The sequence below is a fragment of the Dipteris shenzhenensis genome, chromosome 12, assembly GCF_047967505.1.
Source record: "Dipteris shenzhenensis isolate YYH24624 ecotype China chromosome 12, Dip_SZ_1.0, whole genome shotgun sequence".
Lineage (NCBI taxonomy): Eukaryota > Viridiplantae > Streptophyta > Polypodiopsida > Gleicheniales > Dipteridaceae > Dipteris > Dipteris shenzhenensis.
Window position 1 is genome coordinate 14,509,416 of NC_141607.1, and position 576,716 is coordinate 15,086,131.

Sequence of the window (576,716 nt, forward strand, 5' to 3'; positions counted from 1 at the left end):
CATTACAATCAGCATTGTCGAGCATCCTCATATTCATCAAACCACCTTTGCAAGGCCTATTGTGGATTGCCCTCCTTGTTCTTTTTTAGTGCTCCTACCGATCATGCAAGACTTTCAATGCAGTTGTGCTACACGTTTAATAATCAAGGGCTTAACTTGTTAAATAAGAGTCATATTTGGGTAACGATAGGCTATATGTCCATATATTGTGACCAAGGTCTTGTTTACATGAAAATTACAATAGCATTCATATGTATCGTTATATGGTCTAATTGGTGGATTGGGTGTCATGGAATGGTGGTGGTTTTGGTGTAGAGATTGTGTCATGAAATGGCAGTGGTTTGTGTAGAGATTATTTAAAAATATCTTTTGTGGAGCTAGTGGAATGTGTTATTTTTGTTTGTGCATTTGCACAATTGATCAAATATGGCAAGGATGTAGAAGATGATATAGAAACTTTGTTTTCATGCAATGTGATGTTTGTTGCCTTGCCACCGCATAGAGCCACCAATAACCCTTCTTTTTACAATAAAACAAGATGATCATGGAGTTTGCAAATCCATAGTGTGTAAGGCACTCATGACACCACCAACTTATTGGTTACCTAGTCACAAAAAAATCATCTCACGGTCTCTTCTATGCTTGTATTCCAAGTGTGTTCACTATCAATATTGTAGCTAGCCCTTCTATTGTAGCTTGTGATTCTATTCAATTCTTCCTACAAGCTATACCCAGCTTATAAGGTTTGGATACAAGCTTGTGATTTATTCGATGCTTGCTACAAGGTATAGCCAACTTATGAGGTTTTGATACATAGAAATCTCTAAAGGAAGCTCTTAACGGCAATAGAACAATGAAGTTTCAAAGGTTTTAGAAATAAGAATATTATTGTGTCATGCTCATTGTTGCGATAGTTATCGATTTCTAAATAAGGATCATTAGTAAGATGTGCGAGTCGAAGGAAAAAGTGGAAAGATTTTGATTGGTACCTTTGATTTCAAGTACAATGCCTCTTTTATAGGTTGAGGCAGCCTTATCTCCCACACACCCCACATCATTTACAATGTTAGCGCAAATAATTTCCCTAACATCATAGATTATGTCACACCAATCAATCTAATGCCAACGGTCAAATGAAAACTTCAAGCTCACACAAGACAAACCACAATCCCTTTCACACTTTTTACATTGACACTTAAAGTAGAACCTACTTCACACTGCTTAGCTATGAATAACCAAACAAACTAGTACTAAAACTAAAAGAAGTTGCTACACCTACCCCATCCATACTACCTACGAGCAGACTCATGATTATATACCCCCATGTAATGGTAGTCTATCCTATTAGGACATGGGTTGTAAGGTTTGAACTTTAGTCACCCCCCTTGGCTCCTAATATGTTATAGTACAACTCTCAAAGCCTCTTATAGAACCATGGCTTTGTAAAGTCATTTTAGGGGGACTACCCAAGGTATATAATTTTTATTGACATAACACATTTATAAAAGGGAAAAAAACAAAGAGAGAGAATTATTCTGTCGGCAGGTGTCATCCCTCCTCGATGTTAGTGATGTCTCCTTTTTTGGCATTTGCACTAAGCTATGGATGCTTGGCCAGTCATTATATGCATGGACGAGCCAAAGTAGAGAACTTAAAAGACCCTCAATATGATGGACAATGTTTTCATCAATAAAAATGTAAAACCCCTAAATTTCTACAACTACAAGCCTTATTTTTTTCCCTGGAGCTTGAAAGAACCAAAACATCAATGATTTTATGTTGCAATGTGCTAGGAAAGAATGATAAGCCTTTATATTGTAATGCTTTACTAGCCTTTATCTTTAACCAATGTGTAGCAAAATAGGGAGAGTAGCATAAATTGATGGCCAGTATGTAGGGGAGGATCAGCTTTAGAAAATAGTATTAGGGCAGCACCAGAAGAAGCCTCTATGATATAGGATAGGCGAAAAGTGCAACCCTAGTCGAAGACCAACAAGAGGAAGTGTCGTTTGAGGGGAGTCATTAAGGCATGTGGAAGAGAGTTGACATGGCAATAAAACCTTTATAAGGTCTATTATGGCAAAAACGTTTCAACAACTAAAGTTGATGGTGCAATGTATACCAGGTATGTATGGTGGTTTAAGGACGTTGTGTAATGCATTTGACGGTGTGTAGGTGCCAAGATGGAGATGGACAAAGAGCTTCACAATTTCCTTTAACAAACTTGAAGAAAGAAATTTGTGAGCAGATTGTGATGGTTGACTATTATAGAAAGACTAGCAAGCAGCTAAAATATGTTAGTAGATTCAAGAAAAAACAAGCCTTCTCAAAGATATAGTCAACACATGAAATACAGATGACAGCCAGAGTAGTTAGAGTAAATCTACTCCAAAAGAAGGCATTAGATTTGAAGCTCCATAAAAAAGTGTAGCAAAAGGTATAAGATAGGATTGAGCTTGGGTGCTCTGATAGGATTGAGCTTGGGTGCTCTAATAGGATTGAGCTTGGGTGCTTTGATACCATGTAAGATAGCGTTGAGCTTCAATGCTCTGATACCATGTTGGCTATGAAGTGGCAACCCGTGGAAGCACTCAGTGTGGAGCATTCCACACCCTCGTCCCCTAGCCATGCATACCTCCTAACATCCCAAAAGAGCTAGCTAGGATGATAGGAGAGTCTTCTCTCAAGACCATGTAAGATACCATGTAGGATTGAGCTTGGGTGCTTTGATACCATGTAAGATAGCGTTGAGCTTCAATGCTCTAATACCATGTTGGCTACAAAGTGGCAACCCGTGGAAGCACTGAGTGTGGAGGGTTCCACACCCTCGTCCCCTAGCCATGCATACCTCCTAACATCCCAAAAGAGCCAGCTAGGATGATAGGAGACTCTTCTCTCAAGACATTATATTCAAGGAGGACTGCTTGTTGACAGCATTTTGTATGGGACTATAGTCCCAAAGTCCACATGTCATGGGCATTGCATAAGGGCCCCTTAAAGCACACATCTACATGCAAGAGGGGTGGAGGCTAGCACCTCTAATATAATAAGAACCAACCAATAAAGAAGGCATCCAAGATGACTAGTTACATTCACTCACTTGCAATACCTTGGAGATGGCAATCTTAAACATGCAATGATTGATACCAAGCAATCACTCAAAGTCTCTGATATGTATTACACTAAACTCCTCTCTCCTTGACACATGATTGTTCTAGTATCCACATCATCCTTTACACCTAATTGTTGTAGTATGTACATCCTCCACTATAGTGAGAACATGCATCTATGGTCTCAAAATATTGAGTTGTTTTCAAGAAAGATTTGTATTTTAAACTAGGATAATGCTATCATGTTCAACATGGGCCATTTCTTTAGTCCCTATAAGAACATCACTTCCAACATTCGCAATTTCTTTGATACCTATAATCACATCGCTATTATGCCCTTCATAATTATTATACTTGACATGGCTTTAGAGCCTTCTATATAGTATCTTTATTTCAAAATATATATTTTTAAAGCAAAAATTTTTATTTCATAACAAGCTCCTTCCCATACATCGAATGTTATTGCGTTGAATAAGGCCGCCTTCAAAAAAGCCACTCCCCATTAAATAGTGTTGTGAACTTGTAAACATTAATCATTGTCAACTATGTTCTTCTCAATGATGCCTTTGCATGTGAGCTTCTTTACATATACTTGCAAAAATAGAATTTTACAGACCAAGATAATAATTCAACTTTGATCCTTTATGAATACAATACTTGACTATAATGTAGATAAACCTTTACATATAATTTCTCATAAATCCATAGTGTTCTTCATTCTTTGAGATCGTCACCTTGTATCAAGTTTTCCAATACCTCAAAGTCCCCACATGGACATCTCAATTGTACTTTAGGGCCAAGCACATTAGTAAGTGTCACCACAATTAAACTGTTGTGGGATCCATACTCTGTATTCTTCCAAATGCACTTTTGAAAATCCAAAGCGATTATTTGTTCATGCAAACTAAGGACTTTTAGTGTGGTGAAGATGAATGAAAGAGGAGGTAATAGAGAATGGTAGAGGAAGCGACAGAGAAGCCAAAATAAAAAACCCGAACCCTTGATTTTTTACATATTTAAGTTTTTTTCCCACTTTGACAAACATATTTTGAATAACTCTAACAGTTTTTCCATTTTTTTAAAAATTGAATGATTCCACTGAAGACTTCTTTCTTGAAGCCCTAATAGTTTTTAAAGACATGATTTCTTTTTGTTATGACAATAGAAACTTTGGGAATTAAAGTGAGAGCAAGACCGGCAATGGACACGAAAATGGACTACAGTCATAAAGGATAAGGCTCGATAGCATGATCGTAGAGTAAAGGTATGTGAGGGCTCAGTGGGAGGCAGTACAGTCACCGAGTGGACATGAGTGGTGCACACTATGGTGGTGTTCATGCACGTAAAGAGAGGACTGGTCAAGTATTGCAAAGTTAGCTATATTAGGCGGGTCAAGGCAATTATGGCAAAAGCTCCATAGATGGCTATATAGTGGTGAATGGCATGCTCTAAGGTCTCCCCTCCTTTCTTGTCCCACCATTAGTATTGGAGTGCTACACTTCCATCTTATCTGTTATCATCATGAAGAAGCTTTCTTGCATCACTTGCTACCTTCAAAGTCAGCAAGAGGGCTGGTCGACCATCTTCTTGTAGTTGCTCACTTTCTATAGGCCAATTTTTATCACTTCTTGCGGCGATCCTAACTTTTGAGATAGACCTCGGATCGAGATGAAGTTAAAATAGCAAAAAGTATGAGCTTGAAGTTCTCTAAACACAGCATGTACGTAGCATGATATATCTGCAACACGTTACTCCTATCTCAAGGTGCCTTGTTTGCTCTAGAATTGGTTGTTTGCAGTTTTTTTTCATGGATCCAATCTCATGTATTAGGATGTCCCAGCTTCCAAGGTCATTCGTTGCTTGAATCAAGCAGGGGAGGGTGTCAATTATCCATCTAGAAGCAAAAAAGACCTATCCTAGTGTGTATCCAGCCTCTAGAAGCTCTTCTTCTACCTGCAGCAGAAAGCAAAAAACTTCTTCCTTTTTTTTTGGCATTTGTTGTCCAGAGAGTTTCTAGTGAGGTTTGGTTGCTCGCTTCTACTTGTTGCATGAAGTTTTGTGGTATGCTATGACTTCTTGCAGCCCAGATTTAGGATTAACGCTTTGTGCTTGTGAAGTTTGGGGATTAATGCTCGGTGCTTACAAAGTTTGGTTCGAGACAAGATTCAAGCTATTGTGGTGAGACATGACTTCCAGGTGTTGAAGCTTCTTACTTTGAATTATTTGTGTTTTGCACACTGGTCCACTTACTTGCCACCATCCAAACCAACCAGTTGTTAGAACAGTGAAGCTGAATTTGGGTAGACAGATAATGCCTGTATCCCCTGGCTTGTTATCACTTTACCAAAGAACATGAACAAACCTTTCAAAATTCTAAAAAAGGAGCCCTAAAGGAATTTAAGAACATAGCGGGGGTTTATATTCTAAAGAATTCTGATAAAGTGAAGCTGCAATTGTTCTGAAAACCGTGGAGGAGTCCGCTGGTCTGCCTAGTTTTGCTTCTATGGATTCTCCAGTTGTCCCTCCAAGAAGTGTTTGTGTCGATGAGTCCGGTTACATGATGGTGTTAGGTAGGAGCATGAGGATGAGCATTTGCTTAGTGATAATTTAGTCTTCGAATCTAAATTCAAGGAATTGGAAAAGCATTATGGAGGTCTAGAAGATAAAGTTAACATAATGCAAATGTTGTCTAATCTTCATAATAATTTAGCTCCACATTCGTTAGTCCTATGGCTTAAGTGGTCAGGAAGTATGCTTGTTACACTCCCTCGTTTGGTGGGGGGGAGGGGGGGGGGAGTTCGGTGCCACCAATTTAGTCACCTACTTTCTTCTTAGTTTCTTTAGTAGTAGGCTCGCCTCATGATTTTTCCCATGTCGTAAAAGATTTAAAGCCTCTCAATTTCAATGGTGACGAAAAGGAAAGAGGTAAAGATGTGGTCACCACTTTCTTACAGAATGGCAAGACTGCACAATTTGCATTAGACACTAAGACAATTATGTGCCCTAGAGACCATTCTGTCCCTTGGAGTCAAGGCATATAAATGGTGGTTAAGTCTGACGGAGAGCGATTGATACCTACCTCATGGGCACGGTTCGTGCTACTATGAGTGGTTGCATACCTGGTTGCTCCCTTGGACCCCTGCTCTTGAGTAGGGGCCAATTTCTCCCTAAGAATGAATTGGAGAGAAATTGGGATGCCAAGGTTCAGTGCAAGATGAAAAGTAACCACAACGGATCCAATACTATAGAAAAGTCACCCTAAAATTTTTAGGAATTGATGACTTTAGAAAAATATGTGGACTTATCTGTGGGCTAATCCGGACTATAAAGACCATACCAAGTGGAACAAGCCTAAAATTCTGGATGAGGAAACTAAGTTTTTGTTACGGAATTGTATTTTTGATATTTCTTGCTGTGGAAATTATTTTATCTTAGTCAAGTGTGACTATGGCAAAGTATTCCATAGGAGCACATCGGACGCAGCGGGGGTCTTAGTGGATGCTTTGTGGGGTTTAGTTGGGGACGCCTAACTAATTGTGTTTTAACCAGGCTAGATGGTTAGTATTGTGGGTGATTCCATGTTAATACTAATGTCGCTAGTGCTATTGGTGTTATTGCAATTGGTTGCAATGTATGTATGTATTTTGATGTCTGTATATCAAGCATACAACTATGCTGAGATTAGTTGGTGTGATGATTCATCAATTGATTGTAACAACTAACACAATTGGTGACTTGAGTACAGATGATGAGTTGGATAATGAGGAACGGAGATGGTGAAGGTGATTTGGATTGATCGAAGTATCTAATGGCTATAAAAGCCATGGGCCGTCATATTGTAAACTAATAATTTATTTTATTAATTGTGGATGAGGGCATATTAAGCCTTGTAATATTTTAAGCTCGTGGAGCTATGTTGAGCAATCCCTCTAATTATGGACAAGGGATGCTTTTGGATGTACTATTATTGGCTCTTTGCTTTTTGGAATTACAACTATAAATACTCTAGATGGGAAGCAAGAGCCACCATCTAGGGGGGGCAGATTGGACCCCATGCAATGTCGCTCTCTCTTTCTCTTCTCTCCCCCACTTGTTTCCTGGTTCTTAGTTTCTATGGTTTTGGTAAATCTTGAATTTGTGAGCATGTTTGAGTTCAGTTTTCGTAATAGTGGTATCAGAGCAATGTTGCTCTCTCTTTCTCTTCTCTCCCCCACTTGTTTCCTGGTTCTTGGTTTCTATGGTTTTGGTAAATCTTGAATTTGTAAGTATGTTTGATTTGAATTTTTGTAAGAGTGGTATCAGAGCCTGGCTACACTCTAGCTTTGATTGTAGGAGACAAGTGACATGAGTTTCTGCAATCTGATGACATAGTCATTCTCAAAATGTTATTTCTGATTGTTTTGATTACTTGATCGCTAGGTTTTGAGTTTGTAAAAGTTATCAAATATGCTTCGAAAATCAATGCTGTAATTGCAATTGATGAAAATGGACCGTGTGAGTTTGTTCAAAGGGTATGCGCTAGTTCTTTTGAGTGGTTGGATCAATATATTCCGACTTCAAATAAGCAATTTATGGTTGTTTCTTTACACTGCGTATTGTCAATGAATTAGTAGAAGCAGTCTTTGGATAGGAAGATGAATAGCCATGACTAGAGATGACTTAACCTTAGGGCATGAGGACAATAAAGATTCATATTCTTATATAATTAATGATATTTAAAGTAATAGTAGCATCATGAATGGAAGTCATATGAAAATCACAACCCGGATGTCGCTCTCTTAAGCAAAAGATAATGGCTGTTTGGAAGAAAGCCATAGAAGAAATTATGAATCGAGAGCTGCAGATAAAACAAGGACAAATAGATGCACGATATGCACATTATTGCTTCAACGCATGTCTGGATATATCTTTTATCCTTCTTCTTTGCTTTACTTAATTGTTTTTCTAAAGTTGCATATGATGAGGTCACTATAAAAGAGAGGCTCTACAAGGAATCTCTTTTGAACCACAAAGTTATCAGACTGACGATTGAACGGGAAGCAAAAGAAAGTTGATTGGGGCTCAACTAGGCAAGCAAAGATTTGAAAGGACAAAGGAGATATGTATCTATTCCCATATTTTTGTTTTTCTATTTTTTCATTTTTCTTACTCTTATTGAAATACTCATATAGAGACAAGAAAGAATGGTATGACGATGGAAGTAAACAATTGAATTTGAAGAAGAGTGATACATCAAATTGAAATAGCATGAAAAAGAGAATAAAATATGATAGCGTATATGGGATCTAAGATAATGTAGGTGAGCTAAGAGTTTGTTATGATTAAATAAGCATGATTATGTGCATTAATAAGGATAAGAAGACATATATCATGTGGTATGTATGAAATAAGAAATACAATTACTTAGAGGTCTTGTATCCTCATAGCTTACTTGAGTAGATGCTAATCCTAGCTTAATTGTAGATAACAAAACTATTATTGTGTGATACATATGATATGCTTCGATAAAGTGTTTTGCTAAAATGAACTAAATTAGAGAAAATTAAAGAGAAGAAGAAGCATATGACATTTTTGCTAAGCAAGAGGGAAGGCATGATTGTTTGCTGAAAAGCTTTTTGCTCTAATAATTTCCTTATGGAATTTCTTTTATAGATAATGAGAAACAGTTGGTATGTCAGATAATATCTTCTATGTATTTTCTAATAGTTGAAGAAAATACAAATTGGATCATTACTAGCTACCAAGTTAAATCAGAAACTTTGACATGCGATTAGATAATGATGTACATATACCCTTCTGCTGATCACAGAATAGTATATGTCACTTATTGCTACTCACATCAAAAGGAAAAATAATTATGCTTTGTATTTGTTATTCTTTCTCAATATCATATTGGTATGGGATGGTATAGATATTGAGGAATATAACAAATATAATGTTGGAACCTATACCAAAATAACATAAGCAATGAATAGATGTGGTATAGTACTTTCTCTTGGTATAGGGTAAGAAAAATTTTTTTTTTCATAAGTTTTGAATTGGCTAGATTCATTATCTCTTGGTTAATGAGAGCCTAAGATCTCTTGAAGAAATTTTTTGACCATGATGATACTTGATGAATATCCAAGAGATTACTCTTCACATCTCTACTCGTTGACTGGGAAAGTCAAATACAGAACGAAGGTCAGTTGCAATCCAAGCAAGAGGGACGTTACGGAATTGTATTTCCGATATTTCTTGCTGTGGATATTATTTTATTTTAGTCAAGTGTGACTATGGCCAAGTATTCCATAGGAGCGCACCGGACACGGCGAGGTCCTAGTGGATGCTTTGTGGGGTTTAGTTGGGGACGCCTAACTACTTGTATTTTTACCAGGCTAGATGGTTAGTATTGTGAGTGATTCCATGTTAATACTAATGCCGCTAGTGCTACTGGTCGCAATGTATGTATTTTGATGTTTGTATATCAAGCGTACAACTGTGTTGGGATTAGTTGGGGTGATGATTCATCAATTGATTGTAAAAACTAACATAATTGGTGACTTGAGTATAGATGGTGAGTTGGATAATGAGGAATGGAGACGGTGAAGGTGATTTGGATTGATCGAAGTATCTAATGGCTATCAAAGGCCATGGGCCGCCATATTGTAAACTAATGAATTTTAAGCCGTGGGCTAATTTATTTTATTAATTGTGGATGAGGGCATATTAAGCCTTGTGATATTTTAAGCTCGTGGAACTATTTTGAGCAATCCCTCTAATTATGGACAAGTGATGCTTTTGGATGTACTATTATTGGCTCTATGCTTTTTGGAATTACAACGATAAATACTCTAGATGGGAAGCAAGAGCCACCATCTAGGGGGGGTAGATTGGACCCCATGCAGTGTCGCTCTCTCTTTCTCTTCTCTCCCCCACTTGTTTCCTGGTTCTTGGTTTCTATGGTTTTGGTAAATCTTGAATTTGTGAGCATGTTTGAGTTGAATTTTCGTAACAATTTTCCCAAATCCCATGCATCTAATGCACATAAGTCACTTAGTGCGATTGGTGGTTCTATGTTTCAAGGGTCCCAAAAACATAAAGGACCTTACCAAAAGTTTGATTAGGTTAAGAAACCTAAGAGACCACCCTACTTCTTGAAGTCCTTGAATTATGAGAAGGTCAAACAAGATAAATATTGTTTCTTTCGCTTAGAAGAAGAGCACACTTGAGATCAGTGTCCTAAGTTGAAAAAGAAGAAGATGGGAAGGAAAAGAAAAGGGGTCTGAGAAGGCTATACATACTATACAAGTATTACCCATTGATATTTTCAAGAAGTTTCGAGAGGTTACTAATTGGTATGCCGATTTCTCACCTATAAAAAACTAAAGCGGAGCATCTTATACACTTGTGACAATTGTTTACATCGTTTTGAAAGAATTCATTGTTTGCTAAAAAAAAGAAAATGCAAATCCTTTGTAAATGAAATTTCTTATTTGGGTCATATTATCTCTGCTGATGGGATACATATGGATCAACTAAAGCTGGGGCTATATTGAAATGGCTTGCACTAACAAATTTGGTTGAATTGCAAATTTTTATAAGCTTATTGAGATTTTATCACAAGTATATTAATGACTCTACAAAGATTGATATTACCATGATGGATCAATTAAAGGGAAAGGGCAAGGCCTCCTTATGGGAAGAGCACTAGCAAAGGAGTTATGAGAAATGCAAAATAGCAGTTGCTACCGCTCCCATTTCGAAAGTAGTGGATCCAAATCAACCATCTTGTGGTTGAGATGGATGCCAATGATATTGCTATAGCTGCCATCCTTTTACAAGGAGGTAGGCCTGTAGTGTTCGAAAGTAAGAAGCTAGATCATGCTGAGCACAATTATTCTTTAGAGGGAGTTGTATGCGATTGTACATGCTTTAAAGAAGTGGCGGTACTATTTGTATGGAGAGTCCCCCTTTGTTGGGGCCTTAGTCCCACCTAGAACCTTAGCCTTGCATAAGGGTGAGGTCAAGCATTCACTTGTGTAATCAATGGCCTCATCCTTATCGAGTGCAGTGCGCATCTTCCATAGTGCTATTGGGTTGAGTCGACGGACCGATCCCTACACAAGATGCGGCTTCCTTCTCTTAGAAAAGAAGACACTCCCTGTCTATCCCCTCGAAGAAGTCAAAACTAGGAGGCCTATTCTCACAACTCCTCCATTTGAGGCCCTGCCATGGCCAACCCTTACTGAGGGAGTTTTGGAGGATTGGACTGTGGAATTACTTGGAGATTCTGGATGAGTATCCTCTTGCCTCAGAGATGAGAATGATTATCTTGTAGGCCGGAAAGGCGGATCCATTAGAGTGGTCAGTTCTCGCAATTACTGTTACTAGGTCTTCCACTTTGCCGCCACCGAAGGGGAGAGGTGGAGCCCCACTTTGTATGACTATATGATGAAAGAGAAGCTATTTCACATGATGGAGGAGTGTATGGGCCCCCATGCGATAGATCTTTGGCTCACCCATGGTGATTCTACCTTTAAGTTGAACTTCACTAAGGAGAGACATGGTACAAGTATAGCAATTTGGGTTATTTGTTTGGGGCTAGAGGTGTAGCTGACTCATGCTATGCACTGAACACTACTAGGCTTGGGATTGAGGTATGTTTCATGATACAGTGGGCCCTCAAGGTAGCCTATCAAGCCTCTAGTTTGCCATGGCACATATGCAGACTACACTCCTCTTAAGGCCCCTTCGAAGTAGAAGTCTGTGGTGGTTGTGCAAGCTCCTATGCACAAGCAATCCTTGTTCTCTCAAGCTTCCTATCCATGAGTTGGACCATAAGTGAGTTGAAATGTGCGTGGGCTTCACAACCATGCATGGTAGTATCCACAACCATGCATGGAGTTGAAATGTGCGTGGGCTTCACAACCATGCATAGTAGTATCCACAACCATGCATGGAGTTGAAATTCACAACCATGCATGGCAGTTGCAAAGGGCCGTGGTAGGATGGATAGTGGACTTTCTTTTGATTCATGAGCATATGTTTTTAGCAATAGATGTCAAATGCTAGCACCACCTCCTTCTAGGAAGAGGCTTAGAGATGTGGTCACCTACTGTAAGGGTTTGAATTTTTGTCTCTCAAGCAATGGTGGTTGATGTATATGCTCAGGGTGAACTAACCACAAAGAGGGTAGTGTGAATGGGTCTACGTTTGGGTGACTTCAAGATTGAAATTTTGAATGTATATGCCCCTGGCTTGTAGATAGTAGCACCTCGCATTCTAGAGGCAGTTGATTGAGAGCCTCTCGGGCATGGACTCTTGGATTGTCGGAGGAGACTTCAACAACCTTGAGTTTGGGGAGGACAAGCTGAGGCACTAGGCTACTTTTTACACTCTCAGACTACAGGTCTCATTGGAATGAGGCTCCCGATTCGATATGAGGAGGACCTATTGGATTTGGAGTTTGCAAATGATGTGACCCTTTATGTGGAGGGTTCAGTGGTGGTAAGCCTTGGGGTAATCAAGGGGATCTTGCATACACACTATGTGGCCTTTGAGGTTAGGATCAACTAGACCAAATCCATAAACTTCTCTATTGCGTTCGGTAGCAGAGGAGGCCTACGAGATTCATGATAAGGGGGGAGCCTTTGGCTTTTGATGGATTTCGCAGGGGCAAATAGTGAGATATCTTGGTTGCCAAGTAAGTATAGACGTTTCAACAGAGCAACAGATAGCCTCGATTTTAGAGAGCATGTGGTGTAGGATTCTGTAGCAGAGCTCAACCAAACTCTCCTTAGCACGTAGGGCCTTGGTGGCCAACTTGGTCCTCATTACGATAGCCTAGTGTTGTTGCTTTCATAGAATATAGATGGTTGAGATTAGGCGCTTAGTGTGCAATTTGTTGCTTTCCCATAAGATAGATGGGCTAGATTAGGTGCTTGGTGTGTTAACACTTTATGGGTAGGATCGGATGGCACCCAAAACACTAGAGCCAAGGTGGCTTGGTAGACTGTGATCCTATCGTAGGCTCAAGGAGGGTTGGGTATCACTGACCTTGAGAGTAGAGCCCTTTTGGGCAAGTTGCCCGCAAGTTGGTGGTACGTGATCACCCTAGGTTCCAAGCCCTGGAAAGCTCTTGCTTCAGCAAGGGCTTCTCAATAACACCCCCTGTACAAGTGGATAGTGGTAGCAATCCCACAGATGAATTTTTTTGGAGGCCCCCCTCACGAGGAAGGGCTCCTCCCTTGACGAGGAGCCTTTTCAAAGTTTGGAAACGCCTATCAGGGGACTCATCTAGGCCCTCTCTATATGTTGCGAGGAGTTTGACTGACAATCGATCATCTGGCACTTGGAGGTTTGGGGTCTAGAGGCACATGTTAGAACAACAATCACATATTGGCTAGGCACAATGGGATAGTGGCCTAGCAAGCTCTTTTGGGATTTGGTGTTCACTCTCCCTTTGGATGTAGAGGCAAGGGTGCAGGAACTCTTGCAATCTAAGAGGGACAACCATATGGATATTAGAGATTGACACAACACTACTTGGACCTCCCATCATTGGTCTATATAGTTATTGAGGATAGAGGTGCCTCTCGAGATTTAGTTCCTTCAGTAGCAGCCACGGGATTATTACTGTCACAATTGCTATAGAGTGGGGTCAGGGGGCCTCTGATAGGCTGAGACGGAGAGGGACTAGTGGGATGAGGAGGTCCTTGATGTGTTAGAGTGGCAGAGGATCAAGATAGTAGGCCACTTGGGCAAGGTTTAGACTATTAACCCAAACAATCTTATTAGTTGGACAGGGAGCATGGTGGTGCCTTTGGATTTGGAAGAGTTGGCCTCTTTGGGACATCTAGTGGGACATGGGTGAGTGGTATTGTCCTGCACAAGTAGGGTACATAGACAGGGTTCTTCTATACGACCCGTATTGGCTGACGCTTAGAGCTGGAGGTAGGAGCGTGAACCCCCTCGAGAGAGCGTCATTGGGTAGAGCAAGACGTTCCTTGTGAGGTCATCTCATGCTTTTGGTCACACCTTTGGACTAGGCTCAATTGCCATTGCTACATTGACAGAGTGCTAGAGATGATACCCCACTATATTTGGGAATGCCTAGTAGTGCAGAGGATCTAGACGGCAACTTTTAAGATTGTCACAATAGATGTAGCGAGACTTCACATGGGGGATGGTGGCGTGGCTTACAAAGGGAGAGGATCTAGATGGCAACTTTCAAGATTATGGATAGCACACAATAGATGTAGCATGACTTCACATGGGGGATGGTGGCGTGGCTTACACAGGGGGGGTCACGCTTTTTTCATAACCAACCTCTCTATCTTATGGGCTTCAGGGCCAACATGTCTCTAGGATTGATGCATATGAGGCATCACCCCTATTCTGCATGCGCCCTCTACCTTTGCCAGAGGATAGCTTTTGGGAGATGGTGTCCAGCATCACAGCTTGGAATATTTGGATTCTTGCTGCAATTTGTTGATGAGAGGTCATTAGGTTTCCATGGCAGCCACGTGGGACGACATTAGGTCATCATGAGATATATGTGCTTGAAGCATCCTCTATATTATCCATCCTTATTCTTGTGCCATAGTTTGAGAATGATCAACCTCAATTTCTTAACTTGGAAGCTATTTCTCAATAAGAGCTCAATCAACTTCGAGCTTTGGTCAACCACATTGTCACCAATCAGTCCCTAGGGTCCCTTTTCAAATCTTGACTAGAGGTACATAAGGTGTACCGAATTTATGGGTCATCTACAAATGCACAATTTGATTGAAAAAAATAGAAATTGTATGTCAAATACTATGTGGCTAAGTTTTGGCAAGGCTAACAATTAGAAAATTTGGATTGCTCATAAGATTATCCTAGACAGGACATGAGAGTCAAAGGACTCACCATATGTAACCCTATTTATTCGCTAGTCGAGATTTGAAAAGAGGACTCATTCTATGGTAATTTTTTAAATTGAGCATGTTCCTTACACCCAAGTGATCATACATGAAAATATACTTGCATAGGCTTATCATATGTTAGAATTTGATGATTTCAACCATCTAGTTGCATTTGAATCCTCGAGATGAACTTGAATATTTCAACTTCTAAATGAATTTGGAGAACATATATATACCAATATAAGTGCTTATTTGGCTATATTTTGACATTGTATGAGAAATTTATTTACTTTTTAGTGAACCATTCCATGGGGGGACAAGATGAGCATGTTGTCCCAAACGTTCCCCAAGGAGGGGAAATCAACACGTCATGTTGTCCCCGTGTGGTTTACTAAAATGCACATTGTGCAGGAGATAGAAGCTCAGGATTTGATGACTCTAGACACTACTACCCCAGAGGTTCAGATATTGGTTACGGAGATAGCTATTCAATAGGAGATTGCTCAGGCTACAGTTACTGTGATGGATGCCTCTCCCCAGCAGTCCATTGAGAGAGTGGTTTTTTATGACACAGGTCAGAGTTAGAGCCCATCCTAGGATCTCATGCACCTATACGAGGTTCCCTCGAGACCCCTTTCATAGCCCTGTCGCACAGTACCTTCCTTTGTTGCTATGCGGAGCGTCCTTTTAGACACCCCTCCCAGTACAGCCTCGTCCTTGCAGCTTTTCACTCCTGGTTTATCCAGATCTTTTGCGAGTGTGGTCACAGATTTTGCTCAATACCCAGACAGGCGTGAGGATTGGGTGATCCTAGCAGATGAGATCGAGCGAGATTATTAGTCACCCACGCAGACAGGCATCTCATCGCAGATTCTTCCTCTCCCTCTCACCTATTCCAGGAGCAGAGTCAGGATGGCTCAGCCCTCTTCAACTCTTTTGACTCCTAGACCTGACCCCAGGATGGTTGACAGAGATCTGCCCGTTGAGTTTTGGCCCTTTTTGGCTCGAGGGGTTATCACAGACTCCCTCACTTGATTGGAACTTCTACCGGTGTTTTGCCGACGGTCAGAGGAGGTAGAGGAGTACTTGGGATCTGTTACTCTCTCTAGAGAGGGGCACGTTCTTCGTTTCTCCGCAGGTAGCTTTTGATCTCGGGGGAGCGAAAGCTGGTCAGCTGAGTTACTTAACAGCGAGATTGCTAGACAACTCATGAGCATGACTCAGTTTTCATCGGTTCACCGTATTGTTAGCTTGTAGATTCATTCTTGCCCTGGGACTCTTCGACCTGGCTTCGGTGGCAGGGCCTTTCTGTTTTTGTTCTTTGAGATTCAGGGAGACTTTGATTTGCCCAGGAGTGCTCGTTGGTTTGGCTTTCAGCTCCTCAGTTTGCGCTAGAGTACTATTCCCTTGGATGGAGCCATTTTACATGAGTTGGGGTAGATTTGGAGTTTGATCAGAGAACGACTTTGGATTGCGCCGTCAGAGAGAGAGTTTTGTGCCGTTGCCAGTGGCACCCCCTCACTTCCATCCAATGTCTAGGTTGTCCATCATTTCTTGGAATGTGAGAGGACTGAATGGCCACAGATTTACCTCAGATGCAGATGGTCGTAGATTGGGAGTTCCTAGATTGCAGTTGCTTAGGGACTCCCTTCGGTTTATTTCCTCAGGGTCCCCTCGAGACATTGTGCTTATCCAGGAGCATAAGCTCTCCTAGGACAGGATTGACAGATGCAGATCCTTACTCAGAGGACAGAGCCGAACATATTAGAACCCAGTGGATGGCATGAGGGGAGGAGTTTGCATTTCAGTTTCAGCTAGGTGGGCCTCAGAGATCACCCAAGAGGGTATACTAGTGGAGAGCAGAGCATGCTATGTTATTCTTCAGATTGAGAGCACAGTAGTTGGTGTTCTCAATGTGTATGCTCCCACGGATCCAGCCCACAGACGTTTTTTGGAGTCAGCTCAGAGAGTCCCTTCCTCAGGCAGACACGTGGATTGTTGGAGGAGATTTCAACATGGTTGAATTCTCTGAAGACAAGTCGGGTCAGACAGAGGGTGGCCTTTCTGATAGGGAGAGAGTGGAGTGGGATAGTTTTGTTTTGCATGCTGGACTTCATGATGCAGCTCAATTGGACGACTTTCATTACTTGGCTGACAGTCTTTACTTCTCTTGGTTCGGGGTTTTCCATGGCTCTCTTTCTTTGGTCAGACTTGACAGGTTTTATATTGGCCAATGGGGCCAGGCCAGAGGAGGACAGATTGGGATCCGCCCGGGTTATGTTTTATCTGACCATGCTCCAGTCCTATTATAGATTCTTCCTACCTCTCGATTGGAGAGCATAGGCTCTGTGAGAGTTCCGGACTTTGTTTTTTAGGACACAGAGTTCATGGAACGGTTGAGAGAGGCTTGTTTGTCAGAGAACACTCCTGTGGATCAGGGTTGGTTGATGTGGGTAGAGAGGGCTTTGGCTAGAGTCAACATGGCCTGCTAGTTGAGGGCAAAAGAGGAGAAGGAAAAACTTAGAATCAGAGATCGGAATGCAAGAGCGGAGGTATCCAGACTTCAGAGATTGATTCAGAGTTTTCCTCATTCTCTTTTCATCAGAGGGCAGCCTGGCTCAGGAGAGACTAGAGGGATTTATGGTATCCAGGCTCAGGAGAGACTAGAGGAGATTCAGGGCAGGAGGGCCTAGTTCAGGTTTTACTCCCAGCAGACTTTCTGGATTCAGAAGGGGGATAGATGCTCTAGAGAGTTCTTCAGGGTAGTGGGTCAGAGATACTCTTGGGACAGTCTTCATAGACTTGTGGATGAGGCCGGGTCTCTTCAGACGGACCCTCACCGTCTTGTTGAGATCACTTATGATTTCTATTCCACTCTTTACACCGCCGATCTAGTCACCAAGGAGATGATTAGAGCCAGAGAGGAGATTTGGAGCCATGTCCCTTTGATGGTCTCAGACAAGATGAGTCATGTTTTGGATAGCCCACTATCACTGCTGGAGATCACGGACGCGTTACATGAGCTGCCCAGAGACATGCCCGGGGGAGGATGGTTTGTCACCACTTCTTTTTAGAGCTCTTTGGGATACGATTGGGCCTCATCTACTCTCTGCCTTTTCAGAGGCTCTCGATACAGGATCTTTAGGCAAGACATTATGCACAGGTATGATTTGTCTCATCCCGAAAGGGGGAGACAAGACAGTCCTACGTAATTGGAGACCCATTACACTTCTAGGGACAGCCTACAAGATCCTAGCGAAGACCTTGGCTCTTCGCCTAAAGCCTATGCTGCCAGATATCATCAGAGCTACTCAGACAGGATTTGTCCAAGATCGGAGTATCTTGGATAACATCTTCACTTTTTGGGAGGCCACTCACTGGACGAAGGAGAGTCAGCAGGAGATTGTAGTTCTTCTTCTCGATTTTGAGGAGGCTTATGATAGGGTGGACTGGGGTTTCTTGAAGGGCACTATGAGGAGGCTAGGCTTCAGTGATAGATGGATTTCTTGGGTCTCCTCACTTTACTCCCACTCTTCTAGCAGGATGGTGGTCTGTGGAGGCAGAGGACCCGGCTTTTCAACTATCCAAATCGGTACGATAGGGATGCCCGCTTGCACCTTACCTTTTCCTTTTTGTAGCGGAGGCTATGGGATACTTTATGCAGGCTACCAGTCATGGCACTTTGGGCCTCCATCTGCCTATCCGACAGGAGCAAGAGCTTCTGGACACTGAGTTTGCTGACGACACGGCACTGACAGTCAGAGGAGATGCATATAGTCTTGCTACTGCTGCGGATTCAATTGACAAGTTCTGCCTAGCCTCACGGGGACTTGTCAATTGGAACAAATCAAAAGGCATCTGGACTGGAGCTCAACAGGATACCCCAGCATGGGGAGGAGACAGGGGCTTTGTATGGATTCCTAGAGGCACCTCCACGAGATATCTAGGCTTCAAGGTTGGCATTGAGGTGTCCTCGACGTAGCAGTTTGCCCCACTTCTTGAGAGCATCCGGAGAAAGCTAGCCTACTGGAGTACAGCTAGACTTTCTTTGGCCGCAAGAGCGCTGGTACTCAACCAGGTTCTACTAGTGACTATGTGGTACGTTGCGTCATGTTGGTGCTTTCGTGTTGACTCGATCTGTCAGGTGAGGAGATTGCTCCAGAACTTTCTATGGAGTGGTGGCGACGGTTCTGAGGACACTAGGGCCAGGGTTTCATGGGATACTCACTTTACCCTCCTCGCAGGGAGGACTTGGGGTTCTTGATCCTGAGATGCAGAGCAGAGCCCTTTTAGTCAAACTTCTTGTTATAGGTTTGACTCTAGGAGATCAGCCGTGGAAGCAGTTCCTACTGCATGGGATTCACCAGTGCACCCCCAGAGCAGCAGGCCAGTGGGCAGGTAGAGTCAGTCAGATCTTCCTGACGGACCAGCATTCTTAGCCTTCCTCACCACTTGTGAAAAGGCTTATTCAGATTTGGGATCATTTTCGACAGCACCATATTAGAGCAGTTCCCTCCTCCAGAGAGGAAATTGCCCGACAGCCACTTTATCATAACCCCTGGTTCAGTATCAGGGATCTTCCCCTGGTATAGAACTTAGGACTCCCTTGGCTAGATGGCATGCTTAGGGGGTTGTGACAGTCGGAGATTGGTTCAGGGGAGGTGTGGAGATGTCAGAGGAGGAGATCAGAGATAGACACGGGCCACTTGGACAGATTGCTGCCACCAGATTACTGATCATGAGAGCTATTCCTCAGGAGTGGAGGGAGATGCTTACAGATCCAGCCTATGTTCATCCCATCTCTACTTGGTCAGGTTGTTTTAGTGAGGCAGGGCTATGCATTGGAGTTCGTTTAGGACCGGCACCGTTTACTTATTTTGAGACGGACTTCTCTCACATATTGTATCCCACTCAGTCCCTAGATCGACAGGAGCTTCTTTGGCAGAGAGTCAGGGTCATTGGTTGCCTAGGTAAGGAACGGGCCACAGATCCTTCCAAGTTGACCATTGCAGAGGATCCTAGATGCAGACTTTGGATTTTTCAAGGTCGACCTCTTGCGGAGCTCGACTGGGACCCAGGTGAGTGGGCGTGGCTTGCTCCAGTGGCAGGCATTCGTCCTCTTTCCTTTTTCCAGTACTCGACGAGGGCAGGTTACAGGCTTCAATAGAGAGACTCTCATCAGAGGATTTGGAGCCTTTGCTCTCTTTGAGTCAGAACCAGGAGATCACAGTTTCTTCATGCAGCGTCACCAGAGACGGGGTCCCACAGAGGTCAACATCATGGAGCCACAGGATTTACTTTTGGTACCTGTACCAGCTCAAGATTCCATGCCTACTTCACCTGCAGGGTCAGCGTGGAAGGTGATTTCCAGCATACCCTATAGCAGATATGGTGTCGCGATGTTCTTTTGTCCTTGGGGGCCATTTATGCACGGAGGCCGACACTCTTGCTTCCATTTGGACGGAGATTATCTTCACTCTCAGGAGTTAGTAGGAGTGGTGTACAGGTACTCCAAGATGGCCACACTACAAATTGCTAGTTTTTTGCCTATACTGGACACACAATTGCCATAGTAGCATAGATAACAGAGACCATCACTTTGCAATTGGCTGGCCTCAAACTTCCATAATAATCATTCTTGTTTGCGTCCATAGACCATGTAAGGTAATACAATCATCATCATCATCTCTCTCTCTCTCTCTCTTGGCGGAGCAAAAATGACATACTTGCACAAAATGAAGTGACCCCTTATATAATCTACATGAAACCTCCTTTCTAGAAGTTTACCATAGGCTTAAATGTCCATAAGATAGCAGAGGTCAACTCCCAGTTCACGCATCTCAGTACACCGGTGAACTACGCCTTGATTGTTTTCATAGCGTCGCCATCTTCGAATGGATTGTTTCCCACTGTAGCAACATGAACAGCAGCGAAGGAGTGCCACTGTACTCAGGAAAACTCCATCCAAAACTCGTTCAATTTTTAATTTCGCCACGTTTCATTAAAAAAATCCCAAAGACGTCACAGAGTTCGCTGACTTTTCTAGCATGATTTTAGTGGCATGTTTTCAAAAACCATGATCCGTGCTCGCCCTGGGAAAATGTTCAACCCATCCGTTATAGTTAGCAAAGCACAGACCATTGTTTCTGACAGTAAAATATCTTACCAGTACTAACAGAAACTATCACCTTACTCATAAGTTTAACACTTTCCAGTACACATGTTCACTAGAAAACCACAAACCACAATTTCCCCCAAGATAATTTATTACTTCTTCAAAAATTAAATAAAAGAATTACATCCAATGGGCTTGTTTGTATTCACGGCTTATATTGACAGCTTGTAGAATGGAAGATCCACCGACTGCAAAGGCTTTATAAACCTTCCTGTAAATAAGCCCGCAAAACACTAAACTCAAATTTGATTCAACATGGGGTTCTGCTGACAGGCCCTCATCTCATTCATGAGATTTACAAACTTGCCACCATTTTTAAGTCCTTGCGTCCAAGGCAACTCTCTCAGGAATACATAGCCTGGAGTTTGTTTTGCATTCAAGCCCTTTGTGTTGAAAGTATTTTTCAATACTAGTTTGGCAGTATATGATACCCTCAAATTCTGGATCTAGATGCTCCAATGCATGTTCTCTTTTCAAGAAGACCCATTTATTTGTACTTGTGTTAAAGAATGTAAATTGCCTTGATTCTGACGAAAGAGGTATTGACACTCACATTTGCGAACCGATCTGCTGTGAACTGACCATATCAGCCTTTCTAATCGTAGTTTTCTAGCTCTGCCAAAGCTTACATTTTGCTTCCATTCTTGCCATGTAGAAATACACTGAAAAATCAAGCAATCTCTTGATCACAGCTGTGAATTTTAGTAGATTGCTTGTGAAATACCTTGCTCCTGCACCATCAAAGGCTCAGCTTAAAACCAGCATCTCTCTCTCCTTACCATGTATCATTCCAACAGTCAGACTCAATTTTTGGCCAATACAAGCTGTTGCAAACTGGCACTAAAGCACTTGTACTACTTGCCACTTGTGGAACCCCCTCCAATCTTTCCATAAAAGCCAGCCCCTAGAATCTCAACCATAGGTTTGGCTTTGATAAATTATATAACACAAGCAATTCTTGAAGCAGAGCTGTGATGCCATCGACCCTCCAGAAGATTTTACTTGGATATTCCATTTGTTAATTTCAGGAAAGGGTCAAGGATAGCTTGAATAAATTGTCTTCTGCAACCATGGAGATGTTTGTTTCGCACAGACTCTGCATGAGTACCTGACAGAAAACCCTCTCTAGTCAGATTACCTAGAAGCAAACATGTCCACATTCAACAAGCCTAAGCATATATAGATTGAAATAAGTTTCTTGGGTTGTAAGAATGTTCCAAAGTCCACTCCAACACTAATACCACGAGTCTTTAGATCAAAAGATAGAAAACTACAATCCTACAAGGAACAACACCACTAAGGCTATCAAATTAATCTTCAATAAATTGCACTTCGCCATCCATAATCAATTGTCAAATTTTAAAATTTTTTTTTCTAGATACCAGTCACATGCATCGCAAAAGAATTCATATAACGAAGTCAAGGTCTGACCTGGGGGTGGTGGCAGACTCCTTGACAATGCTACATTCCTCCCTTTTTTTGCTGCAGCCGGCCTGGTTCTAGGGACTATTGAAGAATGGCACCCATGATGCCAGACCTGAGAGTGGCACACAAGAGCCAGATAACGACCGCAGCGGTAAGCCCTACTCCCTGGCAGCAGTAAACAAAATCACAACTTTCAAGGTGTGCTCAGGAATCCTTAAATGGTAAAAAGCATCTTTGACGCAAAAGAATTCATATAACGAAGTCAAGGTCTGACCTGGGGGTGGTGGCAGACTCCTTGACAATGCTACATTCCTCCCTTTTTTTGCTGCAGCCGGCCTGGTTCTAGGGACTATTGAAGAATGGCACCCATGATGCCAGACCTGAGAGTGGCACACAAGAGCCAGATAACGACCGCAGCGGTAAGCCCTACTCCCTGGCAGCAGTAAACAAAATCACAACTTTCAAGGTGTGCTCAGGAATCCTTAAATGGTAAAAAGCATCTTTGACGGATTCATCGTGCAGTCTTGGAGGTCTGCAGTTCTCGTCTGATCCAACCAGAAATCTGGACAGATTCTGTAAGAAAAAACCACTACTGGGTTAGGACTGTGTCTTCCTATTAAACTGCTCACAATTGATAGAAGCACAGTACTCAAACATTGCCTTTTTTTATAAGCCATGCAATGTGACTATCAAGGAAACTAGATGCTTGCTTCAACCTTTCGCCAATATGGCCAAGTCATCTAACTTCAAGATTTCCCCTAAACAGGAATCACAGGTAACCCTGTGATTCCAGCCATCCTAATAATTCCACCGCTGCAGAATCCATTGCCAACTTTTTTCCCTTTCTTGGATCACCAGAACATTCGACTTGTCCTATGCCAGGAAGCTTCAAAAGTACAGTATATGTAAACCTGCCACACAACTGCAACCTTGAGGATAAGAAGATTCAACTGTATGTACAGTAAAATTTATTCCATTTGAAATTGTGGTTATTCACACTGAAATTTATTCCATTTGAATCACAGGCAAGTACACTAAAATGGTTTTCCATCTTCTTTTTGAAAGATGTTTCTTACATCCTATGATGAGGCATGCCATCTTCCTTGGAGCACAAAAATATGGGATCCATCCATCTGTTCCTTGCACACGTTTGATAAAGCTGTGCCCTTGCCATTCCTTTACTGCACTCCAAATGAGATAGACTTCCTGTAGCAGTAAAAATTAATTTGTTTCAAAATTTCAAAATCTAGGACCCTTATCAGCCTTTCTTCACAAGTTTCTCTGCAAGGGGTGAAAGTTGCAGATATAAACAGACAACATAATAGCTATACAAGACTACAAATTGAAATAGCCCACAAAATTAGAGCTAGAAGAGAAAGATAATGTAGTCACAGTATAAATTTCAATGAAACAAGGATAGTCACTAATAATCTGCAAGATCTACTATACATGTGTAACTCTGACAGTTCTGACAAGCACAAATCTTTGTGAAAATTTTATCTTGTGAGCAACGAGGTCATTGTGTTTTTGTAACAGATTGAGAACAATTTTTTTTTTCAAAATCTGAAATGTGACTCAATCACAGACCTAAGGGACACATCTAGCACAGATATTGTCAAATTCAGAATGGAAACATGGTTCACATTATGCTGCATTTAAAGCAACTTGTCAGCTTTGCTTATCGATTGGCATGGGACCATACACCTTATCGCTTCATGCAACCCTGATATTTGCAAACACACAGACTTATCTTTTGGAGGAAAAACAAAAAAAATTTAAAGAAGCTTTGGCTCCAGGGACTGCAACATTGATCAAATGTCTAAGCAGTCACCTCCGCATTGTCTTACCTTGATGTTCATCAGAAGACAACTTTCGTATTGTAGGTCCCTCCGTAAAGTATGACCTGTCAATGCACTGCTGCATGGTTATGACCTTTCCTTCTCCTAACTTACTCATATTTCCTTGCTCCTGGATGGCAGTCATGATTGGCATTTCTGCGAGTCTCAACTCCAAAGGTTCATAAATAACATTTTCTGATCTGTCTTGCTCAGGTTTCCTTAAGGTACAGGCCCTTTCGTGTAGCACTTCAATGCTACAAGAATGGGAAACTATGGAATTTCCTCCTGTGATCTCTGAGATGCTGTCAGCCTTCACTTTTCTGAGATCTGAATAAATTGCAACTGATTCTGTAGCAGCAGGCATAGGGTGCAGGCTGGTGATCTGGTGTAACAGTCTACTTAATTCACTTGCCTGCTCATAATGTTCAGCTTTCCTTGACATTGGAGCTGTTAGCTTTGTTGGCAATGGTGTCTCAAACGAAGAGCCAGAGGCTGTCGCTTTATCTGTTAGTTCTATTTTACTTTTACATGATGATAATTCTACTCCACTGCCTTCATAATCTCTGGTGATTTTTTTGTCAGACGGGGGGATTTCAGAGGGATGTCCATCTAAAGAAAACTTCACCTTGTCCTTTTCTTGCTTGTTGATCTTTGTATCGATTCCCCATTGTTCATTGGGAGACCATTTCTCTATTGCAGGTGTGTCTGTAAAGCATGACCTGTTGACAGAGTGCGTCTTTGAGACGTCTTCCACTAGCTTACTCCTACATCCTTGCGCTCTGATGCAACTCACGGTTGGCATTTCTGTAAATTTCAATTCCAAAGTTCCACCAGGGTCATTTTCTGGCCTGCCTTGCTTGAGTCGTCTGAAGGTAGAATCCCTTTCATCTGCCACCTGAATATTGCAGGGTGAGGAAATCGTGGTATTTTCTCCTGTAATTTCCAAGTTGCTGTCAGACTTGAGCTTTCTGATGTCTGAAGCCATAACACCTGATCCTGAACAAACCATAGTCTGCATAGGGTATAGATTGGCAAACTGATGTAATAGCATTTCTAATTCACTGGTTTGCACACTTGGCTGCTCATAATATCCTATTTTCCTTGATGTCACAGCAATTAGGTTTGATGACGATATGTCAAGTGGTGATGCACAAGCTGTTACTCCATCTATTATCTGAGATTCAGTGTCGGATGACAGCAATTCTATTCCTCCAGTGACTTTGTCGAATTCACCCAAAGAACATGATATTTTGCCTTTTTCTTGTTCGACCTTGATTTTTGTATCCAAACCATTAGAAGAATTTGACGCATCTAAAAATTTTGGGTCAGCTGGAAAATAGGACAGATTGTTTATTTGTGCTGGACAAAGAGAATCGGCAAAGATGCCATCTTCCTTTGATGGTGCCTGCACTCGCATGGAAATATTCAGAAATTTGTCTGCTGGATCGCTTTCATCGTTTGATGAGTCCAAGTATCCCTTAATATTCTTGTGACTGTGGACATAACCCAATTCCTGTACGGGAAGATCATGAAAAACTTTGAAATTCACAGCACTGCTATTGATAAGGATCATTGCGTGCATGCATCCATTCATCCATTCATAAATGCACGTGGATGATAGATGCCGGTATGTATGCATGCATGAGTGTGCAATAATCCATGCATGCATAAATGCATGTATCTATATATGCATATGTGCACATATGTATGTACCTATAAATTTCTGTATGTATGTAAGATGTATGTGGATGGATGCTTTCATTTATATATGTAAAGTACGTATGAGAACACGGTTAAATAAAATTTATCCTCCCTCACAATAGGCCACATTAATGAAAGCAAAGGTGTCCCACCCTACAGTCTAATTGTTATGTCCCTAACTAGCCTAAAACCATAGTTGAACTGACCATGGGGGTCTAGGCTGAATAGCTTCCCTTATATCAACAAAGCAGTTGAAAAGTGTGAATGATCTCTCTCCAAAACTGCCAAGCTTATAATGAATGTCAAATACATATACAGAGCTTAAACCACAGCATGATTGTGGCAGTATATTTGAGCAACAAACATATCAGATGGTTGCAAGATCACACAAATGATACCTTCAGTTGGCTCAGAGTATTATGGGCGGCTTGTCTTTTCGCAGACTTCTTATCTTTTGCTGCTGCAGCTCCTGCAATAACCTTATCCTTTACTTGGATCTCGAATTTGAATTCTGACCCCAAGCTATCTTGACGCGACAGCAAATGTGTCAAATTGAAGTGGTTCCTTTGACATATTTCCTGTAGCTCACGCACAGGATGAAGTTGCGAGCTTTTGATAGTAACTATAGGTTGTAGAATGGGCTGAAAAACCTTCCAAACAACTTCCAGATCAAACCCTGTATCCAGAAATACAGCCCCTGCGAGTGACTCGACAAGATCACCAAGTACCTGCACACGAAGAGTCAGACGGCATATATTGCTGCCTTTTTTTTTCATGAAAGAGACTTCTATTAAGTATGATAAAAACCTGCGAATGCCATGCAGGATTCATACATGCATCAATGCAATGTACTTATCAAGCCATCATGAAGATGCACATATCAGAGATTCCATTCGGACATGCAGTTTTCAATACCGAGGGTAGTGAACATTCATGTTTTGTTCAGCTTTCAAATAAACACTAATTAGTGTAGGCCATTCTATGGGCTATCCATAGGTGCCATCTCATTCCTTGGTATGTGCCTTGTAGGCCTAGTTAGGGGCAGTTAGGACACTTGGCACGATCAGTTAGTACCACTAGGACACCCTATCCTAAGGTTTCATCATATAGGGTGTACTTTGTACTCATTTCTCTACTGTAGTAATTCATTACAGCAGCTCGTTTTTGTCTTCATTGCTTCACCCCTTAGGCGTCCATTGCTTGCCCTAGTCTATAGTGATACCGGAGCAGGTCCGGGACCTTTCCCCTCAGCCATTGGCAGCCTCCCCTAGCTCAAGAGCTCGCATTTGGAGCTGTTTGGCAGCCTGTATGGCCCATTTACCTGCTGCTCAGCTCATATCCCTAGGCGTCTTTCACATGTGTAGGCATTTAGGGCTTCTACAAGCATTTTTGTCGCGGGAAAGTTGCATTTCGGGGCTGCTGCTGCATAGCCACCTGTCATATGTGCTTCATTGAGGCCTTGGTTCACATTTCGAAGCATTTAATGCCCTGCTACTGCTGTACGGACAGCCGCCGACCACACATGTGACCTGTACGACACATTTAAGGCATGTATGAAGCATTTAAGGCAGCTGCCTTTCTGTATGGACATGTTGCTCCAGTACAGATCTATATGGAGCACCTCCCGGGATCTGTTGCAGCATTCTGGAGCACCTGAAGGAGCCGATTGTCATTTTGGAGCTTCTCTTTGAATTTGGGGACCTCTACACCAGCCGACTTGGTGTTTTGAAGCCTTTTAGAGACCTTCTTGAGCCTTTTTGCTCTCATTTTCTGTTCCTTTGGCTACGAGATTATCTCCTCAAGTTGCTGCTGCTCCCATTTTGAGGTCTTCTCCTGCTGGCCTTTGCTTGTGGGAGCCTCCACACAACCTCTTGACAATCGTGGAGCATATACCTTTGCTGTAATTCATTTTCCAGCTTCTTTTGGCACCCTTCATTGCCATTTGCTGTCCATTTCACCTCTCCTATGAAGGTGACTACTTGTGCTTGAGTTTGGAGCCATCTTCTTGATGTAATTTTGGTCTACATCATGTGGTAAGCTCCTACTGCATTGATTCCTTTCATTTCCAGCAAAACAGTCCTTTCTTCTATTGCTTGGCATTGTGTAAAGGTCCCATGTTGCCTTGGAAGGCCTCGTGTTGCCTTTTGGAAGTCTTTTTGCAGCAAGTACACCTGTGACAGCAACACATTTGCAGTGAAAAGCTTTGAAGTGTGTGCAGTATACTGCTTTTTGGATTTGGGAGATTGAAATCCAATGTGCATTGTCAGTTGGTGCCTTTGGCTTGCATTTTTGCACTATGGCTGGCAATAAGGATAATTTTGTTTGGGATGTTTCTGTCTGAGGACAAAGTTCTCTTTGATGGTGTTAGGTGTGCGACTTGATGTACATGACAGATGCTTGGATGATGCTAGACTAGCAGATGCAGATGCTTTTGTTGTTAATGCTTCTACCATGGCAGGCATGAGAGGTTTGGACACCTCAACTTTGGGGCTTTGGTGAAGTTACATAAAGGAGATATGGTTATTGATCTTCCTAAGATGCATATGCCTTCAAAGTATGTCTGTAAAGCATGTTTGCTTGGAAAAATGTACCGCTTTGCATTTCCCAAGGATGGGAGAGTTGGTGCATCTTGCAAGTTGTATTTGATTTACAGTGATGTTTGTGGTCCCATGCCGGTTGCAGCTATTGGGGGATTTTACTATTGTGTCACCTTCATTGATGACTTTACCGGATATACTTGGATTTTTGCTTGAAATCCAAATATGAAGTTTTTGCATGTTTCAGACATTTCATTGCCTTGGTAGAGAACGAAAGCGGGCTGAAAATTGCCCACATAAATACAGATAGGGGGGTGATGTCAAAGGAATTTGCTGATTTTTTGGCCTCACGTGGCATACATCATCAATGCACTGTGCCTTATACTCCTTAGTAGAATCCCGAGGCTGAGAGAAAGAATAAATCAGTCATGGAGATGCCCAGGTGTATGTTAAAAGGCAAGCACTTGCCTAGCAAATTGTGGTTGGATGCCGTTATTATGCAAACTATATTTTGAACAAATGTCCCACAAAGGCTTTGAAAACCATTATACCTTACGAGGCTTGAATAGGTCATAAGCCCACGATTTCTCAAATGAGGATTTTTGGTTGCTTGGCATATGCACATGTGCCTTCTCATACACGAACAAAGTTGGATGATTAAGCTGTCAAATGTATTTTTATTGGGTAGAAAGCAAGGGTTACAAGCTCTACCAGCCCCGCACGGGCAAGGTTTTTGTCATCAATAGGGATGTTGTTTTTTATGAGTCATCATCTATGCCTTTGTTGGACTGTCAAAAACAGCCCACTGTTGATGCCACAGCTATCTTTGATAGCTTGATGCCTTTGTTTCCGTCAAACTCCCATGATGATGTCACATCTGAGGTTCCTCCTCCTTCTAATGGTCATTTACAGCCACATGTGCAGTCTGAAAATCAGCATGATTTACAGTCTGATATGCCTCAGATTGATCAAGATAATGTGCATAGGGCCATTGACCAAGAGACAGCTGAAATTCAGGAGCCCAAAAGGCTTCCATGTTGGCTCCTTGACACTCTAAAAGACAACAACCAAGATGCTCCTCTACCAGCTCGTACTAGAGCAATTGTTAGGAAAGAACATGCTAATTTGGCTGTTTCTGCAGCATGCAACGAAGAGCCATTATGCCATAAGGGTGCCTTTGAAAATGAATGTTGGTTGCAAGCCATGCAAGCTGAATTGGATTCCATCCATGAGAATAACACTTGGAAGTTGTGTAACTTGACTCCTGGCAAGAATGCCATTGGGACTAAGTGGTATACAAGATTAAAAGGAAAGCTGATGGTTCAGTGGACCGTTACAAAGCCCGTCTTGTTGCTAAGGGCTACGCACAAAAACAAGGCATTGACTTTGAGGAGACTTTTGCCCCCACTTTCAAGATCACTACTATCAGGATTGTTATTGCCTTTTCTGCCCACTTTCATTGGGTGTTACGCTCTAGTCGAGGTAACATGACTTCAGAAGGGTCAGTCGACATTTTCCTTTAAAGGATCAATATTTGTATTATATTTGTTTGGGCTTTATGTAAATGATCAAAAAGGAATAAAGGTCAAGGTCCTTGGTGTGGGTGACATGGCACTAGACTAGGTGGATCTAAGGCTAAGGGACTTTAATGCATTAAATGTACCTAGGGGCAAATGTTTTAAAGATATCCCAAGAGAGGGGTAAATAATGCATTAAGGAAGGACCCTACATTTATGACATGTGGCATAATAGATTCATCTAGGGAGTTTTGGGGCTCGTTGGGAATAAGCAAGCATGAGCTTTTACGAAATTAGATCTATCTAGAAACTTGCAACCAACGAGAAACCAAGTGCCCATGCCCGTGATTTGACGACAAGCAGGCAGAAATCAGTTCGTAATGTGTCATTGGGAGGTACATTAGCTTGATATTAAGACAACTTTTCTTCAGGGCACTTGCAAGAGGAAGTCTATGTTGACCAGCCTTCTGGCTTTGAGGTTGTAGGTTCTGAAAGGAAAGTATGCCAGTTAAAGAAAGCCCTCTATGGATTGAAACAGGCACCTTGGGCTTGGTCTTCCAAGATACATGCTCATTTGTTAAGTCTTGGCTTTTAGAATATCCCTACAGAGGCTACCCTTTACATCCGTAAGAGGGGTGCAGATTTGTTGATTTTAGTACTCTATGTGGATGACTTTTCGCAGCGTTTTCAGTTTGAGGATTGCAAGCCAGTATCCACACCATTTGAGCCTAGTTTTCACTTCTCATATGAGGATTGGCAGTGGTGCATGTGATGTCACTCTCTATCAGTAGGCAGTTGGTTGTTTAATTTTTTATGCCATACCAGACCTAATCTTTAGTATGCTGTCTCACAGTTGAGAAGATATATGCACAGCCCCTCTACACACCATTGGCAGGCTGTGAAGCGTGTCTTCAAGTACCTCAGCATTTGGGCCTTCTCTATTAGACCAATTCTTCACTTGTCGTGCATGGATTCATTGATAGTAATTGGGCTGGCTGTTCCGACACATGTGTGTCACATAGTGGCAACTGTTTCATGCTTGGTACTTCATGCATCTCTTGGTTCAGCAAGAAGCAGACTACAATTGCTACTTCTAGGTATGAGACTGAGTACAAAGCAGCTTTTATAGCTACAATGGACTCTGGACGTTACTTGTAGATCTTCAAGTATGTCACACTACTCCTACCATCATCTTCACTGATAGTCAGAGTGCTTTGGCTGTTGCACGGAATCCAGTTTTCCATGCCTGCACAAAGCATATTGAGGTTCACTATCACTATGTCAAAGAGAGATTGATATTCAGTCGTCTTATATTCCCACTGAAGACAACTTGGCAGAGATTTTTACGAAGGCTCCTCCTCAACCTAAGTTTGAAGCTTTCCGGCAAGCTTTGAACTTACTACCTTTTGTGACTTGATATGTTATGCTTTGTGTCACAATCTATGACGTATTCCTTTCTCTATATCTAGACTTATGGATGGTTTGATGAATGGACACTTGTGGAAGGGTATGCACTTTCGACAGGACACTTCCTATGAGGCACAACCCTTCACAAGAGACATTCTATTAAAGAGACACTTCTATTGTAATGTACCCTCTCATCAAGGGTCACACCCTTCACAAGGGGTACACACCTCTTCATGCACATACACTTTGGAGTACACACCTTTTCATGTGTGACTCTTCACTCTCTATATAACAGAGGCCCAAGTGTATGGATGACACACACTACAGATACTACAGACACTCAAGCAATACAATTATTCCTTGTTCTCTGCTATTTCAATATCCTTTTTGTTCCTTAGCACATTTCTAAATATAGTAAATCTAGGATTTCTTATAGTGGTATCAGAGCAAATTTCGCTCCTGCCTGTAGGAAATGCCCCCCACCTTCTAGCGCCTAACTGATACATTTCTTTCCGCTAGAAGGACATCCGTGCACATTGTGCATGGAAGAGATGGAGAGAATGAGCATAAAAATTTTTAGCGCCAACCCTGCCTAAAGTCATCAATGGCCTCTCCATCTCCCACACATCACGAGTTGATGTGAATGGACACGACAAAAATTGTGTCTTTTCAAGTGCTTGGGCTGTCCCAAGACCAAGGGACGCACGTTTTCCACCATCGGACACACCTTTTGATGAAGAGTTTTGACTCCTTACCCAAGGGACACACCCCATCGTGGAGAAAAGGACACCTCTTCGTGTGGGGACACCCCTTTTAAAAACAGGGGGAGACCCCTTCATGAAAAGGTACACCTATTCCAAGGGTCACACCCCTTCGAATAGGCACACCTTTTGGCACCAAGCATCCTATATAAAAGGGTACCTAGAGGGGCTAAAAAGGAAAACCCAGCCCCATACCTTAGGTCTTACCCTAGACTCCCCATCGGTTAATTAGTTGTGTTCCACGAGACACGAAGATACCCAGAACCCAATATTCCTCACGAGTTTGCTGTCCATCTTTGGAAAGATTTTTACCCCTCAGCTTCAGCATCTCCAGGGTACTCTCCACCTCCTTCAACTCCCAGATATCCCCCTATATAGGTTGTACCTTTCCCAAGACAGTATTTACACTCTGAAGGCACTCCTCCTGGATATCCTCCACTTCCAGCAGCATCTCCTTATCCCTTCTCAGATCCGTGGACTCTGCAACCTACCCCTGTACTTTCACGAGCAGTAACACCCATTTCAGCATCACCAGTGTTACCTCAGACAGAATCTCCTTTACTAGATTTCCACGGCTAGTTCCATCCTGCTTCTCCTGCCCCCTCCAACATGAGCAACCTTAGGGAGCGGCCCAAATCTTCTTCTAGGAATGGTATAAACTAGAGCGCAGGTTCGTGCTTTTCTCACGGGGACCTCAGGTATGTCACAACGCTCGCGTGCAGCCTCTCCGAAAATAAGCGACTCAAGTCCAAAAAAGACCCCTGAAGTCAACTTACAAGGCGAAACACTACTTCAACTTCAAATTTCCCAGCTTCAGGACAGCATCTCCGACTTGCTCCAGAAAGTCCAACAACTCCAAGATTCTCACAGTACCACACATACAGAGGATGACGTGACGCAACCAGACGACTATGTGGACTCATTACCACCAGAGGTAGAAAACACAGAACTCCGTGCCCTCTACCGCAGGCTTCCAAAACTAAAAGACTTGATATTAAACTTCTGGAAGCCTACACTGGCCAACGAAATCGCCGAACAGTTGACCAATGGCTCGCAAAACTGCGCATGTACTTTGATACTGTTGACCTCACTGAAGGCAAAAAGATTGCCTTGGCAACCTCCCTCCTCAAGGATACAGCTTTTCTATGGTGGCAAAGACGCTTAAAGGACGGCAAAAGTGTGTTAACCTGGGAACGCTTTGAACACGTGCTCCGTAAGCAGTTCATACCTGCCAATGCAGACTTCCAAGCACGTTCAAAACTCCGACAGTTGGAGCAAACAGGCTCCCTGTCTTCCTACATCTCTCAATTCACCACATTGGTGCTGGAGATTGATGGGTTAACTGATGATGATCGCCTTCATGCTTTCATCTCAGGCCTAAATCCCTCGTTACGCATTGATGTCCTTAAAGCAAACATCACCACCACAGCTGGCGCTATTGCTTATGTAGAGCGCATAACAGATTTCCAAAACACAGGGAAGTAGAGTGCTAATAGAACACAGAACTCTTCTATGGCCAAAGGTGCTTGCCCTCAAGATAACCCCAGGTTTAGAAAAAACTCGGGTAATCAAGGTCAGCGATAGTCTCAAGATCCCCACAAGTCTCAGAAATCATATGCTGGATTCCAACAGAAGTACCCCTCCAAGGATCACGCCTCTTCTTCTTCACAAAGTCATTACCGACATCCCCGACATAAAGGTGCAGCCACTGACAAGAAGAACAGCTCCAGCACAAAAGGACTTTGTACCATCTGTACAGGCGACCATAGATGGTTCGATTGTCCCAAGCGACCAAAGCAAAATTCCAATATGGAACCTAGCACTTCCCAAACAAAAGATGCTACCCCAACACAAGACAAGAAAGGCAAAGCTGTTCGAATGGCAAATACCATCCACCTGAGCCTTGCCAGCAACCCCGAACTTTCTTGGCCACTCAAGTACTTTGTGTTCAAGGATCGATTCGTGGAACAACGGTCACTATCCTCATCGACAGTGGCTGCTCTCATAACTTCCTAGCTAGTTCTATGGCCGGCAAACTTCAGTTGACCACCAGTCCTAGTCTCATGGACTATCAGATTGAACTCGCAAATGGAACTACTTTCTTGTGCAACACCAGGATCAAAAACTTGTCTTTTCGCATCCAACATTATACAGACAAGTTGAACTTCGACATCATGCCTCTTTCTCGGTACGATGTCATACTTGGACAACAGTGGCTCTACGACTATGATCCATCAATCAGTTTTCGCAGCCATACTATCCAGTTTGTCCACCAGGGAAAACTTATTGAGCTAACTGGTTCTAGGGACTCTCCTTCAACCCCAGTTGCCTCTGCCCTACAAGTAAAGAAGTGGGTTCGTAAACGCCAAGTAAAGACTTCACTTCTGTTGGTTATGGCAGTAGAGGAGACACCAACAAAGGATTCTCCAAAATACCTCAACCAACCTTTTTTCCAGCCCTACCTGGATATTTTTTCACAAGAATTGCCAAAGCAGTTACCACCTTGACGACCAGTGGATCACCCAATCGAACTAATTCCCGGCAGTAATCCACCGTCGAAAATCAAAATGAAGAAATACAAAGACATGTGACCGAACTACTCGACAAAGGTCACATTCGGCCCAGTCGCAGCCCTTTCGGATCTCCTGTACTACTTGTGGAAAAAAAGAATAAGTCAATGCGCCTCTGCATCGACTACTGTCGCAGCCATTTCGGATCTCCTGTACTACTTGTGGAAAAAAAGAATAAGTCAATGCGCCTCTGCGTCGACTACTGAGCCCTCAACAAGCTCACTATAAAAAACAAGTATCCATTGCCTCGCATCGATGACCTCTTCGATCAACTTCTACACGCAACACAATTCTCAAAGATTGATCTTCGTTCAGGTTATCATCAAATTCGCATACGAGAAGGCGATGAGTACAAGACAGCTTTTCGAACAAAGTATGGACACTATGAATGTTTGGTCATGCCTTTTGGGTTAAACAATGCCCCAGCCACATTCATGATACTAATGAACGACATCTTCAGGCCTTTCCTCGATAAGTTCGTCATCGTTTACCTCGATGACATCCTCGTTTTCAGCAAATCCCTACATGAGCACAAACAACATCTTCACTAAGTTTTTGAAGTTCTCTGCGCAAATTCTCTCTACATCAACATTGAGAAGAGTGAGTTCTTCAAGACCCAACTCGAATATTTGGGACATGTTATTTCAGCTCAAGGCATCTCTGTGGATCCCAAGAAGGTTGAGGTAATCCAAAACTGGTCTACTCCTAAGAATATTCATGATGTCCGCTCTTTTCTTGGATTGGCAAACTTCTACCATACAAAGGTCTATCAGTTTTCCGAAATCACAGCTCCTATGTCCGAATTATTGAAAAGCACAGTAATTTTTAAATAAAAGAGTGATATATTCCATTCAAAACAAATCATACAACAGGTGGGAGAGAAAGTACTCTATCCCTAGCCTCAACAATGTGGCAAAAAAGCACAGCAATTTTTCAATGGCTTCCCGAAACAGAGTATAGTTTCCAACAACTCAAGCAAGCACTCACTACCACACCCGTTATGGCTATTGCTGACCCAAACCTTCCATTTGAGGTCATGACCGATGCTTCCGACATCGCTACAAGAACAGTCTTGATGCAAGAAGGCAGAGTTATTGCTTTTGACAGCCATAAACATTCTGATATCCAAACCCGATACCCGATTTATGATAAGGAGTTTCTTGCCGTTGTACATGCTTATCGCTCTTGGAAACATTATCTCATGGGAGCCGACTCGATGGTTAAGACAGACCATCACTCTCTAAAGTATATCTTTACTCAGCCAGTCATGAACGCTCGACAAGCACGCTGGGTTGAGTTTCTGGCCAATTTTCACATGACCATTGCGTACATTCCAGGACTACGCAATGTAGTTACAGATGCTCTCAGCAGGTTAACTCTAGCATCAGCTATGGTAATCTCTACATTATCTGTGGATGTTCCGAATTCATTCAAAGGGAAGTATTTCAATGATAAACATTCAGCAGTACAAATTCTTTCAAAAGATCAACCTTCGACTTCTGAACATAAGATTTTCTCATCCTATTCTTATACGGACAACCTTCTGTATTATCAAGATCGCGTCTGTGTACCACATGACAAGGATGTTCGACATCTTTTGTTAAGAGAGCATCATCTAGTTCCTTATGCTGCCCATCCAGGCATCAACAAGACTTATAAGTTACTCAGTGCAACATACTACTGGCCTCAGATGAAAAGCGACGTCATCAAAATGGTTACATCTTGCTTATCTTGTCAACAAATGAAAGCAAGCCGATGACTTCCAGCAGGACTTCTTCAACCTCTTCCAGTTCCAATTGAAAGGTGGGAAAGTATTTCCATGGATTTCATTACAACACTACCACGATCCTCCAGAGGTAATACTCAGATTATGGTAATTGTTGATCGATTGTCCAAAATGGCACACTTTGTTGCTTGCAAAAGCAGTGCACAGGCTCCGGACATAGCCAAACTCTTCATACAACACATCTTCCGACACCATGGATTGCCCAAGAATATCATATCCGACAGAGATCCTAAGTTTACCAGTCACTTTTGGATTTCACTGTTCGAATCTTTGGGTACAACTCTACTGTTTAGTCCACCCAGAATCAGATGGCCAGACTGAAAGAGTCAACCAAGTTCTGGAAGAAATGCTTCGACATTATATTCAGTCATGGCTAGCAGCTTGGGAAGAGTATCTACCACTCCTTGAGTTTGCTTATAATAACTCTTTCCATAGTACCATCAGCATGACTCCATTCCAAGCAGCTTATGGACACACTCCGATTGTACCAACGAATTTTGTACTTCAACATCGAGTGGCCCTAGATGATCAACTGGTCCAAGAAATGCAAGACATTCTACTCCAAGTCAGGGATCATATGCGAAAAGCGCAAGAGCGGTATCAACGGTCTGCCAACAAACATAGACGTCACCTGGAATTTGACATTGGTGACATGATGCTATTATTTGTAGCCCCACATCGCTATAAGACGGTTAAGTCTGTGTTTCCTAAGTTGCGACCAAGATACTATGGACCTTTCTGGATCGTCAAGAAAAATTCACCTTTAAGTTACAAATTGGAATTACCACCATCATGGGGTAAAATCCATCCGACATTTCATATTTCTTGGCTAAAGACGTACATTCCAAGCGATGAAGCAGTTCCTCCTGCAGGTGATTATGTCCCAGAAATTGAAGACGATTATGTTCTCCTTATTCCTGAGCGTATTCTGGACCATCGATAGCGAGAGACTCGACATCGACTTATCACGGAATTCCTTGTTCTTTGACGAGATCTGGACGACTTCGACGCTACTTGGTAATCTGATGAAGACTTACATCAATACCCTGACATTTTACAACAGTATTTTCAGAATTTACAGTGATATTTTCTACATCAGTTCATTATCTCCACCAGTGTCTTATTTTGAGTGGGAGGGGATGTCACAATCTGTGACGTATCCCTTTCTCTATATCTAGACTTATGGATGGTTTGATGAATGGACACTTGTGGAAGGGTATGCCCTTTCGACGGGACACTTCCTATGAGGCACAACCCTTCACAAGAGACATTCTATTGAAGAGACACTTCTATTGTCATGTACCCTCTCATCAAGGGTCACACCCTTCACAAGGGGTACACACCTCTTCATGCACATACACTTTGGAGTACACACCTTTTCATGTGTGACTCTTCACTCTCTATATAAGAGAGGCCCAACTATATGGATGACACACACTACAGATACTACAGACACTCAAGCAATACAATTATTCCTTGTTCTCTGCTATTTCAATCTCCTTTCTGTTCCTTAGCACATTTCTAAATATAGTAAATCTAGGATTTCTTACACTTTGTACAGTCATAGGTTGTATATCCTTACAGGAGGAACATGTGCAACATGACATTAGTTCTTCCAAGTATTCTGAGATGTGTCCAAGATACTTCAGCCCATACCATGGAGGGGGGTCTATAGGCCATTCTATGGACTATCCATATGTGCCTAGTTAGGGGTAGTTAGGACACTTGGTATAGTTAGTACATATACTAGTTAGTACCACTATGACACTTGTCCTAGGGTTTCATCATATAGGGTGTACTTTGTACTCATTTCTCTATTGCAGCAATTCATTACAGCAGCTCATTTTTGTCTTCATTGCTTCACCTCTTATGCTTCCATTGCTTGCCCTAGTCTACGAGTAGAACATACTTGGGATTCAAAGCATGAAATAATTTGAGATTGAATATAAGTTAAAGTAAATTTTCATTTCAACATAAGGACTTCAAGCTTACAAATGACTTGCACCTTTTAAAGTGTTAGAAAACATGGTGATGGGAAGAGAAAGCCAAGCATGGACACATGATAGAAGCACAAGATGATATGATAGATTTGTCAATGAAGCAAGTACAAGAGCCTCCTTTTGTAGCAAGGGCAGCCTTCTCTTCCACACATTGACGTCACTGATGATGTCGCACATAGAATCTAATCTAATCCTATCTCACCTCCAAAAGGTCAAGTGACCCTACTACTACCCAAAGGGCAAGTGGAGTGTAGGACACTTCACACCACAACTATAGGATACACTAGGACTCTAGGACTCACACTAGGTCTTTGATATTTACAACAAACCCCCCTTCAAAGCTAGGGTGAGAGAGAATGACAACATCCACACTGTGCATCCCATGCCAACTTAGAGCCTAAAGTATGACCATGACTCAGAGGCTTAACCAAGCACTCTCATGGATTAATTCAACATGAACAAGTTCATGTTGACGCATGGATGCACGACCAGTTCATATCTTTAGGGAAATGCACTAACTCGGCGAGGAAAGCCACGATAACACCCCTATGTCTCCTAACTTGGATACACGAAAAAGTTTTTTTAAAAACAAGGCGCACAATTTATTACAATCATTTCTGGGGGACTACCCAAGGTAGAGTACTTGACACACACATGTGACTCTAGAAAGCCCAATCATCATCTATCTCCTCATGTAGAGATAGATCAGAGACAATCGTAGTAAAGGCCTTCTCCTTAGGTCAGTAAAGGATCCAGCTTCATCTTCATCTTCATCTTCATCAGTCTCCTGTGCAACTGGGTTTGCATGCTCCTTTGATTGTTCTTTAGCCATCTTCTTGAAGCATTTGTCCTCGGTGTGTCCGAGGTTATTGCAGTAGGTACATTTTAGTGGCTTGCCTGTCTTTCTTGATTTGTTCTTTAAGAAGTATACCTTCTCAAGTCCTAGTCAAGCTCCATCTTTCTTTGAGCACGGTGGTCCTTATCAATAAGCATAGCCACCATATCATCGTATCTCATATCACGGCCAACTCAAAGTACTTAATACTAGAGAGTAAAACTACTGACTCGGCATCTTCTCCCACTGTGGCTTGAAGGATAGATCCTCATCCCTATGCAATCCTAATGCTGCTTTTGATTGTCCTCGAGTAACTCTTTCCCTCTATGATGACCAGATATGTCCTCTATGCCCAGCCCCACCACTTGTCAATTGTTCACCACACAGAACGTACGAGCTGCACTTCGTTGATTACACAATCGGAGAGCGCAGGACCATAAGGGCCTACAGACTGAGCACTTTGCACATGGACATGAGATCTTGGCTCAGGTTCTAGCATAGATGTTCAGCCAAGCTGTGTCACGGATTCCCACCTGCATGGAGCACCACCACTATCGTGCTGGTACACAAAGCTGGAGACCCTATGGAGACTGGGAATTATCGTACATGATTGACCATATGCTGGCCAAGATTTATGGATCAGTTCTAGAGAGGGAGCTCAACAGTCATCCAAAGCCTCAGGGGCAACGGGCACTAGGATAGGCAAGATTCCGGAGATAGCATTCTACCCTAGATCACATCTTCACTCTGAGGGCTATCATTGAGGAGGCGAGATCTAGACACGAGAAGGTCTACGCATGCTTTGTAGACTTTCGGAAGGCATTTGACATTGTACCACGATCACGCATTATCAGGAGACTACAGGAGATGCAAATCCCACAGACACTGATATGGGGAGTGATGAGCGAGTCAGTGGAGTTCGTGTCCCAGGTGGTCTATCGGATTGGGTCGAGAGTATGATCGGAGTGAAGTAGGTTGTCTCCTCTCACCGACCCTTTTTGGGCTCTACATTGATGAGATCACTTCTTTCATAGACCGCCTAGGAGGCGAAAGATCACCATTGGCCGATCTTATGATATGCTGATGACATAGTCCTTATCTCATCCTCAGCGGAGGGGTTGTAGAGATATTTGGAGGCCCTAGAGGTGTTTTCTAGAGAGAGAGACTTGACAATCAACCTTGGGAAGAAAAAGGTTATGGTCTTCAACACCTCATATGCAATGCTTCGTCGACTCAGTTTCACCTATCGAGATGAGCCACTGGAGATAGTGCAGTCGTACACATATTCGATAGCAGTCTTCATAGGACCCCATTTCACTATGACACATGCAGCCCAAGCACGACTCACACGATGGTGGGGTGCTTTGGCACGATTGGAGAGATAGTGCTTCCAAGCACACTTTCAGGACCCACCGCCGAAGTGCTAGCTCTTCGACACACTAGTGCGACCAACTGCCATGTATGCAGCACCCTTCTGGGGTTGTGATCTACCGACAACAAAGTGGAGGAGATTTGAATGGCTACAGGTGACCATGGGATCTAGGATGATTCAGAGCAAGCCCTCACTTCCTCACGAGATAGTACAGGCAGAGTTCGCAATGATACCACTACAGACTGATGCCATCTTCCAGACATTGACATTCAATCATAGAGTTTGGGACCTACCCCACTGGAGACTACTGAAATTGGCCCTAGAGTCATCCAGAAGATTAGATGAGAGCGGGGTGGACACATAGTACCCAATTAGGAATTCTACTTATGAGTTCTATTTATCCAACCTACTCAAAACAATTGTTGTTTGATTGAGATGTCACGTCTCTCAAAATTACAACATTCATAAGCCATCAATGCACCTTTGGCATGGTGAAAGAAATGTTCACGTTTGTCATCTTTAAGAGTCTAAGATACATAAATAGGCAAACTAGAAAACTCTTTGATGAGTGGAGTTTCTGACCTTTGGACACTTGTCTCCATTCCAATCACCATGGAAGTCGTTCTTGGAGGTTGAAGAATCACAGATATAACTGACAAACTTGTTTATGTGTTGAGAAAGATCTATGGAATTTTGGATGAGATGGACATAGAATTTGTGTTGGACAGCTACTCTGGCAAAATTTTCATTGTTCACAGTTGCAGATCGCAAGTCAGTAAGCTTTCCGGGCTTCAAATCACTGAATTTTTCATAAAGATACCGGGTAATCAAATAGTCCAGAACTGAATCGCCTAGAAATTCCAAACGCTGCATAGAAGGTTGACATGTCATTAAATTATCTCAACTCATCCGAAACCCACAAAAAGCATTCAAGGAAAAACGTCCAACATGACAAACTGTACATAGTAAAAGATACGTCATCAACCTGATAACATCTACCAAGGTGTTTATTGGAGGAAGCATGCGTAAATGCTTCAATAAGCAGCCCTTTGTGCCTGAATGTGTAGCTTAGCAGCTTTTCAACAGCTTCAACATTGAATCTTGTGGTGAGGGATAAGCTATTCTCACTGCTAGAACATATGTTTGAGAGAAGGGCATGGTTTACAGTTACTTCAAATCCAATACTTCTCATAAATGCCGAAGCAGCACTTTGACCACCATCAACTAGGTAAGCACCAATAAATGCTTCAACAACATCTGCAACTGTTTTCCTCTGAATCCACCGATGCCTTTTGTTGCATACAATACAAAATTTACCCTCTTCCTTACTTTCACTGGATTCCCCATGCATGTCCATAATGTTGCTTTCATCACAAATGACCTTACTTGGATGGAAAGGTGCTATCCAGTGCTCAGGACGAAAGAAAGTATCACGAATATAACCCTGCCAAAAAAAACCATTTTGGAGTCAATATTATCTCTATTCAACTGGACTGTAAAATAAGCCGGGCTGTTTCCCTAAACAAGAAAAATACTGATAGTAGGATGTAACTACAAAAAATTTCTGTAATATATTTCACATGCAGGTGTGTTCTGAAGCATAAGTATTTCATGCCACCCCTGATGCTTGCTTATGTTCTTGCAATTTGAACGTGCATGCTCTGTTGTGCCCTGTAGTGCAACATTCAAGCATACAAACAACAGATGAACAACAATAGTGCATTGAGGATCACCTTGCAACTATGTTTGCTTTTATGCATGTCTTCTCTTTTACAAAAATGTGTTTATCTGAATAAGTGTTGGTAGGGTCTGCAAATGATTAATAGCAGAACAGGATAGATTGTACTAAAGAAGATTGGATGCAGTAAGATGCTAGATAGCTGTCTTCTTGCATTATGGAGAGGCTAATTACCAAAACTTCAGGTGCAATTTTGTGACCATGTTGGTGAAAGAAGAAGGAGAAGTGTTAGGACAAGTAAGATTTTCAAAGAATAGGAAGACAGATGACACTTGTGACAGTTAGCTGGGAAAGGAGGAGGGGCATTGAGGGAAAATCTGCAAGGTGAGCTTGCTACGAGAGAGCAAAAAAAAAAGTGTCACTACCAGTCTTACACGTTTTTCAAAATCGTGTAAATAACCATGGAAGGGTCTAGATATTTACTTCTTGAGTGTGACATGCATTGGAGAGTGCCAATGGGCACTAAAGGGATTGTTGATACGGGTCTCAACCAAACATGCACGAGGGAACATTAGCAGGATCCATCTGAAGTGATCTTGCATACAATCCTCATCATAATAATACCAGCCAAAGTTGCGCAACGTCCCTATGCGATGAGACCACCCAAGTAAAATTGATCAAGCAAAAGGGTGTCTTAGTGACTGGTTCTATCATCCCTTTACACATCCTACCTCACAAACACTGATTGTCCTTTCTAAAGAATAATTCTATTATTAAATGTGACCTCTGAATTTTTAAAACTCATTCAAGCTACTAAAAGTAAACTAATCACTTTGAAAGCACATCATAAGAGGACATATAAAAGGCATAAAGGACAGAATAGCAAGTGTCATAATCCTGATAGTGCCATATTGATAATCAGCAATAACATACAGGGAGACCTTGACTCTTGCCAAGGGCACACAATGAAGCATTGCAAATTCTGTCATTGCGTTGTGAGCTCAAGAAACCTTCGTCTGCACTATCATGGGCAAGGAAGAGGTGACAACTGATGGCATATTTCAAAAAGGAATCTCCAAGTAACTCAAGACGTTCTAAAGAAAACTGTTCCATGCATTTCTCCGTTGTAAGAGCTTCCAAGACCTGAAAGCCAAAGACAGGAAGAAGACAAGCTTATTAATACAATATGGTCTTTTCGGGAACTAAACTGTAATTATAACTTTGAAAACCCACCTTATTGGCAGAAACGTGAGATCCTTCCAAAAATCTTGTGCATAATACACCCCTCAACTGATTTGCAATGAGAATGCTTTCAAGTCTGTGCATAAATGATGGCAGCAAAGCTGCACCATTGATGAGCCCATCATAAAGACCGAACAGCTTCATACAACAAAATTCAGGTGGAAGCTCCAGAAGCATTTGTTCACTTGCTCTAGACCCTGTGTCACAGCAAGAAAAGTAGTTGCTGATGTGCAAACTTGCAGGTAGCATAATTAGTTCATGAAAAGAAGCTACTTATATCAATATTCAAGTCGCTTTATGAAGTTGGTTCCCTACACGTCAAAGGTTCTGTTTTATATTGTATGCGAACCATCAACAAAGCACGGAGTGGGAATTCACATTACAATGGAAAATCACAGACTAAGTTTTACCTGTTTGTTTTGACGGTCTAGCCACCAGGAGGTTGTGAGCATGTCTTAATGGTTTGACCTTTAATAACAGCTGCTCTTTATGAGACATCTCAAGGTCATGACTGCATGACAAGACAAAACAGAGATTTCATGCCAATTAAAGTCTGTAGTGAGGTAAGTCAAGGCCTAAGATCAGACGAAATGTAATGTTCAGATCATGGAATGTCATAAGAGTTTCATTAATGCCAAGAAACCATTAAAACAAGACAAATATATTTACAGAAGCCATCAGAACTTACACGCATTTGAAATAATGTGCATAGCTTTGGTATTCAGAATTCGGAAAGGTGCTGTTGCCATTTAGATCAGGAAAAATCTCAATTACACAATACAGAGTCTTGCTGTAAATCGTTTTGACCAGCGAACCAGGCACTTTGCTCACATCAACAAGACCATCCGCAAAATGCAAGGCACTACAGCTGGAACAAGAAAGACTGGACATGTGGCTGGAATGATTTAAATCTGGATTCCATAACACTTTATCAATGGTCTCCCAATCAATATGCAAGTCCTGATTTGCCTTGAAGTCTTGAGTCATCATCAGCGGCAAAAGTAGATACCATCCATCATATCTTGTGGACCATTCTGTTAAATTTGGAAAAGCTACTTCACGATCCAGCAGAACAGAAAACACTACCGACTGGAATTTTTCTGATTTGGTTACCTGCAACAATAGGTCATCTAGATAAGTTTTTCCTGACCTCCATCCTGCTACAATAATGAGACAGCAAATATTGAGAAAGCTACAATAGGTCATCTATATAGGTTTTTCCTGACCTCCATCCTGCTACGATAATGCCAGAGACACAAATATTGAGAAAGCAATGCCCGATATACACGAAAACCACACCCAATATACATATAACCACAAGCATACAGTCATGCATTGCCAGCACATTGCCATCATCCAATAGAATGTGGTATCCATTAATGACACCAAATTACTCCCTGATAAACAAAGGTCGTGTTCTTGAATACTGTGCAGAGCTCAAGACACAAAAGGCCTTAAGTGGAGCCAAAACAAGAACGTTCGAGATTGGCGCAACCATTCAGATCGAATGGTGACAGTAATGTTAGTAGACAGTGGGGGCACCAAGTAACAGACTTATGCAAGCAGCATTCTGAACTGATCTTATTAGCAGCTCTTGGTGTGGGAGGTGGGCTGACAAAATCCTCAATTGGATTCGCCATTTTGAGCTATACTTTGCCCATCAAGACAAGACCGAGCAAGAGAAGCTTGCTCTTGCCACATTGCATCTGCAGAAGGATGCTCTAATGTGGTGGTCCTTGTCACAAACAAGTAAAAGCCTATTCATGAATGGGCTAAATTCGTGGAGCAACTGAAAGCCACTTTCATGCCACCGAGGCATGAAGAGAACCTAACCTTTCGTTGGGAGAGGTTTAGGCAGTTCGATAATGAGAGTAATGCAGATTTTACAGCCAGATTTTGGAAATTCTCTCTAGAGTTACCTGAAAAGAGTGAGGAAGATAGGAGAAAGAAGTATTTAGCAGCTTTAAGCCCAAAAGTAAGGTACGAGGTTGAAATATTTAACCCGACCATGCTTAAGGACCTCACTAAGTTGGCTGAAATTGCCGAGAGGAAATTGAATCCTCGTAAACCCTTCAATAACGAGGATGGGTCATCATCTAAGACCAACAATATAATTACCCACTTTTAGGAAACCAAACCGGTTTAAGAATAATAAAGGGAAGGGTAAAGCTCTTGTAAGGAATGTGAACAGCCAATCACGTCCTGGATGGGTGCCATTTCCTTCTATGACTGACGAAGAAAAGAGGAAGTTGATTAAGAAAGGAAAATGTTTCGGGTGTAAGAATCATAAGCCAGGGCATGTATGGCATAAGTGTCCCGTTCTCTTGGCTAAGATTGCCAAGACGAATTCAGTAAAAGGGAAAGCCAAGGCATCCAAGCAGGAGGGTGAGGCTTCTACCTTGTCACCCTCGAAATCTACTGTGACTATTGAGCCAATAGTGAATGCTGTATATTCAGCCAATACTTTTGGGCCTCATGATCTTTTTAAGGTGTATGGATTCGTGAATGGACAGAGAATAGTGGTTCTCCTAGATGATGGATGTGATTATGACTTAGTAAGTGATAGATTGGCAAAATTACTCCATCTTAAACCAGAACCTATAAAAAACATGTCGCTTTCAAGAGCTTTTAGGGGGCACAATGAAGAATGACACATTTGACAAATGATTTCTTGGAGCCAAGCATAAAATTTTTCGCAAGGAGACTGATATCATCAGAATGGCTCTCTGATGAATAGTCAAAATAAATGAGATCCTCACATGCTTGCAACTCATGGTGGGAACAAAAGCTGGTTTCTTGATTGTGGTGGGACAAACAATTGAAAGGAACAACTGAGAAAGAAAGAAAGAAAGTCTATTAATGTCTACCAGAGACCAAAAGGTCTATGGGACAGCAAGAAACCTTCTAGTACATCTGCTTTAGGGAGGGCACATGGCAGCTCCCAAGGAGTGCAAAAAGCAACCCATATTATTTAAAGTACCTACATGATAGTCTGGAAGAGTAAACAGCCATACATCAGTTAAAGACTGAGAGTCTTTTGGTTTTGATTTAAACTCTCTGATTAGTGCTACGCCTTCACGGTAAACTGCCCATTTTCCATTCTTTCTGGCAGCCCTGACTTTAGCTAATTCAGAGAAATAAAGACACCCACCACTGCTGGCATAAGGGAAAATGAAGGAGAGAAATAACAGGTATTGAGAGGCTGCTGAATGCCCACAGAAATGGTCAGGAGAGGGCCAAGAAAAAATTACAGGGCAGACACAGAAGGAAAGTAGCAGCGAGCAATCAAGATAATTAGTTTCTTGTGACTCCAATTGATTTTTGAAGCTGCAGTGAACGTCCCTTGTATCAAAGTCTTCTAATCTAGACAGAAACACTTTTTTTCTTTCTTTGTATTACAGGGCATCCATGACTATTTTAACTGAAACTCATTAAACAAGACTTCTCCTGATGGTTCAAGTTCACCTTAACAATCCTTCCATGGACCAGCTTAAGATCATTGACCTCATTGAACAACACTTACCCTAATGTATAAGTTTTACCTGCAGCTCATTGAACAAGACTTCTCCAGATGGTACTAGTTTACATGAAACAATCCTTCCACGGGCCAGCTTAAGATCAAGACTGATGTTTGCAGCATCTTTGGATAGAGGTTTTTGAAGAAACAAAGCAAAATTTGCATATTTTCTGTCCTCGGGAACTGGCACAAAGCATATCATGTATGCATGCATGCAAAGCATGCTAAAATCGCTTCTGGTTTGCCCAAGCAACGCAGTCGGCGTAATCGTTTCATGCAGTTCTGCATCCCTTCCAACAGCTGTAAAACAAATTCACCAAGTGAGGGAACCCATATAAAACGAAGAGTTTCGCCAATCTGAAATTTAATGAGATGCAAACAAGGACATTGGACAAAATGGCTTAGAGCCTCCATAACGAATCTTCTCACAGGCAAGATAAGCACTGGCATAATTTTACTGACATGTCTGTTTGTTGCTATGCAGAGGATAATGTACTTCATCTTCACTGCCCATCATGCTTGCTTGTGGTAACAAAAAATCTGTCAGTGCACCTATAGAATGCAACATCCTGCACGCTTTGAGACATGCCACTTTCTTTGCCATATTCTGCAATTCACAAAATTCTCCTGTGATACTTCGAATGGGGGAGTTTGAAGGAAGTAAAATTTCACATTTGACTCCTTCCACTCCTGAAACATACACAAATGTTGGAGATGGCCTGCCAAATCAACAAAATTTGTCTTGAACCCTTGGATGAAATCAAACCAAAACCTTAAGTCATAATCATCTTCATAAATGAATATATTCGGTGGGGACAGATGCCAGAAACTCTGAATGAGAATATTTTGCAGAACACAAGAGGAGAGGAGAAGGAAACGCTGACATTGTTCTAGACTCATTAAGCTGCTCATGGTTATGAGTTGTAAAGTGCAGAGCTATGGCCAAATTGATCATTTTATTCCATGTAGAATTTGGGCTTCTGCTTTGGCATTCCTGGCAATCGTGGGCTCTGAATTCTTCTCATTTATTTGTGGCATATGTTGCATCACAGGCTGCTGCATTAGGCCAGATTATTTCTACGTTGATCAATTTGTTGGCCTGCATTGAATACACAAGTACGTGTAAGGGCCCAATGTTGGCTTACTATCTTGGCCAGCGAGGCTTTAAATTGCTTGAACGAAGCAATTACAAAAATTGCATTGCACCACAGAAGAGACATCTTAGAACGCACTGTCTCATGATGCATCTGTGGCTTTTAACTTTTCATATCTCAATCCATTGGCACTGTCACTAGAGCTCCTATCATAAGTCAATTTCTAGTTGTAATTGGAATCCTTGGCCACCCTAGCATCGTTCAAATGCTCCGTGTTGGATAATGAGTATTCATTTGGGAAATCCTGCACGGTTTTACCACTGAGGGTCTTGGTAGACTGCATTTTACACATCAACTCTGGAAATGGATGAAAAGCAGTAACATGCTTTTGGAGGGTCCAGCATTGGGTTAAATAAGGAGAGAATGGAAATCACCACCCTTAGAAGCCTACAGATTTACCTCATTAGGGTTAGGTAGAAAGACCTTCTGTAAGCCTTTCTCGATTAGTATAGTTGATGTGCCTCATTCTTGGCTAGCATTTTGTACACTGGTTATGTGTTGATTCAATGGATTTCCATGTGCCAAGTATCACCCTTGACAACGAGGAATTGGTTGGGATGATGAAGAGATTGAACATGGTGTGACATATGTAACGGTGGGCTTTAGTATTTAGACTAAGGGGTTGGGGATGAGGCTAGAGCAAAGAGGCTCCTCTAGATTGTCTAGAGCGAATGGGTTTTATTTGAGGATGTGTGTGCACATGCTTTGTACAGGGTGATGGCCAAAAAAAGAGGCCTAGAATCTCTGAAGCAACCTGTGGTTATGCATGTAGAACCAATATTTTGGTGAGAGTGAGTGGATCAAAGATGGAGCTGTATAATGATCACTGTATATTTTGGGACAGTGACGAGGTTTGGTTGGAGATATTTTCATGATGCTAGCTTGGGGCCACAATTTGCGTTCCTTGGGATGGTGAATGTTCTAGTGGCAGGGGAAACTGTACAGGGGTGTTAGGTTTTTGGAGAATGAAGGAGAGGCCTATATGGGGAATTGAGAAGAAGATTGCTATATGGCATGGGAGGACTTATCCCACATATGCTTTACACAAGAAATAATTGAATTGTGTACTATCATAAGGCCCAAGATATCATAGACCTTGACACTTGGTCAGACACACTTATTAGAATGCGTCTTGTCCTAAATGATGCAACTCACTGCATGAAATGTATTTAAGCCTTTAGCATACTTTGTTTAGATGACAAAATGCCATTAGTGCACTGCTTAACTTACTATGCTAAAAAAATTGTTACTTGTCCCAGATCTCGCTCTTTGCTATGAGAGTGCTCCTTGCTTGTGATGCTGAGATCATCCACATTGTGAATGACAAGAATGACACTATCATTCCCCTGTTAAACAAAGAGATTTGAATTTGATTTGGCCTTTTTCATATCAAATGCCATCTATCTTGGTGTACCATGACTTGAGCGCTTACACAAGTCCACAAAATAACTTGTGACTTGCAAAACTTTTGCTCTTGTTTCTTTTTGTACAAAGCCAAGTAGCTGCTCCATATATACCTCTTCATCCAAGTTCCATGTAAGAAGGTTAATCTAACATTCATTTACCACAAAGGCCATAAGAAGTGTGCTGCCATATACATCTTTGTTCTTATAGAGCTAACTTTGCAACTAGTGCAAAAGTCTTTGTAAAATTTACCCCTCTTCAAAGTATTCATTTGAATTGATCCTCTCTTTGTATACCCACTTGCATCCTACCACATTCTTCCAGGTGGAAGGTCAACACGTTCCCCAGTGTTATTCTTGACAACGGCATCCATTTCTTGTTTCATTGTATTTTCCAAATACCTATGCTTATCTGCTGGAGTAAAGCTAAGAGGATTCAACACATCCATCATGATCATCAATCTGGCTGGTTGTCTCCTTCTACCTCCCTCAAGAATGTCTTGCAATTTTGTATTAGCTGATGCTCCTACTTTCCCACTTGTAGGGTATGATTTGTTGCTGCAAATCCTCTTCATGGTTCTTTGTAAACTACTCGGTGCTTTCTATCAATTCAAACAACGGATTTTGCAGAGGCATTTGAATGAGATGATTGCGAGTTGCCAAACACATATACTTGAACTTAAGAGTTTGCAACTAAGCTGGAATTAAGACTTATACAGCTTAAACACAAAGTAACATCATTGGAAAATGCAATATGATTGAGGGGCCAAGACGGGGCTCCCCCCTTATCCAGGCTCACTTTATTCTTGAAAATGGAGATACAAGACCAAGGTGCAATGCACCTTCCAAACTGATGAACTTAGTGAAAACCTAGGACCTAGATACAAGACTCAAAAGCATATGTACAAGGTAGACAACAAAAAGGAGGACTCCAAGCTCAGGTTTCAACTCTTGGCTTGCCCAATCCACAAGGAAGAAGCCTACAACAATCACCACTTACATCCAACATTAGAGACAAGCACTAGTTTCTAGGAAGATAGTAGAAACAACATGAAATAGTGCTGTAAATGAGATAAACTTGACAATACAGGCTCCCTTCGTGACTTGACCCTTTTGTAGATGAAGTCCTTGATGCCTCTGAAGCTACCTTGGGTGAGGAGAGTGTGGAAATGGGGCTGGAATGAGAACAGCTTAGAAAAACAGCCTGTAGGCTAGAGAGAGAAAGCTTTTATGAAGTGATAGCTGTAGAGAGAGAGTGCCAATGCTGATCCCAAGGGAGGAGATGTAAGAGAGGAGCTGCTGCTGTTCCAGAGGTGCACAGAAAGGCAGATTTCTGTGTTATGCTCTAGCCGAGATAGCATGACCTCGGATAGATCGGTGGGCATTTTCTCTTAGATGACCAACTTTTGTAATAGTTAATGTGCGTAATTAAATGGTCAAGAGAAGTAACTGCCAAGGTCCTAGGTGAGGGCGAAATGGCATTGACTAGATAGTTTTGAGTGCTAAGGCCTAGGTGCACCTAAATGTGCAATAATGCCAAGGGGCAAGTGGAGTTTAATGTGCCCCAAGAGAGGGGTAAAATGGTGCACCAAGTGGAGAGGCCAAAATGTTGACATTTGGCAAGGAGAACTATCTAGGGAATTGTGGGTCTCAGGGATAAGGATAATGAAAATAACGAAGAGCATATACGAAATATGATGCATCAACGATCCCTGAGAGTTGGCTGGGAGGAATAATTCTAAAGCCATCGCCCGTGATAATTAACACGACGAGGAGAGATTTATTAAGAAGAGAAACGACGAGATAGAAGAAAGACCTTTACATTTGGTATCAGAGCCGAGGTTAGGAAGAGTTCGACGGGCTCAACCTCACCTAGGATTTTACGAAAAGCTGAGGGAAGGCTGCGTAATCAAACCAGCGTCGAGGGAAGAAGAACGTTGGTGGAAATTGGTTCGTAGGGTGGTCTGAGAATTCCATTCTACTAAAGTTTTCATTCATCGTTCTTCAAAACCAAAATTTCGACGGGGTGGCTGTGACAATCCTTCGCCTTTCGTTCCACAACGTGAACACGCTCGCTCCGTTTCGCCATCACACAAGCGCCCACCTGCGTAAACCAACGACAAGTAAATATAGTAAGCAGCAAAGGGGCCACGGGTGAGGAACGTAATGGCGACCTTGAGTTGCAGGGAGCGAGTCCCGGGAGATCCTAGCTGAGAGCGGGATAGCGGAGCAGGAGGCGATGATGAATTATTGAACCGGAATGACGGCCATTAAAGACCCGAAGTTTTTTTTCCAACATCCCTTGGGTTTGTTGATCAGCGCACGATCAGCGCACACACGATAGCAGACTTCTCACTGCCCACATAACCGGTGTCCTTCACATTGTCCTGAGACAACCGATGCAGATCTGGTTTAATCGAAAAAAAAAAATACAGGACTGTCGCTAGCACTTGGACCGGTGTCCTTCACATTGTCCTGAGACAACCGATGCAGATCTGGTTTAATCGAAAAAAAAAAATACAGGACTGTCGCCAGCACTTGGACCGGGAATTCTGAAGGGATTCGGTCTGTCAAGATTGCAAACCGTATATACAACAGGGCAGAGTCTTTTTGCAAGTTTCGAGGATATCCAGGGGGCATCTCTTTCCCTTTAGGATATATATTTCAAGTTTTCAGTTTGCAGTAGTTTGTTCCTGTACAGGAAGGGATTTTGAAGTGCTGTACTTTTGGAGTTTTCGCATAAGAAGAGAAGAAAGAAATTTATTTATTATTATTATTTTTTTAAATAAAAAAGGGGAGAATTTTTTTTTTTAAATTTCCCTTTTCAACAAATGGAGGCAGAAGGACAGAATTCAAGAGTGAATCCTAGTGGGTCTAGAGTACAGTCTACACAATAGATGTCACATCAGGCAGCACCTACATTGATTGGTAGGATTTCGATATTAGAGGATGCTTTACAGCAGATTATGAACCAGCAACTTCAAGTGAATGCTGGTCAAAATGAGATCAGGGAGATGGTGCAAGCCTTGTCGGCTAGACCGTCTAGGATTGATAAGGGCAAAGCTCCAGCAGAGCCAGAGCCCAGTATACATTCCTTAGAGCGCGCAAGGGTCAAAGTACCTAATATCGCTAATTATAGACCGGAGAAGTACACTGGTCGGATGACCGAGCGCAGCTCTGATGTGATCGAGGTTTGGTTGCACAAGTGGGAAGAAGCCTTTGCCATTTGTGAGATTAGATCCGATCTAAAGAAAATCCGTGAGGCCACACACCTGTTTATTGAGGCAGCGGACAGATGGTGGATAAAGCAACAGAAGGATCAAGTTGCTCCAACCACCTGGGAAGGGTTCAAAGCTGAATTCAAGAAACACTTTCTCCCACCTGATGAAGAATCCCCAGCTTGGGATGCTTATAGAAATCTTCGTCAGAGGAGCTTGTCAGTGGCAGAGTACACTGACAAATTCAGGGAATGTGTCATGAAAATAACAGACCCTCTCCCTATGTCGGTTCAGTTAAAAGACTATATCTATGGACTGAACGACAAGATCAAAATGGAAGTTCGGGCTAAATATGTGACTACACTAGATGAATCTATAGCAGTAGCCCTGAACTATGAGGATGCCAGAGGTAGATCGGGTGGATTTGTGCAGGCAGGGACTCAGTATGAGCACCCGAGAAAAGGGGGATTTCCAAGGAAATGGGTTTCAAAGACAAGTGTCTCTCAGCCAAGTGGCCAAACCAAGCAGGTGAAGCCGGTTGAGGGACCAGTAAAAACAAGTACCACCGTTGGGGTGAAAAGAAAGATAACTCCAATGGCAGCCCGGGCTTGGTCAAAGTCCTCGTTGACCCCTGAACAAAAAGAGAAAGCTAGAAAAGAAGGATTGTGCTTCGGCTGCCTTCAGCGACATCAGTGGAAGGATTGTCCATTGAATAAAGACCGTCGCACGGCTAATATGATAATATCTGAATGCGACGTAGAAATGCAAGAGAGTCCCAGTGCGGAACATATGCAGATGCAATTGGCGGGACCTTCTTAGAGGTTAGTACCTTGTTTGTTATGTGTGTCTGTTGCTAAGTTAGTGACGAGTGCACTTGATAACATCCTATCTAAGCCCGCAGCAACGGGGTATACGGCCTTTAATGATACGGAGTTAATTAAAATGAAAGGGCAAGTGGCCAGTCATGATGTCATTGTGTTGTTTGACTCGGCGTCAACTCACAATGTGATTAACTCCAAGCTCGTGAAGAGGCTGAAATTAAAGACAAGTCCATCTGACTATGCGTATACAGTCAAGATGGCCGATGGAAGTTCAACTGAAGTATGGGACCAAAGGGTTACCCAGTTGGAGCTTCGGATTCAGGACTATGCTGAGAAGCTTGATTTTGAAATGACCAAGCTTGCTCATGCAGATATAGCCCTGGGAATGGCGTGGCATTCTAGGAAGAATCCAGCCATTGATTGGAAAAAGCACGTATATCAATTCAAGATGAATGATGTGCTTTATGTCTTGCGAGGTGAAAAAGATATACCTCAGGGACCGTTGGTTTCCGTGATGGAAATCAGAAAAGCTCAAGTAGAGTTTTTATTCCTTTGCACAGCATCGGTAGAGTCGGTGGATGAGTCTTCGACTAGCACTGATGTTACGCAAAGTGGTGAGATGGCCAAGCTGGCTAATCTTATAACAAAGGAGTTCTCTGAATGTTTTAGGGATGAACTACCTTATGGGTTACCTCCAAAGCGGAAAGTTCAACATAAGATTGAACTAATCCCGGGGGCAGAACCTGTAAATAGACCTCCCTATAGAATGAGTTTTGCTGAAGAAGCGGAGGTGCGTAGGCAACTGGAAGAATACCTCAAGTTGGGGTAGATTCAACCAAGTTTCTCACCTTTTGCTTCGCCAGTGATATTAAAGAGGAAAAAGGATGATACGTTTCGCCTCTGTATAGATTACAGAGCATTGAATAATATCACTGTTAAGCACAGGTATCCGATGGCTCGGATTGATGATTTGCTAGATGCATTACATGGAGCCGTGATTTTCAGCAAGATAGATCTTAAGTGCGGCTATCATCAGATCCGAATTAGAGCCGAGGATGTGCATAAAACCGCTTTTAGAAGCAGGTTTGGTCATTATGAGTTTTTGGTAATGCCCTTCGGACTTACCAATGCTCCAGCGACCTTCGTCATGCTTATGAACGATTTACTACGTCCGTATATCAGAAAGTTCGTAGTACATTTTATTGACGACATCCTGATATTCAGTAAAAGTGTTACTGAACATCGTGAACACTTAAGGATAGTGTTCAGTACTTTGAGGAAAGCCAGTCTTTATGTGAATAAAAAGAAAACTATACTGTGTATGGTTAGGCTTGAGTATTTAGGGTTCATAATTACTCCACAGGGGGTAGAAATGGATCCGAAGAAAGTGGCTGCGATACTAACTTGGCCAATCCCTCAGAGTCTGACCGTGTTGCGATCATTCTTGGGATTTGTCCAGTTTTATAGAAGGCATATCAAAGGATATTCCGGAATAGTATCGCCATTGACTGATCTGACCTCAGACAAAGTACCTTTTATTTGGGGACAGAATCAACAGGAAAGTTTTAACACCATAAAACAAGCTGTGGTCTCAGGACCGGTGTTAAAAATAGTTGATCCCCAGAAACCGTTGTTCCTAGAAACCGATGCAAGTGGCATTGCGGTAGGAGCAGTTCTCCTTCAAGAGGGAAGGCCAGTAGCCTTTGAAAGCAAGAAGCTTTCTCCCTCTCAAAGGAATTGGCCAACTCATGAATTGGAGTTGTATGCAGTTATCCATGCTTTGAAAACATGGAGGCATTATCTGTATGGTTCAGAGTTTTATGTGGATGTAGATCATGATACTCTGAAACATTTTTGTAAACAACCTGACTTGAGGGGCCGCCAAGCTAGGTGGGCAGAGCTCATGCAGGAGTTTAATCTAACGATTCGGTACCGAAGAGGAAAAGACAATAAGGTGGCTGATGCGTTGTCTCGCATTATGCACAACCTGAGTTTCATGGTATTAGAGAGTGCTCTAATGACCGAGATCAAAGAAACTCAAAAGGTGGACGAGTTTGTCCAGAGCTTATGGCCTAAGGCTCATGTATTAAAACCCGGGGAAAGTGAAAAGGATGACCTGGCATCCAGAAAAGGCCAAACTTATGGGATGGTATGCTAGTTAGAAATGGCAAGGTTGTAGTACCTGGTCAGAATGATCTCAGGCAGAGAGTCATTCGACAATGCCATGATAGCCCGTGTGCGGGACATCCAGGTGTCGAGAAGACCTATGATCTCGTGAAGCGAGATTTCTTTTGGCCAAAGATGAAAAAGCATATTCATGAATATGTGACACCGTGTTTCTCGTGTCAGGTAAGTAAGGCCGAGCGGGTGAAGCCACCCGGACTTTTACAGCCCTTGGAAATACCACTAAGTAAGTGGGAGAGCATTTCCATGGATTTTATTGTAGGGCTACCTGTAACCCAAGGAGGGTATAATTCTATCCTTGTAGTGGTTGATCGTCTAACCAAGATGGCTCCTTCATTCCGACTAGAGAGTCTGTTAGTGCCCCGCAAGTGGCGGATTTGTTTATTAGACATATATTTCGTCTGCATGGATTGCCTAGATCCATAGTGTCAGACAGAGATGTCAGATTTACCGGTCATTTTTGGACAGCGGTATTTGAGACACTGAGGACTGAGTTAGGAATGAATAGTGGGGATCATCCTGAGACAGATGGTCAGACGGAGAGAGTCAACCAGACTTTAGAGGATATGCTGAGGGCATATGTGTCATTGAGGCAACATACATGGGACAAGTGGTTGCCATTGTTGGAGTTTGCCTACAATGATAGGAAACATTCATCTACTGGGTTCAGTCCGTTTGAGCTGAACTATGGTTATAGGCCAGTCAATCCAACTATAGTTGGAGTACCTCAAAAAGTGCCTAGTGCCGCGAACTTTGTAGTTCAGATGCGGGAGATGCTAGCACTTGCGAGAGCTAATATCCGCCAGGCTATGGATAGAGCCAAGGTGTATGTGGATGAAAATCGGTCTATAAGAGTATTTGAAGAAGGAGAAAAAGTTTTTCTCAGAATTCCTTCGCACTCGAAGTCGTTGACTTCAGGAGAATGTGCTAAGTTATCACCTCGATACTGTGGGCCGTGGTTAATTCTAAAGAGAATAGGCAGTGTAGCCTATAAATTAGAATTGCCACAGGGGTGTAAGGTGCACCCGGTTTTTCATGTTTCGCGCTTAAAGAAATTTTTGCATACAGGTGACTCACTAATCGAAGGTGTGGTTTTGTTTCAGGAGATAGAGGATATTGCAAGGCGCAAACCAACAAGAATCTTGGACCGAGGAACAATGCAGATACGAAATCGGAAGATACCCACGGTGTTGGTTGCATGGCATGGTCAGCCTCTATCAGAAGCTACCTGGGAATCCGTATACCAGTTACGGAGAGCGTTCCCAGATTTCATCATCGAGGACACTGATGCTTGAAGAGGGAAGGAATGTTATGCTCTAGCCGAGATAGCATGACCTCGGATAGATCGGTGGGCATTTTCTCTTAGATGACCAACTTTTGTAATAGTTAATGTGCGTAATTAAATGGTCAAGAGAAGTAACTGCCAAGGTCCTAGGTGAGGGCGAAATGGCATTGACTAGATAGTTCTGAGTGCTAAGGCCTAGGTGCACCTAAATGTGCAATAATGCCAAGGGGCAAGTGGAGTTTAATGTGCCCCAAGAGAGGGGTAAAATGGTGCACCAAGTGAAGAGGCCAAAATGTTGACATTTGGCAAGGAGAACTATCTAGGGAATTGTGGGTCTCGGGGATAAGGATAATGAAAATAACGAAGAGCATATACGAAATATGATGCATCAACGATCCCTGAGAGTTGGCTGGGAGGAATAATTCTAAAGCCATCGCCCGTGATAATTAACACGACGAGGAGAGATTTATTAAGAAGAGAAACGACGAGATAGAAGAAAGACCTTTACATTCTGCAAAGGAAATGGGCTGGAACAGTAGAGAGAGAAAGACTGCAGTAGAGAGAGAAAGACTGCAGCAGGAGAGAGAAAGGGGCTGTGGCTGCTCCAGGCTAGGTGAAGGAGAGAGGATGCTGCTGCTGTTCCAGAAGAGCTAAGAGGGGGCAGATTTCTGGAGAGGAGGGGCTGGAACTGTAGAGAGAGAATGTGCTGTTGTAGAGAGAGAAAGTGCTGCTGAGGTGAGAGAATGGCCTGGGGAGAAGCTGGCTGCACCCAAGGAGCTGGAGAGGTTCTGCTGCATCATCCAAAAGGAGGGAGAAGAAAAGTGACGAAATTTTCATGTGAGGAATGAAGGGGAGAGGCCTTCTTTTATAGGCTCAGCCCCCCCCCCCTAGGCCTAGAGTGGAAGGTGGACAGTTGTCCCAATTTTTGGTGGGCTGCAGTCCCAAAGAGGACAGCCCACAACCTGCCCCAAATCTGGAAGATTTGGGGCCAAACACTTGGCCTGCATGCCCTGCCACTTGCCATGCATGCTGCCACATGTGTGGGACAGGTGGACTGACCTGCCAGCTCAGATTCCATGTGGCAGTCTGCCACGTGTCAGCTGCCATGTCACTCCCAAAAACCCTAAAATTTCAAAGTTGTCAGAATTTAATTCTGATCGCACCCACGGGTTCCTAACAGCTTAGACTATCTATTGACGTACTCTAAGGTCATAATTGAGCCATACTGAGCTCATTTGTTTGTCGTCTTATCTTGTATCTCCATTACTCTTGGCATGCTGCCAGGCCCACACCCAAAGCTCAGGGAACATTCTCTTGAATGGTTCCTAGGTCGGTATGCAATCTGTGCATTTGATTGGTCCCATGTTTGGGTACTCAGGTGGGGTTTGGTTCCTAGATGTTCCTCTCAAAGAGAGGCCATCACTCTTGTGGGTCACTAATGCCCATAACCCCAAGCAAGGGGGTCCACCCTCAAATGCTAGACCTAGTCCCCATTGTCCGTAACTAAACAGTAGAAAAGCATTTCATTTCTTAATAAGCATTCTATTGAAAAACAAAAAGAAATAGTACCAAGCAAGTGGATACATGTTGAAGCAGGATGACATTCCCTCCGTCTTTCATTTGGTTGTCTGCAACTGAAATGTTTCCTCATAAGCATCCAGGATTTCAGGACACTCCTGAAATGCAGCTCTGTCCACCCATTGGGCATCGGTGGATGGGAGCCCTCTGAACTTCAAAAGGTACATTTTGCGAGTCGTGCCTCGACGTCCGGTAGTGAAGTTATGCAAAATAATTTGCTCTGGGATCAACAAGATCTCAATGTCCTCTACTTCACGTGCATCGTCCAGTGTGGGCTCTTGAGGTGGTTCCCCAATGAAGGGTTTCACCAAGCTTACGTGGAAGACATTGTGGATCTTCCAATGCTCTGGAAGTCTCAATCAGACTGAGACATCATTTATTACCTGCAACACCTGAAAAGGACCATAATATCGAAAGGATAGCTTGAAGTAGATGCGCTTTTTGCCCACTTTGGTTTTTAACCGGGCTTTCTCAAATTTCAATAAGACCCATTGGCCTTCTTTCACTGCAAACGCCCTCTGTCTTTTATTTGCAGCTGCTCTTTGTTTCTCCTGTGCCTTTGGAATGGCTGCTCGAACTGTGGCATAAGCAGAGTCATAATCCTCCACGAATTGATCAGCGGCAAAGATTTTCTCTTTTGTTTGCATGAGTGGAGTTGGTAAAGATCTACCATATACAATTTCGAAAGGAGCTTTTCCAGTGGAGGAATGAATTGTGTTGTTATAAGCAAACTCCACAAGAGGAAGGAATTTCTTCCAAAAGGTTTGCTGGTCATGTACATAAAATTTCAGCAAATCCAAGAGTGTACTATTCGTAACTTCAGTTTGGCCATCCGTTTGAGGATGAAAAGCTAAGGAGAAACTTAGAAGAGTTCCAAGGTTCTCAAACAAAGCCTGCCAGAAGTTACTAGTGAACTTTGAGTCTCTATCTGATACTATAGACTTGGGCATGCCGTGGTGTCTAAAGATGTGTCTAATAAATAAATGGGCAGCTTCAGGTGCCTTGAGATTCTTTCTACAAGGAATGAAGTAGGCTTGCTTGCTGAATCGATCTACTATCACCCAAATCATGTCATGATTTTGATTGGTCCTGGGAATTCCTGTAATGAAGTCTATGGTGATGTGTTCCCATGGTCTCTCAGGAATGGGTAGGGGCTGAAGTAAACCCTTGGGTTTTCCTCTCTCATACTTAGCTTTTTGACATGCGAGACGAGCTAAAATGTAGGCAGCAGTGTCCTTTTTCATGTTAGGCCAGTAGAAAAATTTATCCATGGCTGAAAAGGTGGCCACAATACCCCTATGACCAGCATAGGGTGGGTTATGGCTTTCCTCCATCACTTTAGATCTAAGCTGCTTTGTGATACATAGTTTGTTCTCCATGAATAAATAGCCATCCCTGATGTGGTAGGCATGATGGGTGCCTCCATCTTTCAAATGTGCCCATGGCTGAGCAAAATCAGCATCTCCCTCATAGAATTCTTTGAGGGCTGTTAGCTCATCATGATAGGGAATTGATATATGGTGAAGCCGTGGTCTACGAGAAAGGGCATCAACCACTACATTCTCTTTTCCAGGAGTATATTGTATCTGAAAATGAAATGATTGCAGAAAGGTAGACCATTTCATATGTCTCTCTCTAATCAGAGGTTGAGTTAGAAAATATTTAAGACTTTCATGATCAGTTTTTACAAGAAAATCTACCCCTAAAAGATAATGTTTCCAAAGTTTGAGAGCATGAATTACAGCTAAGAGTTCTTTTTCATAGATATCATAATGAAGTTCAGCATCTCTTAGCCATCGGCTTTCAAAGGCCACAGCATGACCATCCTGGGTAAGAGAAGCCCCAAGGCAATCGCCACTGGCATCAGCTGCTACTAGGAATGGTTTCCTTAAGTCAAGAATGATAAGTACAGGAGCTGTAGTCAGGGCATGCTTTAGAGCATTAAAAGAGTCCTTTTCTTTTTGGGTCCATCTGAACTTCAGATTTTTCTTAGTGAGATCATGTAGAGGGGCTGCAAGTTCAGCAAAATGCCAAATAAACCTTCGGTAATATGAGCATAGGCCTAGAAAAGACCTTACCTCATGGGCATTCTTCAAGTCAGGCCACTCTACAATTGTCTGTATCTTGGCTGGGTCCATACGGACACCTTCTCGTGAGATAATGTGACCAAGATAGTGAATCTCAGGAAGAAAGAACTCACTTTTCTTCTCATTGATGTGAAGAGCATTTTCAGCTAAGATTTGAAATACAATCTTTAGATGTTCCTTATGCTCTTCCTCATTCTTGCTGAAAATGAGGATGTCATCAAAGAAGACGGCAGTGAACTGTCTATAGTTCCTGAACAACCGTTCCATCAGTCGATTGAACGTGGCTTAGAAAGCAATGAAAGATTAATTTATAGCAAGGTGCATCTTGGATCAACAAAGCCAACTCTGCTAAAAACTATTATCAAAGAGTGCCCTGATTTGTTCCCCTGCATATATGACAAAAGGTTAGTGAAGATTGCACTGGTCACAAGAGTTCTGCCATCCAACTTTTTCAATTATGTCGGATGTGCATATGCCAGAGAAGATCAACAAAGGTGATTTGCAAGGTCGAATGAATGGAGAACAAGCCTTTGCAGCTAGAGCAGAGGCTTTAATGGAAAAAGAGGCAGGTTCAATTCACAAAGATGCACAAAGACATTTGATACTTCAAACAATTCTGGAAAAGGATACAACAGTCATACGGATCATCATCAAGCCAATCAAGAAGATCAATCCTGCTTCTCATAGCAGATGGGGACATGGACTCCAACAAGAAGAGGACACCCAAGGAGAATCCACAAATAAGGAATCGGTAATTGCAATTATTGCAATATCATAGGACATTTGGAATTGAACTCTACAAAGAAACAAAGGGATGATGCAAAACAACGATTAGGACATTACATCAACTTCTATGATTAGCAAAATAAAGATCAACAAAATCAATTTGCAAAGACTGCTTCAACTTAGGAAGAAAGCATAACAAAGATATGCATGTTCTCTCTTTTTTCACTTATTCCGAGCGATTTTCCTCAGCCAAAGTTTTGTGGACTCACAATTATTAATCTTGATAATCGGGCCCTATATCTGGTTAGCTTATCATTCCAATCTACAAGCTGTACTACAATTTAACAACTGAGCACAAACAGACAAGTACAATGGGATGACAAGAACAGTCCTTATGTACGTTAGACTATGATTCTAATAACAAGAAGTACTACAACTGAATAACTGGAGAAAAAGTTACATAGGGGGTTGACAAGAACAGACTCACTGATCTCCTGGCAGCTTGGAGCAAAACTGATAAAGAAGTTCAACACTATAATTCAAATTCACAGTTGCTCCAGTGCACTGCACTTTAAAACTCTCAATTTTAAAATCCTCTTGATGTTTTGCTTCCAAGGGAACATCATGCCCACGTAAAATGTTCTCTTTAATGAGACTCTCACTGTCAATTAAATGTGCCAATAGCTCCTCTTGCATTGGATTTCCCCTGCACAGCTTTCATCCAAACAATTGCTACCACTTATATTGATATGGAGTTTTCACTGCAAACATCACATCAGCATGCTCAAATATAATAACAGGACTTATACCTCTCTTTTAGAAGGACATAATAAGACCCCGGTGAACGAGCACGTCCACGAGATTGTATAAAACTTCGTACAGTCTTTGGCAAGTCAAATTGAATCACTAAGCAACAGTCCTGTATATCTAGACCCTCTTCAGCCACATTGGTTGCTACAAGCAGGTTCACCTAGCCAATACAATACTTTCAAATTTGAGAAGACTTTGGCAGTCTGTCTTTGTATATAAGACAACAATTAAAATCTGCATAAGTTGAACCGATGCACATAGCTAGAATGACAGTGAACTTAACCTAAATAGAAAAGACTGACCGTTCCGGACTGAAAATCATGTAGTGTTTTCTGCATCAGTGTTCTAGATGAGTTGCTCATCCTTGAATGAGAGCCGACAAGGTATTTGCATCGTATAGATTTGAGGCTGCAAAGCAAACTTGCCAAAGCCTTTGCAGCTACCACTCTTTCTACGAAGACTATGCCTTTAAGTTGTGAAACACTGTCATAGAAAAGAAAAAGTAAGATACCCATTCCTTGCAATTTAATAGGCAGTTTTAAAAGAAGTTTGTTGAACGTACTACATTACAAGCACCTTTTATGTGCTGCTTTCAGTCCTTATTCTTTCTTGTAATATGAGGATAAAAAATCAACAGGTGTATTGAGGGTGATTAATTCATATTTACACCCAAAAGAACTAGATTACCAACAAAACCTTTAGAAAAAGGACCGAACTTCAAAGCATATGATTGGAACCAGTTAAGAATGGTTCAATTTATGGTGACTAGGCGACATCCTCATTAGGATTTTAACATACAGTTCTCCCTGCATATAAACAAGACCTTTTGTTCACAATAAAAAAATATTTATAAAGTCTTCTTTGTCCTAGAAGACAATCTCTTGCAATGCTTTATCAACTAACCTTAGTGCTTTCCTGGAGAACCCTTGACGAAAGGCAGGATCGACAAGATATGGCCATTTAAGTGGAGAATGCATGGTTGGCAGAGAAGCAACTAGTAATATGAAGTCTTATCCAGGCAATGAGCACCCTTGATGATCTTTCGGTCCTCAAAAGGAAATGGACTGTAAGGACCATCAATCCATAACAGATTGCCTTCAATATAAATTTTGCAGGTTTGTGAGCACTTCGGGCATGATGTCAATGGATGTTTCTATGTTAAGGGCGTGCAAAAATCAAGCAAATGCCTCAACCACTTAGTACGCACCCATTTTAGTGGTCGACTACTTAGTCAATGCTACTTGTCCACCATTTGCCTCTTCTCTCCCCACTTCCCCTTCAATCACCTATAACTCCAACTTTGACGCCCTCCCAATTGCTTCCTCAAGGGGTGGAGGATCATACTATGCCCCTTTGAAAGATGATAGAAAAATTGGAAGATACTGATGAGAGCCTTTGCCACTACCAATTCATCCTCTATCTCCCAATGCTACAAGACTTGAGGTGGGACTCCCAATGAACCACCCTCCTAAAGTTGGTAGACCAATGGGCTATACAACATCTAGGCGTAGTCATGGGTGCCAATATAGGTAATGGTATTATACGCAGCATCAAGATTTTTCACAGAAGCATTACTAAGTCGTAGGCTTCTTGCTGTTTAGCATTACTAAGACTTAGCATTTTTCATAGAAGCCTTCTTGCTGTTTGCAATCTGGGCAAATATTCTTCACGTTATATTTCTTATTGATGCAAGCCTGGAGCAATGCTTTCAATACTAATTCTGCCGATCTTTTGTTGTTGTGAGAAGGACTTTTGACGGGTTGCTCATCTTCTTGAGTCTCTTCTCTGCCAAATTTTTTCTCCCCATAACATTAGAAAATCTTTCTACTAACTTGCAACTCCTTATCAAGTGCCTCATGAGAATTTGTTATGATGGATATGGAAAAATCTAATGACCCTCCTTTGGTTGAAGACCCCAAAGGTAGTCCATGATTGGGGCACTAACCGGGCAGTTAATCACAAGTTCGTTGATCTTGGAGAATGCAAGAGTTGCTTCAGTAGAAGGTATTCTCCTCATGCTTGTTACATTCCATAGCCACCTTGGTTGTATTATATAGAGGCAGTGTCTCCAAACAATATTGTTATTTGCTCCAGGATTTGGTATAGCCTTTGCACGTGTGAAATCATTTGCAGAGTATTCTCAAAATTTGGGGCTTTTGAGAGCTTTTGCTCTCCTTATCTTCCTTCTACTGTTTGAAATCTTCTCGAGCCATTTCAACAGCTTGGAAAGCCTACATTTTGAGGTTCATACTTTGGGACAGGACATTGAGTCAGATTTTTAGACATTGAGTCTTTTCTGCAAGACATTGAGTCAGATTCGCATACATTGGGTCATTTGCAAAATTTAAGCAAAATTTGGGGCTTTTCTGCACTTGCCCTCTTTTTGGCCTATAAGCCCTCATTAAATTTGGGGCTTTTGCCAGATTTGCTGCTTTTGTAGTGAACATTGCCTGCCACAGTCACATTTGGGTCACATCTGCATTTGCCCTTTGATTTGGGTTGGAAATTTGCAGATATTTGCTGTCATTTTTTGGACAGCCAGCTTTTGCAGTGATAGCCTTGAGGCTTTTGGATTTTCAGGTCTCTTTCAGGGTATCACATTTGCTATGGCTAGGAACAATCAAGATCTATTTGGCGTTCTTCGTGAAGATGATAAGCCATTATTCCTGATCATGCATTTGCTTCACAGCAGACAAGAAGAGGCAAGGCTTCCAAGCCTATGGGCAAGCCAAAATCTGCGCATAGCAGCTGCAATTCCTCCCATGCATCTAAAAATACAGCAGATAAGTCAAAGAAGAAAATATGCAACTATTGTCGCAAGCCTGGACATGACATTTCAAAATGCAGGAAGCGCATTGCTTCGGAGAAAAAGAAAGCAGGATTGACAGTTAATGCCTCACATGCTATTGAATCCCATGAGCCAGCAGATGCTTCACATGCACATGCTCTTTAGGATGATTGGGCATGGGCTGTCCATTGTTCATTTGATCCCTCCAAAGCTGATGCATTCTTTACTGCTAATGATGCTCCGTCCTGGTACTTTGATAGTGGTGCTTCAAAGCATGTCACATCTTGCAGACGGTTGTTTCACTCTTTAGCTGATGCACCTCGAGGGGTGACTGTCACATGTGCTAATAATGCTTCATATGCTGTAAAAGGAATTGGAGATGTGCAGGTCACATCTATTTCAAGTCATCCTGTCACTTTGACAAATGTTCTCTTTGTGCCTGGAATTGAAGTCAACTTGATCTCAATTTCAGCAATTGCTACTTCAGGTTTCAGAGTGATTTTTGATGGCTACAGATGCCTAGTTTATGATCTTCGTGATGACAATGCCATAGTTCTCACTGGCACTTTGCAAAAGGGGCTTTATCACCTTGATCACCACTCAGCTGCACTTTCTATTGAAGCATTTGCAATTTCAGATTCAGAGCTGAAGAATAAGATCTTCAATTAGAGGGTTTCATCCAATTCAATGTGAGCCCTCCTGAAAATTTAGGAATTTTACCTCACTAACCAATGATTGAACATACAAACATGTTTGATTTGTACATTAGATGATTCAAAAGGTGAGCACTAATACATTCAAGTATAACCAAGAACCTACTAGATGTAGCCCATAGCAAGGCAAATCCACTTATAACAAATCCACAACAACTGCAATTATTAGCAAAACCAACAAGGATAGATGAAGCCTACCGAAACTTGGAGAGTACATCCACCAAAGTAGCGACTTTATCTGAAACAAGATCTGGCTTTAGGTTCTCTGCACTTAAAGCTTCGACACCTATCACCCACAACTATAACATTACATTGATACGATACAATATAGATGAATGTTATCATATTAAAGCACTTAATATTTTTTTAGAAATGTCATAATCAACATGAAATACAAGACTCCTTTGATCGATTTCCTAGCATACAATGTTAGTAGTAGAAGGAAAAGGATGAAGGTCAATCCACCATATGAACAGAATATTTCCAAGAGAGCTTCATTAAGGTATGAATGATGGACGTCTAAGGTAAATTGTGAAAACATGTATGCAGGAAATTCTCCTCCGTTTCTTTATGGAGCACATATTAGTGCTTGGCTCCATACCATCATCGTAAGTTTGACAGTTTCTGCATGTAGAGAATGAATGATCAATGCAAAAAAATACAAACAAGGAAGGCTACATTCAAAGGATGTTTCACTCTGAAAGAATTAAATTTCTTTTGTTTTTTTTAAACGAAGAAAGAATTAAAATTCTCATCTTTTTTTGGAGGGAGGAAGGCTATCACATGTGCCTGTATATGATCCCTACAAAAAGCCTCCACATGCAACACCCCATCTTGTGATGAATGCAAGCCTTTACAAGACATCTTAACACCTAGAACAAGACAGAAACGAGTATCCCTTTTCAGGTATTATTCATAATTATGTTCAGTTTTTCACTACTTTCCCATAATTAGGTAGTGTGAGGAATTTTTAACTCCACCAAATCTATAACTAGAGATGCAACTGAGTAGATTGGGGTTAACCTGGGATTCATTGTCCAATTGCTAAGTCCAATGACTTGTTCAAGTAAGGTGGGCTCATAATAATTTAAGACAAGTACCCTAGTGGTGACATACAAATACCAAGTGGATAATTAAACCTCCACTCACATCTCTCCAAGCACCTAAAGATAGGAGTCGCTAATAGCTGGACTAGCACACCTCATTATTAGTATGGTTTTAGGGTGTGAGCTGCTACTTGGAAATTGATAGCAAAGCAACATATCCATAAGGTGGCAATAGTATGAAGGATTATGGGTTAGTTTGGTAAGCAAGTAGACCCCTTCTAATGATGTCATGACTATTAGGCACGCATGATTGTCACAGATGTTTAATGGTTAGGTCATTCTTTATATGGTGACAAAAGAGCTACGTGTTTGGCCAACCTTGAGCTCACAGATCACTAGATCCTAGACACTTAATGGACACACCCTGTCGAAATTCCAGTGGGTGCATGCCCCACTTCAGAAAAATGCAGTGGTATATGCTCACAAAAAGATTGTCATTGGCAGCCAATGTACATTTAAACCAGCATCTTAGGGGAAGCCATCCCTATGGTAAGTCATCTTCAAATCTCTAAGGCTGTCAAATATACGGTCTATGCCTATTTGACAAATGTTTAGGACAACCCCTATGCTTGCGACGAGTCACCTCTAGATTCTGATAGTCGATTTTATTTGAAACTTATCCTGACTACTTTCTCAATGATCTACCCAAAGAACTACCTTGCATTAGGCCCAAAGGCCATAAAATAGATCCAGCCCCATGTAGTTCTGTCCTAACACTGCTTCATATAGGCTTACTTTGGCCCAAGAAGAAAAATTTTGGAAAAAAGTAGAAGATCTACCACATAGGGTTATAATCCAGCCCTTACTATTCTTTAGCCATCTAAAAGATGGAACTTTCAAAGCGTGTATAGGGCCCTTTAAAAAATAATTGTTAAGAGTGGGTTCCCTATTCCTCGAATTGCTGATATGAGAATTGACCTTAAAAGTGTATACCACCAAGTCTAGGTGGATGTTCATAAGATTGCCTTTAGGACAAACTTTGATTGTCTGAATGTTTGGTTGTGCTCTTTGACGTCCTAATGCCGCAGCTGCATTTAACCATACGATGGAAAGAGCTTTTTGTCAACACCGATATTTTGTGGGCATCATCTTTGATGATATTTTAATATTCAACTCTCATGAAGCCAAGCATCATGGACATCTAGAAGTTGTCTTCAAGCTCTAAAGGATCGAAAAATTATATATCAAAATGGGAAAACGAGTCTGTTCTTTAAATTAGAAATCATATTTGGGACACAATATTACTTAAGGTCAAGTAAAAATGGACCTTGCCCAAATAAAGACTATCCAAGAATGGCTAGAGCTTAAAGATATCAAGGTATGGTCTTTCCTTGCTCCTATTATCGACATTTCATCAAACATTTTGCCAGATAGTTGCTTCTTTACATGACTTTACCAAACGAATATTCCTTTTCAGTGGACGATAAAGAAATGGCAACCTTTTGCAGAATTGAAGGAAGCAATGATTCATAGACTAGTTTTAAAAACAATTAATCTTTAAAAGCCATTTCAGTTGAAGCTAACACCAATGGTTAAAGCATTCAAGCAGTACTCACTCAGAAAGGCCATCCTATAGCCTATGAGAGCTGAAGATTTAAGGATTCATAGTTGAACAATGACATTCATAAGAACAAGATGGCACTAGTACATGCAAGTAAAATACGGAAGCATTACTTGATTGGAAATGAGTTTTATTGTTAGAACTAGGAAAGTGTTTTGTTATTGTTAGAACTCACCATTGGAGTAAAGTATTTTCTTACCCCAAAAAGATTCAAGAAAAGCATATGAAGTGGGATCATTGCTTAGTCATGTTTCATTTCCAAATCTTGTATGATCCTAGAAAGAACGATATTGTAATTGATGCTTTGTCCAAAATTACTGCAGATCCAACATCTATGGGCCTCTCATGATGACTGCTATGAAAAGAAGCTATTTAGAAGATTTATTGATCATTTGGAAAAGGTTGCAACAAGGAGATTCAATTGTCTTATTCAACTTGACAATTATATACCTAAATGAATCCAGGAACATTCCCAAACTCATCCTCTAAAAACACAACATAGTGCAGTTTCAATCTCATGATAGTCACTCACAAGGTTGAAAACCATAAACTCCATCATGCATAGCAGGGACTAGCTACTATGACATCCCCACTGACGTCATCAGCGCCCAACAGTGGGTGTAGACCATAGTATAAAAATATGCTCTCACACATACAAATCCACACACCCACACATACTTGAGCATCCATTTATACAAAGTCTTCGTACTGAGTTTCTGTCGGCACTCCGGAGGTGAAGGGCAGACTCAGCCATGATGAAGGCTAGCACTAAAGGAGAAGGCTAATCAAAAGGTAGTCCAAAATCTCTTCATTCAAGCTACAACTACTTGTGAAGTCTAAACGTTTTCATTTTATAAAACTTGACAAGTGTATTGATAAACAAATGTTTGTGCATGAGTGTGCCTTTCTAAATTAAATTGATGAAGTCATGAATCACCATATATTGGGAAACATGGACAAGCTGCAGCCCTAGAATGACATTTCTTTTGGCCACTGCTTCGATAAGATATACATCACTTTGTACAAGAATGCTTGATATGCTAGAAGCTAAGTATTTACAAGATAACTACTTCTACTACCTCCAAAAGATTCTGCAGAAAAGACCATCATATGCCTGGGTCCATGAGGCACCTTGCTCTGCAGCAAGGGCTCATCAGCAGTCAATTTTGCAGTGAAAGGCTGAATTTCCTTACCATGCATGTGACTAATTTTGGATTCAGATGAAGAGCAAAGAAAGTGTTTCCCAGTTAATTGACTCTAATGGTATTTTGCAGCCAGATCCACAGGTGTCATGTAGATTGCTACAAATTACTATGCTTACCTTCTCACTGTAGACCCTGAGATGCCTGAGAGATAGTGCCACGCTAAGGGTTTGGCAGACTATTCCCTTGTTGGTAACTCCGGATTTGAGAATTTCACTTTATGCACCATTCACAAACATGAAATTAAGATCTGCATTATTTACCTTGCATAAGGGCAAATGCCCTGGCTCAGCTGGGCTTACCCCCTCATTTTTTACCGCTTTTTAAGAGCAACATTAGTGATCATGTTACTCAGTTCTGGCATTTGGATTTATTCCCTTGTCAATTACATCCATCTTATCTCTAAAAGGGGAGTGCAAAAATTTAGTCACATAGTGATGGCCAATGACACTATTGGGCACATTTTTTACCGCTTTTTGTGAGGAACATTGGTGATCATGTTACTCACTTTTGGGATTTGGATTTATGCCTTTGGGTGCAAAATTTTGGTCACATTGTGGAGGCCAATGACATATTGGGCACCACTTATAAAATTTTAGCACAAGCAACCAACCTTCATTTGTAGCTCTTATTGCCTCCTTCGATTCATGATACACAAACTGGCTTTGTGCATGGTTGTAGTATTTTTCAGAATATATTTTCCTTTTTTTAAGTGGGCTAGACATAGCGGTCATAACCTAGACTAGGGATCCTTGGAGGGCACAATGCTATGCTTTGGCTTTTCTATAAGGGGGTATTGTCTCTCTACAAATCATCCCACTACCAGATTCTTTTTTTCTTTCAAAGAAAGACTTCTATTATGTATGGAAGAAACTCCCAGTGCAAAGCTCTAGGAAAGAATACATCATGCAATCATGAAAAAACATAACCCAAATAGGACAAAATCAAACTCTCGTAAGAGAGTACATAAAATCCAAGGTTGAGGCTGAAAATGCCATCTCAACCCTGTGGGGATTTCAACAAGAATGGCGAGCCACTCCATTCTCTGAAGAAGATAGTCCTCCTTGTACAAGCTTCCCATGAAGATCCCTACATACTTCCCCAAATGGCCATCAAGGTATGTACTGTGTCTGTTTGAATGCTGGCGAATGTGTGTGATGAATGGGACTTGGGAACCATCTAAAGCCTCTGTGCATCTAGATCTCTAAATATGCCACACTGCTATGCTCGCCAGAATCCCCCAAGAAGTGTCTATAGAGGCATGTGGTGGTCTATATGGATAGCCAAGAAAGTCATCCAATGAGCATGACTCAATCAAATGTTGTCGAACCGAAACAACCCAAGAAGTGTCATGTCTCTCGTAAAAAAACTGAGGTTTGGACAAAGAGAGCCAAGCTACCTAGCCCCAAGTCATGACAAAGGAGAACGCATAAAGGTGCCCAATAGTCTAGTAATCCCTTTCCAAATGATCGCGCCTGTCTGCAGTCCCATAGGCAATAATGCTGAATAGACTCTTAAGCAGAAAGACAACAAATACATGTGGGACCTGTCCCAAACCGATTCACCACAATCCCTTCATGAATAGAAAGCCAAAAGAAAAGAGTTATTTTCCTATTCCTAAGGAATTTCCGGAGTCTCTTCCAAAATGACTTTTGCAAATCGACAAAAACCGGAAATCCTCCAAATGAGAGGCTCTCTGGTGAACCTCCAACCTTTGAAACTAAGCTGAAAACTCTGACATCACTGACCGTGTATCAAGAAAAGGGTAGGCTCTTCTCTCGGTGCCTTGAATCAATCCATTCCCAGTCCCCAAAATCCCACTACAAGCATTTTATGGGGACAACTCCATAGAGCCAAATCCTCCATGAAACCAAGGGAATGTGACGTGGGTTAGGGTCTAGATACCATCCTGAAGCAAAGAAGCACTAATCCACATGACCTCCAACCCTCACAAGCTGAAATGAAAAATGCGTACGTATATTTTATGTAGATCTAGACAGCTTGCCCTCAAAATGGACATCAAAGACCAGGGCATTCCTGTCAAATCCTCGAAATCCTATGACGTAAAGAGGAAGTAGACTGAGAAGGAGGCATGTCATGTGGAAGAACCCAATCCAAGAGTATGGATGCATCAATTTGCTGGATTCTTGCCGCACTCCTTTTGAGGTGACTTATTGTCTGGCAAGACCTCTCTCCCATCTAGACCACTGTATATAATGAGAAGTACCAAGTAGTCTGCCATGATCATCAAGTATACTATCATTTCACATGAGAAGCTATCTATTAATCTCTTCTTGAGAGGTAGGGAGAACTCTCCAAAGAGTCCTCCTAAAGCTAGCCCAAGCTTTCGGATAGCAGCCATAAAATGAAAGCAGCCCTGAGATGGGCTAAGGTGAAGATCCATCTGGTAGTATCCATCCAATCTCCACATGAGAAGGAGAACAAGATTGTTTACTTTGAATGAAGAAATCTTTCCATGGTTCCTATCTCAATAAAAATCCTCTAACCACCACCTTACATAATAGTGCTCTGCATTGCATGTCTAGGTCTGTTTGTTGAGGCCTCCTTCCTATATGGCGAGAATCAAAGTCTCCCAAGCCACCCTAACTCTGGTGTCTACGAACTATCTAGTTCACTTCAAAGAAAATTTCTTATAGGTCTTTTTAGTTCAGTGATGCAATCCCTAGAATGGCACCAACAAGTGCAGACAATCCATGCCCTGGCCAACAGGACCTAATTGACCACCACTACCCCTGGGAAGCAAGGTCAGCAAGATCAAGTTTGGCTGAGCTCCAAAAAAGGAGCTTCCTCTCGATACTCTCCCCAACACTGGGGAAAATTGCGCGAAGCCACACCGACCTGGCAGCCCAAGCACCTGACAAAAGCACCCCTTTGGATCCAAGTGAAACCAAAATCAGCCCCCTAGGCTAGAAGCCATTGGATTTGTTTTTTCCCTCATATAAGAGCCCCCATGCAAAATTGGAATCCCCTCCACAAAACGATTTGATCACCTCATCCATCCTATGTGAGAGGAAAGCTCGCCTCTTATGCCACGTCAAGCATCGTCAAGCGTCGTGAGGGAAAGTTTATTAAAGTCTACAGACCGATGGGTCTATGAGATTGATAGAAAACTTGATGCAGTGAGTAAGACGTTGGAGCTACTAAGCAACCATCCTAACCCATGCTAGAGAAAAAACTGTGTAGACATAGTCAATGATATCATCATGCATGTCATCATAGTCACAGACATCCCTGGCATAGATGGTAGGGTCCCTCCACGAAATGATCGGATCACATTATCCATCCTATGTGAGAGGAAAGCTCACCTCTTATGCCGCATCAAGATCGAGAGAAAGAAAGTTTATTAAAGTCTGCTAACGACCGATAGGTCTCTGAGATTGATAGAAAACCTGATACATGAGCAAAAGGGTGGAGCTACTAAGCGAGCATCCTAACCCATGCTAGAGAAAAAATTATGTAGACACAGTCAATGACATCATCATACAAGTCATCATAGTCATAGACATCCCTGGCATCATCATCATCATGGTAGAGAAAGAAAGAAAGAAAGATATATTAATGTCTGCAAGAGGCCTCGCAGGCCTATGACACGAAGGTGCAAAACCAAAAGTAACTGATACAAGTTGCTATGGGCTGAAGCAAAGGGCTCACTAAGGCCCTTGCTGAGAGCTAAATTGCTGAAGTAGTGAACAACATGGCAAAGTAGCAAATAGCAAAATAACAAAATACTATCAGCTCCTCAGAGCTAACGCTTTGAGAGCACACACAGGCTCCCCATATTCAAGTGCCAAGGTGACTCTTTGATGGGATGCGAGTAGCTCTCGTATCTGTCTGTCGAGCTGTCTCTCGAGGTGGTGGATGGCGTGGTCTCCTTGATCTCTGTATCCGATGGGTCATGTTGAGGGTGATGCCTCGTCTCTAGCGGTCTCCTCTAAGGAGGACTGAGATAGACCGAACCTCGATCGTGCGTCCTCTGGTCGCTCTCCCTGTTGTGTGTGGAGTGCGCTCCTCTCGTCTGGCAACATCATGGCGGTGACTCTCACTGCGGGTCCATGATGCTCTCATCTCATCAATCTCCTCCCCCTCATCCTCCCCAAGAGCCGACTCGGATGCATAGAAGTCTGTGACACATGCCTATACTCGGTCGATCTCAGTGACCTGTTGTCTCATCTCCTGATGCTCTCTGGTATGTCGCATCAATATATTTCTGTGTCGCCACATCTCAATCAGATGGAGTCCAACACACACCTGATCAAGAAAGTGGATCAGCCGTGTAAGTGGACCAAATCCAAGCCCCTCCTAAAAGAGGCAGTGATATCGCCCTCAGATCTCCTAGTATACTGGGCAGATAGACAGAAAGTGCTCCTCTGTCTCGACCTCTGGTGGCATAGTCTGCAGATCCTCTGCTCTCTGGGTATGCCTGTGGCTCTCCCTGCCTCAATCCTCAACTGATGTGACGAGACTCGCAACTGTCTGATGGCAATCCTTAGTGCATGTGAGACTCTCCTATCCTCAAGATACTGAGGTCTAATGATGAGACCATACTCAGAGACCCTCAGGAAGTGGTCATGGTAGAACTGGATCTTGGTAGGAAACTCCTGGTCTCCCCTCCAAGCCCGCGACATATGAAGCTGGAGGAGGTCCAACCGTATGATCCGGTTGATCTCATCTCGTGGGATCCTCTCGGGTGGCTCATCTATGCTGTACTGAAAGGGGGGGAGCCTATCCATCTGAATGTTGTGGCTACCAAACCATGTGGATATCCGTGCGTACCATGTTGTGTCAACACCACTCTGCCAATGGCCTAGGAGACTCCATTGCTAGCCTCGGTAATCTCCACTGAGGTAAGGCCCAGACTCGGTGAAGGAATGTCGCTGTCTGAAAGATGGCATCAACCTGGAGAGCGAACTCTACATGTATGATCCGGTGGGGGACCGAGGGCTTACTCCAAATCATCCTAGACCCCATGGTCACTTGTAGCCTCTCAAATCTCTTCCACTCTGTCGCTGAAATGTCACTCCCCCAAAAGGGTGCTGCATAAATGGCCGCCGGTCTCACAAGGGTGTCAAAAAGCCAACCCTTCGTCGGAGAGTCCTGGTTGGAAACACTGCCTCTCTAGTCGGCGGGCCAGAGCACCCTGCCCTCGTGTGAGTCATGTTGTAGCTGCAAGTGTCATCGTGAAACCTAGCCCAGTGAAAACTACCCCCAAATATGTGTAAGGCTGCACTATCTCCCCTGACTCACCTCAGTATGTAAAGCTATGGCGACAAGCCACTGCTCACGAGGTGTTGAAGATCATAACCTTGGTCTTTCCAAGGTTGACTGTCAAGTCTCTCTCTCTACATAACATCTCCAAAGCCTCTGGGTGTTTCTACAAACCCTCGGCTGAGGAGGATATCAGGACTATGTCATCTGCGTACAGCAGTATTTGCACCATCAGGTCAACCTGGAGCAAGCCCTTTCCACCTAGACGATCTACAAAGGATGTAATGTCATCAATATAGAGCCCTTAAAGAGTCGGTGAGAGTGGACAGCCTTGCTTCACTCCGATAGTGCTCTCAACCCAATCTATTAGACCACCTGGGGCACGTACTCTCCCTCTGAGGAACTCATATAAGACTCATCACCCCCCATATCATGATCTCTGGGAGCTGCGACTCCTGTAACCTCGTGATCAAGCGGAAGCGTGGTACAGTATCAAATGCATTACAAAAGTCTACAAAGCCAGTATAGACTTTCTGGTGCCTCAACTTCGCCTCCTCAATGATAGCCCTCAAGGTGAAGATATAGTCCAGGGTGGAGTGTTGTGTCCCAAAACCTGCTTGCCCAAGAGCCCGTTGCTCGTGACTCTTTGTGTGGTTGCTGATCTCTCTCTCTCTAGTACTGACTCATATATCTTAGCCAGAGTGTGGCCAATCGTGAGAGTACGGTAGTTCCTAGTGTCCATGAGTTCACCTGCCTTGTGTATCGGTACAATGGTAGTAGTGCTCCAAGTAGCCGGGAAGCCAGGGCATACGACATGATTGAATAGATGCACTAAAATCGCGGTCAAGATTTCATGCCCATGTGCAAAGTGCTCAGTGCATAGCCCCTCATGATGTAGAGATCTCCGGTATGAAGCCAGACAAGGGCATCCTGTACATTCTATGCTGTGAACAGGTGGCACGTAGTGGGCTTGGGCATAGTGATCATATCAGGTGGTGTCTAACCTGGGACATCATAGAGAGAGCATGCATGTGTGCCAAACATCTCGATCTGTGATGGGGATGGGTGGCTTCCCATCCGATAGGAGTCACCATCCCGTAGTAGGGTTCCCCCCACGAAAGGATCCAATCACCTCATCCATCTTCTGTATGAGGAAAGCCTGCTTCTTACGCCGTGTCACTCGGTGTGAGATCCATTGTGCCTTTGGTGCATCCAAGTGATGGATGTTGCATACATCTCCGGCACTATAAGGGAATCATCATTGAAATCTAGCAGGCCAACCTATCTGTTTCTAGTACGTGCATTGAGTCACGAAGGAGGAGGGTCTCGCTACTAGAGAGCTCCGTGATGTCATCATGAGTAGTCTCATGTGGGTTGTGTCCTTCCGTGGTGACTTCCCGTGCAACGGATGATGTATCTGGGAGAAAGTAACACACTGCAATGAAGATTGGGCATGTATCTAGTATCTGAATTCGCACCCACATATGTCGTGCATGCTCCTATATCTGGATCACAAATATGAAAAGGAAAGCCACGCCTCCCGACCCCTGTATCCCACTGTCTCCCCTCATCTCCTTCCTATGGGCTGATTCCCAGATATATCCCGTCACTGTCGGCAGCCCTCTTCCCGAGATTTCATGGGTCTCGATGTAGAAGATCATGTCTCTGTCGGTATATGTTTCCAATAAACCCCCAAGATCGGACCAAAGGGTACCATTGCAATTCCACACTACTACTTTCAACCCTCTTTGTGCATCCAGCCCATTGGTCCGAGACCGTCATAATTCCCCGTCCTCTTTCTCCCCCTATCTATTATTTCTCTCATGATCACTTTACCATCTCTATAGGTAGCCCACTTTCCTGCCTCTCTTGCTGCCATTACTCGTACCATTCCTTCTCTCCTGTATTCCTGATATAGAGAGTGAGGTCATCATCCAAGTATATCTTTGTCCCTTTCAGAGTTGCCCTCATAGTCATGAGGGTAGATCTATCCATGGCGGTCCAGAGTTTCAGTACTAAAGATCTTGTTGATGTCTCCGCCTTGCCCACCCTCCAAGCTGTCTCACACGTGAGATTTACGTCCATCTTAGTGAACAAAACTTGGGCATCTGCCATTGGAGTATCTCCCACTGTCAAGCCTCTTACCAACCCGTTTAATGCTTTGCTGGCCCTCCTTTTCTCTTCTTCAAGAGTTTCTGAAATGAATTCCTTCTTAGGGGCTGCTGCTCCCTTTTTAACCACTGCTGTCCATTCAAGCATCTCTTCTTTTCGTTTAGTAAGTTGTTGTGGCCTGCATGGCAGCCATCTCCCTCTTAAGGGTGGCTTTAAAGCCCTCTTCTGAGGTCCCTTGCATCTCTCTCATTTGCTGTAGTTCAGTCCCTAGTGCATGTATTTTGTCATTGAGGCTAGTTCTCTCGGTAGCCATCCTACTTCTATTTCTCCCACTCTTCACGCTTTGTCATATTAACATCCTCGGGAGGCCTCACGGGCCTATGGGACAAAGTGCAAAATGTCAAAATGACTTACAACATCTGGATAGACCAGAGAGTCGAGCAGTGCATATGGCAGCTCAGCTCAAAATTATTATAGCATAACTACATTCCCAAAACTACTCTGAAATCGGTCTAAATAACATCAGCTTAAGGCTAAGAGTCTTTGGGTCTAGTTTGCAACTTGAATCCAAATTTTGTGGGCCTGGCAGCCAGAAAACCATCCACCCTTCCGTCGTGTATCACTTTTGTGGATGATGGGCCTTTATGTTCAATATGCCAAGATTGTTTTGATACGACGACTGGTGAGTTCATTTGCCCTTTGTTTGAGCTGAGTCGGAGTGAGCTCTTCAAATATCCAAACTCTAGTACCCTTCAGCTTGCTGGTTTGTCTGAGAATCTTGATTCTTGAAATCTTTTCTTTGATGTAGACTTGTACTTGATTCGACTAATCCCATTCCATTTGTGGTATTGACTTCTTGAGTTGGGTATCCTTCTCTTCCTTAGTGTCTTCACCTTCCTCATCAAAACAGTTAATGCAACTATCTTGCAATCCCTCAACGCGTAAAAACTTCTTGTTTCTTGCTATGGCTTCTTGCTCTTGTACCTCTCCATAAATATCACATTTGTCAATCTTGTATTGCATTGTTTCTGTAATTTCTAGTCTCATAGATTTGAGCTGAGTAGTGACAATTTCTTGTACCTTGGTCACAAGCTGTGGTGCAAGAGCTGAAATATTACATTGTTGTAAAACTTCTTGCATTACCTCTTGTTAGCCATTCTGAGATTGGCTTCTCCAGAGAAGCAATGCAAAGCTTTGCATCCCTGAGTTGTCGTAGTAAGACGTAAATCTTCTCATGTGGGTCTCCGTGGCTTTGAAATCTGTGGTATGCTAAGGCATAGGGGGACGGTGTTGAAGCCATATCATTGTAGGATGGGCAAGAAAATTTCTGAATTTGTAACCATGCACAGTGCATAAGTGCAAAAAATCCCTTTGGGTTCAAAGAGGTTCATCTACTAGATACTCAAGCTGTCACGTGGACATTGGCATGACTCCCACACAGTAGGTTGGTCCATGTTCGCCACATCCTGGTTTGTTTGCCCTTGTTGGCGTCAGTCTAGGGACGGCATTATGCAGCTCAAGAGACATATCACAAACTTTCTTTGCAACAGACTTGATGGATCCACAGGTACATGGCTTGGGAGACTTTGATTCTTCCAGATCTAATACTCATTGTCGAGCTTTGCTTTGCAAGCTTATTGTCAGGGAACTAATGAGAGATCAGGAGCTGTGGAAGGGTCTTGTATACCTTATTTAGGTGGTGTGTGGTTCTGTAGATCTGAGGTGCCTTCCTCACCTGAATTTGGAGGATGTGAACACACCTGAAAGACGAAAACAACAACAACAAAAAAGAGCAAACGAAACAACTGAATTTGGAGGATGTGAACACACGTCACAACCGAAGTGGACTCGGGGTAAACAACAAGGCAAAGGCAGGACCCGCCTCAGCTTCTTCAGCATCTATCTCTACCTCAACCTCAACTCCCGCTACAGTGTCAGTTTCATTTTCAGCTCCAACCTCAGCTCCCTCTATCTCTATCTCTACTTCGACTTCAGTCCCCGCTTCAGGCCCAGCTCTAGTTCCCAGTCTCAGCTCCATCTACATCTACGATCAGTGACATACTCATGCCCATAGCGCCGGTTGTTGTTCCCTTTCCCTCTTCTCCTGTTACGCTTCACTCTCCCCTCTCCCTCTCAGTCAGCCCACCCTCCCACACCCCGTTGGGACTGCCTCATCCATTCCACTGTCATCTCCGTTCCTCACTCAGCCACCGTCCAGTTTTCGGACACAGTCCCACTCTTTCATGCCACAGTCACCACAGTTTCAGCATGGACATGGGTGGATTGACACACCAAAGGCCCGTGAGACCCTACTCACGGAGATACATAGTTTTCGTGAGCGTGAGATGGAGCTGGCTCGCTTCGCACGGGAGCAGGTCCGCTTCAACCAAGAGCAGAGCTGCATCATACAGGAGCAAGCTAGGGCCATTCGGGAGCAGGTGGGTCTTATTCAGGGACTCAGACAGGATATCATGCAGCTCCGACAGGAGGTCACAGCCATACACACTACCCCAGGGAGCACACCGGTGGTCGAGGCACAGATTGCGAGCATGCAATCTACTATTAAGGAGACTTCCAGATGGGTTGACGTGGCCAAACGGGAACCCGCAAGGGTCACCGTTTCGGCTACCCTCATGGAGCAGCAGCAGAGAGCTAGTAAGGCTCTCAACATCAGAGTACGCGGGATCCCACGCACTGAGGCTACACCGATGGTAGATGCAACTGAGTTCGTGACCGCTACCCTGGGTGTGGCTGAGCACAGGATAGAGAGGGCATGGCGGGTGGGGAGAGATCCCAACTGAGAGCAATCCCTGATCATACAATTTCATGACATTCAAGCACGACTTTCAGCTCTACGACGCAGGTCAGTCCTTCGAGATCAGCCAGCGATCTCTATGGATGAGGACCTCACACCTCTACAGGTTGAGGAGAGGCGCTCTTTGCTGCAGCAGCGGGATCAGGTCCGAAAGGAGGGGAAGTGGGCAGTGGTATGAGAGGGACGACTTCTTACACGTCCCCGTAGGACACCTGCCCCCTCCCCTACATAGGGAAGCGGGGCCTATGAGACTCAGATATCTGAGACCCTGTCCTGCACCATTTGGAACTGTAATGGTACCTTATGGTCAGAACCAAGGAACTTCTCGGAATCCTATACAGGCGACGACATAGTCTTCTATATAGAGACACATCAGAGTCCAGAGCGCCCTCTCCCAATAGTCAGCAGATATACATGGGAGTCTGCCTATAGAGATGAGACGAGGGGTACAGGAGAAGTTCGAGGTTCAGGTGGAGTTGCACTCCTTTTCAGATCCACACTTCGGGGGATCATTTCAGTAGAGCAGAGAGATACACATTCCAGATTTCTTTGGATCCGGACACATGGACAGCCAGGATCTGTTTGTCGCAGTTTGCTACGTCCCCCCGGAGACCTCCCACTTTGCCAGAGATATTCGAGGTGATGATGAGACATCCCCATTTGCTGCCCTTTATCAGTCCATCATTGACTTTTCTAGCCGCGGAGAAGTCCTTCTAGTGGGGGACTTCAACGCGAGGACAAGGACCCGTCAGGTACCACTTCTTGATTTCAGAGATGATTCCACTATACTGGCAGATGTTGACCTTGAGGAGGCAAGTATGCTACGGGTTTCAACTGACAAGCGAGGTCCACTCTCATCCTATGGGCAGGCCCTATTAGACCTAGGCAAAATACATGATCTCATAATCTATAATGGTCTTGACAGATGGCCCGCTTCAGGTGGTTTCACATGCTTTCCACATGGGGGGGGCTCTAGTGTTGTTAATTACATCATGGGATCCCCTGTCTTCACATCTCGCATTATTGACTTCACTGTAGCACCTCTCCCCCCAGGGGCTGATCACACATACCTTTTCTTTCGCATCTCCACTTCCCTTCGCACAGCACCTTCCACCCCACTCAGTGCTTACTCCACCTACCACGATATACGCTTTGATCAGGATCACTCACCTTCTTACTCTGACCGTCTGTACATACTTCTCGCTTATATTGACTTCATACCCCTTTTAGAGGATCGTGCTTCCCTTGTCGACCACTCACTACACGAGGCTGCCATTCACGCTTTTCCCCACACCACCCGCTCCACCCACCCACCACCCCCTGGAACCGTACCCTCTAATAGTTGGTACGATGATGAGATCAATCCAAGAGCTTTCCTTTCCTTGACTCAACAGTCAATAATGCCAGAAAAGTTCAGATTAGAGCCAGAGGATGGAGACTGTCCAGAGCTGATCACTGGGAGATCTTCCACATCACTCCAGACCTACGGAGATATTTTCTGAGAAGGCTTCGGAAATTCAACAGGAATAGGAAGCCAATCCTTTCTTCTGGCTTTTTATACGTGGAAGTCACTGAAGCCTGCTCTTGCCCTCGGTGCTTGAGTGTTGTTGAGTCTATTCAGCATTGCCTCAGGAAATGCAGACAGGCTAGGATTATTTATGCTGGGAGTGCAGGATTTATGGATAGGTTTTGTTCCTCCACTTTGTATGTTGTACAGTGGCCTAGCTCTCTTTTGACAAGGCCTCAGGTTTTTTATGAGAGCCAGCTCTCCTCTTGGGCTTTCATGGTTTGTGACATCTTGAGAGTTGTGTCGGCTTGCCACTTGCCCTGACTCTCAGTAAATATCTCCACCCGCATTGGTGGACACGAGCTGCGAGATTATTGCAAGCCTCACTGCCTGGCACATTTGGAGATCCAGATGTACGGAGGCTAAGTCCACCCAGCTCACACCATAAACTGCATTTGCAATGGCCATCTAGTCTAGGATGCAGGGGACTTTGAGGCCTGCATCAGCTACTAGGAGGAAACTTTTCTTAGAGAGTGGAGAGGAGGTGCCTTCTTCTCCAAGTCTCTCACTGGACTGACATAGTATTTTCAGCCACAATCCTAGTTTCTTTTAGGATTTACTTATGCTTAGATATTTTAAGTGGCATTTAACCACTATTCTCATGCTATTTTGTGGCTTGATTGTTTTGCTCTTGGCCAATTTTTTCATACTTAATAGAAGTCTTTTTCAGGGGGGGGAAAGGGCACTAGTCTAAATTTTTGTTCTTCCTTACATCCTCAAACAGATGGACAGACAGAGATACTAAACTTAGTCGGGGAGCAAAAGTCTGCCTGGGAAATGTATTTGCCATGATTGGAGTTTGCATATAATAATACCATTTATTCCACCCCAAGGAATCTCCCCGAGAGATCATACAAGACAGTGTGTTGGCTACACTCATGTTTAATACCAAACGTTTTTTTTTTCCACAGCTGAGTTTGTTTTTTACTTAGCTGAAGTTTGTCAACAAATTTGGAAGGAAATCCTTCAAAAACAAGAGAAACAATGCAGGAATACAAATTGCTATCAGCGAGAATTCTCTGTAAAAGGAGGTGATTGGGTCTTGTTAACGTTCCAAGAGGCACAAATTCAAAAGAAGAAAAAACAACAGAAACTTGCTTACACCCAACTGATCCCAAATATTATGATCCTGTTGCAGTTATAAAAAGTTTAATGCAATTAATTGAAATTATCCAATCATTGGCGGATTCACAATGCTTTTCAGTGAGTTTGCTGAAAAGGTTCATGGAAAGTATTCCTACTAACACAGTAGTGGAAGAGACGTCTCTTGTTGAGACAATGGAAGAAATATTGGTTCTGTAACAAATATTGTTTCACCAAGATAAAAACGCTTGGCATGGAAATACACATCACTGATACTTGGGATACTCTGCTGATGATGCAAAATGGGTCACTGAGGATTTTTCAACAAGGAGTATGTATTGGCTGCCTATCTTGAGGCTTTACAGATGAGGACAACTTATTCAGAAGCAGGGGGATATTGTAACACACCAGAACAAGACAGAAACAAGTATCACTTTCACTTAGTTATTTACTTATTTATTTCCAGTTTTTCCTTACTTTCAAAAAATTTGATATTAGGAATTTTGGATTAGAGGTGCAGCTGAGAAGATTGGGGTTAACTCAACACATTTGTCCAATTGCTATGTCTAGTGACACGTTCAGGGTAGATGGGCTTCTGATGATTTGAGTCGAGTACAAAAGTGGTGAGCTACGATAATTACACCTCCACTCACATGTCTCTCCAAGCGCCTAAACATAGGAGTTGATAAATAGCTGATCTCATTTTATAAGTATGGCTTTTGGGTGTGAGCCAGCACTTGGGAATTGACAGCAAAGCAACACAACCATAAGGTGGCATTAGTGTGAAGGGTTTATAGGTTAATCCTATAAACAAGTATACCCCTCCAATGATGTCATCAATATTAGGCATGCATGACTGTCATCACTAGGGGTAGAAGGGGACAGTCCCCAGGCTCTCCTTCACATTTGGCATCCCTCCTCACCTTCCCCATGCAGCCACAGCCCCACACCATGTGGCTTTCTTTTTTCAGCCACACCAAGGAAGCCTAGGTACAGCCACCTCTCTGCTGCCCAGATCATAGGGAGATTGTAGGCCCATGCCCTTCCCAAGGAGTAGCCGACTGCAAGGAGGGGACCGGCCAGGCTCACTCTCATGCCTGTTTTGAGCAGCTGACTACCTCCTGCATCAGCTCCAAGGACCTCCACCCACTTTTGCAGCCTCACCTTGCCCTTCTCAGCCCCCTGACACTCTCTGTCACACATTGCTAAACTGCCTATGCAATCGTAGCCCATTTGGAAGAGAATCTAGCCCACCATCTACTGAAGAGAGTCCTCATTTTCAAGAAATAAACTGCTATGATGTATGAGAGAAACCACCAAGACTGTAAATACTAAAACCCAAGGCTGAAATACATCATGCAGAGCATGAAAAGCTCATAGCATCAACGGACCATGTAGAGCCTGAAATAGCCAATACTGTGACTGAAAATACCAAACCATGCCAGAGTGAGACTTAGAGGAGAAGGGGCTGTTCCTCCCTTCGTTGAGAAAGAGCCTCATTCTAGTTGAAACTGCTACAGATCCCCTGCAACCTAGATTGTATGGCAATCAAAGTATGCACCATGATTGTCCATATACTAGCCAAGGTTTGATGAACCTACTTCCTGTCAATTGCCTCCATACATCTGAGGCAGTGACAGTACCTTGTGTCCAACAATGTATGTGCAGGCCTGTATAGAGAGAGGAACAATGTCCAAACTGCATACCTGTAAGTGAGGCTGCACCCTAAAAGACCATGATGAGTGGGTGCTGTTTTTCTCACGTAGATGGTAACCTCCTGAATGTGTTCACCCCCAAGTGCCTCCCATAGATGGTAACCTCTTGAATGTGGTCACCCTCTACAGCCAAATTCGCCTAGATCCAGTCATGCACCTGACTCCTCGAGGGGGCGAGTCCCACGGTCCTACCCACCCCTGCTCTGCCTGGAGTGACTGAACTGCAGTCTTGCCAGCTGAGGTCCAAGAAGCAGTTGCGATCTCCTGAAGACCTTCCAGAAGAGAACGCAGACTGAGAAAAGACCTTGCGAGCTCCAAAGTTGATCAAACAGCAGCCAGAGACTTGCGCAACCTTTGAGCAGCTCCCACAAACAGGTGCGCCCTGAGGAGCAGCACAGACGGGAACCCTAAAACGTCCGAGCAAAAGCAAACCTGGAACTTCAATGCGAGCTGAAGGAGGGTCTGAAAAGAGGCAATGGCACACAAAAGGAAACAGAAAAGAGGCAAACAGAGTGGCAGGGGGGCTGAAGAGAACAAAGGGTTTCTTAAGATAATGGCTCTTGAAGGTTCATCTGTGAAAAATACATTTTCAGCTTCTTCTTTTACTCTTCCTTCTCTTTGCATTTTCAACCCTATAAGTTGGTTGCCAGGAAGATTGACAAGGATTCATTTTATTCGAACCTAAAGAGTGAAAGCTTGTGGCCTCCAAGACTTTCTGAAGGAATTCTAGAGTTAGAGGGGATATGACCCAAAAATTTTAGGGACCAGTGAAGCGTCATGTTGTTCTTCAGAACAATACACTCCTAATAAATTAATGATCAAGAAAGAGGCCCTACTTAGAGACCTGCTAATAGAAACCAGACAATTGATGTTGTGAGACAACTTTAGTGTTCAGAATTGCTTCCAACGTAGTTCCTATCTAAGTAGGGACATTGTGCTCTAATCTTTTCACGCAAAATATTGTTGCAAATCAAGCCATTTACAAAATAATTCAGAACACCAGCCTCCTGACACTTTAAGACTCGCAAAACCATGGTCCACATGCCCTCAAATATGTCCACATTTCTCGAATCTATTGCACTGCACGGACTAACAAACTAGTGGAATCAAGCTATTGAAATCCGCAGTCGACTGGTTTGGTGTTTAAAAGTGGTTAAAGCCTGTATACTTCCTACTTCCATGGTTTCCCTTTCCTATATGTGGTGATTGGGTAAAGAGGTCATGTGCTTTTCCTTTCAAGCTGGGTATAGCTGGCAGTTGTCCTTTACACTATATAATTCCTAGACTGCAACTCAAGTAGCAATGCTAGTTTGGTACTAAAAATGTTTGTACATTCCTGAAGTCGACTGCAGTGTGTGGAACTCAGTTGATAGACAAGTTAAATGACGTGCCATAACTGGGAGAAGGTCAAGATAAGCTTCACCTTCAGGAAGAGCTTGACCTAGAACACGATAGATTTCTCTCAGGAATAAAACTTTCCCCATTTTTGGGGTTTCTTCAGTACCTTCTTCCAAACAACACTGTCCGGAAGTGGCTTCATCTGCGGAAAGAAAATTTTCTGCAGCCTGCCACAGGAACCATTTCAAGAAAATCATTTCAAACTGCCCATACAGAATGCTAATTGAAACATCTTCCTAAATTTCATCATTCACAAAGAAGATTTCCAGTACAAAAAGAGCGACTTTATATCTAGTCCTGTTGAGAGATTTCATCATTCAGAATAGCAGTATTATATTTCACAGTTTACTCCTTGCTATAATACTTATCTGATGATACTAAGGTGACCTCATAAATAAATCCTCTGAATTCAAGCCCCCTCCTGTCCCTCCCTGCTGCCCCCGCCTCCCTCCTCTCCCCTGCTGCCCGTCCCCTGCTTTCCCTCTTCCCCTGCTGCAGCGTGCTCCCCTTGCCCCTCTGCTTCCCTCTCTCCCCTCCGCCTCCCCTCCCCCTCCCCTCCCCCTCCGTTGCTGCCCCTTCCCTCCACCTCCTCTTCTCCCCTCCCTTTCTGTCCCTTCCCTCCTGCCTCCCCCTTCAGCGTCTCTTCCCTCAGCCTCTCCCCCCTCTCAGCCCCTCTCTCCCCTTCAGCCCTCCCTTCATCCTAATTTTTTCAACGGATCTTCATTTTGTTCAAGTCGACCTTCCACATTCTATTGGTGAACTACAACTCATTCAGCCGATCCTCTTCTACTTCCACCGGCTGTGAGAACATGCACATTCTCTAAAGACGAGCTGCTGCAGCTTCAAAAGGATGGTGAGCTAAAGATCCACCACCCTCTTTACACGCATCCACCGGCCCCATTCCTCCAAGACTTAGGCTAGGGACTGGATGCTTGCTACCGTACTTCCAAAACTCAGACCCTGCCTTTTAGATGTTTGATTGTCGGGACGAAGTTTCTTTCAGGTGGCGTTTGATTCTTCTAGCAACAAGTGCAATGCTCGAGGCTAGCCCCTTGGCACTTGGTTCCAAGACTATCTTTTTCTCACCCTTCTCTTCGACCCTATAGAGGAGGACAAATGGGTTACTTCACTCCTCATCAAGTTCCCTGGTCTGCCTTAGGTCTCCTACCAACTCCGTACCATGACCAGAGCTTATTTTGGGTTGGTCACAGAAATCCCCTCCCGCCTTCCTTCATTTACACTCTTTTGCAAGGAGGCTATCGAGGTCTGAGGGTGTTCCTTTAGGGTCATCATTATAGACCCTAACATATCCGATGACCGCATTATGCTCCAGCATCCAGATGTTGGCAGAGAGTCTACGTTGCGGGTAGGCATGATCAGTGCAAATATGCAAGATGTTTGGGCATTTTGCGAGAGATTGCCCAAAGAAGAAGAAAAGGCCCAAGAAGTCTTCTAGTGTGGCCTCTCATTAGAGCACCCGCCCAACACTTGATGCACGTCATTGGCCTTGTTGGGTTTTATCACTAAGGGGATTGCTAGACTTTTGAGTATTCTTCATTACCTGGGGCTTGATGGCTTGGCTATCTCTTTCAAGGCCTTGGATAATTTATGAGAGGCATGACTCTTCTTGGGATCTTTTGGCTGAATAAGATTTAATTGAGTCATACTCCCTAGATGATGTTCCCTACTCTCCATATGGACTTGCACATGATTTGTTGGATACTTTTTGGGAGATTTTAGTGAGCATTCCAACGTGGCATATTTGGAGATCTAGATGCACATAGGCTCTTGATCGCTCTAGGTCCACCCTTCTCGCACATTGGCTAGTATTTGGACAAACAACTTACACATATTGACGACCACTTGGGTGAGCATGCACCGGTCTTTTCGTTCAGGATCTGCTAGTAGGATCTCTTTCCACATCCCTCATTGTCGAGAAGTTCAAGGGCGAGCAGTTCCCTACTTGGCAAACTAAGATGCGGCTGCTCCTCATGAAAGAAAATGTATGGGATGTGATTGAGGATGATCGCGACCACACTACAACAACGGATCTTCAACAACTCAAGATATGGAAGCAAAAGAACAAGACCAGCATCATGCCAACTTGGTTGATGGAGAGAAGACCCCAAAGGAGATTCCAGTCATCGACCAAGCATTATCTACCAATGTCACCCTCACAACCCATATGTATTCTAATTTCTCTGCCTTAAGGTCCTCTAGTCCCTCTAAAATTATTTATGCTTTTGTGGCTTTGGAGTCAATAAGGATACTCTGCCCTGGGTAGTCCCCCAAAAAATGATTGTATTGGGTGTTTACTCTTATGGCTAAGTGAGACTTCTACCCAGTTCAGAGTAAGGCGGGGTCACGAAGGATGGTTCTCACTATCGGTCACAAGCTGACTGAGAAGTCACTATCACACGGGAGGTGTTGGATAGTTGGACTTCCTCTTTGCAGTATTGCAGTGGAGGGGGATCGGTCTACTCCTTGCGTGTTGGGTCTCACACTCTTTGCTCTGAGGGGGGATGTTGGAGAAATCATAGTTAAAGAGTGCGTTCTAAGTATGTACTAGGAGCTAGTTCATGAGTCTTTGTGTGAGAGACTACCATGTGGCATGTTGGAAGTTATTCCATATACATAAAGGTACTTGAGTGTGTGTGTCCCACAGTTACACTGAAACGCGTTTCAAAGCCCAACCAGGCCTGAAATGCCGTTTCAGAGAAGCCCCAGATCCTTCAAGGTCTGAAACGTTTCAGGACCCTGAAACAGCTGGCTGAAACGTTTCAGTCAGTCTGAAACGCGTTTCAGAGTTTCAGAGCCCTGAAACGGGCCGTTTCAGACAACACAAGCTGCTAGGTCTCCAAAATGACACGAAATCCACCGCCAGCCCCGATTTTGGTCTTTTTGCTTTCGATTTTGGCCTCCTTTCACTCCTTCAGCCTCATACTCTCTCCATCCTCAAGGTTTTCCGGCCCTCCTTGAGCCCCATTCACTCCTTTGCTCTTCTTTCTCTCTTGCAGGCTGCTTCAGCCCTCCATCATCATCTACTCCCCTCCAGCCCTCCTTCGGCCCCCTCTTTCAGCCCCTTTTCTAAACCCCCCTCTTGCTGACGTGGCGTTTCCCCGTTTCAGCCCTCCCAAAAATCCCGAAACGTTTCCGTTTCCGTTTCCCCTAACTGTGATGTGTCCACTCTATATGAGTGTTGTACTTTCACCTAACTGTGGTGTGTCCAACTCTATATGAGTGTTGTACTTTCACTTGTCACATCAATCAACACAAGTGGAGCTTTCGGTCATGAAGGTGATTTCCTTTGGTTCTTGCCTTTCTTTCCATTTTCCCTCCTTTCCACCTTCTTTCCGTTCCTTCAGGATATGGAGGGACATCCGCAAGGTGCAAGGCATGTTAGCCACCAAGGTCCCTTGTCAATCTTGGAAAGCCAGTGTCAAAAAGCAGAAGATGATCAAGAGCTGTGTCCTGCCCCAAGAGCATTGAAGGTTTGCAGCTCTAATTTCAGAGCTAAGGCCTGTCATAAAGATATCCCCTGCAGATTGGGATCTCATAGAAGCCTACTGTAGCACCCAAAGGAGTGTTGTACTATACAGACCACATCCATCTGTCAAACGGCCCACTTCTTTGCTGAATGAAGCACCTAAACATAGCCATGTTTGCTAAACATGCACCCAGGCAGACATGGAGAGTAGCGGCATCCATGCAAATGAGGATGCACTACTTGAGATTCAACATAGGGGCACTAACGTGCGCAGGGGAATGATTAGACACCACATGAGGAACAGCTCTGTCTACTTTGCAATCAGGCAACATAGGAGACAGAGCAAATGTCATTCTAGAGTGCATCGCAGAGTCTTCCATTTGGGACAGATCTGACATTTCATCTCATCCTTATAGGACACATCTGTCAATTTCCTCTCACCACAAAGCCACACAAACAGAATGAGCACATTAGGGTTGCTCCCTGTCTTACACATCAGGTTTTCTATTTTTGTCACATGCACAAGCGCGGGCACATGCACATACACATACACATAATGCTTTCTCTGCACACACATGCACACAGAGACACGAACAATCAGGTATGTGGAACACACTACATATATACATTAGTCCCCCATTATGCATAGTATTAAAGTGCTTTACAAAAATTTCAGCTAAGATATACTGTTGCATCGATCATAATTCAAGCTCTATTTTTCATGGACTGATTATGTTTCGTCTAGATGGAGAGAAAAGGGGTTGGGCTTGGCTGGTTTAATAAGCTCATTAAGGAAATTTTATATTTTCTTTTCTGTAGATACATTGAAACACTACTCCCATAGACAACAACCACAATCGTAGCACATATAATTTGGATACCGCTGCAACATACATGTCTAGCACACAACAAACCCAACTCGTATAAGCAGTACTCCAGATCTCTGCAAATCTTTGCAAAGACTGCTTGTTTTCTTTTCTCAAGATTTCTGTTTGCCTCCATCGATTCATCACTCCCTTCAGAACCTTCCATAGCCTGCTCCAAATGCTGCATTGTGATCCCAATGTAACAATGTAACCAAATCTTCGTTTTAAAAAATTTCAAAAAGTGGAGAATAAACTCACGGGCAAGACAAGGCTTTGCATTTGGAAACAACCAAAACTCTGTGATCAACCAAACATATATCACATAGAGTTTACCTTGATTCTGAGACTGTGCAAAGTCTGGGCGTGAAGCTGGATTCCATCACTTGAATTGTATGCATGATCATATTCTTTGACTTTAATCTGTGGACTTGGAACAACTGCCTCATATTCTGATGCGTCTTCCAGTGACCAGATCTAACATCAAAGCCACATGCCAAGACTTAGTTTGCCAGCTCAAACAATAACTTTGACTGATGCGTTGCAATGTTCAGGTAATTTATAATGATACCATGCAGAAAATTTCCAGACCTTTGCATCAAGCAAGCGCTCTAAAGAGTTGAGATCTCGAAGAAACTCGGTATCAGATTTGCCTGCATCAGCAAAGGTCACAGCACGGATGAATTTCATAAAAGCAGGTAACTAAGGAAACTTTTATAAACCGACTGAATCATTAAATCTGTAGAGTGGTTGATTAGTTGTAATACGAACACAGTTCGAACAAAGTGACATATCCTGTCTTTAAACAAAGCACCAAAACAATATTTGGCAGAAGTGCACAAAGGAATTAAAGCTGGCACTCCAATCTTTAAATGAGAAACTGATACAATCATCGATTTCTGATGGTACAAATATTCATACACACACTGAAATCCAAAATTGAGCTGTGCCAAAACTAAAAAGAGCCGGAATACAATCCATGTGTCTCTATTGACACATTCTAGTCATAGGTCATCCATGAGTAATGTAAGCTTCGTGCAGAGACCAACTAGGGTCCCATAGATCCCTCTAGAACCTGTCCAAGATCTTGCCACTCTTCTCCCCTACTCCTCTCCCTAGACACACCCGTGGGTATTGTGATGTAGCCTGATGCATGACACGGCGATGAGGGTTCCTCGGATGGGACAGGAACTCATGAACCTATGTCTACTCTCCTGCTGCTCTGGTGTCCCTAGAGAGAGGACTCAGGGTCCAGAACCCAACAAGCATTAAGTCTCATGAGACTAGATCGCAGTCCAGTGCCTCGAGGACAAAACCTGCGGTGCATCGCTGGTCTAGGTAATGAATAATCTGACTTAAGTCTAGATACCCATGAGCAAACAAGCAATGGTATCTGCTTCAAATCTTGTAGTACCTAGGGCATCTCATTAGTATATGTTGTATCTCCACCTCGTGCATGCCACAAAGAGCATAGTCTCACATCTCTACAATGTCACATGGATGCAATCTAACACCCCGTCTTGATCTAGAAAATGTGAAATGACGTTGAAGTGCAGGTGTCCTGGTTGCCTAAATGAATCCATCGTCACTCACATGGAGAAAATGCCCACTGTACTATTGAGCTATCAACTATTTATTACATAAAAGAAACATGGGGCACAAGAGTCAAACAAAGATTTTGCATCAAAACAATACTCAACCTAAGAAAAAAATGGCATCCAAAAACATTAACTACGTAGAAGAGCAGACTTTTTTCATTCCTTTCTTAAATCATAGCCGTTTCAAAGAACTGAAATGGTTAAATTGCTAACTTGAGAGCTGACAGCACACTCACAAATGTTTTGAGTTCACTCTTATGATATTCAGGCTATTCACGTCATTTCGAGTTGTCATATATATCGACATCTAAACCTCGTGTAGAGTGAATGCAAAGGTCTAAGAAACTACGATAACTCCATTTGTTCTTCATAAAACATTCGTAAGGATATATTCCTATGGAATAATTTTGGATTTTAGTACATACAGTCTTTAAAGTCATTAAGGTTTAGGACAAATAAACTACTGCTGCAAATATCCTAGCCTGATAAGTTACAAAGAACAATTAGAGAAGTCTTGAAAATAATCACTTAGCTGCAAGGACTAATTAATTCGAGTCCAAGTCATCGTACATAAATAAGTACATGGGACACTATGAAATGCTCCATTGGATACACAGAGGTGTAGGAAGAGGGAGGATGGACTTCTCCCCATCGCAACAACAACGTCGTTGAGAGATTTCACTCCCCTTCCCAAGCTTAAATTCATGAATAGAAAAAAAGGAGTCACCTAAGAATACAGCACAATCAGTACCCATGGGGATATCAATGCTTTGTTGGGAGGAGTCCCTATACACAAAAATAAATCATCTTAGAAGAAAGTTCAACCAATAATATGCCACTACAAACTTTTTGAACTTCTATTTTCTCAAACCATTGACTTGTCTCCCAGATTTCGGCCACGAAAAATCAAAATGTAAAGCTGATTTCTCAATATTTAAGACTCTGCATCAAAATTGTGCATATCTATAACTAGAAACTTATCAAACAAGCACCCTCTTGCGATTTCAGATCTTCCATATAAATACAGAGTGTAGTATAACCAAGAGTTCAAGCAAGATCAGTATATGCTTCTCTTCTACACGTCAAGAAGAGTTCGAGGTTCCATATGTATAACGTTTTTTCCTTAGATACAGACCAATAATTGTTACAGACTTTCAATCTAAACTCGGACGAAATATAGGGAAAATGACATAATGCTTGTCATTATCAAGCATGAAAGTATTGGAAATGTGTTGTATCTTGCAAGCTTACCTTTTCTTATTATTGGAGAAGCCGTCATGCCAAATATTCTTGGCCTAACGGATATGTCAATTCCAAAATAGTATTCCTGAAAATTGGGCAACATATAATTAGCATGAATGATATCTTAGCACAAGAACAGCTTCCTTTTGCCACCATTTTCTAGAGTGTCAATCTCCCCAAAACAAGTGTCACAGAAAACGTTGCACTGCAAATGTACAAATGATGGTAGGTGTTGTTGATCTTATAATATTGAGAAATTAAGACCTGAGACAGAAAATGTTCACTGGATGCCCACATTATGTTATTAAACAGAAAAGAAAACACAAAGGTTTACACGTATCCACTTATCATTCTTCTTCTCTCATCCTAGGTCTTACAAATCAATTTTGGGGAGTCCCACGAAAAATAAAAACAAACATCGCCTCATTTTGAAGCTAATAACTCGAGGCTGAAATAGAAGCCGGTCTTTTAACATTGAAATGGAATTCTACCAACGCTATGCCAAAAATGTCCCACAAACTTTGTATCACTATCGCTAAAATTTATTGTGGTATTTCATGCAATTTGAAGACATATATCCATGAATTGTGATGCAATCATTGACACTGAAGGTTGGAATAAAGTTAGCAGATTCTGTAAGCCTATAAACTACAACTATAGTAATAGGCAATCCACGATTAAATCCATAGATGTATGAGTCCATTTCCCGGGTAAAGGCTGAAGTAGTCCAGCAGGTCTGAGATTCAGTTCTCTGTTTTGCTGACAAAGCTTACAACTCTGCATATAGAAGTAAACATCCTTCCATAGTCCCTTCCTGTTCACACCCTCATAGGTTTTCAATAGCCCTGTGTTACCTGCTAAAGGTGAAGAATGCAACTCCTGCTGTACCAACAACTTGATAACTGAGTTTTCAACAACATAAATCCTGTCATGGTACCATATCAATCCATTATGAAGCTTATAATTTGGATGGTCAAGACAGCTAGGGTGCTGCAAATCCTGAAATAGTGTAGCAGCTCTTGGAATGTTGCTGGAGCATTTGTGAGGCCAAAGGGCATCACCTTGAGCTGGTATAATCCAGTTCATTCCTAAAGGGTGTCTTTGGCTCTTCCCCTTCTTTCATCCAGAGTTGATAAGAACCAGATCTCAGATCAATCTTTGTAAAGAACTTCGCGCCCTTCAATTCATCCAATAAGTCATCTATTGTAGGTATAGAAGATCTCTTCTTTACATTGATTTTGTCAAAGCCTATGTAATCGATGGTCACCCTGTAGGAACCATCTTTTTGCCCGACCAAACGGACTTGTGAAGCAAACGGAGATTGACTTTGGTTGATGAATTATTTGTCCAGAAGCTCCTTAATTTGCCCTTGCCACCTCATCTCTTTCAGCCAATAGGGTGCCTTGTTTACTGGTTTCGACCCTGGTTCAAGAGCAATCTGATGGTCTATATCCCTTAGGAGGTAGGTGTTGGAGAAGGTCAGCAAAAACATCAGCATACTGCTGTAGTAATTCTGCATGTCTTTGTCCTCCACTACCAATCCATTGCCATCTTCTGTTTTCGCCAATTGAATGGCCTAAGATCCACAACGACCCTTTAGGTCTCTTGCTGATCTTTGGCTCTAGCAGCGTAGGTTATTGAACTCCCATCAAAGTTATCTACTTGCCGAAATGCACAAACTTCATTATTATGTTGTCCAAATCCATTGAAAACTCACCCATAGACTTCAATCTTTCACAGCCCAACATAACATCAATGGTCCCATATCAAGGACAAACAAATCTGCACTAAAAGTATACTATCTGAAAGTTGTATTTGAGTGGCCTGACAGCATTGATTACTAGTGGAATGTTCACCATTGGCCACCTCAACTCTAAGACGAGATGCTCCAATGTTGTTGGATGTAACCTTACTGCTTGAATAGACCTAGAATTGATGAATTGTGGGTGCTCCTACTATCTACCAATATATGAACATGTCTGTAGTTGATACAGCCGTTGAGCCTAACCCTTAGAGCCAATTAAAGCCTCCAGAGAAATACTGTATAGAACTGATTGAGTGCCCTCTATACAAGAATTTCTTTGAATCTCCATCATCGCAAAATAATCTTCTATAATTTCTAGATTCCATTGTTGGCAAGCTCTTTTGCTCTTTGCATGGAAGTTACTATGTGACACTGAGTCCCCGAAGCCACCCCACCTCAGTCAAGTCAGCTTTTTGGGGCCTTGAAGTACTTCCTCACCTCCTTCTCTTCATTCACACAATCATTAAATTTGAGTCTGCCAGTATCATGCTAAACTTGGCCTTGCATACACTTCTATGCTCCAGAGTCCACTTTGCTCCACAAAGCAAACACTGATTTTTTCCTCCTCAATAAGAGGCTGAGATAGTTGCTTAACCACCTTCTCCAGACTGGTAGCTTGAAACATTTCTCATTAAAAATCATCCCAAGTATCATGTACTGAACCCCCTGTTGTAGATGCCTCCACCATGTATGAGCATAGTCTTCACAATGAAGCACAGCAAACTTTATCCCGTTTTGAGTACAATGAAAAATAATCTTCCATTTTATTTATCATTCCTTCAACTGGCTGGGTGAACCAGATTTCCCTTTGAACTTGGAAAGAATGACCTTATCTTTAACATCTTTGCCTTGATGTGAGTCTCTGATGATCTCACAGTTTGTACGTATTGTTTGAAAGTGAAAGTTGACCTACATAGAGCCACAGTTTCAGAATTGTTACTTCTGAGAGCTGTAACCTGTGGATGGACATTTGCTTTATGAGTTGATTCCCCAAAAATATTATGAACCTTCTTGGTGGACGCCTTGAAACCCTCAGGTTCAGTTCTAACTTCAAACATTGGATGCAAACAATTCCTAAAATGATTTGTTCTGATCTTGACTGATAGCCTCAATAATAACAAAATTATTACCCTAACGCATTCCCCTTTAATCCCAAACCTAAAAGAGCAATGCCCCTAGCCCTGATAGTCTCCTCATTTAAGTCTTTCTCAAGTATAGGATGTGATTCAATCATCTCGTGTTCTTTTGGACTGGTTTCCCGATTTCTTGTTAGGCATTACATCTTCTGAAATCTCTCTTTTCTGAAAAGGACTAAATCTCAGTATAATCCCTAAGTCAAGCTAAGCACCGAGGGGAATCAATTTTGGAAATTACCTTCAAAACCCTATTTTTGAAAATTCACAGTTTTTTTCCTTCAATCCACAAATTAAAAACATGAACATGATTCAATAAAGCATGAGAAGAGATCATGATAGGTAATCCCCGAAAGTTTTGGAACTTGGTTATCTCTTACCGGGCCCCAGGTGTTTTATGAGGGTGAGCCTTCTTCTTGGGCACTCTCGGTCCGCCGGCAGGGCACATTTGGAGAGCCAAATGTACTGAGGCCTTGGATGGCACCCAGATACACCCATTACAGGTGTTCACGGGTATTTGGTCTGACACAGTTCACACTTTGATAGCCATATGGGCTAGCATGCAAGGCCCTTCACGGGCAGCCTCTTCTAGAAGGACTATATTTCTTCGAGTTAGGAGAGGTTCTCCCTTTTTCTCGGAGGTTTCTACCGGATTGAGATGGCACTATCAGCCTCAATCCTTTCTTTTTGGCTCTTGAGCTTTTCGTGCATTGCATGATGTATCCCGTATGGAGCTTGCTCTAACAGTTTTTCTTTGATACTTAATAGAAGTCTCTTTTTGCAAAAAAAAAAAAAAAAGTTTTGGAACTTTGCTAGTATCACATTGAAATGACAGTAATGCCGGCCAGAAAGGGGTTTTTGCATAGAAATCAGGTAAACCTGATCCAATTGAAATGAAACTTGGTACACCCATTGGAGATCCTCGAGAGACACACTTATCAAATCTGGTCAGAAATTGATGGGGTACACCTTCTTATGCTAGCTTTTGTAGGTAATTCCTGGCACCATGACACATGTACAAAAAACAGCTCCAAAAACAGAATTTTGCAGCAAGCACTAGTGTTCTGGACACAGGAGATCATCCCAAATCCAATGATGTAAGAAAATCTAAATTCTGGCAACTCTCGTATTTCGACAAGATTTTTGGCTGACATGTGGCATCTCATGATTGGATTCACTTCCCACGAAATGATTTTGCATACAGGCATGGCATAGACTCAAGATTACATGCTCCAAATTTCAGTGATAAGACTCTGATACCAAATGAAGCAGCGGCAGTCCTGACTCCAGCTGAAGACTAGTATAGCAGGAGGTCAGGCTAGGAAATCCCTAGAGCTAGGGTAAAAATATCCAATGGAAACCAACTCGTGCAGAACAGTTAACAAGATGTACCTTTTGACTTGGGAAAGAATTGAGTCATGGGCTGGACTCACAACAGTAGCATGTGAAGCTGCACATGGACAAAATAGAAAACTCCTTGTTGAGTTTAGCTTGAGCAAAAGACTCAGCTGTACAAACTAAAGATTCATTTATGAGTGTATATACAAATATGGGACAGCAAGGCCTTTCTCACACCCATGCCATAAAGTAGTGGGTGGTCTCACACATAGGCCCTAAGGTCTAAGCTACCATTCTAGGAGCAGGTTAGTAATTTGTAATGACCAAATCACCCCAAGGATGAAATAATAAACTCAATCCATAGTTCATTACTACTTTCCCAACAACAGTACATATTAATTCACAATAAATTGCCTTGTAGTTTTTCAAGTCAACGTGGAGGATAAATTTTGTAAGGTCCAAAAGGAAATTTTAGGTAAACCAAGATATGCAGATTCATCGACACTATTTGACCCAAATCAATCCAAACCAGAGATTTTTATTATATCAAGCCAAATTTAAAAACAAAGTTTCAACCACGTTATTATGAGCAGAGCTATCTATGCAACTGACCATGAGCAGATCAATAACCAACTAAAAACATTCCAAGAGCAGTATATTCAAACAGCTTCCAAGCCATGTCCAACTTGAAATATATAGGTAGTCCATCTACAGACGGGTTCCAGAATTTCTAAATTACACTGATTGATTATGTGGCAATGTTGAACTGCAGAAGCCATCTCAATATCTCTACTATGCAAACTAATTATTTGGTATATCAGTTCTTAACCATTCAAATCTCAGATTCACCAAGTCTTCATCCTGCTCATCATAAGCTGCTGCACGGGTTTAGGAAGCTTACAACGTAAAACATAGAAGATAAATCTTAGTTTCCCAAAATTGCACACAGGGGAGTTTATATGAAATATGCACAATCACACCTTGATCCATCCTTTCAGCATCTGCAATACATTCTTTAGCCCCTGCATTTCTTCATTCATTTCCACAACCACAGAAAATTTTGCTTTATATTAAAAAATTGAGGCAAACCTCCATGATCCGAGCATATGGATGGCCTTTTTGGCAATGATGGCATTCGTCAAAAACAAGCACCTTGATTGTCTCCATCTTAATTAAAGAATGGCGCAAAATATTGAGGAGTTTTTGAGGTGTCATCACAAGAACCTGGATCATGGAAAATAGGAGAGCATAAGTAACATGACCAGCTTGCTTCCATGTAACATTAAAATGAACTTGGATGGGACAAAGTAAGAGAGAAAGAACACAAAATTGTCACTCCTACTAGCTCCCTTCTGCCTCCCTACAGCCACCCTCCTCTGCCTCCTCCTCTCTTTCCACGCTGCTTTCCTCTCCCTTCTCCTGTGGCTTTTTCTGGTTGAATCGCTTCCTCCCTCGCCCTTTCCACCTGGCTTGCAGCCCGTTTTGGGTTGTCCAACCCCCCTATGTTTTGACCTCACCTTGAGCACCTTGCACTGGATTTTTGCATCCCTTTGCTTCATTTTTTGCCAACCCTTCCTCTGTGTGTGTCTTTTGCTGGCTGCGCCTTCTCACAGCCAGTGTTTGTCCTCTTCAACAGCTCAAAGCCCATCCCAAGGAATTGCTTCTTCTCCACCCACCTTGGGTGCTTTTTGCCAGAGCGGTTGCCTGTCCAGCCAGCCCCCTTCCCCCCTTTTTCCTGCCTACCATTTCTCCCCCTTCTACTGATTTGCCCCCTTTTCTCTTCTCTCAGACCCTTCTTGGGACTGGTGCAAGCCCTATAGAGCTCCTCGAAATTCAGGGCCTGTAGGGCTGTGTCAAGCTTCCCTTTCCTCTCTGCTTTTCCCACTCTCATCTCATCCTCTCTTCCCATTCTTCTTCTGATACACATCTATAGCTAGAGGTTTATCTTGGACCCCACCTACACAGCGACATTCCTCAAGGTCATTACCAAATTCTAACCCCACCTATGGACTAGCCTTTGCACCAGGAAGATTTCATACTCCTGATGATTGGTGGCCCACGAAGCCCTACCCATGGGCTCGCTGCTGGAGCAAATGAGGAGGCATGGGACCTTTTACCATTGCAACGCTGGAGACTTGGAGACAATTGTCATTGTTTATGGAGTTGCCCTTCAGCACAAAGGATTTAGCTGTACTCTCTGAGTAATTGAGGAGGATCCTACAAGTCTTCACTTGGGGTGTGGTGGTGTTGGAATAGATTGGTCACCTCCCCACCCATGAGCCCCCATATGAGGAGAACATGGGGAAGAGGGATGGGAATAGCTGACATGCGGGCAGCAATCTGGCTGCTACGTAGGCAGTGCACATGCTTCTCAGGTTAACTTGCGGGCACTCACATGGGCCAGCCAGGCCATTTGTTGACTATAGTGATGATCACAAGGCCATTTGTTGGCTATGATCACAAGGCCTACAAAATTTGGAATCCTAAAGCACGCAATATCATGACTAGCAGCAATGTAATCTTTGATGAAGGAGGAACTCGTTATACTACACAACAAGATACATCATTCTATCCTATCACTCAGCAAGTGGTAGAAAGAGAGACTAAACCACCTATTTGCTGAAGAGCCTTCATGAAATAAAATCGAACCTGTAAAGGAACGTACCGAGATGGTTTTATGAAACATCAAAGAAGGTTGTGTTATTGATGAACCCTCAACCAATGAGGAAGGGTTCAAAAGATCTACAATGGTACAAAGGGCACATAATAGGCTCAATGTGAATCATGTTAGAAATGACCCAACAGAGGGTACACACAGCGGAAGACTTATAGTAATGCCCAGGAGCTCACACAGTGTGCGGTGTGGGTGTGGAATCACAAACTTCTTTACTTAATGTGCGTCGCATAGATGTGCAGACTCATCAATAGACAATGAACCAACCAGATAGAGAAACCACCAAAATATATTTCCGTCCACAAATATGGACACAATACAAAAGAGACAGATCCAGAGTCCCACCAATGATGTGGTCCTCTGATCTTACCACAAGGTCCTCCTCCTATCTGCTGGCTATCTCTAGACTCGAGTCCGCGTGCTCCACCTCGAGCTTCTGTAGACTTTCCGTCCAGATCCCTTCCATCTTGCTGTCTTTGCACCAGCCGTGTAGGTGTGGAATCACAAACTTCTTTACTTAATGTGCGTCACATAGATGTGCAGACTCATCAATAGACAATGAACCAACCAGATAGAGAAACCACCAAAATATATATTTCCGTCCACAAATATGGACACAATACAAAAGAGACAGATCCAGAGTCCCACCAATGATGTGGTCCTCTGATCTTACCACAAGGTCCTTCTCCTATCTGCTGGCTATCTCTAGACTCGAGTCCGCGTGCTCCACCTCGAGCTTCTGTAGACTTTCCGTCCAGATCCCTTCCACCTTGCTGTCTTTGCACCAGCCTAGTTGGGCAGCTCTTCCAGCTCTCAGTCTGCAGCTCCTTGTCACCTTCTTCACCTCCTGATATATAGGCCCAAGAGAGGATTCCTTGGCTGCTCCAATCTGCTGGTTCCTGCTGCTGCAAGTGATATGAAGTGAGGCCTCAAGGACCTCCTTTTATAGGGCCCCAAGGGCTGGTAAAAATACCAACCAGCCTGCAGCAGACTGGCCGACCAGTCTGTGGCTGGTCCAGCCCTATAAGAGCTCACAACCTGGGGCTTTTATGGCCCAAACTTCCATGGCCTTTGGCCCTCCATTCAAGGCAGGAGTCCAGCCTATATAAGGCATGCCTTCTGCCCACTGACAGCCATATTTGCTGCTCCACATCTGCGCCTGCACATCCTGCCATAACTGTGCCTCTGCCAGGCCCTCTCCCAGTTCCGTACAGAGCCGTACACCCTGTAGATGTCAGCGCCATGTGATTGCTTTTTATTCCAGGTTCCTTGTGCTGGCTACTGCTTCGCCTTTTGCTGCTGCAGATCCATCCTAGCTCCAGGTACCCTCCATCTCTTTGATTCTTGCCCACATGGCATCCAATCAGATGCCCATGTGACAGACACTCAAACCCTAGGTTCACCCCCCGCCCCCATGCTCTCCTCATATGGGGGCTTACAAATGGGGAGGTGACCTTTCCAACAAATCATGCATTATGGACCACTATGAAAAATATATCGAGCCTAAAATATATGAAGATACCAAGGATAAAATCCCAACTGGCAGGAAGCCATGAAAGAGGAATATGATAGAATCATACAAAATAAACTTGGGAGTTAGTAAGACTTCCATCAGTGACAAATGTGTCTACTAAATTAAAAGGAAGAGTAATGTAAGTGTGGAAAAGTATAAATCCAAGCTGGTTGCAAAGGGTTATGCCCAAAAAGAAGGCATTGACTATGATGAAACCTTTGCATTAGTAGCCAAGCATAATACTATCAGATTGATAGTAGCCCTTGCCACTCATTATGGCTGGCCTCTTTACTAGATGGGAGTTAAAACCACTTTTCTAAAGGGTGATCTAAAAGAGGAAGTCTATATGGACCAGCCACATGGGTTTGAGGTTAAAGGCAACAATAAAAATGTTTGCAAAACTGTTAACAAGATGTCCCTTCTAATTGTCATCCAAACAACTAGCACAAAGTGGGGCAGACACATGGTACGCACGGATATCCACATGGTTTACTAGGCACAGTATTCAGATGGACAGGCTCCGCCCTTTTCAGTACAGCACTGACGCACCCCCTGAGTCGACCCCGTGAGACGGGATTAACCGTATCATACCGTTCGATCTCCTCCAGCTTCATACATCTCGGACTAAAGGGGGGGGGGGGGGGACCAAGAGCTCCCCATCAAGTCCCAATTCTACCGCGACCACTTCCTGAGAGTATCGGAGGAGGGATTCATCATCAGACCCCAGTATCTCGAAGACAGAGGAGTCTCGCATGCACTAAGGATTGCCATTGGACAGATGCACGTTTCATCCCATCAGTTGAAAATCAAGACGCGGAGAGCAGCAGGCATACCCAAAGAGCAGCGGATATGTATGCTATGCACACTAGGAGTGTCTGAGACAGAGGAGCATTTTCTATATACCTACCCAGCCTATTATGAGATCAGGGGACGACACCGGTCTCCTAAAGTCAACCTATGTTTAACGTATTATCTTAATGGATTCATCACTCACATGCTCATTGTCTATGACGTTGTATGGTTGGCATGGGCATCATGGAGCACGCGCTAAAAAATTTCACATGACAAGTGCCCTTACCTAGCAATCCAAATTTGCATATCATGGTACACAAAGGATACATAAGGCCACCACCTTCCAACTAAGTAGTCATTGGATTTATTAAATCTATGCTTTGGTCTAGGCTGCTTTTGTGCTTCTGCATAAATTCAACTTGTTCATTGATTTTGTGGTAAATCCAAGTTATTTTCAGACATTCTTCAACTGAGCATGAATTTGAAGTGATTTGCTATATTTTATACCGTTTTAGATTAAAACAGAATTCAGCCAGTTGGATGCAACTCAAGACCATTAGTAGTAAAATACTGAAAGTTGGATGCGAGCCAGGCCAAGTTTCAGTTTGATGTGGGTGGTCTTCAATCAACACTTGTAGAGTTAGCACAAAGTCCTGGGTAGCTCGCCCATATAGAAGCATTTGTGATCTACCAGTGTACCTCAAGTAAAACCTAAACCAAAGCACATGCATCAAGCCTGCTAAACCTTAAAATAATGTAGACATACTTAGGAATATGAGATACAATCAATGAGTCGAATCATTGATGCTTAAAGAACATCCCACATCTTGGTAGCTCTGCTATCTACCGTGTCATATTCCTGTTGGTCATGTTCTATGTGTGCCTTGGGAAGTGTGTTTCTACGAATCTCATCTAGACACAACCTCAGAGTTTATGTAGACTCTAAAATCATCACTACTACACATGGAGAGGGAGCTCTTGCACTGGCACCCTAATCTCCATCTGAAAGTTTGTAGGGAAAACTGAGATGTGAAACACATGCTTACAATTACACATCAACTATAAGACCAATTGGAACAGTAGCATGTTTCCTGGAGTAGGAAAGTTTACAAAACATTATGCATACTTGCTCTCATCAAAGTCTACTACAAAAGCCTTTGAGCAATCAGTTGTAGAGATGGTCAATAAAGCCCAGCTTACCCGTTCTCTAGTTCACTACTTACCCCAAAAGGTTATAAAAGCTAACATCGAATCATCTCAATACTATTGAAAAGTCTGAAGCATTCCACTGTTATCTAACAGCAAAAAAGCAATGCCTCTCTTAAGGAACCATTGAAAATTCATCAAAATATCTCTTATGATACTTTATATGATGCAACTTTTATGAAAGCAAAACATGAACCAGACAAATCTGCCTTTACATGTGAGAGAGATGAGTGATGATCGAGAGTTCAGCAGTTAGTGCAAGTAGCACCAACCTCAAAATTACGAGTGTCATCTTCCCACTTCTGTCGATGCCACCAGCCCCTATCATTCTGACCACAGTAACGACCCACCTTAAGGCCTGCAAGTGACTCAATTACATTTGCTTGCTGCATCCCCCCCCCCCCCCCAAAAAGAAAAAAAAAGAATTAGTTTGCTTCAATAATGAGTAGCAATGGTTCTGTTTTCAAGATGCACGTACAATATGAGTACTTAGAAACACAAATTCTTTTTCAAAACATACACATGCACGTTGCAAGCATACAAACTCTCTCTTCCATTTTCAGACCTGGGATACGGCCAATCGGGGTTACAGTGGCGCTCGTCGCGCACCAGATAGCTAACAGAAGGACACGATGGACCACTCATCCAGATAGCAGACATCGATCTATCACAGGCTTCTTGCCTACACTACCTAGTCCATCATTGGGTGTATCCTGACATTTGATCAGACAGCATCTCCCATGGGGATGTTGATGCCAGAGATGTTTTATGACTAGGGTGACATGTATGATGATATCATTGACTATGTCCACACAGTTTTCTCTAGCATGGGTTAGGATGCTCCCTTAGTAGCTCCACCCTTTTGCTTGTATCAGGTTTTCTATCAGTTTCATAGACCCATCGGTCTTTAGCAGACTTTAATGAACCTCTCTCTCTCTCTCTCTCTCTCTCTCTCTCTCTCTCTCTCACACACACACACACACACACAGAGGTAATGATATGGACAATTCACCTGACAAAAGAACCAGAGGGAAGAACAGAAAATACAGTTCAATCTGGAGGAGCACCCAGAAGATCAGTGACCAGCACATCAAAGCATGTCTTACCACAATGAAAGAGGTCTCTAAAATGCAGGATGCAGACATTGAGAATTTGCAGAAAAAGATAGGGGAAAACACTGAGGAACCATGCGTTGGCTACAGAGGAGGAGATGAGTACATGGAAAACTGAATGCAAATACAATTGGAAGAGATGACCAAGGTATTGGATGCCAAGACCAGCCAGCATGCCTTGATGATAAAGGAATTGGAAGCTAAAGTCACCAACCTGCAAGCAGAAAACACGGTATTAAAGACACGTACCCAAAATGGAGGAAGGTGAGATCCAGCCACTTTTGAATGAGGAGCTGAGTATGCTCGAGGAACAAACGAAAACCCTCCAAGCACAACAGGGGAAGGGAATGAATGCATGCAAAGCACTAGAGGAGTTCAAAGCAGAGAATGCAAAACTCAAGGACATAGCAGCCCTACAGGCCACCATGCAAGGGAAGCATGAAGAATTTTCTCAACAAAAAATAGAGGGGAAAGCAGAAATGGAGTGGACAGACATTGTCAAGAAGGGCACTCAGCCCCAAAAGGGAATTTATTTCTGATGCCTTGGAGGAATGGAAAAGAAGAAATAATGAAGCATTGAATGTCCTTGACGGATGCCTAACAATGGGTGACACCGAAATGGCAGATGCCGAGGCATTGCTCACCAAGATGGGTGTCAAACACACCTTTAAGGGGCCTGGAAAGTGGGCAAGGCTTACGCACCAACGAGCCCATGGTAGTGAGATCACCAGATAGGTCCACCTTCATGAGCATGAGGGCAACATTGAAGGGGACAAGGACATATCTGGATGATGATCTCAAGCTTTTGCCGCAAGAACATTGCAGAGAGGGGATGGTTCGAGTTATGGCAGCAAGACACGAAGGGAAATGGGCACATATAGGGATGGCAAATGCATCATACCGGACCCTCCGACCCCCAGCGATGTCCAGGTAGAATTTGATTGTGCCCTTGATGCAGTACATCTGAGTCACTTGTATCATGAGCTACCGACCTCCCTTGGAGATGATGCAGATCTCACCTATGCCATAGACACTCTTGTTTCAGTGCTTCGTGAGGCCGCAGCAGCCAAATCATTCTTTACGACCCAACCTGCATCATGCCCCCCAGCTGGGAAGATGCCACAGAACCCATTGTATGACGATGAGTGCCAGGAGATGAGATCCTACCTGATACATGCGGGAGCTTTCGGACACCTAACGATGTCCGAGGCGCAGTGGATCTCATGGTGCCTAACACACTGTAAGAGACAAGATTTCCTCTCACATAGGATGGATGAGGTGATCCAATCTTTCCGAGGAGGGGACCCCACCACTGCATGGGGGATTCTCTCTGAGGGAAAGCCACGTATTCCCATCACAGATCCATGCGTTTGGCACACATACACGACATTGATGTACGATGTTCCAATCCAAGCACCACTTGTCATGTCCTCTTTGCTGAGACCACCACATCCACTTTGTTCACCGCACAGAACATGACGAGCTGAATTGCGTCGGCTCCACAACCAAAGAGCCCAGGATCGTGAGGAATTGCAGAATAAGCATTTTGCACATGGATATGAGGTCTTAGCCTTGGTCTTAGCACAAAGGTTCACCGCACAGAACATGACGAGCTGCATTGCGCCAGCTCCACAACTGGAGAGCCTAGATCATTAGGAATTGCGGACTAAGCATTTTGCACATGGATAGGAGGTCTTAGCCCCAATCTCAGCACACATGTTCAATCATGTTGTAGTGTTGTTAGACACACTTTTAGGACTCTCTGCCAAAGAGATGGCTATTTGACATACTAGAGAGGCCGACAACCATGTATGCAGCACCCTTTTGGAGGAGTTACTTCTCAACAACTAACTGGAGGAGATTTAAGAGACCACAGGTGATTATGGGTTCCGGATGATTCAGAGTAATCCCTCAAACCCTATTCCATAATACAGGCAAAGTTCGCCGTGACACCACTTCAAATTGATGCTATCTTCCGGACAATGACATCCCTTCATAGGGTATGGACTTTGCCTAGCTGAAGATTACCGAGGTTGGCACTAGAATCATCCTAGAGACTAGTAGCAGATAGTGGGGTTAGCATGGCATGTATGTATGAGTATCCAAATGGTTCGCCGGCCAAGGTATTCAAATGGACCAATTCCCCCCCCTTTCAGTACAGCTTGGATGCAACAGACCCCCTAGACAATCAAGATGGAAAGAGGATGAGAAATTTAGCGTGGTACCCATATTCTCAAAGATACCTCTCCTGAAAAGACTTGTCATTCGCGGGTCTCGATCACTGACAATTGATTGAGGCATCCTGTGATGTTTAAACACGTGAGACATAAAAAGTCTCGCCATCTATTTTGCTGTAATCTTCTTCCATACCGGAATAAAATGGGCCTGCTTGCTGAATCTGCAAATAATGGTCCATATCCCATCATGTCCCGATGGTGTATAAGGAAGATCGAAGATAAAACCCATGGCAATGCTTTGCTAGGTTCGATCGGGAATAGGTAAAGGCTGCAGTAGTCCGGCCGGCTTCTATCTGTCATATTTCACCTTCTGGCAGGTGATGCATATGCTGACATATGCCTCAACATCCTTCCTCAATGATTGCCAAAATAAATAGTGCTCCACAGCTTTGATAGTGGTATCAATGCCTCTGTGTCCTGCATAGGGTGGAGCATGACTCTCTGTCAACACTTTTGGCCTCAACTATTTCGTGACACACAGTCTGCCATGCATCATCAAAAAACCCTCTTTGAGAGTATAGTGCTCATGCCTCTGTCCATCGACCAACTGATCATAAATCCTTGCAAAATCAGAATCATTGGCATATTGATCCTTCATGGCATCAAGTTCATCATGATATGCAATGGTTACTGCTGAAACTTGCGGCTTAACAGACATTGCATCTGCAACAACAACATTTTTCTTCCTAGGCACATGCACATTCTGAAAATGAAACATAGAAAGAAAATTTGCCCACCTCATATGCTTCTCAAACAACTTCCTATAAGTGAGAAAGTATCGCAGGGACTGGTGATCAGTCTGAACATGAAAATCAGCACCCAAAAGACAATGTTCCCAGGTCGAAAGAGCACGTATGACAGCCAACATCTCTTTCTCATAGATGCCAAAATTCATTTCAGCATCCTGGAGCAATCTACTCTCGTATGCCACCACTCTACCATCCTACATAAGTACCCCTCCTACGCTGTTCCCACATGCATCTGCTTGGACAGCGAAGGGTTTGCAAAGATCTAGCAAAATAATAACAGGATCTGAGCAGAGTTTCTCCTTCAGTAGGTCAAAAGCTGCAATTTCTTTGGTGCCCCATCTGAAGGTGACCCTTTTCTTCTGTAAGGCATGTAAAGGAGATGCAATCTCTGCAAAATACCGGATGAACCTCATGTAGTACGAGCACAAGCCCAGAAAATGTTGTGTACTTCATGGATGTTCTTCAGCTGTGGCCAATTCCTGATGGCCTCTACCTTGGCGGGGTCCATCCTAACTCCATCCTTGGAAACAATGTGCCCGAGGAAATGGATCTCATACATAAAAATCCGCTTTTCTTGGCACTGACAAGCAACTTATGCTTCCTCAAAAACAATTGCCAGGTGCTTCTTATGTCCAACCTCATCTTGAGAGAACATGATGATGTCATCAAAGAAGGTGCCAACAAAGGCTCGGTGTTCTCTAAAAATCCTGTCCATCATTCTGTTGAAGGTGGCAGGTGCATTCGTTAGCCCAAATGGCATGACAAGAAACTCGTACAGACCAAATAAGGTACGAAATGTTGTTTTGTGCACATCCTTTGGCTGAATTCTGATATGGTGATAACCACTCTTCAGATCAATGCGGCTGAACATTCCAAACCCCTGTAACCTATCCAAAATATCATCTATCTTGGGCATAGGGAATCTGTTCTTAATGGTAATTTTCTTGAGGGCTCTGTAATCGATGCACATCCGCCAGGATCCATCCTTCATCTGGACCAAGAGCACGGCTAAGCAGTAGGGTGAAGAGCCCCTTCTCCAACAAGTCCTTGACCTGGTTCATAATTTCTTCTTGCTGGGCTGCACTGACCCTGTAAGGAGGTCAGTTAGGAGGGTTGCTACCAAGGATTATAGTCTTCTGGCCTCTCAAGGGGCAACTCCTGTGGAAGTGAGTTAGAAAAACATTCCTTAAACTAAACAAGAATTTCCAGCTTAGAAAAATGAGACTCTTCTTCTAGTGACTTCTTTTCAGATGCAAACACCAAGTACGCTGAAAGGTGCTTTTTCATTACGTTGCCACTGGCAGAAGAAAATATAACAGGGATGGATTCTCCCTTCAACTTAGCATCAAGAACGTGGGTTTTGCCACCGTGAGTGATTGTGATTGTTTTATTCTTCATATCCAAAACAGCCCCAACACGAAAGTGCTAGGGTATCCCCAATAACACATCACAACCATTCAATGGCATAATATAGAACTCTTCCGCGTCCACGTAGCTCTGAATATGCATCCTCAACTTGCCTATCACAAGAGTAACTGGCTGGCTGAGCCCCGGGCAAGCCATATCCGCATCACACAAAGGACCCATCTCTTATGTCCGTATCCCCAACTTTCCAGCCAACTCTGGAGAAATAAAGTTGGCCTAGGCTCCCAGATCAAAGAACATCAGAGCTGTTTAGTCTCTTATCTTGTCCCATGCCCAACATAACTCAGTAGCATCTATATTTTGAACAGCCCCAATCAAGTCTGGCAAAAGACCAGCAGTGGGTTCAGGCTTCTTATTCCTCTGATCATTCCTCTTCTCTTCCTTATGCTCACACTGCTCAATCGGAGGAAACTTCCTCTTCTTGTGTGGGCACTCAAAAGCCCTGTGGCCCTCCTCCTTGCAAATATAGCACTTGTTGGTATCATACAGGATTTGTTTTTCTTCATCTGACATACAGGTCGGTACTCACCTCTGTTTTGCAACCCCTAATTCATTGAATGAAATTATTGGCATTACCCGCTTACAGGGGTGATTGTTGGCATATCTGAAGGCTTTCCACCGAAAGATACATGTTTGCGAGTCTTCTTATGCTTTTGCTGTTTCTACTGAGCTGTCTTTGTGCTTCCAGGGGGAGCAACAATAGGAGGAGGAGCTTGCATAATCTCCGTGAAAGCATGTTGCAACTGCGACACGGCTCCTGCTACACTTTGCATTCGCAGCTGAAAAAGGGCATTTGCATCAAGCTCCTCTGCCTCATCTACCTCATCTTGTGAGTCCTCAATGGCATGCTCAGGAGATGGAGGTATAGTCGGCATATCTGTCTCTCACCACCTTGAGGCTTGTCATATTTTCTTCTCGCTCTTGAGTTCCCCTAGGCACAACTGCACTAAAAGAAGTATAGAAGTCTATGTGTGTGTCGGCATCTACTTTTGTGACCTTTCTCTTTAAATCAGGGTTTGGAGAACCAAATGTTGTCCATACAACCCTCGCCTTCTGTAAGACCTCTGATGTTGAGGATATTTTACACTTTCCATGGACATAATGATAAAATCTTTCGGACTAAATCAAATACTTGAACTCATGCTTGAATATACAGATGGTTGTGGAATGAAGCTATCTTTGCAAATTGTTTTGAAGTGAAAACAGCCAGAGCAGCAGCAAACAGCAGCAAGAGCTAGGAAAATGCCACGAAAAATGCAGGGGAGCTTCTGCTAGACCTACTAGCCTCCAGGAGGGTGAGGGGAGAGAGATGGTAGGTGGGAGGGCATGCACCTAATATTTCCGTCCAGTGGACTCAATACAAAATACTCCACAGTCCCACCAGAATGTGGTCCTCTGTCCTTACCAAAATATGTTGTCCTACTACCTCTGTGGCAATTCTAGATCCCTACCCTGCGTGTCCCATAGAGCTTTAGAAGACTTTGTCACCGTGCCTTGAGCCCTACACCTTGCTGCCCTGGAAGACAGCCAAGGATGCAGCCCTTCCTTGAGCTGTCTATGGCACCCAGCTCCCTCTTGGTCCTCCTGGATGCAGGCCCAAAACCTGCTGGTCTGCTAGTCCAAGCTGCTCCTCAAATGCTGCTGCAGTGGATAAGGAATGAGCCCAAATGGATCCCTTTATGTAAGGGCTGGTGCATGGCCACGTGGCAGGTAGCCACTGGCCCAGGCATTTTTGCCCCTGCCCAACCAGTTCCAGGCCATTTCTGAGGCCCAAGCATGCTCCAAAACGCGTGCAATCCATCCTGCCCTGTTCCTGGTCATGCTCCAGCCCTAGAGCACCTGTTATAGCCCTGTACAACCTCTGAAAACAGCCCATACAGGTCTGCTCCAAGGCGTCACCTGTCCTGGGCCATTCTTGGGCATTCTCCTGCCCTGGAACCTCTGGTCTAGACCCATATCCCTGCTGTAAACAGTTCCGTACTGATGCTGATGTCATCGCCTCTGTTCCATGCTGGAATCTCTGCACATATCTGCTCCAGAATTTTTCTGACAACCGTCTGGCCATTCCATACCAAATCCGTCCACCAGAAGAGCTTCCATCTGCCAGATACATTCCTTATTGTGCTGCCCACATGGCAGCCTATGTGCTGCCCATGTGGCAGCCCCATACCGATGCTTCTGTCTGTGATTATGCTGCCCATGTGCCAGCCCTAATATTAACCCTAAATACACCTCCCCCATGCTCTCCTCATATGGCTGCTTACAGATGGGTGAGGTGACTTTTCCAATAGAGCCACCACGACATGCGGTTGTTGCATTCTGAATACTAGTTTTGAGTTTTAAATTCTGAGTTTGAGCTTTTGAGCTTCTTAGCTTAGCATAGCTCTCAGCAAGAGCCTTAACATGCCCTTTGCCTCAGCCCACCGTGGCTTGTATGGGTTACTCTTTTTTTTATTTGTGCTTGTCTCATAGGCCCACAAAGCCTCCTGAAGGCGTAAATACATCTCTCTCTCTCTCTCGCTCTCTCTCTCTCTCTCTCTCTCTCTCTCTCTCTGTCTTCAATGCACGTACTAGGAACAGACAGGTGGGCCTGTTAGATTTCGATGAGGATTCCCTCATAGTACCAGAGATGGATGTAGTAGAGCTGGGGATCGTGAGGCAATCGGCAGATGTAGATGCACCAGTGACAGCATATGGGAGGCATCTACTCAAGCTAGGGGCTATACATGACCTGATCATATATAGCGGTCTCCAAAGATGGCCATCATCAAGCGGGCTCACTTGTTTCCCACATGGAGGGAGGAGTAGTACGGTGGACTACCTGCTCGGTCCACTAGCCTTTGCCCCACAGATACATGATTTTATTGTGCCTCCTCCTCCACTCGGACATACCTTACCTTCTAGATAAAGATCGCCATGCCAGCCATGAGGAGGGCCCCCCCGCCACCCACTCGCGTTCAAATCCATTTTGACAATGCTCTTGACATGGTGTACGTGAGCCACCTGGCTTCTGAGCTTCCAGTACTACTTGGAGAGGGGATGGACCTCGCACATACATTAAACACCCTTACCTCAATGATACAGGATGTTGCCACCCGATCCTTTCCCACGACACGATCCGCATGTGTTCTAGATGGGAAGATGCCCCAAAACCCTTGGTTCGATGATGAGTGCAGAGAGATGAGAACCCACCTTACACGTGAGCGAGCACTGGGACACTTGACTTCACCAGAGGCACAACGGATCTCACGCCGAGTGACACGACGTAAGAAGCGGGCTTTCCTCATGCACAGAATGGATGAGGTGATCAGCTCCTTTCGCGAGGGAGACCCTACTATGGGATGGGGCTCTTGTCAGAGGAGAAGTCGCCCATCCCCATCATAGATCCAGCAGTTTGGCATACATATGCATGCTCTCTATATAATGTCCCAGGTCAGGCACCACCTGATATGTCCTCTATGCCTAGACCCACTACGTGCCATTTGTTTACTGTGCAGAATGTACGAGCTGCCCTTCTCCGGCTTCATAACCGGAGATCACCAGATCATGAAGGACTACGCACTGAGCATTTTGCACATGGGCAAGAGATCTTGACCCTGATACTAGCACAGCTGTTCAACCATGCCGTATGGCATGGCTTCCCACCTACCTAGAGCACCACCACCATAGTACCGATACACAAGGCAGGTGATCCCATGGACACTGGGAACTACCGCACTTATGATTAGCCACACTTTGGCTAAGATATATGGGCCGGTACTAGAAAGGGAGATCAACAACCACAAAGGATCATGGGCAGCAGGTACTTGGGCACACAAGTTTTCGGACACAACACTCCACCCTGGACCACATTTTCACCCTGAGGGCTATTATCGGGGAGGCGAAGTTGAGTCTACACTTGCTTCATAGACTTTCGTAAGGCATTTGATACCGTCCCACGCTCTCGCCTAATCAGGAGGTTACAAGAGTTGCAGCTCCCAGAGAGCATATGAGATCACTTCTTTTGTTGATCGCCTAGGTGGAGAGGATTCGTTTCTGGCTGACCTGATGGTGCAGATATTGATGTACGCCAATGCCATAGTCCTCATATCATCCTCAGCAGAGGGACTGCAGAAACATCTAGAGGCTCTGGAGATGTTCCACAAAGAGAGAGACTTGACAGTTAACCTTGGGAAAACCAAGGTTATGATCTTCAATACCTCGCTAGCAGTGTCCCATCGCCATAGCTTCACGTACCATGACAAGCCTATGGAGATAGCGCAATCTTACACATATTTGGGATAGTATTCACCGGACTAGGTTTCATAATGATCCATGCAGATACGGCACGACTCACACAAGGACAGGGTGCTTTGGCCCAACTAGAGAGGCGATGCTTCCAGACACACTTCCAGAACCCTCCGACGAAGGGTTGGCTTTTTGACACGCTGGTGAGACCAACTACCATGTATGCAGTACGATTCTGGGGAAGTGATATTTCAACGACAGAGTGGAGGAGATTTGAGAGGCTACACGTGACTATGGAATCCAAGATGATTCGGAGTAAGCCCTCCGTCCCCCATCAGATTATACATGCAAAGTTTGCCATGACCCGCCTCCAGGTTGATGCCATCTTTCAAACAGTGATGTTCCTCCATAGAGTCTAGGCCTTACCCAGTGGAGATTACCGAGGTTAGCATTAGAGTCCTCCGGGCGACTAGTAGAGAGCGGTGTTGATACGGCATGGTATGCACGGATATCCATGTGGTTTGGTAGTCACAGCATTCAAATGGACAAACTTCCCCCCTTTCAGTACAGTCTGAATGCACCACCCGAGATGATCCCACGAGATGAGATTAACCGTATCATATGGTTGGACCTCCTCCAACTCCATACATCTAGGACTTGGGGGAGAGAGGAGTTCTCCACCAAGATCCAGTTCTACCATGGCCACTTCCTGAGGGTCTCAGGGCACGGTCTTGTCATCGGACCTCAGTATCTCGAGGACAAGAGTCTCACATGCACTGAGGGTTGCCATTGATTAGTTGCGAGTCTCATCACATCAGCTGCGGATTGAGGCACGAGAGCTGCAGGCATACCCAGAGAGCAAAGGACTTGCACACTATGCTAGATGGAGGAAATCGAGACAGAGGAGCATTTTCTATGTGTCCACACAGTCTATTATGAGATCCGAGGACGATATCACTACCTCTTTCAGGAGGGGCATGGCTTAATTGATCTTGGACCAAATGGAAGGAGCAAAGTTGTTGGATGATGAAACTTGAAATCGACACTAAGGATCCTCTCCTCCTTCAAAGAAGACCATGAGTATGGACAGTACAAAAGAAAATGCAAGTACCAAAATCATGATAACATCATGGTAGAGTGAAACTAAGCCATTGTGCCTCACTTGGGTTACATCTTTTAGCAGGTCGTTCTTCCTTCCCATAAGAATCAAGCGTCCTAACCAGCCTTATACATGCTATTTTTATTTTGCCTCATTGCAATAGTTTTAATATACGTTCTTGCACTGGAATTCAATCTCAGCATTTGTACTCACAAACCCCACTAGTTTCGAGAGTGACCTTGGTGAGACAAGTGCCAGGTTGAACCGAACAAGAAAACGCTAGAAGGTGGTCTATCTTTTGGAAAGGAGAAACCTCAAAGGACCAAAGCACGTGGTGATTACAACAAGGGCTTGGGGAGTCACTGCCTGCATTCTGACAACGAAAGAAGAGATAGGCCCCCATCATCTAGAAGCTGGGACATGTGGGCCAAGGCCAGAAGCTATTGCATTAGAGAACTACTTATCGCTGCCTAGAAATCCTCTACTCATTTTTCATGTATCGCATTATGAATTCCTCAATTGTTCCGGCAAAATATGTCATTAGCTATAACTTATCATTCATAATGAAGTTTGTGAGACTAACCTGCTCAACGAGGTGTACAGTTGGAACGAGAAACACAGAAACGCTCTGTTGTGGACACGAAAAGAGGTTTGATAAAGCCTTCAGAAGTAGAACTGCTATTAGTGTCTTCCCACAACCTGTCTCGAGGCAGACGATTATATTTGCTTGTTTCGCTTTCTGCAGAAAATCGATCTGGTATCTGCACAGCAAATGCAAAAGTTGTAGACGATCTGCCATGCTATGTCAGCGCATCTTTTATTCGAGCGTGTCCCAATGTTTTAAAGCTGTTCGTTTAGTTTGTCCTCAATCAAGTCTTTTTGAGAGAGGTGGAATCCCAGTCAATAACGCTTACACTCAGTTTAGGTACTTAATATGATCCGTGCAATTCTTCGAAAATTGAAGCTGTATTGCTAAACAATCGTTTCTGATAACATTATAACTGCCTAAAACTGCGCACCACCAAATTCTTTTAAGGACTGATAGTAGAATCTAGTAACAACAGGATGCTCATTATTTGAGTTACCTCCGAGCTATACTCTCTGCAGATGGGCGAAGGACCTCGGGGGGGGATTCGCTGGAAGGTGTAGAGGCATGGTCCATGGTCTCATGTGGAAGCAACATGAAGCTAGCCCGAATTCGTCAAGCGATCGTGAATGGATGCTGAGAAGGCGAGGCGAATGCTCTGTTGAGAGCCAATCGGATCAACAACTTACTAACGGTTCTGAACCGATTGGATCTTAACGAGAAGCTCACGATTTGGCTCTGGGCATCGGTCGCGGGTAAACGTTTAAAAGCGCCATCGAAGAGCTTGACGACAACGTACAAACAACGTAACTTCCGTGGTTGTGTTGTCAATAAAATATCATTACTTTTTCATAAAGAAAGTATCTGCCTCTATATATATATATATAAAATATATATACGACAGTACATTACGATAAAGCCTTCTCTTGGAACGTAAATTTGCTTGCCCGGAGAACGCCCTCGCAGGCCAGTTGTAGGGCTGCTTGCGTTCGATCCCCAGCAGCTCGTTGCTTAGTTGGCGCAGGGCGAGGCGCCTCGATAGGACCAATTGGGTGGGTGAGTGGGTGTGAGTCAGTGTTTTTTTTTTGGGATAAGGTGAGACCTTCGAGGACGTTGTGGCAGCAGTCCGGTCCCCAGTGGTAGGGTTCAATGCCTGCCAACCCTCATTCAATCCTCAATAGCTTGCTTCGTAGGCATAGGGCGCTACCCCTCGGTAGCGTCAAAATGGGTGGGTGCATGGGTGAGTGAGTCCCCCCCAAAACAAAAGTGAGACCTCCATTTCGGCTTTGATAATTGTTAGTGGAGGTCTCACCTTTACAAGCAAGGGTAGGTGTTGCTTAGGACACTTTTTCAATTTGGGGGAATAAAGTTAAGAGTGTCTAGAAGGCTACACCTTCTTTTAGGTTGGATTCACACCACCTACCCGCCCAGGGAGGAGGAAATAGAATTGGAGAATAGCCATCACTGTGGTGGTCCACACCACGCTTTTCTCCCTCTCGCAGACCCTCTTCTCACCATGACCTTCACCCTCATCAGGATGCAGCAAGAGTTTATAGGAGCATTGCATCCGCTGACAAGTTTACAGAAGCACTGCAGTCGTTGTAAACACGAGCTTGTATGGGAGGAATCACCCGCCACTCAACAAGCCTCATTAACACACCACCTTAGGATTCCATTAAGCCACCGATAAAGCATTCCCAACCAGTTAGCTTAGGATAAATGTTTAATTTGGGGGAATACCAACAAATACTTGATGAGATCTTTATAAGATTGCACTCTTCTGCAAAGCGGTGAAAATTGTGTCTCAAATTTGAGCAACTTGATAACTACCGCTTACTTATTTATGGCATCCATCACTATCTCCAAGCCTTTGTGAGTTTGGGTGTGTAATCTCCAAACCATGCCTTCATTCATCCTCAAATTGCTAAAATGGTCTCATGAAATGGGGCATTATTCTATCCCTCTTCTAAGTGTTGTAGATGCATTGATTCCTCCCCCTACATTTTGCCATGCTGATGTTGCTCTATCTATCCCCACCCCCTCCTTGTGCTAAGCTACCCTTCCCTTACAATCCTTATGCGACCCTAACGTATCTCCCCTCCCCTCCCCCGCCTGTGCCTTGCCACATAACTAGTGCCATAGCCTGTGGTCATACAACATAACTAGCTCATAGCCCGTGGTCATACGACTACTTCCCCCTTTCCCACACTCAACCAATCCTCCTTCCTCTAAATAATAGTCAAAACAATCAATATAAACTCAAATTAATAGATGTGTTTGTATGTAGTTACATAAATACATACATGCGTGTGTACATACACACACATGCACACTTTTTTTGCTTTGTTCGGATCACACACACACAATCATTGGATGTCATTAATATTGCAATTTATTATTGGCTACACCACACACACACGCATATACTCTCTCTCTCTCTCTCTCTCTCTCTCTCTCTCTCTCTCTCTCTCTCTCTCTCACACACACACACACACACTCCTTACATTTCTCGCTTTTACTATATGCTAATTTGGTATTGATACTTATGCTTACATTAATGTGCATGTTATGTTTAATGCAACGTAGCATTACTCTAGTTGATGAATGATTCATTGGGAGAGCCCTTTGGAGGATAGGAAGCTACCAATAAAATAATGGAAAAGGGATTTTATGTTGCTTTACGCTGGTTTTGTATGGAGTGTTGATTTATATGTTAGTACTTTGGCATACTCTAGAAGTATGATTTGACGAATGACATGAGTTTAGTGTGGTTTGATATAAATTTAGCTAATGCAGTGTTTTCTTGATAACTCCTCAATTGAGCAGTCTATATTATTTGTGCATGTACTATTGAGTTCTTATAAGATTTCTTTATTTTATTAAGTAAACTCCTCAATGTTCGATTTCTCATAATCTCATACACAAATTATATGGTAAGTGGGTTCTCTTGATAATTATATTTTTCTAATTTGATTGAATCTCTATATATACATACTATTACCGAGTTTTTTATATGTGGATCCATATCGTAAACATATAATGGTTGCTATCAGTGAAAGCAGGGTTGGCTATCACATGATGTGGTTTAACCTTCATTGATTTTAACATAAGGCTTAAGGATGATGTCGAGTAATATAGGCATACGGTCTTGGAATGATAGCACCCAGATTATTCATAAATGTACTAGTTATCAAAGTACAAGTTCTTCTCAAATGATAGGAATAATAGTTGGCTTGAACACCTGAGATGTGTAGGAATAATGGAAAATAGTCCATGTGTTGCCTTGTGAGCAAGCGGTGAACTCTTACCATGTTTGGTGGTTCCCTCTCTAAGGAAGTGGAGTCCTTACCTTTCACTTTGCTTCCTTGCTATATCTCACCCTTCGTGTTGTTGTGAGTGACCGGCTCTTCCTTATTCTATGGCTACACCACCTTACTGTCTCCACTAAAACTTATTGTTAACTAGAGAGGAAGTCTTGGTCGTTAGCTTACACTCCTCAGTGCTGGTATCTCATTACGAGCTGACTTGATCATTTCTCCAAGAGCCTGTGTAAGAAGTTGGGCAGTCTCCACTTATCCATGGTGACCTCTCAGGTCGGTGCTCAGTTTTGTTGCTATGAAGGATGGAACTGCAGTCTTTTGGCTGCCTTTCTATGGCCGGGGCATATTTCACATAGCTTCTCAAAGATATAGTTGGACGTGCACGGTCATTTCTTTTGGGATCAGTAGCTCCTTACCTTACTAGCTGTTGTGAACGAATTGACACCTTGGTTGTTCTCTGTCTCCTCCTACATCTCCCGCAGTTGCTCACCTTGCACATACTATTGCCTTGACACCAAGCTAACTCTTGGTTGGCGAATTCTCAAGTATGCATCGAGTGATGCATTGGGCACGTTTTCCCTAGCTCTTATGTCCTCAACTTTTTATCTTCATACTTTGCCCATGGTTTGATGCTATTCTTACTCCTAATCCAACTACATTATTGGGAACCATGTCCATTTTTTAACCTTGTTGCTATCTGGTGTTAATCTTTCATCGGATAGGTGTATGCTTACCTTCGGCTTGGGAGGTCATGATAGTGAGCTTCTTGTAACTTTGACCTAGCTATGATCAGTGCATAACAGGTCTTGCATTCCGCCTGAATTATGGGTGACCTGCTTTGCTCATTGTGACATTCTTAGAGGGACTTGATTCTCTTTCCTTGCAAGGTCAGAGCTTTTCTACGCTTTGCAGAATAGCAGGGACAGTGTATCCCAGTCTGATATGACTTGTTAGTGTGCATGGCGAGATCTTGGCTGGATGAGTACAATTTCTTTAGTATGTGTTTCATTGTATGCAGTTAGGGTAGTGGATCTCAGTCACCAGACGGGATGTTGGCTACGTCTATTGTCATGCTTAGCTCCTTGCTATTTAGCACTTTGCTGTTTCGTGTAAATGTGTGCATGTACCCATGGTTACCTACACCTCTTTCTCCTACCTGACTGCCTCGTAGCTTTGGGTGGAGCTTGATGTTTATGACAGGTCCCTTCATTGTATACATGTAGGCTTGCTGTTTATCCCCTCACTAGTTCTATGGTTTTGCTAGCAAGCTAGTCTCGGTTGGCGTTACTACACCTTACATACCTTATTTTTGGAATCGTGACGGGTGCTCTCGTTATCAAGTATCGGTTCTACTTACTATCACCTTCACTATTCCAACGTCATGGGAACTTTAGTCGAGCTTCTCTTTTGTTTGCAACTGTCTTATTGAAGTTGTCTAAGTAACTCGTTGTTGGTGGTTGCTCCAAGCAGCTCTTCACAACTTGCTAGCTACCATAGGTGTCTTCTACTTTGTAGTAACTTCACATTTCTTTTGCAAGATGTTGTTCTTTTATTTTTGGGGTGTTGGCTTCTAACTTTATTGTAATATTCGACTCTTTTTAACCCATGTTTTACCTTTATACTTATTTCTCATTACTTATACTCTCTCTCTCTCTCTCAATATATATATATATATATATACACACACACACATTTATTTTTTCCTTTTGTTCTTAAAGCTATATATTTATTTCTTTAATTGATTTTTTATATTCTTTGACTTTTATTCTTAGACCACTTACATGCTTTCTTATGTACTTATTGGTCCTATATATTGGTGTCTTATGTACAAAATATTGGTTTCTCTCAATTGTTTCCTAATTTTACATATATATGTATATCAATATTCCTATATATTTAATGCTCCTATATATATTCATGCTTTCAGTTTTATGTGGTTTTCTCTTTCTAATTACGTCACTGTTATTTATTAGTTATCTAATTACAAAAATTTACTTATGTTATAGTATGCCCCTCGATCCCTTCCTTGCTTCTACCACTTAGTCTTATTGTATATATATTTATTTATTTATATGTATACATGTATTCTTCTTTACTTACTTCTCACGCCTCTAATATTTAAGTTTTCTCTGTTAACTCGTTACAAAGTAAGTTTTACATTTGTCCACTTAACCTTTTATTGTTCTCCACTTATTAATCATTTAGCATGGTAAATTGTAACTTATAGACTGATTTGCTCTCTCGTTTTGATTGCATGTTCCTTCTTAAAAGCTCTAACCTCGTTTAGAATAAATAATGTATACTATAATTAATTGGCTCTGGCCTACTCGTATGCTTGTAATTATTGTAAAGGGCTTTTCTTGAATTTCTTTTAATCTTCTCAAACATTTCTTATAAATATATTCATTCATGGGATTCTTTTGTACTAATTTTTAATAAAATTAGCCATGGGTTATTTTCATGTTTTTAATTAACTTAAAGTTTATTTAGTCAGTTCATAAAATCTTGAAAGCACTCTTTTTCTATTTTCCTCTTTAATAGGTCTTTTTCTTTAACACTTTAATCTTGATACTTTGAATCTGGTTGGTGTTGTGGGTCTCTGCCTCCCCTTGTCTCATTAAACCAAAATATGCTTAAATTTCTTTAATTGTGTCATTTATGTTTAGTAACTTTTTTATTTGTAGCAGTCAATCCTCCCCTATCTACATACATTTAATTACAATTATATGTTTCTATATACCTATATAATCTTTGCATATGTATTGTAAACAATTATGAATATATTGGTACATTTTCTTTAAGCTATTTGTATTCTTTCCTTTTCATGTAATTTTTTATTCCTTCTTATGCTATTTTTCAATACTAAGTATGCTATTAAATCCTACCATGATATTATCTTACCTAGATAAATCCTTGAATTTGGTTTTAGGGTATTAATTGTTGTTGCATACCTTCTACTGATCCACAAATTCCCTCCTACCCTTAACAGTTTAATGAGTTACTAATGTTTTTTATTGACATTGAATTATGTGCTATAGTAATATGTCTTGTTAGGGTTCCTAATACGGAGTTGGATTACCCTCCCAAGAATAGGATTTCACAAGGGTAGTGGATCTTACTTTAAGACACTTATTATTTATTTTCTTTTAATTAATTCAGAATTTGGAAGGTGGTTTGGTTTTTTAGTAAAAGCGATAACAAACCGGGGAATATAGGCATTATCGGTCTACCCAATTAAAGCTATGTTGTTCTAACAATTAGTTTCTCTTGGATGGTGGCAGGTAAGTTGACCTCAACCTAGGATCTTGAATTGTTGGAAGGATTTAGCATTTAAACTTTGTATTCCAAATTTGGTTATGATTGACTAGTTTGTTATCCCACATTTGAGCTTTTGCATGAAATAATCCCCTGGTTGAATACTATTTCATTCAAATCTTTGTATGTAAAAGTTTGACTTCTATTTTATCCTTTTTAAGTTTAATTCACTTCCAATAATGGGATTAACTAATATAGTTCTATATAGTTCATCCCAATAATGGGATTAACTATATAGTTCTGTTTTGATGGGAGTATTAAATTTGAACACACACACACACGCGCAAGCATGCATGCACACACACATGCACTCATGCGCGTGCACACACACACACATAGGTAGGTAGGTAGGAAGGGGGGAGGAGAGAGAGAGAGAGAGAGAGAGAGAGAGAGAGAGAGAGAGAGAGAGAGAGAGAGAGAGAGAGAGAGGGAGGGAGTGAGGGAGGGAGGGAGGGAGGTAGAGAGAGTATATTAAAGTCTACCAAAGACCGATGGGTCTATGAGATTGATAGAAACTTGATGCAATGAGCAAAAGGGTGAAGCTACTAAGCAAGAATCCTAACCCATGCTAGAAAACTGTGTAGACATAGTCAATGCCAAAGACCGATGGGTCTATGAGATTGATAGAAACCTGATGCAATGAGCAAAAGGGTGGACCTACTAAGCAAGAATCCTAACCCGTGCTAGAAAACTGTGTAGACATAGTCAATGCCAAAGACCGATGGGTCTATGAGATTGATAGAAACCTGATGCAATGTGGAAAAGGGTGGAGCTACTAAGCAAGAATCCTAACCCATGCAAGAAAACTGTGTAGACATAGTAAATGCCATCATCATACATATTGCCATAGTCATCATCATCATAGCAGATGCAATATGATTGATACGATACAATACAATGCAACACACACATGGCATGAAATATCAAGGTATGCCTGGTGACACAAGCTAGGCCGTGTAGGCAAGAAGCCTGTGATAGATCGTTGTCTACTATCTAGAGGAGTAGTTTGTTGTGCCCTCCTAGTGGCCACTCTATGCCTAACAAGCACCATAGTAACCCTATTGGTTGTATGTCAGGTTTGAAAATAGATGAGATGTCAGCTAGCATGATCTATGCATCTGTCCTCTGTTGAGTGGACTGCATCTCAATCTCGGGGTCACTACCTCTTCTACTATATGTGATCAAGGGGGCAACATGCTCTAGCTGGAAGAAATCTGTTATCACACTTTGAGATGTGTCAAATAAGGCCTCCTGCCCCTATCTTTGTGATTTGATGAGGTGCTCTATATGTTAGGCCGCCTCATGAATGAAAGTGGTGAGGCACCTTTGATCTAGGTGTGAGAGAAGTCTAGAAAGGCCCTTGAATCCATCTCTAAAAAGGCAATGGTATAGTCCATGGATCTCATAGTAGACTGGGCAACGAAAGGCGAAGTGCTCCTCTGACTCAGCCTCATGTTCACTCACATAGTGTGCAAATATGACTCTGTCTGGGGATTCCCTTTGCTCATCCACTCTCGATACGAGAGAGAGAGAGAGAGAGAGAGAGAGAGAGAGAGAGAGAGAGAGAGAGAGAGAAAGAGAGAGAGAAAGAGAGAGAGAGAGAGAGAGAGAGATGCACATGATGCGCACGCACACACATACGTGTGTGTGTACATACATGCAAATACATATACATATATGCATAGATGCATGCATGCATACACATGTACTTATGTGCGTACATACATACATACATAGAGAGAGAAAGAGAGATGCATGCATGTATGTATGTATGTATGTATATGTATGTCAATGCATGTGTGTGTGCACGCGCACACATGTGTGTGTGTGTGCATGCGTGTGTGTGTTTTTTGGGGTTAATAGTCGTGCAACTCCCTTGTAGGGAGGTTAGTGGGCTACAAGACCTTTGTGGACTTTGGTTGGAATCTGATTGGTGCTTTGACATGGAGACTCAAGTCAATTAGCAGATCATGGGGCATGTGCATGAGGGGTTTCATGGCGACTATTTGGCATAGGTTTCTAGGTAGCTAACCTATTAGAGATCAATGGTGCCTCTATACACAAAGCAAGGCGATGGTCACAGGTCCTTTTCGAGCAAAGCTTTGACTATATGCTTGTACAGATATAGATGAGAGTCATCTTTAGGCGGTCTAGGTCCTTGTAGTGTGGTGATGAGTAGATGCTCCTCAATCCAGTTGTTAGGGTCCTTAGACAAGTTGCTTGTCATAGTCATGGTCTTGTAATTGGCAACAATTTGCAATAGTAGTGCATCGAAGTTGAGGGTCTCTATTATCTTGACAGGTTAATCGTAATAAAGTTTATTATAGTCTCTTGTGTCAGCTCTATTCTTGAATGAGTCAGCAAGATAGGGAACCTGAGAAGATTCATGCCCATATCATACCCAGCTACGAAATTTGTAGAAGTGACAAAACCTCCTTCTAGAGGTGATCGGGGATTAGCATGCAAGAGAACACCACCATGAGCCACTGCTTTGATGAAACGGCTAGGTTAAGCAGCTAGTGAGGCACGAGAGGAAGGATTGCGATTTGTTTCCCCCTCTTAAGGCTTCCTGGCTGAAGGTAAAATTAGAGTCTATAGAGAAACAAAAGAAAGAAGGCTGCACTAATCTAGTACCAGAGGTCGTGAGGTCATGTTGAAGAACACCCACGGGCACAACACAACAACGAACGGCCAAAGTGACACATGCAAGATTATCGTGAATCCCATGCACACATTTGATCTATTAAAATAGTGACAGAGCCCATTAACAAACCTAGCATGCCGAGAGACACCGTTAAACAAAGATCGTATTTTCAACTAGAATATCATGATCACATTCACTAATCCAAAATACCTCCATCAGTTATCACTAGCAAACTAACCAAATGCGACAATGGATAGTTATCCCCTACCCCCATTCTAACACCTTCAACTAAAGATTAGCAAATTTTATTAAAAAAACGCCTACTTATCTGTCAATGTAGCATTGAAGAATTATTTTGTATTACATAAGAGGTCCACCTTAGGCCTACAACATTGATTTTTTAAGTTAAAAAGGTGCTACCTTACCTCTTATTTGAAAAACCCTATAAATTAAAGAGAGAGAGAGAGAGAGAGAGAGAGAGAGAGAGAAAATCAATCCTCTTGAATCGATACGAATCTTTCAATATTTACTGTGTCCGCGCAAAACCGGTGTCCATGCACATCAAAATGGCACGGAAAACTCATTCACATCCAGGGGCAGTAAAGGCAAACGATTAAGAAGACTCTAGCGGGTAGGTAAGGCCAAAGGCAAAGAATAAGCTACATAGTTGGGAAAATCTCCACGCAAAACCAGTGTGTATGTATGGTGCAGAAAATGTCCTTCGCGAGTAAAGCCAAACGCAGAACGTCTGCATGCAATTACGGAGAGCATCCAAAAAACAAACGCCAGAGCATCCAATGCAATTACGAATGGTGTAAACGGCGCATAACTGAACACCAATCCTTTCCCACCACGTGTCAAAACCCTTTCAATTTCCCAAAAAATAGAAAAACATCCATTTTAGCTTTACACAAATGAAACCATTGCTAAAAAGTCTATCTTTGGTAAGAGGCCGTTCTCGCGATTGCTACCCTGGCAAATATGCCAAAAAACTCAAACATTTCCTTCGTTCCCCCTTCAGCCCCATAAATCTAGCGGCCATAGTGTAGTGTTGCAGGTGCCACGGTGGAGACATGAATTTTTCCTCTCCACCCAGGCATTACGAGGCTCAAACTAATTTTGAGGATGAAATCAAAGTTCTGAGCAATGTACGCCCAAGATATTTAATGAAGACTTTGCAACATTGGCATATTTGCCATCGTGGGAGCCTCCTCTAATGATTTGCCAATGGCATTGGCATTTTTGCTACCTAGCATAGCATGGGAAAGGCCCCTAAGAGTGGCAAAAGACAACAATGTCTTTTCGAGTATGACTCTAGGTGCAAAGTAAAGACAATAATCTTTTTGGCCTCACCACAAACATCTATACCTTGCACTTCTACGAGAGAAGAGATTCAAGAGAACGCTCTACATTGAATGTAGAGAGGCATTGAGGCTGCCTGATAAGACGTGCTTGGTCCACACATGCCAACGTATAAGACACAACATTCATGATCAAACGAATGCTCTTTCCAATTGAAAAGTCATATCTTTGACTATGTTTCGTTGGTCCTATGAAAAAGTCCTATCTTTGGCCTTTGCAAGAGTGGCAAAAGACAACATGTTCTGTTCAAGTATGACTCTAAACAACAATCTTTTTGGCCTCACCTAGAGGGAAGTGATGATTTTGTGGGAGAAGGTAAATTGATTTTTCAGCTTTCGTTCTAATGAAATTTTGTGCTTGGTACACATAGTGCATGCACGTGGACCTCATTTGTGAGTGTCATATGCATGTGGAGCTAGTTTGTTATTGGTGCACATGTGCATTGCATATGGAGCTCCTTTATTGCATGAGGTATTTGGAGTGCAGCGTTTTCATCCCTTGCTCCACCTGTGCTCTGACAGAATTCTATGTGAGTTTTTTGACACGGTGGCGGTGAGGAGTAGGATAGAGCAAGATGGGCGACGTGCAGTGGGAGGTGTCTTGTTCCTCAATGTGGTGGACTCATGACAGTTATTTTGCACTAGAGATCATGGTTTCTTGGGTGGAGATTGGTGCTAAATGGAGGAGTCTGGTGTATAAGAGGGGAGTATGTGGTATGGTTGTGGCAATATGCTGTCAACTTGGTTCTGGTTGTTATTTTGCTTGCTTTGTGAGGAGTGTTATGGCGGATGATGGGGGGTCATCTGAATCGATGGAGACATAGAGTTATACCTTCATCGATATGCCACACGCTTGGCATAACAAGGACGATGATCATATTATTTATCAAGGAAAAGGGTGAAAGAAAGATGGTGAAGAGCAAAGGGAGAAATTCAACAAGTTTTGTGTCCTCAATAACAAGGACATGCAAAAGTAGATTGAGAGATATGAAGAGGCCAAAATAGAAAGAATAAATGGGAGCAAGAGATTTAGAGTCTTGCACAAGCAAGCGTAACCATATTCATGGGACCTTGCTCTTCCCCCTAAAGACATGTCACATGATTGGTTACAACAAGCTCTTCGTAAAGCGAAAGATGATGGAGAGATAGTAACCGAGAGGGAGCGAGAGTTTGAACGAGGATGCAGTGTACATGTAAGTTTCCTACTTTTTGATTTAATTACGTTACTAATGGTCACAATCTCTATAAAATGCATGTACATGTAAGTTTCTTACTTTTTGATTTAATTAAGTTAATCATGGTCACAATCTCTATAAAATGCATCCTCGTTGTTTTAATGATTTTATTTTGTAGTACAAAAAGTAAAGTGCATTATGGTCATATGGATGGCATTTTTGTGTGGAACGCATCTATTCAAAGAGAGTCACATATGATCATGGAGTCATGGCTAACTTCATCCAAGATTGCCGAGTAAGTGCTTCTAATGCCACACTTAGATTATTATGGGACCGTACGCAAAATCTATGGAGTTGTATTTAGATAATTTAGTATTTTCATTCTTGATGTAAAATGGTTTAGAACTATCTACAACAGTCCCAATGCTACAATATAGAAATATAGAAGTGGTTTCTTTGGCATAGATTCCACCAAACACTGGACCAATGAAAGTGATACTTGTGTTCTTCTTGAGCATTGTCAACATGTATGTACTAATGAATTAATTAAGTTAATGCCTTCATTTTTAAACAATGGGTACTGGTTCATATATACTTCAGCATAAATTGATATAATTGATGGCATTTAAGGTGGTCTTTCATCTAGATCTTTCTAATCCAAGATGGTGGTATGTCATCCAACTTGCTCGTCAAAGTAAGCCAACTTTTGAAGATAGGGATGTGAATATGGAGATACCGCCAATGGATCCAGTTGATTCCAATTGATCTAGGGAAGAAGATGAAGATCATGATATGGGCCGAGAAGAAGGTGGAAATAATGACATTATAATAGAGGAAGGTGGGGATCACAACATTGGGGAAGAAGATGAGGATCATGTATCACCTGATATTATTGAAGACGGTGAATTAGAGTCTTGGGTAGATGTATAATAGACCTTGATGATATAGGTGATAAATTGAAAATAGAGCTAGAGATAAACTTATTTGGTGTGATGGACTTGGCTCAAGATGAGAATCCTTTGATGTAAATTCTACTAATAAATTCTTTTGCCATCAATAATGCTTTTATCTTTGGTCCTTTCACTTTTATAGTGGCAATGTGTTGATTTGTATATTAAGTTCAACATGAATCTATGAGTATTTTGATCTCAAACTTGGTGTTCATAGTCTTATATTTTTTGTCTTTAAAATGATCAAACTTGCAATAAAAAATATTTTTTGGTCCTATTGCAAACTATGTTCTATAATTCTGTCAGTATGGAAAAAAATTTTTAGAGTCAATATTTTAGTGCAAGGTATAGAAGTCAAGGTATTGCAAGCTATGTTCTATAATTCCATCAGTATGGGAAAATTTTATTAGAGTCAGTATTTTAGTGCAGGGTATGGAAGTCAGGGTATTGCAAACTATGTTCTACTATTCTGTCAGTATGGAAAAATTTTATTAGAGTCAATATTTTAGTGTAGGTTATGGAAGTCAGTATAGCAGTCATAACTTTAGTCAGTATTAGTGTCGATATATATCAACACTTATACTGACTAAAATTTCAACTGCTATACTGACTTCCATATCGATTACCATACCGACGATTCTCCCACCCACAAACTTCACCAACGATTTTGCACCCGCAGCACACGAAAAATTCTAAGGCCTGCAAACCATCAACAAAAAAGTATCTGAAAGAGATGGAGGTGTAGTAGTGGTAGCTCTTTTCCAGCTTTCCATTTTCAAATGTTTTTGCAATTCCTCATGCTGCTAATGAATAAGGAAGTAAAACATGTATTTTTTAAACCTTACCTGCTAAGTGAAAAACAATCATATCATCAAGATCAGGACCAAGGCTAAAAGGTATTGTATTTATTACATCATGAACCACTTATGGTATACTGATATGATGCCTAATGTAGGCACATGGTAGTTTATGACTTCTGAATGATACATGTGATATGACTAAGATGTATCTCACAATTGGTCATGTATCATGTGATAGATTCTCATAAAATTACACATTCTGGATCATATATTTAGGCTATTATCATTAAATGGAAAACATATCCATGAGAAAGGGTGAAACTACTATCACATGATAGACTATAGTTTAAGGGTAGAAACAAACTCTATTCAAGTGAAGACATGTGAGGAAATGTTGAATTAATGTATTGGTTAAAAGCATGAAAGAGTCAAAATTTTAATTACATGAGAGTATATTAACAGGAACACAACTCGTCTAGTTTTAGAGGGGGAGACAATCCTCAACATGTAACCTTGGGGGGTAATGATCTTAGTCACATGTAGTTTATCTCCACTAGAGTGGCAAAAGATTCTGATACTTAAGGACATGTGAGGATATGGGAGGGAAAACCTAAAATGTATTATGAAATCTTCATGTTTACCACCACTAGATTCACTTTGGAGTACACGAACAACCAGAGTTCATATACTTTAGTCTATCATTAGGAAAAAATTGGTAAAATATAGCAACTTGTGCTACACAAAGGGAAATAACTTAGTCATGAGTGACTGTAGTCTCCTTGGCCATGAAGCAACACTAGATATTATTTTTGAATTTGGCTTACCAATCCATGTTCTTATCATGGTCTTTCCATGTCTAAGTAGAGGACATCAAGAGGTTTGTGCTAATATCCAACATGCCTTAAGTGATGTTTTTCCCTTCAACTACTTAATGTTAATAATTCTACGCGAGTCTTTGCTGGCTTAATTTGGATAGTTTTTCTTCATACATTAGAGGGCATGAGAGTTTTTATGCATATCAATATGACACAATTAGTGTTAACACCAAAAGCATGAATGCATGCTATGATCTGATGTATCATCGAGGTATCGTCTCATGCCTCTTTATTGTCTAGGTGGTGGGGTAGTTGCCATTTCCAAATGGCTAGATGAGAGGTTCTCTTCATTTTGCAGATGCAAAACAAGTGCAACTATCTTCAAATTTTCAATATGAGCCTGATGTATGATGCATAGCTCTAATGGACACAGGTCAATGGTAGAATCAAAACAATCAACAAGATTCTCCTTTTCTACCTTTGCACTGATTCTATTTTGATAATTTCATATGTTTTCTCACTTGCACAATGGCTGGAGTCTCCACAAAAACATCCTCATAAGACTTCTCTAAAGGGACCATACTAGTAGTTAGAAGTTATTTTTGTGGGAACTGCATGCCCAAACCATGCTCGCCTCGAGGTGCACTTAGTCCATGAGATAGGGAATGTGCTATGAATCCATGTGAACCTGAGGGAGCTCTTAATCCCTGACCACTAGAGCGCTTTGATAGGTGATGTTGCTGTATTGTCCTCGAATTGCTCCCACAAATGTTCCTCAAAACCACTCTTTGAAGATTATATGTCCATCTCTTCTATAAACTCCTCAACCTCCAAATTTGGTTGGATAAGTGGAAAATAATATCCTATAAATACAATGAATGGTATTTAATCCCTCTTGGTTCTAAAAAGAAAATTACATGTGTTGATAAAATAAAAAATTAAACATGGATAGTAACTAACCTTCCCTTCCTCTTTGATTTTAATGAGTTGTTTAGCTACTGCAGGAGGACTAATGGCTTTGTAAGAAAACAACTTCTCATTAACAAAAAAAAAAAGAGCCTTCTTATTGTTGTCAATCCCAACCTTTTGGAAAGATTGCCAGGTACTTGGCACATTAAGGTTTAAAAAAGAAACCCTATGTAATGCAACAATCACTATAATAGTAGTAAACTTCAAAACTGATGGAGCCACAAACTTATCAGCAGTAGCAGCAATAGGGTTGTTGAAGCTATGGGTCAAATAATCAATAAACTAAGAGGCAATAACAACTTTAGGCTTAATAGACTAAAGACAAAGTGTATAGAAGCTTAAAGACTTAGGCGCCAAATGTTTTGAGACCATAAGAAGTTGTTTAACACAAGGGATGTTACTTGGAACAACTCCCCTATCTAGTTGACCAATAGCTTGGCTTGCCTCATCGGTTGACATTCTTCTTAAGCAACTATGCTCTTTTTGTTGGAAATTGTGGGGCCTTTATGTGTGGTTCTAACCCCCCTCATGGTACCTTGGCCGTAATATGAATGTATTAGAGGGGTATTGGAGCCCCTTGATGCACAGTTGACATGTGGAAGATTAAGAAGACCGTATTAGATAATTCAGGAAAAACACAATTCCTAGAATGGCAGTTTTGGAAGAAATTGTAGCTCCCCTCAATGAAAAAACAGGAGGAATATGTGAAAATAGACTAGATAGCCATTCATGAAGTGTGACTCACCCTCTTTAATTCCTTCATTGATAGGTGAATCAACTCTATATGTCTCAAGAGGCCTCTCAATGCTAAACCAAATCTTAATATGGGGACTATTTAATGCATGTGCCACACACATAGCCTCGACCTCTGTCGCCTGTTGGGATTTCTTCACCAGTGAGATCACTTTTCTTTTGCTTGATAATGCTTGTAATGCCACACATCCATTAGTAAAGACATCAACAACAACTTCATGTTCCCTACTACAATAGCACCTGATGCACTCCTTGATGATGCCATGCTTCACAACTGCCTCTTTTTCATACTCATCGTCCTCATCAGAATAAAGAATATTGTCCTCAATTATTGTGTATGGCCTTGTGTTTTCTAACATGTGCTCAAATCCATCAAACCCATCATGTGAGCTGACAAATGACAAAAAACAGAAGGTCTCAGACAAACCCTTTTGTGCACTATCCGATTCATGGATAACACCCACAAACCTTCTATGCCAAAATAGAGCCTCTATCATTGCTTCCTTGAGATTTACCATCTCTATCATTGTCATAAATGATAGCAATACATACTGTGATGGAGTGGAAACGGTCTCCATCAAGCCACAAAGCAACTTCTTGAAGGCATCCTTATCCCAACACATGCCTTTGGCAGATCCCTCTGAGGTGTCAAGCACACACAAGCTAATTGGAAGTTGTCCCTTAGAGTGACGTGTTAGAAAGCTCTCCCCCTCCATCTCCATGTTCACTTGAATAATTGTCCAAGGAAAACAAGACTGCGATGTAGACTTGTTACCCTCTATTGAACTAATCACCCAATCAACATAGATTGATGCAGCTTTTGGGAAATCAAGTGTGGACTTGCCAACTTGTAGCTTCTCTTTGACCCATGACTCACATGAACCCTTGAAGCTCTGATAAACAATTGAATCAATTTTGAAGTAAGTTGCAAGGGCATCCCATGTTTGATGTTGGGGCGAAGGGTGACGTGAGTTGAACTCCTTGATGAGTGCTTCTTTCAGGGCTCTATCATGCTTAATCTCCATTGCCCGTTGAGACATTTCAATGGAGTCCTTGTCTTTGCTTGACTTGACCAAGACTATTTCTTTAGACTCAATCTCTGCTTGAAGTGCACGTACATCTTCGTCTTCCAATCCTAGCAGACACCTCATATATGTTATTGTGGGATTTCGACCCTCAAGATCACCCTGCTTCACCAATGTCAAAATCCTAATCCATTGTTCATAGATGTCATCGTCGTATGTGACCATGTGTGTGTCCTTGGTAGCAAAGTTTGTGCCCATTGATACACTTGCAACTCCTACAAAATTCTATATAAAAAAATCAAAATCATCTTAGACATTCTTCTAATCCAAATCATGTAATAGAGATAATAATGACACTAGTGCGATTCTCCCATTACCATGTCAAAAGCATGACTTGGTAACTAGAAGAATGGCACTAGTGCCATTCTCACATCAGAGAATTGACACTACTATCATTTCTTTTACAAAGCCATAAACATTCTTGAAATAAAAAATGCATACAAAACAAAGTTTATTACTCACATCCCAACTTTGTCGATCTTTATGCCCTTTGACAAGGCCTTGGGCTGGTTTCTTTGGTCGTCCGAATGCAATCCACTGCGCCCTCAGGTGTTGTAAGATATCAATATATGGTTGATTTTTCAAAAACGGTATGTGCCTCCATGTTGGCCATTGATGATATCTTACAACTTGCTTCAACTAGTGCATTGACAACAATTCTCGCCTTCCTCCGTGTATAGAAACCTTTTCGTTGATTGAAGGCTTCTCCATGTGCTTTAGTTATAAATATCCTTGTAGCATAAATCGAATGCTGCCCTGCGAGAATCCAATAATTATACTCCTTTAACTTTTCCACCTTTATCTCTTCCTTGCACATCGGAGTATTTGTGCCTGTGTGGTAAGGCATAAGATATGCACATGTTGCAGGAGGTCGTGCATTCATTGCAAAACTCTTGACCAAGTCACTGACATAGTTGAGGGTCAATGTCCTGTACACATATTGGCTTGGTGCTCTAAAGCAATTCATCACTGGGATCAACACCTCAAACTCCAAACCAAATGGGAAGTACTCTACATACTCCATCAAGCCTGTCATACTTGTGTCCTTCCTTTCCAATTTCTTTTGGAGTGCCTTAAAGTCAACATCTGGTTGGATTTTCTTATACAAGATGATAGTTGCTTCAGATGATGTCTCACCATGTCCTATTATATGTGTCTCACCACTCCCCGTTGCATCACCTCCACTACCAGTTCCATCAGTGACTATTCCCGTACCTCCCTGTTTTCCTCCTAAAGTTGTCTCTTTGTCTTTAGCCTCCAGTTTATCCCCAATGCTTGTTTTTCCATCTGACCTTATTTCCTTCTCACTTGTTGTTTCCTCCTCATCGGTCTCTCTAGCCTTCTCTTTCAATGTGTTCTGAGACACTTGAGTGCTTGATCCCTCAACATCACTTTTCTTGGTTCTTTTCGAAACTTTTCTACTCTTTTTTATATCTTGCTTTATCCCTTTTGTTACCAAATCAAAGCTTTCTAATATCTGTTGATTGGTATAATTTTCTGGCTCATTAATCCAACCCCTAGATATCATCGTGTCCTCCCCAGTAGCATTCATCCTCACATGATCAAAACAAGCAGGTTCCAATTGATACACATTGCCTCCCAATGTATGAATTTTGAGACAAGGATCATTGTCTTTCTCGGTATCCTCCATCTCTTTAACTTGTCCAACATCTTCAAAAGTTGTTCCTTGGATGTTCACAAAACAATGCACTTTATGGAGTTTTTGGAGTTTGTTATTGTATATATCCAAAAACCATCCTCTTCCAGAACTAACTTCATCATAAACTGACACCTCTCAAACCTTTCTCTTTCCCTTGCTAGCCATTCTTGCAATGTTCTGTTAACAAAAGAACCAAGGACACAATGAAATGTTTAATAGAAAATCATAACTGTAGTAGGAAATATTACAACCACAATGCAACTTCTATTAACAAAATAACCAAGGCGAAGCAACTTATATATGCATTATGAAAAACTACACAAACACAGTAAGCAAATATACACAATATCAAAGTTAAGATGGTTATAATAAAGAATGGTATTCGTGCCATTCTCCAACATAATATGATGTTAGAAGAGTGTCACAAATGCCATTGAACACATGGATTGTGAGTTTGTTCAGAATGGCATAAGTGCCATCCTCCGTGAGAGTTTGAGGATAATGCCACTGGTGCCATCCTCCATGATGTTAAGGAGAATGGCAGAAGTTCGATTCATCACATGGCACCACTACCATTCTCCACTGGTGGCATTCTACATAGAGATTGACACAATTCCAATGATCTCTACACAGTGGAGACAGTGATCACTACATAGAAGAATGCACATTTGAGTTAAGGATTCCTTATGCATGTTTTCAGGTCATGATATGAGATCGGCACCACTGCCATTCTCCTCCACAGAGATTGACACAAATCCATATGATCTCTACACATGTGAGTTTAGGCTTTCAGGGCCTAATAAGAGATTGACACAATTCCATATGATCTCTACACAGTGGAGACAGTGATCACTACATAGAAGAATGCACATGTGACTTTAGGATTCCTTGTGCATGTTTTTAGGTCATGGTATGAGATTGGCACCACTGCCATTCTCCATTGGTGGCATTCTCCACAGAGATTGACACAAATCCATATGATCTCTGCACATATAAGTTTAGGCTTCTCGATGCCATTTCTTAGAGCCTAATAAGAGATTGGTACCACTGCCATTCTCCACTTGTACAGATGTTTACCCTACTATTCTAGGAGGGGTATTTCAGTGATCATAGGAGAGTGGTGTCCTATTCCATTCCACATGTGAGTTTGATGATCTCAGTGTCATTATATAGTTGCCAGCATGAGATTGCCATCACTGCCATTCTCCGCTAGTGGTAATCTAGACAAACTGAACCTATAGATTGACATTCCACTAATTTTATTGGCTGCAGTAGGATAATGGCAAAAGTGCCAATGCACATGTGAGTTTAGGATTCCTTGTGCATGTTTTCAGGTCATGGTATGAGATTGGCACCACTTCCATTCTACACTGGTGGCATTCTCCACAGAGATTGACACAATTTGATATGATCTCTGCATAGTGGAGATAGTGATCACTACATAGAAGAATGCACATGTGAGTTTAGGCTTCTCAATGCCATTTCTTAGGGCCTAATAAGAGATTGGCACCATTGCCATTCTCGAGTTGTACAAATGTTTACCCTACTATTCTAGGAGGGGTATTCCAGTGATCATAGTAGAGTGGTGTCCTATTCCATTCCACATGTGAGTTTGATGATCTCAGTGTCATTATGTAGTTGCCAGCATGAGATTGGCATCACTGCCATTCTCCGCTAGTGGTAATCTAGACAAACTGAACCTATAGATTTACATTCCACTAATTTTATTGGCTGCAGTAGGATAATGGCAAAAGTGCCAATGCACATGTGAGTTTAGGATTCCTTGTGCATGTTTTCAGGTCATGGTATGAGATTGGCACCACTACCATTCTCCACTGGTGGCATTCTCCATAGAGATTGACACAATTCCATATGATCTCTACACAGCGGAGACAGTGATCACTACATAGAAGAATGCACATTACCACTAGCGGGGAATGTCAGTAGGATAATGGCAAAAGTGCCAATGCACATGTGAGTTTAGGATTCCTTGTGCATGTTTTTAGGTCATCACTACATAGAGGATTGCACATGTGAGTTTAGGCTTTCCCAATGCCATTTCTTAGGGCCTAATAAGAGATTGGCACCACTGCCATTCTCCACTTGTACAAATGTTTACCCTACTATTCTAAGTTTAGGCTTCACAGTGCCATTTTCTAGGGCCTAATAAGAGATTGGCACCACTGCCATTCTCCGCTTGTACAAATGTTTACCCTAATATTCTAGGAGGGGTATTCCAAGGATCATAGGATAACGGTGCCTAATTCTAATCCACATGTGAGTTTGAGGATCTCAGTGTCATTATGTAGTTGCCTGCATGAGATTGGCATCACTTCAATTCTCCACTGGTGGCAGTCTAGATAAACTAAACTTGTAGATTGACATTCCACAAATTTTATTGGCTGTAGTAGTATAATGGCAAAAGTGCCAATGCACATGTGAGTTTAGGATTCCTTGTGCCATTTTTAAGGTCTTGGTATGAGATTGGCACCACTGCCATTCTCCACTGGTGGCATTCTCCACAGAGATTGACACAATTCCATATGATATCTACATAGCGGAGACAATGATCACTACATATAAGAATGCACATGTGAGTTTGATGGTCTCAGTGTCATTATGTATTTGCCAGCATGAGATTGGCATCACTGTCATTCTCCAGTAGTGGTAATCTAGACAAACTAAACCTGTAGATTGACATTCCACTATATTTATTGGCTGTAGTAGGATAATGGCAAAAGTTTCAATGGACATGTGAGTTTGATGATCTCATTGTCATTATATAGTTGCTAGCATGAGATTGGCATCACTGCCATTCTCTACTAGTGGTAGTGCCAATGCACATGTGAGTTTAGGATTCCTTGTGCATGTTTTCAGGTCATGGTATAAGATTGGCACCACTACCATTCTTCACTAATGGCATTCTCCACAGAGATTGACACAAATCCACATGATCTCTACACAGTGGAGACAGTGATCACTACATAGAAGAATGCACATGTGAGTTTAGGCTTCTCAATGCCATTTATTAGGGCCTAATAAGAGATTGGCACCACTGCCATTCTCCACTTGTACAAATGTTTACCCTACTATTCTAGGAGGGGTATTCCACTGATCATAGGAGAGTGGTGTCCTATTACATTCTACATGTGAGTTTGATGATCTCAGAGATTGACACAATTCCATATGATCTCTACACAGTGGAGACAGTGATCACTACATAGAAGAATGCACATGTGAGTTTAGGATTCCTTTATATGTTTTCAGGTCATGGTATGAGATTGGCACCACTGCCATTCTCCACTGGTGGCATTCTACATAGAGATTGACACAATTCCATATGATCTCTGCACATGTGAGTTTAGGCTTCTCAATGCCATTTCTTAGGGCCTAATAAGAGAAGAAATGGGCCTAATAAGAGATTGGCACCACTGCCATTCTCCACTTGTACAAATGTTTATCCTACTATTCTAGGGGGGTATTCAAGTGATCATAGGAGAGTGGTGTCCTATTCCATTCCACAGGTGAGTTTGATGATCTCAGTGTCATTATGTAGTTGCAAGCATGAGATTGGCACCACTGCCATTCTCCATATTCTTTATCGTTATGCCCAAAAAGGAGTAAAGGAAGGGAAATAGTCAGATTTTGACATTAAACATTCAAAAGTAATCTAGACAAACTGAACCTATAGATTGACATTTCACTAATTTTATTGGATGCAGTAGGATAATGGCAAAAGTGCCAATGCACATGTGAGTTTAGGATTCCTTGTGCATGTTTTCAGGTCATGGTATGAGATTGGCACCACTGCCATTCTCCACTGGTGGCATTCTCCACAGAGATTGATACAATTTCATATGATCTCTGCACAGCAGAGACAATGATCACTACATAGAAGAATGCACATGTGAGTTTAGGCTTCTCAATGCCATTTCTTAGGGCCTAATAAGATATTGGCACCACTACCATTCTCCACTTGTACAAATGTTTACCCTAGTATTCTAAGAGGGGTATTCCAGTGATCATAGGAGAGTGGTGTCCTATTCCATTCCACATGTGAGTTTGATGATCTCAGTGTCATTATGTAGTTGCCAGCATGAGATTGGCATCACTGCCATTCTCCGCTAGTGGTAATCTAGACAAATTGAACCTATAGATTGACATTCCACTAATTTTATTGGTTGCAGTAGGATAATGGAAAAAGTGCCAATGCACATGTGAGTTTAGGATTCCTTGTGCATGTTTTCAGGTCATGGTATGAGATTGGCACCACTACCATTCTCCACTTGTACAAATGTTTAACCTACTATCCTAGGAGGGGTATTCCAGTGATCATAGGAGAGTGGTGTCCGATTCCAATCCACATGTGAGTTTTATGATCTCAGAGATTGACACAATTCCATATGATCTCTACACAGTGGAAACAGTGATCACTACATAGAAGAATGCACATGTGAGTTTAGGATTCCTTGTGCATGTGAGTTTAGAAGAATGCACATGTGAGTTTAGGCTTCTCAATGACATTTCTTAGGGCCTAATAAGTTCAACGAGTTGTTATAAGCTGGCAAAAGTGAGCCACAACTGATCAAAGTCAAGTATCTCTCTCTTACTAGTAATAAATATAAACTATAATATATAATATAGTATTTTACATCCATGTGGGAGTTGTTACAAGTTGGTGCTAGCGAACCTCCCAAAGAATAATTTATATTTGATATCCATATGCAAGTGGTTATGGGTTGGCATATGCAGATCCCTAAGGCACATACATATTTTCTTGTAGAAACATTTAGTTATTTTACGATTTTTAAAAACTATATAGTTTATGACTACTAAAAACATTTACTTTTTAAATTATTTTTAAAAAATATATAGCTTATGCCTACTTAAAACATGATTTTTTTCCTTTTTTTATGAAAGTAACTTTAAATTTCCTACCACTATATTAAAAATTTTTACTTCTTTTAATAATAATTAAACAACCTTTTCCAATTTCAAATGATAAATTGTAAACTAAGAGCTTTTCATTTATGCAATTTGTATCCTTAGAGTGTGGGTAGATATCAACTAGCCTAATCGAGCCCACCACAAACACTGGACACTTTTTGAAAGGATGATTTTTTCTAGCATGAGCGAGCCCACTACCAACATTGGACACTTTTTAAAGGATTTAAAAAACCTACAAATTTATATGGAAGATTTGTTTATCTTTTTTGTTATCCCTTTTAGTTGTTATTAAGACTCCAAGTAGTCCTAGAATCTCAAGAATGCAAACTGTACGATGTGGGCGCTAAGTATTATATAGTCAATTATACCACACGATAAATTGATAATATTGTGCTGTATTTGGTTGAATGCCATGTGGTCAATGGAATACAAATACCCTACAGTATTCTTCCCATGTTATTGTATGGTATATGGATTAACCCGTTGTAGCCGGTCCTAGTTAAAAATCATTGTTGGACCAATTTAAAGGCTCGCAGGTTGGAAAAAAAATGTTTTAAGTGTTCTAAATTCCCAATTTAAAACGTTTGCTTTAAATACCTCCCAAATCCTTGTAAGGGTGAAAGCATGCTAGAGCACCTTGATAGTGTAAGGGAGCATGGATGTAAAGCACATGAACACAAAAGTGAACTCAAGACGAAGTCCCAAAGAGTGAGAACTTCTTTGCATTAAGAGATATTTATACATGTTTCTTTGTCTCCTTTTGACACAAAGTGTGGATTTTTATCTTTCTCTCTCTAGATCATGATTTTACAAGTATCTCTAGATATTTTCTAGACATAGTTTGACTATCCCCATCCTATTAAATCCACCAAACCTCCTTTCAATATTAAGATATTACAAGAGGGACTTTGTTGCTCGTCCACATGCTCTCAACTGTGGTTTGATCCATAGAGTGCAAAAGCAGCTCTAGTTATTTAGAGTACCTGCATGATATTCTGAAAGACATGATTGGCCTCAGTTTAAGACTGTGAGTCTTTTGGTTTAGATTTAAGCTCTCTAATGAGTGCTATGCCTGTCTCCTTCCCATTTTTTTTGGTGCCTCAAGTAGAATATCTTTCCAGCTCAATATGCCATAAAAATATCATTTATACATTGAAAGATATTATCATCACAAAACACAATGTGCAAGTATAGCCATGTATCTAGTAATGGCTTTCTTCAAATATTAGGAGCTTGATAAGATGTGGCCCTTCAAGCAATGGTTAATTCTTGCTTACTTTAATGGAGATTAAATTATTGTAGGTCTTTTCCCTTCATGCGAAAAGCATTATGCTTTTATTTCATTTGTTGTTCAACCTTTCAAATTCTAAAATGTACTTTTAGTCATATTAAAAACTTTCTCTATTCCTCAGCTACAATTGTCTATAATTCAACATGCTTCATATAAATGCCATCTATCAATGGGCCTACCTCTTTATAAGAACCGAAACATTTTAAGAGAGCATGCAATTTGTCCACATTTGTTCGAGCATATATTTACTCAAACATATTATTGCTTCACGAGCTATGTCTTCATATCAAAAGTATTTAACTCTTTGAAAAATTTTGCATACTTTCAAAAGTTAACATTAGCTAATAGAGAATCATTAATTTGAGACCTCCTAACTTATGGGATGTAAAGTGATGTTGGTTGCTACCCTCTTTCCAAGGAAATTTTTTAACACATGATGTGAGAGTTTATGTAGTATTTTTTCCATATTGTATCTCTCTTTTATTATGTACATATTCATATTTATACTACCCTCTTTTGAAGGGAACTTCTAAAATACATGATGTGATAGATTTTGATTCACTGATGAGGTAGAATGGGGATGAAACATGCCCCATTTTGGTCCACAATTTCTTTTTTTAAACACAAGGTTAGTGCCTAACAGCTATACCAATGGGTTTGCTACTCATTAGGAAAAAAGGTAGCTCATTTTGGGGCCCTAAGAGAAATTCACTATTTCTTCATTTTTCTTTCCTCTAAAATAATAAAATATGACATAATCCCACCAGCGTATGATACAAATTTTGGTATTTCTAACATCACCGACGTGTCTCCATAGGAGGCCAAAACCCTAGGAAAGACTTTTGAAATGCCAAAAACCGGCCCTCGAAGGCCGAAAAAGGCCAAAAAGGCTCAAAAAGCTACTTATACAAATGAAAGCGATTTGACAGGTTTGGACCAGGTTGGGGGCCCATTTTTGGCATTTCAAAAGCCATTTTGGGGTTTTTGGCCCACTCCAGACGTGTCGGTGATATCAGAAATACCAAATTTTGTACTATATGTCAGATATAATAAAGTAGCTCAAGTGTTCTCATTGAATGCAAACTTGATGGTATTTCCCTTTTTTTTATTTTTTTGACTTTTTCAACATTACGTTGGTCCTCATTTGATTGGTGGAGGAATATTTTCCTTCTAGGCTAAAAGGCCCCAAAATGAGCTCCCTTTTTTCTTAATGGTTTGTTTTTGGTGGGGCACGATGCATATACAGATGGGTCTCTTTGATGCCTATACCAATGACTATATTGACATTCTCACAGTTGGACAAAAATAGTTCCAATGTATTTTGCATCAAAATATTTGTTGAAAAGTGGCATATACCTTGTAGTGATAGTGGCAACATTATAGAAAAACATCTTATGTCTAAAAAATTAAACTTAAGCTTCTCTACTAATTTAAACATAAAATTAGGACATAACATAATTAGTTATATCGACGCGTGAGTTGATGAAAGCTAGCAAAGGAGAGCTACACAATCGAAATAAGATACTTTTGATAAGGGTATAATAAAACTCAAATACTTGATGTGATCCTTTATTAAATCCTTCAAGATGCATGAATATCCAATCGAACTCTTAGAAAAAGCTAAAGTACTATGGCAATGTTGACCACACACACACACACACACGCACACATGTACATATATATATATAGAGAGAGAGAGACATACATACATGCATACATACATACATGTATATGTATGTATGTATGTATGTATAAATGCATATATTATATATATATATATATATATATATATACACACACACACACTCATATACATACATACATGCATACATACCATGCAGTAATATCAAGTAGAGCTGATAATATTAAAGTGCCACATTATATAACAAAATACCGTATGGTGATATATGATTATTGTTGGTAACGGGAGATAGCTGGTGGTGGGATAATTTGCCACTTGGTTGTTTAAATCACTATCTTTTTTTAAGAACAATGGTTAATAAATTTTCAATTTGCATTTTTAAATGACTAATTTAAATCTCCCACAAGTCCTTGAAAGGATTCAAAGTGCTTGAATGGAGTGTTAAGGACTATGTTAGAATGGGAAAGAAATGAACAAAGCCAAAAATCAATTATATAAAGGCCTAAAAAAGTAATTCCTTTCATGCAAGTTTAGAATCCTAGATTATCATGTTTACATGTGAATAAAAACCAATATGTTTCTGTCATGTTAAGTTCAATAATGCATTTGGACACAATGCAAAACAACAAATTATCGCTAGTGCACTAGATTGACGGTGATCATAGAAGTTTGGTGTTTGTCATTGCATTATCACGTTTAAAAAATTCAAACTTAAGTTTCTCCTAATTTAAACATAAAGTAGGACATAATATGATTAGTTATATTTACATGTGAGTTGGTCAAAGATGGCAAAAGGGAGCTCAACCACCGACATAAGATACTTTTGAACAGGATATAATAAAACTCAAATATTTGATGTGAACCTTTATTAAATTCTTTAAGCTTCTTGAATATATGTATGTATGCATGTATGTATGTATAGGTATACATATACATATATACATACATACCATGCAATAATATCAATTAGGAGATAGCTAGTAGCTAGGTGATTTAAATCGCTATCTTTTTTTAGGAAAAGTGGTTAGTAAATTTTAAATTTTCAGTTTCAAATGACTGATTTATATCTCCCACAAATCCTTGTTAAAAAGATCCAAATTTCTTGAATAGTGTGTGAAGGACTACGTTTGAATGGGAAAGAAATGACCAAAGCCAAAAATCAATTATATAAAGTCCTAAAAAAGTAATGACTTTCATGCAAGTTTAGAATACTAGATTATCGTGAATAAATACCAATATGTTTCTATCATGTTAAGCTCAAGAATGCATTGGGACATAATGCAAAACAATAAATTATCACTATTGCACTAGAGTGATGGTGATCTTAGAAGTTTGGTGTTTGTAATTCAATTATCATCTTTTAAAAAGTCAGCATAATGCACTAGATTGATGGTGATATTAGAAATTTGGCGTTGGCCATTGAATTATCATCTAAAAAACAATCATCATAACTGAACTCAAAATCAAACATATTGATACTAATGAATCAACATGAATTTTATAATAATGGAGACAAAGACTTTCTAAATTAGAATGCCCCCTACCAAGAGTTACAAAAGCGAGGATGATCATGAAAGGAATATAAAAGTTATCGTAAGAAACAAGTTCAATCAATTTGAACCCCCACCTATACTGCTACAAATTTAAGTCCCCTACCCAACCATGATGACATCATATTTAAGTCATGAATTGATAGCTTACAAAAACAACATATACCCTAAACACTTTATGACAAGTCTAAACTAATAAATTTGTTAGCAACATAGGCTTTCTTCCATAAAAAAGATATGATGAGTATGCTACTTTATAAACAAATGACCCATCAAGTTTCTAATTTTTTCTAGGACTAAACAAATAATGTATACAACCTTAGTTTTTTAGCTTATATTTTTTAGTGTATTACATATTTCTATTTATTAATAGAAGATGCATCAAATTTTTGTTGGGATCTGGAGGAAATAACGTGTGCACCATTTCATTATATCTTTCTCCTAGTAACATTATTGCTTTGGCAATTCGGTGTCTCTTTGAGACATATAACCATGGAAAAAAATTAAATATAATTTAATATGGATGCCACTTGAGGCACCCATATGATGTTTTGAGGACCACAGTATGTAAAGCTTCCATGGAGAGGTGTTATTATCCTTTTAGTAATCCAAAATGATAGGTTTGGGTAATCAAGAGTTAAAAGTATATTGGCCAAAGGGGACATCTAATCTCTATTTAAGAGATCTTTGCTCCCCACCCTTGACAACCATTTTCCCAACAATATGTGAGAATGGGTTCATGTTTTAATGGAACATGCACCCTACTACCCTTCTCTCTCTCTTTTGATGTTGATGCTTTGGACCACTCCACCGTTGATAAAAATTTTGAAATCTATGGACTAATCTACCACTGACAAAAATGTTGAAATCTAGGAAATATATTGTCCATCATTTAAAGCATTCAACTTTGATACAAGATTTTTTATTAAGGTTGTAGGGACAATTGTCATTAAAAGAAATAAATATTTTAAAGTTAGATTATTCATTATTTTACAAAAAACAAGTTAATAAAATGTCACACTACCTGCTATACACTTAGCTATGCCAAAAAGCAACAAAGACTTCAAAATGTAACCTAATGCTATCTAGTTGTGTTTTATCCAAATCAAAATCAATAGAATTTATTTCATACAATAGACTACATCTTCTTAATCTACCTAGGCCAACCTCCTTTGCAACTTGCAAGTCAAAAAGAGAAAGAGAATGCAACTTGAAATATTCATAAAAATTTTATAAACATAGTTGTAATGCAATCAATGGTAAAATATTAATGGTCCAATTTCTTGTTACTATATAAAATTATCATCCAAGATTGAAACCATTCAACTGAATCAATTCTAGATTGTCAAACAAGGTGTCAAAACTGTTGTCATGTAGTGACTTTTTTTTTAATTCATTTTTTTAAAATGAAAAGTTGATAGAATGTCACACAAAATGTTGTATGCTTAATTGTAGCAAAAAAAGCACCAAAGGCTTGAAAATGTAGTTTTAATGCTAGCTACTTTATTTTTATCCAAATACAGGTCAACAAAGTCACTTATAGATGAAAGACTAAAATTCAATATCAGTAAATAGAATCTATTATCCAAATAGCAATCAATGTGTAACCTACCAATAGTGTCCTTATGATCAAATTACTAGGGTTCTAGGAAAAAAGATCAATATAAAAACTATCAACAATAGTGAAATCACTAGGCGATGTTTGGTTTAGTTATCTGGGAAACAAAGCATCTTCATGTGATACTTTGCAAAAAAAATTTTAGAACTTTCTTATTTTAAGGATTGTGCAAATTATCATATCCATTGAATATCATTTTTGTAGTTTAAAATGCATATTTCCTTGTTTCTTACAATGTATCATGCTTGAGTCTCAAAAAACATGTATGATTCATGTAGTTCTCTAGTTCTATCCCAAGTGCTTGACTCAAATAGGTATGATATCTGGTTTAGGCCTTAAAATATGTAATTTTAAGGCCTCTACAAAGTATCATACCCATCAGGTATCATTTGCATGGTTTGAAATGCATCTGATTGAATCCTTCTTTCTTACCATGCATCATCCTTGGGTGTTGAAAAATATGCTTCGTTATGCTTCTAACATATATGCCTACCTCCGATGTGTGCATCATGTGTGCTCTTGGCCCATGTTCTTGTCCATCACTTTACTCAACCCTTAAACTTACTTAGTTTAGAGCCCATGCAAAGGATCATACCCATAGGATATAAATGGCATATTTGAAATGTATTTTTACATATTTTTTACTAAACTTTGAACCCTAAACCCTAGATCCTCAACCGTAGACCCCAAATCCTCGATCCTAGACTCTAAAATCTAGACCCTAGACTCTAAACTCTTAACCTTATACACTAACTTATAAGCCCTAAATTCTAAACCCTAAGCCCTAACCGTAGATCCTAGGACCTAAACCCTAAACCCTATACCTTAGACCCTATACCCTGGATGCTAAACCCTAGATTCTAAACTCTAAACTCTTAAAATTATACACTAACCAATGATCCATAAACCCTAGACCCTAGACCCTAGATTCTAACCTTTAAACTCTTAACCTTATATACTAACATATAAGCTCTAAACCCTACATCCTAAACCCTAGACTCTTGACCCTGGACACTTGTGTCTGCATTCTAGACCCTAAAACCTAGATTTTAAACCCTAGAACCTAGATCCTAGACCTTAAACCCTAAATCCTAAACCTAGAGAATAGATCCTAAACCCTATATAAAACCTACATTCAATTAACAATTTATCAAATATATTGATTTGTGCAACAAGTTGGGTGCACACCCAACCTATTGCATAAATCATAAAAATTTGATTATTTGTGCAATAGGCAAGGTGTACCCCCACCTATTGCACATGCAACAGGTTAGGGCTACACCTAGTCTATTGCACAAATTAAGAACATTTGATGATTTGTGCAACAGGTTGGGTGCAACCTCATCTTGTTGCATGGTTGTGGGTTCATCCAACTTGTTTCACAAATTGAGAAATTGATGATTTGTGCAACATGTTGTGTGCACCGCCAACCTCTTGCACAAGCAACAGCTTGGGGGTCACAAATCATCAAAATTTCTTGATTTGTGTAAAACAAGTTGGGTGCAAGTGTGCCCATTCTATTGCACATGCAATAGGTTGGATGCACCCCCAACCTGTTGCACAAATTAAGAAAATTTTTAGGGTTTAGATAAGGTTTAGGATCTATGATCTTTGGTTTAGGGTTTAGGGTTTAGGATTTAGGATCTAGGTTTTAGGGTCTTAGATGTAGCAGCAAAGTTCTAGGATCAAGGGTCCAAGGTTTAGGGTTTAGGGCTAGAATTTGGGTCTAGGGTTTTGGTTTGTAGTTTAAGATCTAGGTCCTAGGGTCTACAGTTTAGGATTTAGGTTTGGGGATGTTTTATTTGCTCAATTTGTTATAAAAATTAAGTGTTTCCAATGTTAATAATTACAACTGTGATATTTTTGGGATATTTTTTAGACTTGCTAATCAATTTTTTCTAAAGCAGGTATTCACCCTTATAGAGGGAATAGAAGAATAAAGTGGTAACCTTTGGACGAATTCATAGTCTTGATGCTATGAACATGTATCATTTCCAGTGTTGTGGTGAGAGAAGATGTGTAATGATAATCAACAATATTATTAGTCTTGATGTACACCTAAAAATATCTAGATGGGGACTTTGAAACATTGAGTGATATCTTGCAATGTGACATTTTGGATATACAAGTGCATAAAACTCTTTGGGATTATTTTCCACAAAGCAATTGGTTTTTGCACATAGCAATTTGAATTTGGCATATAACACTTTGCATTAGGTTTAACTTTCAAGATATCAAGAAAACCAATTTTGAACGGGGAAAAGTTGAGATGTTGTCTTGCTCTAGAGAAGTCTTAGCAATTGGAAGATTTAAGGGCTATGCTCAAAATTTTATTTGCATTGTGTTGGTAATTAAGCTGACTAGTGTAGGCATCATTGAAAATGCATTGGATAGTACATCATATCTATAGGTCCATATTACTGCATCTCATCTATAGGTCCATAATACTATCAAATGGGGATTAGCTTTCTTGAAATTAAATTTCCTTAAGATAGTTTTCCTCAATGTGGTGGAAAATGCAGCAAAGTATTATTTGAAGAAAAGAATAGTAACACAAACAGTCTCCAACTTGAAAAGAAATTGTAGAAGCTATGAAGACTAACATAGTTACATGCTCACAAGTATTGAGGATATTATAATAAGTAATGCTGACAGAAAATATTTCGTGTTGCAAGTGACTCAAACATGCTCATTGGTATGGAAGACTTGCCTTGTGTTGTAAGTGACTTGAACATGCTCACTAGCATAGAAGACTTGCCTTGCATTGCACAAGTGACTTGAACATGCTCACCAGTATAGAAAACTTGTCTTGTGTTGAGAATGATAAGATGGGACTGCAAAGAAAATTAAATGAAGTGATCGATGGAACAAGTTATGCAATAATATGAAAACAATGATATTAGTGATAATTTTCAGGATTTTCCCACTGGAATAGTCATGATGTTCCCATTGGAATGGAGGGACATGATAGCAAATCATATAAGACTTGTGATTTTGGTCCTAATGTTCTTAGTAGCATGAAGCATCCAGATGGCAGAATATCAAATTGTGAAGGAAAAATAGCTCAACCACACAATTCAAGAGACATTGGCAACAGATTGAGAGATTCAATGAATTCATCTACTAGATTGCCATTTCCAAAAGATTAAAAAGCATCAACTAATTCACAAAAGCACTCAGCCTTTGAGTTTAGACATGAAGATTCAAGAGAAATGGATTCAATGGGTAATGGTCTTATAACTGGGAAACATAAGACACTATTCACAAAAAGAATGTATATGAGTGTGAAGAGGCGATGAATCATGGCACCAATTCCATACCCAAGAGACATTTTATGTTATCTTAGGACAATATGGAAAGGATTCTTATACAAGTTTGTCACAAAAAAGCTTTGCATTTGAAACATTATAAAGAAGATTGTGCACCCATACGTCTTGGTAATTGGAGTAAGACATGGCCTAATAGACATAACCATCTTCTTCAAGGGTTTTCTTGCTTTGTTCATCAAGGTGATCATGATTTGAGGTCAAGTATCTATAAACTTAGGTTGAAACCCATCGTTAATGAGAGATCAGACATCTGTAAATCAAGGATATCAATGGTTAACTAGACTATCACATGGAACATACTGGACCATCTGGGCAGAGGTGAAAGATAAAGTGATTCATACAATTCATGGAAATGCCTATAAGCTTAAATGCCATGGAAGCACTATAAATGTAACTGCAACATTAAAGCAAGTCCTTGTAGACCATGCATTTCCACATCTTGATCTTCACCAAAAAATGTCGAATGGAAGTGTGTAATGCCAACACCATCTTCCTTTGTAAATGACAAAGAAAGTTGTCCTAGAAAGTGTCAATAAAACTTTACAAAACAAAGACGAGAGCATGATTTCAAGGTCAACCTTATATAAAATTTGGGATGGATAGTTTTGCCATATTAAGACACAATCAAATCAAAGCATGTCAAAATGTAAGACATGTGATGAATTGAAAAATGCCATTAACATAGTAAATTTGAGAAATATGGTAAATGACCCATTTATGCCATGTGCAGGATGCTAGAATGTTGTATGCTTCTTAGAGAGAGGAAGCTCTTTCACATGTCTATAAGTCCATGTGCATCGCCACTAATGGCATGGATCAAAATACAACAACTTTGCCAAGATATAGAGGTACTCCACCACCATTGGAGGGTAAACATGGATTAAAAACACACTTTGTGTGGAGCATTAGTACATGCCACATCCATTCTTTTGAGATGTACAGATTGATAGTTTGCATGAACATGATAGCAACCAAGTAGCAGCATCCATACAAAAGGTCAAAGATGCACTTGGATGTTTCCCTCGTATCTTGCATATACAAGATGATAATTTCTATGGAGAGAAAACAAGAATAGATATGTATTTGGATTATGCCTTATGTTGGTTGGTTTAAAAATATTTGAAGAAGTGGAAGATGGTTTTCTTCTTGTTGGCCATACACATATGAAGACATAGATCAAACATTTAGTGTTATCCCTAGCAAATTGAAGTTAAGGGATGTTTTGACAATGGATGATATGCTATTTTGAATTCAAAAATTTTTTGGAGGTTCACAAAAAGAAGAGTCAAAAGTGGTAATCTTAGAGAGGATGGTAGATTGGAGAGCATTCATAGGGTCATATTTAAAACAAGGAGATGATGCACTTATAGGACACATAAATCCACACTACTTTCAATTTAGTGTGCATAATAATACTCCAAGGATGCAATGGAAGAAGTACTTAGCCAATGGATCCATATGCTTTACAATAAATAATTCCATTGGAGGAATCTCACAAAGAACAAAGCCCTTGACATAGATGAAAAGGAAGGCTTGGAAGCCTTTATTAAACATCTTGAAAGTATGATGCAAAAATATCATGAGCACTCAAGTAAAAATTTGAGATACTTAAGTCAACTGAGGCACTTATCGAATCTTTAAAGAAACAAGATAGCTTAATGAGTGTTGAATACTCCAAGTTTGTTTTTCTAGATTGAGCTGAGTCACCAGGATTTGCATTGGATAGAAATACAAAGATACATGTGGAAGAAGCAAAGCAATGCCTTTTACCTCGGAAATATTATGGTAGAAAGGATGAAAATACCTTACTAAAGTTTGTACCATATGATGTGATTGAAGAGGGTCTATTTTTATTGCAGTTTGGGCATCTAATCCAAATTCAAAGTTGGATGACCAAGGTGGCCCAATTTGGGTGGCAAAGGCTGCTAAGATCGTAAGGGATAACAACAAAATTTCCATACCATTCATAGCTTTATGGTATGAACCAAAACCATAGAAAAGTCTCCCAAAAATATATACAATAAGTCAATTCCATGAAGGTTGCTTGTAGAATAAACATGAATGGGTTTCAAATAAAAAGGGCCTAATAGATGTGGAAGTGATTAGCATTATTCATTGCTGGAAATTGAGGACTCAAAGTTTGGGCTAGACTTGACCCATCAACAAGTGCAAATGCAGTGCAAGAATATGACGACTTTAAACAAGATTCAAATGCATAAGATAATGCACTTTATGCCTTGTTCTTCCAAACAAATGATGTATCTATACACCACATATTGTTGAATTCAACAAACTCTTTTCATATGTTGTCATATTTACACTATCACATCATTCTTATTAGGTCATATTTGTGTGAAGGTGACCCATTTTGTTGAAAATTTACCCATCATGATGTACTTTATTAGGCCATATTTGTGTAGAAGTGACCCGTTTAGTGCTCCAAAAAACCCAATTTTAGAGTTCACCAAGTGATGTTGAGTGGAGGGGATATGCTCAAAAAGAAAGTTCAAACCAAGAGAAAAATTCCAATTTTTTGAATAGCGTGTTTATGGAAATTTTCGGGAGATCTAAGCATGTTTGATGTTTGAGGAGATTATTTCTCTGCTCTTGCAAAAAGAGCAATCTAGGAAAAATATGTGTCATAGTTTAGGAGATTAAAGAAGGAAAAATGTAACTATTGTAGAAAACCTCATCATTAAAGCAAAAAGAGGCTAGAGAAAGAGGTGAAGAAAGGATTAGGTAGGCTTCTATTCAAAAAAACACAAATTTGTAAACTATGTGCATGATGATTGGGCTTTCATTGTAAAGTGCAACTTTGCCCTTTTGCATAAGGATTTTTTCATGGCAATCACACCCTTCCCCTAGTACTTTGTCTAAAAAATAGGATGGAGAGTTGATATGAGAAGAGGGAATAACCCCTCGTAGGTACTTTCATTGGGGAAAGTAGGGGACATTCCTATTTGGTTGATGGAAGTTAGAAATAGAGATGTAAATTATAGCCCCTGTCTAGGTATATACTCTGGATAAAGTACCTAAAGTGCCTAGAGAGATAGAGGTACGAGGAGAAAGGCCCTATCCAACATGTCCACCTCACAAAGACATGGCCTTCGGTGAATTCTCCCCCCCATGGGAATACCTCTAGCTTCATCCTCATGTATTTGATTTATATCCTTAATCTTGAAAAGTCAAGAGCAGATTATGTCTAAGATTAATACAAATTTGGGGAAAGAGAGACAACATGCTTTTCTTGAATAAAGAGTTAAAATCTTGCTTTCTAAAGCTAACAAATATTTAAAGGATTACTGATAAAATAATACTCTTTCCTCAAAAGTAGTGAAAGTATGGGGGAGGAAAAATACAAGAGGGAAGGGTAGCTCCACAGGTTCTTTCGCTAGAGAAAGTACCTAGAAAGTGAAACTCCCTAAGTACTTTTGCTTGAGAAAATGGGGTGAAATTCCCTTTGTGGGACATATAAGTTAGAGGGAGAGAGGGGTACTATAGCTCCTCTCCATATACTTTCTTTGGGGAAAGTTGGGCTAGGGAGGGGGCTGATACAAAGATAAAAGTACCCCTCTCTAAGTAATTTCACTAAGGAAACTAGGGGGGCTCCATTGGAGGGATAGAGGTTAGATAACATCATCATGGACATCATCACCATCATGACCACAATGAGCTCTAATGTCTTCATCATGTCCAATAAATATGCTATGAGCACATGTGGATTTTTTCCTAAATCAACTATGTCTTCTAGACACCCTAGCTTAGGAGCTCGGAGGTTTTAGATCCGAAATAGAAGGTTCCATGGAAAATTTGTTCTCACATCTACAAATGATGGAAGAATCGTGCTCTCCAATGTATTGTATATACGAAAAATCAAGAAAGATTAGTTGTCTATTTTAGCCATACTAGTGGTTCATTTCACAAAATAAAAAAGCATATTTTATGATCATAGTGATACAGTTGTTTCTTTTGTTGTATTGTATTATGGTCTTTTCATGCTCAATGCATTTAAGTCACAAACAAGATGTATGTACAATTTATATGACAAAGGCCATGGGAGTTGCAAAGTTGTGGCATGCATACTTTTGTCACTTGAACTCTAGCACATTTGCATAAGCATACATGATTTCTTGAGTTGCCACCCATCAAGCACGCATTTGAGGGTTGTATTCCTTAGAAGATGCAGTGACCACATCTTAGAAGATGTAAGTATATATCTAAGTTTCATGCATACATAGTTGAAGGCATTGACTATGGTGAAACCTTTGAACCCACATATCACATGACTATTTTGCAGAGATCATTGCATCAGTAGCACAAAAAAGTCAGAACGTATGCCATCTAAATATCAAAATTAATTCTTTGAATGAAGATTTACATGAGGAAATGTATATGTCTCAACCTCATGGTTTTGTTCAAAAGGGACAAAGAATCAAAGGCCTCACAGCATGATATGGAAAAATGCATGCACATTTAGTTCCTCACAGCATGATATGGAAAAATGCATGCACATTTAGTTCCATAAGGGTTTTGCAACAATCCATCTAAAAGTACCCTCTACATCTCCTTTGAGTATAAGGATGAAGTCAATTTTGCCCAGACATCGGCCTTAAACCATTCATCTCCACTTTTCATGGTGCCAATTTTGGATTATATTACTTTTGAATGATAAGTATGTTCTATGATACTCTTATGTATATTTGGAAAATGCCTTTGAGGCTATTTGATCACTTGTTCTTTGACCCTTATGATTGTCTATGCCTTGGACACCTTATGGTGATTATTACAATGGTTACCTTTCTATGTTGGCTTCCTTTGCAGTTGGTTCGTCTTCAATGTTGACTTGTCACCTATTCTACTTCTATCTACTATTGGAAACCTAGAAACCTTTGTAGTTGGATTGTCTTCAATGTTGACTTGTCACCTGCTCTACTTCTATCTACTACTATCTTCATGTGGTATCGGAGCCATGCTCCTAGCCTTGTCTCTCCTTCCCCTTCCAAGAGGTTGAGGTGAGGGAGGCCAATGAAGTTACTCCCCCTCCTCCTCCTTGGAAATCTTCCTCTTCTCTTCTCTCCATCCGGATCCTCATCACCATGGACTGCTTGAAGACCTCTCAGAAAGATGACTCTTGCTCGTGATCTACTAGTGTTGTTTATAAGACTTGAGAGCGATGTGACATTCACATTTGACTCTAGAGGTGGAATTTTGACTTTAAATCTCAGTAAAGTTGTAGAGGACTTTGAACTCTACATTTTTTCCTTTTACAATGATTTAATTTCTTCAAGTTATGAACAAATTTGAGTTCATGATAGAATTCCTGCTGCCTGTTCCTATTATATGTGATGTATCTTTTGAAGAATTTCTATTCTAGTTCTCAAATGTTGTTGCAGCCCCATTTGATATAGAGTGACTCTCATGTATCATCAATCTCTTTGCATTGCTGGAATCCTTCTCTGCCCATTACCTTTTTTCTACCCACCATTTGCCTCAAATTTCACCGCCATTCTCTGCTCCAACCTGCTCCCCAACAACTAAAGTTACTACTCCAAGGTCCGAGGTATTCCAATACGAGTTTAGACTCTTCAACTTGTTGGTCTTGCACTGGTACTTTCATTTTTTCAGCTATGGAGCCTTCCAAATCAAGTGTAACCATTGAGAAGTTCTCCGAGAAGAACTTTGCAACATGGCAAGCCAAAATGTGGTTTCTACTTACCTTGAATCTCTGGGGTCAATACAGCATTAGATCGTCGTCCTCCTCAAACGATGTTTTATTTTCTTTATGAGTGGTGTGTGGCTTCCTACCATGTCCAGTTATGAAGCCACAGGAGGATGTATTGTGGAAGCCTTTCTATTGGCTTTGATGGGTCTCTTTATCAATCCTAGACGAGCTCTACGATGTTGGTGCATTCCCTAGACTGATGTGTTGGTTAGGTAGCCATGCTTCATTTGAGACTTTGAGCTACTTGGGGTGCACAGAGCAGTAGATTCCATCTTTGTCATGTTCTATTTTTTGTTCCATTCTAGTAGTCCCTCACATTTCCTTCCTAGACATGCCACATGTCATATTGGGAGTTATCCCATATACACTTTGGCTTTCTAGAGTCTAGTGTCACACTATATAGTTGTACTCGTCTAGTGTCACAGTAGAGTGGGCTACATCAAGATTTTCTATCATGTGAGTATTTTGGTTATCATTGCTTTGTACTTTCCATTTCCTTTCCTTGCTTTCTACTTCTTCCATTTCTTTTCCATTCAGTTTCTCCTACAATGTGCCTTTAAGCATATGTGCTTATCCATCTTATATTTCATGGCCAATCCCCTCCTCTTTGTTGAGTATAAGCTTGGATCAATGCAATGAATAATTCCTTCCAAGGATCATTGTCCAACAGGAGCCCTTATACAATAGCTTAGCTAGTTAAAGCTTTGCACTGGTTGTCATGGTCAATGATACTAAGTCCTCCCTCATGTGTAGGTGAGGGAATCTTTCTTCATGCCATCTTAGCTCTCACCTCATATCTGATTTGGACCAAAGGAAGTATTGCACTTTTCTTTTGACATGGCTAGTACAAAAGTGTAAAAATCACCTACAAGGTGTAATGAACCATGCTAAATCCATGAGAACTTGATCCACCACAAGAGTTGTGGAGGCTTAGTCTAAAGTAGCACAGCTCTAGTATAGTAGCCTCCTCTTGATCTTCACTAGCACTGAAGCAAATTACTACATGGGAGTCACATCCACGCCTACTTGATATCCCAAAATTCAAATATATGACAATGGTACCCCTCTCAATTCACATGAAGCCAAGCTCAATCCCCCATCCTTGAAAATCTAAATCATTGACCCAAAATCTCATGGGTTTATGCCAATTGTTTGTGCACCTGCTGCAAGGCAAAAGTCCTCCATGGCTGCTCTGAAGCATCACGGATTTCTAAGAGAAGCCTCTAGGAATATTGTGGTGTCATCCACAAGCTCATTGTCTAGAAGCTCCTTATCCTACCTAATCAAGAGTGTCTAATAGTGAGAATCCAATTATATGTGTCTACAAGCAGAGGGCATGACTCATGGATGGTAAAGGGAAGAAACACCTAGGATCCAATGCTCGAAGAAACCCATGAATTGTAGGGTTTCCTTTAGGAAGCTCTAGTCCACTCTATCATTTGCCTTCTCAAAGTCAAGTAGGAGAATGGACAAAGTCTAGTTACTTTCTTTGGCCCATTCAATAGCTTTCCAAAAGGCATCTCTAGGGTGATACCTATACTTTGATCTCTAATTTAAAAAATGTAGATTAGATATCATCATCTTCTTGATCTCTAGTCAAAAGATGGTGATTCTTCTATCACACAAGCGAGCCTCTTGTGTATCCATGGATATAATGGTGCTTCTCTTCCTCTCTCTACAAAGGCACCTAGCCTACATATGCCAACCTCCTGTAGAAGAACCACTTGCCTCATCTCACTCTTTAATAATTGTAGAGGTCACTATTGAGCTGAAAAGATGTGGAGAGGATCATGGACCTAGTGTTGGTACTTTGCCTTCTCTAGTTATCAAAGATATGTCATGAAAACCCCTCATCTAGGTAGATGATATAGAAGTACGATGTTGCGGAGAGATCGTTTGACAACAAGGATAGTACAGTAACCAAAGAATAGACACAATAGTGCAGAATAAAAATTTCATATCACCAAATAAGATACAGCTGATGGTGTTGTCCACCCATGTGCTCTCTAGTAGAGCTTCGATGGTGATCTAGACAGTGGAGAAGGACTTGAGGTAGCGGTATTGGCATTCCATGTTGAGGCTTGAAAAGTGGCCTCCTTATACAACCCCTCATAGTAGACCGATTCCACCACATTGGTGGGCTGGTGGTGGCACATGCATATTAATTGTGTGACTAAGTGAGAGGACGGTGGCACATGTTTGCTTGAATTTTACCATCGGCCAAAGACCATTGACCATCGACCATCAACCGCACACGTGTAAGAAAATTCACACAAATGCTCGCGCACATGCAACGGAGGGCATACCATCACGGACCGAGGCAGCAAACCTCGGACCCCGTCCGTTAGGGGTGTTACCCCCAAACCCCCATCGGGGACGTTGCTCCCAAACCCCCATTGGGGACGTTGCCCCCAGACCCCCAAGGGGAGGAGGCTACCCCCAAACCCCCGAGGAGTACGTTGTTCCTTCTACCATATCTTAACCATTAAACAATCACCATGAGACCTCATCTAGTGTCAAAACTAGGATCCTACCAATGTTCAGTGCTCACACAATGGCTTCTCCTCATAATAGGGACCCTACAAAAGGGCACTTAATACTCATGGAACATTGGTGGTTACATATGAGGTGGGCATTGCACATATACCAACACCCCCTCTCAATGTACACCTGAAGTTGAACTAGGTTCTTGGCCCAATGTCAAGCTCATGAAGATGATGAATAAGATGTTCCTTCCCCAGGGATTTGGTGAATATGTCAGCACAGTTCTTCTTAGTGTAGCAGTACTCCAAATCAATGATCTCATCCTGGATTAGCTCCCGTACATACTAGTACTGAATCTCGATGTGCTTTGTTCGAGCATGAAACCTAAGATGGCCATGCAACTTTGGTTGTTGCACCTTAGTTGATGTAGGCTCTCTCACTAGAACTCCTATGTTTGCCAAGATCCTTCGAAGCCCCAAACTACCTCATATGTAGCGAAACAAGCTACCTTGTACTCTACTTTTTTAGAAGAGGGGGCCATTGTGGATTGCTTCTTGCTTACCCAAGGACAAATCCTAGATCTAAGTAAGAAGCGATATCCAAAAATTGACTTCTTGGAGTCAACGTCACGTGCCCAATCCGAGTTGCAATGGCCAATCAAGGAATCTCCTGACCTATAAGTGATGCCATAGTCAAGAGTTCCTTTGAGGTACTTAAGAACTCGTATTCCTGTGTTCCAATGGTTCTCTCGAGGATGATTCAAGAACCAGCTTAAGAGACCAACTGCAAAGCTGATGTCAGGCCTGGTATTGTAAAGAAAAATCAGACTTCCTACCAACCTTCTATACTTCTTAATGTCGACCAATGGTGAGGCATCCTCTATAGAAAGCCTTGCATTCACCTCCATGGGTGTGACCACATGCTTGCACTCAATCATGTGATGAATGCCTTCAGAATCTCTCGAGCATACTTTTGTTGAGAGATTAAGATTTTACCTGGCTCTTTCTAGATCTCAATCCCCAAACAATAGTGCGGGAGCCCTAAGTCTATCATTTCAAATTTTGAGCTCAATAGCTAGCGTGTTTGTTGCTGGATCATCTTCTCATGGTCACCTGTGATGACAAGATCATCCACATACAAGACTATAACAACTTGTTTTCCATCTTGCTTCATTATATAGAGGTTAGCATCAGAAAACCACAGTTTAGGAAAAAATTATCTATCTTTTTGATACCATGCTCGTGGGGTCTGTAACCTGTTTCAGCCTGTACAATGCCTTCTTTAACCTACACACTTTATTCTGTGAATGGGCAATTCAAAACTTGGTGGCTGAGCTACATACACCTCCTCTTTGAGATGCCCATTCAAGAATGCAGACTTAACATCCATTTGAAAAACTACCCATTTGTTATGAGCAGCGATAGCAAGTACCATATGGATAGTGGTCATTTTGGCTGTGGGTGCAAAAGTTTCACTTACATAAAAGCCTTCCACCTATGAGATTCCTTGTGCAACAAGATGAGCTTTATACTTTTCTAGACTACCATCAGCTTTATATTTGGCTTTCCATACCCACTTTGTACCAATTACCTTTCTCTTTGTAGGTCAACTTACAAGTTCCCAAGTGTCATTCTTCATTATGCTATTATATTCTGACTGCATCGCCACATTCCATTTTGGATCTACCAGTGCCTCCTCCAAGTTTGATGGCTCCTTGACTATCTCTATTATCTCAGCCACCAAGGCCATGTTAACTATGAGATCAGCTAATCAACGTTGCTCCTCTATTCTTTTTTATCTTCGAGGTCCATTGGTTTGTGGACTTTCTTGTACAGATTTTGGGTTCTAATCATCAAAGAGCTGCTGCACCCATCTTGGTTAGGGCTTTCGTTGTGGTGTGATTGGTGCAACAAGCTAGATTTCTTGGTCCTCACTATCAGAGAATACCTCCTCCTTGATAGTTTCTTCATACTTCTGAGTCAAAAAATGGCGAGTTATTTCTTCAATTAATGATGGAGTGGCTAGAACTGTATCCACCACTGAGTGTGGTCACTCAACAAACACCACATCTCGACTTATGATGATCTACTTTGCCTCTACATCATAGAGTCGATAGGCCTTTGACTCCATACTATATCCGAAGAAGATACATTTCATGCTCTTAGCATCTAGTTTGGTTCTCACTGCATCCCAAATGTGTACATAAAGTCACATCCAAATATACAAAAATGAGAAATTGAAGGTTTCTTACTCAAGTAGGCCTCTTGTGGAGTCATCCCTTTGAGAGCCTTTGTATAGAACTGATTGAGAATATAGAGTACTAATGTCTTTATTGCCTTAGTCCAGATTGTGTTGGGCAGCCCTAAGGATGAGCATTTTTCGAGTGAAATCTTCCAAGCGTTTGAGCGAAGGAAAAAAAAAATCAAACACTGTAAAAACATGGCAAAAATATATTGGAACAAAACATAGTTTCACTTAGAAATATGCAAAGTATTATAGCAATGCCTATTATATGCAAATATTTACATGAATCTTTGAGAATGGTGAGTAACATAATGGGATGGCTTTTGAAGAAACCCACATGTAGAGTACACTTCTCTATGAAAATTCCCTTATGATCTTTCTTACAACTTTTACTTAAATAGGAATCACATTGAAAACCCTCTCTCAACCTAGCCTCATGAAAGGGTTTATCCAAGGAAACCTCATTCAAGTAAGCCATCAAGGTAGTTTCGCCAACGAAACCCCTTTGAAGTGGGTCTTCCAAGGTAGTTTCGCTTGGAACTACCTTGGACAACACTTTTAAAAGTGGCATAGCTTTCACATCCAATGTCCAAATATAGTCATTCAGCCACTCAAATTGATCGAAAAATCCCATTTGAGCACATCTATGGGATTATATTTTGAAAAATCTTGCATATATAGAATTAAATATTACATATATTTTATGAAAGTGATATAGAAGCCCAAGGTAAAACTTATTTATAGTAATTTAAACTTCACTAGAAACATATTCACAAATATATTGTTATTTATGCTATATTAAAACACTAGAAAGCTCTTGTCATATTGATATAAATGTGTTTGATAAGTAAGTATATATGTATAATATTATTACATTGAGAGTGATTATGAGGAATGTTTTTTAAAGGAATTATTTTTCAACACTTTTTAAAGGTAATAACAGGGATACAAAGGATGTCTATGAAGAATAAAGTTTACGTTATGTAAATTTGAATGAGTGACAATTCTGTATATTTTTATGATAAAGGGATCTAGCTCTAGTAAAAATAAAAGTGTAAAAACGACGTTTCCTAAAGAAATATAATTTTTTAAATCTCTTGAAAAACACACTCGGATAAACCTAGGTTTTTACTCGTAAAATTGACACGTCCGGCAGTCCCTTTGCCTTCAACATGTAGTGTCCCATCTCAACGATTGTTCAGTTCCAACGTTCTACAACATTATTTTGTTGAGGTGTATGGGAAGCAGTAAGTTGCCACCTAATGCCATGCTCATTGCAATACTTGTTAAATTTCTTTGACATAAACTCTTCTCCTCGATCGTGCGAAAGTTTTTGACCTTCTTTCCTGTTCCATTTTCTACAAGCTTGTGTCACAATTTAAACTTTTTAAGAGCTTGAGCCTTATCCCGAAGGAAAAACACCCACATATTTCTACTATAATCATCGACTATCAGCATAAAGTAGAGAGATCCCACCAAAGCAGTAGTATACATCTTACCACAGAGATCAACATGTACCAACTTTAGAGGTACCTTTGCTCGATTTCTGGTCTCATACAAAAATGGCTTCCTGGCTTGCTTACCCATCAAACAGCTTCACATGGCTCCCACTTATTTGTGAGTGCAGGCAAATGTGCAACCATCCCTTTCTTTTGAATTCCCTCCAATGCGGCATAGCCTATGTGGCCAAAGCCTTCCTGTCTCCAAATGTGAAGTGACTAAAAGTATAGTGAGCTCATACAAGTTGTTTTTCCTAGAATCTATGCTCGCAACATTGCCCTTTGCATCTAATATCTAGGCTTCATATTTTTTGAAGTGAACTTCAAGATCTTGATCTTTTATTGCAGCAACAGAAAGTATATTTCTTTTAATTTGTGGAACAAAAAGTAAATCGAACAACTTCTTAGACTCACCATTGGCTACCGCAAGTGTTCCTTGAACTGCACATTTTGCATCATTCCCAACTATGACATTTGTGGGTTCTTGTAGAGGCTGAAGAGAACTATACCATTCTTTCATATCTATCATGTGTTGGGTTTCTCTGCTATCTGATACCCATGAAGTGCTGCTTGGTGAAGATTGATCCATGGAGCACATCTCCTCACTAGCCACAAATAGCTTGAGCTCGACTTCAGCGTTGTTGACAGTGTCCTTGCCCTTTCATGAAGCTTTCAAGGTCCCATTCTTCTCATCCTATTGCTTCTTTCTGCAATATTTTACAGCATGACCTTTCTTGCTGCAATAGTAACATGACCCTTTAAACTCCTTCTTTGGCTGCTTCTTTTCTGAAGAATTGGCACTTCTTCCTTTGGTAATAGTAGTGAAAGCATCATCGCTCCCCACCATCACAACTCTTCAACTACATCTCCTCCTCAAGTAATAATGCACAATGTTCTTCAGGCATTGCCCCCAGACCCCCAGGATTGGGGGCATTGCCCCCAAACCCCCGAGGAGTACATTGTTGCTTCTACCATCTCCTTACCATCAAACGGTCATGATGAGACGTCATCTAGTGTCAAAACTAGGATCCTACCAATGTCCAGCGCTCACACCATGGCTTCTCCTCATAATGGGGGCCTTACAAAAGGGCACTTATGGAACATTGGTGGTTACATATGAGAGGTGGGCAGTGCACATATACCAACACATCAAGTATAGTATCCTGAATCTATCAAAAAAGACTATCTTGATGAGAAGGACAATAGGGAGATGATTTGAGTTAGCGACATCTGTTTATATGCGCACTATTCTCTACTATCGAGAGCTCAATCATCTATGTAAAAGCAATCAAACCTAGTGTGGATATTACCTCTAAGTCTCTTGTTGGACCATAAGTATCAAAGGTTGATCTGAAACTCACCATCGCATCAGATATCTCTATCTTTGATACTGAAGATAAACTTTCACATGCCACTCTCTTCGAGGGGAGGACACTGCCTTCCCTACCTCTCCTTTAAACAATTAGTTGTTCTTGAAATCCCTCCCTACTATCCAAGTGTCAACTTGTGGTATCCATCTGCCAATTGTTGAGATATCGAGCTCCACTCGTGATATGCCAGGGTGACCGTTGTGCATTTATGTCACCAACTTGTTAGCTGCAGATGTGGTTGGTACACCACCCATGAATAAAAGCTGGATGACAGCTATCCTTATGTACTCTAGTTCATGGCTCAGTTAGTATGCCACTTTAGTTAGCTGAGTTTAGTTTGAGATCCACATATAGGGTTCTTCTATTTCTTTGTACTAGATTTCTTTTGGCTTTCACAACTAAGAAGAGGAAAACTGTTTTCAGCCTCCACCTTTGTGTGTATTCCCCCATTGTGTATGTGAGAAATCCGCAAGTGAGACTCCTTCCTTCTCTCCCACTATCTTCACATGGTATCAAAGCCTGGTTCGTGATAAGGAGCTCAAGAAAGCAAACCAAGTTCGCGGTGTCCTGGTAAGAGGACCAGTGTTGCTTTCCTTTTTCGAGTTTGGGAGCAAATCTCTGCAAGTAGCACAGCCGAAAAGTGCAAGAGTGCATTGTCTCAGATTGAGATGTCCTTCGCAGTGTGGCGAGAGGGCAATATATGCTGCGGGTAAGGACAAAGCCCTTGGTGACTTTATTTTTCTGATTCGAGGTCATTTCAGGGCCCGTTTTGGAGACGAAAGTTCTCCACAAGCATTGAGAAAAAGGCCCTGTTTTTGATGTGCGACAACTGCTCTGCAGATCGGTGAAAAGTTACCACAGAATTGCATCATATGCCTGTGCGCAGAGATACTGGGAGTTACAGGATCATCCTTATTGCCTATTGATGCAAAATCGTCACTAGGAAGTGACAGTGTGGTCAAATACCACTTTCGTCAGTTTTGCAGATTTGCCCGTGTGAGGCAGAAGCTGTGTTTTTTGCACTGACAGAATATTTTGCAGTGTTCTGTAATGGTGTCTGATTCTCTTTCACAGATTGTCACTGAAAAGCTTGACAAGAACAACTTCCAAGCATGGAAGTTTAGAATAACGAATTTCCTTATGGGAAAAGGCTATTGGAAGTTCATTATAGGAAATGAAGAAGAACCAATTCTTCCTAATGTTCCCAATCAACAGAAAATGCAGGCATTTAAAGGATGGCATGAGAGAGCCAGAAAAGTTATGTACTGGCTATCTATCAATATTTCAAATTCTATGATTATGCATATTCAGGATGCAAGTACACCAAAGGAGGCATGGGATACTTTGGCAAAAATGTACAGCACAAATACGCAAGCCAGGAAAATGCAGCTCAAGCAAGAGTTGCACAATGTGCAGAGAGAAAATATAAGCATCAATGACTACCACATGAAGGTGAAGAAAATTGCAGATGCACTTGCTTCCATTGGGTCGCCAGTGGAAGATGATGATCTAGTTTCTGTGACTCTGAATGGTCTAAGAAAGGATTATGCACAGTTCCGGACATCCATTGCCGTCCATGAAAAAATTCCTGATTTTGAGGAGTTGTTTGCTCTTCTAATTTCTAAAGAGCAGAGAAATGGTGGTGCATCTTCTTCAGGAGGAACTTCAAAAGAGACTGTCTTCTACTCAAATGCTGGAAGAGGTAGAGACAGAGGTAGAGGAGGCCGATCTGGAGGCCATGGTAGAAATCAGAATATGCAGCAAACTCAAGAAAACCAGTCCTATGGAGGAAGACGTGGTAACTCTAGAGGTAGGGGGAGCCAAAGAGGTCATGGTGGATGGCAGAGAGGCCAAAATGCAAACAATGTTGAATGCTACTATTGTGGTAAAATGGGTCATATGGCTAAAGACTGCTACAAAAAGCAGAATGACATTATGAATGGAAAATTGCAGCAAGGCAATTATGCATTCTCTAGTAGACAAGGTGATGACAGAAATGAGCATTTGTATATGGTGCAGCACATGACCAATTCTGTGACGAGTGCATAAGAAAGTAATGATGTGTGGTATGTTGACTCAGGTGCGTCAAACCACATGACAGTGCAGAATGGATGCAAGATGCAAAGAAAATGGAAAGACCAGGATTTGTGGAGACTGGTGATGATATCATACATCCTATTGTGCAGATTGGTAAAATTCCTTTATCTATGCAGGATGGGAAAAAGAAATACCTGTCTGATGTATTTCATGTCCAGAATATCACCAAGAACTTGCTTTCTATTGGTCAAATGGTTGAGCAGGGCTTGCAGGTCAGATTTAGTCCTCATGGATGCTTTGTTGAGGATATGAAAAATATCGGTCGCTTGATAGCAAAAGGAAAGAACAAGGGTAGGATGTTTACACTGGATGCGGACATGCCTAAATTGAGTGCAGCAATGTTTGCACATGGGACCGGTGTAGTTGCAAATATTGATATCTGGCATAAACACATTGGTCATGTTAATGTACAACGACTTAAATCAATGCATGCCCAAAACATTGTTGCACGATTGCCTAAGTTCAAGGTTGCAGAAATGCATAAGATATGTGCAGCCTGTCAATTTGAAAAACAGGCAAGGAAACCATTTCCTAGACATGTTCAAGAGAGTAAGAAGCCATTGGAATTAATCCACTCTGATGTGTGGTCTACTAAAGCTGCATCTATTGGAGGCTATCATTATTTTGTCACTTTTATTGATGACTACAGCAGAAAAGTTTCGGTGCATTTTATGAAAAAGAAAAGTGAAGTATTTGGGCATTTCAAAGCTTTTAAAGCTATGGTTGAAAAAGAAACATGCCTGCAAATAAAATGCCTAAGGTCAGATGGAGGGGGAGAGTACCTCTCAAATGAGTTTGCAAGGTTCCTGCAAGAGCATGGCATAAAGCAGCAATATTCATGCAGTCATACCCCACAACAAAATGGACTTGCAGAAAGAAAAAACATGCATATTGGAGAGGTATCTCGGGCCATGCTAAATGAAAAAGACCTACCAAATTATTATTGGGCTGAAGCAGTTGCTACAACTATTTACATAATGAACAGGACTCCCACTGCAGCAATACATGGCATGACGCCAAAGGAGATGTATACTGGTAGGAAACTAGATATTTCTCATTTGAAATTTTTTGTTGCATTGCCTATGTTCATGTGCCAGATGAGTTGAGGTCCAAGTTGGATCCAAAAGCTGAGAAGTGCATCTTTATTGGTTATTCTTCGTAGCACAAAGGATATAGATGCTATAACCCTTCTACTCGTAAGTTTACAGTAAGCAGAGATGTTTTTGATGAGATGAGTAGCAGGTATAAAACAGTAAATGTGATTGATGATATAGATGCACAAAATGGTAATGCTGCACAGAATTCACAACAGCAATCACAAAATATTAGTGGACCTGCAGTGTCCTCTAGCAGTGGTTCACATACTTCGCCATGGACAGGTAGATTGAGATCAGGAGGATCTTCTCAAAGCAATGCAGATAGTAGTATGCAGGTATCACGAAAAGAAAAAGAGAAGGTAGATCAGCCCATGTTTGATGTGAATGCAGGTCACTCTTATGTGGATGGTAAATCCAGTGGCTCAGAACAGAGCATTGATGATGAGTTGGATATTCCTTCTGTTGTTACACCTGGAGTAAGGAAGACCAGGGATGCTTTAAGAGCACCTGGAAGTGAGCCTATTTCGCGCAGGTCTACCAGAGCTAGGTATCCTGTGGATAGGTTGAAATATGATGGATTTACAGCCATTCACTATGCCTATATGGTCAAAGTGATATAGGAACCAAAACCCACTTCTTTTGAGCAAGCCATGGGAAAAGAAAAATGGGAGAAAGCCATGGATGAAGAAATGGATGCCTTGGAAGCAAATGCTACATGGGAATTGGTGCCTTTGCCTAAAGACAAGAATTCAATTGGCTGTAAGTGGGTTTATAAGGTGAAGCACAATGCAGATGGTTCTGTGAACAGATACAAGGCAAGATTAGTTGTCAAGGGGTATGCACAAACATATGGGATTGATTATAAAGAAACATTCAGTCCGGTTGCAAGGATGGCAACCGTAAGAGCAGTCATTGCTATGGCTGTATCAAAGGGATGGTCTTTACATCAGATGGATGTAAAAAATGCCTTCTTGCATGGTGATTTGCAAGAAGAGGTCTTTATGAAGCAGCCACCAGGTTATGTTCATGCTATTCATCCTGAGTTTGTTTGTAGGTTGAAGAAAGCCTTGTATGGCTTGAAGCAAACACCTAGAGCATGGTCTGACAAGATAAGACGGTATCTTGTCACTATTGGCTTTCAGATTTCCAAGGCAGATTTCTCACTTCATGTGAAAAAAACAGAGAAAGGTATTATGCTGCTTGTCATTTATGTTGATGATTTGATCATCACAGGTGATAGTAATGAAGATATCCTTCATCTAAAAATGCTATTGAAGCAAAAGTTTGAGATGAAGGATTTGGGAGAGCTACGTTATTTCTTGGGCATTGAGGTGATTAGATCACCAAGTGGAATATGGCTCTTGTAGAGACAGTATGGATTAGACATGCTATCCAAATATGGGATGACAGGCTGTAAGCCTATTTCAGTTCCTTTGGAGCAGAATATGAAGCTGAGCGCAGATGCAGGTGAGCTTCTGGAAGACCCTACTATGTACAGGCGCATAGTAGGAAGTTTGATTTATATGACTATTACCAGGCCAGATTTGAGCTATGCTGTTGGATTGGTAAGTCAGTTTATGCAGGCTCCAAGGAAACCGCATTTGGATGCGGCTAGACGCATACTTAGGTATGTGAAGTCCACATTGCAGTATGGACTATTTTATGAGGCTGGAGTTCAGATACAGTTGCATGGATACACTGATGCTGATTGGGCTGGTAGTATTTCGAATAGACGATCTATCAGTGGATATGTGTTCTCTTTTGGGAGTGCTGCAGTCACTTGGAGCAACAAGAAACAACCTACAGTTGCCTTGTCGAGCATAGAGGCTGAGTACAGGGGTGCAGCAATGGCTGCATGTGAGGTAGCTTGGTTGCATAAGCTACTTTATGATATGCATCAGTCTACAGATGGGCCAGTTGTCATTTATTGTGACAACATGAGCAGCATACACTTGGTAAATAACCCAGTCTATCATGCTAGAACAAAGCACATTGAGGTGCATTATCACTATGTGCGGGAGAAGATTTTACTAGGTCTTATTGATCTAGTTTATGTCAGCACAAAGGATCAAGTAGCTGACATATTCACGAAGGCATTGGGTACAGAGAAGCTGCGCAAGTTCAGAGACCTGCTTGGTGTGCAGGAATAAGGATTGAGCTCGAGGGGGAGTGTTGAGATATCGAGCTCCACTCGTGATATGCTAGGGTGACCGTTGTGCATTTATGTCACCGACTTGTTAGCTGCAGATGCAGTTGGTACACTGCCCATGAATAATAGCTAGATGACAGCTATCCTTATGTACTCTAGTTTGTGGCTCAGTTAGTATGCCACCTTAGTTAGCTGAGTTTGGTTTGAGATCCACATATAGGGTTCTTCTATTTCTTTGTACTAGAGTTCTTTTGGCTTTCACAACTAAGAAGAGGAAAACTGTTTTCAGCCTCCACCTTTGTGTGTATTCCCCCATTGTGTATGTAAGAAAGCCGCAAGTGAGACTCCTTCCTTCTCTCCCACTATCTTCACACAACCAATTTGCCTCCAAGAGATCGCACGACTACTTCTTGAATTGGGTGCATAAATATTGAGCCCTTCAAGGAAAATTTTTAAAATCACAACTGGTGTTATAAAGAAAAATGCATGTAAATGAAAATTTTTAAAATCAACTAATAGGGCCACTTACGTAGTCTCCAAACCTTATACATAAAAATGATGCTGATTATTACCATAATAAAAATCACCTTTATCAACAAAAAGATGCCCTCCTTATTAAAATTTATCTTACTTATTCCTCATGAGCACATTAAGAAGAATTCTATAATGGAAATATCATTATGGTAAGGTGCAACCTTGTGCTAATATCAACTATAGAAATCACCTTTATCAACAAAAAAAGATGCCCTCCTTAGTAAAATTTATCTTACTTATTCCTCATGAGCACATTAAGAAGAATTCTATAATGGAAATATCATTATGGTAAGACGCAGTCTTGTGCTAACATCAACTATAGAAATCAATACTCAAATTCAATGGACATGCTAGGGGCTATTATATCCTTGCCATGATCTTGTGAAAATGGTAGTTTGAATGTAGTTTCTTGACCCCATTAAGATACCTCTTGTATAATGATTTTAGGGCATCATCCTAGTTTGACCAAGATTCTTTTGCACAATGTATTGATTGATGAAGTTATCGCATCACTATGCTATTAAAAAGATCTAGTTAGACTAGGATGACTTTGATAGCCTTTAGAGCCTTAATCAAAGTAAGTACTATATGGTCAATAATAATGTTGCCCCAGTGTTAAGTATTTAAAGGATAAGTTAGCATGTAAAACTAAACTTTGTGCATGCCCTAGTATTCACTTTGTCATACCATTAGGGGCCACATATTGACTATCATCTAAGGGCATGTCCTTAACCGACTATTGAAGAAGAATGCACCCTAGCTTCTCCCTACTCGCTCTGCTGCTCCCCCCTCTCTGCTCCCTTGTTTCAACTCTCTCTTCACCCCCCTCCCCCCCCTCTTCCACCTCCCTCTCCCACCTTCACGCTCTTCCCTCCAACCTCATGGCATTTTTCTCCCCCTCCTTGATGCCTTTGCTCCCCTAGCTTCTACGCTTCATCAATTGGGTGGGTGGACTTTTACAGCCCCCTCATGCTCCTTGGGTGCGGCTGCTGTCTACTTCGTTGCTGATGTTGTGCCGCCCGTTTGTCGATCAGGCTACCCCAGGTGTGACGTGCTCTTTGCGCAATTATACGCTACTCCTCTACGCCGTGTTTGGTGAGTGCTGACACAACCCCCCACACTCCTGGAATCTCAGACCTACAAAAAACACAAAGAAGCGACCATAGAAACAACAAGAGGGTGCAAGCTAGCTCACCACCCCCCCGCGAGGAAAGGACTCGAGAACTAGGACATCCCCTTCAAGCCATGAGCAGTTGGCACATCTTCCAACCACATCCCAACAAGCTTGGTGTCCCATACCACCACGTGGTGCCCAAGGCCTTGGATCATCTGTTGGGTCTCTTTTTTTTCCAAGAAAATTACTTCATTAAGTATGAATGAAAACCACGAGACCAAGCTCAAATGCACAAGTACATCATGCAATGCATGAGGGGGAAAAAAACAGCTCAAAAGGAGCTAATAAAAAACCAAGGTAGAGGATGAAAAATGCCACCTCAACCCTGAGGGAGACTCAGAGAAGAAAGGAGATCCTCTCCAAACTCTGAAAAAAGTAACTCTCCTAGTAGTGGCTACTCTAGAGGATACCTGCATGCTCGCCCATATCTACTGGGTCTTAGGCTACGTTAGGAAGCAAATTCGGGTCCGCAACACGATCCAAGGTCTAGACCAAGTCATCCCCAATTTTGCACAAGTTTGTAATGCACAAAATTGTGAGAGCTGCTTGTGGATCAAAGAGAATGTGGACTTGTTGATCCCTCACCTCTCCATAAGCTCGAAAGAGGTCATGAGGTCCAAACTATTTATTATTAAAAAGTGCAAATACAAAATAGAAGGCAGGTAATAATGATAATAGAACTACTTGTCAAAGAATCCTGATAAGCAGTCTTAGGCTTCCCTCCTAGAGCTGGTTTCAGTTTAGGGGCTTGTCCGTGCAGGTAACTTTTCTTTCTTGGACAATCGGAATTGGTGTGACCTCGTTCCTCGCAAATGAAACAACATCTCTCTTTCTTGAGATGCAAAGCATGTAGAAATCGATCTCTGTTGCCCTTTGTTGAATTCAGCTTCTTCTTGGAAGAGCTGTCCTGAGACTTTCCCTCCCCGGTACCAGTAGTAGCCGGTGGCTAGAAGAACTTACGTTTGTTCTTCTGAGCTGTATCTGAAGTGGCTGGCCACTTTGCCGAGGTCATTGTCTCATCATATATGCACACATAATTAATGGCCTCCTGCAAAGTGGTGGTCTTGTTGTTTTTTATATGGAGTCGATATGAGTGAGGTAATCCATCAACTCAAAACCCCAACGAAGTGATGGGATCCATTTTTATTGCTCCAACGACGGCATGATAGAGAGGCTTGACAGGTTTTATGAGGGATTAGGCTATGCATAGGGATGGAGCCACTGTATTCTGGCTAGAAGCACAATGTTGAACCATTCCCCGGCTATTTTGCAGCTAGAGCATCCCAAACGAGGGCTTCCCTAGAGGGGGGTCTGCATTCCTAATTCTCTATTATAGGAGTAGGAAGTATATTACAACAACTAAGGAGGTCCAGAAGTTCTGAGATTCCTGAGTTTCAAATGGATACCGCAAGGGTAGACAATGAGATATCGAGGATGCCAGGTGGGCATAGATGTTACATAAGATTGTGCAAGTTTGATATTGTGCCCGGTGCAAGCTTCTTTATTGGAGTTTGGCCAAGTTTCTCACTAGCAGGCAGGGCCGAAGTGGCAAACCAGGTATTTCTTGCCAGTACATAACCTCTTACTAGTTCTTTCACAGGGGTTGTATGAGATAGCTCAGGCGCTTGGTGCGCAACTTTCTTTGGGTAGGTTCTGATAGTGCACTCAGAACACCCAAGCTAGGGTGGCGTGTCAGATTATTATCATGCCATAAGGCCAAGGGGACCTTGGCATCATCAATCCAGAGATGCATAACAGAGCCCTCCCAAGCATGTCGGTGGTATGGGGTCTCAATATAGACTCTGAGTCTAGGAAGCTCTTGTTGCAACGAGGGCTTCTCAGGAACACACTCTACAAAGGTGGCCAATGGTGGCAGCCGTACCACAAATGGATCTTCTTAGCGGCTCTTATCGGGCTCTCCCTTGATGAGAATCCTTTTTAGAGTCTGGAAGCATTTGTCTCTTGGACTTATACGAGCACCTGCCATGAGGAGTTTGATCAGCATTTGCTTATGTGGCACCTAGAGGTACGAGATCCAGAGGGACACATGCTCGATCAATGGACGTATATTGGCTAAGCACAGTGGGGTAGCGGCCTTGCGAGGTCTTTTGGGACTTGGAAGCAGCTTCCTCTGGATGAGGACAAATAGTAGGCACTCTCTCACCTGAGAGGAGCAAAAGCCAAGTCAATAGAGATAGATGCAAGGATACTGGACTCGTGATGGGAGGAATTGAGCACTACCTCAACCGCGCATCTCTGGTCTAAGTAGTTCTCTAGGGCTGCAATGCCTCTCAGGGTGCAATTCCTTAAGTAGTCATTGGGCTTCTATCCATGCAAGTACTACATGGTGGGCGAGGGAGGCCTTCTAATAGCAGAGCTTGAGAGAGACCGATGGGATGAAGAGGTTTTGGATGGGCTTTCCTGGCAGCGGATCAGCATTGTGGGCCGCTTGGGCAAGGTCTAGACTATTGACCCAAACTCGATTCTTTCAGATCGAGAGAGCACACACTGGAGACTCGAGTTGTGGGACGGTCACCCTCTTAGGGACATTCGGTGGGATCCAGGGGAGTGGTTTTGGCGACTCGAGTAGAGCACTAAGAAAGTGTAGAAGAGGTGCCCTTTTTCTCGTATACAACACATAGGCCGAGGCTTGCAGTTGGAGGTGGCCGCATGGACACCCTTGAGGGAGCAACAATGGGTTGAGCAGCAAGTCTCCAGAGATGTTATCTCCCAATTCTGGTTGCGCCTTTGGACTAGCCTGAGACCACAGAAGATTTCCTATTCCTTTTTTATGGTAGTTCATGGAGACCTGTAGGTGGATGAAAAATGCCAGTGGACACTGTCTAGCACCCAGCAGACGCAGAGAGATTTCACTTGGGTGATGGTTGTGTGGCTCACAGGGGGGGGGCATGCATTCTCGATAGATCCCACCGCTCCAGCCTCCAGATTCAGGGCCATCGTGTGGCCAGGATCAAGGCATATGAGGCGGTTCCTCCCATCAACGTTTGCCCTGTACCTCTGGCACAAGGTAGTGTGTGGGAGATAGTTGCCAACATCACTGTCTGGAACATTTGGGTCACCCACTGCAGTTTGGTGTTCAAAGGCCAACAGACCACTCCTTTTGCCACTTTTGTCGCCATATGGTAAGACATCATCTACACGCTACGTGCCATTTGGGAGCGCAGGACTCCAGATCCTAGAGCAATCGTCAAAAGGTGGGAGCATTTCTACAAGGCATGGCCTACAGGCATTTTCTATATCCTCACCGCGAGAGGTATTCGTTGGTTGTATAGCGCTGAAGGTGCATGGTGGAGAGGGAGAGAGAGAGGGTAGGCTAGGGAGAGAGATAATGATACTAAAAGAGAGACATAATGAAATGGAAATCAAATAGCAAGAGCAATGAACAAAATGAAAGTACTCACATGTAGACCAAACAGCTTGTAGGCTTGATACTTGATTGATGTGACAAGTGACAAGTACAGCTCTTATATAGAGCACACACACACATATGAGTACCAATGCATATGCAATAACTCCCAATGTGACACGTGGCATCCATAGGACACACTAGACTAAAACTCACACTAGGACTCACTAGAACAAACCAAAACTGACTCAGCTTGACTCTATTTCCTGGAACCCCACATGGAGGAAAGGTGAGTGTCTATTGGAATGGAACCAAGAACAGAACACGACAATGATGGTCATCGACTGTGCAATGACGGTCTAGAACTAGACATGGCTTCCATGCTAACTCAAAGGCAAGTGAGCATGGCTCAGAGGCTAGTGAGCATGGTATAGAGTCAAAGGCTCACATAGCATGGCTCAGAGGCCCATCATGCATGGATGCATGACCAACTTAGAGGTCTAGGAGGCCAATGTACCAACTTCCTAGAACTCACATGCCAGGCCTGATAAATAGACCTATCAAAGCCAATAAATGGCTCCCACAGTACATCCACCTGCTGACTCCAAGGACTAATGAGGGACATGGAGCGACACATAACAAATATAAAATCAATACATCATATTAGGAGGACTATCCAAGGCTGAGAACCTTTATCGACACCTCCATTCATTTTAGAGGAACTACTCAAGGTAGAGAACCTTTATCGACCCAAATCATAGAAAATAAAAATATATTTCATTTATTTTATGCATAGCAAGGCAGAGAACCCGTAAATGACCCCAAGTAGCTGCTGCACATAAGAGTGCACATCTCAATCCGAAGAAGTATGTCGGTGAAGAATATGGCGAGAATGTCCCGAATGATATGTTGATGTCGTCCATGGGAGCAGCTACAAGGAGCAATCACATGATGACTCTCAAAATGTCACGATGTGAGTCACTAAGTACAGAGTAGAGCCTCAAATTTGAGCAATTATGCCCAAAGGAGGCAAAATGCACAAATGAATGTACCAAATAGTAATGAAATTACATCAATTTTGGGAGATCCCAGAGAACCTTACATGTCAAAGGCTTCAATTATGCCAAAGTACTGCAAAATTCAGAAAAGCCCTAAATTTTGAAAATTAGGGTTTCTTTCAAAAATAGGGATTTGAAAAATTTAGGGCTTTTCAAAATTTGTTGTAGGAAAGTGTCCTAGCAACACTCAAGAGACCTCTGATCATTAAATTCCCAAAAAATACTGAGTATCCAACCTGAAATTTCAAAACTCAACTTTTAGGTCAAAAAACACAGTTTTGACTCTTTTTCTCAGATTTCAACACTGGATTTGCTGTTCAGAGTGTCGTCCAGCAGCAATAGAGGTGGGCGACTGTAGAGATAAAGGCGGCAGCTGAAAAACTACCTCAACCAAAACCTAAATCGTCCAAAATAGTGTAACGGCTGGTAGAGAGGCCACAAACTTGCTGAAAAAGGAGTCTAGAGTGAAGTTTTCACGATGAAGAGCTCCAAGACAAGAAGCTTCACCAATGGCAGCAGCTCCGAGCTTAAATTTGTTGAAGAAGAGCAGATCATGGAGAGGCTAAGGGTAAGAAGAGAACAAGATGGGAGAAAGGAGTGGAAGGGAGCTCAATCATGGAGGAGAGAATGGCTTCCATTTGCGGGCTTCCCTCATTCTCTAGATTGAGCATGGAGAAGTGAAATGTAGGAAAGGAGGCTCTGATACCACATGAAGGTGCATGGTGGAGAGCGAGAGAGAGAGAGAGGGTAGGCTAGGGAGAGAGATAATGATACTCAAAGAGAGACATAATGAAATGGAAACGAAATAGCAAGAGCAATGAACAAAATGAAAGTACTCACATGTAGACCAAAGAGCTTGTAGGCTTGATACTTGATTGATGTGACATGTGACAAGTACAGCTCTTATATAGAGCACACACACACATATGAGTACCAATGCATATGGGATAACTCCCAATGTGACACGTGGCATCCATAGGATACACTACACCAAAACTCATACTAGGACTCACTAGAACAAACCAAAACTGACTCAACTTGATTCCATTTCCTAGCACCACCTTGGTTGTTACCCCTTGTTCCAAAGATTCCCTAGGCAGTGTGCTGGGTTCTCAGGAAACAGGTTGGCCTTTTATTGGCAACAACCAGTTCTCTTTTCTCTTTTTCCCATGGTCAGCACCGGTTTTGTTTATGCTGATGTATGGTGGTTTATTTCAAGCATAAATAGTTCCTTTTCTCTGGGGAAAAAAAAAACAGCATGGTGTAGGGTCACCTAGGATAAATTTCCCTTGGGGCATGGGCTCAATGCACAAAAATTGCACCATTGTCATAGATTATCAAGACTCGCACCCATAGCTCAATTGCATTCAAGAACCAATAATGGTAAACAAAAATACAATTTTACCCTTTTAATAGTTTTTTTGTGCAGTGCTTCCTTCTAAAACGATGAACAAAACAATCAGCTACGCCTTTAGATCAGGAATTTTAAGAAATGAGATAATATTAAAGGACATCAGAATCAAGGCAAACAATGAGAAAATTGAATACACCAACTAAAAAAATCTTCACAATCAGAAATTTGATAGCATTTGGTTCTTTGGAAAACCATTTTCGCTACTTGAAAGCCATAGCACAACCTCTTCATGAAGTTCTGCACAATGCGAAACAAGAGCACAGATCACAAGAATCACTTTAAACAAAATATCCCAAGACAATTTATGGTTTGCATAAACTGAAGGATGTATGAACCATTGGTAAATACTTACATTATGTCTCATCAAAATCTTCTTTGATTTTGTTTTTATCCTTGCATTGAATTGTCAGCTTGCCTTCTTTTCTTGCGAGGAGAGACTTTGCAATCCACACAAATGTAACTTTCACCTGAAATTCCTCTTAGAAAAGATAAGTGTATTTAAACTATAACAATACTTTCGCTATGGACACTGCTCCAAGAATAGAAAGTTTACTGTTTTGAATTTACCTTCCTTGTTTACGCTCCCAGATATACAGGCAGCATGGAAGTGAGCCCCACACAATTTACACTTTATCTGCAAGTAGTTTGATATAAATGAAAAAGTCACAGAAAAATACAGATGCACACAAAAACTACAGATGTGTTTTAGTCCATCATTGAAATGTCCTGTTAAAAGGCTGGGGAGAGTTCTAACCATGTATCCATAAGGGGGATCGTTGCAAATACATTCCCCTCCAACTGGGAGAGAACCCTTTGTTCTCTTAGCTGTGGGAATCACAATCACAGCTCGGCAAGACTGCTGGAGACTAGGCTGAGAATCACATTCTGATACCGTGTTTCCATCCTGATCTGTTTGCTTATATGGTAGAATATGATCAGATGCAGAAGCTGGTACATAGGCTTCAGGTGTTTTCCCAAAGGGCAAAATCTGTTCACAAGTTTGAACTGATGGTAGCACAGTGTCATGGTATATTCTTGTTCCTTCATATGTTGACGGCACTGCATGATCATTAATAAAAGCACGTGTAAGCCCAAAAAAAGGTGATACTTTGATTTGTATTGTCTTGAAGTCACTCTTCTGCCTGTATAATTGTAAAGTTATCCAACCGTGTCAGCTACTCTATACCAGTATCCCGTGCATGTTGCACTAAGCCTTCTTTGGGACTTTGTTTTTCTTTGGAATCATTAACAGCATCTAATTCACCTGCATCAAGAGAATCAGCCACACCAAGCGATCAGTGGGGCACTTTCACTCTTTGAGATGCTTTTCAATTTGGTTCCTGAACTTCTGCCAGTCTCCAAACGACAGTGCAGATTTGTACCTTGGATGTCAGGGACAGGCTCCAAATTTTCATTATTTGAGATGACATCATGTTTTAAGCTCACACCAGTGACAGCTGGATGCTGTTTGGTCTCTAGACTGGAGACTGATTGACATGAGGACTCAAATACATCGACATGATTTGATTCAGCATTGCCCTGTTCACCTTCCAGATTGGACTTTAGAAGTGTGCCTTGTTTATCCTCTGATATCTCCATAATTTTCATGACCTTGAGTTCTGGTATCTGCCTATGAAGCTTTGCAGGATTCATGAGTATCACACCTTCTTGCTTCGAAAGGGTGGATTTCTTTCTTGTATTGATGGAAGTCATTGGGCGGCCCAACCTCTCAAAAATAGAGCTGATATTTAAAGAATGAATTTTCTTCAGATCAAATGTTGCCGTGACTATATTCCCGCCCTGTGTTTGATTCTGAGTCTCACTCCAGTCTTTCACTACGGTCACAGAATATTTCAACAATGTTACACTCTGCTATGGGATCACATTCTTTTATATATTTGGAATATAATTCTGGTATTTTTGTCACTGAGTTTTTACCTTGTTTCATACAATTCGCATCCTTGGCAGGCCCATTCATTGCACATGTGCAAGTTTTCCTATCCAATGATTGTACCTTCTTTCCTGTAGGACATTCCCACACCAAGGATTCAAAATTCTCATCCCATGTGAGAAGCATGAAATTGATCAAAAGACTTGGCAAATTCATTAAACCACTATGCAAGGGACTTTGTATCATCACAAAGAAGAATGATGATTTGACCTAACAAAGTTATTAGGTTGAGAATTCAAAATCCTTAATTACATTGGCCACACAATCTTGAGAACAAAAACGCAAGGAGTTGCATGCTGGAGCTCTTTTTGATCTAATGAAGGCAAGGTATAGCAACAATTCTTTCCTCAGAATGTAAATGTGCAGGAAATTTCACATTCATTTTACAAGTTACTCTCTAAAATGTGAACTGACTGCCAAATCAGCTGCATATGCTACTTCTATGGACTAATGTGAAAGTATGAAAGTCTGCATGATGTTGCTAAAATTATGTTTTCTTTGGAAAGTCTGAAAGCAAATAAATTAAGTACGAAATTGTCTCAAAATTTCAAATCTAAGAGAAACTTCAAATTATTGCATACAAGCAGAAACTCCTGCTTATAATTGCTAGTAGATGTAAATATACCAGCTCTGAGAAAAGAAACTTGTGTCTGATAATACAAGGGAAGAATTGACAAAGAGAGATGCCTCCAATAAATCTTCCTCACCCTTTTTCTTGTATTCTGGCTCTGGAATAACATATTCAGCACCATCTGCTAACAAGCTGAAGGAGAAAACAGTCATGATATTTATTAGTGCCATCATAACCTTAATAATCTTGAAAGTTTTGGCATATGAATTCAACTAATATCACAATACTGCCAATTTGAAAGCATGTATATTTTTTGTATCAACAGGTTATCCAAATTAGAAATCGTGGTTCTTCTACTTCTAATGGGAAGGTTCATACACCTGTCAGGGTAAAAGACCTTAAGGCCTTGTTATACAAGAATTGAAGTGTAAAAAGAGATGATGCACGTAGAACATGAATGTGGAACATAAATGCAAGGCCAAAATATTACATGTAGAAAAACAGTGCACATGTATATAATTTCTTAAAGCCCTCAAGGTTTGAAATCATTGTTGAATTTGATTTGACGTCTATAATTACTTTTCTCAGATTATAAGAAAGAAATTTTTAAAAAAATCATGAAAAAGACTTCTATTAAGTATGAAAGAAACCCGCGCGAGCGAGCTCGAAGCGGAAATACATCATGCAAGGCATGAGGAGGAAAAAAACAGCTCAGAATGAGCTGGAAAGAAACCGAGGTTGAGGCTGAAATTTCCACCTCAATCCTATTGTAGTCTCTGAAAAAAAGGGGAACCCCTCCATTCCTTAAGGAATATATCCCTCTTGGTAGAGGCTGCCCAAGAGGACCCCTGCATGCTCGTCCAACTGGCCATAAGTGTGTGAACTGTATCAGCCCATATACTAGACAGGGTGTGCGAAGGGTGGACCTGTAATCCGTCTAAGGCCTCTGTGCATCTGGCCCTCCAAATCTGCCAAGCAGTAATACTGGCTAGAATCTCCCAAGCAGTATTCGCATCAGGATGTACTGGTCTGTAGCGGGATCCTCCAGTGAGCAAGGCTCGACCAGGTGTTGTCAAATCAAGATGGCCAAAGAAGCATCCTACCACTAAGAAACGCGAAGGAGCAAAAGTATTGAAGATCCTGGCAGCCCCCATCCATATGACTCTCGCATGTCTGCAGTCTCATAAGCAATGATGAAGTGACTCCTTAGCAGACGAGCACCTAGGACAAGTGGAGTCTGCCCCGAACCTGGACCTACACCTATTCACTGCAATCCCTCCATAAATAGAAAGCCAAAAAAATAAAGTGATCTTTCTGTTCCTGCGGGATCTCCAGAGCCTCCTCCCAAACACTCTCTGCAAATCAGCTGAAACCTGATAGCTCTCCCGATAAGGGGCTTTGGAAGGTCTCCAACCTCTACAGCTGATCTGAAACCTCCTGGCATTACTTACCATATAATCAAAGAAGGGGAGGCTCTTCTCTTGGTTTCTAGCATCATTCCATTCCCACTCTCCGGAGTTCCACTGTAGATACCTTATGGGGACTCCTCCATATAGCCACAACCTCCACGAGCCCGAAAGAGTAAGATAAGGCCTCGGATCTATATGCCAAGCAGAGTCCTTACCTTGTTCCACGTAGCCTAAGATCCTAGCAGGCTAAAATGTCATGCCCAACTGAACAAAGGGAGAGCCTGCCACCTGAATGTACATCAAAGACTAAGGCATCCTCTTGTGCTCCCAAGAAAGCAATGCTCACCAAGGGCTTATCACACTTCATCTTCTTTCAAAGAGATACCTTTATCCTTGGGTTTCTATTATGAAATTTCTTTAGGATAGTTCTCTACTTTTCTTTGTCAACTCCCTTTTTCTCAGAATTGGCACTGCCAATCTGTTGAAGAACACCCAAGAGAGAAGGAGAGGGGAAATATTTTTATGAGATTTTTTAGCAAATCTGTGAGCTTTTTTTAGATCCCCAGTCACACCACCCTTAACCCAACACAAACACACACAAACACACACACATAAACAATGACTCTTTTTCTGTAGGTGCACTTTTTTCCCATATGGTTTTTGAAGATAGGTACCCATGTTTGCAGTCATTTTTATGGTTTTTGGGTCTTATGAGCTCATTTCTTTTTAAAAGAAAGTGATATATTCCATTCAAAACGAATCATACAACAGGTGGGAGAGAAAGTACTCTATCCCTAGCCTCAACAATGTGGCAAAAAAGCCATGGTGGTGGTCTAAAATGCCACGACATCCCAAAAGGGGTCAAATGAAAAAATAATGAGCAGTCCCATGTCCTCATGAAGGATAAAAGTCTCCCACGAGCTGCCAAAGAGGTGCCTGTACACCGCTCCCACTGACTCCTAAGAGTGAAGATAATCTCCGCCCAAATGGAAGCAAGAATGTCGGCCTCCGTGCATAAATGACCCCCAAGGACAAAAGAACATCGCGAACACCATATCCGCCATAGGGTAATGCTAGAAATCACCTCCCAGGCTGAACCTGCAGGTGAAGTAGGCCTGGAATCTTGAGCTGGTACTGGTATCAAGGGTAAGTCATGTGGCTCCATGATGCTAACATCAGTGGGACCCCGTCTCTGGCGACACTGCATGAAGAAACCGTGGTCTCCTGGCTCTGACTCATAGAGGGCAAAGGCTCCAGATCCTCTCCCCCAAAGGGCAGCACCCCATGTCATCAGAAAGGACTCGGATGTAACATAGGAGAGCAACCTGAAGATACCTGTCCATACCACTCTAGAGCTGGGGCAGCTCCATAAACAATGCTTACTAGATTCCTCTGCAAGCTGACAACGCATACACAAGGAGGGTCTACCCATCTGTTGAAGCCAAGTACCCACAGGTATACCCCTATGAATAGTGAGCCAAAGGAAGTAGGAGACTTTCCTGGCTCTACTGATGCCCCAAAAGTGAGTCCAGTAGCTCTGCAAGAGCTCTGCAGTAAGTTTCTGTGCGTGCCAATGTTGTGAGGCAGATGGTAGGTGATGAGAGTCTCTCTGTTGAAGCCTGTAACCTGCCCTCGTCGAGTACTGGAAAAAAGGAAGAGGACGAGCGCCTGCCACCGGAGCAGTCCACGCCCACTCACCTGGGTCCCAGTCGAGCTCCGCAAGAGGTCGACCTTGAAAAATCCAAAGTCTCCATCTAGGATCCTCTGCAATGGTCAACCTGGACAGATCTGTGGCCCATTCCTTACCCATGCAGCCAATGACCCTGACTCTGCCAAAGGAGCTCCTATCGATCCAGTGGCTGAGTGGGATACAATCTGTGAGAGGAATCCGTCTCAAAATAAGTAAACGGTGCCGGTCCTAAACGAACTCCAATGCATAGCCTAGACTCACTAAAACAACCTGACCAAGTAGAGATGGGATGAACATAGTCTGTATCTGTAAGCATATCCCTCCACCTCTAAGGAATAGCTCTCATGATCAGTAATCTGGTGGCAGCAATCTGTCCAAGTGGCCCGTGTCTATCTCTGATCACCTCCTCTGGCATCTCCACACCTCCCCTAAACCAATCTCCGCCGACTGTCACAACCCCCTGAGCATGCCATCTGGCCAAAGGAGTCCTAAGTTCTGTACCAGGGGAAGATCCCTGATACCGAACCAGGGGGTTATGATATAGTGGCTATCGGGCAATTTCCTCTCTAGAGGAGGGAACTGCTGTGATTAGGTGTTGTCTAAAATGATCCCATATCTGAATAAGCCTCTTCACTAGTGGTGAGGAAGGCTGAGAATGCTGGTCCGTCAGGAAGATCCAACTGACTCTACCTGCCCACTGGCCTGCTGCTCTGGGGGTGCACTGGTGAATCCCATGCAGTAGGAACTGCTTCCACGGCTGGAGTCAAACCTCTAACAAGAAGTTTGACTAAAAGGGCCCTGCTCTACATCTCAGGATCAAGAACTCCAAGTCCTCCCTGCGAGGCGGGTAAAATGATAGTATCCCATGAAACCCTGGCCCTAGTGTACTCAGAACCATCACTACCACTCCACACGAAGTTCTGGAGCAATCTCCTCACCTGACGGATCGAGTCAACATGAAAGCACCAACATGACACAATGTACCACATAGTCGCTAATAGAACCTGGTTGAGTACCAGCGCTCTTCCGACCAAAGAGAGTCTAGCCGTACTCCAGTAGGCTAGCTTTCTCAGGATACTCTCAAGAACTGGGGCAAACTGTTGCGTCAGGGACACCTCAATGCCAACCTGGAAGCCTAGATATCTCGTGGAGGTGCCTCTGGGTATCCATACAACGCCTCTGTCTCCTCCCCATGCTAGTGTATCCTGCTGAGCTCCAGTCCAAATGCCTTTTGATTTGTTCCAATTGACAAGTCCCCCTGAGGCTAGGCAGAACTTGTCAATTGCATCCGCAGCAGTAGCAAGACTATATGCATCTCCTTTGATTGTCAGTGCCGTATCATCAGCAAACTCAGTGTCCAGAAGCTCCTACTCCTGCTCCTGCCGGATAGGTAGATGAAGGCCCAAAGTGCCATGACTGGTAGCCTGCATAAAGTATCCCATAGCCTCCGCTACAAAAAGGAAAAGGTAAGGTGCAAGCGGACATCCCTGTCGTACCGATCTGAATAGCTGAAAAGCCGGTCCTCAGCCTCCACACACCACCATCCTGCTAGAAGAGTGAGAGTAAAGTGAGGAGACCCATAAAATCCATCTATCACTGAAGCCTAGCCTCCTCATAGTGCCCTCCAAGAAACCCCAGTCCACCCTATCATAGGCCTTCTCAAAATCGAGAAGGAGAACTGCAATCTCCTACTGACTCTCCTTCGCCCAGTGAGTGGCCTCCCAAAAAGTAAAGATATTGTCCAAGATACTCCTATCTTGGACAAATCCTGTCTGAGTAGCTCTGATGATATCTGGCAGCATAGGCTTTAAACGAAGGGCCAAGGTCTTTGCTAGGATCTTATAGGCTATCCCTAAAAGTGTAATGGGTCTCCAATTTCATAGGACTGTCTTGTCTCCCCCTTTCGGGATGAGACAAATCATACCTGTGCATAAAGCCTCGCCCAAAGATCCTGTATCAAGAGCCTCTAAAAAGGCAGAAAGTAGATGAGGCCCAATCGTATCCCAGAGAGCTCTAAAAAGACGAGGCAACAGACCATCCTCCCCCGGGCATCTGTCTCTGGGCAGCTCATGTAACGCATCTGTGATCTCCATGAGTGATAGCGGGCTATCCAAAACATGACTCATCCTGTCTGAGACCACCTAGGGGACATGACTCCAAATCTCCTCTCTGGCTCTGATCATCTCCTCGATGATTGGATCGGTGGTGTAGAGAGTGGAATAGAAACCAGAAGTGATCTCAACAAGACGATGAGGATCCGTTTGAAGATACCCAGCCTCATCCACAAGTCTGCGAAGGCTGTCCGAAGAGTATCTCTGACCCACTGCCCTAAAGAACTCTCTAGAGCATCTATCCCCCTTCTGAATCCAGAAGGTCTGCTGGGAGTAAAACCTGAACTGGGGCCTCCTGCCCTGAATCTCCTCTAGTCTATCCTGAGCCTTTGAAAGCTGCCCTCTGATGAAAAGAGAATGGGGAAAGCTCTGAATCAATCTCTGAAGTCTGGATACCTCCGCTCTAGCGTTCTGATCTCTGATTCTGAGCTTTTCCTTCTCCTCTTTTGCCCTCAACTAGCAGGCCATGCTGACTCTAACCAAAGCCCCTTCTACCCACATCAACCAGCCCTGATCCTCAAGAGTGTCCTCTGTCAACCAAGCCTCTCTCAACTGTTCCACGAACTCTGTGTCCTGAAAAACAAAGTCCGGAACTCTTACAAAGCCTATGCTCTCCAATCGAGAGGTAGGGAGAATCTGTAATAGGACTAGAGCATGGTCAGATAAAACATAACCCGGGTGGATCCCAATCTGTCCTCCTCTGGCCTGGCCCCAATGGCCAATATAAAACCTGTCAAGCCTAGCCAAAGAGAGGGAGCCCTGGCAAACCCCAGACCAAGAGAACTGAAGACTATCAACCAAGTGGCGAAAGTCGTCCAATCGAGCTGCATCATGAAGTCCAACATGCAAAACAAAACTATCCCACTCCACTCTCTCCCTATCAGAAAGTCCACTCTCTGTCTGGCCCGACTTGTCTTCAGAGAATTCAACCATGTTGAAATCTCCTCCAACAATCCAAGTGTCTGCCTGAGGAAGGGACTCTCTGAGCTGTCTCCAAAATGCACGTCTCCGGGTTGGATCCGTGGGAGCGTACACATTGAGAACACCAACTGCTGTGCTCTCAATCTGAAGAATAACATAGCAAGCCCTGCTCTCCACTAGTGTACCCTCTTGGGTGATCTCTGGGGCCCACCTGGCTGAAACTGAAATGCAAACTCCACCCCTCGTACCATCCGCTGGGCTCCAATAAGTCCGGCTCTGTCCTCTGAGTAAGGATCTGCATCTGTCAATCCTGTCCTGGGAGAGCTTATGCTCTTGGATAAGTATAATGTCTGGAGGGGACCTTGAGGAAATAAATCGAAGGGAGTCCCTAAGCAACTGTAATCTAGGAACTTCGGATCTACGACCATCTGCATCTAAAATAAATCTGCGGCCGTTCAGTCCTCTCACATTCCAAGAAATGATGGACAGCCTAGACATCGGATGGAAGTGATGGGATGCCAGTGGCAGCGCCACAAATGACTCTCTCTGACGGCACTATCCGAAGTCGATCTCTGATCAAGCTCCAAATCTGCCCCAACTCATGTAAAATGGCTCCATCCAATGGAATAATACTCTGTCTTGAACTAAGCAGTTGAAAGTCAAACCAACCGGCACTCCTAGGCAAATCGAAGTCTCCCTGAACCTCAAAGAACATAAACAGAAAGGCCCTGCTACCGAAGCCAGGTCGAAGAGTCCTAGGGCAAGAATGAATCTGCGAGCTGACAATACGGTGAACCGATGAGTACTAAGTCATGCTCAAAAGCTGTCTATCAATCTCGCTGTCGAGTAACTCAGCTGACCAGCTTTCACTCCCCCAAGAACGAAAGCCGCCTGCGGAGAAACGAAGAATGTGCCCCTCTCTGGATAGAGTAACAGATCCCAAGTATTCCTCTACCTCCTCTGACCGTCGACAAAATACCGGGAGAAGTTCCAAGGCGGGCAGCAGCAGGTAGGGAGCTCCTCCAACGATCTTCTGCCCGATGGTTCAAAACCAGTAGTAGTGCATTTGAGCCTTTTTATGAGCTCATTTTTGGTGTCAAAAATGCCAAATTATGTGTGTATCAAAGTTTTGGATGTTTTGCAAGAGATCTAGACTATAAATATACTTTTAAATCTCATATACAATCCTTAATATCTTGACCATGGTGCATATGGAGAAATTGATATACAAACCTAAAACTATCTAGGATTTATATAGATAAATTAAATGTCTTTATGTAATCCATAGATATGGCTAAAGACTAGGTGCAATGTGTGAAAAACATTTGCACACTTTTCAGGAAGCCAAAAAAGTTCACGAAAATTTTATGTTCTTTAATGTAGGCTTCTTGGTCTCTTTGGAGTTGGGAGATATTTATCCACACACCAACATAGGAATATGCTGTCAAATAACCTGTCTAGCATCATCTCTGGCCTATGAATCAAGATCTACAATCAGAAGGGAGGCATAGTAATCTGAAGCAATCTACATGACGACATCTGGATGTGTCTGAAGTATCCCGTCTAAGTCAACAAGCTGCGAAACACTCTCTCTACTATGTCTACGGCCAAGAGTAGAGAAGAACTGCTTGTTGACTCTACCTCTGATTTGCGTCCATAAAGACTCTCTCGCGTGAAAGGCATACTCTGCTCTCTGATCTAAAAGTGTCTGTTGATGAGCCCTTGCTGCAGCAAGGCGCTCCTGAATCCAAGCATTTGTAGGCCGTTTCTACTCCTCTCTCTGAAGAGCTGCCAGTTGCTGTCGAATGGCAATCTCTTGCTTGCGAATCTCATCTCTCTTGATACTAGCAACAGAATGATAAAAGCTGCTAATGTCAGTGAGGACTACAGCCACATCTGACGAGAACGACTACCCACCTTGCAGGTGAGAAACCCAAATCTGTAGCACTACCTTTGTGAGGCCCTCCTCTGCAAAGAAGGCATCTGGAATCTTGATACTGGCAGAGCAGCCTCTCGCCCGAGGCTCTGAAATCACCAAAACAACCGAAAAATGATATGAAGTGGACACCCCAGCACTAATGCATATTGTCCCACCTCTGTCCAGTGCCCAATCATCCACATAAAATCTATCAATCCGTGCGTGGATAGGCATCCTTACTCTCCTATTCAACCAAGAAAACAAAAGAGACTGTGCCTGAGTGTGAAAAGCATCATCATACCAAACATCTCTGCCACTGAACTGAAAAAGGAAGCATGCTGCTCTCTCAAGGGAGTGAATGCCACCTTCCCTACCCCCTCTTTTGTCTGAAGGCATCTCAACCATGTTGAAATTGCCCCCAATAATCCAAGAATCTGCAATATGGGACCAAGAGAGCAACTCCTTCCAAAGGAGGACACGATCCCCTCTCAAGTTGGGTGCATGAAGGTTAAGAAAGCCAACCGTACGTCCACCAATCAGCAAAATAACCCACTGTGCTCTAGAGGGAACTATGACTCCGTGTCTAATGACCAAGGGGAGCATCGAAGAAGAGATAGAAATGCAAATGCCTCCCCTAGTGCACCCAAGGCAAGTGACCAAAAAGTATGGCCAGAAAGAAGCTTACTTGACTTGGTACAATCTCTACCATCCAGCTTATGCTCTTGGAGCATAAGGATATCAATGGGGCCACTTGAAACACCTCGATGGAGTTGGTTACGAATCAACTGCCTATGACGGCGATGAGGTATACCACCGAGGCCCTGAACGTTCCAACTAATGATCCTCATTGACGGGAGGAGGAGGAGGAGGAGGAGGCCGGGTGAAAGGCCCTACCCGACCTAGTGGTGGAGAAAATCCTCTCCTGTGAAAGAGTCCTCCTATCAAGGGGAGGAAAATTAACTCGTGAAAGAAAACCCACTCCAGCAGAGGGGGAAGCCCTATCCAAAGGAATCCCGGCTCCCCTAGGGTAGAGGGTACAAACTCCTCCTTTGTCTCAAACTCTGCCAAATCTACCAGTAACGCAAAAGAGTTCCTGTAGGACGGAACTGGCATAGGAGTGCGAAGAATCCCTGCACCCGAGGGAGAAGGAGAAAAAACCCCCTTACCTCTATCAAGAGGTGAAGTGTGAATAAGAGAGGGAGGGGGCTGACTAGGAACATCAATGATAGGACCTGAAGAAATGGGTTGCCCCTCCTAATAAGCAGGTGGGGGGACTAGGGCAACCACATCTATGCCTGTAAATGCAAGAATATCACCTGCCTATGACTGAGAATGGTCTGAGGTGCCTCATAGAGGTGACGGAGTGTCAGCAACCCTCACAGGTATCCAACGGGGTACTGATTGTACTGTGCGCGCTGAAGAAGAGGGTCTAGGTCTAGGTCTAGGTCTAGGAGCTGGTCCCGAAGGTCCTGGGCTAGAAGGGGGGGCTTTAGTAGCGCGTGTAGAAGAAGTAGGACGAGAAGGCGGAATAAACCGTTTGGGCCTTTTCTTCTTCCTTGGGAAATCCTTGGCGAAGCGCCCCACGGTCCTGCAAATCCTACACTGATCCTGTTTCCCAGCAACCTCGACTCTCTATCGAAAAAAGGAATCATCTGGTCACTGAAGCATAATGTGATCATGTGAAATATCAGGGTCAGAGACGATGACCCTGACTCGTGGCACCCAATCCAATCTGACAGCCTCCGACGCTGAAGAGGGCATGCCAGGGAGGGGGGGGATCTCTGTGACCAACCCAAAAGTGGCCCCTATGGACGGTAAGAGTCGATAGTAAACCTAAGGAAGGCCGGGTAATCTGATGAAAAGTGAGGTAACCCTGCTATCTTCCTCTACTGGATCGAAACCCCAAAGTGAAGGGTGTCAAAAGGAGGAAGTGGTACTCAAAAGGAGACATAATGAAATGACGAGCAATGAACAAAAATGAGAGTGCTCACATGTAGACCAAAGAGCTTGTAGCTTGATACTTGATTGATTTGACACTAGACAAGTATAGCTCTTATATAAGAGCACACACACACATATGAACACCTATGCATATGGGATAACTCCCAATATGACACGTGGCATCCATAGAACACACCAGACTAGAACTCACACTAGAACACACATTTTTGACTCACTTTGGCTTCATATTCCAACACCCCCCTATGAAGGCAAGGTGAGAGACTACTCAAATGGAACCAAGAACGGAACATGACAATGATGGTCTAAGGTGAGGGACTATTGGAATGGAACCAAGAACAGAACATGACAATGACGGTCATCAAACTGTGCACCCTATGTAACTCAGAGGCTAAAGTCTAAGCGTGTTCAGAGGTTGATTCAAGCACTCTCATGGCTTGAGACTCAACATGCTCAAAGGCTCACGTTATAGCATGGCTACATGACCAACTCATAGGTCTAGGAATACACCACCATCTTGGAACTCGGCCAGGCCTCATAATGAGATCTATCAAAGCCAATAGATGGCTCCCACAATACATCCTCCTCTAAACCTATCAAAGCCAATACAAGGCTTCCACAGTACATCCCCTCCTGGATCCAGGGGCTAATGAGAGACATGGAGCCACACACCAAAACAAAATAGGAAAATACATCTTTTTAGGAGGACTATCCAAGGTAGAGAACCTTTGACTCAACACACATGATTTATTTGCATTCATTTTGGGGGACAACCTAGGGCAGAGTACCCTTGACTCAAACAAGAAAGTAGTAAAGATATATTTCATTCATTTTATGCATAGCAAGGGCAAAGAACCCATGTGCCCAAAGTAGCTGCCGCACAAGAGTGCACATCCCGATGCAAAGAGGTATGTCGGTGAAGAACCAGGCGAGAATGCCCTTAAATGATGTGTCGATGAAGGCCATAGGAGCAGCTATCAAGGGAGATCATGTCATGACTCTCAATGTGCTGATCGGAGAGTCACCGAATGTAGTGAGATCAGAGAAATGATATTTGACTGTTCAGGACAGTCAAACACCGCAATGTAGCATAGCGAAGTAGGCAAAAGCTACTGCTCCCCGCTCCTCCCTCTCCCCTCCTCACTACTCTCCTCGCTCCCTGCTGCTGCTGCTCCCCCGCTCCCTGCTGCTCCTCCTGCTCCCCCCCTCGCTGCCCCCTCCCTTCCCTCCTGCTGCTGCTGCCTCTCTCCCCGCTCCCTACTGCTTGCCCCCTCCCTTCCCTCCTCGCTGCCCCTCCTACCTGCCCTCTCCCCCGCACTGCCCCCCCCTGCGCTGCAGCCTCCTCCCCCCCCTCGCGCCCGCTGCAGCCCGCTGCTCTCCCCCCGCTGCAGCCTGCTGCTCCCCCCCGCTCCTGCTGCTGCTTTCCCCCCGCTCGCTGCTGCTTCTCCTCCCCTCTCCTTCCCCTCTCCTCTACCCCTCTTCTCCCCCTCTCCTCCACTCCTCCTCTCCCCTATCTTCCCCTCCTCTTCCCTCCTCCCTTCTTCATCACCCTCTCCTTCTTCTGGATTACCCCTATTGTCCTATAGGGGTCTCCTGGGATTCAGGAAAGCGGAAGGAGTTTTTATTTTTTGTGTTTGAATCGGCCAACACACCTCCTCAGGACCTCGCCCCCCACCTCAAGGATGTTCGTTTGTTGGGATGGGGTTTCTTTCAGGTGTGCCTAGATTCCCCGGACGTCACGAGAGACCTGCTACAGGTCGGGTTTCTACTTCTAGGCTATAGGAGGATCTTCTTGTTTCCTTTCCAACTGGGATTTGACCAAGTTGAAGAGGACAAGCAGGGAGTTTTTGTTTTCACCAAGTTCCTTGGTCTTCCCTTAGTTTATCACCGGCTTCTTTCAGTTATTGGCGAGAGGTTTGGTGTGGTGGCAGAGATCCCCCCTCTCTCTGGCGAGCCCTCTTCGGCTACTGAGGTGGTTAGGATGGACAGGGTTCCCAGGGTTAGGGTCATTGTCCAGGACCCCAATATTTCAGATGACCACATCATGCTACAGCGACCCGATGGGTCTTTCTTCCGCCAGAGATTTGAGGTTGCAGGTCGGCAGGACCAGTGCATGATTTGCAGATCCTCGGGGCACTTCGCCAGAAATTGCCCAAAGAAGAAAAAGAGGCCCACAAAGCAACCAGCTCATACTAGCTTACGACAGAGAGCTGGAGCATGACATACCGCTCCACAGACACGGCCTCAGACACGGGCTCCCCCCTCTCCTAGGGCTACTCGAGTCCCTTCGGCACCCCGCGCCACCTCTGGCCCACGGTGGGTTCCGGTCGCGGCTAGGCCCTCTACTCTAGTTCACTTCTCCACCTCTTCGGAGGCTACCCCCTTGGAGCCTCAGGAGGAGACTAGTGTTCAGGAGCCTTGTTCCACTCCACCCTTGGATCAGGCTGTACCTTCCTCAGCAGCGCAGGTTGTTGGCACCTCGTCTGCACCACTTTTTGATTAGGATCCAGTACAGGTGCTTCCCTCTTTGGACAGAGGGAAGGGGGTTTTACATTCTCTTCCTGCTTCGGTAGGAATCCTTCGTACCCCCTCCCCAAGACTGGCTCAGTGGAACTCTTTTTCCGCTTTGGAGGACCTCTCTAGCCTCCAAGATGATGATTTTGTACCCTCTACTTTTGGAGAGCCAGTTATCGGCTTCCCTATTGAGAGATCCTTCTCTCTCTCACCTGTAGACTTTCCTACCCTCGGACCTTGTGTGTATGGCAGGAGGTCTGAGGCTTCTATTTCTGCCACTAGGTCAAGTAAGGTATTCCAACCCACTTCCTCCCGCCGATGAGGATACCCAGTTGGAATATACAGGGATTGGGCGGCATCCCTCATCGCCGTCGCAGACAGCTGATCAGGAATCAGCTCCATCCAAGTGTTTCAGGTGGTTCCCTAGACATTCTTTTTTATCACGAACACAAACTGGATATCAGAGATTGCTCCAAGTTAGGTAAGCTGCTCTCAGGCCCGACTTTTTGGCTTCTTGCCTTGGGAACCAGAGGAGGTACATGCATTTCAGTTTGAGACTCTGTTCTCCCTCTGGTCATTGGACACGGTACCATAACCCCCTCCAGGGCCCAGTGGGTTTTACTTCTGATTGACAGACGTAAGGTTGGTTTCCTCAACCTTTATGCTCCGAACAACAGAGGGGACCGTGTTTTGTTTTGGAAAGAGTTGCTCTCGTGGGCTGACATTGCGGATTCATGGATTATTGGAGGTGACTTCAACATGGTTGAGGCACCTTCGGATAAGAAAGGGGGCAGAGAAGGTGGTATCCACTCCCTTGAGAGAGCAGCCTGGGATGCCTTCTTGTTCAAGTTCAGTGGCAGAGATGTTTGGTCAGATGATGCATTTCTTGGTCAGTCTCAGTCACTTTTGTTTTCATGGTCGAACCATAGGGTGCACATGCCTATCCATGCTCGGATTGATAGATTCTATGTGGGTGACTGGGCTCTTGATAGAGGAGGGACAGTTTGCATTGCACCCGGTGTTTCCACTTCAGACCATTTTCCGGTAATCTTGTCCATTTCAGAGCCTCATCTGCGAGGACGGTCTCACAATATCAGGATCCCAGACGCCTTATACACGGATGAGACTCTCACAGACGCAGTGTTGGAGATCTGGGTTTCTCATATGCAAGGGGGGGTGGCCGGTCCTTCACATGTGGCCACAGCACTTGACAGTATCAGCGACTTAAGTTGCTAGTGCTCGGCGAGGTGAGGTACTCAAGCGAGAGATCGGTATCCGCCGGCAGTTGGCAGCCCTTCAGAGGGAGGAGCAGAAACGACCTTCAGATGCTAGGATACAGAAGCGCCTTGCTGCGGCAAGGGCTCACTTGCAGACCTTGCTTGATCAGAGAGCAGTGTATGCCTTCCATGCACGGGAGTCCTTTTGGATACAGATGGGAGGAAGAGTCAATAAACACTTTTTCTCTACACTTGGCCCCAGACATAGTAGAGAGAGTGTCAGGCAGCTTATTGACTCTGACGGCGTTTTGCAGTCCCATCCGGAGACCATCATGCATTTAGCGACAGATTTTTATACCTCCCTTCTTTCCGCAGATCTGAACTCATAGGCCACAAAGGTGTCTAGAGATGAAGTTTGGCAGAGTTTACCTGTGTCGGTCACCCCAGAGATGTTATGCTCACTTGATGCACGCTTTACCAACACAGAATTCAAGACTGCTCTTTCTGCCCTTCATAAGGGCAAGTGCCCTGGTTCCGATGGTCTTACTCCCTCTTTTTTAATAGCCTTTTGGGATATGATAGGTGATCATATTACTTCAGCCCTGCAGAGCATTTGGGACTCGGGCGAGATGCTTGACTCACTAACCGAGGGACTCATTCACCTTATCCCGAAAGGTTGCAACAGGAATTTTGTATCCCATTGGAGACCCATCACTCTTTTCGGCAATCTTTACAAAATCCTTGCCAAGGCGATCAGCATCCGACTACAGCCCCTTCTTTCAGATCTCATCCATGATACTCAGAAAGGCTTTGTCCATGGCAGGAGCATTTTTTATAACATCTTTTCCTTTTGGGAAGCCACAGAGTGGGCTATGCAGAGTGGACAGAGGCTAGCAGTTTTACTCTTGGACTTCGAGAGAGCCTATGACAGAGTAGATTGGGGTTTTCTTGAGGGCACTCTTCTACGGTTTGGATGTTCAGATGCTTGGATCAGAGGGGTTGCCTCCTTTAAAGATCAGCCCACAGTCAGGTTTTGATTGGAGGGGTAAGGGTGACTTTCTTTTTGTGGCAGAAGCTATGAGTATCTTCCTTAGATCTCAAGCTGAGCTTTTTGGGCTGAGACTGCCCTTGAGACAGGAGCAGGAGCTTTTTGACTGTGAGTTGGCTGATGACACTGCTATTTTTATTCAAGCCTCCTTGCAGTGGACACATTAATTGGCATAAATCCTTTGGCTTTTGCATCACTGATGAGGACACTCCAAGATGGGGAGTTGACATTGGTTTTTCCTAGATTCAGAGGGGTATTCCTATCAGGTATTTGGGATGCCAGGTAGGATTCGACATCTCTCCAGCACAGCAATTTGCCCCAGTACTAGAAAGTATAAGGAAAAGCTCATTTTCTGGAGCTCTGCCAAACTCGACCTTGCATCTAGAGTTGTGGTAGTGAGCCAGGTTCTCTTGGCCACCTCCTGGTTCGTGTGCTGGTGCCGGTCTAGGGATTGCATCACTCAGCTCATCAGACCCCAGTCAAGAATTTTTTATGGAGTGGACTTGATGGCACAGTAGATGTTGCAGCAAGGGTGGCCTGGGAGACTATTATTCTCCCTACATGTGAAGGGGGCCTTAATGTCATTGACCCGGACTTGCAGTGTAGGGCTTTGCTTTGTAAGGTGGTGGTGAGGGGACTCATGCCTAGGCAGGAACCTTGGAAGGATTTCTTTTTTGAACGCATTCAAGCTTGCACACCAACCTTGGGAGATGATTGGGTGGACAGGCCTCGATGGATTTTCACATCAGCCCCTCTCAGATCTCCTGCCTCTCCTCTAATGACTGCCATCCTGAAAGCTTGGGGGAGCTTCAGGAACACTCTTTGAAGGATTCCACCTTCTACCGTCGAAGAGATTGATAGGCAGCCGATCATTTGGAATGATAGTATTCTTGACGAGCATGCCAGACCACTGGGCACTTCCCATTACATGCAGTGGTCTAAATGGGAGAGAGGCCCCGCCTACACAGTAGGCACTTGGAAATCTTTTATCGGGCTACCTGTGGATCAGAGATTGCAATCAGTGAGTCAACTCAGAGGGGTAGCACGCAGGATTCAGCAGATAGATGCAGCCATCCCGGTGGAATGGACAGTTGAGCTGCCTATTACTTCCACCACTTGGATGGGGGCTTTTTCGAGGACATCAGTTCCTTTACAGGTGATCTCTCTCCGAGGTCTCGGGGAACACGCATTGGTCTTTGATGTTGGGGATGAAGGTTTACTTTCTACATCCAAGGATGGCATTCTTCTTGAGGTTGCCTTTCAGCCTGTCAGGATTGCTGGTTTTGTGGACCTTGGAGCGGGCTTGCAGTGGTACTTAGACCCCGACCCTCAGCTCTTGGCCTTGGGATCCTAGAGGTTGTGGTTATATGGAGGTGCACCTATCAGGTGCTTGCAGTGGGACCCAGAAGAGTGGAAATGGATAGATCATGGGCACTGAGAGAGGGGGATTCCCTTCTTTCGTTTCATGGTTGGTAATGCCAGGAGGTTTCAGCTGAACAGTAGGGGTTGGATTCCCTCCAAAGCCCCCCATTGGGAAAGCTTCTTCATCACCGCAGACTTGCGTAGAAATTTCTGAAGGAGGCTCTGGAAATCCGTCAGAAATAGAAAGATCACTCTTTTCTTTTGGCTTTCTATTCATGGAGGGATTGTAGTGAACCTATGGAGATCACGATTTGGGGCTGATCCCACTTGTCCTCGATGCCATTCTGCAGAGGAGGCCCATTCCCCATTTTTTATGGCATGGGGCTCAGTGGCTTGGCTTTCTCTTACAGGACCTCAGGTGTTCTATGAGGGAGTTGACTCTTCTCGGGCCATTTCGGTTCGACGTCATCGGATTGAGTCCTGTTCGTTGGATGTGGTACCACACCTTCCTTTTACAGCTGTACATGCCTTTGTGGATACTTCTTGGGAGATTCTAGCGAGCATAGCAGCCTGGCATATCTGGAGAGCCAGATGCACAGAGGCTATGGAGGATACTCAGGTTCATCCCTCGCACACATGGCTAGTATCTGGATAGACATCGTACATACTTTGATGGCCGTATGGACGGGTATGCAGGGGGACTCCCGTGCGCCACAACTAGGAGGGCTTCTTTCTTCAGGGAATGGAAGGATTCTCCTTTCTTCTTTGAAACTACTACAGGGTTGAGATGGCACTTTCAGCCTCAGCCTTGGTTGTTTTCCACCTCACTCTGAGGGATTTTTTATTTATCCTCATGATTTCATGATGTATTCCGCTTTGAGCTTGCTCTCGCGGGTTTTTTTCTTACTTAATAGAAGTCTTTTTCTTGAAAAAAAAAAAAGTCCTCGCCTGACTGCAGTCCCAAAGGTAATACGCCCATCCAAATCAACCTCGCCTGTCTGCAATCCCATAAGCAATGCTGAATAGACTCCGAAGCAGAAAGGCATCGAGGGCATGTAGGGTCAGCTCCGAACCTGGACCTCCAAAGGTTCACTGCAATCCCTCCATGGATAGAAAGCCAAAAGAAGATAGTGATCTTTCTATTCCTGTGGGATTTCCAGAGCCTCCTCCAGAAGCACCTCTGCTGATCCGCAGTAATACCAAAAGTCTCCCAATGAGGAACTCTGGAGGGTCTCCAACCTCTACTACTAAGCTGAAATCTCTTGGCACACTGACCGTGTAACGAAAGAAGGGGATGCTCTTCTCTCGATGCCCTGCGTCAATCCACTCCCACTCTCCAGGGTCCCACTGTAAATACCTGAGGCGAGGACTGTTTGGAAAGGGGTTGCTCGGATACTCAGCATCTTTCACACTTCCCCTTTCTTTATGACTTGGGGCTCGGTCGCATGGTTATCTCCTTTTGGGCCCCAAGTGTTTTATGAGGGTGAGCCTTCTTCTTGGGCACTCTCGGTCCGCCGGCAGGTGATAGAGCCCTGCTCTCTACAGGATGTACCACTTACTCCCTTCAGAGCTTCTCATGTTTTAGTGGACACCTCTTGGGAGATTTTGGCTAGCATTTCCTCTTGGCACATTTGGAGAGCCAGATGTACTGAGGCCTTGGATGGCACCCAGATACACCCATTACAGGTGTTCACGGGTATTTGGTCTGACACAGTTCACACTTTGATAGCCATATACGCTAGCATGCAGGGCCCTTCACAAGCGGCCTCTTCTAGAAGGACTATATTTCTTCGAGTTTGGAGAGGTTCCCCCTTTTTCTCGGAGGTTTCTACCGGATTGAGATGGCACTATCAGCCTCAATCCTTTCTTTTTGACTCTTGAGCTTTTTGTGCATTGCATGATGTATCCCGTATGGAGCTTGCTCTAACGTTTTTTCTTTAATACTTAATAGAAGTCTCTTTTTGCAAAAAAAAACACCGCAATGTCGCAATGTCGGAGATGACGAGGTGTCAAAAAAAGTATTCCTTGCTGTCAAAAAGCCTCAAGTCAATATACCGGAGTGTCAGTACAGTCAAAATGACTTGTGGGTAAGCTCGGGAAGCTCAAATCACTGCTGGAGGTCATTGGAGTCCAAATCTGAGCAAAAAATGCCAAAAAATAGCCACTGCTTGGAATCGTCTCTTCTGACAAGTTGTACGGACTCCTGGCACTGTCGCGCATCCGCCTGCAGAGGTCCGTACAGACGTACGGATAAGAAATCGGGGAAATTTTTATTTTTTCCTCTCGAAAAGGTGCAGGAGAGGGTTGTTTATGTTTGGGAAGTGCCAAATTTCAAAAAACATAGAAATCGGACCTCAAAAGGTCAAAAAACAGCCGTTGAATACCACATGCACAACAAATCCTTCAGAATGTGATGCTAGCTAGACGGGCTGCTGCTGCTCCCCGCTCCTCCTGCTCCCCTCCTCGCTGCCCCCTCCCTTACCTCCTCGCTGCCCCCTCCTCTCCCCCCCTCCTCTCCCCCCCTCTTCCCCCGCGCGCCGCCCTCTCCCCTGCGCGCTGCCCCTCCCTCCCTACCTGCTCCAGCCTGCTCCCCCCCCTGAGCTGCAGCCTGCTCCCCCCCGTGCCTGCTGCTGCTCCCCCCCGCTGCAGCCTACTCCCCCCGCGTGCTACTGCCTCCCTGCACGGCCCCCCACCGCACTGCTGCCTGCACAACCCCCCCCCGCCCCCTCCCCTCCCCCCCTGCTCTTCCTTGCTCCCCCCCCCCCTCTCTCTTTACCTCCCCTTCCCGGCCCCCTCTCCTCCCCTCTCCTCTCCTCCACTCCTCCTCTCCTCCTTTCCCTCTCCTCTACTCCTCCTCTCCTCCCCCTCTCCTCCACTCCTCTATTCTATCCTACCCTCCTCTCCCTTCCTCCTCCTTGCTGCCCCCTTGCTGGCTCCTCCTTCTTGGCTTCTTCTTCTCTCTCCCTTCTTCCAAATGGACAGAGGGCCCCCTTGCTCCACAAAAACATAAAGAATATGTTGTAAAGAAAAACATTGTATTAGAAACATAAACTGACTCAAGTTTAAAGCACAAAAAATTTCAACCTAAGGAGGATTACCATGTAATCTATAATATGTGACTCCCCCCATGCTTCTACCATCAATGATATGAATTCTCCCAATGCTGTCTTGAATCTCTCATAATAAAGCTCATTTGTTTGACCTTGTCTAAGCAACTTTATAAATGCATCAAGCTTTGTCCACAATTTTGCTCTCAAAGTAGCAATTCACAGATGCGAAGCTTGATTTGTGGTGCACTCACACAAAGCTTTCCAGTACTCCCAACCTAGGGTGCTTTGAGACAATGTATGTTTTTCTTTATCAACATTATGGTTGGACAAGAACCTCCTTGCCTTTCCTCCACCCATGGACACTTTAGCAAGAAGATTTTGTGTCTTTTCTGATTGTTTCTTGTCCAACTTAAGCTTCACATTGCCTCCGTGAAGTCCCATTAGTGAGAGTAGTTCTTCAGCTTTTGCAATGTATTGTGAAGAGATACTTGTTGTGGCCTCAAATTCCAAGCATAAACTAGATGGAGATAGAGTAACTTATCAAGTATACATAGTTCAGCATGCAAAGTACACACGTGTACCCGCTCCAATGGAATTGGTAGAATGGGATCCGACTTAGGATCCTTTTTGTGACGATCAGGGGATGCACTTTGGTTGCAAGAAAGGATGCCATTTTCCCACTGTAGGCTTCCCTTTTGCATCTTCTGAGAGTGGGTGCAATACAAGCATGTCCATTTTGCATCTACACCTATATCACAACCATACAAGCACTTGAGGGTCTTCAAATCACCAGCTAGATGCCATTCAACTTGAAATGTTCCATGCCCATCCACTATTAATGTTTGCCCTACCTCTTGTCTTCGAATAATGGACGGGATGCCAGTTCTCTCCAAAACCCACTTCAATGTCTCGTGGCACTCCTTTGGGGTCTCAAAGGCTACAAGCCACCATATGTCCTTCTTAGATTGGACTGAGAGACCCTGGTCAACTTCCTCATCCCCTTGAGCAAAACACAAGGCATCATTCATAATACAAATGCTCACCCTCTCTAGCTTGTGCTCTTTTACCACAACTGAGCTTCATCCATTTTTATAACAAATACTAGCTTGCCATCTGTACAATGAAAGAGAAATATAGTAAGGATATAGAAATGAGAAGAAATAAAGTTGAATGTGAAGAGGGAATTTCTCTTACCTTCTCTCATCCCATAGAATTTGACCATGGCTCTCTGCAAATTCTCTACATCCACGTAAACATTATTGAAAGCATTCATCTCAACACTTCGTCAGGGATGCCCTTTAGCCCCCTTCCTCTTTCTTTTTGTGGCAGAAGCTATGAGTATCTTCCTTAGATCTCAGGCTGAGTTTTTTGGGTTGAGATTGCCCTTGAGAAAGAAGCAGGAGCTTCTTGATTGTGAGTTGGCTGATGACACTGCTATTTTTATTGAGGCCTCTTCGCAGTCACTTGATTCTTTCCGAACAGCCTTGGATATTTTTTGCTCAGTTACAGGGGCACACATTAACTGGCATAAATCCTTTGGCTTTTGGATTAGTGATGACGACACTCCAGGCTAGGGAGTTGACATTGACTTTTCTTGGATTCAGAGGGGTGTTCCTATCAGGTATTTGGGATGCCAGGTAGGATTGGGCATCTCTCCAGCACAGCAGTTTGCCTCGGTACTAGAAATTATAAAGAAAAAGCTCCTTTTCTGGAGCTCTGTCAAACTCGACCTTGCATCTAGAGTTGTGGTAGTGAACCAGGTTCTCTTGGCCACCGCCTAGTTTGTCTGTTCTTGTTGGTGCCGGTCTAGGGATTGCATCACTCAGCTTATTAGACCAGTCATGAATTTTTTATGGAGTGGACTTGATGGCACAGCAGGTGTTGCAGCGAGGGTGGCCTGGCAGACCATTATTCTCGCTACATGTGAAGGGGGCCTTAATATCATTAACCCGGACTTGCAGTGCAGGGCATTGCTTTGTAAGGTGGTGGTGAGGGGACTCATGCCTAGGCAGGAACCTTGGAAGGATTTCTTTTTTGGACGCATTCAGGCTTGCACACCAACCTTGGGAGATGATTGGGTGGACAGCCCTCGCTGGATTTTTACTCCCGCCCCTCTCAGATCTCCCGTGTCTCCTATCATGACTGCCATCCTAAAAGCTTGGGGGAGCTTCAGGAACACTCTTCGAAGGATTCCACCTTCTATCGTCGAAGAGATTGATAGGCAGCCGATCATTTGGAATGATAGTATACTTGACAAGCATGCTAGACCACTGGGCACTTCCCATTACATGCAGTGGTCTAAATGGGAGAGAGGCCCCGCCTACATAGTAGGCACTTGGAAGGCTTTTATCAGGCTACATGAGGATCAGAGATGAGGATCAGAGACTGCAGTCCGTGAGTCACCTCAGAGGGGTAGCAGATAGATGCAGCCATCCCGATGGAATGGACAGTTGAGTTTCCTATTACTTCCACCACTTGGATGGGAGCTTTTTCGAGGACAGCAGTTCCTTTACAGGTGATCGCTCTTCGAGGTCTCGGGGAAGATGCACTGGTCTTTGACGTTGGGGATGGAGGTATACTCTCTACATCCAAGGATGATATTCTTTTAGAGGCTGCCTTTCAGCCTATCAGGATTGCTGGCTTTGTGGACCATGGAGCAGGCTTGCAGTGGTACTTAGACCCCGACCCTCTGCTCTTGGCCTTGGGATCCTGGAGGTTGTGGTTATATGGAGGTGCACCTATCAGGTGCTTGCAGTGGGACCCAGGAGAGTGGGAGTGGATAGATCATGGGCACCGAGAGAGGGGGATTCCCTTCTTTCGTTTCACGGTTGGTAATGCCAGGAGATTTCAGCTGAAGAGTAAGGGTTGGATTCACAGTAAGGGCTCTGGAAATCCCTCAGAAATATAAAGATCACTCTTTTCTTTTGGCTTTCTATTCATGGAGGGATTGCAGTGAACCTGTGGAGATCACGATTTGGGGCTGATCCCACTTGTCCTCGCTGTCATTCTGCAGAGGAGTCAGTGCGACATTGCCTTTGGGACTGTAGTCAGGCGAGGACTGCTGTTTGGAAAGGGGTTGCTCGGATACTCAGCATCTTTCATACTTCCCCTTTCTTCATGACTTGGGGCTCGGTCGCATGGTTATCCCTTACTAGGCCCCAGGTGTTTTATGAGGGTGAGCCTTCTTCTTGGGCACTCTCGGTCCGCCAGCAGGTGATAGAGCCCTGCTCTCTTCAGGATGTACCACTTACTCCCTTCAGAGCTTCTCATGCTTCAGTGGACACCTCTTGGGAGATTTTGGCTTGCATTTCCTCTTGGCATATTTGGAGAGCCAGATGTACAGAGGCCTTGGATGGCACCCAGATACACCCATCACAGGTGTTCACAGGTATTTGGACTGACACGGTTCACACTTTGATAGCCATATGGGCTAGCATGCAGGGCCCTTCACGGGCAGCCTCTTCTAGAAGGACTATATTTCTTCGAGTTTGGAGGGGTTCCCCCTTTTTCTCGAAGGTTTCTACCAGATTGAGATGGCACTATGAGCCTCAATCCTTTCTTTTTGGCTCTTGAGCTTTTCATGCATTGCATGATGTATCCCGTATGGAGCTTGCTCTAACGGTTTTCTTTAATACTTAATAGAAGTCTCTTTTTGCAAAAAAAAAAAAAACAGCTGCTAGACTGCTCCAAAACAAGTTTTTGGCGACCAACTGACGAGGAATGTCCGCCAATGCTGAGGGAGAACCACGAACTGATGCGGGAGTGAGTTGAACTCACAAACGAGGACCGCGGAGTACTTGATGGCGAGGAACCATGGCGAGGCTAAGGGAAGGGAGGCTCTACCTTAGAGGAGAGGGGAGTTTCCATTTGTGGGCTTCTCTCATCCTCTAGATAGAGCAAGAAGAAGGGGAAGGTAGGAAGGGAGGCTCTGATACCACATGAAGGAACATGGTAGAGAGAGGGAGAGAGAGAGAGAGTAGGATAGGGAGAGAGGAAGTGATACTCAAAAGGAGGCATAATGAAATGGAAATGAAATAGCAAGAGCAATGAACAAAATGAAAGTACTCACATGTAGACCAAAGAGCTTGTAGGCTTGATACTTGATTGATCTGACAAGTGACAAGTATAGCTCTTATATAGAGCACACACACACATATGAACATCTATGCATATGGGATAACTCCCAATATGACACATGGCATCCATAGAACGCATTAGACTAGAACTCACACTAGAACACACTAGAACACACATTTTTGACTCACTTTGGCTTCATATTCCAACAAGCCTACCTCCAGAAAGACATAAAAAACTAAGGCATCCTCGTGTGCATCTTGAATTGCAATAACCTGAAGTGGAATGCCCGTGCTAGAGAATGCAGACATCCAAGTGGAGCGAGTGATAGGCATGTCATCTGTCTCCATCCAATCCACTAGCAAGGCTGCATTCATTTGCTGAATTCTGCCTGCACTCTCTCTGAGATGGCTAATCATCTGAGCTTTCCTATCCTCCGGAAGCTTTTGAAAAGCTTTCTAGAAACCCACAATGGAGGCAAGAACCCTCTCCCAACTGAACCATTGCATGTAATGTGAGGCACCCAATGGTTTACCATGATCATCCAAATCGTTGTCGTCCCACATGAGTGGATACCTATCAATCTTCTTCACGAGAGGAAGGGGGAACCCTCCGAAGAGTATTCTTGAAGCTAGCCCATGCTTTCAGGATAGCTACCATGAGATGGAAGGAAGGAGATCTGAGACGGCTGAAGTAAGATCTATCTGGTACTATCCATCTAGCCTCCTCCTAAAGATAGTGTGCATGATTGTATGCTGCGAATAAAAAAGTCCTTCCACGGCTCCTGTCTGGGCGTAAGTCCCCTCACAACCATCTTGCTGAGCAAGGCCCTAACTGTAAATCTGGATCAATTATTTTGAGACCCCCTTCTTAAGTGGGGAGAATGAGAGTCTGCCAAGCAACTTTGGCTGTAATATCCTTTGTGCCATCAAGTCCACTCCATATAAAATTCCTTATTGGTCTCTTAAGCTAAGTGATACAATCCCTTGAATGGCACCAGCAAGAGCACACAAACCATGCCTTGGCCAATAGGACCTAGTTGACCACGATTACTATGGAGGCAAGGTCAAGCTTTGCAGATCCCCAAAATAGGAGCTTTCTCCTTACACCACCGGAGCGAACTGTTGTGTCGAAGAGATGCCTAAGCCAACCAGAAATCCCAAGTATCTGACAAAAACACCCCTTTCAATCCAAGTGAAACCTACGTCACTTCCCCAAACCAAAGTGTCCTCATCACTGATCCAAAAGCCATTAGATTTATGCCAATTAATATGTGCGCCCCTAGCAATGCAGAATAAATCCAATGTTGTCCTGAAAGAATTGAGCGTCTGCAGCATGGCATCAGAAAAAAAAGCAGTGTCATCTGCCAGGTCACTATTTAGAATCTCAACTTCCCGTCTCAAGGGTAGTCTCAGCCAAGGGTCCCCTTACACCACTAATAAGCACCGAGCTGTGTGCTTATCTATATAAGGAGGAAACCCCTCTGATACATGCATCTAAAAAGCCAAAACGAAGAAGGGAACCCTCTAGAAAGCCCCAATCTACTCTGTCATAAGCTTTCTCAAAGTCCAAGAGTAGAATGGCTAATCTCTGACCACTGTGAATGGCCCAATCTGAAGCCTCCCAGAATGAGAAGATATTATCAAAGATGCTTCTACCGTGCACAAAACCAGTCTGTGTGTCATGAATAAGATCAAGAAGTAAGGGCTGCAATTGCAAGCTTATTGCTTTGGCAAGAACCTTGTAACATGTGCCTAGGAGCATGATAGGTCTCCATTGATACACAAAATTTTTGCAACCTCCCTTTGGGATAAGACAATGAGACTCTCCGTAAGTGAGCCAGGCATCTCGCCTGAGTCCCAAACACCCTGTAGTACTGAGGTAATGTGATCCCCAATCATATCCCAAAAAGCAATAAATCTAGTATGAGTATTAGGATCTACTGTGAGAAGGAAGGCATAAAAATCTGATACTATTCGTAAAATGACATCTGGATCTGTCTGCAAAATCCTGTCTGGGGCAATGAGCTGTGAAACACTCTCTCTACTATGTCTAGTGCCAATAGTAGAGAACACGTGTTTATTGACTCTACCACCCACTTGTGTCCAGAAAGACTCCCGGGCATGAAAGGCATACTCTACTCTCTAATCAAGTAATATCTGCAAATGAGCCCTTGCTGTAGCAAAGCGCTCTTGAATCCAAGCATCTGTGGGCCTTCTCTGCTCTTCCCTCTACAGGGCTGCCAACTGATGGCGAATACCGATCTCCCGTCTCCTAGTACTAGTGACCAAATGATAAAGGTCGCTAACACCAATTAGGTATGCAGCCATACATGAAGGAGATGGCACTCCACCGTGCATATGTGACATCATACTGCAAAGTTGCCTTTGTGAGATCCTACTCTACATAAAAGGCATCTAGAATCCTAATGCTAGCAGAGCATCTCTTCAAGTGAGGCTCAGAAATCATGAGTACTACCGGAAAGTGGTCTGAAATAGAAACACCATTGGCAACGCATACTGACCCACCTCTACTAGAGCAACATAGAATCTATTAGTTTGTGCATGAATAGGCATCTATTGTCTCTTGTTCGACCACGAAAACAGGAGAGAATGAGTCTGAGTGTGAAAGGCATCATCAATCCAAGCATCTCTGCCACTAAAACAAAACAAGAAGGCATGCCAGGCTACTCTCTCAAGAGAGTGAATGCCACCCATACCCCCTTTTTTATTAGAATGCAACTCAACCATGTTGTAGTCACCTCCAATGACCCACGAATCTGCAATAGGGGCCCAGGAGACCAGCTCCTTCCACATAAGGACATGATCCCCTCTATTGTTGGGGGCGTAAAGGTTTAGAAAGCCAACCTTACGTCCCCCAATCAAGAGAGTAATGCATTGATCTTTAGAGGGAATGATTACTCCGTGTCCAACAACCAAGGGAAGAAAAGACTGTGAAACTGAAATGCAAGTACCTCCTCTAGTGCCCAATGCAGGTGACCAAAAGGTATGACCCAAATGGAGTTTACCCGACTTGGCATAATCTTTGGCATCCAGTTTGCGTTCCTGAACAAAAATAATTTCAATAGGGCCTCCAGTAACAACTAGATGTAGCTGATTGCAAATCAGTTGCATATGATGACGATGTGGTAGCTAGCGATCCTCATCGGTGAATGTTAGTTGGATGAAATACCGTACCCAAACTAGTAAGCTGAAACAAGCCTCTCATGAGTACTATCCCTCCTATTCAAGGGGGGCGAATCCACTGGAGAAAGAATCCCTACACCTGCAGAGGTGGATGCCCTGTGAATAGGGATTCCCAAAACAGCATTCCCAAAGGTGGAGGGAACAAACTCCTCCTCAATGTTTGCCACTAGTACAGAGAATGAGTTCCTGTGAATCAAGCCAGGCTAAGAAGTACAAAGAATGCTTGTGCTCGAGGATGGTGAGGGTGATGGAGGGACAATCCTCTTGCCTCTATCGATGGAGGTGGAACGAGGAGCAACAGAGGCAAGGGTATGCACCTGAGAAGAACTATGAGTCTAAAAATTAGAATGAGCATTATCATTGGTGATATCCTGTGATGGATCGGGAGTATCTCTGGCAGGGGTTGAAGCATTGGAAGTCCCCTCCTGATTTGCAACTGGTGGAACAGGGGTGGAGGCATTGATAGCATCAGCCTCTCGAATCTGAGGAGGGTCAGGGGCAAGGGGGTGTCAACCTGTGAGGATGGAGGATCCAACAACCTGACAGGTACCCGATGGGGAACTAATGCGGGCCTAAGTGAGTGTCCAAGACGCGCTGCTATTGAGGATCGTGGTCACGCTATTGAAGTAGAATGTGACGCACGAGATGGCCTAATAGCGCGCATTGAAGGTGTAGGGCGAGAAGATGATGCCGAAGAAGTTGTACGAGGAGGGGCCGCACCAAAAGACCGCTTGGGTCTTTTCTTCTTCCTTGGGCAATCCTTGGCAAAGTGCCCAAGGGCTCTACATATCTTGTGCTGGTCCTGCTTACTGTGATCTTGACTCTCTGTTGAAAGCAGGAGCCATCCAAACGCTGAAGCATAATATGGTCATCCGTGATGTTAGGGTCCCCATCTAACTTGATTGCCTTTGCTGCTGAAGAGGGCATGCCACGAAGGGGGGGGGATCTCTGCGACCAAACCGAAGGTGGCTTCAATGGAAGGAAGGAACTGATGGTAAAACTAAGGGAGGCCGGGAAATCTGATGAAGAGGGAAAAGACCTGGTTATTCTCTTCAACAGAGTCGAATCCCAAACAGAAATGAGAGGAAGATCCTCCTGGAGCCAAGCACCTGAGGGTTAGCCTTAAGCATTGTGGCCGCCAACTCCAGAGTATCAAAAACCACCTGCAAGAAATCTCGTCCCAATAAGCAAATGTTGATGAGATGGGGTGCAAAGTCTTCAAGTAATGTTGTGAGCATCCAATCCCTGGCCTGTAACCTGGAAGGATGGGACCCAAACATGTGGGCATGGAGAGAAGTAGAGCTTTCAAGCTCCACATCTTTTTTGAGTTGTTGCAACTCATCTTTTGAGAATATGACTTGTCTCATGGCCAGTGGAAGCGGTTGAGGATTGGCTGAATGGGAACCCATTCGTCAATCGAGGTGGAGACGTAGATTCGAACACAAATAAGTTCCTTGCGACCCAATTTAAACTACTGTGGGAGAAGAAGAAGGGAAAGACTGGAAGGGGCAGGCTGAGGTTGGAGAGGGAGGGGCAGATAGGCTGAAGGAGGGGGAGGAGAGAGGAGGGAGGGAGTAGAGCAAGAGGAGGAGGAGGAGGAGGAGGAGATGGAGGAGGAGAAGGTAGATGAGGAGGAGGATAACGTAGGAGGAGGAGGAGAGGGAATGCTTGCGGAAAGAAGGGGATCCCACAGGGAGGAGGCCCGTGGGAGGGAGTGGTAGGCCGCGGGGGGAAGGAATTGGCGAGAAGCCATCGGGGGGGGGGGAGGGGGGACAGAACACTGCAGGGGGGAGGAGGCAGGGTGCAAGAGGGAGGAGGAGACCTTGGGAGGGAAGGAACAGACCGTGGGGAGGGGACAGCAGCCCACGGGGGGGAGGAAGCAGGGCGGAAGAGGGAGGAGGCTCGCGGGGGGGGGGGGGACATCCCGTGAAGGGGAAGGAGGCAGGGCGGAGGATGTAGTTGCAGCCCCTGGGTCCGTGAGGCAGGGCGGAGGAGGGAGAGACAGCCTGAGGCTGCTGGGAGAGAGGGCAGAGGAGGGAGAAGCCTTCGCAAAGCCAGCAGCAGCCAACGAGGGAGGGAGGAGCAGAAGGGAAGGGAGAGGCTGAGGCTAGGAGGGCAAGGAAGGAGCAGCAACCTTTACCTGCATCTTTGACTTGACCATCTATTTTGATTTATATTGATCATGCTTCGATTGCAAAATTGCTGAGCCTATTTTTTGAGGAAATTGTTGCTGATTTTTTAGCGTAGCAATCATTACTAGGCTGAGGGTTGGACATTCTTTTCAATGTGTTTTCCAGGACTTTTTTCTGTTTTGAAGCTTTTTTACCACTCGCGGTACTGTTTTAGAGCTTCTAGAAACTTCTCCTTGCAGTTTTGAACCTATCTCAGGCAATATTGTGCAAGGATAGCAGATATTTTGCGCCTCCAAGTGCATTTTCAGTCCATACAGTTGGCACTTGCTGTTTTTCTTCAAAAAAGAGAGAAAAATCAGTCATTATTGCTTGCTAAGTCAAGCATTTTCAAAGGAAAGCACATATAGTTTGTGGGAGATCATTTTCAGTTCATCTTGAGGCTCTTTTTGGAGGCATTTTGTAGCCCATTTGCTTGGGTTTTGGTTTGGTAAACTTTCAGTTTTGTTACTGCTTGCATTGGGAGTTGTTTTCCTGTTCCATTGCTTGCATTTGTTTGCTCTCGTGCCACTGGGGTTTGCCAGGTACAATCAAGCATTCAGTTGGGTTTGTGCCTTGTTGAGCCAAGCCTTGGCTGGTTTTTGAGGGGAAATTTCTGAGGTCACATATCCCAGCACAGGATCTTTCTAATATATTTGAGAGACATCCTCAATGCAACAGCAAAATCCGAATGATGTCTTTCAGTTTCTTGCCCAGGAGGATCAGTTGGATGCACCAACTACCCTCTTTGAAGTTTTTTGATTTGCAATCTATTGTTGCCAAGCACGTCTGGGATTATGTTATAGGCAATGAGGCCCGTCCTGGTCCTATAGTGCCACGTACTCCACAGTAAGAGGGTGGTCATGCACATTGTGGGCAGCAAGAACAACAAGCTGCCCCAGTTGGGCAAACACTTGCAGGTATTACTCCTGAGCAAAGGAGGTGGGATACACATAATGCTCAAGCCTTTTCTTTAATTTCACTGAATATCAAGAGGTTTATTGTCCCTTATATCAAGTCATGCCGGACTACTAAATATGCTTGGGACATTTTTGAACATATGTATCAAGCTTGTAATGAGGTGATAGTCTCATATTTGCGTAGAGAGCTTGATAGCGTGCACATGGATGAGGGTGACTCTATGCAGGAACATGTCACTAAGATTCAAGATTTGCAAGAGCGACTCTTGACCATTGATGCGGTCATTCCAGACTCACAACTTGTTACCATTACTTTAAACTCCTTGCCGGAGTCGTATCTTTCTTTTCATATGTCAATCCCCCAGTCTGGAGTGTCCTCATAACTAATCCAAAAGCCATTGGATTTGTTCCAATTAATATGAGCCCCTACTATAGTGTAAAACAAATTCAAGGCTGTCCTGAACGAGGTGAGTGTTTGTGGTGTGGCATCCAGAAAAACAGTCGTATCATCTACCAACTCACTATCCAATAGCTCATCCTCCTGCCTCAACAGAAGACTCAGCCCTATAATATCATCTTGAGCTCTAAGGTAACAGCTCATAACTTCAGCCACCACAAATAAAAAGAGAAAGGGGGCTAAAGGGCATCCTTGACGACGGACCAATCCGGAAATCTGAAACCAATCTCCCCTAACTCCACCAATGAGAACCTGGCTATGGGCTCATCTGTAGAGAGATGGCACCCCTCTTATCCATGCATCTGTGAATCCAAAGCAAGCGAGGGTACCCTCTAGAAAGCCCCAGTCTACTCTGTCATAAGCTTTCTCCAAGTCTAGGAGTAGAATGGCAAGCCTATGGCCATTATGCATGGCGGCCCAATCACAAGCCTCCCAAAATGAGAAGATATTATCAAAGATGCTCCTGCCACGCACAAATCCCATCTGCGTATCATGTATAAGATCTGGAAGAAAGGGCTACAAGCGTAGGCTGATTGCTTTTGCTATGATCTTGTACAAAGTAACCAACAGAGTGATCGGTCTCCACTGAGACACTAAATTCCTGCAAACCCCTTTTGGGATAAGATGAATGAGGCCCTCCATAAGTGAGTCTGGCATTTCACCCGAACCCAAACGCCCTGCAGGGCTGAGGTAATGTGATCCCCAATCTGCTGATCCCAAAATGAAATAAAGAAAGAGGGTGTAAGCCCATCTGGACCAGGGCACTTGCCCGCAGAGAGAGTAGTCATGAACTCTATGTTGGTGAATGGTGCATCAAGTGATCTCCCTTCTTACAGCAAATCCTGACACACATTCAACACTATCACATCCAGATGGCCTGTGTGTCAGGATCTGCTGTAAGAAGGGAGGCATAGAAATCTGTGGCTACCCACAAGACGGCATCTGGATGTGTCTGTAAAACTCCGTCTGAGTCAACAAGCTGTGAAACGCTCTCCTTATTACTATGTCTGGGGCCAAGAGTAGAGAAGAACTGCTTGTTGACCCTACTCCTGTCTAGGTCCAAGATGACTCTCTGGCATGAAAGGCATACTCTGCTCTCTGATCTAACCATGACTGCTGATGAGCCCTTGCTGGTAGCAAGGCGCTCTGGCAGCTTTGCAGAGGGAAGAGCAGAAACGGCCTTCAGATGCTTGGATTCAGGAGCGCCTTGTTGCAGCAAGGGCTCATCAGCAGATATTGCTTGATCAGATAGCAGAGTATGCCTTTCATGCACGGGAGTCCTCCTGGATTCAGATGGGTGGTAGAGTCAATAAACACTTTTTCTCTACTCTTGGCCCTAGACATAGTAGAGAGAGTGTATCCCAGCTTATTGACTCACGTGGGGTTTTACAGACAGAGCCTAATGATGTCTTACGCATAGCTTCAGATTTCTATGCCACCCTTATTACTGCTGATCCTAAGACACATGATAGAGAGGATGCCAGACAGGCTATTTGGCAGAGCATCCCTGTGTTGGTGAATCCGGGTATGGATGTTTTGCTCGATGCACCTTTCACCAACACAAAGTTCAGGACTGCACTTTCAGCCCTTCACAAGGGCAAGTGCCCAGGTTCGGATGGCCTCACCCTGTCTTTTTTCATTGCATTTTGGGATATGATTGGAGACTACATTACTTCAGCCCTACATGCCATTTGGGACTCTGGCGAGATGCGTGGGTGGCTTATAGAGGGTCTCATCCACCTTATCCCGAAAGGAGGTTGCAGAAATTTAGTGTCCCAGTGGAGGCCTATCACACTTCTGGGGACTTGTTACAAGATTCTGGCCAAGGCAATCAGCCTCCGATTGCAGCCCCTTCTCCCTAATGTTATTCATGACACTCAGACGGGATTTGTGCATGGCAGAAGCATTTTTTATAACATTTTCTCTTTCTGGGAAGCTTCAGAGTGGGCCATGCAGAGAGTGGCCAGAATCTAGCCATTCTACTTTTGGATTTTGAGAAAGCTTATGATAGAGTAGATTGGGGTTTTTTGGAGGGCACCCTTCTACGCTTTGGCTTTACTGATGCTTGGATCAGAGGTGTTTCCTCTTTGTACAGATCAGCCCACAGCCAGGTACTTATTGGTGGGGTAAGGGGTGAGAGATTTCAGATTTCAAGATCAGTCCGTTAGGGATGCCCCCTTGCTCCTTTCCTTTTTTTGTTCGTGGCCGAAGCTATGAGTATCTATGTTAGATCTCAAGCTGACATCTTTGGGCTGAGACTTCCCATCAGAAGGGAAGAGGAGCTACTTGACAGTGAGTTGGAAGATCACACAGCAGTTTACTTGGATGCCACTCCACAGACGCTCACTTCTTTGAGGACAGCATTGGATTTATTTTGCTTGGCGGCAATGGCGCAAATAAATTGGCATAAATCCAATGGCGTTTGGATCAGTGATGAGGACACTCCAGTTTGGGGGCTTGACATAGGATTCACTTGGGTTCAGAGGGGTGTGCCTATCAGGTATTTGGGCTGCCAGGTGGGCTTGGATATTTCTTCCACGCAGCAGTTTGCTCCCGTTTTGGAGAGCATCAGGAAGCGAGAGTGTCAGCCTCCGTGCATAAATGGCCCCCAAGGACAAAAGAACATTGCGAACACCATATCCGCCATAGGGTAATGCTGGAAATCACCTCCCAGGCTGACCCTGCAGCTGAAGTAGGCATGGAAACTTGAGCTGGTACCAGTACAAAAGTAAATCATGTGGCTCCATGATGCTAGCCTCTGTGGGACCCCGTCTCTGGCGACGCTGCATGAAGAAACCGTGATCTCCTGGCTCTGGCTCAAAGAGAGTAAAGGCTCCAGATCCTCTCCCCCAAAGGGCAGCGCCCTAAGTCATCAGAAAGGACTCAGATGTAACATATGAGAACAACCTGAAGATACATGTCCATACCACTCTAGAGCTGGTGCAACTCCATAAACAATGCTTGCTAGATTCCTCTGCAAGCTGACAACGCATACACAAGGAGGGTCTACCCATCTGCTGAAGCCAAGTACCCACAGGTATGCCCCTATGTATAGTGAGCCAAAGAAAGTAGGAGACTTTCCTGGCTTTACTGATGCCCCAAAAGTGGGTCCAGTAGCTCTGCAAGAGCTCTGCAGTAAGTCCCTGTGCGTGCCAATGCTGGGAAGCAGATGGTAGGTGATGAGAGTCTCTCTGTTGAAGTCTGTAACCAGCCCTCGTCGAGTACTGGAAAAATGAAAGAGGACGAACGCCTGCCACCGGAGCAGGCCATGCCCACTCACCTGGGTCCCAGTCAGCTCCGCAAGAGGTCGACCCTAAAAAATCCAAAGTCTCCATCTAGTATCCTCTGCAATGGTCAACCTGGAAGGATCTGTGGCCCATTCCTTACCCAGGCAACCAATGACTTTGACTCTCTGCCAAAGGAGCTCCTGTCGATCCAGGGGCTGAGTGGGATACAATCTGTGAGAGGAGTCCGTCTCAAAATAAATAAACTTGACATAGGATTCACTTGGGTTCAGAAGGGTGAGCCTATCAAGTATTTGGGCTGCCAGGTCATCTTGGATATTTCTACCACGCAGCAGTTTGCTCCCGTTTTGGAGAGCATCAGAAGGAAGCTTCTTTTTTGGAGCTCAGCCAACTTGGATCTTGCCTCTAGAGTTATGGTGGTCAACCAGGTCCTCTTGGCCACGGCCTGGTTTGTTTGTTCATACTGGTGCCGTTCTAGGGACTGCATCATTCAGCTCAGAAGACCGATCAGAAATTTTCTTTGGAGTGGGCTTGATGGCACAGCAGATGCCTTAGCCAGGGTGGCTTGGGAGACCCTCATTCTCCCTGCACAGGAAGGGAGTCTCAATATTATTCATCCATATTTACAGTGCAGAGCTTTACTTTGCAAGATGGTGGTGCGGGGACTTATGCCATGGCAGGAACCGTGGAAGGACTTTCTTATTAGCAGCATACAGAGGTGCACACCTTCTTCAGGAGGAGACTAGATGAGCAGTGTTAGGTGGATCTTCACCACAACACACCTCAGATCACCTTCATCCCCTCTCATGGTTGCCATTCTGAAAGCTTGGGCCAGTTTCAGAAGCACTCTTCAGAGGATTTCTCCTTCCTCTCGTGAAGAGATTGATAGGCAACCCATCATGTGAAATGATAGTATTTTAGATGATCATGGCAGACCACTGGGTGCCTCACTCTACATGCAGTGGTTCAGGTGGGAGAGGGGACCTGCATCATCTATGGGGTCTTGGAAAGCTTTCCGCAGGCTTTCAAAGGAGACCAAATCAAGGTTGACAGGACATCTCAGAGGGAGTGCAGGGAGGATCTTGCAGATTGGGGCAGCCCTTCCAAAGGTTTGGGTAGACACAGATGATATGCCACTCACTTCCTCCACTTGGGCAGGTACTTTTATGAGAGGCGGTGTTCCGCTTCAGGTTTTGGCCTTTCGAGATGCACAGGAGGATGCTTTAGTTTTTAGTGTCCAGGATGGTGGCAGATTGCTCAGGTCCACAGAGGACATCTTGCTTGAGTCTGCTTTTCAGCCTATCAGGGTTGTAGGTCTTTTGGTGCAGGGATCAGATTCAGAGTGGTTCCTAGACCTAGACCCCCGGCTACTCTCGACCGGGTCTTGAAGGCTCTGCCTCTATGGGGGAGTTCCCATCAGGTATTTGCAGTGGGACCCCAGAGAGTGGGAGTGGATTGACGCAGGGCATCGAGAGAAGAGCATCCCCTTCTTTCGTTACACGGTCAGTAATGCCTGGAGATTTCAGCTCAGTAGTAGAGGTTGGAGACCTTCCAGAGTTCCTTATTGGGAGACATTTGATATCACTGTGGATCTGCAGAGGTGCTTCTGGAGGAGACTCTAGAAATCCCACAGGAATAGAAAGTTCACTATCTTCTTTTGGCTTTCTATCCATGGTGCGATTGCAGTGAACCTTTGGAGGTCCAGGACCCTACTTGCCCTCATTGCCTCTCTGCTTCGGAGACTATTCAGCATTGCTTATGGGATTGCAGACAGGCGAGGATGATTTGGATGGGGGTAGCCAGGATTTTCAGTCACTTTGCCCACTCCCCATTCTTTATGACATGGGGCTCAGTGGCTTGGCTTTCCCTTACAGGGCCTCAGGTATTCTATGAGAGATTTGACTCCTCTCGGGCTATTTCGGTTCGACGTCATCAGACTGAGTCTTGTTCATCATTGGATGTGGTACCGCACCTTCCTTTTACGCTGTACATGCCTCTGTGGATACTTCTTGGGAGATTCTAGCAAGCATAGCATCTTGGCATATCTGGAGAGCCAGATGCATAGAGGCTTTGGAGGGTACTCAGGTTCATCCCTCGCACACATTGGCTAGTATCTAGACAGACACCGTACATACTTTGATGGCCGTATGGACGGGTATGCAGGGAGACTCCTGTGCAGCCTCAGCTAGGAGGGCTTCTTTCTTTAGGGAATGGAAGGATTCTCCTTTCTTCTCTGAGACTACTACAGGGTTGAGGTGGCACTTTCAGCCTCAGCCTTGGTTGTTTTCCACCTTACTTTGAGGGGGTTTTTTATTTATCCTCGTGATTTCATGATGTATTCTGCTTTGAGCTTGCTCTCGCGGGTTTTTTCTCTTACTTAATAGAAGTCTCTTTCTTGAAAAAAAAAAAAAGTTTTCTAGTTTGAAAGTCCGCAAGAATTTGTCCCTTAGGTCCGTCCAAGTTTGGAAATGATCAAGGAGAAAGTGATTGTACCACACATCCCACTGCATCCTCCAAGGAGGAAGGAAAGATGTTTTAAAAGGCATGCTCACTCTCCACAATTGAGCTTTGCATGCTGTGAGGAATTTCCTCACATGAGCTTTTGCATCCTCATGGGGGTTGGCCCTTGAACTTTTGGGCTTTCACATGGACTTTGTTGAATAGTTCAAGAAGTCTACCTCTCTCTACGCGAGTAAGAACCACCATGGCTGATGTAACACATCTACCCACTCCAAGGCTTGAAGCAGCTACAAGAATTGAAGGGCCTCTTGTTTGAACAATAGAAGGTGTTGGCATTATGGGGACATAGGGTGGAGAGTCCATGGATGAGACAAGGACTCTTGGGAAAGACCACAGTGCTAAAGGCACCACTGACACAAATGAAGATGGTGAGAACATAGAGGATGATGTTTGAACAGTAGAAGGTGTGGGCGCCATCGGGACATAGGGTGGAGAGGCCATGGATGAGATAAGAACTCTTGGAGAAGACCAAAGTGGTTAAGTTCGTATATTGATGTAGCCATAGATGAAGAATACATAGAAGGTACAACAGGTGCTAAAGGCACCATTGATGCAAATGACGATGGTGAGAACATAGAGGATGTGGACATTAATGAGAATGCTAGAGCGGTTGGGAATGGAACAGACAGAATGGGAGTCATGTATGACAGGTAAACACTAGCAAAGGATAGAGATAGTGGGAAGGGTGATGTAGACGAGAGAAGAGATGGAACATTCATGGATGGCACTAGGGACATGATTGAAGCAAAACGAGAACCGAAGGTGCAATGGATGTAGGAGCTAGACTTGACACGAAACTAGAGTTGTGCATAATAGACGAAATAGTAGCTTGACCAGTTTGCCGTGTTGAGTCAGATGCTGAGGCGGTCACGAATCCCATCAAAGTGGCTGTTGATAAAGACATAGTTGCAAGAGAAAAAGGGATGTTATCTTGACCATGACGAGCTCTTGACGAGTCCTTGTCCTTGGTGCCTTCCTCCTTCACCTGCTCTCCACTTTGCACTTCTTCTTCCCCGTCAAAGTCCCGAGTTGGATCTAATAATCACCACGGATCTTATTGATCCAAGTCAATGAGAGATTCAATGAAGTTGCTAGCTCTAGCAACTTCTCCAATAGGTTCACTTTGAGCTTGCCTTGAGGACTTTCCAAACTTTATTTGCACATAATGCTTCTTATATCGTGTTGGAGCCTTCTCTCCGCTCTTCTCAAGTACCTTCTCGTTGTCTCACTTGCTCCCTCAAGGTCGTCAGGACTATTCGGCATAAGATCTCTCTGTTAGAATATGAAGCCAAGTTGAGTCAGTTTGGTGTGTTCTAGTGTGTTCTAGTGTGAGTTCTAGTCTAGTGTCCTATGGATGCCACGTGTCACATTGGGAGTTATCCCATATACATTGGTGTTCATATGTGTGTGTGTGCACTCTATATAAGAGTTGTACTTGTCTAGTTTCAAATCAATCAAGTATGAAGCTACAAGCTCTTTGGTCTACATGTGAGTACTTTCATTTGTTCTTGCTTAGTCATTTCATTTCCATTTCGTTATGTCTTTCTTTGAGTATCAATATCTCTCTCCCTAGCCTATTCTCTCTCTCTCCTTCTCCACCAAGTGCCTTCATGTGGTATCAGAGCCTCCTTTCCACCTTCCCCTTCTTCTTGCTCTACCTAGAGGATGAGAGAAGCCCGCAAATGGAAGCTCCCCTCTCCTCCAAAAGGTAGAGCCTCCCTTCGGGAGCTGTTTGAGCTACATCAGCCGTTCCGTTAGCCTCGCCATGATTTCTCGCCATCAGCTACGCCTTCGGCTCCAAATGCCTCGTCAAGAGCTTCTTCTTTAGCCTCGCCATCAGCTGCAAATCAGGCCGGACAGTCTGCTGTACATCCTGCCGTACACAGCCCGTACGGACTGTTTCCGTACAGTATGGACTGTTCCAGCCCGTACTATCTGCCCGCCAGGCCTCCGCACTGCTCTCGAGACTGCTGCCCTTGCTTGTTGTGCCATACCAGCCCGTACAAGAAGGAGAGAGAACAAGAACGACACCATCTAATTTTGCTTCTACTGAAACACCAGAAGAGATTCTAGACCTCGACCACGCACTCACTGCGCATGTCACCCTCGTTGAGGATGACAATCCACGTGTATTCTGATTTCTCTTATGTAATAAAGGTTCTATGCCTTGAGTAGTCCCTCTAAAATGAATGTTTAAAGAGTCAATAAAAGGTCCTCTGCCTTGGATAGTCCTCCTAAAATGATGTATTTCTTTTATATTTATGGTGTGTGGCTCCATGTTCCTAGTTAGTCCCTGGAGTCAAGAGGGGCATGTATTGTGGGAACCATGTATTGGCATTGATATGGTCTAGTTACCAAGCCTGGCATATGAGTTATTTTTGTTTTTTTATTTGCAAAAAGAGACTTCTATTAAGTATTAAAGAAAACCGTTAGAGCAAGCTCCATACGGGATACACCATGCAATGAATGAAAAGCTCAAAAGCCAAAAATAAAGGATTGGGGCTGAAAGTGCCATCTCAATCCTGTAGAACCCTCCAAGAAAAAGGGAGAACCCCTCCAAACTCGTAGGAATATAGTCCTCCTAGAAGAGGCTGCCCGTGAGGGGCCCTGCATGCTAGCCTAGATGGCTATCAAAGTATGAACCGTGTCAATCCAAATACCCGTGAACACCTGTGAAGGGTGTATCTGGGTGCCATTCAGGGCCTCTGTACATTTGGCTCTCCAGATGTGCCAAGAGGAAATGCTAGCCAGAATCTCCCAAGAAGTGTCCACTGAAGCATGAGAAGCTCTTAAGGGTGTAAATGGTACATCCTGAAGAGAGCAGGTCTCTATCACCTGCCTGCGGACCGAGAGTGCCCAAGAAGAAGGCTCACCCTCATAAAACATCTGTGGCCCAGTAAGGGATAACCAGGCGACCGAGCCCCAAGTCATGAAGAAGGGGGAGGTATGAAAAATGCTGAGTATCTGAGCAACCCCTTTCCAAACAGTCCTCGCCTCTGATTGTAGTCCCAAAGGCAATGTCGCACTGACTCCTCTACAGAATGACAACGAGGACAAGTAGGGTCAGCCCCAAATCGTGATCTCCACAGATTCACTACAATCCCTCCATGAATAGAAAGCCAAAAGAAAAGAGTGATCTTTCTATTTCTGAGGGATTTCCAGAGCCTCCTCGAGAAGTTTCTACGTAAATCTGCAGTAATGAAGAAGCTATCCCAATGGGGGGCTCTGGAGGGAATCCAACCCATACTGCTCAACTGAAATCTCCTGGCATTACCAACCGTGAAACGAAAGAAGGGAATCCCCCTCTCTCGGTGTCCATGATCTATCCACTCCTACTCTCCTGGGTCCCACTGTAAGCACCTGATAGGTGCACCTCCATATAACCACAATCTCCAGGATCCCAGGGCCAAGAGCAGAGGGCGGGGTCTAAATACCACTGCAAGCCCGCTCCATGATCCACAAAGCCAACAACCCTGACAGGCTGAAAGGCAACCTCTAGAAGAATATCATTCGTGGATCTAGAAAGTAGACCCCCATCCCCAATGTCAAAGACAAGTGCATCCTCCCCAACACCTCGAAGAGCGATCACTTGAAGAGGAACTGTTGTCCTCGAGAAAGCTCCCATCCAAGTGGTAGAAGTAATAGGCATATCAACTGTCCAATCCACTGGGATGGCTACATCTATCTGCTGAATCCTGCGTGCTACCCCTTTGAGGTGACTCACGGATAGTAGTCTCTGATCCTTAGGTAGCCTGATAAAAGCTTTCCAAGTGCCTACTGTGAAGGTGGGGCCTCTCTCCCAACTAGACCACTGCATGTAATGCGAAGTGCCCACTGGTCTGCCATGCTCATCAAGAATAATGTCATTCCAAATGACCGGCTGTCTATCAATCTCTTCGAGGATAGAGGGCGGAACCCTACGAAGTGTATTCCTGAAGTTGCCCCAAGCTTTCAGGATGGCAGCCATGAGAGGAGATGCTGGAGATCTGAGAGGGGCGGAAGTAAAAATCCAACGAGGGCTGTCCACCCAATCATCTCCCAAGGTAGGTGTGCAAGCCTGAATGCGTCCAAAAAAGAAGTCCTTCCAAAGTTCCTGCCCAGGCATGAGACCCCTCACCACCACCTTACAAAGCAATGCCCTGCATTGTAGGTCCGAGTCAATGATATTAAGGCCCCCTTCACATGTAGGGAGAATAATGGTCTCCCAGGCCACCCTCGCTGCAACATCTGCCGTGCCATTGAGTCCACTCCATAAAAAATTTCTGATAGGTCTAATGAGCTGAGTGATGCACTCTTTAGACCGGCACCAGCAGGAACACACAAACCAGGCGGTGGCCAAGAGGACCTGGTTCACTACCACAACTCTAGATGCAAGGTCAAGTTTGGCTGAGCTCCAAAAGAGAAGCTTTTTCCTTATACTCTCCTGGTGTAAAATTCTGTGCTAGAGATGCCCAACCCTACCTGGCATGCCAAATACCTAACAAGAACGCCCCTCTAAATCCAGGAGAAGCCAATGTCAACTCCCCAGCTTGAAGTGTCCTCATCGCTGATCCAAAAGCCAAAGGATTTATGCCAATTAATGTGTGCTCCTGCAACTGAGCAAAAGATATCCAAGGCTGTTCGGAAAGCATCCAATGATTGCTGCGAGCCCTCAATAAAAATGGCAGTGTCATCAGCCAACTCACAGTCCAAAAGCTCCTGCTCCTGTCTCAAGGGCAACCTCAGCCCATATAAACCAGCCCGAGATCTAAGAAAAATACTCATAGCTTCAGCCACAAAAAGAAAAAGAAAGGGGGCTAAAGGGCATCCCTGACGGACTGATCTGAAAATCTGAAACCTATCACCCCTTACCCCTCCAATCAAAACCTGGCTGTGGGCTGATCTGTAAAGGGAGGCCACCCCTCTAATCCATGCATCTGAAAATACGAATCGTAGAAGAGTGCCCTCAAGAAAACCCCAATCTACTCTGTCATAGGCTTTCTCAAAGTCCAAGAGTAGTATTGCCAACCTCTACCTGCTCTGCATAGCCCACTCTGAGGCTTCCCAAAAGGAAAAGATGTTATCAAATATGCTCCTGCCATGCACAAAGCCTGTCTGAGTATCATGGATGAGGTCTAGAAGAAGGGGCTGCAATCTGATGCTGATCGCCTTGGCAAGAATTTTGTATAGAGTGCCCAAAAGAGTGATGGGTCTTCAATGGGATACAAAATTCCTGTTGCCACCTTTCGGGATAAGGTGTATAAGTCCCTCGGTAAGTGAGTTAGGCATCTCACCCGAGTCCCAAATGCCCTGTAGGGCTGAAGTAATATGATCACCTATCATATCCCAAAAGGCTTCCCAAAAGGCTATTAAAAAATATGGAGTAAGACCATCTGAACCAGGGCACTTGCCCTTATGAAGGGCGGAGAGAGCAGTCTTGAATTCTGTGTTGGTAAATCATGCATCAAGTGAGCATATCATCTCTGGTGCGACCAACACAGGTAAACGCTGCCAAACCGCATCTCTAGTCACATCTCTGGCATGTGTGTCAAGGTCTTTTGAAAGAAGGGAGGCATAAAAATCTGTCGCTAAGTGCATGACGGTATCTGGATGAGACTGCGAAACCCCGTCAGAGTCAATAAACTGCCTGACACTCTCTCTACTATGTCTAGGACCAAGTGTAGAGAAAAAGTGTTTATTGACTGTCCCTCCCATCTATATCCAAAAAGACTCCTGTGCGTGGAAGGCATACTCTGCTCTCTGATCTAGCAATGTCTGCAAGTGAGCCCTTGCTGCAGCAAGGCGCTCTTGGATCCAAGCGTTTGGGGTCGTTTCTGCTCCTCCCTCTACAGGGCTGTCCATTGCCGGCGGATACCTATCTTCCGCCTGAGTAGCTCACCTCGCCTAGTACTAGCGGCAGAATGATAAAAGTCGTTGATACTAGCAAGTGCTGTGGCCACATGTGAAGGTGCGGCCACCCCCCCCTACATGTGAGAAACCCAGATCTCCAGGACTGCCTCTGTGAGAGTATCATCTATGTATAAGGCATCGGGGATCTTGATACTGAAAGATTGTCCTCTTAGATGGGGCTCTGAGATGGACAAAACTACTGGAAAATGGTCGGAGGTGGAAACACCAAGTGAAGCAAACTGTCCCCCCTCTATCAAGAGACCAGTCATCCACATAGAATCTGTCAATCCGAGCATGGATAGGCATCTGCAACCGACGGTTCGACCACGAAAACAAGAGTGACTAAGATTGAATATGAAATGCATCATCTGACCAAACATCTCTGCCACTGAATCTGAACAAGAAGGCCTCCCAAGCTGCTCTCTCAAGGGAGTGAATACCACCTTCTCTTCCCCCTTTCTTATCGGATGGTGTCTCAACCATGTTGAAGTCACCTCCAATAATCCAAGAATCTGCAATGTCAACCCAAGAGAGCAACTCTCTCCAAAAAAGAACACAGTCCCCTCTGTTGTTTGGAGCGTAGAGGTTGAGAAAACCAACCTTACGTCTGTCAACCATAAGCAAAATCCACTGGGCCCTGGAGGGGGTGATGGTACCGTGTCCAATGACCAGAGGGACGATAGAGTCTAAAAATGATATGCAAGTGCATCCTCTGGTTCCCAAAGTAGGAAGCCAAAATGTCCGGCTTGAAAGCAGCTTACCTAATCTCAGGCATCCAGTTTGTGTTCCTGTGGAAAAAGAATGTCTAAGGAACCACCTGACACACCTGGATGAAGCTGATTCCTTATCAGCTATCTGCGACGGCGATGAGGGATGCTACCCAACCCCTGTATATTCCAACTGGCTATCCTCATCGGCAAAAGGAAGCGGGTTGGAATACCTTACCCGACCTGGTGGCGGAAAAAGAACCCTCTACCGGAGCTGAACTCCTGCCATACACACGAGGTCCAAGGGGAGGAAAGTCCACTGGTGAGAGAGAGAAGGATCTCTCAAGGGGGATGCCGATAACTAGCTCTCTGAAAGTGGAGGGTACAAAATCATCATCTGGGAGGTCATAAAGGTCCTCAAGAGCGGAAAAGGAATTCCGTTGAGCCAATCTTGGGGAAGGGGTCTGAAGGATTCCTACCAAAGCAGGGAAAGAATGTAAGACCCCTTTCCCTCTGTCAACAAAAGGAGGCACCTGTGCTGTGTCCTTATCAAGAAGTATTGCGGACGAGGTGCCAACAACCTAGGCTGCTCCTAATCCTGTGGTGGAGTGGGAGAAGGCTCTAAACAATAGCCTCCATGGTGGTAGCCTCCCGAGGCTCCTGAGGGGTAGTCTTCAGAGCGGCGGAAGTATGATCTGAAGTAGAGAACCCACCGGGGGCTAGAGGTAGTGCGGTGTGTAGGAGGGACTCGGGCAGCCCTAGGAGGAGGGGGGGGCTGTGTCTGAGGCGGTGCCTGTGGAGCGATAGGTCCTGCTCCTGATCTCTGTCGTAACCTAGTATGAGCTGGTTGCTTTTTTGGCCTCTTCTTCTTCTTTAGGCAATCTCTAGCGAAGTGCCCAGAGGATCTACAAATCCTGCACTGGTCCTGACGACCTGCAACCTCAAATCTCTGGCGAAAGAATGATCCATCAGGTCGCTGTAGCATGATGTGGTCATTTGAAATGTTAGGGTCCTCGACAAAGACCCTAACCCTGGGTACCCCATCCATCCTGACTGCCTTAGTAGCCAACGAAGGCTCGCCAGGAAGAGGTGGCATCTCTGATACCACACCAAACCTCTCACCAATAACTGAAAGAAGCCGGTGATAAACTGAAGGTAGACCAAGGAACCTGATGAAGACGGAAACTCCGTGCTTGTCCTCTTCAACTGGGTCAAAGCCCAGTTGAAAGGGAAACAAAAAAAATCCTCCTATAGCCTAAAAAGAGAAACCCAGTCTGTAGCAAGTCTCTAGTGACGTCCGGGGAATTTAGGCACACCTGAAAGAAGCCTCGTCCCATTAAACGAATGTCCTTAAGGTGGGGAGCGAGGTCCTAAGGAAGTGCGGCAAGCATCCAATCTCTAGCCTCTGATCTAGAGGGGTGGGAGCCATAGATACGTGTGAAGAGGGTCGTGGAACACTCATGCTCCAAATCCTTTTGCAACTGCTGTAGCTCGTCTTTTGAGAAAGTGACAGTTCTCGTGGCCGGTGTGTGGGGTAACGGATTGACTGAATGGGTACCCATTCGTCAATCGAGGTGGAAAAGGCCGACTCAAACACAAAAAAACTCCGTCCGCTTTCCTGAGGCCCAAGAGACCCCCAAAAGAAAATAGGGGTACACCTGATGAAGGGAGAGGGTGAGAGGAGGAAGGGAGAGAGAGGGTTGAGCAAGGGGAGGAGGAGTCAAAAAGGAGAAAGGGAGGGCAGCGAGGGAGGGGAGGAGAGGGGGGGGGACAATGAGGAGGGGAGAGGAGGGGAGGGTAGAGGAGAGGAGTGGAGGAGAGAGGGGGGGAGCAAGGAAACAACGTTGGGGGGGGGGCATGCTGCTAGCAGCACAGGGGGGGCACGCAGGCATGCAGCAATGCCGGGGGGGCCTGCGTGGGCAACACTGCGGGGGGGAGGGGCTGCAGCGCGCGGGGGAGGGGGGGCTGGCAGCAGCGCGGGGGGTAGGGAGGGGGAGAGAGGGAGGGGAGGCGGGGGGGAGCAGCAGGTAGGGGGGAGGGGAGGGAGGAGGCAGCGTGCAGGGGGTAGCGAAGGGGAGAGAGGGCGGGGAAGTAGCGGGTAGGGGGGAGGGGAGGGAGGAGGCAGCAAGGAGGAGAGTGAGAGCAAGGAGGGGAGCAGGAAGGGCAGTAGGAGGAGCAGGGAGCAGCAGCCTGGCATATGAGTTCTAGGATGTTGGTGCATTGGTTTTCTAGACCGCTGAGTTGGTCATGCATCCATGCTGAGACATGAGCCTCTGAGTCATGTTATGGACGTAAAGCCATGTGAGTGCTTAGTCCGACCTCTGAACCATGCTCAGACTTCAGCCTCTAAGTTAGCATGAGATCCATGTCTAGTTCAGACATTCCACAGAGTAGTAGATACCGTCATTGTCATGTTTTGTCCTCGGCTCCATTCCCAGTAGTCTCTCACCTTGCCTTCATGGGGGGGTGCTAGAATATAAAGCCAAGTTGAGCCAGTTTGGTGTGTTCTAGTCTAGTGTGTCCTATGGATGCCACGTGTCACATTGGGAGTTATCCCATATACATTGGTGTTCATATGTGTGTGTGTGTTCTATATAAGAGATGTACTTGTCTAGTGTCAAATCAATCAAGTATGAAGCTACAAGCTCTTTGGTCTACAGTGAGTACTTTCATTTGTTCATTGCTTAGTCATCTCATTTCCATTTCATTATTTCTTTCTTTGAGTATCATTTTCTCTCTCCCTAGCCTATTCTCTCTCTCTCCTTCTCCACCATGTGCCTTCACTCTCTCCCCTAAGACCCTAGAATACCACTTCACTCTTTGTTGCTCTCAACACTAGCAAAGTCCCACGTTGATCCCCATAAACTGTCGGAGGGGAGGTCCGATCGCTTCCATACGTGTTACTGAAGGACAAAGGCCACTGGTGTAGGGTGCAAAAAGTGTCTGCTATTGGCGACTACGGTGTTGATGCGATGCTACTAGCGGTGATGTCATATGCTATGGTGCAGTGAATCGCGCGACGATAGGTGCAACTATGAAATGGTGATGAAGTGGACTATGAAGCACATGATGCTGCAAGTGCGAGACGGAGTAGAACCCTAGGAAAAAGAAGAAATGGAACTAACAAAAGGAAAACAAGAAGGCCCATGCTCATAAGAATCACAATGGATGAGCAATGGGTGACAGGATGACCATGTCGACCGAAGTACACAAGTCCACCTCTCAATAGATATCTCACCCAAAAATCCCAACTCTCCTCAAATCCCCATACGAATGATGATCCGAAATCCTCATCCCCACCTCTTTACCCCCATCTTCATCCAACTCCTCCTTGCTAGAAATCTCTTGCCTTCCTCCCTATTGGTGGTCCTCCTATCTTCCTTAGCCATTCCACCGCTTCATCTCTTAATGGCTTTGGAAACCTATACCTCTCCTAGTCGGTGGGAAGTAACTACACCATGTGCACTTCCTAGTGCATCTGGCTGTGCACCTCCTAGTGCGTCTGACTGGTAGTGAGCTTGACCGAGTGAGATGATGTCCGTTGACATAACTCGTCCTTCTCCATGTGCTATGGTGGACCAAGTGGCCATGCGCTCGAGTCGACCAAGTGACCATGTCCACCATGAGAATGATCTAGAATCTAACAAATGATCTAGGTTCGGGGATGAAGGCTTATGGAAGTGCTAGTCTACGACTTCCATGGACCTAGTAGGGACCTTGGCTACTCTAGCTTATTGCTTAGAGTCTTAGATGAGCTTGAAAAATCCATAAAAATCTTAAGAATGATCTAGAAGCTAACAAATGATCTAGGTTTGAGGGTGAAGGCTTTGTCTACTAGAAAATGAAACCCTCTTAAGCCCTGTGCTGATGGAAGTGCTAGTCTAGAACTTAACATGCTGAATCCTATCCACGAGTATCTAGGGTCCTCTAATGAGGAATTATAGCTAGAATTGGACATCCTTTAAGATTAACCATGTTGCTATATCATCTAAAATTAAATATAATTTTGAAGTTACTTTCTAGATAAATACAACATTTATCGAATTTTGAATATTTGTTTAACATTTTAATGTAATTCCTCTTGTTGAACAACTGAGATCGCAATAAAAGATAAGCCAAAATAAAATGCCTTCGTACTTATTCATGTAAAAACAAAAGAATTTACCATAAGCTTATGAAATGGTATTTATGTTGATTGAAATTAGCATTATGATTCATAAAATCTGAAGAGGGAAAACACCTGTTTTCATTAGATTGTGTTGCACAATTCGTGACACTATCCTCTAACAGTATGCAATTGCTTCTCGAAGTCGAGTCCGCAATCACACTCTATGATAAGTCATACAAGTTATAATGACTTTTAGAGGTAGAGTTATTTAGAATGATGAAAGGAATTATTTTGACGTTGAAATAAAATTGTACATGGGAAATGGCCATATAATCTTTGTACTACTTCCATTCCTCAAATGTTTTCCTTTCAATAAATAACATAGTGGTACCCTAGTTAGGATCCTTTCTCATGTTTTTCTTCATGTTTGATATCTCTGTTCTATATGAAGGAGATATGATGTTCAATTGAATTGCATCTAGATAGTATTGGAAATGTAGCCTTGGTAAAATAAATGGGCAAATTTCACTTGTTCCTGAACTCATCATCAAGGTTAAATGGACAAATTTCACTTGTTCCTGAACTCATCATCAAGGTTAAGGATAAGACTCATCATAAAATACTTTTGAAATGTAGAAATATAACTTCCCTCCAAATTTCAGCAAATATAGACAAGAGATAGATGAAAGTGAGGGAAAGGACATGAAAAGACTCACAAAGGCACAAGAAGGGAGATCAATGTTCATATCTTGTATTAAGATGTCATAAGATTATTTTCAAGGTGGCGGAGTAAAGACAGGAGGGCACAACAGGTTACTCATCCAGATAGCAAGCAGCGATCCATTACGGGCTTCTTGCCTACACTGCCTAGTCCACCGTTGGGTGTATCTCGATGTTCTATACACCTATTGTATTGTATTAGATCAGACCGTGTCTCGACATGAGGATGATGATGTCAGCATGGCTGCATAGGTTTATGGCGGACATGTACTATGATTATCACTTACTATGTCTTCACAGTTTTCTAGCATGGGTTAGGATGCTCGCTTAGTAGCTCCACCCTTTTGCTCATTGTATCAGGTTTTTCTTCAATCTCATAGACCCATCGGTCTTTAGCAGATTTTAATAAAATTTCTTTCTTTCTTTCTTTCTTCATATCCCTCGTTGCCCTCTCCTTCCCCCCGCCCCTTCTCCCCTCGATCCACTGCCCTTCCTACACTCCAATTCCACTCCCTACCCCCCCCCCCGCCCCCTCCTCCCCGCCTTCCTTTATCTGCACCCTGCCCCCCATTTCCTGCTCTGCCCCTTTCTCTCCCATTCCCTGCCCCTCGCTCTCCCTTAGCCTCCTCCCCTCTCAGCATCCTCCCCCAACCTCCTCCCCTCTCCCTCTCCCTCTCCCTTTTTCTCAGCCCCTCTCCTTTCAGCCCCTCCTCTTTGGGTCGAGAGGACCTCCACCTTTGATTGGCCACTTCCATAGGTTGTGAGAACTTGCACATTTTCAAAAGAGGAGTCGCTGCAGCTCCAAATAATGTGGAGGTAGAGAGCTTCACCACCCTCTTTGCTTGCAACCCACCCTTCCGATTAGATGCTTGCTGGTTTACCTACAGAACTCGCCCCCTTCCTTTCCGATATTTGATTATTGGGACAAGGTTTCTTTTAGCTGGTTTTTTATTCTCCTCGGGCCGCAAGCACAATGCTCAAGGCTAGCCCCTTGGCACTTGGTTCTGAGAGGTAGGTCATAGGCTAGGGATTGGATGCTTGCTAGTTTACCTACAGAACTCACCCCTTCCTTTCTGATATTTGATTATTGGGACAAGGTTTCTTTCAGCTCCATTTTGATTCTCCTGCAGCCGTGAGCACAATGCTCAAGGCTAGTCCCTTGGCGCTTGGTTCCCAGAGGATCTTCCTTACACCTTTTACATTGGATTTCGACCATGTAGAGGAGCTCATAGGGGTTACATCACTCTTCATTAGATTCCTTGGTCTTTCACAGGTTTACCATCGACTGCTTGCTACGATCGGAGCTGCTTTTGGGCTGGTCAAAGAGATCCCCCCCTCCCCTATTTACCCTCTGCAACAGAGGCAATCAGGTTTAATGGGGCTCCCAGAGTTAGGGTGATCGTGTCTAACCTTAACATTTTAGATGACCACATTATGCTCCAGTGTCCTAATGGCTCACTTTTCCAGCACAAAGTCGTGATTGCGGGTAGGCAAGATCAATGTCAGATATGTAGGACCTTTGGGCATTTTGTTAGAGATTGCCCAAACAAGAAGAAAAGGCCCAAGAAGTCTTTTGGTGGTGGTGACATTACATAGAGGTGGATCGATATGCATTGCAACATGGATTTCCACCCCATATCACTTTTTGGTTGTTTTTTGAGGCCACTCGAACAATATCAAGAGTCTGATTGCTTTGTATGTAGAGGGTCTCACATACATGCCGGCCACCTTCCTCTTCTTTTCCCCCGCCCACCCATCACCCCCTCCCTTACCACCTCCCACCGTCCGAACAGCATATCCGGTGATCAGCTGCACCACCTTCCCCCCATCCATCCCTTCCTCTACCCAATCCCCCTCCCCCCCCCCCACCTTCCCTCCTCCCTGCTTTTCCTACCTCTCAACGTCCATTCTTTCCTAAGCACTTTGCATAGAGCTCGGCTTCCCCATCACAACCCCATTATCCTGCCCCTTGACCATGCCAAGGCATAGCTCCCACAATGCGGGCATAGGAGACTCCCCTCTATTTTCCTCGGTCCCCAAGGATGAAGCCTCGCCTAGGGCAGCCCATCTCGAGAGAGTGTTAATGGCTGGGGCCTTGGACCTATCTCGATGTCCCAGACACCATCGTATTGGAGATGTCAGCCTTGATCTTGCAGCCTCGCAAAAGGGGATTTATTGGAGCAATTGGGACCCCTCCCGTCTTTTTTGGGGCTTTAATTTTGTAGCCACAGGAGAGAAGCATTGGAACCCCCTTCTCTTCAACTTTATGATGTGGGATTAGATGTTCGCCATGGTGGAGGAGCTGTTGGGCTAGCAAAGGAAGGAGTTGTGGATCACCAATGGTTATATTGTCACCCTTTAGCTTGCTTTCTCGAGAGATAGATGAGGCTTGTGTTTAGGAGGTTGCTCAGCTTTGACACGTCACACACTAGTTGTTGAACTAGCGTGGAAGCGTGGTATCACCGTACAATCTACGTCAATGTAAAAATAGTGCCATACAATCTGGACGTTTGCAGCAGAAGAACATCCGTAGATTGTACGTACGTTGTACGGTCATCCTCCATACATTTCCCGTACAACCCGTACGGCAATTTCCATACAGCCTATATGCTAGTTTTCGTACATCGTACGGTAGTCATCTGTACACACGTGTGTGCAACCTCCGTACAACCTATGTTGCAACTCGTCAGCTTGTCTATCGACGCTCATGTTAGCCGTTCAACTTTCCTTCGTCCATGCATATTCAAATGCTTGCATTGTTGTCAGCCATCTAGAAACCTGCACCATCGTCAGACTGAGGTTATAGCCATTCGAGTTCTTGGACCAGCTTTTGTGCCACCCGCTTCGGATGAGGTGGTTTCATCTTTAATAAATTTGGGGCTTTTTGCTCTTCACTCTTTGCTTGCATCCATGGGTCCCACCCCTCCAGGTTACATGCCAAGGACTGGATGCTCACCGCCGCATTACCTTGAAACCTCGCAGAGCACTTCACGGATGTTTGTCTGCTTGGTCAAGGTTTTTTCCAGGTTGTTTTTGACTCCACTGATGTGGCAGCTACATTGCTTCAGCCTAGTCCTTTAGCATTGAGCTCCAGGAGGATCTTTTTGACGCCTTGTCATTGGGGTTTGACCCTGTGGAGGAGGACAGCCGGACAACTTCACTTTTCATCAGACTCCCCGGCCTTCCTCAGGTGTACCATCGACTCCTACACTTCGTTGGGGCCGCTTTCGGGTTGGTCACTGAGATTCCCCCTCTCCCTGGGATGCCTTCTTTAGTAGCAAAGGCAGTTAGGTTGGATGGGGTACCCTGGGTTAGGGTCATTGTCTCGAACCCTAACATCACGTATGACCACATTATGCTTCAACGTCAAGATGGCTCTTTCTTCAGACAGAGAGTCAAGATTGCAAGTAGACAGGATCATCAGTGTAGGATTTGCATGACCCTTGGGCACTTTGCCACAGATTGCCCAAGGAAGAAGAAAAGCCCTAGCGCTGGACTTGCATCACGACCCGCTACACATCCTGCTACCCGCGCTATTGGACCTTCTACTTCTTCATGCCTAGGACCTTTGGCCTCTCGTCCGGGTCCTTCTTCTTCAGCGTGTCCGGGACCTTCAGCACGTCCTACTCCAGTCGTCCCTCGCTAGGTGCCAGTCAGAGTTGGTGAGCCAGTTACCCTTCATGAGACTATTGTTGTTGCCACGGGGGGCACCCGGCTACAGGCAGGAGATATTCATGTTGGAATATGAAGCCAAAGTGAGTCAAAAATGTGTGTTCAAAACTAGACTCACCAGCCTGAGCTGTTGCTCCTCCCTACTCCCTTGCTGCCCCCTCTCCTTCAGCTCATCCCTTAGCCCCCTCCCTTACCCTCAGCCCCTCCCCCTCCCTCAGCCTCTCCCTTCCTCCCCCTACTCTCCCTCTCAGCCCGCCCCCTCCCCTCTCAACCCGCTTCCCCTCCTCCTCTCCCTCTCAATCCGCCCCCTCCCCTCTCAGCCCGCTCCCCCTTCCCTGCTCCCCCACTCCCTCTACCCCGCTCCCCTCACCCCCGCCTCTACCCTTCCCCTCGCCTCTACCCTCCCCCTACCCTTCCCCCGCCTCTATCCTTCCCCCTGCCTCTACCCTTCCCCCGCCTCTACCCTTCCCCCCGCCTCTACACCCCTCTCCTCTACCCTTCCCCTGCCTCTACCCTTCCCCCCGCCTCTACACCCCTCTCCCCCTACCCTTCCCCCGCCTCTACTCTTCCCCCCGCCTCTACACCCCTCTCCTCTACCCGCTCCCTACCCCCGCCTCTCCCCCCTCGCCTCTACCTCCCTCTCCTCTACCCCCTTCTATCCTCTCCCGCTCAGCTGCCCCCTCCCCTCTCAGCCCGCTCCCCCCTCCTTGCTCCCCCGCTCCCTCTACCCCGCTCCCTCCTCCCACTCCTGCCTCAGCCCTCCCTCTTCCCCGCTCCTGCCTCAGCCCTTCCTCTTCCCCACTCCCTACCCCCCGCATTCTTTTTCCTTCTTCCTGTCTCCCCCCTCTTCCTTCTCCCGCAGCATTTTTTGGAACAGACGGAGCCTCAAAAGTGTCCCAATTGGCCTCCTCACCTCGATTGGCGATGAATATTCCGTCAGCCAATCCTACTCCACCTCCACCGGCCACGAGAACTATTACTTTTTCTAAAGACAAGTTGCAACAGCTCAAGAAGAACGTAGAGATTGAATGCTCTACCACGTTGCTCACACGCATCTTCAGGTCTCACCCTTCCAGATGCCAAGCCAGAGACTTTGGATGCTTGCGGCTCTCCCGCCAGACCTCACCCACGATTGTTAGATGTTCATCTTTTGGGACAAGGTTTTTTCCAGGTTGTTTTTGACAACTCCAGAGGCTGCGAGCACAGTGCTCAAAGTTGAGTTTTTGCACTTGGGACATAGGAAGATCTTTTTTGACGCCTTTGATATTGGTTTCGACCCAGTGGAGGCAGATAAGGAAATCTTTTCGCTCCTCATCAGATTTCCCGGGCTCCCCCAGGTTTACCATCGACTTCTTTCTGTTATTGGGGAGCGTTTTGGCGCGGTTGCTGAGATCCCACCCCTCCTTGGGTTGCCATTGACTGTAGCAGAGGCAACCAAGGTTGATTGGGTACCTAGAGTTAGGGTCCTCTGTAAGGATCCTAACCTCACAATGGACCAGGTTATGATCCAGCGCCCGGATGGTTCCTTTTTTTGCTAGAGATTAGTGATTACAGGCAGGCAAGATCAGTGTAGGATATCCAGGACCATTGGACACTTTCCCAGGGACTACCCCAGGAAGAAGAAAAGGCCCAAGAAGCCCTCTGGTACAGCTACCGCCCCACGACCTCGACAGGGGGTGGTATAGGTCCAGCACCTACTCCTCGACCTCCACATGGCGGTCCTCCTCAGGATGGTGGTATAGCTCCTACTTGCCAGAGTGCTCCTCCACTGAGCTCTCCTTTGATACCGCCACCTTCTACCTCAGGTGCCTCTCGACCTTCTACCTCAGGGGCACCCGATGCATACCAGTGCGTTCCGGTTCGTGTGCAGATTCCTCCTCCAATTCACGAGGATACACTAGTGGACTCTGCTTCACCGTCCCTCCAGTCTCACCTCACACAGTCCAAGACGCTTCAGCTACAACCTCCTCCCCGGTTGCAGCTTCTCCCCTAGAACCAACGGTGCCAGACACTCTTCTCACGGTAGTAGAGGTCTTCGTGGCTGGGTAGACATGGTTGGGTAGACACTGGATCCAGAGTAGTCCTCACTTCCTCCCTTGGATAGGGGGAAGGAGATGGTTTGCACTATTGATCCTTCTCCCTCAGAAGGAATCCTTCGCACTCCAGTGTCTGGTCTGATTCACAAGAACTCATTTTCAGCTCTGGCAGATGCTTCAGATTTCCCACAGGAGGAGGTTGTTTCCTCTACTTTTGGTGAGCTAGTGATTGGGTTTCCTGTTGATAGGGCTTCTTTGTCAAGTGACAGGGTTCTTTCCCCTGTTGATTTTCTGCCACTTGGTTCCATTCCTTGCTCCTCGAGCCAGAGGTTTTCCGTTGTTGAGGGGTTTGTTTCTGCCACTAGGTTGAGTAAGGTGTTCCACTCTATATCCTCCCGTTGATGAGGATTATTAGCTGGAACATACAGGGCCTAGGTGGCGTCCCACATCGCCGTCGCAGGTAGCTGATCCGGAATCAGTTTCATCCAGGTGTTACTGGGGGTTCCATTGATATCTTATTTATTCAGGAGCACAAACTGGATTCTAGAGATTGTGACAAGTCATGTAAGTTGCTTTCTAGCCACACTTTTTGGTCGCCTGCCTTGGGCAGTAGGGGGGGCATTTCTATGTCACTTTTGCAGTCGATTCTCCCCTTAGTTGTTGGACACGAAGTCATTATTCCCTCTAGGGCTCAGTGGATTATTCTCTTGATTGGAGGGCATAAGGTTGGTTTCCTTAACCTATATGCCTCCAACATTAGAGGGGAACATGTCCTTATGTGGAAGGATTCATGGGTGATTGGAGGTGACTTTAACATGGTTGAGTTACCATTAGACAAAAAAGGGGGTAGAGAAGGAGGACTTCACTCTTTGGAGAGAGCAGCTTGGGATGCCTTCCTTTTTCACTACTGTGGCAGAGATACTTGGTTGGACGATGCCTTTCTTATTCAGCCACAATCCCTTCTGTTCTCTTGTTCGAACAGGAGGCAGCAGATGCCTATTCATGCACGCATTGACAGATTCTATGTAGATGATTGGGCACTAGACAGAGTTGGATCGGTATGCATTGCTGCTGGGGTTTCCACTTCAGACCACTTTCTTGTTGTGCTGGCTATCTCAGAGCCTCACTTGAGAGGCCGGTCCGCCAGCATCAGGATTCCAGATGCCTTGTACACAGAGGAGGACCTTACACAGGCAGCCCTGCAGATATGGGTTTCTCATGTCCAGGGTGGGCAGCCATATCTATCACATGTAGCTGCTGCCCTTTCTGGTATTAGCGACTTCTACCACTCAGTTGCTTGTACCAAGAGATGAGGTATTCTCACACCTGAGATTGGTGTTTTTCAGCAATTGGCAGATTTGTGGAGGGAAGAGCAGAAACGGCCTTCAGATGCTTGGATTGAGGAGCGCCTTGCTACAGCAAGGGCTCATCAGCAGATATTGCTTGATCAAAGAGCAGAGTTTGCCTTTCATGCACGAGAGTCCTTCTGAATTTAGCTGGGTGGCAGAGTCAATAAACACTTTTTCTCTACTCTTGGTCCTAGAAATAGTGGTGAGAGTGTATCCCAGCTTATTGACTCACATGGGGTTTTACAGACAGATCTAGATGATGTCATGCGTATAGCTTTATATTTTTATGCCACGCTTCTTACTGCAGATCCTGACACACGGGATAGAGAGGATGCTAGACAGGTTACTTGGCAGAGCATCCCCTTGTTGGTGAAACCGGATATGCATGTTTTGCTTGATGCACCTTTCACCAACACAGAGTTCAGGACCGCACTTTCAGCCCTTCACAAGGGCAAGTGCCCAGGTTCGGATGGCCTCACCCCTTCTTTTTCCATTGCATTTTGGGATATGATTGGAGACTACATTATATAAGCCCTGCACGGCATTTGGGACTCTGGCGAGATGCTCGGGACGCTCATAGAGGGTCTCATCCACCTTATCCCGAAAGGAGGTTGCAGAAATTTAGTGTCCAAGTGGAGGCCTATCACACTTTTGGGGACATGTTACAAGATTCTGGCCAAGGCAATCAGCAGCCTCCGATTGCAGCCCCTTCTCCCAGATCTTATTCATGACATTCAGACGGGATTTGTGCATGGCAGAAGCATTTTTGATAACATTTTCTCTTTTTGGGAAGCTTCAGAGTGGGCCATGTAGAGCGGCCAGAATCTAGCCATTCTACTCTTGGATTTTGAGAAAGCTTATGACAGAGTAGATTGGGTTTTTTGGAGGGCACCCTTCTACGTTTTGGCTTTACTGATGCTTGGATCAGAGATGTTTCCTCTTTGTACAGATCAACCCACAGCCAGGTACTTATTGATGGGGTAAGGGGTGAGAGATTTCAGATTTTCAGATCAGTCCGTCAGGGATGCCCCCTTGCTCCTTTTCTTTTTTTGTTCATGGCTGAAGCTATGAGTATCTATGTTAGATCTCAAGCTGACATCTTTGGGCTGAGACTTCCCATTAGAAGGGAAGAGGAGCTACTTGACAATGAGTTGGTAGATGACACAACAATTTACTTGGATGCCACAACAGAGACACTCACTTCTTTTAGAACAGCATTGGATTAATTTTGCTTGGTGGCGGGGGCGCCTATAAATTGGCATAAATCCAATGGCTTTTGGATCAGTGATGAGGACACTCCAGTTTGGGAGCTTGACATAGGATTCACTTGGGTTTAGAGGGGTGTGCTTGTCAGGTATTTGGGCTGCTAGGTCGGCTTGGATATTTCTTCCACGTAGCAGTTTGCTCCCGTGTTGGAGAGCATTAGGAGGAAGCTCCTTTTTGGGAGCTCAGCCAAGTTGGATCTTGCCTCTAGAGTTGTGGTGGTCAACCAGGTCCTCTTGGCCACGGCCTAGTTTGTTTGTTCATGTTGGTGCCGTTCTAGGGACTGCATCACTCAGCTCAGGAGACCGATTAGAAATTTTCTTTGGAGTGGGCTTGATTGCACAGCAGATGTGTTAGCCAGGGTGGCTTGGGAGACCCTCATCCTCCCTACACAGGAAGGGGGTCTCAATATCATTGATCCAGATTTACAGTGCAGAGCTTTACTCTGCAAGATGATGGTGTGGGGACTTATGCTAGGGCAGGAGCCGTTGAAGGCATTTCTTATTAGCAGCATACAGACGTGCACACCTTCTTCAGGAGGAGACTAGATGAGCAGTATTAGGTGGATTTTCACCACAACACACCTTAGATCACCTTCGTCCCCTCTCATGGTTGCCATATTGAAAGCATGGGCCAGTTTCAGGAGCACTCTTTGGAGAATTCCTCCTTCCTCTTGTGAAGAGATTCAATAAGCAACCGATCATGTGGAATGGCAGTATATTGGACGATCATGGCAGACCACATGGTGCCTCACTCTACATGCAGTGGTCCAGGTGGGACAGGGGACCCATATCATCTTTGGGGTCATGGAAAGCTTTCCGCAGGCTTCCAAAGGAGACCAAATCTCAGTTGACATGACATCTCAGAGGGAGTGCAGGGAGGATCTTGCAGATTGAGGCAGCCCTTCCAGCAGATTGGGTAGACACCCCAGCTAGAACAGACTTGTTTATTATTATCATGATTATATTTAGTTAAGGTGAGATAAGAAGATTCTTTGCCACATTGGACTGTACCATTGCTATGAACATAAATCAACTTGTATGGTCCATTCCATCCAAGTTTGAGATTGGTCTTCAATGCCCAACCTTTGCATTGTACAGCAATACCAACATTCCCTTCTTCAAATTCTTTCAAACAATATGCCAGTCATGCCAGGCTCTTCTCTTGCTCTATATCACCTACTATGATCACGCAGCCCGAATACACAACTCATCCAGCTCAGCTAGCTGCTGCAATCATCTCTTGATTGCTTCTGGTTCACCAAGGTGATAGCTACAACATGCAGACTCGGGACCAAAATCTTGACTAGAATGACGACTTCTAATCCAAAATCCATCCAGAATGAGTCAAATTTGTAGTGACCTTCTAAGCTGTCAGCCGGTAAGCCCATACTGCAGCAGAAAGCTTTGTATCCCAATCCCATCGATGTGTACTCATTGTCTTTGTGAGCACCAATTTTAGAGTTTTGTTGGTGGACTTGGCTTGTCAATTACACCGAGGGTTACATGCTATGGCAACTTGGTGTATGACCACAAACTCTTTGTAAGTAACTCAAATATGTTCGAGATAAGTGCACACTAAGTGTACTATTTCCCTAGTCTACATTTGTCTAGTCTCAGTTTAGTCTTTGTGTCTTGAGTGTGTGCCATGTGGCACTTCTACAATTATCCCATAAGCACTCTTGCTCTATGTCTTGTACTTTGGCCCATATATTCATGGGTCACATCATTGCAATCCATCTAGCTTGTGTCTTGTCTACACTCATCTACAAGGTAACTCTTTGTCTTTCAATCTTGTTCTTATTTTACTTCTAGTTTTCTAGTTTCTAGCTCTTGCTTTTATATTCCTACATGGTATCAGAGCCATAGCTACACCTCTCCCAGCTATCCTCTTATCTCTCCTTAGTCTGCTGTAGCCATAGCCGCACCTCTCCCAGCTATCCTCTACTTCTACCCCGATCTCGTGAGCTGAAGGAGCCGCCTCTTCTCAGATTTCTGCCCCGCTCAGCTGGTCGCCATCATCTCCGAAACGGACTGCTCCTGTCTGCCCTGCCATTCTCTGCACCACCACATCAAGCCGCCTCTTTCTGCCCCACCATCTCTCTGCCAGATCTGCGCGCCCTTTCTGCCAGCTGCTGCTGTTCTTGCTCAGTTTCTGCCCGCCATTGCTGCGCTCACCTCTTTCAACAGGCCACACCTCTCCAGCTGCTGTTCGTGCTGCTTCTGCTCCAGCTTGCTGCAAAAATAAAATAAAATCTGCGCCATCTTCTCCCCTGATGCTTCCCGTGTTGCTGCTCTCCTTGGCTGCCTTCTTCATCAACTCAAGGGGCTGTCTCTACCTAGGATTTATTGCGCATCATCTAGAGGCAGCTGCAGATCGACTTTCCTCTTGTTAACGAGCTATTTGCTGCATTCAGTTCTGCTCTCATTTCCTCTTGAAGAGTCTACAAGGTATTGTGCATTGCCTCTTTCAGTTTGCTGAGAAGTCCTTTTTGCTAGTTCCTCATGCTTCGATGGGCTGTCACATGCTATGGCCTTGACAAGTGGTGAGCGAGCCGGCTTCTTGGATCTCTTCTTTCATTCATTTCTACAATATTGTAAGGGAATAGACACTGCCCTTGCATCTTAGCAAGAGGTAAGACCTCCCCACATGGCCTCTTCTACTCATTCTCTCATGTCTATCGACAAATTCAATGGGTCCAACTTTCATACTTGGCAAATCAAAATCAAGTGCCATCTTATGAAAGAAGGTCTTTGGGACGTTGTTCACCGTGCTGCTCCCGAAGATTCCAACATTGAGCAAGTTGTCACTGCCAAGAACGACAAAGCCTATGCTATCATCTTGCTCGGTCTTGGAGATGATTACATTCAGCACATCTCCGATATACAGTCTGCTTCTCGAGCATGGATCACTTTGGATACCCTTTTTGGACCCCCGATCTAAAAACTCTAAGATTGCACTTATGATCTCATTCTTTGATCTACATATGCAGGAAGGAGCTCCTATAGCCTCTCATGTCAATTATCTTCGCAATCTTATGGTTCAGCTTGCATCAGTGAAGTCCCCCATCTCCAAAGATATTGCTATTGCTGTGCTTCTCAAAAGCTTACCTAACACCTATGCTACTCTTGTCACTACCTTCAAGTATCACAATAATCCTACTCTTGAAGGTATCATCAATGCTCTCCAAGAAGAAGAAAGAACTCAACAACAAAAGGTAACTAACACTGCATTTTCAGCAAAGAAAGGAAGTTCTAAGGTAAGAAAGCCTTGCACCCATTGTGGCAAAACTAATCATATGGAGAAGGACTGTTTCAAGGCTCATCCATGCACCATTTGTGGCCGTGATAATCACCGGGAGAAGGACTACTACTCCAAACCCTCTACATCAGCCCCTGCATCTACCTCAGCCCATGTTGCTGCAACATCTCCATCAACAGATCTTGCTGTTCCTTCCTCATATGATGAGAAGTGGGCTTTCTGATTACTTCATATTTCTTGTCTACCACTTTGACCACCAATGATGTAGGTCAAGGGGTTGTAGTGTCTTACTCATTCTGCTTTTGGACCTGAGGAGGGAATGTCTCCAAGGTCTATCTGTCTGTCTACAGTCTTCTGTCTATCTAGTCTTGTCTGTCTGTCTATTTGTCTATCAATCTGACTTTGTTTTGTTTTAGATCCATCTTGTCCCTACCCTTGTGGACCCATATGAGGATATCACTTGAGGAGGGGTGTCTCAGGATCTTTGTTTGTCATGTCTTCTGTCTTGTCTCTCATTCTATCGGTCTTTATGTCTGTCTTCTAGTCTTGTCTTTCTGTCTTCCTCCTAGTGTTCACTTAAGGAGGGTGTTGGAGATAAGTGCACACTAAGTGTACTATTTCCCTAGTCTACATTTGTCTAGTCTCAGTTTAGTCTTTGTGTCTTGAGTGTGTGCCATGTGGCACTTCTACAATTAAGCACTCTTGCTCTATGTCTTGTACTTTGGCCCATATATTCATGGATCACATCATTGCAATCCATCTAGCTTGTGTCTTGTCTACACTCATCTACAAGGTAACTCTTTGTCTTTCAATCTTCTTCTTATTTTACTTCTAGTTTTCTAGTTTCTAGCTCTTGCTTTTATATTTCTACATGGTATCAGAGCCATAGCCACACCTCTCCCAGCTATCCTCTTATCTATCCTCAGTCTGTTGTAGCCATAGCCGCACCTCTCCCAGGTATCCTCTGCTTCTACCCCGATCTCGTGAGCTGAAGGAGCCGCCTCTTCTCAGATTTCTGCCCCGCTCAGCTGGTCGCCATCATCTCCGAAACGGGATGCTCCTGTCTGCCGTGCCATTCTCTGTGCCACCACATCAAGCCGCCCCTTTCTGCCCCACCATCTCTCTGCCAGATCTGCGCCGCATTTCTGCCAGCCGCTGCTGTTCTTGCTCAGTTCTGCTCGCCATTGCTACGCTCACCTCTTTCAACAGGCCGCACCTCTCCAGCTGCTGTTCGTGCTGCTTCTGCTCCAGCTTGCTGCAAAAAATAAATAAAATCTGCGCCATCTTCTCCCCTGATGCTTCCCGTGTTGCTGCTCTCCTTGGCTGCTTTCTTCATCGACTCAAGGGGCTGTCTCTGCCTAGGATTTATTGCGCATCATCTAGAGGCAGCTGCGCATCGACTTTCCTCCTGTTAACGAGCTATTTGCTGCACTCAGTTCTGCTCTCATTTCCTCTTGAAGAGTCTACAAGATACTGTGCATTGCCTCTTTCAGTTTGCTGAGAAGTCCTTTTTGCTGGTTCCTCATGCTTCGATGGGCTGTCACATGCTATGGCCTTGACAAGTGGTGAGCGAGCCGGCTTCTTGGATCTCTTCTTTCATTCATTTCTGCAATATTGTAAGGGAATAGACACTGCCCTTGCATCTTAGCAAGAGGTAAGACCTTCCCACATGGCCTCTTCTACTCATTCTCTCATGTCTATCGACAAATTCAATGGGTCCAACTTTCATACTTGGCAAATCAAAATCAAGTGCCATCTTATGAAAGAAGGTCTTTGGGACGTTGTTCACCATGCTGCTCCCGAAGATTCCAACATTGAGCAAGTTGTCACTGCCAAGAACGACAAAGCCTATGCTATCATCTTGCTCGGTCTTGGAGATGATTTCATTCATCACATCTCCGATATACAGTCTGCTTCTCAAGCATGGATCACTTTGGATACCCTTTTTGGACCCCGATCTAAAGGGTTGGCCACTGACTTCTACAGGACCCTCTTCCAGCAGGAGCCGCTTGCCCCTCGTGCTAGTCGTGCCCGTGAGGAGGTGTGGAGGCACATTCCATCCCTGGTCCAGCCTAGCATGCAGGCGACGTTGTTGGCGCCGTTTACCTCGGATGAGATGCTGGAGGCCTTGATGGCTATCAACGGACAGAAATGCCCAGGAGAGGATGGGCTTCCCCGAGCATTCTTCACCTCCTTCTGGGACCAGATCCATCAGCCCCTCCTTGCAGCTCTGCAGGGGATTTTCAGCAGCGGTCAGATGCCAGAGAGCCTCTCTTCGGGACTGATTTGCCTCATCCCGAAGGGAGGAGATAGACAGGAGATCCGCCAGTGGCGTCCGATCACTCTCCTTACCACCGCCTACAAAATCCTCGCCAAGATGATCAGTGCCAGAGTTCGGCCTCTACTCCCAGACCTCATTCATGACACTCAGACAGGCTTTGTCCAGGATCGCAGTATCCTGGATAACGTCTTCACCTTTTCAGAGGCGGCGGAGTGGGCTCAGCACAGTGGATCACACCTTGCCATTCTACTTCTCGACTTCGAGAAGGCCTACGATCACGTGGACTGGTCCTTTTTGGAGGGGACTCTGGAGCGGCTAGGTTTCCCGGCAGGTTGGATTCAGGGTATCTCAGCTTTGTACAGGACAGCGTCTAGCAGGGTCATCATTGGAGGCAGGATGGGTGAGCGCTTCAGCTTGGAGAGATCAGTGCGTCAGGGCTGCCCCCTTGCTCCTTACCTGTTTCTTTTCTTTGCCGAGGCCATGACTTACTACCTTCGGGCGAGGTCTACCGGGATCAGGGGTTTCGCCTTCCACTTCGGGAGGACACGGAGCTTCTGGACTCGGAGTACGCAGATGATACAGCCCTTTATGTCCAGGACGATGAGAGGATGCTAGAGAGGGTGCGGATGGCCCTGGAGGTCTTCTGCTCGGCCGCTGGTGCGAAAATCAACTGGAACAAGTCAGTTGGTTTTCTCACAGACCCTGGGGCGTGTTCTCAGTGGGGGCGATTTTTGGGTTTCAGATGGATTTCACGGTGACAGACAGCTAGATACCTTGGCTTCCAGGTTGGCCTAGACATCACGCCAGCTCAGCAGTTTCTCCCGGTGCTAGACTCCATCCGACGGAAGCTGGCTTTCTGGAGCACTGCTAAGCTGTCTCTTGCAGGTCGTGCCCTGGTAGTTAACCAGGTCCTCCTAGCCACGGCTTGGTATGTGGCTTCCTGCTGGTGCTTCTCGAGATCCATCGTGGCACAACTCAGGAGGTTGGTTCGGAACTTCCTTTGGTCTCGGGAGGATGGTCTTAGAGATACCAGAGCCAGGGTTGCTTGGCAGACAGTCATTCTTCCGCAGGCTGAGGTGGCCTGGGGGTTATCGATCCAGAGCTTCAGAGTCAGGCCTTGTTAGGCAAGCTAGTCATCCGCGGTTTGACCCCGGGGGGGCAGACGTGGAAGATGTTACTTCAGCAGGGAGTCGGCTCTTGTGTCCCGCGCCGAGGTGGAGAGTGGCTACCGTCCCTCAGATGGATCTTCACTTCCGCCCCGCTCACTTTGCCCCGTTCCCCACTCGTTCGTAGCCTCCTCATGGTTTGGAGGCGGCTCCGTCTCAGTCTCATTCAGTCCCCTCCCAGCTGTCAGGAGGAGATCGATCGCCAGCCGCTCGTCTGGAATGGTCAGGTCAGAGATGCCGAGGGCCTTCAGTTGGGGGAGAGATCACATATCAGGTGGGACGGCTGGATGAGGGGGCCAGCCCGGTCCCTTCGAGTTTGGAGGGATACGTACAGACATCTGGAGATGGCTGATCTTGCAGACGCAGCTGGAGGTGCACGCGGAGTCCAGGCGAGACGCACGGAGATCGACGGTGCGATCCCAGTTGCTTGGTTGGTTCCACCTGAGCCTCAGGTCCTCATGCCTGGTGACACCCGCTGGCTAGGACAGTTCACCCCCCGTGGCATCCCACTGGTGGTCGCAGGACGTATGGATGACTCCTCTATCTCCTTCTTCGCGGTTTCAGGGGATGGACGACTCAGGAGAGAGGATGCGCTCATCGACCCCCTACTCCCGTGGCAGAGGGTTAGGGTCGTAGGCCTTTTGGGGAAGGTCTGGCGTACCGACCCTAGTATCGAGCAGGACCAGTTGCAGCTTTGGCGTCTTTGGCTCTGGGAGGGGCGGGCCTTGTCAGAGCTTGATTGGGACCCAGGAGAGTGGTGGTGGCCAGAGATTGTGACAGGACAGGGGCCGACTTCCTTCTTCGCCTACAGCACGACTCTGGGCAGGCGAGTTCTCGGGAGGATACAGAGCCGCCCCCCCACCCAGCGACCCAGCTGGTACGAACAGGGTATTTCCAGGTTCTTTTTGCAGGCATTCTGGAAGGCCTTGTGGGAGAGCTGGCGGCCGCGGAAGATCTCATACTTCCTGTGGCTTCTTGCCCACAAAGGTCTTCCAGTGGGGAGCTGGTTGAGGCTGATAGGCCAGGACGGATGCTGTCAGATTTGCCATGCGGATGAGGAGTCACCAAAACACTGCCTGTGGAGCTGCACTCGCGCCCAGGAAGTGTGGAGGTGGACTTTCGGGCTTCTTACTCGTGCAGCACCAGAGCTAGGATTGATCACTTGGGGCGCGTTCTGTTGGTGCAGCACCGCACCTGGTCTTCATCACTTATTCGAGGCATGCCAGCAGGACCCCACTTTCCTTATCACACAGGGGACGTGGGGGCCGCTCGAGGGTATCCCACAGCACCTAGCAGAGGCTGATACAGGAGTTCGGGAGAGGCAGCCAGTCTGGGAGATTATCAGCAGCATTACAGGATGGCACATCTGGACCTCGCGCTGCGCGCAGATCCTCGGTGGCACCTCCTTATCGACTGCCCAGATCATGGCGGAGATTTGGAGTGAGATTATTCATACCCTCAGAGGCCAGTGGGACCAGATTCAGGGAGACTCCCGGGCTGGTCAGGAGAAGCGGAGACGCTTCCTCCGGGCTTGGGACACACAGGGCCTCTTCTTCGAGCAGACTACGCAGGGCCTTCGGTGGCACTACTCACCACCCCGATGGCTGTTCATTCACACTCAGCATATCCCTCCATGAGAGTATGATTTATTATGCTACCTTTTAGGGCTGCGTCCGGTTTGTGAACGCAGCCCGTCAGCTATAAGCTGACCTCTTGTATCTTGTTCTCGAAGTAATATAATTAGCACTGTTTTTTCGGCAAAAAAAAAATGTAGGTCAAGGGGTTCTAGTGTCTTACCCATTCTGCTTTTGGACCTGAGGAGGGAATGTCTCCAAGGTCTATCTGTCTGTCTACAGTCAGTCTTCTGTCTATCTAGTCTTGTCTGTCTGTCTATTTGTCTATCAATCTGACTGTGTTTTGTTTTAGATCCATCTTGTCCCTACCCTTGTGGACCCATATGAAAATATCACTTGAGGAGGGGTGTCTCAGGATCTTTGTCTGTCATGTCTTCTGTCTTGTCTCTCAGTCTATCGGTCTTTATGTCTGTCTTCTAGTCTTGTCTTTCTGTCTTCCTCCTAGTGTCCACTTAAGGAGGGTGTTGGAGATAAGTGCACACTAAGTGTACTATTTCCCTAGTCTACATTTGTCTAGTCTCAGTTTAGTCTTTGTGTCTTGACTGTGTGCCATGTGGCACTTCTACAATTATCCCATAAGCACTCTTGCTCTATGTCTTGTACTTTGGCCCATATATTCATGGGTCACATCATTGCAATCCATCTAGCTTGTGTCTTGTCTACACTCATCTACAAGGTAACTCTTTGTCTTTCAATCTTGTTCTTATTTTACTTCTAGTTTTCTAGTTTCTAGCTCTTGCTTTTATATTCCTACAAAATACTCCTTTTATGAAATGAGTTTCTTGATCATTGACAGATTCAATTGGGCATCCCTACCTGCAGATAATATTCTCAAAGAGGAGCTTGGTTGTAGTCCAGAGCCGCGTTATCCCTTAAGGCTTTGGCCTTGGGCCACTTAGTAGCATAATTTGTAGCTGCCTGAATATACTTGTTATAGGTATATTGAGTTGTAGTCTATAATGGACCTATGTAATCTAGACTACAACGCTGGAATGCTTCCCATGGTTGACTTGGTTGCAATGGTATGTGGTCTGGAGAGGAGGCAACCGATATGTGCACTGATAGACATCATACCCAACACTGTGAGCATCGGCATCCTTAAACAGAGTAGTAACTCACCACCAAAGTGACCTCCTGCTGTAGGGCTTGTGTGCGTCTCATAAGTATCTCAGCTCACTCATGTGGCAAAACCCACCTTTTGCGAATATCATCAGCTATGTTGACGATATAACTGCCCACCAATCAAGCTGTATTTCCAGGCCTTCAATGCCAATTGCTTGCGATTGTCCTTCGGCATGTGCTTGGGGAAAGTTCCCTGAGATAAGTAGTGCAGCATCTCATCATACTCAGTTTTTGTAAAGTCAATAGCTTGTCCTTCGGCATGTGCTTGGGGAAAGTTCCCTGATATAAGTAGTGCAGCATCTCATCATACTCAATTTCTGTAAAGTCAACAACAAACAAATAGGCATCTGACAACTCAATAGCAACACCTTTACTATCATCTGAGGCTAGCAACCTGGACAAAACAGTCATCTCTTGCATGTGATTTCACAAGTTTATGAATAGTTCTGAAACAGAATTCCTGTAGTAACAGCATCCATCTGACCAATCTGGCTTTGATAACTATTTTATTGATAAGATATAGCAAAGTCTGATGATCAACATAGAAGTTAACTGATTGTTGAGCAAATAGTGTCGAAACTTTTACATGCTATATAATATGCCAAGAGCTTCACGCTTGGTTGTATTGTAATTGAACTCAGGTTGAGTCATCAATCAGCTTGCATTATACACTAGATAATCAGGCTTCCCACTAGCTGAGTCCATATAATACCAATGGCATATCCAGAAGCATCCACAGGATTTTCTAGAGGAGGCTCTGGAAATCCCTCAGAAATAGAAAGATCACTCTTTTCTTTTGGCTTTCTATTCATGGAGGGATTGCAGTGAACCTGTGGAGATCACGATTTGGGGCTGATCCCACTTGCCCTCGCTGTCATTCTGCAGAGGAGTCAGTGCAACATTGCCTTTGGGACTGCAATCAAGCGAGAATTGTTTGGAAAGGAGTTGCTCGGATACTCAGCATTTTTCATACTTCCCCTTTCTTCATGACTTGGGGCTCGGTCGCATGGTTATCCCTTACTGGGCCCAAGGTGTTTTATGAAGGTGAGCCTTCTTCTTAGGCACTCTCAATCCGCCGTCAGGTGATAGAGCCCTGCTCTCTTCAGGATGTACCACATATTCCTTTCAGAGCTTCACATGTTTCAGTGGACACCTCTTGGGAGATTTTGGCTAGCATTTCCTCTTGGCACATTTGGAGAGCAAATGCACAGAGGCCTTGGATGACACCCAGATACACCCATCATAGGTGTTCACGGGTATTTGGAGTGACACGGTTCACACTTTGATAGCCATATGGGCTAGCATGCAGGGCCCTTCATGGGAAGCCTCTTCTAGGAGGACTGTATTTCTTCGAGTTTGGAGGGGTTCTCCCTTTTTCTCGAAGGTTGCTACCGGATTGAGATGGCACTATCAGCCCCAATCCTTTCTTTTTGGCTCTTGAGCTTTTCATGCATTACATGGTGTATCCCGTATTCCCATATGGAGCTTGCTCTAACGGTTTTCTTTAATACTTAATAGAAGTCTCTTTTTTGCAAAAAAAAAAAGAAGCATCCACATGAACATGAAATATAATATCCCATCTTGGTTGTCTAAGAATGGGTGTTTCAAAGGCATGTTTCTTAAGCAGACAACTCAATAGTCCACTGAAACTTGGTGTCCTTCTTGGTTAGCTCATATAATGGAGATGCGATTTGGTAAAATCTATGATAAACCTTCTATAAAAACTGATAAACCCACAAAAGATCTCAATTGAGTCAGAGTCTAATATTTTCTATAGCCTAAATTTACTTGGCTTGGTTCTGATTCCTTCTTGAGAGATGACATGGGCAAACACAATACCAACTCGGACAGAGAGAATACTTTTGGTAGGATTTAAAGGAATGCCTACCTGTCTACATCTGTCAATGACATTTCCTAGATTAGTAAGATGCACAAAGACAACCAAATATAGTAAGATACACAAAGACAACCAAGTAAACACAAAAATTATCCAAGTAGATAGCAATAAACTCGGTCAAATAGTCCCTACTAAAGGTTTCTACCATGAAACTTGAAAAGGAGAAGGTGCATTTATGAGTCCAAATGGCATCACCTCTGTGGCATAGAAACCCCACTCAATAACAAAAGTATTTTTAGTCGAATCTTGATGTGCAACAGAAATTTGATTGTAGCCACTATAACCATCCATGAATGAGTACATCTCATGTCCTACAACTTGTTCAAGAATCCCATCTGTGAATGGAATAGGAAATGGATCCAGTACAATTTGAGCATTCAATTTTCTGTATCCACACATACTCTGAGTTTGCCATTCTTCTTGGTACTACCATAATAGGAAATGACCAATCACTTCTGTCAATGGCATACATGAACCCTGCTTGAATGAGCTTATCAAGCTCGGCTTCAACTTGCTTAGCATAATAAGGATCCATCTGTACCTCTGTTGCTTGATAGGCTTTGTATCTGGGACAAGTGGAATTTTGTGCTGATAGATTTCTGCAGGAACCCTTTTAAATCAGTGTAACTCCAGGAAAAGACATCCCTATACTGCATTGATCACCAACCATATGGGCATTGATTACTACTATCCGTGGTTCCTCTTCTAATCCCCAATTTAGTTCTTGTGTTGGTTCCAAAATTGATTGTTCGGAACCAAGCCGAGTAACTATCATTTTTTGTTCAGCTAATTCTCTTTCACCAATACATCGAGTGCTTGGATATAATTTTTGTTGTTCTGCCAGCTTTTTCACCTTTATCTTCTACTTGAGCTTGGTAGCTACTTGAAACAAGTCGAGATCTCCAACAAGCAATATTTGAAGTTCCTCAGCCAAGTTTCAACATCTTGTGAAAATTGATCTCGGACTTCCAAATCTTTTGGTTTGCAACTACTTGGGACTTTACTTGGATTAGTTGGAATCTGAACTTCTGCTTCTCCAGTTTTAATGGTCATTACCTCGGAACCCGCATCGTGCAACACCTTTGCACTTATTAACCAAGATCTCCCGAGTAGTGTTCGGTAGGCATTCTCTTCCATTGGAATTATGAGTAGACTAACAGTGTAATGTACCCCACCAATGGTAATAACAATATCAGAAAGCATATCTAGGGGTTCAACAGGCCCTTGATCTGCCATGTGAACACAGAATGGAGAAGGCTCTTCACAACAGCTTCCGAGATTATATTTACTCCAGAACCGCCATCCACGATCACACCCAAAACATTCTGCTTCTTAACTTTTACTATGATCACTGTAACTTCTTCATCCATCATTGGGGTGTCAATGACCGGGATTGTCACAAACAAATCTACTTCTGTAATAGGCTTCTTCTTGGCTTGGAGTTGATGCAGAAAGAACTCCCTGCAATATGGAGCGATCTTTAGCAATTCAGCCACTGTGAGGCTGATTTTTAGTTACGAAATATCTCCCATGCCTTCCATCTTTGGGCTTTGGTCACCATCAAAACTGGTTCTTCCTGTGACTTGGTTGTAGAAGCTTCACCCAAGTTATCGGTCGGTGTTGTCACACTCAGATCTGGAGGCAAGTCCTAGATGGTGCTTTGCCTTCAGCTCTCAGGATATCCTATATGCAAACTGTTTGCTTTGAACTTCCTCTTGTTTGAACATAAATGTAAACACCTTTCACTTCACAATGCTGTTTTTGACATATCTTGTTTGAAAACTTGCTGATGCATATGTCCTCCACATCCTCCAACAAAGAAGGAAAGGTATGGACCTATGCATTTCCCTATTCAACTCCTTTGGTCTTGCATGGTATGAGGAACATCTCACGTGGGTCTCTGCATTCTTGTGAAATTTTCCCTTGAACTTTTGTGGCTTGAGGTATATCTTATTTTAAAGATTGAGAAGGCTAGTCTCCTTAGTTGCGGTGGAAGCTTCCATGTAAGAGGAAGTTGGCAAACCTCCATGTGGATGCCTTCTTGTAGCTTGTGTTACTTCAGAATGCAATCACACTTTTTATTATATTGTGAACATAAGGCTAATCACCTTTGACTATACACTATTATTTTTTATACATGCTGAAGTAATGCACTGTAACTAAAATCACTCTTTTTATGATAATGAAAGCCCATGTGGAACTTGTACCCTTTTCTCTATAAAGGAAAGGAATGCTGGCAGATAAGATCACCTGGTTATCTCCATATATTAACATAACAGTATTCACTGATAGATCTGCCTTATAACCAGTTGGGACTATCGCTTTTGTCTCTTCTTCCCTAGTATATAAGAACTCCAAGTTTTTTCCCAATGCAGAATTCGAGCAGGAATGTTCCATGGAATTATCTGCAATTAAAACAGCATTTCCATAACTAGCTTTCCTTCACACTAAATAACCTTGTTTAAGAGAACTGCAACAAGGAAATTGAAATGTGGAAAGATTGAAGTCCTTCAAACTTGCAAAATATCTATTAAATTTGTATCCTAATCCATTCAAAAAATCCATTATATTGAAAAGGTGGTCAATAATATATGTTGAAGTCAGCTTGTTCCAGATATGACTATTGTTTTCATTATAAAATGTGGAAATGACAAGAAGTCATGTATCCAATACCAGGAAAATCATCAGTGCTGGTCTGCTTGTCAAGTGTTATGATGTTCCTATGCATGAATTCAATATCGGTGATTCTGGTTTCTAGTTCACGAATCTGTGCCTCCATTGCCACCTTCTGGGCAGCCCATGATTGTGTTTGTGTTGCAACGCTGTAAAAATTAGCAGCAGATTTTATTTTAAAAAGCACAACAGCCGGTCCAATGTCTAGTGCTGTAGTCTAACAGTTTTCCTCTGCAGCCCTTCCTTTTTTTCTTTTTCTTTGATGCATCATAACATGTGATTCTCTGCTAAATGGAGCTAAGAAAAATAATTGTGATGTTTGACTCCCCACACTGAGCTCAATCAAAGATATATATCCTGCTTTTCTGCGTAACTAATGTGAACATAGCAGCAAATATCATGACTTATTCGAATCTTGAAATTTTTTAATCAAAGTATAATGCATTCCCTTGAACGTTTTTATATGAGTTCCAAAATGTTAAGACAATGACTAGAAGTTTCAGTAAAGGGGCATCAAGCTTGAAAAAGGAAATCAAATGTCAGCAGATGTAATAGCATTCTATCCATCAAAAGAGACACTATCCTTGGTTCTCCTCGCTTCCTACAGTTCATGTATTGTCATCTTCCTTGCAGGCCTTAGGCTAAAATATTTGTACGAGCTACAACGCATTACTACAATTGTACAATAGGAGAGAGGGATAATTTAGCTCCCATTCTCAAAATGTCCAAAACAATGCATGAGATGATGCTTTTTAGGGCAAGAAAATGAACTTCCATTAAGAATGACCGAAATTCATGAAGTGCAAAATCATGCGAAAACCCTCAAATACATCAAGTAAGGACAACATATCCAATCCAAAGAGTGGAAGTGTCAAAAAGGCAATGCGGCTGTGAGTGTGAAGCACCATGGTCTCACTCTCGCATGAAAGCTGCTCTCTCGGACACTGCTTTCAACGTGAAAAACCCTGGACTCTATTCCAAGTGGCCATAGGAGTGTGGATATCGTACTAGATCATGGCAAAGGTCTAGGTCCCATATAGGGCCTCCGTGCATCTGGATCTCCAAATCTGCCATGTGTTGAGACTAGCAATGACCTCCCAAGACGAGTCTATTGGGGCGTGAGGGCAGCAATGCAGCTAGATTGATAACCTGGGGGGTACACCTAGCTATGAGAAAAGCCCTGTCTAAACCTTCTCCCTTGTAAAAGATCCCCAAGTGATGTAGAGGGTGCTTGCCGTAATCTTGCTAAGCAAGTGTGATTCCCCCACTAAATATTTTGGGCTTCTTTGCATCCTTAAATATAGTGTTGAATGGACTCCAAGGCTGAAAGGCATCTTGGGCATCCTGGGCATCTTGGATTTGCTCCAAAAGTCAGTCTCTAGGTGTTGATCGAGAAAAAATGGAAATCTACCTCTTTCAGTGCTTCCAATGTTTTTCTACAACATCAATCCACTCCCATTCCCCACAGTCCCATTGTAAGAACTTTATGGGACACCACCATAAAGCCAAACCCTCCACGATCCCAAAGGGATGTTCTCCAAGCGGGGGTCTAAATCTCTAGGGATGCCCTCCGGGCATTGCTCCACGTGACCCACAATCCAAATCGGCTCAAAATGTGCATCCACGAGGATACCCACAACCTCTAACCTAGATAACCTGCCTCCAAAGTGACATCAAAGACCAAGGCATCCCCATATATATCTCGTTGGAGACCTATAAGCTAAAGAAGGACACCTTTTGAAGATAGTGGGAGAGAGGGAAGGAGTCTCACTTGCGACTTTCTCACATGCACAAATGGGGGAATACACACAAAGGTGGAGGCTGAAAACAGTTTTCCTCTTCTTAGTTGTGAAAGCCAAAAGAACTCAAGTACAAAGAAAATAGAAGAATCCTATATGTGGGTCTCAAACCAAACTCAACTAACTAAGGTGGCATACTAACTGAGCCACAAACTAGAGTAGATAAGGATAGCTGTCATCCAGCTATTATTCGTGGGCGGTGTACCAACCGCATCTCCAGCTAACAAGTCGGTGACATAAATACACAACGGTCACCCTGGCATATCGCGAGTGGAGCTCGATATCTCAACACTCCCCCTCGAGCTCAATCCCAATTCCTGCACACACAAAGCAGGTCTCTGTACTTGCGCAGCTTCTCTGCGCCCAATGCTATCGTGAATATGTCAGCTACCTGATTCTCTGTGCTGACATAAACTAGATCAATAAGACCTAGTAAAACCTTCTCCCGCACATAGTGATAATGCACCTCAATGTGCTTTGTTCTAGCATGAAAGACTGGGTTCTTTGCCAAGTGTATGCTGCTCATGTTGTCACAATAAATGACAACTGGCCCATCTGTAGACTAATGCATATAATAGAGTAGCTTATGCAACCAAGCTACCTCACATGCAGCCATTGCTGCACCCCTGTACTCAGCCTCTGTGCTCGACAAGGCAACTGTAGGCTGTTTCTTACTGCTCCAAGTGACTGCAGCACTCCCAAAAGAGAACACATATCCACTGGTAGATCGCCTATCAGAAATACTACCAGCCCAATCAGCATCAGTGTATCCATGCAACTGTATCTGAACCTCAGCCTCATAAAATAGTCCATACTGCAATGTGGACTTCACATACCTGAGTATGCGTCTACCCGCATCCAAATGCGGTTTCCTTGGAGCCTGCATAAACTGACTTACCAACCCAACAGCAGCATAGCTCAAATCTGGCCTGGTAATAGTCATGTAAATCAAACTTCCTACTATACGTCTGTACATAGTAGGGTCTTCCAGAAGCTCACCTGCATCTGCGCTCAGCTTCACATTCTACTCCAAAGGAACTGAAATAGGCTTGAAGCCTGTCATTCCATATTTGGATAGCATGTCCAATCCATACTGCCTCTGCAAGAGCTGTATCCCACTTGGTGATCTAATCACCTCAATGCCCAAGAAATAACGCAGCTCTCCCAAATCCTTCATCTCAAACTTCTGCCTCAATAGCATTTTCACATGAAGGATATCTTCATCACTATCACCTGTGATGATCAAATCATCAACATAAATGACCAGCAGCATAATCCCTTTCTCTGTTTTTCTCACATAGAGTGAGAAATCTGCCTTGGAAATCTGAAAGCCAATAGTGACAAGATACTGTCCTATCTTGTCAGACCATGCTCTAGGTGCTTGCTTCAAGCCATACAAGGCTTTCTTTAACCTGCAAACAAACTCAGGATGAATAGCATGAACATAACCTGCTGGCTGCTCCATAAACACCTCTTCTTACAAATCACCATGCAAGAAGGCATTCTTTACATCCATCTGATGTAAAGACCATACCTTTGATGCAGCCATAGCAATGGCTGCTCTTACGGTTGCCATCCTTGCAACCGGGCTGAAAGTTTCTTCATAATCAATGCCATATGTCTGTGCATACCCTTTGACAACTAATCTTGCCTTGTATCTATTCACAGAACCATCTGCATTGTGCTTGATCTTATAAACCCACTTACAGCAAATTGCATTCTTGCCTTTAGGCAAAGGCACCAATTCCCATGTAGCATTAGCATCCAAGGCATCCATTTCTTCATTCATGGCTTTCTCCCATTTTTCATTTCCCATGGCTTGCTCAAAAGAAGTGGGTTCTGGTTCCTGTATCACTTTGACCATATAGGCATAGTGATGGCTGTAAATCCATCATATTTCAGCCTATCCACAGGATACCTAACCCTGGTAGACCTGCGCAAAATAGGCTCACTTCCAGGTGCTCTCAAAACATCCCTGGTCTTCCTTACTCCAGGTGTAACAACATAAGGAATACCCAACTCATCATCAATGCTCTGTTCTGAGCCACTGGATTCACCATCCACATAAGAGTGACCTGCATTCACATCAAACATGGGCTGATCTACCTTCTCTTTTCCTTTTCGTGATACCTGCGTACCACTATCTGCATTGCTTTGAGGAGATTCTCCTGATCTCAATCTGCCTGTCCATGGCGAAGTATGTGAACCACTGCTAGAGGACACTCCAGGTCCACTAATAATTTGTGATTGCTGCTGTGAATTCTGTGCAGCATTACCATTTTGTGCATCTACATCAATCATCACATTCACTGGTTTATACCAGCTGCTCATCTCATAAAAAACAACATCTCTGCTCACTGTGAACTTACGTGTAGAAGGGTTATAGCATCTATACCCTTTCTGCTGCAGAGAATAACCAATAAAGATGCACTTCTCAGCTTTTGGATCCAACTTGGACCTCAACTCATCTGGCACATGGACATAGGCAATGTAACGAAAAATTTTCAAATGAGAAATATCTGGTTTCCTACTAGTATACATCTCCTCTGGCGTCATGCCATGTATTGCTGCAGTGGGAGTCCTGTTCATTATATAAACTGTTGTAGCAACTGCTTCAGCCCAATAATAATCTGGTAGATCTTTTTCATTTAGCATAGCCCGTGATACCTCTCCAATATGCCTGTTTTTCCTTTCTGCAATTCCATTTTGATGTGGGGTATGACTGCATGAATATTGCTGCTTTATACCATGCTCCTGCAAGAACCTTGCAAACTCATTTGAGAGGTACTCTCCCCCTCCATCTAACCTTAGGCATTTTATTTGCAGGCATGTTTCTTTTTCAACCATAGCTTTGAAAACTTTGAAGTGCCCAAACACTTCGCTTTTCTTTTTCATAAAATACACCCAAAGTTTTCTGCTGAAGTCATCAATAAATGTGACAAAATAGTGACAGCCACCAATAGATGCAGCTTTAGTAGTCCACACATCAGAGTGGATTAATTCCAATGGCTTTTTACTCTCTTGAACATGCCTAGAAAAAGGTTTCCTTGCCTGTTTCCCAAATTGACAGGCTTCACAAACCTTGTGCATTTCTGCAACCTTGAATTTAGGCAATCCTGCAACAATATTTTGGGCTTGCATTGATTTAAGTCGCTGTATATTAACACAACCAATGCGTTTGTGCCAGATATCAATATCTGCAACTACACCGGTCCCATGTGCAAACATTGCTGCACTCAATTCAGGCATGTCCGCATCCAACGTAAACATCCTGCCCTTCTTCTTTCCTTTTGCTATCAAGCGACCATTATTTTTCATATCCTCAACAAAGCATCCATGAGGATTAAATCTGACCTGCAAGCCCCGCTCAACCATCTGACCAACAGAAACCAGGTTCTTGGTGATGTTCGGGACATGAAATACATCAGACAAGTATTTCTTTTTCCCATCCTGCATAGACAAAGGAATTTTGCCAATCTGCACAATAGGATGTGCAGTATCATCACCAGTCTCCACAAATCCTGGTTTTTCCATTTTCCTTGCATCTTGCATCCATTCTGCATGACCTGTCATGTGGTTTGACGCACCTGAGTCAACATACCACACATCATTTCGTTCTTCTGCACTTGTCACAGAATTGGTCATATGCTGCACCATAAATAGATGCTCATTTCTGTCATCACCCTGCCTACTAGAAGATGCATAATTGCCTTGCTGCAATTTTCCATTCATAATGTCATTCTGCTTTTTGTAGCAGTCCTTAGCCAATAGCACATGGCATCATAATCTAGGTGTACCCTATAAGAGTGTGAGGTAAACTACTTCTCTTTCGTGATTTGTGGGCATTTCCTCCACTCAGCATAGCAAGAAGGTTGGTTTGCAATCCACCGGTCTCTAGAGTGTGTGCTAGCGCAGACTCTAGAGAAAATTGTTGAGAGTTGTGGTGCCATGAGCACATGTAGAGCAAAGGTATGAGTAAAGGGCAGGCTACCACATGGCATGGAGGAGATATCCCACATGTGAGAAAGCATATGGATGTAAGTACCCTCACCTATAAAAGGGAGGTTCATTTGAAGTAATATCAATCAAGCACTTTGCACTATCTCAAGATTCTCTTTATGAGTCTAAGCTAATCTATCTTGGAACCTAATTGACTTGAGTTCTAGATCAAGATCACTCTTAGGATTCATCCACCTTCGATTAGTGTTGTCATTAGAGTAGATTAGGTCCATAGGAGAGCTCGGTCCATGTCCTTTAATATGGTATCAGAGCTTAGGTCCTAGCTCTCCTAGACCAAATGTAGATTTTTTGATTAGAGGTGTTACTATTAAAGCTTAAATACTACAACCCGAATAGCAAAAGCCGTGGCAGCCCCGTGGTAGGGTTGTCTGCCTAGTGCTAGTGCCTGACTTTTCGAAATGTGTCTTTTCTTACATCCTTGCAAGCGACGAGCCCTTGCTTGTGGCTTTTTTTGTCTAATGCTAACCTTTGAGATCCTTTATAGGTCGCAATTGCTACTTATAACTTGGAAATTTAACTCGTTGTGCAATCACTGCCTTTGACTAAAAAATGCTTGACCTCAATTCTTTCCCTTACATCACGACTCCCTACACAACCAAGTGTACTACAAGAATGTAGCCATCAATCAATCTACCAATCAGGTGTATTTGTAGCTATCAATCCAGAGAATTGACTCCAACGTACATAGGACCTTCGAGGTACCTTTGAAAATTGGCACCCCAACCACGGGCCCCGAAACGGCCTCAAATCAGAAAAATAAAGTCACTAAGGGCTACGCCCTCCCCCGCAGCATATACTGCGCTCTCGCCACACCGCGAAGGGCGTCTCAATCTGAGACAGTGCACTCTTGCACTTCTGGCTGTGCTACCTGCAGAGATTTGCTCCCAAACTCGAAATAGGAAAGCAACACTAGTCCTCTTACCAGGACACCACGAACTTGGCTTGCTTTCTTGAGCTCCTTACCACGAACAAGGCTCTAATACCATGTGAAGATAGTGGGAGAGAGGGAAGGAGTCTCACTTGCGACTTTCTCACATGCACAAATGGGGGAATACACACAAAGGTGGAGGCTGAAAACAGTTTTCCTCTTCTTAGTTGTGAAAGCCAAAAGAACTCAGGTACAAAGAAAATAGAAGAACCCTATATGTGGGTCTCAAACCAAACTCAACTAACTAAGGTGGCATACTAACTGAGCCACAAACTAGAGTAGATAAGGATAGCTGTCATCCAGCTATTATTCGTGGGCGGTGTACCAACCGCATCTCCAGCTAACAAGTCGGTGACATAAATACACAACGGTCACCCTGGCATATCGCGAGTGGAGCTCGATATCTCAACACACCTGTCCTCAAAAAGGCCCAAATCCAACTAGGAGGACAGTGCCATTTCTCATCAATAGAGACCTAGTCCAAGGGTAAGGATCCCTCTAAGGTGACTAACAATCTACTATCTACGTTGATCCAGAAGTTTTTTCAAAGCCTTCCAAGAGCCCATTGAGGAATGTGGGGCCTTGAACTGCTGCATGTAATCAAAAGCGCCTAGGAGTCTACCATGCTCATCCAAAACCAAATCATTCCACATGATAGGCTACCTATTAACTCTTTTTTTCTTTTTCTTCTTTTCAAGAAAAAGACTTCTATTAAGTAAGAGAAAAAACCCGCGAGAGCAAGCTCAAAGCGGAATACATCATGAAATCATGAGGATAAATAAAACCCCCTCGGAGTGAGGTGGAGAACAACCAAGGCTGAGGCTGAAAGTGGCACCTCAACCCTGTAGTAGTCTCAGAGAAGAAAGGAGAATCCTTCCATTCCCTGAAGAAAGAAGCCCTCCTAGCTGAGGCTGCACGGGAGTCTCCCTACATACTCGTTCATACAGCCATCAAAGTATGTACGATGTCTGTCCAGATACTAGCCAATGTGTGCAAGGGATGAACCTGAGTACCCTCCAAAGCCTCTGTGCATCTGGCTCTCCAGATATGCCAGGATGCTATGCTCGCTAGAATCTCCCAAGAAGTATCCACAGAGGCATGTACAGTTGTAAAAGAAAGGTGTGGTACCACATCCAACGAACAGGACTCAATCTGATGACGTCGAACCGAAATGGCCCGAGAGGAGTCAAATCTCTCATAGAATACCTGAGGCCCTATAAGAGAAAGCCAAGCCACTGAGCCCCATGTCATAAAGAATAAGGAGTGGGCAAAGTGACTGAAAATCCTGGCTACCCCCATCCAAATCATCCTCGCCTGTCTGCAATCCCATAAGCAATGCTGAATAGTCTCCGAAGCAGAGAGGCAACGAGGGCAAGTAGGGTCGGCTCCGAACCTGGATCTCCAAAGGTTCACTGCAATCCCACCATGGATAGAGAGCCAAAAGAAGATAGTGATCTTTCTATTCCTGTGGGATTTCCAGAGTCTCCTCCAGAAGCACCTCTGCAGATCCGCAGTGATATCAAATGTCTCCCAATGAGGAACTACTACTGAGCTGAAATCTCCTGGCATTACTGACCGTGTAACAAAAGAAGAGGATGCTCTTCTCTCGATGCCCTGCGTCAATCCACTCCCACTCTCCCGGGTCCCACTGCAAATACCTGATGGGAACTCCCCCATAGAGCCAAAGCCTCCAAGACCCCGTGGAGAGTAGCCGGGGGTCTGGGTCTAGTAACCACTCTAAATCTAATCCCTGCACCAAAAGACCTACAACCCTGATAGGCTGAAAAGCAGACTCAAGCAAGATGTCCTCTGTGGACCTGAGCAATCTGCCACCATCGTGCATACTAAAAACTAAAGCATCGTCCTGTGCATCTCGAAAGGCCAAAACATGAAGCGGAACACCGCCTCTCATAAAAGTACCTGCCCAAGTGGAGCAAGTGAGTGGCAAATCATCTGTGTCTACCCAAACCTCTAGAAGGGCTGCCTCAATCTGCAAGATCCTCCCTACACTCACTCTGAGATGTCCTGTCAACCTTGATTTGGTCTCCTCTGGAAGCCTGCGGAAAGCTTTCCAAGACCCCATGGATGATGCAGGTCCCCTCTCCCACCTGGACCACTGCATGTAGAGTGAGGCACCCAGTGGTCTACCATGATCATCTAAAATACTATCATTCCACATGATGGGTTGCCTATCAGTCTCTTCACGAGAAGAAGGAGGAATCCTCTGAAGAGTGCTCTTGAAACTGGCCCAAGCTTTCAGAATGGCAACCATGAGAGGCGACAGAGGTGATCTGAGGTGTGCTGTGGTGAAGATCCACCTAATACTGCTCATCCAGTCTCCTCCTGAAGAAGGTGTGCACCTCTGTATGCTGCAAACAAGACAGTCCTTCCACGATTCCTGCCCTGGCATAAGTCCCCGTACCACCATCTTGCATAGTAAAGCTCTGCACTGTAAATCTAGATCAATAATATTGAGACCCCCTTCCTGTGTAGGGAGGATGAGGGTCTCCCAAGCCACCCTGACTAAGGCATCTGCTGTGCTCCTGAGCTGAATGATGCAGTTTGAGGAATTGGGGGACGTCATTAATTTGGCAGACAGGATGAATTACAGCGACAGGTATGCGTGGATGAAAAGGTCCCTGAATCTTGCTCAGCGTATCATGGATGACACCTTCACCCAGCTTGGGACAGCGGTCTTCAATTCCACAGGTTATGCTCATAAGCTTCTCTCTCAACAGCAACATTTGAATTCGAGAGAGCACAGGCAGCCCAGCATCGCGCCACAGACGTGACACTTCGACAACAGGAGGAAAGGTGGCAGAAAGAGAAGGACTCAGCAATACATGAGCGTGACATTGCTTGGAATATTCAGCAGGCTGCCCTTGAGGATCGCCTCCATAATCACAGGCAGGAATGGGAAGCAGAAATGACAACACTACGCAGCCAACATGCAGCAGCTTTGGCAACTTTGCAAAGCCAGCATGTCACAGAGGTGACCAGATTTCACCAAGAGATTACACAGTTAAAAGAATCTTTGTCTTCCTCCGAGATTGCCAAGGAAAAATCAGAATCCAGAGTGGCTGAATTGGAAAAGAAGCGTTCATCCATGGAGGAAGAATTCACAGATCTTCGGACGCAGTTGGCCACCCTCCAGACTTCCTAGTCCACCTTGCAAGGGCAAAAGGATCATTACTACTGGCGATACCACCGATATAAAGCTAGGTATGAAAATCTGAGAAATGTGATGGACACGCTTGAGTGTGAGGAGGAAGCCCCCCATCCACAGATACATATGACTGAGCCAGAGCAAAGGGATGAGCAAAAGGCCACAGAGCCAAATACGAAGGCGGAAGAGGAGAAGGCAGAGGAGTAGGCTGCTGATTACCACCCTCAGTAATCTCATACAAGGGTTGATACATGGGTGTTTGGGTTTTTTTTTTTTTTGCACTATTAGATTTTGCCAAGCTGCTTGGCCCTCACTGTAAATATAAGTGTTTTACCTCAAGATGTACTCAATTTTTTTTGCAATTTTCCATGCTGTCCCTTATCACGCAGCAGTTTATTTTTCATGTTTCAACTTAATACAAATCTTGGATTACTTCCACGGCCAACCACATGGTCTGTACCATTTCCTTTTCCTACTCCATCACCATATCAATGGTTTGTAAGTTCATTTTTATTTTTTCTTTGATGGATTCGTCCTCCATTTCTATTCACCGGGACGGTGAATGATCGTGGCGGGGGAAACTGTTACCTTATCACACGACGTTGACAGGCGTTGACCACATGACAACATCTGTTGACCACATGTTGACCATGTGTCAACACAAGTTAGCCACGCGATCACACGGGTTCATCCAGGAGTACTATCCGAGGCAATCATGTAACGACACATGTCAACCACAGGTCGACACATGTCCACCACAGGTTAACACATGTCAACCACAGGTCAACCAGGAGTATCATGTCCAAAGTGATCTCATCAAGAGCTGCGCACATGGAGAGTGAGCTTAGCACATGGAGCAGTCAGGAGTATTTATATTTACACACTGGTTCAATGATACAGTGGTGCAGTGGTGCGGTGATCCAGCTCACCTGCACATGGAGAATTTACACCATCAGGCTAGCGAGTCAGGGAGTCAGGAAGTCGCCGTAGCCATCAAGAGAGCCAGCGGCGCAACGGCTATCCTCAACAGCTAAGGAGATAAGAGGATGACCAATGGGAAGAAAGAGGGGGATTCTCAGCGAAGAAGGGACCCTCCAAGGCAGGGGATGAGGATGAAGGAGAAGGGGGGAGAGAGAAAAATTCATTCAGCATTTGGCACGGGAGCGAAAGAGAGGAGAGTAAGGAGAGATAGAGGCTAGAGCTACGAGCTCGCCAAGGAGAGAATGTGGAGAGACTTGTGTGTACCCTCTGTCTACTATGGGGATAGACTTGTGTATTCTTGTGACTTGCGACTTGTGACCTGGGGACACTAGCCCAGTCATATGTACTTTGGCCAACTCGGTCACTTTCTCATCTCTCTTGTCTCTTCCCAATATGGGGATTGTTCACCAGTGTAGGATTTTCTTATTTTGCTTATGTTGTGGAGTTCGCCGGTGATTGTCATTTAGCATAGTGCACTCGTACGTCGTCGTTCACTGTAGTATAGCATACGACACTCGCACACTACTGCACGGTGCGCTCTGCGTGATCCATTGCATTAGAGCATTGCAAAACTCATGTTTCTCATGCCAGTGGCCTTTGGCCTCCGGTAACACCTCCGGAAGGATAGGAACCCCTCCCCTCAAACAGCCATCGCCGCATTTGGAGCTCCTGGGGCTCTCTGCTGCTGCAAGGGTGGGTCTAGAGGGTGGGTCTAGAGGCTGAACCTCCGAAGCTGGAGGATCGACTGGATGGGCAGTGGCCCCTGCCACTGGAGGAGGTGGATCCTGCTGTTCCTCTTTCGAGGCCTCTCGGTCAACCCTGTCTCTCTCCCTGCGGTGGCCCTCTGCCTGGGGCGTTTGCGGGCCTGCTTGCTTGGTTTCTTTTTCTTTTTAACATGTGTCCAGCTCCCTTCCGAGGGGGTAACCCATGGGGTCTAAGACTCCTGCTGCTCTTGCCTGAGAGGCCGCTCAACACGGGCCTGCTGACTATGCCTACTCTGTGGAGGAGGGGGGGGAGGCGCACAAGGGAGGCCAAGGGGGCAATCTCTGGCGAGGTGACCCATCTGTCTGCACCGAGGGCACTGGCCTGGTAAAACCCGGAGATCTCCACCCTCTGGCGAAGTGTGTCCCCTTCTAGGATATCGAGTAGGATCTGGGAGGGACTCTGGGCTCTCAACCACTAGCCTGATCCTAGGGACTCCATTATCTACTAGAACTGAGGCGGCCGACTCTGGTGGGGACTCGAGCACTGTGCCAAATGCCCGACCAATGGAAGGGAGGATTGCTCGATACTCCTTGGGGAGCCCTGTGAAGCGGAGTGTGACTGGAAAACGTGGAACATGATGTGTCATATCCATGTCCTCCACTGTGAACCCATGATACCATGGAAAGAGGTAGACAAGATGTGGGCCAAGGAGGATGGGGCTCTACTCCACAAGTGATGAGGCAGAGTCGGGGGAGCTCAGCTTGATGAGAAAATCGCCTCGTCCATAGATGGTGACCTCCTGGATGTGGTCTCCCTCTAATGCCAAGCTCACCTGGATCCACTCTCGCACCTGTCTCCGTGGAGGTGTGAGGCCCACAGTTCTACCCACAAGCGCCTTGTCCTGGAGGGACTGAACTGCCTGTTGTACCTGTTGCTTGTGAGCTGAGGAAAGAAGAACCTTGACGGCTGTGGGATTCGAGGGTGCTGCCATAGAGCCCCTTTGGCTAGACCAAGGGTCACCACCAAGGTTCTTCTTTCGCCTTAAAAAGCACAAGTGCTCCCGCTACAGGGAGGAAGAGGAAAGGGAGGGTGAGGAAGAAAAGTGGCAAAGGGGGAGGCGCAGGCGAAGCGGCGTGGAGGAGGGGGCAGGATAGAGATGGAAGAAGGAGGGAAAGGAGGGCGGAAGGCGGAGGAGAAAGTAGGGCAAGAAGGCGAAGAGGGAGAAGGTGAGGGGGTGAGAGGGCAAGAGAACGGAGAGGAGGCGGGAGAGAGGGGGGGGAGCCGACGAGGGAGAAGAGGGGGACACGAGGGTGGAAGGGATGGAGAGGGCGGGGGGCGGAAGTGGAGGAGAAGGGAGCGGAGATGGAGGTGGCGGGAGCGGGTGAGGCTGGCTGAGATGGAGGTGACGGGAGATGGAGGTGTCGAGAGCGGGCGGGACTGGCGGAGGTGGAGGTGGCGGCGGCGGAGGAGATGGAGGTGGCGGGGGGCGCAGTAGGCGAGGGGGACAGCAGAGACGGAAGCAGGAGGAGCGGGCGAGAGCAATAGGGGCGGCGGAGGCAACGGGGTGGGCGCAGAGGGGGAGGCGGGGAGGTCAAGGGAGTGCGGAGGGGAAGCAAAGGAGGCGTGCGGGGTGAGGCAGCGGGGCAGCCAAAGGGGGTGCGGTAGGAGCTCATGGGGAGCTCAGCTCTGTTCACTTTATGATCACCCTATGTTCACCCTATGTTCACCTCTATGTTCACCCCATGTTCACCTCTTTGTCAACCCTCGTCACCTCTCTGTCAACCCTGGTCACCTCTCTATCACCCCTATTCACCTCTCAGTCACCTTTGTGACACCCCTTGTCCACCCCTATGCTCACCCCTATGTTCATCCCCAGTTCACCCATGTTCACCTCTAGGTCACCCTAGTTCACCCATGTTCACCCCTTGTTCATCCATTTTCACCTCTCTGTTACCTTGTTCACACCAATGTCACCCTTTGGTCACCCCTCTGTCACCCACGTTCACCCCTCTGTCACCCATGTTCACACCAATGTCACCCCTTGTTCATACTAAGTTCACCCACCCTTGGTTCATTCCTTGTTCACCCTTATGTCACCCTTGTCCACCTCTGTCACTCCTTTGTCAACCCTGTCCACCATGGGACCCTTCTAGAATAGTCATCCTTCCATCTCTCAAGTGGTATATAATTCAAATTTAAAACTGTTATGCTCTAGCCGGGATAGCATGACCTCGGATAGATCGGTGGGCATTTTCTCATTCAGCACGTCAGCTTTCCGTCGATCTCCTCGTAGCCTCACCTAGCTCGTCGCTCATCCCATGATCTCTTCCATGCCTTGAGCTCTGATACCAACTATTAAATACTCTATCTCTAGATTACGAAGCTCTATTCCATGCGTGGATACAAATCACGGGCGATGGCATTAGATTGTTCCACCCAGCCGCTCTCGTGGATAGCAGATCATCAGATTTACTACTTTCTTCGTTATTTTCTTCATGCTTATCCATGAGACCCTCATTTTCCCTAGATAGTTCTCCTTGCCAAATGTCAACATTTTAGCCTCTCCACTTGGTGCACCTTTTTACCCCTCTCTTGGGGCACATTAAAAACCACTTGCCCCTTGGCATTATTGCACATTTAGGTGCACCTAGGCCTTAGCACTCAGAACTACCTAGTCAATGCCATTTCACCCTCACCTAGGACCTTGGCAGTTACTTCTCTTGACCATTTCAATTACGCACATTAACTATTACAAAAGTTGGTCATCTAAGAGAAAATGCCCACCGATCTATCCGAGGTCATGCTATCCCGGCTAGAGCATAACATTCCTTCCCTGACCACCGATCTATCCGAGGTCATGCTATCCCGGCTAGAGCATAACAAAAACTTGCCCCCTTATCCACTCAAATATTACCACTATATTACCACTCGCCCACACCGCTTTTTCTCTCACCTCCCACCAAGGCTATATTTAGTAACCAAATTCAGCATAGGTCCTTGGGATCAGATCATGCCACCCTGCTTTTCCTCTCACCTCCCACTTCCCACCAGTGATATATTTAGCAATTCGCTAAACTCAGCTTAGGTCCTTGGGATCAGCTCATCCATCGTATTCAATCTCTTGGGGTGCATCTTACAGCCCACTCATGCTTTTTTTGGCTTACCTTGCCAAATTTAGCTCTCTTTGGTTGTCTCTTCCTGGCTGTCCCCTCCAATGAGATAATATGCAGCAAATCGTCCCCCTCCAACAAAATCATACGCAGAAAATCGTCCCTACAAAATCATACACAGCCAGCGCCTGGAAGCTCCCTTTGCATCGTATTGTGGCAGCGAATTCTCCCCTCCCTCCATCAACGATAGCATCTTGCACCCTTTTGCTGGAATGCCCACCCCTTGAAGTGCTTGGCAGCCCCCCTCTACACCCTCTTGCTGAACACATCTTCTCCTCCTGGCAGCCCCTTGCCTTGCATCGCATCTCCTCCTCCTAGCACCCTCTTGCTTGGATCGAGTACTCCTTCCCGCCAGCCCTCTTCTAGTTGCACAGCTCCCTTGGGCAGCCTGCTTCAACTCGTTAGGTAGCCTGGGAGGGTGATTTTTCCTCCTGTGCGCATCTTCTCCCCCTCTCTTGGTGTGCTTACTTGCCTCTACCCTGCAATCTCCTCTCCACCCTCCTGCACAATGCTTTTTCTCCTTCTCCTGAGCACCGTTCCTCTGCACAATACTGTTGCTCCTCCTTCGCCCCAGCAGGCCTCTGTGCTTCACCATCAGCTCTCCCTCTCCTTCAATACCACCTCGCCATCAGCTCCCCTTCTACTTCACCACCACCTCTCCATCAGCTCCCCTTCTACTCACCACCACCTCGCCATCACGTCTCACTACTTCGTCATCAGCTCCCCCTCTACCTCACCACTGCCTAGCCATCAGGTCTCTCTATTTCGTCATCATCTCCCCCCCTACCTCACCACTGCCTCGCCATCAGGTCTCTCTACTTCGTCATCAGCTCCCCCTCTACCTCGCCACTGCCTAGCCATCATGTCTCTCTCTACTTCATCATCAGCTCCCCCTCTACCTCACCACTACCTCGCCATCAGGTCTCTTTCCTTTGCCATCAGCTCCCCTCTAGCTATCACCTCCTTCTTGCTTCGTCGTCAGCTCCTCTTCCTACATAGTCATCAATTCCCTTTTGGCTACCACCTCACCAACCGCTTATACTTGACAGAGTGTACCTTCTTCATGCTCAAGAAGAAGCGCAAATATAAGCCACGGTTACCCAGAGATAAGCTCTTCACCCCTTTCTATACCGCCAAGACGTCCCAGGAAGCCTCTGCAGTGCAGATGACTTCATCCGTGCCTACAGTCTCTGTAGTACAGATGACTTCATCAGTGCCCACAACCTCTATAGTACAGATGACTTCATCAGTGCCCACAACCTCAGCAGTACAGACGACTTCATCGGTGCCCACGGCATCAACAGTGCCCAGTTCATCAGCAGTGCCCACTTCACCACCAGTGCCCACTTCATCAGCAATGCCCACTTCATCATCAGTGCCCACTTCATCAATGATGCCTTCAGCAACCCAGCTGGCCCGGGGATCACTATCATCTCGGATGGACAGACACCACGATCAAGACAACGCGAGGTTCTTTCCCACTCTCACAGCTCCAGTGGCTCTTCTTCCGACCATGGGGGCTCAGATTACACCCCCTCTGCACAGAGACCACATTCAAAGGGGTCGGGTGGGCCAACAGAGATACAGAGCCCTTCGAAAACCACCCCTCCTCTCTCCCACATTCGGGTTATGTTTAAACCTCTTCTGGATCCAAACCTCAAACTATCTTCAGTGTTAACATCTCCAGATATGCAGATCCTCTGCCTAACTGAGTTCGACAAGGTCATCTTCCCTCCTGTTGATGTGGAACTATGTACAGACTTCATCAAATCTTATGACTCCGTCATCGGCACTTTTGAGTTCATGGGCTCCAGGCAGCTTCTCACACCCACTTTGGTCTCACAGTACATGGGCCTCCCTGCTCTCCCTATTCAGCCTCCTTCCAACGATTCACCATAGCTCCTTTCATTCCTTTCACAGTGCAAACCCAATCGGAGGGGCTATGATTGCAAAAAGGTTTTGGAAGGTGGAAGCAGAGAAGCAGTGATCACTCGCTACTTCTTCACTCGCTTCTATTCAACACCAGGGCATTACTACATTACCAAAGGTATCCGTCCTGCTCTGAATGCTCTCTTCACTATCACTTAGTATGATTTTGCATCCCTGTTTTATTCAACATTCTGGACCACTGTACGAAATCACACACGCAGAGGCACACACACATGTACTTGTGGACCTCACCTCACCTACCTCTTGCACTAGTGGCGGGCTGCAACACCTGAACTTTTCCCTCCACCTTCCCATACTTCCTCTTCTCCCCACCGTCCACCTTCCCACTCCTATGGTTCCCCACTTGAGATCAGCTTCGCTCGCTCTTACTTCAGCCCCAACATCTTTGGAGCACATGGAGCACTGGATTCACCGACTCAGAACAGGCTGGAGAGTTGCAGAAGCCAGAAAGATGAAGCGACCGACAAACGGCGAAACGGCTAAGGATGCAAGAAGACATCCAATAGGAAGGAGGGAAGGGGATTTCCAGCGAAGGGAAGAAGATGAGGAGAAGGTGAAGAGGGGGAAATGGGAGGAGAGGGGGGGGAGATTCTAGCAGAGGCGGAGGGTGTGAGTGAGTGAGAGGCTAGAGTCAAGAGCTCACCGTGTGTTTATCTTCTCCTAGGGTATCAGTCATCTAGTGTAACTTTCATGAGTATATGATTCATTCCTTCTAATGAACTATGATACTTCCCATCTCTGCTCGCTTCTCTAAGATCTCTTCCTGTTGTGTTCTCCTCCCCTCCTCTCCCTTCACCTGGTACAACAAATCCAGTGTCATGTGGTTGGAGTTCTGCTCCGTTCATGTTGAGGGTTGGCTTTTATGTTTTTGTTCCGCTTTAGTCTTCTTGCTCACATCACTCCTGCACTTGCACCACTCGCACATCGTTGACACCATTGATTCGCACTCATCTACGCACCATCGGTGACACCCATGGCATGTCTTACTTGCTTCTCGCACCAGTGGCCTTAGGCCTCCGGTAATACTTCCGGAAGTGTTAGGAACCCCCCCTAAGACAATGTACATGAGTCATTTTGGACCCAGATGAGAGGTAGAGTCAATAAACACTTCTTCTCCACCCTTGTCCCCAGACACAATAGAGAGTGTCTCATAGCTTATTGAGTCAGATGGGGTTTTATAGACAGATCCAGATGTCGTCTTGCACATAGCTATGGATTTTAATGCCTCCCTACTCACTCTAGATCCTGACACTCAGGTTAGAGATGATGCTAGACATGCTATCTAGCAGAGCATTCCTCTGTTGGTGAAACTTGATATGTGAGTTTCACTGGATTCGCCTTTCACCAACACAAAGTTCAAGACTGCACTCTTGGCCTTCACAAGGCAAGTGCCTAGATTCAGACGGACTTTCCCCACTTTCTTTATCACATTTGAGGATATGATTGGGGATCACATTACCTCAACTTTGCAGGGCGTGTGGGACTCGGGTAAAATGCCTGGCTCACTTACGGATGGTCTCATTCATCTCATCCCAACAGAGGGTTAACAGAAATTTGATGTCCCAGTGGAGGCCTATCACTCTTTTGGGCACTTGTTATAAGATCCTGGCAAAAGCAATCATCCTGCACTTGCAGCCCATACTTTCATATCTCATTCATGATACGCAGACTACTTTTGTGCATTAGAAAAATCTTTGATAATATTTTCTCTTTTTGGGAAGCTTCAGATTAGTCCATGCAGAGTGGCCAGAGATTGGCCATTCTACTCTTGGATTTTGAGAAAGCTTATGATGGAGTAGATTGGGATTTTTTGGAGAACACCCTTCTTTGTTTTGGTTTTACAGATGCATGGATAAGAGGGGATGTCTCCTTATACAGATCAGCCCACAGCCAGATGCTTATTGGTGGAGCAAGGGGAGAGAGTTTTCAGATTACCACATCAGTCTGCCAAGGATGCCCTCTTGCCTCCTTTCTCTTTTGCTCGTGGCTGAAGCTATGAGTATCTATATTAGATCTTAATCTGATATTTTTGGGCTAATACTTCCACTGAGAAGAGAAGATAAGCTTCTGGATAGTGAGTTGGCAAATGACACTGCTGTTTTTTTTAATGTCTCTCCACATACATTCAAATATTTCAGGAGAGCCTTGGATTTATTTTGCACAACTATGGGTGCACATATCAACTGGCACGAATCCAATGGCTTTTGGGTCAGTGACAGGGACACTCTGGATTGGGGGAACTACATAGACTTTACTTGGATTCAGATAGGTGGAGTACCTCTTATTGACTCCAAATACATTCATTTTCGAGGGACAACTCAAGGCTGAGGACCTTTATTGACTCAACACAAAAAGACTAGTACCACTAATCATCATCTAGCACCTGAGAGAGGGATAGATCATGCAATATAGCAAGTAAAGCTGGCTGCTCAGGTCCTGTAGATGTGGTGTCAATATTCTCGAGCTTGTCCAGTGTCTCCTTGGCTGAAGTAGTGAGGTCAAGTTGATGAAGTAGATTGTTATCCAGCCTCACGCCAATAAGCGCCAGTGCTTCAAGCTGAGAGTTATGCTGATGGGTCTTCACCACGAGGACTAGGCTCCATAGTAGCAAACTGAGGTATCGAATTACGTATCGAATTACGTAGCAGCAAATGAAGAGACAGCAAGCTGAAATGAATAACCAGCAAATAGAGGGGCTGGTCTAGGGCTCTGAAATGGATCAGCAGCCTTCACAAAGGTAAGGCGGTTGAAGAAATGCTTGAATAAATGTTTCCAGCAATAGTTGGTCGATGACCTCGGAGGCTCCAAAATGCAAACCCTAATGAAAACACAACAAGAATATGCACCGAGATGTAGAACTGAACCAGAAGAGGAGCCCTTGTGGTCAAGATAAGTGCTGGAAATGCTACAATGGTCCGAAATCAGCACAGCGGTAGCTGTAGGTGCTCCAAGTGCGAAGGTAGGTCTCGAAATTTGTAAAGCATCTCAGCAAGACATTCCAACATCCAAAGGTGGCTGATGTAGATGTGCTGGAAGGCCAGAAACAGCCCCGAATGTCTCTATTGAAGGTGGCTATGTAGCAGCAGCTCAAAAACCCTGAGTTCAGCAATGGAGAGCTCCAAAATGTCCTTGGGGAACCAGACGTGCAGGCACCTCCTGCAAGAAGTGTGGACCAGCAAGTAATGAAGGCCATGAACAGCGTCCAAAGCTCCAAAAGGTCTCGAATGAAGGTGGCAATGGAGGTGGGATGTGGACTGGCAGAGACAGATGCAAAAGATTGCAGGAAGAGGCAGCTCTAGAGGCGGAAATGAGGCGGCTGCAAGAAGGAGAGAGCTGAGCAGAATTAGGGTTAGGTTGGAGAAGATGATGACGTGGCAGGATGGGCTAGGGCAGGACTGACTTGCTCTGATACCATGTTAGAAACATGGAGAGAGAAAGAAAGAAAGAAAGAAAGAAATTTTATTAAAGGTCCACGGAAGGCCATACATGGCCTATGGGACACAAAATCATCCGAAACGAAAATACATCATCAACGATGCGCCAACTAGGTGGCCTCATCGTAATACCGCTAAGATGCCAAAAATGGCTACAAAAATCCTAGATACAAAATGAAATGAAATAGAGTACCAAAATTGCCTAGATACAAAATGTAAAATATGGAATATGAGGAACATCGTCTTCCCTAAGGGGTCTGTGATCCAAAGAAATGATGGAAGTCATGGCCATCGACCATGCCTCCTGCCATGAGTGTGAAGATCTGGGCAAGTGTCAAATGGGCTGCTGGCGGTGCCAAGTCTCCATGGAGCAATCTCCTCCGAAAATCTGCCATCATCCTCCATCGTCTAGAAATAAAGCGACGGGTACGGCCTCTGTGTAAGATCATCCTGCGGTGCTGCCGGATCATGTCATATGTACATCCTCGGGGTGGAACCATCGGTGCTCTCTGGCAAGATGGGCTATCTCTGTGCTCATGGTCCTGCGCCTCGTCCTGCTCCTCATGAATAACCAGGTCTTTGGCAGGGATGCGACGGTGCTCTCTGAGGAATCTCTCTCTGTATCTGGTGATCTCCCTGATGAACAACGCTAAGCAATACTGATCCTCATACTCCATAATCCGAGAGAGAGGTCCAAATCCGTGCCCAAATAAACAGTGAAATCTGCCACGGATCTCATAATATAAAGGGCATCTGCAAACAAAGTGCTCCTCAGTCTCCACCTCCCCCATAGTGCAACAAGGGCATACCCTAGTCTCTCACCTGGGTCTATGTCCGGTAGCTGTACGACGCATCCTGCCGGCCTCAACGTCTAATCTGTGGGAAGGAAAGAGAGAAAGAAAGAAAGAAAGAAATTTTATTAAAGGTCCACGGAAGGCCATACATGGCCTATGAGACACAAAATCATCCGAAAAGAAAATACATCATCAACGATGCGCCAACTAGGTGGCCTCATCGTAATACCACTAAGATGCCAAAAATGGCTACAAAAATCCTAGATACAAAATGAAATGAAATAGAGTACCAAAAATGCCTAGATACAAAATGTAAAATATGAAATATGAGGAACATCGTCTTCCCTAAGGGGTCTGTGATCCAAAGAAATGATGGAAGTCATGGCCGTCGACCATGCCTCCTGCCATGAGTGTGAAGATCTGGGCAAGTGTCAAATGGGCTGCTGGCGGTGCCAAGTCTCCATGGAGCAATCTCCTCCGAAAATCTGCCATCATCCTCCGTCGTCTAGAAATAAAGCGACGGGTACAGCCTCTGTGTAAGATCATCCTGCGGTGCTGCCGGATCATGTCATATGTACATCCTCGGGGTGGAACCATCGGTGCTCTCTGGCAAGATGGGCTATCTCTGTGCTCATGGTCCTGCGCCTTGTCCTGCTCCTCATGAATAACCAGGTCTCTGGCAGGGATGCGACGGTGCTCTCTGAGGAATCTCTCTCTGTATCTGGTGATCTCCCTGATGAACAACGCTAAGCAATACTGATCCTCATACTCCATAATCCGAGAGAGAGGTCCAAATCCGTGCCCAAATAAACAGTGAAATCTGCCACGGATCTCATAATATAAAGGGCATCTGCAAACAAAGTGCTCCTCAGTCTCCACCTCCCCCATAGTGCAACAAGGGCATATCCTAGTCTCTCGCCTGGGTCTATGTCCGGTAGTTGTACGACGCATCTTGCCGGCCTCAACGTCTAATCTGTGGGAAGATACCCTGAGCTGGCCCAAGGCAATCCTGAGTGAGTGCGACATATGAACGCCGATATATCCTGGGGATATGATGAAGCCATCCTCTGAAATCCTGAGAAAATGGTCACGATATGTGGCCATCTTCGTAGGAAGCTCCGTGGGATGAACCCAAGTGCGAAACGTGTGTAGCTGCAACAAATCTGCCCTGATAACCTGGCTGAGCTCATGTCGAGTGAGAGGGAGGCGAGGGGCATCTATGCTGTATCGAAATGGTGGCAGCCTATCCATATCCAAGCCCAGCGAGGTGAGCCATGTGGAGAGTGTGTGGTACCAACAAAAAGTATGACCTCTCTCCGCTAACATCTGCGAGGATGTCAGTGCTAGCCACGGTAATCGTGTTCTGCCTGCTGCTGCTGAGTCTCCGAGCGCCCTGATCCTATGCAAGTATGTAACTGACTGAAATGCTGCATCTAGCGCTAGGGGTGTAGCTCCGAACTCTGCGAACGTAATCTGATGCGGTACCGTGGGCTTCGCTCTGATCAATCTGGAGAACATGATGATCTGTAACCTCTCTACTCGTCTCCAATCTGCAACACTGAGATCTCCTGCCCAAAAGGGGCTAGCATACATGACTGCAGGTCTCACCAGCGTATCGAAAAGTAAGGACTTCGTGTCGAGATGCTGAAAATGTGACTGTGCACACTGCCTCTCGAGAAGAGCCAAGGCGGCATACCCTCTACTGATCCTATCTCGTGCTGCATCATGCGTCATGGTGAAGACTAGACCTCTAAATGTGGCACCCAAATATGTATACTCCCTGACTAGCTCCACCTCCTGCCCATCAAATGTGAAAGAGAACTCGCCTCTCCTATAAACCTGGTATGACGTGTTGAAGACCATGACTTTGGTCTTCCCAAGGTTTACAGACAACCCTCTGAGAGAGGGAAAGAAAGAAAGAAGAAATTTTATTAAAGGTCCACGGAAGGCCATACATGGCCTATGGGACACAAAATCATCCGAAAGGAAAATACATCATCAACGATGCGCCAACTAGGTGGCCTCATCGTAATACAGCTAAGATGCCAAAAATGGCTACAAAAATCCTAGATACAAAATGAAATGAAATAGAGTACCAAAAACGCCTAGATATGAAAAGGTAAAATCTGCCCTGATAACCTGACTGAGCTCATGTCGAGTGAGAGGGAGGTGAGGGGCATCTATGCTGTATCGAAATGGTGGCAGCCTATCCATATCCAAGCCCAACGAGGTGAGCCATGTGGAGAGTGTGTGGTACCAACAAAAAGTATGACCTCTCTCCGCTAACATCTGCGAGGATGTCAGTGCTAGCCACGGTAATCGTGCTCTGCCTGCTGCTGAGTCTCCGAGTGCCCTGATCCTATGCAAGTATGTAACTGACTGAAATGCTGCATCTAGCGCTAGGGGTGTAGCTTCGAACTCTGCGAGCATAATCTGATGCGGTACCGTGGGCTTCGCTCTGATCAATCTGGAGAACATGATGATCTGTAACCTCTCTACTCGTCTCCAATCTGCAACACTGAGATCTCCTGCCCAAAAGGGGTTAGCATACATGGCTGCAGGTCTCACCAGCGTATCGAAAAGTAAGGACTTCGTGTCGGGATGCTGAAAATGTGACTGTGCACACTACCTTTCGAGAAGAGCCAAGGCGGCATACCCTCTACTGATCCTATCATGTGCTGCATGCATCATGGTGAAGACTCGACCTCTAAATGTGGCGGGGAGAGAGAGAGAGAGAGAGAGAGAGAGAGAGAGAGAGAGAAAGAAAGAAAGAAATTTTATTAAAGGTCCACAGAAGGCCATACATGGCCTATGGGACACAAAATCATCCGAAAGGAAAATACATCATCAACAATGCGCCAACTAGGTGGCCTCATCGTAATACCGCTAAGATGCCAAAAATGGCTACAAAAATCCTAGATACAAAATGAAATGAAATAGAGTACCAAAAATGCCTAGATACAAAATGTAAAATATGAAATATGAGGAACATCGTCTTCCCTAAGGGGTCTGTGATCCAAAGAAATGATGGAAGTCATGGCCATCGACCATGCCTCCTGCCATGAGTGTGAAGATCTGGGCAAGTGTCAAATGGGCTGCTGGCGGTGCCAAGTCTCCATGGAGCAATCTCCTCCGAAAATCTGCCATCATCCTTCGTCGTCTAGAAATAAAGCGACGGGTACGGCCTCTGTGTAAGATCATCCTGCGGTGCTGCCGGATCATGTCATATGTACATCCTCGGGGTGGAACCATCGGTGCTCTCTGGCAAGATGGGCTATCTCTGTGCTCATGGTCCTGCGCCTCGTCCTGCTCCTCATGAATAACCAGGTCTTTGGCAGGGATGCGACGGTGCTCTCTGAGGAATCTCTCTCTGTATCTGGTGATCTCCCTGATGAACAACGCTAAGCAATACTGATCCTCATACTCCATAATCCGAGAGAGAGGTCCAAATCCGTGCCCAAATAAACAGTGAAATCTGCCACGGATCTCATAATATAAAGGGCATCTGCAAACAAAGTGATCCTCAGTCTCCACCTCCCCCATAGTGCAACAAGGGCATATCCTAGTCTCTCGCCTTGGTCTATGTCCGGTAGCTGTACGACGCATCCTGCCGGCCTCAACGTCTAATCTGTGGGAAGATACCCTGAGCTGGCCCAAGGCAATCCTGAGTGAGTGCGACATATGAACGCCGATATATCCTGGGGATATGATGAAGCCATCCTTTGAAATCCTGAGAAAATGGTCACGATATGTGGCCATCTTCGTAGGAAGCTCCGTGGGATGAACCCAAGTGCGAAACGTGTGTAGCTGCAACAAATCTGCCCTGATAACCTGGCTGAGCTCATGTCGAGTGAGAGGGAGGCGAGGGGCATCTATGCTGTATCGAAATGGTGGCAGCCTATCCATATCCAAGCCCAGCGAGGTGAGCCATGTGGAGAGTGTGTGGTACCAACAAAAAGTATGACCTCTCTCCGCTAACATCTGCGAGGATGTCAGTGCTAGCCACGGTAATCGTGCTCTGCCTGCTGCTGAGTCTCCGAGCACCCTGATCCTATGCAAGTATGTAACTGACTGAAATGCTGCATCTAGCGCTAGGGGTGTAGCTCCGAACTCTGCGAACGTAATCTGATGCAGTAGCGTGGGCTTCGCTCTGATCAATCTGGAGAACATGATGATCTGTAACCTCTCTACTCGTCTCCAATCTGCAACACTGAGATCTCCTGCCCAAAAGGGGCTAGCATACATGACTGCACGTCTCACCAGCGTATCGAAAAGTAAGGACTTCGTTCGGGATGCTGAAAATGTGACTGTGCACACTGCCTCTCGAGAAGAGCCAAGGCGGCATACCCTCTACTGATCCCATCTCGTGCTGCATGCGTCATGGTGAAGAGTGGACCTCTAAATGTGGCACCCAAATATGTATACTCCCTGACTAGCTCCACCTCCTGCCCATCAAATGTGAAAGAAAACTCGCCTCTCCTATAAACCTGGTATGACGAGAGAGAGAGAGAGAGGAGGGGGGGGGGGGCGGGGGGGGGGAAAGGAAATGATACTCAAATCAAGACATAATGGAAAGGCTCACATTCATTCATCAAGTACGACATGACAAGTGAAGTACAAGCCTTTATAGGCTAGACACACACATACTCTAGTACCAAGTGCATATGGGATAAGTCCCATGGTGACACGTGGCACTCACACATCAAACCACTACGAGATCTCCTAGTACAGCACATCTCACACACTCTTTGGCTATGATATCTCCAACAAGAGTAGTGGTGGTTAACTACGTCTTGTTAGCCGCTACTTGGTTTGTTTGCTCTTGTTGGTGCCGTTCCAGAGATTGTATCATTCAGTTGAGGAGACCGATCATGAATTTTTTATGGAGTGGACTTGACCGCACACATGATGTTATAGCTAGGGTGGCCTGGGAGATTTTAATCCTCCCCATTTCGGAAGGGGTTGTTAATATTATAGACCCTGATTTGCAGTGCAGGGCCTTGCTCTGTAAGATGGTTGTTAGGGGACTTATGTCTGAGCAGGAGCCTTGGAAGGATTTTTTTATTCCTAGCATACAACCTTGCACACCTTTGTCGAGAGAAGAGTGGATGGATAGTACCAGATGGATCTTCACTTCATCCCATCTCTGATCACCTTCTTCCCCTCTCATGGCTGCTATCCTGAAAGCATGGGCCAGCTTCAGGATTACTCTTCGGAGGATGCCCCCTTCCTCTTGCAAAGAGATCGATAGGCAGCCTGTCATCTTGAACAATTATATTTTGGACGAGTTTTTTTTTTTTTTCCCCAAAAAAGAGACTTCTATTGAGTAAGAAAGAAACTCATTAGAGCGAGCTCTGAGCGGAAATACAACATCATGAAATCATGAGGATAAATAAAACCCCCTCAAAGTGAGGTGGAAACCAAAGAAGAAACCAAAGAGGAGTTCCAACGATGAAGGGAGTAGAGAATGAAAAACAAGCAACTCCATCGCATGGAGCTAGCACAAAAAGAGATGCAAGCTCAACCCACTGCATCCACCATGCCCATACTTAGCCCCAAGGGGACCACTGTAGCCACCTCTACGTCCATGCCAAAGATGTCCTCCTCCAGTGAAGAAGTATAGATTCAAATCAGGGACTGCGGTACTTTGACAGATCCACAACTATCAAAAGTCAATTGATCTTCTTATCCCAAGAGCGAGCTTTGCAAGAGTGGTTCATGAGGTCATGTAGGTTCTCAACCAGAGCTCTATGTTGAGGTTATTCAGATGAGGGGTCATGGAGGCGCCTTGTTGCAGTATTTCAACAAATGCCCTCCTTACCTTGGAGAATGCAGAGAGGCTGCAAGTCGTTTTGGACGAGCATTTTTACCCGCAACCTTGGTTGTTTCTACCTCATTCTGAGGGTTTGTTTTTCATGCACAGCATGATGTATCTCCGCATAGAACTTGCTCTTGCTATTGTCATTCATACTTAATGGAAGCTATTTTTTGCACACAAAAAAAGAAAAAGTTAAAAGAGTGGGAGGTAGACAGTAAGTCCTAGGATAGGTCATCCATGACGTTAATCTATGGACAAGGGTTATAGATTTTTAAGGGGCAACATGATGTGGCAAGCCCCCATATACATCCATCATGGATGAAGGGCATGGTTGCTACATGCCACCATTCCATTGGTCTATCTGTTATGACTCCCGCACTCAAGCATCTCATGGATGAAGGGGATGGTTGCTAAGTGGCACCTTCCATTGGTCTCTCTCTTGTGGCCTTGCCACGTGTCACAAAAACATTCACCGACCATCTCATTCACTCTAGTGCAGCCAATCAAATGCAAGTATTGAATCGAGTGCATTTGTTTGATGCATTCTCAGTGGGCACATTGTGTAAAAGTGCCACATAGGATGGGCTGAAGCCTAGCTTCTATCAAGAACCACATAAATTCTCAAGAAGCTTCTCCCTCCTCGCCTCCTCACCTACACACCTCCTCAGCTAGGGTAGCTATGTTTGGGGTCCATTGTGTGTTTGCAGTTTAGTTGCTGTACATTTAGTTGTATGCTTTCTTTCTAGCCAGCATTAATATTTCTATTGCATTAATTCACGTGTGTGCATCTACTTCTACCTTGTGTTGAGGACTTTGTAGCTGGCCTCCCCTTTTCCCATCTTCTTCAAGAGACACCCAGATCCACAAAATTGCCTCTGAGAGACCCTCCTCTGCGTATAAAGCATTTGGAATCCTGATATTAGCAGATCGGGCATGCGCACATCTTCAGGCGGTGATTAGAAGAACAACATTTGGTGGATCTTTTATTTTATAAACATTAGGATGCCTTCCTCACCTCTTATGGATTTTGTTCATGGAGCTTTGCGGAGCTCCAAGGACTCATTTACGGAGGATTCTTCCTGTTTTATAGGAGGACATCAATAGGAAGCTAGTTATGTGAAATAAATCTATTTTGGATTAGCTGTGGTAACCCTCTTGGTGCCTCAAGGTATATGGAGTGGTCCAAGAGTAATGGAAAGGATAGAGCAAAACTAGAAGAAGCTAAGGCACGATTAAAAACATTGAAGAGTTGGGATAACTCTACTGCACAGGAAACTGTGCAGATTTGGTTAGCATTGCCTACTAGATGGGCTAACTAAGCAATGGAGAATGGAGGAGCTGCTCGGTGAGCTCCCCCCCTCTGCCCGCGGCGGCTTGTAGGCTGCCCGCGGCTCCTATTTGCTCCGCCCGCTTCCCCCTCCTCCTCGCCGCCCTTCCTCCTTGCCTCGCCCTCGCCCTCGCCCTCGCTCCGCCGCCTCGCTCCCTCTTTGCTCCGCCCTGCCTTCCTCGCTCCACCTCCGCCCCCCGCCTTGCCTCCCCTTGCTGCTCCCCCGCCCCCGCTCCCCCCCTCCTTCTTCCGCCTCCTTGCCTCCCAATCCCCTCCTTGCTGCCTCGCACCTCCTCCCGCCCTTCTGCCCTCTTGCCAGCGTGCCCCCCTTGCCATTCTGCCTCCCCCCCACTTTCTTCTTCTCCTCTTCTCCCACCTCTCCCGCCCTCCTTCCTCTTCATTCCTTTATCCTTCTCCTCCCCCTTGCTCCCTCCATCCTCTCCTCCCCTCTACTTTCCCTGCCACCCTCTCCTTCTCTCTCCTCCGCCTCTCCGCCTCGCCTCGCCTCGCCGTCCTCCTTTCTTTCCCTTTTTTCATTTGCCTCACTACAGCGGGAGCATTCATGTTTGTTACGGTGAAAGAAAATCTTAGTGGTGACCTTTGGTCTGGCCAGAGGGGCTCTATGGCAGCACCCTCGACTCCCACAGCCGTCAAGGTTCTTCTTTCCCCAGCTGAGAAGCAATAGGTACAGCAGGCAGTTCAGTCCCTCCAGGACAAGGCGCTTGTGGACAGAATTGTGGGCCTCATGCCTACACGGAGACAGGTGCGAGAGTGGATCCAAGCGAGCTTAACATTAGAGGGCGACCACATCCAGGAGGTCACCATCTATGGACGAGGCGTTTTCCTCATCCAGCTGAGCTCCCCTGACACCGCCTCGACACTTGTGGAGCAGAGCCCCATACTCCTTGGCCCGCACCTTGTCTACCACTTTCCTTGGTATCATGGGTTCACAGTGGAGAACATGGATACAACACACCATGTTCCATGGTTTCCGGTTACACTCCGCTTCCCAGGGCTCCCTAAGGAGTATGGAGCCATCCTCCCTTCCATTGGTCGGGCATTTGGCACAATGCTTGAGTCCCCGCTAGAGACGACCAGCTCATGATCTTCCACCAGAAAAGAAGGCCATAGTAAACAAATGGGTATACAAAGTGAAGTATAATCCAGATGGCAGTATCCAAGGCTTGTGTATTCCTCACACGTGCTGACTTGAAAGCGGCTGATATTCGAAATGTGAGTCCCTTTCATTGGACAAAGAATCGATGCTGTGATGAGGTGATAGGATCAGAAATTGAGGCTTTGGCTTGGCATGTTTGACTCAGCAGAGCCGGCTACACCAGTGTTTTGTGCAAGTGTGGAACAACGAGTTCTTTGCAATTGCCATGCAACTCTGATTGTCACATGATAACTGTGTAGGCTTGTTTTGCACTGCACCCATGTCCCCTAAAATCCTCCTCAACCACACTGCCTCGCAAGAAGCAAAGCATGCAGATTTGTACTCGGCCTCGGTAGAAGAAACAGCAACTGTGGGTTGCTTCTTGCTGACCCATGACACAACTCCAGATCTAATTGAGATCCAGTACCCTGTCATTGATCTCCTATTGTCCACGTCTCCTGCCCAATCCGAGTAGCAGATGATGGAGTCCCCAAGATCAAACTGGTGGTGGAGACCCCGAAGTCCCTCCCAAAGTTGATACTTCTTGAGACCCTGACAGGGGGCACACTTCGCCAAAGGCTGGAGATCCCCAGGTTACTAGGCCAGTGTCTTTGATGCAGATAGATGGGTCACCTCGCCAGAGATTGCCCCTGTGGCCTCCCTCGTGCGCCCCCCCCCTCCTCCATAGAGAGTAGGTAGAGTCAGCAGGCCCAAGTTCAGCGCCCTCTCAGGCCACCCTCTCAGGCAAGAGCAGCAAGAGGTCTCAGACCCCATGGGTTACCCGCTCGGAAGGGAACTGAACACAGGTTAAAAATAAAAAGAAACCAAGCAAGCAGGCCCGCAAACGCCGTAGACAGATGGCCAACCGTAGGAAGAGGGACAAGGTTGACCAAGAGGCCTCGAAAGAGGAATAGCAGGAGCCACCTCCCCCAGCAACAGGGGCCACTGCCCATCCAGCCATTTCTCCAGCTTCAGAAGATTAGCCTCCACACCCACCCTTGCAGCAGCAGAGATCCCCAGGAGCTCCAGATGCGGCAATGGCGGAAGCCACAGACGCTAGCCCGTCGAGGGCCGTGGAGGAGGCGATCCAGAGCCCCGGCGAGCCTGATCAGCAGGGGGGGCCTGAGGTCGCCCTTTTCCCTCCTCCCCCTCCCCCCCCCCCTCGACCCCTCCCTCTCCTCCTCTTCACTTCCCCCTCCCCGTCCAGGGTTCCCCCCGCCCCCTCCCCCCCCCCACAGCCCCCCCTTCTATGGTCACTCTCACCACCGGTCCCCCGCCCTCCTCCCCCGCGTCCCTACCTCTCCCTCTCCTGCCGCCCCCCTCTCCGCTTCAATAGCAACTTCTTTCGCTTCGACACCCCTGCCATCAGGCAAGGGAACGACGACGCCCCCTTCTACTTCCCCATCGCAACAACAAGTTCGCTCAAAGAGGGATCCTGAGGGACGACGCTCGTCCTCCCGGCTAGCTGCTCCCAACCTTCAACTTGGCCGTTCCTTACTACGGGACTTCTGGAGGTTAGGACCCTAGAACTATTTGGAGATTCCGGATTCATACCCTCTACCATTGGAGATCACGCTCATGGTCCTTCGGCCCCAAAAGGGGGGTTTGATCAGTGCAGTGGGATCTTAGACACACCCCGTCTGGAGATTTCCGTTTGCCTCCACAGGGTTGGAGAAGTCGTCCCCGGAGGAGTTTGATGCTATTTTGGGTAATCAGATTATGCTCATGATGGACGAGTGGATGGGACCACAGGGACTAGATCTTTGGTTCGGCCATGGCGCGGAGGTGAACTTTCAGCTGAGCTTCACGCGTAAGGAACTCGTGTGTGGTTTGGCGACAAGAGTTATCAGATTGCCGATGGAGGCAAAGGTGGAACTAGCACACTGCTGGCCCCTCCAGACGTGCCAGAAGTTGTTCAGGGTGGAAGCCTCCTTCATGATGAAGTGGGCACAGAAGATCGATATTGAGCCGGTATCCACCCTAGTACGATGCCGCACAGAGACTGACTACTTGCCCACCAAACCCCCGGCAAAATCACACAAGACACTCTTTTGTGGACATGCACCCACTCACATGAGAGCCTTGTTCCCGACTCCCCCGTCCTCATGAGGTGGACCATAGTGAGTTGGAACATACACGGCTCCACGACCGTGCTCGTAGCCAGCCGCAATACGTGATGCTGCAGTAGGAGTTGCAGAGGGCAGTGGACATCCTTATGATTCAGTAGCACATGTTTTCAGCAGCAGACATCAGACGATGCCATCACCTTCTTCTAGGGAGAGGTCCAGAGGAGTGGTCTCCCGCAGTAGGACGGAGCGGAGGAGTCTGCATCTCAGTCTCACACACTTTGGCTTCAAAGGTCTACGATCAAGGCGAGCTCATTCCAGGACGGGTAGTTTGGATGGGAGTTCGGACGGGAGAGTCCAAGATTAGAATCCTGAACATGTATGCCCTAGCGTGTAGATAGCATCGCTCGGACTTTTGGAGGAGGCTGTCACAGTGTCTTCCGGGTGTTAACTCCAAGATTGTTGGAGGGGACTTCAACAACCTGGAGTTTGGGGAAGACAAGCAAGGCGGCGCCTCGTTCTCTGGATGTCAGCAGCAAAGCATAGTACCTGGGAGTAGTTCATTTTCATGATTAGTGGTAGAGACCCGTGGAGAGAGCCAGAGTTCAGCAGGACTCCTGGCAGCCTTCTCTTCTCCTTTAGACAGAGGAGACATGATGGATTGCTCAAGAGATTAGACCGCTTTTATGTTCGGGACTGGGCATTACACAGAGGCGGATCTACCGGGATTCTGGCAGGTACCACGATGTCCGACCACTCTCCAGTGGTACTTCACTTGGATCAGCCCCGTCGAGGTCTCCCCCAGAAGGGGGTCCGCATTCTAGAGGACCTCTTGCAGGACCAGGAGATTCAGCAGGTTATGGCAAAGATATGGAAGCACTCAAAGATGGCACCCAGTGAGGGCTGGGCTGCATGGGTTGTTGATGCGATTCATAGTAGTAGTGTGGAGCTGCAGGCTCACGCCCTTAGGCGGAGGAGGACCCTTCAGGAGCACGAGTGGGCTTTGAGGAGAGACCTCGCCTCCATCGAGAGGCTCATGGAGCAGGACCCAATTTCTCAGTGGCTTAGTGACAGATTGGAGAGCGCTCGTCTCGAGCTTCCGGACACGGAGCTGTGGTGGGCTGAGTTCTCCTACCATTCCTCCCGATGAGTACAGTAGGGGGACAGGATGACGAAGCAATTCTTTCAGACCACTCGGCTCCGATCGACCGGCACATAGCTATAGCTGTGAAGATAGTGGGAGAGATGGAAGGAGTCTCACTTGCGGCTTTCTCACATGAACAATGGGGGAGTACACACAAAGGTGGAGGCTGAAAACAGTTTTCCTCTTCTTAGTTGTGAAAGCCAAAAGAACTCTAGTACAAAGAAATAGAAGAACACTATATGTGGGTCTCAAACCAAACTCAACTAACTAAGGTGGCATACTAACTGAGCCACAAACTAGAGTAGATAAGGATAGCTGTCATCCAGCTATTATTCGTGGGCGGTGTACCAACCGCATCTCCAGCTAACAAGTCGGTGACATAAATACACAACGGTCACCCTGGCATATCGCGAGTGGAGCTCGATATCTCAACACTCCCCCTCGAGCTCAATCCCAATTCCTGCACACCAAGCAGGTCTCTGAACTTGCGCAGCTTCTCTGCGCCCAATGCTTTCGTGAATATGTCAGGTACCTGATCCTCTGTGCTGACATAAACTAGATCAATAAGACCTAGTAAAACCTTCTCCCGCACATAGTGATAATGCACCTCAATGTGCTTTGTTCTAGCATGAAAGACTGGGTTCTTTGCCAAGTGTATGCTGCTCATGTTGTCACAATAAATGACAACTGGCCCATCTGATGCATATCATAGAGTAGCTTATGCAACCAAGCTACCTCACATGCAGCCATTGCTGCACCCCTGTACTCAGCCTCTGTGCTCGACAAGGCAACTGTAGGCTGTTTCTTGCTGCTCCAAGTGACTGCAGTACTCCCAAAAGAGAACACATACCCACTGGTAGATCGTCTATCAGAAATACTACCAGCCCAATCAGCATCAGTGTATCCATGCAACTGTATCTGAACCCCAGCCTCATAAAATAGTCCATACTGCAATGTGGACTTCACATACCTGAGTATGCGTCTAGCCGCATCCAAATGCGGTTTTCTTGGAGCCTGCATAAACTGACTTACCAACCCAACAGCATAGCTCAAATCTGGCCTGGTAATAGTCATGTAAATCAAACTTCCTACTATGCGTCTGTACATAGTAGGGTCTTCCAAAAGCTCACCTGCATCTACGCTCAGCTTCACATTCTGCTCCAAAGGAACTGAAATAGGCTTACAGCCTGTCATCCCATATTTGGACAGCATGTCCAATCCATACTGCCTCTGCAAGAGCTGTATCCCACTTGGTGATCTAATCACCTCAATGCCCAAGAAATAACGCAGCTCTCCCAAATCCTTCATCTCAAACTTCTGCCTCAATAGCATTTTCACATGAAGGATATCTTCATCACTATCACCTGTGATGATCAAATCATCAACATAAATGACCAGCAGCATAATCCCTTTCTCTGTTTTTCTCACATAGAGTGAGAAATCTGCCTTGGAAATCTGAAAGCCAATAGTGACAAGATACTGTCCTATCTTGTCAGACCATGCTCTAGGTGCTTGCTTCAAGCCATACAAGGCTTTCTTCAACCTGCAAACAAACTCAGGATGAATAGCATGAACATAACCTGCTGGCTGCTCCATAAAGACCTCTTCTTGCAAATCACCATGCAAGAAGGCATTCTTTACATCCATCTGATGTAAAGACCATCCCTTTGATGCAGCCATAGCAATGGCTGCTCTTACGGTTGTCATCCTTGCAACCGGGCTGAAAGTTTCTTCATAATCAATGCCATATGTCTGTGCATACCCCTTGACAACTAATCTTGCCTTGTATCTATTCACAGAACCATCTGCATTGTGCTTGATCTTATAAACCCATTTACAGCCAATTGCATTCTTGCCTTTAGGCAAAGGCACCAATTCCCATGTAGCATTAGCATCCAAGGCATCCATTTCTTCATTCATGGCTTTCTCCCATTTTTCATTTCCCATGGTTTGCTCAAAAGAAGTGGGTTCTGGTTCCTGTATCACTTTGACCATATAGGCATAGTGAATGGCTGTAAATCCATCATATTTCAGCCTATCCACAGGATACCTAACCCTGGTAGACCTGCGCAAAATAGGCTCACTTCCAGGTGCTCTCAAAACATCCCTGGTCTTCCTTACTCCAGGTGTAACAACAGAAGGAATACCCAACTCATCATCAATGCTCTGTTCTGAGCCACTGGATTCACCATCCACACAAGAGTGACCTACATTCACATCAAACATGGGCTGATCTACCTTCTCTTTTCCTTTTCGTGATACCTGCGTACCACTCTCTGCATTGCTTTGAGGAGATTCTCCTGATCTCAATCTGCCTGTCCATGGCGAAGTATGTGAACCACTGCTAGAGGACACTCCAGGTCCACTGATATTTTGTGATTGCTGCTGTGAATTCTGTGCAGCATTACCATTTTGTGCATCTACATCAATCATCACATTTACTGGTTTATACCAGCTGCTCATCTCATCAAAAACAACATCTCTGCTCACTGTGAACTTTTGTGTAGAAGGGTTATAGCATCTATACCCTTTTTGCTGCAGAGAATAACCAATAAAGACGCACTTCTCATCTTTTGGATCCAACTTGGACCTCAACTCATCTGGCACATGGACATAGGCAATGCAACCAAAAATTTTCAAATGAGAAATATCTGGTTTCCTACCAGTATACATCTCCTCTGGTGTCATGCCATGTATTGCTGCAGTGGGAGTCCTGTTCATTATATAAACTGCTGTAGCAACTGCTTCAGCCCAATAATAATCTGGTAGATCTTTTTCATTTAGCATAGCCCGAGATACCTCTCCAATATGCCTGTTTTTCCTTTCTGCAATTCCATTTTGCTGTGGGGTATGACTGCATGAATATTGCTGCTTTATACCATGCTCCTGCAAGAACCTTGCAAACTTATTTGAGAGGTACTCTCCCCCTCCATCTGACCTTAGGCATTTTATTTGCAGGCCTGTTTCTTTTTCAACCATAGCTTTGAAAGCTTTGAAGTACCCAAACACTTCACTTTTCTTTTTCATAAAATACACCCACAGTTTTCTGCTGAAGTCATCAATAAATGTGACAAAATAGTGACAGCCTCCAATAGATGCAGCTTTTGTAGTCCACACATCAGAGTGGATTAATTCCAATGGCTTTTTACTCTCTTGAACATGCCTAGGAAAAGGTTTCCTTGCCTGTTTCCCAAATTGACAGGCTTCACAAACCTTGTGCATTTCTGCAACCTTGAATTTAGGCAATCCTGCAACAATATTTTGGGCTTGTATTGATTTAAGTCGCTGTATATTAACATGACCAATGCGTTTGTGCCAGATATCAATATCTGCAACTACACCGGTCCCATGTGCAAACATTGCTGCACTCAATTCAGGCATGTCCGCATCCAACGTAAACATCCTGCCCTTCTTCTTTCCTTTTGCTATCAAGCGACCATTATTTTTCATATCCTCAACAAAGCATCCATGAGGATTAAATCTGACCTGCAAGCCCTGCTCAACCATCTGACCAACAGAAACCAGGTTCTTGGTGATGTTCGGGACATGAAATACATCAGACAAGTATTTCTTTTTCCCATCCTGCATAGACAAAGGAATTTTGCCAATCTGCACAATAGGATGTGCAGTATCATCACCAGTCTCCACAAATCCTGGTTTTTCCATTTTCCTTGCATCTTGCATCCATTCTCCATGACCTGTCATGTGGTTTGACGCACCTGAGTCAACATACCACACATCATTTCGTTCTTCTGCACTTGTCACAGAATTGGTCATATGCTACACCATAAATAGATGCTCATTTCTGTCATCACCCTGCCTACTAGAAGATGCATAATTGCCTTGCTGCAATTTTTCAGTCATAATGTCATTCTGCTTTTTATAGCAGTCCTTAGCCATATGACCCATTTTGCCACAATAGTAGCATTCAACATTGCTGTTTGCATTTTGGCCTCTCTGCCATCCACCACGGCCTCTTTGGCTCCCCCTGCCTCTAGAGTTACCACGTCCTCCTGCATAGGACTGGTTTTCTTGCGTTTGCTGCATATTCTGATTTCTACCACGGCCTGCAGATCGGCCTCCTCTACCTCTGCCTCTACCTCTGCCAGCATTTGAGTAGAAGACAGTTTCTTTTGAAGTTCCTGCTGAAGAAGATGCACCCCCATTTCTCTGCTCTTCAGAAATTAGAAGAGCAATCAACTCCTCAAAATCTGGAAATTTTTCACGGACGGCAATGGATGTCCGGAATTGTGCATAATCCTTTCCTAGACCATTCAAGGTCACAGAAACCAAATCGTCATCATCCACTGGCGACCCAATGGAAGCAAGTGCATCCGCAATTTTCTTCACCTTCATGTGGTAGTAATTGATGCTCATGTTTTCTCTCTGCACATTGTGCAGCTCCTGCTCTGCATTTTCCTGGCTTGCGTATTTGTGCTGTACATTTTTGCCAAAGTGTCCCATGCCTCCTTTGGCGTACTTGCATCCTGAATATGCACAATCATGGAGTCCGAAATACTGATAGACAGCCAGTACATAACTTTCCTGGCTCTCTCATGCCATCCTTTGAATGCCTGCATTTCCTGTTGACTGGGAACATTAGGAAGAACAGGTTCTTCTTCATTTCCTGTAATGAACTCCCAATAGCCTTTTCCCATCAAGAAATTCGTCATTCTAAAGTTCCATGCCTGGAAGTTGTTCTTGTCAAGCTTTTCAGTGACAATCTGTGAAAGAGAATCAGATGCCATTACAGAACACTGCAAAATATTCTGTCACTGCAAAAAACACAGCTTTTGCCTCACACGGGCAGAACTGCAAAACTGACGAAAGTGGTATTTCACCACACAGTCACTTCCTAGTGACGATTTTGCATCAACAGGCAACAAGCATGAATTTGCAACTCCCAATATCTCTGCACAAAGGCATACGATACAATTTCTGCAATTTCTGCGGCAACTTTTCACCGACCTGCAGAACAGTGGTCGCACAGCAAAAACAGGGTCTTTTTCTGAGTGCCTGCGGAGGACTTCCGCCTCCAAAACGGGCCCCGAAATGACCTCGAATCAGAAAAATAAAGTCTCCTCGCCACACCGCGAAGGAGGGCGTCTCAATCTGAGACAGTGCACTCTTGCACTTCCGGCTGTGCTACCTGCAGAGATTTGCTCCCAAACTCGAAAAAGGAAAGCAACACTTGTCCTCTTACCAGGACACTGCGAACTTGGTTTGCTTTCTTGAGCTCCTTACCACGAATAAGGCTCTGATACCATGTGAAGATAGTGGGAGAGAGGGAAGGAGTCTCACTTGCGGCTTTCTCACATGCACAATGGGGGAGTACACACAAAGGTGGAGGCTGAAAACAGTTTTCCTCTTCTTAGTTGTGAAAGCCAAAAGAACTCTAGTACAAAGAAATAGAAGAACCCTATATGTAGGTCTCAAACCAAACTCAACTAACTAAGGTGGCATACTAACTGAGCCACAAACTAGAGTAGATAAGGATAGCTGTCATCCAGCTATTATTCGTGGGCGGTGTACCAACCGCATCTCCAGCTAACAAGTCGGTGACATAAACACACAACGGTCACCCTGGCATATCGCGAGTGGAGCTCGATATCTCAACAATAGCATCTCTGGGACTCATAGGGCATCATGCACACTGACCCGCAGGATATTCTTGACATGACCACCAGATTTTATACCCAGCTCTTTTAGACAGAGAGGATGACTTCAGCCAGTCCTGTGGCCCGAGAGCTAGTTGCGGATCACGTTCCGACAATAGTCTCACGGGACTTACGCAGCAGACTTGAGGAGCCTTTCACAGATGAGGAGCTCTGGGAAGCCCTCAAGGCTCTCCCGAGAAGTGGCTTTTACTCTGGCCTTCTTCCAGAACTTCTGGGAGATTATATCTAGCCCTTTTTGTTTAGCTTGCCAGGAGATTTTTCACACATGCTCTTTTAGACAGAGAGGATGACTTCAGCCAGTCCTGTGGCCTGAGAGCTAGTTGCGGATCACGTTCCGACAATAGTCTCACGGGACATACGCAGCAGACTTGAGGAGCCTTTCACAGATGAGGAGCTCTGGGAAGCCCTCAAGGCTCTCCTGACCCAGAAGTGGCTTTTACTCCGGCCTTCTTCCAGAACTTCTGGGAGATTATATCTACCCCTTTTTGTTTAGCTTGCCAGGAGATTTTTCACACATGCCTTCTCCCTCAGTCCTTGAGCAGGGGGTGGATCTGTTTGATCCCGAAAGGGGGAGATAGGTCAGATATCCGATAGTAGAGGCCAGTCACTCTACTTGATACTGCATACAAGATCCTCGCCAAGGTCTCGAGTTTGCGGTTACGGCCTCATCTTACCGACATCATCCATGACACACAGACTGGGTTTGTCCAGGAGCGTAGCATCCTGGACAACATGTTCACGTTCTGGGAGGCAGTGGATTGGTCCAGGGAGGAGTCACAACCGTTGGCCGTCCTTCTATTGGACTTTGAGAAGGCCTACGATAGGGTGGAGTGGTCTTTCCTAGAGGGCACTATGAGGAGTTTGGGATTCTCAGACATATGGGTTAGGGGAGTTTCAGTGCTATACACAGGGAGCTCTAGTCAGATGCTTATCGAAAGACACACAGGCGAGGCCTTTCCTCTCTCTCGCTCAGTCCGCCAGGGATGCCCACTAGCTCCCTTCCTCTTCTTGTTTGTAGCGGAGGCTCTAGGCTACTATTTGAGATCCTTCTATTGGACTTTGAGAAGGCCTATGATAGGGTGGAGTGGTCTTTCCTAGAGGGCACTATGAGGAGTTTGGGATTCTCAGACAGATGGGTTAGGGGAGTTTCAGTGCTATACACAGGGAGCTCTAGTCAGATGCTTATCGAAAGACACACAGGCGAGGCCTTTCCTCTCTCTCGCTCAGTCCGCCAGGGATGCCCACTAGCTCCCTTCCTCTTCTTGTTTGTAGCGGAGGCTCTAGGCTACTATTTGAGATCATAGGTGGCGGGTCTCACAGGGTTGAAGCTCCCAATTAGACAGGAGGAGCTCCTTGACTCGGAGTTTGCAGATGACACGGGCTTGTATGTTGAGGGCACCACAGTGAGTCTAGAGAGAGTCAGAGGCGCCCTAGCTATCTATTGTGAGGCCTCGGGGGCACGGATCAACTAGACGAAATCCATAGGCTTCTTCATGGGCTTTGAGGAGACATAGGAGATCCGTGAGTGGGGGAGTGACTTTGGTTTCAAATGGATACCGCGGGGCCAGACAGCGAGATACCTCGGATGCCAGGTGGGTATTGACATCACAGCAGAGCAACAGATTGCCCTGGTCCTTGAGAGTGTTCGGCGCAAGCTTCTCTATTGGAGCTCGGCCAAACTCTCCCTCGCAGGTCGCGCCTTAGTGGCAAACCAGGTCCTTCTTGCCACTACCTGGTATATTGCCTTCTGTTGGTGCTTTCACAGGGATGCATTGGGCAGCTCCGACGGTTGGTACGGAGCTTCGTCTGGGCAGGTTCAGGCGGAACGAGGAACACTAGGGTCCGAGTAGCTTGGCAGACGGTGATCGTGCCACAGGCACTGGGAGGCTTGGGTATCATTGATCCGGAGATGCAGAGCAGGGCCCTTCTGGGCAAGTTGGTGGTTCGTGGCCTCACCCCAGGTGCCGAGCCTTGGAAGCTCCTCTTACAGAGAGGGCTTCTGAGGAACACCCCACGCACTAGGGGACAGTGGCAGCCTTCACATAGATGGATCTTCTCAGAGGCCCCCCTTATGGGGAAGGGCTCCCCCCTGATGAGGAGTCTTCACAGGGTTTGGCAGAGACTAGTAGGGGGTCTCCGCCCAGATGCAGAGAGAAGTTTGAGCGCCAGCCCCTTATGTGGCACCCAGAGGTATGAGATCAGGAGGGACATATGCTTGGGCAGCGGACGTACATTGGCTGGGCACAGTGGGACAGTGGTCCCGCAGGGCCTTTTGGTCGCTGGAGGAGACTACCTATGGAGGCAGAGCAAAGGCTTGATGCCCTAGCACATCTGAAAGGGGCAGGGCAGTGGATGGGCGAGATCGACTTAGCCATTCCTGAGTCCTGGCGGGAAGGACTTCACATTAGGAGAGACAGCAGATGGTTGGGGTAGTTTTCCCGTACTGGTGTTCCCTTGAGGATTTTGATGCAATGCGGCAACACACACCCCGGCTTGTTTCGTGTAGGACCTGAGGCCTACTTCAGCCCCTCACTGGGAGTGACCCTGAGATGGATGGGAGTCTTGATGGGATACACTGGCAGATGATCAGAGTGGTAGGACGCTTGGGGAAGGAGTGGCACATTGATCCTCCCAGTATCTCAGAGCAGGATGCCTCTAGATGGCGGCTCTGGCTATGGGAGGGTAGACCCCTGAGGGAGTCACTCCGCGAGGGATTCGCTAGCTGTATAGTCCCCCCACTTGGCTGTCGGTCCCAGTTCCAGAGATCCCCTAGGCACTGAGCTAGGCTTCTCTAGAACAGGCCGGTTTTCTTTCTTTCAGCCTTTTCCAGTTTCTTCATACTCTAACACCTTCGGGGCTGGTGTCTTGTATGAAATCTTTCAAGCATTAATAGAAGGTTCCTTTCTTTGAAAAAAAAAGGAAAAAAAGAAAGAAAAAAAAGATGGGCTGACTAAAAATGATAAAGCCATTAAATTCATCAAGCATAATACATGATCTTGGTGTAGATAAAGAGGATCTTGAAGGGTCATTAAGTACTTTATTGGAGAGCAAATGCTTAAGGATTGAATCCATTTCATTAAACATAATAGTCAAATCTGTCTTCAACCATCAGAGCACAGGCTGCTGTAAACATTCCATGATCTGCATCGACATCTCCCTGATGTTTTTGGTGATATCTGAAAGTACTACCAGGAAAGAAAAACAATAGTAGGAAGACATTGCTTCTGAGCAGGATGTCAACATATTGCAGTAGCTTGAAATTTGTAAATTCACACCGTTTATAGAATAGATATGTTTTTAAAAAAAGAAAGTAGTTGGTCATGCATATAGAAAAGGCCAGCAAAAAACGGGTTGAACATGCAATACCTGTGCTCCTGATCTTCAATCATATTTGACAGCCTTTGATTGTCTTTTGAGGCCAGTGATAGATTATACTCCTTCTGATAAGATTTCGATTGACCAATATTTGATTTTTAAAATGAAATAAGATATAATAAAAACATTATCATCACATCTATCTACTACCACTGTAGTATTAGAACACAGCTGGACCTTAGCAAGATTGTCCCTCTTTATCTCAAGGTCTTTCTCCAAATCTAAAACCTTTTGTTGATAATCCACTATCATTTGATCTTGTTGCAGTATAGTCTTTTGAAGCTTTTCCATCACAACCTCCAAATTTTTCTGAGCTGCAATGAACACCTGTCTTGCAAGATAAACAAACAACACATAGCTTTTAGGGTACATGATCCGAAGTAAACATAAGATGAAGTCCCTGCATTGATCTCTCTCTTAGTAAACAAACCTATAAAAAGATCTAGTTCTTTGCCTTGAATACTGATATTCTTAAGGGGGGGGCGGGGGGGGATTTGAGATAGTGCACTTCAAAAATGTGAAATTTTGTGTATTATAAAGATGGAAGTCCTGAATATCCAGAGATCCAGATCACAGAGGCACTTGATGGCTCTCAGGTCCATCCATCCCACAATTTAGCCACTATTTGGATAGACATTGTACACACTTGGATGGCCATGTGGTTTAGCATGTAGGGAGGACTATATTCCTTAGCGAGTGGAGATGCTCCAATTTTTCTCAAAGTCTACCGCAGGTTTAGTGTACTTCAAAAATGTGAAATTTTGTGTATTATAAAGATGGAAAGTCCTGAATATCCGGAGATCCAGATCACAGAGGCACTTGATGGCTCCCAGGTCCACCCCTCCCACAATTTGGCCACTATTTGGATAGACATTGTACACACTCGGATGGCCATTTGGTTTAGTATGTAGGGAGGACTATCTTCCTTAGGGATTGGAGAGGCTCCCCTTTTTCTCAAAGTCTACCACAAGTTTGAGGTGGCATTTTCAGCCTCAACCTTGGAGTTTTACCACATGAGCAGGATTTTTTGACCCACTCAAGGTATTTTGTTTTTCATGTTTTGATGTACTCTTGCCGTGAGATTTTGCTCTTGGGGCTTTCTTCATGCAGTCTTTTCATTGTGGAAAAAGAAGTCCTAAATATCTTGAAGCACCATAAGTAAAAAGTATTGAAATGAGAGTGGGATGGGGCGAATTATTAGCAAGATAGTTGTACCTAGAGCAGACAACAATACTTGGAAAAAACTTACTTAAATTGGGCAGTCAATAATGTAAGACCCATTTGCCAAGAATGACAATGCTCAAAGGTAGCCAGAAGTAAACCATAAACTTGAAAATGGCACTTTTATTCCTCACGTAATAAAAATTTATGATCTTAAAGTAATCCACACGATTAAAATAGAGAGGAATCTCAACGGAGTGCACAACCCTAGCTTAGGGAAAACCAGAAATGGTCATCTAGGTGGCTTTTATACCACTAAGTAAAACAAGAAGAAACGAACAACCCATGAATCTTGAGAAGAGAGGGAATCCTATTTCTGTAGAACGTTTTGGGTCTCTTTCTATTGCCAATCCGCCCCAATATCATGCTTGCAAGATTTATCATACCCTATGGAGATTGATACCAAAGATAACCTCTTATTTATTTATTTTTTAATGGAGAAATACGGAGGTTAGAATATGATTGCAGATACTAAAAGCTAGCCTTCAATCCCTACTCCCTCACCTTATACATGACACTCAAACAACCTTTGCACAGCAAAACAATATGTTTGATAATATCTTCTCATTGTTGCAACTAATTGAGTTGAACCAAGGAGATACTTGAATATTAGGGTCACCTCCCCACTTGTGAACCCCCGTATATGATGAGGACATGGGAAAGGATGACATACATCCTGTGGGATTAAGGGGGTTTGTTTAGGGCTGCCATGTGGGCAAGAGAGGCAGAAGATTGGCCACCACATGGGCAGAACATAGACATCCTGGTTGAAATAGATTTCGGGCAACCCATGAGCCCACCACGGTCATCATGGACGGCTGATAGAAAGCCCCCTATTTCGGCTAAGGTTGGGGCTGCGTGTAGCTCTTGGCATAGCCCCAGCCTTAGCCCATGGACAAGGTCAAAGGGCTAGACTAGGGAAGCACAAAGGTATTGTGTGGAGGGTACAGGTCTGCAGGACAACAGGTACAGTCTGGCAAGATAGTAGGAGTGGTCGGCGGATATTGCAGGTACTATGCTTGTAGAGGGCAAATGGATAGGGAAAATAGCTAGTCGTAATCCTGCAGGAAGTCCCTACAACGCCAAGGAAATAGAAGCAACAGGTGGGCTGACTTGACTGCCTACAAATTGGGTCAGTGACAGACTGCAAGTCTCTTGGGATCTCATTGGTCAAGATCAGCATGTTGTGGTTCGCCAGATTGGGGGAACATCTAGGCCCTATATATAGGACCCACTAACATGGGTCTTGGTACTCCAATGCGCCTCAAATAGGCTGCATCCAGAGCATCAGGGGGGCCAGAGAGTCAGTTCGGAATTGGGCATTCCATAGCACTCGTCTGCAGACCAATGAATTGTTAGAGAACATGAAACCAGCCTTAGGGCCAACACGAGGGTGGTAAGACAACCAACCAGCTATAAGCCTTCACACTAAAATATTCAGCAAACACTTCAAACACAGATTGCGGGAGCTAGAGTGCTCCTGCTCAAGTACAAAGACACCGACTGGCCCCAAAGACTTGACACCCCTTTCGGTATTTCATTATTAATTCAAGAGTCCAGCAAGTAGATTGCACAATGAGTACACTCTCACTCGCATTTAGTGCTCTTCCCACTCTCGTAGGCATCAGTGTCACAAACACTAGCCCTGCAGAGCTCGATTCTCACACCCATGTGACCATAGGCAATGGGTGAAAGCACAACTGATCTGCCCACAATGCTCAGAAGCACGAACTTACTCTGCAAGCATTCATTATGAACCATCCTGCCAAGCAAGACTCTCCAAAAACACAGCCCACTGCTCATGGAGGGCAATCACTAGAATGCATGAGTGCACCCTTTACCACAAGCAGGAGCTCAACCAAGCTCATTCATGAGCTAATTGCACACCTTCATCGACTCAATACATTCCCTATCAAGCCGAAAAGTCTTTCCATTCAGCCACTTTGGCAGCAGCCCATATTCAAAAGCAAATAGGTGGCTGTCGTACAGCCCATACAACCTCAAGGCCAACACCTTGTAGCCCATGGCCATCAAGCAGCCCGTACCTTCTGTACAGCCCCGTACACGATAGCTGGACTTCTCCATACAGCCCATAGTAAAAGTCCAAAACAGTTTGTACGGCACCAGCCTGTACAGCCACATTTAATTATCATGTACCGACAGTCTGTACAGTCTCTAATGCAACAGCTTATTCCTCCACTGCCAGTCCTATGCGTGGCTTCGCCCAACTCCCAAATCGTTCTGTACCATCATACAGCCACCAGCCTTCTCTCTTTGTCGGTGCCCCCCACAGCCCGTGAGATCCCATCGCCATTTTCTTCCTTGAGGCCTTCTAAGGCCTTCCTCTCCAAAAGCAAATGCATTTAATTCTCATGTACGGACAGTCAGTACAGTCCGTAATGCAACAGCTTATTCCTCCACTTGCAGTCCTATGCGTGGCTGCACCCAACTCCCATATCGTTCTGTACAGTCACATGGCCACCAGCCTTCTCTGTTTGTCGGTGCCCCCCACAGCCTGTGAGATCCCGTCGCCATTTTCTTCCTTGAGGTCTTCTAAGGCCTTCCTTTCCAAAAGCAAATGCATGGGCATGCCACATGGGAGCACGTCTTAGCTTGCCCCAAGGGCTTTAATTTGCCCCTAGGCCCCATCTAGTGGGAGCTTTTTAAAAACCCCACCAATAATCAACTTCAATTCCTAAGGTACTTTGGACCCCCCTTGGCCCTAGACCTCTCATTTACCGCCAAGGCACAATTTCCTAGGGAGAATCTTGCACCCACATCCCGTGACCTTGCAAACTAAGGGTTGGGCCCACCTGCAAGTACAAAACTCACGCCCTCGTGACATACCCCTCTCTTGAAACATGGCAAGCAGCCTCGATTGCATCTAGATGTTACAAGGATATGCGATAACTGAAATACATGTGAATATACCATCATGAAAGCATGTATTGCCATTTGAGACAACATATATGATTGTTCAATACCTAGGAAAGCAATCCATATAAACTGCAAAAACCAACTCATAGTGACTAGTACACTGATCATAGAAGTCCCAAGGCAGATAAGATGTCAGCAAGCACTACCTCGGGTGAAACATACAATGTCACAAGCGACCTCTAGATATCTGAGCATGTCTGTAACAAAGAGACAGAGGTACTACCCCTCTCTTGAGCATCAGGAAATGCTCCAGAGCTACGCTCTGCTAAGCCTGAAGGAGCCAAAACTGAAGGCTCAAGCTGAAAAGCATCTAGATAGAGCTGTAATAACTGAGGTGTATCTGCCAAATCATCCTCTTGCAGCCACTTCGAATGAAGAATAATTTCTGAATTTTACCAAGTTGTGGCAGGAAAATCTACCTCTGATCTTCCTTTCCTAATGTGCCACAATCTGCTCTAGAACTAGGATCTCATCCAATTCCTCAACCTTTGGTTGCATCTCAACAGGAAGATCCTCTGGCACATCACCCTTGAAGGCTTAAAGGGACTCACATGGAAAGCATTGTGAATCGTCTAGTGATCCGGTAACTTCAACATATAGGCTACATCACTTAACTTCTATGAAACTTTGAAAAGGCCCACAATATCTCATGCTGAGCTTGGGAAACAACCGGTCTTTTCCCCTCTTCTTCTTCAGCCTTGCCTTTTCAAAGCGCAAAAGAAGCCAATCACCTTCTTTAAATATCAATTCACGATATCAATTCACGACGGTGACGATCCGTTGCCTTCTTTGCCTTGCTTGAGTCTTATGGAGATCCTGTTTCACCTTCTCATATGCTACATCCATGCTTTCAACATACTTATCAACCTCAAAAATCTTATCTTTAGTATGCAAGATAGGCAGAACTAACCTGGTCCCGTCCACTATTTCAAAAGGAGCTTTCTTAGTTGAAGTATGCACAGTATTGTTGTAAGCAAATTCTACTAAGGGCAGACACTGCTCCCGTTGTGTCTTATGCTCAGACACATAACATTTCAGCAAATCAAGAGCAGTGGAATTAGCCTCTTCAGACTGCCCATTAGATCAAGGATGAACAAAAGATGAAACAAAAGAGGAGGGCCTTGCAGAGACAGTGTTGAGGACCTGAGTATCTCATATGCAGGATGGGCAGCTCTTCCTTCAGACTTAGCCGTAGCCCTCTCTGATATTCGCGACTTTTATCTTTTAGTTGCTCGTATCAGGAGGGGTGAGATCCTCAGGCGTGAGATAGGTATCCGCCAGCAGTTGGCTGCCCTCCAGAGGATGAAGCAGAAGAGGCCTACAAATGCTTGGATTCAGGGGCATCTTGCTGTAGCAACGGCTCAACAGCAGCCACTTTTAGATCAGAGAGGAGAGTATGCCTTTCACGTCAGAGAGTCATTTTGGTCTCAAACGGGAGGTAGGGTCAATAAGCAATTCTTCTCTACTGTTGGCCCCAGACATAGTAGGGAGAGCGTTTCACATCTTGTTGACTCAGGCGGAGTTCTTCAGACACATCCTGATATGGTCTTGCAGGTTGCCACCGATTTCTATGCCTCCTTTCTTTCAACAAATCCTGACACTCAGGCAACAGATGATGCTAGAGTGGTTATTTGGCGACAAAAAGACCAATTGGATGGGTTGCAAGTGCAGTCCAACAAAAAACCAAGCTGGCTTTTGAGCAAGTCACGTCCACGTTTCTAAAAAGCCGTCACCCAACGTTTTGCTCTTGAAAGGACGCTTGAGGTGCGAGATCAAACTTGAGGCGAAGTTCGGGCAAGTGTCCTGATTCAGATGGACTAACCCCCTTATTTTTTATTACTTTTTGGGATCAGATTGGGGATCACATTACCTCAGCCCTGCAAGGTGTATGGGACTTGAGTGAGATGCCAAACTCACTTACAGAGGGCCTGTTGGAATATGAAGCCAAAGTGAGTCTAAAATAAGTGTTCTAGGTGTGTTTTATAGTCTAGTGAGTCCTAGACATGCCACGTGTCATATTGTCAAGCTATCTACATGTGAGTATTTTGGTTATCATTGCCTAGCACTTGTTCTTTCATTTTCTTTCCATTTTGCCTTTCCATTATGCTTTCCATATTTCCATTTCGTTCCTAGTTAGCTTGGCATTCTCCTACCGCCATGTCTCTTCATATGGTATCAGAGCAATATTCCTAGCCCTGCTCTCTCTTTCCCTTTCCCTTTCCCTTTCCCTTTCCCTTCAGAGAGGTTGAGGTGAGGGAGGCCAATGAAGCTACTCTAACTCCTCCTCCTTGGAAGGTTGCCCTCTTCTCTCTTATACTGACTTCATACCCCTTTTAGAGAATCATGCTGCCCATGTCACCCGCTCACTACACGAGGTTGCCATTCACGCTATTCCCCACACCACCCGCTCCACCCGCCCACCACCCCCTAGAACCATACCCTATAATAGTTGATACAATGATGAGTGTAAGGCCTTACGCCGTCAACTCAGATTCAAAACCAAAAACAGTCTTCCGAGCGCACCAGATACGCTACGAGAATACCGTAGACTGGTGCGGAGGAAGAAACTCGACTTCGTTCGTCGAAATGAGGAGAAGCTACTAAACATTTTGTTTAGTAACAACTCTAAGGACTTCTGGCGGAGATTTCTAAAAGGACGGTCCCCTCCGCCACTCACTGACACCCAGATCTGGTTTGATTATGCACGCACACTTTATGACATCCCAAATCAGCCAGTCCCTAGCCTCTCACACATGCCTTGTCCCACATCTTGCACCCTCTTCACTAGAGGAGGGCTAAAGGATGCTGTAATGAAACTTCATAATGGCCGAGCGAAGGATCATGAGGGACTATGCACTGAGTTCATTGCATATGGGATTAACCTCCTAGCCTCGATCCTAGCAAAGCTTTTTAATGAAGCAGTTTGTTAGGGATTTCCACACACTTTGACCATTAACACTATCTCACCCATCCACAAGGCAGGGGATCCCATTAGCCCGGAGAACTATAGGACCATTATGATTGGACATGTCATGTCCAAGATTTATGCATCAGTACTTGACTCCGAGGTTAGCAAACTTGCAGAGTGTCGAGGACTCAGAGCAGCAGGACAGGCCGGATTCCGGCTTGATCATGGAACCATGGACCACATTCTGACGCTCAGATGTATCATCGAGGAGGCGAGGTCATGGAAGCAGAGGGTTTATTGTTGCTTTGTGGATTTTCGCAAGGCATTTGACACGGTCCCGAGAGCCCACCTCATACGGCGCCTACAGGACTTGGGTTATGACCAGGAGATCATTTGGGCTGTCATGGCGCTTTACGAGAGAGTTTTTGGCAGAGTTCGGGTAGGATCCGGGTGGACAAACGAGATCATGAGTACCATCAAGGTCAAACAAGGGTGTCCTCTGTCGCCTACCTTGTTTGGCCTCTACATTGACGAGCTTGAGACAGTGATGCACACACAAGGGGGTGTAGGTTGCTCTCTTGCGGGCACGCTGATCCAAATTTTGCTCTATGCAGATGACGTGGCTCTCTTGTCTTCCTCAGCAGAGGGGCTTCAGAGACACCTAGATGCACTATAGTACTTTTGTGAGTCTCATGATTTGAAGGTCAACCTGGGTAAAACCAAGGTCATGATCTTCAATACATCTCGAGCCATCATGCGTCAGGAGCAGTTCACATTTACGGGGTCATCTGTTGAGATAGTTTCATCATACACTTATCTTGGGGTTATCTTCTCCGAACCGAGCTTCATTATGAGACCCGCGATGCAGGCACGCTTGAGTAGAGGGTATGCCTCATTGGCCAAGCTAGAGAGGCAGTGCTTCCGCTCACACTTTCAGGATCCACGCACCAAGGGGTTGCTTTTTGACTCCTTGGCTCGCCCAGCGGGGATGTACGGCAGTCCTTGTTGGGGGCCAGACTTGTCGGATACAGAGTGGGCCCGTGTGTAGCGGCTACAGGTTCTCATGCTATCACGCATGATTCGTGGTAAGTCATCCGTTCCTCACCAGATCATTCAGGCTGAGTTTGGGTCACCCCCTTTACAGCTAGATACTGCATTTCAGGTCATCACATATTTGTACCGAGTTAGGGAATATGGGGATTATACCTCGGGGCGTAGCAGGCTACCATGGATAGCTTTATCCTCTTCTATGGCACTTGCAACAGGAGGAGATCAGAGGTGCTGGTATGCACATACAGAGAGATGGTTTGAGTGACTGGGGCTCCATATGGATAGACTACCTCCCTTCCAGTATAGCATGGATGCTCCGTTCTCTCCCCTCTTATCACACGAGGTCAACCAGGTTATCCGTGAGGATCTACTACAGCTACACACTTTTCGGACCTGGTTGGAACCGAGTGAACTCCCAGTGAAGCTTAGCTTCTACAGAGATCACTTCTTACATATCACAGTGGAGGGTTTCATTGACCCACTAGGATACACACAGATTCACCTACCCCACTCGATGAGGATCTCTCTTGGGCAGTTCCGGGTCTCTTCACACAGACTTTGCATCGAGAGCGGCAGAGCAGAGCGACCATCCAGGGAGCGGCGCATATGCACACTATGTGACATACAGGAGGTTGAGACAGAGGAGCATTTCATCTTCAGGTGTCCTGTGTACTATGAGATCCGAGGACGTTTCCACTGCCTCTTCAAAGATAGTTATGGGATTTTGGCCCATTTCCTCTCCTACCCAGACCAGCGGTGTTTGGCAGGTTTCATTCATGAGGCACTTAGTCACCGTGAGAGGATACTCCGAGCACGGAGACAAGAGCAGACTTCTTCCTCAGTTGATCCCTCTCAGAGCTCTATCATGGAGTTCTTTCAGCTAGATCACATGGACCCCAACGAGACGAGGCCTCGACATGACCGTGACCCGGAGCCCGTGACCCGACAGCTCACAGGGTCGACACACAGATCACACTTGGAGACATCCCCTCCTTGTTTAGAGTTGGAGCCCGACCGACGGGGGTCACAGTAGCCCTGGTTAGACGCAGAGCTACGACCAGGAGACGTGCCAGGACCGCGACCTCTGAGTGGCCGATAGCACTCTATTGCCGACTTCATGCCTCCACTGCCTCATCCATCCTTATATCTTGTTGTTGCTGGGGATGATGATGATATTGATGATGATGCTGAGATTGATATATAGTCGACCATCGACATGACTATGTTGTACTTAGGACTTAGTACTGCCATTCTGCATTTTTTGCATTTTTTGCATTTTGCATTTTGCATTGGTATGGATGCTCGTTTAGTAGCTCCACTACCACAACTCGTTGTATCAGGATTTTCACAATCTCATAGACCCATTGGTCTTCCGAAGACTTTAATAAACTTTCTTTCTTTCTTTCTTTCTCCTTCCTTGAGCTCTCTTCTCCACGCCATGATCTGCCACCTCTCTTGTCCTTCCTTCAGCTACATCTTTCTGTGACCTATGGACGATGTGACGCTCCTATCCGGAGCTAGAAGCAGAATCACGGGTTTGTGTCTTCAGCAAAGTTGTAGAGAACCTTAAGTACTACAAATTTCGTTTTTACATCATTGCAATCCGAGTTTTCTGTGAAAAGTTACAGCCCTTGCAAGAAGTGACGAAATTTGTTTCTGCGATCGAATTTTGTTTTGGAGCTCAATGATTTGACAGCCCAAGCATGATGCAACCACCTCAACGTGGAGCTGTCCATCCTCTTCATCGTTGACCTCTGCTCCAACCCTCCATTTTCTCCTTCTGCCAGACATTCTATTGAAGCTGCTCCGAGCTTAATGTGAGCTCCAAACACTTCCCGACTTCTCTGATCACCGCCCGATTTTCCTTGGTGTCCGAGCTCCACTTTTGACCAACTCTCTGAGTGCTCGTGACACCTCCAGCCTCTACTTCGATATCGGTGACTCTCCCTTAGCCATTTTGAGAGTCACTATGTGAGTGCTCCATCTAGCTACCCCATGGACTTCACCGACACATCTTTTGGGGTATTCCTGCCTAGCGGTTCTTCGACATCGTCATCGTCTCACAGGGATGTGCACACGTGTGCAGTAGCTACTTGGAGGACATCTCTTATCATAAAAGATCTATTTTTGTATTACTACAGCTTGATGTATTTTGGGGTCCTCTACCCTGGGTAGTACCCCTAAAATGATATGTATTGAGTGTTTGGTTTTCATTGAGTCGAAAGGTCCTCTGCCTTGGATAGTCCTCTTAAGAAGATGTATTGGTTTTTCTATTTTGGTGTGTGGCTTCCTAACATGTCGTGTTATGAATCCAAGGGGGGATGTATTGTGGGAGCCATATGTATTGGCTTTGATAGGTCTCGTTATCAGGCCTGGCCGAGTTCCAGGATGGTGGTGTATTCCTAGACCTATGAGCTGGTCATGTAGCCATGCTATAACGTGAGCCTCTGAGCATGTTGAGTCTCAACCCATGAGAGTGCTTGGATCAAAACCTCTGAACACGCTTAGATTTTAGCCTCTAAGTTACATGGGGTGCACAGTTTGATGACTGTCATTGTCATGTTATGTTCTTGGTTCCATTCTAGTAGTCTCTCACATTGCCTTCATGGGGGGGTGTTGGAATATGAAGCCAAAGTGAGACTAAAATGAGTGTTCTAGGTGTGTTTTATAGTCTAGTGAGTCCTAGATATGCCACGTGTCATATTGGAAGCTATCCCATATACACTATGGCTTTCTTTTTTTTTTCCATGAAAAAGACTTCTATTAAGTAAGAACAAAAACCCGCGAGAGCAAGCTCAAAGCGGAATACATCATGAAATCATGAGAATAAATTAAAAAACCCCTCAGAGTGAGGTGGAAAGGAGCCAAGGCTGAGGCTGAAAGTGCTATCTCAACCCTGTAGTAGATTCAGAGAAGAAAGGAGAATCCTTCCATTCCCTGAAGAAAGAGGCCCTCCTAGCTGAGGCTGCATGGGAGTCCCCCTACATACCCGTCCATACGGCCATCAGAGTGTGTACGATGTCTGTCCAGATACTAGCCAATGTGTGCGAGGGATGAACTAGAGTACCCTCCATAGCCTCTGTGCATCTGGCTCTCCAGATATGCTAGGCTGCTATGCTCGCTAGAATCTCCCAAGAAGTATCCACAGAGGCATGTACAGCTGTAAAAGGACGGTGTGGTACCACATCCAACGAACAGAACTCAACCCGATGACGTCGAACCGAAATGGCCCTAGAGGAGTCAACTCCCTCATAGAAAACCTGAGGTCCTGTAAGAGAAAGCCAAGCCACTGAGCCCCAAGTCATAAAAAGTGGGGAATGGGCAAAGTGACTGAAGATCCTGGCTATCCCCATCCACATCAATCTCGCCTGTCTGCAATCCCATAAGCAATGCTGAATAGACTCCGAAGCAGAAAGGCAACGAGGGCAAGTAGGGTCGGCTCCGAATCTAGACCTCCAAAGGTTCACTGCAATCCCTCCATGGATAGAAAGCCAAAAGAAGATAGTGATCTTTCTATTCCTGTGGGATTTCCAGAGCCTCCTCCAGAAGTACCTCTGCTGATCCGCAGTAATACCAAAAGTCTCCCAATGAGGAACTCTGGAGGGTCTCCAACCTCTACTACTGAGCTGAAATCTCCTGGCATTACTGACCGTGTAACGAAAGAAGGGGATGCTCTTCTCTCGATGCCCCGCGTCAATCCACTCCCACTCTCCGGGGTCCCACTGTAAATACCTGATGGGAACTCCTCCAGAGAGCCAGAGCCTCCAAGACCCGGTGGAGAGTAGCTGGGGGTCAGGGTTCAAGAACCACTCTGAATCTGATCCCTGCATCAAAAGACCTATAACCCTGATAGGCTGACAAGCAGACTCAAGCAAGATGTCCTCTGTGGACCTAAGCAATCTGCCACCATCCTGGACACTAAAAACCAAAGCATCCTCCTGTGCATCTCGGAAAGCTAAGACCTGAAGCGGAACCACGCCTCTCGAGAAAGTACCTGCCCAAGTGGAGGAAGTGAGTGGCATATCATCTGTGTCTATCCAAGCCTCTGGAAGGGCTGCCTCAATCTGCAAGATCCTCCCTGCACTCCCTCTGAGATGTCCTGTCAACCTTGATTTGGTTTCCTCTAGAAGCCTACGGAAAGCTTTCCAAGATCCCAAAGAAGAAGCAGGTCCCCTCTCCCACCTGGCCCACTGCATGTAGAGTGAGGCACCCAGTGGCCTGCCAAGATCATCTAAAATACTGTCGTTCCACATGATGGGCTGCCTATCAATCTCTTCCCGGGAGGAAGGAGGAATCCTCCGAAGAGAGCTTCTGAAACTGGCCCAAGCTTTCAGAATGGCAACCATGAGAGGGGACGAAGGTGACCTGAGGTGTGTTGTGGTGAAGATCCATTTAACACTGCTACACTATGGCTTTCTAGAGTCTAGTGCCACACTATATAGTGTTATACTCGTCTATTGTCTATTACATCAGTCAACATCAAGCTATCTACATGTGAGTATTTTGGTTATCATTGCCTAGCACTTGTTCTTTCATTTTCTTTCCATTTTGCCTTTCCATTATGGTTTTCATATTTCCATTCCGTTCCTAGTTAGCTTGGCGTTCTCCTACCGCCATGTCTCTTCAAGGCCTCATTCATTTGATTCCGAAAGGGAGTTGCAGGAATTTAGTATCTCAGTGGAGACCCATTACCGTGCTAGGTACCTTGTATAAAATCCTAGATAAAGCTATCAGCCTTCGTCTGCAACTCTTTCTCCCAAATCTTATCCATGACAGGCAGACGGGTTTTGTGCATGGCAGGAGCATCTTTGATAACATCTTCTCATTTTGGGAGGCTTCGGATTAGGCCATGCATAGTGGCCACAGGCTGGCCATTCTACTCTTGGACTTTGAGAAAGTTTATGACAGGGTAGACTGGGGCTTTCTGGAGGGCACACTTAATCGCTTTGGTTTTTTAGATGCATGGATCAGAGGGGTGTCAGCCCTCTACAGATCAGCCTACACCCAGGTTCTTATTGGTGGAGTCAGGGGGGACAGGTTTGAGATTACCAGATCAGTCCGTCAAGGATGCCCCTTAGCCCCCTTTTTATTCCTATTTGTGGTTGAGGCTATGAGCTATTACATTAGAGCTCAAGCTGGGATTCTAGGGCTCATGCTTTCTTTGAGGTAGGAGGATGAGCTCTTAGACAGTGAGTTGGCAGATGATACGGCTGTTTTTTTGGATGCCACTCCACAGACACTGACATCATTCAGGACGGCATTGGATTTGTTTTGCATTGCAGCAGGTGCACACATAATTGGAATAAATCCAATGGCTTTTAAATTAGTGATGAAGACACTCCAAAATGAGGGATTAACATAGGGTTCGCTTGGATTCAGAGAGGGGAGTCTCCGTCACATATCTTGGATGCCAGGTTGGGGTGGGCATCTCTCCGGCACAACAGTTCACTCCCGTGTTGGAGAGTATCAGGAGGAAACTCATCTTTTGGAGTTCAGCCAAACTTGACCTTGCATCTAGAGTTGTGGTTGTGAACCAAGTATTATTGGCCGCTGCCTGGTTTGTTTGCTCATGTTTGTGCAGATCTAGAGGTTGTATCGCTTAGCTCATGAGACCTATCAGAAACTTCCTATGGAGCGGCTTCGATGGCACCTCAGATGTTGTAGCCAGGGTGGCTTGGGAGACCCTCATTCTCCCCAAAGGAGGAGGAGGTCTCAATATTATTGACCTGAACTTGCAGATTATTTCGTTACAAATTATTACACTGTAGGATGCACATGAGGATACCCTAGTCTTTGATGTTCAGTCGGGAGGTAGACTTATCAGGTCTTTTGATGATATTCTTTTGGAGGTTGCATTTCAGCTTGTCAGGATTGCAGGTTTCATGGAGTGGGGTAGGGACTCACAGTGGTATCTTGACCTCGATCCTATTCTCCTTGTGCTGGGGTCTTGGAGACTCTGGCTTTATGGTGCCTCCCCTATGTTGTTTCTCTAACAGGAAGATTATTGCAGACAGCATTCTTAGTTTCCAGGAAAAAGCAATATTCCAGATAATGTTTTATGACTGGGAAGTTATTTTTTGCAACATACAAAGCATGGAGTTTCAGCCATTGTGTGTGACATTCTTTAGCACTAGCCAAAACATTATAGGACCGGGGATGGGAGTGTATTTCATCAGCATAACCAGTGAATAAGGAAGTGGCAAACAAGGGAAGCCACACAGCTCGATCTAACATTCTTTTTTGAATCCTCAGTTTGGGGATAAAAATTGCTTGCATTAGCTCTCTTCCCCATTATAATGATTAAAATAAGGAGACTTCATGTTCCTTAACTAATTCCAGATAAAAAGGTTATCTGCATACTTATCAAAGGTCCTTTACACAGATTCTCAACCCTTCAAATCCACATCGACATATCAGAGACATTTGCATCAATATCAAGCATTCATGATATTTAACCCAAATTTAACGCTCCAAAAATTCGACATGTTAGTCTGGATATTCTTCATTTGGAGCAAAAATTGACAATTTGAATGTAATAACAGACATCAAATGGATATACAGATAATTGTGTAGTGGATTTGAGAAGCACCTCCTTCTCTAATGTCATTTTACAAAGAAGATTCTCTTTAACAGCAATTGTACCTTGAAAGTGATTATAGTTAAGGATTGGTATCATTTTATAAATTTTTAATCTTACCAGAATGGAAACAACAGAAAATCACCCTCAATGTATGAACCTTGTAAAATTTTTCATTCAATTAACAAGAGCTATATGGAAACAAATTTAATAGATTGGATATGACTGCTAGCTGCGTTTCATGACCATGATCATGATTTGCTACTTCGAGCTTCTCCTCTAATGATGCAATGATTCCGTTCTTCTCGAAAATACAGCTTGAAGCATCCTCAAACTGCTTCTCCAGGCTATGTATTTTTTCTGTATGCCACAAAGAATTTCAGTCATGCAGATAGAGAAAGGAACGGCATGGTTCTCTTACCTTGGCATACTAAAAAATTAGAGAGTCTATTGATCAAGAAAGACTTACCCAAAAATATGCCCTCAAATTTAAGGATTTTGTCAAGTCTTTTCTGTAATGCAAGCACTGTAAAATTCCAATGTGTGCCATATCAATATCATCATTAAATTTGGCAAGACATTTTGCTGAACATATCAAACAACATTGTTGCAAGAACCAAGCTACTGGGTACATCTCAATATTATCCTTAAAGTTTTAAGTACATGTTAGCAGAGTAGTTACATGAAACAAGCTACCAAACATATTTAAGGATCCCATCTCCAAACATACAGCTGCCCAGGTGTAACAGACATGCAAGGTATGTTCTCTCGCAAGCCTGTTTGTGCTAACTGTGTGACTGTGCAAGCGTAAAGCCTAACTGAATTAAGAGAGAGACACAATATGTGCATTCATACATGTGGTCTCAATCATAGGGACAACTAGCCCCTTTCATAGTATTTCTGATAGACTGGTAGAATGATTACAACTGGTAGAAAGCAGACTGCTCCTTCTAAAATGGTGGGGCCTTCTTTGGAGCCACAATGTAGCATACGCTCAGCTTTTGTAGAAGATGATGGGTTGGCTGCTGATACTGAAGAATGAAGCTAGATGCACCCCGCCTTGTGTATGGACAACTGCAATAGGGAACTGCAGTACATGTTCCGACCTGCAATAGGGGGCACTGAGCTGTCCCAATCTGTTCTGCAACAGGCCAGTTTTGCCAGCATGCATGGCAGCCGTCCTGTTGCTGCTGCCTATGTGTTTCATCACTGTTTCTGTTGTCCCATTGTCAAGTGGCAGCTTGTGTGGCTGTCTAAATAGCTGTTGTTACCCTCTCGGTAGTTTAAACTGCTCTTTTGCTACTTTGCCCTGCCTGTGAGACCAGTCAGATGGCCAGGGTATGTAGCATGAGCATAGTATCCCCTTCTATTGAAGCTGAAATAGACCAGAGAAGGTTCAAGGTCTCCATGTATGGTTAAGGTTGTGTGGAAACCTGTGAAAATCTTTGTCAGCCCACACTACCTGATATGAGCCCCGATGCTTTAATCTCACGGTGTATGGTCTCTGGCGATTAACAGTGGCTCTCTTGAACCCGTCTAATGAGTCTGCTCTAGCCAACCATCTCTTCTGTGTCTACTATCTCAGGTTGCTCCGTATTTGATGTTGTTGCCACTTCTGGTCCCACATATGGCTTGAGCGAAATGGAACCCTCGATGCATGGTCCGCTTGGTAGCTTTATAGGGACATCATTGATGATGTTTGATGTTTGGAAAGGGTCCAAAACTGTAATGTGAGAGCTTTGGGCACTTCTTCCCAATTTACGTGTACCTCTCCTTCATGATCCCCAGATCAGACTTAAGTTTTAGGAACAAATATATGCCATATGTTTCCTTTGCCCACCTCCTGCCTCCCTCACCTCCTCATGCCCTCAGCCTCTCTCGCCCAGCCCTCTCTACTCCCTACCTCGCCCTTCCTTCAGCCCTCCCCTGCCTCTCCCTCATTATGTCCCTTTAGTTCCTCCTTGCCATTCTGTTTTTCCCACTTATTCTTCACCTTGCTCCAACCACCGTTTTTGGCCACCACCTGATACGCATCAACCCCTTCCGAGGAGACTTCCTCCATGATCATCGCTCAGGTCAGGCCACAATGTTTCTTGTCTTCATGATTCAGATTCTTTCCAATGTTACTGCTTATTTTTTGAGATCGATAAAGCCTTGCAAACAGAAGCCGATATATGTATTATATGGCATTCGAATTACAGCTCTAGCATTGCCTCCCTTTTTTAGGAGTAAACATGTTGCACTTTCCAGAAAACTTCTAGGCGTCTTATTCAGTTTGATTTAAGGACATTGTTTTAATGTATTCCTTTGGTTTTCTTATGCCTAAAAATGGTTTTTGGTAAATTTTGCTAATGGTACACATCCTCAAGATTGAGTTCTATGATTTATGAATTGCTTTCTATTAACAAAGGGCAGGATGGCTCTCTTGTGGAGGACTGGACCTGGAGGAGCAGGAGCTACTGGTTGAAAGACCAAGGAACGATGACGTTTCCGAATTGTTCCAAAGGGCTTCTCCACGGAGCCAACGATTAGGTTTGACTATTACTATCTGGTTTGCATGACTCTTCTTTTAAAATCTGTTCCATTGATGGGCCAAAACATATGGTGTATTGATGATTCATTGCTAGAATTTGTAGTAGATGGTTAACTCTTTGTGTTCCAATCATAGTGGTTGGAATATCATGTCAATAGATTAATTACAGGAGTTGAAATCTGATCCTTTCAAAGGACTACCCCAGAATTCAGAATCCAAAATTCGGAACCATTGCCTATCAAACCTGGATTTTTCCACCAAAACCCAGAATTGGATCGGATGCTTTTGAGGATTGTGGGAACCATTTCCAAGGACTGCGCTGCAAACTCGGAATCGAATCTCCCCCATGAGAAGGGGTGCAAGACTAAATGCTGCATGAGAAAAAATCCTTCCAGGGCTCCTATCCAGGCATCAATCCACGTACTACAAACTTGCAGAGCAAGGCCATGCTCTCCAAGCTAGGTTCAATAATATTGAGACCCCCTTCTCCTGTGGGGAGAATGAGGGTCTCCCAAGCCACCTTGGATATAACATCTGAGGTGCCATATAAACCGCTCCACAGGAAGTACCTGATAGGTTTCATGAGCTGAGCGATACAATCTCTAGATCTGCACCAAGATCACTTTCCTCCTAATACTCTCTAACACGGGAGCGAACTGCTGTTGCGAATAGATGCCCAACCCAACCTGGCATCCCAGATATCTGACGGAGACTCCCCTCTGAATCGAAGTAAACCCTATGTCAATCCCTCACTGAAGTGTCCTCATCATTGATCCAAAAGCCATTGGATTTGTTCCAATTAATGTGTGCACCTGCCGCAATGCAAAACAAATCCAATGCTGTCCTGAATGAATTTAGTGTTTGTGGAGTGGCATCCAAAAAAACAGCCGTGCCATCTGCCAACTCATTGTCGAAGAGCTCATCCTCCTGCCTCAGAGGAAGCCTGAGCCCTACGATTCCAGCTTGAGCTCTAATGTAATAGCTCATAGCCTCAGCCACAAAAAGGAATAAAAAGGGGGCTAGGGGGCAACCCTGACGGACTGATCTGGTAATCTCAAACCTGTCTCCCCTGACTCCAATGAGAACCTGGCTGTGGGCTTATCTGTAGAGGGCTGACACCCCTCTGATCCATGCATTTGAGAAGCCAAAGCGAGTAAGTGTGCCCTCCAAAAAGCCCCAGTCTACCCTGTCATAAACTTTCTCAAAATACAAGAGTAGAATGGCCAGCCTTTGGCCATTATGCATGACCTATCCAAAGCCTCCCAAAATGAGAAGATGTTATCAAAGATGCTCCTGCCATGCATAAAACCCGTCTGCGTATCATGCATAATATCTGGTAGAAAGGGCTACAGACGAAGGCTGATAGCTCTGGCTAGGATTTTGTACAAGGTACCCAGCAAGGTGATCGGTCTCCGTTGAGATACTAATTTCGTGCAACCCCCTTTCGGAATCAAATGAATGAGGCCCTCTGTAAGTGAGTCTGGCATCTCACCCAAGTCCCATACACCCTACAAGGCTGAGGTAATATGATCCCCAATCTGATCCCAAAAAGTAATAAAAAATAAGGGAGTAAGTCCATCTGAACCAGGACACTTGCCCTTGTGAAGGGCAGAGAGAGCAGTCCAGAACTCTACAATGAACCTGAGGATATATTCCTTGCAAGCGAGGATATGCAAAAGATTGAAACAATATATCTTAACATTGATTGAAATTCAAAAGGGAAATACAGTTATCAAAAGTCAACCAAGCATATCAAGATCCTTGGTACATCGACAGCGGTGCATCATCTCATATGACAAAGCATCAGGAATGGTTCATAGAGATGAAACCATTAAAAGGACATAAGAATGTTATCTCCACTGCAGATAACACACAGAATCCAGTTCAAGGAAAAGGCATTGCCCCTATGAACAATTTCACTGATACGAAAGGATTGGTGAAAGATGTACACTATGTTCCGAAGCTTAGCACAAGAACCTCTTGTCAGTAGATCAAATGACGTCATCTTTGTAGGAGATGAATGCACTATCAGAGACAAATCAAGATGATATCAGCTAGTAGGAAAAGCAATCAAGAAAGGACACTTGTTCAGAGTGCTAGCTTCAGTACCAGATTTGCATGCCATGTCAGCTCAATCGCAACAGATGCCACTTTCTGCAAAATGGCACAAGAGATATGAATTCAATTTCAAAATCTTGATAGAGCTCAGAAATCAAAATATGGCAATTGGAATTCCTAAGCTTTAGTTTCTTGGAAAAGTTTGCGAAGCATGTTGCTTCGGCAAACAAAAGCAAACCAACTTTGGGAGAAGCACCTCTCAAGCACGAGGTATTCTTGATTTGATTCATACAGATGTATGGGGTTATGCCCAAACCTGCAGCATCAATGGTTCACTTTACTACTTGACTTTCATCTACAACTAGAGCAGATATTGTTGGGTCTACTTTTTGAAAGAGAAATTTGAAGTCTTTTCTCGATTTCAAGAATTCAAAGCTATGGTAGAAAACCATACAGGCAGAAAGATCAAAGTCATGAGATCAGATAGAGGAGGTGAATACATGTCTTCAGCATTCATGAACTTTACTAATAACCCTACAAGAGAGAGACATGAATCAAGCCAAATGAGAAGGACCTTTAAATACAATGGGGCATTCCCATAATTGGGCACCCCTTTCCAAATCCATTCATAATTTGTGACATCACTAAACCCTTTCAAGATCTCTAACCAGCCACGGACTTGGAAGGAAATACTAACCCACTTGGGATGGTCAACATGCAATCTCCACCAGTGTGATGTTGCAAAAATATGCCTAAAAGTTGCCATACCTTATTGACAGTTTTTACATTTATGCAGTTCAAGCTATAAATTTGAATATGCTATGTGCCTTCGCGATATTTTGAATGACCGAGGTCACATCATAGCTACTGAAGAAGATAATCCTAGGTGTCACACTTCTCTCACTAATTTTTAAGCAAATACCATTATAGATTGTGTGTCACTTTGCTAAATATCTGACCCTGATTTACGCTAATAATGTGGTCAATTCTAGCTCATATATTTGTTGTGGGGCAGGATGTTGACTGAAAAAGTGCATTACTTTCAGGGAAACAAGGAAATGTGCTAAATTCTAGCCATAATGTTTTTTATGTGGGTCAGGATGTTGGCTGGAAAACTATATTGCATTCAGGGAAACAAGGAAATGGCTGAGAAGTTTCTACAATCCGATCAGAGATTGCATAGCTATAATGGCTTGCAAAGTCATCTTTCAACTGTGTTCAAAACATGAACAGATAAGAAAATGTAAACAGAGTGAGTGACTAGAATGCCAAAAACCTAATCACAAAACTTGCCGTCTTCTTCTTTCTGTTTGATATGTACAGTTGCCTCATTAACAGCTTGTCTGACACCAAATGCCTCCCTTTCTACTGCCTGCGATAAAAGTGAATGTCTGCTGTGCTTCTCTGCAAGAACAGCTAGTTCACTTGTCTTTTCCTGGAGTCTACACTCTAAGTCATAATTAGATTCCTGCATGGAAAACCAAAAAGCAAAACAGAAACCAGTCCTTCCTGTTAAATTAGAGAATCTGGAAGATAAAATTTTCAAAAATTCCTGCTTTATTGTCTCTTACAAAGGCAAAACAATGAGCTTCTATTGATAAGAACATGGAATGATGCATTTAAGTGGAATTTCTCTACAAAGTTGGACCACTACTCGCTTCTTTGCTGCTCCTCCTTGAGGTGCAAGCCTCACCTCTACTCCACCCTCATTTTTCGCTCCCACAATGGTGTCTCACCTACTCTATCCACAATATCCCTCTGCAATCCCCACTCCTTCCCAGCTCCTCTTTCCTTTTCCCCCTTAGAGTCTCTCCCCCAACCGCCGATGGGAAGACTCCCCTCATTGGTTGGGCCGCTGCTGCTGGACAGACTTCTCCACTGGTCGGGCAGAATGTTCCACTTCCCCATTGGTTGGCTTCTTTTCCCCCCATCTCTATCTTGGATGCCCATCCTTAGCTTGGATGATTGATCGCTCAATATGAATTTTTTCCCCATTTAATTTGAGCCTCAAGTCCTGTGTTGTTAATTGGTTGTTTTATTTTCACACACACACACACACCCAAAACCCTATTAACCCTTGGCCGAGTTAACCATGTGCCTCATTGCTGGATAACCTCTTCTAAGGTTGTGTAGAAAAGCTGGATCAAGGTTCTTGCACAAGTTGCCATTAGCAACGACTAATGTCCCCCAATGATTTTTACAATTTTGGTTTTACTTGGTGGAGGGTGACGTAAAGAAGGGGAAAACAATAGAGGAACACAATCACAAAAGCCAACCTCAATGTGTATAAGGCGGAACTTAAATCCACATAACACAAGGTCCGTTGTACCACGTGAAGGAGGATGAAGGGAGGAGACACGAAATGAAGAAGTGTTGGAGCAGCGAACAGAGATGGAAGGGAGCATAGTATATAAGGGCGAAATGAAAAATACACCAAATGGAAGATACACCAGGCGAGCTCAAGATACCAGCGTCTATCTCCACTCACGTTGAATGATTGAATGACCCTCCCAATCCCCCTCACCTCCTCTTCACGCTGACCTTCATCGGCTCTCCTAACTGGAACTCCCCTTTCCTACTTCCTATTGGTTGCCCCCCTGTCTCTATTAGCCATTCCGTTGCTTCGTCTCTTGATGGCTTCGACGACATCCTGACTCGCTAGCCTCATTCTAGTCGGTGACTTAGCTAATCCATGTGCAGCTACCTATGTGGCTAGCTGGACCGCGTGAAATGATATACTTGACATAACTTCTCGATGTGCACCACCCCTCAAATCCACATGTGATCATCACTGCGGACATCTGACTCCTGACTGCTCCAGTGGACATCTGACTGCTCTGATTGATATTTGGTCATGGTGACATGTGGTCGACGTGTGAAGCTTTGGTCACTTTGGTCATTGTTGACGTGTCCAAGACTTGACATGTGACTACTTGACTGCTCATGGTCACTGTTGACATGTCAAGGACTTAACATGTGACCGCTTGACTGTGAACCTATAAAAGCCCCATCACTGGGAGTGCTTCTACATCGCTCCAGACTCGCAGAGATCTTTGGAAAAGGCTTTGCAAATCCCTCAAGAATAAGAAAGTCACTCTTTCCTTTTGGATTTTTTTTCATAGAGAGATTGGAATAAACCAATGGAGGAATACATTTGGAGCTGAGCCCATTTCCCTTGTGCTTGATTGTTGTTGCATCTATTTAGCATAATACAGCTTGGGATTACAAACTTATCCGTAGGTTTTCTGTAAGAGTTAGCTCTCCTCTTGGACTTTCATGGTTTGGCGACAGCTTGTAGAGTTGTGTTGACTTGACACTAGCTCTTGATTGTCAGCACAGAACTCCACACACATTGGTGGACACAAGTTGGGATATTATTGCTATTATCACACTCTGGCACATTTGGAGAACCAGATGTACAAAGGCTACAGATGGCACCTAGGTCCACCCAGCTCATATCATGGCCAGCATCTGGACAGATATTGTACACACTTTGATGGCCATTTGGCCTATGACGGGAATTGGAGATCTACATTCGCTAGGAGGACACATTTTCTTAGAGACTGGAGAGGCAATCCTCCTCCTCCAAGTATCTTACTAGACTAACGTGGCATTTTCATCCATAATTTTGGTTTCTTTCACGATCTGTTTATGCTTAGATATTTTGTGAGAAAAGGATTTCTATTTAGTATGACCAAAACCCAGAAGAGCAAGCTCAAGGCAAAAATACATCATACAAGCTTAAAAGAAAACACCCTAGAAGGGGCCAATCAAAAGCTCCTTAGAGCGAGCAAGAAATAAACCAAGGCTGAGGCTGAAAGTGTCATCTCAACCTTGTTGTGGACTCCGAGAAAATGGGTGATCCCCTCCATTCTCAAAGGAATATAGCCCTCCTGGAATGGAAGAAGCTGCTCATATCATGAGGTCCCTTGCATGCTCATCCAAATAGCCATCAACGTAGGAATAGTATCTGTCTAAATAATGGCCAAAGTTTGAGAAGGGTGGACCTGAGATCCATTTAAGGCCTCTGTGCATCTGGCTCTCCAGATATGCCACGCTAAAATACTCGCCAATATCTCCCAAGAAGAATCCACAAAAGCATACATGATCCTAAAATGTGAAAAGGGAACATCATCCAAAGAGCATGACTCAACTAGATGTCATCAAAGGGGAAAGGAGCACGCATACTGAAAATCCTTGAAATCCCCTACCATATGATCCTTGCCTATCAGCAATCCGATAGGCAATGCTAAATAGTGTCCATAGTGGAATGGCAACGATGACAAGTGGAGTCCCCCCCAAACCTAGACCTCCATAAGTTCACTGCAATTCCTACATGAATAGAAAGCCAACAGAAAAGAGTAAGTTTTCTATTCTAGAGGGATTTCCAAAGTCTCCTCCAAGAAACTTTCTACAAATCAGTAAAAATCTGAAAATTCTCCCAATGAGGAGCTTTGCGAGGGCCTCCAATCTCTACAACTGATCTGAAATCTCCGGTCATTACTAACTATGTAACAAAAGAAGGGAGTGCTCTTCTCTTGATGCCCTACATAATCCACTCCTACTCTCCGGGGTCCCACTGTAAAAGCTTTATTGGGACTCCCTCCCTATAGTGAATCCTCCGAAAGCCCAAAAAGAGAAGAAGCGGGTTAGGATCTATTGAATCTGACTCATGCTCCACATAACCTAAGATCTTGACAAATTGAAAAGAAACTTCAATAAAATATCATGTTAGATCTAGACAGCCTACCGCCTGTATGAACATCGAAGACCAAGGCAGCCTTATTTGCATGTCTTAGTGCAATAACCTGAATTGGAGTACGTCTCCAAAGCCCCCATCTGAGTAGAGAAAGAAAGAGGTCTGTCAACCCAATCCATGGGTATGGCTGCATCAATTTGCTAAATTCTCCCTGCACTTCCTTTGAGGTGACTTACCAATTGTAATTTACAATCTTCTGGAAGTTTATGAAAGCTTTTCAGGATCCCATAGAGGAGGCAAGGCCTCTCTCCGATTTAGAACACTGCATACAATGAGAAGTGCCAAGTGATCTGCCGTGATCATCAAGTATGCTATCATTCCATAGGATGGGCTATTTGTCAACCTCTTCTAGAGAGAAGGGGGAAATTCGAAGTCTCTTTTTTGCCCCCCCCCCAAAAAAAAAAAAGGGAGGGGGAAATTCTCTGAAGAGTACTCCTAAAGCTGGCCCAAGCGTTCACGATAGCAACCATAAGAGGAGAGGAGGGAGATCTGAATCTAGCACAATCCATCCGAAGAAGAAGTACAGGACCATATGTAGCGGATAAAGAAATTTTTCCATAGCTCTTGCCCAGGCATAAGTCTCCTTACCACAATTTTGCAAAGTAGATCCCTAAACTGCAAATCTAGATCTATACTATTGAGACCCCCTTCCCGTGTGGGAAGTTATCAAGGTGTCCCAAGCCGCCTTCACTAAAGCATCTGTTTTACCATCTAGTCCACTCCAAAGAAAATTTCTTGTAGGCCTCTTAAGCTAAGTAATGAAATTCCTAGGGTGGCACCAACAAGAGCAGACGAACCATGTTGTGGCCAGCAGAACCTAATTAACAACAACCACTCTAGAAGCAAGGTCAAGTTTGGATAAACTCCAAAAAAGGAGCTTTCTCCTGATACTCTCGAAAGCAAGAGCAAACTACTATGATGGAGAGATACTCATACTGACCTGGCATCCCAAGTATTCGACAATGACACCCTCTAAATCCAAGTGAAACCACTATCAACTCCCCAATACGAAATGTCCTCATCAATAATCCAAAATCTAAGTGACACCAATATCAACTCCCCCATACAAAATTTCATCATCAATAATCCAAAATCCATTGGATGTATTGCAATTTATGCGTGCAACTGCTGAAGTACAAAACAAATACAAGGCTTCATGAGAGTATGAGGAGTGGCATCCAAGGAAACTACAGTGTCATCCACCAACTCATTGTCTAAGAGCTCTTATTTTTTGTCTCCCTACTCTCAACAGATACTGACACAGTGGCTAGAAATGATGCTATATCGCACTATACCCACGTCGATAAAACCAGATACGCGAGTCTCACTTGATGCACCCATCACCAATACGGAATTCAGGACTGCACTCTTTGCTCTTCATCAGGGCAAGTGGCCGGGTTCAGATGGGCTTATAGCTTTCTTTTGGGATAAGCTTTGGGACCATGTTACCTCAGCCTTGCAGGAGGGCATTTGATTCACTTGTAGAGGGTCCCATACATCTTATTCCAAAGGGAGGTTGCAAAATTTTGGTGTCACAATGGAGGCCAATCACTCTTTTGGACACTTGCTATAAAATTTTAGCTAAAACAATCATCTTGCATTTGCAGCTCATCCTTCCAAACCTTATTCATGATACACAGATGGGCTTTGCGCATGGCAAAAGCATTTTTTGATAATGTATTCTCCTTTTGGGAAGCTTATTCGGTCATACAAAGCAACCAGAGGTTGGCCATTCTACTCTTGGATTTTGAGAAAGCATATGACAGGGTAGACTGGGAGTTTTTAGAAGGCACCCTTCTTTGTTTTGGATTTTCAGATGCATGGATAAGAGGGGTTTCCTATTTGTATAAACCCGCCCATAGCCAAGTGCGTATGAGAGGATTAAGGGGAGAGAGATTTCAGATTTTAGATTTCCAAATCACTCCGTCAGGGATGCCCTCTAGCCCCCTTTCTTTTTTCGTTTTTGGCTGAAGCTATGAGTAGATGTATTAGATCTCAAGCTGATATAGTGAGGTTGAGATTACCCCTAAGACAAGAGGAGTCCATCAGCTCCACAAAACACTCTCTCTACGGTCTCAGGCCTAGAGTAGAGAAAACATGTTTTTTGACTCTACCTCACATCTAAGTCCAAAATGACTCTCCAGGATGAAAGGCATACTCTGCTCTCTGATCCAATAATAATTAGTAGTAAGCCCTTGTTGCTGCAACAAGGTGCCCCTAAATCCAAGCATCAATAGACCGTTTCTGCTACTCCCTTTGTAGGGCTTCCAATTGTTGGCGAATAACCTCCTTTTTTTTTTTTTTTCAAAAAAGAGACTTCTATTAAGTAAGAAAGCAACCCGCTAGAGCAAGCTCTGTGCGGAAATACACCATGCTAAGCATGTAATAAAAAACACCTCAGAGGAATGAGGTAGAAAGAAACCAAGGCTGAGGCTGAAAATGCCATCTCAACCCTGTAGAAGTCTCAGCAAAGAAGGGAGAGTCTCTCCAATCTCTGAGAAAAGTAACTCTCCTAGAGGAGGCTGCTCAAGATGATCCCTGCATGGTCGCCCAAATGGCCATCAGAGTGTGTATCGTATCTGTCCAAGTACTGGCCAAGATCTGAAAAGGGTAAACCTGAGAACCCTCCAAAGCCTCAGCGCATCTGGCTCTCCAAATGTGCCATGCTGCAATGCTAGCTAGAATCTCCCATGGAGAGTCGACCGAGGAGTGAGCAGCCCTGAAAAGAGTGGCTGGAACATCCTCTAGAGAGCACGACTCCACAAGGTGTCATCGGATGTGAAGAGCCCAAGAGGAATCAAGTCTCTCAAAAAATACCTGGGGCCCTTAAAGAGTAAGCCAAGCCACTGATCCCCAAGTCATATAGAAAGGTAGGCGAACAAAAGGACTGAAAAGTCTTGCAATCCCCTTCCATATGATTCTCGCCTGTCTACAATCCCATAGGCAGTGCTGTATTGTCTCCAAAGCAGAAAGGCAGCAAGGGCAAGAAGGGTCAGCTCCGAACTTATAACCTCCTTTTTGAGAGTCTCATGTCTCCTAATACTAGTGGTCGAACGACAAAAATCACTAATACTAGTGGTCGAACGACAAAAATTACTTATATAAAAAAGGGTTGTTGCCACAAATGAAAGAGGGGGCACTCCCCCTTGCATATGAGAAACCCAAATCTGCAAAGGTGTCTCTATGAGATCCTCCTCTGCATACAAGTCATCCAAAATCTTGAATGCGCAAAGCGTCCTCTCAAGTAAGGCTCAAAAACCATCAAAACCACCGGAGTATGATTTGAGGTGGAAACCCCTAGAGCAATGCATACCAAGCTGCATCAAACCAAACATCTATGCCACTGAACTAAAAAACAAAGGCATCTAAGGTTGCTCTCTTTAGAGAGTGAATGCCACCCTCTCTACCTACCTTCTTATGCGAAGGCAACTCCACTATGTTGAAGTCACCAATGATCCATGATCTACAATGGCTGCCCAAGAGAGAACCTCCTTTCAAAAAAAGACACGAACCCCTCTATTCTTGGGAGCATAAAGATTGAGGAAGCCGACCTTACATCCCCCAATCAAAATAATGATCCACTATGCTCTATAGTGTATGACGATACCATGTCCAACTACCAAGGGAAGAAAACAATCTAAAACTGAAATACAAGTTCCTCCCCTAGTGCCCAAAGCAAGCGACCAAAAAGTGTGACAAAAAGTAGTTTACTTGACTTTGCATAATCTCTAGCATCCAATTTGTGTTCCTGAATAAAAAGAATGTTAATAGATTCCCTACTGACAACTAAATGGAGCTGATTATGAATCACCTACCTGCGGAAGGTGGCGATGAGACACCACCAAAGCCCTATATGTTCCAGCTGATAATCCTCATGGACAAGAGGAAGCGAGGTGGAATGCCTTACAAACCTGATGGTGGAAACCCTCTCCTGGGAAAGACCTGCTACCATAAGATCTAGAAAGAGGAGGAAAATCCACAGGGGATAGAGACCCCATGCCTGAAGGAGGAGATGCCCTGCCAAAAGGAATACCAATAACTGGCTCACCAAAAGTGTTCAAATAAGTTGATGTTGGCTGAGTTTGGGACTCCTTCCAGAGGACAGTACAAGCTCATCTCATGCAAGGATGCTCAAGTGAAGGACCTGTATCATTGGATTCTGGAGTCTGTGTTTTTGTAGGCAAAGACGTATACGATCACTCCCCGGTCTTGAGGGATGATCGCGGTGGCTGAGCAACGACCAGTGACATGGGCACAAATATTAAAGGAGTGGATACATGCAAAGGCTCAGAGGGTGGCGACAACGGTTGATAAGAAGCAGGCTGTGAACTCAAAGATTGGTTAGATTTTGGAGATATATCTCTCTAAATACCAACCAATATCCAGCCACCCTTACCATTTCCTTAGTTTCATATTAAATTTTCCTGTTGTTGGTATCGTAATTCCCTCTAACATGACTAGTCAGCTAAGTTTGTGTCCTTCAAGAAGATCCATGAAAACCTCCCAAGAGCCCAAAAAGAAGTAGGACATCTCTCCCTTCTAGACCACAGCATATACACTAAGGCACCAAGAGGTCTATGAATCTCATAAAAAATATATTCATTCCACATAGCTGGCTGCCTATCAATCTCATCCAGCAAATCAGGAAAAACCCTTCATAATGAGTTCCTGAAGCTTTGACAAAGCTTTGGCAAACAGCAGCAACCAAAGGCATACCTAAAGAAAATATCCACCTAGTGTTGTACATTCAATCACCGCTTGAAGAGAGAGTGCAAGACCTAATGCATCAAAGAAATAAATATTCAAAGGCTCTTGCACCGGCATATGTCCCCTGACCACAAGCTTGCAAAGCAGAGCTTCGCAATGGAAATAAGGATCAATAGTCTTTACCCTTCCTCTTGGGTCAAAAGAATCAAGGACTCCCAAGCCACTTTGGCCCTCATATCTATGGAGACATCAAGTCCACTCCAAATAAGGATTCTAATAGGTCTCTTAAGATTTGAAATGCAGTCCCTAGCAAACAAACCAAGCATTGATCAGCAGCACCTAGTTCTCTATAGGTGAAACAGCCTAGATGAACTCCAAAAAAAGAGTTTCCTCCTAGTACTCTTCATTAAGGGAGCAAATTGTTGTGATGAAAAACCAACCTCACAGGCCAAATACTAACTGAGAGACGTCACTAGATCCAAGTAAAGCCAAACTTCAAACCCCAGCTAGATCGAACCTATAGTGACCTCCAAGAAGAAGTCTTGACCCTCTTCCGGTTTTTCTCATGCTACGCAGGATGTACTTTTTGCTTGAGCACTCAGCTCTTCGGGCTTTTTTCATAGTTTTCTTTCATTTAAAAAAAAACCAGCCAGGAGAGTCCTCACCATTGACCACAAGCCATTGGATATATGCCAACAATATGTGCCCCTACAACAAGGTAAAACGAATCCAAAGCTATCCTAAAAGTTGTAAGGGTCTAAGGAGAGGAATCCAAGTAAACTGTTATGTGATCTACAAGTTCATTGCCTCGAAGCTTCTCATCTCGCTTGAGGGGTAATCTCAAACCAAGGATGCTTGCCAGAGATCTAAGAAAGAGACTCATAGCCTATACCAAAAACAAATATCACAAGGAATAATAGGGCATTCCTGATGTATGGATATGATAATCTGAAACCTCTCCCCTCTAGCACCTTTAATAAGAACCTCACTGTGGGCTTGTGACCCATGAATCAGAGAAACCCAAATGGAGTAGTGTACCTCTAAGATATCCCAATCTACTCTATCATGAGCTCTCTTAAAATCAATAGTAAAATAGCAAGGTCCTGGCCACTAAATCAGGCCCACTATGAGATATTAACAAAGATGTTATGCCCATGCACAAAGCGAATCTGTGTGTCGCGTACCAAGTCAAAGAGTAGAGGTTGTAAATGAAGGCTAATTCCCTTCATGAAAACTTAGTATGCAGTGCCCAAAAGTGTGATCGGTCTCCAATGATTTATCATGTTCCAACTTTGGGATAAGATGAATGAGACCTTGGGTAAGTCAAGCACACATAACAATGGAGTCCTAGAGCTGATCATCAATATCCTCCTCCCAAAAGGCAATGAAGAAAGAAGGCTCAAACAATATGAACCTGGGCACTAAGCCTTGTGATGGACAAGTAAAGCAGTCCTGAATTCCGAGTTGATGAAATGTGCATTAAGAGGTCCTATATCCTATTTCACCAATAGTGGGACGGTCTGCTAAATCCTCAATGTGGCACTGTCTCTATCAATTGTGTCAAGGGATGGAAGCATAAAAATATGAAGCAATAAGCATGACAATATCTAGATTTGACACTTCAAGACCCCGTCAGAGTCAAACAGCTAAGAAATACTTTCTCTGCCATCTCTACAACCAAGAGTAGAGAAAAAGTATTTATTGACTCTTCCGCCAATCTGAATTTAGAAAGACTCTCATACGAAAGCTCAGCTCCACACTCCGAAAGAGTTTGTTGGAGATCCCTTGTTTTACAACAAGATGCTAAGGGACCCAGGCATCTAAGGGTCTTTTCTCCCCTACCGTTTGCATAGCTGTCAACTGTGCTGATGAATGGCAACCTCTTGCCTAAGAATATCTTGTCGCTTGGTCCGCATAATTGAGTGATAAAAATCACTAACATTAGAGAGAGTTGCTGCCAAAGCAAGAGGAGATCACAAACTATTCTGAAGTAGGAATCCCAAATCTACATAGCTGCCACTAAATTTCCTCCTCTATATAAAAACCATCAACAATCCTCATACTCGTAGATCAAGCAAGAGTGTGAGGCTCAAAAACAGAAAAAATAACCTGATAAGGGTCAAAAGTAGATACCCTAAGGGTAATGTAACATAGTACCATCTCTATCCAAGGTCCAATCATCCAAATTCCATATACAATTTCTCAATTCATGCATAGATGGGCCTCAAGCGTCTCCTATAAGATGATCCATTGAGCCCCAGATGGAAAAATGATACCATCGCCAACCACAAGGGGGAGAAAGGTGGCTGAAACTGAAATGCAAGTCTCTCCCTGTTAGAACATGAAGTCAAGTTGAGGTGTTTTAGTGTGTTCCACTAGAAGTTCTAGTAGAGTCTTATGTGTGAGTGCCACGTGTCATATTGGTAGATATCCCATATACACTTTAGTATTCTAGTGTGTGTCTATGTGTCTATACTGTGTGTCTATAATATTATTGTACTTGTGCGTCACATCAAAACACATCAAGGAGTCTACATCAAGCTTATCAATGTATGTCTTTCCATTTTGGTCTATTACTGATTTCTATTTCCCTTCACTTTCATTATGTATTCATTTGAGTATCATTACCTCTCTCCTTAGCCTAGCCTTAAATTTCTGTTCGTGGCTGTTCGCTCTTGATTGCTGCAGATTTCTGCTACGTAGAAAGAAAAGAAAGAAATTTTATTAGTGTCTTCGGAAGACCGATGGGTCTATGAGACTGAAAGAAAACCTGATACAAATCACAGTAAGGGTGGAGCTATTGAAACGAGCATCATCACCCGTGCTGAATCCTAAGTCTGATCATACATAATCAAATACATCTGGATGTAACAATGAAAAGAAAAAGGACTAGAGTAGAGCGGAATCCTCCATATGTCATGTCGCCCTGGCTGGTGCATAGCCGGTGATGGGACGCTGGCGCCCGTCAAGGGGTGCCATGCGTCTCGGTCTCCTGGACGAGGCTCGATGCAAGACCCGAGCCACCGTGACTCCGGTGGGACGTATCCCGGGTCTAAACAATGACGGTAGGTCCCCCAGAGTGATTTGTGTGTCCCCTCGATGTCTCGTGTGTCGTGCTGCGGTTGTCGGATCGGGGTCTCTGTCATGTCTGCGGCTAGAGATTGGACGATCAATGTCACTCGATGGGAAGAACTCTGTGATCCTTCTCTAAGAGGTGTCTGATGATGTGGCCAAGCCCCGTCGCTTGAGTAAGTACTCTCTATGTCGGACCCCCTCGTGAATGAAGGCCGCGAGGCATCTCTGATCTGGGTAGGCGAGGAATCTAGAAAGGAGCCGAGAGCCATCTTTGAAGAGGCAGTGGCAGCGACCTCGGATCTCGTAGTACATTGGGCACCTGAAAATAAAATGCTCCTCCGACTCAACCTCCTGACAGTCGCACAGTATGCATAAGCGATGCTTCCTAGGAATCCCCTCTTCTCTGCCACTCTCTATGCGGAGGCGGTGTGATGATACCCGAAACTGTCCAATGGAGATCCGTAGTGAGTGAGGCATATGAAGCTCAGTGTACCCCGGTGGTGTGATGAATCCCTCCTCCGAAATACGAAGATAGTAATCTCTGTACTCAGCTTCACTAGAAGCTCCCTCGGCTCCAACCAGGTCCTAAAGGTGTGTAGCTGCAGGAGATCCTCTCGAATGACTTGGTTGGTGTGTGGCCCGATCGGGATGGTGGGTGGGGTACCGGAGGGGCATCTAAATTGTACTGAAAAGGAGGTATCCTATCGATGTGAAACCCTAGTCTCACAAACCATCTATGAGTCCGTGCATACCAGCATCGCTCATCTCCCTCTGCTGCCAACCTCATGGAGGAATCGAGAGCCAACCATGGCAACCTCTGTCTCCCTGATATGTAGTCCCCATATGATCTAACCTGGTGTAGATATGTGATGGTCTGAAAGACTGCATCTAGCTGGAGTGGAGAAGCACCAAACTCGACCTAAATGACGTGATGTAGTACAGACGGTTTCCCCCGGATCATCCGTGAGAGCATGAGGATCTACAGGCGCTCCACCCGTGTCCACTCTATCTCTAACATGTCAGGCCCCCAACAAGGGCTGCCATACATACCGGCTGGTCGCGGACCAAGGAGTCAAAGAGAAGAGCCTTGGTCCGAGGGTCCTGGAAGTGGGAGTGGAAGCATTGTCTCTCTAGCTGAGCCAGTGAGGCGTATCCCCTACTCAGTCTCGCCTGCATCGCTGGTCTCATCGTGAAGGTCGGGCTAGAGAAGATGACCCCCAAGTAAGAGTATGAGGATACGATCTCAACCGGTGACCCACCGAAAGTGAACTACTTCCGTTGCATGTTTGCTCGAGAGGTGTTAAAGATCATGACCTTGGTCTTGCCAAGGTTGACCTCCAAATCATGGGATAAACAGGTGTCGTTGGAGCCCCTCGGGTGTGGACGACAAGAGTGCCACATCATCTACATAAAGAAGAATCCTGATGATGATCCCGGCAAGTGAGCAACCGGTCCCTCCGAACACCCCCATGAAAGTCTCAAGCTCATCGATTTAGAGGCCAAACAGGGTTGGTGATAAGCTTTGGCTACTACTTGGAGAAGGTGCATTAAATCTCCGAAGGAGCAGGAACAACAAACCTGCCATCTCTGACTATCCTCCATCTCTAACAAGGAGAAACAAGGGCCAAAGGACCTTTTTGAGAAGAGAGAGGAGTATTATTTGATGAATAAACAAGTATCTTATCGAGAAGAAAGAGGAAGGCCCAAAAAACTAATGAACAAAGAGGTGTGTTCCCTCTGCTAGTGGGGTACTCGATTATGCAACCTATTGACTTCTATGCACCAAGTGCTACTACGGGTGCTAGTGGGGGTGGGGGAATCGAGCATCAATATTTTACTGAAGATTATGCAACCTATTGACTTCTATGCACCAAGTGCTACTACGGGTGCTAGTGGGGGTGGGAGAATCGAGCATCAACATTTTACTAAAGATTGTTGTAACCCGGTCATAGATGTATGGAGACGTGGCATAATTAAACTAAAGGCAAACTGAATACTAAAGGAAGTGCCCTGTTGTATTAGAGCTGGGCCCAAGTATAAACAGAGTTCTTAGTGCTTCCTCCATGTGTGTGAATACACCTTTCTTGAGCTTTGGCAATAGTGTTGAATATGATCAAGTACATAGATTCCTGAAGCTCCGCCTTCTTCTTTCTGGGTCTAGCCCGCACTAAGTCGTTGTCAACCCTTTCAAAGATTTTGTGTGCATCATCATAATTAACCACAATCAGTCTACCGTTGGCCGCACATGCTTCTTGAACATCTTGTCGCATCTTTCTTGCCCAACTCCCACGCCACTTGTCTGCCATCTTGGCTACGTTCATGTATCCTCATGCACATCTCTTGGTGTGGTTGCCGGAGGTCAACACTCGCCTGGACTTAGCTCCAAATCCCAAAGGGAACTCAAGGGATGGGCTAGCAGGGACCAATCTCACTTTGAAACTTAGGGGTCATGATGTCCTCTCTCAGAGTGGTTGCCTTGTTGCCGTTGTGCCTCGTGCATTGGGCTGTTAGAGGACTCTTTGGCACCGAGCACGTGTAAAGAATGAAGGGCCCAATTGGGTTTGCATCTGCAAAAGTGACTTTGGGTCACCAAGGGAAGATGGCATTGACCCCAATTGGAACGTCTGGGTAGACCCACCATTCCTCCTTCCACTGCTCGATCACGTGTACCACATCTGGGTGAATAATACTTTTGCGTGCAAATTTGAGCTATACCCACTTGTTGGCCATTTGGCTCTCAGTCCAATTTTTTATCGGCCCTCGGTAGATGTCCATTAGATGCACTCATATCAAGCGTGATCGATGAGGGTCTGTTGTACTCTTGAGTCTCCGGTCAGGGACTCCCACCAAGAGTCACACCTGGGTCACATCATGGTCCCCTCATCAACATGCCAAGGTTGTTAGACCTTGGTCATACCTAGTCGCATCGTGTTCACATGTGTTCACATCTTGGTCACTCTGGAGCAAACAATACATGACTTGACAGTACATGACTTGGACTGGACCCGGACATGACTTGGATATGACGCGAGCAATACATGACTGAAGAGTACCAAACCTCAATCTCGACCGACCATGGTCAAAGTTGATTAGAGTGAAGTACTCGCGCAATGGTGCACAGGGGTACACCTGTTGGTGCACATGGGAAGCAGTCCAAGAGAGTTCACAGGTGCACAGATAGTACCTATTGGTGCACATGGGAAGCAGCCCAACAGTTAAGAGGTATAGGTGGTGCACCAACCCTCGCAACCAACTAGTGTCAGGAGCACATGGAATAGACAAGAGTACACATGGAGCATGGGATTCACTGACTCAGAACAGGCTGGAGTGTTGCAGAAGCCATCAAGGACAAAGCGGCTGACAAATGGTGGAACGGCTAAGGATGCAGGAAGACATCCAATAGGAAGGAGGGAAGGAGATTTCCAGCGGGGGGGAGCAGATGAGGAGAAGGTGAAGAGGGGGAAACAGAGGAAAGGGGGGGACATTCTAGGAGAGGTGAAAGGTGTGAGTGAGGGAGTGAGAGGCAAGTCAAGAGCTCACCTCGTGTGTATCTTCTCCTGGTGTATCAGTCATCTGGCTTTCGAACGAACTATGCTACTTCCCATCTCTGCTCGCTTCTCTAAGATCTCTTTCCGTTGTGTTCTCCTCCCCTCCTCTTCCTTCACCTGGTACAACAGACCCTGTGTCATGTGGTTGGAGTTTTGCTCTATTCATGTCGAGGGTTGTTGGCTTTTATGATGTTGTTCCGCTTTAGTCTTCTTCTCGCTCACATCACTTCTGCACTTGTAATGCTTGCACATAATTGACACCATCGACTAGCACTCGCCTGCGTACCATCAGTGACACCTATGGCATGTCTTACTTGCTTGTCGCACCAATGGCCCTAGGACTCCGGTAATACTTCCGGAAGTGTTAGGAACCCTCCCCCCCCCTCCTCAGACAGATTATGGCGATCACGGTGGGACATTGCTGGTGTTGAGTAGCACAAGTGAAGTGGTGATCTAGGGTCCTAGAGAGAGGTCTTATGCCGAGTAGTTCTGAAACATATGAAGGAGCTAGTGAGAGAACTAGGAGGTACTTGAGAAGAGTGGAGAAAAGACTTCCGGCACACCAAACTCGGTACAAGAAGCATTATGTGTGACGCAAGTTTGCGAAGTCCTTAACTCAAGCACAAAGTGAGCCCATTGGAGCAGTAGCCAGAGCAAGTAACTTCATCGACACTCTCATTGACTTGGATCAACAAGAACCCTGGTGGTCAGCAGATCTGGACTCCGGAGAAGAAGTGCAAAGCAGAGAACAAGGGAAAGAACAGGGTACAAAGGACGAGGGCTCCTCAAGGACTCATCAAGGTCAAGGCAGCCCCTCTTCTCCTCTTGCAACGATGTCTTCATCAACCACCTCTTCTGCCGGAGTGGTGATTCCATCTGCTCCCGCCTCAACCTCTGTTGGATAAGCTGCTACCTCATGTGTTATGCATAGCTCCAGACTCCTAGCTAATCTTTCTTCCACATTTTTATTCCACTCGGGGGTACTTTTGCTAAGGCCATGCCTTTACCTGCCATGATGGTTTCATCTCCCTTTCCATCCACACCGGTGCTGCCTTTTTCACCACCTTCTTCCTTCCCTATTGCCTACTCATCGATGACTTCAACTCCATCCCTCTCTTTCCCAAATGCTTTCCCATCCTTTTTAACCCCCACGTCTTCTATGTTCTCACCCTTTCCCTCTGCAACACCGAGACCCTCCGTGTGTGCAGTACCATCTCTGTCCACTTCCTCTATGGCTACATCAGTAGTGACTCCCCCATTGTGATCCTCCACAGGAGGTGTTGTTGGTGTGGTCTCCTCCTTTGGAGCACCCACACTCATTACTGCTCCATCGGGACTCCCTCCAACTCTTGCATCTGCTTCAGCCTCTCGGGTGGGGATGGCCGTTCTCAGTCCTGCAGACAGATCTAGACTTCTTAAGCTACTCAACAAGGTCCACGTGAAGACTCAAAAGTTCAAAGGCCACCTCCATGAGGATACGGAAGCTCATGTGAGGAAATCCTCACAACATGTAGAGCTAAAGGTGTGTAGAATGAGCATGCGTACCTCCACTACTTCCTAGTCCTCCTTTGCTCCAAGCTCCTACTCCCAATCAGATTGGGGCTCCATACTTCTATCCTCCGCCCTACTATGCACAATATCAACCACCTATGTCAGGAGGTGGATATGGATCCCCTTATAACCGCGGTCGACAGGGTGGGTTCTGAGGTGGACATGGAGGTGGAGGCAGAGGTAACAACTTCTACAGGCCCATCATGTGCTACAGATGTGGTGAGTATGGCCACTACCAAGATGACTGTACACAACCGTTTGGGGGACCTTCTTGTACACAGTGCAACACAAATGACCATTGCACCAGAGATTGTCCCAATGGCAGAGGGGAATCAACATCGCAAGTCAACATGGTTGATGTAGTAGTGGCGGGAGAGGGTGACAAACCCCATTTGATTGGTGCAGTGTTGGGAGCTGTGACAAGGTCATAAATGAAGGGTGACAGTAGTAAGGATGACTCAACATCAATATCGGAGGCCTCATCACCAAATAGTACCAACTCAGTCACTAGAGGAGCATCCCCACCTCCTTCCTTCAAGGTGGACAATCGGCACAGGAATGAATCACCCTTGTCCTCTCCTGTAAGTGGATCAGAAAGAACCCGAAGGGCTTCACAACCATCAAGACCTATCAATAGCTCTAAAACTACCTCAACTCCAAGTGAGCAATCTATGCCTTCAAGATACCAGGGGGTGGTCATGAGTGTCACCAAAGATCTTCAATCTAGTTCTGAAGATGAAGGCGTCACACCTCCATTCCCCTCCCGCAAGTGAGGTTTTCAACTGAAGTTACAACTTTAGGGCAAAAACGTGAGGAGTCACAAGCAAGCCCATCCACTTTCCACTCAAGAAGCACAATGAACAAAGAGAAGGAGATGGGGGGGAAGCCCAGTAGTGCCCAAGAAAAGGGGAAATGGGTGAGATGGAAGAGTCGCCACAGGAAACATTGATTGAGAATCCAGAGGCACCTTCTCTCCCTCGCGTGAGCTTCGACCCTCGGCTAGAAGCTCGGCGGATGATGGCACAAAAGGCTACTGCTACTGTCCAGCCTTTGATGGGAGGCTTGATGGATTTTAGGCCCAACATCACCCTACAACAACTCTATTAATTGTCTCCACATATCAAGCATCAGACTATTGCATTCTTGAATCGCACACCCACCACACCCTCCCCCTCCCCCTCCCTGACCTTCATCCAGCAAGCAGTAGCTCTTGGACCTTTCATTTCGGCATTTATTTTTCCGAGCTCTGTGCATTTGGATTCTGCAGTTGTCATGTAAATAAAGGAATTTGGAGTTGTAAGGCCATGAGCCAGTTTTATTTCAGTTTTGGAGTGCTTGCATGAACATGATAGTAACCAAGTAGCCACATCCATCATGAAAGCAATACGAAAGGTCAAGGATGCACGTGGAAGTTTACCTCACATCTTGCGTATACAGGCTGATAATTGCTGGAAAGAAAATACGAATAGATACATTTTTTCTTTGTGTTCTATGGTAGTTGGTTTGAAAATATTTGAACAAGTGAAAGTCGGTTTTCTTCTTGTCGATCATACACACGAAGACATAGATCAAATATTTAGTGTTATCTCTGGAGAGTTGAAGTCCAGGGATGTTTTGACAATGGATGACATGAAACGTTGAATTGGGAAAAAAATCGGAGGTTCTCGAAAGGAAGATTCAAAAGTGGCTATCCTAGAGAGGATGGTAGAGTGGAAAGCATTCATAGAGCCTCATTTAGAACGAGGAGATGATGCACTATGTGGACACACAAATCTACACTACTTCCACTTTAGCATGCATGACAACACTCCAGTGATGCAGTGGGAAGTACTACTCAAGGGTGGTAGCAAGCTAAGGGTGTCCACTTTTTGACCACTCCACGCAAAGTGTGACACCCCCAACTCGCAAATACAAAGGATTACACTACCTCGATCGTGGTACTGCATGCAATTGAGCTTCAACACGTGGAGGTTTGGGGGCTGACAAGCGGAGGTTTGGGAGGAGCAAAAAGCTCGATCGTAGTATTGTGCAGAAATCACAGCTCAACAAACAAACCTCGAACGTAATTATGTGTCATCTAGCGTGCCTACCTTGTTTGAGGTGTGTGGCAGCCTATGTGCGCATCCGAAAACCTCAATCGTGGTATTTGGGCACGACACTCAGAGCACCCGTGGCAGTGAGCTGGCAAGACAAATACCTCGATTGTGGTATTTCAAACCTCAATCGTGGTATTTTATACCTCAATTGTGGTACTTCATACCTCGATCGTGGTATGCATGGATGACACATCTTGCGCCCATGGCAGTGAGTTGGCATTCAGTTTTGCAGTTGTATTATGGCCATGAGCCAGTTTTATTTCAATTTTGCAGTTGTATGACCATAAGCCAGTTGTATTCTAGTTTTGGTGTTGTAAGGCCATGAGCCCTTTTTCTTTTAGTTTTAGGGATGTCAGACTCAAGGTCACCTTCGTATTTGCAATTTATACTTAAAATTCTCTCACACAGAACCTCAGTCATTCACCGGGACGGTGAATGATAGTTGCGGGGCATCTGTTGTACTGTGAGTCTCCGGTCATGGCTCCCACCAAGAGTCACACCTGGGTCACATCACGGTCACCTCAGCAACATGCCAAGGTTGTTAGACCTTGGTCATACCTAGTCGCATCGTGTTCACATGTGTTCACATCTTGGTCACTCTGGAGCAAACAGTACATGACTTGATAGTACATGACTTGTACAGGACCCGGACATGACTTGGATATGACGGGAGCGATACATGACTGAAGAGTACCAAACCTCAACCTCGACCGACCATGGTTAAAGTTGATTAGAGTGAAGTACTAGCGCAATGGTGCACAAGGGTACACCTGTTGGTGCACATGGGAAACAACCCAACAGAGTGCACAGGTGCACAGGAGGTACCTGTTGGTGTACATGGGAAGCAGCCCAACAGTTAAGAGGTATAGGTGGTGCACCAACCCTCACAACCAACTACTGTCAGGAGCACATGGAATAGACAGGAGTACACATGGAGCATGGGATTCACTGACTCAGAACAGGCTGGAGTGTTGCATAAGCCATCAAGGACGAAGCAGCTGACAAACGGTGGAACGGCTAAGGATGCAGGAAGACATCCAATAGGAAGGAGGGAAGGAGATTTCCAATGGGGGGGAGCTGATGAGGAGAAGGTGAAAAGGGGGAAACGGAGGAAAGGGGGGGACATTCTAGGAGAGGCGAAAGGTGTGAGTGAGGAAGTGAGAGGCTAGAGTCAAGAGCTTGCCTCGTGTGTATCTTCTCCTGGTGTATCAATCATCTGGCTTTCGAATGAACTATGCTACTTCCCATCTCTGCTCGCTTCTCTAAGATCTCTTCCCGTTGTGTTCTCCTCCCCTCCTCTCCCTTCACCTGGTACAACGGACCCTGTGTCATGTGGTTGGAGTTCTGCACCGTTCATGTCGAGGGTTGGCTTTTATGATGTTCTGCTTTAGTCTTCTTCTCGCTCACATCACTTCTACACGAGTAACGCTTGCACATAGTTGCCACCATCGAGTAGCTCTCGCCTACGCACCATCACTGACACCTATGGCATGTCTTACTTGCTTCTCGCACCAGTGGCCCTAGGCCTCCAGTAATACTTACGAAAGTGTTAGGAACCCCCCCCCCCCTCAGACAGGGTCATTGCCAATAATTTTTTGATCAACATAAGGAGATTGTGTGGCCGCCCACATGAATATTTGCTACACCTAGAGATCTGAAATCTGTCTCCTTTGGATGCACAAGCTGCTGCTGCTCCCCGCTCCTGCTCCTCCCCTCCTCTCCCTGCTCGACTGCTGCTCTCCTCTCCCCGCCCTGCTGCTCCTCCTGCTCCCCTCCTCGCTGCCCCCTCCCTTCCCTCCTGTTGCTCCTCCCCCCTGCTGCTGCTCCTCTCCTCGCTCCTCCTGCTGCCTCTCTCCCCGCTCGCTCCTGCTCCTCCTCGCTGCCCCCTCCCTTCCCTCCTCGCTGCCCCCTCCTACCTGCCCTCTCCACTCTGCCCCCTTCCCCCGCGCAGCAGCCTCCCCCCCCTGCGCTGCAGCCTGGTCCCTCCCCCCCGCACCTGCTGCTGCTCCCCCCACGCTGCAGCCTGCTGCTCCCCCCCCGCACCTGCTGCTGCTACCTCCCCGCTGCAGCCTGCTGCTCCCCCCCCGCTGCAGCCTGCTGCTCCCCCCATCTCCCCCCTGCTCTTCCTTGCTTCTCCCCCCTCTCCTCCCCTCCTCTCTCCTTCCCCTCTCCTCTACTCCTCTTCTTCCACTTTCCTCCACTCCTCCTCTCCTGTATCCTCCCCTCCTCCCCTGGTTTCTTCTTCTCTCTACTCCTTCATCTGGAATACCCCTATTCTCTTATAGGGGTCTCCTGGGTTTCAGGAAAGCGGACGGAGTTTTTATTTTTTGTGTCTGAATCGGCCAACACACCTCGATTGACGGATGGGTTCCCATTCAGTCAATCCGTCTCCGCTCACACCGGCCACGAGAACTGTCACTTTTTCAAAAGATGAGCTACAATAGTTGCAAAAGGATTTGCAGCATGAGTGTTCCACGACTCTCTTCGCACGCATTCATGGCTCACACCCCTCCAGGTCACAAGCTAGAGATTGGATGCTGTCGGTGCTTCCTCAGGACCTCGCCCCCCACCTCAAGGATGTTCGTTTGTTGGGACGGGGTTTCTTTCATGTGTGCCTAGATTTCCCGGACGTCACGAGAGACCTGCTACAGGCCGGGTTTCTACTTCTAGGCTACAGGAGGATCTGTTTGTTTCCTTTTCAATTGGGATTTGACCCAGTTGAAGAGAACGAGCAAGGAGTTTCTGTTTTCATCAGATTCCGTGGTCTTCCCTCAGTTTATCACCGGCTTCTTTCAATTATTGGCAAAAGGTTTGGTGTGGTGGCAGAGATCCCCCCTCTCCCTGGCGAGCCCTCTTCGGCTGCTGAGGCGGTCAGGATGGACGGGGAACCCAGGGTTAGGGTCATTGTCCAGGACCCCAATATTTCAGATGACCACATCATGCTACAGCGACCCGACGGGTCTTTCTTCCACTAGAGATTTGAGGTTGCAGGTCGGCAGGACCAGTGCAAGATTTGCAGATCCTCGGGGCACTTTGCCAAAGATTGCCCAAAGAAGAAAAAGAGGCCCACAAAGCAACCAGCTCGTACTAGCTTACGACAGAGAGCTGTAGCAAGACCTACCGCTCCACAGACACGGCCTCAGACACGGGCTCCCCCCTCTCCTAGGGCTACTCGAGTCCCTTCGGCACCCCGCACCACCTCTGGCCCACGGTGGGTTCCAGTCGCGGCTAGGCCCTCTACTTTAGTTCACTCCTCCACCTCTTCGGAGGCTACCCCCTTGGAGCCTCAGGAGGAGACTACTGTTCAAGAGCCTTGTTCGACTCAACCTTTGGATCAGGCTGTACCTTCCTCAGTAGCGTAGGTTGTTGGCACCTCGTCTGCACCACCTTTTGATCAGGATCCAGTACCAGTGCCTCCCTCTTTGGACAGAGGGAAGGGGGTTTTACATTCTCTTCCTGCTTCGGTAGGAATCCTTCGTACCCCCTCCCCAGGATTGGCTCAACGGAACTCATTTTCTGCTTTGGAGGACCTCTCTAGCCTCCCAGATGATGATTTTGTACCCTCTACTTTTGGAGAGCCAGTTATCGGCATCCCTATTGAGAGATCCTTCTCTCTCTCACCTGTGGATTTTCCTCCCCTTGGACCTCGTGTATATGGCAGGCTCCGAAAGAGGTTTCTGTTTCCGCCACCAGGTCGGGTAAGGTATTCCAACCCACTTCCTCCCGCCGATGAGGATAGCCAGTTGGAATATTCAGGGATTGGGTGGCATCCCTCATCGCCATTGCAGACAGCTGATCAGGAATCAGCTCCATCCAGGTGTTTTAGGTGGTTCCCTAGACATTCTTTTTCTTCAGGAACACAAACTGGATATCAGAGATTGCTTCAAGCCAGGTAAGCTACTATCAGGCCGGAATTTTCGGCTTCCTGCCTTGGGAACCAGAGGAGGTACTTGCATTTCAGTGTCACACTCTATTCTCCCTCTGGTCATTAGACACGGTACCATAACCCCCTCTAGGGCCCAGTGGGTTTCACTTCTGATTGATGGACGTAAGGTTGGTTTCCTCAACCTTTATACTCCGAACAACAGAGGGGACTGTGGTTTGTTCTGGAAAGAGTTGCTCTCGTGGGCTGACATTGCAGATTCGTGGATTATTGGAGGTGACTTCAACATGGTTGAGGCACCTTCTGATAAGAAAGGGGGCAGAGAAGGTGGTATCCACTCCCTTGAGAGAGCAGCCTAGGATGCCTTCTTGTTCAGGTTCAGTGGCAGAGATGTTTGGTCAGATGATGCATTTCTTGTTCAGTCTCAGTCACTTTTGTTTTCATGGTCGAACCATAGGGTGCAGATGCCTATCCATGCTCGGATTGACAGATTCTATATGGGTGACTCGGCTCTTGATTGAGGGGGGACAGTTTGCATTGCACCCTGTGTTTCCACTTCAGACCATTTTTCGGTAATTTTGTCCATTTCAGAGCCTCATCTGAGGGGACGGTCTCACAATATTAGGATCCCAGACGCCTTATACACGGATGAGACTCTCACAGAGGCAGTGTTGGAGATCTCGGTTTCTCATATGCAGGGGGGGTGGCCTGTCCTTCACATGTGGCCACAACACTTGCCAGTATCAGCAACTTCTATCACTCCGTTGCTAGTGCTCGGCGAGGTGAGGTACTCAGGCGAGAGATTGGTATCCACCGGCAGTTGGCAGCCCTACAGAGGGAGGAGCAGAAACGACCATTAGATGCTTGGATACAGGAGCGCCTTACTGCGGCAAGGGCTCACTTGCAAACCTTGCTTGATCAGAGAGCAGAGTATGCCTTCCATGCACGGGAGTCCTTTTGGATACAGATGGGAGGGAGAGTCAATAAACACTTTTTCTCTACACTTGGTCCCAGACATAGTAGAGAGAGTGTCAGGAAGCTTTTTGACTCTGACGGCGTTTTGCAGTCCCATCCAGAAACCGTCATGCATTTAGCGACAGCCTTCTATACCTCCCTACTTTCTGCAAATCCGAACTCACAGGCCAGAGAGGTGGCTAGAGATGAAGTTTGGCAGAGTTTACCTGTGTTGGTCACCCCAGAGATGTTATGCTCACTTGATGCACGCTTTACCAACACAGAATTCAAGACTGCTCTCTCTGCCCTTCATAAGGGCAAATGCCCTAGTTCCGATGGTCTTACTCCTTTTTTTATAGCCTTTTGGGATATGATAGGTGATCATATTACTTCAGTCCTGCAGGGCATTTGGGACTCGGGTGAGATGCCTGACTCACTGACTGAGGGACTCATTCACCTTATCCCGAAAGGTGGCAACAGCAATATTGTATCCCATTGGAGACCCATCACTCTTTTGGGCACTCTTTACAAAATCCTTGCCAAGGCGATCAGCATCCGACTACAGCCCCTTTTCCAGACCTCATCCATGATACTCAGACAGGCTTTGTGCATGGCAGGACCATTTTTGATAATATCCTTTCCTTTTGGGAAGCCACAGAGTGGGCTATGCAGAGTGGGCAGAGACTAGCAGTTTTACTCTTGGACACCACTTCTCACTAGTTCTGGGTCTTCCTCGAATGCCTGGCTCTTGCAGTGCTTTCTTAAGTTGTGTTGTTGACCCTTCTTTCTTTGTTGGAGAGGGGTTGGCTTCTTCCTCACTCTCCTTGGTCTTCTTGTTTTGCTAGCAAGACATTCCTTGTAGGTTCTTGCTAGGATCACTATCTCCAATGATCAAAGATCCCCCTCAACATCTTGCTTAATAGAGCCGACTATGCATTGTTTTGTCATCTAGCAACCTACTCAATGAATGAATTACGGCTCTCATGCACATGAAAAAATCTTGAACCGCTTCTCCCTTCTTTTTCTTCAAGCCATTGCGTTTGGTTCTGACATCTTCTTTATTTACTTCTTGGCAAAAATGCCTCAAGAAGGCTTCCGTCGTGTGCTGCTAGTCTTAGAAGTATTTGATGGGGAATCGGTTGAACCACATATACATTGTTCTTACTAGCATGCAAGGGAAGTAGTTTGTGTACTCATCTTCAATTGTACACCCGTTGATGGCGCACACGCAAAGGAAACTCTGATGTGGTTGTAGGGGTCTTCATCTTTTGCTCCCTTGTAGCCTTGGAGCTTCACCTTTATGGGTTGAGATGCTTTCTTTTAGTGCCTAGCTACTAAGGGGCTCCTCATGCACGACTTCTCCATTTTTATGGCCTCTAGCCTCATGGTGGGCACTATCCTCTAGTAACCTAGAAGGCTTCTTGATCGAGGACTCTCATATCTTGGGCTTCTTGGTTTTCCATGTCCATCTTCCAAATCTGGGGCGTGCCTTCACTCTGGACTGCCCCTTGGTTCCTATCACACACGCTGGCGCTTTGTCTTGTGCATGCATCGGCTCTAGACTTTTTCTCTAGTCCTGTCAGATGCTCCTGGTGGTCGCGTACATGCCTCAAATTTGGACTTTGCCCTTAATAGCCCAGTCTTCTACGTCGCTCTCGATTGGATGCTCATCTCGACTCCGGACTTTTTCTTTGATCACTTGGTTTTGCACGTCACTCTCGATTGGATGCGTGTCTTGACTTTGGACTTTTGGAAAAAGTGATGAACTTTATGGACTTACTTCATTAAATTAACCTTGGGATATAGGATTGATAAAAGGTAAAAAAGAGTGGTAGATAGACCTTTAGTTCTAGGGTAGGACATCCTTGACTTTATCTCATGGGCAACGGTTAGAGATTTTTAAGGTGCCGCATGATGGACACCACTTTATGGGACAGCAAGAAAGCCCTTGGCTGCCCGCACCAGAGGTTCACAAAGGCAGATGCGTGGCAATTCTCTTGATGGTGCAATGATGTTGCAATGATTGCCACTACTTGTAACGCATGGCAATTTGCTTGATGTTGCATTGATTGCCACTGCCTGTAATGAGGAACATTTGTCACCGAGATGCATTTGCAAGCAATGAATGGATGCAGGCCATGAGAGCTAAAGTTGATTCCATTCATGCTATTGGCACTTGGGAGTTATGTGACTTGCTTGCCGGCACACGTGCCATAGGCACTAAGTGAGTTTACAAACTGAAACACAGCTAATGGCAGTGTTGACAGTTACAAAGCCTGCCTTGTTTTGCAAAAGGCTATGCCTAGTAGCATTGCATTGATTTGGGGGAGACATTCACTTCCAGGTCATGCATTATGACCATTCGGTGCTTCATTGCTCTTGGGCGTTGGGAGGTACACCAGCTCGACATTAACACGGATTTACAGGAAGACGTCCGTGTCACCCTACCTCCAAAATTTTTTCCCAAGAAAGAAACTTCTATTAACTATGAAAAAAACTCGCAAGAGTTAGCTCGGAGCGGAAATACATCATGCATGGCATTAACAAAAAAGCCACCCAGAAAACGAGTCAGCAAAAAACCTCAGTACAAATTGGAAAGAAACCAAAGAAGAGGCTGAAAGTGCCACCTCTGTCCTACTATAGACTTTGAGAAGAAGGGAGAGTCCCTCCATTTCCTAAGTAAAATATTCCTCCTGGCAGAGGCTACCTGGAAGGAACCCTGCATGGTCGCCCAACTGGCCATCAAAGTATATATGGTATCAGTCCAGATATTGGCTATGGTGTGAGAGGGATGGACTACAGATCCATCCAGTGCCTCTGTGCATCTGGCTCTCTAGATATGCCACACTGTAGTATTCACCAGTATCTCCCAAGAGGTATCCACAGAAGCATGCACAAGTCTAAAGGGGGAATAGGGAACGCCATTTAGAGAGCAATACTAAACTAAGTGTCGTCAAACTGAGATAGCCCAAGAAGAATTGTGCCTCTCAAAGAAGATGTGAGGCCCCGAAAGAGAAAGCCAAGCCATTGAACCCCCGGTCATATAGAAATGGGAAGGAGCAAATCCTAGCAATGTCCTTCCAAATAACCCTCGCTTGTCTACAATCAGGTATGCCAGCTTAAAAAGGCCCTGTATGGTTTGAAGCAAGCACCGCAGAATACATTCCGCCTTGGCTTTCATAACATCCCTACATAGACCACTCTTTATGACCAGAGGCGTGAATCAGGCTCTCTAATTTTAATTCGTTATGTGACTAACATTCTTACCACTGGGTCCGACACATAGAAAATTGCATATTTCAAGCCAGATTTGCAAAAATCATTGCAATGTCAGATATGGGCAGCTTGCACTACTATTTGGGCATCCGGTTTGCTAATGTCGAGGGGGGCATAATGATTGGTCAATCCAAATATATTAGACAGCTTGTAGTGCTTCCAATTCGAGGATTGTAAGCTAGTTTCTACTTAATTGGAAACCGGCTTCCATTTCTCCTCTGAGGATTGGAATGCCCCATCTGAATCCACTCTTGACCAGCAGGTTGTGGGCTGCCTTATTTACTTATGTCATACCAGGCTTGATCTGTAGTTTGCCAATTTCCTAGTTAAGCAGGTACATGCACAAGTCCAGTACACAGCATTGGCAGGCAATGAAGTGGGTCTTCCATTACTTGAAGGCCACACAGCAATTGGGACTCTTCGATGGTGATCAATCTTTATTGGCTTTGCATGCATTTAAGGAAAACGATTGGGCAGGTGGTTATGACACCCATGATCAGTCTTCACTGGTTTTGCATGCATTCATGGATAGTGATTGGGTAGGTTGTTATGGCAACTGTTTCAACAAAAAGCAGCCTACAGTTGCGACTTCCACTTATGAAGTTGAGTATAGAGCAGCTTTCACAGCTGCCGTAGAATGTGTTTAATGTATACATTTTACTTTCAAATCCTCATGTTAGCCAAAACACTTCTACTATCATCTGCACTGACAGCCAAAGTACTTTGGCCATTGCGCGTAGTCCCGTGTTTCATAGACGTACGAAGCACACTGAGTACACTATCATTATGTTCAAGAGCAACTATCACCTGGAGATATCCAGTTGTCCTACGTTCCCACGGAGGATAACTTAGCCGATCTCTTTAAGAAGGCTCTACCACAACCTAATTTTGAGGCTTTTCGGCATGCTTAGACTTGGTAGCATTTATTACGTGATGTTGACCTCCCTGTACTATCATAGGTTTGATCTCCCTATACTATCATAGGTTGCTATATCCATCTTCGTACCATTTATTACGTGATGTTGATCCCCTTGTACTATCATAGGATGCTATATCCATGTTGAAAAAAAATATGCAACCATGATATAGTTTCCAAGTATACCGAAGATGTATCCAGGATACTTCATCCATACCATGGAGGAGGATTTGTTAGTATTGAGCCCTAGTATGGTCTTGTAGGCTAGTTAGGACTTTCTTAGTCAACTAGTTGACTTTGGGGCCATATATTGGCCACTCTTGTACTTACTTCATTATCCATTTGCAAGTACACTTTGTTACCTTCAGCTGTAGCTCTCTCTCTTGCATTCCATTGCTCCTCGCACCCAGCAATAATTTGGGATTCATTGTGCATTTGCAGGTCAGTTGCTGCATTTTCACTTGTCTGCTTTTCATTGTGCATTTGCAGTTCAGTTGGTGCACTTCACTTGTATGTTTTTCATTCTAGCTAGTGTTGGCATTTCAATTTGCAGAAATTCATGTGTGTGTGCATCTATTCCTACCTATGTGTGAAGGACAGGGAGGGGGGGCAGGGTTGTATGGCCCTGTACGAGCATCTCTGTAAAGATTGTACGGGCACATACAGGCAGTGCAGCAGGGACCTGAATAATGGAGAGGCTAGGGAGAAGGGTGACAGGAAGGGGGCCAGGGAGGGGCAGAAACGGAAGGCATGGGGTTGGAGAAATGGGAGGTGAAGAGCTCAGAAGGAAGGCAGAGAAGCTAGAGAGGAAGCGGGCAGCAGGGAGGGGCAGAAAGGGGGGCAGCCATCAGGTTGAGAAGCAGGGGGAGGAGCAGCTTTCTCTGTGTCTTATGTGTATGCCAATTTCATGGCCTATTAAGATATATCGCACACATATACACTAGATTTCACAAATTGGAGAAGTGAATATTAAAGTTTAAAAGAAATTTAGTTAGTATATTCAAATTTAAAGACCATGATCTATAAAACACAAGGGTCCTATTTTGTTCCATGGACCTCCCAAAACAGAACGGAGAAAATAACTTGAGATAGAAAAAGGACTTCAGTAGGGTATTTTAAGATCGACTACACTTACTTTTACAACATGGGGCATGTCCAGATGAAATGGTCCCAGTTCGTAAGGCAATAATGAATTTTGATAAATTACCTTCAAATTTTCTATAATGTGACTTCGTGAGTCCACCACAGATTTCAATTCCTCTCTCAGATTTTGTATCTGATTATCCTTTGAACATGATTCATGTCTGAGATCCCTAACCTGCAACAATTGAAATTGCTCCTCAATAAAAATGAAACACAGAATCTATATGCAAAATACTAGATTGGTCTATGGAAACAAGAGTTTCTCATTGCATATATCGGCAGATTGATTTTCTTTCCTTGTAAAATATATTTTCGAATAGTGGGAAAAGTAATCTTGGAGATACCAAGCATGAGGTCATCCATTCAAGCAACATAAGATTTCAAGCTAGCATACTCAAATTTAAAATCCTTCCATGATTGCACAAACCTTGACCATGGCAGTAAAAAAATGTGATACTAGGCCTCCTGCCTCTCAAGCTCTTTGACCACCCTGCTGAGCTGCCACCTCTCCCGCCCCTTCCACCAGCCTCTCCAGCCCGTCCCTCGCCATCCCGCTGCCTCCTCTCAGCCTCTCCAGTCCCCCTGTGCCTGCTTCCCAGCCCGCCTCTCCTCCCTTTCCGCCCCTTCATGCCCAGACCCATCGCAGCCCAGCCCACCCCTCTTCCACTCCTCTATCCTCACCATTCTGCACCTCTCACCCCTTTTTGTGCCCCTACAGACCGTGGGATGCCTGCACAGGCTTCCCACCCCCTTTTTCTGCTTCGATCTGCCCTGCACCTTGCCCCTACCCTCTCACTCGTACACACTTTTTTTTTTCGTGGAACAAATTTTGCATCGAGAAAGCATTTACATTCATAGCTGTTCCAGATTGAGACAGCTACTACTCACAACGAAAAACAGCTCTCACTCATACACTCTCTTCCTTTATGTTGGTAGAACAATTTTGCATTAAGAAAGCAAACATTCAAAGCTGTGCTAAAGTGAGACAGCTACTACTCTCAAAAAAAAAAGTAATAAAAAACTTCCAACAACTGGACTTGAGGAAGGTCTCCAAAGGAATGAGCATCCTATGGAGACCAAAGCAAAGAAGCTCGAAATTATGGGAAGACAGTGATTAAAGAGTGCTCATATAGTCGAATGGAATCCCCTACCTTCACATCCCGTATCACTGACTTCTCTGTTTCACCAACCCCTCTAGAGGCAGACCATACCTACCTCTTCTTCAATATCTCTACCCCTCATCTCACGACACCACCTACCAAGATATACACTTTGACCGTACTCTCTCACCCAAATATTCAGCACGCCTACACACACTGCTAACATACTTTTTTTTTTTTTGGTGAAGAAATCTTTTATTGCTGTGAAATAATTACATTCATAGTTACTTCTAAACTGAAGTAACTATTACTCAACTAAAGATCTCAGTATAAGCTGTACACACATCCTGATCAATCAAACGAGTCTGAACACAATCATAGAATGATTGCTTCACAGATCGTTTGAAAAAGATAAAGGATGAAAAAAGGGGATCTCCAAAGACTCTATGATTTCTGTCCATCCATAAAGTCCATAGTGCCCAGTAGCGTATCCATATAAAAAACAAATCAAAACCCTGTCTCAGTGGATGAAAACCAAATAACCAGAAAAGCCTGCCAAAAGTAGCAGTACGAAATCTCGCTCGAAGCCTCTGTCGGATGAGAGCGATGAAGGTGCAAGTATGTGGACAGAACCAAAAAATGTGTAGCACAGATTCAGTGGGGTGTAAGCATCTGTGACAAACAGTCGGAGCAATATGTCTGTGTGCAAGTAGTTGGCCACATGGAAAAATGCCAAGCAGGACTCACCAAAGAAAAAGCTGTCGTCGAAGAGGGACGTTGTAATGCCAAAGGAGACGCATCCTTTTGCTCCACCACTTTAGTGGGAGATCCATATGCCAAACAGTAGTTGCTCTGTCAGAAATCCAAGGCGGAAGTAATAGCACTTTATACAGTGATGGCACTGTAATATGTGAGAACTTCAAGGGACGGGCTGAAGAGTAAGAAGAGCGTAAAAACCAATCCTCAAGCCTGTTCTGAAGTTCCATGCGATATAATGACAAAAACGGTTGAAGCATTGCTGAAATCCGATGCCAGAGAGGACGATAATGAGTTCCCAAACCGTATTTGCTGGCAGCCATGGAAAAGGATAAAAGTGTGCCATCATCCTGAAGTACATCTGCCACAGAAGTGATGCCTTTGAAGGAGAGAAAGTAAGAACGTCTTGGTTCTTGAATGGCCAAAGAAGGGTGGAATACTTTAGACCAATAAATATTCTCAGCTCTCAAGGAGTTTCCCGACAAAGAGTCTCAGCCATGCCATTCCAAGTGGGATAAGATATGTTTCCAATCAAGAAGTAGGCGAGAGACAAAAGGGCAGCCTCTGATCTTCCCTTGGATAGAGCCAAATATGAAATCCCACAGAGTGGGCTGCCAATGCCCAAATGCAGAAGTATGAATATGTAATAAGAAAAAGCGGATCATTAAAGCCCACGGCTGATCTCCTTGCATAAACTGCAACATCATTTTTCCTCTGTGAGCAAGTAAATGCATGTGAATATTGAGAATGTTCAGACCCCCGTGCATCTTTGGAGAACAGAGACAATGCATAGAGAGTAGTCTGAGACTTTTCTTGCCATTTTTAGCACACCAGAAAATTTCCATGATAGCTGACATAAAGGAGTTCAACTTTGCCTTAGTGAACATAATGAGAGGCAGATAAAACTGTATGTATGCTATCAAAATGGATTGTACGATTCGCAAACGAACATGTAGTGGCCAAGTTGCAAGCTTCCAATATTCAAGTTTTGCCCTCAACTTTGTCAACACCCAATCAGTTTGTTGGGAACAGGTGAGTTCCCAACCTAGAGGATAGCCGAGATGTCGAATAAATTGAGAGGCGGGGACAATTTCCCCAGGCCACAGAAGACTGTGCCATTCTTGTTCATGCAACGGCAACAATTTGGATTTCTGAAAATTAACCCGAAGACCAGCAGCCAATCCATATGTAGAAAGAGCCTGCATAATCATGGACAGATCACTCCGAGTATTTTTTGGAGTAAAGAATGAATCATCAGCATATGCTTGAGCGATCATGCTGCGACTGCTAGTAATCCCCAAACCATGCAACCGGTCAGTGTCCAAAAGGTGGTCCAGATATTGAAGCATCAGATGAGTGGCTATTGCAAAAAGTAAAGCACTCAGGGGACATCCTTGCCTAATAGAACAGCCAAGAGTCCAGGATGTAGAAATATCCCCTGAAAGTATGCAGGCACCTTTACTATCTTGATATAGCCAAGTGATAACTTGCTGCATTTTTGTGCCAAATCCCAATGCGTGCATAGTCGATGAAATAAAATCCCATTTAACCGTGTCAAAGGCTTTGGCAATATCAACTTGCAATAATAAAACATCTTGCTGCGTGTATTTGGCATATTCAATTCCAACATAGGCATTAGCAATGTTATCTGTGATATGCCTACGTGGGACAAGCCATATTGGGCAGAATGCAACCCATCATGTAGAAACCCCTTTAGCCGATCAACAATCATTCTTGTAGTGACTTTGTAAATGACTGGCATAAGGGTGATAGGTCTCCAGTCTGCCAAAGATTCATAGATTTGTTTTTTTGGAAGGAGTTTAACAATACCTCTCTTCCATGCGTCTGGCATTTTCTGATTTTGCCATGCAGAATTCACCATATGCAGCAATGTATGCTTCAAAAGAGGCCAATATTCTAGAAAAAACGACCGTCCCATCCTGGAGATTTCCATCTTCCACAGGATTTGATTGCATCTGACAATTCCCTCTCAGTAAAAGGTTCCTCCAATTCCAAAGCTTGAGTAGTGGAAATAATAGGAGAAACATGTTGTAACAGCAAATTTCGTGCAACCAAAGCTTGCTGTGAGGGAGGAACTGCAGAACCCAATTGCTGAGAAAAATGTTGCGCACAAACAGAAGCAAGCTGTGACCTCGAGGTGGTCCATGATCCATCAGGCATGAGCACCCTGCAAATTTCTGTTTTTAATCTTCTCTAATGCAAGCTTTTGAAAAATTCTTTGGAAGAGCAGCCTTTATCTGTAAAGGCTCTTTGTCTGGCTCTAGTCTCCCATTTGACCAGTTTTCTATGATCATTGAGTTGAAGACAATGTCTGGCCTGGCATAATGTTGTTTGCTCATGCAGGGACAACGAACGAAGATGGCTGAGTTCAGTGAGGTCCTGACAAGTAAGTTTGGCCTGAGCAATAGTTTCCCTCAGAGTCTTCGTGTAAGACTTGCCATAACTTCTTATCACAACTTGCATTTTGGAAACAAAAGAATCCCAGGCATCATCAATATGAACATGGCTGCAAGAAGACAAAGAGTGAGATGCTTCAGTAACCATGGCCTTGAACACAGCATGTTGCAAGTAGCTATTGTTCACGATCAAATGGCGCCTTTGTGGCAATCTATCATCTAGCATATCATGAAAGGATAACCGCAACCATAGAGGTGCATGATCTGAATGCACAAAGGCATAGTCAATCCACATTTTGCATGTAAAATCCCCATTTTGTTGTGGAGCTACACTATACCATCGATCCAGACGTGCTTGATAAGAAGAAAGAGCATTATGTTGGAATGTGTATCCAGGTAACAAAGGCGGCAATTCCTTCCAAAGGTCCACCAAATCCAGATGCATCAGTAATTGTGACCATGCATGCCTTTCAGGGGTTAACATATGAGTATGTCTGGAGGTATTGTCTCCCTGTTGAGGAGCATTATTAAAATCCCCACATATAAAGGCATGATATCTCCATGGATATTGTTGCATGGCATCCCAGATTTCAGTTCTTTCTCTAGAGGATTGAGGTGCATAAACAGAGGCAAATTCAAACACCTCTCCTCGAATAACGCATTGAAGAACAAGCCATCTACCTTTGTGGTCATTTAAAGCAATAACCGGTTGGAGCTCATGTTTGATCAAAATATCCACCCCTGAGAAAGAGTGCTCTCCAGCATAGAAAATGTCATAGCCACAGTAGTGTCCTGTCTTTCCTGCATAGACATGTTGGTTATGTTCTTGCAGTGCCACTATGTCAGGCTGAAATCTATTGATGTACAGCCACACTGTTTTCCATTTCCTACTGTCACACATCCCCTGGACATTAAGTGTAAGACATTTGATATGAGCAGTCATATTTACAGATATTTATAGTAATGTAACAACTATGTACAACAGCAAATTTCATGATGTCAACCCTGCATTTCTATCTCAGGGTTAATGTTTTTCCCCTGAGAAGAAATATCCACTTGAGGAGTAAACAGCAGAGCAACAACCTCTTCTTCAGGGAAGAGTGTTCTGCTGGCTGTCATTGCAGCCCATGTGATCCCAATTCCTATATTGACCTCTGGGGTGTTTCCACTGGAAGACGCACCATTCCAAGTACGAGGGGGTGGAAGTCTTCTGGCAGAAATAACTTTTCTTGGACTTTGCCATCCATCAATTGGAGGTTTCTGTCCTTTTGTCGAAAGTTGAATAGCAGGAGGTGAATGTGAAGAAACATTCCCATTTGAAACCACTTGAGCTTTGCCTTTATCCTGAATTCCAGAAAGCTGTTTACTACCTTTGTTTTTATTTGCAATAGAAGTAGGAGCATCCTTGGTAGGCATTTGAACTGGTAAAACAGCAGGAGGCATTTTATGTTGATTCATTGGACACTGTGAAGCCATGTGTCCAAATTTTTTGCAGTCAAAACAAGCATCTACAAATAATCCCAATTTTAGTTTGTAAAAGGCACTTCCCATGTCCACATTATTCACCGTGACTGAATAAGAGTCCGGTGTGGGATTATCAGTATCCCAAACAATGCAAAATCGATTTGAATTGCCATTAGGCCGTGGTGGGCAGACTACTTTGCCTAAAGAAGCTGCAAATTTAGGCAAGAGTGAGGCCATGCATTGTGGGAAGTCTACAACTTCAACCCAGACCGGGCATCTATGTCGGATTAAAGCCTGATAGTCCCTTGTGGGAGAACATGGCAATACATGCACCATTTGTTGCCCAAAAAAAAGAGGGGAATATTCCAAAAGCATTTGTCTGTGTAGCTCATCCACCATAATAACCTCAAAAAAACCCCTGGCTGCATAGTGCACTTTGTGAACAAACGAGCCAGCCAGTGTGCGAGTCAACCAGTTGCCTATCTCTACAGCAGGTGGCATCCGGCCAGGAAAAAATAAAATTACTGCATTTTTAGCATATTCTCTGACAGGATCCACAATTTCATCTACTTCCACCATGAGGCCAACTGATGGAACCGAGTCTTTCCACTCTTTCCTGGTGTCTGCAAATCCCTCATGCATGACATCGTAGACCAGTTGGGCCTCAAGAGTATCATGAACCGGGTCATGCTGACCCTCAGCCTACTTTTGTTTCTTGCAGTGAACCAAACATTCCTTTTGAAATGTCTTTTCATAAGAATATTCAGCCATGGCTTTGTAAAAGGTGGAGCTCACAAAGGAGATACCTATAAAGTGGTAGTAGAGGAAAAAAACCAGTCCCAAGAAAAGCCCACAGGAAGCCCACAGAGAAGAGCAAAAGAGTAGATTTGTAAGGAGAAAGAAGGGAAAAAAGGATGTAGAGGCCAAGATAGGATAGAAATCAGTTCTGTAGAGGGAAAAGAGAAAAAAACCAGCAGAAAAACCCCAGATGAAATATATTTCAAAGGGAAATAGCAGATTTTGGCAAAGATGCAGCAGACCCAGAGACTGAAGAGAAGAGAGATGGGAGTGAAGGCCTTCAAGATCAGGACGTGGCTGTAGTCCGGGTGCAAAACCCTGCCAAGAAAACAGACCGGGGACCAGAGCTGATGCAGGAACAGCAGGTGAAAATGGCCGTACAGGCCGTACAGCTGTACAGAAGCTGTACGGAGGTCTGACGAGCTGTACGGCTGCTTATATCTGCTCGAAAAGATCAGGTTCAGGGCGTTGATGCAGCGCAACAGGGGGCTGAAGCTCACGGGCTAGTTACAGGATGCTTTCGGGCTGATCTGCAAGGGCTGGCTCCTCTCAGCTCTTACACCGCTAACATACATTGATCACATACCACTACTAGAGGACCGTGCTGCTCTGATTACTCATTCAATTCACGAGGCTGCCCTTCATGCCTTCCCCTACACCACCCGCTCCATCCACCCCCCGCCCCTTGGTTTTGTACCTTGCAATAGCTGGTATGATGGTGAGCGCAAGGTTCTTCGCCACCAACTCAGATTCGAGACCAAGCATAGTCTTCCAAGCATTCCGAGACGATGCATGAGTTCCGTTGATTGGTACACCGGAAGAAGTAGGGATTTGTCCGTCGAACGAGGAGCAGTTAATAAACATGTTGCTTAGCAACAACTCCAAGGACTTTTCACAAAAATTCCTTGAGCGGCAATCCTTGTCACCCCTCACAGACACCCAAATCTGGCACACCTATGCACGCACATTGTATGGCATTCCCCACCACTCTGCTCCCCACCCCTCGCACTCACCTTGTCCTACTTTCTGCACTCTTTTTACCAAGGGTGGTGTCAAAGACACAGTATTGAAGCTTCATAATGGCCGTGCGAAAGATCATGAGGGACTATGCACTGAGTTTGTTGCATATGCAATAAACATCCTAGCCCTGATCTTAGCAAAAACTCTTCACTGACACATTCTATCTTGGCTTTCCACACACCTGGACACTCAACACCATTGCACCCATTCACAAGGCAGGGGATCCTAAAGGTTTGAAAAATTCGCCAAGATTCAAAACTTTTATGAGAAAATTTTTAAAGTTTCGCCAGGATTTACAACTTTTTCGTTAAAATTCAAAAGAAAATAGATAAAATTTTAATATGTTCTACAAATATTGTGAAACTAAAAAAACTAGCTCAATAAACTTTCACCAAGATTTTATATTAATATATAAGTATAACTTCGATAAAAACATCCTTGATAGACATGGTGAGATGAGGCCTTGACCATCAAACCGTTGTTGCATTCCATTCATGTTTGAGCACTTACCAAAAGTTGGTGGCAAGGCAAATGCAATAGTCCCATTATACTCCCGAGGAATGAACTCGGAAAACTATAAGACCATCATAATCAAACATGTCATCTCTAAGACATATGCATCAGTACTTGACACAATGGTCATCCAGTTTGCAGAGATGCAAGGACTTAGGGCAAAGGGGTAGGTCAGTTTTCGACGTGACCACGGGACCAGGGATCACATACTTACACTCAGGAGTGTCATCAAGGAGGTCAGGGCACGGAGGCAGAGGGTCTATTGTTGCTTTGGGGATTTTCGCAAAGCCTTTCACACAGTACCAAGGGCCCACCTTATTAGACAACTACAAGAGCTAGGCTACAACCAGGAGATCATATGGGCTGTATGGCACTCTACGAGAGTGCCTCTAGTAGAGTTCGGACAGGAGCTGGATGGACAAAGGAGATCATGAGCACTATTGGAGTCAAACAAGGTTTCCCACTATCACCAACCCTATTTGGCCTCTAAATAGATAAGTTTGAGGCTTTTATGGAACCCTAGGGGGGGCTACATGCTCTCTCATTGGTTCCTTGATTAAGATCTAGTTATATGCAGATGATGTGGTGCTTTTACCTTCTTCTGCAGAGGGCCTTAAGAGACATCTACATGCATTACAAGCATTTTGTGAGTCACACGATTTGAGGGTCAACCTTGGTAAGACCAAGGTTATGATCTTAAACACATCTCAAGCAGCTATGCACAGAGAGTAGCTCACTTTTGATGGATCCTTGGTGGAGATTGTTTCATCATACAATTATTCAGGAGTTCTCTTCTCTTGCCCTATTTTCACGATGAGACCGGCGATGCATGCCCGCTTGAGCAAAGGATATGCTTTATTAGCCCGGCTAGAGAGATAGTGCTTCCACTCACACTTTCATGACCCTCAGTTCAAGGCTCTCCTTTTTGACTCCTTGGTCTGACCAATAGGCATATATGGCAGCCCTTGTTGGGGACCAGATCTCTCGGATGCAGATTGGGCTAGGGTAGAGTGACTCCAGATTCTCATGCCATCGTAGATAATACGTGGTAAGCAATCACTTCCTCATTAGATCATTCAGGCTGAGTTTTGGTCACTCTCGCCACTGCTATAGCTAGATGCGGCACTCGAAGTCATCACGTATTTATATCGTGTCAGAGGATACGATGACTGCACCTCAGGGAGACGTAGACTACCATGGGGCTAGCACTATCCTCTTCTGTGGCCCTAGCAACTAAGGGTGATCAAAGATGTTGGTATGTGCATAGATGCAGATGGTTTGAGAGATTGGGACTCCACGTGGACAGATTACCCCCCGTCCACTATAGCATTGATGCACCATCTCTCCCACTCGGATATCACAAGGTTAACCAGATCATACGCGAGGACCTTCTATAGCTATACATTCACGACTTGGTTGGCACCGACTGAGCTCCTAGTGAAGCTGAACTTCTATAAAGACCACTGCTTGTGCATCCCCCAGGAGAGCTTCATTTATCCTCCAAGATATATCTCTATTGGACAGTTTCATGTTCCATCACATCGACTTTGCATTGAGACTGGACGAGATAAGTGAGTAACCAAAGAGAGTCGCATCTGCGCCTTGTGTGATCTACAGGAGATTAAGTCAGAGGAGCACTTCATCTTTAGATGCCATGTATACTATGAGATCTGAGGCCACTATCACTGTCTCTTCAGAGATGGATTTGGACTCCTCTCTTGTTTCCTCTACTATCTAGATCAGGGACGCTTGGACACCTTCATCTCTGACGAAGTTAGGCACAGAGAGCACTTGATTGAATCACAGATATAGGGACAAGACACACAGACATCCCAGAGCATGATTACCGAGTTCTTCCAGCTAGATCACACAGACCACCTGACCATGGGTGGTCGGCAAGGTAGAGATCTAGAGCCAGTGACACGATACACTCAAGAGGGGGCAAATGCACAGATCATGCTTGGGGACAACCCATCCATGTTCAGGACCAAAGCATGCCGACAGGGGTTACAATGGCAATTGTCCAATGCAAAGCCATCACCAAGAGGCCCTGGCCGACCAATTTTAATTAAGATTCGAGTTGGCCACTCCATCCGAGATGAGTATAATGACTCTGGCTGCCTCCACCTCCACTAGTGGGAAAGAAAGAAAGAAAGAAAGAAAGTTTATTAACGTGAAAGACAGAAGGGTCTCTGAGACAGAAAGAAAACCAGATACAACGAAATTCAAGGGGCGGGGCCACTAAAATGGCACCCATACCCAAGGCTGATGTCTATGACGAGAAAATAAGCATACATCGATGTCGCTCTGCAAGAGAGAGAAAACCCAAATAAGACACGACAAGAAGAAGCCCTTGGTCATCTACCAATTGATCAGCTATCCATCCGAGTGGACCTATGTATGATGTCTATGGGATTAACTCCACTAGATTATTGAGGAGAGACAAGATCAGCTCGTTTGACAATGGCTTTGGATCTGGTGAGGGATGGCATCGAGGAAGAAAATCAATGATGGAGTGCTGCTCATGCTTGGTCTATCCAGGTCCCTCCCTCCTCCTCTGTAGTCTTTGTGAGGTCGCCGGCCGTAGCCCTAGTCCGACGCAGAGTCTCTGCTAGGAGATCACACCAAGGCCCACAGATAGTCAACAAGTCTCTATCTCTAACTTTATTCTACCAGTGTCCCACTTGTCATTAATGATATTGGGCTGGATTTTACTTTGTACTTGGATGACATATGATCATAGTGGTGATGGGGAGGGTCATATTGACATTATGATATGGCTATGTAGCATGTAGTATGGGTGTTAATGCTCAATTATTAGCTCCACCCTTTCAGCTTATTTGTATTAGGTTTCTCATAGTCTTATAGACCCATCGGTCTTCCGAAAACTTTAATAAAATTTCTTTCATTCCTTCTTTCTAGTGGTCTGTCTCCCGGCATCTCAAAGAGAGAATACGTCTACAGTCCTCAGGTGAGTGTCCACCCGAGGTCGCGGATCTGTCGAGTGGTGCAATCTTAGCTCTTTGATGTCTCAACCCTTGTTGTCCCTAGCTCGGGGAACGAGATCAAGTTCCCTTAGAAGGACACACAATGGCATTTGGCTCTCATTTGTTGAGGAGGCATCATGGCTCCTTCGAACAATATCCCACCTCAAGTATGCAGTACTGGAGGACCAAAGGTGGTTCCTTGGCCTCGCCAAAGTATACGTCAAGCTTCTACACACCATTGGAGAGGTGTTATTTGGGATATAGTACAAATACAAACATAACAACCTGATCATAGAAACAAGGGGTGACCAAAGGTCTTTGACAAGAAGAGACCATGTATGAGGGATGATGATATGTGACTTATGGTGCAAAGATCACTCTAGTGACCTTGCTACTTGACCAGGATCACTAGAACATAGAGTGATGATGACTGATAGGGTTGTTGACATTTGAGGTGATACTTTCCATACCCATGCACTCCCCAACACATTGCACTGCATCGCTCTCTGTTCATTGGTGATACGAAGTAGGATGTCGTCTCTTGCACAAGTGGCCTTAGGCATCCAGTAAAGAAGTCCCATTTCATACGTTTCTAGCAATCACGGTTGGACTCTTATTCTGTTTACAGAAAAAGGAACTTCCTATTAATGCTTGGAAAAATCAACCATACAAGTCGGCTGTCTCGAAGGCTCCCGGGCCGGGGGGAAACCCCCATAAGCCCAGCAGAGAAAGAAAACCAGCCTACTTCCCGAGAACCCAACTCATTGCCTAGGGAATCTCAGGGGCAGGGGCTAACAGCCACCAGGGAGGGGACTGTACAAGAAGCGAATCCCTATGGTGTGAAAATTGTGAAAATGTAAACAAGGCATTCGAATGCTCTGGAATCCGATGCCTCATAATTCCAAGTGGCACGCAAAGTATAGACGAATCCTGCTAGATAGCAACCAGAGGGGCTGTTGGTGGAACACGGTGCTCTCCCATCACTAGGCTGCATCGGGCAACCCATATGTTCCATGCCGTAATGCTGGCCACCACTGTCTCCCACATTACACCCTCAAGAGCTGGACGAGGGCACTGCCAAGCAACTAAAGGGGTCGCCTCGTAAAGCTCAATCCAGTGAATACTCTTCCCTTCTATCCTATAAGCTAGAGAGACAAGTGAAGAAGAAAGGCAAGAATAAGCTTTATTTGAAGCTCACAAATGTGAAGAGGACATCCCCTCCTCTTCTACAACAATGCTATCATCAATAGCCATTTCATCAGGGTTAGAGAGTGCTTTAGCACTTGACTCAACACTTGCAAACGGCGTAGCTGCAACCTCATCCGTGATCTGTAACACTGGTTTTTTGTCACTTCCAACTTCTACACTCACCCCAACCCTTGGTTCTCATTTTTCTTTAGTCATGTCCTTTGTACTTTCTATGTCTTCCCTCCCATCTTCTGTATATTTTCCACTGCTCTCACATTCTCACTGACTTCAACACCTTGAAAGATCATAGTGGTAGGGAGAGTAGCAAGCTAACACTAGGAATGGAAAGGAAAGATAACAAGCATAATGGAAATGAAATGGAAAGAAAATGAAAGCAATGGACAAGTACTCACATGATACCAAAGAGCTTGATGTTGACTGATATGAAAAGACTCAAGACAAGTACAACACTATATAGTGTGACACTAGACTCTAGAAAGCCATAGTGTATATGGGATAACTCCCAATATGACACGTGGCATGTCTAGGACTCACTAGACTATAAAACACCCCCTAGACACCTAGAACACTCATTTTTTACTCTGGCTTCATATTCCAACACCCCCCCATGAAGGCAAGGTGAGAGACTACTGGAATGGAACCAAGAACAGAACATGACAATGACAGTCATCAAACTGTGCACCCTATGTAACTCAGAGGATAAAGTCTAAGCGTGTTCAGAGGTTGATCCAAGCACTCTCATGACTTGAGACTCAACATGCTCAGAGGCTCACGTTATAGCATGGCTACATGACCAGCTCATAGGTCTAGGAATACACCACCATCCTGGAACTCTGCCAGGCTTGATAACGAGACCTATCAAAGCCAATACATATGGCTCCCACAGTACATCCCCCCTTGGCTTCATAACAGGACATGTTAGGAAGCCACACACCAAAATAGGAAAACCAATACATCTTTTTAGGAGGACTATCCAAGGCAGAGGACCTTTAGACTCAATGAAAACCAAACACTCAATACATATCATTTTAGGGGGACTACCCAGGGCAAAGAACCCCAAAATACATCAAGCTGTAGGAATAATAAAAATAGATCAGGAACAAAAGTCTCGATCATCAGGTACATAGACCTCTGAATAGAGAGAGAGATCTTTGATGTCGGCAGTAAGAGCATGAGTCAGTGTCGAAGCATCATCTTCTTCTTCGTCTTCACTTGTTGCAGTCCCAACCAAGTTGACATGATCCTTATGTTGTTGCTTGGCAAGCTTCTAGAAGCAACAATCCTCGGTGTGATCAAGCTTCCCACAGTGATTGGATTTGAAAGGCTTGAATTTGCCTTTGCCTTTGCCCTTGGAGTACAGTACAGTGGAGTTCGGAGTGTCTGCATACCGTCTGTCATGATCAATAAGCATAGCAACCATATCATGATAACCCATTTGTGTCACACGCAATGCTGGTATGATCTCCCGATACTTGAAATTTTCCTCAATGCTCAAGAGGAACATAGCAACTTGATCATCTTCCCCTACAAGGGCCTTCAAACTAGCAAGCTGATTGACAAGGGATTCCATATAATTCAAGTGAGCAAGAAGAGAGTCTTCATGCTTCATTTGCAGCTTGAAGAATTCTTGTCTAAGGAATACCTTTGAATTGATGATTTTGTTGCTGAACAATTCTTCAAACTTAGCCCATAAGTCGTGTGCAGTGGTGTCGAAATCAAAATGATGAATAACGTCATCACCCAACCCCGAACCAATGAGAGAAAGAGCTTTGTCATTTAGATTCTTCCAGTGTGCAATTTTATTTTCATCTGATTGGTTTTTTCTCCTTGCCACGCAGAACATTCCACACTCCATCTTTCATAAGTACAAGACACATCTTTGTTTGCCATGTAGGGAAATTCTTACCATTAAACTTCTCGAACGAAATGGTAGTTGATTTGGAAGACTCCATGGCTGAAAAATAATAGAAATGCAAGTGTAACTATGGAAAGATAACCTTGATAAGTTCTTCATGAGCTGGAGCAAGTCTGGAACTTCTTCATGGCAGACAGAAGTAGAAGGGCAGCAGCTCCAAGAGAATGAAGGGCAGAATATGGGCACCAACTTGCAGGCAGCAGCTCCAACAGAATGTCGGGCAGAAGGAGCAAATAGCGGGCTGGAGCAAAGGTGAAAGATGAAGAGGATGGACAGCTCCACGTTGAGCTGGTTGCATCATGCTTGGGCTGTCAAATCATTCAGCTCCAAAACAAAATTCGTGCGCAGAAATAAATATCGTCACTTCTTGCAAGGGCTGTAACTTTTCACAGAAAACTCGGATTGCAATGATGTAAAAGCAAAATTTGTAGTACTCAAGGTCCTCTACAACTTTGCTGAAGACACAAAGCTGTGATTCTGCTTTTAGATTCGGATAGAAGCGTCACATCGTTCACAAGTCACCAAAAGATGTAGCTGAAGGAAGGAGAAGAGAGGTGGCAAATCATGGCATGGAGAAGAGAGCTCAAGGAAGGAGAGAAGAGGGCAGTCTTTCAAGGACGAGGAGGTAGAGTAGCTTCATTGGCCTCCCTCACCTCAACCTCTTGAAAGAGAAAGGGAAAGAGAGAGCAGGGCTAGGAACATGGCTTTGATACCACATGAAAGATCGTAGTGGTAGGGAGAGAAGCAAGCTAACACTAGGAATGGAAAGAAAAGATAAGAAGCATAATGGAAATGAAATGGAAAGAAAATGAAAGCAATGGACAAGTACTCACATGATACCAAAGAGCTTGATGTTGACTGATATGAAAAAACTCAAGACAAGTACAACACTATATAGTGTGACACTAGACTCTAGAAAGCCATAGTGTATATGAAATAACTCCCAATATGACATGTGGCATGTCTAGGACTCACTAGACTTAAAAGCACCCCCTAGACACCTAGAACACTCATTTTTTACTCTGGCTTCATATTCCAACACACCTTCCATGTACCCTTCATCTACATTTACATCCGTCGTGCATTCAGCACCTTCCATATACTCTTTTTCTACATGTACATCGGTAGTGCCTTCGGCACCTTCCATATACTCTTTGTCTACATTTACATCGGTAGTGCCTTCGGCACCTTCCATATACTCTCAACCTACATTTGCATCGGTAGTACCTTCGGCACCTTCCATATACTCTCAACCTACATTTGCATTGGTAGTACCTTCGGCACCTTCCACGTATTCTCCATCTACATTTGTATTGGTAGTGACTTCTATACTAGTGTGGTCTCCCCTAGCTGTCCTTGCTTCAAAAATGGCCTCTGCACCATATCTTCTCATGGCACCCGTACTTAATCCCATTCACTTGGGAGGCCCTTAAAATTTCGTAAATTCTACAGGCCTACGTAGTGGAGTGGGTAGAGTGTTACATTAGCCATGGCGGTTCTCAGCTCCACATAGAAAAAAGAAAGATATATTAACGTCCGGGGAAGGCCTCGCAGGCTTATGGGACAAAGTGCAAAATACACCAAAAGGGAAAAGAACTCATACAATCCACAAAGGGCTGGAGCAAAGGGCGCGCTAAGACTTGCTGCATTTCCTCTTTCATCCTATTGTAGTAAGCATCCAACATGCTGTTACGAATAGCATCGTAACTAGGCATTGTAAAACTCAGGCCAACTTTAGTGACAGAGGCCATGGCTTTTTTCCAATGTGGGCTTAGCACCATGCTCAACGGATATCCCATGCGCCATATAGCTTCAAACACATCTTGTTGCGCTTTCTCGATATGTTGTGCTTTGAAGGAAGCTTTGAGAGATTGTTGTAGCACATGTGCACGAGCATTCGAACGAGGCCCATTACTGCATTGTCCTCTTTCTATTTGCACTGTGCTGAAATAAAAAGCTTGATAGCTCAAGCAAATCAAGTACAAAACATATCATGTGCTATCTGAAGTAGGCTGAGAGCTGGAGCTGGAACTTAGAATCCAAAACCCGGCACTGTGGTGGCTCATCTATGAGCCGCAAAAATGTCTCGGATCTATCGGGCTTTCTCATGTTGTGGCGGCGGAGGGGGACGTGGTCTCCTCCATCTCTAAACTCGCTGAGCTATGCTTAGGGTGACCCCTCGTCTCCAGTGGTCTCCTCTAAGGAAAGCTGTAATAGGTTTGAGCTCAATAGAGGGTGCTCTAGTTGCTCTCCATGTCGTCGGTGGCCTCTACAACCCTCTCTTGATAATCCAGACAGCCCGCATGTCGGATAGCTCCTCCTCCATCCCATTGTGTCTTGGAGTTGACTCAAAAACATAGAAATCTACGACTTGCTGTTGTGTCTGTTCAGCCTATGTATCTTGTGGTATGATTGCCTCCAGTTGCTCTCTGATTTGTTGTAGCAGACTCTCCTTATGTCGGCACACAGATAGAGCCCAATGCAGAGGTGGTCACGGAAGTGGATCAATCGTGATAGTGGGCTGAAGCCACTCCCATCCTGATAGAGACGGTGGTAATGCCCCCGGACAGGCATAGATAAATTGTTCCTCTGTCTCAATCACCCCCAGTGTGCATAGCATGCAGATCCGTTGTTCTCTGGGGGGTGCATCCATAGTGTTTTGAAACGCAAGGAGCCTGCCCATTTGCACCCCGTGTCTGGCAAACCAAATGGATATGACTCCAAGGTCAGCCCCGGTAGTCTCCAGTGGAGTTAGGTCCCAGACTCTATGAATGAATGTCACCGTCTGGAAGATGGCATCAGTCTGTAGTGGTGTCGTGGCAAACTTTGTCTGTACGATCTCATGAGGGATCGAGGGCTTGCTCCGAATCATCCTAGATCCCATAGTCACATGTAGCCGCTCAAATCTCCTCCACTCTAGTATAGGTATATCACATCCCCAGAAGGGTGCTACATACATGGCAGTCGGTTGCACCAGGGTATTGAAGAGCTAGCACTTCGTCGATGGATCTTGAAAGTGTTCTTGGAAGGACTCTCGCTCCAATCGTGCCAAAGCGCCCCACCCCCATGTGAGTCTTGCATGAGCTGCATGTGTCATAGTGAAAAGGGGTCCTGTGAAGACTGCTCCCAAATATGTGTACGATATTGATGTTGAGTCATCCTTACTACTGTCACCCTTCATTTGTGACCTAGTCACAGCTCCCAACACTGCACCAATCAAATGGGGTTTGTCACCCTCCCCCGCCACTACTACATCAACATTGTTGACTTGCGATGTTGATTCCCTTCTGCCATTGGGACAATCTCTGGTGTAGTGGTGATTTGTGTTGCACTGTGTACAAGAGGGTCCCCCGAATGGTTGTGAACAATCGTCTTGGTAATGGCCGTACTCGCCACATCTATAGCACATGATGGGCCTACAAAAATTGGTACCTCTGCCTCCACGTCCACCTCGGAACCCACCCCGTCGACCGCGGATATAAGGGGGTCCATATCCACCCCTTGACATAGGTGGTTGATACTGTGCATAGTAGGGCGGAGGATAGAAGTATGGAGCCCCAAATTCACTAGGAGTAGAAGCTTGGAGCAAAGGAGGATTAGGAAGTAGTGGAGGTGGAATGATAGGATGGGTGGGTGGTTCAGGTGCCTTCACAGGGGCTCAAGCTAGGGGTATTGGCCCTGAAGTGGTCGGTGCAGCTTTGTTGATTGTAGCCACCAGTGGTTCTCCAAATGGATACTCCGGTAGAAGCTTCCTCAACCCCTTAAGATACCTACACTCGGAGGCATCATGTCCATGAATTTCACAAAATGTGCAAAAGGAGGTCGGGGTGGGTACCTTACGCTTCGATGAACATTCCCAGTAGCCATGGCCAGAATCCTTGCAGTCGGTGCACCAGAGACCACTTCTTATCTGAGCTTCAAAGGGTGATGGTCCATCCACTTTTGTTCTGTCTTTCAGACCTTCTTTGATTTCTTCTAATTCCTTCTTGAGTTGCTGCCATGCCTGTGAGCCCTCCTCTCGGAAGTTGGGCGGTCTGGACGGGTGTTGAGGCGAAACTTATTTGGGACCGTTCCATCTTCACCGCTTCCCTAAAAAATTCTTGTAGTGAGGCATGCTTAGGGAGTTTGTCAACCAGCCTTATAGCAATGGTGGAGGGTAAAGCCTTCAAAAACCACCCCTTCATGACGGCGTCATTGGGTGGCACCGACATCTTTGCCGCCAAGACCCTCATCCTTGTGTACATCTCAGAGATGCTTTCTCCAGGCTTCATGGTGTCAGTAGATAACTCTTGGACAATCATGTGTTCGAATTTTTCCAACTTGTAAGAATTCCTTCCTTAGGTCTGTCCACGTCTGGAAGTAGTCCGGAGGAAATTGACTGTACCATACATCCGCAGCATCCTCCAATGACGAGGGAAAGATGTGAAGGAACGCATGCTCATTCTCCACACCTTTAGCTCTACATGCTGTGAGGAACTTCCTCACATGAGCTTCCGCATCCTCATGGAGGTGGCCTTTGAACTTTTGAGTCTTCACGTGGACCTTGTTGAGTAGCTCGAGAAGTCTAGCTCTGTCTGGAGGACTGAGAACGGCCATCCCCACCCGAGACGATGGAGAGGATGCAAGAGTTGGAGGGAGTCTCGATGGGGCTGTAATGAGTGTTGGTGCTCCCAAGGAGGAGACCACCCGACAACTCCTCCTGTGGAGGACCACAATGGAGAAGTCACTACTGATGTAGTCATAGAGGAAGTGTACCCAGATGGTAGGGCGTAAGTGGGGGGTCTCGGTGTTGCAGAGGGAAAGGGTGAGAACATGGAAGATGTGGGGGTGAAAGAGGATGGGAGAGCATTTGGGAAAGAGAGGGACGGAGTTGAAGTCATGGATGAGTAGGCAGAAGGAAAGGAAGGAGTTGGTGGAAAAGGCAACACCGGTGTGGATGGAAAGGGAGATGAAATCATCATGGCAGGTAAAGGCATGGCCAGAGCAAAGGTACCCCCCAATGGGATAGATTTAGAAGAAGGATTAGCTAGGAGCCTGGAGCTATGCATAACAGATGAGGTAGCAGCTTGTCCACAAGAGGTTGAGGCGGGAGCAGATGGAGTCACCACTCCGGTAGAAGAGGTGGTTGATGAAGACATCGTTGTAGAAGGAGGAGAGGGGCTGTCTTGACCTTGATGAGTCCCTGAGGAGCCCTCGTCCTTAGTACCCTCTTCTTTCACCTGTTCTCCGCTTTGCACTTCTTCTTCTTCGGAGTCCGGATCTGACCACCAGGGTTCCTGTTGATCCAAGTCAATGAGAGTGTCGATGAAGTTACTTGCTCTGGCTACTGCTCCAATGGGCTCACTTTGTACTCAAGTTGAGGACTTCGCAAACTTACATCGCACGTAATGCTTCTTGTACCTAATTTGGTCTGCCGGAAGTCTTTTCTCCACTCTCTTCAAGTACCTCCTAGTTCTCTCACTAGCTCCTTCAAATGTTTCAGAACTACTCGACATAAGACCTCTCTCTAGGACCCTAGATCACCACTTCACTCGTGCTACTCAACACCAGCAGTGTCCCGCCGTGATCGCCATAAACTGTTTGAGGGGGGGGTGTTCTCCTAACACTTCCGGAAGTATTACCGGAGGCCTAGGGCCACTGGTGCGAGAAGCGAGTAAGACATGCCATAAGTGTCACTGATGGTACGTAGGCGAGTGCTTGTCGATGGTGTCAAGTATGTGCAAGTGGTAGATGGTGTCAACTATGTGCAAACGGTACAAGTGCTGAAGTGATGTGAGCAAGAAGAAGACCAAAGCGGAACAACATCATGAAAGCCAACCCTCGACATGAACGGCAAAGAACTTCAACCACATGATACAGGTCCGTTGTACCAGGTGAAGGGAGAGGAGGGGAGGAGAACACAACGGAAAAAGATTTTAGAGTAGCGAGCAGAGATGGGGAGTAGCATAACTCATTACAAAGCAAGATGATTGATACACTCCCAGAAGATACACACGAGGCGAGCTCTTGACTCTAGCCTCTCACTCCTTCACTCATGCCTCTCGCCCCTGCCAGAATGTCCCTCTCCCTTTCCCCTTTCCCCCTCTTCACCTTCTCCTCCTCTGCTACAACCCCCGCTGCCAATCTCCTGTCCTTCTTCCTATTGGATGTCTTATTGCACCCTTAGCCATCCTTAGCCATTCCACCGTTTGTGGGCCGCTCTGTCCTTGATGGCTTCCGCAACACTCCAGCCTGTTCTGGGTCAGTGAATCCCGTGCTCCATGTGTTCTCCTGTCTATTCCATGCGCTCCTGACACTAGTTGGTTGCGAGGGTTGATGCACCACCTATACCTCTTAACTGTTGGACTGCTTCCCATGTGCACCAACAGGTGTATCCCGTGTACCATTGCGCCAGTACTTCCCTCTGATCGACTTTGACCATGGTGAGTCGAGGTTGAGGTTTGGCACTCTTCAGTCATGTATTGCTTCCGTCATACCCAAGTCATGTCCAGGTCAAGTCATGTCCAAGTCATGTCCATGTCAAGTCATGTCCAAGTCTGTTCCAGAGTGACCAAGATGTGAACATATGTGAACATGCTACGACTAGGTATGACCAAGGTCTAACAACTTGGCATGTTGCTGAGGTGACCATGACGTGACCCAGGTGTGACTCTTGGTGGGTCGCCATAAACTTTGAGTACAACAACATCCACTATATTGCAGCAGCAAACATGGCATCTCCTCCAACCATTGAATTCTCCATGGAATATGCTTGTTCCCCCGGTGAATGGGAGCATATCATTCAACAAAAGTAGTGTAGCTGCCAAAAAATCCCAGCTATCATAAAAGAAACTGAGCTCAATAAAGAAACCTGAACCGATGCCATAAAAGCAGCTTACTCCCTAGAGCCAAAGCTGCATCAACCAAATGTTGAACGCCTACAAAAAGCCAGATCAACCCTTTGGCTGCATTAACGAAACGTTGAACGGCTACAAAAAGCCAGATCAACCTGAAAATGCACAGTCAAGTTTCCAAAACTGCTCAGTCGTTTCAATCTCAAGTTCTCAACACTCCAACCCACCCACAAAGGGCTATGCCAATCCTTTGGGCAAACTCAAGATAAACGCTCTAACAAAACTTGACTCACGCAAGAGAATGACCTCCCAAAGAGCACAATTAAACAAGCTGTCCGCAATCGTCAAAACGAGGAAATCTTCTAATGCAATAACCATCAACACACTTGCAGGCCTTTCATACTTTCGTTGCACTATTGTAATCAGCACCGACATACATTGGATAGGATCTTCAGTCATACAACAATCTTCAGGATTGATGTTATTTCCTCTCAACAAGCTCTGAACGATCCACAAACCTTCTCAAATTCTCAATGTGCTTCAAGGAAACACTCAACAAGTTCTCTAACGTTTCTCACGAACAAATACTTACGACGCTGTTCTGATGCAAATCGCTCATGCAAATTTGGCTTCTCTTCAAGATTCCCACAGATCCTCATGACATGCTTTTGTTGTGCCAAGACTCTTTACACGTACGCTTCGTCCACACTGGATTTCCAAAACTTCGACCGACTGCTCAGATTCTTCAATCCCTCATCGACTTAGCTCTGATACCAAATGTTGGAAGAAGATCTAGAACATGCGTAGTTAATGTAACCCAAAAAACTGCATGAAATAATAGATGTTTGCTAGCTGAAAATGTTCATAGAGTTGTAGAAGATCTTGTCCAAGAAATTCAAAGTTTGTGGAACGAAAAAACGACTCAAATATAGATCATACGGGACAAGCTTCGAAGAAAAGAACTATAAGCCACCTGACAGACATGGCCTAATGCTAAACATCAGCTCAGCCCTACTGGATTTGTTGCTAGTAACAAAGCTTGTGCTAAGAGCCCTATGGAAATTAAAGATGACTACCTAGAGCAGCTGCTCTTGTACATGCAATTAGACGAGACTCATCGAGCTCATGGGACAAAGCGAAAAAGAGAATACACAGCCTTGATGAAGCACCCAATCACCACCTTGATGAAACCGGCTTCATGCCTCCTCATGTAGTGTGTCTTCTCATGCACTAGCTAGCCAAATAGTCACTGATGTAAGGCCAACTATATATATGTGTGTATGTTTTATCTAGGCTACAATATAGGCTCTCTAAATAAATGGAGCTGCTTTTGCACTCCTTGGGAGCTGCCCTGCACCCTCCCTAAGCTGATGTTGTTGTCCCATAGACCTCTTGGTCTCCCGTGGACATTAAAAGACTTTCTTTCTTTCTTTCTTTCACGTGCACCAGCTCTGTGGAGTCTCTTTGTGGAGTCTTGTTCTCTCCAGGATGTTCGCTTCACTCCTTTCAGAGCTGCTCATGCCTCAATGGACACATCATGGGAGATTCTGGCTAGCATTGCAGCTTGGCATATTTGGAGGGCCAGATGTACGGAGGTGATGGAGGGTTCTCACGTTCACCCCTCCCAATCTATGGCTAGTATATGGACGGATACTGTACACACCATGGTGGCCATCTGGGAGAGCATGCATGGATTCTCTAGAGCAGCTACTGCCAGGAGAGGTACTTTTTTCAGAGTTTGGAGAGGATCTCCTTTCTTCTCTGAGTCTCCTTCAGGTTGAGGAGGCACTTTCAGCCTCCACCTTGGATTTTTGTTAGCTCGTTTGAGCTGGTTTTTTTTTCTCATGCATGACATGACGTACTTCCGCATTTGAGCTTGCTCTTGCGGTTTTCATTCATACTTAATGAAGTAATATTTTTGAAAAGAAAAAAAAATAGTCACGTGCACCAGCTCCTTTCTGCCCCCATCCACACTTGCTAACAAAGCTGACCAATACTTCCAATACATGTGTCATCAACTCACAGGTTTATTCAACCTCTGCAAACCTCAATAAAGGGAAGGGTCCCCATGAAGGGTTCTCTCCAACAGACTGTCAGGTCTCTCTCTTTACAAAGCACCTATAGGGACTCCAAATGTCTCTGCAGCCCCTCCACTAAGGATGAGATAAGTACTATGTCATTAGTGTATAGCAATATCTGTATCACGAGATCGGCCATTGGTGATGCTTCGCCTCCTAGGTAGTCTATGAAGGAAGTGATCTCATCAATGTAAATCCCATAAAGGGTCGGTGAGAGGGGATTTCCCTGCTTCACTCCGATAGACCACCTGGGGCACGAACTCTGCCTCTGACTGACTCATATAGGCTCATCACTCCCCATATCAATGTCTCTAGAATTTGTAGCTCTTGTAGTCTCCTGATCGTGCAGGATCATGAGACAGTGTCAAAAGCCTTCCGAAATTCTACAAAGCATGTGTAGACCTTCTGGTGGCTAAATCTCGCCTCCTCAATGATAGTCCTCACGGTGAAGATGTGATTTGGGGTAGAAGGTAGTATCCAGAATCTTGCCTGTCCTAGTGCCCGCTGCCCCCAAGCCTCGACATGATTGCTGAGCTCCCTCTCTAAAACTAATCCATAAATCTTGGCCAAAGTATGGCCAATCATGAGGGTAGGGTAGTTCCCAGTCTCCATAGGGTCCCCGGCTGTGTGTAATCGACTAAGTGCATCCCATGCGGTGAATAGGTGGCAAGTGGTGGGAACATGTATACGTGTGCCACAAATCTGGGTCGGTGATGGGAATAGGTGGCTTCCCCTTCAATAGAAACCCCCATCCAGTGGTCGGGTCTCTTCCCTGAAAAGATCTGACAATCGCATCCATCCTATGCTTAAGGAAGGCTTGCCTCTTAGGACGTGTCAATAGTTGGAAGATCTTATGTGCCTCACGTGACATTGATAGGTCAAAAAATGTAGTAAGCTCTTGTGCATTGTACATAATAAGGGGTAGACACATAGATATGCACTTTTATGTTTTGGTCTGGGTTATGGGATACCAGAGACTACTTCTGGAACTATGATGAATGGCTGTATATATTTCAAGATAAATACAAAAATGTTTTTTTGCAGGGGCACATGGAAAATGATGAGAAGCAATGTGGGTACACCCATATCCAGAGCATTTGTGGTATCCAATGTGACGAAGTTTTTGTGTGTGACTAGATGATTTTTTTCATTTATTCACACTGGATTTTGGGTTTTCTTTGTCATGGGTGGTATCAAAAGTTGAGGATGGATATGAGTCTTACTATGTGTCAACATTGGGTCAAAAATTGTGGTTGGTTGTGATTTTTCTTGGGTTTGAAGGAATGTGCATTGAATGTGTGGGTCATTAATTGCTTGGTGTATGTTTTTTGGGAAGGGAAAAGAGAGTGGTTTAATGCATGAGATGAGGTGGCCAGCAAATGTGGGAGTTCTGCATGGATGTGCAAGCTGGTTATGTGATCAAGTGAAATGCTCAGAGGAAGAGGGGAGCTGCCATGTTATGTGGTGGAGGACTTGCCACGTGTCAAATTACACACATGTGCCACGTCAGCATCCACACGTGTCTGCCACATCAGCTCTGTGCATGCCACGTGTACGCTTGTGCCACGTCATCTACCCTGCTGGCTGCCACGTAAGCCTAAGGTTGAACCTTGGCTGAGAAAATATGCGCAGGCGACGGAATTCTCTAGAGCTTCGCGCATCGTGCCTTCACGTCCGACGGAAAAAGAAAAAGAAACCTCCCGTTGAGCCACGGACCAGCTTCACAACTTCGCCAGTGCTCGCACTTCGGATATTGCTTCTGGTCACCATACGCTTAGCCTTGGTTCACACTTACGTATAGCCTAGATTCAGCGTACGATCAAGAACTAATCACTCAGCGCTATCTCTGCTCATAGTGTGTCAGTAGGAAAAGTAGACCTTCGTGGGCAGCCAAAAAAAACTCGCGACGGCCAGCCAAGGTCTTCTAAAACCTCTCCTCGTACATACGCTTCAGATTGCGCCCATCGCTTGTTACCTTTTTGCTAGATCGTCACAGCCTCTATCTTTTTCCTTCAGCTGGCATATCACCCAGGGACTAGCATAAAGAGAACAGACTATGAAGCTTCCTGTACGCCAATCTTATGCGCAGGCTCATATATCGTGCGCCATCATCACACATCAGAATGCTAATTCCTTGCCTAAGCTACTACTTGGATCGTCAAAGGCTTGAGAAAGCCTTTAATCCTGCTCTGATAACAATGTAATCTACTCGTCGAGGACAGCCAAAACCTTCCACGTAAAATACAGCAAAGACACTTTTATTTCTCTCCCTCTCTCCCTCTCTCAACAGATACACTAGGGCCTAGGACAATTGTCGGGCTGGACCCCCCCGAAGGTTTTTATTCATTGAGAGAAATCAAGTACAAGAGTTCAGCATAGAAGCTGCACACACAAATTCCAACGTGAATGAATCATTACATGAGCTCTCAAGCTCCCTTTCTTGGCAACAAGCCACTTGTCAATTTCTACTTTACTTTCCTAATTACATGCCACTAAGGGCAACTCTCGAGTCTTCGAAGCACTTGGTCATGCGAACCACCTCCTAGACTCTTGTGAGGCTCCCGTAGCGCTTAGGAAAATAACTCTTCCTCTTACCTGCAACAATTAATTAAAGCGCACCACCATGGCACCCATTAATTGTTAGCGCTTTGCATGCAAATAACACAATGTGGACTTATTCTAGTCACGGTGGGCGTCCCCACTGAACACATGTGCACACATAACAAATATAAATATATATATTTATTCTTTGGTTGACCGAAGTCAACGCTCTTGATCATAATTAAGGGGCTTTGACCAAGGGTCAAGGCGCCTTGATTATAGTCAAGTCTCTCCATCAATAGCATGATGTACTCTCGCATTTGAGCTTGCACTCGCGGTTTTCATTCACACTTAATGAAGTAATTTTCTTGAAAAAAAAAAAGTGGGCTGGCCATTGGCGCAATATTGGCCTAATCGGATGCGAAGCACAAACTGGACCTGCCTGTGTACTTTGCCAGTAGACAACTCAACCGGTGTAGAACGAAACTAGAGTACCACTGAACTTGAGGGCACGGGCACAACAATTGGCGTTTGACAATCTCAAGGACCGTCTAGTGAAGGCGCCCATCCTACAGCAACCCCAATGGGATATCATTTTTCATGTACATGTGGATGCAAGTGGGCTGGCCATTGGCGCAATATTGGCCTAACTGGATGTGGAGCACAAATTGGACCTGTCTGTGTAGTTTGCCAGTAGACGGCTCAACCCGTGTAGAACAAAACTAGAGTACCATTGAACTTGAGGGCCTGGGCATTGTTTATGCCATGACAAAGTACCGGAACTATCTCTTGGGCAGTAAGTTTATTATCATCACTGATCATTAGGCTCTCAAGTATTTGCTGAACAAACCCACACTTGGGGGTGCATTCAGCAGATGGATACTTCTTTTTCAAGAATTCGACTTTGAGAGTATAGTGCTAGCAAGTCGCTTGCATCAACCTGCAGATCATTTGTCACAGATCTCTTCGGGTGAGCAGCGACGGGGACTGAGGATGACTTGCCGGATGCAGGCCTCTTCGGTGTCACAATGCTAAGAGATGAATGCTTGCCTGTTGTCGACTGCTTTCTGCCATGGTATGCAAACATTGTGCATTTGTTGTCCATGGGTGAAGAAGGCAATGTGCATAGCCCTAGAGGTGAAGAAGGCACAATGGGAGGATGGTGAGGAAAAACTTAAAAGCCTATGAAGCCATTGACGAGGAAACCCAACACGCATTCATTCTATGCCCACTTCTTTACCTGTTTGTTCCATCCCTGGATCGAGGATAGTCTCAAAGAGGAGGAAGACTAACCAAGAAATTGGTTTACTCAAAGAGAAGTTGGCAAAGGCAAAACAAGTGAGCAGAAGGAGGAAGCACAAGGGCTATGGTCCAACACATGGACTAAATCAACAAGGAAAATATCAACCTCAAAGCTCATCGAATGTAGATTCTTGAAGTTCAATTGGATCCAACCATAGATAAAGTGCCCATCCCCTGGTTCAAACTAAAAGAAGTACAAATGAAGCTCAATGATGAGGCATCCACCATCTTTGAAAACAGTTGGTAGCATAGGGGTGAGCTCTAGGCTGAAGTAGAGGAGCTACTATAGCTATTGACTAAACCTATTGAGCCCTCTCAAATCAATACTCAATGGAAAGATGATCAAAATCTAGGTTCGACAACAAGAGGCGAAACAACCACAACTGCAACACTAGGCACTTCTATAGCAAAAGCCACCCCACCCCAACCAACTAGGGTCCCAAATGCAGTCAGTCAACTTAAGGCGTGGAAGCATACAACCACTCCCATCAAGCAAGCATGGGGCAACAATGGATTGCTAAGCTACAAGCACAAGAAGCCAATTGCGTAATCAATATCACCAAAGATGAGCCTAACTTCAAAACAAAGAATGACTAGAAAGCCAAGTTAGATATTCAACTTGTTTTCCCCTTGTTGTACCTCACACAAGACAACAAAATTTCATGGTAGCCGATTAGTTGGGGCATCCACCATTACAAATGAGGAGTTGGTGTCTCCAATCACGCTCAAGGTTCCCATAAACACTAAGCAATCTTGGCCTAGGGCCATCAATGTCAACATTATGAAGGTAAGAAAGATAAGAGAGGTTACAACCAACCACCAAACAACTCTCTTTGAGGTAGGTTCTTGCAAGATAATGCCTCAAAGAGACAGCTCGTTAGAGAACAAGTTCTCGAGCAGCAAGGCCAACCTTTGATACTCTAGTCGACGAACAACAGACTCACAGGGACAATTCATGCCAAGATTGATCGTTCTATATCAACGATTGGGCTCTAGATAGAGGAGGTTGCACGTTCATCTTAAAAGGCACCACCACATCCGATCACCTTCCCATTGTCCTTCTCGTCAAAGAGTTGATACGGACAACATCATCAGCCACAGTCCTTCTCGTCAAAGAGTTGATACAGATTCTAGATTCAACGTATTTAGATGCAGATATCTTAGAAACAATTGTGGATATCCGGCATAGTTAGGACTTTACTACTATAAACGGCTCTATAGGCATTGCCTTAGCTCTTCATCTCACCTGCGATCTATATCACTGAATAGCATTAGAGAAAAGACAAGCAATCCTCCTTCAGGAGAAGGCAATGAACGCAAATTGTTGCTCTAAAGAGAGAGGAGAAGAAGCACCCTGTAGGTCCCTGGATTCATGACAAGCTTACAGTAGCATGCCATCGGAGTATCGGTATATGTTGGAGGCATTATAGGGGTAAGATGTAACAACCATTTCTTTTGTGTCATGGGTTAGAACATGGTGGAGAGGGCGTTGCTATCAACTATCAATACCATGTCCGTAGGCCTTTTGGACCTGAATAGGGGTAAGATGCAGCAACCATTTCATTTTCATCATGGGTTAGAGACATGGTAGAGAGGATGTCATGCAGCTTTAGGAGCCCCATGGTGCTCTTCAGACTGAGTCAAGCAACTGCTATAGATATGTATTCCTCACTCTTCTCAGATGAGGCCTCCACCCCAACCAGACACACAACTTAGTGCAAAATTATATGCCTAGCCTAGCCACAATAGAGATGAGGGCCCAATTAGATGCCCCTTTTACTATGCAGGAGTTTGAGACTGCACTTCATGCCTTGCCTTGAGGTTGCCTTCCTTCTTTCTCACGCATTGGGGCTTTAGGGGATTTCATCGCTTTGGCCTTCCAAGAAATTTGAGATAGCAGTACCATGCCCCGCTCTCTCTTAGACGGGTTCATCCATCTCATGCCCAAAGACCCTCATCTCTCATTGAGGCCCATCACCCTCCTTGGCACTGCTTATAAAATCCTAGCCAAGGCAATAAGCCTCAAAGTTCCGCCACTCCTATTGGACCTCATACATGGACACTCGAACATGCGTCATCCATGACACTCTGACAAGGGTCATCCATGGTAGAAGCATCTTCACTAATATTTTCTCATTCTGACAAGCAACTGAATGGACCAAGGAAAGCCATCAGCCCTTGGCCATTCTTTGGCTTGATTCTTTCAAAGCATATGAAAAGATGGACTATAACTTTTAGGTGGGAACCCTACACCGGATCCATTTCTTTGAGCCGTGGAGCCTAGGAAGAAATACTTGCTTCATCATAGCCAAGTTCTCACTCAGGAAAAAGAGAGAGATTTCACATCAATAGATCCGTTCATCAAGGCGGCCTGCTTGCCCCTTCCGACATATCTCTTCATGGTGGCTAAGGCTATGAGTCAAGTTCTCCACTCATAGACAAATTTACTAGTCTTCATCTTCCTATTCGAAATGACGAATAACTCCTCAATAGCAAGCTTGCAGAAAACACAAATGTATGTCTAGAGGCCTCCCTCAGGGATTTCCATTGTTTTAGAGTCGCCTTGGAGGATTTCTATCTCAACTTCTCAACTGGCACAAATCTGTTGGATTTTGGGCGACTGATATAGGCATAACAGCATGGGGAATTGAGCTTGGCTTCAAATGGATAGAGAGAGATACTATTTGTTAGATACTTGGGTTGCCATGTAAGCATGGTGAAAAACTAACAAGTAACCAATCAACATTGTTACAGTTTGGCGCCTCTTTCAATATTTCTTTAATTAAGTGAGAGACCCAGAATTCCAAGCTACAAAAAGGATACATTCCTTTTTACAACTGGGGCATTCCACATCCCATTGGGCATCCACATACCGTGCATAGCCTGTATTGTTCACTGCTCTCAAGTAGGTCACCATCCCTAGTCCAGGAAGCTTGCACACAGCCCGGTAGTGACCACACTTACCCACACATCTCCCCATAGTTGTCACTAGTGCCCACAAAGTAAACTATCTGCTCAAAGCAGAAAAAGAAAGCATACACAAGCTTTCTCCTCTGGCCAAGGCTGCCATGACCAATAGTCTCTCACCCTATGGGTCACACATATCCTGATACAACTACTTGTTTCCCATAAGAGAATTGGCATCACAACACAACAAACACTATGGTAGTCACACCTATACCAACCCTCTCAAGGTTCTAGGGAACCTTCCCACTCCAAGCATGGATTCCCGACCCCTGCCTACTCAATAACGAGGCTGTACCAAAGATGTGCCATCTACCTAGCAACCACTACCTTCATGTGACCCATCTCCTAAAGAAACCAAAAACAAATTCCCACACAGAACATGTTACTTGCCAAAGCCAGCAAATAGGATATACAATGAATTCGAACCCACTTGCATTCAGTGCTCTTCCCACTCATCATCACAGTAGGCATCAGTGTCGCAACACATTAGCCCTGCACGGCTCTGCTCACACACCCATGTGACCATAGGCAACCAGTCTCAGTGCAAATACGTGCATTTAACCTGAGAGCGTTTACTAGCAGCCCAAACAAGGCCACACGCTCCCCAGACAATCACAAGTGCGAAAGATCATAGTGGTAGGGAGAGAAGCAAGCTAACACTAGGAATGGAAAGGAAAGATAACAAGCATAATGAAAATGAAATGGAAAGAAAATGAAAGCAATGGACAAGTACTCACATGATACCAAAGAGCTTGATATTGACTGATATGAAAAGACTCAAGACAAGTACAACACTATATAGTGTGACACTAGACTCTAGAAAGCCATAGTGTATATGGGATAACTCCCAATATGACATGTGGCATGTCTAGGACTAACTAGACTATAAAACAACCCCTAGACACTAGAACACTCATTTTTGACTCACTTTGGCTTCATATTCCAACACCCCCCTATGAAGGCAAGGTGAGATACTACTGGAATGGAACCAAGAACAGAACATGACAATGAAAGTCATCAAGCTGTGCACCCTAGTGCAGAGGTTGATCCAAGCACTCTTATGGCTTGAGACTCGACATGCTCAGAGGCTCACGTTATAGCATGGCTACATGACCATGAAAGTCATCGAACTGTGCACCCTATGTAACTCAGAGGCTAAAGTCAGAGCATGTTCAGAGGTTGATCCAAGCACTCTTATGGCTTGAGACTCGACATGCTCAGAGGCTCACGTTATAGCATGGCTACATGACCAGCTCATAGGTCTAGGAATACACCAACATCCTGGAACTCGGCCAGGCCTGATAACAAGACCTATCAAAGCCAATATATATGGCTCCCACAGTACATCCCCCTTTGGCTTCATAACAGGACATGTTAGGAAGCCACACACCAAAATAGGAAAACCAATACATCTTTTTAGGAGGACTATCCAAGGCAGAGGACCTTTAGAATCAATGAAAACCAAACACTCAATACATATCATTTTAGGGAGACTACCCAGGGCAGAGGACCCCAAAATACATCAAGCTGTAGAAATAATAAAAATAGATCAGAAACAAAAGCCTCGATCATCAGGTACATAGACCTCTGAATAGAGAGAGAGATCTCTGATGTTGGCATAAGAGCATGAGTCGGTGTCGAAGCATCATCTTCTTCTTCGTCTTCACTTGTTGCAGCCCTAACCAAGTTGACATGATCCTTGTGTTGTTGCTTGGCAAGCTTCTGGAAGCATTGATCCTCGGTGTGACCAAGCTTCCCACAGTGATTGGATTTGAAAGGCTTGAATTTGCCCTTCCCTTTTGGAGTCCGGAGTGTCTGCATACCGTCTGTCATGATCAATAAGCATAGCAACCATATCATGATAACCCATTTGTGTCACACGCAATGCTGGTATGATCTCCCAGTACTTAGAATTTTCCTCAATGCTCGAGAGGAGCACAACAACTTGATCATCTTCCCCTACAGGGACTGCCAGACTAGCAAGCTGAGTGACAAGGAATTCCATATAATTCAAGTGAGCAAGAAGAGAGTCTTCGTGCTTCATTTGCAGCTTGAAGGATTCTTGTCTGAGGAATACCTTTGAATTGATGATTTTGTTACCAAACAATTCTTCAAACTTATCCCATTAAGTCGTGAGTAGTGGAATCAAAATCAAAATGATGAATAACGTCATCACCCAACCCCAAACCAATGAGAGAAAGAGCTTTGTCATTCAGATTCTCCCACTATGCAATTTTCTTTTCATCTGATTGTGGCTTTTTCTCCTTGCCTCGCACAACATTCCACACTCCATCTTTCATAAGTACAAGACGCATCTTGGTTTGCCATGTAGGACAATTCTTACCATTAAACTTCTCGAACGAAATGGTAGTTGATTTGGAAGACTCCAAGGCTGGAAAAGAGTAGAAATGCAAGTGTAACTATGAAAAGATCACCTTGATAAGTCCTTCATGAGCTGGAGCAAGTCTGGAACTTCTTCATGGTAGACAGAAGTAGAAGGACAGCAGCTCCAAGAGAATGACGCGCAGAATACGGGCACATGGGCAGTAGCTCCAAGAGAATGTCGGGCAAAAGGAGCAAATGGCAGGTTGGAGCAGAGGTCAACGATGAAGAGGATGGACAGCTCCACGTTGAGCTGGCTGCATCATGCTTGGGCTGTCAAATCATTGAGCTCTAGAACAAAATTCGCGTGCAGAAACAAATATGGTCACTTCTTGCAAGGGTTGTAACTTTTCACAGAAAACTCGGATTGCAATGATGTAAAAACCAAATTTGTAGTACTCAAGGTCCTCTATAACTTTGCTGAAGAAACAAAGCCATGATTCTACTTCTAGATCCGGATAGAAGCGTCACATCGTCCGCAGGTCACAGAAAGATGTAGTTGAAGGAAGGAGAAGAGAGGTGGCAGATCATAACGTAGAGAAGAGAGCTCAAGGAGAGAAGAGGGCAGCCTTCCAAGGAGGAGGAGGTAGAGTAGCTTCATTGTCCTCTCTCACCTCAACCTCTTGGAAGGGAAAGGAAAAAAGAGAGCAGGGCTAGGAACATGGCTCTGATACCACATGAAAGATCATAGTGGTAGGGAGAGAAGCAAGCTAACACTAGGAATGGAAAGGAAAAATAACAAGCATAATGGAAATGAAATGGAAAGAAAATGAAAGCAATGGACAAGTACTCACATGATACCAAAGAGCTTGGTGTTGACTCATATGAAAAGACTCAAGACAAGTACAACACTATATAGTGTGACACTAGACTCTAGAAAGCCATAGTGTATATGGGATAACTCCCAATATGACACGTGGCATGTCCAGGACTCACTAGACTATAAAACACCCCCTAGACACCTAGAACACTCATTTTTTTAAACCCCCTCAAAGTGAGGTGGAAACAACCAAGGCTGAGGCTGAAAGTGCCACCTCAACTCTTTAGGAGTCTCAGACAAGAAAGGAGAATCCTTCCATTCCTTGAAGAAAGAAGCCCTCCTAGCTGAGGCTGCATGGGAGTCTCCCTACATACTCGTCCATACGAAAATCAAGGTATGTACGGTGTCTGTCTAAATTGTCTGTCTAAATACTAGCTAGTGTGTGCGAGGGATGAACCTGACTTCCCTCCAATGCCTCTGTGCATTTGACTCTCCAGATACGCCAGGATGCTATGCTCGCTAGAATCTCCCAAGAGGTATCCACAGAGGCATGTACAGTTGCAAAAGGAAGGTGTGGTATCACATCCAACGAACACGACTCAACCTGATGACGTCGAATTGAAATGGCCCGAGAGAAGTCAAGTATCTCATAGAATACCTGAGGCCTTGTAAGAGAAAGCCAAGCCACTTAGCCCCATGTCATAAAGAATGGGGAGTGGGAAAAGTGACTGAAAATCCTAGCTACCCCCATCCATATCATCCTTGCATGTCTGCAATCCCATAAGCAATGCTGAATAGTCTCCAAAGCAGAGAAGCAACGAGGCCCTGTAAGAGAAAGCCAAGCCACTGAGCACCATGTCATAAAGAATGGGGAGTGGGCAAAGTGACTGAAAATCCTTGCTACCCCCATCCAAATCATCCTCGCATGTCTGCAATCCCATAAGGAATGCTGAATAGTCTCCCCTTCCTTAGCCTCTCCCTTCCTCCCCCTCCTCTCCCTCCCGCCCCCTCCCCTCTTAGCCCGCTTCCCCCCCTCCTCTGCCTCTCAGCCCGCCCCCTCTCCTCTCAGCCTACTCCCCCTTCCCCGCTCCCCCGCTCCCCTCACACCCGCCTCTACCCTTCCCCCCGCCTCTACCCTCCCCCTACCCTTCCCCCCGCCTCTACCCCCCTCTCCCCCTACCCTTCCCCCGCCTCTACCCTTCCCCCCGCCTCTACACCCCTCTCCTCTTCCCGCTCCCTACCCCCGCCTCTCCCCCCCCACCTCCACCTCCCTCTCCTCTACCCCCTTCTATCCTCTCCCGCTCAGCTGCCCCCTCCCTCTCAGCCCGCTCCCCCTTCCTTGCTCCACCGCTCCCTCTACCCCGCTCCCTCCCCCCGCTCCTGCCTCATCCCTCCCTCGTCTCCACTCCCTACTCCCCGCATTCTTTTTTCTTCTTCATGTCTCCCCTCTCTTCCTTCTCCCGCAGCGCTTTTTGGAGTGGATGGAGCCTCAAAAGTGTCCGAGTCGGCCTCCTCACCTCGATTGGCGATGGATATTCCATCAGCCAATCCTACTCCACCTCCACCGGCCGCGAAAACTATTACTTTTTCTAAAGACGAGTTGCAGCAGCTCAAGAAGGACGTAGAGATTGAATGCTCTACCACGTTGCTCGCACGCATCTTCGGGTCTGACGCTTCCAGATCCCAAGCTAGAGACTGGATGCTTGCGGCTCTCCCCTCAGACCTCACTCCACGATTGTTAGATGTTCGTCTTCTGGGACGAGGTTTTTTCCATGTTGTTTTTGACACTCCAGAGGCTGCAAGAACAGTGCTCAAAGTTGAGTTTTTACACCTGGGACACAAGAAGATCTTCTTTGACGCCTTTGATATTGGTTTCGACCTAGTGGAGGTAGATAAGGAAATCTTTTCGCTCTTCATCAAATTTCCCGGGCTTCCCCAGGTTTACCATCGACTTCTTTCTGTTATTGGGGAGCATTTCGGCACGGTTGCTAAGATCCCACCCCTCCCTGGATTGCCATTGACTGCAGCAGAGGCAACCAAGGCTGATGGGGTACCTAGAGTTAGGATCCTCTGTAAGGATCCTAACGTAAGGATCCTAACCTCACGATGGACCATGTTATGATCCAACGCCCGGATGGTTTCTTTTTTCGCAAGAGAGTAGAGATTACAGGCAGGCAGGACCAGTGCAATATATGCAGGACCATTGGACACTTTGCCAGGGATTACCCCAGGAAGAAGAAAAGGCCCAAGAAGCCCTCTGGTACAGCTACCGCCCCACGGCCTCGACAGGGGGGTGGTATAGGTCCAGCACCTGCTCCTCGGCCTCGACAGGGGGTGGTACAGGTCCAGCACCTGCTCCTCGGCCTCGACAGGGAGGTGGTACAAGTCCAACATCTGCTCCTCGACCTCCACATGGCAGTCCTCCTCAGGATGATGGTATAGCTCCTACTCGCCAGAGTGCTCCTCCACTGAGCGCTCCTTTGATACTGCCACCTTCTACCTCAAATGCCTCACGACCTTCCACCTCAGAGGCACCCTACGCATACTAGTGGGTTCTGCTTCGTGTGTAAATTCCTCCTTCAGTTCACGAGGATACACTAGTGGACTCTGCTTCACCTCAAGCTGTCCCTCTAGTCTCACCTTACACAGTCCGAGACGCTTCAGCTATGACCTCCTCCCTGATTGCAACTTCTCCCCTAGAACCAAGGTCTCCGCGGTTGGGCAGACACATGATCGAGAGCAGTCCTCACTTCCTCCCTTGGATAGGGGGAAGGGAATGGTTTACACTATTGATCCTCTTCCCTTAGAATGGATTCTTCGCACTCTGGTGTCTGGCCTGATTTCACAGGAACTCATTTTCAGCTCTGGCAAATGCTTCAGATTTCCCAGAGGAGGAGTTTATGCCCTCTACTTTTGGTAAGCCAATGATTGGGTTTCCTGTTGACAGGGCTTCTTCGTCAGATGGCAGGGTTCTTTCCCCTGTTGATTTTCCGCCACTTGATTCCATTCCTTGCTCCTCGAGCAGAAGGTCTTCCCCTGTTGAGGGGTTTTTTTCCGCCACTAGGTCGGGTAAGGTGTTCCACTCTACATCCTCTCGTTGATGAGGATTATTAGCTGGAACATACAGGGCCTAGGTGGCGTCCCACATCGCCGCCGCAGACAGCTGATCCGGGATCAGCTTCATCCAGGTGTTACTGGGGGGTTCCATTGATATCTTATTTATTCAGGAGCACAAACTGGATTCTAGAGATTGTGCCAAGTCAGGCAAGTTGCTTTCTGGCCATACATTTTAGTCGCCTGCTTTGGGCACTAAGGGGGGCACTTCTATTTCAGTTTCGCAGTCAGTTCTCCCCTTAGTTGTTGGACACGGAGTCATTATTCCCCCTAGGGCTCAGTGGATTATTCTCTTGATTGGAGGGCGTAATGTTTGTTTCCTTAACCTATATGCCTCTAACATTAGAGGGGAACGTGTCATTATGTGGAAGGATTTGCTCTCTTGGGCACCCATTGCAGATTCATGGGTGATTGGAGGTGACTTTAACATGGTTGAGTTACCGTCAGACAAAAAAGGGGGTAGAGAAGGACTTCACTCTTTGGAGAGAGCAGCTTGGGATGCCTTCCTTTTTTTATTTTTTTTGCAAAAAGAGACTTCTATTAAGTATTAAAGAAAAACCGTTAGAGCAAGCTCCATACGGGATACATCATGCAATGCACGAAAAGCTCAAGAGCCAAAAAGAAAGGATTGAGGCTGATAGTGCCATCTCAATCCGGTAGAAACCTCCGAAAAAAAGGGAGAACCCCTCCAAACTCGAAGAAATATAGTCCTTCTAGAAGAGGCTGCCCGTGAAGGGCCCTGCATGCTAGCCCATATGGCTATCAAAGTGTGAACCGTGTTGGTCCAAATACCTGTGAATACCTGTGATGGGTGTATCTGGGTGCCATCCAAGGCCTCAGTACATTTGGAGAGTGCCAAGAGGAAATGCTAGCCAAAATCTCCCAAGAGGTGTCCACTGAAGCATGAGAAGCTCTGAAGGGAGTAAGTGGTACATCCTGAAGAGAGCAGGGCCGGCGGACCGAGACTGCCCAAGAAGAAGGCTCACCCTCATAAAACACCTGGGGCCCGGTAAAGATGCCTTCCTTTTTCACTATTGTGGCAAAGATACTTGGTTGGACGATGCCTTTCTTATTCAGCCACAATCCCTCATGTTCTCTTGGTCAAACAGGAGGTAGCAGATGCCTATTCATGCATGCATTGACAGATTCTATGTAGATGATTGGGCACTAGACAGAGGTGGCTCAGTATGCATTGCTGCTGGGGTTTCCACTTCAGACCACTTTCCTGTTGTGCTGGCTATCTCAGAGTCTCACTTGAGAGGCTGGTCTGCCAGCATCAGGATTCCACATGCCTTGTACACAGAGGAGGACCTTAGAGAGGCAGCCCTGCAGATATGGGTTTCTTATGTCCAGGGTGGGCAGCCATATCCATCACATGTAGCTGCTGCCCTTTCTGGTATTAGCGACTTCTACCACTCAGTTGCTTGTACCAGGAGACGAGATATTCTCAGACGATATTCTCAGACGTGATATTGGTGATCGCCACCAGCAGTTGGCAGCTTTGCAGAGGGAAGAGCAGAAACGGCCTTCAGATGCTTGGATTCACGAGCACCTTGCTTCAGCAAGAGCTCATCAACAGATATTGCTTGATCAGTGCTTGATCAGAGAGCTTGATCAGAGAGCAGAGTATGCCTTTCATGCACGGGAGTCCTTTTGGATTCAGATGGGTGACAGAGTCAATAAACACTTTTTCTCTACTCTTGGCCCTAGAAATAGTAGAGAGAGTGTATCCCAGCTTATTGACTCACATGGGGTTTTACAGACAGATCCAGAAGATGTCATGCGCATAGCTTCAGACTTTTATTTTCTTAGTGCAGATCCTAACACATGGGATAGAGAGGATGCTAGACAGGTTATTAGGCAGAGCATCCCCTTGTTGGTGAAACCGGATATGCATGTTTTGATTGATGCACCTTTCACCAACACAGAGTTCAGGACGACTGCACTTTCAGCCCTTCACAAGGGCAAGTGCCCAGGTTCGGATGGCCTTACACCTTTTTTCATTGCATTTTAAGATATGATTGGAGACTACATTACATCAGCCCTGTAGGGCATTTGGGACTCTGGCAAGATGCCCGGGACGCTCACAGAGGGTCTCATCCACCTTATCCCGAAAGGAGGTTGCAGAAATTTAGTGTCCCAGTGGAGGCCTATCACACTTTTGGGGACATGTTACAAGATTCTAGCCAAGGCATTTTGGGATATGATTGGAGACTACATTACATCAGCCCTGTAGGGCATTTGGGACTCTAGCGAGATGCTCGGGACGCTCACAGAGGGTCTCATTCACCTTATCCCGAAAGGAGGTTGCAGAAATTTAGTGTCCCAGTGGAGGCCTATCACACTTTTGGGGACATGTTACAAGATTTTGGCCAAGGCAATCAGCCTCCGATTGCAGCCCCTTCTCCCAAATCTTATTCATGACACTCATACGGGATTTGTGCATGGCATAAGCATTTTTTATAACATTTTCTCATTTTGGGAAGCTTCAAAGTGGGCCATGCAGAAGTGACCAGAATCTAGCCATTCTACTCTTGGATTTTGAGAAAGCTTATGACAGAGTAGATTGGGGTTTTTTGGAGGGCACCCTTCTACGTTTTGGCTTTACTGATGCTTGGATCAGAGGTGTTTCCTCTTTGTACAGATCAGTCCACAGCGAGGTACTTATTGGTGGGGTAAGGGGTGAGAGATTTCAGATTTCCAAATCAGTCCGTCAGGGATGCTCCCTTGCTCCTTTTCTTTTTTTGTTCATGGCTGAAGCTATGAGTATCTATGTTAGATCTCAAGCTGACATCTTTAGGCTGAGACTTCCCATCAGAAGGGAAGAGGAGCTACTTGACAATGAGTTGGCAGATGACATAGCTTTACTTGGATGCCACACCACAGACACTCACTTCTTTTAGGACAGCATTGGATTTATTTTGCTTGGCGGCAGGGGCGCAGATAAATTGGCATAAATCCAATGGCTTTTGGATCAGTGATGAGGACACTCCAGTTTGGGGGCTTGACATAGGATTCACTTGGGTTCAGAGGGGTGTGCCTGTCAGGTATTTGGGCTGCCAGGTCGGCTTGGATATTTCTTCCACGGAGCAGTTTGCTCCCGTGTTGGAGAGCATTAGGAGGAAGCTCTTTTTTTGGAGCTCAGCCAAGCTGGATCTTGCCTCTAGAGTTGTGGTGGTCAACCAGGTCCTCTTGGCAACGGCTTGGTTTGTTTGTTCATGCTGGTGCCGTTTTAGGGACTGCATCACTCAGCTCAGGAGACCGATCAGAAATTTTCTTTGGGGTGGGCTTGATGGCACAGCAGATGCGTTAGCCAAGGTGGCTTGGGAGACCCTCATCCTCCCTACACAGGAAGGGGGTCTCAATATTATTGATCCAGATTTACATTGCAGAGCTTTACTCTGCAAGATGGTGGTGCGGGGACTTATGCCAGGGCAGGAGCCGTGGAAGGCATTTCTTATTAGCAGCATACAGACGTGCACACCTTCTTTAGCAGGAGACTGGATGAGCAGTATTAGGTGGATTTTCACCACAGCACACCTCAGATCACCTTCGTCCCCTCTCATGGTTGCCATACTGAAAGCATGGGCCAGTTTCAAGAGCACTCTTCGGAGGATTCCTCCTTCCTCTCGTGAAGAGATTGATAGGCAATCGATCATGTGGAATGATAGTACATTGCATGATCATGGCAGACCATTTGGTGCCTCACTCTACATGCAGTGGTCCAGGTGGGAGAGGGGACCCGCATCATCTTTGGGGTCATGGAAAGCTTTCCGCAGGCTTCCACAGGATACCAAATCTCAGTTGACAGGCAATCTTAGAGGGAGTGCAGGGAGGAACTTGCAAATTGAGGCAGCCCTTCCAGCGGATTGGGTAGACACAGATGATATGCCACTCACTTGCTCCACTTGCGCAAGTACTTTTACGAGAGGCGGTGTTCCTCTTCAGGTTTTGGCCTTTCAAGATGCACATGAGGATGCTTTAGTTTTTACTGTGCATGATGGTGGCAGATTGCTCAGGTCCACAAAGGACATCTTGCTTGAGTCTGCTTTTCAGCCTATCAGGGTTGTAGGTCTTTTGGTGCAGGCATCAGATTCACAGTGGTTCCTCGACCCAGACCCCCGGCTACTCTCCACCGGATCTTGGAGGCTTTGGCTCTACGGGGGAGTTCCCATTAGGAATTTGCAGTGGGACCCTAGAGAGTGGGAGTGGATTGACGCAGGGCATCGAGAGAAGAGCATCCCCTTCTTTTGTTACACGGTCAGTAATACCAAGAGATTCCAGCTCAGTAGTAGAGGTTGGAGACCTTCCAGAGTTCCTCATTGGGAGACATTTGATATCACTACGGATTTGTAGAGGTGCTTCTGGAAGAGACTATGGAAACCCCACAGGAATAGAAAGATCACTCTCTTCTTTTGGCTTTCTATCCATGGTGGGATTGCCGTGAATCTTTGGAGATCTAGGTTCGGAGCCAACCCTATTGAACACTCATTTTTGACTCACTTTGGCTTCATATTCCAACAAAGTGTCCACTGACTCACTGGAATACCCAAACAATGGGTGAAAGCATCATTGAACTGCCCACAGTGATCAAAAGCACGAACAACCTTTGCAAGCATTCATTGTAACCATCCTGCCAAGCAAGTATCTTAAAAAACATAGCCCCAATGCTAACGAGCAAACGCAAGAAGGGATGAGTGACCCTTTCACTTGTAGCTCCCACTTGAGCCTAGGCATAGAACCAATGGTCAACTGTAGAGAGGCCAATCTCAGCTTATCAGCATCTCATACAAGCAGGCCAATCTCATCTTATCAGCATCTCATACAAGCAGCCCGTGAGTTGACCTTGACCAGCCATGAAGCATCCCTACAAATTCTCTGTCATCCGTACAATCGTACATTCGGGTACTTGCAACTGTACACAGGCCATACGAAGGCCGTACACACAGCTATACACGTGCCAAATTGCTCATGTGGTAGCCCGTACCTGACAGCCCGTACAACAGGCATAGGGTCATCCATACGTAACGGGTAAGCCCTGTACAAAACCTTGCAATTATCCATACATCTGTACACTACGGAAGCCCGTGCTCAGCCGTCAGAATGTACAGCTCCAGTCGTACAGCCACATTTATTACTCACGTATGGACTTCCGTACAGTCCGTACGGCAACAGCCCTTCCTTCCACTCTGCATTTATTACTCACATATGAACTTCCGTAAAGTCCATACAGCAACAATCCTTCCTTCCACTGCCCGTCCATACTCTTGTCTACACCCGGCTCTCAAAACCTTCCGTACCATTGTACGAAGGCCACCAGCTTGCTCTCTTCCGTCGGTGCCTACTCTCTTTGTGTGATCGCCCGTCGCCATTTCTTGACCAAGTCCTTCCAAAGGCCTTCCTTTCCAAAAGGGGTTGCATGGGCATGCCACGTGGCAGCCCATGTCTTAGGTTTCCCCTAAGGGCTTTCATTTCTAGTGGGACTTTTTAAAAACCCCACCAATGACCAACTTCAATTCCTAAGGTTCAACTACGATGGATCCTCACAGATGCACACATCAGACTTCCATCATCCCCTCTCCTGGCAGTGGTTATCACAGCGTGGCATCAGATCAAAGCAGCCCTCACTTGCATTCCTCTTGAGACCTGCCCCAAGTTCACCTGGACTCCCCCTAACCACCTGGATTCCCCCTAAGTTCATCTGGTTCCATCCCAATTGGACTGGTCTCCATCCATGTCTGTCCAGTCCACCTGGCTCCAAGGTGGACTGGCTTCATCTCTGTCCTCTTTGCTCTTCTGCTTATATGTACAACAACCTGCACATAAAGAAAAGATAAATGAATGTTTGGGAAAATGGTGTTAGAAAAAAGGGAGCTGAAGGGGAGATAATAAATTGTGAGGTCACCCAAATGTATAGTCAGGGATGGTGCTGCAAACATTAAGAAGGTGGAGGGACTGTCATGAGCTCTCCTGGATAAGTGAATCAGTTTTCCTGTAAATTTCAATCATTTAAATCTAATGCCTCACAGATTATAAATTGTTAGTCCTTACAGTATTATATGAACAAAAGTTCTTGGCCAATCCAAACCCAGCTACAGAAATTGTGCCATTAAATCCTGTGATAGTTTGCTCACAAGAATTTTCAGGCAGAAATGTATAATGCATGCACATGAGCATATTCTGGAACATCATACCACTCACACCCATCAGAATATGCACGTTAATAAATATTATGTTTGCTCATGAAACAGTGTAAGAATATTATTTGGAGAGTTACAAAACTTACAGTAGCTTCAAGTATTCCATGAGCTTCACTTAATGTTGCAGCTTTGGATTGTACTGCAGAATACTTTTCATTGTGTTCAAGCTCCAGCTTCTTGTGCTTCTGCATTTTAGAATCAAATAAGGAATTTCTTTCATAAGGTAATAAGATGGCATATTGAACAAACATTCTGTCAAGTTCCTTGCTACCTATTACAGTAACCAAAAGCAGACATGCTTGTCTAGTAACCAATGGGAAAAGAACGAGGATGACACACAAAAGAAGATGAGATCACCATTGACCAGGAAAACTAGGGTCATACCTCTATTAGCAAGATCAGTTCTTTTTGAGAAGATGCTTCTTTATCCTGAAATGGAATCTGCACTCTTAGAAGATGGGTGAACACCTTGCCACAATCAAGTATGACTAATTTTTACTGCCAACCTAAGAACTACGATTCAGATCAGGGCCAAATAGCCCTATTATCTGTAGTAAATTTTTGTCTCACCACATTGATAGCCTCAAATTCTTTAATTCAAAAGCAACAAAATGAAACTCCACGCTGAATGAGGTTTATAATAATGCATGCCATTTTGGGTCCCATCACAAAAGATACTGAGACCTAAACGACTATGAGGGCTCTAATCTTGTTCTCCACCCAGCCATGGCTTCTAGAGTCCTCCCTCTACCGCAAGACCTTCAGCACTTCTTCACAATGAGGCTCTCTCTAGAAACCCCCCCTGAACCCAGCACTTTCTCCTCTTTTGGTGCCATGTGTCCCATATGGAACCTTACCTTAAAAAGCCCTCTCATGGGTTCTCCCTTTGCACCACTTCTTAAATGCCTAGGCCTAGAAACAAGCCTAGACCCAAACCCTCAAAGCCTCTACTAACTTCCTATCGATCCCTCTAGGTTCCCGCCTCACCATAACCAAGCCTCTCGCTTCCGTAATTATGGTTGATGTAACATTCCCTTCCCCTTAAGAGCGCTTACATCCTCGAAAATAAAATTTGCGAAACCTCCTCTGGAAATTTCTTACCCTTTCCCATGTTGAACTCTTTTCGAGTCTGTCATTCCACTTAACCAGACATTCTTGCCATATTGTATGTCGAATTCTTTTTTCTTGTGTATCTAAAATTCTTTCTAGTTCATGTGGTAAACTAACACGTTCAATGCGTTCAACTAGGACTTCATTTCCAATGAGATTATCATCATCTCCTAACTTCCTTTTTTTTTTTTCCCAAGAAAGAGACTTCTATTAAGTATGAGAAAAAACCCGCGAGAGCAAGCTCAAAGCGGGATACATCATGAAATCATGAGGATAAATTAAAAACCCCCTCAGAGTGAGGTGGAAAACAACCAAGGCTGAGGCTGAAAGTGCCACCTCAACCCTGTAGTAGTCTCAGAGAAGAAAGGAGAAGCCTTCCATTCCCTGAAGAAAGAAGCCCTCCTAGCTGAGGCTGCACGGGAGTCTCCCTGCATACCCGTCCATACAGCCATCAAAGTATGTACGGTGTCTGTCCAGATACTAGCCAATGTGTGCGAGGGATGAACCTGAGTACCCTCCAAAGCCTCTATGCATCTGGCTCTCCAGATATGCCAGGATGCTGTAATGGTACCTTATGGTCAGAACCAGGGAACTTCTCGGAATCCTATACAGGCCACGACATAGTCTTCTATACAGAGACACATCAGAGTCCAGAGCGCCCTCTCCCAATAGTCAGCGGATATACATGGGAGTCTGCCTACAGAGGGGTACAAGAGGAGTTCAAGGTTCAGGAGGAGTTGCAGTCCTTTTCAGATCCACACTTCGGGGGATCATTTCAGTAGAGCAGAGAGATACACATTCCAGATTTCTTTGGATCCGGATACGACACATGGATAGCCAGGATCTGTTTGTCGCAGTTTGCTACTCCCCCCCGAAGACCTCCCACTTTGCCAGAGATATTTGAGGTGATGATGAGACATCCCCATTTGCTGCCCTTTATCAGTCCATCGTTGACTTTTCTAGCTGCGGAGAAGTCCTTCTAGTGGGGGACTTCAACGCGAGGACAAGGACCCGTCAGGTGCCACATCTTGATTTCAGAGATGATTCCACTCTACTGGCAGATGTTGACCTTGAGGAGGCAGGTATGCTACGGGTTTCGGCTGACAGGCGAGGTCCACATTCATCCTATGGGCAGGCCCTATTAGACTTGGACAGAATACATGATCTCATTATCTATAATGGTCTTGACAGATGGCCCGCTTCAGGTGGTTTCACATGCTTTCCACATGGGGGGGCTCCAGTGTTGTTGATTACATCATGGGATCCCCTGTCTTCACATCTCGCATTACTGACTTCACTGTAGCACCTCTCCCCCCAGGGGCTGATCACACATACCTTTTCTTTTGCATCTCCAACTCCCTTCGCATAGCACCTTCCACCCCACTCAGGGCTTACTCCACCTACCACGATATACGCTTTGAACGGGATCACTCACCTTCTTACTCTGGCTGTCTGTACATACTTCTCGCTTATATTGACTTCATACCCCTTTTAGAGGATCGTGCTGCCCTTGTCACCCGCTCACTACACGAGGCTGCCATTCACGCCTTTCCCCACACCACCCGCTCCACCCGCCCACCACCCCCTGGAACTGTACCTTGTAATAGTTGGTACGATGATGAGTGTAAGGCCTTACGCCGTCAACTCAGATTCGAAACCAAAAACAGTCTTCCGAGCGCACCAGATACGCTACGTGAATACCATAGAGACTGGTACGAAGGAAGAAACTAGACTTCGTTCATCGAAACGAGGAGAAGCTACTGAACATTTTGTTTAGTAACAACTCTAAGGACTTCTGGCGGAGATTTCTAGAAGGACGGTCCCCTCCGCCACTCACTAACACCTAGATCTGGTTTGATTATGCACGCACACTTTATGACATCCCAAATCAACCAGTCCCTAGCCTCTCACACATGCCTCGTCCCACATCCTGCACCCTCTTCACTAGAGGAGGGGTAAAGGATGCTGTAATGAAACTTCATAATGGCCGAGCGAAGGATCATGAGGGACTATGTACTGAGTTCATTGCATATGGGATTAACCTCCTAGCCCCGATCTTAGCAAAGCTTTTTAATGAAGCGGTTTGTTTGGGATTTCCACACACTTGGACCATTAACACTATCTCACCCATCCACAAGGCAGGGGATCCCATGAGCCTGGAAAACTACAGGACCATTATGATTGGACATGTCATGTCCAAGATTTATGCATCAGTACTTGACTCCGAGGTTAGCAGACTTACAGAGTGTCGAGGACTCAGAGCAGCAGGACAGGCTGGATTCCGGCGTCATCATGGAACCATGGACCACATTCTGACGCTCAGATGTATAATCGAGGAGGCAAGATCACGGAAGCAGAGGGTTTATTGTTGCTTTGTGGATTTTCGCAAGAGGCATTTGACACAGTCCCGAGAGCTCGCCTCATACGGCGCCTACAGGACTTGGGTTATGACCAGGAGATCATTTGGGTTGTCATGGCGCTTTATGAGAGAGTTTCTGGCAGAGTTCGGGTAGGATCCGGGTGGACAGACGAGATCATGAGTACCATCAGGGTCAAACAAGGGTGTCCTTTGTCGCCTACCTTGTTTGGCCTCTACATTGACGAGCTTGAGACAGTGATGCAGACACAGGGGGTGTAGGTTGCTCTCTTGCAGGCACGCTGATCCAGATTTTGCTCTATGCAGATGACATGGCTCTCTTGTCTTCCTCAGCAGAGGAGCTTCAGAGACACCTAGACGCACTACAGTCCTTTTGTGAGTCTCATGATTTGAAGGTCAACCTTAGTAAAACCAAGGTCATGATCTTCAATACATCTCGAGCCATCATGTGTCAGGAGCAGTTCACATTTGCGGGGTCATCTGTTGAGATAGTTTCATCATACACTTATCTTGGGGTTATCTTCTCCGGACCGAGCTTCACTATGAAACCCGCGATGCAGGCACGGTTGAGTAGAGGGTATGCCTCATTGGCCAGGCTAGAGAGGCAGTGCTTCTCCTCACACTTTCAGGATCCACGCACCAAGGGGTTGCTTTTTGACTCCTTGGCTCACCCAGCGTGGATGTACGGCGGTCCTTGTTGGGGGCCAGACTTGTCGGATATAGAGTGGGCCCGTGTGGAGCGGCTACAGGTTCTCATGCTATCACGGATGATTCGTGGTAAGTCATCCGTTCCTCACCAGATCATTCAGGCTGAGTTTGGGTCACCCCCTTTACAGCTAGATGATGCATTTCAGGTCATCACATATCTGTACCGAGTTAGGGAATATGGGGATTATACCTCGGGGCGTAGCAGGCTACCATGGATAGCTTTATCCTCTTCTATGGCACTTGCAGCAGGAGGAGATCAGAGGTATTGGTATGCACGTACAGAGAGATGGTTTGAGCGACTGGGGCTCCACATGGATAGACTACCTCCCTTCCAGTATAGCATGGATGCTCCGTTCTCTCCCCTCTTATCACACGAGGTCAACCAGGTTATCCGTGAGGATCTACTACAGATACACACTTTTCGGACCTGGTTGGAACCAAGTGAACTCCTAGTGAAGCTTAGCTTCTACAGAGATCACTTCTTACATATCACAGCGGAGGGTTTCATTGACCCACCAGGATACACACAGATTCACCTATTCCACTCGATGAGGATCTCTCTAGGGCAGTTTTGGGTCTCTTCACACAGACTTCGCATCGAGAGCGGCAGAGCAGAGCGACTACCCAGGGAGCGGCGCATATGCACACTTTGTGACATACAGGAGGTCGAGATAGAGGAGCATTTCATCTTCAGGTTTCCTGTGTACTATGAGATCCGAGGACGTTTCCACTGCCTCTTCAAAGATAGTTCTAGGATTTTAGCCCATTTCCTTCTCCTATCCAAACCAGCGGTGTTTGGCAGGTTTCATTCATGAGGCACATAGACACCGCGAGAGGATACTCCGAGCATGGAGACAGGAGCAGACTTCTTCCTCGGTTGATCCCTCTTAGAGCTCTATCACGCAGTTCTTTTAGCTAGATCACATGGATCCCAACGAGACGAGGCCTCGACATGACCGTGACTCGGAACACGTGACCCGATAGCTCAGATAGAGGGTCGATACACAAATCACACTTGGAGACATCCCCTCCTTGTTTAGAGTTGGAGCCCCACCGACGGGGGTCACAGTAGCCCTGGTTAGACGTAGAGCTACGACCAAGAGACGTGCCAGGACCGCACCTCTCAGTGGCCGACAACACTCTATTGCCGACTTCATGCCTCCACTGCCTCATCCATCCTGATATCTTGCTGTTGCTGGGGATGATGATGATATTGATGATGATGCTGAGATTGATATATAGTCGACCACCGACATCACTATGTTGTACTTAGGACTTAGTACTGCCATTCTGCATTTTTTGCATTTTGCATTTTGCATTGGTATGGACGCTCGTTTAGTAGCTCCACTACCACAGCTCGTTGTATCAGGATTTTAACAGTTTCATAGACCCATCGGTCTTCCGAAGACTTTAATAAACTTTCTTTCTTTCTTTCTTTCTTATGCTCGCTAGAGTCTCCCAAGAAGTATCCACAGAGGCATGTACAGCTGTAAAAGAAAGGTGTGGTACCACATCCAACAAACAGGACTCAGTCCGATGACGTCGTACCGAAATGGCAAGAGAGGAGTCAAATCTCTCATAGAATACCTGAGGCTCTGTAAGAGAAAGCCAAGCCACTGAGCCCCACGTCATAAAAAATGGGGAGTGGGCAAAGTGACTGAAAATCCTGGCTACCCCCATCCAAATCATCCTCGTCTGTCTGCAATCCCATAAGCAATGCTGAATAGTCTCCGAAGCAGAGAGGCATCGAGGGCAAGTAGGGTCGGCTCCGAACCTAGACCTCCAAGGGTTCACTGCAATCCCACCATGGATAGAAAGCCAAAAGAAGATAGAGATCTTTCTATTCCTGTGGGATTTCCAGAGTCTCCTCTAGAAGCACCTCTGTAGATCCGCAGTGATATCAAATGTCTCCCAAGAGGAACTCTGAAAGGTCTCCAACCTCTACTACTGAGCTGATATCTCCTGGCATTACTGACCGTGTAACGAAAGAAGGGGATGCTCTTCTCTCGATGCCCTGCGTCAATCCACTCCCACTCTCCAGGGTCCCAGTGCAAATACCTGATGGGAACTCCCCCATAGAGCCAGAGCTTCCAAGACCCGGTGGAGAGTAGCCGGGGGTCTGGGTCTAGGAACCACTCTGAATCTGATCCCTGCACCAAAAGACCTACAACTCTGATAGGCTGAAAAGCAGACTCAAGCAAGATCTCCTCTGTGGACTTGAGCAATCTGCCACCATCCTGGACACTAAAAACTAAAGCTTCCTCCTGTGCATCTCGAAAGGCCAAAACCTGAAGCGGAACACCGCCTCTCGTAAAAGTACCTGCCCAAGTGGAGGAAGTGAGTGGCATATCATCTGTGTCTACCCAAACCTCTAGAAGGGCTGCCTCAATCTGCAAGATCCTCCCTACACTCCCTCTGAGATGTCCTGTCAACCTTGATTTGGTTTGCTCTGGAAGCCTGCGGAAAGCTTTCCAAGACCCCATAGATGATGCAGGTCCCCTCTCCCACCTGGACCACTACATGTAGAGTGAGGCACCCAGTGGTCTCCCATGATCATCTAAAATACTATCATTCCACAAGATGGGTTGCCTATCAATCTCTTCCCGAGAGGAAGGAGGAATCCTCCGAAGAGTGCTTCTGAAACTGGCCCATGCTTTCAGAATGGCAACCATGAGAGGGGACGAAGGTGATCTGAGGTGTGCTGTGGTGAAGATCCACCTAACACTGCTCATCCAGTCGCCTCTTGAAGAAGGTGTGCACCTCTGTATGCTGCTGATAAGAAAGTCCTTTCACGGTTCCTGTCTTGGCATAAGTTCCCGCACCACCATCTTGCGAAGTAAAGCTCTGCAATGTAAATCTGGATCAATAATATTGAGACCCTTTTCCTGTGTAGGGAGGATGAGGGTCTCCCAAGCCACCCTGGCTACGGCATCTGCTGTGCCATCAAGCCCACTCCAGAGAAAGTTTCTGATCGGTCTTCTGAGCTGAATGATGCAGTCCCTAGAACGGCACCAGCATGAACAAACAAACCAAGCCGTTGCCAAGAGGACCTGGTTGACCACCACAACTCTAGAGGCAAGATCCAGCTTGGCTGAGCTCCAAAAAAGAAGCTTCCTCCTGATGCTCTCCAAGACGGGAGCAAACTGCTGCGTGGTAGAAATATCCAAGCCGACCTGGCAGCCCAAATACCTGATAGGCTCACCCCTCTGAACCCAAGTGAATCCTATGTCAAGCCCCCAAACTAGAGTGTCCTCATCACTGATCCAAAAGCCATTGGATTTATGCCAATTTATCTGCGCCCCTGCCGCCAAGCAAAATAAATCCAATGCTGTCGTGAAAGAAGTGAGCGTCTGTGGAGTGGCATCCAAGTAAATTGCTGTGTCATCTGCCAACTCACTGTCAAGTAGCTCCTCTTCCCTTCTAATGGAAAGTCTCAACCCAAAGATGTCAGCTTGAGATCTAACATAGATACTCATAGCTTCGGCCACGAACAAAAAAAGAAAAGGAGCAAGGGGGCATCCCTGATGGACTGATCTCGAAATCTGAAATCTCTCACCCCTTACCCCACCAATAAGTACCTGGCTGTGGGCTGATCTGTACAAAGAGGAAACACCTCTGATCCAAGCATCAGTAAAGCCAAAGCGTAGAAGGGTGCCCTCCAAAAAACCCCAATCTACTCTGTCATAAGCTTTCTCAAAATCCAAAAGTAGAATGGCAAGATTCTGGCCACTTTGCATGGCCCACTCTTTCCCAGAAAGAGAAAATGTTATCAAAGATGCTTCTGCCATGCACAAATCCCATCTAAGTGTCATGAATAAGATCAGGGAGAAGGGGCTGCAATCGGAGGCTGATAGCCTTGGCCAGAATCTTGTAACAAGTCCCCAGAAGTGTGATAGGCCTCCATTGGGACACTAAATTTCTGCAACCTCCTTTTGGGATAAGGTGGATGAGACCCTTTGTAAGCGACCCAGGCATCTCGCCAGCGTCCCAAATGGCCTGTAGGGCTGAAGTAATATAGTCTCCAATCATATCCCAAAATGCAATGAAAAAAGACGGGGTGAGGCCATCCGAACCTGGGCACTTGCCCTTGTGAAGGGCTGAAAGTGCAGTCTTGAACACTGTGTTGGGGAAAGGTGCATCGAGTAGAACATGCATACCTGGATTCACCAACACAGGGATGCTCTGCCAAGTAGCCTGTCTAGCATCCTCTCTATCATGTGTCTCAGGATCAACATTAAGAAGAGTGGCACAGAAATTTGAAGCTATGCGTAAGACATCATCAGGCCCTGTCTGTAAAACCCCATGTGAGTCAATAAGCTGGGATACACTCTCTCTACTATGTCTAGGGCCAAGAGTAGAGAAAAACTATTTATTGACTCTACCACCCATCTGAATCCAGAAGGACTCCCGTGCATGAAAGGCATACTCTGCTCTCTGATCAAGCAATAACTGCTGATGAGCCCTTGCTGCAGCAAGGCACTCCTGAATCCAAGCATCTGAAGGCCGTTTCTGCTCTTCCCTCTGCAAAGCTGCCAACTGCTTGTGAACACCAATCTCACGTTTGAGAATATCTCGTCTCTTGGTACAAGAAACTGAGCGGTAGAAATCGCTAATACCAGAAAGGGCAGCGGCTACATGTGATGGATATGGCTGCCCACCCTGGACATGAGAAACCCATATCTACAGGGCTGCCTCTGTAAGGTCCTCCTCTGTGTAAAAGGCATCTGGAATCCTGATGCTGGCAGACCGGCCTCTCAAGTGAGGCTCTGAGATAGCCAGCACAACAGGAAAGTGGTCTGAAGTGGAAACCCCAACAGCAATGCATACCGATCCACCTCTGTCTAGTGCCCAATCATCTACATAGAATATGTCAATGCGTGCATGAATAGGCATCTGCTGCCTCCTCTTCGACCAAGAGAACAGGAGGGACTGTGGCTGAATAAGAAAGGCATCATCCCACCAAGTATCTCTGCCACAAAAGTGAAAAAGGAAGGCATCCCAAGCTGCTCTCTCCAAAGAGTGAAGTCCGCCTTCTCTACCCCCTTTTTTGTCTGACGGTAACTCGACCATGTTAAAGTCACCTCCAATCACCCATGAATCCACAATGGGGGCCCAGGAGAGCAAAGTCTTCCACATAAGGACACTCTCCCCTCTAGTGTTGGAGGCATACAGGTTAAGGAAACCAATGTTACGCCCTCCAATCAAAAGAATAAACCACTGAGCTCTAGAGGGAATAATGACTCCGTGTCCAACAACTGAGGGGAGAACCGACTACGAAACTGAAATAAAAGTGCCCCTCCTGGTGCCCAAGGCAGGCGACCAAAAAGTATGGCTAGAAAGCAACTTGCCTGACTTGGCACAATCTCTAGAATCCAGTTTGTGCTCTTGAATAAATAAGATCCCCCAGTAACACCTGGATGAAGCTGATCCCGGATCAGCTGTCTACTGCCGCGATGTGGGATGCCGCCTAGGCCTTGTATGTTCCAACTAATAATCCTCATCGACGGGAAGATGTAGAGTGGAACACCTTACCCAACCTAGTGGCGGAAACAAACCCCTCAACAAGGGAAGACCTCTTGCTCGAGGAGGGAGGAATAGAACCAAGTGGCAGAAAATCAGCAGGGGAAAGAACCCTGCCACCTGAAGAAGAAGCCCTATCAACAGGAAACCCAATCACCGCCTCCCCAAAAGTAGTGGGCACAAACTCCTCCTCTGGGAAATCTGAACCATCTACCGGGGCAAAAAACGAGTTCCTGTGAAGCAAGCCAGACACCAGAGTGCAAAGGATCCCCTCTGAGGGAAGAGGATCAATAGTGTAAACCATCCCCTTCCCCCTATCCAAGGGAGGAAGTGAGGACTGCTCTCTATCCTGTGTCTACCCAGCCGCAGAGACCTCTACTACCTCAAGAAGAGCGTCTGGCACCGCTGGATCTAGGGAAGAAGCTGCAACCGAGGAGGAGGTCGAAGCTTCAGGGTCTCGGCGGACTGTGCAAGGTGAGACTAGAGGGGCAGCTCCAGGTGAAGCAGAGTCTACTAATGTACCCTCGTGATCTGCACACGTGCCGGAACCCACAAGAGAGCGTCGCGTGCCCCTAAGGTAGGTGGGGGTCGAGGAGCAGGAGATGGATCTGTACCACCCCCCTGTCGAGGCCGAGGAGCAGATGCTGGACCTGTACCACCACCATCCTGAGGAGGACCGCCAAGCAAAGGACAAGGAGCAGGTGCTGGGCCAGTAACACCCCTCTGTCGAGGCCGAGGAGCAAGTGCTGGACCTATACCACCCCCCTGTCCCCCCTGTCAAGGCAATGGGACGGTAGCTGTATCAGAGGGCTTCTTGGGCCTTTTCTTCTTCCTTGGGCAATCCCTGGCAAAGTGTCCAATGGTCCTGCATATCCTGCACTGGTCCTGCCTACCTGAAATCTCTACTCTCTGGCGAAAAAAGGAACCATCGGGGCGTTGGATCATAACATGATCCAGTTGGGATATCTCAAGGTGTATGCCTCAGGCACACCTTATGTTTCTATGTGTGAGTGCTAGAGGCACAGTTAGGTGCCCACAAGCACAGTTAGGTGGTGGAAAAGCCACATAGGATGATTGAGTGAATCTAGGAGCAGATTGAGGAGATGATTGTGGAGCTTTGAGGTCATCAGTGATGTCAGTGACCTTGTATGAGGTGCCTACTTAAGGACCTCTTTCTTCTTCATTCTATAAGCAAGTATTCTGAATTTGTGTCAACTCTACTCTTTCCTTTCAGTGTTCCAACATGGTATCAGAGCCATTTGATCCCCCTTGAGCCCATTTCTGCCACATCATCATCTTCTTCTTCATCTTCTTCTTCTCCATTTTCCTCTTTCTTCCCAAAATCTTTGAGAGCTTGGTTCTCCACCTACAAACGACCATTGCCCAAACCCTCTGAGCTGGAAACTCCTCTAGTATGGGCGAACTTCCACCTGCAAGCAATTGAAGAAAAAACGTCTGTGGTGGCTGCCATTCTCCAAACAGCGAATTTCTTCTGTTGCTCAATACTCCCTGCCTGCTCCGCCATTGCCTGAGCCCTCTTAGGAGTAGATGGGCGACCTCAAGACAAAGATTTTGAGCCATTTTTCAAGTCATTTGGTTCAGTAACGAGGGAGAAATCGTCAAAACTCAGTTTCAGCCTGTAGCAACTCTCCCGGGCAAAAGTGCGCACCATTTCGTCCAACCTCTGTGCTGGACCTTCTCTGGTATATGAGCTTTCTTTTGCTTCAGAAAGCCCTCTTTTCCTTGCTTTGAAGAGTGAGCTACAAGCCCTCCAAGTTCAGCTTTTCATTTTTGACAGTTTTGGACAAGTTTTGAAGATGATGCTACATAAAATGCTACTCTAGCATTTCTGGTCTTTTGAAGTTTTCAATAACTTCATTACAAGTGTTGCTTCAGTTTTGTTTTGACTTGCTAGACCTGGTTGTGATTGGAAAGTGTTTATTTCATCCACTTCTATGAAGCATGCAAAAAGTAGCATCATTGTTTGAAAACTAGTCACTACTATTTGCTACATCAAGTGCCTATACTTTGGAAGCATTTCAGTTATTTTTGCCTTGTAAGAGAGATAGACACGGCCCAATATCTGGGTTAGACCCTCTCATGGCCACCTTATATAATCTTGAGAAGTTCAATGGAAAGGGTTTCCATACATGGCAAATGAAGGTAAAATTTGCATTGATGCGGGAGAACTTATGGGCACTTGTCAAACCGACTCCTACCGCTTCTTCTACGGCCTCAAATGCTGGAGAAACTTCAACTCCGACACGACCGGCAAGGGATCCAACAAGAGAAGAAAAAGCATATGGTATAATTGCTTTAGCTTTGGGTGATGATTACATACATCATATATCTGACTTGGAGTCTCCATCGGAAGCTTGGCAGAAGCTAGATTTGATTTTTGGTGCAAGCTCTCACATATCTAAACTATCACTTAAAATCTCTTTCTTTGAATTAAAGATGGCAAGTGATACTACTTTAGCTGCTCATGTCAACTATATGCGGAGTCTTATGACTCAGTTAGCTTCTATCAACTCTCCTATCACCCCTAATGATGCTATGGCAGTGCTACTTAAGAGTATGCCTGAAAGTTTTGATCACATTGTTAGCACTTTGAAGAATCTTCCCAATCCAAACCTTGAAGGCATTATCTCAGCTCTCCAAGAAGAAGAAAGACACATGGAGTTAAGGAAAGGCAATGACACTGCTTATGTTATGAAATTCCAGAAGGGCAAGTACTCTCCTTGCAATCACTGTGGAAAGACAAATCACCTTTCAAAGGACTGCTTCAAAGTTAATCCATGTAAGCACTGTGGCAAAAACAACCATAGTGATAAGTTCTGCAGAGACAAAGCAAAGACAGAAAATGCAAATCTACTTACAGTGAATTTGCCTCCACAAGATGAGGCATCCCATGAAGATTATGCATTTTAAATCATCTCTATGTATGCTCCAAATCACTCTTTTTATGTCAAGGTACTCAGCCTGGATAGTCCTCCAAAATGAATGAAAATAAGTTATTGTGTGTTGTGTGTGTTTTGTAAACACCTCTGGTCACCTTATGATGTAGGCCATGTGTATGTTTTGTTCCATGGTACCTCCTACAGACATTGTGTGCATGTACATGTAGGAGAGATAACCATTGGAAGGTCTGTTTGTGTCCCTTTCTATTTACCTTACACCCAAGGAAACCCTTGCTAGCATGAGAACCTAGCCATAGATTTATCCTTGACCACCATGAGATGGCATGAGAAACTATGAGACTAGATGTATCCTTGACATAGCCTGAGGCATTTCCTTGAGGGGGGGTTTGTTGGGATATCTCAAGGTGTATGCCTCAGGCACACCTTATGTTTCTATGTGTGAGTGCTAGAGGCACAGTTAGGTGCCCACAAGCACAGTTAGGTGGTGGAAAAGCCACATAGGATGATTGAGTGAATCTAGGAGCAGATTGAGGAGATGATTGTGGAGCTTTGAGGTCATCAGTGATGTCAGTGACCTTGTATGAGGTGCCTACTTAAGGACCTCTTTCTTCTTCATTCTATAAGCAAGTATTCTGAATTTGTGTCAACTCTACTCTTTCCTTTTAGTGTTCCAACAGATCCATCTTGAGGTTAGGATCCTTAAAGGACCCTAACTCTAGGTACCCCATCAGCCTTGGTTGCCTCTGCTGCAGTCAATGGCAACCCAGGGAGGGGTGGGATCTCAGCAGCTGCACCAAAATGCTTCTCAATAATAGAAAGACGTCAATGGTAAACCTGGGGAAGCCCGCAAAATCTGATGAAGAGCGAAAAGATTTCCTTATCTGCCTCCACTGGGTCGAAACGAATATGAAAGGCTTCAAAGAAGATCTTCCTGTGTCCCAGGTGTAAAAACTCAGCCTTGAGCACAGTGCTCGCAGCCTCTGGAGTGTCAAAAACAACCTGGAAAAAACCTCGTCCCAAAAGACGAACATCTAACAATCATGGAGTGGGGTCTGGGAGGAGAGCCGCAAGCATCCAGTCTCTGGCTTGGGATCTGGAGGGGTGAGACCCGAAGATGCGTGCTAGCAATGTGGTAGAGCATTCAATCTCTACATCCTTCTTGAGCTGCTGCAACTCGTCTTTAGAAAAGGTAATAGTTTTCGCGGCCGGTGGAGGTGGAGTAGGATTGGCTGACGGAGTATCCATCGCCAATCGAGGTGAGGAGGCCGACTCTGACAATTTGGAGGCTTCTTCCGCTCCAAAAAAAGCTGCGGGAGATAGGGGGGTAGAAAACATGGAAAGGAGGTGAGGAGGGAGTGGGGGAAGGGGCGAGGAGGGGAGGGGTAAAGGGGAGAGGCTGAGAGGCTGAAGGGGAGGGGGCAAGCTGAGAGGGAGGGAGGAGGCAGGCTAGGGAGAGGAGAGGGAGAGGAAGGAGAGGTAGGAAGGGGGTGGGCTGAGGGACAGGGAGGGGGCGGGCTGAGAGGGAGAGGAGAGGGAGAGGAAGGAGAGGGAGGGGCAGGGAGGGGCAGGGAGGGGGCGAACAGGTTGAGAGGGAGAGGAGAGGGAGAGGGATGGGTGGGCTGAGAGGCAGGGAGGGGACGGAGGAGTAGGTAGGGAGGGGGCGGAGGAGCAGGTTGAGAGGGGGAGAAGAGGGAGTAGGGGGTGAAGGGAAGGCGGAGGAGAGGGAGAGGAGGGGGCGGGCGAGAGGCAGGGAGGGGGCGGAGAGGCGGGGAGGGGGCGGAGAGATAGGGAGGGGGCGCGGGAGCAGGCAAAGAGGGGGCGGAGAGGCAAGGAGGGGGCGCGGGAGCAGGCAGGGAGGGGGCGGAGGAGCAGGCTACGTACATGAAAAATTGGATGTACTCTACATCCCTCTAGTAAGGCTAATTTGAGAGCAAGTTCTCCAATTCTCGTAAGTATTGTGAATGGTTCACAATACCTCTAGGGGACAACTTTGAAAATTTACATGTCTTTAGGGATTCTGAAGATTCAGGTATCCTAAGATAGACTTTCTTATAGCCTACGTACATGAAAAATTTGGATGTACTCTACATCCCTCTAGTAAGGTTAATTCGAGAGCAAGTTCTCCAATTCTCGTAAGTATTGTGAATGGTTCACAATACCTCTAGGGGACAACTTTGAAAATTTACGTGTCTTTAGGGATTCTAAAGATTCATGTACCCTAAGATAGACTTTCTTATTTTCTTCAAACTCTAACCTTCTACGATGGGGTTCTTGATCTATCTTGAACCCTTCTAATGCTATCTTCAGCCAACTTACGAATTTGATTCATATCCTCAAGAAAATCCTTGGCCGCTTGAATCTTCTCTCTTTCGAGTCCCACTGCAACTAGGGCTCTAGGTTGAAATCCATGCATCATCATGAATGGACTAAAACTTGTAGCTGAATGTTTGACATTGTTATATGCAAATTCTAATATGGGCAAATATTGTTTTCAATTAGTTTGCCGTTTACTTACATATGCTCGAAGAACATCCTCAATGACTTGATTGACCCTTTCAATTTGGCCATCACTCTGTGGATGATCCACTCTGCTCATATTTAAAGAAGTTTCCAACCTCATAAACACAGCTCTCCAAAAATGGCACTAACAATACGAGCTGGTAGCCCGTATAATTTATAAATATGCTACACAAAATAGCCTTGCTAATTCTGGAGTGTTAACCTCTTCATTGGTTGGAATAAAGTGAGCCATCTTGGTCAACCGATCCACAATTACCTACACAGAGTCGTGCATGCTAGAATATGAAGCCAAGTTGAGTCAGTTTGGTGTGTTCTAGTGCGTTCTAGTGTGAGTTCTAGTCTAGTATGTCCTATGGATGCCATGTGTCACGTTGGGAGTTATCCCATATGCATAGGTGTTCACATGTGTGTGTGCGCTCTTATATAAGAGCTATACTTGTCTAGTGTCAAATCAATCAAGTATCAAGGTACACGCTCTTTGGTCTACATGTGAGTACTCTCATTTTTGTTCATTGCTCTAGTCTTTTCATTTCCATTTCATTATGTCTCTCTTTGAGTATCACTTGCTCTCTCCCTAGCCTACCCTCTCTCTCTCTCTCCCTCTCCACCATGTGCCTTCATGTGGTATTACATTTTCACTTTCTCCTTCTTCTCACTCTACCTAGAGTATGAGATAAGTCCGCAAATGGAAGCTCCCCTCTCCTCAAAGGTAGAGCTTCCTTCCACAATCCTTATCCTCACCATTGTTTGGAGCTTTTAGAGGAGGTGATCTACATCGACCATCAGCCCGGAATGCCTCGCCATCAGCCCAAACCTATGCCTCGCCATCGGCTGCTTCTTTAGCAGCTGATTAGCCGTACAGCCATACGGACTGTATGGACTGGTGTGCCGTACCAGCCAGCCAGCCAGCCCGTACCAGCCTGCTGCTCCGCCGTACCATCCTGTCCATCTACTGTTGCTCCTGCCCTCGAGATCCATGCCCAAATCTCATGACTGCGCCATAACTTGCATTCTCTACTACCTTTTCCCTCTCTGTCCCATCATTTGCAGCTGCCCTTTTGCCCTCAAAACCATTTGCACAACTTCCTATGCGCCATTGCTCCTGCTCATTGCCTTTCCAATTACGTGAGCTATTGCAAGCTGGTTATTCTTTTCAGCCTGCTTAATTAGCTACTTCAAGGTCGATACCATCCTTTTGGAGAAGTCACATTATCCAAGGAGAAAGCACTTATCGGGGACAACAGATTTCTGCATCACTTTGACCTCACTGCTTCTGCCACGGAGATCAAAGCCAAGTTCGAGAAGCTTCACGCTATATCTACCTGACCGACGAGCTTTATCTATTTACATTATCTATTTGAAGTGATAGATAATGATTTGGAATATTTGGGTACTCTGCCCGGGAATGTTTCCCAAAAATTAAATAATGTGTGTTGAGTCAATAAAGGTCCTTCGCCTTAGATTGTCCTCCTAAAATGATGTATTTCTTTTATGGTGTGTGACTCCATGTTTCTAGTTAGTCCCTGGAGTCAAAAGGGGGATGTATTGTGGGAGTTGATAGGGTCTATTTATCAGGCCTGGCATATGAGTTCCAAGCTGTTAGTGCATTGGTCTTCTAGACCTCTGAGTTGCTCATGCATCCATGCTGAGACATGAGCCTCTAAGTCATGTTTGGAACCTAAAGCCATGTGAGTGCTCAATCCGACCTCTGAACCATGCTCAGACTTCAACAATTGAGTTGGCATGGGAGCCATGTCTAGTTCAGACATTGCACAGTTTAGTATCCAAATATCACCAAGAACCTGGTTTCTGTTGGTCAAATGGTTGAGCAGGGCTTGCAGGTCAGATTTAATCCTCGTGGATGCTTTGTTGAGGATATGAAAAATAAAGGTCGCTTGATAGCAAAAGGGAAGAAGAAGGGCAGGATGTTTACGTTGGATGCTGACATGCCTGAATTGAGTGCAGCAATGTTGGCACATGGGACCGGTGTAGTTGCAGATATTGATATCTGGCATAAACGCATTGGTCATGTTAATGTACCACGACTTAAATTAATGCAGGCCCAAAATATTGTTGCAGAATTGCCTAAGTTCAAGGTTGTAGAAATGCATAAGGTATGTGAAGCCTGTCAATTTGGAAAACAGGCAAGGAAACCATTTCGTAGACATGATCAAGAGAGTAAGAGGCCATTGGAATTAATCCACTTTGATCTTCTGTCCTTGGTTCCATTCCAGTAGTCTCTCACCTTGCCTTCATGGGGGGTGTTAGAATATGAAGCCAAGTTGAGTCAGTTTGGTGTGTTCTAGTGCGTTCTACTGTGAGTTCTAGTCTAGTATGTCCTATGGATGCCATGTGTCACATTGGGAGTTATCCCATATGCATAGGTGTTCATATATGTGTGTGTGCTCTTATGTAAGAGCTGTACTTGTCTACTATTAAATCAATCAAGTATTAATGTACAAGCTCTTTGGCCTACATGTGAGTACTCCCATTTTTGTCATTGCTGTAGTCATTTCGTTTCCATTTCATTATGTCTCTCTTTGAGTATCACTTCCTCTCTCCCTAGCCTACCCTCTCCCTCTCTCTCCCTCTCCACCATGTGCCTTCAGTGCCCCCTCTGTGTCCTAGGTAATCTAACAATAGAATCCATGGAGAGACTTTCTAAAACCGGCCTTCAGTTTCCTAAAGGGTAGTAGACCATAACTTGCATTGCATATTCATTATTCACAGCCTCATTGCATCATTTCCAACCACTTAACTTAAACAACACCGCTTAGAAAACAATTTGAGAAATAACTGGATGGAGGCGAGAGTGCCCCTGCTCAATGAAACCAAGTACAAGACACCACACTCGCCCCAAACACTTGGTGCCCCTTCCGGTATTTATTTATTTCTTTAGGAACGAAATTGGTACATACAACAAGGGCTCTCCCTTGTGCTCTGCCCCACGGGCAATTCCACTATCCAAGCCAAACCTTGGCTGTAAACTGCATTCCATCCTAGTGCACACACTAGCACCCAAGTGCCAAGGCAAAGCTAAGGCATTCACCATTTGTCCATGACCAACTGTAAAAGTATCCAAGCATTCCACAAAGATTGTAACCAACTGTTAATGACCAGGCATCCAGACACTTCCCAAAAATCTCCAAATGCAATCACATGAAAAGGATAGCAACAAGAGAACTCAAACCAGCTTCAACTGACTTCAATCCAGCTCCGAAACACCTCCAAAAGCAACACATCCAGCGTTGAGGCTAGCAAGAGTAACAGGCAGCTAGGAGAAGGGAAGGAAGAGAGGGATTACGAGCTGGAATCAGAGAGAGAGAAAGAGCAAGAGGATCATGGGCAGGAAAGAGAAGATGAGCAGGCCATACAGCAAGGGAAAGGGGCTGCACAATAGTGAATAACCGTCCATACAGTAGCCTTTGGAATCTGTGCAGTAGCAGCAGCATTTTTATTTTTATTTTTTGGCAAAAAGAGACTTCTATTAAGTATTAAAGAAAAACCTTTAAAGCAAGCTCCATACGGGATACATCATCCAATGCACGAAAAGCTCAAGAGCCAAAAAGAAAGGATTGAGGCTGATAGTGCCATCTCAATCCGGTAGAAACCTCCGAGAAAAAGGGAGAACCACTCCAAACTCGAAGAAATATAGTCCTTCTAGAAGAGGCTGCCCGTGAAGGGCCCTGCATGCTAGCCCATATGGCTATCAAAGTGTGAACCGTGTCGGTCCAAATACCCGTGAACACTTGTGATGGGTGTATCTGGGTGCCATCCAAGGCCTCAGTACATCTGGCTCTCCAAATGTGCCAAGAGGAAATGCTAGCCAAAATCTCCCAAGAGGTATCCATTGAAGCATAAGAAGCTCTGAAGGGAGTAAGTGGTACATCCTGAAGAGAGCAAGGCTCTGTCACCTGCCGGCGGACCGAGGGTGCCCAAGAAGAAGGCTCACCCTCATAAAACACCTGGGGCCCGGTAAGGGATAACCATGCGACCGAGCCCCAAGTCATGAAGAAAGGGGAACTGTGAAAGATGCTGAGTATCCGAGCAACCCCTTTCCAAACAGTCCTCGCCTGACTGCAGTCCCAAAGGCAATGTTGCATTGACTCCTCTGCAGAATGACATCGAGGACAAGTGGGATCATCCCCAAACCTTGATCTCCACAGGTTCACTGCAATCCCTCCATGAATAGAAAGCCAAAAGAAAAGAGTGATCTTTCTATTTCTGAGCCTCCTCTAGAAATTTCTACACAAATCTGCGGTGATGAAGAAGCTTTCCCAATGGGGGGCTCTGGAGGGAATCCAACCCCTACTGTTCAGCTGAAATCTCCTGGCATTACCAAACGTGAAACGAAAGAAGGGAATCCCCCTCTCTCGGTGCCCATGATCTATCCACTCCCACTCTCCTGGGTCCCACTGCAAGCACCTGATAGGTGCACCTCCATATAACCACAACCTCCAGGATCCCAAGGCCAAGAGAAGAGGGTCGGGGTCTAAGTACCACTGCAAGCCCGCTCCATGGTCCACAAAACCAGCAATCCTAACAGGCTGAAAGGCAACCTCAAGAAGAATGCCATCCTTGGATGTAGAGAGTACACCTCCATCCCCGACGTCAAAGACCAGTGGGTCTTCCCCGAGACCTCGGAGAGCGATCACCTGTAAAGGTACTGATGTCGTCAACAAAGCCCCCATCCAAGTGGTGGAAGTAATAGGCAACTCAACTATCCATTCCACCGGGATGGCTGCACCTATCTGCTGAATCCTGCGTGCTACCCCTCTGAGGTGACTCACGGACTGCAGTCTTTGATCCTCACGTAGCCTGATAAAAGCTTTCCAAGTGCCTACTGTGTAGGCAGAGCCTCTCTCCCATTTAGACCACTGCATGTAATGGGAAGTGTGCCCAGTGGTCTGGCATGCTCGTCAAGAATACTATCATTCCGAATGATCAGCTGCCTATCAATCTCTTTGACGGAAGAAGGTGGAATCCTTCGAAGAGTGTTCCTGAAGCTCCCCCAAGCTTTCAGGATGGCAGTCATGAGAGGAGAGGCAGGAGATCTGAGAGGGGTGGAAGTGAAAATCCAGCGAGGGCTGTCCACCCAATCATCTCCCAAGGTTGGTGTGCAAGCCTGAATGCGTCCAAATAAGAAAACCTTCCAAGGTTCTTGCCCAGGCATGAGTCCCCTCACCATCACCTTACAAAGCAATGCCCTGCACTGCAAGTTCGGGTCAATGACATTAAGGCCCCCTTCACATGTAGGGAGAATAATGGTCTCCCAGGCCACCCTTGCTGCAACATCTGCTGTGCCATCAAGTCCACTCCATAAAAAATTCATGACTGGTCTGATGAGCTGAGTGATGCAATCCCTAGACCGGCACCAACAAGAACACACAAACCAGGAGGTGGCCAAGAGAACCTGGTTCACTATCACAACTCTAGATGCAAGGTCGAGTTTGTCAAAGCTCCAAAAAAGGAGCTTTTTCCTTATACTTTCTAGTACTGGGGCAAACTGATGTGCTGGAGAGATGTCCAATCCTACCTGGCATCCAAAATACCTGATAGGAACACCCCTCTGAATCCAAGAAAAGCCAATGTCAACTCCCCAGCCTGGAGTGTCCTCATCACTGATCCAAAAGCCAAAGGATTTATGCCAGTTAATGTGTGCCCGTGCAGCTGAGCAAAAAATATCCAAGGCTGTCTGGAAAGAATCAAGTGACTGCGAAGAGGCCTCAATAAAAATAGCAGTGTCATCAGCCAACTCACAGTCAAGAAGCTCCTGCTCCTGTCTCAAGGGCAATCTCAGCCCAAAAAGCTCAGCCTGAGATCTAAGGAAGATACTCATAGCTTCTGCCACAAAAAGAAAGAGGAAGGGGGCTAAAGGGCATCCCTGACGAATTGATCTGGAAATCTGAAACATGTCACCCCTTACCCATCCAATCAAAACCTGGCTGTGGGCTGATCTGTAAAGGGAGGCCACCCCTCTAATACAAGCATCTGAAAATCCAAACCGTAGAAGAGTGCCCTCAAGAAAACCCCAATCTACTCTGTCATAGGCTTTCTCGAAGTCCAGGAGTAAACTGCTAGCCTCTGTCCACTCTGTATAGCCCACTCTGTGGCTTCCCAAAAGGAAAAGATATTATCAAAAATGCTGCTGCCATGCACAAAGCCTGTCTGAGTATCATGGATGAGGTCTAGAAGAAGGGGTTGTAATCGGATGCTGATCGCCTTGGCAAGGATTTTGTAAAGAGTGCCCAAAAGAGTGATGGGTCTCCAATGGGATACAAAATTCCTGTTGCCACCTTTCGGGATAAGGTGAATGAGTCCCTCAGTCAGTGAATCAGGCATCTCACCCGAGTCCCAAATGCCCTACAGGGTTGAAGTAATATGATCACCTATCATATCCCAAAAGGCTATAAAAAAAGGAGTAAGACCATCGGAACCAGGGCATTTGCCCTTATGAAGGGTAGAGAGAGCAGTCTTGAATTCTGTGTTGGTAAAGCGTGCATCAAGTGAGCATAACATCTCTGGGGTGACCAACACAGGTAAACTCTGCCAAACTTCATCTCTAGCCACCTCTCTGGCCTGTGAGTTCGGATCTGCGGAAAGTAGGGAGGCATAGAAAGCTGTCGCTAAGTGCATGACGATTTCCAGATGGGACTGCAAAACGCCGTCAGAGTCAATAAGCTGCCTGACACTCTCTCTACTATGTCTGGAACCAAGTGTAGAGAAAAAGTGTTTATTGACTCTCCCTCCCATCTGTATCCAAAAGGACACCCGTGCTTGGAAGGCATACTCTGCTCTCTAATCAAGCAAGGTCTGCAAGTGAGCCCTTGCCGCAGCAAGGCGCTCCTATATCCAAGCATATGATGGTCGTTTATGCTCCTCCCTCTTTAGGGCTGCTAACTACCGCGGATATCGATCTCTCGCCTGAGTACCTCACCTCGCCGAGCACTAGTAACGGAGTGATAAAAGTCGCTGATATTGGCAAGTGCTGTGGCCACATGTGAAGGACCGGCCACCCCCCCTTGCATATGAGAAACCCAGATCTCCAACACTGCCTCTGTGAGAGTTTCATCCGTGTATAAGGCATCTGGGATCCTGATATCGTGAGACCGTCCTCTCAGATGAGGCTCTAAGATGGACAAAATTACCGAAAAATGGTCTGAAGTGGAAACACCAGGTGCAATGCAAACAATCCCCCCTCTATCAAGAGCCCAGTCACCCACATAGAATCTGTCAATCCGAGCATGGATAGGCATCTGCACCCTATGGTTCGACCATGAAAACAAAAGTGACTGAGACTGAACAAGAAATGCATCATCTGACCAAACATCTCTGCCACTGAACCTGAACAAGAAGGCATCCTAGGCTGCTCTCTCAAGGGAGTGGATACCACCTTCTCTGCCCCCTTTCTTATCAGAAGGTGCCTCAACCATGTTGAAGTCACCTCCAATAATCCACGAATCCGCAATGTCAGCCCACGAGAGCAACTCTTTCCAAAACAAAACACGGTCCCTTCTGTTGTTCGGAGCATAGAGGTTGAGGAAACCAACCTTACGTCCGTCAATCAGAAGTAAAACCCACTGGGCCCTAGAGGGGGTTATGGTACTGGTCCAATGACTAGAGGGAGAATAGAATCCGAAACTGAAATGCATGTACCTCCTTTGGTTCCCAAGGCAAGAAGCCAAAAAGTCCGCCCTAAGAGCAACTTACCTAACTTGGAGCAATCTCTGACATCCAGTTTGTGTTCCTAAAGAAAAAGAATGTCTAGGGAACCATCTGAAACACCTGGATGGAGCTGATTCCTGATCAGCTATCTGCGAGGGCGATGAGGGATGCCGCTCAATCCCTGTATATTCCAACTGGCTATCCTCATCGGCGGGAGGAAGTGGGTTGAAATACCTTACCCGACCTAGTGGCGGAAAAAGAAACCTCTACCGGAGCAGACCTCCTGCCATACATGCGAGGTCCAAGGGGAGGAAAGTCATCACGTAAGAGCGAGAAGGATCTCTCAAGAGGGATGCCGATAACTGGCTCTCCAAAAGTAGAGGGTACAAAATCATCATCTGGGAGGCTAGAGAGGTCCTCCAAAGTGGAAAATGAGTTCCGCTGAGCCAGTCCTGGGGAGGGGGTATGAAGGATTCCTACTGAAGCAAAAAAAGAATGTAAAACCCCCTTCCCTCTGTCCAAAGAGGGAGGCACCTGTACAGGATCCTGATCAAAAAGTGGTGTGGACGAGGTGCCAACAACCTGGGCTGCTGAGGAAGGTACAGCCTGATCCAAGGGTGGAGTCGAACAAGGCTCCTGAACACTAGTCTCCTCACGAGGCTCCAAGGGGGTAGCCTCCGAAGAGGTGGAGGTGTAAACTAAAGTAGAAGGCCTAACCGCGACCGGAACCCACCGTGGGCCAGAGGTGGTGCGAGGTGCAAGGGACTCGAGTAGCCCTAGAAGGGGGGGGAGCCCGTGTCTGAGGCCGTGTTTGTGGAGCGGTAGGTCCTACTCCTACTCTCTGTCGTAAGCTAGTACGAGCTGGTTGCTTTCTGGGCCTCTTTTTCTTCTTTGGGCAATCTCTGGCGAGGTGCCCTGAGGATCTACAAATCCTGCACTGGTCCTGCCAACCTGCAACCTCAAATCTCTGGCGGAAGAAAGACCCATCGGGTCGCTGTAGCATGATGTGGTTATCTGAAATATTGGGGTCCTGGACAATGACCCTAACCCTGGGTACCCCGTCCATCCTGACCGCCTCAACAGTCGAAGAGGGCTCGCTAGGGAGAGAGGGGATCTCTGCTACCACACCAAACCTCTCGCCAATAACTGAAAGAAGCCGGTGATAAACTGAGGGAAGACCAGGGAACCTGATGAAAATAGAAACTCCCTGCTTGTCCTCTTCAACTGGGTCAAATCCCAATTGAAAAGGAAACAAAAAAAATCCTCATGTAGCCTAGAAGTAGAAACCCGGCCTGTAGCAGGTCTCTCGTGTCGTCCGGGGAATCTAGGCACACCTGAAAGAAACGCCGTCCCAACAAACGAACATCCCTGAGGTGGGGGGCGAGGTCATGAGGAAGCGCCGCCAACATCCAATCTCTAGCTTGTGACCTGGAGGGGTGTGAGCCATGAATGCATGCGAAGAGAGTCGTGGAACACTCATGCTCCAAATCTTTGTGCAACTGCTGCAGCTCGTCTTTTGAAAAAGTGACAGTTCTCGCGGCCGGTGTGAGCGGAGACGGATTGACTGAATGGGAACCCATTCGTCAATCGAGGTGTGTTGGCCGATTCAAACACAAAAATTAAAAAACTCCGTCCGCTTTCCTAAAACCTAGGAGACCCCTATAAGAGAATAAGGGTACTCCAGATGAAGGAGTGGGTGAAGGAAGAAGGGAGAGAGAAGAAGAAGCCAAGGAGGAGTCAGCAAGGGGGCAGCAAGGAGGAGGAGGGGAGAGGAGGGGAGGATAGAGGAGAGGAGGAGTGGAGGAGAGGGGGAGGAGAGGAGTAGAGGAGAGGGGAAGGAGGAGAGGAGGAGAGGAGAGGGGAGGAGAGGGGGCCTAGAGCGGGGGGGGGGGAGCAAGGAAGAGCAGGGGGGGAGAGGAGGGGATAGGCTGCAGTGGGGGCTGAGCAGCAGCAGGCTGCAGCGGGGGGGGAGGCTGCAGCACGTAGGAGGGAGGGGCAGCGCGCAGGGGAGAGGGCAGCGCGGGAGAAGGGGGCAGCGCGGGAGAAGGGGGCAGTGCAGGTAGGAGGGGGCAGCAAGGAGGGAAGGGAGGGGGCAGCGAGGAGGGAGCAGGAGGAGCGGGGAGAGAAGCAGCAGGAGCAGCAGGGAGAGGAGCAGCAGCAGGGAGGAGGAGCAGCAGGAGGGAAGGGAGGGGGCAGCGAGGAGGGAGCAGCAGCAGCGAAAAAAAGTGTCAGCAGCAGCATTAATGACATCCATACAGCCAGCAAATAAACGTCCGTACAGCCAGAAATCACGTCCATACAGCCAGCAAAATCACTCGTACTAGAGGGGGCAGCGAGGAGGGGAGCAGGAGAAGCAGCACGAGGAGCGGGGAGAGGAGAGCAGCAGGAGGAACAAGGAGAGGAGGGGAGCAGGAGGAGCGGGGAGCAGCAGCAGCGAAAAAAAGTGTCAGCAGCAGCACTAATGACGTCCCTACAGCCAGCAAATAAACGTCCGTAAAGCCAGCAAAATCACTCGTACTAGCAGGAAAATCATCCGTACAGTCCGCCTTGGATCCCGTACAACAGCACATGAACGGTCCATACAATCAGCCTAGAAAAACGTGCATCTGTCCGTACAGCCAGCAATTAAGACCTTGGGAGTCGTGCAGCAGCATGTACACTTGCAGCCAGCCTCGATCAGCAGCCTGTACAACAGTACAGCTGCTTCAAATCACCAACAACAGGTCCATACAGCCGTACGGTGACCTCGAGGAGTGTACAATAGCCGTACAGCATGCAACGTGCATAGGACTCCGTACAGCCAATGATCAAAGCGCCTTGGGATTCGTGCCAAAAAATGTGAGCAAAGGAGCAGCCTTGAAAATCGTGCAACAGCAAGTAACGTGGGGAAAAAGCGATCTCCAAAAAAAAATGCGTGAAAAATGAATCCTCCCATAGAAAACGTACGTTGGCCTTGGAAGGAGAGGAAGAGGGTAGGTATGCATGAGGGAATGCCACGTGGCCCCCTCATTAAAGCTCTAACCCTTGCAAACCAATGGAACATTGGTTTGCCCCTCACATTAAAATCCTAACCCCTTCTAACCAATGAAACATTGGTTTCCTTGGGCCTAACTTTAAGACCCCTCTAAACCTTGCCTTGCCCCTAGCAAGTAGGCCTAGTGTGTGCACCTAGGGAGTTCTAGGAAGTGTCTCTTCCCCTGGGCTAGCCCCCTAAGCCAAAGTAAGTCACGATTCATAACTTCACGTCCCCATGACATACCCTCCTCTTGAAACAGCAAACTATCACGTTTGCTGCTATAAACATAAACCACCAGCAATGATGGTATGGTCTAGGAGAGCGTGCGTGTCCATCCATATATCAATGCATCATCCGTGTGGAGTGACTAGTACACTCATCATAGAAGTCCCGTTGCAGATGTATTGTCAGCAGACAATACGTCGGGTGAGACATATAGTGTCACCAAGTGACTTCTAGATACCGTGAGCCTATCTGTTGACAAGGGGGTGGAGGAACTACCCCCCCTCTTGAGCATCAGGTAATGCTCTAGACCTATGCTCTGCTAAGCCTGAAGGAGCTACAACCGAAGTCAGCTCAAAGCACAACAACTGAGTTGACTACACCACTCTGAGTGAAATCTGCTAGTTCACTCGCCTCCAATAACTTGAACCACACACACATCACAATAATGGATCCTAGGAACATAGATTCCGGTACTTGAAATCCTTTCAGACTTGCATCACCGCAAGTTGAATCGGTTCAGCCGATCTATGCTAGACTTGGATCCTTGTCTCATGGTTCAAATAAAAAACCAACTAGCATGTACTAGATGGATTTACTGCTCGAGCCATGCCGGGCAACAAGAGCATCCAAAACAGGCATGTGATACATGGATGTGCTGCTCTAGCCATGCCGGGCAACAAGAGCAATCCAACAGTAACAAGGACTACTTATTCTGCAATTTACCATTCAGCCTAGAAGAGGAGACTCTCCATCTTCTGATTGATACAAAAATCAACAAAACTAGCAGGGAAGAACCATCCTGCAAATTACCATGCAAAGCTAGCAGGGAATAAACATCCTGCAAATAACAAAGCAGCCTAGAAAGAGGAGACTCTCCAATTTCTGGCTGTTACAATTATTCATACCAATATTACTGCTTTGTACCAAAGGAAAACAAATCTCCTAGTGCGCGTGGCTGTCCTTTTTTGCTTCTTGTGCTCCCATAGGTTGTTTCCGTTTACGATTGGGGCAATCTTTGGCTTGATGGCCCTCTTCTTTGCAAAGGAAACACTTTCCAGCTTCAAATAGGGCTTGCCGTTCCTCTGGAGACAATCTCTCTTTGGTACTGGGCTTACTATTAGGTCGCTGGTCCACATCAAACTTGACTTCGGTTGTCTTGGCAAATTTTTTTTCGTGAAAGAGTCATCCTGCTGCTTACCTTTGAATCCTGGAGTCATCCCTTGCATGAGAGCATAGGCTGTAGTAGCATTCTCAATCAGTTGAGATATGTTGGAGGCCTTTGTCTTGGTGCAATAGTCACGAAGCTCCTTTGGCAGCCCACAACAATACTTTTCCACCTGCTCAGACAATGATACGGTCCTATACGAGCTGACTGGCAATAAGGCCTCCCAGAACTTTTTGTTATACTCTTCAAGATTCTTACGGTTTGCGGCATCCAGCTTATGCCATGCTGTCATTATATCCACTTCAAAAGTGGTGGTGAGCCAAGCAGATGAGAAAACTTGCTTGAACTCAATCCAAGTGTTAGGGGCTTTACCCTGCAAAAGCAAATTGGTCCACCATTGGAGTGCGTTACCCTTCAAGAAGGTGGCTGCCTTTCGTACCTTGGAAGACTCTGTGAAATGACCACCGAAATAGACAGCATCAAACTGTTGCACAAATGTCAGGGCCTTCAATCTATCCTGCATCCCATTGAAGGTTTCAAACTTCACAGCTGCCCCTCCCTCCTTATAATCTTTCAGCTTACCTTTGGGAGTAAGATTATCATAAACTGGGGGCTGTAAATATGGTGGAGGCATCGTGGATCCCATATTCTGTACCATATCGCCTGTGCCCATGGTGGGGTTGACCATTCCAGATCCCATTCCTTGCATCTGTGGCACACTCCAAGTGTTGCTTATCATTCCTGGCATCCCTGTCTGTATACCAGGCTGCATCCCTATGTTTGCATACATCATATTGGCATTTGCAGGGGGCATTCCACCCTCCATATGCTGCTGCAAATTCTGCATTCCTGGCTGGAAACTACCCAAGTATGTACTAGGTATACCAAGCCCTTCGGTGGGCTGTCCCACCATTGACTGAAAAACCGATCCTCCGCCAAAATATCCTGGATGCTTCATGGGCTGAGGAAGGACTTGCTGTCCTTGATTAACTGAATGAAAAGTATTGACATTACCCGCTACAGGGGTGACTGTGGGCATCTCTGGTGGCTGTCTACTGAAAGATACACGCTTCTGAGTCGTCTTATGCTTTGTCTGCTTCTTCTCAGCTGTCTTTTTGCTTCCAGGGGGAGCATTACCACCAGGATAAGCTTGCATAATCTCCATGAAAGTCTGTTGCAGCTGTGACAGGGCTCCCACTGCACTTTGCATTTGTAACTGAAAAGGGCATTGGGATCAAGCTCCTCTGCCTCATCTAACTCGTCCTGCGAATCCTCAGTGGCATGCTCAGGAGAAACATGCTGTCCCTCATTATTTTGCTCTTCTTCACCCTCATTGGTGTTGTGCTCCATCTCAAAGCTGTCTGCTTCCTGCTCGGAGATAGTCAGTGATCTCTCATGGTGCAACATGATTGTTGATGATATGGCTGTAACGAAAATGCAATGCAACACTCCCAGGGCTCACCTCTATAGGAAGATGGTGATATCCCGGCAATGGAACCATTGAAACCGGCCTTCAGTTTCCTAAAGGGTAGTAGACCATAACTTGCATTGCATATTCATTATTCACAGCCTCATTGCATCATTTTCAACCACTTAACTTAAACAACACCACTTAGAAAACAATTTGAGAAATAACTGGATGGAGGCGAGAGTGTCCCTGCTCAATGAAACCTAGTACAAAACACCACACTGGCCCCAAACACTTGGCGCCCCTTCCGGTATTTATTTATTTCTTTGGGAATGAAATTGGTACATACAACAAGGGCTCTCCATTGTGCTCTGCCCCACGGGCAATTCCACTGTCCAAGCCAAACCTTGGCTGTAAACTGCATTCCATCCTAGTGCACACACTAGCACCCAAGTGCCAAGGCAAAGCTAAGGCATTCACCATTTGTCCATGACCAACTGTAAAAGTATCCAAGCATTCCACAAAGACTGTAACCAACTGTTAATGACCAGGCATCCAGACACTTCCCAAAAATCTCCAAATGCAATCACATGAAAAGGACAGCGACAAGAGAACTCAAACCAGCTTCAACTGACTTCAATCCAGCTCCGAAACACCTCCAGAAGCGACACATCCAGCGTTGAGGCTAGCAAGAGTAACAGGCAGCTAGGAGAGGGGAAGGAAGAGAGGGATTACGAGCTGGAATCAGAGAGAGAGAAAAAGCAAGAGGATCACGGGCAGGAAAGAGAAGATGAGCAGGCCATACAGCAAGGGAAAGGGGCCGCACAACAGTGAATAACCGTCCGTACAGTAGCCTTTGGAATCTGTGCAGCAGCAGCAGCATTAATGACATCCATACAGCCAGCAAATAAACGTCCGTACAGCCAGCAAAATCACTCCTACTAGCAGGAAAATCATCCGTACAGTCCGCCTTGGATCCCGTACAACAGCACGTGAAAGGTCCATACAATCAGCCTAGAAAAATGTGCATCTGTCCGTACAGCCAGCAATTAAGACCTTGGGAGTAGTGCAGCAGCCTGTACACTTGCAGCCAGCCTCGATCAGCAGCATGTACAACAGTACGGCTGCTTCAAATCACCAACAGCAGGTCCGTACAGCCGTACGGTGACCTCGAGGAGCGTGCAATAGCCGTACAGCATGCAATGTGCGTAGGACTCTGTACAGCCAATGATCAAAGCGCCTTGGGATTCGTGCCAAAAAATGTGAGCAAAGGAGCAGCCTTGAAAATCGTGCAACAGCAAGTAACGTGGGGAAAAAGCGATCTCCAAAAAAAAATGCGTGAAAAATGAATCCTCCCATAGAAAACGTACGTTGGCCTTGGAAGGAGAGGAAGAGGGTAGGTATGCATGAGGGAATGCCACGTGGCCCCCTCATTAAAGTTCTAACCCTTGCAAACCAATGGAACATTGGTTATTGGTTTGCCCCTCACATTAAAATCCTAACCCCTTCTAACCAATGAAACATTGGTTTCCTTGGGCCTAACTTTAAGACCCCTCTAAACCTTGCCTTGCCCCTAGCAAGTAGGCCTAGTGTGTACACCTAGGGACTTATGGGAACTGTCTCTTCCCTTGGGCTAGCCCCCTAAGCCAAAGTAAGTCACGGTTCATAACTTCACGTCCCCGTGACACTTTCTCATTTGCCAGATGGAATCCCCATGGGTGTAGGAGACTTCCTACCTCAAGGTGTTCAACCTTATTGATCTCACATTTTTGGCACTTCAATACATAACCTTGGACGTCCTTATCTATTCCAAGCCAAAAGAATTGTTTCTTTAGAAGCGCATACGTCTTCTAAATTCTGGAGTGTCCAGCACTCGGACTATTATGACACCCGAAAAAATTTGGCGCCTAATGTCATTATTATCCGGGACAAATACTCTACCCTTGAAGAACAGGTAGCCATCTTGAACAGTATATATTTTCCATTTGGGTCCTTTATCACTAATATGTGATGTGTCACCATCTCCTCAATGAAAGCTCCTCGATTATTTGGATCCCTCGTCATTATTGCTTTTCGTATTTTAGAAACGTGAGGATCAAACTCACATTTTTTATTCAAACAGAAGTTGCTGCTCCTCCCTTTCTACTTCCCTCTCCCTTCAACCCCTCCCCTCCCTCTCTTAGCCCCCCCGCTGCATCCCCTTCTTCTCTCAACCCTCCCCTCAGCCCCTTCACCGCCTCCCCCTTCCTCGCCTCCCCACCTTCCCCTTCCTCGTCTCCCCCTTCCCTGCCTCCCCCTCCCGGCCTCTCCCTCCCCGCCTCCTCTCCCCCTCTACCCACCTTCCTCCCTCCCCCCTCCCCGCCTCCCCCTCCTAGCCTCTCCCTCCCCGCCTCCTCTCCCCCCTCTACCCGCCTCTGGGGAGCACATCTTTTAGACATCCGTGGACAAAGTTTCCCCCTCAGCATTTGTGCGTGTGCTATCCCCAGTTGACTTCCCTCCTCTTGATAGGAGGAACTTTTCTCAAGAGGGGGCTTTCTGCACTACCAGGTTGGGTAGGATCTTCCATCCGGCCTCTTCCTCTAGCAGATGAGGATTGTCAGTTGGAACATTCACCACCGCCATTAAGAGCTGATTTGTAACCAACTTCATCCAGGTGTTACTAGGTGGACCCATTGATATTCTTATAATCAGGAACACAAATTGGATGTCAAGGATTGTCCTCAGTCGGGTAAGCTTTTCTCTCAGGCCATACTTTTTGGTCACCGGCCTTGGGCACCAGGGGAGGAGGAACACGATGTGAAGTAGAAGCAAATGACGAAGCAGGAAGGGGAGCTGATGATGGAGTAGGAAGGTGAGTGATGACAAAGCAGGAAGGTGAGCTGATGACGAGGTAAGAAGGGAAGCAGGAAAAGGAGGGAAGCTGATGTCGAAGCAGGAGGTGAGCTGATGATGAGGCTAGAAAGGAAGCAGGGAAGGAAGGGGAGCTGATGTCGAAGCAGGAGGTGAGCTGATGACGAGGCGAGAAAGGAAGCAGGGAAGGAAGGGGAGCTGATGTCGAAGCAAGAGGTGAGCTGATGACGAGGCGAGAAAGGAAGCACGGAAGGAAGGGGAGCTGATGTCGAAGCAGGAGGTGAGCTGATGACGAGGCTAGAAAGGAAGCAGGGAAGGAAGGGGAGCTGATGTCGAAGCAGGAGGTGAGTTGATGACGAGGCTAGAAGGAAGCAGGGAAGGAAGGGGAGCTGATGTTGAAGCAGGAGGTGAGCTGATGACGAGGCTAGAAAGGAAGCAGGGAAGGAAGGGGAGCTAATGTCGAAGCAGGAGGTGAACTGATGACGAGGCTAGAAAGGAAGCAGGAAAGGAGGGGAGCTGATGACAAAGTAGAAGGTGAGATGATGAGAGGAAGGGGAGCTGAAGCAGGAAGGTGAGCTGATGACGAGGAAGGTGAGCTGATGACGAGGAAGGGGAGCTGTTGTCGAGGTGTTGGCAAGGCCTGCTGAGAGATAGCGAGAGAGTGGGGTGGGTGATAACAAGAGGGGGAGCTGATGGTGATGAGAAGGGGAGCTGATGGAGAAGCACGGAGTAGAGCAGAGAAGGGCAGATCAGATGAAGGAGCTACGTTTGAGAGGACAGCAAGGTGGCAGTTTTTAGCAGGCTGTCCAAGATAGAGAAGCGTTCCAAGGACCCTCCCAGGCTGCCCACGAGGAAGAGGCGATTTGCTGCAGGCTGCCAGGGAAAGTGAGGCGCAACTGGAAGAAGGGCTGCCGGGAGAGATGCGATCAAAGAGAGGGTGTTGCTCGGAGTGATGCGATCCAAGAAAAGAGGTGAACATGGGGAGATGACATAGGAGTGAACAGGGGTGACCTAGGAGTGAACAGGGGTGACCTAGAGGTGAACATGGGTGATAGAGAGGTGAACATGGGGAGCTGACATAGAAGTGAACAAGGGTGACCTAGGAGTGAACAGGGGTGACCTGGAGGTGAACATGGGTGACAGAGAGGTGAACATGGGTGACAGAGAGGTGAAGATGGGGAGGTGACATAGGAGTGAACAGGGATGAGTGAACAGGGTGACTTGGAGGTGAAATGGTTGACAGAGAGGTGAACATCGGGAGGTGACCTAGGAGTGAACAGGGGTGACCTAGGAGTGAACAGGGGTGACTTAGGAGTGAACAGGGGTGACTTGAAGGTGAACATGGGTGACCTAGAGGTGAACATGGGGAGGTGACATAGGAGTGAACAGGGGTGACCTAGAGGTGAACAGGGATGACCTAGAGGTGAACATGGGTGACAGAGAGGTGAACATGGGGAGCTGACATAGAAGTGAACAGGGGTGACCTAGGAGTGAACAGGGGTGACTTGGAGGTGAACATGGTTGACCTAGAGGTGAACAGGGGGAGGTGACATAGGAGTGAACACGGGTGACCTAGAGGTGAACATGGGTGACAGAGAGGTGAACATGGGGAGCTGACATAGAAGTGAACAGGAGTGACCTAGGAGTACACAGGGGTGACTTGGAGGTGAACATGGGTGACCTAGAGGTGAACAGGGGGAGGTGACATAGGAGTGTGTTGAGATTCAGCATCTCCAGGCGTGGCCAGCCGACCAGCCCCCATGCAGCAAGGGGAGCCAGAGGGGGTAGGCTGGCCGACCAGCTGGTCGGCCCAGTTGGCCTGACCGACCAGGCTGGTCGGTCCAGCCAAACTGGCCGACTCCCCCCCTTGGCCTGCCCTATAAAAGGGCCTCCTTCCCTTCATTTCCTCTATCACTTCTTGCAGCTCCTCAAGGCTCCAGCATACAGCCTGCTCCTGACCATCCCCTCAGAGCCCCCTCTCAGCTGCTCAGTTGGCTGCCCACACTCCTGCAGCAGATCTTGCCTCTTCAGGGCTCTTGCCTCCCCGCTCCAGGCCTCTACAGTTCCCTTGTTCCAAGGTTCCTGCCTCTTCACCCAGGCTCCTTCAGCCTCCTCTTCTCTAGGCTCTTGCCTCCTCAGTTCAGGCTCCTCTAGCCTCTTCACTCCAGGCCCCTGCCTCTTCGTTTCAGGCTTCTCCTGCCTCCGTGCTCTCAGGCTTCAGCTTTCTTGTGTTCCCCCTTTTTTTCTCTGCTTCAGTTCAGCCTCTCCTGCAGCTCCTGTTTTCTATCTTATTCAAGATATCTTGTATTTCAGTTGCTGCCCTGGTTTAAGGGCTGATTTACAGCAGATCAGTGGTGGTACATTTTGTTATCTCTAGTGTTCTCTGTGTGGCTCTATAATTTCAGTTTGTTTGCATCTTCCGCTGCCATTTTAATATGGTATCAGAGCACCAGGTTACTCTCTGATCTGGGAACTTCTATATTGATGAAGTTGAAGAAGTTTGTCCTCGTCAGCAACTCTCCTTCCCACTGACTACAGAGCTCTCTTCTCCCCTCCCTATATATTTTTTTTGTGATTTTTATTTTTTTTTGCCGGTAGCCCGGGCTATCAATAGCAGCCTACTGCTTCATCAAGAGCCTCTCCCCCCCTTCCTTCATCGCGCATCGGGTCAGCTCCCGTCTTCACCCGTACGACTTTATTCAGGGGTTTCTGGCTGAACTTATTGGCTCTTGATCTTTGGGTTCGATTGTTGAGATTGGCCCTGTTCTAGACCTTGATCTTTTCACCAGCCCCGTTCTCTTCAGCCCCTTGTTGCTGTCCATTCCCTTTTTCAGTTATGGCTGATGAAACAAAGGATTCTACTCCGGATCTTCGCGTATCTCCTATGTCCAGTTTCTTTCAAGAGTCTGACAAGCCTGTACGTATTCCCACTCTTCCTACATTTCCAGATGCTCGGCAGTTAGATGGGACCAATTATTCTCTTTGGAAAATTCAGATGGCGTCTGTATTGGAATCTTATGATCTTGCTGAGTTTGTTGATCCCGGGATCCCTCGTCCGTCACCTGAGGAGGAGCCACATGCTTCTCTTATCTGGGATAAATTGAATACTCGTGTACGCTCGTTCATCTTTCTCAATTGTCAACCAGGGGTTCTCAATCATATCAAGCATCTTACTTCTGCATGTGCTATTTGGGAATTTCTTGATGGCATGTATCTTCGCGTCACTCCCATGAAACGTATTTCCTTGGAAGTTCAGCTTCGTCGCCTCGATCCAACTACTTCTCCTTCCATACGGGACCACATCAACAAAATGCAGAGCATGCATCAGGACATCCTCCATGCAGGCAAGGCTATCTCCTCCGAAGATATGGCTATTACTCTCTTATCTCATGTTATTACTGACAGTCAATATGCAGCATTCTATTCTTCTCTTATTACCTCTGGCCGCCTCAGCACCATCACTTGGGAGGAACTTGTCCCCATGATGATGGATCAGGAGGAACAGTTCACTAAAACCTCTGATGGTTCTTCTGAGGCTCTTGTGGCCCATCGTCCCAAATCACGATCCAAGAATGCCCCGTCCTCTGCCAATAACTCATCTCCTTCAGGTCCCTCCAGTGACCGTCCTGCTCCCAAAGGTAATTGCAATCACTGTGGCACTCCTGGCCATTATTGGCGCAATTGTCCATACCGCAAACACAAACGAGCTGACGCACCTCTGGCCGCTGCGGCTGATGCTTCCCTTACCCCTACTCCTGCATTTGTTCACCTTGAGCTCTTGAATTCGGTCCCCCTTCCTGCAGCAGAGTCATTGGCTCTCCATAGCTCCGATGCTCGTGAATGGATTGTTGATAGTGGGGCCTCTCGGCATATGACCCCCTCCTCCTCACTGCTCCAGGATCTCACTCCTCATTCTGGTCGTGTCTGCATCGGCGATAAGCACTCTATTCCTGTTCATTCAGAGGGCTCTCTTGATATTATTCCTGATGGCAAAGGGGGTAAACACTCTTCTCGTGTTCTTTATGTTCCGTCTCTCGGCTTTCATCTCCTTTCGGTTCATCAGATTTGTCAAAACAATATGAAAGTTGAGTTTGAAGCAGCCTCTGTCACCATCCGTGATCGTGCCACCGGACAGCCGGTTTGGACCGGCCATTCTACTAATGGTATCTACAAGCTTGTTGCCCTTCCCTCCCTTACAGGAACCTCTCTTGGCGACCTTTGGCATTATCGGTTTGGTCATTTACACATTGATGCTCTTCATCGTGCTTTCCGTGATCAGCTTGTCCTCGGCCTCCCTAACGTCGGCACTCGCCAAGGTCTCTGTCCCTCTTGCATATTGGGCAAACAACATCGCGAGCCGTTCGCTCATCATGCCTCTCGCCGTGCCACTGTTCCGCTTGGTCTTGTTCACCTCGACCTATGTGGCCCTATGCAGATTATGTCCCTTGGAGGAGCCTCGTACTACATGCTCCTTGTTGATGATTTCAGTCGCTACTCTTGGATCTATTTTCTTTCCCACAAGGATCTGGCTTTCAGTCGTTTCCAGACCTGGCTAGCCATGGTGGAAAAAGAATCCAATCACTCCCTCAAAATTCTTCGTGCTGATAAAGGTGGTGAATTCACCTCTCTCGAGTTTGATCGGTTCTTGAGTAGTCATGGTGTCAAACGGGAATTTGCCAACACAGGTACCCCTTCTGATAATGGTGTGGTTGAACGTAAACATCGTACCGGTGTTGAAATGGCTCGGACCATGCTCACTCACAGTCAACTCCCTCAGTCTCTTTGGGCCGAGGCCATGATGACCGCCATCCATACTCTTAATCGCTCTCCGACATCAGCAGTCCCAGGCATGACCCCTTATCAGGCTTACTATGGATCTAAGCCCGATGTTTCCCATTTTCGAGTATTTGGCTGTGATGCTTATGTTCATATTCCTAAATCTGATCGTGGAAAGCTTGATCCTAAGTCCCACAAGCTCTTGTTCGTAGGCTACAACTCCGTCTCCACTGGCTATCGCCTCTATGATCCTCGCCGCCGCATTACCTCCGTGAGCAGGGATGTTCTTTTCGACGAGCAGGTCCTTCCGACATCCTCCGACTCTCCTCCTGTTCTTGGAGATCCGTCCGATGCCCCGGAGCCCTCTCTCCCTCCACCTGCCTCGTCCCCCGGTACATCACCTCCTATTCTCTCTCCTCCGCCTCCTTCTCCGGCTCCACCCTCGTCTGCTCCTCCTTTGGCACCCCGCTCGGTACGTGTTCCGCGATGGCTCATTGATACTCTCCGCTCCTCCGGTCTTGAGGATCCCTACTCCGAACCACCCCCTGATGATGGGCCTCGTCGCTCTCATGGCCATCTCCCACCGTCCTCTTCTGATCCCCTTCATGTCAATTATGCCCTTATGTCTCGCATCCTCGCCACTCGTGAGCCCACTACCGTTCCTCAGGCTCTGGCCCAGCCTCATTGGAAACAGGCTATGGAAGCGGAAATTCATGCTCTTCTTCGGAACCACACCTGGGACCTTGTCCCTCGTCCCTCACATCGTTCCGTCATTGGTGTCCGGTGGATTTTCAAAACAAAATACGCCTCTGATGGTTCTGTCGACAAGTATAAAGCTCGGCTGGTGGCTAAAGGCTATGCCCAACGACCCGGCATCGACTATGGAGAGACCTTTGCACCTACCGCCCGGATGAGCACCATCCGCAGCAGACTTGTTCATGAAATGACCGCTATTGTAACGCTTAAGGGGGTGAGAGATAAGCTATTTGATGGTGATGTTCATGAAGAGGTATATGTGGATCAGCCGCCCGGCTTCATTAATTCTCGTTCTCCTTTCATGGTCTGTCGCCTTCGCAAGGCTCTCTACGGTCTCAAGCAAGCTCCTCGGGCCTGGAATCAGCGTATTGATACCTTCTTCTGCCGCCAAGGACTTCTTCGCTCTCTGGCTGATCCCAATCTTTATCTTTTTCATGAAGGACAGCTTCATACCTTCATCATTCTTTATGTGGATGATTTAATCCTCACCGGGAGTCATACCAATCATATCCTTGCCATTAAAGTTGCTCTTCAAACTGAATTTGAGATGACGGATATGGGCCTTCTCCATTTTTTCTTGGGTCTTGAGATTTGGCAGACTAAGAGGGGATATTTTGTCTCTCAGCAACGCTATGTTCAAGAGCTCCTCGAAACTTTCCACATGGCTGACTGTCGGCCCATCACCTCTCCCATGGATCCCAACGCTAAACTCTCTGCTTCTGGGTCCACTGTTTATCCTGATGCCTCCCTCTACCGCCAGCTTGTTGGATCTCTTCTTTGGCTACTTAACACTCGACTGGATCTCAGCTTCTCTGTCGGCACCCTCAGTACCTTCATGCAAACCCCTTCGCTTTCTCATTGGCAAGCTGCTCGACGTCTCCTCCGCTATCTTCAGGGGACCTCTACTTTCGGGCTCTTTTATGCTGCCGGTGGTTCCTCTCTTTCCCCGCTCACTCTCCGAGGTTGGAGTGACTCCGATTGGGCTGGCGACCCCGATTCTTGCCGCTCTACCACGGGCTATGTTTTCTCCTTTGGCTCTGCGGCTATCTCCTGGTCCAGTAAACGCCAACCCACGGTCGCCCTATCTTCCACCGAGGCTGAGTATCGGGCTATGTGTAGTGCCACCTGTGAGGCTGTGTGGCTTCGGCGCCTTCTTCTCGATTGTGGTTTTCAGCAATCCACTTCTACCACACTTTTTTGTGACAATCAAAGCTGTATTGCCCTTGCTCGCAATCCGGTCTTTCATGCTCGGACAAAACACATTGAAATTCAGTACCACTACACGCGAGAGAAGGTTCTTGACGGTACCATTGTGCTCCTCTTCAGCACCACTTCCGACAACGTCGCCGACATATTTACCAAATCTGTTTCTCCTCCCCTTCTCCAACGTCATACCAGCTCTCTGGGTCTTGTGCCACACCCTGGAGCTGAGAGGGGGTGTTGAGATTCAGCATCTCCAGGCGTGGCCAGCCGACCAGCCTCCATGCAGCAAGGGGAGCCAGAGGGGGTAGGCTGGCCGACCAGCTGGTTGGCCCAGTTGGCCTGACCGACTAGGCTGGTCAGTCCAGCCAAACTGGCCGACTCCCCCCCTTGGCCTGCCCTATAAAAGAGCCTCCTTCCCTTCATTTCCTCTTATCACTTCTTGCAGCTCCTCAAGGCTCCAGCATACAGCCTGCTCCTGACCATCCCCTCAGAGCCCCCTCTCAGCTGCTCAGTTGGCTGCCCACAGTTGCTGCCCACACTCCTGCAGCAGATCTTGCCTCTGCAGGGCTCTTGCCTCCCCGCTCCAGGCCTCTACAGTTCCCTTGTTCCAAGGTTCCTGCCTCTTCACCCAGGCTCCTTCAGCCTCCTCTTCTCTAGGCTCTTGCCTCCTCAGTTCAGGCTCCTCTAGCCTCTTCACTCCAGGCCCCTGCCTCTTCGTTTCAGGCTTCTCCTGCCTCCGTGCTCTCAGGCTTCAGCTTTCTTGTGTTCCCCCTTTTTTTCTCTGCTTCAGTTCAGCCTCTCCTGCAGCTCCTGTTTTCTATCTTATTCAAGATATCTTGTATTTCAGTTGCTGCCCTGGTTTAAGGGCTGATTTACAGCAGATCAGTGGTGGTACATTTTGTTATCTCTAGTGTTCTCTGTGTGGCTCTATAATTTCAGTTTGTTTGCATCTTCCGCTGCCATTTTAATAGAGTGAACATGGGTGACCTAGAGGTGAACAAGGGTGACCTAGAGGTGAACATGGGTGACAGAGAGGTGAACATGGGGAGCTGACATAGAAGTGAAGAGGGGTGACCTAGGATGAGAACAGGGGTGACTTGGAGGTGAACATGGGGAGGTGACATAGGAGTGAACAGGGGTGACCTAGAGGTGAACAGGGGTGACCTAGAGGTGAACATGGGTGACAGAGAGGTGAACATGGGGAGCTGACATAGAAGTGAGCAGGGGTGACCTAGGAGTGAACATGGGTGACCTGGAGGTGAACATGGGTGACAAAGAGGTGAACATGGGGAGGTGACATAGGAGTGAACAGGGGTGACCTAGGAGTGAATAGGGGTGACCTAGAGGTGAATAGGGGTGACAGAGAGGTGAACATGGGGAGCTCACATAGAAGTGAACAGGAGTGACCTAGGAGTAAACAGGGGTGACCTGGAGGTGAACATGGGTGATAGAGAGGAACATGGGGAGGTGACATAGGAGTGAACAGGGATGACCTAGGAGTGAACATGGGTGACAGAGAGGTGAACATGTGGAGCTGACATAGGAGTGAACATGGGTGACCTAGGAGTGAACAGGGGTGACTTGGAGGTGAACATGGGTGACCTAGAGGTGAACATGGGGAGGTGACATAGAAGTGACCTAGGAGTGAACAGGGGTGACTTGGAGGTGAATATGGGTGACCTAGAGGTGAACATGGGGAGGTGACATAGGAGTGAACAGGGGTGACCTAGGAGTGAACAGGGGAGGTGAACATGGGGAGGTGACATAGGAGTGAACAGGGGTGACCTAGGAGTGAACAGGGGTGACCTGGAGGTGAACATGGGTGACAGAGAGGTGAACATGGGGAGGTGACATAGGAGTGACCTAGGAGTGAACAGGGGTGACTTAGAGGTGAACAAGGGTGACAGAGAGGTGAACATGGGGAGCTGACATAGAAGTGAACAGGGGTGACTTGGAGGTGAACATGGGTGACCTAGAGGTGAACATGGGTGACAGAGGTTCAACCTGAGTGACAGGGGTGAAAGTGCAAGTCTCGACATGTGACTATTTCTCCATTATGTCAAAAGTGTCTAGCACGTGTCATCATCCAGCTTTCATTCTTGTTTCTTGCAAGCATATGAGATCTGCCAGGGCTGCGAAAGAGTTCCTATGAACCAAACCTGTCACAGGGGTGCGAAGAATCCCTTCGGAGGGAAGCGGATCAATGGTGTGACCCCTTTCCCTTTGTCCAAGGGAGCTGATGGAAGGGACCGCTCTGCCCCAACCCCTGTTGCCCCCCCTCTCCCTCAGCCCCTCCCTCTCCCCCAGCCCCTCCCCTCCCTCTCCCTCTCCCTCTCCCCTCCCTCTCCCCCTTCCCTCTCAGCCCACCCTCACAGCCCGCCTCCCCTCATCCCTCCTCCTCTCCCTCTGCCCCCCCTCCTTCGCTGCACCCTCTCCCCCGCTGCCCTACTCCTTATCCACCCTCTCCCGCTGCCCCCTCTCCCCCGCTGCCCTCCACCTCGCCCACCTCTCCCGCAGCCCCCCCTACCCCGCTGCCCCCTCTCCTCCTCAGGCACCCTCTCCCGCTGCCCCCCTCCTCCCCTCTCTCCTGCTCCCCTCCCTCCCGCTCCGTACACCCCTCCTCCCTACCCGGCCCCCTACCGGCCTCCTCCTTCACCTCTCAGCCCCCTGCTTCCGCCTCTCTCTCAGCTGCCCTCTCTCTCTCTCAGACCCTCCTCTGTCCTCCTTTCTCTCAAACTCCTCTGTCCTCTTCTCTCTCTCCCTCCTGGCCTTCTCCGCCTAGCCTCTTCTTTTGGACGGAACTTTTTCTTTTTTCTTTTTGTTTGAGTCGGCCTACTCACCTTGATTGGCGATGGATTTCCATTCAGCACAATCCTACTCCACTTCCACCGGCCACGAAAGCAATTACAATTTTAAAAGACGAGTTGCAGCAGCCTAAGAAAGATGTAGAGCACGAAAGTTCTACCACGTTGATCGCACGCAGCTATGGGTCTCACCTTTCCAGATCACAAGCCAGAGACTGGATGCTTGCAGCACTACCTTCAGACCTCACCCCTAGACTCAAAGATGTTCGTTTATTAGGGCGAGGTTTCTTCCAAGTTGTTTTTGATTCACCGGAGGCTGCAAGTGTTGTGCTCAAAGCTGGGTTTCTGCACTTGGGACATAGAAAGAATTTTTTTTACCCTTTCATGCTAGGCTTTGAACCTATGGAGGAGGCCAAGCAGGGTTTTCTTTTTTTGTCCGTTTTCCCGGTCTCCCATAGGTTTACCATCGCTTACTCTCGGTGATTGGGGAGTACTTTGGTATTGTCACTGAGATCCCCCCCCCCTTCCCTGGTTTGCCCTCAACAATTGCAGAGGCGATCAAGTCTGACGGGATTCCTAGGGTTAGGGTCCTTACACTGGACCCTAATTTATCAGATGATGATATCATGCTTTAGCATCCGGATGGTCCCTTCTTTCGATAGAGAGTGGAGATCGCGGGCAGACAGGATCAGTGTAGAATCAGCAGGACCGTTGAGCATTTCACCAAGGAATGCCCAAAAAAGAAGAGGCCCAAAAAGCCTTCAAGTACTGCTAGATTTCAAACATACGCAATACTGAAATTTCAGGCAAAACATTGACTAAGGGGTGAACTCTTGGATCAGCTTTTCCTTCTGAGGATTCAGAAGAGGCAAAGCTCCTCCAGCATCTTTTGCTCGTTGTTGTGGTACCGATTTCACATACACACAGTATTGGAATTTCAGGCCAAGCATTGACTAAGGGGTGAACTCTATGGATCGGCTTCTCTTTTTTAGGACTTGGAAGAGGCAAAGCTCATCCAGCAACTTTGACTGTGGATGTACCCTCATTCCCTTCTTCAAAGGATTAAGCTCATCTAGCATCTTTTGACTGAGGATATGTGACATGACCGTACCTCATTCACTTCTTCAAAGGATCTGGAGGGAATCCTAGAGAAGCTCAAGAAAGATGTATTGCTTTCCTAGGACTTCAAGGCAGGCTTTCCACTTTTCCATCAGAGCATGAGGATTTAGTGTTATTATTACTCACCTTGGATCAGGCATTGAGTAGCATAGTAACCGCCTTCATGGTTTGCTACAACCTTTCATGGGGAAGACCTATCTCTAGAGCCTCCCCATGTAAGGTAGAGTCTTCAACATCGAATGAAAACAGGTTGAGAAGAGAGGTCGACCTGTACATTGAAAAACCTTCAAAAGGAGGAGAGGGGTGTAAATGTTGCTTTAGAAGTGGCGCAGCATGTGAGGGTACCAGTTCTCTTAGGCACATGCTACTCATCTCAGCGTTTGCATTGCCAAGACTTCAGAACGGGAAATGTGTGGCTGCTCACTCAGCTACATGATAGGGGTGAGCTCTGCTTGGTGCATGAGACCACCAAGAGAACGGGAAGGAGTGGATGACCAGCGCAATAGGATCTCAGCTTCTTGCTTTACTAGTGCAGTTGCTCTCCTTTTGTACAGACGTTATGAGACACAATTTATGGTACAACCCAACGGCCAGTGCAGGTCTCAGTTTTTATGTACAGGTCTTCCAAACCTTTCCTTCATACAGTTTTTGAACTAATACTCCGAACTTTAATTATTGTAAAATCCAATACCCCTCTCAGCTCTCCTTTCCATAGAAGGAACTTCCTACCTCTTCTGGTCCTTTTTGCAACCGTCTTTCTCCTTTTCCATGCCCCTTTCTAAACTCAAATGACAGCGGCCAATTTCTAAATGATTGTAAAATAATATATTAATGTTTTCATGTTCGAGCAAAAGCTCACATCTTTTACGTAATAATTATAAAACATGAAAATGCCCGAATCCTACAGATCAGAAAATTAAATGCTTTCAAACATTTGCGACCACGTAGGAGTTATACGACGCATTGGCAAAAGTAAAGCCTTCTGTTCCCCTTCTATTCATGGGCTTACATAGGCTCTGCCTCAGCATTCACAGTTCAGAGAATGTGCTTTATAGTGGGCCAAATTGCAAGGATAGCTCCGAGCCAATTTTGATCGAAACGTGTATTCAGATTGGATCGCAGCCTTTGCGATCAAATCAGATACTTGGATTTTGCTCCTTATTAAATGCGATTCTTCTTTTTCTATTGGATAAGTGAAAACCTTGAGATACGGAGGCAAAAAAAAAATCACAGAGACAGGTCCACAAATAAATAAATAGATAATTTTACGTTGTACATTAGAAGAAGACGTGAATAGATCAACTCAAGGAACAACTTGCGTCGACGCGCTTGAACAGAAAAGCATTTGTCAGGGATCTGGCCAGCCTGTGGATAAGCGTCTTTAAACGACACTGTCACCGGACGTATTTAGCTAGAAAAAGGTCCTGCTGCCTGCAACTTGTCCAAAGCCTACAGGGCTCATCTTAGAGCACAGTTAAAATCCTTACAATTGCACATCTAATGTTTCATTCATTGGTAGAGCGGTACACATTACAAGAAGGTTTTTGGCTTTCCGATAGGTTGTGTAGAATGATGTATTCGAAACTGTCTTCTCTTGTATTTTATCAACGGAATGAACTTTGAATAGTGAACTTAAAAAGGACCAGGATATGCATGGTACTAAGTAAAGGATGAGGTGACTTTAATTTTCGACAGGAGCGGAAAAGGCAGAGCATCTTCAAATGGAACGTAACAGCTGCTCTTCATGTGCGCTAAAATTTATGTTATGCTTCCGATGTTTAAGTACGAACTTTCGCATACGCCTAAACTTACACTCAGCCTTTCGTATGCATTTGATTGATGTAGCGCCTATACTTCAGCAGCAGTGATGTTTGGACAAGTTTTAAACGAAGAAATTCATCGTTTTCGAAAAGGAAGGCGTGCGATGTGCACGCTACGTTTAAGAAGCAGACAAGAGCTCACAGCTGTGTTGCAATTACCCGTAGAAATTTCACGGCAGTGACTAGATTCTGCAATTTGTACTTAAATTTGAAGAATGAAATGTCTGAAGCGTAGTCTGTTTCAACTTGTCCCTGAAAACAAACGGATTCCACAGATCATGTTTGCTCTTTACCGTTCCAGCAGCTACAAATTCCGAAAACCAGGAGACGCTCTAAAAATTTCTGTAATCAATTCTTCGGAGAAAACGCGTGCTATGCAGGAAAATTTGAGGGAGAAATGGAGGTGATCGCTGAGCAAAATCGATGTGGTAGGATGAAGGATGAAGCTGGCAATCAGCAAATTTGTGTCGAGGTTGTGGGGTTGATGAGAATATCAAACCTGCTCGTCTTCAACGGCCATCTCAACAATTGCAATGGTCTCATTGAAATTGAGAAGCCATGCTTGTTATATATTCCCATCGTCATTCATCACGATCATCATCATCGTTCATCATACTTTACAATAGCCTTACATATATTCCCATCATCATCATGTATTCCTATGGTCTGATTGAATTGAGAGGCCATGCTTCTTATATATTCCCATCGTTTCATCATCATCATACTTTAGAATAGCCTTACCGCCCTTACATTGAACATTGATAATTAAACAAGAGGCTCGGTGTGCCTCAAATGAGGGAGACTTGGCGAAACTTAGAGGAGAGAGAAAGACTCCATGGAGGGAGAGAGGGCAGGACTAAAAGGATGGTTGTCAGAGGATGTTAATGTTAGTTTGATTAAATTATTTCATGTTACAAATAGAGACCCCTTCTAGCAATCACTATGTCGTCATGTTTTGACCACATGTCAACCATATGTCGTCAGGCGTTAACCATATGTTGACCATGTATCGACCATGAGTTGACACATGTTAACCATGTGACAAGGCCATTATGAAACAAATGCACATGGAGTATTTACACTGCATTGACTAGAAGAGGCTGGAGAGTCATGAAGTTGCCCAAGCCATTAAGATAGCCAATGGCGCAACGGCTAAGGGAGATAGAAGGACCACCAATTAGGAGAAAGGGAGGAGATTCTTAACGAGGGGAGGGACCCTCCAAGGCACCATGGATGTGGATGAAGGAAGGGGGGAGGATCGGGCGGATTCATTCGCATTCGGCATTCTAGAGTGAGAGAGGAGTGTGAGGAGAGATAGACGCTGGAGCTACGAGCTCGCTCAAGAGGAGAGTGTGTGGAGAAGATAGAGGCTTGCACGACGAGCTCGGCCGTTGTAGCTTTGTGTCCACTATGGGGATAGACCTATGTACTTTGGCAGATATGGCCACCTCTTGTGACTTGTGACATCAGTTGTCCATTTTAGTGACTTATGTACTTTGGCCGACTTGGTCACTCACTCGTCCATTCTGTTTCTCTAGCATATGGGGTTGTTCATGACTCTAGCGTACATGATGATTGTTTCTCCTTGTGTTCATTCTCTAGGCTTCTCTTTTTGACATGACCATTACCTTGCATAGTGCGCTCATACGGCACGATTTACTCCATTACAACCTACAACGCTAGCACATCCGTGCACAGTGCAGTGATACACTATATTGTAGTCTACGACACCAGCAAAACACTTAGACAATGCAATCCACTGCATTAGAGCTTATCACACTCATGCTTCTCACACTGGTGGCCTTTGGCCTTGGGTAACACCTCTAAAAGGGATAGGGACCCCCCCCCCCCCTTCAGACAGTTTATGGTGGATTACAGTGGGACGTTGCTGGTGTTGAGTAGCAAGAGAGCAGTGATGTTCTAGGGTCCTAGAGGAGAGAGTTCTTATGCCAAGTAGTTTTGACATCCTTGAAGTAGCTAGTGAGAGTACTAGGAGGTGCCAACTAAACTTATACAAAAAGCATTATGTTAAACGAAAGTTCACAAAGTCCTCAGGTGAGCACAAAGTGAACCCATTGGAGCAGTAACCAAAGCAAGTAACTTCATCGAAACTCTCATTGATATGGACCAACGAGATCCCAAAGAAGAAGAAAGACAAAGGAGAGAGTGGGTGAAAGAGGAAAGTGCAAAGGATGAAGGATCCTTAGGAGCTCACTGAGTTCAAGACAGCTTCTGTTCTCCTCTTGCAACAATGTCTTCATCAACAACCACTTCGATGGGAGTAGTGACTACTTCAGCACCAGACTTGACATCTAGCGGTCAAGCTACTATTTCATTTGTTATGCATCACCTCAGCCCATTGAATCTAATTTCTACATCCATGACACCCATGGGTTCTCATTTTGCTCTGATCACGTCCCTACCATCTACGTTGCCATTCCCATTATCTCTGTTCTTTCCTACTGCTTATCCATCATACATGGCTTTGACTCCATCTTTCTCTTTCCCAACTGCCCTTGCACCCTCATGGATCCCCACATTTCCTATGTCCTCACCATCTACTTTCACAACAGTAGTGCCTGTAGCACATGTAGTACCATCTATTTCCTCTATGGCTACATCAGTAGTGACTTCACCAGTGTGATCCACTACAGGAGTGTTGTCTCATCAACGTCTCAACGTCTCCACCGCATGTCTCCATGGCATCCACATTTAGTATTGCTCTATTGGAAGGCCCTTCACTCGCTTCAGCCTATTGGGTGGGTATGGTGGTTCTGAATCTTGCAGAAAAAGCCAAACTTCTTGAGTTACTCAACAAGGTCCATGTGATTTGTCACTCAATGTCACTACCTCTTGGGAAACAAGTTTATTATCATCACCAATCATCAAGCTCTTAAATACTTATTGAATAAATCTACTCTTGGGGTTGTTTAAACATATGGATTATTATTTTTAAAAGAATTTGAATTTGACATTGTGGTGAGGGTTGGCCGAATGCATCAACCTGCGGACCACTTGCCCAAGCTAAGTTATGCGGAACCAGCCAGTGGTATTAAAGATGAATTACCTAATGCATGCCTTTTTGGAGTGTGATCACTACATGATGACTGCTTGTTTGCAATGGACTGAGCACTTTTCCCCATGGTATGCCAGCATACTACAATTCTTGTCCATGGGTGGCTTCCCTCCAGGTTTGACTCCAATAGAGAAACAAAAGATGATCATTCAAGCCACCCCCTTCAAATTGATTGTAGGTCAATTGTACAAACTGGGAAAGGAACACAACATCATAAAATGTATTAAGTATTGAACTTGCTACCAGAAGGTACATGGAACTCCCTATGGAGTTGGTGTAAGATGTAATTTTTCCTCTCTAGTGCCTCATGAGCTGGCTCATGTGAGATATGGCTTTAAAATCTTTAACATCCTCAATGATTTCTTGTGATTCATCCACATCATATGGCAACTCTATGTCTAAGGGTTGCTAGAAGCGCATGGATATGCCTAGGGTGGTAGATGGGGTGGGAGATGGCATTGTAGTGGCTCATGTAGCAGATGGCATGGCTCTTGTAGTACAACGGGTACTCATTGGCATGGCAGTGGCTCAAGCAGTAAGAGGGGTACTAGATGGTGTGGCGGTGGGTGTACCCATTTGATCAATGGTGTGTTCACTAGTGGTCGATTGTGTCTTAAGATGGGGGTCTTGGCTCTAATGTACATTCTCTAACTTGTCTTGACTCCCACTATAACATCATCTCCTATGATGATGATGGCCCCTAAGTGATGATGCCTCTAAGCGATGATGCCTCACTACAAGGCATCTCCCCACCACTAGGATGTGGCCTATTGTATGGACTCGAAGGAGAGGGATGCATGGAAATTTGCTAGTGAGACCTATCCATGGCACATTTGAGTGCCTCTAACTGCTCCTTTAGGCTCCTGCTAGGGACTAGATTTCCCATTGGTCGACACTCATCTATGAGATTTGTGAATACACGTATCTCTAGCTTGACTATAATCTAGAGGAGCAATGACTACTAGACATAGCTATTACATTGAAAAGATGCAAAAAGACAAATAAAAGGACCTAAATCAATAAGAGCAATTAGATACACAAAAAGCTTCTTGATTTGCAAAATAAGTTTGAGTACGGAGGGGACTATAGCATCATACCTACAAATGGAAATAAAGTCAATGAGCAAAAACAAGAATGTTTGGTGGTTCTACACTTGAGAAAAGGATTTAAATGGCCACCATTGGTTCTATCAGCAAAGGTAAATCAACAATACCATTCAAAAGGGAAGGCAATGGCTGAATTTTAGAAAGAGGGAAAGGGAAAGGAAAAGGGAAAGAGGAAAGAAAAAATCCTACCCCATCTCATTTGCCAACACTTAATGCAAAACAAAAACATAACCACTTCTTAGTTTAAAATTCTATTGCAATATTCTATTGCAATACAACAAAGATGGGTTTTTTGAATGGCCACACAACACATGTAGTAGCATAGTTATAACATGTTTATTTAATAATTACTATCATCCATTGCTTACTGAAAGCGTTATGCTCTCAACTACATGCAAAAGGGTTGAATTTTTTAATTACTCTATAAACACTCAAGTATTTTTAAAGAGAGGGTCCTTTGTACCATAAAACGAGCTTTGATAAACTTCGTGATGACTGTTGGATCTCATGGTGGAGGAAAGGGTGAGAGAGCCAACATGTAGATGGAGATGCAGAGGCACAAAGCACGGGGTGGATTGCTTGATATGAAAAACAAGTACATGTTCCATTTTAAAGGCTGGCTGCCTTATGTTCTCTCTCACACACCCCTTACCTCTATGATGTCATCAAGATGACATTAGATAGAGTTACATGTTGTACGTTATGTAAAGATGCAATAAATCGTATTTGCTCTAAGCATTATGGATTTCATGGGAAGTCTTGCACATGTGACTATGCTATTTGTTTGAGTAAGATCAATACCATAAGCACACATATAGTAGTGTCACCCATTTTATGGGATCCATTCTATGTCCCAAACTAGTCGATGAATTTTCCATGATTTGAAGTGCCATAAAGAGGATTGCATGACATGTGGCACACAAAAAATCTACTACCTATCTATGGCAATAAACCATAGAAACCTAGTAGAATCAAGATCCACGTTTGAATGATTAGGGGAAGAAGAAATTTAAAAAATATATGATATACAAGGAGGTTGAAGTTCCTAGTGTCTTAGAAATGTGGGCGGAACATCTTGTTGTTATGGCTATAATTTTAAGGAGCAAAATGGGCTATATTCAATGCATTAGCATTCTATCAAGTCACCACTTGTCCTAATATCATATTGACACATTGAGATCAAGAGAGAGAACATAGATCAAGATGCAGATCAAGACTCATAAAGCGACCCACTTCTATGTCTCTAACGACAAGGACCATGATACAGTTTGTGAACAACATTGCTTTATGTTGCACCATCACTGTGGTTAAGGGATCAATGTGTAAACCTCAAAAGGAATTGGGTTTGGTTAAATGGTGTTGCATTTCACTTCAAGGCCACGAGGCTCTTCTACTTTGTTTCTCGATACTATGGTCTTATAGACCTACAAATGACTTGATATTTCTTTGGCAAGGGGGGTATGACGATGCAGGTGCAGTGGTGTAGAGGTGTTGTGACACATGAGCAACTTAAAATGGATGGGAAAAAAATGAAATGTGCTAGTGTGACAATGTGGTAAAACTCCTAAGGTCTAGGTTGAGTTATAGGGCAGATGCAAGCTACCCATTAGCACATTGAGACATGAATAGGATATTTTGGGAGGTTGGACTAGGGGATGTGGATAGGTCTAATCAATGGCCCTGCCAATAGGTTTATAGCTCTTGGTCGATGTATTTCATGTGCAACTTTTCAAAGGATGATGCTACTCAATTGATTGTCATGTTATTGTTGCCATGCATGTATGTAGGAACATTGGAGACACTGTAGCAACAAATATCATGCCAATAAGTGGGCACATGTGAGTCATATTTCTTTCGAATATATCTACCATGACAAGTCTGACATCAATTTGGACCCAATCTATGAAGGTGGACATGATGTTGTAATTGATGCCCTTTGTATAGAAGGGAATAATTTTGCTATCAACGGCAAGGTAATGCAATAGTGAAGGTATGGATTTTGACATTGTCAAAATGTGCAAGTGATAAGGAGAAACGAAAACGTGTACTAAGGGATGGTTAGCATAATGCAGACAAGGAAGGGTCAGTTGTGGCATTTGGATGGTAATACAAAAGGTAGGATGATACCACTACCATTGCTGAGGACCCCATCCCATGATATTCTTATACTCGCACCTTGTTTGAGCCCTCAAATTCTCCATGGGGACAATTGAAGGAGAGAGATTTTGTTTTAACCTATCTTCTGAGGTCCATGAGGCAATTCACCACATCATGCCTTTTGAAATTGAATTATTGAAAGGTTCAAAGAATATAAACTCAAACATGGATGTAGGCTTAGGAAGATTTTCATAGGGCAATAGGTATGTGAGATAGATACACCAATTGTAGAGATAAGATGCATCTAGTATTGTACCCAAATTGTTTTACAAGCAGGGTTCATTAGAAACAAAAAAAATATATGCATACATTTCAAGCATTCAACAAATATACTTATACATAAAACTATTTTGATTCCAAAACTTGATATGATGTTACAATAAGCCAACATTTTTAGTTTAATATGTCTCAAATGCAGACAAATAACCCAAGCTTTCTTGGTTCACCAAGACACAACAAAGAGTAATTGCCCAATGGGTAAGATGGGCACATGAAAGCTAGTCCAAGAGGTTAGTACGATATTTTGAGTGGTTGGTCTAGGGGATGTAGACAGGTGTGATCTATGGGGCTGTAGGGCAAGGGTACTCGCTCCGTGCATTGCATATGCATCTTTGCAAATCATAGGGACATTGGAGACACTGCAACAACAAATATCACATCAACAAGTGGGCACATGTGATGACAGAGGGCCCCTGATTGTGTTGTGATGATCTAAAAGAAAATACAAATAAGATGATAAAATGATAACGTGAACAAGAGAAACTAGACGGGTCTTAGAACCAAAATTTTAAAGAATCATCACAAATAATGGAATTTCATAATTGATGGAGGGACCCTAATCGTGTTGTGATGATCTAAAAGAAAATGCAAATAAGAAAAGTATCAGAACCATCACATTGCAATAAGGGAGTTTTAGGATCGATCGAGGGGCCTAATTACATTATGATGATTGAACAAAAAAGAAAATTAAAAAAACAAAATAGGTCTTAGAGTCTAACAATGTGATAAGGGAGTTCTAGAATTAACAGAGGGACTCTAATTGCATCATGATGATCTGACAAAGCAAATAAGAAAATATGACAAGTCTTAGAACCATCATAATGTGATAAGGGAGTTTCAAAATCGATTGTAGAGAACCCTAATCTCATTGTGATGATTTGAACAAAATATGAGTAAGATCATTTGAGCAAAAATGCAAATAAGAGAAACTAGACAGGTCTTACAATCACAATTTTTATAAGAGCAAAAATCCCCTGATGTCCATGAGGGGATTTACCATAGGTTGCCTTTTGAAAATTGAAATGTGAGAATGAGAAGTGATGTCCTCTGCAAGTGATGGAGAGGATAAGGTACAACCTAAACCCTCGCTTTTTGATAGTACACATGGTGGCTCTGGCAATAAGATGATGGCAAATCTAGGAGTTCAGTCTAAAGTACTTGTTACACATGTCCTGGTGATGATTGCCAAGTGTTAACATGCCCATTTAGAGGGATAGAAATATTCCTAAATAGTGTGTCTCCTTCTTGGGATTCACTTTACATTTGGAGGACAGTGACCATCTGCATAGCTTAAAAAAGATTATGTAGTCTAAAAATTTCTCTACGAGCTTGAAGAAAGATGCCAACGTGCATCAACAGGTCAAAAGTCGAGTTTAGAGAAAATTCTTAGGCCAGGAGAGAAGACTCTCATGTAGCAATCAAAAAGGATCCTCAAAGCTCATTGAAACATGTGGGTGCTTTAAAAAAGATTTTGGATCCTCCTTGTAGAACTCTTGCATAAGAGAACTTGTTCTGCACCACCCACATGGGCTTTCTCCCTGTGCCATTGCACCTCACGAGAGCTGCTCAGTACCAATGCAAGAAAAATCTTCAACAAAGCAGCTTTCTAAAAGTCTTGGAAAACGTGGCCCGATGCCACATGTCACCAGGGGGCAAAAAGTACAGGGGGTCCCACACCCTCGCCTCCTAGCCATGCCAACCTCCTCTTCTCCCAAAAAGTCATAGGAGGGATTAGAGGAAGGTCTTCATATTTGGGCCTTATATCCAAGGCCCCATTTATTACACATTTGTATATGGGATTTCTCCCTTAATCTTCCACGTGTCAACTACGCATCAAGGGGCTCCAATACCCCTCTAATACATTCATATTACCAAGGTGCCACGAGGGGGGTTAGGCCATGTGCCACGCCTCCATCTAGGCGGTCCCATGCCTGCATTTAGTGAGACATGGCCAAAGGACCATGGGAGAAGTAATATAAAATAAGTGGAGATGGATATTATATTGGATTATTCCCTCCATGTAGGATAGGCCCATGTGGGAGGGGTGTAGATAGTCTAAGAATGCAAGTTAAATAATGGGGAAAGTAGGATGAGGTGGCAAGATTCCTTGTATCAACCCTCCACTTGTCCTCCTAGATGTTTGAATGTATTATAAAATTGAGAAGAGACCAAGGGAGTATCTTAGACTTGGGATATGGGGTTTGATTTATGTGGAAAAATGAGGCAAAGGGTTGTCGCACACAATTGAGAGTGCGTACCCACCTAGCTCGCATGGGAGGTTCCTCCACACACACATGCATGTGGGAGGATGCATTTATTGGGAGAGACCCCCTCTCTTAGCTATAAAAGGAGGGGGCTATTCCTTGATGTGACAGGCTCATTCTTGTAAAGCCACCATGCTAGTACTTTGATTTCCCCCATCCTTCCTTTCAAATAAAGCATGACGCTCTTCCCCTCCTACATTCCACCTCCATCATGTACACACTCCTATTCTCCCTCTCCCTTCCCCCTTGTGCCATAGTCTCCCTCTTCATTCCCACCCCTCTTAATCCCTTTTCCCCACCCTTGTTAATGCTTCTCCCCTCTTGTTCCCTTTCTCCCATGGCCCTCGAGCGTCGCCATGCTATTTCTTTAATAGTAGACAATGAGGATTGTGAGCACTTCACATCAAATATTTCATCAAGGAGCAACTTGTAGTTGTAGCACACTCTCTACCCACAGTTGTATGGATAATTTTTCTATACAACCTTGCATAGTTGTAAGTCCATTGCTTCTTGCAAGTCACCATCATAGTTTGTGACTTGTTCAATTGCACTTATTAACTTTGATGTAGACCTATCCATCATAACATACAAGGGAATGAATAAGTGCATTGCAAAAGATACATACCATGAAAATTACAATGCATTAAGAGTAAGCATACCACAAAAGTTACAATTCATTAAGAGTATACTTACACTAACACATTGCCATGATATCTTGCCATTGAATTGGCAAAATAACATTTCTTGGCTTGTAGGTCCAAAGCTACCAAACTCCAATGTTTCTTGGATGGCCAATTAAAAATTTTTATTATTTGACTTCATCTTACCTCTCACAAAAGTAAATATGAGGTTGCAGTGTCACTTACGCCTCATAATATGGAAAAATGATAACTCGTACGTTGTCGATATTGAGAGATTGCAGCTAGGTGCAGATATCTTTTATTGACTTTTTATCATTATTGAGCCATGTAGAAAGCAGGGAATCTACGACATACACACTTTCCAAAATTTGGAGGAAACTAAGATATCATTTTATTGCATCAAAAAATAACCAAATATTAGCTCATTAGATTTAATCAATGTATAAATACTAAGCCAAGATAAAGTTTGTATCAAACTTGAGGGCAGCCATTATAACTTTATCATTAATCTCTCTCCCTCGATATGTTAGGATTTAAACTCTTTTGCACCAAATGATACATATTGAGGTTGCTGTCCAATCACAACTTGAACATCAAAGTTGCTTCCTATTTATTGTAGCTTAGAAAGATCTTCAGAATTCTTCAGCATGAGCCGCACCCTCATCCTATGCTCTGAGTTCCCATATAATTGATGTAGTTGACTCTCTATGTTAGGAAAGTCTTTTGGTGATCCTTTTAATGTCATAAATATTTCACTTTTAGTTTGTCCAGCAATCATAATATTGATTAAACTTGAAGGAAATATTGTGGCCTTCTTGGCTTCAGATCCACATGAACTCATTTCTTCTTCCTTCCCCTGTACTGTCTATGAAAAATACAAAAGCTTGTGAGATTGATAGGTTATGGTTAAATGTAATGCTTGTAAAAGAAAAGTAAAGGGTCATACCAGGATATATGTCCGTGATTTCTTTGCATAATCTTGTGAGCCATGAAGATCATCCATGTCATTGTATGCAATCATCTGTGCATCACCTTTGTCTTTATCTTGGGAGCCATCAAGGTCTTCCATGTCATCATCTCCAATCCTCTTATGTTTCACCTCTTTCTCGTAGCCAACAATTAGATTAGCTTGTAGGTGGAAGTGTGCCACGCAAGCCTTTCTTTCAATAATATTAGCGGAATATCCTTTTCTGAGAAGATCTTCAAAAAGATATCCCATCCGTAATAAGGTGACCTCCCAATTAGGCGGTTGCAAGTATTCCAGCATAGTAATCAAAAGAATTCCACTTTTTGCAAGACATTTGTAGATTTTGGAGTGCACTTGATGATGAGATGACCTGTGGATTTCTTTCTCCTGTAGCATGAGACGCAAACTCTTGGAAGTCCCCCTTATGTTATGTTGTAGGGACTGGTCCAGGATTTGGACCCCGCATGCATATAAGAGGAATGATTCGAGGCATTGGATTTTTAATCCACATTCTCTCTTGCTTGTCTTGGATGCATACACACCATTGTAGATCTTGAAATCACTGGCATAAACTTTCTCCAAAGTGTTATGTATCTCTTCCTTGTTTTCTTTATTGACAAAAATGACAATATTGCAAATTCTAGCTCTACTAACGGTGGTATACATTGGAACAAACCTCATCAATAAAGAATACTTGGGGCTTATCCCAACTTCTTTCATCAAGTAAAAAGTCCTGATCTAAAATGCCCCTATACGCTACAAGCTTTCCAAATTTTGAAGTGATGAATTGAAAGCCATGGTTGACTGCACTTGTTATTCTTAGTTTATGCTCATTCACAAGCTTCTCAACATATGTAATCACCTATGGTGGGATCTCGGCTCTCATGAATGAGGTAACTACTTTGGCCCCATCTTCTTAATTCTTCATCCACTTATGTGCCCATGCCTTTTCCGTAGCTGTGGATAAAGCGGCTATATGCTTCATAATATTAGGGTCAATATTGCATTGACCAATAGGGATATCTTTTTTTTGTGAGCAAATATCTAATCGCACTATCCACTGCATCACGTTTCACCTATATGTTGATGCACTCCTCCATGCAATGATCTTTGTCCTTCTTGCTACCAAAAAATCATTCTTTCTTGAGGAGTTTCTCTATTGCCATTATTATATAGCTATTCAGCAAATACTTTACGGGCCTCCACATTCTTGATGTCACCTCTTTTTTCTCAACCTTTGATTTTTGTGATAGTAACAAAGGACATTCATAAGTAACCTCACCCTTCTCATATGCATGGCAAACTACCACAACTTGCTCAAACAACTCAGCAAGATAAAAAATTATACTTTTGTAGTCTGCATATCTATCTCTCGCTACCTTGAAGCTTGTGAGAGATTCTTCCCATTCTTTCCCCTTGGTACAACTGCACTTAAACATGTATAAAAATTGATGAATGTGTTTGCATCCACTTTTGTGGCAGTTCTTTTCAAATATGTTGCTGGAGAACCAAGTGTCATCCATAGACACCTCGTTTTCATTAGGATTTTCGATCTCGAGGTTATCTTACATTTTTGTAAAAATATCATGATTTAGTCTTTCGGACTCAATCAAATATTTTGTTGGATTCTTAAAAATACATACTGTGGCCATATAAAATTTGAAGGAAAGAACCTTTGATATTTGCTCTGCAGTGAGCCTTCTAGAGTCCCTTGCTTGTCTAGCAAGTTCATTACAGGAATATGCATAATGCTGACCATTAATCGGCTCAAATTTACAATGTAGCAAGAAATTTCTCTTTGCCTCTTTCAAAAATTTCTCGGAATTGGCTTCCTCACCCTGTTCATGTAGAATTTTTCGAAGGATTTGTGTGAAGGATTTGTTGAAAGTCTCCTCAAAATGGGTAGGTCTTCAAACATAATTCCATTGTCATGGCTACCTATATTTGGATAGAACATGATTGGATGTAAGACTACATTAGAGACCACAGGTTTCTTGCCATCCACCAAAGCCCTGAATATTTCCATCACATAAGATATATCAAGATTCCTATTATTGGTAAAAATAGTTGCTGACTCCACATCTCGAGCATTCACAACATAAGGCTTTTGTCCCCATATATGTCTCACATCATCTTCTATGATTGTCTCATTAAGACGCAGATTGAGATTCTTTATTGACATGAGCTCATCTTGATCTTCCTCAACCTCTTGATCTGACTCTTCTTCCTCTATATATGTCCGACATCATCTTCTATGATTCTCATTAAGACGCAGATTGAGATTCTTTATTGACATGAGCTCATCTTGATCTTCCTCAACCTCTTGATCTGACTCTTCTTCCTCTATATTTTCTCTATCCTCCTCTTTCTCTTTACCTAAAGTTTCTGAGTGGAGGAATGTTACCTTTTTCAAAGTAGCCTTTGGAATTGTGTTCTCTTTATCTTTTACTTGTACTTTCTGAATGGAGGAACGTTGTCTTTTTTTGAAAGTAGCCTTTGGAACTGTGGCTCTTGTAGTATTAATCTTTTATATTTTGCATCTTTCTTTTCCTTTGATAGGTTGCACCAACATGGCCATGGCTCGTCCTTCCTCTTCCTCTATCTTTTGTATTTCTTTAGGCCGCAATGGTTGTGTTGCTTCTTCATTTTGCTTTTCAAATGCAGCATCTACTTCTGTTTCTATCTCAAAGAGTTTACGTGTAAACCCTTGATGTGGGGCTTCTTGTCTAGGCTACTTCTGAGCCAAACTAGGAGCTCTCTCATCCTGCTTGTGTCCTCTTTGTTTCTAAACCAAACTAGCATCCATCTAATCCTGCTTGTGCCCTCCCTGCTCTTGACTAAATTCATGGTCTATCTTGAGTAATAATGATGTCTTAGAGTACTCAACCATAATCTTTCGACACAACCTACTTGCCTCTAGATTTGAAAATGTACATTCATCCATGAGAGCCTGTAATGGAGTTTGTAATTTTGTAAAGTTTAATGGTGGAGGAGGTGGCATTGCAAACCTGTTTAGACCTCTTGATAAGATAAAATGATAGCCCCCAATATTAGGTTGTGAACACTTCAAAAAATATCTAAGTATGGGCTCTTTGGTTCCATCGTAATTCCCACAACCATGTTAGAAGTTATATCTTTCTTAGAGAAGCTTGCATTCCATGCCTCCTCATTTTGCTCCATATCTTTCCTCGACATCATAAGATGTAGCTCAATTTTTCTTTGAATGAGAAACCAAACTTTTCTTCCCATGTGCATGTGAGTCCACTTCCCGTCAAAGTTATAAGGGGCATACTCTTTCCTATTGAAATGTAAGGTGGTGCTAGAGACAAAAGCTCTAATCTCTTGAGAGTGCTCCATAATAATTGAAAACCCTACATGAAAAATAATTCACAAGACTTTAGATACAATGCTTCAATAAAATAGCCAATAAGGCTCTAAAGTACAAACTGAAAGACAATATATTTTGCCCATCATACTGTAATGTGCCCAAGCTGAAAGACAATGCATTTTGCCCATCATACTCTAATGTGCCCAAGCTGAAAGACAATGCATTTTTCCCATCATACTGTAATGTGCCCAAGCTGTAATGTGTCCATTGATACAATTATGTATGTGTCCATTTTAACAAAATATTTGAATGGATGATCAAAAATAGCCTCAAAGGCCTTACAAGGCTCTATATATATACATAAATTAAAAAATAATAGGCAATAAGGCTTTACAATGAGATGAGAAAAAAATAAAACTATGATGTGTCCATGATTAACCATGACAAAAAAAATAAAACTATGATGTGTCCATGATTAACAATTACATTGTGCCCACTGAAACTCTGACTCTGATGTGTCATTTGTCATCTAAAACTTTGCTCATAGGGTTGTGTTATGAGTGTGAAACCACATGTGAATGTAGGGCTAACGTCGATTAAGAACTAGTTGGGAATTTTTGAGCATGGCTTTGATTGGTTATTTTGGAGTTCTCTCCTCTATGGGTAAACTAATCTATGCTAATCTAAGCTATACCAAGTGTCGAATCAAAGAAAAAGAAATAATTTCTATTTCATATTCATTTTAATAGGTTACCTGTTGCAAGACCAGAGTTAAAAAGCTGCAAGCGAGACTCCTTCCTTCTCTCCCACTCTCTTCACATGGTATCAGAGCTCGGTTCGTGGTAAGCAGCTCAAGAGAGAAAACCAAGTTTGCAGTGTCCTAGTAAGCGGATCAGTGTTGCTTTCCTTTTTTTTCGAGTTTGGGAGCAAATCTCTGCAAGTAGCACAACCGAAAAGTGCAAGAGTGCATTGTCTCAAATTGGGACACCCTTCACGGTATGGTGAGAGGGCAGTACATGCTACGGGACATGGCGAAGCCCTTGGTGAAATTATCTTTTTGATTCGAGGTCATTTCGAGGCCTGTTTTTGTTGTGCGACCACTATTCTGTAGGTCAGTGAAAAGTTATCATAGAAATTACATCGTATGCCTGTGCACAAAGATATTGGGGGACATAATCATTCTTATTGATGTTGATGCATAATCATCACTAAGAAGTGACCGTGTGGTCAAATACCACTTTCGTCAGTTTTGCAGATTTTTTCTTATGAGGCAGAAGTTGTGTTTTTTTGCAGTGAAAGAATATTTTGCAGTGTTTTGTATGCAAATGTATGGGCTCACTTGAATAGGCCTAATGTGTGTTTCTCTTATGTAAGTATGCCTCCCTAGTGCTAAGAAACCTGGTTTGTAGTGCAATTTTGATGATCAAAATTGAAAAATTTCAGCTCAAGTTCAAAGTCGCCTTAATTTTAAGGGATATAATTTACATATTTTAGTTAGGTTTTAGGGATTTTTGTGTACTACAAACCCAGCTAAACTTTAATATTACCGTTAATTTAAGGGCTTTAAAAATGACTTTCTCTAGTGCACTATCTCCCTCATCTCTAGTTTTGTCGTTTGCCAAGCTCCCAATGATACATACCTATCTTATTTAAGGACGTGGAGTGGGTAGGTTCATAGAGTTCATAAATGCTGATTGGGTAAATCATAAAAGAGAGAGAAGAAGGGAAGAGAGAGAGAGAGAGAGAGAGAGAGAGAGAGAATGATGGGGATACAAATAACAAGTGAAGGATAGCCCAATCATAAAAATCCAAATGCGAATTTCAAAAAGTTAACATTTTTAGCTTCTCAAAGTGGAACCTCCAATTAGACCTTCCCATGGGGCTGGCCAAAACGGCTCCCATTTTCATTTTGATCACTAATACTTCTCGAGAGCTAGTTGTGTAATAAATGTTGTGCCTATTGCCCAAAAAGCACCTTGTGTGGGGTTGTTATAAAATTCACATGCATGCATTAGTGTTTGCCCCTTTTTTGTGCAAGCCACATTAATGAAAGGCTTTTTTGTGTGCGAAGAAAAGCCTCCCGGGCAAGCGGGAAGTAAGGATGATGGGGATGGGGCCACATTTGCGTGATCCATTCATCTTCACACCGTTTGTGACGTGTGAGTGCACTAGATTCATCTTCTGCCATAAAATAGCCTACGATCAGACATTGGAAGTAATCTTCCACCCGCCCGTGGCCCTTTTAAAATTTATTTATATATAAATATGCTGGATATTATTAAAAGAGGGGGGCTTGGTCCCAAAAGACCAATACAAAATGGTGTCCAAAGAAAAAGGACAGGGCCCTAAGCCTACACTATGCTAGCCACAAAATCTGCTTTAGGAGAGTGAGATCCCAATATCCAAAAGATATTGGTGGCTGACCAGAGAGTGGGGGAGTTCCACAACTTTAGCGGTATCCAAAATAACACACTTTACAGCTTTCAAGACCATAATCTCTCTGCTTCTTGTCACAAAAGACACACTGATTTCTCACTTGCTAGATGGCATAGCAGACTGCTCCTCTAAGAAAAGGCCAGCAAGCTTGAAAGGTCGAGGGGAATCCAAAGGCATCCCCTAGCAATGTTAGCTTCCAATTTTCGTTGATACGAAATGTGGCCATTAAGCCAATTGACTTGATAGCCGATTCGACCCTTGTCCAAATGCATCTAAACATAGGGCATCTCTAGAATAAGTGATTGATGTGCTTGACAGCATTCCCACTAAGCATGCATAGCAAGTTAAATTGGAACCCCTTGGCCAATTTGCCTCTTATCGGCACCCATTGGTTGGCAATCTTCCACAGAATGAAGCTGAATTTCCCCATTAGACCTCTGCACAAAATTTCTTTAAATTTGCGATGCTACCAACTAGGTGCTCGCCTCAAGTTCCATTTATTGTTCAAATCCACCTGCTCAGCCCGTTCGTTTATCAACATCCTATGTACCACCTTTGCAGATATCTTCATGAATTGGGTTTTGCTGATGTACTAGTGGAGAGGCCTTCTAGTCTCTGCGCTAATGCAGTTTGTTGGCCAACCATCATTCATCTTTAATAAAATCTGTCTTAGAAATGCAATCTCGTGGTGGGTGCTTAATGTGAAGTGGTAGCAAATCTCTCCAAGCGGCACCAATCACTTTTCTTAGAGTCCCATATTTGCTCCCAATAGACTAAACCGGCCTTATCAGGGTCTGGACCAAACAAACAGAATGCATTTTTGCTTAGTCATTGTGGCATAATCCAGCACCGACCCTACATTCAAGATGTTTTCAAAAATATCTCTGCCTTTTACTTGTTCCATGTCTACGACCTACATACACACCTCACGGATTCTCTCATTGCACCATGTGAAACCATCCAACCCTTTCGGGTTAATCTGCATGCAATCTAGTAAACCATGCTATAGGCATAGTTGCTTCCATGCATCCAATTCAGCTTTGGAAATAATTATTCCTGGGTCAGACCTATCCACACTATCGAGCGTAAAGTTCCAATCTCATCCAAGGAGTGCCTTCCATACGGGCAGATAAATCGTTCCAACATACAGATCTTTCACTCGAGGAGTGAGGGGCATAGACATAGACGGCATTGAACTGAAAAGAATCGAGTCGAACTGACACTGCTAAAAACCACCCTTCGTCAATCCTGAAAAGCTCTTGGATATTTACACCATCTTTGGCCAAAATTGTGGTGCCCCCTTTACTTGCATAGGGGACAATTAAACAAGATTGAACACCCCAATTTGCGTAGGGTGAACCAAAATTTGTACTTTTGTAGCAAGACCAAATCATCCTTCAGTTTCATGAGTACAGAGGCGATATCTCTTTGTTTAGTGGGATTACAACATCCCTGGATGTTCCAGGTCACTATGGAAACCGTTTTCATAGATTTGCAGGCCGGCATCAAAGCAATGTTATTGAATAGACAACGCCCGATAGGCATCTTGGAAGAAGTTGAACCGCAGCCCTTGACATACCCGTCAAGGTTCGGGGGTGGCTAAAATTTATTTCTAGCCATCCGATTAAAGCATCTTCTGATGTATAGGGGAAAAGGGTAACTTGGGGGAGGACTTGAGGAAAGTCCTTGGAAAATGGCGAGCGCCCAGAGCCTATGAGCCATTTTTCGAGGACTTTCCTCTCGGGCCTTTCCTTCACGGGAGGGGCTGGAAAATGACACTTGTAAGGTTTTTATTGGTTCGTGTGGAAATGGGGCTTGATTTTGTCTTATTTATAAGGAGGTTAAATTCCCTCTATGAAAGGTGCTCGATGGGACGGTGGAGCAGTGTGCACAGAAAATATTTTTCTTAACAAATCACAAAACTTGGGGTTTCAAATTTTGAAGGTTTTTCCTAAGAATTTGCCGAGTTTTTAGCTAAAATATAACTGGACTGCCTGAAATTTTGCAGATTTTACAAAATTGAGAAAATAATTTTCAGTGGTGAAAAGACCAAAATTTCAAAATCCAATCCATGAATTGATTAGCAATTTAAGAATCAAAGATCCACCTTTAGATGGGGAGTGGGTGAGGATGGTCGTGCCTCTTTGTCCGTGCAAAGTGTGCAAAGCACGGGTGGAGATTCATCGTCCACCCACAGTAGAAGTCGCATCTAGGCATACGAGCTGTCTACATCTGTTTTCCAAGTCTGACAGGTCAATTTCGTATTCGTACCTGGAAGATGGCACGGAATCTGATTTTCCTGAGTTGACAGCTGAAGGTTAAGCCTGTGGTCGCAATCAATGGTGGTCCCCACGTTTCCCGGGAGGCATTTCCCTCGAATCAAAATGGCGACGCGAGCCATTTTGATCTGAGCGAAATGCCCCCCGTTGCCACTTCACAGCAGCCTGCCTTCATCGAGGTCGAGAAAGTCAACGTGCAGCCAGAATCCTGCTGTATTGGCCCTCCAATTGTTTATTGGCAGCTCGATGAAGGTGCATAGTGCGCTTGAGTGCTTCATCTTCCTGCTCCTCCTTCGAGCCTGCGAGTCGCAGTGTCGCGTTTCAATGCATCCCTGCCAAGCCCTTTAGCAGTCTGGTTAGCCAGTTTCGCGAAGCTGCCTGCGCTTATCACAATTCCGTTCAATACATTTGCAATCGTACTGGAATGCGTTGAAAGTGGAAAGGTCAGACCATAAATCGGCTTGACCTGCGGCAGCTTCCATTCAATCTCATTAGGGGTCAGGAAATCTCGTTTCCCAGCTCCTCAGCAAAGGAGGTTCAAGAAAAAGCTTCTCTCTGGATGCACTCGAGGAGTATACGGGCGAAACGCAAGCAAATCCAACCAGATCCTTATGCCAAAGAGTTTGGTTAGGGTCAGTTGTCTGCCAAAGAGTTTGGCCGTTGAGCGAAATACAGATACTTAGAGCAAAGCTGGTGCGCATGGAGCTACAATTGTACCAAACTGTGTAAGAAAACAGGTAACATGCAATTGAATTTCAATTGGACATTTTGCTGCTTGTGAAGTTTTGTAAAAAAATGGGGACACTGGATTGGATTTGTGCTACATGACGTTGTGCTTGGTCTCGTTAGAAATCAACTTTGACTTTGCTCCTTGACATCCATGCTAGTCTATTTCCGACGCATGTATGTATGGATTCCCTTTCATTTTACAATGATTTGCTGAATTCGGGTTGATTGCCACTTTATTCTGGTTTCAAAGGTTTAAAAAATGCATTAGTTAAAGAGGAGAGTGATTGTCAAATTGTGCTGATTGCACTCTCTTTATAGCAAAGACCACAAAGCAAAAAAGTGGTCTAATCCCCAATTTCTCTTCTGCACTAAGATTCAAGAACATTTTGATTCTCTTTGTTTGACCAGTATTGCAATCAACCCCAAGTTTGGTCGCTTTATTTTTCAGTATAGTAATATCTCAACACGTTTGATGCACACTGATTGTAGATATGACGTCACTACATTTAAGCCGATGAATAGCTTGCAAGAGCTTCAGCTCACTTTCGAACCCATAGAGTACTCCTGCTCGATAGTTGGAGAATATACAGAAGCCAAGGAAGAGAAGATAGAGGATGGTGCTAGCTTGTTGAAAGGGCAAAATATGGTGATTTATTGTTTGAGTGGTTTGTTGATTTACTGGTTTGTCATGAGACAACACAGAATGATGGTTGTGATTGACTGAAAGCCATTTGTCATGGGTGGCAAACCTTGTATTAGAATTGCATATTTCACAATAGGGTATGCATTTGCAATAATGATAGACTTGTGTCGAAAATATCTAGAGATCTAAGAAGTGGTATTGGAGTATCCAAGAGCTTTTGATATCCAAAACTGTTTTGTCACGTGCCCCACTGCATCTGGTGCATGGTGACACTGGCTAGTCTTAGCCTGCATTCACCAGTTCAGGCCTCCGGAAAGTGCATTGGAAGGCAATTTTGCAACCAACCTGTAGGGGCCAGTCAAGGGCCAAAAGGGGCATCCAACCAAGCCTAGTCGGCCAGCATCAGGAAGGGCAAAGATGGTGAAATCCAGTCGGCCAGTGGTGTAGGGTTGGGTCCATGAAACTGGGGGACTCCTGCCCAGTCAAGAAACTATATAAACAGGGGCCTTCATTCAGATCCTAGCCTCATCAAGTCGCCCAGCTTCCTCAGCCTTCCATGCATCAGTACTAGCCCCCAAGCTCCCAGGGTGCCTCCATCACCCAGCTGTAGCCTCACCCCAGGAGCATCTCCAGCCCTGTATTGCTCGGATCTGGGCTGAGTTCTAGGCAGCATCAGGTCCAATCATGGACAACAGCAAGAGGAGCATCTTCCGGGCAGGATCAGCCTTCATTACGCCATCTACTTCAGTTATAGTATGGGGATCAGTGCGTCCTCTTTAGTAGTCCTTCAGTAGCGTGCATGTTGTTGATCAAGTGTATCAACTTTGTCGTCCTCAACATCCCATACTCCTTCACACATAAGGAGCAGATTGGTTTGCCATGTGGAAAAGCCTTCCCCCTTGAACTTCTCCACAAGCAAGGAATTAGAAGACAACAAAGTCATGATGGCAAAGGACTTCGTGAAGGCGGGCAGCAAGCTGAGATGAGAGAACCAGCAAAGGAATACACTGGTATCAGGCTTCAAAACACAATAGCAAACTCCTCGTGTGCAAAAGGGCAGATATAGATGCCTAGTGAAGCTCCAAATGTGAACCCGAATAAAAAAAAGCAGACATCTCCAGCGTTGGCTTGCTCCAGTCTGCTGCCCAGCACCTTGGTGTTGCTCCGGCATCTTCTTCCAGCCTTGGCACACGCATTCCAGCCCTCTAGCTCTCATCCTCTACTGTCCTTCAGCGGCCCTTATCAGCCCCAGTGTACCCCTTCTGTCAATGGTTGTTTTGCCCCACTTCTTGGATGGTTGTACACTTCTTGGTGCTCCATATTCGGGGCTGTATTACAGCAGAACTGTTCGGGTTCTTTCTCTGTGCATATTCACTTCTTCTCTCTCTTTCTCAAATTCAGTTATGCCTTCAGCTTGTGTTGCATGCTCTGACAAATGGTAGTGTCAAGAAATCGAGTTGCCACGTGAGAAGCAATTGTAGTTATTGTCATACAATGGGCCTAACCTTGCGAGACTGTTCTAAGAAGGAAGCCAAGGTTCATAACTCTACATCCTCAGAGGACGTATGAATTAGTTTGCACCAACATGAGTAAGAGGGCATGTCATATTCATCCTTGCCCATTGGAGGCACATACATTCTTAAGTAGTAGTTGCAGTTGACCAGACTGTGAGGTCCAGTAGGGGAATACCAAAGGCTAGTTATTCAATTGCTAGGAAAGGGATGTATAGATTCGAGGCAGATAGTCAATAATAGAGTGAAGAGATAGTGAAGTCAGCTATATTGACAAGTGTCAATGACTCCCTTACTGCATTCAAGCAATCAGTCAGTGAGGTTAGTGGACTGCAATGTGACAGGCACTTGCTTCATGGGGTCTCTTCACCTAGAGGTCAGAATTCAAGGCTGCTAGCTTAGATTAGTACATGGGGTCTTTCTTTATAGGAGGTCCTCAGTGTCAGCCTTTGTACTGAATATCTGGAAGTAAGAAAGCGCCAAATATACTCGAGTACTTTCAGTCGTGCACACAATCCACCCGTTGTTTTCTTCTTCTTAATATAGTTAGCTTTGAGTGCTTGCAACCTTGGCATCACAGCAATGTTAGGCAAGTAGACATGCTCAAAACATAGACGGCTAGCATGGAGCATAATATTTGGCACCAATCGACCCTAATTTTGCCCGTTGCTGCTTATTGCGGGAGTTGCACATTGCAACTTGTTCGGAAGCTGACTGAAGACGTTGAAGAAAAGAGGACTACATGTGTACTAGATGCTCAAGACGATTTCACACTCAAGTCGGCATGCTATCTTGAGTGCGAGAGCGTTTTGGGCATCTGGTATACACAGTTTTTAATGGTAACGGAGACTGTTGTCCTTAAGAAGGTGTTGAAGCTACATGTGTACTAGATGCTCAAGACGGCTCTTAAGTGATGGCTATGCACAGGACGTATTGGCACCGTTATTGGTCTACATATTTAATAGAGCTGTATGTGAGGGCTTTCAGTCTTGTTGGGCAGACAACACCATTGTGCCGCTCTTTAAAAGTGGAGATCCCATGGAGCCCGAGAACTACAGGACGATCATGATTGGTGACAGGAAGGCTCGATGGGCTGAGTTGATGCAGGATTTTGATTTTGAGATTCGGTATAGGAAAGGTTCTTTGAATAGTGTTGCTGATGCCATAAGTCGGATTACGATGGTGAATGCTTTGTCATTTACGGAGATATCCTCTGACCTACATACGGCCTATTAGCAAAAATATGGTTCGCTTTAGAGGAAGCAAAACTAGAGATTAATTTAAGAGCAAATGAACAGATATATTCGAATCTGTATGACAGGAAAAGTAAAGAAATGAGTGTTTTGAGGCAGCTTTATTCTTTATTGGGTGAAGGTTTGAAGCCGCCGCCCGTGGAGGTTGCAAGGCAAATCAGCCAACGCGAGTGTTGGCGGGAACAGGATCGAATACTGTGCATTCTGGGCTTGCTGGGAGCGGACGGAATGGATCAACTTAGAAAGAAGAGCACGCTTCACGATCAGGTTGTGGAGGTGTGTGGCAGAAACCATGATCTGTTGGCACAGCTGTGTGCGCTCGATTGTAAAGGCAATACGAGGGTGGGGATGTCGTGGGCGCCTAATCTTCAGGACCCAGGCAACAAATTCATCCCTCATTCTGGCCACAAGTCAGGTGCACTGCACAAAAGGCAGGTGGAGATGTTGAAGGTAAGCTCCCAAGGCATCACACTGGAAGGGAAAGTTGTACACTATCGAAATCACCCAACTCCGGATCCAAAAGACTACGCCAGGACTCCTGTTGTGACTCTCAAATTGCTCAATTCCGATAATCAAATTCCTCCACTGTTCCTCACTCACAAAGTGCTCAATTCCGACAATCAACTGTTGAAATGGAAGGCGACACCCAGGTGGGCTCACCCCGAAGATTGTGTTGGCGAGGTGAGCTTCCCTACCGAGTTCGAGGATGTGAGGATTATATACGTTGGAGATGTGCAAGTGCAAGGAGAGACCCACAAAATGGGAATGGTGTGTGTAGGAGATCCACAGAGCATGCACAAGGTGGGCGTTGTGTGTTTGCCATCCGAATGTGGGCATGCCATCTTCAAGCACCAGGCAACAACTCTTTGTGTGGTGAGTGGCATGGGTAAAGCAAATGAAAATGAAAAAGAAAGACGAAGAAAAAGAATCTGCTAACCAGCCTATTAAATTGACCCCCTTGTCTTTCGTTTTCGTTGTCATTTTCTTTAACTCCTATAGGCGCTACTATGTAATGGTGGGAGGATGCATTACCTACAATACTAAGTTCTTAAGTCACTTGCACCTAATGGATAGCTTCCTCCCATTTGGTAAATATCTTTAGATATACCCAAATTTGACTGGCCTAACGCATGTTACAACCATTTGTATTGGACTTGTAAACTCTATTACTAAGATTATGACTTAAATTTGGTACAAAATCTTTAATTATTCTTTCCCACCCAAATAATAAAGAGAAAAATATATACTATTAAATATAAAATACTATGCATAGTATAACAATTGCACAAAACACAATTGACAATTACTTCATGGCAACTTTTGCATTCTCACTAGCAAATGAAATGATGATTGCATATCTTCCCACTTCAACCATTGCCATACTTTGGTCAATTTTGTATTGTTTTTTGAAGTTAAGTTTTGTAAGTTTGTAAACTCTATTACTAAGATTATGACTTAAATTTGGTACAAAATCTTTAATTATTCTTTCCCACCCAAATAATGAAGAGAAAAATATATACTATCAAATATAAAATACTATGCACAGTATAACAATTGCACAAAACACAATTGACAATTACTTCATGGCAACTTTTGCATTCTCACTAGCAAACGAAATGATGATTGCATATCTTCCCACATCAACCATTGCCATACTTTGGTCAATTTTGTATTGTTTTTTGAAGTTAAGCTTTGTAAGTTTGTAAACTCTATTACTAAGATTATGACTTAAATTTGGTACAAAATCTTTAATTATTCTTTCCCACCCAAATAATGAAGAGAAAAATATATACTATTAAATATAAAATACTATGCATAGTATAACAATTGCACAAAACACAATTGACAATTACTTCATGGCAACTTTTGCATTCTCACTAGCAAATGAAATGATGATTGCATATCTTCCCACATCAACCATTGCCATGCTTTGGTTAATTTTGTATTGTTTTTTGAAGTTAAGCTTTATAAGTTTTGTATCCATAATCAAAGGAAAAACTTAAATATGCTTAGAAACATTGTGGCCACTGGGCATGGAAATGCTAGGCCCACTCTAGCACTTTGGATAGCATGCATTGGGGCCTTACTGTGCTCTAGGACTTTGAGTCACTTGAGGAGCCAATTGAGCATGACTTAGATAACAGTGAGAATGAATCTACACATGTGAGGCACGTAAAAAGTCTTGAACTTTGAATGTTTGAGTTTACTTAAACGTTTTTAATGATGGACTATATAGAAAGCCTCTGATACAAAGGACTTTGAGTTTGAGTCCTTTAACACTAGTTTAGTAGAAGGACATAAATATGTCCTAGGATACTTTTATGTCCTGTTAACTTAGCAACTTCCTAAAATTATTCAAAAGCATCGATAAAGTATTTTGGGGTTTTGATTATTTGCCATAATAGCTTATATGTTGAAAAAAACTTGGAATTATTATGGATTGGAGCTTGCAACTATTACTTTGAGTTCTACCTAAAGTTTTAAGGTCATTCTAACACCGGCATTTCAAGCTGTTTTCTCAAGTTTTAGATAAAATAGCCATACTTCTTACTTAGAATGAGTTTTCTTAGAGTTTGTAAGCCTTAGAGTCTAAGGATAACTATAACACACATGTTTATATTTCCTTGGAGCTAGATAATCATATTCATTAGGATCTACGGACTTAAATATAATTTTAGTGAATGTTGATGGCGAGGCAAAAATTGATATTTTACAAATTCTTTGACATGGCTAACAAGTTCCAAACTCAACCATACTTCGTATATGTCTTCAATAGGATATTATGGAGTAGTGTGAGTTTTTAGGAGACTTAATGTCATGTAGAACACCAAATTTAAATCGTATATTAATTATTCCTTGTGCTGTAATTCATGCTAAATTCAAGATACACGGGTTAAAGGATATCATAAGAACCTTCATACATTTAAATTATACTTTTAGAGTGCCTCTAATCATGGATGAGTGATACCAATAAAAAAAAGTTATATGCAAAACACTTATATACGTGTGAATTCAAAACTATAAAAGTGAGATTTAATGCGAAACTTATTTTAGTAGTTGATATTAGGAGCACTTAATCTCTTTTAGTTTTAGCCTTTATTGTGATGTGGTGACTTTCCTTATGATGTAATATTGTTATAGTTAAGATATGATGCTTTGTGGCTATTATATGTAGTATATGAAGATGTTTATTTATGAAATGCGACTTATAATGTAACCTGCTAGGCTAACCACTCTTGATAATCGATAAATTAATCTTGCAAACATGATTCTTAAATAAAATTTTGTCACTCTTGGATGTTTTATATACTTATAAACACTTTGTAAAAGATGCTAGCTCCGAAATCTATTTTATTTTCACGCATGTTAAATAAAGTTTCAAATCTGAGTATTGTCTGGGTGAAAGACTGTGTTACCATATATTTGTGAGCATTTTGTAATCACATGTAATAATTTTTTGTGCTCCTTATATTTTTAGATAATAGTCCTATGAGTCTATCTTAAGCTCAAGAGAGAAATTATCAAAAAACACATCTATAAGAAGAAGTGATTTTTTTGCCAAAACCTCAAAAGGACACTTTCATGTTCTGTTATGCTATCAAAGTAGTGTACATAGAAAGCTTTCAATATGTTGAAAGCCTTGTGTTTCCAAGGATAGAAGTGAAAATGCCATTTTTATGAGACTTTGGTACCTTGGGTGGCCCATAAGATCACACAACATATGGTTTTGTGGTCAATTTTCAAGATACTTTAGCTTCAAATCTTGTGTTTGTGTACTTATGAGGGTAAAATTATGCTTTATTCAAAATATGTATTTTATTTTACATTGGTTTTAAAAAACATTTTGTTAAGAGCAAGTGTATGTGTACATGTGTGCATACACCACACACAAACCCAAACACATGTAATCTCAAATTGTACAAAATTTACCATTCATGTGACTAAACCTAGAGATAGGCACTTGTATCACACACTAATTGAGGGAGAAGAGAGAATTCGAAGAGGCATTGTTGCATGCTACTCTTTCCATACTCTCTGTGTGCACGTACATGATATATAAATGTATACATCTCTCTCTTAAGTGTGTGTGTGTGTGGGGAATAGTTGCAAGCAAGAGAGGATGTTTGTGTATGAGAGAGAGAGAGAGAGAGAGAGAGAGAGAGAGAGAGATCCTACTATAGTTTGCAAAAGATCGAGAGGTCTATAAGACTTTAAAAAAACCTAGATACAATTGAAAAATTTGAATAGTGGATCCACTCCTAAAAACGTATCGACTTACATCAATTATAGACTTAGAGTCTTTAAGTTTCAATTTAAACTCCCTACTGAGAGCCATGCCTTCATGGATGTAGACAACCCCTTTACCCTCCTCTGTAGCTTCCTTCACCTTCACTAACTCGGTGGCCTTTTGTTTCAATTTTTGGGAGGTCAATTCTTTGGCTGCCCATAGCTTTGTGCCTTTTAGAGTTTTGGATTGACGACGAAGTTGTAATCTACCTGCTCTACTGAGGAATGTAATGATAGCATGGTTTTTTGGTGTCTGTTGTGTTGCTTCTAGTGCCTTTTTGACCCATGTCAATGTTGATGTGGCTAAACTTCTTTATTTCTTCAACAACAAACCATGTCTTATGTGGCAATTCTTTGTGCTCATTCCTACTCTTCCTAATTTCTCATTGTCCAGCTGATTGTTGTATACGTGGCATCTTGGAAGTATATCTATGTGTCTCTAGCAATAGGCAATTATGGTTGGTCTCCCATAAGGTTTTCAAGCATGCCTAATGCATATTCTTTGCTTTTATCTGGATTCATCTTGAAAGACCAATGAGTTGTTTCCACTTTGTGCTTCTCTTGACGTTGGGATGAACTCGTATGTTCATATGCAATGGTTTATGGTCTGAGTCAGGTGACTGGTTCCCGAAATAGGAATTTGTCTATGATTGGGGCTGCTTCAAATTTTATTAATGCTTAGTTAAGTGTACTGCAACCCTCATTAGATGTAAATCATGTACACCCATTTGTGCTTGGAATTTTTTTTGACCCATTCAACACTAGCATATGCATGTTGTTCATCCTTCTCATGGTGAGGCCTTGCTGATTAGTCTTGGTATCCATGGCTGCCCTGTTCCATATTGAAGCAAGCTCAATATGTGCATCCTTCTCATATGGAGCTATTGAGTAATTTGTTAAATCCACTTGAATATTCCCAATTCTAGCATTGATATCACCAATTATAATCGCCAGACCCTCTTGTGAATGTGTCAATATCTGGGCATAGATCTCCAAAGGGATCTATCCTCTCAATGCTAGATACATTGTAATGAGACGAATCATGGTGGGAGATGTAGTAGCCTGCTATGAATATCGATTGGTTACTTGTTTGCAACTTGATCCATATATATACAATTTATGTACATTTTCTTTACATATGGTTATTACATCTTGTAATTCCTCTTTGTAGGTGCATGCAACTCTACCTTGTCCTCTCATGTGCATGCTAGGAAGCTAGATGGAGTGAGTTAGGTATCCACCTATGTCCAGGATTCAACAAGCTTCATGTTCCCATGTCCCAGCCAAGAAAACTATGCATCATCTGACATCACACCTGTCAAACATCACACCTTTTCTCCAAAGGAAACGGTGGTAGTTCCACGTAACCACATGTAATATGTCACGTGCCATAGCCCCATGGGTCGCGAGTCCCTATGGGGGTTGTGGGACCTTTCTAGCTTCATATGCTTTATGTCTATCTGCTTGCTACTGTTGAGGTGTTCTATCTTCTGTGAGGAAGTATTGCGTGCCTTTCAGATAGTATTTATTGTTCTCTAGTGGGTAACTAGTAAGAGGCTATTTTCCTTTCATCAATCATAGAGCAAACAATTACTCTATTGTGCTTGGACCTTGGTTTTCCTACCCGTGGGCGCCAGTTACGTGTACATCATTCATGCCAAAGTGTTCAACAATGAAATTAGTAACCTCTTTTGCCAGTAATGTGAGAAGATATAGAGAATGGGTGAGATCGGACACACATGCGTACATGCTCAGAGACATGCACATGGACACAAACATGAACATGCACATGCACATGCACAGGGGCGAGCACACATGCATGTACACACATGCATGCGTACACACACGCACACGCACGCGCGCGCACGCGCACACACACACACACACAAGATAAGATCAAAATTGAAAAGACATACCAAGTTACTACTAACTTCAAAATGGTATGTAGAGAAAACATACAGATTGCAATGCAATTACAAACGACTATGACCAAGTGTGTGTCATGGGGTGTGATCAATTAGAATCCACCTTATGGATTTTTGTAAAGTTCAATGAACTTTCATGCTTATGACATCAACTAGAATGCTTGGCCTGCTGACATGATTCGTATTGAGGTCATTGGACATGAGTGGTATGTAAAAATGCACCTCTATTTCTTTGATTAGAGTTTCTGATGTGCATGATAATTGACATGATGAATACAATCGCGTTTGATGTCTATTTGATAGTGTTAAAACTTAGAACATCATTTTTCTAAACATCCATTTCAAATTATAACATAGTTAAAAGGTTATGTATGTGTACCTTTTGAAGAATGTATTCATCCAAAGTGTGATGTTTGCTTCAGATTTGCAAACTCTAGCAAAACCAAGCAAAATTAAAAATGGATTAGTAGCTTTAGAGTGGAATGCTAAAGTAATATAAACATACATGAGAAGAAGGTGCTCATTAGAATGTGTGCACAAGTATGGGAATTGAAGAGAAAGGGAAACAAAAAAGAAAATCCATACAAAACGTATGGCAGAGAGTCAGCAAAGCTCTCTTCAAAAATTTATAATCATAGGGGAACGTGTCCTTCCCCCGTTTTGAAATATCACCACCAATATTGGAGGTGTAGCACATGGGAGAGCACATCTAATGTTGGATGTGTTGCATAAAATAATAACAATCTTGCAATGTCGAACTTATGTGGAGTGTCAAATTCATCTTTTTGATTGTTGCCAAGTTCATTCTGCTGAGGCTTTGCTTATTTGCAATTAGACTGATAGTACTCGCAAATTAATAAAGATGGTTGAATGTTAATGTATAAAAAGGCAAGCAAACTCGCTAATATATTATACCAATAAAATGTAAAAAGACTTATAGCATGATAATGCCTAAAATTTGTAAAACATTGCTTGTTTATGCGTCATGCAATTATACTTGGCACTCCCATTCCAATCAGCAACAAAAGGCGGGGCAGCAAAGGGGAAGGCAAACAAGCTCTTCCCAAAGGCATACAAGACAAAGGACAATACAGCCTGGAGAGATACGCAAAGCCACGAAGCAAAGCATCGACCTGTGCAAAGAAAAAAAAGAGCTGCAAGCTACAAAGGCCCCATGAGCGATCCAACAAGGGAGAGGTGCTTAGATGTCGAATTGAGCAGCCAAGCAACCAAAGCCCCCAAATCTTGCCTCGCAGAGCAGGTCACAGATTCAGCCAAATGACGCGGAGAACATCCAATAGCAAGTGAAGGGAGATGACAACAAGATGAAGCTGAAGGTAAAAGAGAAGCTTGGAGAAGATAGCAGCGCAAGAGATCAACGAGGAAGCGGCAGAAAATGCGGCTTCTAGGGCCTGGTAGCATCACATAGAAGGAAAGCCAACTAATGTAGGGAGGCAAAGGAGCGACAAGCAAGAGATCTCGTAAATGAAGCGCCAAGCGATGGAGGAGCATACAACGCTCATTCAACGAAGATCAAACAACTTACGACTTCACTCTAGGCCACGAATTTGTGCAAAGCTCCAGCTTCTCAAATGGTTCATGAGAATTACAAAGGACCCACAGAAGCACGGGCAGCAACATGATGGAGAGACGTCTCCAAAACGAATTGCTACATAGAGACGAATGCAAAACGAACAAGAGCTCTGTAATGCCATGGATCTTTCAAAGGAATAATACAAACTCTAGATCATCAGCATAAGGGAAAAAGTTGCAGTAGCCTATCAAAGCCATACAATAAAGCAGAAGAAATGAAGCCAACGAAGGCTTCGAAGGAAGGAGGGAGCGATAGTGGCAGGGCCGCCAAGCCCGGCCGAATGACCACAAGACGAGCCATCACAACTAAGAGGGCATCAATGGTTTGGAGGATCAGAACCAAAGATGATCTATGAGGTAGCAATGGCAACCTCAACAAAGATAGAGAACCACACCAAGTCGGCGATCATGATTGGACTAATGAAGCAACACCACACCAAAGAAAGGCCGGCAAAGGCAAATGACACCCGAGCCTCAAAGCAAGAAGACCAATGCAATTGGGTGATGGGAAAAATCAACTCCTAAGTATATGGGCTATCGTAAGTAGCTAATAATAGGCCTGTTGATCTAACGGCTTAAAATGTGCCATATGGCTTCGCAGGATTTCACCGTCCTGAACAAATTCTTTTTGCATATTCCACAAAACAATTAAGGTGGATCACATATTGACTACAATTTTGTTGAACGTACATCAACAAAACATATTCCCTATCTATAATACTAATCCACAATATGCGGTTCATCCTCGTCTCTTTGCATGCGGTTTGAGTTCTTTATCCTCTAATATTTATTTTAATCTCTTTAAGGTGTGTGTGTCTGGGGGGGGTGCGCTTATGTATATATGGTTAGGTTTGTATATAGTTATGTGTGTATATATACATATTCCCTTTATTATATATAGATTTGCTCTCATGGTTTGCTCTTATAGTTATGCTATTATAGTTTGGCATGCCTCATAGAGGCTAGTAGGATTCTATGTGTATGTTGGGTGGTTGAGTTTTGTGTATTTATTTGTGCGAGTGTGGTATGGGTGAATGTTTGGTTTTTTAAGATTTTAAGAAATTGATGCTCTAGAATACCTATCAGTATTGGATTTTGACTCCCTTTATTATATATAGATTTGCTCTCATGGTTTGCTCTTATAGTTATGCTATTATAGTTTGGCATGCCTCATAGAGGCTAGTAGGATTCTATGTGTATGTTGGGTGGTTGAGTTTTGTGTATTTATTTGTGCGAGTGTGGTATGGGTGAATGTTTGGTTTTTTAAGATTTTAAGAAATTGATGCTCTAGAATACCTATCAGTATTGAATTTTGACTTTTCGTGGTCCTGGTTGTCCGTAAGTAACTTTTAGCTTAAGTAGACGTCTGTGCTTGGTTTAGTCCCTGGTGTAGAGGTGTAAGTTAGTATAGGTTAAATATATACAATTCATTATCTGGAAATTACTTATGCACTATTGTGATTTTGGGAGATGGAAAGGGTCGGGAGGGACTCATGTTTGGTGGCAAAGAGTTAATATCTCCTGACGCTTCTTTCGTTGCTGTTGGCGATTTGCCTACTGTGTTTCTTCTTTGTTCCAACTCGTCATTCTGCTTCTCTCCTCGATGCATCTCTGGAAATCATGGTCGTCTGATCCTTCCAAAAGACTCACCATCTCCTTCGTGTTTCGTTTTGAGCGGCCTGCAAGGCGACTTAGGCTGTGCATATGGAAAATTGCATGCCAAGCTTATGGATCTGCTTGTGGGTGGTGCTCACTTGCACGTCACTACACTGTCCCTCGATGTCTCCCCGGTGTTCATCACGAGAACTGTTGAACAAGTCCTTCGTGCCATCTCCATCTGGTGCCCTTGTACATCCAGATTGGTGTTTTCTTTTCGTCTCATTTTGGCAGTTCAGCTATTACCACTCCGCTTTTCGTTATTCTGAGCCATCGACCGAGGAACGTGGAATCTCATCTGTGACAGCACGGACATCAAAGATTTCATTTATTGGCTTCTCCAAGGTGACGTTTGTTCTCCACTGGTACGTTGTTCCGGCCAGCCTTGTTCGTAGCTCGGGTGGAGACCTCTGTGCTTTTTCTCTCCGATCGCATGTTGCGCTATAGCTTAGACCTTAGAGAAGTGTTATGACTCATGAGCCTTAAGAGTTGTCGTATCAGGATGGGTTCCTTCACCATCAATACAAGCCTTCTTCTAGAAAACCTTGTGTGTCACCAATGATTGTTGTTGCCAGAGTCGTTGGGCTCCATGAAGCTATCGTCTCAGCCAGTTAGCCTTAAAGCTAGGATCCACCACGTTCAGTTGTTCACAATTCATGGCTCCCGAGCTCATATTCTTGGTGTGCATTAGGCTGGTACCCTTGGCATCGTCATGTCTCTTTCTCAATTGGTCAAATGGGTTTCCAGATTCACGGCTGATGCTTGCGTTGTCCTAATCTCTGGTACTTTTATCGTGATACTCTGTTGTGACACTGCCTCTAGTCTCTTATTGTGATGCGACGGTTGGGTCATAGGCTCGTCCCTCAAAGGAGTTGGTTCATGCTTGCATAGCTTGTTGAGACTTATCCTTGATTCATGGCGTAGTTTATCCTCCTCTCTCGAGATGGCTTTCTTGGCTCTTTGGGTAGCTCTGGAAGTACGAGAGGATAGGAAAGGGTGGGTTATCGTGCCCACAGTGAACGTTGGGTAGCCAAGTGCGGAGCGGATAACTTGCTGAAAGCATCTAAGTAGAAAGCCCACCTTAGGATGAGTGCTCTCTCCTTTGTTGTTTCAGGTGAGTCGGATCTAGTTTTTACTTGGCCATCACTAGAGAGTTTTATGAAACTCTAAAATCCTGCAAATCCATGTGGCATATTCGAAGCCGAATCAAGTGACCTATTATTAGGTACTTACAATAGCCCATATAGTTAGCAGTTGGCCGATATACTTAGGAGCTGGCCAAGCATTCTACTGATCCTTTGTCTTCTGTCTTTCGCTTATGTACCCACTGGTAGTTCTTCTCTGTCGGATTGGTGATGCAAGCATGTCGTAACTCGCTTCCCATGTTTTGTTCTTTATTATATTTATAGATAAAGTTAAATAAATATGATTGTTTTACTTTTGTAAATGGTTTAACACACACACACACACACACACACATTTATTTATATTTTTAAGGAGTGACTTTGGTGTATTTCATGTTACGGCTTTTCTCTACCTTACATTTTTACTATAAGTGTTTGTATTATTATTTTTTAATATTTTTGAGTTTAGCTTAGATTAAATTATCTTTGGTGCATGTGTTTATTGATTTATAAACGTGTATATTTGTATCGATGCTTTCTATTTATAGGATTATTTTCTTGCCTTTCTTTTGTGCGTGCACGCGCGTGTGTGTGTGTGGAATAGTGCATTAGTCCGTAGATAGAGCTAAAGTGGTTTGTCATCAAAGTTGGTATTATTTATAGTCTATATAAATATATAAAAATAGATAAATAAATAAATATGTTTAGTTAATTATATAGTTATGCATATAATTATTTATAGAGCTGAAGTGCACTTACTGATAAAGTTGCTTGTCTACTTTTTTCTCTCTTTGAAGTGGTTTCTTCATGTTTCTTCCCTTTTCTTTTATATTTATACATACATACATAAACATATACATACATATGTACATATATATGTGTGTGTGTGTGTGTGTGTATAAAATCTATACATTTATATTTATACAGTTATTTGATCACAATAAATAAGCTTTGTCTTCGAGAAGCTTGCTTTAGATTGTTCTATTGAGCTATATATATATATATATATATATATAGTTATTCAAGATATGGCTATGGTTGTGTATATTGATGCGTATAAATAATTATTATTTTGACTTATTTAGATTGCTTTTACTGGTTAGAAGACAAATGATTTTTTGAAAAAATCATAAACAAATCATTAAACTAAAACAAAGGCACATGGATGCAGTGTTCTGATTAGCATGCAGAACTAATCTCATTGGGGTATGATACATCTTTATTGACCCCTTCCCCTACTATTTATGCGTTCTTAGTCATCACACCAAACCTATAGTTTCATAAGAAAGTCCAAAAGCTTGACTTAGATACTTTCAAAAATAACTCCGAATCTCCTCTGCTGCTATTGGCTCAGCTACTAGCAGTAGAAGATTGGTGCAAACTATGGCACTTGAATCATTTAGATAAAAAAGCTTCACTTATAAAGCTATTGCAAATTCAAAATCAACTTGACGAGTTGATAATAGAAGATGAGAAACAACAAGAACTTATGATGATTACAACTCCTCAGTTAGGGTGAAAAGGTTTTTTGAAATTAATGCAGTAAAGGATAGGTCTTCTACTCATATAAGAAAAAAGAGAATATTTGGAGACACGTCTCCACGCCAAGTGGGTATTCATAGCTTGAGAGCTATGGATGATTTCATATAGGAAGAAAGAGAGATTAGTACACAAAGACACCATACTCTACCACCTCTCGATACCTCACCACTAAAGCCCAATGAAATTCAATATGCAAACCCTTATATTTATGAGTGATGGATGGAAATAAAATTTGCATTGATGAATAATAAAACATGGAAATTTGGTGATTACTCACTCTTAGCACCAATTTCTACTGACAAGTGGGCTATAATGGGAGACTTCTAAAAAGAAGGAAGAGAAGTTAAAGAGCACTGCAAAGGTTGAACAATGGTGCAACAATATGTGATTGATGAGAACTGCAGATTGACAACCTGGATTCAATATGAGCCATTTTGATGCTACTCGATGTAAAAATACATATGACATGTTCTCATGGGTCAAAAATTCCAAGTTAAAAAAGGTAATAAAGAAATGAAATAGCTCAATGAAACAAGGAACTTTGTACATGCATATATAAAATGCCCTAGCCCAAAAACATCGAGATGAAAATCATATAGGTTATGGTTTGGCCACACAGCATGGTTCTTGTTGAATAATGTAGATTCTTGTATGGACTACAAGTCCTTAAAAGTAAAAATGATGACGTTAACCAAGTGGTCTGCAAATGATGCAAGACCAATAGTCAAGGCATTGATGGTCTTTGTGTAGTTTCAAGAATACATAAAACAAGAAATCAAAAATCCTAGTTGAGACCAAAACACAGATCTCTTTACTTGGGTGGATAGCAAATGAATCCAATCTATACAAAGGATCCTTAAATGCCTAATGATAAAAATAGTGGAAAAATTAGTACTGAAACAATCCACCAAAAAGAAAAGCAAGATTAAGTAAGCAAATAGGTGCTCATTAGGCTAACTACAAATGAGGTAGCCAATAATGACACCTAAAGTGGTTCAATTATTACATAACTCAACACACAAAAAATTATTGAAATAGCTTGTCATGAGGGATGGATGGTAGGTGTACACACACACACATGCACAAACACACACACACACAAACACAAAATTTGATTAGTAAATGTCTCTCTCACACACACACTTATTTCTTTACACATGAACACACACACACACACACACACACACATGTTTTTTTAATAAAAAAATTCCCCCTTTCCAACTGCACCAACCCCTTTCCCCCCTCCTCGGCCCCCCTCCTCTATTGACACCTCTTTTCCCCCCACTTCTACTCACACCTGTCTACCTTTGTTTCCTTAAAGAAATTTACATTTTTAACCCCTTTGTATGACTATTTAAATTTAACCATTTTGCAACTAGTACACATTTAATTGATTCCCCTACTTTCATTAAATTTTCCCCTTACCCCTCCCATATCTCAACACATAAAACATTATTGAAATAGCTTGTTATGAGGGATGGATGGTAGGTGTACACACACACACACACAACACACACACACACACACAATTTGATTAGTAAATGTCTCTCACACACAGACACTTATTTTTTTACACATGAAGACACACACACACGCACACACTTTCCTAACTATGAATTTGATTAGTAAATGTCTCTCACATACACAGACACTTATTTCTTTACACATGAACACACACACACACACACACACACACACACACACACGAATACTTTCTTAACTATTCAAATTATTCTTTTATGTACCCTTGTGAAATCTTTCCTTTACACTTTCTTTTTAACCACCCCACATACCAAGCCCACTAATCGTCCCATACCTCTTCTAATCCCTTCTTAACACATGCACTCATTCGCTCCTTACTCCACTTATGACTTAAACTTCACTTGTGGCTAAATTATTTTTTAAATTATCTAAGAATCCATATGGTATTCCTAGGTAAAGCGATAACAAGCCGGGGAAAACAGGCATTACCTGTCTACCCAAATGTAACTATGATGTTTTAATACCTAGTTTGTTTGGATGGTGGAAGGTAAGTGGACCTCGACCTTGGAACCTGGACTACCTGAGGATTCGACATCTTTTTTCAAAATATTGTTTGTCAAATTCAATATTATTAAAAATTCTTAATTTTGATCGAAATTTTTACAAACTCTAGTTGCATTTTTCAACTTAGATGTCTTAAACATTTTTTCCTTATATGTTTCTCTTTTTTAACTTTTTATCCAATTGATGGGATTAATTGTATGACTCAATTATTGATGGGACTTTTTAATCTGAACACACACACGCGCGCGTGCGTGCACACACACACACACACACACACACACACACACACACACACACACACACACATACATGCTCGCACACACGCACACACATGACATACTTACTTCTAACTTGAAAATGTTATGTAGAGAAAATGTGGAGACTGCAATGCAATAACAAATGCCCACAACCAAGTGTGTGTCATGGGGTGCAATGGATTAGACTCCAACCTATGAAAATTTGCAAAGTTCAATGAAATTTCATGCTTATGACCTCAACGATGGATATATTACTCATGAAATCCATCTTGAACGAATTCATTTTGCTTATTCCACACAAAAAATAAGGTGGATCACATATTCAACTACAATTTTGATGAACATACATCTACAAAACATATTCCTTATCCATAGTACTAATCCACAGTATGTAGTTTGGATTTTTTGGGTTCTTGTCTCCTCACATGAGGTTTGAATTCTTTATCCTATAATTTTTTTAAAAATCTCTTTAAGGTGTGTGTATGTGTGTGTGTGTGTGTGTGTGTGGCGGTGGATAGAGTTCTAGGGCTTTCTTTTAAAAAACAAGTTCGCTACTTTTTGGTGGTTAAGCCACTAATGTATGCAAGTAACGAGTCTTAGTGAGGGCTGGCAAAAGAATTTTTCATGGCAAAAAGATTGAATGCTTGGTAGACTTTCGAGTACACACCCTTGCAAAGTAAGACGATCTCCTATGGATGCACGTATGGTGAGTGATCTTCACTTGAGTGTATGGCTGGTAACATAACATGGTGGTCGGGATCTTTGTATACACAGAGTTGGCGCCACAATATAAAGCCAGTAGTAGCATCTACGAGTAATCTCTACGTACATAGAGTAGTCAGCATGCCCATGCATCTCTTGTACAGGCTCCTTACAAATCTCTATATACATAGAGTGGTCTCCATCCATGGTGCTCTATATACGTAGAGTGGTCGCCAACCATGGTGATTCTTCTTTTGCATACCATTCCCAAAATGTACATCCTGATCCTATAAATACTTTACGTATTTCGAACAAGGTCTTTGAGAAATACTTTCTCGTAACAAGCACGGACCAACTCCTTTGATGGGACAAGATCATATAGAGCAGAAGCAGTGCCAAAGCCATCTTACTAAGGCAAACCAAGATGCAGCTAAACTGATGAAAGAAGATGAGTTGGGGAATGAGCGCAGACACATCCCCACTATGACTGGGCCACCACCCCACTATAAGAGTCCAGAGGTAGTGTAGTAATAGAGTATCGTGATAAGAGTACTAGAGACTAGGATGATGCAAGCATTAATTGTGAACCCTAAAACCCATTTTACCAACATAGGAAGCATCATGGTGATGCAAAGGGTACTAGCCTAATGTACACTAGGAAGATGAGCTTGGGAGCCACGAATTGTAAACAGCTAAATGTGGTAGAGCCTAGCTTTAAGGATAAGTGGATGAGATGATAGGAGCTTTAGATAGTACTAGCTTCATGCACCCCAATGACATTGCTAGCAGGCATCATCAGTGAAATCATTTCAATCTTTAAAAGAAGCTTTAGTTAAATCCCTAGTACTTCAGTTTACCAGACTTCTCATGACCCTTCTTTGTTGTTGTATTAACTGATGCAAGTGGAACTGGGATTGGAGCTATGCTTATGCAAGATAATCATCCTATAGCATTTGAAAGTAGAAAGATTAAGCCATCAAAATTCAAATATAGTACCTGTGACAAAGAATTGATAGCAGTGGTAAATGCCTTAAGAATTTGGAAGCATTATTTAATGGGCTCAGAATTCTTGATCAACACTAATCAACAAAGCATTAAGCATATTTTGACGCAACCATCGATTTCAAACATACATATCAAATGGGCTTCTTTTATTCAAAGTTTTCAGCCAATGTTCAATATCAGCCCGATAAAGAAAATACGGTTGCAGATGCATTAAGTCGAAGACCACAAATCAACAACATTTTAGTGATTAAAATACAACTATTCAAGGCAATGAAAAATTCTTATCAAGATGACTCTGACTTCTCTGATATATGGACTAAGCTTGAGCAAAAAAATTGGAGTCCTATATCTAATTATTCAGTTAATGATGGATAGCTCTTTTATGAGAAAAGACTTTGCATCACCAAACCATTTAGATTACAATTTATGGAGGAAATGCATCAACCTCCTTATGTCAGAAGATTAAAAGTTTCAAAGGAAAAACACTAAGACTATTAATGCCTTTGCCTATTTCTTCACAGTCTTGGGAACAAATATCCATGGATTTTACTACTGGATTTCCCTTGACTTTTAATCAGAATAACATGATCTGGATGATCGTGGATCGCTTTAGCAAGCGAGCATTTATCTTGCCTTGCAAAAAGACATTGTCTGCACCAGAATCTACACACATGTATTTGAAATATGTTTTCCCACATCATGGATTATAAAAAATTATAGTATCAGATCGAGATTCCAAGTTTTATAGTGCCTTTTGGAGGACTTTATTTGAAAATCTTGGCACTAAAGTGGAATTTACTTCAGCTTTCCATCTTGAGGCAAATGGACAAACAGAAGTAACCAATAATATAGTATCTTGGATATGCAACAGATATATGCTGATTCTCAAGGCAAGCATTGGGACAAGTATTTGCATCTATTGTAATTTGCTTATAACAAGGAAGAGCTCCATTAGAAATAATAAATGGAAAGTTATTACCAATTCCTATCACAAGAATTAGTTAAAAGATTAAAGCTGCTGATGATTTTATAAGAAATTATGATCAAATCATGAGAGAAGTGACTGAAGCCATCAAGAGAGCTCAAGAAAAGTATACTAAACAAGCCAACAAGAAAAGACAACATATGATGTATAAAGAAGGAGATTTCGTCCTTGTACGATTTGAAAATAGGAGTTTAAAGAGTCTTGATAAATGCCTTGCAGTAAAATTAGCACCAAGGTTTTATGGACCTTTCAAGGTTATCCCTAAGATAAATGATTTGACTTATCATTTGGAATTTCCCAATCATTGGAAGATTCACAGCGCCTTTCACATTCATCTCTTGAAACCTTTTAAAGGAGAATTACCAATGCATCCTATTTATGAAGAGCCACCTTTATTTGTGAATGAAGTTGAAGTTCTTTAGCGTGATTGTATTCTAGATGATCAACAAAGAACAACGTGCAAAGGAAAGACTTATAACTCCTATTTATTGAACTTTAAAAATCATTAAAAAAAAAGGCATAGTGGTTTCCTGAGTTGTTTTTCCAAGACCATCTTGATATCCTTAACTCATATAAATAAAATCACAATTGAGGTCAGTTGCACCTTAACCAAGAGGGAATGTTACGAGAAAGTATTTCTCAAAGCTCTTGTTCAAAATGATAGCTTAAAAGCCTTTCCACTTTTGGTATGTAATTTTGGAAGAGAACATGTGTAAAGGAGTGACAAAGATTTTAAAAGTATGGTAAAAGGATGCTCAAGAGAAAAGTATGGAAAAGGGATGTTCAAGAGATGAATACGTGACTTTGTATCAATGGCTCATGATCTTATTTCAATATTATAAATACTCTTGGTGTGGGATCGGGAGCCACACACCTCGAGGGGGGAGATTGTACCTAGTGATTGCCTCTTGTCTTTTCATGAGTTTCCCTGCATATTCAATTTATGATGCTATTGTATGTGTTAAATTGTAATTCACATTTTAGTGCTTGCGTACTGTTGTCAAGCCTTATATTTGATTCATGGTGCAGTTTATACTCCTCTCTCTAGATGACATTTTTGGTTCTTTGTGTAGCTCGAGCGTCTCCTTTGCTTTAGGTGAGTTGGATCTGGTTTTGATACTTCTTCTTCTTTCTTTTTGCTTATGTACCCACTGGTACTTCTTTTGTGCTAGATTAGAGGCACATGCATGTTGTGACTCGCTTTCCATGTTTTGTTCTTTTTTATATTTACAGATAAAGTTATATAAATATGGTAATTTTACTTTTGTAGATGGTTATATAAATACATGAATATATATATATGTAAATATAAATATATGTTTATATTTATAAGGAGTGACCTTGATGTATTTCATGTTATGGTTTTCTCTACCTTACATTTTAACTTTAAGTCTTTGGATTATTATTTTTAATATTTTTGAGTTTAGATAAAGTTTAAATTATCTTTTGGTGCATGTGTTTACTGATTTATAAGCATATATACCTTTGTATTAAGAATTTTTATTTGTGTTTGAAAGGAATATATATAGGATATATGTTGTATGATCTTGTATCTGTGTGTGTGTGTGTGTGTGTGTGAGAGAGAAAAGTTCTCTGACGTGTTGCCAAGAAGAAGCTAAAATGCCAAACCGAGACACCACTAGAAGAAATCACCTAGAGGTTGGAAGAACTTGAGGAAGTAGAAGGTGATGTGCAGGATCTACAATTCTCACTTTCATCTTGGCTTTTCTTTTTGCATTGATGGGCAACCTCATGCAATGTCATGCACCATGACAATGACTTGTTCTTTGTTCGGTTTCCTACCCTTCTTTTTCCCATTTACTTTCATTTCACTTTTCTATGATGGCTGATATTCCTATATTTTGTGGGTGGGTGGATAAGAACCCAATAGAATACCTAGTGTCTTTCAAATGCCACTATGTGTCTTTGAACTTTCTCATAAAGGATCAATGGTTGCTGGTGCTTCCTACATTCTTGGATGGTTTTGCAAAGGTCTAGTATTTGACTGTAGCATTGATAAAGTATTTTGGCAAGGGTGAGGAGATCGAGAATGTTTATCTACTAGTGGAAAAGTTGAGGCAAGAAGAAAGGGAGATGGCACATCGATATGTGGATCAAGCGGCCATGCTCTTGGATGGCCTAATTACTATGCAGCCAAAAAACGAGGGGTTCATTTGCTAGAATGACTTAGTATGTGTCGAGTTGTATGGTGTATTGTGCGAAGATGAGTCCATGAAATGGATGAGTTTGACAAACCTAGAGCATGCAAAGGTGATTGCGGCAAGTTCAATAGAATGTCGAGGTGGCTCATGGTGGATCTAACTTGACATATCCTCTTCCTCCCCAGTTTCTCCCCCTTCCCCAACATATATCCCCCTCCACTACTACTGATGTTTCAAATTTGCTGAAAAACATTGACGAGATTTGTGTGTAATTAGTGGATCTAAAAGCCAAGGTTTCTCAAACAAAACATGATAAGACCAAGATAACTTGTCATGGTTGCAGTAAAAAAGGACATTACCACTCATAGTGCCCTCAACTTCCACTGGTACAAGTTTTGGAGAAATCTGACTTTGAGGCGAAAGAGTTAAGTGTTGAAAGATGATGCCTATTAAGGACACTTCCCTTGAAAATGCCCCTAGAAGAAGAAACAACAAGAGGTATGGTTCTCCTCCCCCTATGCAAGAAAGCGTATCTTTCAATTGGAGGGAGTACAATGATGATGCCCACGATCTAGCAGTGCCATGCAAGGGTAAGGTTGTGTATACACTAATCCCCTCAGGTGCTCTTTCTCCTTCATTTGAAAGTATAGATGCTGAACTCTAAAAGAATTGTTTTTTTTGCTAATGAAAGCACTGATGAGATAGAAGTCTTAAAAGTTGATGCTAGTGATTGTGTTGAGCTTGAGACAGTAATACTTTGCTTTCTTCAATTGATGCCTTGAGTCTCATGGCTTCAAAAGAAATGCCTTGTGAAGTTGAGAGTTAGCTAGCTGGGACATTACCAATGTTTATGGAAGACTCCATGCAAGACATTAAAAGAGAATGCAACAAAGTATGGGAAGAACTCTCAGAACCTATAGAAGTTGCAATCAAGCATAAAGAGATGGTGGATGTAGAAGAAATTGAGGAAACATTTCCTTCCTCACTATTCTCCCTTGATGTCTAGGCAATACATGGAGCATGAGTCTGAGATGAAGGCGCCAAATGATGCACTACCAATTGAAGAAACATTTCCTTTGTCTCTCTTTCCTTTTGATTTCACATATGGAGACATACTCCTTGAGCAGTGCTTGCAGCATGATGGGGATTATGTTTTGAATTGAAATGGTGATCACCCTCCATATGGGGGGGAGGTTGTGTTAGAGGTCTTTTGCTCCCAAATCGAAGGTTTTGTGTGACTGAGGAACCTGCTATTCAGTAAGGCTTCACTTTGCTCCACCTATACAATTGTGGAGCACATATCCTTGCAAATCCTTGAGTTGTACTATCCCAACATTCAACCTGTAAGGCCAATTCCAAATTTTAAAAAGGGTTCTGAGGTTATCATTATACAACTACATGAGAATACCCTTTTTCCAAGTACTTAGGCACAATATGCCTATCAAGCCACACTTCCTTCTGTGCTAAATTACCTACTATGGCCAAGCTTCTCAGAAAATTCCCAATGTGAATAGTTTAAATAAATGTGAGTGTGAATGTGTGTGGCATTAGTAGAATAAAATATAGTGTGTAAGGGCCCAAGGTTGAGGTGGTGGGGCAAGTCCATGTGCCACCCTTCCATCTAAGAGGACCCATAGGTGTGTTGTACATAGTTCATGGCACAACTAATATAGTATGGTGAGATGGTAGGATATCTTGCCACTCCTCCATCTAGGTGGTCCCATGCAAACATAAAGTGAGATATGGCCAAGGTTAATGGGATATATAGTATTAAATTGGTGGAGGTGGTAGGGGATCTTCAACTTTCTCATCCATGTGGGTTGGTGGTGTATAGTCCAACAAATAATATTTATATAAGGGAAAAGTAGGATGAGGTGGCAAGCATCTTTGTGTCAACCCTGCATTTGTGCTCCTAGGTATTATAATATTGAGAACAAGCCAAGGAGCCTCTTAGACTTAGGATAAGAAGGGTTGATTTTTGAGGAAAGAAAATTGCCATATGCTATTGAGGATGTGCACCACCAAGCCCACATGGGAGATGCCTCCACCCACACCATGCATGTGGGAGGATGCATTTATTAAGGAGCTCTCTTCCTTTGGTTATAAAAATGCTTGATGTGACATGCTCATTATTGTATAGCCACCACTCTAGAATTTTGATTTCTCATCCTCCCTTTCAATAAAGTATACCTGTCTTTCCTTGATGTCTCTATCTCCTCATTCCGTCTTACCATGTACATGCTTCTCATCTGCCTCCCCCTTCCCTCTTGTGCCATAGTCTCCTTCTTCATTGCCACCCCTCTTCTCTCCTTTCCCCCACCCATGCTATCGCTTTCTCCATCCCTCTCCCTCTTCCCCATGGCTCTAGAGCATCGCCATGGTTTGTGCTTGACAGCGTGTGGTGGGTGATATCTTATTTAAACATTTAGGCGTTCTTGGGCGATTCATTGAAATTCCAACATTTTTGCAACTATGTGTAATAATGTTTAAAGCTACATCTTCCCATTACTCATATGCATGCACTGTGTGATTGCAACAAGGGCTTGATGATGATGCAAATACAAGATAGGGAAAGTGCATGAAAGCAATTGAATAAAAGACCGTGTGTACGTGCACGCACACGCATGCATGCACACAATTATAGGCAAAAAATTTACTAAAGAAAATGGTATAAATAAATGTGTGTGGCATTAGTAGAATAAAATATAGTGTGCTAAGGGCCCAAAGTTGAGGTGGCGGGGCAAGACTATGTGTCATCCTTCCATGTGAAAGGATCCATAGGTGTATTGTACATAGTCCATGGAAAAAACAATATAGTATGGTGAGTTGGCAGGGTATCCATGTGCCACCCCTCTGCCTAGGTGGGCCCATGCAAGAATTAAGTTAGATGTGGCCAAGATCAATGAGATATATAGTATAAAATTGGTAGAGGTGGCAAGGAATCTTGGACTTACTCATCCATATGGGCTAGTCCTATGTGGGGTGGTGGTGTATAGTCCAAGAAATAATATTTCTATAAGGGAAGAGGAGGATGAGGTGGCAAGCATCTTTGTGCCAACCCTCCACATGTCCTCCTAGGTATTATAATATTGAGAAGGAGACAAGGGTCATATTAGACCTAGGATAAGAAGGTTTGATTTTTGAGAAGAGGAATTGTGACATGCTATTGAGAATGTGTACCGCCAAGCTCAAATGGGAGATGCCTCCTCACAAGCATGCATGTGTGAGGATGCATTTATTAGGGGAGCCCCCTCCCTTTTGTTATAAAAGGAGGGGCTATTACTTGATGCGACATGCTCACTCTTGTATAGCCACCACTCTTGTATTTGGATTTGTCATCCTCCCTTTCAATAAAGTATGCCCCCCCCCCTTTCCTTGATGTCTCCATCTCCTTATTCCCTCTTGCCATGTATATGCTCCTCATCCCCCTGTCCCTTCTTATGCCATAGCTCCCTTCTTCATCTCCACCCCTCCTCTCCCATTTGCTCTCTCTCTCTCTTTCTCTCTCTCTCTCTCCCCCCTTGGCTTTAGAGCGTCACCATGCTTTGCACCTGACGGCATGTGGTGGTTTGTTTTTCCTATAATAGAAAAGTGGTGTGGATGTTGGGATTCATATCTCCATAGCTATAACTCTTGAAAACCACCTCTCTGTCACCTCCATGCATGTAAACCTCTTCAAGTCATCTTTGTTCTCTTGAAGAAAAAAAATAATCTATTTCCCCACTCTCTCTAACCCTCTTTCTGTTGCCACCTCCCCACCCTCTCACCCCTCTCTTCCCACCCATCTCAATTTCACTCCCTATTCATTTTATTCTCTATCCTCTCTCTACTCACCCTCTCTCTCTACTCCCCACCCCCCTCTCTTCTCTCTCTCCTCACACACTCTCTCTTTCTCCCCTCTTCCCACTTTCTTTTCTCTCTCTCCTGTCCTCTTTCTCCTTACCCTATTCTTCTCTCTACACTACCCCCCTTTCCTCTCTCTTCACTCACTCCCCGTCTCTTTCTTCGTGACCCTTCCCCTCCTTTCTTACTCTCTCTACCCCCTCGCTGCTTACACTCTCTTACCTCTCTCTTATTTCTCTCTCTACCCCCTTACTCACACACTCTCTCCCCCCTCTCTCTCTTTGTGAACCACCCTCCCCCCCTTACTCACTCTCTCACTACATTACTCTCTCTTCTCCCCTTAGTCTCTCCCCTCCCTACTCTACTGGCCTGCTACAGTAGCACTATGCACCCTGTTGTTGTCGGTTGTCCTCCACCTCATGCCTCAAGACCTGCGTGCCATGTGCTACCTACATGGCACCACTGCCATATCATCCTTGTCGATATTGCCATGTGATATGTGCACCCTGCCATCTGGCACTACCACGCCACCCCTACGCTACCCCACCACATCATTCGTGCCACCGCCTATACTACTAACATGGTAGTGTACCACATGTATCCTCATACTATCTGGCCTCCTGCCACATCCCTTGTCCCATCGCCATGTGTCACTTGCCTCACCCTACCACGTGTCACTTGCCCCTCCTGCCACATGTCATGCCATGTGGCCGACGTGGCATTGTGGACCCACAGAGGGAATTGAACCTAGAACCTCTATTTAGCAAAAGGAAATATCTACCATTGGGCTAGCCAAAGTTTCATGTAACTAAGGGTGAAAAGTTAGTTATATTTTAATGTTTGGTCAAAAGTTTTCGGGGGCCATAACTTGTGATAAAAATGGAATTTGAGCATGCTGTAAAAAGGAGCTCAGTTTCCGAGCTCTTCATCAGATTTTTGAAATCAAGAAATAGTGGGATCACAAAGGTGCTACAGTTCCAATCCATTTCGTGCTTTAACACCGATTGGCTATAACTTTTGTTACTTTTTGTTCTAGGCCTTTGTTTGATGTGCTACAAAAAGGAAAACTCTTTAATTCTCAGAGGCCGATCACATTGGATGATCAGATTCAACCAATGGCAAATCAAGGTGTCAATTCAAACTGTATGACTGAGATCATCAATTTCAAAGATTTCCTCTGAGGTCTAAGGCTAGCATGGACAATTGCGGGATGTGTTCCGCCACATAGTCTGCTTGCTAGTTGAGCTTGATGATGGCTGGGAGTTCATATCGTGGGACATAAAGGAGATTAAGGTAATATACATTCATTGGGTCAACTTTGATTTAGCACTCCAAGCTGCGTGACCATCGAAGCCTTGGCATTATTTAAGGTGGTACATGAAGTAAGGTTTGTTGATGGATGGAAATTGCTTGAAGATTAGGGTTTCATCTTAAGGATTTGTTGCCTTGTCCCAATCAACAAGCGTGTATTGTCTGACTATTATAAGGTCTATCTGGGAAGATTTCTTACAAGGAATGAAGACCAGTGGGGTGTAAATCTCTCTTAGAAGATGTTCTATATGCTGCATTAGCTATCTAGGATGCCATACTCTTCATGCTCATCCAACTCAGTGCACCTGAAGTCAAAAGGAAGAAATTCTTCAAGAGGAAGGGCAAGGTATCTAAAAGACCCAAAAGCTACTACTATGACTATGCTAAGAAACTAGGATTCTTTGAGTTTCTTGTAATAACATGCACTTGTATAGTTAACATGTTTTAGCCCCGAAATCCTTTTGTTCCAAATCAACCTTTTTCTCTGCACCATGAGTTGAATGTTGTAATATTGTTTGGATATAAACTAAATTTTTAACAAAGGATAGTGAGGTTATTTATGGTCCCCAGTGCCTGGTTGAAGTCTTTGCTTCTCCCCACCCTTTCATCCTTCCAACCTTGGATTACTGTGAGATGCAGGATGCATGTATTTTGGCACTCATATAATGACAAAATGGGTAATGCATTTTGATGGTGCCTACAAGTCCTTAACAAAAGCAACAAGTGCTAGTGTGACCTGAGTCTCACCTAACGAGGTGGAATTCCTATTTAGCAACCCTATGTGGCAATAGACACTTGCAATCAAGTAGAGTATTCAAATCTCATCAAATCACCCAGCTTGAAGTGCATGGGGGATTCTCAGCTCATGTGCCGGGTTCCAAATTGAAATGACTCAACATGTGCTAAGTTGCCTGATTGCTAGAGCTAATGATGAATTCTGCCTCAAGCTAAAGTGGAAGAATCCATGGTGCATGCCCAAGAAATTGCTCAAAAGTTTGACAAGGTCTAGTCTGGCTCCGCATCAAAGAGTGCCATTGTACCACCTCAAAACTGTCGAGTCCTACAGCGCCCGCCAGAGGTGGTGCTCCCATCGGGGATATACCCTCAGCCTCCACTAGGGGTGTATCCTCAACCACCACTTGGAATGTAAGCCTATCTACCACCAGGAGTGTATTGACAACTACCACTAGAAGGGTCATTACCGCACTAAATGCCCAAATGTTATACGGGTTAATCTCCTTAGTGCATCAGATGCTGAGGACTTGAATGTGGAGATTCTTGACCTCAGGAAGAGAAGTCATGAATTTGCAGATCCCTTCTCAAGCCATCAACCTGGCCAGCCAAAGAACGTATCTTTTTCAAAACCCTCGGTCGTTGATGTGATCGGTTCACTTATAGAGAAGGCTAAAGCCACCAAACCCATAGAAGCAAGTGGTCACAATCAGATTTCCCCATTGATTCTAATCAAGAAGACTATTTTCGAGTACAAGGCATTGCCCACCGACCCTTGAATATTGTGCTTCATCAGCTACCGATAGCATTGCGGCAAGAGCTTTCCACATAGAGTCCAAAAAGAATTGAAAAGTACAAGATATTTCATCAATTTCTAAAGATATCGACTGCCACCTGCACATGTAGATGTGTGTGTTGATGGTGGTGCTGCATACAACATCATGGTGCCAAGCTAAAAAATACAAGGTGTTCCTGTATTCGAATTAAGGTTGTAGAAGGAAATCGACTGGCCCACCATGGGGGTTATTGAGGATTTGCCCATCACTATCAATGGATCGACCACCATGGTCAATTTCTATGTGGTTGACATAAAAGACACAGGGAGAAGCTACCCCGCCATACTGGGGTGGCTATGGCTAAGAAAGAGTGATGCACTCAATTACTAGAAAATGGGACACATGTATTTTGGTTCTTCAAAGGAGAAGATCCCCGTCCAACCTAGAGCTACTGAACCAAAAGAAGAGAAAGACTTGCGAATTGACACTACATCATCCTCTTTACTTGGATCAATAGAGGATTCAGACAGGGGGAAGGAGGTCCTTGAGGAATAAATCTATATGATGGAAGTGTCCCCCACACCACAGCCTATAGTAAAGGTAATAACCACTCCCCAAAAACTTGAGTCTTTGCTTTCTCTTGATCTTACTCCTACTGAAAAGGATGAGTTCCTAGAGATGTTTAAAGATTTTCTTGACATCTTTGCAACAAGCTACCACCATCTTTGACATTCGACTGCCGTAAAGCATAAAATAGAGCCTGATGCTAGGCTTGTAGCTCAGAAGTTCCGAATGTTGGGACCAATCCAAACCAATGCCCTATGCATGGAGGTGCAAAAATTGGTAAAAGCAGGGTTCATTGTTCCTATCCACAATATTGAATGGGTTTCACCAATGGTTGTCACTCCCAAGAAGAACACCAAGTGGTGGGCTTGCATAAAAAAGGAAGCTCAACGCTGCCACAAAAAGGGATCATCATCCTCTACCTTTTCAAGACATCATTTTAGAGAAGGTAATTGGTCATGAGATGTACACTTTTTGCGATGAATATTTATAAGTTTTTGTGACAACCAGGCACATACACCATTGCTATAAGTGTTTGGACTCATAATTTTTTTACACTTGCATACCATGCCTCCTTGGAAGTATTGGGCCCCCCGTTGGATATGGTTTGCATGGTCCAAGTCACATTGAAGCATGTTTTTCAAACACATATCCGATGGGCATGAAACTTTGCACATGCCTGAATCCCACCTATGTGGAGTTGCATTTGAAGTATAGCACCCATTGAATATAGTTTGCATGGTCAAAGTCGCATTAAAACATGTTTCTCACCAAGTGTCATGCACAACTGTGAAAGACAATTCTCTGAGGTATATTATTCAAACGTGCACATATCTGATGGGCATGATAATTTGCATGCAAGTCAATCACATCTATGTTGAGTTAGTCAAAACATCGAGCGAGCCTAAAGTTTGAGCGAAGTTTCCTAGAAACTATGCCATTGTCTACTTTTGAAGACCATTTGAAGGCTTTTACAATTCCAAGTTCTTTGAAAATTGCCAATCCACATTGCGAGCATTTTAGTGTAATGAGAAATAGTTACATGAGGAAAGAAATGTGATTGAAAATGAACTTCCATTCGAATAAATACAGTGAAAATGTGATTGTATGGACATTTATTTATATATCCTAGTCTTTCAAATTATGTTGTGATCATGCTTAAATTATTAGTTACACATTTTCAATGTACATGTATTAAGTGGTATTGCTCTCCAAAATTAAAATTAGCATCTAACATAGTAGTGGGAGCATCACATACTTCTACTGTATTGCCCTCAGGTTACACAACATGATTACATTTACTAATAACTTCACTTAGAATCCTAGATGAAAAGGGAGATCATTAAGACAAATAAGATCAACTCAATATAAGAAGAGATTTAGAACTCCATTTCATAGTCACATGCATCAATTTCTTGGAAAGATACAAACATCCATGATCCCCTTCAAATACTATATTTGCACTCATCGTCCACAAAATCACTACGAAGGCGCAAGTGCCAGTTTTTCCTTCTCCGCTCATCATATCGCCTGTCTTTCAACATGGCACTAGCCACTCCTTCAGCATATGAAGGCAAAATGCTACAATCGACAAAATTTGAACATGAATAAGTAAGTGAAACACACAATGACAAAGAAAAGATTTCCATTAAGGTAACCACATTTCTTATTTTGTAAGATAGAAAGAAAACAAAAGATCTTGGTTTAGGGGAAAAAAGTGCTATCCACATGAAACTAAATATGAACAAAGTATATATGTTGTCAATGTGGGTAATACAACTAAGTCAAAGTGAAGTCTCTCACTAGTCATCAAATGGATTGGAAGTGGGATTCAAAAAATAATCATCCAAATCATTGTCCTTCTCATCCTTGCGAGGCTGCTTGCCAAATCATGCTTGCACTAATGGCAATGTCTACTACAACTGCATCCATATCAAAAGAGTAACAAGAGTGACCAATAGCATGGCATGGCCTCATGAGTGGGTTTGTGCCACATCCCATCTCAAGGACCCCAGCTGGGCTTCTTGGCATGCATAACAAACTCAAAATCATAGAAATGAATCCAAAGGAGCATTTCAAAGCACCCCTAGCACCCTATAGTGATGTAGTGGAAGAAGACTATCCTCGAGTCTAGCAAGCCTCGAGCAGGTAATGAGTCCACACATCATCACTCACCCGTACTCGATGCATATCAAATATGGATCGACTCTCAGCTATGAAGATGGGTGGTGTGGCTCCCGTGTGGCATACAAATACCAATATAGATGACCGAAGCTACACAAGAGAATTTAAAGCATGTAACGTAGAGAAGTTAAGGAACAACAAACCTTTGCAATAACAGTGTTCATATACCGGCATAGTCTCCCCATGTTGCTTGACAATTCCATAGTCATTATTGCCCATAGCCACCACTCTCCTCATAGCCTGAAGCTCCTAGACGTGAATGTTTCTCTCCATCCATATCAAGCATGGGCCTGCCAATACATTATAGTGGTTCACAACTTCTAGTAAACAAAATAGAAGATCTTTTTCTTAGCAAACAAGATCTTAATATGCCAAGTACCTGCAGTAGGATAGAGAATCACAAGCCACTTGTTGTCTCCAAGATTAGTTGTGTAGCAATAGCCAAGCCATACTTCACGTGCTCCTCTGAAAGCATATACTAGGAAGGGAATGGAGTACTGATGCCCGAGTCCTCTCCCATAGGGAAGTCTAGAAAAACAAAGTTTGCAACCCATTTAACAACCCTTCCCTTTTTCTTATACTCTCGCACAGAGTCACATGCTAGCAAAAATAAGTAATGTATCTTGGCATACATGTCATTCTTTTTCCCACGTGTAATGTCTTGACCCATTACAATGTAATCTCCTATGGAGCATGCGTACATGGCTGACCCTCCTAAACCCTAGGAATGGTTCGATAAGGGAGACATGCAAAAGACAAAGGGTATAATGATTCTTACCATTTTCTTATCTACCTAAAAAAACCAAAAAAATTAATAGAGTATCAAAAAAATCCATTTGAAAATCATAGAAGCAGGTCCATATCAATCGACCAGACTTCGTGAAGTTTTAACCATCACTGCCCTCTTTGAAACCAAGATCTTAACTCCCTATGTGGTGTTGATGGTGTGCGATCCACATCCATCTCTACAAAGACAAAGACAGCAAAGTTATCATTAATGCATTAATATCATCCATTATTTTTACAACACTACTCTTCCTCAAATTCTCTTGCAACACAAAACAAAAACACACCTTCTTCTTTACCATCTTTCTTTTACTTTATTTGCATCCTTAACCTACTTGTAGTATCTTTACCCATTGGGGACTCTTTCATCTTCTTGGTTGTTGAATATATAATATAAAGGTTGATCTCCCTCGTGACGACATTACCACCTGAGAAGTTTAGCTGCCTACATGGATAGTTCACCAATTCCCATTTTGAATGGTCATGCATTGTCATAGGATACATAGAGGTGGCAAGGTTGGAAATCTCTATCCAACCCCTGCAATGGCATGGGAGAACTTCTATATTTCCCTTAGACTTTAGATGGGTGAGATATCTACAAAATTTACAAAGTAAAATAAGTATATATCCATAATTTGCAAAGGAGAATGACAATTCCATTTAGGGAAATTGGTTTGTTCTTGCTAGACTCCAGTATTTTAAGAAATGTGAACATGTGTTTCCTTCCCTCCAATTTAATGTCATCATAATATGGGCTTAGAGGATTTTCTTGAGGCAAGAAAAAAAGATGGCCAATGCTAGCCATTATCTTTAATTTCTCAAGAACTGCTATTGCATGATTCTTGATATTATCTAGAAAGACCTCTCAATCCCAAACCATCTTATTTTTGAAACAAACCAAGAAATAAAACATAAACCAATATGGAAGCTTGAAAGTGGAAAGACAAATAAAACATTAACCAATATTCTAACTCACCGATTGTATGGAACATCAAAAGTAAGCATCGAATACATGTTCCTCATGATGGAATTTGCTTCCAACAATGGTGGGAATTGGGTTTTTTCTCTATTCTTATGGATGTGAGGGCAATACAATTAATTTTTTCTCGTGTAATCACCCTCTCCACTCCCTCAAAATTCAATGAAAAGAGTTTTGTTCTCCAAACATCCCCTAATTGTGGATTGAGACAATTCAAGACATGCCATATTAAGTTTATAATAAGAGCACTAACAAAAATAGAGTCTAAAATGCTGACATTTTCAAAAGAAATAGTTCACCCACCCTTCCCATGCGACCAAATTTTTTTTGTTGAATCCCATCAATTTCCTTTTTTTCTACAATAGCCCTCTCCTCAACAAAAACTGTACTTTTAATTCTTTAAGTGCTCTCTTCACATCCACTTAAATTCAACCTATATTTGATGGAAGAAGGAGAGATTGTCTAAGCTCATGCTCCGAAAACAAGGTATAGTTCAAATTTATTCTATTGGTTGGTATGTACTCAAAACAAAACAAACTCCAACCAAAGGAGTCACAAGTAGCTTGTTTACCTAAAAAACTAGATGTGCCAAATACTCTCTACTAAGAGGATACCATCCCAAACTTCCCCTCACCTCCTTGTTCTTGGCATTAATAATGACTTGATGTTCTTGTGAGGTCAATATGCTTTTAAATGCATAAGCGTCACATTTGCAAATGTTGTTGGAATTAATGATAACGTCCCTTAAACTCAGTTCTTAAACCTCTCACTCTATCATAAGTGATGAGTCTGCAAAGAGGGATCATGGGGCACTCATTTGAGCTAAGGAGCCTACACTTTTAAATGTTATCTTCCCCACTAACAAGGTCCAAGTCTATATCCTCAATTTCCGAATCAACCTGATCTCCTCCACCCTCAGTGTCATAAAGATTTGTAGTATTCTTTGTGTTCGCAAGCATCTCAACTCCCAAATCTATCTCACTCTCAATAGGGTTAGGCTAGACAGTCTGCTTCCTTTTCCTCTCTCTCTTCTTGGGAGGTGATACTAATTTCTCTTTACCCTTTCCCCTTTTTTTGGGTGGAGGATTTGTACTCTCTCCAATATCCATCTATAGAATAGCAACAGGGCAAAAGAAAACCAACCACAAGAAGAGGGCCAGAACCTACCTAAGGTTCCCATTAGTAAATTAGGCCAATACTTTGAAGGTGATGACACCAATGCGGTTATCCCTATAACCTTCTAGAACCAAAAGGTTGAAGCCATCCTAGATGGGGGAAAAGGTAAGTGTATGCACCAAAGAATGCTAGGAAACATGGGGAAAATCTTCCCTCTAGCCATCTTGGAGTGAAGTTAGCCGATGGCAGAACTGCCGAACCTTGGGAGTTCACGTGTATTAACATCAAGGTGTTTGGCTTCACATACCCCATTCGATTTGTGGTAATGAACTTCACTTAGCAGCTCAGATACAAAGTTATCCTAGGTAGGGCATTCCTACGAATGTCAAGATTGGTGAATGATTGACTCACAAACAACGTCTATTTATGCCATGAGGAGCAAGTCGTGCGAGTAGATCTGTGCACCTACAAGGCCCACCCACTATCATGAAACCTATATGCTATGGAATCTAACACAACAGACATGACAACATCCTAAAATTGTTTCATGCTTGTGAGGAGTGCGATGGGAAAGAGGCAGATAATCTTTGGTATGCCCCTCTCCTCGAGCTTGGATTCTCTCAAAATTGGATGCACATTGTGGTGACTATTGACGTCCCAAAAAGAATTGGGTTTGACTCCCAAACGGGAAGAATTGAAAGCGGTAGTACCCTGTCATATGTTTAACATGCTCAAACCCTGCAAGGTGAGAGAGGGGGAAGTAAAGTCAAGTGGGAACTCCATTGGTTGACATATGTAGGAGCAATCTTTGCTCACCATGAGGGGATCCCTGTTGAATAGGGTTACTGCTCTAGTGAGCTGTACAATGGCCATGGAAGAGCTCCCTTTAGGTCCAAAGTTTCAAAGATCTAAAAGCCCAAAAGTCTCCACCCAGGGCAAAGGGAAGTTAACCCCCAAAGTGGAGGAAGAGGACGATGAAGAAAAGGAGGTCCTGCGATAAGCTCCTCCCCACCATTTTAAGGCCTACATGATAGAGGACCATAAAATACTATACTAGCAGACCAAGAGAACTCAAGAAGAAGGTTGCTTCCAAGGATACAATGGCCTGACCAAAGTTAAGGAAGTGAACCTGGCACCAGAAGGGGCCAATCCACAACTGTATACATAGCAAAAGACCTCACCCCCAATGAGGAGCAAGCCTTAATTTCTCTCCTTCAAGAGTACAAGGACTTCATCAACTTGAAGTATACAGACATGAAGGGTGTGCCTGCTGAAGTCATGCATAACACTAAACCCATAATGGATGATATTAGGCCAGTGCGGCAATGCCCCTATATGGACTTGGTGTCAGCCATTGTGATAGTCCTAAAGAATAATGGAAAAATACGATTGTGCGTAGACCTGAAAAAGGTCAATGCCACCGCAAGGCATGATCACTACCCATTGCCATTCACGAAACATGCTCTAGAAAGGGTAGCCTAGAAGGAAGCCTATAGCTTCTTAGATGGGTTCTCATGGTACAACTAGGTATCCATAGCCCCGCAAGATTAGCACGAAATTGCCTTTGCAACTGAATGGGGTGTGTTTGCATCCAAGGTGATGTTGTTTGGGCTCACCAATGCACCTGCCATGTTTCAGCAAGGCTAATGATCATCACTTTCAAGGAGTACCTAAGAGACTTTGTGGAAGTTTTCTTAGATGACTCTGTATTTTTGCTAGACTCTCCTACATGCTCCACTCAAGCCACAATCCATATGCATGCAAATGCCTATACTCAGACACCATGAATGACACGAGAAGGTGAAACCCTCATGCCTTTTGGGATCACATCCCTTGGGCATACCCCATTATTCTACCCTTAGCCTTTGACTCTTTATGCCTACCATTGATTAATGCAATACCCATGCACAATACTACCCTTTCCTAACCATCCTAGGACCTAATGCATACATGCATGTTTTATTATATTCAATTGGCCAATTTAAAATGTTACAATCATAGGGTAATCGCCAGATTTCCTAGTGGGCCACAATCCATATGCATGCAAATGCCCATACTCACACACCATGAATGACACGAGAGGGTGCAACCCTCATGCCTCTTGGGATCACATCCCTTGGGCATACCCCATTATTCTACCCTTAGCCTATGACTCTTTATGCCTACCATTGATTAATGCAATACCCATGCACAATACTACCCGTTCCTAACCATCCTAGGACCTAATGCATACGTGCATATTCGATTGGCCAATTTACAATGTTACAATCATAGGGTAATCGCCAGATTCCCTAGAATGATCCATTAGGATCTAATACAAATAATCATATCATGACATGCCCTCTTGCTTAAAGAAGCAGATGTCCTCATCTGTGTGCCTTCAAATAATTTGCAACAAGTGCAGGGTAATCCTTCAAGTAATCTTCATCGAACCATTGACCATCTTCCATAGGATATCCTTTAAACTTTACCAAATATCGAGATCTCTGTCTATTCCTGGTACTCTTGACCTCACGGAATAGTATTCGTTCCAGAACAAGTAATTCTACCCTGTCTTCAAGTTTCGGTTCTTCTTCTTCAATAGGCCTCATCGGTGGTTCACCTTTAAATGGCTTCAAGATGCTAACATGGAAACCATTCTTCATCCTTCAGCTGGTAGGCAATGTCACCCTGTATGATGTTAGAGTTCCCGCTGGATGTATAACCCTTTGAAACCTTGAAAGTTCCATAGTATTTTACTGCTAGCTTTACAAACTTGGTATTTCCTCAAATTGTCTTTATATGCCTTTTGTCAATCGTTAAAAGAACCCAGTCTCCCTTCCCATAATGTACATTCTTATGCTTCTTATTTGCAACCTTCTTGTACACTTCTTAAGCTCGCTGAATATGCGATTTAACCTATGTAAGTACTTCTTGCACATCTTCAGCAAATTGATCAGCTTCCAAAATCCTATCTGATTTCTTTAACAAATAACTTAGCGGTTTCTATGGCAGTGATGTTCTTCTTACATGGAATGAAATGGGCATTATACTAAGTCTATATATAATGGTAAGGATTTGCTCATTTTGTGTCCTTGTCTTTGGAAATCCCGACACAAACTCCATGGTAATATGCTCCCATCTCTTGCTAGGTATGGGTAATGGGTGAAGTAATTCTGGTGTCTTACCATGATCACTCTTAACTTTTTGACAAGTTAAGCATTGTTGGACTAAAGTAGTTACATCCTTTCTCAATCCTGATCAATAGAAATATCTTTCAATTCTATCAATGTTTCCTCTAATACCTCTATGTCTAAAATAGGGACTACTATGCATCTCTTCAAAAACTAGGGATCTAAAAGTGGAGGGTACACAAATGAAACACCCTTTAAGAAGATACCTATCATGAATTGCATATCCCTCTAAAGAATCACCTTGTCCTTGAAGTAACGCATCATACACAGTCCCAAATTCTTTATTACATTTGTAGGCATCCTTCATCGCACTAAGAGATTCTTCTCTCACTACGGAGACATAGTTTACATTGGTCTATGACTTAGTGCATCAGCAACTATGTTCTCCTTACCAGGCTGATATTCTATCTTAGGTTGTCCAAACCCTTGAAGATATTCTGCCCACTTTGATTTGCGGGGGTGAAACTATCGGTCGAGAAAACAAATGCTTAATACTCTGATGATCTGTCTTAACCTTGAAGTTGGATCCATAAAGATAATGTTTCCATAACTTCAAAGCATGAACTATGGCTAATAGTTCCTTCTCATACATGCTATACTTTAATTCAACACTTTGAAGTTTTCGACTTTCAAAGGCTATGGGATGTCCCTCTTGCATTAGTACGGCTCCAATGGATGTACCACTAGCATCTGTAATTATGACAAAGAAAGGCTTATCAAAGTCCAGTAAAACTAACACAGGGCTAGTCATCAAAGCAACCTTCAAATTCTCAAAGGCACTCGAATGTCTATCACCCCAGTGATACATTGATTGCTTCTTAAGTAGATCAGTAAGTGGCAATGCAATCTTAGAGAAATTCAAGATGAATCTCCTATAATAGCTACATAAACCAAGGAAAGATCTTAGTTCATGTACATTCATAGGGACAGGCCATTCCTTTATAACTTTCACCTTGGTTGGATCAACTTGAATTCCATGTTCATTGATGACATGGCCTAAATATTCTATTTCCTTTTTAAAGAACTCACTCTTTTTAATAGTCAGGAAGACTTGGTTCTCTCGAAGCAATTCCATCACTTGTGCAAGATGTTGCTTGTGTTCTTCTTCATTTTGGCTATAAACTAAAATATCATCAAAGAACACAACTACAAACTTGCCTATGTATGGTCGAAGAACTCTTGTCATTAGCCTACAAAAGGTAGCAGGTGCATTAGTCAACCCAAAGGACATAACTACAAATTCATAATGTCCTGTTTGTGTTCTAAAGGCAGTCTTATGCATGTCTTCTTCCCTCATCCTAACTTGATCACATCTTGACTTTAAATCTAGTTTGCTAAATACCCTGGCACCTTTGAAGGAGTCTAACAAGTCATCAACTCTAGGTATAGGAAACCTACTCTTAATTGTCAAGTTTTCAAGGGCTCTACAATCAATACACATCCTAAAGGTTCCATCCTTCTTTTTCACTAAAAGGACTGGAGCCCCAAAAGATGAACTACTTGTCCTGATTAGACCTTTCTCTATCAAGTTTGCAACTTGCTTTTCTACCTCCTCTAGCTCTACCTTATTCATTCGATAGGGAGCTCTACATGGAGGAGAGGACCCTGGAATCAACTCAATAGTATGACCTTCTCATCTTCTGTATGATTAAATTGTACAAAGTACAATTGGAAATGTCTAATCCAATCAAGGAGTTTCTCTAGATGCCTAGCTTCATTGTACTTCAGCCACTCCTTAGGATCAAACCTTCTTTTCTTAGTCTTTTCGAAAGGGTTTGCCTGATCCTCAAATAATTTCCTTTTTAAGGGCATTTCTCTTTGAATTGTGTCGCTTATGACTGTCGACACTCCTTGAAGAAATTCTTGGATTGCATTGTCCGGGTAGTGTGGTGGTGATTGTTTTTTTGGTGGAGGTTCGGTAGGTGGTTGAGGGTCATCAAATGATGGATCAAATACGTTTTGGTAGATAGGGGTGTAAGGTGTTGTTTCCATGAGATTTAATGTGAGTTGTGGAACATTGTCAGGTGTGAATTCTTGATTATCTTCCATGTTTTAGTAATGCAACCGAAACTAATCAAGTTTTCAATTTAAACTCGTGATGATCTATGAGGGTGTGAAATGAATTTAAATGTGATAGAAAAAGGGAGTTCAAAATTAGTGGTACTTCCCCACACCTGTTCAATGAAGCACCCACTCCATGTTCTTGCTTTGTGACTCAATGGTGCTGCTCCGACTCTTGGGATATATAATGCTCCCTTCTTCTCTTTTTTTTAATAAAAAATTTGCAAGGGAGGGGGGGGGGGAAGAGAAACAAGGAAGTAGAGGGAAGTAAGGGGGGGTAAAGAAAAGGGTCCTTAGAGGGAATTAAGGGAGGGTTGGGGAAGGTGATTTTCTTTTTGAAATGAAAGGGGGGGGGTGATTATGGCATGATGGTGGCTGGCGGGGTTTTTAGATATTGTGGGGCCATATGTGGTATCTTAAAAGTTGGATTTAGACAATTTAGTATTTTAAATCTTGATATAAAATGGTTTAGATCTATTTAGAAGAGTCCCAATGCTACAATTACGAAAAATGGTAGTGATTTTTTTGCTAGACTCCACAAGTGACCAATGAAAGTGATGCTTTGGTTATTCTTGACAATGCAAATAGGTGTGTACTACTGAATTAAGCTAATGCCTTCATTTTGAAACAATTGTAACATGTTCATAGTAAATAAGTGAATCAATATAATTAATGGCACTTTCATCTTGAACATAGGCGATCTTTCATCCGAATCATTCTGATCGAAGATGGTCACATGTGGTCAAAGTTGGTCCTCGAAGTAAACCAAACTTTCAAAGATGGGCATGTGGATACAGAGATGGCAATAGATAAGTTGATGCCGATGGATCTAGGGAAGAAGACAAAGATCACGATATGGGCAAAAAAGGTGGAAATAATGCCATTGCAAGGGAAGAAGGTGGAGACCACACCATTGGGGAAGAAGGTGGGGAGCATGAATCACTTGGTATTATGGAAGAGGTTGAAGAGGATGAAGTCTTAGGTATTATAGACCTTGATGATATAGGCAAGTTGGGGATAAAACTAGAGATAGACTTATTTGGGGATGATATAGGCAAGTTGGGGATAAAACTAGAGATAGACTTATTTGGCATGATGGACTTGGATAAAGGCGCAACCTTTGACCTACTAATTGATTCTATTACCATAAAGAGGGCTTCTTAATATGTGAGTATTTTTATCCCAAACTTGATGTAGATGTTCTTAAAACTTTTATCTTTCAAATGATAAAAGCTGTAGTCAAAATAATTTTAGGTCCTATTACAAAGTAGTTTTTGTAAACTTGTTGAGAATACCAGTGTCATATGTAAGTCGATATAAGCATCGGCATCCCAATCAGTATAGGCATTAGTATACCCATTGGGTGACACCAACACTTATACCGACATACATACATACACATATACCAACGCCTATACCGACGGATTTTGTGCCTGCAAACTTTACCAACAGCCCGACAGTTGTGATGCAAAAACATTCCAAGGCCCAAAAAGCATCGGAAATGGACCCATGTGTAGTAGCACCACTAACTCCCTTATGGTCATACCTTGCGCACACTTCCACTCCACAAGTTGGCATGCTTCATGCTCACTTCACCAGTTCAAACGTGTCACTAGCAAGTGCCACATACTTCATGCTCACTCCATAAGTTGTCGTGATTCATGCTCTACAAGTTGTCATGCTCGCTCCATAAGTAGGCACATGTCAGCACATCTATGCTTGCTTTAGAAGTTGTTGCTAGGTCTTAGCACCAGGTGCCATCTCCATATATAATAGAGAAACCGTCTTTTGGGGGCCTAATTCTTGGTCTGTAAATGCCTCTTTATGTATTTTACTTTTCTTATCTTCATATCTAAAGGAGTTAAACCACTTTCTTATTTATGACACTTTTCTGATCTTGTGCAAATTCTTTGTCTGCCCTTGGCCTTTTGAGCTTCACACATCCTTACCCTATCGGTATCTCTTTTTGCATAGTGCTCATGTATAGCCCTTCCTTTTCGTGAACTAAGCAAGAATTATCATGCCTCATATAACTCTCCCTTTTTAGAATTATCATGCTGGCATGCGATGCACTCTCCTTACTCTCTACTTCTTGTTAGCACTGCCTTCCAGGCATTGCTATACTAACACTTTTATAAAAAAGTGTCCCACATAGTTTCTTGCCAAGTGGCCCCATTTTATTTTGGTTCTCTCTCTCTCTCTCTCACACACACACACACACACAGTTTGCAAATCTCTTTGCATTTGCAAGCCGTTGCATCATCCATTCATTTTGACAATCATTTGACTATGGTAGAACCCGACGGAGTGCTCTGGAGTACTTGTACTCACTTTCTCTACCCTTATCTAATGCTCTACCCTTATTTAATGGTATGTTTTCTCAGTTGTGATAGAAACCTTTTACGGGAGCTCAGATTTATCTAGACTAGCTGGCGTCTGGCGTGACAACCACGTGCATCAAACTACGCCACCATTCCCTGCCAAAAATAGACGCCGTGTAACATCTGGACCCAGTTTTCTCTACTTGTGAATATGCCACCATTCCCTGCCAAAAATAGACGCCGTGTAACATCTGGACCTAGTGTTCTATACTTGTGATCAGCTTGTCGTTGCCAGAGGATTTGTTCGGTTTGTTGGGTGCTCTCTTTCTGGTTCTGTCGTGAGCTTGCACAGGTTTAGATATTTCCCTGGATGGCTTCTGCATGTAACAAATGCGGCACCACATGTGAGTGCGGAAATCCTTGCCCCTGCGGACTCAACTGCAGGTAACTTTGCTTATTGTGTTATGATCTGGTACTCAAGGATCGTTCAGAGTCCCTTGAATTCTAATGTGTTGGGCGTTTTCAGTTGCGTAGGTGGGAAAACAGGCGAGCGGCTACGATCGGCCATGGGGTAATTGCACTACAATTCATCCACATCTTCGAAGATTTGCAATACTGTTTTTGAACAACGAATTTGACACTGAGAGGAGGTACTGTAAATTGGATTGGCAGGGGAGGGGCTCGTGCTGCAAACTGTGGGTGTGGAGCGGCATGCAAGTGTGGTGAAGAAGAGGTGGGAGGAGGCGGGCGATTCGACTGCGGATGCGAGCGGAGTTGCGGGTGTCGGACTTGCGACGACAACAGGGGCCTATCCTGAAAATTACACAACGGAGGGACGTAAAAAGTTTGTACATATACCCGGTTGACGGAATAAAGATCACGGGTTGACGGAATAAGCCCCATAATTAAGTATTCTATTTTAGCAACTCAACACAACTTTCTGTCTGCACATTTCGATACTTTTTTCAGTTCCTACCAGCACTGTTCTTTGATTTCTTAAGTTTCAATACTTTCTTCAGTTCCCACCAGCACTGTTCTTTGATTTCTTAAGTTTCGATACTTTCTTCAGTTCCCACCAGCACTGTTCTTTGATTAATCCCTTAAGAATTTGATCCACGCAGGTCCTCTTGATTAGATGTGTTTACTCTGGATTTAATCTGCTACTATTATGGTATTAACTGAATTTATTATCTCATTCGAGATCGCCGTTTGAGACGGAATCCAACATTTTCAGGATTCTGTAACACTTAAGTGGATAAGATACGTAGTTGAAAAAGTTTTACCATCCATAATAAACATTCTTGCAGCTTACGCAGATACGACAATTCAATTGTTTCACGTATTATATTCTCAAATCAACCATCATGCTCATTTCTCAAGAGGATATATTTGAATAGGCAAATTATCCGTAATGCAAGCTGACCTAAAGGCTTTGTTTCTCAAGAGGATATATTTCAATAGGCAAATTATGGGTATTGCAAGCTAACAAGTGCCTAAACGGTTAGGGATATATTCAAAGCAACATAGTCGTTGAAGATTCTTCCGTAAGGGTGCATTTCATTGATAACTCCACGGCACAATTAAGCTCACCAGGGATCCACCCATTTGTCACAACGAGAAACCCTGAAAATAATTACCTACTAGAAAGGTCTATGCAACAAATGAAAGGCAAGTGAGATTTCACAACCGCTTTGTTTAGACGTGGTTGATTTGCTTAAAGGGTTTAAGAATGAGGGAGGGGAAGGAGAGGGGAGTGTTAACGTAGAGAGGATGCAACAAATGAAATGCAAGTGAGATTTCACAACCGCCTTGTTTAGACGTGGTTCATGAGGGGGAGGAAGGGGAGGGGTGTGAAACGTTGCCCTATCTAGCAAAGCGGACAATCTTTAGCCTTGCCCAAAACACCCTAAATGATTACATAGAGAAATCAAGCTCAAGGGGAGATGGGAGTTTGAACATGGATTACGTGGAAACATGAATTTTATGCTTTCGTATTGTGAGCTTTTATTTTAGTTTTAAATATAGATAATATTATTGTATTTAAAATTCTAAAACGTATTGGTAAATGGATGGGAAAAGAATAGAACTTTTATAGGTTTGAATGGTTTTCATAAAAATGGACTTGTAAACAAGGACGAAGTGGAAGGGGAAGTTTTTCTTTAAAATTCTCTCTTGCATATAGAGGCAAGGGCAAGGGAGATTGTCTTTACATTCAAGTTTTAAAGTTGACCCAACAGAAATCTTGGAGGTTATTCGAGTTGTAAAAATGCCACAAAAAAAAAGGGTAAATCATAGATAACAAAGGAAAAGATCAAGTTAATTTGAGAATAGAATGAATTGCAAAAAGTAAATTCTTTTAATTTTAGTTTTACTAGACTCTCGAAATTGCTTCTCAACAATTATACCACAAAAGCATGATTAGTATATCGCAAAAGCACAATTCGTGTATTTGAACCTCTCTTTTACGAAATATGCTAAAAAAGAGTGAAAAATGGTTTTTGAAAAAAATAATACCGTTTTCCATTTTTAATACTTGATTTCTCTCAAATTTAAACTTGCTTTGGTGAATTGGTGTGGGTGGGTGTATGTGGGTGTGAACATGCACACATATGGGTGTAAACATGCTCACATGTACAATGTGCGCGTGTATGCGGGTGTAAACATGCTCACATGTACCTGTGCATGCAAGCACATGGGTGTATGTGTCTTCATTCTTCATAAGTATTCAAGAAATTCAATCCAATATCAAAGCCTTTGATTGACAAAATGTTATGTTTCAAAAATAATTTTACATGTGCGAAACTATTTGCAAAGATACGGAAAACATCCATGAGTGAAGTGAAACATTTAGACTGAAGTAAACGTATACTCACAAAATTTGAGGTAGAACTTGGTACCTCCATCCATCCAAAGGTGCATAATTCATCCATGGAACCAAAGGCACATAATTTATAAATCACAAGTCAAGTGGGATTGCACACATCTGTTAGACATCTAAAATTAATCATTGAAGCTTGAAAATATGATAGTTTCTCCTATGACAAATACATCCAAGGTTTTGTGAGTGGAGAAGATTTCAGCACATTGATGCATCACTAGTATAAACACATGGTACAAAGTGTCTCTCATCCAAATGAATGATCCAATTTCCAATTTCCATATACATCAAATGATCGTGACACAAAGTTGTCTAACTTATTTTAAATAAAAGAACCTAAATTCAATCATCCAAATTTTAAATAATAGTGGTTATAAAACTCTTATAAAATTGGTGCTAATTCTCGGGTGGTTCATTACTAACAAATCCTATGTATCACATGCGTTCAAGGGGTATTTAAAAGACCCCTCAATTAAAATTTTCCCCCAAATAAAATCTCTTTACTTATGAACTAATGGATTTTTTTCTACAGTTGAATTAAAACACCCCCTCCTATTATTGTAATTCTTTTGAAATTTTTCCAGAAGTTGAACTAAAATAGCCCTTCTTTTGAATTCACATGTGACGTGGTACACTAAAATTTTGTGAGGTGAACACCGCAAGGGCTGATTGACATCCCAACTTTTTCTCTTTTAAATAGAGATAAACATTGACGAAGAGAAAAAGTGATGAGCTATATAATATACTAATCATCACCATTTGATATGCCACCTTGAATTATATTTGGGGGGCTCGTAGCTTGCAAGGACCTGACACATTGGACCTACTAAGGATGTAATAGATAAGCCCAAATAGCTTCTCATAGAGAGGTCTACACTACAAGGCACAAGCCCTTTTTTGACGGAAATATCAACCTTTTTTACACTAAAAAGTTTTCTTTTATGGGTGCAAAGGTTGGTATTTACGTCGCTATTAGCGTCGAAAGAGAACGGTCGCTATATAAGTGTTGCTATATAGCGACACTGGTAAACATTGCTATATAGTGACGATTAACAGAAGCTTTTAAGTAATTACAAAATAATGTTGTTTGTTACAAAATTTTCCTTGTGAAAGGGGTGATACAAAATTGCTCAAACGAGCCGAGTGACAGAAGCATATACATGCCGAAGATATACAACATTGTTTGTTACAAAATCACCCTTTTGAAAAGGGTGATACAAAATCGCTCAAACGAGCTGACATACAGAAGCATATACATGCGTGGCCTGTGATCCTTGGACCTTGTGAGCTATGCCTAATCCCTGGCCCTCGTGAGCTACACCTGATCCTTGGCCCTCGTCGAAGCCGTGTAAGCCTAATCCCTTGTCATCACCGCTCACCTTCGCTGATGGGATGTTCGAGCTTGCACTCTAAGAGTGAAACCATATTAATTGGAAATTAGATTTGGAACTTAAAGAATAAAACAATTTAAAAAGTGAGATTAAAAGTAGGAGTAGACTTATACCGTGCGAGCAGCCACCTCAGCCCAATCGACTATCGCTCCCATGGCCTCCATCTCAATAAACCATGGCTTTGTTCCTATGTAGAACGCGCCTCTCACCTCTGTGTCTGTGGGAAGGAGACCCATCGCAGCTTGCTGTGGGCCCAATTTACGAGAGTTAGATAAAGTGCATGCAATATGTAATAAAACAAATAGAACAATAAATTAAATGAGAAGAAGTAAACTTACCATGGTTGCATCGAACACCAACCGTCCGCCTACACCAAAGTGCGAAGTACCTACTAAGTCCAGCCGTCTCCTCGCAGCCCTTCTCTGACCCTAGAGCTTTTTGGGATGGTCCCTGTACTCCTCCTTGAAAAAATTTCAGTCTGCTTTGTTTGCCCAGTTGGGTTTAGCCTTCCCCTTTCCGATGGAGGTTAGGGTATTGTCTTTTCAATTCATCGATGACTGCATTCTTCTTTTCGTCATCCTGGTACCGCCAGTTAGTAGTAACTATGCCACTCTTGAAGTGGTGGCTCATCAACCGCCTCATGGTGGCCATCACTACTGAGCCCTTTTTATTTTCTATTATCTCTCCAGCCATCGTGATTTCATAGGACAGGTCCTCGGGCAGGTAAGGAGGACTCATGGTAGTGGCAGAGCCAGAGCGAGGGGTGTTACTGTGAGCGCTTATGGAGCGAGGAGTAGTAGAGGGAGTGGGAGAGGGCAAGGGCCTGATTGGTACTGGGTCTCATGACCAAGTGGAGACATGTAGGGATGTGAGTGTGCTGACTCATCTACATCTCCCGAGTCAGCACAGCATAAGCGACCCTTCCTTTACGATGGGTATGCCCAGGTTTTGACCCCTCAGTCGAAGGGGCTAGAGGGGATGGTTAATCTCTTTTTCTCTCTTTTTCTTTTGTGCTTATATGCTCATGCATAAACATAAGCATATGCTTTGTTTCCTTTTCCTCTTCTTCCTCTTATGCATAAGCATAAACATATGTCTCCTTCTCTTATGCTCCTTCTCCTTCTTCTTCTCCTCTTTTCCTCCTTACCTCTCTCTTTCCCTCCCTCTTTTCCCTCTTTCAATCTCCTCTTTTCCTTCTCTCTTTCCCCCCCCTTTTCCCTCTTTCAATCTCTCTTTCCTTCTCCTCTTTTCCTCCTTTCCTCTCTCTTTCCCCCCCTCTTTTCCCTCTTTTCCTTCTCTCATGAGCATGTCTCATTTTCCTCTTTCGATCATAAGCATATGTATTTGCACATACCTATGCCTATGCCTATGCTTATGTTTATTTTTTATTTTTTGTTTTTGTGTTTGTGTCTATGTTAGACATGGGATCATGTCGCACGTCCGAGGAGTACGGACAGCCTCGCAGGAGGAGACATCACAATCTCTATGTTCAGGTCCACAACTGTCGATGTAGGAGAGGGCAGAGCTGAGGTCCTCTAGGATAGCAGAGAGAAGAATCTTGCTGCCTCCGCATCGGTCATCTGTGCGACAAACTTGTCGGGACTCCCGACAAAGCCATGGGCTGCTAGCAAAGGAGTTCCCCAAGGGGTATTCACAGTGCTAGGTCCGAGAGGAGTCAGGGCAAGGGTAGTCATCATAGGGGTAGGCCCTTGAGGTGTCGCTTGAGTGGAATCAAAGTCCTATGGAGAGTAGAGATAATGATGTCTCCTCTTATCAGATGTGCGACGTGATCCCATGTCTAATTCGGGGGGATTGGACAAACGTAGACACAAACACGAAGACAAAAAACAATAGTGGGTAAGAAGCAGAAAGACAATTAATTACTTAAGACAATTATGAAATTCAAACTCAAGAAATTATGAAAAGGCAATTAATCACTTGTGAAAATTATGAAATGACATCAACACATAAAGGATAAATATGAAAGGAAAAAGAAGAGGGGAAAAGAAGAGAAGAAAGAGAGGAAAAGAGATTGAAAGAGGGGGAAAAGAAGAGAAGGAAGAGGGGAAAAGAGATTGAGAGAGGGGAAAAAGAAGAGGGGAAAAGAGCATAAGCATAAGAAAAGGAAAAACACATGCATAAGAGAAAAAAAGAGAAAGCATATGCTTATGCTTATGCATGAGCATATGAGGGAAAGAGGGGGGAAAGAGGAAGGAAAAGAGGAAAAGAGGGGAAGAAGAGGGAATAAGAGAAGAGAGGGGAAGAGAGGGTTCCTACGCCCATTACTGCAACTAGCGCTTAAGGCACTAGCTGTAGGCCAATGCAAATAATGGAAATAACAAAAGGAAAAAAGAGGAAGCACTTTCTTACCTGGAAAAGTCCCGCTTGGTGTTTCGTGGACTGGCCCTACAAAAGAGAGGAAACAAACCATTTTTCAGATAACTAGTTAGAGGAAGGAGGAGTTTGGAGAAGCAACTTTTCAAAGGGATTGGATTGAGAAGACAAGCATAAGCCTACAAACAAGGAGAAAGAGGAGGAAGAGAAATACCAAAAAGAGAAGAGGTGAGTCTTCTTTCTTTCACCAAATCTCGTTTTTTTTCCTTAACCTCTGAAAATCAAGCATGAAAATTAGCAATTAGGCTTAGCAATACAAGGAGAAACATGCTTCAACACTCACAAAATGACATCTCACAAAGAATGAACCTACATTGCTTAAAGAGACACACCTTCTTGAAAAACTTCCTTTGACACAAGCAGAGGGAGAAGAGTGGAGAGGGTGCACAAGTGTGGGGAGAGGGGTTGGGTAGGGGTGAGGAATGTGGGGAATAGAGAGAAGGAAAGCAAGGTCGTCGAATATAAGGTGGGAGGATAGATTTTTTATTTTCTAGCAATAGAGATGTGAAAGACGACATCGCATGGGGTTTTGGGTTTTAGCCCCCAGCGTCGCTATATAGCGATATTGGTCAGTCGCTATATAGCGACGGTTATATCCTAAAAGCGTCGCTATATAGCGACTGAACATGGCAAAGCATTGCTATATAGCGACGGTTTAGGGAACTTATTCTAAGAAGAGAGGAAAGGAGCTCATGGGTGGCTATTTTTTAAATCTTAATGAATTTCCTTGTAACTCATGTTGTGAATTTGAAGGTGTGCAAATGGAAGGGATGAATAGAAGCTCGTCAGATGATGCGCTAATGCTTGGGAGCGCAGAGTGGCTTACGGAGAGGTTGTATTGTCATTGCACCCATTGCAAGCGAGAAGTACGGCATCAACGTCATATTGTCATGCGCCACTTGCGGATGTATGGGGAGGAGCCCGAATCAGTACCCAGTGTTGGTGGTGCACGTGGTGATGGATCATCGATAAGTCAATGCTATTTGAGTTCGTTATTAATATTGCATGCGTACACTTTCTTACCTTGAGACAAGATCTTATATTTACACGAAACCTTGAGACAGGATGAGGAGGGTGGTGAGGGTGCACATATACCTTCACACTTTGAGCAGGACTATAGTCTCCCGTATGTGCCAGATGATGATGACGAGGGTATGGTGGACATGGTGGATTCTATTTTTAGGGGCACTACATCACATGTACATGTGATGTTTGAGTCTGAGGTCAATATGCGAGAGTTGCAATCAACACAGTTATACGAGGGTCCACTAGGATGTCTAAACTACGGGTTTGTCTCTCAATCTTGAATCTGCAAGCAATGTATGGGTGGTCGGATATAAGTGTCTCGACCTTAATGAGGTTAGCTCCCTCATTCATTTGTCTCATTATTTGGATATTGTTTGTTTTGAGAATCATCATTATTCAAAGCCTATGTATGTTTGAATTGCAATAGGTTGCTCCAACAGATATTGCCTGCACCAAATACCATGCCCGCGTCAAGAGATGAAGCGAAAAAGATGCTAACAACGGTGGGTATGGATTATGATACCATCCATGCTTGCCATAATGATTGTATTATCTTTCTCCATGAGCATGGAGATTTGGCTAGTTGTTTGGAGTGTGGGGAACAACGATATAGAGATGACTTGTAGGGTGAGCAGATACCTGCGGTAAAGGTCTTGAGACACTTTCCCATCATTGCAAGAATACAGCACATGTTCCGATGCAAATCCATAGCGGAGTTGATGACTTGGCATGCATCTCGTTGGTCCACTGATGACACATTGAGGATTCTCGCAGATTGTGTTGCTTGGAAGCACATAGACAATCAATGTGGCTGGACTTTGCGAGGGAGCCATGCAACTTACATCTTGGGCTCGCCATGGATGGCGTGAACCCTTTCGAGTCACGCTCAACATCTTGGTCGACATGGACCATACTCTTGGTGAATTACAATATCCCACCATGGCTAACAATAAAGAAGGAACACCTCATGCTTGCACTGCTTGTGCAAGGGAAGTACAAGGCCAAAAATATGGACGTGTACATGGCACCTTGTGAAGATAGTGGGAGAGAGGGAAGGAGTCTCACTTGCGGCTTTCTCACATGAACAATTGGGGGAATACACACAAAGGTGGAAGCTGAAAACAGTTTTCCTCTTCTTAGTTGTGAAAGCCAAAAGAACTCTAGTACAAAGAAAATAGAAGAACCCTATATGTGGGTCTCAAACCAAACTCAACTAACTAAGGTGGCATACTATCTGAGCCACAAACTAGAGTAGATAAGGATAGCTATCATCCAGCTATTATTCGTGGGCGGTGTACCAACCGCATCTCCAGCTAACAAGTCGGTGACATAAATGCACAACAGTCACGCTGGCATATCGCGAGTGGAGCTCGATATCTCAACACTCCCCCTCGAACTCAATCCCAATTCCTGCACACCAAGCAAGTCTATGAACTTGCGCAGCTTCTCTGCGCCCAATGCTTTCATGAATATGTCAGCTACCTGATCCTCTGTGCTGACATAAACTAGATCAATAAGACCTAGTAAAACCTTCTCCCGCACATAGTGATAATGCACCTCAATGTGCTTTGTTCTGGCATGAAAGACTGGGTTCTTTGCCAAATGTATACTACTCATGTTGTCACAATAAATGACAACTGGCCCATCTGTAGACTGATGTATATCATAGAGTAGCTTATGCAACCAAGCTACCTCACATGCAGCCATTGCTGCACCTCTGTACTCAGCCTCCGTGCTCGACAAGGCAACTGTAGGCTGTTTCTTACTGCTCCAAGTGACTATAGCACTCCCAAAAGAGAACACATATCCACTGGTAGATCGCCTATCAGAAATACTACTAGCCCAATCAGCATCAGTGTATCCATGCAACTGTATCTGAACCCTAGCCTCATAAAATAGTCCATACTGCAATGTGGACTTCACATACCTGAGTATGCGTCTAGCCGCATCCAAATGCGGTTTCCTTGGAGCCTGCATAAATTGACTTACCAACCCAACAGCATAGCTCAAATCTGGCCTGGTAATAGTCATGTAAATCAAACTTCCTACTATGCGTCTGTACATAGTAGGGTCTTCCAGAAGCTCACCTGCATCTGCGCTCAGCTTCACATTCTGCTCCAAAGGAACTGAAATAGGCTTACAGCCTGTCATCCCATATTTGGACACCATATTTGGATAGCATGTCCAATCCATACTGCCTCTGCAAGAGCTGTATCCCACTTGGTGATCTAATCACCTCAATGCCCAAGAAATAACGCAGCTCTCCCAAATCCTTCATCTCAAACTTCTGCCTTAATAGCATTTTCACATGAAGGATATCTTCATCACTGTCACCTGTGATAATCAAATCATCAACATAAATGACCAGCAGCATAATCCCTTTCTCTGTTTTTCTCACATAGAGTGAGAAATCTGCCTTGGAAATCTGAAAGCCAATAGTGACAAGATATTGTCCTATCTTGTCAGACCATGTTCTAGGTGCTTGCTTCAAGCCATACAAGGCTTTCTTCAACCTGCAAACAAACTCAGGATGAGTAGCATGAACATAACCTACTGGCTGCTCCATAAAGACCTCTTCTTGCAAATCACCATGCAAGAAGGCATTCTTTACATCCATCTGATGTAAAGACCATCCCTTTGATGCAGCCATAGCAATGGCTGCTCTTACGGTTGCCATCCTTGCAACCGGGCTGAAAGTTTCTTCATAATCAATGCCATATGTCTGTGCATACCCCTTGACAACTAATCTTGCCTTGTATCTATTCACAGAACCATCTGCATTGTGCTTGATCTTATAAACCCACTTACAGCCAATTGCATTCTTGTCTTTAGGCAAAGGCACCAATTTCCATGTAGCATTTGCATCCAAGGCATCCATGGCTTTCTCCCATTTTTCATTTCCCATGGCTTGCTCAAAAGAAGTGGGTTCTGGTTCCTGTATCACTTTGACCATATAGGCATAGTGAATGGCTGTAAATCCATCATATTTCACCCTATCCACAGGATACCTGACCCTGGTAGACCTGCGCAAAATAGGCTCACTTCCAGGTGCTCTCAAAACATCCCTGGTCTTCCTTACTCCAGGTGTAACAACAGAAGGAATACCCAACTCATCATCAATGCTCTGTTCTGAGCCACTGGATTCACCATCCACACAAGAGTGACCTGCATTCACATCAAACATGGGCTGATCTACCTTCTCTTTTCCTTTTCGTGATACCTGCGTACCACTCTCTGCATTGCTTTGAGGGGATTCTCCTGATCTCAATCTGCCTGTCCATGGCGAAGTATGTGAACCACTGGTAGAGGACACTCCAGGTCCACTGATATTTTGTGATTGCTGCTGTGCATTCTGTGCAGCATTACCATTTTGTGCATCTACATCAATCATCACATTTACTGGTTTATACCAGCTGCTCATCTCATCAAAAACAACATCTCTACTCACTGTGAACTTACGTGTAGAAGGGTTATAGCATCTATACCCTTTCTGCTGCAGAGAATAACCAATAAAGACGCACTTCTCAGCTTTTGGATCCAACTTGGACCTCAACTCATCTGGCACATGGACATAGGCAATGCAACCAAAAATCTTCAAATGAGAAATATCTGGTTTCCTACCAGTATACATCTCCTCTGGCGTCATGCCATGTATTGCCGCAGTGGGAGTCCTGTTCATTATGTGGGTCTCAAACCAAACTCAACTAACTAAGGTGGCATACTAACTGAGCCACAAACTAGAGTAGATAAGGATAGCTATCATCCAGCTATTATTCGTGGGTGGTGTACCAACCGCATCTCCAGCTAACAAGTCGGTGACATAAATGCACAACAGTCACCCTGGCATATCGCGAGGAGCTCGATATCTCAACACTTTTATGGGGATATATCATGATGATTGATTGTGTTGCTTCATCATCTTCCACCTCATTGGGTTGTGATGAATAAGTTTTCTTTGTGCTTGTAATTTAGGGCCAAATACCTTTACCCCCATGAGGTGATATTTCACCTCCACTTGCCATGAATAAAAACCTTCATCTGAGAATTTTTCAATTTTGGTGTAGAATTTTTCCATGGGAGATCTTGTAAAATACAAATGTATAAACAAACTACATAAGAGGATGGATTTCATTTGACAAGACTCAGGTGGAGCAGGACATCATGTAACCAAGGTTTACAATATCACAAACTTTATACATGATGATAAGCATAAGAAGTTGAAAAAGCTCCACTCACCTGCATCCATCCATCAAAAAAGCATGTTAGAACACAATACCTTTACATGTGGGACTACTAGGCTTCAAAGAAAAGCTCCACTTGTTATCAATGTCACAACATCCTATGCTATTATCCTATAAAAAGCAAGTCATATCTAAAAGAAGCCTTCAGCACATGATGAGACACTTTTAGATAAGCTTCATTCTCCTCTAGGTACTCCATAGTAAGGAATTTTTGCCTTAGATGTTTTTGAGACACAACAACAAAGTAATATGTGAGCTGCATGTATAGTGGTAACCATCACAATGACAGTAATTCATGGCATCAATCATCTTGTAAATAATTGAGGGGTCTTATAGATACATAAGTACCTATATTATCCAGCATGAAAATAAGACAATATTAAAGCAAAAAGGCAGATATGATACCCATAAAGTATATTACCAAGAAGCACCCATATGTTAAAAGGATTGGAAATCTATACGTAAGCAATAACCTAGCATATAAGCATAATTTGCATATAGAGGTTGTAGGCAAGAAATCTTAATAAATCTTGCTTGGATGTCCTTGGTTGCATGAGGCATCAGTCCTCCATGATTGGGGAATTGATAGATTGACAATCCAAAATCATGACACCGCAGTAAGAGTTAATGTGGGGACATGAGCAATAAAACCACTTGTGCCTAGAGCGTTGGATGAAACCTCTTTAATGATGTTGCTTAAAGAATTCAATTTCAAAATAGTGGGTGCCCAGCACTACATTACCGATCACACGTCTCGTGTCAAGTTGGGAGAAGAAGCCACTGGAGTAGAAGATGACTTGCCAGATGCCACAGTATTTCAAATAGATGCTATTCCAAATTGGTGTGTGCAGATATCATTGGGTACTTAATGGTAGTTGGACCACCCCTTGAAATGAAAGCAGTGGATGCCAAAAAACTAATTTTAAAAGCTGCACCCTATCAACTCATTGTAGGACAACTATACAAGCTAGGCATGAATATGTCAAAAGCTATGATATATGCTAATGGACTAGTAAACCATAACACGAGGACTTCAATTCTTTAACCATAGTCATTGTACAAAAACCATTTGAAAAATGGGGGATTGATTATGTAGGTTCGATCCATCTAGCGGTGGTAGCAAAAGGAACATAGGCATGCTACATCATTGTGGCCACTGATTACTTGACCAAATGGGTTGAAGCTAAAGCAGTCAAAAAGGTAGATGCTAGAAGCACAGCAAGGTTCTTATATGAGAATGTGATCACCCAATTTAAATGTCCCATTGAAATTGTGTCGGATAGAGGCATGCATTTTGTCAATGAGGTTATCCTAGAGCTCTTGTCTGGCTTTATGGTAATGCTAACTATTGAAGACTTGGGGCTCCCAAATCTTCATTATTGTTGGGGATGGCTTGCGTGTTGATGTAGTACTAATGATCATGTAGGCATGGGACCACATATGTCTGAATGCACCAAATCAAGGCTTTTAAGCTCTTTCTTTCCCCTTCTTTTATGGGCTGATTTAGTGTGCTTCCCATAGAGATAGTGCTCACAAAATTCAAAATAAAAAAAACTCAAATGCAGTACATAACCCAAACAACATAACATGATCAGACACCCCTGATACATGTAAGGGATACAAAGTCCCACACTTGGCACCCCTGGCCAAAACCATAGAGCCCTTCTGAATTTTCCAACTCTGAAAGCCAAAAGTGGTCTGAAAACCAGCATCATCTAGCTGACCTGCTGAAATAAGACTCTTGGTCAACTTAGGCACATGTCTCACATTTTTCAAAACAAATGTAGATCCATTCGCAAAAGAAAACTTTATGTCACCTACTCCCACTATGTCACATGCATAGTTATTTCCAAGATGCACACAACCTGTCTTTACATTGTCATAAGTGGACAACCATTCCCTATGGGGAGTAACATGGAATGAAGCACCATAATCCAAAATCCAATCCTAGGAATATGCATCATCTGAAGTGGTGAGCAAGTCTCTACAGGTAGACTAAACATGAAGAGAATGTCATTGTCACTATCATCAGTGATTGCATTAATCTCCTCGATCTTCATTTTTCCTTTGTCCTCCCTTGGACTCTCTTCCTTCTTATTTGCACCCCAATTTGCATTCTTTTTCTTATCCTTTTGCTGTCTTTTCAGCTTGTAGCAACAAACACATATATATGGATGAAATAGAAGATTAGGGTGTTCTACACCCACCAAAACTTGTGTCTGTCAAGTTCCTCTCACCCTCTCAGCTTTCGTTGTGTCCTCACAGATGACCTTATTGGCCTTCTAGACCGCAATGATGATCAAAAAGATAGAGCAAGATGAGGATGATGATGATGACTCTAATCCTTATTTGAACCCTTTTGATTGTTAGCAAATGAAATAGATTCACAGAAGGAATGTGGTGTCACTATATGCATTGTGTGACTTGTGTTCATTGTTTAATGTTAGCACATGTGCATTGTGTGACCTATGTCATTTTTCTTTTTGGGCAAAAGTTGAGTTGTTTTATGCTATCAACATATCATTTGTATATAGTCAAACCTAAAAAAGAGGTACATAGCATAGAGCTTCAAAAATAGGATCTCTCAATCCATTACAAAACATTCCAAAGTAGAGACACAATATGATACCAATCTTATAGCAAGTCTTTTTCAGTCTTGAACTTGACAACCAATGGAGTAGCAAACATAGTGGATATTGGTTCTTCTTTGATAGCTAGGAGTATTGTGAAGGTTAGCACTCTGGGAGCAAGAACACCTTTGACATCTAAGTTTTTAGTGAAAAGTTACAGCTCCTACAAAAAGTGACCAAATTCAATTTCCTACGTGGATTTTGTGTGTTGGATCTCCATATCTAGGCCACCATTTGCAGTTCAAACACTCCTAGTGGATTTAGACCAGTCCAAAACTTCTACCCTTGAAGCTACTTCCGATTCCGTGAAGTTTAGAAGCTGTAGTGAAGCTCTGTCTACTCCAACATCTTCATTCCATCATTTCCTGTGTGAGTGGAAACTCAACATCTGGGCCTCCATTTGCAGAGTTGTCTATATAGTTGGATTCGGGACTGTGTGAAACATATGTCTACAAAGCTACTTGCTATTCCGTGAAGAATCGAGGGAGTTGTGATTCAGTGTTTTTCCGTCGTCTCTTTGAAGGAAATTTCTCAAAATTTCCAAGACCTTCTCATTGATTGGCCATGTGGCATTTTGGCTAAGGTTAAGTTTCCTAAGGTTCATTTTTGCAAGTAAATGCAATGGTTTATTGGCTCTTACTCCATCCTCGGATGAGATTTTGGAGTTATGGTAGAAGAGAGATATTTGCAAATTGTCTTGCTAAGTTGGATTATGCAGTGATACCCATGTTTTGAGACATCCCAATTTCTATTTTCACTAGCGGTCATTACCATGGGGTCGTGATTTCTTGGATATACCTTATGCAGATCACTCTAGTTGTAGTCTATGCGCTTATTTGTGGTTTGCATTGGGTTGTAGTGAATGCTTTACATGCCATTTGGATGCATTGCAATCCTTGTTAGATGTGCTGATAGGCCTAGATTGCCTTGTGAGATGATTTATTGATGGAAGCTTAGCACACAGATGCCATTTTATGCTGAGGGATAGCTTTGACATATTGCAGTGGATGCACAAGTTGTGCTATGATCTCTTGGATGAGATATTATTGATGCTTATGCCCATGGATGTGTTTATGGTTGAGGCATTTGGCTCTTATTGGCATTATATTTGCCATTGTTTTGTCATAGTGGGTTGACATTTTCTTTTGGGCCGAATTCTCCACCATGTTATGCTCACCTTGTCCTGAGCACTTCAACCTGTGCTTGTTGTTGATGAAGGTCTTCATGAGATTTTTCTTGAAAAACATAATGATTTCTACCTCTCCTCTGAGAAAACACCATCATATGCTCAAAAGTCAAGTCCATCAAATGAAGAATTATTGAGACTAAAGACTATTTGACCATTCACATAGAAGTTTTGAATCAGTTACAAATGTGGTCAAAGTAATTAGTCAAAGACCATATTAGTGGTCAACTGAAGTAAACAAATACTAAACTTTCTGATTTTCACAAAAGCCCCAAAAAATAAATTTGACCACTCAACATTTTGACCATAAAACTATCAAAAATCAAATCCAGCAATAGGCAAGGAATGGAGGGCAAAATTCAAATTGTTGAAGAGTGTATTCAAGGGGCATTTGTAGTAGAATGAAAGCTTTATTACCAAAGAATAAGCACCAGCAATGATAGGCAGAATAGTGCACTATGTCACCCAGGAGAAGTGCGCCTTCTTGAACTGTAGTTTTGGTGAATTCTCCTCACTCCAGCAAGCATTGGTCCTCAAATTTGGACACAAGGTAGCTTGTAGTGTCGCCCACCCATGACTAGAAGGAATTAGAGTATAGTCGAGAATTTCATCAGAATTTCTCAAGTGATCAACAAACAGTTTTCTTGTTGGCACGCGCAATAGAGACTACCAACGCTTAATTCCTTTGGATCATAATTTTGCCCCAAGATAGGAATCTCTAGTTCAAAAGGTTCGGGGAATGAGGCCTCAGAGAGGGAGAATGGAGCCTTCCAAAATCAGGATTGAAAGGGAGAAAATAGAGAAGATGAGGAATCTTTGAAAACACCAGGAATTCATGCTAGAGAGAGCATCTAATGCTAGGCTAGGCAAGATCTAGAACCTAAAGCTCTGATAACAAATGTTGGAAAACGTGAGATATAAGAGATGCTTCTTGGAAGAGAAGTGAGAACACAAGATGCAAACTAGAAATGTGTTCTAATGATTGTGAGAGAGTGACTCTCTCTTATAGATATGGGGAGAGGGTGGCCTAGATCATAGGCACCTCCCCTACATCAGTGGCAATCAGCCCCTACATCATAGGAACTCCCAAATCAAAGGCACCTCCCCATGTGGGGGCCTTTGCGTTACATCATCACTTATGTCATGGTCTAGACACCTCATAGCACTATGTGCGCTTCTACTACACACACACACACACACACACACACACACACACACACACACACATACACTTCCTATTTCTCCCCCCTTTTTCATTATCTCTCTCTCTCTCTCACACACACACACACTTATACACACACAATTACTAAACCCCCGTTCTTGTTTTTCTTTTTTCTCACCTTAAACCAATCCCCCCCCTCCCAGTCCCTCCTCTTCTTATCCCTTTGTTTATTTAATTTTATCGTATTTAATTTTTTAATCTCCTTCTATTTTCCTAATCTACCCTTCTTTTACTTACCTCTTTTTGGTGGAATTTCCCCCTTTTTTTAATTCTTTTATTTTTTATTTTTAAATCCATTTTTCTCATATTTTTTGCCCCCTTTTATTTCAATTCCGTCTCTTCTTTATTTATTGCTCCTTTGTATAACCTATCCTACTTTATATATAAATATAGATAACTCTTAATTCACCCTTCCATTTTTTAGCAAAAATTCTCCTAAATTCTCCTTTTAATTTACTAATTTTTTCTTCTTCTTCAAATTTATTTTCTTTTAAACTTCCCCTTCCTTCCCCCCCCCCCCTTTTTTTCTACTTTTTAATTGTTGTTTCTCCTTTTATAACCGATTCTATTCTATTTTATATGGCTCTTATCCTAATTTACCCATCTAATTTGTACGAAAATTCTATTTTCTCTCATTTTTTATCTAAGACTTTTAAAAGGATCTTTCCTACCTTGAGTAAATAACCCCCTCCCCACACTTTTTAATGGTTTGCCTTTCTACACTAGCAAATAATTTGTTTGGCACTTGGTCTAATCACTCCCTAAACTCTCCTAATTTACCCTTGTACTTTTTCTCATTTTTATTTAAAGCTTAGTAGAGTAGTCTAGCCTACCTATAGTAAATAAACCCCTCCTCGCATGTTCTAAATGCCTGACTTTTTGCATTGGCACACCTTTTTTGGCCCAATCCCACCTAGCCTATATGCCCCCCAAAAAAAATTTCACTCCCTACACTATCTACATACACTGACTACCCGACCACATGCTTGATACATAGCCTATATAAATGGAAGCTCTATGCTATGCATGTTCACCAAATCTTGTAGCTGTTCCCCTGCACAAAGTATTGCTAACTACCTATCCAGCCCATACTACAGCCTTCGCTCTACACCTCCCAACTCGTAGTTGCTCTCTAGCTCTAGCCCCCGCACTGCTCATTGCTAAATACTGGCTAACCCTTAGGCTACTCATTGCTGAGCACTATTCACTATAGCTTGTCTTGCTCATGACTCAAGCACTTGTAGTACGTTATGCAGCCTCCAGATCTAATTCATATAGCCCTCCTCCACTCATTGGATTCTCAAGTAAGTTCCCTGGTTGCATTGATGAGCTACGTGCTCCTTTTTTACTTGCAAGATCCTTGGGTGTTAGCCCAATTATTATTTGCCTCCCCCTACTCCATGGCGACTTGGGGCTCTAGTCACCACATGGACTGGTAACCTGTGGTCGACTTCTCACTAGACTCCAGTTATATGGACTTGTGCTCCAACCTATGCTTGAGCCCTTTGAGTGTTTGTGGCTTCTACCTCCTGCAAACCCCTTGATTACCTAATACCTCCCTTTATATATTATTGATTCGCTTTTTCAGCTATTTATTTGCCCTTTAAATAAAAATAAAAATCACCCCATGATCATAAAATCCCTAGTAAAGGTCACATTTAAGTACATTATTTTTCTTCTTTCCAAAGTAGTTTCTTGTACTTCCTTACACCCGTGTTAGATTTCAAGCAATGAATTTGTTTCATACAAACTAGTTCTACTTACATTTACCTTTTTTGGAATATAGACATGTGGTTATTGGAATATAGACATGTGGTTATGGATAGGTATATAGCTTATCTTCTTTGTTATCTTTTAAAATTGCTTTTAATAAATGGCTAATTTAGCACAAATGGTGACAATGTATTGTAGGCCTTTTGACTGTGACCCTCTTGTGGACACAGCAAACTCCACATGATCTCTTGCTCTAACAACATTGATATTTAGTACATCACATACCATGATTGCAGAGGAGTCTATACAATTTTTCATGTCTTTTGTTATTTTCCTTCACCAAGGAACCTTTTGTCCATCTCTCAATGCTGGTCTCCCCAACACCTCAAGCCAAACTTGTGGTTGCCATCGAGCTTGCTGTTGAGACTATTGGGATAAATGTGATCAAGGGCTTGCTCTAAGGTGCATGTGTGCATCTAGGGGAGTCACATGTGTGTGTGTGTGTTTTTAAATAATAAAAACTTATAAACAACACGGCACACGATGCTCAGATAAAGGTGGAAAAATATCTTATTAACATTGATATATGGATTCTCATGAGTACAACTGATTTCCATCCTATAGTCTAGGCTCCGCCGAGGTCGAGGTCCACTTACCTACCACCATCCAAGAGAAACTGTGTGTTAGAATATCATAGTCTCAAATGGGAAGATAGGTAATGCCTGCTTACCCTGGCTTGTTATCGCTTTTACCAAGGAACCATCCTATCTTCTGGATTTAGAACAGAGATACCAGGCATGTATGAGCTGGAGGGTAATACATATCAAGAAACCACCATAAATAAGTATCTGGATAAGAGCCTATGCATTTTATTTTATTTCTTTATAAAAACACAACCTTTATACGTTGGAACTTTCTAACTATTGCATACTAGGATGGAATGCAGACAAAGGTGCACAGGTGAAGAAAGGCAAATGCAATTATTGATCATGTTGTTACCACTCTGAAAAATCTTCCTAATCCTACTCTTGAAGGTCTTATTACTGCTCTTCAAGAAGAAGGCACATGGAACTCCAGAGAGGCAATGACACAGCCTACTAGAGAGACAATGACATAGCCTATGCCATAAAAATTCAAAGGGGCAAGTTTTCACCTTGCAAACATTGCGGGAAGACTAATTACCTCTCAAAAGATTGCTTCAAGATCAATCCATGCAAACATTATGGCAAAAACAATCACCATGAAAAGTATTGTGAAGCCAAAAAGGAAGAAACTACAAAGTCAGAAACTGCCAATCTACTTTCATTTGATGAGTCTCCACATGATGAAGACTATGCTTTTTAGGCACTTTGTCTTTTTGTTTATCATCACTTGGTCAAATTTTGAGGTTCTCTGCCTGGAGTAGTACTCCAAAAAGAATATGTAAATCACCTCTGGTCACCATATGATGTAGACCATGTGATATGTGTTTTGACTATCCCATTTCTGTAAACCTCACACACTTGGGAACCCTTGCTAGCATGAGATCCTAGCCATAGATGAATCCTTAACCACCATGAGATGGCATGAGAAACTATGAGACTAGATGTATCCTTGACACTACAAGAGGCAATCCCTTGAGGGGGGTTTGTTGGGGTAAGTATGATCAAGGGCTGGCTCTATGGTGCATGTGTGCATCTAGGGGAGTCACATGTGTGTTTGTGTGTGTTGTAAAGGCACATCAAGTGCTATGATGTGTCTAGTGTGTGACCTAAGTGATGATGTAAGACAAAGGCAATCCCACTGATGTAGGGATTGACTCCCACTGATGTAGGGGCTGATTGCCACTATGTAGGGAAGGTATTACCTTCTCCCCCTTTCTATAAGAGAGAGTCCTCTCTCTCACAATCATAATAGAGATCTACAATCTTTCTTTCATTGTGCTCTCACACCTCTTGCAAGATGCATCTATTCTATCCTATGGGATCCTACACTCAATACATTCCATTGATGTCACCTTTTGGCTCATGGCTTGATGACGATGCTATGTAGTTGACCTGCTGGTTCTTCAATCTACAATCTTCTTCCTTGTGTAGCTTCATGCATGATGCTTCCGTGTGCCTTGATGCTTTATGTGTGGATGCCATGCTTCATGCTATGGTCATGCACTTGTGCTTTTGGCATGCTTATGACAGTGATGTGTGCATTTATGCTTTGATTTGTATTTTGTTGCAAAGGTCTTACCATGAGCTTTATTTTTCTTCAATGGCATGTCTAATTGCTAACAATGATTCTAACTTAATAGACGCATAGAGCTCAAAAAGACGATCACTTTTCCCTTTTGGAGCGTGGCCAAATTCTTCTTGGATTGCAAGTTGTGGCTTGTCGAAGTTTCTATGAAGAAGAGGGCCTTTGATGATGTGGCATAGGGATTCACATGCTGAATTCCATACTGTGCTTGGCAGGGGCTATGTGCTTAGGTGGCACTTAACTAATCTTACCCTAACCATGGTTATTGCTAGTGAGTTAACTTAACCATGGTTGCATCTTATCTTGCCACGTGTTTTTACCCTTTGTTGCCACGTGTCCTAAGGTTTACAACCTTAGACAATAAGGAAATGGAAGCTCTCTACAGACGACGGAGCAATGAAGATCTCTGGTCGTGGTCAGCACTAGAGAGGAGACGCTGTTGGTCGTTCTACAATGGAGCGTGGCTGTTGTAGGTCATTCAAGCTATGGCAGCCGAGCATAGGCTCATCGCTCTCTCAATCATCTGCTCTTTCTTCAGCTTGTGAAGAATGGAAGCCTTCTCAGAGGTCGTTGCTTCTTCAACACTAGCAGTCATGCCTTCGGAGCTATGGTTGCCACCAAGAATCTTGCTTGCCACAGTAGAGTCGCAATGTGTGTCTTCCTTCAGCTCTTGCCCTCGGCTCTTGTCCTTGGAGGCTCGTAGAGCCGTAGAAGGTTTGGGGCTATTGGATGCATCGTTTGCAGAAGAAGTTGGTCGAAGAGCTATCTAGAGGCACTAAGGGGTTTTAGAAGGAGTCGTTGGAGTTGAGGTGCTCACCAGAGGTGTTGTAGATCTCTCTTGTGTGGCTGGAGAGAGCTGCTATTGTCACTTAGATCTTGCCTGTGTGTCCATACTCTCACTGTTGACCACTGTGGGAGCATCGTCAATAGAAGACCACAGCCTCATCTTCCTCTAATACAATATTTTGTGAATGCGTTGCCCTCTACAGTTCATCTCCTCCGTAGTCCTTGCCTGTGGCTTGATTTTGTTCAAGTCGTTTGGAGAGTTCATTCTAGTTTGGTAGGTAGGAGTGCTATTCTAAGCAATCCGAAGCATCGGTGTATCCCAGGCCAAAAATCTCAGAAGAAGCTCATTGCTAGTGATCACCAAGTCGATGGAGAAGCCATGACACTAGAGATTTTGAGTCACCTCTTGTCTTGTTTTGCCTCTGTGGCTATCTCTCAAAATAGAACCTTTTGAAACTTAAGGAACCTTATAATCAGAGAATAGAGAACACTGAAGCAACAACTGCCCTTCTCCCTCTTGCAACTGAAATCTTTCTCTCTTTCTTTTGAAGAAGAAGAACACTAGATATCTCTCTAAATGGCCTAAACTATTTTACATCAAGAATGAAAATAGTAAATTTTCTAAACTCAACTTCATAGATGTTGCAGATGGTCCCACAATAATCTAGCTATTATGAGGAAAGAAGATTGGTATTAGAAGCACTTGCTTGGCCACAACTTCACAATCATATGTGGCTCTCTTCAAATCGGTGTATTCCACACAAAAATGTCATCAAATGACCATAATGCACTGTACTTTTTGTACTAGTATAAAAGAAAATCATAAAAACAATGCAGATGCATTTTATAATGATTGTGACCATGATTGAATTAATTAAATCAAAAAGTAAGAAACTTACATGTAGAATACATCCTCATGCAAATTCCCACTCTCGCTCAATTACTATTTCTCTAGTATCATCTTTGTCTTTATGAAGAGCTTGTTGTAGCCAATCATACACATGTATTTGAGGAGAAGAGAAAGATCATGTGGATATGGTTGCACTCACTTGTGCAAGGTTCTAAATCTCCTCGCATTTATTCTTTTTGTTTTGGCCACTTAATATCTCTCAATCCACTTTTGCATGTCTTCTCAGCTCCTCGCCCATATTTCTTTCGATCCCTTTTCCTTGAGGAACCTTGGCAATGATATGGTCAGTGTCCTTGTTATGCCAAGCATGTGGCATATCAGGATCCATGGATGCAAGAAGCTTAATGATATATACTAATGACTCCTGCAAAAGCTAGCCCTCCACCATGCTTCTTTTGGGTCTTGCTTTTTATCTTACAAATCCCTTCAAAGTTTTCATAAACCAACGACTATGAACAGTTCTTGCAATGGTGACCTCCTCAATATGTATACAAGTAAGTTCACCTAAGTCACCATAATGCTTGAGGGAAAGTGCTTCTCAAGCAATCACAATGCTTAGATGGAGTCTAGCCTTCCTTTCTCCATGCTTGATGAAGAGGTTTTTTTCGAGAGATCCACCTATTTCACATGCCCATGTAAGATTCAAAATTTTCATAGTCGTTCAAAATTAAATGAAATATAATTAATGTGATATGATAGTAAGCATACCTCATAATGCCATTGATCTTGCTTATAGCTTTTCTAACATATTGTGATAAGCATCCTTTCACTATAATTAGGAGGATAAACTATCCAAGCAACAAAGGAATTATGACAATGCATCACAATTGTAGTTATAGTAATGCACCCCAATCCCCAAAGCACTCAACAAGCATGAATCTGTGAGGAGGCTCCTCTCCAAGATCCAATCACTTGCCTTAAAAGAGGATGGTTTAGGCCCAAGTTGACAGGATGGTCGTAGTGGGAGGTATCAAGCATGAACTTCATAATTTGACTTTCCTTAGATGTTTGGAGTGTCATGAATTCAAACCACTATCACAAATAGCACAAGCATGGGACCCACTTGTTCCAAGTCCTACATTGCATAAAAAGGTCATCAGGCATGCATAGATCCAATCAAAAAGCATGAACATATCATTAGGCATGCACATATCTACAAGCACATAATTGAGCTCTCCCCATATCTTGAAAAGTCATGCATGGTCCACATTGAAATTCCCCTATTAATTGAAATGTCATTGGTATGCCTCCGAGCTCTACAAATATCAAAGACATGTATGCCCTTCATAGGAACTAGAGATACTCTATCGTCCATATTCTTTGCCTTGTACTTTCTTGTTACAAGTAGGGCAAGCATGAGGTGTCCCTTCTTTATTGCCAGCCATGGTGGGATGTTGTAATTTACCAAGACTATGGGCCATGTTAACCAAGACATTGAGAATAATAAAAAAGGGTTTTCACCATCCATTGAGATCCCAAAATCCACATGTTATCTAAGTGCTCCTAAGTAGCACAATCTAAAGGAATCCTCAACATATCATCAGCAGACCAATGTGTAGCATGCCACATTAGCAACTCCATTGTGGACTTTAATCTAAACACATGTATTCTGGGGACGATGATTGGAAAGCTTCTAAAGACCTTTAGTGGGATTTTTAAACCCTACAAGTCCTATCTATAATGCTATGACCCACACTCCAAACAAGTAACGGAATCCCCATGCTCATGGCAAAAGAGAATACAATCATTAGGACAAGCGTGGATGGTGTTATAGTCCATGCCAAGAATTGTTAACATCTTTTTTGCTTCATCCCTTGATGTGGCGCATGTTATTAGGGTCAAGCAATATCTTTTGAAGAAACCTATTGCAATTCACATATGCAAGGAATGTTAAGAATGTAATATATACAAGTAATTAATGTCATTAAGGACAAGACACTTGCATCTCACCAACCATAGGTTGCTTGCAAATTCAACATAAAAAAGCAAGCCCATAGTTTTGACATCCAAGCATCATCATGTATAAGTGCATTGATTGTAACTCTCTCAAGATGGTCTTAGATTCAAAGATCATGTGTACATGTGATGCCATGCCTCTAAAAATTTCACCCATATATGGACCATACCATTTTTATCCACATCTTGCACATTAGGGTGGCTATCCTTAGGCTCCAAGTGTGCAGGTGCACATGCTCTCTCACCACCCTCCTCATCATGTATGATGGTTTTGTGTAAAGAATATTAGTATGTCCAATATGCATGCAATATTTATTAGGACCATAAAAACATTGCTCATCATCTCATTGATAATGTAGTGTCACCAACAGAAATAGAATAGCTTCCTTTGATAGCTCCCCATATGCTTGCATGTGGTGTATAGCAATCTAGTGCTGATGTCAAACTTGTCGCTCTTGCAACATGTGCAAGAACAAGGCAACCTCTACCTAAGCCATTCCATGCTTTCAAGCATTGAATTTTCATCTAATGGGGTTCCATTCATGTAAAAATCATGTTTCCTTACTATAGCTATTGATATAGCCATCAACATTTCTATCAGTGTATATTGACCAAAACATCATGGCTATACCAACTCTGTCTCTTATTCCTTTTCAATGAAAACCAATGGATATACCAATAGTGGGTTTCTTTGTTAAGTATTTTAGCATGATTTCTTGTTATCAGCACTTGCTCCATTCTTTAACAGAGGGTAGATTCACTCTTATTGAGTCATTTGGTAGTTTGGTTTATTGATTCAGGACAATTGCACCTTTGCACTCACATGCCACCTTGTAAAGTCACTAGTTGACTATTTGGCATTCTACACTACTTCTTCAAGCCTTGTAAAGCCTCTGGCTATCACCATCACTTGGTCTCTATTTGTATCCATGGTTTTGATTCTTGGTGCACCATGGCAAAATCACATGATGATGTCATATTTCTTGATCAGAGTATCAAGCTCAATGATAACAACTATGGCAATTGGAAGTTCAAAATGTTGAACATTTTTCAGTTGAAAAACTTGCGCGACATAGTCACGAAAGATGAAAAGAGACTCGATCCTATCTCAACAACTCCTCTTATCAGAGATCACAGTTGGAGCTCACAAAGCAATAGAAAGAGTGGGATACCAAGGCTTGACGTGCCTTGAATATCATCAATTTCAATGTGAAGGATACGGTGATCCCTCTTCTTTGTGGGTAGACCTACTTGCTTGGAAGACTTTGGAAAGAAGGTACAATGCCAACAACATGTCATGTATTCTCTTGTTGGAGAATTAGCTGAACAACAATCCAATGCTTCGATATGAATCAGGTCCTGAGTTCTTACTTAGATTGAAGGATCTTGATGATCCACTCACATCACTTGGGCAGAAGGTTAAACAAGAGAGACTAGTCTTAGCAATTGAGAGGTGGTCTTAAAACAGATTTGAATAATCATGACACCGCCTTCATAGCAAGAGGAGGCACAAGAGGATCATTTAGAGGAAAAGGAAAGAATTTTGGATGCATTAGCAATCAAAACAAAGGTCAATACTAGAGCAGTTAGTCTCCATCTTCATCGACTCACAGTCATGGTCCTCCCGCTCAAAGGGGGACCTGGAATACCAAAGGTAGGGGTAACTTTGGAAGAGGAGGAAATCAGGGAAGTACTCCTAGACACGAGGAAAATTGCAACTATTGTGGCATCCCACGCCATTGAGAGCTAGAATGCAAAAAGAAACAAAGGGATTTAGGCAATATAGGCCAGTCAAACAAGTCTCATCCTTCTTCGAGGCAACGATCATCAATGACAATCCACCCACTATGCCTATGAGGATGAAAACTCTCACGACTGCTGTCAACACAAAGTTCTCATATCATAGTCTACATCTCAGAAATAGAAGGATGAGGACACATGCTGGTTTTGTGAAGAGAGTGGGAGAGAAGTAAGGAGTCTCACTTGCAGCTTTCTCACATACACAATGGGGGAATACACACAAAGGTGGAGGCTAAAAATAGTTTTCCTCTTCTTAGTTGTGTAAGCCAAAAGAACTCTCTCTAAGTACAAAAGGAATAGGTGAACCCTATATGTGGGTCTCAAACCAAACTTAGCTAACCTAGGTGGCATATTAACTGAGCCACTAGCTAAAGTACATAAAGATAGCTGTCATCTAGCTATTATTCATGGGCAGTGTACCAATTGCATCTGCAGCTAACAAGTCAGTGACATAAATGCACAACAGTCACTCTGGCATATCACGAGTGGAGCTCGATATCTCAACATTGACCCTCGAGCTCAATCCCAATTCCTACACACCAAGCAGGTCTCTGAACTTGTGCAGCTTCTCTGCACCCAATGCCTTCATGAATATGTCAGCTACCTGATCCTTTGTGCTGACATAAACTAGATCAATAAAACCTACTAGAACCTTCTCCCACACATAGTGATAATGCACCTCAATGTGCTTTGTTCTAGCATGATAGACTGGGTTATTTGCCAAGTCTATACTGCTCATGTTGTCACAATAAATGACAATTGGCCCATTTGTAGACTCTGATGCATATCATAAAGTAGCTTATGCAGCCAAGCTGCCTCACATGTAGCCATTGCTGCACCCCTGTACTTAGCCTCTATGCTTGAGAAGGCAACTGTAGGCTGTTTCTTGCTGCTCCAAGTGACTGCAGCACTCCCAAAAGAGAACAGATATCCACTGGTAGATCGTTTATCAGAAATACTACCAGCCCAATCAGCATCAGTGTATCCATGCAACTATATTTAAACCCCAGTCTCATAAAATAGTCCATATTGCAATGTGGACTTCACATACCTTAGTATGCATCTAGCTGCATCCAAATGCGGTTTCCTTGGAGCCTGCATAAACTGACTTACCAACCCAATAGCATAGCTCAAATCTGGCCTGGTAATAGTCATATAAATCAAACTTCCTACTATGTATCTATACATAGTAGGGTCTTCCAGAAGCTCACCTGCATCTGTGCTCAACTTCACATTCTGCTCCAAAGGAACTGAAATAGGCTTATAGCCTATCATCCCATATTTGGATAGCATGTCCAATCCATACTGCCTCTACAAGATCCATATCCCACTTGTGGATCTAATCACCTCAATGCCCAAGAAGTAATGCAGCTCTCCCAAATCCTTCATCTCAAACTTCTGCTTCAATAGCATTTTCACATGAAGGATATCTTCATCACTATCGCCCGTGATGATCAAATCATCAACATAAATGACAAGCAGCATAATGCCTTTCTCTGTTTTTCTCACATAAATTGAGAAATCTGCCTTGGAAATATGAAAGCCAATAGTGACAAGATACTATCCTATCTTGTCAGAGCATGCTCTGGGTGCTTACTTCAAGCCATACAAGGCTTTCTTCAACCTACAAACAAACTCAAGATGAACAGCATGAACATAACCTAGTGGCTGCTCCATATAGACCTCTTCTTGCAAATCACCATGCAAGAAAGCATTCTTTACATCCATCTGATGTAAAGACCATCCCTTTGATGCAGCCATAGCAATGACTGTTCTTACGGTTGCCATCCTTGCAACCAAAGTGAATGTTTCTTCATAATCAATGCCATATGTCTGTGCATACCCCTTGACAACTAATCTTGCCTTGTATCTGTTCAGAGAACCATCTGCATTGTGCTTCACCTTATAAACTCACTTGCAGCCAATTGCATTCTTGTCTTTAGGCAAAGGCACCAATTCCCATGTAGCATTTGCTTCCAAGACATCCATTTCTTCATCCATGGCTTTCTCCCATCTTTCTTTTCCCATGGCTTGCTCAAAAGAAGTGGGTTCTGGTTCATGTATTTGAGCATATAGGCATAGTGAATGGCTATAAATCCATCATATTTTAGCCTATCCATAGGATACCTAGCTCTGGTAGACTTGCACAAAATAGGCTCACTACGAGGTGCTCTCAAAACATCCCTTGTCTTCCTTACTCCAGGTGTAACAACAAAAGGAATACCCAACTCATCATCAAGGCTCTGTTCTAAGCCACTGGATTCACCATCCACATAAGAGCAACCTACATTCACATCAACCATAAGCTGATCTACTTCCTCTTTTCCTCTTCGTGATACTTGCATACCACTATCTGCATTGCTTTGAGGAGATCCTCTTGATCTCAATCTGCTTGTCCATGGCAAAGTATGTGAACCAATGCTAGAGGACACTATAGGTCCATTAATATTTTGTGATTGCTGCTGTGAATTTTGTGCAGCATTACCATTTTGTGCATCGACATTATCAATCACATTTACTGGTTTATACCAGCTGCTTATCTCATAAAAAACATCTCTGCTCACTGTAAACTTATGAGTAGAAGGGTTATAACATCTATACCCTTGTTTTGCTGCAGAGAATAACCAATAAAGATGCACTTCTCAGCCTTTGGATCTAACTTGTATCTCAACTCATCTGGCACATGAACATAGGCAATGCAACCAAAAACTTTCAAATGAGAAATATCTGGTTTCCTACCAGTATACCTCTCCTCTGGCGTCATGCCATGTATTGCTATAGTGGGAGTCCTATTCATTATGTAGACTACTATAGCAACTGATTCAGCCCAATAATAATTTGGTAGGTCTTTTTCATTGAGCATGGCACGAGATACCTCTCCAATATGCCTGTTTTTCCTTTCTGCAAGTCCATTTTGCTGTGGGTTATGAATTTGGGCCACATTGCCTTACTTGAGGGAAACTGCTATATTCAATTTTGATGATGTGTATCGCTAGAGGGAGGAAATCATGGCGGCTGAAATTTTAATATCCTCATGTAATTTTGAGAATTTTCACCTCCCACCTGAAAGTATTTGAATATTAAAGTGCTTCCTCATCTTGCTTCCCTACAAACTACATTCTCCTCCTATTGCACTACAACCTACCCTGTGCAAAGGTAGCTCGACGTGATCTCATTATTTTGGTTTGGAATTATCTTCTTTACTTACCCAAGTTGTCTTCTATTCTTTGTTTTCATTACAAGCTAGCTAGTCTCTATCCTAGTGGTGGTTCATTGATCATCTCCATGGCATCAATGGCAAGATGTAGCTCATCATGGCTTGCAAGAGAACCAGACAGAGGTTGCAAGATAGGAAAGCTAAAAGGCTCGGTCAAGGCACAAGGTAGAAACAACGATAAGAAAGAAGACTCCTTGCAGAGCAATAGATAGACGTGGTTGCAGATGCACACATTCAATCATTGCCAGTGGAGCAAAGGACACAAGATGTGGTCTCACATTTGGTGGGAGCATTTGAGGTAGCAACATCAAGCCATTTAGGTGGATACTAGCCTTGAGTCTTCATAAGATTGATCCTACACTCTAAAATTTAAAGAGTGACAAGGCTATCAACACCTTGGGAGATGCATGCCAAAGAGACAATGTTCTCTAATGTAAGAAATGGCCTCAAAAGTGAAAGGGATGCACAGCTTAGATCATCTAGCTGCAAAGAGGGAAAAAATGTCTATGTTGGTATTCTCTAAAATAAAGGAGAAATGGCTTGGGTGCCAAAGATGTTTTCAATTAGGAGGACTGATATGCCCCCAATAGTTGGATGCAAAGAGGAAGCAATGCAGGATCATCCCCATCTAAAGTCTTTGGGCTTTTGCAAGAAAAGGAGGGACAACCTAAGTACAAAATTTAATGATTGAGTGACAACATTCTGGCACAAGAATATGATAGTTTCTCCAAATAACAAGGACATCTACAAAAAGCAAATGGGATGCAACCAGTGGGAGAAGCACATATTACACATGCTTGATATACAACACAGGTTAGAGGTTGCCTAAATCAGCCCAGTGGTTGTCTATGAATGAGTTTTGGAATAACTCAATCATTTAACTTAATTTCTAAACTAGGATGGCTTGGACTTAATGTGATTGTCCTAAACTAGTGTAGTGCTTGGAACATCGTGCAATATATCACCTTGTTGGTTTAGGTCAAACACCACTTATGTGATTGTCTTAAACCAGCATGGTTGAATAGAAATATATTTGCCGGCCCCTTGGTTGTCTATGGATGAGTTTGGAATAGTTTAATTATGTAATTTCTAAATTGGGTTGTCTTGGACTTAATGTTGATTGTCATAAACCAGCCCTATGGTTGAAAATGTTGTGTTTCCTAATACTAGTTAAGTTTAATTTTTGGGTTGGTTTGGGTCATATACCAATTACTTTCTAAACCAGGCTAGCTTGGACTTAATGTGATTGTCCTAAACCAACATGGTTGAAATAGAAATATATTACACAAGCAGAAATAATTGATGACCAACTCGGTGGTTGGTTGAAATTTCTATGTTTTGTAGTAGTTAAATTATTTAATGTTAATTATTAAATTATGTTTTGTAGTAGTTAAATTATTTAATGTTAATTTTTGGGCTCGTTTGGGTCATAACCAATAACCGGGCTGGCTTGGACTTATGTGATTGTTTTAAACCAGCCTGGTGGTTGGAACATCATGCAATATATCATTGAGCTAGTTCATGTCAAATAGGATTTGTCCCAAACATGGTTGAATAGAAAATAAACAAAAATATATTTCTCAACTGAATAATTGATGCCCATCCCAGTGGTTGAAATTGTTGTGTTTCCTAGTAGTTAAATTAGTTTACTTTACTAGAATTTAAATTAGTTTAGTTTAATTCCTAGTCTAGTTTAGGTCATGCTTGGACTGTGATCATCCAAAACTAGCCCAATGGTTGGAACAATAATATATAATTCAATTGGTTAATGTGATTTCCATTTAGTTATCTAATTGTTTTGGTCTTTAGTAGCTTAACTAGTTTAATTAGTAGTGTGATTGTCTTAACTAGTGATCGAAACACCGAGCGAGTACAATTAACATATATTTAATTAATTTTGGACTTATCAATGTCCAAATCATTTTTTATCAATACTTTTGGACAACTATCAAATAAACATAATTTAAAAAAATAGTTGAAGACATAAAAGCAATAAAGTTTTAATAAAATTTTGCAACAATTAAAATTAAATTATAAAATTTAATGCAGCATCTTACATAGACTTTGATACCAGCATAGGAATACCATGACAATAACAACTAAGCTAAATCAAAAGTGTTAACAAACACCTTCAATAACACTTAAGTTACATGAAAATAAATTGCAAACTCTCATAATATTTACTAATGGTGTTAACAAGCACTTTCAAATAGTTACAATTATAAGTCTGCACATTATACTCCATACGCTCTATAAAGCATTTGTATTGGCTATTTCTAGCTGAGATTCACAACCCAGTCTTGTGCTGAAACCATCTCATCATGGTCAATATAATTACAATTATTGAAAAGATATAATGAATTATTGATTTTTTCTTGAATAGGACTTTCTCAGTTTTGTATGGCTTGAGCTTTGTGTGGTGGAAATCACCCATGATGAGTGCTATGGGAAGTGACCTCACTTAGAAACTCTACTAACTCTCTCATGTATGTAATTAATTTATTTATTTTGGTAGTACACCAACTTATTTTTTCCTTTTCCTCCTTCTCTAGGTGCTTCTGAGTAGCAAACTCCTCTTTTTCCACTTGGGTTAGTGGAGTGCATTCTCTCTTTCTCCTCTCTCCATTTGCCTCATTCTTTGCAATCCAAACTTTATTACTTATTATGGAAACCTCCATATATGAGATTATTTCAAATAGATCCATGAAGTGCAAAGCTAAGGGGAGACGAAAGGGGGAAAGAGAAAAAGTGTGGAAGTAAAGTTTGGGAGAGGAGAACTGTAAGTACTTTAATAGTGGAACTTCAAGGGAAGATAAGGTTGAGGATAGGAGAATGGCAGAAGAAGGAACTAAGAGTGTGAGAGTAAGGCGAATGAAGTGAAAGAGTGAGAGTAAGGACAAGGAAAAAAGTTCAATGATTCATGTTTCTAAGGTCATCTACATGCTTCACAATGGACTAGAGTCTAATGCGTCCTCTTGAGGCTCTGATCCTCTAAGAGTACATTGAGTCTCTACCAGACAGTGTACACTGAGTTTCTACTTTTGGTGTAATCTGTAATAATTATGTGGTAGACTTAATCTCTTCTTCCTTTGCAAGATGCGATGCTCTAGATGCACATTGAGTCTCTACTTCTTGTGTACAAAATCTCATCTCAAAAACAAAAAGTCAGCTCACCTCAGAATTTGACATGAAGGATATGGGAAAACTCCATGATTTTCTTGGACCTATAGAAATATGGAGAAATGACACATGGATTACACTTTCTCAAGGAAAGTACACTCACAAAGTACTTAAGTAGTTTCACCTACATGACTACAACCACTCCCTACTACTATGGAATGCAATATCAAGTTGTCACAACTTGACACTTCTCCAGCTTCAGATCCTCTATAGTACATACAACTCATTGGCAGCTTGATCCATTTGACTATCACAAAGGCTAGACATATCATATGCAGTTGGTGTGCTCAGCTAGTTTATGTAGAATCCCAAGAAGATTCACCTCCTTGCAGTAAAGAGAGTACTCTGATACCTTCATGGTCATGGGATCATGGACTACATTATGCCCGGTCATCCAACTTACACGTCCATGGATACACAGGTGTTGATTGGGTAGTAAGTGTAAATGATAGAGGATAAACCAGTGGATATACTGCTTTATTCTTGCCACAATGGTACACTCAATGTTCCATGCCATGGATTTGCTACAAGACTTCCCTATTTCTTGAGACTTCCCCTTGAATTGTGATCTTCCCCTTTGAATTCATTCAAGTGAAAGTAATGGAGATCCCTTCCTTCATCTGTAGCTCAAACAATCTTCTACATTCTGCTCATTTACTACTGTGAAAGAAACTAACTCTACAAGATGAAGTCTAAGAGTAGACTTTGCTAATGCATCCAACTCATTCCAATCATCCTTAGACATAGTTGTCGCTTAGCTGCAATCCCTTCCAAGGGTTTAATCTACTTCTTTTGAATAAGACATGTCCCTTATCTATTCTTTTCACAAAGAAAAGTTTGTCCCATCAAACTTTTTAATGCTGAAAAACTCATTTTCAAACATGGAAGAGGATGCCATGATGCAAATAAAGCAAAATCCCAAATGCCATGTGCACCCAAATGTGTATGCCACAATGGAAGGTAATATCACCAAACCTCAAAGGCTCAAAGCATCAAGATGCAACTACCTCATGTGCATATACTATGCATCCACATGATCAAATATGGCCCAAAAGAAAATGTCAACGTGCAATGACAAAACAATGGCAGACCCAATGCCAATAAGAGCCAAATTCCTCAAGCATAGACACCGTCTCATCCAAGAGATCAAAGCACTATCAGTGCTATCAATGTCTCATCCAAGAGATCATAGCACTATTAGTGCTATCAATGTCTCATCCAAGAGACCATATCAATATTAGTGCATCAATTGCAATATGTCAAAGCTGTCCATTAGCATAAAATAGCACCCATGTGTAAAGTATCCATCAAAATAGCATCCCACAAGGCAATATGGTCCTATTAGCACATCCAACAAGGATCGCAATGCATCCAAATGGACTATAAAGCATCCAATGCAACCCAATGCAAACCACAAATGAGTGCACATGGCTTAGACTACAACCAGAGTGAGTTGCATAAGGTATGTCCTAAAAATCATGGCCCCACGGCATTGACCGCTACTGAAAATAGGACCTGAGATGCCTCAAAACATGGGCGTCACTGCATAATCGAACTTAGAAATACAATCTACAAATATCTCTCTTTTGCTAGAACTCCAAAATCCCAACCGATGGATGCAAAACGGGGAGTCAACCCTTGTAGTTTACTTTACAAATAAGACCTTAGGAAATTAAACTTAGCAAACAATGCCACCTAGTAGTTTACTTGCAAATAGGACCTTAGGAAATTAACCTTAGAAAATAATGCCATGTGGCACCTGTGTGAAAACTATGAAAAAACTGCAACAGAGAAACAAAATGATGACTCATAGAGGGATACTATGCGAGATACTCCATTGAATTGCGAAACTTCCCGCCATCAAAGAAGACATAATTCAAGATGGTAGCATGTGCAAAGCAGGTCTGATTCATGTGCATCCGAGAGTAGCAAGAGATCCAAATTATGAAATGGTTACTTCCAACAGGCTTTTCCTTCTCCGGCTTCTTCTCCCGGTTTGTTGGCTGAAAGATGAATGAAAGCTCCTGGAAGGCAATGGGATAGTTGAGATACTCACGAGATGGCTTCATGAGAAGAGACGTTAGAGGAAGGGAAGCTGCCACAATCTCAAAAAACAATACAGCTAGTGCTCACAAAAGTGAGCCAAACTATCCAGGATATAGAATGGCAACACCCACAAGGTAACTCGTGCAGAAATTATTAATCACAAAGGAAAAATGTCTCTAGGCTCCCAAAATCTTTTCTCCAAAACCACTCATTGACCTTTGGAAAACCACTTTCCAAAGGTTTTTGCCAGGTCTCTGCACACCAAGGATGGAGATAAGACCATGCACATATCTTCTCCTTCCTCCCATAGAGCTACTGCAGTAGACTCCAGGCTTCAGGCATAGACACGGGCTTAGCTAGACCACCCGCACTCTGACACTAATTGAGGGGAGCTCACTATACGAAAGCGAAAGAAAAGAGGGTGAGAGAGAGGGAGAGCCAAAAGAGACCCACACGAGTTTTGGTGGGTGTAGAATACCCTAATTGAGTATTGTACATAACCAGGGTTAACGCACAGTGACCTTTAACCCCCACAGATATAGTCTTCCACTTGAATGATTCTTCCATTTACTAGTGATGAACAATAATATTCCACTTGAGAAACATAAATTCAATGTGTCCCATCTCATATTGTATGTTATGGTACTATGTTAACATACTTGTTCACCTTGAGATCCATTTTGAGGATCTCTTCATATTTGCAATGTTTCTAAGTTGTAATGTCATAATACTAAAACCATTACTTTTAGATAATCAAAGTATTGAATTAATATCCCAAACAATGAGCAAATTCAAGCTAAAACTTCTTCAGGAGGATATCAAGAGAGGGATATAAAGGCTCTAAATCTCGTTCCCCATAAGGTGAAAAGGAGTGAATATGATCTATAGAAAACATTAGTAAAACATCTCAATCATTCATCCCTATATTTACAAGATAAGAGTATAGGTCATGACAAATGAAGACAACTAATTTGAAACCTAAAATAGGTATGGAGGCTACATAATATACTAGCACTACTACACACACGTCCTATTCTGATGCTTAAGCACTGACGTTTAGCATGCAGAGGGTGTTAATCATCAGTAAGCAAAGCGGGTTTAGTCAATTGTCTCCATATAGCGACATTTATACATAGCCTCTATATAGCGACACTTACCAGACTTGTAGAAGGTCGTTATATAGCAACACTGAGATAGTTTTCTATAGCGATGTTTTACAAAGAGTGTTTTCCCCCATACCGACCTTTAAAGATAGTTTTTCCCAATGATAATTTTTTCCCTTTTCATACATGTTTGATCCTTTGAAAGAATAAAAGTACAAGAGCATGTGCATTAAGTTTGAAGCTCATATATTCATGTCCAAGTTTGAGATGAAAAAAGTCAATGAAAAGCATTTACATCAATGGCTTCAAAGTCTAGCGCACCAAACAAGTCTATCTCCAACTTTTTACCGATTTGATCTCCTATATCATCATCGTACTCTGGCATCATACATTTACCTAAGACTTGATCATCTTCTTCAATAAAGTGTGGTGATTCTTGATGATCGTCGTCTTCTTCCTCAACATCGTGATCTCCATCTTCCTCCCATATGATGTCATTATGTGCATCTTCCTCTTGGCTCATATTGCGATCTTCATCTTCTTTGCTAGATTTGTTTGGATCAATTGGATCTGGCATTGGTAGTGGCATCTCCATATCCACATCTCTATCTTGAAAATTTTACTTACTTCATGGTGCAAGTTGGATCATGTACCACCATCTTGGATCAAAACGATCCATATGAAAAACCACCTATATTGAAGATAGGTGGCAAATGCCATCAATTATATATATGAAATTATGCTTAAGTACATGTACCAATGGATCTTTAAAAACAAAAGCTTCGATTAATTAAATCATTAGTATGCACCTGCTCACAATGCTCGGGAAGAACAAAAGTATCACTTTTATTAGTCCAAAGTTTGGTGGAGTCTATTGCAAAGAAATCGCTACTGCCTTTCCTCACTGTCGCATGGGGACTGTTGTAAATAGCTCAAAACCATTTTACATCAAGAATGAAAATACTAAATCGTCTGAAATTAATTTCATAGATTTCACATATGGTCCCATAATAATCCAACTGCGAGGAGAGAAGATTGGTATCTGAAGCACTTGCTTGGCTATCTTGTGTGAAGTTAGCCATGACTCCACAATCATACGTGACTCTCTTTGAATTGATGCGATCCACGCGAAAATATCGTCCATATGACCATAATGGACTATACTTTTTGTACTACAAAAGAGCATCATTAAAACAATGAGGATGCATCTATTTTATAGCATATATTGCCACAAATAGTTACTTAATTACGTCAAGAGGTAAGAAACTTACATGCATCATACATCCAGATCATAACTCTCGCTCGTGCTCGTTTATTGTCTCTCCATCGCTTTCGGCTTTACATAGAGCCAGCTGTAGCCAATCAAGTGACATGTGAGTGGGGAGAAGGGCGAGATCCCGTGGATATGGTTGCGATTGCCTGTACATTACTCTGAATCTCTTCATTGCAACTATTCTTTCTGCTTTGGCTGCTTCATATCTCTCAATCCACTTCTGCATCTCCTTGCTATTGAGGATACAAAACTTATTGAATTTCTCCGTTTGCTCTTTGCTCATCTTTCTTTCAATCCCTTTTCCTGGAAACCTCGCCAACGATGCGATCATCATCCTTGTTATGCCAAGCCTGCGGCATATTGGGATCTGTGGATGCAAGAAACTCTGTGATATATACTAATGACTCTTGCATAAGCCATCCCTGTGCCATGCTTTCTTCCAGTCTTTCTCTTTGCCTTACAAATCTCTTCAAATTTTTCATAAATCGCTTGAGAAAAAACATCCACCGACTATGAATGGTACCTGCAATGGCCACCTCATCAACTATGTGCCCAAGCAAGTGCACTTGAGCTGTCATAATGCTCGAGGGAAAGTGCTTCTCAAGCAAGCATACAGCTTCGATGGAGTCTACCGTAGCCTTCTCGATGCTCAATATGGAGATCTCTTTTTGAGATATCCACCTATTTCACATGCCCATGTAAGATATATTCATATTCAACTTGAATTGAAGAAAATGCAATCAATGCGATTTGATAGTAAGCATATATGCCTCACAATACCACTGATCTTGAATATAGCATTTCTAACATCTTCTTGTAAGTACTCGTTTGTAATTGGGAGGTGAACTATTAAAGCAACAAAGAAGTCATGTCAATAATATAACATTATCATAATTACACTAATGCATCATGACTATCGGTACACTAATCCTACATCTTAGAATACCTATAAGACCTTGTGCCAATCATAGGACTTGAGACCGCTAAGCTTATTGTCCAATGCTCCTTTCAAGTAATGCATATATTCTGTGGGTGTTCAAAAAGAGGCAATGTCCGCCTTGACCGCTGTCTCCTCTCTCTTGGAGAGGATCCATGTTGCTTTCGAAAGGACAACTTTGTGAGCACGCACTTGGGGCCACAAACGAGGCATCCTATTCATAGCGCACAAGTCTTCTCACACTCCTCTTGAGTCTTTGGAACCCACCAAGTGTGCCTAAATAGTAGCCCCCACATTCTTGAAGATATGCATGGGATCCAAGAGATGATTGATTTGCAACCGACCCCAATAAGGAAGCTCATGAAAGATGGATAGCCTCTTCATACCACGAGGAGGCTCCTCTCCATTTACCCTCCAAGCCTAAATCCAATCACTTGCCTTCAAATACGGTGGTGGTGGATCAAGTTGACCTCCATGCGCGAGATGGTCCAGTGGAAGGTATCGAGCATGACCTTCATAAATATTTTCCTCATATGTTTGGAGTGTCGTGCAAGCAGTTTCAAACCCGATCCACAAATAGGACAAGCATGGTACCCACTTGTAACAAGTCTTGCACGCGTGCATGAATGTGTTAGTATAAGACATGCATGCAAAAGAGAGTCATAAAAGCATAATCCTATATTATACATGTAAAGACACAACCACGCACCTACGCACTCTCCATATCATGGGTAGTCATGCATGGTCCACATCAAGATTCCCCCGACCAAAATGTCATTGGTATATCTAGGAGTTTTGGAAATATCAAAGACTCGCACTCCTCTCCATAAGATCTGCAACTTCTCTATCAAAGGTGTGTTGAGATATCGAGCTCCACTCGCGATATGCTAGGGTGACTGTTGTGCATTTATGTCACCGACTTGTTAGCTGGAGATGCGGTTGGTACACCGCCCACGAATAATAGCTGGATGATAGCTATCCTTATCTACTCTAGTTTGTGGCTCAGTTAGTATGCCACCTTAGTTAGTTGAGTTTGGTTTGAGACCCACATATAGGGTTCTTCTATTTTCTTTGTACTAGAGTTCTTTTGGCTTTCACAACTAAGAAGAGGAAAACTGTTTTCAGCCTCCACCTTTGTGTGTATTCCCCCAATTGTTCATGTGAGAAAGCCGCAAGTGAGACTCCTTCCCTCTCTCCCACTATCTTCACATGGTATCAGAGCCTTGTTCGTGGTAAGGAGCTCAAGAAAGCAAGCCAAGTTCGTGGTGTCCTGGTAAGAGGACCAGTGTTGCTTTCCTATTTCGAGTTTGGGAGCAAATCTCTGCAGGTAGCACAGCCAGAAGTGCAAGAGTGCACTGTCTCAGATTGAGATGCCCTTCGCGGTGTGGCGAGAGCGCAGTATATGCTACGGGAGTGGGCAAAGCCCTTAGTGACGTTATTTTTCTGATTCGAGGTCATTTCGCGGCCCGTTTTGGGGACGGAAGTTCTGCGCAGGCACTCAGAAAAAGGCCCTGTTTTTGCTGTGCGACCACTATTCTGCGGGTCGGTGAAAAGTTGCCGCAGAAATTGCATCGTATGCCTTTGTGCAGAGATATTGGGAGTTGTAGATTCATGCTTGTTGCCTGTTGATGCAAAATCGTCACTAGGAAGTGACTGTGTGGTGAAATACCACTTTCGTCAGTTTTGCAGTTCTGCCCGTGTGAGGCAAAAGCTGTGTTTTTTGCAGTGACAGAATATTTTGCAGTGTTCTGTAATGGCATCTGATTCTCTTTCACAGATTGTCACTGAAAAGCTTGACAAGAACAACTTCCAGGCATGGAAGTTTAGAATGACGAATTTCTTGATGGGAAAAGGCTATTGGGAGTTCATTACAGGAAATGAAGAAGAACCTGTTCTTCCTAATGTTCCCAGTCAACAGGAAATGTAGGCATTCAAAGGATGGCATGAGAGAGCCAGGAAAGTTATGTACTGGTTGTCTATCAGTATTTCGGACTCCATGATTGTGCATATTCACAGGATGCAAGTACGCCAAAGGAGGCATGGGATACTTTGGCAAAAATGTACAGCACAAATACGCAAGCCAGGAAAATGCAGCTCAAGCAGGAGCTACACAATGTGCAGAGAGAAAACATGAGCATCAATGACTACCACATGAAGGTGAAGAAAATTGCGGATGCACTTGCTTCCATTGGGTCGCCAATGGATGATGACAATTTGGTTTCTGTGACCTTGAATGGTCTAGGAAAGGATTATGCACAATCGCGGACATCCATTGCCGCCCGTGAAAAATTTCCGGATTTTGAGGAGTTGATTGCTCTTCTAATTTCTAAAGAGCAGAGAAATGGGTGTGGATCTTCTTCAACAGGAACTTCAAAAGAAACTGTCTTCTACTCAAATGCTGGCAGAGGTAGAGGCAGAGGTAGAGGAGGCCGATCTGCAGGCCGTAGTAGAAATCAGAATATGCAGCAAACGTAAGAAAACCAGTCCTATGCAGGAGGACGTGGTAACTCTAGAGGCAGGGGGAGCCAAAGAGGTCGTGGTGGATGGCAGAGAGGCCAAAAATGCAAACAGCAATGTTGAATGCTACTATTGTGGCAAAATGGGTCATATGGCTAAGGACTGCTATAAAAAGCAGAATGACATTATGACTGGAAAATTGCAGCAAGGCAATTATGCATCTTCTAGTAGGTAGGGTGATGACAGAAATGAGCATCTATTTATGGTGCAGCATATGACCAATTCTGTGACAAGTACAGAAGAACGAAATGATGTGTGGTATGTTGACTCAGGTGCGTCAAACCACATGACAGGTCATGCAGAATGGATGCAAGATGCAAGGAAAATGGAAAAACTAGGATTTGTGGAGACTGGTGATGATACTGCACATCCTATTGTGCAGATTGGCAAAATTCCTTTGTCTATGCAGGATGGGAAAAAGAAATACTTGTCTGATGTATTTCATGTCCCGAACATCACCAAGAACCTGGTTTCTTTTGGTCAGATGGTTGAGCAGGGCTTGCAGGTCAGATTTAATCCTCATGGATGCTTTGTTGAGGATATGAAAAATAATGGTCGCTTGATAGCAAAAGGAAAGAAGAAGGGCAGGATGTTTACGTTGGATGCGGACATGCCTGAATTGAGTGCAGCAATGTTTGCACATGGGACCGGTGTAGTTGCAGATATTGATATCTGGCACAAACGCATTGGTCATGTTAATATACAGCGACTTAAATCAATGCAAGCCCAAAATATTGTTGCAGGATTGCCTAAATTCAAGGTTGCAGAAATGCACAAGGTTTGTGAAGCCTGTCAATTTGGGAAACAGGTAAGGAAACCTTTTCCTAGGCATGTTCAAGAGAGTAAAAAGCCATTGGAATTAATTCACTCTGATGTGTGGACTACAAAAGCTGCATCTATTGGAGGCTGTCACTATTTTGTCACATTTATTGATGACTTCAGCAGAAAACTGTGGGTGTATTTTATGAAAAAGAAAAGTGAAGTGTTTGGGCACTTCAAAGCTTTCAAAGCTATGGTTGAAAAAGAAACAGGCCTGCAAATAAAATGCCTAAGGTCAGATGGAGGGGGAGAGTACCTCTCAAATGAGTTTGCAAGGTTCTTGCAGGAGCATGGTATAAAGCAGCAATATTCATGCAGTCATACCCCACAGCAAAATGGAATTGCAGAAAGAAAAAACAGGTTCTTTTGGCTTTCACAACTAAGAAGAGGAAAACTGTTTTCAGCCTCCACCTTTGTGTGTATTCCCCCAATTGTTCATGTGAGAAAGCCGCAAGTGAGACTCCTTCCCTCTCTCCCACTATCTTCACATGGTATCAGAGCCTTGTTCGTGGTAAGGAGCTCAAGAAAGAAAGCCAAGTTCGTGGTGTCCTAGTAAGAGGACCAGTGTTGCTTTCCTATTTCGAGTTTGGGAGCAAATCTCTGCAGGTAGCACAGCCAGAAGTGCAAGAGTGCACTGTCTCAGATTGAGATGCCCTTCGCGGTGTGGCGAGAGCGCAGTATATGTTGCGGGTATGGGCGAAGCCCTCAATGACGTTATTTCTCTGATTCGAGGTCATTTCCGTTTTGGAGACGGAAGTTCTCCGCAGGCACTCAGAAAAAGGCCCTATTTTTGATGTGCGACCACTGTTCTGCGGGTCGGTGAAAAGTTGCCACAGAAATTGCATCGTATGCCTTTGTGCAGAGACATTGGGAGTTGCAGATTCATGCTTGTTGCCTGTTGATGCAAAATCGTCACTAGGAAGTGACTGTGTCGTGAAATACCACTTTCGTCAGTTTTGCAGATCTGCCCATGTGAGGCAAAAGCTGTGTTTTTTGCAGTGACAGAATATTTTGCAGTGCTCTGTAATGGCATCTGATTCTCTTTCACAAATTATCACTGAAAAGCTTCACAAGAACAACTTCCAGGCATGGAAGTTTAGAATGACGAATTTCTTGATGGGAAAAGGCTATTGGGAGTTCATTACAGGAAATGAAGAAGAACCTGTTCTTCCTAATGTTCCCAGTCAACAGGAAATGCAGGCATTCAAAGGATGGCATGAGAGAGCCAGGAAAGTTATGTACTGGCTGTCTATCAGTATTTCGGACTCCATGATTGTGCATATTCAGGATGCAAGTACGCCAAAGGAGGCATGGGATACTTTGGCAAAAATGTACAGCACAAATACACAAGCCAGGAAAATGCAGCTCAAGCAGGAGCTGCACAATGTGCAGAGAGAAAACATGAGCATCAATGACTACCACATGAAGGTGAAGAAAATTGCGGATGCACTTGCTTCCATTGGGTCGCCAGTGGATGATGACGATTTGGTTTCTGTGACCTTGAATGGTCTAGGAAAGGATTATGCACAATTCCGGACATCCATTGCCGTCCGTGAAAAATTTCCAGATTTTGAGGAGTTGATTGCTCTTCTAATTTCTGAAGAGCAGAGAAATGGGGGTGCATCTTCTTTAGCAGGAACTTCAAAAGAAACTGTCTTCTACTCAAATGCTAGCAGAGGTAGAGGCAGAGGTAGAGGAGGCCGATCTGCAAGCCATGGTAGAAATCAAAATATGCAGCAAACGCAAGAAAACCAGTCCTATGTAGGAGGACGTGGTAACTCTAGAGGCAGGGGGAGCCAAAGAGGCCGTGGTGGATGGCAGAGAGGCCAAAATGCAAACAGCAATGTTGAATGCTAAATGGAAAAACCAGGATTTGTGGAGACTGGTGATGATACTGCACATCCTATTGTGCAGATTGGCAAAATTCCTTTGTCTATGCAGGATGGGAAAAAGAAATACTTGTCTGATGTATTTCATGTTCCGAACATCACCAAGAACCTGGTTTCTGTTGGTCAAATGGTTGAGCAGGGCTTGCAGGTCAGATTTAATCCTCATGGATGCTTTGTTGAGGATATGAAAAATAATGGTCGCTTGATAGCAAAAGGAAAGAAGAAGGGCAGGATGTTTACGTTGGATGCGGACATGCCTGAATTGAGTGCAGCAATGTTTGCACATGGGACCGGTGTAGTTGCAGATATTGATATCTGGCACAAACGCATTGGTCATGTTAATATACAGCGACTTAAATCAATGCAAGCCCAAAATATTGTTACAGGATTACCTAAATTCAAGGTTGCAGAAATGCACAAGGTTTGTGAAGCCTGTCAATTTGGGAAACAGGTAAGGAAACCTTTTCCTAGGCATGTTCAAGAGAGTAAAAAGCCATTGGAATTAATCCACTCTGATGTGTGGACTACAAAAGCTGCATCTATTGGAGGCTGTCACTATTTTGTCACATTTATTGATGACTTCAACAGAAAACTGTGGGTGTATTTTATAAAAAAGAAAAGTGAAGTGTTTGGGCACTTCAAAGCTTTCAAAGCTATGGTTGAAAAAGAAACAGGCCTGCAAATAAAATGCCTAAGGTCAGATGGAGGGGGAGAGTACCTCTCAAATGAGTTTGCAAGGTTCTTGCAGGAGCATGGTATAAAGCAGCAATATTCATGCAGTCATACCCCACAGCAAAATGGAATTGCAGAAAGAAAAAACAGGCATATTGGAGAGGTATCTCGGGCTATGCTAAATGAAAAAGATCTACCAGATTATTATTGGGCTGAAGCAGTTGCTACAGTAGTCTATATAATGAACAGGACTCCCACTGCGGCAATACATGGCATGACGCCAGAGGAGATGTATACTGGTAGGAAACCAGATATTTCTCATTTGAAGATTTTTGGTTGCATTGCCTATGTCCATGTGCCAGATGAGTTGAGGTCCAAGTTGGATCCAAAAGCTAAGAAGTGCATCTTTATTGGTTATTCTTTGCAGCAGAAAGGATATAGATGCTATAACCCTTCTACACGTAAGTTCACAATGAGCAGAGATGTTGTTTTTGATGAGATGAGCAGCTGATATAAACTAGTAAATGTGATGATTGATGTAGATGCACAAAATGGTAATGCTGCACAGAATGCATAGGAGCAATCACAAAATATCAGTGGACCTGGAGTGTCCTCTACCAGTGGTTCACATACTTTGCCATGGACAGGCAGATTGAGATCAGGAGAATCCCCTCAAAGCAATGCAGAGAGTGGTACACAAGTATCACAAAAAGGAAAAGAGAAGGTAGATCAGCCCATGTTTGATGTGAATGCAGGTCACTCTTGTGTGGATGGTGAATCCAGTGGCTCAGAACAGAGCATTGATGATGAGTTGGGTATTCCTTCTGTTGTTACACCTGGAGTAAGGAAGACCAGGGATGTTTTGAGAGCACCTGGAAGTGAGCCTATTTTGCGCAGGTCTACCAGGGTCAGGTATTCTGTGGATAGGCTGAAATATGATGGATTTACAGCCATTCACTATGCCTATATGGTCAAAGTGATACAGGAACTAGAACCCACTTCTTTTGAGCAAGCCATGGGAAATGAAAAATGGGAGAAAGCCATGGATGAAGAAATGGATGCCTTGGATGCAAATGCTACATGGGAATTGGTGCGAATTGGTGCCTTTGCCTAAAGACAAGAATGCAATTGGCTGTAAGTGGGTTTATAAGATCAAGCACAATGCAGATGGTTCTGTGAATAGATACAAGGCAAGATTAGTTGTCAAGGGGTATGCACAGACATATGGCATTGATTATGAAGAAACTTTCAGCCCGGTTGCAAGGATGGCAATCGTAAGAGCAGCCATTGCTATGGCTGCATCAAAGGGATGGTCTTTACATCAGATGGATGTAAAGAATGCCTTCTTGCATGGTGATTTGCAAGAAGAGGTCTTTATGGAGCAGCCAGTAGGTTATGTTCATGCTATTCATCCTGAGCTTGTTTGTAGGTTGAAGAAAGCCTTGTATGGCTTGAAGCAAGCACCTAAAGCATGGTCTGACAAGATAGGACAGTATCTTGTCACTATTGGCTTTCAGATTTCCAAGGCAGATTTCTCACTCTATGTGAGAAAAACAGAGAAAGGAATTATGCTGCTTGTCATTTATGTTGATGATTTGATCATCACAGGTGATAGTGATGAAGATATCCTTCATGTGAAAATGCTATTGAGGCAGAAGTTTGAGATGAAGGATTTGGGAGAGCTGCGTTATTTCTTGGGTATTGAGGTGATTAGATCACGAAGTGGGATACAGCTCTTACAGAGGCAACATGGATTGGACATGCTGTCCAAATATGGGATGACAGGCTGTAAGCCTATTTATTTCAGTTCCTTTGGAGCAGAATGTGAAGCTGAGTGCAGATGCAGGTGAGCTTCTGGAAGACCCTACTATGTACAGACGCATAGTAGGAAGTTTGATTTACATGACTATTACCAGGCCAGGATTTGAGCTATGCTGTTGGGTTGGTAAGTCAGTTTATGCAGGCTCCAAGGAAACCGCATTTGGATGCGGCTAGACGCATACTCAGGTATGTGAAGTCCACATTGCAGTATGGACTATTTTATGAGGCTGGGGTTCAGATACAGTTGCATGGATACACTGATGCTGATCGGGCTGGTAGTATTTCTGATAGGCGATCTACCAGTGGATATGTGTTCTCTTTTGGGAGTGCTGCAGTCACTTGGAGCAGCAAGAAACAGCCTACAGTTGCCTTGTCGAGCACAGAGGCTGAGTACAGAGGTGCAGCAATGGCTGCATGTGAGGTAGCTTGGTTGCATAAGCTACTCTATGATATGCATCAGTCTACAGATGGGCCGGTTGTCATTTATTGTGACAACATGAGTAGTATACATTTGGCAAAGAACCCAGTCTTTCATGCCAGAACAAAGCACATTGAGGTGCATTATCACTATGTGCGGGAGAAGGTTTTACTAGGTCTTATTGATCTAGTTTATGTCAGCACAGAGGATCAGGTAGCTGACATATTCATGAAAGCATTGGGCACAGAGAAGCTGCGCAAGCTCAGAGACCTGCTTGGTGTGCAGGAATTGGGATTGAGCTCGAGGGGGAGTGTTGAGATATCGAGCTCCACTCGCAATATGCCAGGGTGACTGTTGTGCATTTATGTCATCGACTTGTTAGCTGGAGATGCAGTTGGTACACCACCCATGAATAATAGCTGGATGATAGCTATCCTTATCTACTCTAGTTTGTGGCTCAGTTAGTATGCCACCTTAGTTAGTTGACTTTGGTTTGAGACCCACATATAGGGTTCTTCTATTTTCTTTGTACTAGAGTTCTTTTGGCTTTCACAACTAAGAAGAGGAAAACTATTTTCAGCCTCCACCTTTGTGTGTATTCCCCCAATTGTTCATGTGAGAAAGCCGCAAGTGAGACTCCTTCCCTCTCTCCCACTATCTTCACAAGGAAAAGTTCTAAAATATCTTTGAAGATTGAATTAATTGTATTGGATTTTAAAATTGCTGAATGATAGCGAAAGTGAGAGAGGGAGAGAGAGAGGAGTGCACACAATATAGCTATCTATATACTATGTTGTATTGAACATGAACATGAATATATACATGTGAACCACCTTAGGGTTAGGGTTTTTCACTAATGCCCTAGAGGTATGGTGCAATTTTCACCATCCCCAATAGCCCCTCTTAAATTGAACTAGGTAAGTAGAGTGTGCATGTATAAGACCTTTTTGTGGATTTCATTTGGTGCATATGATAGTGTTGGGATATATGTGATCAAGGGCTTGCTAGGTGCATGTGTGCATCTACTAGCATATGGTTGTGTATGTGTGTGTGTAGAAGAGGCACACTTAGTGCCATAGACCATGACATAGGTGATGATGTAATTCAAAGGCCCCCACATGGGGTGGTGCATATGATTGTGGAGTTCCTATGATTTAGGAGCTACCTCCATTGATGTAGGAGAGGTGCCATTGATTCAGGACACCCTCTCTCCATTTCTATAAAAGAGGGACTTCCCTCTCACAATGAATAGAACACCCATTTGAATATCTCATGTGTTCTCACTCACCTCCATGATGAGGCTCTCCTCTCTTCCCAAGTTCCAACATTTGGTATTAGAGCCTCCTTGAGTCCCTAGCCCATTGTAGCTTCAATATGCCACCTCATCATCTTCTTCTCCACCCTCCATCTTCTTCTTCATTTTTTCCCTCTTTCTCTCCAGATTTTTCTTAGCTTCATTCTCCTCCATTAAGCGACCATTCCTAGAGCCCTTTGAGCTAAAGTTTCCTCTCTTAGGGTGCACCTTTGACACCAAGCAATTAGAGAGAGATGCCCTCTACAACCTGTGCCGACATAATCTTTGCTCGCCATACTTTCAAGAAATTTTGCAACTGACGTGATATTTCACCAATTCCTCTTAGATACAAGGGGATGACACTATGAGCTTGCTGCTCATGAAATTTGAGCTCAAATGCTTGTTGGAATAAGGAGAAACGAGCAAAAGACTAGTCAGAGAAGGCGCTACTAACATGAGCAATGCTATGCATTTTTTAAGCAATCCTCTTTGCTAAAATTAGTCCTTAATAATAGCTTCCATTTGCCTTTGAAAGCCCTCTCAAAGCTTTTCTCTTCACCTTCAATTACACCCTCCAATTTTAGACTGCTCAATTTGGGGGTAACAGTGATATCTGCTTCTAAGATGAACCATTGAATATGGTTAAGTGCTAGAAAGTTTCATTATTATCTTAGTTATCTTTGGTCTTTTGGATTTTTGACCATTGGAAGTGATCTGAGGCATTTTTCAATCTTATCTTTGGAGCACTATCCAGTAGTTCCACAGTTTTGGTAAATGCTCATAATACATTTATGATTTGAATATGCTCGAATGCTATTTTTTGAAGCAATAGGCACTGTATTTCCTTTATTTTTAGAGTTTGAGGTATCTAACTATCTCTCCAACCAATTATACTTGTGAAGGAGACTTATTTGTAAGGGACTAGACACTCCCACATTAGTTGTAAGACCTTCCCAATATACCTTCAGTCAGTGTTAGTGAAGAATTGAGGACTCAGGCCATGTTCCTTTAACATTGATTATGTATCTCAGAGGAAAGCATTCCAAAAGAAGCCTATAATGAGAGTAAAGCCCTATAATGGTGAATATTTCATCAAGATGAACACCAAGAAAAAGATATGTGCCTTTTGTGGAGTACACCCAATCATACTATGGAGTATTGCCACCTAAAAAGGTTTTCTCTATAGCTGCTCTCCAAGAGCCAAGCCTAAGAAGAGAGGAATGACTCCCAAGAGAATGAAGCATTTCATGTGAAGAAGAGTTGCATCAACAACAAAGAAAATCTTGCTGAAGGAAAGACTCCATCAACAAATGAAGAATCAAACTTTGTGGTAGAAGATAAAGAATATGCCTTTTGAGCATTTTGTCTTTTGAATTTTATTTATCATCACTTGATCAATTTTTTAGGTTCTCTGCCTGGAATAGTACTTCAAAAAGAATGTTATGTGTTTTGTGTTTTGTAAATCACCTCTGGTCACCATATGATGTAGGCCATATGTGATGCGTGTTTGCTCCAATGGTGCCTCTTGCAAACATGAGAAACTAGGTCCACACAAAGGCCTATGATTAATCCTTGTACATGCAAGAGAGATAACCATTTTGGGGGGTCTATCCCATTTTTGTAAACCTTGACCCTTGGGCACCTTTGCTAGCATGAGATCCTAGCCATAGATTTATCCTTGACCACCATGAGATGGCATGAGAAACTATGTGACTAGATGAATCCTTGACATAGCAAGAGGCAAACCCTTGAAGGGGCGTATGTTGGGATATATGTGATCAAGGGCTTGCTAGGTGCATGTGTGCATCCACTAGTAGTCATTTGGTTGTGTGTGTGTGTGTGTGTAGAAGAGGCACACTTAGTGCCGTAGACCCTGACACAGGTGATGATGTAATGCAAAGGCGGGATGGTGCATATGATTGTGGAGTTCCTATGATTTAGGAGCTACCTCCATTGATGTAGGAGAGGTGCCATTGATTTAGGACACCCTCTCTCCATTTCTATACACAATGAATAGAACACCCATTTGAATATCTCATGTGTTCTCACTCACCTCCATGATGAAGCTCTCCTCTCTCCCCAAGTTCCAACCGATAGCATCCAAAACTGAAAAGAAGCCTGAAAAAGAAATCAGAGTAGTATGTGTTGGAAAAGAGCAAGCTGAGCAAAATGGAGACAAGAAGATGGACACAAATGAAGAACTGTCTCATAGAATGAAGAGAAATGAGGGCCATATGTAGGCTACCTCTACATCCACACTGACATCATAGATGACCTCATACCAAAGGCCACCAAGCTCCTAGAATCTCTCCCCTATCCTCTAGAAGCATCTAGCTCCACCTAACACACCTAACTGCCCCTCTAGCACACACATAGGATCACAAGTGTGCTTATGGAGAGGTAGGACATTGACAAACCCCAACAAACCCCCCCTCAAGGGATTGCCTCAAGCTATGTCAAGGATATAGCTAGCACAAGGTGTCACATGCCATCTCATGGTGGTCATGGATCTATCAATGGCTAGGATCTCAAGCTAGTAAGGGTTCCCATGGGTGTAAGGTATACAGAGTGGGGAACACAACCCCCCCCAATGGTTATCTCCCTTGCATGTACAAACAAAATGTCTGCAAGAGGTACCATGAGGGCAAAAAACAAAACCCCCCCTAATGGTTATCTCCCCTGCATGTACAAACACAAGTCTACAGGAGGTACCAAGGGGACAACACATACTCACATGGTCTACATCATAGGTGACCAGAGGTGAGGACAAAGAACACACAGTTTATTACAATCATTTTGGAGGACTATCTAGGCAGAGTAGTGGAGCTCAAAAAACATACTCATCATCTCCTGCATGATGTGGGCTTGACAAGAAGCCTCTTCTTGTAGCAAAGCAAAATATCCATGTCAAGGCAAGGTCTTACCACATGGGCAGTGTCTAGTGCCTTATAAGATGGTACCATGATAAAAGAAGTAAAACAAGTGGATCTGAAAATCATATCCTTCGAGAGAACAATTATCTTGTCATCTCCATAGTTGTGTAGAGAAGCATATCTTAGGTATTTGACCTTCTTGTACTTGGAGTCAAATGAAGGTGCCATGAGAGGGTAGATCTCTATCAAACTGATCTGATATAGTCAAGCAATAATAAATGTAACTTTGACAGTCAAATCTTTGAAGAAATGCTGACCTTTGACCACAATTTTTTTAATGCATATGCTTGTAAAACTGTCAAACTGTAGGAAGGTGTTCCAAAGATGCAACTCAAATGTGCTCTAAATCACATCCAATGATCAAAGATCCTAAAGAAAAAAGATAACTGATATAATTCCAGAACTTTCTATCATGAAACCTCTGGAAATAGTTGCAAGCGGAAAGAGAGATCACAGTTATCCCCAAATCGAGCAGTTTGAGGCTAGAGGCCAAAATTGGAGCAACAAAGTGAAGCACTCAAGGGGCTTTCTAGAGCAAAAGAAAGCTCTCACTAAGGAGAAGATCCAGCACAAAGGTTGGGCGAAATGGTGTGCTATTTTGCCCGGGGGAGCTACTGCAGTCTGAGTCTGTATTTTGACGTTTTCTCCCTCATTACTAAACCAAATGGGCTGCAAAGTGACTCAAAATGATCGTCTTAAGGTTGCGCATCTTCTCCTAAGAGGGCTCAAGAAATGGTGCAACAGGCAAGGAGTATTCTGCAACAAAGATATGGCAAAAAACTACGCTATTCGGGCTACATAGAGACAATGTCGAGAAATCCTCTGGGGAGTATGGTCGCCTATGTCTAGGGGTTCTCCATCTCCAAGGGCTCGAGCAATAGTCGATTGTAGGTGTAGAATTCGACACTCCAAGAGGTGGGTTGAAAGGGGGAAGAATGGTGAAGAGGGTGGAGGTGGAGAAGAAGATGATGAGGTGGTGGGATCAGGCTCAAGGAGGCTGGTACTGCTCTGATACCATGATGGAGAATTGAAGGGAAAGCATGAAGTGAACACAAAATGAGAATTCTTGCTTATTGGAATGAAGAAAGGTGAGGTTCATATGTAGGCACCTCTTACATGATCACTGACATCACTGATGACCTCTAACCAAGGCTCCACAATCATCTCCTCAATTTGTGGGAATCAATCCCTACATCAGTGGGATTCCCTTTGTCCTACATCATCACTTAGGTCACACACTAGACACATCATAGCACTTGATGTGCCTTTACAACACACAAAAACACACATGTGACTCCCCTAGATGCACACATGCACCATAGAGCAAGCCCTTGATCATACTTACCCCAATAGTATGTGCGTATGTGAGCACAATGTGACTATGTAGTGGAAGAATGTACAATGGTTACAACTTACGATCCTATACATAACATGAATTCCCCCCTCTTAAGTTGTGGATCATCTTTCACCTTTGGGAAAAAAACCCAAAAGATAGACCAAACAGAAGAGAAAGGAAACATGTGGAACATAAAGTCCACCTGGATCAAGACTGGTTGATCAAAATATTGTTGCATGAAGAACGGTGTGTATGGCTACGTGCCAAACATGTCAAAGCTGAATATGTCATGAGTCACCATGGATTGTGTAGCTACTCTGAAGAAGAGGCATCTAGATGTTAAGTTAGTTAGTGTAGCTGTGAAGATGTGATCTGGTAGGTTGTGACATACGAGAGTATCACCAACCCAAAAGAGCTGGCAACAATGGTGAAGGTATGTTGCAATAAAGTAATTGTGACAATTAAAGTCCACTATACCTTAACCCTGATTATGTACAATACTCAAACACATATATATATGGATGACATAGAAGATTAGGGTGTTCTACACCTACCAAAACTTGTGTCTCTCTCTTCTGGCTCTCCCTCTCTCTCTCTCACCTTCTCCTCCTCCTCCCTTCTCCTCCCTCCTCCTCCCTTCTTCTCCCTCTCCTCCTCCCTTCTCCTCTCTCTCCTCCCCCCCATGCTCTTAAACCTTCTTCCTCTCCTACTCCTATGCCCCACCTAAACCCTTAGCCTCCATGAACTACGAGGGAGACAAGTTCTTCACCACCATATACTCTACACTGAACCTTGGATCCTCCTTCTAACCCTTAAACCCCTTCTGAACCCTAGAACCTCTTCTAAACCTTGGACCCTCTTCTAAACCTTGGACCCTCTTCTAAACCTTGAAGCCTTCTTCTAAACCTTGAAATCTCCTTCTGTTTAACCCCCAATGAAGGCAAAAGCCTTCATTACCCCAATCATGATGATGCACGTTCCTTTCACACATGCATGCATTATGTTTGCTTACCACACTTGAGCCTACATCTCTCACTGGAATACAACCCAATGTCCTAAGCTACACTACAAACAATGACACTGATATATCTGTGTAAGAAAACAATACAACGTCTGTGCTCAACAAATAACAAGATCTCGTATGCAAGAGAGAAAAGCAGATAGTATGGAGAATCAAAAATTTGATTACCATAGAACTGATACAATAGATGGCACTGCCTCCTAGCTGTGCACTCCTATGTGAGAACCTTCGATGGCATGCTGGAAATAGTAGAGGATGGAGGCTGGATGCTAAGGAATCAGGGTTGCTGTAGCCAGTGATTATGATGGGCTTCACGGGCTTGCTCTTATATAGCCACTAGTCATAGTCGGTTAGACCCAATTGGGTGATTGACCCAGTCCGCCCAAAACGGCCAACTGGATGTTGGTCTCGAAATAGGCCACCGACTACACGATAGAACCACAGTACAGTCAATCATGGGATGCCTACTCGTACTTACATGTAGCCTAGTTGGCAGTGTGCCAACTCTATCTGAAGCCGCCAGCCATCAGGCCACACATAGCCCCCATCTAGTGTCCAAACTAGGACCTACCGGATAATCGAGCTACTCAAATGCCTTCTCCTCATATGGGGGGCTTATAAATAGAGTTAGCTGGCTCCCGCATAGTTACATGAGAGTGGACTCAGCCTCGATAGAAGAAAGAGCAATTGTGGGTTGCTTCTTGCTGACCCGTGACACAACTCCAGATCCAAGTGAGAAATAGTAACCTGTCACTGATCTCCTGCTGTCCACATCTCCTGCCCAATCCGAGTCACACAATTTGGTCAAGGTGTTGCCTTTGGTAAAGGTGATTCCATAATCAAGTGTGTCTTTGATGTATTTTAGCACCCGCATCCCTGCCCTCCAATGGTTCTCCCGGGGCTTATTGGAAAACCTGCTTAGTACACCAGTCGCAAAACTAATGTCCGGCCGCGTGTTGCACAAGTAAATCAAACTGCCCACAAGCCTTTTGTACTTCATTTCATCCACCAGTGGTGATGAATCCTCATTTGAGAGCTTCACGTCAACCTCCATAGGGGTGCCAACTGTTTTGCACTTAGCCATGCCAAATTCCTTCAATATCTCTCCAACATACTTCAGTTGTGAGATGAAGATCTGTTTTGGCTCTTGCCAAACTTCAATCCCCAAACATAAATGCATCAATCTGAGGTCTGTCATTTCAAACTCTCTTCCTAGCAACTGCTTTGTCTGTGAGATCTTCTCTTCATGGTTCCCTGTTATGACAAGGTCGTCCACATAAAGGACCATGATCATACACCTGCCTCCTTCTCTGTAGATATACAAATTTGCATCAGATGGGCTCCTCCTGAACCCGTTTTGCAGAAAGTAGGCATCAATCCGCTAGTACCACGCTCATGGGGCCTGTTTCATCTCGTAAAGTGCCTTCTTCAGTTTACAGAATTTACCTTCTGAACCGGGGATCATAAAACTTGGTGGTTGGTCCACGTATACCTCCTCCTTGAGATCTCCATTCAAAAAGGCGGATTTTACATCCATCTGAAACACGGGTCAACTTCCTTGGGCTGCTAAAGCCAAAACACTGTGAATTGTGGTTAGCCGAGCTATGGGAGCAAAACTATCCTGATAATCAAAACCATGTACCTGTGTGAATCCTTTTGCCATGAGCCGAGCCTTGTACTTATCCAACGTGCCGTCGCACTTGTACTTGGTCTTGTACACCCACTTGGTGCCCATTACGTTTTGGTGGTCGATCCACAAGGTTTCAAGTGTTGTTCTTCATTATGGAGCCATACTCCGACTACATAGCCTCCATCCACCTATCATCACCCTGTGCCTCTTCAAGACACTTGGGTTCTTCAGCATGAATCACCTCTGTCATCAAAGCGTAGTTGACCAGGTGTTCCTACACCTTCTTTGCTCCTCTAATCTCTTGGACCGGCGGTCTTCAGATTATTCCTCCTCAATGGCTAGAGGTTCTCTGCCATCCAAAAGATGCTTTACTCACTTCGGGAATGGTCGTTGCCATTGTGGTTCTGTAGGCTCTTCTTCCTCTTCTTTATCTTGAATCCTCCCAAGCACCATTGGGGGAGTTCAGTCTGCTGTTGGTGGTTGTACTGGATGGATATCCTAGTCCTAGTTGTTTGGGAAGAAAGCATCCTCCTCCAATTGATGCGGCTGTTCTCAGAAGACCACATCATGACTTACTATTACCTTCTTGGTAACAGGATTATAGAGACAGTAACCCTTCGCCTCTTCACTGTAGCCCAAGAAAATACACTTCCAGCTCTTCGGTTCCCATTTGGTCCTGTTAGCATCAGGGACATGCACAAAACAGTCACATCCAAAAACTCTAAAATCCGCAGCTGAAGGTTTCTTACCAGAAAAGGTCTGTAGTGGAGTCATCCCATTCACAGCCTTCGTGTAGCTACGATTCAGAATGTAAACTACCGTGTTACATGCTTCAGCCCAAAAAGCCTTCGGCAAATCTTTCCCTTTCATCATACTCCTACCCATTTCACAGATGATGCGCATCTTGCGCTCTGCTACTCCATTTTGTTGTGGTGTATGTGGCAGGGGTTTCTGCCTCTTGATCCCATAACTTTTGTAGTAACTTTCGAATTCACTTGATGTGAACTCACCACCTCTATCTGATCTTAACTTCTTCACCTTCCTCCCTGTTTCTTTCTCGACCATTACATGCCATTCTTCGAACTTACTAAAAGCCTCATCTTTAGTCTTTAGGAAGTATATCCATATCCTTCTACTGTAGTCGTCAATCAATGTCATGAAGTAGTAGGAACCACCCAAAGCTTCCATCTCCATCTTTTCGTAGAGGTCCGTGTGAATGAGCTCTAGAGGAACCTTTGCCCTGTTGGCCTCTTTAGGAAAGGGCTGCCAATGCTGCTTGCCCATCATGCAAGCTTCACATACATCGAGCAGATCTCTAATTTTTGGTAGGTCTACAATCATTCCACTTTTATGCATCTCCTTTAAAGAACTAAGTTTTAGATGACCAAACCTCTCATGCCACAGCTTAGTGTTGCTCACATCGGCTCAAACACTGAAAGCTGAGAGTTCGTAGATGTTGTTGTGCCGTGTACCTTTACCAATGACCTTCCCTTGAAGATTCAAAATCTATGCACCATTCTTATTACAGTGAACTTTGAGGTCCCGGTCTGTGATCATAGAAATGGACAACAAGTTCCTCTTGATATCTGGCACATAAAGAACATCAGACAACTGTTTTACAACTCCATCTGACTTGAGAGCAATCGTACCTTTTCCTTTTGCTGGACATTTTGCATCATTGCCGACTGCTACCAGGATGTCATTCCCTACCGGATGTAGAGATATATACCAATCCTTTCGACTGGTCATGTGGCATGATGCACCACTATCAATAACCCAAGGCTCATCCGTAGGTACATGAACTGCCTCCGTGCAAATCTCCTCAATTGCTACGAACAACTCTACTGGTACTGCCTGTGCATTGTTGCTGGACTCTCTCTTTAATCCATTCTTCTCATCTGCAATCTTCTTCTGGCACTCATTCTGCTTGTGCCCTGCCTTGTTGCAATAGAAGCACTTGATCTTCTTCTTTCTCTTTTTATCATCAGAAGAAGATGGGTTACCAGAGTCCTTACCCTTACCTTTCTTTGATCCAACCGAGAAAGCCGAATCTTCTCCAGTCCTCATCTTTTGATGCATCTCCTCCTCCAGAAGCATCGCACTGAAATCCTCAAAGTTGAGGGGCAGATTTTTGTTCTACGTATTCAGCACCGTAACAAGACCGTCATACTTTGGTGGGAGAATCCGTATGCACCTTTGTGCTAGATTCTCGTTGGTGATGGTGATGTCAATCGTAGTCATCTGATCACACAGATTCTTCACCCTGGTGTTGAACTTCTCTACCATTTCAGACTCAAACAGTTTCTCATTCGCAAGTTGAGTCTCCAGATTCTGAATCCACGTTTGATTCGTGGTCTCGTACTAATTTTTCAAGACCGTCCATGCCTCCTCCGCTGTGGTGACATGTTGAATTAATTTCATGACAGAATCACTTACATTGCAGACAATAGAACACAACGCATCTGCATTTCTTCTTGTCCACACGAGAATCTCATTTGCAGTTGGTACTATCTATTGTCCTGCATTGGCTGGATCCGGTCTCGCAACCGACCGACTTCACGTCCACCCTAGTAGCAGTATCCCAAAGCTCGTATGCACTTAGGATGGTCTACATCTTGAACTTCCGGAGTGGATAGTTAGTGCTATCCAACTTTTCGCTTTCACTGAACAGTGGGATTCGCAGTCTTGCAGGCTGGGCCATCTCTCACAATCTGCTCGCAAACAGAAACACACTACCAAATCTTCTTGCTAGAGCCCAAGCTCTGATACCATGTAAGAAAACAATACAACGTCTGTGCTCAACAGATAACAGGATATCGTATGCAAGAGAGAAAAGCAGATAGTATGGAGAATCAAAATTTTGATTACTATAGAACTGATACAATAGATGGCGCTGCCTCCCAACCGTGCACTCCTGTGTGAGAAGCTTCAATGGCATGCTGGAAATAGTAGAGGATGGAGGTTGGATGCTAAGGAATCAGGGTTTCTGTAGCCAATGATTATGATGGGCTTCACGGGCTTGCTCTTATATAGCCACTAGTCGTAGTCGGTTAGACCCAATTGGGTGACCGACCCCGTCCGCCCAAAACGACCGACTGGAGTCAGTCCTAAAATAGGACACTGACTACACGATAGAACCGGTGCGCATAATAGAGCAACTAACCTATGGTCGCCGTTCAGCCCAGAGCCATTCAGGATCATCTAGGGCTCCAAACGGGCCCCGCAACATGAGAATGGGCTGCCCCGGGAAATGCTCCATCTACCCTCAGTGCGATCAGTCATGGGATGCCTTCTTGCACTTGCATGTAGCTTATTTGGCAGTGTGCCAACTCTATCTGAAGCCGTCTAGCCATCAGGCCACACATGGCCCCCATCTGGTATCCAAACCAGGACCTACCGGATAACCGAGCTACTCAAATGCCTTCTCCTCATATGGGGGGCTTACAAGTAGAGCTAGCTGGTTCTCAGGTAGTTACATGAGAGTGGAGCATTGATATCTAACAATCTATAGGTGACAAAAAGCCTCAGATCCCTACTTACTAATTTTACCTTGCTCTTCCTACCGAAGTCGTGGGAAAGAGCCAACATTTGGCGCCATTGCCGGGGAGTTTTGAGTAGTTGCAAGTTGGTGGGGGCACCAAATATTACCACATCTGTGCAGTCAGTAGACATGACGATAATAGTTGCATCTTCAACATGCCCAACAACCTGCCTGGACCTCAACAATACCAACTGATGGCACCCATCCCAGTGTATAACACTTGCACAAGCACCCCCAGCTCTGAGGCTGAATCATGTTCCATCCTGGACCTGAGTCCTGCAATTACTCAAGAATCCAAATCCACAACCATATCCAAGAGCACCTAATCCAGCTCCTCCGACAGTTCCAATGCAATAACTTCAAGCCAATGATTTCTTGCTTTTATTTTCTTTGATGGTTGGTGTAGTCTAGATGAGCATATATTAGTTTGCCTTAGAGGAGACACGAGTTTCCAAGTTGCCAATTGAAGCCATGCTCAAATTTTCCCGACTAGTTCCTAATTGATCGGAGTCAGCAGTCCCTTCGCTCACATGCGGTTTCACACTCACAACAACTTGCAGGCGATGAGCATAGTTCAATATTGGAAGCTATATGTATCAGTGTGTAGGGCAGTTGAAATTGAAATCACTGCACAGACAAGGAAGAAAGACGAAAAAAAAAAGAAAAATCTAAGGGATATGTTATCAGGAAAAAGTTCTTAGTAGGGTTTGATGTAAGATCCTATTGGGTTAGTGTTAGCAGGGTAAATATAGTGTATTATCATGCTCCTCCTTAAGTTCCATATTTGATTTGAGTGGAACTTTTACTGGATTCTCATCAAACTATGTCTTTGACTTGCCATGCTTGTAAGTCTAAAGTTTTGCATGATATTTTTCCTTACTTTTTTGCTTTCAACTTCTTTCAAAATCCATTTTATGGATTTGATTTCATTGAGGACTTTGTTTGAGTCATCATATTGAGAGGAGTCTGATAATAAACCATACAAACCCCTAAAATGAGGACCTGACATCCCAATCGGCATTATTGGGGTGGACCATCAAAGTCTAGGACCGCCGGTAAGCATATTATCACAACCTGTGAATATAAATACATGCTAGCAAAAAGAGGCCACCAAGGGCCCTAATATTCCAATTCAATCAAGAAGACCTCTTGCACAAGTGCCTATACCTCCGCCAAGCAATGAGCAGCCGATCTCATCCACATCAACTCCCAAGCCTTGAATAAAATAAAATCCATACCCTAATGCAAAAGTGGAGAAGGCTCAATTTTAGGCACTTCAACAATGGGTGCAAAAAGAACAAGCTCAATTCAAGGCTGAGAAGCAAGCACAAGATCCAATCCCTGACTTGGCCCCACCAAGTATTGACACTAACTTTCTAGCAACAAGATCCACAACATAATGTACCGCCATGCCAACTTGAAGGTGCTGCACTCTCGAGCATTCTAAGTTGCCTAGTGTCCATTCACATGGAGATCCTCTTACAAAATTGTCCCAATCTCTGGGAGAGTTCAAAGGTTATCACAACCTGTGAATAGGTCTCATGTATAAAAGGCCAAATGGTTGACTTTGAATTTCACTTGTTGGTTGCAAACATTGGAATACAAGCTCTCCTCCTCCTCTTTGGAGTTGTCTCTTGTTACCTCATAATGCCTTTCGTAAATGCCATGTCCTCTTACCCTATTCCCTTCTTCTTCTTCTCCTCCTCTCCTCCCTCTTCCACTCCCCTCTCCTCTCCCTCTTCTTCTCTTTATGAATTCACGATTGCAACAAGATAAGAGTTGCTAGAGTGACACTAGTGTATGGCATTTGCATGCATTGCTCTCAACCCAAAGTAGCTTGGAGGCATACTCCATCGGCATTCCTGCAAGATCCCCACAACACATGAGTCACCACCAGAGAGATGAGGTTTTTGCAATTGTTGTCGGGGAGTTCTAGGTGCACTTTTGCATTGCATTTGCTTCTCTCATTACCCACCCATTGCCCAATGCTGAGTATTGTAGAGAAAAGCAATTGGTTTTGGTGTATAGGAAGGTGTGAGTGTGAAAGAGAGGTGTTGAAAGTCATTTGGAGTGATTTTGGTGTTTTTTAGTGTCTAAAGTTTGTAGAAATGTAGATCAAGTGATTGTTAAGGTGTGTATGAGAACAAATCTCAACAAAAACTCTAAGAAATGATGCTAACTTGTGATTTACAAAGTGGTTTAAAAGGGAAAATCTGTCACTTTTTGCAAGACACCCCATTTGGCCTTTAAAATTTATTTTTTCTTATTGTTTTTTGCATTGAGTAGGTAGATCAGGTAGTGTAGCATCCCCCTCACACAACAAATCTTGAAAAAAAACTCCAAAAATCATGGAAATGCTAAAAAACCAATCGATAAAACTGTGTGTCTCTATGTCACTGCATTAATCTTAATGCCATAGATGCTACAATAACTACCATAATAACTTATCAATTGCTCCATTTGATACTATAATAACGTAGTGGGTGCTCCACTCATTGCTATAATAAAGCAACGGTGCTCCAATTGCTACTATAATAAAGCAACAGGTCCTCCCATCGCTACTATAATAAAACAACGGGTTTTCCAGGAGACAATTGCTTGGAGTTCAAGGAAGCATGGACACTTGGAGACAATTGCTTGGAATACCAAAGTAGAACTCAACACAATGTCCCAAAGAGTGTGGGCTTCATTCCATTATGGGGTATTTATACAAGTTGGAGAGCTTCTCTCTTTGCATGTAGGAATCGTAAGACATTCTCTCTCTACACATAGACTTGCGTCTAGAACTTGGTTGCAAGTTTCATGTAGGAGTTGCATGTTGCATGTTGCATGTAGGAACTGCATATAGGACTTTCATGTAGAACATGCATGTAGGAGTTGCATGTAGAACATGCATGTAGAAACTACATGTAGGAATCATATGTAGAAACTACATCATGTAGGAATCGTATTTAGAACTTGCATGTAGAACATGCAAGTTGGATTCCTAAGAGGGATTATCCTAGCCTTATGCAAGTACAAGTGGAGCTTTGCCACCACTACTCTACACACACATTCTATGCTACCTAAGTCCATGTTGGTACAAAGACAACATGTTCTTTTTTGCCAAGTATGTGACTCCTTATATGAGGGACACCTTGTTACAATATTTTCATTTCCATTCAACATAGTCACATAGATTGATTGTAAACTCCCATTCTCAACCGATGTACTTTGTGCTACTCTTATGATTTTTTGTTCTCCTTTGTGTTGCTCGAGAAGCATAAATAAAGTATTTGGATGTGCCTTGATTGTCATTCTCATAAACATAATGTGAGGAGGGTGTTCCATCCACTTGTGGTTGTGGAGCTTAATTTTGATTGCATTAGCATTAACAACTTCAACCATAGTCTCACCAACCTTTGTGTGCACATCATCAATGAGCATGGCCTTTGTGTTACTAGCTTGATTTGTAATAGTTTGCCTCCTACTTAAAGCTCATTCTCTTGTTGTGCTCCCAGTTCCTACATGTTTATTTCTTATCTCCATACTTATAAGCTATAGCTTTATTTCAAAAAGTCCAAAAGCATAAACACATATCAACACAATTGCTCCAAATACAATTGGCACCTCACACAAATTTTAAAGGCAAGTTGTGCTAGGATTCCAATCCAAAAAACCAAGCCAAAATAACCTCTTGGAAATGCCAAAACCTCATGTATCCCCTTTGCATTCATTGGCTTGTACAGCTGTGGTCGACCCTTACCCCATGACTCTAGATATTGGAGCAGTTGACCACTCAATAGCAACAATCATTACACTCTCACTCACTCCTCAATTGTGGTCCACCTTATCCCACTATACTAAGTGTAAGAGCTATGAGCTACAATCTGGTTGAATGAAGACTGCTCGTGGCTCTTCCAAGCTCGCTATACTTAGAAAATGGGCCAGAAAACCAGTCGAAAATACCATCGGTACATGTGCAAATACTATGGGTAATAACATTTATAGCATTATATTTCTTGTACCTCCACACAACTTCAAAAGAAAAAGACTACCACATGGTAGACAGGGTTGGTGATCTAGTTGGCACAATGCCATGTGGTAGCATGGTTATGTGGTAGAAAGGCATCTCAAGTGTGACACAATAGCACAACAATTAGTTTGCCAAGTTAGTCATCCAGTTAGCAGCAGGTAGTGCCACATCAGCATGCCTTGTCATTATAAATCCTAAGCACATATTGGCACATAGGCAAAATTTAGTAAGTAGCTTGCAAACACACATTACTACATCATCATTTTGACCCTTCTTGATTAAAGTTTGACAAGTCATAACTTTTAATCCAGGAAGAATTTGCATGAGATCTAGGAAAGAAAAGTGGCCAAATTTTAGCCTTTGGAAGAAGCTGAGGCACAAGGAAGAAGATTTCACATTGAAGAAAGCCAACTACATGGAGAATTCATCAAGCAAAGACTCGAGACCATTAATTACAAACTCCTCTAAAAGCCACAAAGACAAGCCTTACCACCTTAGCCCATGACTGTAAAAGTTCACCATATGAGGAATTCTAGCTTTTTAAATCGTGAAACCTGACAACAGACTTTGAATAGAGTAGTTTTTTGGGGGATATACTCATCTGTTATATGACTAAGCCAGTGTAGTTGGAGCATTTGAAGTTAGTATTTTAATTGATTTGAAGATAGTTATATGCCATAATGTCAAACTGTGACTTTTGTAAGGAACCCAAGTACTTGCATCTCTGAGGAGGGAATACATATGGATTGAGAGGAAATTAAAGTCATTCTAGAATGGCAAAGTATAACAACTCTAGAAGATTTGCAAAGGTCTGGGATATTATGTCAAGGATTATGCAAAAGTTGCAGTGTCTATGATGGATCAACTTATGGAAAAGGAGAGAACCTTTACTTGGACAAAGGAGGCTAGAAAATGTTTTAATGTCATCAACAATTGTTACAACCCTCGTGCTAAAGGTAATTGATCAAAATGAGCATTTTGTACTTGAAATAGATGTACTTGAGTTGTTGAAGCTATGTTGATTGAAGATCTATGACCAATGGCTTTTTTTAAAAAGTTATTTTGCCCAAAACTAGGCTATTTGGCATTTGAAAAAGAACTCTATGTTATCCGTTATGCTCTGAAAACATAGAGGCACCATTTGTATGGTGCTAAGTTTGAAATGCTGATATGAAATTATCTTTAGTTACAAGAGTATTAAATGGTTTTGCAATTTCCCAAGTTAAAAATCCAAATCTCAAGGTGAACCACATTGATGGCTTGAACCCAATATGGAATAATCAAGTATTGCTCCAGCCCATTTGTTGTCCCACCTGTTCTAGCCAACACTTGTCATGTAACAGTACCCAATCTAGCTACCTACATAGGTCTTCCTACTAGCTTGCTTGTAGTCAATAATGTGGTAGTCCAATAGGCTGGCTGTTGTAGCCATGTGGCCCTGTGTTGCTGTATGGCTACAACTACAATGGCAGCTAGTTTGCTGTGCTGCCTTGGCCTAAATAGCTAGATAGAGTTTTGTAAGCCTAAAGTATGCTCGTGACATTGATGTGGATGCCATACATATGGTCCATACTCTGCATGATCATGGTTTGAAAGCTTGGGAGTGGACCCTCATGAAGTGAAGATCTTCATAAATGTGACCTAATATAAATGTTTTTTTAACAATGCATATGAAATGTCGAGTATCTTGCTATAAACTATAATCTTGCGTGTTGTGGTGCTATGAACACATATTAGAGGAAAGGTACGAGTAAAGTTATGAAGACAAGAGCATGATGGCACGGAAGCTTTATCCCAAATACAAGCAAGCATTGCGACAAGTAAGTATTCCACTCTTATAAAAGGGAGGCCACTTTCATGCAATAATATATGCAAGCTCTTAAGCCTCAATCTTGTAACCTAATTAAACTTGAGCCTATGATTATTTAGTCTAGCTCTTCATCAGATGTGTACTTAGGATTCAGCCACATACATTTCATATTTTTTTTCCGAAAAAATAGTGCTGATTATATTACTTCAAAAAAACAAGATACATAAAAGTCAGTTTTGCAGCTGACGGGGCTGCGTTCACAAATCGGACGCAGCCCTAAGTGGAAACAAAAAGCTCTCTCTCATGGAGGGATCAGGCGGGTGTGGATAAACAGCCAGAGAGGCGATGAGTAGCGCCACTGAAGGCCCTAAGAAGTATGCTCAAAGAAGAGGCCCTGCGTATCCCAATCTCGGAGGAAGCATCTCTGCTTCTCCCGACCAGCCCGGGAATCCCCCTGGATCTGGTCCCACTGGCCTCTGAGCATGTGGATAATCTCACTCCAGATGTTGGCCATGACCTGTGGGCAGTCGAAAGAGAGGTACCACCGAGGATCTACGCGCACCGTGAAGTCCAAATGTGCCATCCGACGATGCTACTAATAATCTCCCAAACTGGCTGCCTCACCTGAGATCTTGTGTCCGCCTCTGCCAAGTGCTGCAGGATGCCCTCAAGTCCCCTGTGTGATAAGGAACATAGGGTCCTGCGGGCCTGCCTCGAACAACTGATGAGAGCTAGGTGTGGTGCTGCACTAGCAGAACGCGCCCCAGGTGATCAAACCTAACTCCAGAGCTGCATGAGTAAGGATCCCGAAGGCCCACCTCCACACGTCTTGGGCGCGAGTGCAGCTCCACAGGCAGTGCTTTGGTGACTCCTCGTCCTCATGACAAATCTGACAGAGTCCATACTGACCAATCTGCCGCAACCAGCTCCCCACTGGAAGACCCTTGTGGGCGAGTAGCCAAAGGAAGTAGGAAATCTTCCGCGGCCGCCACCTCTCCCACAAGGCCTTCCAGAAGGCCTACAAAAATAGCCTGGAAATACCCTGAGAATACCAACTGGGCCGCTGGGTGGGTGGTCGGCTCTGCATCCTCCCGAGAACTCTCCTGCCCAGTTTCGTGCTGTAAGCGAAGAAAGGGGTCGGCCCCTGGCCTGCCACAACCTCTGGCCATCTCCACTCACCTGGGTCCCAATCAAGCTCTGACAGGGCCTGCCCCTCCCAAAGCCAAAGGCGCCATAGCTGCAGCTGATCCTGCTTTATACTAGGATCGATCCGCCAAACCTTCCCCACGAGGACTACGACACAAACCCTTTGCCACGAGAGAAGGGGGTCGATGAGCACACCCTCTCTCCTGAGTCGATCATCCCCCAAAACCGCGAAGAAGGATACAGAGGTGTCATCCAGCCTGCCTACAACCACCAATGGGATGCCACGAGGGGTAAACTGTCCAAGCCAATGGACATCACCAGGCATGAGGATCTGAATCTCGGGTGGAACCAACCAACTAGCAGGAATCACGCCATCTATCTCTGTGCATCTCATCTGAGCTCCACGGACACCTCCGATTGCGGCTGCTAGAGCAACGGTCTCCAAGTGTCTGTAAGTGTCCCTCCAAACTCGAAGGGACTAGGCAGGCCCCCGCATCCAACCGTCCCACGAGATATGTGACCTCTCCCCTAGCTGAAGGCCCAAGGCATCTCTGACCTGATCGTTCCAGATGAGCGGCTGGCGGTCGATCTCCTCTTGACTGCTAGGAGGCGACTGGAGGAGACTGAGACGGAGTCGCCTCCAAACCGTGAGAAGGCTACAAATGAGCGGGGAGCAGGGGCGAGTAAGCAGTGCAGAGGTGAAGATCCACCGGAGGGACGGTAGCCACTCTCCGCCTCGGCGCGGGATGCAAGAACTAATCCCCTGTTGAAGCAACATCTTCCACGTTTGCCCCCCCGGGGTCAAACCGCGGATAACTAACTTGCCCAGCAGGGCCTGACTCTGAAGCTCCGGATCAATGACCCCCAAGCCACCCTCAACCTGCGGAAGAATGACTATCTGCCAGGCTACCCTGGCTCTAGTATCTCTGAGACCATCCCCCCCAGACCACAGGAAATTCCGGACCATCCTCCTGAGTTGTGCCACACAGGATCGCGAGAAGCACCAACAAGAGGCCACATACCAGGCCGTGGCCAAGAGAACCTGGTTGACTACAAGAGCACGACCTGCAAGAGATAGCTTAGCAGTGCTCCAGAAAGCCAGCTTTCGTCGTATGGAATCTAGCACCAGGAGAAACTACTGAGCTAGCATGATGTCCAAGCCCACCTGAAAGCCGAGATATCTAGTAGTCTACCCCTGCGGGATCCATCTGAAACCCAAAAACCTCCCCCACTGTGAGCATGCCGCCCCAGGGTTTGTGAGAAAACCAACTGATTTGTTCCAGTTGATTTTCGCACTAGCTGCCGAACAGAAGACCTCTAAGGCCAGTCTCACCCTCTCCGAATTAATCTCATCATCCTGAACATACAGCGCTGTGTCATCTGCATACTCCGAGTCCAAGAGCTCTGTGTCCTCCCTGATGGGAAGGCGAACACCTCGGATCCCTGTCGACCTCGCCCGAAGATAGTATGTCATTGCCTCGGTGAAGAAGAGAAACAGGTAAGGAGCGAGGGGCAACCCTGACGCACTGATCTCTCCAATCAAAAATACTCTCCCATCCTGCCGCTGATGATGACCCTGCTGGAAGCTGTCCTATATAACGCTGAGATACCCTGAATCCATCCCACTGGAAATCCAAGTCTCTCCAAACAGGAAGGACCAGTCCACTTGATCGTAGGCCTTCTCAAGGTCGAGAAGTAGGATGGCTAAGTGCGACCCACTCCGTCGCCTCTGAGAAGGTGAAGACATTATCCAGGATACTGCGATCCTAGACAAAGCCTGTCTGAGTGTCATGAATGAGGTCAAGAAGTAGTGGCCGAACTCTGGCGCTGATCATCTTGGCAAGGATTTTATAGGCAGTGGTGAGGAGAGTGATCGGGCACCACTGACGGATCTCCTGTCGATCTCCCCCCTTCAGGATGAGGCAGATCAATCCCGAAGAGAGGCTCTCTGGCATATGACCACTGCTGAAAATCCTCTGGAGGGCTGCTAGGAGGGGCTGATGGATCTGATCCCAGAAAGAGGTGAAGAAAGCTCTAGAAAGCCCATCCTCACCAGGGCATTTCTGCCCATCGATGGCCATCAAGGCCTCCTGCATCTCGATAGTGGTGAATGGTGCCATCAGCGTCGCCTACATGCTGGGCTGAACAAGGGTCGGAATGTGCCTCCACACCTCCTCGCGAGAACGTCTAGTGCAGGGGGCAAGCTGCTCCTACTGGAAAAGAGTCCTGTAGAAGTCGGTAGCCAACCCCAAGACCTCTTCCTGGTCCGTAATAATGTGCCCATCCACTGTCCTAAGACTCCAGAGCTGGTCACCTGCTGCCCTCTGGCCATGCGTCCTGAAGAACTCTTTGCTCATCCGGTCGCCCTTCCGAGCCCAGTAGGAGAGAGAGGCATGATAAGAAAATTCTGAGCGACGCTGGAGAGTCTCCTCAAGAAGGGCTCTGGCTCGAAGGGCCTGGATCCGAAGCTCCTCCAAACCCGAAGCTACCTGCTGGAGCCGCTGAATGGATGCGAGGTCCCTACGAAGAGCTCTCTCTGCCCCACCACTCCTGGTGAACCTGAAGGGCTGCGAGCTGGCAAATCTGGTTGGACTCCTATAGAGCCTGCGCCACCGACTCTACCAAATCCACGCACCCGCCCCAATCTCTGTCCCAAAGGCTACCGATACTACTGCGCACCTCCTCCCTAGAGAAGATGGAATCAGGAATCCTGCACGAACGGGGAGGAAGGGACTGAGCTGCCGAGTCTAGTGATAAGAGCACTGGCGCGTGGTTGGAGAGCGTCGTCCCTGGCACTACACCCACTTGACCACCTCTGCTGATGGCCCAATCACTGATATAAAATCTGTCCAATCTCTCCAGAAGTCTGCCCCTTTCCCTGTGGAAGCCCCATGAGAAATCCAAGCTCCCGTGCCATCGGCGGAAGGATAGGTCTCTCCAGCTGTCCCTACCTCCTGTCGCGAAGAGAAAGGAGTCCCAAGCAGACTGCTCTGCCTGAGCTATACCTGTAAACTCTGGTCCTCTGCCCTACTGGTCCTCCAAAGTCTCCAGATTATTGTTGGTCACCTCCAACAATCCACGAATCCATGTCTGGGAGAATCTCTGTGAGTGTCCTCCAAAAGGTGGCTCTGCGTCGGAGGTCTGTGGGTGCATAGATGTTGAGGATTCCTATTTTGGAGCCCTCCAACTCTAGGCCAACCCAAAGTGCACAACGTACCATGGCCAAAAACTACCTGGGCAACCGACTCGCAAACGGAAGTGCAAACACCGCCACTCCTCCCCTGTGCACCGATCGAGGGCTCCCAATAAGTGTGCGAGCGTCCAGGGAGGATCTTCCCGTAGCTACGGGTATGAGCCACTGAAAGCTTATGCTCCTGGAGCAGGAGTATATCCAAGCGACCAATCACTGCTGGTTGAAGTTCCTGTCTCAAGATGAGCTTCCTAGGACCACGGGTGCCAGAAGAATGAAACTCGTTCACGTTTCAGGAGACAAGGTGTAAGCTCATGATGAGGACTGGTAGGCTGCGAACAACTGTCTGCTCGCGGCCGAGGTCGAGGAAGAGGCTAGTAGTTCGGAATGAAGGCACTGACGCTTCTGTGAGGGTTTGGAGGGGGAGGCGGGGTCATCCTGCCCGTTCTTCAAAACTTTTAGTAAAGGCGTGAGGCCTTTGGTGCCATGGACAAACGCTTTCTCGAGCCAACTCGAGATCTCTGAAGTAGTCATCCCGTAAAAGGTGCAAAGTTTCTGTGGTGTCCAGGCTCTGACATCCTGGGGGAGGGGCCATGATAGAGGGGGCCTGAGGATCACAATCAGTCTGAAACGCTTGGTGGCGCATCGCCACCACAGGCGCACGTCACCCTCGGACCACTGAGTCTTGAGAAGCTGTCCACTCGTCGGGCCTATCCAAGAGCAGATCTGAGCGTGCGTCTACTCTTTGAGAGCCTCCCAGACCGAGTCGTCTGTCCAAATCTCGGTGCCGTCGTTGAGAAAAGTGAAAGCAAAGCTGGGGCCATCCCTCGGGGCCAAGGCTACGATCTTCCCATCTGCCCCTTTACGGAGCAAGAAGATACTGATGTCGAGGCAAGCTGGGAAGGTCCCGAGGTCGGCCACATCCAAGTAATCCCAAGGACCGGACCTATAGAAGTCGCGAGGAAGCTCTCTCTCCTGGAGCTAAGGCCCGCCAGAATGTGCAACTGAGGGGGCTGGGCTAGCTGACAAGGAAGGCTGCTCTAGGGATGGTGCAGTCTCGAGGTGTCCTACCTGGGGTGAGGGAGGGAAAGGAGGCTGTGGGGTAGGCGACACAGACTCCACGGAAGCAACTAGTGGGGGGGGCGGAGGTGGGAGAGTGGGGGCTTCACGCGGCTGAGAAACCATCGGTGAAGCTGACACTGCGGAAGAGCTGAGAGAGGCGGGGGAGGAGGGATGGGACTGGGGCTGGGACTGGGGCTGAAGAGGAAGAGGCAGGGGTTGATGCTGCGGGTCGGAAGAAGGGGACTGCGGCTGGGGTAGGGGCTGGGGCTGGGTGGGGGGGAGCTCGGGATCGAGAGAGAGGGGGGCCTGAGGCTGCGGAGGGCGGGTTACAGTCGAAGAAGAAGCTCTCCCTGGACCCTGAGGCGGCTGCCTGTCAGGTCTTTGAGGCGCTGCTGCTGGCTGGGTAACCACTGCCTCCTTGCCTTTGTCAGAAGGCTTCTTATTCTTTCCTCTTTTCCTTCTGACCTCGGTCCAGCCGGTCCAGCCGCCAGCCACCTCTAGACCGGCTGCCTCTGCTCTTCCTGACGTGGCTGCCTGGAGGGAGGGGGAGGGGGCTGCCGGGGGGGGCGGGGGGGGTCGAGAGGAGCTGGAGAAGCGCGGACAAGCAGCAGCCAGGTGCCCAAAGCCATGACACCTCAGGCACTGGCCAGGCTATCCTGTGACTACCATGCTCTGAGTAATGCTGCCAGCATCTGTCACAATCTCAATCACTGCAGGGAAGGACGCAGGATCTGCCACGGCCACACGGACTCTGGGAGCTCCTGCCACAGCGACCGCGTCGACAAAAGTGTCATGCATCACCCAGCCAAAGTGGGAACCCAGGTCCCTGACTATCAGCGCCGCAACTCAGCAGCAAGGCCTGGAAATATTAGCGTCATTGGGTGGCGAGGTATGCGAAAACGAGCATCAAAGTCTGCTGCACTGAATCCTCGGTACCAAGGGACTATCATGATGATCTTTCCATCCACCGATGTGGGGGAACTAGCAATCAGGTTGCTCGCAGCTTTCGCAGTGGAGAGTTTAAGCCAGAAGATGCCCCTTCCCATAAGGGCCACCTCCTCGATGTGGCTATCCTCTAGCATAAGCGTGGATTGAAGCCAATCCCTGATGGCTGGTCTGGAGGGGGAGTGTCATAGACTGAAGTGTGGGCAAAGTCATAGGCAACCTGTTGTACCCGAGACAACTGTTGCTTTGTCAAGATCACGCGGTAGGCTTTTGGAGAGGGGGGGTCCGGTTGGGCCTCCAGTTCCGGGCAGGGAGCCGCCATACCGCTAAGAGAAACTGCGAGAACTCTGATGAGGAAGAGGCTGCCACCAAAAAGGGAGAAGTTAGACGAGGGTGGAGCCTAGGTGTGGATGAGGAAGCGGCGAGCGAGGCGAGAGCGTGGCAAGGGCGAGGGCGAAGGCGAGGACAGGCGAGGGCAAAGGCAGGGGTGAAGGCGAATGCAAGGGCGAGGCGAAGGCGAGGGCGAGGGGCAAAGGCGAGGGCGGAGGCAAGGGCGTGGAAAGGGCAGAGGGCGGAGGCGAGGGTGGAGGTCGGAGGGCAGAGGCGAGGGTGGAGGGCCGAGGCGAGGGCATGGCGAGGTGAAGGGAGAGGCGGTGGCGAGGCTGGGCGGGGGCAAAGGACGAGGGGGGGCACAGGCGAGGCGAGGGCGCAAGGCGAGGGAGGGCGCAGGCGAGGCAGGCGAGGCGAGGGCACAAGCGAGGCGGCCGAGGTGGCCGAGGCGAGGGCGCAGGCGAGGCGGGCAAGGAGAGTAGGGAGGTAGAGGCTATGGCGAGGGAAGGAGGGCTCGCAGGAGCTAGATGCAAGGGAAGAAGCATTTGCAACATGCCACATACATTTCATAGATCTTGAGGTATCATGTTTTGGCATGGTGAGCACTGAGGAGCACTGAGGCTGGCAAGGAGAAGGAGCCTCATTGAGAGCAAATGCTTTAGCATGCAATATTTGCCAGCCATGAGTAAATATCCTCCTCCATTACATTGAGGGTAGACAACAAGGTGGAACGAAGGGCAAGTGATTCATACATTGGGCGAGTCAAAAAGAGATGTGACATGTGCACATGGTAGTGTATTGAGGTCAATGGGATGGAATGCCCTTGATAGGGAGGTGCTAAGTGATGGATTGGCATCTAGGCTTGGAAAATATATAGTATGTCACTACTTTGGTGTTGCTTTAGTAGCAAACAAGGTAGGCAAGGTGGTTGCATATATGATTGGTCCTAATTTAGTGTTATTTAATAGTGACCACCATAAAGAAAAATGTTAACCAATAGAGTCACCTCTACTTGCAATCTCTATAGAGTATGCAAGCATTGTCTCTAAGAGTAATTAGCATCACTTATTATAGTAAACCCCCATCTTTGAATGTTGCAAAATGAGTTTATAGCACACATAGCAGTGGAGTGGGCCACTAGGAGCAATATATTGGCTGTGTGGTTCGCATGGATCCTTAAAGCATGCATGTATAGCTCAGAGGACCCTAGTAGTCCATTGAAGCGTGGGAAGGCTTCTAGCATGCCATATGGTTAGATGTGTAGGGGGACCTATTATCTTGTACATAACTTTGTGGGTTGCAGTGTAGGGGAGGGAGGAAAACATTTCAGCTTTGAAGTGATCAAGGAATTGTGGTGGTGGTGGAAGTTAACAAAATAGTTTTTACTTGGTTGGAGGATTCCATATGTGCAATTTTGTTAATGACAAGTACAAACACAAAACAAGTTAATATAACAGTGCTTAAGTGCTAGTAACCAAGCAATTGCATTCTTGCAATCTCCACATCAACAATTTTTGTCCATTGATTATTCTCTAAATGCATAACAAGCTTGCTAATTTTTTGGCCTTGAGTCATCAAGTGGCCCTTCTGTCTATGGACTTGATTTCACAATGAACTGATTTGCTTGACTTAGTGATTTCAAGGCCAATGGTAGTTAAAATAGGAGACTTATTAATGGATGGAACTCTTGTAAGCATGAAGGTCTTGTTTTGCAAGTGTCATGAAGGGAGCAATTGTGAGAAATAAGCAATTGCAAGTGACATGAGGGGAGCAATTGTGAGAAATAAGAAATTGCTCACAACTGTTTCAACTAAAGAAAGGGATCCCCCTTGATAGTGGCTTGCTATGGAGGTATGAAGGGGCATAAGTGTCATGAGCGAAAGGAGTTGTGAGACTTGCGAATCTAGTGACAGTTGATTTGACTGGTTTTGCAAGGTTGGATAACTTCCTCCTTCCTACCTAGTTGGTGAGACAGGGGGAGGGGGGGTAACTCCTCCATGGTTGTCATCTTTAGCAAGCTTAGCATGGGGTGGTTTCCTTTAAGAGCTCATTCCCACGTACCTCAATCATTTCTCCAGTTTCTCGTAGCTTCAGGGAAACTTAGAATGAAGAAAATACTTTCTTGACTCAAATATCGGATTAGATGCATAAATTGAAATAAGGCTTGAACAATCTCCTCGCCTAGCTTCAATTGTCTATTGTCTAAAATCCGTACTCTACTTCCATTGGCTAAATGAAGCCTTCGGTTAGCAAAGCACTAACTTCCAATAGGTTTACGTAGGTTACTGCTGTTGTCAATATTTGTTGTTGATATGGCCCTATCTCTTTACAACCTTGTGGTGGAGGGTGGGCTTTGATGTTGTGATGCCCACTAAAGCCATGTGGTTAGGGAATGGGATCCAAACTGATCCACATCATTGGCTTTGTATTCTTACGCTAATTTGTCTCTCTCCATAGTTTCAAGTTTGAAGATAGGAGGTCATGTGTTTACATCCGAAAAATGAAGAAAATAAGCGTGAGGATAAGGGCTCCACTTTTTTGTAGCTCCATCTCAACGAAGGAGAATGCGGAAAGATATACATCAGTTTGTTACTGAATCATACAAGTAACGACAACATATCTGCAACCATGATAGCATCAACTTGCAGCCAAAAGGCAAAGCGGAATGTGCTCTAAGTATTAGGCCAGTTTGCAAGCATCCAATAGACGCATAAAGGTCCGCACAATAGAAAGGGGCATGCTCGCATAAAGGGTGGATGGATATCATGGCCACCACTTTGGAAAGGATGATGCCTTGGGGCCTTGAGGGTTCGAGGTTCAATTCCTACTTGGGCTCCCATTGGCAGTTAGTCTCTGGACATGAAGTTTGGTGAGGTTATAATGGCGGACGAAAATCTAGCTTTGCCAGTTTGCTAGTTTGGAAATCTGCAATTTCTTGTCCACTCCCACTTGTGCGTGGATTTTGATTGGTTGGACACTTGTGAAGCCTGGCCGAACAAGGTACACTACAGGGATGTCTTTGCTCAAAGTGGTAGCTTCCCATACGGTGACAATAAAGGGCTCGGACGGCAGCATAGGTAAACCATGTCTGAGGGTAAAGGGCCACACATTGCGTGGACGTTGAAAACTATGTTGGGCAAGGTGGTGCAACATATAATCATGAAACAACTTATACACATGTCCATCCATCTAAGTGGGAAAAGAACGAACACCTCGATGGGGATATTCACTGCACCCGTCCGATGAAAAGAATGAACGCCATGAGAGGATATTCACTACATGTGTCCGAAAGCGTCTTAACAGGCTTCGAAAAACATAGGAGTGGAACTCCGGATGTCTTGGTTCATTGGTATCTTGTCTTGCAAGGCTACAAGAGAGCCATGTCCATCTGAAAAGAACGAACGCTTGGATGGGGATATTTACGTTGGTTAGAGGCTATCCCCATACCTCGATAGAGCCTCGATAGGCCATCTTTGTAGGGGGTTTTTGAAGCAAATTGGTCAGTCCCCATAGCATATCGTCAAGCAGCCTTGCAACCAAGCTCACCACACTTGCAAAGGGTGCCTGGCGGTAAGGAGGCGAGAGGATCCGCTGAGGGGGGCAAAGGGGTAAGCTCAACTTTCAGCGGATGTGAGCATAGGTATGGACTTTATAGGGACACGTTCCCTCCATCCTCCCCCTCGATTTGACAGCAGCCTACAACGGGTGCATCGTCTCTAGCAAGCCTTTGGGGACGGCCTCTTACACACCACGGGCCTATGCTCGTCTTGCAATAAAACACGCATGCAGACATGGAATTCCTCGACGACCAAGCCAGTAGGGGCAATGTATATGCAACCCTACTTGTCCACAGCTAAATGATTGAAGCGTGGGCAGGCGCGCGTTTGGTGCAGTGTTCACAAAAAACTTGCAAACTATATACAATGAACGTGCAAACTACGTACAATGAGCCTACACCTACTCCTCTGAATGGGTCTGCTTAATTCAAAAATTCAATATCTCTTGACTCCGAAGTCCGATTCATCTTGGATTGTTTTGCATCAGGTTTGTATTTTGAGATTTGATGGAATTTGCATTTCGTTTTGGTATTGCATCATCAACAAAACAAGAATTTGCAAAAGTTGTTTATGAAATTTACAAAAGCAAGGGAACGTCTGGTTTTCTAAGTAGCGTGGAAGTGAAGTCTGTCGATGTCAATTCGAAATTGAGGCTATTGCAGGAGACTCAGTTGAGCAAAAAAACAAAGCTGAGGTGCCAGTGACGCAGAGGGTGAGGAAAAGGCCACGGAGTGATAGAGATAGGAAGAGAGAGAGAGAGAGAGAGAGCGCTGCAGTCGTTGAGGGAGCTCTGAGTTGTGGAAGCTTTGCGAAGGCGGTGCGAGGCTGGAAGGTGCCAAAAACGTGCAGAGTTTGGAATAGATAGACGTGAGGGAAAGTGGGAAGAGAGAGAGAGAGAGAGAGAGAGAGAGAGAGAGAGAGAGAGAGAGAGAGAGAGAGAGAGGTGGCAACAGAGCGAGAGCAAGGTGAGGATTTAGACAGAGTAGAACTTTCTGGAGAGGGGCCATGTGTTATCTCCTCCCCCCACCCCAAATACCCTTTCCCCTCTCGCCCCCTTTCCCCCCCTCTCATGCTAATGGATTTTTTTCTCTCATAGCCCCCCTATTATTCACCCATAAAAAATATTTTCTCAATTTTGTAAAATCTGTAAAATTTTACACACTTTAGTTATATTTTAGCCAAAAAATCGACAAATTCTCGGGAAAAACTTTCAATATTTGAAACCCCAAGTTTTGTGATTTGTTGGAAAAAATGTTTTCTGTGAACACGGGTTTGGTGTGCAACCCAGGTCACTGAGTGTGAAAGGGCCAGGGGGAAGTTCCAATGTAAAGGCAGCATTAAGGGCAAGGTGGGTTATCTTGTCTTGGAAGGCTAGCAAGAGAGTAGGGCAATTCACTCCGTGATTGATCATGTTTGATCATCTTGCAAACACACAAGCTCCAACACAACGATCAACATGGCAGCTGCAGCCAAGCACTCTGCTGCCTCTGACCTCCATCAGCCTCACAGTAAACGCCCCAAGATCGCCCCTCCTTTACCTCTTTCCAAATTAGCCCTCAATCGCTCCGACTGTAACCTTGGTACGCACTTCCTCGATTCTGTTATTTTCATCTCATTCCTGCTCGTAGCCGAGTGAATTGAACGAATTGGCGAGAGCCCGCGTTGACAGAACCATGCACGCTTCCACGATTGCCCAACCAGTTGAAGTAGATGACGAAGCTATGCGCGACAAATCTAATGTATCTTCACGTTGTCATGCAGACTTTACAGTTGAGCAAGATGGGCTTACGGGAAGTGCGCTTCATGGGGAAGGCTTTGCTTACTGCTGGTCTGGGGCCCGTGCAAATATAGGAGTGAAGGGAGGTCGGTATTGTTTTGGCTGCAAAGTTGTCGAGAATCAGTCTGTTTCAATCGAGGACACTGCAAAGGACCAGCAGAATTTGTGTAGACTCGGTATTTCAAGAGGCGATGATGACGTGGGTAGTCTTGGCGAGAGCGCGAATAGTTTTGGATACGGTGGAACTGGGAAATTTTCAAATAATGGAAGCTTTGTTGACTATGGTGGAAAGTTTGGCGTCGGTGACACGATTATTTGTGCCGTCGATTTAGAAAGCAAACCAAGGGCAAGAATTGCGTTCTATAAGAACGGAAGGTTTCTTGGAGTGGCGAAGGAGTTCGACGTCGGCGTCAAAGGTCTTGGGGTTACTGAGGTTTCCGGAAGATCGGGTTATGAGAGAGCCCTTTTTCCTCATGTCCTCCTAAAAAATGTTAAGGTTATGCTTCTCTTTAGTATTGATCACGGTTTGGTGCCTGTAGAAGGATATAAGCCTTGGGATGCTGCAGTTGAAGATGGAAATGCAGTTGATGGCCCTAAACCTCTGGAAATGAGCAACTGTGAAGTTATAATGATGGTGGGATTACCTGGTGCCGGCAAGACAACATGGGCTGAAAAATGGGCGAAGGATCACCCTGAGAAAAGATATATGCTACTTGGAACGAATTTAGCTCTTGATCTGATGAAGGCAAGTGATTTGCATGCTGGTCAAGTTTTGGAAGATTTGTTTTACTTTCTGGAAATGAAATAAGTTGTGCGTTTATAGTAACGTTGGAATTTTGGGCTGAAGTTTTTGGGCATGTGCAGGTGCCTGGTTTAACGAGGAAGGGGAATTATGGAGAAAGGTTTGATCGTCTGATGGATCGGGCTACCAAGATTTTCAACCAGCTTCTGGCGAAAGCTGCACATTCTCCCCGCAATTACATTTTGGACCAAACAAATGTATACAGGACTGCTCGTGTGCGCAAGCTGAAGCCTTTTAGAGGTTTTCGTAAGGTAACATTTCAGTTCCTGCAAGCCTCTCAGAGGCAATACGGTCATTTGCAGAAGGCTACTAAACTTAGGTTCTATTCTGGGTTGGTGTTTTGCAGATTGCAGTTGTAATTTTCCCGCCTCCTGCAGAATTGAAAAGGCGGACTGTAATAAGGGCCAAGCAAATGGGCAAGGAAGTTCCAGCAGATGCTGTCAATGAAATGTTAGGTATGATCAAATGAAGCTGAACCTGATTAGACTAGCATCAGTATGATTCAGAACCAAAGACTAGCATCAGTATGATTCAGAACCAAAAAATTGACTTGTCATTATATGTAACTGTATTTTAACAGGCATGAATGACCTTTGCAGCTAACTATGTTTTACCAAAAACCAAAGACATGCTGAACTCAGTCGAACCATTTGATGAGGTATATTTCAGTTTCGTTTTGTTGGCTTATGTGGTAGGGTGACTTGTAAATGAAATCACAGCTTGTTCTTTTAAGTCTGAATTTGGGTCGGTGAGTGCTTTGCAAATGACATGTTTGAAAGAGTCAAGCATTGCAATCTCAAAGCCCTGTGTTTGTGACTGTTGTACAGGTATGGTTCTCAGAGCTACAAAGGGATGCAGCGGAGGGGCACTTGCTTGAGATGCAAAGAGCTTTACCGCCAAAGCTTCCCAAGAATGCCAGCAGCACACCAACATCATCCATTCAAGGGTCTTTTCATGATCAGAATTCAAGAGACGGTTCCTATGCTTCAGGATACACAAGCTCATATGCACTCCAAGATCGCAATTTAAGAGGGGCTTCATACCAAAGTCCCTATATGTCCCAAGATCGGAATTTACGAGAGGGACCTCAAATTCTCTCTCAAGGGAAGTTTTCAAGCTCCTATGAAATCCAGGATCACAATTTAAGAGAAGCATCATATCACAGTCCCTATATGTCTCAGGACCGAAATTTACGAGCAGGGCCTGAGATTCTCACTCATGAAAAGTTTTCAAGTCCTTATGATTATACCAGCTCTTTGGGAGACCGTTATTCAAGAGAGAGCTCTCTGCAATCTTACCAGGGCGACTATTTGAGCCCTTATGGGCAAGTTTCTTCAGGTATGCAAAAATTTGTAGAGGGCATCTCACACTTTTTATCACCCAGGTCCAATACTTTCTTGCTCGTCATTGCTAGAGTTACTGTAAATGGTCTTTTAATGGCATGAGAAGCTATAACAGTCTTTGGACCCGGCCAGCCTCTGCTGGGTTGGTTCTCCAGCACTGAGGCTCGTAATGTCTGAAACGGTTACCAAATCTCCTTTTTGGATCTGTGATAAGGAGCTAATGGAACTGCCTGCAACATACCAGGCTGTAGCATAGACCATTTTTAAAACAACGAATGGGATGTTTAAGAGAGAGCGAAAATAGTTGTTACGTTGGTTTCCCATCAGCGTCCTTCAACACCCGTCCTTGGATTGTGCCCTTAGCTTCCCTCCTTCCAATCTTCTTATTCATGTGCCCCTACATCTTACGCCTTACCTTTTCCCTGCGTGCTGTTGCATGCATGTGTTCCCCTCTACCCAAAAACACACATAGAGAGACACATACACCCATGCATGTCGGGCGTGATTGACTCTCTCTCTCTCTCTCTCTCTCTCTCCCTCTCTCTCTCTCTCACACACACACACACACACACACACACACACACCCCGCTGCTCACTGTAAGCAGATTTGTTGGTACACGTGTGATTTGTATTGCTGTGTGCGTGTCTGATCTTATTATTGACATTAAATGAGGCATTATTAGCTCCTTGGATGGTGTGAAAAAATTCTCTCTCTTCTCACACACACACACACAGCTTCTTTCACCATTGGGCTCCTAATTATCACAAGGGACCATTTGATATTGGAGGCAACCTGTATTATGGATGAGGCCCTGTTCCCCAGGGCTCTGTGACCGTGATTATCCTGTGGCTAATATCGTCTCTTTCTTGTAATGTGATTTGACTTTATTGCTGCAACTTTATGTCCCCCCCCCCCCCCCCCCCGCCCCGGCCGCGAATAACAGTGAATCTCACTGATATAAATTGTGGGTGCTCACTGGTAGATCTCAACTTTCTTCTCTTTGGACACTTTGAGATTCTGATTTTGAGGCGATTTTGCATTGCCATGATAGGATGGTGATGTGTTTCTCCATCAGTTTTCAGTGTTATATGATGAAAATGTTATTTGCTAGTTGCTCATTCTAAACAGTCTTTGGTTATAATTTGAGCACGAACATTTTTGAGAAGGGATAATTGTTTATAAGGAGCATAGTCAGCCAAGTTAAGAGTGCTTAGGATTATTATGCAGGGGTTGTGAGTTTTGAGCCTCTATTTGTGCCCCTTTTCCCTCCTTTGTGATGCATCCCTATCTCTCCTCCATATGTATAAACTACGTGTTGATCCTATGAAACAGCAGACAGTATATATATGGGTGTGTGGTGTTCCAGAATCCATGTATTATGCTGCAGATTCTTATAACCAAAAGTGTGTTCTTGTGTTCCATTTCGTAGTGCCTGTCGGACTAGCCCTCCAGTGAGAAAATCAAATTTTGAGGTCTAGAGATGGAGACATCATGCATTGTGTTGTGCTCCATTTTTAGGGCCTATTGGACCAGCCTGCGAGTGAAAATAGGTCTAGGGACAGGACATCAAGCACTGTTTGTGCATACTCCTCACCTGACATGTTCAAAGAGTGCCTTAAGAGGAGGGATGACCCAAACTCCACCGAGCTACTTTGCAATGCCCCCCCCCCCCCCAAAACCAAAACCCCACCCACCATACACATGGGATTGGTCAGCTGGATGACTTCCACCCACACGCTCACGCACACACGAACGTGGAAAGCTCCCTAGAATGCTTGGAGAGAATACAATAGGTATTCACAAGGGTACCATGGACCATTGTTATGTCCATAACTTGACTAACTTGGTTAGGGTGTAGTCTAATATCCTGTTTGGATTAACCTAGGGTTGAGATGAGAGCTAGCATGGATGAGGGTTGAATCTCGTGGATTGAGCAACTCTAAGAAAGGCATGGCTGTTCCAAGACTAGTAGAGCTAATTGGGGAAAGCGTGGGGCTAAGTAAAGCTATTTTATGCAGGAAACCTAAAATTAGGACTAATTGCTAAAAAAACCAAGTGCTAGGCCTACAAGTATGAGGGGCTCAGTAGTCGGAGAGTTGGAACCTCCTCTGGAGATAGACCTATTGGCCAGGGAGCAACAGCTAGAGGAAGGGGCATGTGGTATGGAACACAGTCTTTACCTTGAGGCTGGCTATCTCTCAAGGTGGTCTAGACCTCAAGCTTGGGGGTGGTTTGACATACTGCATGTCTTCTGGTTGCAGCCTTTTTATTTTAGGGGAGGGATAGGGACCAGTCTTCTGGTTTAAGGCAGAGAGAGTGGCTCACCAGCAACAGTGGATCTATGTGCTGCCCATGTGGCAGCCAGTCTGTTGTCTACATGGCAGGCCTAATCTCTCCCTGTCTGTCTCATGGGGGGGGGCGCATACGGAAAAATCTGATTTGCAAAGCTTTACAGACTAAGCTATTTAGTGATTGGCTCTCTTTTCTCATTTTGATTCGGTGCAAGAGCATGATTTATTGCAGTTTCTCTGTCCCTAGAATGGAATAAGAAATCTGATTTGATTGCTTATAACAATGCACTGGATATTTGTTATGGATGTTTGAAGTTTTGCTTTGCTATTTTTAACAGTGCCTTATGGAGCTGGGCCAGCAAATACTCTACAGTCAGCTCCTCTGGTACAAATCTAATTAAATTTTTATTTGGAGACCTTGGTTGCTTTGGGTTCAAAACCAGTTTGTGGCGGTTATGAATTCAAATTATATGAAGTCAGTGTTTAGCCAAACTCATTAGGGACCGATATCATTGGGAATTAAGAATTGTCTTTCTGCAATTTGCGCAGGTTGGGAATTACTCTGGTGGCCCTCCTCGTTATTCTCTTTCGCCAAGTGTGGGTGCTCAGATACAGTTGCCAACGTCTAGTCATGTTGGAGGTAATGCTCTGATTTTATGTTTGTGCTGGACCTGGTTGCCAGTTTGAGGAATGCATCCTAAGATCAACTTCTTATTTTTCAGGTGCTATGCCTGATATGACATATGGTAGGCCTGGGGTCCCTGTGGACCCATATCTGAACTCACCATCAGCTAGACCTGGACATGCATTACCTTCATCGCCATTGCCACGACCTGGATGGGGGCATTCTAACTACAGATACTAGGATTTAACTTGCTTTTGCAGCAATAGAGTACTCTGTATAGATGGTTTGAGGAACTGCTGGAGGAGTTAAAGTTGAAGATAATAGGAAATTTCCAGTACAAATTATTGTGCACATTATGTTAAGCCTGTTTTTGATAATTATGCTTGTTCCAAAAAGGAAAAATTCTGTTTGTTCATTCACTTTTGTCCATTATTTACTGCATTAAAAGCTCAGAGATTCATGATAGGAATTTTTTTTGTCGTGCCTTTCCTTTCTGATTGTATACCTATCTTTACACGGATTGTTCAAGAGGTAACATTCTCCCCAAAGTGGAAGAGGATACCTATGGCTGTATTTCCCTTTCGTTCCTCATGATCATTGAAAATCAACTTCCTTTTTCTGTCTACCCTTCTCTCTGAATTAAAACATCTTCTTTAACTTTGACTTCTTGAAGAGGTAAGAAAGGAGGAGAAAGTGTGTTGTTTCTTAGCCAACTAGCAAGCTCCAGGCTTCTACTAGGATCCGTTAGCCCACAGACTTCTGCAGAGAAACCAAGTCATTCATTGCTTGTGCAGTCTCCTTATAGGATTCGACTGTTTAGTAGGAGGGACTTGCTCCTTGGGATTCTGAGGAGTCCATGGGCAGGCTGTGGCTTGGTGGACAATTGTTGACCGTGGGTAGATAGGCCACATAGGAAGCAAGAGTTGGGCAATTTGTTAAAAACTACAAGTTATACACCTGTCCATTCCTAGAGCGTATGACTGGAGAAGAGGGAAGGTCTTTTGTAAATTCCACCTGGATGTATGCTTGAGGGTTACCCCTTCGTTAATAAATTGTTCCTTCTCAAACCTAGGAGTCACCCTTGGTCCACAGCAAAGGTTTGTTGCTTGATTGCATAAAGATAAAAAGCTAGGTTGACCCATATCGAGCCCAACGAAGATCTTGGGAGGAATTAAAAACCAACTCTAACTATACAGATTGGCTTCTTACATTTCAATAGTCTCAAATAAGGTCTCCTTAGGAACCTTACATTGGTTATTATCAACTCTTTCAAAGCGCAAAAAAGTGGTCACCCATGACTCTAGATCTGAACTTAGTAGGCCTTGGGCAAGGGAGGAAAGCATGGATTTGAGCAATCAATTGAATCAACGTGTTGGTCATCGTTTGGAAAAACAATAACCTTACCTATTTGAGATTGACCTAACATTCATCCAAAAGACATGCCTGCTTCTTGAAAATCTCCTTTTGATCCTTATCAATCAATTTGTTGGTCATTGTTTGGAAAAACAATAACCTTACCTATTTGAGATTTGACCTAACATTCATCCAAAAGACATGCTTGCTTCTTGAAAATCTCCTTTCGATTCTTATCAACAATTTGGGAAGTTGGGCGTGAAGGGGGTGTTCCCACTGTTCTTTTTGGCCTTGCAAGGGTCCTAAGAATGTTAATCTAGCTCATAGTAAATTTAGAATGTAGTTCATTTGGTCAAGTTGACCATGTTAATGGGTGTTTAGTGTTAGGATTAGTAGTAGTTTAGGCCATTATAATAAGGTTTAGTTTTTTCTCTCTTGGTTCATTGTGTGGATTAAGTTTTTGGCCTTACATGAGGGGTAGTGAATTATTTTGTCCCTACCTTATATGACACCACCTTTATCAAAAGTATGTGATATTATTGTAAATGAGGATCTCTTGCCAAAATGGCTTCGTCCCCACTCATAATTAATGGTCCATCCCTCTTTCATCTCTTTTCTCTCCTCTTTTCACTTATCTACCTTTCTCCATATTCGTTCACCTTTACTTGCAATTTTCTCTTTCCCTTTCCTTCCAATTTATAGCTTTTGTCTCCCTTCATAAGTTATTGGAAAATTTTATTGTAATATTTGTCCGAGCTACTTTACATTTTCTTGTAGTGGTGACACCACAATCAATTACTTTCGTTTCAACTTAGAATTCAAAGAAAGCCAACTTAAGACTCTCATTTAAATCATATATGGAGCAACCTTAACAACCCCTACAAACAAGCAAGTACCTCATTCGCACATATATTTGCACATAATCCATACTAGCACTTTCACTTACAATAGCATTCCAAAAGGGCCTTAGTGGGATCCCCATCTTGTTCTCCCAAAGAAAGACTTTAGGGGTGTTTGCTTCCGATCCAACTGCTCTATATAGAAATCTTTTTTTGCTTCACAGGACATACATTGGTACCCTCTTGTTTTAATTTTAAAATTTGTATTGTTGACAGGGTCAATGCTTTGATTTGTTGCTTTGAGCTTGCTTCTAAACCAAGGAGGTGGTTTATTAGAGCAAAAGAACCGAGAGCTCTCTTAACTTCTCAAAGGCGGGGATTGTGGGATCTTGAAGTCTTTCTCTATTGATGTTGGAAGAGCAATGACGAGGGAGGGTATAAAAGCATCCCTCTAAAGGTCTCATTCATACAATGGTTTCCTAGGTAGGAGGTGCAAGGCTTTATTGCACTGTTTGACTTTCTTTGTGCGTGTTGCATTCCTCCGTATGGGAAAGAGTTTTCTTTGAATTGAGATTAGGGTTGGAATGCAAGCATAAGGGCTAGAATGCCAACACTAGGGACAGAATGCCAGTATTGGAGTTGGAATGTGTTCCAAAAACTTCTAAACGATGTTCCTTGGTAATACCCTATCGGGTAGGTTCTAAGCGTTCCTTGCATCTCCTTTGGTCAGAACGATGTTCCAAATGTTCTGGATGTCGGAATGCCATTCCATGGTAACTATGCTTCGCACCCCTCATTCTAACCTGCATGCCATGCAATGTTAAACAAACATGACGAGAGAATGAGAGGGAGAGGATAGATTATTCAATAGAATTAGGCTCCATCTTTCGTTTGAAGCAGTCAATATTCAAATTTTGATTCTTTATGAAAATTTTTAAGTGTAGCTAGTTTTTACACTTGTAATACAATACTTAGCTTATCAATTTGTTTTATGTGTTTAATATTTGTTACACCATTTGTCTGTCTAGGCTTTGAGCATTCATTATACAATTTCTTATGCTTTCTCTAATACTAAGCTCTACTAAAGCTTTTACAGCTCGATCACAAGGCATCTGCATTGCTTCCTCTTCTTTACCTTTCTCCTTTTTGGTACTCGTGCCTATTCAGGGTCATTCCCTTATTGTTCTTTGTCATCCTTTAACACCTTAGTGGGGTCTTTACCCTTATCTTTCTCCTCCCCTTGGCTAGGTTTTTGTCCAATATCATCTACCTTGTTATCTCACAACTCCAGCTTGCTTGTGGACAAAGATTTCTCCTCCAATCTTTTAGACTCCTCTGGAGTCTTTTCTTGGTCATTCTTCATGGGTCTCTTGCATCCTCAACAAGCTTCGAAGGGGGGGGGTGAAGTATATAATACTGTTCAAAGGAGACAGTCATCACAGATTAAGGGACTGGTCCCTCGAGTGAATATCCTAACCCTAGGGCTAAGAAGAGTAAAAAACAGAATGATATAAGTAAGCCTATTTCTTTTATGACTCTTAATGTTAGAGGTCTTATTCACCTTGGAAGAGCAGATGAACTCTCTCATTAGTAGAGAGCTAACTCCCTTTCTCTCACTTTTATTGCTTTACAAGAGGTTAAGGTAACAAGTCATATTCTAGAGGACAACTTAGACAAATAGACAGGAGAAGAGAATGGTTCTATACAAATCACCAAGAAGGAAGATTCTATCCTTCTTTAAAGAAGGTGTTGAACACACTTTCATGGATCCTACTATTAGCTGGATTTCAATTTACTGTGAAATCAAAGGGAAAGCCTTTAATGTAGTCTCTGTCTATGCTCCTACTAGGGTTCAGGTAAGAGTCCATACTCAAGAGTCCTCGATAGTATTAGGAGGAAATCGGCTCTTTTTTTAAAATGTGAAGGAGCATTACTTTCCTTGGCTTGTGGACCCAACACTTAGCATCATTCTCTTTTTAGCATCATTCTTGACTTGTGGACCCAGCACTTAGCATCATTCTCTTTTTACAATCATGGACATTCAAAGAATAATGTTTGTTTCAAGCAGTAGGGTGCTAAAATGTTCAACATGGGGCTATAATTATCAACATGGTTTAAGACAAAGTTTGTGATTGGGGGGGGTAATAATGTCGCTTAAAATAAAAAGCCCACCATTAATGCAAGCACTGCCAAACCGTCTGGTTTCTCGCCTTGCCATAATCAAGCAATAGGCTTCCACGATTATGGTTGGCATAACATTCCCTTCCCCTTAAAAATGGTTTACGTCCTCAAAAATAGAATTGGGAGACCCCTTCTGGAGATTGCTTATCGTTTCCCATTTGAACTCTCTTCCGGTCTATCTTTCTACTTAACCAAACATTCTTGCCATATTGTATGTCGTGTTCTTTTTTCTAGTTTGACTAATTTTTTTTCTGATTCATATGGTAAAGTAGCAGGTTCAATGAGTTCAACTAGGACTTCATTTCCAATGAGATGATCATCATCTCCTAATTTCTTTTTTAGCCTACTTACGTGAAAAACTGGATGTATTCAACATCCCTCTGGTAAGGATAATTTGTAAGCAAGTTCTCTAATTCTCTCAAGTATTGTGAATGGTCCACAATACCTAGGAGACAACTTAGGACATTTACCTATCTTGAGAGATTTTGAAGATTTAGGTACCCTTAGGTAGACTTTCTCATTTACTTCAAACTCCAACTTTCTACGGTGGGGGTTTGCATAACTTCTTGCTCTACCTTGAGCTCTTTTGATGCAATCTTTAGCTAAATTAAGCATTTGATTCATATCCTCAAGAAAGTCTTTGGTCGCTTGAATCTTCTCTTTTCTAAACTGCAACTGGGGCTCTAGGTTGAAATCCATACATCATCATGAATGGACTAAAACCTGTAGCTGAATGCTTGGCATTATTATATGTAAATTCTAATATGGGCAAATACTACTCTCAAATCGTTTTTCGTTTACTTACACATGCTCGAAGCATATCCTCAATGAACTGATTCACCCTTTCAGCTTGACCATCACTTTGTGGATGATCCGGAGTGCTCATATTCAAACAAGTTTCCAACCTCATAAACACATTTGCTATCCCGATTCCCCCTTTCACCTTGACCATCATTTTGTGGATGATCCAGAGTGCTCATATTCAAACAAGTTTCCAACCTCATAAACACATTTGCTATCCCGGTCACTAATAATACCAGTTGCTGCTGCTGGTAGCCCATACAATTTATAAATATGCTCCACAAATAGCCTGGCTAATTCTAGCATTTTAACCTCTAACAATACTAGCTGGTAGTCCATACAATTTATAAATATGCTCCACAAATAGCCTAGCTAATTTTGACGTTTTAACCTCTTCACTGGTTGGAATAACATGAGCCATCTTGGTCAACCGATCCACAATTATGCACATAGAGTTGTGCCCCCTCTGTGTCCTAGGTAATCCAACAATAAAATCCATGGAGATACTTTCCCATTTGGTAGATCAAATCTCGAATGGGTGTAGGAGACCTCCTACCTTAAGGCTCAACCTTATACTTGGCATTTTTGGCACTTCAATACATAGTCTTGGATGTCCCTATCTATTCTAGGCCAAAAGAATTCCCTCTTCAGAAGTGCATACCTCTTCTGAATTCCTAGATGTCCAACACTAAGACTATTATGACACTTGAATTTGGCGCCTAATTTCATTGTTTTTCAGGATGCATACTCTACCCTTATAGACTAGGTAGCCATCCTCAATAGTATATTCTTTCCATTTGTTTCCTTTATCACCAACCTGTGGTGTGTCACCATTTCCATGTGACTCTTGAGTGAAAGCTCCTTGATTAGTTGGATCCCTCTTCTTAATTGCTTTCCATATTTCAAAAAGTGAGGATCAAACTCACATTTTCCTTTAAGGGACTCTAGGAAATCATTTTGGAATTGACTGAAACTTAATTCATTAAGAATTGGGATTCGTCTTAGGGAGTGTGCTACCACATTAAACTTCCCCTTCTGATATGTCAATTGGACATCGAATTGTCGCATTATTTCAGCCCATCTAGCTTTTCTTCCTTGAAGCTCTTGCTGATGATTACAAATCCACTTAATGCTTTCTTGATAAAAAATTATCTCAAATTTGGCACCATACAAATAGTGCCTCCATTTCTTCAAAGCGTAAACTATAGCATATGTCGAGTAATTCTATCGGGCACGATCTAACTTTTGCCTTTCAAAAGCCACTAGTCGACCCTTTTGTAAAGTACTACTCCAAAAGCAATAGTCTATGAAGCCAGTAGTTCTAGTAACAATATTTATGTCTCTGTGTGCAGGAGGAAGGCATGAAAACTCAGGTACAAAACATAATTGTTATTATGTGTGGAAAAGAAGAAGTGCGATGTGAAGCTCATCGACAGTGCAAACAAAAGCACAAAGAGAGATCACAGTGGCCACATCATCAAAGGGTCCTTAGACCTTAGAAAAAGCCTCAGGTTAAAGCCCCCTTTATTTGCTTAAGATTCTAAGGTTCTTTGCACCCCCTCTACCTCTCCAAGTTCATCCAAAACTGCTAGCCTTATCTATTTTAAAGCAAAAGGGAATTTGGAGGTTAAGGTCGAGGAAAGCAAAAAAGTAAGATCAAAAGGCAAGATTGTGAGGTAAAAGAGCACGACGACTTCGAAGATGAATCCAAGACTTTGAGCAAATATCAGGGAAGTGGCCATCAAATTTTTCTCTTGATAAAGCTTTTTGCTTTATAATATCTAGAAAATTCTCTCTTTTTTTTTTTAATGATCAGTCTAGAAAGAGAGGAGACTAACAAAGAAAAAGAGGAGAGGGTTAGAAAAGAAAAGGCGATTATGGAAGAAGAAATAACACGAGGAAGCGCATAATGAAATTCAAGAGGATAGTATGGAAATGGAGGATGTTGATTACGGTGATTATGGAATTCCGTATTGGGAATTCATTAAACTTGAAACTTGAACACAAAATATAGAAAAGTAGTTAGGGACTATTAATGATACATTAAAAACTCTAACTGAAGCCATATCCAAGTTATTTGATTCTCAATCGGTAACTCCTATGGCACAATCATTGACTCCTCCTAGTCAAGTTGAGAGGTTTACTTCTCGACTGAAAGAAACCTCTAACATACATAAGGACTAGAAGCCACCAATTTCAATCGGGGAGAAAAAGAATGCAACAAGGAAGCTATTAATACGTTCTTGAAAAAATGGCAAGACTTTCATCGACTCAGGAATACACTTGATATAAACACGAGAGTTGTGTGTGACACTAGAAGCTGGGATTGCTGAAGAAGGAAAATGGTATAGATTATAGAAAGATGATCAACCATGTGGATACAGATGGAGATGGAAAGGTGAGCTTTGCTGAGTTTTGAAGGATGATGATGCATCAACACCGAAGACATAGAGAGAGAGGGAGGGAGGCACCGGCTCCCGACGATGGAGGAGTGAGGGGTGATTGCCCCAACTCAATATATAATATATTACTACTCTCGTCCAAAATTCAGGGTATGGGGGGACAAGGTCCATATATAATATGCATGGATTTCCAGCAAGAGAAAGGAAAATCGCATTATTGTGGAGCACGGGAAGTGAGCAACTTGTAACTCTATTCGAATCATGGTAGACAATCTGGACTAATATGTTTCTAGTAATCTGTGAAGAGGCAATTTAATTGCAGACAGCGATCTCTTTGATAACAAGTTCATAGCAGTGGAGGAGAAGGTTTTCACTCTAATGGAAGAATACTATTCTAAGCAACTACGATAGTGGAGTTTTGGTTGAAGCAAACAATGTCGAGTACTATCTCAAGTAGCTACAATCGTGGAGTTTTTGAGAGAGGTAAGAAAAGCCCTTCAAATCTCTAATTTCATGCAAGCATTTGAGAACCATTAGAGATTGACAAACCTAAGAAGAGCTATTCAAATCTCTAACTTCATGTAGACATTTGAGAGATAGTTCTCACAATCACCACATGGAGATTTCTCACTCCTTCATATTGGGGATGAGCCCTCTCTCCTCATATCCACCCTTTTCCTCTCCCCTCTTCATATTTTGTCATGGTATTAGAGCATGGTTCTACCTTCCGCTGAGGCACCATCCTTAGTGTGAGAGTGATTGAGAAATTGAGAGATCAAGAGCAATTGAGTGTGCATTCTCTTCCGCTGAGAGAAAATTCCGTCCATTGAGAGAAATTTCTGTTCATTGAGAGAAATTTTCGTCTATGTGAGGTTGAGTGATTTCTTTGTGAGGATTGAGAGATTTCTGTTCATTTCATTAAGAGGAATTCTGTTCTATTGAGAGAGAAAGAGAGAGAGAGAGTTTTGTTATTCTTGAGAGAATTTATTGAGAGTGATTTCTGTCTCTTTTGAGAGAGAGATTTATTCTTCCCTTAAGGAGAGAGCATTTCAACAAACAAGGCCGCAACTAGCAGCCTCTCCAACGAGCTTCAAGTCTGGCTCCTAGTCCGCCTACTCTCTATTGATTGCAAGAGAGCAAGAGAAGTAACCTCATCTACAACAATCGCCCGAATTAACAAGTAGCTACAAAGTCTCTATTCGACTCTACAACAGGAGACTCAGCAATCAAGCAGTGCAACCTGGTGGTTTGACATCTACAACAAAAGCTTTCCAAGTGCCTCTAGTCCAATGAGCTATAGACTCCTACACCTCCTAAGCTAGGCTGACTCAAACGATGAGCAGCAAGCTAGCGGCAGCACCTAAATGGCATCCTACAGCAGCCGACAGCAAGAAGCGCATGCAGCAAAATGAGCAATCAACTACGACCTGAAGCTCCTATGCGTAGCACCTTCTACACACAAGCAATGCCTCAAATTTGACTCCAAAGGCTTCGACGCCCAACAACCAGCTCTCCTTCAATGGGTCTTCCAGCGACCTCATAGACGAGTCTTCTAGCGTAGCGCTCTAGCGCCACACAACCAGCACCTACACACGGGCCTCCTCCCAACAAGCAAAGCTCCTACATAGCTGCGCCACAGACGAGCAGCTACCTCAATAGCCAGCTCGTCAGCCATAGCCGCTTCTGGCTTGCACAGTGAGCTCCTTCTAACCGTGTCTAGTCGGCTACGCTCCACGGGCAATCTACAGCAAGCAGCTCCTATCTTTTACCACAGGTTCTGTAGACAATAGCAAGGCTGCCCTAACTAGCAATGCCTCCACGACGGCGGCTCCTCCAGCCCGCTCCAAAGTTCAATGCCACTCCTATCAACAACCATCACCTTTGGTCTGAGGTCTCCGTTCCAGCGCTCTGCCAGCCCTCAACGAGCCACGCTTCTACAGCCCGCTCCAAAAGTAGACAGCCTCTATGCCTCACAGACCTCAAGGATCCTTCTCCATAGCTTGATGTGACTCGACGGAACCTTCTGCCGACAACCAAAAGATTTTGACGAAATCTTCTTTAGATTCCGCTGAAGCCAGTACCGACACGTGGTAGGTCCATAGAGCCTTATCCAACACGGCATCAAGACCGGCCCTCTAATTGCCACATCAACTCACCTGCCACATCAATGTTATCTACCACGTCAACTGTCACGTCAGCAAAGGTTGCCACATCATCAACCTTATCTGTCACATCAGTACTCCAGCTCAGCACACACGTCAGTGCCACAATGGTAGCCACATCATCACCGATTGCCATGTCATCTACCATGTTAGCATTTCATCTTAGTAGTCAAAGACATCATTGACCAGTTTGACCACTCAACACTGCCGCATCAACATCCCAGTCAGCTACCACATCATCAATGCCATGTGGCACTCTGACCCCTACAAGCACACTGTGCACCTTGCATGTGCACATTATTGCCACCTCAGCACACTACTCCACAGGCACACCTCTAGCTAGGCACTATGCCACATCATCACTACATGTGACCCACAGTGACACATCATCATTGAGCACCATTTGCACTCCTTTTTTCGCTCCACCTAGATCAAGTCGTATCTCTTGATCTAGGAAGAATTTGAGGGCGCTTCAAAAAGGAGAGTCGCTCAATTTTTTGTGCTCTATGCGCTCGTCACATCACGCACACATGTTGGTGCAAGTTACACTCACTTTTGAGCTTCGTCGACATCGACAAATCCACTTCCTACATGCACATTCATCTCTACATCGATGCATCTGACCCAACACTTTGAAAGAACAAAAGAAAAGGAATTATTTGCTATTCTTTCATCTTTCGACAGTTGGTATAGATCTAGATCAGAGTAGACTAGATCACCATAGAGGGGACGCTAT

The 576,716-nt window shown here is 44.0% G+C and overlaps 4 protein-coding genes and 1 pseudogene across 5 annotated transcripts; 1 reads left to right on the forward strand and 4 right to left on the reverse strand.

The window, feature by feature from the left end:
* Positions 1-23,264: 23,264 nt before the first annotated feature.
* Positions 23,265-115,755, reverse strand: LOC147895860 (endoribonuclease Dicer homolog 4-like). Its single transcript, XM_087382432.1, has 25 exons — positions 115,496-115,755; positions 114,994-115,171; positions 103,834-103,947; positions 98,466-98,600; positions 93,111-93,186; positions 90,853-90,914; positions 90,598-90,738; positions 90,293-90,445; positions 85,937-86,078; positions 66,325-66,412; positions 62,928-63,108; positions 62,625-62,785; positions 62,303-62,521; positions 47,822-48,078; positions 47,385-47,659; positions 44,531-44,955; positions 44,253-44,353; positions 43,834-44,039; positions 43,534-43,743; positions 41,908-42,366; positions 41,505-41,789; positions 26,536-26,865; positions 24,446-25,949; positions 23,675-23,804; positions 23,265-23,509 (listed from the first exon to the last, which is right to left on the reverse strand). The coding sequence occupies exons 1-25, from the start codon at positions 115,591-115,593 to the stop codon at positions 23,368-23,370; spliced, it is 6,072 nt and encodes a 2,023-aa protein (XP_087238558.1). The 5' UTR covers positions 115,594-115,755; the 3' UTR covers positions 23,265-23,367.
* Positions 115,756-174,816: 59,061 nt separating this feature from the next.
* On the reverse strand, positions 174,817-302,821 carry LOC147895861 (uncharacterized). Its single transcript, XM_087382884.1, has 13 exons — positions 302,735-302,821; positions 288,207-288,356; positions 288,021-288,094; positions 246,519-246,667; positions 246,096-246,250; positions 223,577-223,665; positions 177,088-177,143; positions 176,368-176,451; positions 175,812-176,264; positions 175,616-175,693; positions 175,184-175,488; positions 174,997-175,063; positions 174,817-174,896 (listed from the first exon to the last, which is right to left on the reverse strand). Exons 1-13 carry the CDS (start codon positions 302,819-302,821, stop codon positions 174,817-174,819), a joined length of 1,827 nt encoding a protein of 608 aa, XP_087239010.1.
* Positions 302,725-424,065, reverse strand: LOC147895862 (uncharacterized). Of its 2 annotated transcripts, none has more exons than XM_087383000.1 (8): positions 424,040-424,065; positions 423,700-423,792; positions 379,962-380,006; positions 379,664-379,762; positions 337,286-337,396; positions 308,607-308,781; positions 303,192-303,248; positions 302,725-303,082 (listed from the first exon to the last, which is right to left on the reverse strand). In XM_087383000.1, exons 1-8 carry the CDS (start codon positions 424,058-424,060, stop codon positions 302,904-302,906), a joined length of 780 nt encoding a protein of 259 aa, XP_087239126.1. In that variant the 5' UTR covers positions 424,061-424,065; the 3' UTR covers positions 302,725-302,903. The 2 variants fall into 2 exon arrangements, with proteins under 2 accessions (XP_087239126.1, XP_087239125.1); XM_087382999.1 differs by having other exon boundaries at positions 379,962-380,018.
* On the reverse strand, positions 406,582-408,014 carry LOC147895863 (uncharacterized; annotated as a pseudogene).
* A 136,690-nt stretch (positions 424,066-560,755) lies between the features above and the next one.
* On the forward strand, positions 560,756-566,628 carry LOC147895864 (uncharacterized). The gene is made up of 9 exons (XM_087383004.1): positions 560,756-560,983; positions 561,165-561,925; positions 562,045-562,233; positions 562,329-562,437; positions 562,582-562,640; positions 562,810-563,320; positions 565,956-566,002; positions 566,167-566,257; positions 566,340-566,628. The coding sequence occupies exons 1-9, from the start codon at positions 560,860-560,862 to the stop codon at positions 566,480-566,482; spliced, it is 2,034 nt and encodes a 677-aa protein (XP_087239130.1). The 5' UTR covers positions 560,756-560,859; the 3' UTR covers positions 566,483-566,628.
* Positions 566,629-576,716: the final 10,088 nt, after the last annotated feature.

Coding starts and splice junctions, on each gene's coding strand:
- LOC147895864 (XM_087383004.1), top strand. CDS start 560,860: ATGGCAGCTGCAGCCAAGCACTCTGCTGCCTCTGACCTCCATCAGCCT. Junction 563,321..565,955: donor TTATGGGCAAGTTTCTTCAG/GTATGCAAAAAT, acceptor TATTTTTAACAG/TGCCTTATGGAGCTGGGCCA. Junction 566,003..566,166: donor CTCTACAGTCAGCTCCTCTG/GTACAAATCTAA, acceptor CAATTTGCGCAG/GTTGGGAATTACTCTGGTGG.
- LOC147895860 (XM_087382432.1), bottom strand. CDS start 115,593: ATGTTGCTTCCACATGAGACCATGGACCATGCCTCTACACCTTCCAGC. Junction 48,079..62,302: donor TCCAAGCTGCCAGGAGATCA/GTGAGTCTGTTC, acceptor TTGATTTGGCAG/GCCATCTCCAACATTTGTGT. Junction 23,510..23,674: donor GGCATGCCTCATCATAGGAT/GTAAGAAACATC, acceptor GTTGTGTGGCAG/GTTTACATATACTGTACTTT.
- LOC147895861 (XM_087382884.1), bottom strand. CDS start 302,821: ATGATACCAATCCTTAACTATAATCACTTTCAAGGTACAATTGCTGTT. Junction 288,095..288,206: donor AGAGGGACAATCTTGCTAAG/GTCCAGCTGTGT, acceptor AAATCTTATCAG/AAGGAGTATAATCTATCACT. Junction 246,668..288,020: donor ATTGAAGATCAGGAGCACAG/GTATTGCATGTT, acceptor TAATTTTTACAG/CGTTGCAACACAAACACAAT.
- LOC147895862 (XM_087382999.1), bottom strand. CDS start 424,060: ATGGCCGTTGAAGACGAGCAG. Junction 308,782..337,285: donor ACATTATAGAAAATTTGAAG/GTAATTTATCAA, acceptor TTTTCCATGCAG/GAATCTAATTATGACTTAGA. Junction 303,249..308,606: donor CAAACAGAAAGAAGAAGACG/GCAAGTTTTGTG, acceptor GGAATTTTACAG/TGCTTGCATTACAGAAAAGA.